Raw genomic sequence first — 497072 nt, 5'->3', positions numbered from 1 at the left:
AAATTTTTAAAGTTGAAAAATTGAGTAAAATTGGTTTTTTCTTTCCAATCTTTTTCCCATATTTTTGCAATACTTTAAAAATCCAATTTTTAAAGTTGTAAAATAGAGGAAAATTGATTTTTTCTTTCCAATCTTTTTCCCATATTTTTGCAATACTTTAAAAATCCAATTTTTAAAGTTGAAAAATAGAGGAAAATTGGTTTTTTCTTTCCAATCTTTTTCCCATATTTTTGCAATACTTTAAAAATCCAATTTTTAAAGTTGAAAAATAGAGGAAAATTGATTAATTTTGTTCGTATATTTTTGCCAGGTTTTAGCAATACTTTAAAAATCTAATTTTTAAAGATGAAAAAATGAGAAAAATAAATTTTTTCTTTCTTAATCTTTTTCCCATTGTTTTGCAATGATTTTCAGAAAAAAAAATGAGAAAAATAAGAAGTAAGTTAGAAAAAATTGACTTTATTTTATTCCCATATTTTTGCAATACTTTGGCAAGATTTTAGCAATGTTATATGATAAAAAAAAAAGTATGGGAAAGGCTCATAAGCAATGGTTTGTGAGCTTTTTGCAATTCTTTGAAGTATGGGATAAAACTTAAAAACAATGGCGAAAATCTTCTCCCATCTTTTGCCAGCTTTTGATAGCTTTTTCCCATAGTTCGTTTTTCACGCGGGACAATCTGTCGTGAAACAATTGGTTCAAGTAATTATTCCCTTCAGAGTTTTTATTTCTCCAAATTTTAATTTGATAGAATTTTTAAAATATCAAATTTTCATTTGTCCAAAATTGAAAACGTCTGAACAAACATAACCTACAAAAAGAATTCACCACGAATTTAAAAATTAACCAATCACAATTTTCTTAGCAATTTCTGATTGGTCGAATTTTAAAAATCGCGCCGCAATGTTTTTTGTAGGTTATCTTTGTTCGGACATTTGAAATTTCGGGCAAATAAAAATTCGGTCTTAAGAATTTCTATCAACGTACAATTTGTGCAAATACAAAATATGAAACAAGAATCTTTATCAAGACTCTATCATTTAAAAAACTTTTGTCAAATTCAAAATATCAAACAAGGGGGACCTGGATTTATTTTGCTACCTGGAAATCAGGACCGTATTATCAAGTTTTTTTCCTAACCGAATTAAATAACATTAAAAAATCCACTAATTACTGAACATACTTTATACACGTTTATAGCACCCCAAAACAATGGATCAAAATTCTTCTACATTCACAAGTAAAAAAAAAAATTAAAATTTATAATAAATGGAAAAATAATAAATTGAATAAGGGATCCAAAATACCTAGAGACAGGTTTTTCTTTCCTTTTTTTAGAAGACGAAAAAGAAGAGAACATTGTGATAATTTGGTCAGTGGTGGCGATTTGAAACGAACGAACCGGAAAGGCCCGTGGCAATTGGGGGGGAGCAATGGGCGCGTGCGAGGGTCCTTTCGTTAAAAATCCAGGGCACGACCAGAATGGCCCCGGATGGGTCATCCCTTGACCCAGGGCGTGCGGACCATCCCCAACCCCTTTGGTGGTCAAAACAGGCAGAAACATGGCCTGACCCTCGTATATCAAATCCAGAAATATTTCACTATACGCCAGACGACAACGAACGTACCCTTTCGCGACCTCTTCAAAAGTCTTATAGTAAAAAAAGAATGCGTCCTCGCGTGCTTCTTCAAATTGTCGTTAAACTTCATTTCAATAGTCACGTCCTCCCTTATACCACAAAATCAAGTTTCAACAATAATAATTTAAAGCACACAAAATTTTTCAGTTTAATTATTAGTTACATTCACTTTTAGGTTATGTCAAAATAACGAAAAATTTTTGTTTGTAACTAATTGAATACTAATTAAATTGGTCAAATTATTTTTCTTTTCAAAATTAGTTAATCTCTACTAATAATTAGTTATTTTGTACTAATTGATAAAAAAAATCAGCCAAGAAAAATTTTTGTTATCAAATTAGTAATTTTTAACTAATTGAAATTTAGAGAGAAGAGTCAAGTTAATTATATAAATATATTCCCCATTGGAAAAAAATGAGAAGCATGTATATACTATTTTTTTGCCGTTAAGTTTGATGCGAGGTTGAAAACGATGTTAGTCAAGTAGTATATGCGCCGAGTTGCTCGTTACAGAGCCTCTACTCTCTGAAGATTCAATATTCTAACCAAAATCCCTGGGGCTAAAGGAAGCAAAAGTTTTCAGAGCGTTATAGCTCGATGGCTCGACGTTTCGTCAGTTTTGGATTTAGTATAGAAGCAACTCGCGCGGTCTAAAATTTCCCCGTTCACTTGATATAAACTCACAGTCCACACACGAGAGACGAGAAACTCTCAGCAGAAGTTACATGACGGACTCGACGTGTTTTCAACCTGCTGAGAAATGCAAAATTCTCCTCGGATATATAAATATACCTAAATAAATTCAAGTTACGAATCCCTCGCTATTTTAGTACAATTTGAAAAATCTAAACATTTATTCCGCAATTTTATAAGAAAAAAAAAATTCAATAATTTTACTATTTTAATTTTTACGAATTTTTAAAAAATTATTTAACGATATTATATTTCTATTTCAGAAAGCTCTCTCTCTCTCCGTGATGTGGCTTTTTGATGTGGATAACTTTAACAGTAGGTAAATTCGTTAAGCCGAGCCTTATCTCTACCATATATATACAAGAAGGAAATGATGATTTTACGATCCCGCACGCATGACGAACAAAGACTTAATTAACATGTAACAGCTGGTTATTAAAATACTTCATTGTATTTTAAGCTCCAAAATAGAAACTAACGTCAAAATATGAATAAAATTTTAATAACAATAAAAATCAATTTATTAAAGCCTCTCTTTTATTTTATACCGCCTAATAAAATTTTCAAATATTCGACACTTTTATAATTTTTTAAATATTTCTTAAATTCGTAGTTTATTTATATAAATATCAAATTTAAAAATTTGGATCAATTTCAAACTATCAAAATAACTGTCATTTAAAAATTGATGAAAAATAAAGTTACAATTTTGTAATAATATTTAAAAATAAGAAAAATTTGTATCACAATAAGATTAATTTAGAATTTAGTAATTCGTAATGGTCCGTCTATAAAGATGGAAATTCATTGAGAAGAAATTAATCGAGCTAGATGATCCTTAAGAGCAAGAGATATTACTCAGTAAACATACTTTCTTTTTTTTTTGTTGGAAAAAAAAGAGAAGAATAACTGACAGCTTTTCAAATTGTATGGATATATATACAGAATGAAGAAGCAAAAGGGAGAGATGTTGTGGGACGTATTCTTTGCCAACAGAAGCCCCGTGGAAAAGCGACCAATCGAAAACGTTCGTTTTATCGGAGAAAATATAGGGTGGAACTTTAAGCAGGGGTGGTTTGTCTGCCCCCGACTGTACTTACTATCATATATAGTACACACACACACACACACACATTCTCAATGCATATATAGAACGTTCGTCACAGAAGGAAAAGCCTCAGGACATGGCTTCCCATCTTATCCTGTCTGTTATGCGATACGGGTACCAAAATGCACTTGAAGGCAGTGCGCCACTGATATAACAAATTCACCGAGCACTACAATAACTTTCAAACCAACTAAAACTTCCAACAATATATGAATATAATCTTTCTTTTTTCTCATTATCGAAATATAATAATAAACACAACTATTTAATATTACATCTAAAATACTATCAAAAGATCAAACAAACTGAAAAACTAAAAATGTTTCCTCTTTTTTTTTTAGATAAAAAATCTATTACAGATTGTTTGCTCTTTCTGTTAAATATTTCATTAATGCTGTTAAAATTTGATGCAGAAGATTTAGTTTTAATTGTACAAGAATCTATAAAGAGACAAACTGACTATGACAAAAAAGGTCCCAAAAAAAATTTTAGTTGGCATAACCAAACTTTTGTTAAGACAACAAAATTCCTACAAATTTTGGTTGCACTTATAGTAAAAATGTGTTGTTGTCAACTCAAACCATAAACTAAATTTTCTTTATCAAATTTTGAAAGCATTCATTAAACATTTAACAGAAATAACAAATCAACTATAAGTTCTAAATTTGTCAGCTGTAAGTTTGTCTCATGTCATAGATTCTGGTCCAATTTTTACTAAATTTTCTGCATCAAATTTTGAAAGCATTTATTAAACATTTTACAGAATAGCATTTCTAAGATTGTGTCATGTTTTATATGTTTGTCCAATTTTTACTATATTACATTTTTTGTGCCAAATTCGCAAATTTCAAATTTTTGCATTATTGCTGTCAAAATTTGACACAAAAGATTTATAATAAAAATTGGACAAGCATATAAAACATAACACAAACTTACAAATGCTGTTTTGTAAAGTGTTTAATAAATGCTTTCAAAATTCTATGCATAAGATTTAGTATAGTAAAAATTAAACCAGAATCTATAACATAAAACAAACTTACAGATGAGAAATTTTGAACTTATAGATAATTTGTTATTTCTGATAAATGTTTAATGATTGCTTTCAAAATTTGATGCATGAAAGATTTAGTATAGTTAAAATAAGAGATGAATCTAAAACACGAAACAAACTTAGAATTGCTGTTCAAATAAATCAATGTTGAAAAAATATTTTTCAATATTCCGTATCTAAACTATACTCTAAAAAATCAAAGATAAAACAATATTTCGCTAATACTTACAAGAAAAATTAATTTTACAGTCAAAATACGTTATATAGTAAATTTTAATAATGCAATATATGACAGACTGCTCTAAATTTAATGTCTATCCCTAATGAGATAACGTGTGGAGTATTCAGGTAGTCGAGATTTTTTAATGGGTTACAATCCTTCGGGATTTCCTCACCTAACCCCTTTTTAGTTACCTGAAAATTGATGGTAGTGGTAAATTGACTACACATATACACGTTGATACTCTCAAACTTTTTCAATGTGTCAGTATATTGCGAGATTGAAATTCAAATGAGACCACGAGGATATTCTAATTCCGGGTTTGGCAACCCCTTTTTTGCATATTCAGGGCCCACGCAGCTGCCTGGTCCCAAATTATATACAACGTTTTTTCTTCTTTTTTTTATTATTTCTTTTTCAATTTTCTTCTCTACTGTATATATATATATATGTGTATGTATAACGTCGCGCGTGATCCGCAACAATTGAAAATCGACAGTATTCAAACTGACTGACGCATTTTATACCTGTGCTCCTTGCCTTACAAGAGGGGTGACTTTTTCTCTTTAATCTAACCATCGTGAGTTGATCAATTTTGCATTCGAATAACCGATTTTTTCTATATATCAAAATAAGAATAGTGAAATTTATCGAGATGCAAATATGGACCGCATTGTCATTTACTTGATTCATAGTTTTGAAATTATAAATTAAAACAAATTCTTTAGGAACAATAACAGATTTTACAAAAGGAATTTTTGTTACAAACCTACAATACGATTTTATTGGTCAACAATATGGTGGTCAACAAATTTGAAAACTTCTTTAATGGAATATAAACAATCATATATCTAATGATTTTTGTTTGGAGATACAAAAACTTGAGTACATGGCATCAATTTAATTATGCTAAAGCTAAAACTCAAAAGTAAAAGATTTTTCTACTTTTTTTCTGTTTAGTTTCAATTATTGCTTTTTATAAAGTGAAGTGAAATGGAAAAATATTCCATCTACTGTATGCAGAATGGTCCATTGTCATATGGCTTTTATCAAGGGAAGATGTCGAAAGTCAAAACCCCCAAAGAAGAGGAAGAAGAAGAAAGGAAAGAGAATTGAGGACTCGAGAGGGGCTACTGTTTTGCATAATCAAATCTTTCGACAATGTACTAGAATTCCAAGTACATCGTCGTTGTGGAAGGAAATCCCAAGCACGCAGGGCTTTCGAAAAATGCAGTTTGCCATTCTACAGCCATGGACGCATGGTGTGTATAAGAGAAACTTGCAATGGGGGATAGTGAATGCTTCTCTCTGGTCCCTTGGAAAATTCCGCAAATAGTTACAAACACTCTCTTAATGTAGTGATATGCCCTCAAAAATTCTAGTGGCATTTTCTTTCACGAAAAAACTTCAGTAAGAGCAAAAAAAAAAACTCTGGCCATTTTACTAAAATTTTTAAATTTAAATGTCTTTCTAAAATGATGAGATAAAAGTAGAATTTTCCACCTTAATCCGATAATCCTGAATAAAAATCAGCAGCACGTAAAATCTCAAGTCTAAATAACATGAACTCTAAAACTTCTTTATCATTGTATCATCCACCCTTATTGTCTCGGGCAGTCCATCTTCGATTTCCCAATCCGGTTTTCTCCCGCACCTCTCTAAATCCTCAATTCTATATATATATATCTATCCCAAGTCTTTGTCACGTGCTACGCATAAAGTATAGTAAACTTCGACATTAGAAACTTGCGAGAAATGGGGATGGCGACAGTGATCAGATCGATTTCCTCCATTTGATTGCCAAAGCACCCCAATATATATCGGGAAAGAAACTTGGTTGCGTCCCTTTTTACCCTCTTATATACTTTTGGGCGCGACATTACTTACGAGGAAAAAAAAACGGACCCTAGGGCAATTGGAAGATACGACTTTTCCCAGCGCATGGAGATTCTAGATGGGTAAAGGCATTTTATGGGTAGGGGTCAGGAGAGACACGACGGGGGTGGTAACGGCCACCAGTAGAGCGAAATTCTCGCGAGGGGTCCCTTCCGTTGATATATTACCGTACAAGCAACCCTCGTTCGCCCCTAAACCATTCCTTTAAAGCCGCCATCTTGAAGGACTACGCAACCCCTCTATATATTCCAACCACCCTCTCGATCCACCCACGATCGAGAATTCCGTTAGAGTTATACGGGCTTAGCGTCCATTTTGACGAGGGCTGGAAACGACGACTCCAAAAACCTTCCCCACATTGCCCACGGGAATTTGCAGTAGATGTTATATACTTGTTTCCAGAATACCGTCGTTACTTGCTATATATACATTTCCTATATTCTATACATTTAACATTTCCTGAAAGCTCACTTACTATTCAATTTCTCCCCTTTCTCTATATATAGAACTTGGATGATCTGCTATTGTATATACAATGTTTGATGAATATTTCAGGCAAATAATGAGATGAAAATCTGAAACTTTTGGATGGCCAACTATTTGTTCTTTTGATGATGTGGCGAAACTGAAACCTTTTGTCTATACATATAGTAAAAAGAAAGTCTTATTTTAAAACAGAAAAGAGGTGTCTTATTTTAAGAGGCAACATTTTTAAGACAGCCCTTGCTGAATTTAAGCAATTTTTTTACATGCAATTTGAATTTAAATACTGCTGAATTTAAGACTCATCTTAAAATAAGATTTACTTTTTACAGTTTAATTTTTTCTTTAGATGAAATTTATTACATACGAAGAATTTAGATGGTTTGCTATGAATTCACAGAATTCATTGTTGCATAAATGCTGTCAAAATTTGATACAGAAGATTTAGGACCATCACCAACTCCGATCAAGAATTAATAAGTGATTAAATCCATAACCGACCAATTTAACCGCTCATGATTGGTTAGGAATTTAATCACTATAATTAACTCTTAATCGGAATTGGTGAAACTGGCCCTTAGTAACTATAGTAAAAATTGGACCAGAATCTACAACAACAACAAAAACTTACAGATGACAAATTATAACGAATTTGGAACTAGTAAAAATTAAACAAAAATCTTTTTCTTGATGTACAACTTTTTGTTTTTGAAAATTATATTTGCGGCAGAAGTGGTTGCAGAATTGAATGGATGATACAATTATATTTATCGAATCCTGTAATAAATCTCCTTTTCAAAGAGAATATTTACATAATTATAGTGTTTAGAAGATCCATCAAAGAGGATTATCATCTAACCCTCATTCTTGGAGAAAATAATAATAATTAGGACCCTAGGGAAGATATCATATACCTTCCAAACATGAATTAATTAAACCTCAACAACAATTCTCCAAGGGATGCAATTTTTTACTCTCAAAATCATTTATCAAAAAAACCGCATTATTTAGATTTCAACTTTTAAAACAAATAGATTACAATTTCCTCTATAAAATCTGTTACAGAAATACTATTTTAAGAAAATCGTACAATATAAAAGAATACTTTCCTTTTTCCCAGTAATTTACATATCATATATATGAATCCCTACACATATAGTAAAATAGATTAAAGACTGACTAAACGCGACAAATGGAAATAAATCCAATCGACAGCGTTCTATCGTGATCCGAGATGAGGGAAGTGAGGAATGGCAGACCTGTCAGAGTTGTGAAAACTAAGGCGAGGGGGATAAAAAGGAGAAAGAGAAAACGACCTCTGGAGAATGTATGCGGGAGGTGGAAAAAAAATTGCTCGAGGAAAAACGTTCTTCGACACGTAAAAAGGAAAAAAAAAACAAGCAGGAAGGTCTCTCCTGAGGGAGAACAAGTGCAGAGGTATAAAAAAAAGGGTGGGGAAAAATCAAAACGAGAGAACCGGATACGAAAGAAACAGCTCGAAGAGAAGATGAGGTAAAAGAATGCAAGAAGGACAAAGAGAGAAAAAGAGAGAGAGAAAGGAAAAAACGTAGAGATGGAAAAACGCATAGCGCGCAACCAAGTATGAATATGAAAAGCTTGCAGAGTTTCACACAAGCAGCAAACATCGAGCGTGTAATTCGCTCTTTAAGGAACACACTTGGACGATAATTATACGCCGCAATGTGGTGCGCGCAAACTTGTCAGTGGAAAAGAGAGACAGACAAAAAAAGACAAACTTAAGTGAAAAAAAAAAAAAATAAATGGAAGGGTCACACAAACCAGAGTGTCTAAAAAAAAGAAAACAGACAACAAGAGGACGGACTGCGTTTTGAAAAGATATATATTTTTCCGGTTATTATTCGTAACCACTGCTTGGAAAGACGTATGGTGTAATTTTAATTAGCATGGGGGTGCGCATCGTGCGAGGATGACGATCCTCGAGACCAGAATTTGCCTCTTGAATTTTTATATACTTTTTCCTATTCACTCCCTTTTTCAGACATTTATATATACGTTATAGTAAATAAAAGTTGATGTTCATAAATATTTATTTTGAAATTTGATTTCAAAATTATTAAATAATTGCTTATTAATAGGATGGATTTAGTAGTTTAAATGTTAAAAAAAATAAATAAAAAGTACTTACCGACTGTGGTGATTCTCTCTTCAAACAGCAATAGCAGGAAAATAACAGGACAATTTTGTTTGTTAGCGTGTAGCACATATCCTTCTTTTTTTAAATGGATCTTCTTTTTTGTTTTCCAATCCTATAAATATAAATACAAATTTAAAACTTCGCGTCATTATTAAAACTTAGAGTGCTTATTAAAACTTCACGTCATTATTAAAGCTTCGAATTCGAAGATAATTGTACTTACTCAAAATTTACCCCAAAGATGTACCTGAAACATTTGCAATAGAAGATAAATAAAAAAATTTCTAAATCAAATTCAATTTAAAATTCTAATTATAAATATTCTCTAAATTATCAAATAGTTAACATTTTGTTTAATTTAATTATCAAAAATTGACAAAAAAAGAAATCAAATTTTTTAAAATGTTAACTAATTTGACTAGAGATGGCATATAATTTCATTTTTTGTAATATAATAATACAACGCAATTGTCAAATATGATAAATGTAGTATAATAAATAAATATATATATAAAAAGGTTAAGAATATAATAAATTACATATTCCTGAAAAAATAAATGATTAATACAATTAAAAAGAAAAATTATTTCTCACCACGATGATTCAGCTGAAAATAATGATCAATTTAAACAAAACATGCACAAAACATTTAAGACAATCACAAAACACTTACATAACATTAAAATATAATACAACATAGTGACAAAAAGAATAAAAGATTGAAATAAAGCAAAATTTCACTGATATTCCAGTTACTTGCTTTTTTACTTACATTTTTCACCCGATTTCCCTGCGTATTGCTATATTTAAAACGAACATAAATGCCTATTTTTCCCGAATTTCCTACCTACATTTATATTCTAAACGAAACTAATACCGCCCAGGTGCAAATTCCCTACACTAGGGTTAACGTCCCGGGACGCAACCGTCACCTGAGCGATCTTTTCTGAAAAGGAAATATTTAATTAGTCCATTATTAAAAAATTATCAAAAACCTTTAATTTTTAATTCCACATGCATTAACTTTTCAAAATTTAATATAAAATTTATTATGCAAAATTGAAAAATTATTAACAAAATTAATTAATTAAATTATTTAAAGTTAATAAAATTTTATAACTTTATTTTAAATTACTTTTTTTATAGAAAGAAAATTACTTTGACTCAATAAGAAAAATTACAAAATATTAAACATACAGTAAATAAATGACATACATAATATATAAACAATGAAAAAATATACATTGACAATAATATTAATTTACGTATTATTAAGGTAATAATCCACAAAATATGTAATACTTTAGGATATGGGGAGTGTTAGAAATTTTAAGGGGCTAAATTTCCAAAAATATCACATCATTTTGTTAGATTACCCCTAAAAAATACTAAAAAATAATTTTTGTCAATGGTGTCACCATGTTGTCAGAATCCTTCCCTGTTTTTAAATTTTTTTATATTTTATTTAGATCAATATATATTGATTAAAAAATTTATAAATTTTGAATATCTAAAAAAAATTAATTTATAATTTATAAATCTATTTTAAATGAATTTACAAAAAAAAATAACTGTTTTAAACAGGGAAGGGGTTAAATAAAAAACGACTTACCGATCGGCGAAACATCCCTCGTCGGGACAATAACGTCATTGCCACTCTCGAGCGCTTCAGGGCCAGCTCCCGAGGATCCCTCTTTCTTGCTCGCACTTCTGCGTGAGGCCGGGAGCTCAAAAAAAAATATTATAAAAAATTTAAGAAAAAAGAAAAAAAAATTTTATAAAAAAAATGTATGCAGGGGCCACTTTTCTTCTTCCACATCCTTCCCAGTCTTTTGATATTTATAGAAAATTAAAATGGACCTGAAAAAATAAAAAAATTTCTTAAATTAAATATAGGAATTATTTTCTCAAAACACTATTAAATACTGAGTTGAATAAGATGCATGTTACTGATTGATAAAAAATTATTATAAATTTATAATTTATTTTATGTATGAATTTTAAATGAATTATAATTTTTAAATTTGTATATAGAATTAACTATATGTATATTGAAAAAGGCTCACCTGTATGAGGGGATTTCTATGTAGCGTCAGAGATACGATGACACCATATCCTTTTTATAAAAGGACTTCCTTCTTTTATACCTGAAAAAAATACAATAATTCACAATGTTAGTGTAAAATAAAATATTAAAAATCCTTAATATTAGCAATTATTTTTAAATATATAATATTTATAAATATTAACATTTGATATTCTATCACAAGTTATAAATATTACAATAAATTAACTTTTTTTATTCGATTTATTTATATTTCTAAAACATATTGAAAAAAACTCACCTAAATGGGGGAATTCCTGCGCCATGTATGATACGATGACAGCATATCCTCTCTTGAAATGGACAAATCTTTCTGCTACTGGACCAACTGTCTGAAAAAAAAATAATTCATTATATTATATGTACAAAATGAAATATTTAAAATTCTAAATAATATTATCTTAAAATACAAAAATTAAGGAGAAAAATTTATGATCTACATACATTGAACTGCGACTCAGCTATGCAAGATCTCCTCCAGGAGCAGCTCCGCAACAAACACCCACCCTTCATGATTAGACACCTGTAAATTGAGAAAAAAAATTATTTTACATATTAACCTAAAATAAGATTTTCAAGATAAAATTAATTTAATTATTTCTTAAGTTGATTTTATAAAAATTAAACATTTTTTTAATACCAGTTTTTTTTTGCAAATTTTAATTAATTAACAATATTTGTGTTCATAAGTAAAAATAATTTTAATGTAATTATCATGGAAAATTGTTTAAATTGAAAAATTTGCATACGATTAATATTTAATAAAATAATTTTTTTATCAAAAGCAGAAAAAATCTATACTAATAAATATTTACCTAAAGAAATAAGAGACAAAAGACTCACTTATTCGTAGATTCAGTAGAAGTTGTATCGTCATTTGTCATCTCATCAATGGATAATAATTTCATCTAATTTTTCTCCAAGTTCGAATTGACGCCGAAAGAACATATTTTTTCGCTTTTTTCTGAGATTCTATCTATTAACTCTGTAAATAAATAAAAAGAAAAGATAAATATTTATATGATACGAATTTTAATATCAATTAAAATTTGTCTCTAAAATACGGTGGACAGATATCCGAACAGACATTGAATTGAAATGTGAAATCATAAATTTTTAGGTTAAATAACAAAACATCAAATTTGACAAAATATTAAAAATGCTAACATTTTCCAATAAAACTTAGTTATAATCTTGAATATATAAGTTGTGCATAACTGAATTATACTAAAATATATTTGTAATTTGATTAAAATTATAATTATATTTTCCACGAAATATTTTGTAACATTCAATCGCGCTTTTTACAAATGTGAAGCTTTTTACAATAACCAACTACACTCCTACCAACAGATTTTTTTTTTTTTTTATTGTAGACCTTCGTTTTTACTATTTTCAATTTTATTAATAATAATTATTAATAAATTTATTTCTAATAAGTTTTTTATATCAATTTAAAAATAAAATTAATATGCTGCCAAGAAGCAGTAATGTGACTGTTACAATATATGCAACAAATTAAAACAAGTTGTAACGCCAAAATTTTTAGGTTGTATTTTTAGTCAAAAAATTTTTACCTATATATTTCTTATTTTTCTTCACAGCTGCCATGAAACTTTTATGCATTTTCGATAATTTATATAAAACAGAAATTATTCACCACAAAATAACTATAATTAACGTTATGATGCTAATAAAAAAGATTTTTGTCACACGAAAAATTGTTCTTCTACTCTCTGACGACGTTATTTGCAATATGAGCGGAAATGCCAACCCAAGATAATAAAAAAATGAACTTTCACTTCTGCCAACATAAAAATAATTCTCTTTTGATAGAAAAACTAATTTATTTTAATTTTTTATTGATTCGCCTTTTTCACAATTTTATTAAATAAAAATGTTATATTATGAAGATTTAAATTATATATTTACCTTTGTTTTAACATTACGAATTTACGAAGCTAATCTTTTCAGGTTATGTTTTCGCAATCAAAATTTTTTTCTAAATTTACTATTTTTCTTTTTCCTGCCATTGAATTTATATGATTTATCGTTAATTGATATAAAACTGAACTTATTTACCACAAAATATCTATAATTAACGTTATGATGATACTAATATTACAACAATAAATTTTCTCAAACAAACACTGAGTGGTTCTTCTACTATGACGACGCCATTTGCAATGAAACGGAATGCCAACCCAAGATAACAAAAAACTAAACTTTTTCACTTCTATTACCAACATCAAACATGACATACTCACATCATCACGTGGGATAAGACTGACGTGACATTAGTCAAAAAGTAACGCATTGAAACCAAACATTATTTTTTTCATAAGTTTTGACAATCATAATTAAAAACAAATCAAAGGAATTTTTAATTTTTGTTGACTATCCTAACTACTGTTTTATATTATTTTTCTAAGAAGAAAGAATTTGTTCCATCAATAAATACCTAATTTATAATAATAGAATGATAATAAGAATGATATAACAAGAATAATAATAATAATAATGATAACAATAATGTCAATAATATATCAAGAATCAATAAAGAAATTGTGATGTAATTGGAAATCAACGACGAAAATATGAACGCAAGTAGTACATCGAGGAAAAATATATTTTCAAATAAAAATCCGACGATATTCCATCATTATATGAGCGGAAATACCATTTCTCCGATAATCAAAAGGTAAAAAGACTCTTGAAAATTTTCTCTGGAAAATTAAGCTCTCATCGATGGCATGAAGTGAAAAGCAATGATTACGATGAATTTAATGCGTATATATACACGACACTAAATAATACCACTTCACCTGATTTATTCTGAAACCGTTTAGTACATCGCAGATATTTATTAATAATTGTTCAACGAAACAGAAAATAAGAAAGTGATTTTAAAAAAACCTAGTTACTGCAAATTTTAATAAAAATCTAATATAATTTTTTTTTAATGTACCAAATTTGATACCCTATTTTGAATTTTTGATACAACCCCTACATACCAATTTTAGATTATCGAATTTTGATTTCAGATTTCTATACCTACAAAAAAAATTTTAAATTACATTTTTAAAAATTCATGTCTATTTTAAAAAAAAATGTTTTACAAATTAATTTTAGTTATAATTTTTGTTTAAAAATTCTTTCTCTTTTCCATCAAAAGAATTAAAAAAAATCGGAAGATTTATTATTTTTGTATATTACTCGCGGTTGTGTCACTTTTTTTTTTTTATTCCAACAGTAATAATTGAGACAAATTAATGCTCCCGCGAGAAAGTACTTGTGACAAAAAGATTTGAATAAATGCATCATTTTATGAAAAGCTGCATCGTCTCGCATTTGACGGAAAAAATGTATTTTACCTAGCTCGAGGTAAATTGTTTATTAACTCGAAAACCACTCGACTCTTCGTCGACATCGCAACAAGATCTCTCTCCCTCTCGTAAAAAGAAGCAACGTTTTTTCTCCTCCCCAAACCACCCCCCTCTTTATATTTTTTTTCTTCTCTCTCTCTCTTTCGTTATGTATATATATAGCTCACGATTTCTTTTCCTGTTCCAAACCCCACACCTCAAACTCTGTACTTTTCTCTTCGTGGAACAATTCAGAGTTCGAGTTGGAGTTCTGCATTCATTTGCCTTATTAAATACGAGTAGAAGAGTGCTATATGCATCAGCTTTCGCGTCAACCGATTACTCCCCTCTCCCTACCCCCCTAACTCTTAGTTTTATTGCTCCTTTTTGGTAAATAAAATTTTCACGAAATACATCGTTTTTTGTTTCTTCTAAAACATTAATTTTTTAATTTCAAATTAAAATTTTTTGATAATTCAAATTTTTAATATTTAAATTGAAAATAGAATTTATAAAAGAAGCTGGGATGGACCAATTTTTATTTGTATTAAATAGTATTATTATTAGAGTCAATTTAATGATACCCTAACAAAAATTGACAGAAATTATTGTTTCGAATACGGAAATTATTTCAAAAAGAAAAATTATTGTTTTTAATACAGAAATTATTGGTTCAAATAAAAAATTATTTGATTCAAGTAACCAATTATTTAAATCAAATAATTTTTTTCCGTACATCCCAAAATTATTGCAAAATATATCTGCTAATTATTTATTTTTTAATTTTACAGATAAATGAATCATCATCAAAAGAAAATATATATATACATATAAAAATCAGATTCAAAAGAAAAGCTGTTACATTTTTGTGCGCAATTTTAAAAAAAGAACAGGTAGCCTAAACATGTATAACACACCTTAAGGTTATACAGGATATAAGAAAATAAATTTCTTATGACAGGTGACAAAGTAACTTAAGACCTTGAATTGCCTTAACACTACTAGGGGGTTCTTATAATAGAGGAGTTTCTGAACTCGTTTCACCAGCACGCGCCGTTCATTATAATGAGTTGAGAAATTGAAAACGAGTTTTCTTCTTCAAGGAAAGTGGTCTGTTCAGAAAAGCATACAGCAATTTAACACTGTATATATCAGACACCGCGTAGGATTTAAGAATTTGTTTCTTAAATTATTTTTTTTTTATGTACATACGAATATTTTATTTTAAAAATTTATTTATTTACACTTAGAGAAAAATTTGTTTGAATCACCCAAAAAAAAAAACACCAAATTATCTTCCCAGTTAATACTGGAAAGAGGACAATAGACCGAATAATGATTTTTGAAGATAAAATTTAATTTGTTTAAACAAATTGTTATAAACAAATGAAAAAAAATAGAATATTTCAAAAAATAGATGGTGCCATTCGATTCTACGGGAAAAATTACTAAAAAAACATAAAAAACATTTCAATTTTTTTCAACGATTTTGTTATAAAAAAAATTATAAACAATAAGAGTCACTGTGTACTCATCTAAACCTATGCTCCAACAAATATGTTTTCAAAGACAATACGGGAAAGTGTACTGAACGAAATAATAATTTTTGGCTTTGAAAGTTATTAAAAAATTAATTTGTTTAAACCGATAGTTATAAACAAATAGAAAAAAATCGTAAATTACAAAAAAATAGATGGTACCAGAAATTTTTTCCACAGAATCGAATCTATTTTTGTAATTTTAGATATTTTTCTATTTGTTTATAACAAATAGTTTAAACAAATATACTTTCTAATCATTTTTGATGCCAAAAATCATTATTTGGTCCATTGTCCTCTTTTCAGAATTAACTGGGAGGACATATGTATATTTTTTAGTACAGACTAAGCCCAATACGCAGTAACTCTAATTGTTTATATATTTTTTTAATAACAAATTGAGTGGAAAAAGTTAGAATGTTATTTATGTTTCTTTAGTAATTTTTCCCGTAGAATCGAATGGCACCATCTATTTTTGTGTAATTTTCGATTTTTTCCTTTTTGTTTATAACAATTTGTTTAAACAAATTAATTTTTAAAAAAATTTAACGTTAAAAGTCATTATTTTAAAGTATTAAGTTAAAATCAAACAAATTTTGTTTGAAATAACTAACAAATTGTGTTAATACAAAAAATGCTATATTTGGTTCAAACAAATCTTTTCTCTAAGTTTCGAAAAGTAAATAAGAATAGATAGGAATAAATAAGAAGAGAACTTAGGAGAGTTCTAAATTAAATAATCACCACCCAAAAAAAGGTGGTGAAACGCTTTTGAGAAGCAACGAATAAAGAAAGTAAGACACTCCGTAGTGTGCGTTTGTGGCTGAGCGGTTAAGTCATCGACTTTCGAGCACTTCGTCGTGCGTTCAATTCCCCGCGCTTACGGATTTTTTCTCTCCTATATATAGAAAGATTTTTAATAACTAAATATAAAGTACTCATAAATTTACTATAAAATAAAGAAAAGGTCAACATATGGAAGTAAATTTTCAAGAATAATTGTAGAAACAGGAGACGATATCGTCTACACAACATAAAGAGAGAGAGAGAGAGAGAGAGAGAGAGAGAGATGTGTTCCTATGTCTAAAAGTTGAACTCCAAGATACTTAGTCATTAAAAGTGTTGCTTCAACTTCCTTCAATTAATCTCTCGCGCTAATTATTTAGCCATATACTAGTAGTTTTGCCCAAGAGGACGCGACACGTTTCCAACTCCCTTAGCGCGGCCTTATTTCGAATGGGGTTCGCAAGACTAAATTGATTAGAATTAAAGGGTTGGTTGTACCAAAACTGGGGGAGGGAAGAGACGACGGAGAGAGAGATAGGAGAGGAGAGAATAAAGGCAAGAAAGAGGGAGAATAAGGAAATGATAAAGAGAAGGAGAATGGAATATAGATATATAGTACAACGGTGACCACAGTCTCGTCGCTGATTGGACGAGTCAAGTTTGTGGCAAGATGGCTGCTTTCGTAGAACGTTCTCTCTTCTATGTGGTCTCTCTAAGATGCGCTCTCTCACCTCCTTCTCATGCTTCTAACTCTCTTGGCTTTCTCTCTCCTCTGTGTGTGTCTTTCTTATGTGTCAAATAGATGTGAGCATGTGTACAGTGTTCTTGGCTGTTCGAAACAATGCCGAGCTTGCATCCACCCCCTCCCTCCCCCCCCCTTTTGAGCCCACCCACTAACCGCGCTGTCACTTCCGGACCTGAGACGACGACCCTCTCTCATCGCTCCTGCCTCCCACAGGTATATACTAGAGAGTGTACAAGTACGTGTTGGCGTAGACTCAAAGAGAATGTGTTAATAATGCGAAGAAGTTCACGTAATGAGTTAATAGTAGGTAAGTTCGTATCTTGATGATGGAGACGGTGGCGGTGCGCGGCAACAGCGTTTTATTACGTGTCTTCGTATTTCCTAAGTACCAGACAAGGGTAAATAGTTAAATACCTCCAAAGAAGGATAATGAAAAACGAGCTGATGAAAGCAAGAAATAAGAGAGAAAGAAAAGCTCAAGCTAAAATCTGTTTTCTTTCTAAACAATAGATGATGAATAATATAATTAAGGGAGGAAGTAATTAGATATATACTTATAGGTATGTCACATTAACTGATATAATATATAGCTTCTAACTCAAAAGTTATTCTATATATTTGAAATATTCTATTTTATTAACACCTGAATTGGAATTTTTGAATTATGTAAAAAAAAAGAATTTAACTCCCAATGGGAGTCTATAAAAGTCACACCCTTTTGGAATTAAAGCAAGGGGAGTTAATATTATGCTTAAAAAAGATTTACGTAGAACCTAGAGTGGTTGAATTTTTTGGCAACTTTTGGTTCGGAAATAGAAAGAATTAAACTCCTGAAATAGTAATGTTTACTCCGAAAATAGTATTTTTTTACTATTTTCAGAGTAAGAGTGTCAGAAATGCGAAGAAATTAAGATATATTTTGGTAAAAAGTACTTTCACACTAAAAAAGAAATCTTGATTTCAGCCTATTTTTGAGGCTGAATTTAAGGTGTAAACGGAGTCAGACCAATTAAAAAAGGACAGACTTATGCAAAATATATGGGCTTAATTTAAGGTGTAAACGGTTTAAGACTTTGTTTTTACTGTGTTATTTATTTATTTCATGTAAAAATTTTAAACTGTAAAAAAGGGAGTTAATTTTTAACTCTAAACGGGATTTTACAAAAGTCGCACCCTTTCGGTGTTAAAGTAAAAGAAGTTGATTAGGAAGTTAAAATATTATATCTGTATGGAGTTCTAAGAAAGAAGTTAATCTAATATTACCTCTCTTTGGAGTTGATTTTTATGTTCAAAAATTTTACTTCCAACTCCAATTGCCTTTAACTCCTCAAATATTTTACAGTGTAGTAAAATTTGTTGAATTAAAAATCAACTCCAAAAGAGAGTTAATATTAGATTAACTCCCCTGGAATAATATTTTAACTACTGAATCATCAACTCCGTTTGCTTTAATTCCAAAAGGGTGCAACTTTTATATAGAATCCCATTTGGATTTAAAAATTAACTTCCTATTTTACACTGTAAAATTTTAAAATGGAGAAAAATGAAAATCGCAGAAATAAAGTATTGCTTCCTCGTGGAGGAAGCTATGTAGTCCTTTCGTTTATAAACTTTTTAAAAATGGTGAAAACAAATTTTCCTCTATATAGAAACATGTTATATGAGATCCTGATCAATTGTCCGGATGTATGTATGTGTGTGTGTATGTGTGTGTGTGTGTGTGTATGTGTGTGTGGATCGTTTTTGTGAACACGATATCTTTAACAGGTTTTAATGGATTTGGATAAAACTTGGTAGGCTTATTTAACACATTAATCTCTCAAAAATGACGAGAGGATTTTTAAAAATACCCCAAAAAAAAAATTTTATCGTCTTTTTTCCAAAAATTTTTTTTTAATTGAAAAAATTTTTAAATCGAAAAATTTAAGGTAATATATAATATAATCGTCTTCTTTATGTCAAGATGAATCGATTGATATATATAAAGTATAGATTTGATTGAAATTTAAAGAATTAAAGAAAGTTAAAAAATCAAAAATTCTCATTTTAGCTAAAAAATGATGTGTTTATTTAAATTCATGTTTATATATGAAATAATTTTATTCCCTGCATTGAAACGAATTGGTTGGTATATATAAAGTATAGATTTGATTTAAAATTTGAGAATTAATAAAAATTGAAAAATCGAAAATTCATATTTTAGCTAAAAAATTTTGTGTTTTTTTTAAATTCAAGTTGATGAATAAAATAATTGTATTCCTTGCATTAAAACGAATCGATTCGTATATATAAAGTTTATGTTACACTCAAAATTAATTAAAATTTTCTTTATTTTTCAAGAAATTCAATTAATTTAAAACATTTTTAACTCGAAATTTTTTAAAACAATCAATTGAATTGGACAAATTCATTGCTTCCTTCACGAGGAAGCGTATTTTTTGCTTCACACAATGAGGAAGCATAATGTTTATGAAATAAACATAAAGGACCCCCTCCTTGTTTTTACTTCTTCCAAAGTAAATTTGCTCTGGAAAAAATATTCCGGAGTAAACTTTACTACACTGCAAAAAGAAGTATCTTATTATAAGACACATTGGAAGCCAGTTACCAAAAACATCTTCCTATCCATTTTAAATCTTAGGAAACTAATGTATTTTAAGATGTTTTTGATAACTTAGGAGCAAGTTGTAAAAAACATCTTAAAAAGGCGACCAAAAACATCTTACAATAAGATACTTTATTTTGCAGTGTATTTCAGGAGTAATATTTTCTATTTCGAAAGCAAATAAATTTGAGTAAATTAAAAAATAAAAATCTATTTCTTGAATTAAAGAAATTAGTGGATCAAATACGGACAAGTAAATGATTTTATTGAATCAATGATACTTTTTCTCAATATTATATTGGAAAGAACATTACAAATATCAACCGACCCTTTAAAAAAATGAACACGTAGCAAAATGCAGATTTAACTAAAATTAGCGCTCGATAGAAAAGATGTTACTGTGTATATATATAGTATATAAAGTTGGAATTAACAAGCCAATATATATAGATATGTCTACGTGTCTGAATTGGTCGTCATCATCATGAGAATCTATACTTAAAATCTCAAGATTCTGCCAAAGATCGTTCGAGTGCGGAACAAAGATGACGACAAAAGATTCAGAAGAAAGAATATATAGAGGGATATATAGAGAAGAGAGCGCGACTATATATATATATGTATAAGAAAAGCAACACCGAAAGAAAAGTGCAACCAATAATTTTATTTTGCGCGATAAAGCACGACTGCGACTTGTCGCGAAAGTCGTGTATATAAGAAAGGTGGAATGGTCCACAGGACGACGCGAAAGGAATGGGTGTGCCGCGAAAAGGGTGGTATGAGGAGGTAAAGGCTGAGGGTAAAGTAAAGGTAATGGGGTAGAGGAGTCAAGACAGGTTGGGCAAGCCGCGTATCTTTAGTAAGTAAACAGAGCGTCTTATGAATTTTAAGCAGTATATAGGCAGAGAGAAAGAGAGGAAAAGCATTTTTCCTTTGAGCAACTTTTTTTCCCCGCATATATATAGTATATATATATGATGAGCCTCGCGGTATAAAGAAGGGCAACATAATTTGGGCAAAGTAGATGTGCGAAGATTATGTGGATTTCCTACTTCTCTAAATCTCTTTTAAACTTTGTGCAAAGAGTATCAGTTGCGGTTTAGATTTTTTTTTTCCTTAAACGAATTTCTCATGTATCATAAAAGCCTAAATTTGTTTTTTTCAGGGGGGTAATAAAAAGCAAAGAAATTCAGCACTGCTAACCATAAAATCCTAAATTCTGCAAAGACTGTCTTAAAAATGTTGCGTCTTAAATTAAGACAACCTCTTTTTGCCTTAAAATGAAACTTTCTTTAGTAAAATAAGAATTCAATTTTTTCACCCTTAAAATAAGTCACGAATATTTTAATGCAGAAAGAAGGTCTTATTTCAAGATGCAACATTTTTAGATACAGTCGAACCTCGATAAGCGAGAATTCTGCTGTCCAGGGTAAAAAGTCGCTTTTCCATAAGGGTGAAAATCGTTTCGCCAGTTCTATCGACTTTCAAACTTATCGAAAAAGCGACTTACTGATTTTTACTTTGAACAGCAAAATTGAGTACAACAACGCAGGTTCGACTGTATTCTTAATTACAAGAATATAAAATTTCCATTCTTGTTTACTTTTAAAAGAATGCTATCCCAGAATTTTTGACATGGAATACCGTATACGGCATATATATATATAATATAATGAAATTCTACCACCCACTTTTGAGGGACATCTCTAGCTTCGACTCACACTCACATATATGTATATACCTGTAGGCATGTTTTGATATTGATTTCCGGGCAGGACTATATCTAAGCTCTAATGGCACGTCGGGATTCTGCGCCTTGAGTTGCACACGTGTTTCTAATGATTTTAGTGTACCGGGATAGGTACCTACGTAATGTACAGTTATACGAAGTACATGAGCACTATGTACTATATTCACGTAGCACCGCAGCAGAGTGTAATATGTCGGAACCCAAAAAGGAGTGAGAGACGCAAAGGGGTGGTTTACGGGGGTGAAAGGAATGAAAGGGGTTAGAGATGGCGGTTGCGAGAATTTCGGTGTATATATATATATATATATATATATATAAAGTAAGAGAGGTGAGGCGCCAAGAGGGTCGAAAGGATGGTCTTGTGGGATTCTTAATGGCGAAAGGCCTCCGAGGTAACACTAGGGCTATTAAACACACCCCCGCAAACCCTCTCAACTCGTTCCGCCTCAAGCACTGAAAATTACTCGAATAATTAATGTTCAAATCAAAACTATATTAACGATGAATTCTTGAGTTCGACACATTCCACTTTTTTCTTTATCGAATTTTTCATTTTATGTATATAACTATACTTTTATAATGAATAAAGTAAATAAAACTTTTATAATTGGGGCATTCTATTTCAAAGCGTTCCACCTTCAAAAGACAATCGCTAACAGATTTTTTTTCAATTTTACTAGCGGGGTATGTATTCATTACACGGACGGAGAATTTTGATCGCGATAACGTCTTTTTAATTAATTAAAATATATTTTATATGATTTTTATTTAGTATTTATTTTGTACTTAAACACAGTGAAAAAAAATTTATTTGATTCAAATATACTTGATTACCTCGGAGTAAGACGTTGACACGTCAAAAAAGACAACTAAATTTTTTGTAATAAAATTTTTCCAATAAATTGATATATTTCCTACCTTAATGACGAATTTTCAACTTTCAAGGAGATTTTCTTTCAAACTAAATAGCCCTCGGAGATCCCTACTTTCAAGTTAAATTTCCATTCAGAAAATGTGAAAAATAACCGTAAAAATAGACCGAGTTCTAAAAAGTCTGAATATGAAGAATTCTGTGTCCTTCCAGATAAGATATCCTTTTTTCCTTTCGCCCTTATCTTTTGAAGGATACGTGACACCACAAGCCATAGGAAAGAATCTGAAAAATTAAAATACTGTCAGCGCTGTACTAACATGTAGTTAAATCTTTAACTGGTCGGTAATATAGAAAGCTTTAAAAATTTTATTTCCAAATTTGACAAAAACAAGTGTGGCATCAAGACTAAACCTAAAGTAAACGAATAACACAAAAATCTTGAAAATTTGACTTATACATACAATTTTCTGTGAAATTTATTGTACCACACACTCTAAATTTGAATCAGAGAGATTTAATTACTAATAAAATAGCTAAAATTTAGCAACTGAATCACTTCAGTGCCATTTTTACTGAAATTAAATCACATTTTACTGAAAATCAGTCGATTTATTACTTTTTTTAAAAAATCTACATTATCATATTAATCGGTAATACAGATCTAATTGCTTCAATCTGTAAAGTAGAATTCTACTAATTTTCAGCGAAATATGACTGAATTTCAGGGTAAAATTTTTTTTACTAAAGTGATTGAGTTACTAAATTCTTACTTTTTTTATTAGTAAAATCTCACTGATTCAAATTTAGAGAGCAGTAAAAATTTTATTTTAAGACAGAAAATGAATCTTATTTTCATTGGCAACATTTTTAAGACGTCAGCATTTGTTGAATTTATAATTTTATTTTACATATTGATCAGCATGTAAAATTAACTTTAATTATATTATGATTATTTCAAGGAAAATAAAATTTATTTTCAGTTGCATGTTATTTTAAGACATTTTTAAGACTCATTTTAAATCTTGAAAATTAAGACCTTAATTTCAAAGTAACTTAATTTTACATTTATCTTATAGAAAATTTACTTTTTACTGTGTTGTATAAAGTAAAAAGAAAATTTCATTTTTATAAAAAAGTTAAGTCTTATTTTAAATTGCAACATTTTTAAGACTAAATTTAATAAGGCAAAGGCTTCTTAAATTAAGACTCGCAAGATTAATATTCATCATCCTCTAATATAAATTTAGAAAATATGCTTAATACGTAATTTGTTTTATTATCTATTAACAGTAAAAAGAAAATCTTCTTTTAAGACAGAAAGACAGTATTATTTTACGATCCAACATTTTTAAGCGAATTTAATTTATACGCTGATTAATAGTGCTGAATTTAAGACTCATCTTAAAGTAAGAATTTCCTTTCACTGTTTTTCTATAAGTATATATCTAATATTCAAATTTTTTTCTCCTAATTTACTAATATAAAAATAAAATCTTAAAACTTAAAATTATTTTGTCTTACATTCAGACAATATTTTTAATTTGTTTTTGAATTTTTTTTATTGGATTAAAATTTGTTATTCATTACTAAATATAATTTAAATAACATAAATCAGTAATAATGTAGATTCAGTAAAAAAAAATGTCATATTATTGATTACGATTGTTGATCTACGTATATTTATGAGATTTTTTTTCAAATGAGAAGAGTAGCAAATCTATAAGAAGACTATAAGAATCTGGTTTGCTCACGAGAAAAGCTTAACGCTGTAAGATTCGAAGAGGGTATAAAGTAAGGAAAATGTAAGCTGAGATCAACCGTACTGATCCCTTTACACTCAGGCGTTTGACACGACCGCTAAAATTTTTACTAGGTTCGATTTGGGCTTTCGAGAATTTCGAGTCCTCTGATTGGTGGACTTTGGCCACGCCCTACACATAAGGGTGGCTTACTCGCCTGAGCACTATCAACCCTTATGTACACTCAATGCGAGAGCACGTATATATATATACATGTGTGGTACCCGCATACATATATATGTATATATGTATAGGGGTGGAAATTCTCTCATACCTATATACCTATACCTATAATGAAAGGACACCCAACCAGGGCCGCACGTGTATGCAAAACAACTTCAAGATCTGTTTTCCCTTTTTACAGTATAAGTAAAGGATCGATTTTACCCTATCAACTTCATATGTGAACGTAATTTTTCATCTCTTGATAAAAGCTTATCACATTCAGAAAATTTTAAATTATCAGTAAATAAATTTAAGGAGAGGGACCATTGAAATTTTCCTTGTTATTAGGCAAAAATTTATTTTTAATTCAAATAATCGATTACTTGACTATTAACTAATAAATATTTACTTGAACCAAATATATATAATTATAATCGATTACTTGCGACTATAATCAAATAAATATTTACTTGAAGCAAATAATTTTTATTTAAATTAAATAAACTTATTTGAACCAATAATTTTTTGTATTTGAAACAAATATACCATTTAATTGACACAAATAAAAATTATTTGGAAATATTTATTTGATAATAGTAAATAAGACAAATTTTTAAAATCCATACCCGTTGATTGTTCAAAATCATAAAAAAATACTTTTAAAAAATTGTCGATAAAAAAAATTTTTAAATTGTAGAAGAAGATCAATTTTAAAATATTAAAAATTGTGTAAGAAAGTTAAAATTTCAATTTTTTTTTTAATTTTAGGTATTGTTACAAAATTTGTTAATTAATAAATTTTTTTCTAAATTTTTATAACTCAGCATTATTTTATAAACTTAATAAGATTGAAAAATAAAATTTATACCCTAAAAAACCGAAAATTTCAGAGTTAAAAATTCACTGATACCTTCCCTTAATTATTCTTATTTATTAGTTTCTTTTGTTAATTAAGATTCATTTAAAAAAATTTTAATAAAATCTTTTTTGTCTTTTAATATAAATTTTACAGTTGATAATTATTTAATTAAAAAAATTTAATTTAACCGAATTTTCATTTATCATTATTTTAATCTAATAAAAATTTCTACTTAGTTAAATTTAAATCTTTTTACATTTGAAAAAACTGTCTGGTTTTATCATATAAAAACATCCGCTAGAAATATTTGAGCGGGAATTTTAAAATTAACCAATCAAAAATTATCACGAAAATTACGTGATTGGCTTATTTTAAAATTCGCGCGATAATGTTTCTACAGGATGTTTGATTGGACAAATAGGAGTTCTATATTAATTTAAAATTTAAAAATTCACTAAATAGAAATTTTTTTAAATTTTGAATATACAAACATTTAAAAAATTTAATTATTTTAATCAAATAATTAAACATTTACATTATTTAAATTAAATGATTATTTATTTACATTATTTAAATTAAATAATTAAAAATAAATCAAGATTTAAAGAAAGTGTTCATTTTTTTGCAATAAATAAATGAAAATGCATAATCAGTTTTTTATAGGGCTTTTAAGAAGGGGAAGGGGGTTTGAATACCATAATTGGGTCAAAAAAATAGTTATGCAAAAAAAAATAAAAATTAGAAATTTTAGTTTAGCAATATAATTAATTTATTCTTAAATTTAATTAATGTAGGTAATAATAATGACTAACCTTAAAATTTCCAGTAATTTAACTCCTTATCTCATCATTCATCTAGTCGAGAAATTTGAAATACTATTCAGGAATTTTTTCTTTTTTTGGTACAGATGAACATACTCCAAGAGTTTAATAACCTTTCCCTTTTCTTCTTTTTTCACCTGCAAAAATAATACTTTTTAACACAAAAAACACTCGCGAAATACTCCAAGAGCTTAATAAACATTCACTTTTTTTTTACTTTTCCCATTGCTAAAACAATACTATTTAACACAAAAAAAACTTGCGAAATATTTTATAACCTTAAATTTTACAACTTACTACAGGAATTTTTTTTTAATATATATTTATTCATATGGAATTATTTATATTGTTTTTGAAATATATTTCCGAATATACTGATTATATTAAAATAATTAAATAATTATTTTGTCGAAATATTAAAAAGAAATATTCCTAAATATTTAAGACTAATGATGGACAATTTCAAAATTGATGTTTTACACGTGTACTAAAATTTCCACATTTTTATATTTTGCACATTTCAATTTAAAATGAATCGGAAACAAATATTTTTATCTAATCAGAAAATAGATTTCAAAAAGATATTCAACTACTTGCAAATCACTATAAACAATAAATTAAATAAGGAAAATAAATTCGAATTTTAATTTTGACTTTTGAGATTAACCTCAAAAAGTTGAAAGCGTCGTTTTGTCCTCCATTAAGGCGCTCTCACACCTTTTTGGCTGCCTGCAGGTTACCATGGCAACGCATGAGAGTGAGTGCGACAGAAAATTTAAAAATTTGAATATTCAAATTTTCTGTCTCACTCACACTCGTGCGTTGCCATGGTAACCTGCAGGCAGGCAGGCAGCCAAAAAAGGTGTGAGTGCGCCATTATACTATTTAAACACATTTAAATATTTTATATAAACTGATGCAATAATTATTCAGTCAAATCAGTGAAAAATATAATACCTTTGCGACGATTAAATAAATACACTTGTTATTAACCTCAGAACCGCGGGGGAGGAGCAAATAAAATCTGCCGGGAATTGAGAATGAAAATAAAATTATTTTTGAGAAAGATAATCAATGAGAATCAAGATTCTCATTTTCATAGGTTATAATTATAATTGGGAAAATTATCAGAAATATATACGAAATAGAGGAAATTTAGAAAAATCCTGGAAAAATAAAATACATAAAATATGAAAAATCTTACTTGACATGAAATAATTATAAATTATAACCCTAAAATCAATGGCGTCATTTGTTTAATCGACAATTCATTAATAGACAAATTATAACAATTTCCTAAACATTAGAATAAATTCTAAAGACTTTATATACAATTACCATACAAATTCCAGTTTCTGATAATATCTATAAAATAGAAAAAAAAACTCAAATGAATTGATAAATTTTAACGTTCTTCAACTATGAAGCGCAGGAGGGGAAGTGACAAAATTTCGCGGGAAAGTCTATCATGAAGGAGTGGGGGAGCAATCCAGTATAGGCTAATCAGAATCGAGAACGATTTTTGAACTTCTTGGCGCGAAATGAAAGCAATATTTGAAATTCATATTTAAAAAAATATAATTACACTAGGAAAACTATAATTTTTTCAAAAAGTAAACACTTATTGTTGAATTTTCCGAACTTTCTAAAATAGTTTTATGGGAAATAGCTATATTTTATTTGGTGCTTTAATAAGTGTGTAAAATTAAAATAATTATTATTTTTCTATTTATTATCATTACTATAATTATTTACTCTTATTATTATTATTATTATTATTATTATTATTATTATTATTATTATTAATATTATACTATTATCATTATTATTATTATTAATATTATTATATTAGAATTGAAATTAATAATAATAAACAATAAAATAATAGAAGAATTATTTTAAAAAAACCTTTAGACATAAAAATTATAATCATGTATAGTTTCCTCAGCCCAACATTCATCGAAACATGTTTTACAATTTATTTTTAAATTTGATTTACGATTGTCATTATCACTATCGTGTTTAAAATAATTATCATCATCATCATCATTATCATTATCATGATTATTTTTCTCAACAAGAAAACTATTAAGATTTGGTTTTGAACAGCCACTTTTCATCTCCTCTGAAATAAAATTTATACATCTATAAACATTTGCATATTGATCAATTTCTCCAATTCCACAACCGAATAATAATGAAGCAATTCCAACAACTACTCCATTAACAACCAAAGGACTTCCATTGTCAAACTGAAAAATTATAACTGTTTAATTCAAAAAAATAAATTCAATTAATTAAAAAATTAAAATGACTTAATAATAATGATAATGATATTAATAATAATAACAATAATAATAATGACAATATTAATAATAAAATAATAATAGATATTAATAATAAATATAATTTACGTATCAAATTATTAAAAATAGAAATTATATTATTATAAAATGAAGTAAATATCGCTTCATTTATAATATAATCAAGAATTTAAGATAAAGTTTTAAAATTTGTATAATTTTGTTTTTCTTTAGTCTCTTTTTTTCATTGGAAAAAAACTTACGTTACAGAATCCTTTTCCTTTTTCACTTTTGGTGCAAATTCGACTCCCGTCTGAAAAAGATTTTGTTTGTGCCATTTTGGCACAAGTTTTTGGTGTGTAAACTTTTGTGACTAACTTCTGTAAAATATCGGGATTTTTTTCTGTTTCCGTATGACCCCAGCCAGATATAATAGCTTCTTCGCCGTCTTTTACCGGACCAGTTGGCAATTTAATCGGTCTTTGAAATAAATTAAATTTTATATCATCGCACACCTGAAATTTATTTATTTTAAAAAAAATTAAATTTCCACAATTTTTAATTAAATATCTAAAATATTTAATTTATAATAAAATTGTAACTTTGATTTGTTTTACAATAAAGTTTATATTATTAATATGTTGATTAATTAAACTTTCTAAACGTTTTAAATAATTATTAATAAAAAAAATTAAAAATAATCAAAATTTTGTTTAATTACTTACGGTTACAACTCCAATGTCATAACGTATATTATCGGGATAATGTTTATGAAATAGAGGATGAGCAATTGCGTGTATTATCCGATGAACTTTTCCACCATGATTTAAACTAACAGTCCCAGTAATTACAATAGAACGATCAAATGGTCTTGTGTGATATTTTGCACACATGCCACCAGTCAAAATGTGTCTCTCACTAATAATTGCACCTCCGCAAATATCACCTCTCACTAATTGCTTTACAAGTGCCATATAAGGTAAATCACCTCGATTCGTATCTTCGCCACCAAATATTCTAGTCATCGGTTTTAACATTTTCCCTACAGAAAAAATAGCAAATGAAAAAATCGAGTTTTGAAACAATTTTTTTTTTAATTTTACTAGATTTATATCTTACCACTTTTTATTAAAATTGACAGAAAAACAACAAACAAAACTCCTCGATTGAACATTGATGATTCCACTTTTGTTGATTGACTAATAAAATATAAAATTCAATTATAAAACAAATTATTAAAAAAATCATTTAAAAAAAAAATTCGATTTAACTAACTTTATGTTTAGTTATTTACAAAATTTAATGTTTACATTAATTTAATTACATTAATTTTTGCAAATAATTAAACATAGAGATGATTAAATTTTACATTAAAAAAATTTTCCTTTTTTATCAGCTTCATGTTTAATTATTTGCAAAATTTAATGTTTACATTACCTTCATTACATTAAATTTTGCAAATAACTAAATATAAAGATGACTGAATTTTACAAAAAAAAATTTCAACTTTATGTTTAATTATTTGCAAAATTTAATGTTTACAATAATTTAAATACATTAAATTTTACAAACAGTTAAAAATAAAGTTGATAAAAATAAATTTTACAAATATTATTGAATATTAAGCGAATCAATTTACAAAAAAAAATTATTACTTTTAAAAATAATAAAATACAAATATTGTATTTAAAAAAAAAATTTTAGTTCCAAATGCAAGAAACTAATTGAGAAATGAAAAAAAATTTACCACAAACGATAGCAATAAAATAAATCAATTCGTTAGCATTAAATTTTTACACACGTGAATATTTCAATTATTTGCGCCAATTACGTATCGAATCAATTCGCTTTTAAATGATTTACATTTGAAAAACAATTATCAAAATATAGTTCAAAAAAAAATAGTAAAATACAAACATTAAAATCAAAACGCAACCTAAACTCACATTTAACAAAATAAAATTAAAATAAAATACATTTTCTAAAATAAATAAATAAATAAAAATAATTATTTAATAAATTATTCTAAAAAAAAATTATACTGAAAAAATGATTTAAACATTAAATATCTCATTTAATATGTTTGCAAAAAAAAGTGATTTACTAACAATTAGAAAATGTATATTATGGAACATATAATTTCGCATTATGTATATCAATTTATTTAAACAATATTTGTTTTATAATACAATTTCATGTTCTGTCATTCGCGCAGCATTCAGTCTCATTCGCAATATGTGGACTATGTAGATATTTTTTTTAGCATAAAAATACAATTGTGTGTTGTTCACTCTTTTTTTCGAAATACGTTTTCCTCTCTTTTTTTTTTCTTTTAGGAAAATGCCATTTGCCAGTCTTATATAAATGTTTGAGCTGCCTTCTTATTACAATTACAAGGTACACTACAATTATTATTATTTAAAAAAAGAGAAAAAAAACTTTAATTATCACAATTAAAAATTTTAGAAACAAATTTAAAAAATAATTTTAAAAAAGTAAAGTCCAAAATAGAAGAATTGCTAACAAAAATAATAGTTTTTTTTTTTTTTAATATTTATAAAAGTAAAAACGAAATTTTGGTTTCCTAGCTAAAGTTTTGTTCGAATTGAAAAATATTTCCGGGCATGTGTGATACATTATCGTGTCAGTAATCGAGTCATTAAAATTACCAATCGTCAAATTTTGAAATTTTACAATATCGAAAAAATGACATTGAAAATTTATTTTTAAATTTAAAATTTATTTCCAAACTATGTAAATAGGTATAAACTTTTTTATAATTTGATTTTATAAGTTTCTGTACAAAATCATAATTTTATGGGTTTTAATATTTTTATTAATATGAAATTTTTTTTTAATTAAAAATGTTTATTAATTGAAAAACGAAACGATTAAAATTTTTTAATGATTTGTTTAGTGACGTAATAATGTAAACATATTTCCTTAGTTAGATCAAGCTTATATTAAATTTTTACAACAGATCTTTTAGAAAAGTCTACTTCTATTTTTAGGAATTCTTAAGAAAAATTTCTTATTATTAATTAATTTATTCCTTTTTTTGTTTGTTTGTTTGTTTTTTTTTTTTTTTTGAAGAAATTAATAATTTCTTCTGTCACTTTAGTAAATTTCTATATAATAGCAAGTGAAAAAATTGCTTTCGGCAAATCGCTTTCCTACGATATATTATATATATACTTTTTTTTTTATAAATCTTGTCACACATTTTTTCGGATTCGCATTCGCAACATCATTAAGACTAGAATAAGCTGAATATATAATCCGATGTGGTATGAGCCTTAATGTAAAATATACAGAGAACATTACTTTGAAGAAATGTTTTTTATAAAAAAAAAACAAAATCTACTTTTCATTAATTTTAGAATTTCAATGAATTGTACAATATAATTCTAATTCAATGACAATTCGATTTCGATGACTTACTTTTTTTTTTTTTAATCAATTTCGCACCTTTCATTACAAAAGGAATTTTTTTTTATAGACTATTTTCGAATATAATTTATACATCGAATATAATAATATTCGATATAATAATTATAAAATACATTACAAATTTATATATATAAATAAATTAGACATTCTAATAACATTGAAATAATATCAAAAATGACGGTATGTGCGCAGGAAATGAATTTTCAAAAATCCAGTTTAAATCACTTGTTCTATATCAAGTCATAAAATTTGCACAATCAAATTTTATCAGCTAAAATACAAATTTTGTTTCTGTCTTTAACTTGGTATGAATTTAATTTAATACATTTCATATTTTGAGTCATTAAATAAAATTAAAAAAATTTTCTAGGCCGATCGTCATTAAAATTAATTTTAATAACTGTGATAATTTTTTCCAATTTTTACAACAATAATTTATATTTATTATCATAAAAAATTAATTTTAACATAAAGAAAAAGAATTTTTCTTTTACTTTAAAAATATAGAGACAATTTAATAACATTTAAAAAGATATAGAATCTTATTTACAATATTGAAAAAGTTTTCTATAGAAATTAATATTGCAAAAGATCCGAACGAAATTACAAAAAAAAAAAAAAATGTTTATTACAAAAATTCTCAAATTATGACTCATAATTGATCTGCATTTTGAATTTTCAAACATACCTATATATATAATATATACAGCGGTCTTAAGAATGTGTTATTCTTAAAAATAAAAAATTACATTACAAACAAAGCGAAACGCATTGAAATTTTTTTTTGGCTTTTCGCTTTTCATATCTTTTTTTTTTCTTGTAGTTTTTTTTTATATAAAAAAATGGTTAATCCTACAGTCGATGAATTATCATGAAAAACATGTTAAACATTTTTTTAAAATGCTTAAATATTTATTTGATTCGCTACCAATTAATGAATAATGAGAAGAGCAATGAATATGTGTGAGAAAAATAGGAAATACTTTCGAAGAAAGAAAATTCTCTTCTCCAATTAAAAAAAAAACTGTCTTCTATATACAGACGAGAAACTAAATTTTTCATTAGTTTCTTTTTGTTTCTTGCTAAAATGTGCAAAATGTATATATATATACGAATTCGTTCGAATTGAAATATATATTCGACTATTTACAATAAAAATGTTATTACAATCGGTAATTAATAAATTTTACGTGGGAAGCGAAGAGTTTTTTTTCTTTTTTTTCTTTTTTTTTATTGAAACACGATTTCTTGGCTCTACTTCATTCGTATATTATATCAAAGTATCGAATAAAAATAAATACTTCCCATCTACATTCCTATAGAAAAACTGGCTGCCATCTCTATTACTACAAAAATCTTCTATGAGTATCGAAATTTTAAATATCATTCTTTTTTTTATCTTTTAAATCGAGACCGAGGTTTTTTTTTTATCTTTTTGTACATAGTCCTATTCTTAAATCTACATTCGAGTTCGATTTCGTCCTTACAAAATAAGAAATTCGAGATTCTTTGCATAATTCTACTGCAAAGTGAAAATTATTAATTTAATGTATTATGATCTTTCTTTTATGACATGTTTCTTTTTCCTCCACTTTTTCTTATGAATTCTTTAAACTTTAATCAGTCCTTCATTTAAAATTGGAATGTCAAGGATATTTTCCAATTATATTGCTACAGTCAAGAGACTAACAAAAGTCTAATTTAAAAGTTTAATTATTTTAAATAATTCTTTAAATGATTGAAATAAAATATTCTTTAAAAAAGAATTATAATAAACAAAAATTGAAGTGTCTCGAATACTGTTTTTTTAAAAAAAAGTCACTGTGTATTATAATTACATACACTAAAAAAAGAAAGTTCAAAATTTGTTTCTATAAAAAAAGTTCCATTAAAAAACAATGGATTTAACTCAAAATTAAGAAAGATAGTATAGATGTAAAGATTTTTTTTATAATTTAAGATATATTAAAAAATTGTCAATGGGAAGAACGAAAAGGAATTCAATATTAAAATTAGTAAATTGAAAATTTCCTAAAAAGCTTTTTTTTTGAGTATTTAAAACGTATTCAGGACGAAGTTTTTTTTATAATGGAAAGATATAAAGTGAAAATCTAGACGAAACTATCACTATTATTGCAACGACTTCATTCCTTTTTATAAGTTCCATAGAATTTTAATTTCGAATTTTTTTTTTCGGAACCATTTCATTACAAATTTGTCAAATTAATGATAAACGTCCGAAGCGTTCATTGAATTGAAAATTATTTTCCAAAACAATCGATGAAACAATATTTTTCTTGTTAAAAATAATTTCCATAATTAATAATTTTATTTTTCATTCATCAAAAATTCTTAAATATTTGCTATGAATAATTATTTAGCACAGCCTGGACGTTCGTCATTAAAAACTTCTTTAGCCCGCATTCAAAATGAAACAATGAAAAAATGCTTCACTTTTCTTTTTTGCTCTCTTCAAAATTCTAATATCTTTTTTTTTCTATATACAGTTCTGTACAATTCTCGCATCGATGGAATCAAAATTGATTTCATATTAATTAAATTAGCAATATTTACATCACTATAAACTAATATTAATTAATATTAATCAATATTATTTATATTATTAGTTTATTAATTTCATAATAAACTATTATTGTTCATTAATTTCATTATAAACTACTGTTCATTATTAAGTTTATTAATTTTATAATAAACTATATCTGGAGGAAAAAAAATTAAAAACAAACTTCTAAATATTACATCTAGATGTAAAACGTAGACATATATATGTATAAATATATATATAAAAAAAAACTTAAAAGCGATATTTGAAATTCAAAGCTTGAAAATTAATCTGCTCTTGTAACTGTCGCTCAAATAAAATCAGAACACAAGGAGGGAAAAAAGATTAATTAATTCTAACTGGACTTTGAACAAAACGAGAAAAAAAAAATAGAAAAAAATGAACACAACTGGCATAATTAAAAAAGGGCACCAAAGTCTTAAGCGACAAGTTTTCTTTTTTTTTTAATAAAGAAAATGTATGTAAGCTTTTCCATCGACGCAAGTTAATTTTATAAAGAGAAAAGACTGTAAAAAGTCTCCTAATTAAAGATTATCCTGGCGAGTTTTAATATATTTGTTGATTTTTTTTTTTATTTAATTTACCGCTAAATGCACGTGGAGTCTGGATGTTGACTGGCTGATTTTCTCGATTTTTTCGGCTCCTTCGTGGTCAATTCTTGAGATGGTCTTCGAGGACTGCCCAATGTGACCAACGCAGATGCAACAGCCAAACCGGCACTTTGTCCCTCTGGTGTGTACGGCTCTCCACCAGTTGGTAATCTGACTAGCAATGATAAAACTGCTGCTCTATTCCCAGAACATGGCTCCAAAGCAATTGGACTCGGTGCATCCTGAACAAACAAATGTCAGATTAAAATTTTCGAAAAAAAAATTGATTTTTAATTTTACATAAATATAAAAGGAACGTGTTAGTTTAAAAAAAAAGACGAACCTTTTTCTTTTTCCGCAAATTATTCAATTCGTCCTCATTTCTATCAGTTTCAGAATCGCTGCTGTCGCGCTTTTCAATTTCAACCAAAACTTGACTGAACGCTCTGCTTGCCATTTGCTCCATCTCAACGAAAAGCCTCTGTCTCCTTCGATACAAGTCGTATTTTTGTTTTATTTTCCAAAGGAATGCTGCCACCATCAGAAGAGCGAAAAAACACCTGTGCGGAGTCATGTAGTCTCTAGTTTACAAGTAAGTACTGCCTGAGGTTCAGGATAATAGAAAAGAAAACACAATCGCGAGCAAAGAAAAATCGCGCCACCTCCCTCCCATCCCTTTTTCCAAAATAATAATAAATTTAATTTTTTTTCGACAAAATAATATTAAAAACTTAAAAATAAACGAGAAAAAATATTATATTGAAAGAAAACCAAAAAAAGAATAACAAAAATAAAATAAAGGAAAAAGTATGTAAATAATTAAGAAAACACTTACGTGGAAAATGTGATGAAAAATTGTTGAAGATTAAGTTTCGAATATTGGGAGAATGAAATTTGTATCCACAATGGTGGTTGGAAGTCATAAACGTATACGTAGAAAGTGGTAAGTGTATTGTTGTCCTCACTTCCAAAATTATAATCAGTTTTATAGAAACGTTGTTTGTACGTTGAACAATTAGTGTGCAATAGTGGCAATTCGGGACTATTGATCTTTTTAAATGTAATGTTCATTTTTGCGAATACAGAACATGTTATTGTAAATTCTGCATCAACATCGGGTTTAGGCGGCGAATTTTTAAAGTTAATCGCTGTGTAATGTCGATCTTCTTTCTTGCTAAGATTAAATGTAAATTGATAATCAATCGCCAAATCGTCTGCAATAGAAACAGAAAATTAAATTTTATTGTGCCTAAAATTAAAGAACTTAATATGTAAAATAAAAATTTACTTACAAAAACAAGATCCTTTTGTAGGATCTCCATGATAAAGACCACTCACATCACAGCGTTCACAATGATCGCCAGTAATGCCTTTCGTTGTACAGAAACATTTTCCCGTTTCACTGGTGCACTGACTGGCTTGGCCATTACAAAAACAACCTAAATGAGCAATTAATAAATATCAAATTTAAATGATAATGAAAACAAAAGGAAAATCAATCAATCAATTTGAAATTAAATCCAAGTGAATTTAAATACAATTTAATTAAAACCAAATTGAATGTTCTTGTTTGGAAATTTTATTCTTACGTTGACAAGTTGCGCCATTAACAGGACTCCCGTAATATCCAGGGATACATTTATCACAGTGGGATCCATACGTTAAATTAGCACAAGGTTGAATGCAAACGCTACTGTTTGGAAGACACGTACTATGGCCGTTACATTGGCAAGCTGAAAAATTAATTTAAATTTAATTAATTGAAATTAACTGATTATTAATTAACTTATTAACTGAAATTTAAGTAATTGAATAAAACTTGAAAAAAATTGAACAAAATAATTATATAAAAATGATGAATAATTTACTTGGACATTCGGTGAAGTACCACCGATCGTTGACACATGTGTCTGTTCCAGAATTCCAGTGTCGTGCTCCGCCACTCATACATCGGCCTTTTCCCGTTCCCGAACCATCATCACACCAACCACAAGCCGGATCGGAGATGCAACTCGAGCACGATGAATAGAAACTACACCATTCTTTTCCCGTTTCAGTTGCACGACAACGTGAATCAAGTGTCGTCCATTCGCGACACTGTCCATATGGAAAACTCGCTGGATATGCATTTCTATCAACGCATTTTCCCTCATTTTGACACCAAATACATTCGGATTCTGTGCAATTTCTACAGGATGTATACTCCACACATGGACTGCGACACGTGTCCATCGTCAATCGTTGAGGCTGAGTCACATTGATGGCGATTAGCTTTTGTTCCAACAAATAAAATATAAATCGTTGAAAATTAAACGAAAGAAGCCAACACACATTCAGCTCACAAATAAACAAAAAGAATCTAAATGTACAAGGCGCACAGTTATTCCATAAAAATAATTACAATTTTCATTTTTCGAATTAGAATTTCTTTTTAAACGAATTCTTTAGAATGAAAATTGTAACTAATGATTTTTACAATCATGCGCACCAAAATGTACATTTTTTAAAAAATATAATTGTACATAAATGAAATAAAATTGTCAAATAAAAAGAAAAATATATTACAAAAGATAAATTATATTAATAGTAATTAATTTTCACAATAGAAAATTTCTTCCGTATTGCTAATAATAAAGAAAAACAATGCAAACTTACGTCTCGATTTTTGGCGATGGGTTTACATCGATCGGGTCCATTGGACCAGGACCAAGTGCAATAAGGATTACTGGAGCATGCTTGACACGTGTGAAATTGAAGACACTCAATTCCCGTATGCGCTTCGCATTGATCTAATTCAGTAACGACAGCGCGTCCTGGCGGTATTCGCATGTGACAAATTTCATGGGAACAAACTTTACCGCACCAAACGCAATTATAGGATGTTTGAACACATGCTGAACAATCAGTGAGTAATCGACAGAGTTCCTTGAGCGATGTCATTCCGTGCGATGGTGTTTCATCAAAACATTTCATATACGTCTCATCGCGACGTCTATCAATTTTTGTGATTGGCACACATATACTATCCTTTCTATCCCAAACACATTTCACTCCAATTCGCGCGTTCAAACAATTTTGATAGGTCAAATGTTCACACGTTCCAGGTGTGTATCTACGAATAAATTGTATTTATAAATTAATACATGCGTTTGCTAATTATTTAATAAAAATAAATATTCATGCTTTTTAAACAGAAATTCAGTGACATTTCCATGTGTTATAGAAATCCTGATATTTTAAAACATAATCCCCTTTTTTATAAACTATAATAAAAAAAAAAATTAAAATTCCCTTCGTAATTAAAAAAAAATAATACCTGAGCATATCGGAGAGCATCTGTCCATCGAAACCACCGTAAATATACATCGACTTTTCAAAGACCGTCGAGCTGTGTCCATATCGTGGAAGATTGACCATTTCCTTTGGTAAATCTTCCCACTTATCAGGCGAGCCTTGCCACTTCATAGGAAATTGATGCCATGAATCGCAAATAGCATCATACGCAATTGTATCAGCCGAATAGCATCTTGCTCCATGTGAATGTAGTGTATCATTGTGCGTATTACCACCGAAGACAATCATCATTCCACTGGTGATAAAAACTCCGGTATGGAAGAATCGTGCCGATGGAGCGGAAGTCAATAATCTCCATTCTTGTCTCATATAATTATAAGAGTACAATCGACTCGTTAGCGTTTGCGAAAGTTGTGATTCCGAGATACATCCACCATAAACATAAATGAGATTTGTCAATGGATCGTGTGCTGAACTGTGACCATAACCACCTTTCACAGGGAAACCATAAGTCTCAACAATTTGCCATTCACGCGTTCCAAAATGATATTCCTGAACTGTATTCAAATATCCATATTGTGGCGAATGACCAAAAATTATCACCATTTTCTCCGTTTTTCCATGAACGAGATTCGCTGTATGTCCAGCGACCTAAAATATTTACAATTTTTCGTTAAAAAAAAAATAATAATAATCGATTCTAATGAAATTAAAACCAATTGAAAAATAAATTTTCCCCAATAAAAAGAATTAAATCCAATCAATTAGAATTAAATTCGATTAATTAATGATCGATTAGAATTAATTTCGATCAATTAAAACTAAATCTAATAAAATTTAGATTCGTAAATAATAGAAAAAGGTGATTTATTTTTAAATAAATCTCTACCTTGAGTGGTCCGCACATAGAACGATTGCTGCATTCGTCGTGAACGGTGACGTTCTCCCAAACCTTGGCAGAAACATCGAACGCCCACAATTCGTTGGTCACTGTCGAGTTTTGAATGACGCCACCGTACAAGTAGATTTTATCCCCAAAGAGAACACAGGAATGACCGTAACGAGGCAGTGGAAGTTTACCCTCTACGTGAGGTGTTTCCCAAACGTTTCCATTGAAATCATAGACATAGATCATTTTCGCCCGATGAAAACTTTCGCCACCCACCACGTAAAGCGAATCCCTCCAAACTATCGCACAATGGCTCGCTGAGCCTTCAGGAGAAAAATCCTTATACGTGATGGATTCCCAGTAACCACGCTCACTTCTCTGACTGCAGTCTGATCCTGAAAAAAATTATAATAACTCAATTTTTTTTCAAAAAAAAAAACCAAAATATCGAATTTATTTCATATTTTTGTTTCATTAAAATTATTTACAATATTTCTGAAACCAATTTCAATTTTTCCAAAAAAAAAAAATTCAAAATCGTTTCGTTTTACACATTAATTGGCTGATATTCTAATCGATATTCATTAGAATTCCAATTTACACGCGGCTAAAAAAAATAATGAATGAAATAAATTTAAAGCTCTTCTAATCGATAAACTCGGAGTGAGAAGAGTCTAATTAACAAATCGATTTAACGTCAGACGCCGTTGTCCTCCAACCGTGAATTGAGAGCTTCAATAACGCGTGGGAGGCTCAATTAACGAGGAGTCTTATTCTTTTTTTTGTGTCCCTCATTAGCAGAAGAAGCATCACACAGAATTGTACGCACATGCGCTTACGAAGAGACGTACACAGCTTTTCAAAACTCGTTGCTTTGTTTTGTAGCGCGCCACAAAAAAAAAAATGCAAAATAAAACGAAGCTAGCAATTATATTTTCACGGTTGTTTGTCGGGGAATGATGTCTCTATACATTTTTGAAGGGAACTTGTTTGCTTTTTTTTTTTTTTTATTTATTTACTTCCTACTTTTTTTTATAAACAAGTTCCTTACACATATTTCTACAAATTTTCTCTCTCTCGTATTTGCTTCTCTCGTTTAACTGTTTAACGGAATATGAGAGGTTTTTTTTTTATATATACTAGAGTGGCTTTTAAAAGTTCGTTGAACTTATATTTGTATTGCCTCGACTTTATTTTTTTCTATCCCTTTTTATTTTCACTTATCATATTTTTATAATATATCCTTATTAAAACGTCGCCTTGGTATCAAAATAAGGATTTATTATAATAATGGAATTATCCGATAAAATAGCTTTAAAAAAAGTGATCTCAAATTTTTCGAGATTTTAAAAAATAAAAAAGAGCGAAACAACGAATTTTTTTTCCCCCGTCAATTCAAATTTATTAACGCAAATTGTGATGTTAAACATTACGTTTAAGAATGATAATGCGAATTTCATAAATTGTTTTATGTTCTTTAATGACTCAGAATTTTCTTAACTTTTTTTTTTCTTAATTAACCCGGATTTTTGTTTTACCGTTTTTAATTTGAAAATTACTACTCAATAACAGTTCTATACGGAAGCTATAAAAATAGTAATAAAATTGTTTCATTCGATTTTGAACTGAATAACGGAATTTAAATTTGAATATTTAATAAAAAAAAAAATTAAAAAGTTTTCATTTTAAAAATTTCTAATTTTTTTTGACAAATCAAAATATTTTTATTTACGAATTTCACGATTTTTTTTGGTAAAAATAAAAAAAAAATGAAATGAAATTCGTGGTTATTAAATTAAAAGTAGAAAATAAAAATTTGGTATTCTTTTTTCTCCATCCAGCCTTTGGGATCCTTTTTTTATTATTGGAAATGAACGTGACTGATCTTATCGAAAGCATTATATGACGTGGTTTTTACCTTTGAATCCACGAGCACATTCGCAGTGGTGCTTCTCTCGATTGCATTCGCCCTGACCATGGTGAGCTGAACAATTGTTGGGACAGACTTGCTCGTCACAGGCTTCCCCAGTCCACGTGGCATCACACGTACACACCCCCTCTATGCAAACTCCGTGTCCAGAACAGTCTGCATGCGAATATCTAGGGGAGAGAAAAAAAAAAGAGAAAAAGAATGAAAAAATCAAGCATGTGAGTCGAATACGACATTATGCATACACACATATGTAAGTTCTCTCTCTCTCTCTCTGCTTCCAAAACATAGACAAATATTCATCCAGAATGAAACCTCATGTTTTTTTATATCATGCATTTCAAATTTCATATATATATGATTCGCTTCGCGATTTATTTTTAGTTATACAAGTCCCCACTCTTCTATACATAGTATATAACATTACGTAAAAATGATAATCATATTACTTCAATTTTTCAATAAGACAATGTCTAGGATTTCACTTGAGCATGACAAGAGTTTCTCTTAAATGTCACAGGCATTACATTTTTTTTCTAACCTAATGAAATAAGTTGAGAAAAAGATTTTAAAATAAAAATTTTGTTCTTTATTTTAAAAATAAAATTTTTTTAAAATTCTTTTTCTCTGCTACTTTTCTTTTATATACGAGAGAAAAATAAAAATTAAACAATTTAAAAATTACAGCTTCTAGATTTTCTCTTACTTTTCTCAGAAATGAACAATTTTAATACTTTTGGAGTCATTGTCTTTAATGAGAAGTATACCCAGAGTTGAATGAGAAAAAAAAAAGTTTTAGCAATTCTTTCTTGAATTAGGCGAGACTCACAATCAAATCTCGAGGACCATAATAACGAGGTCTTTTTTCTTTATACATAAAAAAAAAAAACTTGAAGAAGCCCTTTAAAGTTGAGCGTTGTCAAGAAACCATTCAAATTCCCGTAGTAAATAGTCGAAATTAAAATTCAAATCTTACATTTAAAATTATCCTATAAAATTTCGTAACATTTCTTTTTTAATAATAATTTATATATTAAATTTTTTATACTTTTAAAAACGTAACAAATAATTTATAAATTTATAAAGCAAATAAATTTTGCAAATACATCTAACAAAATGGAAAACGTATTTTTATAAAAAAAACTATTGAAAAAGCGAATGATATAACGATTATTCAGCAGAGAGAGAAATATAAGAAATATATAATAGAATATTGAACAAAAGGATTTCTTTTTCCGATGTCAAAGTACACGCAAGGAGAAATAAAATTTTACAGTGATTTTTTTTTAACGTCGATGGTCATGTGAATAAATAGCCTGTTAAAGTTTAGATTAACAACGTAAGAAACCGTGCTGTGCAAAAGGCGAACAAGGGGAACATGAGTTCATACTCCATCGATAATTGAACCGTTGCTTGGAACGTAAACAGACTTATTAAAAAGCTATACCTGCACAACAAAATCCAATTACTACTTCTTTTTATTTTTCTTTTTTGATATTTTGTCATTATATAAACATTTAAATATTATATTCGATAAATTTTTTTACTTTCAAAAAAAAAAAACAACAAAGAATCAGTTTTACTATCGCTTTTTGAAAATTCCTGTCACTTTTACTATGTTTTAACAACACTGCAATAAAGAATAAAGTACGTGCTATATGGCATATATTAAGGAATTAAGGTGTTAAAAAGATAAAATGAGAGAAAATAAACTTTTATGAATGTTGTTAAAGGAAAATACTACATTCTACTTGTTTTATTTCCCAAAAAAAGAAACAAAAAAATTCTCTTTTAATGACAGAGATAAATTTAGATTTTTGTGAATTAAGAACACCTTATCATTAATAGCAATCGAAATAAATAATTATTAATTAATTGTAATTCTTTTTTATATGAAATAAGTTGATTTTATAATTTTCAAAAAAAGAATTTTTCACTTCTTTTTTATTTAAAAAAAATTATTTTCAATTACTAATTATTATGTAATAAATGTATGTATTGTGTAAAAACTAATTATTATATAAACAATAAAAAACTGAATAAAAATGTTGCATAAATTTTTCAATTACCATTATTAAAATCAATGAAAGTAATAATTAATTTTTATTAAATTAATTAATTAAATTAAATAGTAATTAAACTTCTAGCTATTATTTTAAATAAATTCAAAATATGATTGCACTATTTTTTCAATTAAAAACTTTAATTAAAGAAAGAAATATTAAAAATCCGAATCACTAAAAATTTAGTCTCACGATTGAAACCAGTGAAAAAGTTAATAAAATTAATTTTTTTTATTCCTGCTTTTGAAAAGAAAAATTTTCCTGTTTGTAATCGTGACAAATTTGTGGCATTTTATACTGATTAAGATAAAAAAAAATTAATAATTTCAGTTAATAATAAATAATTAAAAATTCAATTCCCTAATATTTTATCTAATAAAACAACAAAAATTCAAATTCCTCAAAATTCAAATGCTATAAAAAATATTTATTATTTATAATAAAAACATAGGACTTTGAATTAATAATATTTTCTCTTTAATAATATATAGAAAATAAAATAATTTCTTGAATAATTCCGCTTCTAAATTAATTATACCTTCTCATTAAACTTTAAATGAAATTTTAATTAAATGTAAACTATAAATTAATATATGAAAAACATTTGGTATTAATTATAATTATTAAATTAAGAGAGAAAAAAAATTCACCTGCTGGGACATGCATTAATTTTGTAGGTGATATTAAAGCCGCTCATATTGTATGCGACGTCTGAGTAGAAATGAAGAAGAGCATTTCCGGAGCGAGCGATCACTTCCGGTACTCTCCGGATGTGGTAGCCATCCTTGTGCATCAATCCAGTAAAGACACCAAGCAATGGTGCCTCTACACTGTCGCCGTCGAAAATGTATAAATGGTCCCAACCACATTCCGTTGCAAATTCCTCAATATGCATTCGTATCGTGGAATTTGGATTACTCTCAATCAACCACGAGCACTTCACATCCGTCGTATAATTACCAATTCCGTCTTGAATACTTCCAGAAGGCTCCGTCAATCTGCAATCACGAAAATTTAATTAAAATTTTGATTCACGCACAAAAGCCGCATATGAAAAATTTTTTCTTTGATTTATAGAATGATAAAATTTTTATTTAAAAAGATTTTAAAAAATTTATAACAAAAATGCAGTTAATTTTTACATTAAATACTTTTTATATTAAATACTTTTTATTTAACATTAATTTCTATTTAAATGAATTTCAAATTCAAAAAATGAAAAATAAATAAAAACTTAATGAAAAAAAAAATATTTTTTACTTTTAAAATTTTGGAAAATAAAAAAAAAGTATATTGAAATATATAGCCGAGAATAAAAAATTTTCAGATTATTAATGCAATTAATAAAGAACAAGACCCTCAGACTTCCGAATGGGGCAAATTATGACGTTCATTTGAACTCAATGAATTTTCTGGGAGAAAGTCTCTCGCACTTACGCGCCCAGAGTATTGCCAACAGGATGGCATACTTATCATTTGACATTTACGCCCAGTGCTTTTATATAGCTCTAGAAGAAAAGTACCTATTCACTAACATAATAAGTAAGCTGATTTTATGCTTAAATCTTGGTACATAAAAGCCTTCCATTGATAAATAATAATATTCCAAAATAAAAAAATTCTTTTCGCACTTTAAATCCATTTCATTTTCTTGGACCATTTAAAATATTATAAATTATTTTTTTTAATTTATACAAATATTTATTAACAAATTTTGAATAATTAAAAAAAATAATGTAAAATATTTTTAATATTTTCAATCGAAGAGACAAAATTTTGCTCAAGAGATGGTCAAATTGATCGAATAATATAAAAAAAAAAAAAAAATTAATAAACTTGCAGACAAATTTCATCCACTTTCTGCTATTGGTTTATAAATAGTTTAATATATTATATTCAATTTCCAATATATGTCAAATCGATGAGAAAAAAAAAGTCGAATAAAAACTACGTAAAAATATTTCACATATATAATGTTTATAAAATTTTAATCCACGGACAATATTTGAAATTTAACAGCTTTTTCTGAATTTTATCACTATTCAATTGAATATTGAAGAAGGCTAAATTTATATTTCTGAATATTGTAAATGGAATTGGGTCGTAATAATTTGATCGATATATAAAAAAGAATATTCATGCTTCACTTTTATATTCTTTTATTCATTCGACTTTAAATAATTAGTGTGAAAAAAAATTTTCGCTTAAAATTTAACAATTTCAATATTCTCATCCAATTTGAAATATGAATTTTTTTTATTAAAAAAAAAAAAAAAAATTTTTTTGATACAGACGAATCTTCGTGAAAAATTAAAAAAAAAAAAAAAAATCCTTGAAAAAATGATAAAAACTTTTATCTCTTATCACCTGATAATATTAATGGTTTTCAATGAATACAAACTTCTACGCACCCATAAAACTTCACTTTCTAAAAGACATATTCGAATAATTACGAAGAGATCTTAAAACAAGTTAACATATGAAATATGCAATACACGCATGTAGATAATCTACTCATGCTTTATGTATTAAGTGTTCATGAGGGAAGCACAGGAAGTAAAGGAACATTTCTCATGAAATATTAAGTCCCAACACTAAATTTTATAAAAGGAGATATCTTTTTCATTTTTCAAAATAATTAAATTCTAAAAATACTAAAAACAGTATAAAAATTAAAACATAAACGTTTCTATATATAACCCCCTCAATTATAACAATAATTACACAAAATTAAGAATATTACAAAAAAATTATAAATCAAATTTAATGATTAATTTTTTTTTTCTTTTTGGTGTAAAATATTTATCATGCAATTTAAAAATATAATTATTTTTAAGTAACACGCACTTTAGGAAACTGAATTTAATCCTTGAATCTAATTTAAAAAAAGAGAGGAGTTATATTTTATATAACATATTATATATGTTGCTCCGGATTCGCCAACACTTTTAAATCACTAAATATGTGGATATAAAAATCGAACATAGTTAATCTTCACGTCACGCTCGTTTTATTGGATCAAAAGCTTTAAAAAGATATTAACGTCTAAGTTGACATTTTCGAAAATAAAAATCCCTTTCCAAGTATTATTTTTTTTTTTTTATTTTGACAAATGAAATTTTGTTTAAATATAAAAATTACCCTTAATGAAAATTCGATTAAATAAAAATTACACGATCTGTAAATTCAGTTAAGTAAATTATAAAATAAAAAATATAAATAAAAAAATTAAATATAAAAAAAAAATAAAAATTTTACAAAATGAAATTTTATTTAAATATAAAATTTATACGTTCGAATGAAAATTCGGTTTAATAAAACTTCTCTTAAATAAAAATCCTAGACAATAGATATAATATTTTTATTCAATCAATATTATCCTTTCCATCGGTTAAGTAAAATTGTAAAAGAAAAAAAAAGTCTCTCTCTATATAGAAGTTAAGAAATTGCTTTTTTGAAGTTAACTTTTTTACATATTATTATACTTAATATAAAACAATATAGAAAAATAAAATCATAATTTGTTCAGGACTTATTACTTCAGTAAGTTTAGAACTTCATCAAACACGATAGTAATGACCTAGATAATTTTGTATGAACAAGGGAAACCGGTTAATGACAGTGCTTCATCTGTAATAACGGTAAATGATATTCACATGTTATACAGTGGCAAAAGTCTCAACTATACCATTTCGCGTTAATGGAAGACTTCCCATATTACCTGTGCGCTCTGTAATTTCGCTAAGTGAAAAATAAAAGAATACACAATGCATAATGTAATATTTCGTCAAACAAAATAATATTCACACATCATTTGTAAAATAATCTTATAAAGTGCTGTAAAACGAAAAAAAATCAAATTTTACATACATTATAATTATAATAATTATCATTTTTATTATTATTATTGAAAAAATTTATTATACTTGATCCTTATATTGTCTAATTATTATATTTTTATTTTCTCCTTTTTTTTTTTTGAAAAAAAAAATTATTTTGTTGGTCTGACAATAAAAGTAGTTTTCAGAACAATGGTGGCAGTTCATTTTTATGGTTTCAAGTTCACCCGTTATACGCTAACTCTAGCGAACTTCCTACCTTTAGAAAGTATATCAACTGTGATACATTATATTTCTGAGATATATTGCAAGCTATTGTCTACTTTAATGCTCATTTGTATATATATATATATAATCTTGTAATCTTAAATTAAATCATTTATAAAAGAAAATGTTTATAATTTAACAAAATTTACTTCTAATTAAAATTTAAATATTTGACAAATTTGTTCATTGATAAAAGATTAATAATCAGAAACGTGCGTTTTTGTTTTTTGTTATAACAAAAGAAAATATTAAACTTATGCCTCGAAGGTCTCGCACAGTATATAACTCTCTGTTGAAATACTAATTATTTGCGTAATCAGTGCAAACGCGTGTTACTTTCAACAATAATTAATGTCAGGTTAATAGAGACAGTATTTTTTAAAAAAATAAAATAATTTACTATTAATAATTAATAAAATAGAAAGAATTCATTTTATAGCAATTTAACAAAAAAAAAAATAAATAAATAAAAAAATATGTGAGTAATTTTAACAATTTATCATTAAACTTATTGAAATTTTGATATTTGATTCACATGATGGAAAACATTACAATTCTCGACATTTCAAACGGTGTGAAATATATAAGAAATACCAAATGATGATTCATTCGAGAAATGTATGATTAATAAACCGCAAAAGAAAGAGAAATTCTCAATGTGATTCACGAAACTTGTTCAACTTTTAATGATTTAATTATCGTAAATTCTGCAACAAAATAATATAATTAATATAGAATTCTCTCTAGTTATAATAATTATCACCGAATAAAATAATGAGGGAATAAATTTATATACAAAATATATCATAATAATTCGAAAACAATTATTATTAATTAATAATTAATTAATAATAATAATAATAATAATCAGAATAAATAATAATATATGTAATAAAAATATTTTACTCTTTTTAATATAATAAAAAGTTTTAATAAACCGAAAAAATAATTTTATATTTTTTTTTCAAATTTCCTCCTGACAATTTTGATGTTTATATTAAATTATTTTGGAAAATTAATTTTTTTTTAACAATAAATATCCCGCCCTCTTTTGGAAACATGTGGATATGTGTGTGTGTGTTTTTTTTTATAATCTCGTAAATTTCTTTCACTGCACGGGAACCATGAGCTTTTGTCATTTTGTCCGACACACAATCCATTTTCGCACAGACGGGTCGACAAAAATATAGGAGACCATAAAATAAACAAGATTGTGGAAAACTCATACCATAAAAAGTACATTCGACAAATAGAGCGAAATATTGCCCGCGAGTTTAATAAAAAGCATTTAAATTGAAAATTTGGAATTTTTTTTTTTTTTAATAAAATATAGATAAACCGGCTAATATAGACCTTTTTTTTTAAAAAAAAATATAATCAATTTGTTAAAATTACTTCGCAATGTAAATATATAAATCCCATTTATATAGTTTCTGATTCTTAAAGACGTGCGGCCACTTGACTCTCAGCGAATAAAATTCTTCGCGAATTTATCGTGATTCATCTCAAGAATAGAACTATATAGTATACGCGTGCAATAAACTTTTCTCTTAAATCATAATCAGGTTTTCGTTGCCTTCTCTTTCTATTATTTTTTTTTTTTATTATTGATTTATTGACTTGAAATGGAAAAAAAAATTTACAAACGAAAATGATTATGATAAATTATATTAAAATATATAAAAAAATAAAATTATAAGCCCCATTATGAATTATAGATAAATCAAAATAAAACTAAAAAATTAATTAAAAAAAAAATTAATCAAGAAGAAAGAAAAAAGAAAGAAATAAAGAAAAAATTTTTGTTTAAAATACAAATTTATTGAGCGCAATAATTAATTCTATATTGTATAGTAAATAATTTTCTATTTTCAAATTTAATTTCCGTTAAATTGGCAGTTCGAGTTAATTGGCCAGACTTGTTAGCACTTGCTAGTTTGTGAAAGTAATCGACTTTGATTCAATAACAGACCTATCCACTAATCAGGGTTCATCGTCTACTCGACTTTAATATATATATATATATATAAAGCTTTATATGGTGTCAATAAGACATATATATATATGTCGATGAGAATAAAAAATTTCAAACAAAAAAAAAAAAATATCTAAAAAATTGTACACAAAATATTTTTGAAAATTTCATTAAATATTAAGTAAATAATTAAAGATGCTGCTAGGTTTACGAAGGAGCAATCGCATCGTTTATTCAATGCTTGTCTCACTAGGCGTCGAGAATACATTTATTAACTTGCCGAGGATACGATGTTCGTCGTACAACGACCTAAAAATCGCTGAACTTGACACAAGACACGGGATACATTCTAAATCGATCATTAAAGCAAGACATCATTTGTGCGCGCGAGAGAGGTCATTCTTTCACGTTAAAAAATTGCTCAAGATGTTTTATAACATCTTCTTTTTTTTTTTTTTTTAAATTCACATTACTCAAAAAGTATCGAAACAATTTTTTTTTATTCATCACTTTTCAGTTATAGAAAGATTGCAAAACTTATATTTTTATAAAAACAACTATTTCATCTTGAAATATTGCACAGGAAAATCATAAAAACTATAAAATATAAACACGAGAAGAAAGTGCGAGTTTCCTTTTTCGAACATTATAAACAATAAATGTATGTTTGACATGAAAATAATTATTTTCAATGCAATTGAAAGAGCAATAAATCTGATTTATAACAACTTCTTTTGATGAGAATTTATGAACAATAAAAAAATTCTAACAAAAATAATATTTTTTTTTTTTTTTTTGGGATAAAACCGAGAGAAGAAAGTCGGAAAACATGTGTATGTGTGGAATAAAGAAACATCCATAAATCTATTTCTCAATGAATCTGTCAAACGGGGAATGCCTTTTGATTTCAATATAAAATTATTCGAAATAAAAACGAATAATTTATAACATTATTTAAAAAAAAAAAAAATTACGATCAATATTATTAATCAAAACAAAAATTGCTTTTTTTATTTTAAAAACAAATAAACAAAAAAATATAATATAATTTTGGAAAAATCATGTTTTAACAAGTTTTGTTTATCTGCAGTAAAACAAAAATAATCAATCGTGATGTTTGATCATTAATTTAGCATAATAATTTACCGCATATACTGTAAAATGAAAAACGAAATTAAAAATCCTCACCTGTAAATTATAATCGTAATTTTCCATTTACTATAAATAGTATAGGCCCAAAGTAACGAATAACCTGATTAGTTTTATTTTTTTAATTTTTAGTCTAATTTTGTAATGTCAAAGACACTCCACTCTATAATCTCGAGGAGTAGAAATTTGAATCAATATATTTCGAATCAAGTATTCTATACTAGAATCCTCGAATAATGAGGTTATGGTAACCATACATTTTTTTGTTTGTTTGTTAGAGTAACTCTTTAGCTAACAGGATTTTCGTTCCATTTTGTGGATCAAGTGGAGGTCAGCACTGGAGCCGATCTTTCCTTTACTGATTGTCGACTTGGACCATTCGGAGCAACTTTCCAAATTCGATCTTTCTTGCAAGAAAGGTGGTTTTTTTTTTCTCACCGCTTACGGAAAAAAAATTGGGACTAAAACTTTTTGGGGGTGAGTAAAAAAAAAATGGTTTTGTTTTGAAAAGAATTGAAGTTTTCTAAGTGTTTCTTTTTGTTATTGCGGGTTTATTATTATTATTATTATCATACCTGACTTTGCCACCGCAATATTGACAGGCCGGTCCTTGCCATCCCTCATGGCAAATGCAACTGCCATTGACACAGGCCCCGTTGACACAACTGTCGAGGTCACAGGGCGAATCTGAAGTCGTTGAGGTTGCATTTACAGCACTATGTAACAACGACGCCCAAATTATCACTAGCCATAAAAATGCGCAGGGTAAAACATTGTTCCACTTGTGCACGCGTAATAAACTTTTCCGACGGTATTTCGATTTAAATAGGAACAAAAACATCTGCATGACTTCTGCCATTTTGATAGGTTTCCATGTCAGAAGACAATGGCCGATAGCGACGAAAGACGACTCTCTCAGCACCTCGTCGTCGAGAGTGCGGCCAACGGGCCAAAATTGACTGAGACTGACTGAAACAATGAGATCTCACAAGCGACTTCTTGCTTTTCCGACTAAGTAGTTGGTATAATCGCCGACAGGTGGCGCCACGAAACAAAGTAGACATTTTCATTTTTTGATTTATATTTTTCAAAATATAAAACTTATAGAAATTAGTTTAAAAAATATTTAACTTTTAAATATGATATTTAGCGTTTTTTTGATGTTAAGTTAATGTCTTTGGTTTTTAAAATTATAATTATTTTATCTGACTTAGTTTATTTTCAAAAAACAAGAAAAAATTATAATTTTCATTGCTGAATTTAAAGGTAAGTAGTAAAACTGATAATAAAACTAGTTATTAGGCATAAAAATTAATTTATAGACTCAAACTAGAACAAAATCAATTATTGTTCCTGGAATATTTTTTTATAATCTCAACTTAAAATCGAATTTGTATTTTTAATAAAAAATGTATTATTTTCAAAAAATTGTCTAACTCAATTCAAATTAATTTTAAAAAAGAAAACTAGTTTTAAAATTTATGTCATAAAAAATAGAAATTTGAAGATAGTTATTACTATATACTATATTTGACTTATAATTCCCATAATTAATTTTGGTATGTGATGGGAGTTTTTATTTTACCGCGTGTGTGACGATATACCGTTTTACTCCCAGAGATTCATTGACGTCATTAACCATTTTCCCACTCTTTTACTCCCGATTCTCAACTATAGTTAACCACGTTATCGTTTCAAACTTGAAACAGAAATGTCTGCATTGTCAGTTCTGTTGTCAGAGTTAAGCCGTGATACAGTGCATCTTATTTACGAAGAGTATTTTTCAAGTGATAATTTTTTAATTACTTTCCATTATCATTCGTACAATTTGTGTTGTTTCAATCTTTTTATTTAAATTTTCAAAATTTAATTCACAATTTCTCTTTAAATTCATTTGAAAAATTATAGGCTCATAATTTTGAATGAAAACATATTGTTTGAAAAATAATTTTTTGAATATTAACTATAAATAATAAATAAATAATAAAAAGATAATTAATAAATGAATATTACAATTTAAATTAATAGAGAGAGTTTGCACACTTAGGGAAAAATATGGCAAAAGTAGTTAAACTTGTTATAATTGTTTTATGTAATAATTATTCATTTTTAAAAATTATTACTTTCAATACTAAGAATAAATAATTTAATTTCAATTTAAATACTTCTATTTTGTTAATAAAATTTTCTGAAAATTGAAATAAAATTTCATTTCCTTAAAGATAATAATTAACATTCATATTGAGATTAAATTGACAATTTTTTAAGTAATTAATGTTTTAAAAAAAGCGCTTAAGATTTAATCTCTAATGAGCTATTAATATCATCTTTAAATACCAATCTGCAAATGAGAATGATTATTTTTTCTTTTAATTTAAAGTTAAAAATCTGATATCCCGCATTGTTTATCGATATGTCAATGTTTGTAAATATAGAATTTAATCTAATTTGCTAATCCAATATAATGCGGGTTAATTTAAATTCACCCTCAATTAATTTAGAAAAAAATAGTAACTTAATTTCTTTTTCTATAGGTGCTCAAAATGTCAGGCAAAGTCAAAAAAACGGGAAAGGAAATGAAGACACAAGTCGATGAGAATCAATTAAGGAAAGAATTAAGAAATCAGAAAAAAGTCAATAATAAAATTGACAATGACAAAAATGATCAATCCTCAATCGATAATGTTGATCTCTCATTAAAACCAACAAAAGAAATTCATTTAGGAGGAATTGAGGGGTAAAATATTGATATATATTTTAAATAATTAATTTTTTGTAAAATGCAATAAAAATAAATATGCATTTTCATTTTTGAGATTTTAATTTTGAAATTCAGTGGAGCCACTCATTCGACATTAATCGTAATTGATGGTGAGGGCAATAAATTGACGGAAATTAAGGGACCTGGTACAAATCACTGGGTAAGTTTATGAAATAATGCATATAGCCTAACGTTTTAATTTATATATTAATCTCGTCTCTTATTGATTTAGCCTCGAGGCGTTTTTTTCAAGATCAATACATTAATCAAACATTATAATTTATGATAATAATATTTTAAGTTATATAAGTTAATTATTCAAAAAAAAATTATGATTTTCGGTTCTTAGTATAGTATTAAAATTATTAATTATTTTAATATCTTATTAGATAATTAAAACAAATAAATAATTTCAATTAATTTAAAAAATTAAGAATTTGATAAATTTCATATATATTTTTAGAACTTACCTCTTGTAAGGTAGAAATCATTTTCAAAGATTGACAGGAACTCGGTCATTAAATTTAAATCGCCGCTTGCATAAAGGGTCCTCGAATAGAGAAGACGACGATTCAATCAGAATCTCGTAGCATTAATAAATTCCCTTTTCAATTTTTCTATTAGGCGCTTGGCATGCAAGAAACAGCTGCAAGAATCAGTGGTATGATTGATAAAGCCAAGGAAGAACTTCATTTGCCAGAAACAGTTGTCTTCGATTGTGTGGTAATAATTTCCTAAAAAAAAAAAATAACCCCCCCAAAAAAAGATTTATTTTTACGAATTTAAAAAAAAATATGAATTTTTTTTAAATATATAGGGTTTAACTTTAAGTGGTTGCGAGGAAGAAGAAACAAATAATGCGGTAAGTGAAACACTATTAAAAGAATTTCCAAATGCATCAAGAGCTTATTTTGTCGGTTCTGATACCTTGGGAAGTATAAAAACTGGCTTATCTGATGGTGGAGTGGTGTTGATAGCCGGGACAGGAAGCAATGCACTTTTAATTAACCCAGACGGTTCAACTCACGGTTGCGGTGGATGGGGTCACATGATGGGGGATGAGGGTGGAGGTGATTATATTTTCGTTCCACATTACTTGAAGGTTCTCGAGAGAAAATTAGTTCAAGATCATTGCATTTTTAGAGCTCAATTGATAAAAATTGATTCTTGTAAACCTTTTTTTTTTTTTAATTTCTCTTTTTCGATCGTCAATTATTAAAATTAAATTTTAAAAAATTGATTTCCTTCAAAATTATTAATTCTAATTTAAAATTTTAAATAAAATTGAAAATTTCTGAATTTTACTAATTTTTGGTTTTTAATAGTAAAATTTTATAAAATTTAAGTAAATAACGAAAGAAAAGAATAAAAATTTGAATATTTACAGCGTTTTGGATGGCGCATAGAGCTTGCAAATATGTATTCGACGATATCGATGGATTGGTGAAAGCTCCATATTCCATTGATTATATTTGGTCGGCGATGAAACATTTTTTCCACGTCACAGAAAGACATCAAATGCTAAGGCATTTGTATGGTGAATTTCAAAAAAGTCAATTCGCCTTGTTTACGAAGGAAATTGTCACTGGCTGCGAAAAAGATGATAGTCTTTCGTTGTTGATTTTCGAAGACACTGGTAAAATTTTAGCCAAACATATCGAAGCTGTTTACAAAAAAGCACACAATGTGAGTTATTCATTTTTGTTATGAAAATTTATTATCTTTAATTAATTTAAAAACTTACGGAATTTTTGTTGTTGTTGTTAACAGGATCTGAAATTAGCTGAAGGTGGCTTGAAAATAGTGTGCGTGGGATCGGTGTGGAAATCATGGAAATTCATGAAAAAAGGCTTTATCGAACAAATTCATAAAGGACAAATCATCGATGAATTGACTCTTCTTTTATTAACAACTTCATCAGCTTGGGGCGCCTGTTATCTTGCAGCGGAAAAAATCAACTGTTCGTCCGTGAAAAAAATATATGAAAACAATGCAGACGTTATCTATCATTATAAACGTAATAATTGCGGATATCCTTAAATATTATAAATCATTCAATAATTTCAAATGTGTAAAAATTATTTTAATTTAAAACTTTTTTTTTTTAAATTAAAAATCTCAATTTTTATAGAAAAAAAAATTTGATAAATTTTTTAGTATGTAAAATAATATACTTTTTTTTATAAATATTTATAAAACTAAAAAAAGGTGTAATTTTAAAAATGTGTTTCAATAAAAGCAATAAACACAAAGAATGTGAAAATATCAAAATGAATAATTTTATGCTATAAATAATTTAGATTTAAAAAGGCATTGAAAATATATTTTGAAAAAAATATATTTCATAATACGATATCACAACTTTTGATTACAGTGGGTAATCATTATAATACAATTTTTAAATTTTTTGTTTCTTTCACTCATTCTCTCATTCACCAAGGAAACAATGCAAATATAATTCGCTGTTATACTGATTTTCATGGTGATAAAAAAAATGGTTTTCTTAAATATTTTTTTTTGCAATAGTGAAATGTGAAAACTTAATTATAAGGTATACTATAAACAAGAATATTTGAAAATTTCATTTTTAACATAGTGACAAAGCTTTTATCTTTAACATTTATACTAAATAGTTAAACAAATATTTATAAAGAAATTTTATAAATTTTTTTTTTTTTGGTTTCTATCAAAACGAAATTTGTTTCGATAAAATTCCGTTCTCTTTTCCTATAAAAATTTAATAACAAAAACAAAAATTTAAATAAATATTTTTATATAAGTTAAAAATAATTCTCTTTTTGTCAACAATAAAGCGATAGAAAATTCAATTATTAATTTATGCTATAAAATTGTTGTTTGACTTACTTTTATATAAGGAACGATTCAACTAGGATCTGAAGGTGCAACTCTTGATGGCTACAATTATTGTTTCAAATCAAATATTTCAATTAATAGGGGTTCTACACTGGACGGGTTCACATTCAAGTACACACCCACAACTTCGTCATTCAATCTGTGCAATTCGGAAATTTTTTGTATTAATTTTAAAAATGTCGATTTTGCCACACATCCTGGATACATACTTTCCAAATATCGTCTCAAAAGATAATAATACGAGTTCTGAAACAAATAAGAATGTTCATTAATTTAAAAAAAAAAACATTTTTCTAAAAATTTATTATTGAAAAAAAATATCTCACTTGTTCCAATTTGACGACATCGGAATGAACGACTTTTGGTCTTTCGGGCGTGAAAAGAGCAATGGCACTGAGAATTAAAATGACATTCTCGTCCTTCCATTGAGGATCGAAGGTGTGAAAAAATTTGGTATGTTCGGCAAATAAATTTCCCTTTGCCTCCTTCAGAACATCGACTTTAATGTTTGACATTCTCTCCTGTGTGTGAGGAATTTTCCACACATGCTTATCGGAATCGTAATTAATGGCCGATCTTAAAATCATCATTTCGGTACAGCCACCCTTTAATAATGCCAATTGATCTTCCTCGCACATATTTTTGAATGCACTTATTTTTTTCGACATTTTTATTAAACGTCTTATTGCCACTGCTGTCAAATTTATCACATCAAGCAATGCCGGATCAAATTGACTTCCAATTCCCTGATAAAAAAATTAAAAAATTGAAATTTCAATTTAAGTTCAATTTTTATTAATTAATATATTTTTTATTTAAATTGTTCTAATTTGATAAAATTTCTAAATGAGGAAATTAATTACTTGAAACAAATATTCATCGCCAATGTAAGTTGAAATATCATCGTCCAAAGGGGCGTGAAGAGCTTTACTGGCAACAATTAATTCGTTTAGTTTCGCTCTTTCAGAATCGTTTAATTCACGACTATTGAGATTTGCGCCGAGTGAAGAAAATGCGGAAAATTCCAAATTTATTGCTTTGCAGAGAATAGATTCCATTGAATTTGGTGTTATTGGCAATCTATATAAAAAAAAAATTTTTTATTTTTTTTTAAATTTTACAATTTCAAAAAATAATACTTTAACTCTTTGAAATAATAACAAAAATAATTATTACCTTTGAACTTCTTGTAAAACATCTTTGGTAACATCATCCGACATTTTATTACAATCATTTGAATTTGATTCATCAATATGAATTTTCTCCTCATCTGGACTATTATTTGTAATTAAATTCGTCAAAATTGGATTTTCAATTTGTGTATTTTGCGATGATTCCATATTATTATCAGAATAATTATGAATTTCCAAATCGTCTCTTATTTCATCTTCCTCCAATGTCCCCTTATTCTCATCTTCTGAATTAATAACATTCTCCTGAAGTAATTGCGAAACTATTGGATTTTCAGTAAGTTTCGATAATGTCTCTGTATCGGTGATAATTTTCATTAAAACCTCTTGATTCATAAATATTTTTGTTAATAAATGTTGATTGTTAACAATTTTTGAAATTAATTCTGGATCTTGTGATATTTTAATTGCAATTGTTGAATTTTTCATTTGACCAATTTTTGTGCCATTATCGCTTGAACATGAAATTGGAGTACAATTTGAACATGTTTCTTTAATTGATGAATTATCAATATTTTTACGTTCCAAATTTATTCGAGTATTTTCATTTTTTGTCGTTGCTTGCTCAACTATTGATGATTTTTTATCAATAATATGTGTTGGTGTAATTATCTTGATGGATTGATTATTATTGTTATTATTTGTAACACGAGGACTAAGTTCATGATAACTTGGTGGTGAATTATATGAATCTTTTAACATGTCAAGTGTTTTTGAACCAGCGATATTATCTAAATTTTCAGGTGGACTTAATGGACTGGGAACACTTGCTGCGGGAACGGGACTCATACTATCAATAACTGATTGTCGATTTGCATCGAGATCCGTATATTTTCTGTCAGATTCCCAAAAATATGTTTCCGCAACTGTTGATGCTGTTGAAATAACTGATGCTATTGATGCAGATGTATCATTATCGAAATTTAATTCATCGACAGATTCTTTTTTCATTTTTGTCAATTTCAAACCGTCGCGATTTGGCCGTTTTTTTGCACGATTTTGCTCGATTTTTTGACGTTTCAAAACTTTATCCTCCTCTGACATTATGTATTCTTTTCGCATTCCAATGTTGAAACATTTGTCGAGTCTACATTTTTGACAAAAACGACGTGTTACGGGAGAAATATTACAATTTTCCGTAAATGGACAACGAAAGTCCTGAAAATATTAAATTATAATTAATGACTATAATTATTAATTTCTTTTCTATAATTTAATTTTTAATTTATTAATAATAATTTATAAAATACGAACCTTCTTTCGAAGAGCGTTTCGTCTAAAAAAGGCCTTACAACTTTCGCAGGAGACTGCATTAAAATTGTAACCGAGAGCTCGATCACCACAAACCCCACAAATCTTATTAGCCTCTCTGACAGGATGTTCCTCATCCATTTCTTCTCGATGTGGTTTCATGTTAATTGGCAGTGTGTTAAAGCTAGCAAAACATCACTCTCATTATATTCAATTCTTATTTGTCACTGGTAACAATTATTGTCAATGATTCAGATGACAAGGAGGATCACTCATCTAAAATTTTGTTCGTTATAAATGTCTTGAATCACCAAGTATCGAAACGATTTCTTCATTTTTAGGTCGCTATGATAACTACAATAAAGAGTTTAAATTAGTAGTCACTTATCAACACTTATTCACTTAACAGTCACGAACCTGGACCCTGATAACACATAAGATATATCTCGGACATCAAAACTGACGTAAATTCCTGCAGATATTAATATACGAAGAAAAAAAAAAAGGTTTAACAATATTTATTACACTTTACCATTGAGTCCTCCATATTGAAATATTATTTGTTTTCATTTAAAGTAATTAATGATACAAATGTGTTTATTAAATCAATCACTATTCTTTATTATTCACTTTGACGTTTGTCTTTTTGCTCTTTTAGGTTATGATTTCTATCAAAGATGGCGGCTTAGATTGGAAATACAGTTGGCACTATTGGTAATAATTTAAAAAACAAAATTATAATGAAAATTAAAATTTTAGGCATATATTTTGGGAAAAAAAAGACAAAGATTGACAAGTTTATTATAATTAATATGATAGAAAGTTGTTTAATTTGCACACATAAAAGAAATCGGATTTTATATTCAAATTCCGCGCTAGTGTTGGCAACAATTGCATAAATTGTTGCACATCGTGAAGTGTGACATTATGTTTTTTAATTTTAAAAAATTGTTATTTTTCCTTACAAAATTAAGTAACAAACATAATTAAATAAATTTATACAAGATAACAAAGAGAAAATTTTTAAATTAAAGGTGCAATTATAAACAATATAAATACATCAACAAAGAAAAATGACAATTATGCACAAAAAAAAATTCATTTTTTATTGTGTTTGTCAACTAACTTCACGAACATATGTAATAAGTTACCTAACCTCTATCAGGGACGCGTCATAAAAAGGTGGAGTGAATTTGATTATTTTATTTTTTTTTTATATTTCTTTAATTTGACGATTAGATGATGATCTCTTTGTTTGTTATTTTTATTTAATTAAACATAGATTTTCATTTATTTTGCTGAACTTCAATTTTTAATGTGGTGTTATTCTTTGCAAGCAGTTGAAACAAAGTAACCTTAACGCCCTTTGATGTTTTTCGATATTTTTTGCAAATATATATTTTTATAAATTATTTTTTCTATTTTATAAATTTTTTTTTTATCCAGTGAAATTGATAAAAATGTGTACAACCTGTGTTTTATAAAACCTTAGTGAAAAATACAGGAGTAATGAAGGAAAAAAGGAAAACGTACTTTGCTGCAACAATGTTATAATAAAAAAGAATATAAAGAATTACATTGTTTATATATATTTAATGTTTATTTAATACTACCAGTACAAATTTGAAAACTGTCACAAAGTTGGCTAAGAATATGGGTAAGCAATTTTAATATTTTTTTGAATAATAGAATTTTTTAAAGATTGAATTAAGAATGAGAAAAACTTATTTACAAGCTTTTGTTATCCTTTTGCTATTGTTACATTATTTTTGAAAATTATATCATGATTTTAAAATTGTAATTAAGTATTTAGAATTTTGATCGTTTTACAAAGAAGTTTTAGAAAAAATATATGTATTTGTTTATTTTATGTAATTTAATTGGGTAAAATGATTTTTTTTATTTATTCTTATTAATATAGTGATGGCAGGAACCGAGGGCATGTCAGGGCCATCGACAGACGAGTCATTTTCAAGTAAATTGCAATGGCTTCGTCAACGTCGAGAGGCTCTTCAAGACAAGCTCGCTCAAAAGAATAATGAGTTGAAAACCCTATGCATTGAGGAAGCAGAATTGACAGGTGTTCTGCCACCGGAAATTCCCCTTGAGCCAGGAGAAAGCCCTCCAACATTCCGCAAACGTGTTGGAACATCGTACACTTATCCTCAGAATATGATTAATAAACTAAAAACAAATGAAGCCGTGAGTAAAAATAATAATTCGTTACATATTTTTTTTATTTATTAGATTTTTTCTGTTTATTTATGATTTGACTCTTATTTTCAGGAGGAATCCGATTTGGAATTGGATCGTCAAGTACAAATTGGAAAACAAGAAGCTGCATTGGCGATAATAAATGATACGACAGAAAATAAAGCTGTACGAAGAAAACATCGATTGATTTATCAACAAAGTAAACAGAGACTTCAAGAAATTGATGCTTGTCTCAATTTTATCAGACAAAGTCATGGTTCTTCAACGCGTCATAATCAGGGTATTCATCAGCCTTTTCAAAATTTACAATCACTTTCTCATAATTCTAAACATCGGACAAAGAAACCTCGACCTCCTCTCGACAATTTAGGTATGATTTTTCTTTTTTAAAATAAGTAATTTTTTTTTAAACCTAACTTATAATTTTAATTCTAAAGGACGGGAAAAAAAACACGAGACAAGAGGAAGTTTACAAGATCAAGGTGGAATAAGTCTAAGTCCCTTGGGTCCAGAACACAATTACAATGTTTATTCACGTGAATTTCAAGATTTAGATGCAGGTCATCAATTTATGCAAGCCGGATCGAGTAATTCAAATCAAAATCGTAGTAATTATATTGCTGGTAGTCCCGTGGACGTGAGACGAAGTAACAGTACTAAATTCCTCGATCACGATGTAAATGTGAATAATAATTTGTATATACTACCTGATCAATATCGTAATCGTACTTATTCGCAAGGGGCACAAAGTACCAGTCCATTGAGACAGAATTTTTATCAAGATGTTGAGCAAAGATCGTATCGTCCCGTTCCAAATACATTTACCGAGGAAGAACGACAATATCGACAAATGCAAATGCAAAAACTCGAAATGCACAGTCCATCATCGTATTCGGAGAAATCAATATTAAGACATTTAGACAATAATGACACACAACGACGTATGTATCAAACTCAATATTACGAGAGTGAATATTCACCTACATCAAGATATGAGCAATCAATAGACTATCAATCGTATGGAAAGGCAACTTTACGTCATCGTCATCGTGAAAGAGATCACATTAGTGGTATTGAAAGAAAACATCATTCGGCTTTACAACCAAATATTGATTCCTATCTTCAACCTGGCCATTGGATGAGACTCGATGATGACATTGTTTTTTGTCCCGATGAACAAAATGCCGATCGTTTTGGTAGTCTCGATCGAAGAAAGCAGACAAATTCTCACTATTATCCAAATCCAGAAATACAATCACGCTATAATACTGTTGCGTCGGGATCGAAGAATATTCAAATTCTACCGCGTCAACATTCATCACAGGTAAAATAATTTTCTTTTTATCTTTTTCTATTTTCCAATTTCTATAATCAATTCTATTTGTATGTAAATGAAAATTTCAATTTCATCGAAACGAATAATAACTAAACGCATAATTAAAAAATAAATTAATGATTTAGATTCCAATCAATTCATCGGAACATACGCCATCGAGTAGAATTTTACTTCGCACACAATCGTTAGGCAGCGTGGAAACATGGCATGCAGGTCACGAATTAAATGAGAGAGATCAAACTGATAATATTAGTCGAAAGGGAAAAGAAAAAGAATGGTACGAAACATCACTTGATTCACGTTGTAGTCCAAATACAATTCCAATTTCCGCATCATCATTATCGGTAGGATCATTTGTACCAAATCTCGTTCGTCGACCATCACAAAATAATCATCATCATCCTCCACCACCACCTCCTCCGCCACCATTACCACCGCCACAACAACAACAACAGCAACAATCAACAATATCTTCCGATATTCGCGAGATTGAACCACGTCGACCTAGAGAATTGCCACACGATGAACAATCACAATGCTTTCCAGTTGCACAAAATCATCATTATCATTATCACGAGCGACCAAAAGTCCTCGAAATACCCGCAGAATCAAAACCATCATCTTTAATTGAAAATGGAAATGATCCAATGTTAGCATTTAATTCCCCAACGAATCACACAATTGTTCAACAGGGTAAATATCAGCCATATCGTGAAGTTACCAAACCATTTGAAATGTCTGATTTTTATAAATATTCAACGAAATTTCGCAAGAAAAATGAAGCGACTTCTTCTTCTACTTCGTTACAACAAAATAATTCAAATATTCAAAATTCAAGTGAGATTGTAAATCAAATTTCCGGAAATGAAAAACCACGAAGGGTGAGTCCAGTACAAAAAAATAATTACCAACCTAATCAAAGGAAACCACAAATGTACGCTTTGAGATAAATGGAAATTTAGTTTACTAATGATTATATTACTATTTTTATTATTATTATTATTATTATTATTATATTAATACCTTAAGAAATGAATCATACAGATCTAATATTTTTTTTGAAAAGAACAAACTTTTGTTATTCGTTAAATTGACGAAGTAAAACGGTGGCCTTAATATATGTTAGACAACTATTTTTTTAACGTTCTCATTGATGTTGATCGGATTTTAAAGTAATTTAAAAAAAGGAAAATAAAAAAAAAAAATAATAAACCAGTGCCTTTCATAATAATTACTGGGAGCCAAAGACTCGGTATCAAGCAGTGTTTTAATATTTTGTAATATTTATTGATACGTCCATATATCGTATCTTATTTAACTATTAAGTAAATTTAAACAATTTACAGTACCTGCATTATTGTGCTCTTATCAACGAAAAATATGCCTTAAATAACTTTTGATTTCTAGGAAAGTTTTATTTGCTTCATGCATTTAGATCTTTATTAAAAAATAATTAATTCAATTATTAAATCAATAATTGAATTAATTAATTATTAAATCAATTAATAATTAAATTATTTAATTATTAAAACAATTAATTATTGAATAAATAAATTATTTAAATAATTATTCAATTTGTTTAAAAATAATGATTAAATTCATTAATAATTAGTTTAAAAGTTTTTCTCTACTATAAAGTAATGAATTACAATTTATCTTTAACAGTCACTATATAACTATAGTATAGTTATATTTATCCTACAATTTTAAAAGTTTTTTTGAAAATTAATTTTCATTTCTTTTTCATCTACAATTTGTAAACTTATTTGCAGAAAAAAAACAACTTAAAATTTATACCTTAATATTATTTAAAAAATTGAGCATTTTGTAAAGTAAAACTGTGGTTAAATAATTTTCTTGATAAAAGAAAATCTAATTCTACGAGAAAAAAAAAATTATAGAAAAATTAGTATCTATAATTTTAAATTTTGTTTATCATTTTTATTTTTTAAATAATTAATAAATTGCTTCATAAAAAGCAGATGTACCTTATTAGAAATAGGATATTTCAAAGATAAATAACATTATTTTAGATAGACTGCATTAATATTATTCATTTTTCAATGCCTTGTAATTTAAATAGCGAATAAAAGGAAAAGTGATAAAAATAAAATTTATTTTTATTTCCTCATATACCCGAAAGGCTTTTTTTTTAATTTTAAATTAATAATTTTTTTTAAAAAACTGTAGAAAACTGTTTTTTAAAAATCTATTTTAAAACCGAGTTTTATTCACAACAGGACGAAGGAACAATAAAGTAAAATTTTCTGATGTTTTTATGGTTTGTACTAATTTTTTTTTTTATTTGACAAATAAAAAGTATACATTACAAATGATCGTAAACTGTATATCTTAAAGAATACGTGTCGTGTTACATGCGGGTTTGCAAATCTATATTTTTTTTCAACTTCATCAAAAAACAGTTCTCCTATGTGTGTGTTTGTTTTTTTTTATAATTTTTTTTTTTTGCTTTTTCTTTATTTTCTTGTTCTTCGTTTTTTTTTTTTTGTAAACTCTCATTCTCTCTTCCTTTCATTCGTCTTCTTCTTTCACTTAGCAATAAAATTGTAGGCGCACGCTTCAGTATATATTTTTTTTCTTTATCTTTACACAAAGTTTTAACAATGTGTAATAATATTATATATATATATATGTATATGTTTATGAAATTAAATTATACATAAAAAAAATTAAAAAAAAGAAAATGCATATGAGCTTATAACATAAAAGCAAACTAATTTATAACCACTATGCTTTTTTCTCCCATAAACTGAGACTATAAAGAAAATTTTTTCAAAAAAAAAAAAAAAAAAAAAATAGAAGCTCTTAGCAATATTCTAAGAGTTTATAAATGCCCTTTTTTATGATTTGCTCTAAAGATAGTAAAATAATTAATGAATATTAAAGAAAAGGGGGGGATGATTTTTTTTGGGGAGGATGGTGAAATTGTCCTAAAACAATTTCTCTGGTTATTATATTTATAGAAAAACGGAAATTGTTTCACTTAAAACTTATGTTTTTGACATTTTTTTGTCACGCAAATTGGAGGTATAAAAATCGGTATCGGAAACATTATGATTTCAATCAGTTTCATTGGTAAGTTCTAATGTTTATAATTAACGATCAACATTATAATTTACGTTAATGCTATTTACAAATGTTAGATTTAAACACGAATCTGATTGTATCAAGTAATTTTTATTCTCATTTATTATTATTTTTTTTTTCTGCAGTGGCTCTTAATTATTTCTCGATGGATCATATAATTATTACTAAATTCAAGATCAATTATTTCTACATTCTAAAATACCGTGAGATATACACTCTACTCTTCATTACATGTAATGTATAATAATGTTAATTTCAAGATGACAAGAGGAAGATTATTTTGTTATCGAATATTTTTTTTTTTTTTTTTTTGCTTATATTACAACTTTAATCAGCTATACATTTTTTTTTTTTTTAAATAATGATGCTAAATATTTCTATTTTTGAGAGAGGAATTTTAGTTTATACTATTTTTCAAATTATTGAATAATGATTATGAAAATAATAGTTCTTATCACAATTATTAAAAATCTGTGATGGTTATATAATTACTAAGATAATAATAAGAGGAGAGAAAGACACGTTACTCTTTATGTACAGTTTATTTATTTATTATTTTTTTTTGTAGCGCTCTCTCGTTAGTCTTTAATTTTCTTTTACTCGATTTTGTACTTTTTTTCCGTAACTCCAATTAGTAATGAATTATTTAAATTTTGGAGTTAGAGTGCATACAGTTCTCGATATTTCGAAATTTAAAAAAAACGTCTTAGGGAAATAATGAAGATTGTTAAAAAAAAATTCATTATTTTCCAGACAAATTATCAGTAATATTCTAATTTGTATTTCTGAAAAGAAAACAAAAAAATAAAATCAAGTTCAAAATAAATGTTTAAAAAAAAAAAGGTTTTTTTTTTTGCAGTATATAGGAAACGTTTAATTTTCTTTCTTAAAAAAAATGTATATAAAGAAAAGAAATGTATTCATCTTTGTGACAATTAAAAAATAATTCTTGGATTTTTTTTCATAATCAAAAAAAACATGGTGTGACAGACAATAAAAAGTGAACAATAAAACTAAACTAATTATAAAGGATTTCCCACGATATCAGTCATATCCGATACGTAAAAAGATAAGTCAGTATTTCTTTATAAATTACAATGCTACTGACATTGTATCTTTTTTTTTTTTTATCAAAATTATTTTCGGTCGTCAGTTATCGTTAATTGTTAACAATTATAACATACTAATGTTTGTTTCATTTTCTTTCTCATTTAAAACAAAACAAATAAAAAAAAAAAAAAAAAACCAAAAAGATTTCTCTTTGCACATCTAATTCCATGTACACAAATGTGTACAAAAAAATGCACACAGATATGCCTTTCATCGTCTTATTGTTAATCTTGTTTTCTTTATCTTTTTTTTTTTGTTTCATTCATTTTTTTTCAATTATGTCGAATATGAAATAAATCTTGTTAAAAAATGTTTTACAAACGCGTCTTTGGCTCCCGCATGCCAGACCATTCGTCTCCTTTTTTAGTAGTTCTCAGCGTTCTCGTGTACACTGCAAAAGAAAAGAAAATCGAATATTTAATTTTATTTAAAAAAATAATAAACGTAAAAATAAACAATTTTAATAATAAAATCTTGAACAAATATAGAAATTATTTCAGTTACTTTTGTATTTATAATTTTTTTTTTTCAGCCCTATTACAAAAAAACGAATCGCATAATTTTCAGAATTCAAATAAAAATTATGATTATATTGAAATTCAGATTGATTATAAAAATAGTAAATGTAAAACGATTAGTAGGATGAAGAGGCGATGCATCGATGATTGAGCATAATCACAGCAGGGATGATGTGTTAGTTCCAAAAGCATTGTTTTTTTCAGAAGTCGACGATTGTAAGCACCTTTGTAGGATGATTAGTGATTTTTTGTTACATCAATGTAGAACAACAAAATCACTAGTCTTCCATACAACGGGACTAAATATTTCTCCCCCAATAGAAAAATGCAACAAGGTGCCCTTCTCTTTCTTCGTCTTCTTCGCTAAAATTCCTTCACCATTCACGCAATTAAACGAAGAAAAAAAAATATCAAACAACACACACTTCAAGCAGTTAGTAAATTGCATTTACAAAAAATATTCCAGTATTATTCGAGCAGTTAGTTAAAATTTTTGCATGAAAGATGAGATTATGACAACGATCAACAAATATATGCAAATGCCAAGATCATTTTTTTTTTTTTTTTGAAAAACAATCTTAATTAACATTCCATTTTTTTAAATTAAAGCAAAGCGTATTCTAATGATTAGCCTTTGTGCACTCTTAGTCAGTAACAATTCATTTTTTTTTCTTTTCAAAGTTTGAAGATTATCGTATAATATAAAGTTTTTTGAATTCGTAGATTTATACAAACAGAATATGCCTTAATGTCAATTTGTATTTAATTTCTACATATATTCATTTTTTATAAACATTTATATTTTTAATTAGTGAAATATTTAAATTGTTCTTCACACAAATTGACATTTAAAAAAATTGTAAATTTTTGGTAAAAAAAATAACAATTGAATTTGATTACAAACGTAATAATTTAAATATATATATAAATATTTATATATTTCGGACGAATTTTCAAAAATTAACAATAATTGTCGAATTTCACAAAATTGATACTGAAGATAGTAAGCTATTATTTGTTTTAGTTTTTGAGATGTAAATTATAAAAAAAAAAGAATTACCTTTGCTGAAGAAGATACTGAGCCATTTGTATTTGGTTCGGTAATCCAGTAATGGTGATAATACGATCATTACTTCCAGGCAAAGGCTCGTCAATGGTGATGGCGGCACCACTGTCGGATCTAATTTTACGAATTCTTGCTCCACCTTTACCAATTATGGCTCCTGCCAACTAAAAAACAAAAAAAAAATCATTAATTTTCGTTAAAATCACAATTAGAAAAAAAAAGTGCCTAACAAAATAAAAAAATGATTAACAAAACAGTATTTCAAATATTAATTAATGTTTTGTTTTATTCTTAAAATTAATCGTTGGCAAAAAATTAATTTCGAATATTTCTTACTTCTTTGGGAATAGTAACTTGTGTACTGGTTTTGTTTCCACCGGACATATTTCCTTGGTTTCCTTGATTTCCACCCATGGGTCCTCCCATTCCTGAATTTCCCCCACCCATACCATTTGAACCACCGCCTTGCATTCCACCCCAACCATTATCTAAAACGAACAAAAAAAAAACATTAATAAGAAACAATTAATTAAATAAAAGAAAATTGTACTGAAAATACATTCATTAAAGCATCCATTAGAAAATGCGAAAATGAAATTTTCATTCAATTTTAACTTTCGAGTGTAGGAAAGTTTTTTCAAGTATCAAAATTTAAAAAATAATACTCAAATTACGATTTCAGATAATTACAAAAATCATACTCGTAATTTCTTTCACAAATGGAAAAATTAAATTCTATAATTTGGAAAATAATAAATAAAAATAGAAATGAAAATTGTATATTTAATAATTAATTCATAAATTGATACTGAATAGAAAGAGAGAAAAGAAAAAAAATATAAATTTCTAAAGGATTCTTTTTTTGTTCATTTACTTTGCCTATCCTTACTGGGTTTGCCATTAAAGTTTCCACCACCGCCGTATGGTGGTCCACCTCTGTTTCCATTATATCCACCTCGGCCACCTTCATAATTTCCACCGCCTCCACTGCCACCTCCACCGCGTGAATTACCGCCATAATTGCGCTCAGGTGGTCCAGACATTCCACCTCCACGTGGTCCACCTCGAGATGGTGGAAAGCCTCGATTCATATCTGGCATGCCACCTCCACCACGTCCATCTCGTCGTTGTCCCATTCCACCGCCACCACCTCCTCCACCGCCGCCGCCTCCACGGCCCATTCCACCTCCAAATCCACCTGATTTACCACCTTGATTCCCATCTGGATTACCATAACCGCCATATTCGTCTGCATAGAAGTCGTCATAATTATGCGGATCGTAAGGATTGTTAACACCCTTCAGTGGAGACTAGAAAACAAAAAAATTATCATTATTAGCAAATATTTTCATTTTGAACTTTGTGTTCAAAAAAATTTTTAGCCATTTTTTTTCTGTATAAAAAATGAATTATAGGACAGAAAGTCCGATCAATATTCAATAAAATAGATTTCGTTTCTTATTGAGCAAAAAAAAGGTATTTTTAAAATATATTTTAAAAAAGTAAGCAAAAAAAAAACTAATTTCATATATATGAATTTGACATAATAAATTCTACTCACAGTCTTAATAGTGGCGATCAATTCGCGAATGCAATCCATGCATGTGTCAGCTTTGCCACAAATGCTTATCAGCCGGTCTGTACTATGTGGACAACAGTTGGAATAGATTTTAATTCTTGCGCCAGTTTTCTGTAAAAAATAAAATCGAATCCGTTAATAAAATTAATTACATTTTTAAAATAAATAACACAAGTTTCATGAAAATTTCAAAAAATAATATTCAATTTCACTTAAACATTTATTTTTTTCAATTTTAATAAAAAATTTTTTATCATAAAAATTGAATCCTTATTCATGTTTTAAAAATATTTTTATTTATAAACTTTTGATTACTTCTGATGTAAATAATAAAAAAAAAAAAAAAACTAAGTTTCTTGAGTGAGTTTCGAGATATTGGAAACTGGGAGAATTTCAAATAATTTCCACTAGAAACAACCCAAAGTTTCGATACTGTAGGGGATCTCTGATTATTCAGAAACGAGTGAATAGAAATGTGGTCTCTCTTTGATCTACATAATTAAACGACACAATTTCTATGCCCTACACACACATATACAAATATATGGCAGCTTTATGTATTTATACAGTTTAGATATTAATTGATCCCGTCAAATGTTGTCACTCTCATTTCAAGTGAAATTTCAAAATAATATGATTTTCATCATCATCATAATGTCAATCAATTTTCCAAATGGATATGTAAAATACGAATAAAAAAAAATAAAATTATTTCCAAATAGAATCGAAAAAATGGAAATTAAAAAATGAAAATTTAAAAGTTGGAAAAGTCAAAGATTTTTAAAAACAATTTTTAAAAAATTATACATTTTTTTAAAAAAGTATCAATATTTTTATAACAAACATTTATAGTATCGAGAGAAATATATTTTCAACAAGAGAGGTTAGTCTTTAAACGTAATTCGATTAAGTGCAAATCATGTTTAAATTCTCTTATGAATTTTCATGAAACCTAGAAATACTATTCAACAGTTTTAGTAACGCGAGCGAAAGTCATTTACAATTGGAAGTCAATCGACTAAGGTCTCTTGTGAATTCAGCCACAATTTTCAAAAAAAAAAAATCCTTTTTTCCAAACAAAATATTTACTTAACAAAAATTTACAAGTTTAAAAAAAAGACCAAAAAATTGAAATAAATTTCAAATAAAGAAACGAGTCATTAAGATTAAAAACGAATTTGCATAGAATAAGGTAATTTAAAAAGTGTAAAATTTTTTTTAAATCCATAAAAAGAATATTTTTTAACCCGTAAAGACAATAGAAAATATTTCAAATTAACAACATATTTCCTCAATTATTTGTATTATTTTTAGTGAAATTTTTCCAACGACCTTTGTCCTCTCTGGAAATACACAAGATTGTTATCAACGAAAATTTTACATTTATTTGTTATCAGGTAAGTAATAACATTTCCCTTTTCTTTTTTTATGAAAACACAGTGTTAATGAATTCAGTGAACTTTTCAAGAAAATATCTTTTCTTAAATATAAAGAAAAAAAAAAGAATAAAAACTTTTCGATACAAAAGAACTGAATGAAGAATTCATATTTATTTAAATTACTAGTAAGTAATGTTCAATTGAAGATTAAAAAAAAATCAGGAAATTATTAAAGTATTTCCATTTTATTATTCCTTTTTTTAAATGCAACGTAAAACAATTTTTTTTACTATTAAAAACTTAGTGATCATAAGAATATTTTTTTAAAAATCATTTTTACAGAATAGATTCATTTAAAAAAAAAAACATCAGTTCCGAATTTTCAATTTCAGAAGAGAATATTCATAGAGAAAAATGGCGAAAATTTACTCGGCGAATGAAATTTCACAGCACAGTGAGGAAAATGATTTGTGGATGGTGATACACGGAGGAGTTTATGATTTAACAAAATTCCTAAAAGAACATCCAGGTGGTGAAGAAGTTCTCATTAATTTGGCAGGTAAAGATGGATCTCAATGTTTCGACGACATTGGTCATTCCTATGAGGCAATAACACTTCGGGAATCATTTAAAATTGGCGAAACTAATGAGATGCCAAGTGAAAATACTGAAAAAAATAAACCAATCTCATCGGATCATTCAAATAATGATAATGACAATAATTGGCAATATGAGGAATCAAAAAAAGAAACATCATCATCGTTCTTCTTTCCAATTGCCATGGGTCTGACCGTTTTAATTTACGCCATAATATTTTATCGTGTCTATTTTTAATTAATAATAATTACTATGTATCAAATATGAAAAAAAAAATGTAAAATAAAATTTTCTACTAAATTATTTATTTTTCTTTTTGAGATGGAAATATTCACTTCGTCATCGTTAGGTAAAAAAAAAAAATTATTAAATAACAATAAAGTCATGATACGAGTATTAATAAAATTTTTCTTGGTATTATTTTTCGAATTTCAATTTCAGGTAGATTACTTTAAAAATATTTACCAAAATTTTAATTAGTAGTATTAGCCATAACTGATATAGAACTGTAAATAAAATGATTTTATATTCAGTTAATGTATTTGAATTATTATAAAATTGTACTGAAAAATGTAAACAAACGTGATAATTATATTTTATACGAGAGTTTCTTCTCTATTGAGTTACTTTGCAATGATCAATGACGTCATCGTGACTCGTCTATTTCAATACCTATTATTTCATATGTCTCTACATACACACCTTATTATTAAAGGCAAGTCTAATTTTTTTAAAAATAAATTTTCTTATATTGCAATTTGTCATTAAATTTAAAAATTTTTATTTCCAAAAATTTCTTTATATTAAATTAATAGTATAAAAAAACATTCAAACATTTTTAGTTTAAATGTTTCTTTTTTTTAAACAATAAATATTTTGAGATAAAATTTAAACAAATTGCTATAAATTGTCAATAATTTTGATATGAGGCAAAAAAAGTACATATCGAGAGAAAGCATCACAAAGATCACGGCAATCAAAGTAAACAATTGGTTTTTCAATCAATTTATATTTATACAATAAACGAGATAAGTGAAAATTCTTGTTAACTGTATAAAATATAAAGTTACTTTTTGCCGTATCAGCTTTTTCAAAAAAAACTTGATCATCAATGGACGACCTTCGTTCGTTGTATGAGAGTCACTTATACACTGATATAACTCGGTATATAAACAAGTCTATATAACCATGATAAGTGAACGAAAAGCGAGAGTAGGGGAGTCCACACAGACAAGAAAGATGGATAAAACTATGCACTTGATCATTCTCTGTCAGTGTATAAGCGCGAGAGATTCTTTAAACATTCTTCTTAATATAAACTGTTCTCTTTAGAAAATATTCTTCTTAATTAGTTTTCTAAACTCAATTCTTCATTTTTTTTTCATCAAAAAACAATATTGTTTTCCAACATTAAATGAGAAAATAGTTTTTGAGAAAATTAAAGTTGAAGAATCAATAGGAATAATAAAAGGTGGGTCACACTATTTAATAGTCAAGTGAGAAAAAAAAAATTTTTTATGAATAAATTAATCAATTTTTGAGGCCATTTGGAGTGAAAAATAAAAAATAAATTCAATATGATTAGTTTCTTGAATATTTCTACACTATTTTTACAGTCATAGATAAAATAATGTCTTATCAAAATTGTAAGTCATTTACTGCGCATTACTTGAAGTTGAAAAAATTAAAAAAAAAAGTAATTTTAATTTCATCATTTAATTATTTATTTTGGATGGACAATTTGAATTCTTTTGTCTCGACATATTTAGATTTTAACAGTCACATTGGTATTATTTTTGAAATTAAAATTATATTTAAGTTAATTTTAAAAATTATTTTTTTACAATTAGTGAAATTAATTTTTGTTTTTTATACTAATATTCGAATTATAAATTATCGATTATAAAGTAAATAAAAAGTAGAATAAAAAAAATCAGTGAAATTATTTATATAAATCGACTTTTTTCAAGATTAGAATTATATAGAGGTTAAAGATCATCATCTGTAAGACGTTGGTTTTAAAAAACAAGACATTTTTTCACTATATTGTAATTTTCAAAATCACCTGCAAGTATTTTCAATTTGTTAAGAAAGTTTTTTTTAATAAATTAATATATGAAATAAATATAACTAAATTTTTTTATAAACAAAATATTAAATTTTGTGAAAATTTTTACTGACAAAATTAAAATAATAAAAATATTTTACATAAAAATTATTAACAATTTAAAAATTACGTATAAATATTATATCAGGATCATTCTATTATATTTCACCTAAAGTCGTTAAAAGTTAAATTTCGGGTTACATTTTAATAAATCCTTTTCCAAAGTCTCTAATAAAACTTCTTCAATCCCCTTAGTATGAAACCAGCATAAAGAAGAAGATGAAAAACCAGTTTTTCAATTAACGTTTTTTTCTTAATTCAAAAAAAAAAAAAAAAAAAAAAAACTTTTGTTTCAGATCCTTGGATAAAGTATCAAGAAAAGTCGTCGACAAATCATGACTAAGCTAAAGCAATTCACGAGAGCAGAGATTGAAAACAGTGACGTTAAGCAAAATACGTTTATTATAATACACGACAAGGTGTATGATGTTCATCAATTTTTAAATGAACATCCAGGAGGTGAAGAAATTCTTTTGGATCATCGTAATAAGGATGCATCTGAGGATTTCGATGACGTGGGTCATTCGACTGATGCCTTTGAATTAATGAATAAATACAGAGTTGGCGAATTAATTGAAAGCGATAGAAAAAATGTTCAACCAAAAGCTGGATGGGTAGCTGGTTATAATTCCAAAGAACCAGAAAAATATGTTTCTGGACCAGGTGCACCATTTTATCTCTTTATCATTGGTGTAATAGGAATTTTAATTGCAATAATGTATCTCAATGCATAAACTATATAAAGTAAATAATTTTATATATTATTAAAAAAGGAGATATTTCGAAAAAAAAATTTCAACAATAAAGTACACTTTAAATAGTAAATTCTTATAAATTTATTTTGAAAAGTGAACTTATTTAAACTGACTTAAAATATTCTATATTGATTAACAGGAAAATTTAATCAACTGTAAACATGGCTGAGAATATTTGTATCGCCTTTTTGAAACTGAATTGTAAATTTTATTAATGTTTATAGTAAAGTGTAATAATATTTTATGTAATTTTACTAAAATTTATGTATGTAAATAGAAACTATTTTTAACTGAAAATAAAAAAATTGCATAGTCAATTTTATAAATACTCAAAAAATGTTTTCTTGGAAAAATAATGAATGATAAAAAAAAATTAAATTATCTAGTCTAAGAAATATTTTCTTATTATTATTTGTAATTGAATAAAAATAATCAATTAATCTTCAATAAGTAAAAATAAAAAAAAAATAATTAACTCCCCTTTTTTCTAGGAAAAAAAAAATGAAATGAAAATAATGAAATTAGATTGTCCCTAATTTATTATATTAGACCAATAATGAGTCAAATACAGAAATTTTGGTAGAACAATCGAAAGCGGAAATGAATGGTGAAAAACAGATGGTACGAAAATGTATTGAATGGACGTGCGGTCTTCCGCTGTCACATGTGCCGTTTACAGTCCTGTGAAAGGATCTGCAGCTGATATTCAAAAGGATAAGTTCATTCGTGAAACAGGAAGTCCAAACTTCTTTAAATTTAATATAGAGAATAACATGCAAAAATGGTCCACCATTTTTTTTTTTTTCAAAAGATTAAATTTCTAAAGAAATCCAAATGATTCAATTTAAACATTTTTTTTATATATTCACTATTTCGAATAATAATTAAATAATTTTATATTTTTAATTTTTTTTTATACTATTTAAATTTCTTATTCGAGATATACAAAAAAAAATGGACAAAAATTCATTGCAGTTTAAAAAAATAAAATAAAATAACTCGTTATTTTAATATTTAAAAAAAAAATTGTAACCAAATATGTGTTTTTTTGAAAAATAAAATAAAAAGTGGATTCACTGAATGAATAAAAAAACGGGTTTTACTATACAGTAAATGAATAAAAATTCAATTAAATAGAATAAAAAGAAAAATAAATTCACTTCGATAAATGATTAATCAAAATCAGATAAATAAATGAAGAAGAAAATTCTCAATTTTAATTTTCATTTACTGAAGTAAAGGAATAAAAAGAATTAAATTCAATTGAAAATTTAAATTTACAAAAACAAAAAAAGAAAATCAAATTCAATAAAAAAAAGAAAAAAAAACCTTTGTAAAAGAGTAAAGTAGAAAAGTATGTCTTAAGTAAAATATATGAAGGACAACTCACTTGTTTTTAAAAAAATAAGGAAATATACGTAATTCCATAATGATGAAAAATTTCCTTTCTTTCCCCCTCGCAATGAAAAATTGATGTTGGCAAGTAATTGGGGGCGGTTCAAATACTACACAATTAAATTCTACATCGTTAAAACCCTACACGTCAAACTCTACACAGTTAAATTGCACGCCGTTAAACCTTATACAATTTATTTTTTAAATTCTACACACTTAATGTGTACAATGTTAAACTCTACACAAATTTATTTTGTAGTGAAAAATTAATTTCTTTAAATTCAACACGGTTAAATACCACAACGTTAAACTCTACATATATTTCTTTTGTAATAAAAAATTAATTTTCTTAAATTTAACACAGTTAAATTCCACATCGTTAAATTCTACACATATTTATTTTGTAATGAAAAATTAATTGCATAAAATTCTACACAGTTAAATTGTTCACCGTTAAACTCTCCATAAATTTATTTTGTATTATAAAATAAAATTTGTTTAACTCTACACAGTTAAGTTGCATATTGTTAAACTCTACAAAAACTAATATTATAATATAAAATTAATTTTAATAAATTCTACACCGTTAAATTGCACACCGCCAAACTCTTCATAAATTGATTTTATAATAGAAAATAAAATTGATTAAATTCTACACAGTTAAATTGCTCACTGTTAAATACTAAAGAATTTATTTTTTAAATTCTGCACAGTTAAATTCCACCTCGTTAAATTCTACACAGATTTATTCTCTAATGAAAAATTAATTGCATAAAATTCTACACAGTTAAATTGTTCACCGTTAAACTGTCCACAAATTTATTTAATAATAGAAAATAAAATTTGTTGAACTCTTCACAGTTAAATTAAACACACTTAAACTCTACACACACTAATCTTATAATATAAAATTAATTTTATTAAATTCTACACAATTAAATTACACACCGTTAAACTCTTCACAAAATTTAATTTAAAAAAAATAAAAATTTATTAAACTGTACCCCGTTAAATTGCACATTGCTAAACTCTAAACGATTTAGTTTTTAAATTCTAAACAATTAAATGCTACAATGTAAAATTCTACACAAATATATTTCGCAATTAAAAATTAATTTCGTTAAATTCTACATAGTTAATTTCCACACTGTTAAACCATACACAAATTATTTTTTAATTGTACACAATTAAATTGTACAATGTTAAACTCTACGCAAATTTATTTCATAACAAAAAATAAGTTTTGTTTAATTCTGCACAGTTAAATTGCACACCGTTAAACCATATACAATGTATTTTTTAAATTCTATACATTTCAATTGTACAATGTTAAACTCTGCACCAATTTATTCTTTAGTGAAAAATTAATTTTGTTAAATTCTACTCTGTTTAACTCTAAACTGTTAAATTCTACAGAAATTTATTTTGTAAATGAAAAATTAATTTTGTTGAATTCTACACAGATAAATTCCACACCGTTAAACTCTTCACAAAATTTAATTTTAAAAAAATATAAAATTTATTGAACTCTACACAGCTAAATTGCACATTGTTAAACTCTAAACAATTTAGTTTTTAAATTCTACATAATTAAATGCTACAATGTAAAATTCTACACAAATTTATTTCGCAATTAAAAATTAATTTTGTTAAATTCTACATAGTTAATATCCACGCAACGTTAAACATCAGACAAATTATTTCTTAAATTGTACACAATTAAATTGTACAATGTTAAACTCTACGCAAATTTATTTAGAAAAAAAAATCCGCCATTTCAAGAAAATTGTTACTCGGGGGTTTTTTGGGTCGCTGATTACGAATCTGATATCAGATTTTCAATATTTAAAATGGCGGATCCAATATGGCGGATGATTATTTAAAAATTTGGATGCATTTTCTTGCAACCTGATTATTGGGAGGTTTTCGGGGTTGCTGATTACGAATCTAATGTTAGTTTTTCAAAATTCGAAATGGCGGATTTTTTTTTTTTTTTAAATAAATTTGCGTAGAGTTTAACATTGTACAATTTAAGAAATAATTTGTCTGATGTTTAACGTTGCGTGGATATTAACTATGTAGAATTTAACAAAATTAATTTTTAATTGCGAAATAAATTTGTGTAGAATTTTACATTGTAGCATTTAATTATGTAGAATTTAAAAACTAAATTGTTTAGAGTTTAACAATGTGCAATTTAGCTGTGTAAAGTTCAATAAATTTTATATTTTTTTAAAATTAAATTTTGTGAAGAGTTTAACGGTGTGGAATTTATCTGTGTAGAATTCAACAAAATTAATTTTTCATTTACAAAATAAATTTGTGTAGAATTTAACAGTTTAGAGTTAAACAGAGTAGAATTTAACAAAATTAATTTTTCACTAAAGAATAAATTGGTGCAGAGTTTAACATTGTACAATTGAAATGTATAGAATTTAAAAAATACATTGTATATGGTTTAACGGTGTGCAATTTAACTGTGCAGAATTAAACAAAACTTATTTTTTGTTATGAAATAAATTTGCGTAGAGTTTAACATTGTACAATTTAATTGTGTACAATTAAAAAATAATTTGTGTATGGTTTAACAGTGTGGAAATTAACTATGTAGAATTTAACGAAATTAATTTTTAATTGCGAAATATATTTGTGTAGAATTTTACATTGTAGCATTTAATTGTTTAGAATTTAAAAACTAAATCGTTTAGAGTTTAGCAATGTGCAATTTAACGGGGTACAGTTTAATAAATTTTTATTTTTTTTAAATTAAATTTTGTGAAGAGTTTAACGGTGTGTAATTTAATTGTGTAGAATTTAATAAAATTAATTTTATATTATAAGATTAGTGTGTGTAGAGTTTAAGTGTGTTTAATTTAACTGTGAAGAGTTCAACAAATTTTATTTTCTATTATTAAATAAATTTGTGGACAGTTTAACGGTGAACAATTTAACTGTGTAGAATTTTATGCAATTAATTTTTCATTAGAGAATAAATCTGTTTAGAATTTAACGAGGTGGAATTTAACTGTGCAGAATTTAAAAAATAAATTCTTTAGTATTTAACAGTGAGCAATTTAACTGTGTAGAATTTAATCAATTTTATTTTCTATTATAAAATCAATTTATGAAGAGTTTGGCGGTGTGTAATTTAACGGTGTAGAATTTATTAAAATTAATTTTATATTATAATATTAGTTTTTGTAGAGTTTAACAATATGCAACTTAACTGTGTAGAGTTAAACAAATTTTATTTTATAATACAAAATAAATTTATGGAGAGTTTAACGGTGAACAATTTAACTGTGTAGAATTTTATGCAATTAATTTTTCATTACAAAATAAATATGTGTAGAATTTAACGATGTGGAATTTAACTGTGTTAAATTTAAGAAAATTAATTTTTTATTACAAAAGAAATATATGTAGAGTTTAACGTTGTGGTATTTAACCGTGTTGAATTTAAAGAAATTAATTTTTCACTACAAAATAAATTTGTGTAGAGTTTAACATTGTACACATTAAGTGTGTAGAATTTAAAAAATAAATTGTATAAGGTTTAACGGTGTGCAATTTAACTGTGTAGAGTTTGACGTGTAGGGTTTTAACGATGTAGAATTTAATTGTGTAGTATTTGAACCGCCCCAAGTAATTGCACTGAAGTAATATAAAAAATGCTTCAAAAAGAGAGAAATAAAAAATAAGAAAAACAGTTATTTGAAAATAAAATTTTCAAGAAGGTGAGGTGCTCACTTTTGTATAGTCGAGCAACAACTGAAGCTAACACTGAATCTTTTAAAAGCCCTTACCCCTTAGTGAAGTTAGGTCGCGCGCTTAAAACTTTCCTTTTCCTGGGTGCTTTTTATTCAATGGGAGGTGAACATATCCTTCTCCCCCCCACCCTACACTCCTCTGGTTATAAGAATCGACTCTCAACCTAACACGAACACACAATGTCAGTTATTTCACTAACTTGTTGTAGAAATGGAAAAAAAGAAGAAAAAAAACTCAACCCAATGAATTTATATACTTGAATGAAAAGAAGTTGATGAAATAAGAATTACTTTCGCAAAATTTGTTTCATACAAAAAATTTCACCAAAATTTTCAAATGGAGGCAAATTTTAACTCATACAAAATATCTCTTATTTCTAAGTTTTTTCTGTCACAAGTTTTAGAATTTCATTTCCATTTATCCAAAGAAATTTTCCACATAAATACTTTTTTACAATTTTTTATCGTAAATTGAAATTTTTAAAAAATCACAAGAGTAATTTTTAGAAAATTAATTTTAGACGGAAAAACTATTGGTATTTATATGAATAAAAAATTAAATGATTCGGATGATTTTTTTTTGTAACTATTTAAGATTTAAAATGTCACTAAAAAAAATGTAATCTACAAATTTGAATTTTCTATTTTTAAAAATGATAAGTTTAGAAAAAAATCGTTAAAAAAATATTGTCAGTGCTTGTCTATTATTAAACTAAAAAAAAATATTTATTTTAGTGAAATAACTTTTTTCTCAAAGAATTTTTCTTTGGAGGGAAATTTATGAATAACGATACAGAAAGAATTTTCCTGATTTGGAAGTGAGCGAAGGTAGTTATTTTGAGTTGGGAAGAGCAGGGGCACACCATCAACGTTAGTGAACGGCATGTACACCTGGCATGGCAGCTGTTAAAAACCGACCATTACCTGATGTAGCACCTGTTCGAATTGCGTGCCATGCGGGCGAACCCTCGTATAGCAACACATGTCGATGAAGGAAAAGTCCACCGACTTTCGCGTGACGAAACTCAACTTTATAAAAATTTTAACTGATAAATAAAAAAAAATATGAAAAATGCCGAAAATAAGAATGTCACATTCGCCAGAAGACAATCCTATAATGTCTATTGTATTCTAAATAAATAATTACAATATCCTCTGAATAATAAAAAAAAATAATTCATTATAAATTTTTCCAATCTCTAAATCTTTTAAGCGCTTTAGAAAATCATATTTTTTTCAAAAATCATTCTTTTATTTCCTTTTTTTCCAATTTCATGGAATGTGGTTTGAAAAATAACATCGAATTCGACTGTGAATATTGATCCAAATACCTATTGTCTTTAAAAGCCATAAAAAAAGTAGAAAAATTTACTAAAAGCTCGCTTTTTATTGAAAAAAAAACAACTTTATACTCATTGTAAAAAATTGCTTTTTCCTCTCTTTTAATATTTTAGGATCATTTCTGATATAGGACTGCAATGTGGAATTTAAATTTCACCTTGAGATCAACAGGAAGAGATTTTATTAAAAATTAAAAAAAAAGTATTCAGGAGTTTCGTAATAAACTTGAAAAGTAGTTTGACCCCCACTAAGGTAAAAAAAAAATCGCGTTTTTTTTTTTTTTTGCATAAAAGAAAAAGTATTGTGCATAAAATCAATAAAGTCGCCTCTGACGGCTTCAAGTCGAATTAAATCAGCATTGGCGATGTCGCTGAATGGTATAGAGACTCTCTCACCCTTCTTACTCTGAATAATATATAGAATCGGAACATTGAAGAATCGAACTTTTTCATATTTTTTTCTAATCATACAATTTATCACGTTTTTTTCTCTTCTATTCAATATTTTTGCACTATTGAAATTTTTTTATTCTCGAAATTTTGAATAGTGATGAAAAATTATTTCCAGAAAAACACGTAAGAATAAATATAAATATTTAAATAAACTTTTTATCAAATTTTCCCAATAGAAAATAAATGCTATTTTACTACTAAAATTTTCTTATGATTCAATAATTTTTAAAATTTATGTAATTCAATTTTTGTATATATTAAAATTTTCAAATGAAATTTCCATGTAAAACTTGTTGATTTTTGAATATTAATTTAATATAAAAAAAAATAATTTGTGATAAATCTTACCTCGCGAAGTTCCTTGATTTTAAGTCCACCTTTTCCAATGACACATCCTGCTTGACTCTGATGAACCAACATTCGGACATCGATTTCGTCATTTCCATGTCTTGAACCATTCTGCAATCATATCAAATTATTATAGTTTTTGAACAAAACAAATTCAAGCTCTATTACCAAATAAACACATAAAATAATAAAGAAATTTTTGACAAAAATTCATTTTCAATTTTGGAATAAAATAAAAAATACGAAATAATAATATTAAAAAAAATTCTCATTGATCTTACCTCTTCTAGATTGGGCACGATTTCATTTAAAACCTGAAGCACAGTCTCCAGATCTGAGCTGATAGTTAATACCCTAAAAGCAAAGAGATCAAAAGTTAAATCGTTTTCATAAAAATTGAGAGAAGCATTTGACGATTGAGTTATTGGAAAAATGTATTGCAATCGTGGTTTGGAAATATGCATGGATTTGATATCCTCAACCATTTCCATATTCCATCTGATAAATAAAACAAAATTTTTATCGTCGATTTTCACAACACCAACGATCGTCTCTTCATTTTTTTTCACGGAACCTTCAAAGTACTGTAAAATTAATTTTTGTTTCACTTTACCACGACTATTTCAAAAAAAAAATCACGTTAATAGGCATTGATGTTTTTTTTTAAATAAACAATTTTTTCAAAAAACAATTTAATTTAAAAAATTTTCAATACAAAAACAGTTTTTAAAAATTATAAGCTACTGAAAAAATTGATTAAATATAAAAAACGAACTTGAAAATTACAAATTATTTCAAAAATCGTATGGAATTTCTAAACTTTGAAAAAAATCTCCTCTCGTCAAAATATTAAAATTAATTAAACGCGTTGTTTTGGCTGATGGCCCTAAGACGTACTTACATTTTCTTAATGTTTTATTCTTTTTTTTTTTTTTAATGTGCAGCAGTCAGCGTTAAATGACACTTGTGATTATTAAAAGTGAAACATCAACTGTGATTATTCTCTAAGGGAATCATAAGTGTAAATTTTATTCATTATGTCTTAATAATAATAATATATACTAATAAGAATAATAAAGGCTTTGTGAAGACTAAAAAAAAGTGAATTTCGTGCACCGTGTCGCTCTTTGATTTAAACATTTTTTTTCTTCTTCAAGAAATAGGTTTGTCAATTTTCCATTTTTAATCACAGGTCAACAATTTTAATTAATTATCCACAGCTTTAAAAACTCTCTCTCTCTCTTTTTTTTAAATTGTCGACAATAATTGCTGGAAAAAGTGATAATTATTTTTTTTTAAAAACATGACAACTATCAAACGAGCATTCTTGAATAACGTTTTCTTTTTCGTCGACAATGCACTAAATTATTATTGTTCCTTCTATATAGTTGAAAAGAAAAACAAAAGGATTGTGCGTTGTGCAATAATTTTTTTCCTCTAAATTCCCAAGAAACTCTTTTAGAGCATGCAATTTAAATACAAATAGAAAAAAATTGCTCTTTTAAGTAAAAACTGTACAGGAAATTTTTTTTTTAATTGTCTATTTTTTGGATATTGTTTTTCAAATTAAATTTATTTCGCAAGAATCAGAAATAATTAGATATTAATATTAAATTTAAAAATCTATCAGTTATCAATTAATTGTTTTTAAAAAGGAAAAAGAATTAAAAAATTTTTAATTTAGAATTATAAGTAGAAAAATTGTCATGTGGGAAATTAAATAAAAAATCAATTTTCAGCCTGGGAAAAAATAGAAAATAATTTTCTATTTTTGCGCCTATTATTCCTGTCTCTGGAACTAATTATCCTAAGAAAAAAAAGTGTATCTCTCTGTTTATATATAAAAAAAAAACGTTGCACTCCAAATTCTCAATTGCAATCAATCTGAAACTGAATAATAATATTTGCTCGTGGAAAGTGAAAAATCTTCTCAAAGTATATTTTGGGAACTCGTGATTATTTCTGTAAAAGCAAACTCTTAACTTCTAAACACTACAGAAAAAAAATTATGTATTCAAAACTAGATAAAAACCAAAAAAAAATCTTTGCTTTGAATTTTTTTTTTTTTAGATGAAAACCAGGATTTTCCATGGGTCTCCGCTGTGTTGACCAGTGTAATTAATGTCGAGAAATATTCGGTCATAAAACTAGCCAGGAGAAGGTGCACTATCAATGACAACTAAACAAAAAAATTAAAATAAATAACAAAAAAATCATACATACACTGAGAAAAATTATTTATTTTGATAAACATAACTATTTTTTAATTTAAAACAAATATTTGTTTTATTTTAAAATTTACATAAAATCTAAAACATAATAAAATAAAGGAATTATTTTTTTTAAATTAAAAATGTAACTAAAAATCGTTTTAATGATTAATCCCAAGAAATTGTTTGGACGTTATTCACAAATGATAAAATTTTTCTCAGTGTGACAAATAAAAAAAAAAAAAAAAAAAAAAAGAAAAGTCATTGAAACAATTAACTAGAAAACAGAGAAAGAGAGAAAAACGGAAAGTGATAAAATATAAATTTTTTTCGAACTCATTCACATTGGACGGGAACCAAAGACCTGAAATTTAATGATTCTTATAACAAATGAGAAATAATAATTAAATCTGAAAAATCAAAACTGATAATGAATAAATATATATTGCTTTTTCTAAAACAAAAAAAAAAAAAAGAAAAACCGTTATAGATCTTAAATAATTTATACGTAGGGCGCATTTTAATTTTAGATAAATAGACAAAAGAAACAAATGAAATAAATAGATATACAATATTTTAAAAAAATAATAATAATGATGATGATGATGATGATAATAGAGAGTGAAAGAGAGGAAAATAATTGTTTTTCATATTTCAAGCGAGATGAAGTATATATATAATAAAGGATGTATATTTATAATATAATTTCACGATGCAGTTCGAAAAAGTGATTTGGGTGTTTGGTTTATGGGATATAAAAAAGAGATGGAGGATAATTCACGAGAGAAAAGAATGATGTCTATGCGATTAGGTGCTGAGAGCACATGGACACATTTAAGGTCTCGTGAGGTGTAAATGGACAGGCAAGACAGACAGACACGGGGGTGAGTAAAAAACAGATGCCGGGTTGGGTAATTCGGGGGTGGACAAATTTACAGACACAATTATGAGAGAAAGTATATAATATATGAATAATAAACCAGAATTAGTTCAGAGAGATAGAGAGAAAAAAAAGAGAGTGAAATATTGGTAAATAGACAGATAGAAAAGAGATCAACAGATAGAAAGACAGCTACATATAAATTGACAGATATACAAATGGATAAATAGAGATGAATGGAGATAAAGGAGAAAAAAAAATTTATGAATGGAAAATTACATGAATAATTATACCCTGAAAAAAATATTCCCAATTTTCATTTTATCCAATTTATGGAAATATTATTATCAATTCAAATTAGAAATTGTATTCTACATTTTTTTGTATTTTACAAATAGAAAATTTAATTCTTTTTCAAAATAACTATTTAGTTTTTAATTATGGAAAATAATTAAATTAATTGCAAAAGTGTAACTTATTTTCAATTAAATTATTACCAAGAAATTAAAATGAAAATTAGTAAAAGAAAAATTAATGAGGAGAAATACAAAAAAAACCGAGAGGTAGGAAAAATTTGAAGAAAAACAATAATTTTTTTCTTTAATTAATAATGATTAATAGAAAATTAATTTTGCTTTAATTTAATTAATCTTAAACTGAAGAGATAGAATTTTGTAAATTTTTCCTCAAGAAGTAAATTCTCCCTTTTCCAAAAAGAAAAATAAGTTGATTAATTTTGAAGAATATTTTTTTCCCGATATAATTAAAAGCAGCCAAGGATAGAGATAGAAACAAAAAATAGAGATAGTGTGGGAGAGTATATGAAAAAAAAGGAAGAAAGAAACAAAAAAAAAAGAGAAAAATTTTGTAGTATGGCACCGTATCGTATTGTAATTAGAAACAAAGTATTAGACATTAAGTAGTGGTGTTTGGTATTACCGTTCGGGTCCGGGGCAATCGGGTACAGTGATTGAGGCTTTGTACTGTCGGGCCATGGTGATTGGTGGTTGATTGGTTCATTGGTGGTTGGTTGGTAGTTGTTGTCGATTGTTGGAGGGTGGTCCATTTCCGATCGAGTTAGGATCCGTCGTTCCGGGCAGGGCAACGGCAGGGCAACCAGGGGGGCAACGCCGGGGTCGGGGCGGGGCCAGGGCACAAACCATGAACCAAGTTAGACCACGATTCTTGTCTCAATTTTACCCCAATATTTTTTTTTTACCAACCCCATTTTCTTTTCTTTTTTTTTTTTATTATTATTATTATATTTGCCCTCACCCACCCCTTTTTCACTGTCCAAAAAAATATTAAAAAAAAAATCTCTGGCATGGCATTCAGCGAGCGAGGTAAATATTTTTTTTCAAAAATTCGTACTAGACAAAAAAATCATTGTTTATTTAATAGCTAAAAATTGAATTGTTCAAAAGACATTTAAAAAAATTTCTTTACTTTTAATGATAATTGACTCTCGCTCGCCGATTAATTAACCTGAATATATTTTCAGTTAAAAGCCAACTCCAGAATTAAAGTCTCTTAAATATAATAAAGTTGTAAAGTTTTACATAGTTAATAAATTCAATGAATAAGAATAAATTAATTGAGCATGATAAAAAAAAATGAATCAACTGCGTAAAACTTTACTTCAATGAAAAGTTTAAATTCTAATGAATCCTAAAATCGAGTATATTACATCTATAGTCTTTGAATCTCTTTCAATCGATAGAAATTCATTTTTACAATTTCCTATCACTAAAAAAGTAGATGTTACTAAATTTTTTTCATTAATATTTCAGTGAATGATTCGAATTTTAATGGGAAAAGAAAACTTCAAAGTAAGAGAAACAATTTAAAGAATGACGCGATAAAAAAAGAACAAAAGAGACATTTTTTTCAAAAGTGAGTATTAAAAGATAAATTGAATTTAATTAACTATAATTAAATTACAAAATTGAATTCAAAGTTATTAAAAATTCTTTAACCAATCTTTACCAAAATAAACAAATAAAGTAAATAAATATAAAAATTAAAATAAATTTAATACTGTAAAAAATGTTCTTTGCTCTTTTTAATTACTTCAGCTTTTAATGCGCCAAGTAAGATTGAATAATCGTTAACAAGCGGCCAATAGCAAATTTATCAATAAATTTCTCTCTGTATTGAGATTCACGGATTAATAAGGAAATATAAAATCAACAATGAAATACATCAAGTGACGTGTATAGGCACTGAAGCGTAACCAAACAATGGATTTTATATTGCTCATATATAGATACAGTTAAAAATATCAGAAACAATATGAAACGAATATTACTCTTTTTTTAATTATTCGGACGCCAACGTCAAAAGGAAACATTTACATAACAATAATTCTCTGAAAAAAGATATCTTTACAAATAAATTCTAAAACAAAATTTATGAAACTTATTTAAGTTTCATAAATAACATTTATTGATTTAAATTATATTTAATTGTGAAAATTAAATTAAAATTAAATTGAAATTTTTGCTATTTTATTTTTGTATCAATCTTAATTGGTCGAATTAAAAACAATTCGATTATTTAGTAACAAATACTTGATAAACTACTTATTTAGGAAAATATTTATATAGGATTCAATTAATATAAGTTTAAAAAAAAAACAAAAAACTGTTAACCCTTTGAGTCATGCTATTCAAAACGTTCCAAGAAAAACGTTTTCTTATCAGAAATTACTACTGCAGGAGCAATAAAAAGTAAAAACTAAATGTAAGCACTTAAGAACAATAAAAATGGATTTTTTTTTTGACATTTCATATAATGATTATTAAAAAGTAATACAAAATTTTCTGAGAAAAATGTATAATTTCATATTTTTTGTAACGTTTAGAATTTTTTAATTATATAGAAAAAAAAACCTATTGAAATAAAAATCGATAATATTGATTACTTTGACAGAAAGGGTTAAACAAGTCTGTTACAAAAATATTTTATTTTCAGAAAAAAATTGAAAAGAAAAAGGAAAATTAATTATTTTTCAACTTTTATATGAATGAAAATTATAAATAAATGAATCCTAATTAAAATAATTTCCTATTTTATACTATCTAACGGTTTTTATTCTTTGTCAACTAAATTTAAACCGATTTTTATTGAAAAAGTTCTCAAGATTGTTAAAAAAAAAAGAAAAAAAAACTATGGAATCTCCTTTTTGTTTAATTGTTCAAAGGAGACAAATATTTATATAGGAGAAAAGGTTTTTTTTTCCAAATATTACGAATAGACTGAATAATCAACTCGACGTAAAATGGATTAGCTAACCTGGCTTCGAAGTTTTGTGATATTTTGTCCTCCTTTGCCAATTATTGAACCGGCAACCTGGAAAAAAATTTTTTTTTTTATTAACATAAAAACATTTCAAAATAAAGAGAGAAAAATTTTTGTTTTGTTCAGCAAAAAATAAGCAGTAACAATTATTCTTTCTATTAATTCCTACTATTTTTTTTTCTTTTAATTTTAATTAATTTATTATAAATTTCAATGAAAATTAAAAATTTAGAGAAATAAAAATAAATTTTTTGGAAAATTTCTAATAATCTTATGCATCATTTAGAAGAGAGACAATAGAGTAATAAAAGAATATATCTATAACAATATTTCGAGAACAATTATATTTAACGAGATGAAGAACATTAAATTTTAAGATCATAAATTATGAGACGTTAAAAACAATTTTTGTTTTGAAATTTGTCTGTAATGAAAAATTATTATATAAAACCATAAACAATTTTAAATTTGTAACTTTTTCTAGTGCAAGATTGTCATCCAAGTTGCGACAAGTTGAATAACGTGCTATTTAATGTGCACGAATAAGCAAGTGGGTTTGACCTTCATGATCACTGAGAAAGGTAAATACGAGGAGTGACTAAGAATGCAGTCTTACTGCAACAACCATAGAATGCTGCGTCTTGCGACAATGATCAATGATCTCATTATGCAACCGCACACATTCATATATATATATATACCTATATTAAATTCTTACAAAAATGGTGATTTCATCTTCATGATCTGTACAATCGTGAAAACGTGATTTCTTTCCAAAATATTCTGAGACTTACTTTATTTCATATGAATAAAATATGTTTCACGTTTCACATTTTTTATTATGTTTTTTTTCATATTTTCTAAAATTAAATATTATTAAAAAAAACACAACTGAATAAATTTTTATTTATTCCAAAAATAAAATATGATCATTTTATAGAGTCTCAATTAAATTCCGAATCACTAAAATGAATTTTCAAAACGAAAATCTTTCTCAACTATTTAAGAAAAAAGTTTGTGAACTTATTTTTTTTCGAGAAAAGAATCAATCGAGAAGAGACGCGAAAGAAGAAAATACAACACAAAAGCATTCTCGCGACGTATTTCTTAAGAACATAGAAAATGGAACGCGTTACTTTATGGCTGGACAACTATACAGCAGCTTTTATGCCCGTGGATAATTCTCACCCATAAGATGGAAGTCAATCGAAAGAATGCACATTTACGATTTTCCTGATTTCAAAACGATGCTGTCCAACACAACCAATTCAAGTGAGGTGAAAGTAGACACCCTGGATTTGTAAATCTCCTTGCAAAATAAGCATTTGTTTTTTTTCTCCTTCTTATTTTTATTTATTTACTCACTAGGGAATAGTCTCTCCCTCTCTTTCTCTCTTAAGCAAAAAAAGAAAAAAAAAAGAAAACGGAAAAACTTTCTAAACATTCCACGTAATATTGTGAATAATCCTTAAAGAATTATTTTTCCTATGAATTTCCGTAATTAAATACAAAATTTTATAAATTGAATTTATGGATAAAATTAAAATACCTAATTTATTAATTAAATGAAGTATATTATTTAATATTTTATTAATTGAACTGAATGATTTATTATTACTGCAATTTTTAGTGTATGAGAGTATTTTATAAAATGAAAAACTAAAAATTAAAATATGAATTAGCTTACCTTGCTGGGGATGAGTAAACGAAGTTCATCATCGCCTTGTCTGTAGCGTTTATGGGGACTAATTGGTCCACCGCTACCTGCCATACCTCCGGCATCAGCCTCTCTCTTCATTATTGCTAAAACAATAACAAAAAATATTAAATTTACATTTTCATGCTTGAAATTTCAAAATACTTTTACCAAAAGCTAATTATTTCTTTCATTTATTTTTAATACGTTTATTATTATTGAATAAATAAATCCAAACAGGATTAAAAAATTTACATTATTTTAGAGTTTTGATATCTAAAGGCATTAAAATATTAATATTTTTTCTGGTGATTTTTTTTTGTTAATAATAAATGAACTCACCGTTAATGTTGCTCAAATTCCTCTAGCTTCTGAGATGAACTGGTGGTATGATATCCTTAAAGAAAAAGAATAATGTTATTTTTCTTCTCTGCAACGAGTCACATATCGCACACGCAGAGCAAAGTTGCGAACGTACATGTTACAAACAAAAGTAGGTCAATACTTGAATTAAAAAGAAAATGAAATCCTTTAGTCATCAAAGCAGATGTGAAATTAATTTACCATTCGAATATACTTTTTATCATGGACAATTATTATTAAAGTTGCATGTATGTAGGCAACAATTAACGAAAATTAATTTCTTATTCGAAAACAAACATAACTTCTAGAAAGTGTCAATAAATCTCAAGTTTCTCATTGAAAATCTAATCATTGACTAAACAATTTTCTAAAATACTGAATCTTTCAAACTTTTCCCGTGCGAGTCTTGTGAAATCTTCCATAAGACTTTGTCAATCTTTATTCAACTTCCTACACACATTTTTCAACGAGAAAAAAAATATATTTTCAATCAAACTTTCTAATTTTCAAATTTTTTTCTCTTTACCTTAAAACTTTGTTTACTTAATAATCAATTTTAACAAAAGTCTCAAGTATTTTTAGAGGGAAAAAAAAATGCTTTAAAAAAAAACTTTCTAGGGCTGTAAAATTTTTAAAACGGAAAAAACGAATTCAAAGGTTTTCGATAACGTTTCACACACGGAAAGTTTCAATTCTCTTTCCTCCAATGAAATCTTACAAGTTATGCGTGTTCGAGTTACGAACTATTGTATTCAAAGCACGCAAATTGCACCGACCGTTATTCATTATTTCGGTAAAAAATCAATGTAAAAATTGTGTTACAACATGAAAAAAAAAGGATTTTCATATATTACCCGTTATTTATTTACTGTATTTATTTTTTAGTTTCATTTATTATAATAAAAATCCCAAACAGAAAAAATAAACCAGTAACACAAAAAATGGTAAATATATAATATTGTAGAGAATAAATAAAAGAATTCAAAACTATAAAGAATAAATGAATAATAAATTCAAATATTCTATGAAACCTTCTCTATTTTTTTTTTTTTTTTTTTTTAACAAAAGCTATTTTCACTCGCAAAGGTGAAAGAAGTTGGTGCCCAATTGTTCTCGTGATAAAATCCGACTCTCCCTTGTGCTATTGTGTGTTGATCTTCTAATTAACTCCCCTCAATAATATCCTCAATGAAAAATTGTTTATTAAAAAATTCCAAGTACTTTTGACACAATCTGACTTTTGCGGTATTTACCAGGATTTTTTTTTTTTATTTATTTAATTAAAAACCTAAAATTACTTCTATTTTTTCTTTACACTCGGAATTCAGACGGGGAAAAAAATACAGTATTAAATTACAACAAATTTAATTAAATCGAAACTGAAACTTTGTTTTGCATGACTCTCAAGTTTTTATAAACGATTATTAATACCAAGTAAAAAAAAATTTATAACACAAAGTAATAATTATGCCAATTATTTGAAAATAGTTTTTTTAAAGTTAAAATTGTCATTCTTCGTGGGAATTATTGTAAATTGATTTTAATATTTAATAATAATTATTTATTTTTATAATTTAAGTATTTTATTCTAACCGTAGAGAAAAATATTTTAAATAACAAAATTTTGTTTAGATCAACAAAATTTTTATTGTCTCTATCAAATATTTTTGATAATCTAAACATTTGTAGAAATTGTGTCAACTGCAAAATTTTTCTCCTTACAAAAAATTGTTTAAATATTTTGTTGGTAAAATAAAATATTTTTTTCAGTGAATTCATTAAAATTATTGATTTAAAAACTACTGTTTGTTAGAACAAATATTGATTTTAAGTTTATTATAGTTTCGAGCAACCTTTAATTATTTAAAAATTAGTATTGATTGAAACTTGTATTGTTTGTAACTATTCTGTCTAAAAAATTAGTTTCCATAAAATATTTTTAGCTTAAAAAAAACTCGTTAATTGCACTATTTCAATGTTTAATTCAATTGTTACTCCAAAATTTTTTTTATTCAAAAAAAAATAGTAAATTACATCATTCTTTCGAAGAAAAAGAGTTAACCAAACAATTGCGAATTAAAATACAAAAATTATAAAACAATTTTTTTCAGTATAGAAAAAAACAAACACATACTTGAAATTTTACTTCCTCAATTCGACTTAGCAACGAGACACACAACACGGATAATATAAATTTCTTTTCTCAAAGTCTAAAAATCTTTTTTTTCTTCTTCTTCTTCTTATCCCTCTTTTGCACCACTACAAAACTTTCACCGAGAGCACTGACAATACATTTCCTTTTTCCGCAATACACTCTCTCACAAACAAAGAAGAAAAAAATTGCGGATGCTCATTAGTGAAATGCGTGATTCAAGTTAAATAGCGTGCAGATTGTCATATTGATCAGCTGATGGTCGGGTGGACACTAAACTAGTTCGTGGAATTCACCCCTATTGTTTTGAGTGTGCGCATGCGTCACACTCACCTTATGCCTTCATCAATTGCTTTACTATGTACTCCCCCCCTCTCACTCTCACACACTCTTTATCCCAACCCTCCCCCACCTAAAAACCCTTCCCTTTCAATATTCAACACCGATCCACATCCAATCCACCCCCTCATATCCAATTTCTATCGTTTGCGAAACAATTAAATACAACAAAGTTAACTTTGTTTATTTAAAGAAATTTAAATAATTTATTTTTAAATAACCTGTGGCAAAAAAAAAATGAAGAAAAGAAATATTTTCTTTCATTTTTTTTTAAATAACTGGAAGAAAACATACTCTATTGATCCAGGAACCTATCTGTTGCGAGTCAAGTTTGAAACAATACTGAGAGTTTTAGCGAAAATGGACGTATCATGTTTAAAGTTACAGAGGTTCGAATTCATGAATGAAAGTTTAATTTTAGTTCATTAGAGCGCGAAACTGATGATGTAAATAATTTTAATTGTTTTATGCCTCGGAGCGACTTTAAAAGACACACAAAAAAAAATGGCATTACATTACATGGAATATGAAGTCTTTTTTTTTAATCTTAACTAAAAATATTTTTTAATTTATAATTCTTTTAATAAAAATAATTCCTACAGAGTAATTCAAATAATATAATAATTCCTACAGAAACAATTAAAAAATCAGAAAAAGAAGGTAAATTATTATTTTCATAACTTAAAAACTTTCTGATTATGAAAGAAAAAATAACATTTGCAAAAATTTACTTTAGCAATTTTCTTTTAATAAGGAAATTTTCACTAAAGAAAGAAAAGTCGCGAAGCGGAAATTTACTGAATTGAAATTGAAAAATACCCCTTTTTTTCATGTTGAATAAACGAAAACATTTACTAAAAGTGTTTTCATTAAGAAAGAAAGTCAAAAGCAATTAAAAGTATCTTTTTTTTCATAAAAAAAGTCAATTTTTTTTTTTTTTAGACAAACAAATTATTTTCTTTTCTATATTTCTTGTCATCAAACAAATTATATGGCAAATTCTGTCTTAATCAGTTAAATTAGCAGAGAAGGTAATATACTCTCTCCTAATGACATCGATATCTTTGAATCGTCTGAGAGTAGATTTATCACTAATTTGCGCAATATTATTTACTATTATGATTAAATCATCATGTTCAGCCATTAGTTTAAACAAATTATAATGTCACAGTATATATTGATATGTAAATTTTCTAAATGTTTTTTAAAGTTTATTTTGCCCATATATCTTTAATATAATAAAGAAATAAAATTGTTAATTAATTATCATAACTTTTCTATTTAATAAACTCAATTTTTAAATAAAAACCATTTTTTTTTAAATATGGTGCGTCAATTTATTTTTTATTTTTAAAAAAGTAACGTTCCTTCTATGAAGTGTAAAAATAAAAGTATTATTTCAGATCAATAAAAATAATATATATAAGTTAAAATTTCAACTCACCACAAAACAGTTTGATTTAAAAAGAAGAAAAGCCTCTCTTTCTTGCTAAAACATAAAAAAAGCAATATTATTTTTAACGTGCATATGAACAATAAAAGAAAATATAAATTTTACACACGCAAACGTAATATATCTAACACAAAATTACACATGTTTTATACTATATAATTTTGACTTTGAAAAAAATTATTTATTTTTCTTAGAAAAGAAATTCAAAATTTCAATAATTAGTAAAAATTTAATAATTCAATTAATTTTCTAATTTTTATTAAATATAGATACTGAAAAATATTGATAAAAATTTATAAATTCTAAAGTCAACAAAATTTCTCAATATATTATTGTGTAAAATAAATATTGATTAGAATTTTTTTTTTCTAAAAGAATATCAGAGACTCTCACTAAAAGAATATTAAATTATGCATTTAAATAAAGTTGATAGTATTTGCACAAATTTAATAAAATGTACAGTGACATACATTTTTTGGTATACATTAACAGCGTACCTGTCGCGCAAATAACATCGTATATCAATTTTATGAATAAATTATAATTTACATTGAATGTATATCTTTATGTACAATTTCATATATACTTCAACAGAATTTCTATATATGAAATATAAATCCAAAAAGTACGGCTATGCTACAGAGAAATATTATTTTAAAAAAAGAACTGAAAAAATTATTATTTTTTAAATAAAATTTACAATCCAATTTTTAAATTATTTATTTATCCATTTAAATTATCTATTTAATTTGTAAAATAAAATAAAACATTCTTACATAACGAACACATAAAAACACACACGAAACCGGTTTCATATTAACTTCGATGAAAAGTTAATCAACGATTAAATGAAATCGAAAAAACACGACCGGTTAAACTAACAATAATTATTAATTAACATTTAATTAAATTCTGCTAAAACAGCTTCTGAAATGTATCTTTACTTAAATAATAACTAATTTAAAAACAAGTGAATCAAATTCTTTAATCATCCACAATCAATAAATACTTTTATTAGTAAAGTAATTTAGTAAACTATTTTATTTTATTGTAGAATTTTTTTCATTATATATTGAAACAAAAAGTTAATAAAAAATAATATCATGCTATTTAATTGATTATTATCAGTTATATATTTAGCTGCTTATCAGTTATTTTTTGACTCATTCAGATACGGCAAATACTATCTATTATTACAAACTACAAAAAAGACGAATTTAAAAATTGTCATTTTATGAAAAAATTAATATATGAAACAATTAGTTATCAAAAGAATAAAAAAAATCGAAATAAATAGAAAATTTAACGAGATAAACTTTCAAATCATAAAATTGTTTAAATAACTAAAATTCGCCTTAATAGTCTAAATGGTTAAAAATTGGTCGAAAGGCTACTTTCTAAATTCCTTCAGATATTTATAAGATTTCACTTTTTTTCAAGTGAAAAATTGAACCACTGTAATTAGAATGACAATATTCTTTTCAAAATTACTCCCTGAATCTTTAAACTTTGTAGACAACACAATTTCTAAATACATTTTGGTTCCTATAAAATTAAAATCGTCTGCATTTTATTATCAATTTAAATATTCTTTAGATAAAAAATAAAATTTACCCTCAAGAATATTTTTTTGAATTAAGATTCCAATTAAGTTTTAGATTCTAATTTAAAAAAATATATTCTTATTTCAAGAATATAATATCCACTATAGATTAGCTTCAATTCAATGAAGAGTTAAAAATTACACTTTCAAAGAATTTTGAAAATATGTAGTTACAAAAATTAAAACAAATTAAACCTTCAAAGAAAAAAATTAAACAATATACATTCTTCACACAAAATTTGACTATGAAATAATGAATAAATAAAAAATGAACTACCTCAATGATATGAAAATTGATGATCAAGCAATATCTTCACGGGCAGGGGTTGATCGACAGAATCGCTACGAACGTGTATATAAAACGGCAGCACATACTCAAGTCTTGCTGAGTAACCAGCTTAAAAGTGAATCGCGTCGTTTCATAAAAAAAGACTTTTTTTCAACCGCAGGGACGTGAAGGACTTTCACAAGACTATTGTCACAGGAATCCGTCAAAGTAACTAATAAATTATTAGAATGACACGAGGATGCACACATTATCCGAAAAAAAGTGGGTGCTCAAAATCTCGTAATGCAAAACGAATGAAAAAAAAACCAATTATTAAATCCTTTTTCGATCAAGTGAAAAAAGAATAAAAGAAAAAAATTAAAAAGAAACCAAAAAAGAGAGGCTTACTGAAAGGTCCGTCGCGGCCAAAGTGTCAGACACGATATCCGGTTGAAGTATATATATATATATAACCAAAGAGATGATCAAACCCCGGATGCACGTAATATTTTCAAAGAACCCGAAGTGTGTTCTCCACTTAGTGTCGTGGTTGTTTGTGGCTCCCAATGCCCTCAAACTGGCTTCTTATCTCGTGGATCGCCCAATCAAAAAACCGACATCATCCCTTACGTCGATTGGCCGAGTACGGCCACTACAACGATTGCAATTGGCTAAACAGCTTAAGTTACCTTGACTACCGTTGGCATCAACAATATAACCATGGTCGATAATGTGCCTACAACTTTATATTATATATACATATATATATATTTTCTTGCCTGGAGCTTTGCATCATCGACAACTACTGACCCTTGCCAACCAAGGTTGGCCCTTTTCTCTGTAAAAGACTCCTCGAGAGCTTCGTGACGATTTCAGGCCATTAAGAATGTGTTTTAGATTTGGAACGAGTTCATTATCCCCCTTGGTTCTAATCCATAAAAAAGGACCTTGAATAACCACTTTCAATGTCTAATGCATTGTTCAAAATTTATTTAAAATTCCCGGTGATTTTACCGAATGAGTGGTATTCCGAATTTGACTATTTTCCGAAAGACAGATTTCCAAATTTAAATTTCCAAATATATTTTTCCGAATTTAAAAAAAATTATTTAAAAAAAACTCAATAATTACAATATTAAGAGCCAGGGTTCTTAAATAGTCCAGAACACGGTTTTCATTGTTATATATTCGTCATATTCAAGGCTGATAAACCTCATTTGTGATTTTAATGCAAGCCACTTCTGTTTTGGTCATGCTTTCAATTATTTTCAAAATTGTAAAAACTTGAGTGAATATTTGTGGGCAAACCTAAAGAAAATTGTATTTAATACTAAACTAAACTTCTAAGAATGGTCAAAATATTAGTAGTATTATTAGTAATACTGAATTATCATTAAGAGATTTTCCAATTAAAAGCTATATAAAATCAATGTAACAGTCAAAATTTTCTATTATACCCCCACAGCACCGAAACTTTCCTAAAGATTTCCTAAAGATTTATTTGAAATATTCGGAATATTTAATTGCAATGTTTAGTGAAAATTGTGTAAAGATTTAAATGTCCCACTTGAATAAATGTTGAGAGCGAAACTTTCCTGAACATTTATTTAATCGGGACATTTAAATCTTTACACAATTTTCACTAAACATTGCAATTAAATATTCCAAACATTTCAAATAAATCGTTAGGAATTCTTTAGGAAAGTTTTGGTGCTGTGATTGTATTTTGATTTTGTTCGATTTCTAATCCAGTAAATTAAGATTTCCAAACACTTTTAAAGAATACTTTTTTATGCTGGTTCGACCCTTTTTGGACCTGTTTAGGTCAACATTCTTCCTCTACGAGGGGACCCACATTTGTTGTCTTATCTTTAAAAGAAAGAATTATTTTAAAAACCAGTTCGAATTCAAAAGATAAAATTCTTAAAAATGATATCAAACAAGTAATTAAGAATAATGTAATAAACTGAATACATATCAACGTTATTTAATAAAAAATATTTAACGTTTTTATTACGAATTTCAGTTTATACTTTAAAACAAAAAAGAAATTTCGTCACACTTCCTTTCTGATGAAGTTCTAAAAGGAAATGGCAAATTTCAAAGTGTTTTGTACCAGAACTCTTGATAAGAGAAAGAAAAATCTAGTCACGACTAATTATTTCCATGTGAGGTAGTAAATTTTAATTCTATTTGAATGAAAAATTTTTTTCTTTTTACGAGGAAAAAAAAATGTCAAAGAAATATATCTTACATCATCATCTATAAATAGCAAAAGTTCAAATATTAGAAACAAACTATCTTTAAATAGACAAGAAATAACTATTATCTTACTTCATATCCTTAAACTTACAAAACAAGAAATTCCTTAATGAGAATAAGAAATCTATTTCTTTCAATGTTATAAAACTAAATTTATATTTTAAGGACATAAAAACGAATAAGCGGTGATTATTTAATTCAAATAAAAACGAGAAATTTCAATTGATAATAACCCTCGGGTTATAAGCAGAAAATAGCCATTTCGTGGCAATTCAATCGTTAAATATGATCTTTATAATAATATTCAACTAAATAATTTTAAATAGGAAAATTTTCAAATTTAACAAACATTTGGTTATGGCAGTTAATCAATTGACTGAATAATGACAATGAAAACGGAAGTTTATCCAATTGTCAGTTTCATATATTATTTATGTAACTAATCACAAAAGAGTTTCTAATACAATAGGTTCCTAATAAAACGCACGTGATCCTGTTGAATTCTAATAAATCTTCATTCAATTTTCATTTAAATTTAACTCGAAAATTAAAATAGTATTCGTAATACAAAAAGCAGTAAATAACGCAAATGATTTGCATAAATGAAAAGGAAATTTGAACATAGTGATTAAAACCTTCTATAGAGATGATAAACCAAGTGCACTAGACTGTTTACTTCAGCGTTTGAGGAAATAGAGAAGATACCGAAGTGGAAAGCGAAACTACGATGTTGAATGGTACGAGGTAGAGTCGAGGTGGGTGATGACCGGAAGAGGTGAACGAACGGATATCAACGACAAAGAGACCAGTGTGTAAGAGTAAGAAAAGATATAGAGAGAGACTCCAGTAAAATGGGAGTATCTGAAAAGAAGATAACTTAAGGAAACAAGAGACGAAAATACCGTTGAGTAGTAAATTCTCTAGATTTTCTTTTGGCATAAATCTACTGTTTTCTTCTTCTTCTAAATAATTACCAGTATGATTCAACAAACATTCAAGTGACGAGTAATAACTCGTACAAGAGTTATTTATTTTACAATTAGCTTTCTCTTGGTGAAAAACTAAGAAATTATCTTCTTGGTACTAAAACGAAGAAGTTTTGCATATATATATATATATCATACAGCTATATATCTCAAATAGAGAAGTTGTATAGCCAGTCGATGATACTCTGAGCGGAATTATTTAAAGACTTATTGAATGCAGTTGTTGGAATAGTTTATGAATAGCGACTATAGACAGGGGTCATAGACAGCGTTTTCTTGGTAAAAAAAAATTTATATTTCTTATATTAAAATGGTTTATCTCAAATTCTATTTTATTCACTTATACTTTTTTCTCAGCGAACGTTAAAACAAAAACAAAAAATTTAACTAAGCGCTGATAAGCGTATATACATAAATCTATTTATTGACGATAAATTTGCTTCAGCGAAAAAAAGTACTTGAAGAAGATAGCGGTATCAATATTTTATCTTTACATGCTTGGCCATGCATCGATTGTCATTTTCTTGTAAATTTAATTGACTATATAGTTTGCCTTACGAAACAAAAACTCAGTTAACTCAGTTTGTCGTTATGGGCGACAATCACTCAACAGGATAGGCGAAAATCTACCTTAACGACAAACTGAGTTAACTAAGTTTTTGTTTCATACGGCAGAGTAAACGTTTTCATTTCTTTTTATTTTCGAGGAAAATTTAAAATTTCTCTCTAGTTTTAGAAATACATTAATTCAAAAGGAAATAATTAAATCAAAATCGTTTTTTAACATTGATTTGAGTGCTAATGATACGAAATAATTATGAAAAAATAATTTTTATCTACTAAATTCAATTCAAATCAGGCAGGCTAAAATTTATCTAAAATTTAGAGAGAAAAAAACTTTAGAACTTTTAAAGTAATTTAGGTGTCTCATTTTTTTTTGCGTTTGAAAGAGCTTTTATTTTTCTTTCAAAATCCGTTGGAAAAATTAAAAAATGTTTAAAAATTACAAAATGGCGGCCATTTTAACTAAAAAAATTTAAATCCACAAAAATTGGGGTTTTTGAGTAATTAAATTTTTTTTTATTAAAATGGACACCATTTTGTCATTTTTGAACATTTTTTAATTTTTCCAACGGATTTTGAAAGAAAAACAAAAGCTCTTTCAAATGCAAAAAAAAATGAGAGAAATTATTATTGTAAAAGATTTCTAAATTCTTATTTCTCGCCTTCAGTCTTGATTTTCATCAATAAAATACAATTTTTTTTAGAATTTCATGACTAGAGATGGAAGTGAAGGAAAAAGGTGAATCACTATGGACAATCCATTTCCATATAATAATACCTCTGAATCGATATATAAAAATATATATATATATATATATTCATATAAAAGTACATATGGTATAGAGCTTTTGCGTACTTCAATAATAAAGTAGAAAAATAATACTGTATATATGATGGTAATAATAGGTATATCAAACTAATTTTCTATATAATCGCAGTTAAAAATATTTCAGCTGCGGCAGCGTCCGCAGCTAGTTGGTTGAACCGTTTTCTTTCCCTTTGCGCGCAAAGTAAGAAAAGACCCCCTTGGAACTTGAACGTGAAACATGCAACGTTGAAGAAACTATATATTCATGTAGGAGGTTCTCTGTAATTGCGTAGCGACCCGCGACGTAAAACGGGAGGGAGGATGTAGAGAGAGAAAGAGGGTGAAATCGAGGTAACAGTAACAGACGATTAAGAATTGCAAACTACTGTGGGACATCGCATCTGCCTAAGCATATTTGATATATCCCACATCACATTTGCCCGGCTATACCACATTTTTTTTTTCCCTTTAAAATTCTCATCGAACTCATTCACACATCACAGAAACCGCGAAAACTTTCTTTAAGACGATTTTCAACCCTGTCATCCATTGCCGTAGAAATTGTCAAGAAGCAAATGAGAATTATTTGATTATTGAAAATCAACATTGAAAATTATATAACAAGTAAATCAAGAATTTAATGACCCTGTTAAATAAAATTCTTATCTGATTTGATTGGAAAAAAGACATTTTTTAATTTAAATGATGCGAAACAAATTCAGTAAGAATAATCAAATCTTACTGGTTATTAGAACCAAAAACAAAACTAGAAATTAGAAAATATTCATTTGATTCTGTAAACCGAATCAAAAATACATTTTTCTGATTACAAAATAATCTAAATCGAAATTGTTACGTTGATTTTGATTTAGAATCCAAAATGAAAAATGTAGTTTTTAATTTATCCATAAATTCGAATCGAAATTGAAAAAGTTAACAGGGTGTTAACTTTCATTTGTCCGAAATTACGAATGGCCGAACAAATAGAAAGATTTTGGCACAATTTTTAAAATTGTCCAATTAGAAATTATTAAGAAAATCGTAATTGGTAAATTTTTAAAATTGCATCGAAATCTTTCTCTCGATTGTTTGTTCGGACAAATGAAATTTCGGCTTCTTAAAAATTAGTACAAATAGAAATTCGGACAAAATTAAATTAAATTAAAATTCGGTAGCTAAAAATTTTGTAATGTAAAAATTCGAATAAAAAGAAAATCTGTCGAATTCTAATTTAAAAATTTTAATTTTTTTTCACCTACGTTCTAATTTATAAATAAAAATTGAGTCAACAAAATAATATATAAGGTTAAAAATACTTTTCTTTAAAGATTGGATAAAAAAACAAAATACCACATTATTATATTTTGTTATGCAATGATTCTGTGTTGCTTGGTTATTTTTACGTGACAAAAACTGAAGTGCTATTATTAACACCATATAATTATGGTATTGTTTTTTTTTGAAAAATGTATCCTACATATTTTAATGCGTATTTCCCCTCTATATTTCAAGGGTTTATTTAATATTATTTTATATTAATTAATACCCCAATAATCCGTTTTGATAGTGGGCACAATATAGCCTGTTAACCCTCTCTCTACATAGATATATATACACTTCTTTAAAGTTTTATCAGGGGCTTAAAGTAGCCCCAGGGCTTTAAAGGGAAAGGTTAATAATACAATCCACAGCGCAAATTTTGCAGGTGAATTTATGTAAATGATATTATTACTATAATTATTCTTTGTCAGTACATATATTTATAAATAAATTATACTATATAGAATTATTCAAAAATATTTGCAACGGAAATTAAATTATAACATTTAATTTTTATAAATGGATCATTTTTAAATATTGAATATTATATTGTTAAAAAAGAAATTAAAAATGTATAATTTGAAAAATAAAATTTTGCACATAAAACATTGAGATTTTAAGGAATTTTTCCTTTTTTTTTCCTCTGTGATCATCGAAAAAATTTTAATCCCCTCAATTTTATAATTAATATATTCATCCAAGCAATTCAGAATCAATAAAATTTTATATTTAGTTCTGAAACTCATTTTCTTGATATAAAAAAAACCATCCCTTCAATATTCCAATGTTTAATAAAGAATAAATTTAATTTTTTTTTCTTTGAGAAAACGCACTTTATCTGTACCACATCCCTCAATTTTTTTTATCGTGATTCCTATTAATAGACGAATTTTTTAAAAATAATTGTTGACCTTAGCAGAAGAAAGCAAAAAGATCAGCAATTTTCTTTTTAAGTTAGAGAGAAAGTTTTAAGAATTCTTTTAGCAGTAAAAATAAATGATAAAAAAAAGAGGGAAAAAAATCGTCTTTAGAGACCTCTATATGTCACTGCCCCTTCTATCCTGAATCCCACACTCCTAGCTCGCTTTGCACGCTATATTCAATAATTCATTCGTGAACCTATCTTCAAGTACGAGTCTTCTAGTTGTGCCTCCAACCCTTAGAAATGGCAAGCAACTTTTCAAATTAACAATAATCGAGTAATAAAATAAAGACCTACAATTATCAATAAAACCAAGCCAGATAAAAAAATTTTCAAATAATATAATAAGTGCATAAACTTTATTATTATTTTAATTAATTTAAATTATTTTAAATATTAAAATATATTTCAATCTGAAATTATAATATTAAATTATAATTTAAAATCAAAATTTAATAAAAATAGTTTTATTTTATTTAACTAAAAAACCATACTCAGAGAAAAGATATATTTGTCTCAGAGGCAAATAATTTTTTATTTGTTTCAAAACGAAGCTGAAGTACGCAACGTTTATGATAAACGATTTATTAAGAAATAATTTTTTAAAATAAAAATTCTATAATTTTTTGCCTAAAAAATATTTTTTTTTATAATTTGCTGATTAATGAAAACTACAAGAAATATTTTTTAGGCAAAAAATTACAGAATTTTTCATTTTAAAAAATTTTTTCTTCAAAAATCGTTTATCATAAACGTTGCGTACTACAGCTTTGTGTTTCAAATAAATATTTATTTGTTGCAAATAAACTTATTTAAATAAAAATTTTATTTGTGACAAAATTTTAATTTATGCCAAATAAAAAAGTTATTAGGCTCTGAGACAAATATACATTTAACTTAAATATTATTATATTTGTTTCAAATAATAATCAAACTCCTTTGTATGGATTATAAATCCTTTAACAAATAAAATTAATATATATTTGTTTCAAATAAAATATTTCTCTGGATGTTTAGTGTTTAAAGAAAAAAATATAAAATACTACTTATCAGTCAATTCTATAATTCTCAAAGGTTCATATATTTGATTGAAACTATCATCATTTAGAAATGCAATCGAACTTTAGCAACTTGAACCACCAGGGGAAGCAAACAAATATTAATTTAGTTAGAATTATCGAAAATTCAATTTAATATAATATTACACAACTTTCAGAAAAAAGAATTAAGAAAAATTTTGAAATTCATTTATTTTAGCAAATAAATTAATTAATTTTCGGAATTTTTATTAAAAGGACTGTTCTATTTTAACAATAAAAAATTTGGTAGGCCCATTAAAATCGTTGGTTGTCTCAATAAAATTTTGTTACCTCAATAACTAAAATTTAAAAATACATTTTATTTTTAATTCATGTTAAGACTGAAATAAATTTTGTTGATTTAACCAAAATATTTATTGGACCAGTCAAATATTTATTTTTCTCCTCGTAAAAATTTAATATTATCTATTTATTTATATAATTTTTATTATATTAAAAATAAAAATATTTGCTTCTTGTTAAAACTATTTTTTGAAACTATAATTTTATAATGAAAAGGACTAGACTGAAAAAAAATGTATTTGATTAATATAGTCGGTTACTTGACTATTATTAAATAAATATTCATTTGTATCAAATAAATATTTATTTTTATTAAATAATTATTATTTTTATTTAATAATTATTATTTGTATTAAATAATTATTATTTGTATTAAATAATTATTATTTGTTTTAAATAATTATTATTTGAGTCAATTAAATAGTTTTTGTTTCAAATAAAAATTATTTTATACAAGTAAATATTTATTTGAAAAAGAGTCAAGTAACCAATTATTTGAACCAAATAAATAAATGCAGTGTAATTAATAGAAATATTAATTAATTAAATCAATATAAATATTCTCTATTTGAATATAATTTTTCTCATTACTTTTGAGATAATCATAAAAAATTGGGCAATTTTTTTTTTTGTTTGTTTTTTTAATCACTATATAAAAATCTAATCTCTCGTAACGATTCTATATATAGAATGGATACATCCTTTGAAAGTTGGTCATCATTGATATTTCGTATGTATATGGGGGGAAATATGGGACCTTAATACAGCAAGAGGTTAGATCGGTGGTTGGTCTTTTGTCGCGGGTGGCATTTCTCCCTTTTTACTTTGCCACAATGGCAAAACAAAGCGTTGCCTCGGAAACTGGCGGGCGTTCGTTGCCATCACAAAACTTTCAACTTGTGACTATAAACATTAATGTGTCCTACATGAAACAGCGTGCACGCCCTGCGCACGCAAGTACGCGTGTCACTTTGTCCCTTATTCTCTTTTTTAAAACCTTTCAAAAAATTGCACATGTCCATATAAATATTTTTTTTTTTTTTTTTTTTTTTTCAAAAACGCCTTAATTGTCACTTGCAAAAAAAAGGCCGTTAATTATTTTCAAAACTCTCACAATTATACTTCCATATTCATTTACAAAAAAAAAAACTACTGTTAATAATTAATTTCCATTAATTGTAATATCTGAAGAATCTTAAAAAAAATAAATATTTGTTTATAATTTATTCAAAATATGAATTATTTATATTTTTCCATAAAAACAATTTTTTTTATAAAATTAATTTATGAATATTAAATTATTAAACAATTTAAATGTTTATCGATAGATAAAAATAATATTGCATTCGATAAATTTTAAATAATGGAAAATAGTTGAAAAAAAAAGAGTTCAAAAACTTCTTCCGCCCAACGTTATAGAGTTAATAAACGCATGTAAAATTGAAAAATATTATTTCAGAGGTAGAAAAGAGGAAAATATAAAGTAAACTTTCCTCCAACTCTTCAACACAACAGAATGCGTACAGTTTTTAAATTCACAACTATATAATATCTTTTGGGAATTGAATATAAAAGTTACAATTTAAAATGTCTCGTTCAAATAAATTTCGTTTGTACAATAATAATACTGAAATTTAACAAAACAAAAAAAAAAGAGAGAAAGAAATAAAGTTTCAGTTAACAAAGAAAAATATTTGAATAAAAATGTAACAATTTCTATTTTTTTTTTTTTTTTTTGGTAAAATTGACAAAATACAATTTTAAAAACATACGAGTTTGCATCTTTCATTTTTTAATATTAGAAAAAAATTAAATTTTAACAGAAAAACTAGTTGGATAAATTTTTTTTTAAACAGAATAATAAAAAAGAAAATTTTGTTTCAAGAAAAAATACCAATTTCCTCAATAAGTTGAATTTCTGACTAAATAATAGAATTTTCAATGAAGAGAGAAAAAGAACGAAATGAATATTCCAATTTCAAAGAAATAATATATAAGAAAACTTGTAATACGAGTAATTCAATTAAGAGCTCAAATGAGTGAATGAAAAGTGAATTTAAATCGTTTCTAATGTAATTTTTAAAGAATCATTTATATATATATATATGAAAATTACGCAAGGAATATATTGCAATAAACTCGATTCCTCTCGCAAGTATGTTTGCGATCACACCTGAAAGTTCTCCCACCTCCCAACCCCTCCTCTTTCAACTTCTCTCTCTCATCTGTATCTTTTTCTTTTTGAAATTTACCGCCTTGCAAGTGTTGTGTTTGCCCACAACTTGCAACAACTCGTAGACCTTGGTTTGTGCAAGTCCAATACTTTTATGGAGATGGAATGCAGTAGCTAACGTTTCATACGAAACCAATCCATGTATACTAAGGGTATTGATGATGGTTTCCCCATTCTTAGTGCACAACAAGATATACAGGACATTATACATAATATGAAAAAAAAAAAAAAGAAAAGAGAAGAAAAAACAGATCTACATTTATTCATGGCTATCTAGCAATATTAATAAGAATTGCAAACCGCAAACGTCACAAATCAAACTCAGGAGACGAAGATTGATTTTTAAAATTCTCTGCAACATTTACAAGAAATCATAAAAAACGTAAAAAAAAATTTTTTTTAATTAAAAAAACAATTTAATATTTTTTTATAAATTTAATTTCATTTACTAAGTAGTAATATTATTTTATTGAATTTTATATTCATTAATTAATTTATTTATTACTAATAATTATATTTTATTTAAAAATATTATTGTTAACATTTTTATTTTCACCTTTAGAAAATATTAAATCTCCCTTCATCTCCATCAAGTTCGATTAGTAACATAAATTAGTTAAAACAATTAATCAATTGTCTATTTTAAAATACTAACGAATCTAAATTATATTCGAAATAGATTTAACAATAACCAAAGTCTAGAAATAAACTAATTTCTAAATTATCCCCATCACAAAATGTTTGTAAACAAAAAATAATTGCGAAAAAATTAATTTGTTTTTTCCAATATAAATGATTCTATTACAATAAATCGAAATTCGACGTTTTAATTACGTTCAACCAGGTCACAAATTAAAGGAAATAAATTTTATTTCCAAAAACGTAAACACTCCAAATAATCTAATTGAAATATAATTACAATGTAAACAAAAATTGTTATCTAATAAAATAGAAACAAAATTTACTAATTTACTAAAAAGAAAAAAAAAATTATTTCATTTTACATGAAAATTCTACTTCCTTTATGCCAAGAAATTATTGTCTTCGTTTGTTGTAAACATGTATTATTTCAAGCTTTTATTATGTAAAAACGCTTTATCTTTACGACAGTATCCAGAAATTGGAATTTTTTTGATAAGTATTTACAACACGAGTTAAAATGTATTTTTCTAAATCAAAATTTTCCCCCATCTTTAAGAGCGAAAAACAACGCTTAAGAGAAACGTTTTAAAATTGAAATTTTTTTTTCCCAATAATAATAACTACAGGAAATCTATTAGGCGACTTGCATTTACATTCCCGAATTAATTGTCCTTAACAACTCACCTCACTTTCTGTGGGGTTATCCGGCCATGTTTCGGTCGCTAGCACGCCAAGTCGCATTTATTGACTTGGTCGTCGACCCATGTTATAGAAATACCAGTCACGCAATAACAATGAAATCAACTCGACCCACCCCGCATTTTTACAATTACACTTAATGAACAAATTTTTATTCGCCAAGATTTCATTATTAATAAAGCAAAACAAAAAGAAACATTGGAATATTAAATGATGCGCTAAAAAAAATCGTTACGCAAAATATTTTCAGGGTTGATGGGGACAAACGAATACTCGCCATGTGAAAATAAAATTAACCCCCAAAAAAATACGCTGATAAGAAGAAGCAAATAGAAATTATGCATGTAAAATAATTGTATCGATAAATGAATTAAATGAATTAAAATAAACTTACCTCGATATTATTGATGCACAGGATGATTTTAATGGATGAATTGCAACTCAAAAAATATGCAACTTGATTTAATACAACCACAGCACAATGGCGCACTACGAACTCCTAGAATGCTGTTGAGTGACGCTAGTTGCAGTTCTCGATTTCCCGCAATGATGATCACTTTACCGCCATCTTCAGGGTGAAGCAACAAACCTAGTGAAGCCCAATGTTGGGAAGGTGATTTCTGGAAAGTTTGATAGGTACATAAAGGTACAATCACACTGCTAACATCATTATGTCCAAACGTATGAATTGTAAAATTAAAATTATTAAAAAGAGAATTTACAAAGGAAAATCGTTTTCTTATTAATACACAGTTGCAACTTCTAAAAACAAGTAAATACAATACCCGAAATATGGAATTCTAAAGGAAGTAAATGGAACATCTGAAATGTGACCAGTACGTCTGGACAAATCAAACAAATGTAAATTTGATTGGTTCCTCTAAATTTAAATTTAATTTTAAAAATAAAGTCACTAAATTTTCACTAGAGCAGGGCGCGGTAGTTGACGACCAGTTTTTTTTGAGAAAAGTCTGCAACTCGAAAAAATTATAACCTCAAATAGTAGTTATATTATTGAAGTTGGAAATTTTTACAATTAATAATAATAATCCTAAATAAATCAAGTGATTTTACGAATAAATGTTGTAAATTTCATTCTTATTTTTTACAGTGTGCATGGTAAGTACTAAAAAAGTAATTAATTTTTTTTAAATGATATGAAAAACATTTTTTTAAGTTATTACATTCTCACCATGTGTTTTTTTTTGTTAAAAATAATATTTAAAAAACATTTATTGTTAAAAATACGCTATTATGGTTATTATTAAATACAATTACAGTCTGTTAATTTAATCTAATTAATTTTCTTATCAATTGTTTAATTTATTTATTCTTTTTTTTTAACAATGAATAAATACAGCCACGCCTTTATAAATCATTGTTGTTTTTTCTTTTAAATTATATTGATTTAATCTAAATATTTTAATATTTAAGTATATTAATTATTTTATTTTATTAACTAAATCCAAACTTATGTCAGAAGTTTCTTAATGAAATTTTTTAAACTGTTTTATATTATATTTTTATTATATAATATAATGTTAATGTTTTACTTTTTTATAGGCATTAATATAAGATAAAAAAAAATGTATCAAAAGAATACTCCGCCTTTATCACCTGATATGGAACAGGAGATTGATGAAAATGATGTAGTATATTTCGAAGATTTAGTAGAAATAAATGATGTCGAAGATTTAGAAATGGAGAATATGGATGAAAATGAAGAAGCCGAAGAAAACAATAAAGAAGTTCCAGAAAGAGATGATGCTCTTTGCATATTTTCCGGACACACTGGTTTGTTAATTATTCTTTATTTCAATATTTTAACGCTTTTATTAAATGTGGAATTCAATTTATTTTTTCGTTCTAGGACCTGTATTTTGTGGGGCTTTAAGTAAAGATGAAAATTTAGCAGCAACTGGTGCTGAAGATGACAAAGCATTCATTTGGAATACAGTCTCCGGTGATATATTATTTGAATGTACAGGACATACAGATAGTGTGACATTTGCTGATTTTAATTATGATGACTCATTTTTGGCAACTGGCGATATGAATGGAATTGTTCAAATTTGGAAAGTCAACGAGAAACAATGTGTTTGGAATTTTGACATGGGAGATATGAGTGTGAGAAAATTAATTTCTCTTTTAATTGAATGTAAAAAATAATTATTTTTAACGAAAATATAAATATAATAAATTACATTTTCATACAGTGGATGCAGTGGCATTTTGCAGCTAATGTTTTGCTTGCCGGATCAGTTCAAGGTGAAATTTATATGTGGAAAATACCAGATGGAGATTGTAGAATTTTACCTGGAAGTGGATCCGGAGTGGAAACTGGAATTTTATTACCAGACGGTATTCTATTATTTTTGATATATGAAAAATCAAAGATGGAAATTAAAATTAAAACACAAAAGTAGAAAATGAAATTAAAAATATTCAATTTATTAACAGGTAAAAGACTTGCTGTGGGATATGGGGATGGAACGATACGCATTGTAGATTTAAAATCTAATTCTGTACTTTTCACTGTCACGCAAAATTTAGGACATACACAAAAAGTAATTGCTTTAGATTGTTACGTTGACAATAATTTAATTATTTCCGCTGGTATGGATGGAAAAACAATCATTAGTTCTTCACAAACTGGAAAGGTAATTTAGAATTGAAATTTTATTTATAAAACTTAAATTTCAATAAATTATATATTTTTTAATTTAATGTATTTTATTTTACTTTAATGTTAATTAAATTGTCATTTAGGTTTTAAACGTCCTTCAAGATTTACAAGGAGGTGGTAATTCAAATGAGGAAGACGATGGAAATTCAATGGAAGAAAATCAAGGTAACTGGGCAGAAGCAGTGGCGTTTTATAAAGATCCCGAGCATCAAATTGCAGCAACTGGAACTATAAATGGGGAAATTTTCATTTGGGATATTGCCAAAAAAATGGTTAGACACAAAATTGAACAGAAAAGTGGAATTAGTAAATTATTATGGAAAGAAGGGACTGCTTTACTTTTTGCTGCAAGTTTAGATGGAATATTAAGAGTGTTCGATGGTAAATCAGGTGAATGCGTTCGATTATTTATCAGTCATAGTGCAGATATCTTCGACTTGTGTTTATCGAGGTAAGCAAAATAAAATTTATTATTAAAAATTTAGTAATTTCAAAAAAAAAGGCATAAAAAAAATAACTGAAAATTTTTCAGGAACGGAAAGAAAGTTTTAACAACGTCCGAAGATAAAACAGCGAGAATTTTTGAAATCGATATACATTAATTTTAACGAATTATTAACAACGCAGAAGTTTAGGCAAATTTCAGCCATTTATAAAAGTCTATTTATTACTTGTTAAGTTTAGAAATTATGCAATAGATCAATTAAAAGGAATAATACAATTAATTAGAGAAAGTATCAAACAATTTATTAGCTAAGATACTTCAACAATCAACAGTTTTACAAAAAAAATATTTTACAGCTTTTTTTTTTTACTATATACTATATACAGAAAAAAATAAATCACAATTTATAGGAGAGTTTAAGTGATTTGTCTTTATACCATTTGGTATCGAGATCGTATTTCATATTTCGCCATAAGAATTGAGTAGGTCCGTGTTCCTCTCCATTGTCAAACGAAAAATAAGAACTAAATTCAATTGCTAAACTAGATTTTACAAGGCCAATTCCTCCAGCGAGAGTTGGTGCTGGATGATATACTCTGCCAGTTGCAGGATTCATAAAAATTTTTCTCGGTTCAAAAGGAACCTAGAAGAATAAATTCAACGTATAGATTTATAATATTGTTGTTCAATAATTATAAGTCAAAAATAAATGCGGCCGATTGCGCAAAAAAAAAAATAATAAATAAAATAGTTAGAAAAATATTTATTAACTGTTAATAGTTCGCCAGCATGACCGTAACTAAATTGTTCATCGGTGATTTCATGTGTTGTGTCAATTTTTTCAATAATATGCGTGAATACAATTGGAAGATCGTCACATCTAATGAAATTTCTTTCTCGACCGCATAATGATACAAATGGAAAGTCTTGAGAATAACGTCCAGTGTTATTTAAACGCAATCTCCGAAAGAAGAAAACCAAAAATTGTTTATCTGAAATAATATTCACGTATTCTCCATAAAAACTAAAATTGAAAATATTCCTAGGAATATGTAAATTTACAAATTTTCAAGAAAAATTCTTGAAATATAAATTAAAAATGGTTGCATTTAATATCAAAATCTAGATTTAGAATCGTTTTAAAATTATGGCCTATTTACACAATCGAATTTTTTGTAAATTTGTAATTTTTCTACAAATATATTTTTTTCGTTTTTCTTTTTCTACTTTTCGTATATATAAATTTTATTTTTGAATTAATAAATCAATACTAATATAAATGACATATCTGAATATTGAGGTCCAAATTTACTTCATTTCGATCAAAAATTGTATATTTAAGTATCAATATTTTAAATATTTAAAAAATCTGTAAAAATTATATTTAATTTATAAAAATTTAATCTATTTTGTTATAAGTGATAATTTTATTTATTTGCTCAATTATTTAGTAAAATATAATTTTTTCGTTAACAATTCATTATAATATAATTTTTTTAATTTTAATAAAAAAATGAGAAATACATAATTATATAGTTCAAAGTTGAATAAATATATTTCAATCAACATATATATATATACACAGAAAGAGTTTATATAGGTGTTTAGATCGTTATTTAAAATATATTGTTAAACCTCTATCTTAAATCTATGGAAAACAATTGTTTATAAATTTGTTAACAGTTCACACTTACTGTATGCATATACATATATAATATTTATTGCATTTATAACTGTTTTCATAAGATTATAAAAAAAAATGATATAACTATCAAAAAAATTATTTTACTTCAATCTCGTTTATATTTTTGTACTTTATTGTAGAAAACACAAAAAAACTAAAACGTTCACTGCAAATCGACACAATGTTTTTATATACTAATAATTATGTTTTCTAGACATTTATGTAATTTAAAAAAATATTATTTTAAATAATACACTTATTATTAATAGAGAAAATGTCAAAGTTAAGGAACAATATTGTTGCAACCTATTTGTATGAATTTAAAAAATGTCAATAAATAAATTTTAAGCTTTTAAAAGAATTTAAATTATTTTCCCCTTTATTTATTACGTACCTTTGAAACATGATGTAAAGTTTTTTATTTTAGTGTCATCCAGAAATAACTGTCAATCATATGGAAATTATAATTTGTCATTTGTTATTTATAAAAAAAATATTTCGTTTGACAAAATTGAATATAAAATATAATTATAATAATATTTGCAAATTAAATTTATAATTATTAAAGTAATTTTACAAACATTGCTTAAAATTGTTCGAGTGTCAAGACTTCCTTTTGAAAACAAATTTCGGAGTTTACTCTAAATAAAAGTAATCATTCAAATTTTCTAGAGAAAATTTCTTATAATTATAAAATAAAACGTTTCTTTTAGAAAATTTACCATTCCTTGATGATCAATATAATAAAAATATTCTCGAACCCGGGGCTCTGGAGATTGTCCTTGAATATAAGAGCAACATAACCGATTCCTTGACATAACCTCAAAATTTGACAGTAAACCTTTTGAACATCTCAGTGATCGCGTTTTATTTAGTAAATATTTATAAATCATTATAAAGGCAATCAGTACTATAAAACTGGTAACAATAACTTGTTTAATAATATTTAAAATGGTAAAATTTACCTAAAAATGTACTGCAAATTAAATAATTGACACTTTTATCATTTTTTTTTACCATACTATTGGAAATTAAACGAAGAACAATTTTAACATTGACAGTTAAAAAAATATAACACTATCTCACTGGAAGAATATTTTAATTTACATAATTATAATATTTTTATAAAATATGAACAGCTGACTTTTGTTATTGTTGTTGTTCAATACTTTTGATCACGTGACCTTCGTTTAGAGAGTTTCGATATCTCGATTACTTAATTCCTACTTTCACACCAGTCTTCCCACACGAATAAATGACTAGCTTCAGATCATAAAATACAGAAAGTGAGAAAAATATTGAGTATGCATGATATCTTAGTTTTTATTGAATTTACGGAAAAAACAAAACTTTTAAGCATTACTTCTTCAAAATGTGGTTATATTATTGAACAACTAACGTCTGTGAGAAATTTGAAGAATTAGAAATGTCACATATAAAGTTGATAAAGAAAAAATCTTACATCTGTAGACGGACTCCAATTGTTGTTACTGCCAAATAAGTCCTTCACTTTAGAACTTGATGAGCCAAGAATGGCTTCGTCTACAAGAAAATCCTGGAAACTCCGTAAGTATTTCAAAATCTTTTCTCAATTTTTTCCAATATCATTTCTCTCAAACAAATCCTTCATGACACGTTTGTATATGTGTAAATTATTGAAATTTCCTTGAATCTGTTATTCTATTACAAAGATCTTTAAAATATTCATTAATCAGATCCTTTTAAAGGAGATGAATTTGATTTTATTTTCAAATTCTTGAATTTTACAGAGGAATTTGTTGCACACTCGTCCATGGTTAATTGTCTCTCATTGGGACACAAGTCTGGACGTGTTATGGTTACTGGTGGTGATGATAAAAAAGTAAATTTATGGGCAGTGGGAAAACAAAATTGTATTATGGTAAGAAAAAAAAAATTTTATTTAAAAGAAATATATTGTTGAAATAATTTTTCAAATATTTCTATCTTATGAGAAACAAAATAATTATTGTTTTACATTTAATGGATTTTTTAATATTCTGTGACTAATGTGTCCAAATCAATATTTCCTTATCTTTTGCTTGTGATTTCTTTTTAACAAAAGGATTAAGCATGTCGGAAAATAAATCTTGATACCGTAAATCGTTTCTTTTGAAATCAATGATCTTATCTCTTAACATACCTATTGGGAAAATGTAAAGCAACAATTTTAAATTATATTATTTCCCATTTTTAGTATTTTTTATTTTACTTCTATTTTAAATAAAATTCTTTAGATTATACTTAAATTTTCAATTTTTCCTTTTTTATTTCTATTTTGTATCTTTTAATTTTATTTTGTATATTTTTAATTTTTCCTTTTTCTAATTTGCTATATCTATTTTGTTATCAAAAAATAATAATTCGTTTTACTCTAAAATTCATTGCACAGCTGTTAATGTTAAAAAAATATTTTAATTGCTGTAAATCAGCAAAAAATAAAAAATGATGCGTTTTTTTCTCAAGGAGAACAACTTTTGAAAATTTACATTAACATTGACCTCTAAATTCTCAATGTTATGAGTAAACTTTTTTATAATTAATTCAAATGAAATACAAAATACAGAATATGTACTTGATTTTCATTGAAAAAAAGGGATATAGTTCCGAATAGCACATACCTCCGATTTCAATAAAACTTAGTATCCCTACGTAATTTGGTGCGCTGATTACGAAAATCATAGTGAAAATTGGCGGAAATTTAATTATCATGGTAAAAACCATAAAAAACACCATAAAATCATGGTTTTTTTCGATTATCTCGTAAAAAACAAAAAACTTCGAAAAAAGTTTTAGACGAAAGTTGTAGATCTCTAAAAAACACACATTTCATGTTTTATGCATTTTTTACCAAAAGTCATTATTTTTCGAGAAAAACGCAAAATAGTAAACACGGCCTTCGGCCGCGTAAGGTACTGCTCGCTTCTCTTTTTAAGAAATCTTGGCGAGAGGGGGTGGATGTGTCCGAAAGTAATTTGCAGAAATTGTGGGGTGGAGTCTACAGCAGCGGTAAACGCAAAATAGTAAACACGGCCTTCGGCCGCGTAAGGTACTGCTCGCTTTTCTTTTTAAAAAAACCTTGGCGAGAGGGGGTGGATATGGCCGAAAGTATTTTGCGGAATTCGTTGGATCCTGAGTAATGGTGAATATGATAATTTCTGCAAATTACTTTCGGACACATCCACCCCCTCTCGCCAAGATTTCTTAAAAAGAGAAGCGAGCAGTACCTTACGCGGCCGAAGGCCGTGTTTACTATTTTGCGTTTTTCTCGAAAAATAATGACTTTTGGTAAAAAATGCATAAAACATGAAATGTGTGTTTTTTAGAGATCTACAACTTTCGTCTAAAACTTTTTTCGAAGTTTTTTGTTTTTTACGAGATAATCGAAAAAAACCATGATTTTATGGTGTTTTTTATGGTTTTTACCATGATAATTAAATTTCCGCCAATTTTCACTATGATTTTCGTAATCAGCGCACCAAATTACGTAGGGATACCAAGTTTTATCGAAATCAGAGGTATGTGCTATTCGGAACTGCACCCAAAAAAAGTTATAGTTTTAATTGAATTTTACAATTTTTGATTCATTTCTTCTAATCTGTAAATTTTATAAAAAAAAATATTTCTTTATTACCTTTTGAAACAAGTTTTCTATGATATTGCATTACAAATAAGAAGATTTAGCATAATGATGATTGAAGAGTATAATTTACATAATTTCACATAGTGAAGAATTATTGTTTAAATATTATAAAAAGAGTTGAAACAATTGGTGATTATTTTAATTTTAAACGTTGTATTTCATATGAGACAAGAGTATTTTGAAATATGTCAAAAATATTGATGAATGTGAATAAGAATAAAATTTCATTATTCTTTTTTATTTATATATGTGTATTTTTTTCATTGTTTTTATTCTTGATAACAGCTTTTAATTTTTTAAACAATTTTTATTCTTTACAAAACAAGTTTTCTTCCTTACAAAAACAATTGTTTTATATATCATTATTTTATTTTTTCCTTTCAGTTTTTTTTAATTTATTCTAATTGAAGTGAACTAAATTCTTATTGCGCTAGATTGATTAGAAATTTCGCAATTATTTCTGTTTATAGAGCTTAAGTGGACACACAACACCAGTAGAATGTGTAAGATTTGGTCAAACTGAAGATTTAGTATGTGCTGGCTCACAAACTGGTGCATTAAAAATTTGGGATTTGGAGCACGCTAAACTATCACGGACACTAACTGGACATAAGTCAGGTATTCGTTGTATTGATTTTCATCCATATGGCGAATTGGTCACATCAGGAAGTACAGATACTGCTATCAAATTATGGGATATTAGAAGAAAAGGCTGTATATTTACGTATAAAGGACACAATCGAACTGTAAATAGTTTAAAATTTAGTCCCGATGGACAATGGATCGCAAGCGCCGGTGAAGAAGGAATGGTGAAGGTTAGTAACGAAATATGAATTTAAAAATAAAAAAAATACTTTTTGTTAAATTATTATTTGTTTTAATATATGATAAATTATTTTTTAGTTATGGGATTTAAGGGCAGGTCGGCAATTGAAAGAATTTTCAGGACATAAAGGTTCAGCAACGACCGTTGAATTTCATCCTCATGAATTTCTACTAGCGAGTGGAAGTGTCGATAGAATTGTTCATTTTTGGGATTTAGAGTCATTTCAACTTGTATCGTCGAGTGAACAAAATAATTCTGCTATTAGGTAAAGAATCAACATTATTAATAAAAAAAAAAGTGACTGCAGATAAGAGAAAAGTCAGAAAATTTTACTGTGAATAAGTATAAAAATTAAAATTTTTATTATCTAATTTATAATTTACTTGTTTTAGGAGTCTTTTCTTTAGTTCTGGAGGTGAATGTCTTTATGTTGGCAGTCAAGATGTTCTGAAAGTTTACGCATGGGAGCCAGCAAGAACTTTGGATACAATTCCAACCGGTTGGGGAAAAGTGCATGATATCGCAATCGCACAAAATCAATTGGTATAATTATATTTATTGAAACTTGATCAACAAGTTTCTTTTTTCTTGATTCTTTTTATTGTATACTTTATTTAAAATATTTCCATTTTTTTTTATTACAAATTTGTGAAAAATTTACAGATTGGCGCAAGTTGTCATATGTCGAGTGTCGTTCTCTATGTTTGTGATATAAAAAAACCAGCCCCAGGCGGAGATCTCTCAAGTGGATTGTCCTTCAGTCATGGAAATTCTTTACGAAAAAGTTTTTCCAAAGAAAAACCTCCTGATCTGAAAAAGCATACGTATGTTTCCGTAAAACAATAATAATAAAATACAATTTTTGTTGTTTAATAATTGTAACGAAATATTTTTTAGATTGAACGTGAAAACAATTGAAGAAGTAGGAGACAAATCTGGAACTGATCCTGAAGATGAAGTGACATATGCTGAAATACCAAATGTTTCTGATTATCAGGATATTTTTCAACCAAATCGATCACGTGAGTTTTTAATTAGAAAATAATTTTTGCACAATTGTTTATGTATTTATATTTGTGTAATTGCAAAAAATGTTTCGCTTTATTGTGCTTTAACCAATGTGTTTTTTTATGTGAATGAGCATGCGCATGATGTGTTTCAGTGTCTCGCACACCGCCTCCAGAAAAAGAGTTTCTTGATCCCCAAGAAATTGGTAAGTCACTTTGTGTCGCACGCTTTTGTTCACCTAAATTGTGTTTATTTTGTGTAAATTAAATGTGATCTTTTTTTTCTATTTGGAGGAAAAACAATTTTTATTTGGTTCATTTTAGATCCGGCGCAACCGCAAATTTTGAGAAATTTGTCGAGCTCAATGTTAGACTTAAATAATGAGGAAGCTGATGATGAGAGTAAATCAAAGTCATTGCCACCACCACCTTCAGTTCCCACGTTGACCAAATCACTTCCGGTACGTGTTCATCCAATTAAATCATCACCTCCTTTACATAGAAATGTGATAACTTCCACGAGTCAAATCAAAGCTAATCTCCAAGCGAATAGTCTGGCTGGTAGTAGAAATTCTAAGAATCTTGTACCTATTCCACCGATGAGACAGAGTATCACTCCATTACCTGGAAAGAAGACAATTCCAAGTATTACGAATTCATTGCACACAATTGGTTCGTCTCAACCTCTTGGTCCACAGAGATCTAATTCGACTCTTACGCCTCGAGTGGCGCCAATGGCCGCCATTGCACCTGTGATTGATGATGCAAAATTAAAAAGTCGTGTACCTAGTCCAGATTCTCCAAAGCAATACCTGAAGAGACAAAGCAGCTGTAAGGAAGGAGAACAGGGCTACGAGAGTGATTATCCTGTACAGTAAGTATATTCTTTTTTCTTAAAAAAAAAAAAATTCGTAAAGAAATAATTTGTTTTATTTGAAATTAATAGTTTTTATAAAGATTTGTTTTATATCTTATATTTAAGGGTGATTCTCTCAAAAAGGACAAATTACGCTTTTAAGATATTTTGTTAAAAAATATGAAAATTAATTGAAAGTATTTAAAATTCTGTCAGCCATACGTTAGGATTTAACAATTTTCAATCGGACCACTAAAGAAAATTTTAAAAAAAGGTAAAATAACTGAAATATTGAATAAAAACTGATGTTACGGAATGGAGTTTTAACACTAGTTTTCATTCAATAATTCAGTTGTTTGCCATTTTTTTGAAATTTTCTTTAGTGATCCCATAAAAATTTGTTGAATTTTATCGTATGGCTGGGAGAATGTTAATTAATTGAAATTAATGTTATTATTTTTTAACAAAAACCTCGTCCAAAAATTGTGCACAAATAATTTGTTCTTTTTGAGAGAATCACCCTTAACACTAATTTAGTGTTTAATTTTAATTAATACAAAGTAAAAAAAGAAAAAAATGATAAATTAATCACACAAGTAGAAAAAGTAAACATTAATAAAGTGAAAAAAAGAAAATTTTAATTTTGTAAAAATTGACATAATTATTTTTTATTTAAATAATTTAGTGTTTAATTTTAATTAATACAAAGTAAAAAAAGGTAAATTAATCACACAAGTAGAAAAAGTAAACATTAATAACGTGAAAAAAAGAAAAATTTAATTTTGTAAAAATTGACATAATTATTTTTTATTTAAATAATTTAATCTAATCTTCAGAATAAAACAAAATAGAAATGATTTATATATGAAAATGAAGTTAAAAGCAGTGGATAAAGAAATTACCCTATATTCACTTCGAATATAAAATAACTGTTTCTTTAGGTTAGTTATCAAAATTTTTTTAAAATTCTAATTTTAAAATGCATTTTTACAGTGATTATCAGGTATGAAATAATTTACATAAAATAATTAAATATTTAAATAAATTACTAATAATTTTCATAAAATAGAACAAATTCCTCAACACATTCAATTTTGAGAAAGTAAATAAAAAAATTTCAAAGATATTTTTAAAAATAGATTTCAGTAAAGATATTTCTTTATAAATTGTCTAGATTTGTTTTTTACAAAATTCACATTAAATCACCTAGGGAATAAAGTTAATAGAGATTGAAAATTCTCAAGGAACCTTTTTCTAAATTACTGTAGATTCCTTGGTACTGGAAATTCAAGAAATTTTTACTGGTATTTACTGAAAGAAATTTGGACTTTCATATTGGACCTTCTGTGGAATTTCTGGTAGACTAACAATCCATGTCACATTTTATATTTATAAATAATAATACCTGATAAATAATAATTATTATTACTTGATTTTATTTCATAATGTTTTTTGTTGAAAAAAAAAAAATAATTATGTCTTCTCTTTTTGTTGCTTTTAGGATTAACAACATAAGACACAGTCCTTCGGATCCTGCATTAAATAGGCCAAGTACAGCGCAATCAAGAACAACGTCGATAGGTCGAAATTTTGTAAATTCATCACCATTGTCGGCGCGAAACATTTCAACGTCGAGAAAAACGAATAAAGCACAAGTTGCTCCAAATCCTAAGACAGATACAAGAATCGCTCAATTAAGGCCGACGATAAATAATGTCGAAAAAGAAGAATTTGTCCCCATGACAGCGGATAGACCTTATGGTTTAGATATGGAAACATTTTTACCGGTAAGAAACAAAAATTATTTTCACTTTTTTTTTTTAATTAGAAAATTGTACGAAAATTAAATGTTTTAAAAAATTCATGTAATTTTATTAATTATTGTTTTTAAATGTAAAAAAATATAATTAGACAAAAAAAAAATTATTTATTTAAAAAGTGCAAATAATTTTATTATCTGATTTTTTTCTAGAATAATTATAAAGAAACATCGGCATTGGTTTATTCGCAAGTTGGAGTTCTTGCTGAAATGTCTGAAGCTGAAGTCTTGAGTAGTATGATGCGAGGGCATGAATCCATGATGGCTGTTTTAACAAATCGACATCGTTCGTTGCAAATAATTTATTCGCTTTGGCACAATAAAGATCTCAAGGTAAGTGTTGCAATTTATTTTTTAATTTAAAAATTAATTCTAAAAGTAGTAGATTTGCATGTTTAATTATTATTTAATAAATAATTTTGTCATTACAGTCTGCAATAGACTCTGCTGTTGCAATGAATGATTTGTCAGTAATTGTAGATCTATTAGGAATCCTTACATTAAAATCGTGAGTAAATCATGTTTTTTAATTTTTTAATAGTATTTTTTTTTTTATTTTAAATTTCATTTTTGTTTTTTCAGTTCAATTTGGAATCTGGATCTATGCAATTCTTTTCTAATTCCAATCAAGGATCTTCTTCAAAGTAAATATGAAATGTAAGTAAAAGAAATTAATTTTATATTTCTTTATAATCTTATAAATCAGGAAAAAATTGACAACATTTAAATTAATAATTTAAAAAATAAAATAATTAAATTGAAAAGTAGAATTGAAATATTGTTGAGATTTTCACAATTCTTAAATTAAATAATTAAAAGTTCTAGGATCATTAAATGTTTTTAAAATATAACATTAAATTGAAATAATATACAAAGTAATAAAATGCAAGAATAGTAGAAAGACTTTAGTTTTCGGTTTATGGCCTTGGCACTTTGTGTTTCTTTGAAAAAATATAAAAATTCACGATACCCAACATAAAGATTGGTAATATGACTCGGAAGTTTGCGGTTTCATGTTTTCTTCTTTTGTTTCTCAAGCACAGCATCCTTTTTCATCTCAAATACAATTTTACTGCTATTGTTTGAAATTGAATTTCATAAAAATATTGTCATCAACCCTTTTTTAAAATAAATTTTTTTAAAAAAAAATTTAATTAAATAATTTTAATATTTAAATTTTTTGAAAAATTTAATCGTGTAAACTTTTTTGCAATTGTATACTTTAATATAAAAGTGGATAAAGGTTCTCTTAAACAACCCTTTTTTAAAGTGAACCCTTCTATAAAAGCGCTTCACACCCCGCACGCAAATTCGATAGCAAACAAAGTGGTCCGGTTGAGAGGGTACTTCGAGTGTAAGATCATAATTTTCATGCAGCATGCCACAGTATTAGAAAAGTGTATTCCGTGTCACATTCGTGTATGGGAATGGCTAATTTGAACTTGTGAATTGATGCACGAACGTTTGTATAGATGAAATAAGGGTTCGCGAAAATTAGCCGAAACAATTGGGAGACAGTGACAGATGCAAATTCGAGTTCGATACTCTTCTTTTAGGAAATGTATTGTTCAAATTGAAATTCGAACAGCACAAAACACATGACACTCTTTAAACTTCCTTTCGATTGCGAATAATGTAAATATCATCCCTATTCTGTTTTCGATTTTCTCATAGCTGTCACTTTTTATACAATAATAAAAGTGGGAAATTTTTTTTTAAATTACTTTATTTTAATTTTATTAAAAAAAAACTATGTAAATTTTTGAAGAACTACGCAATAATTTAATTAAGAAAAACAATTTTTAATTAATTTTATTAATTATAATTTTTAATTATATTTGATAATAGTTTTTGTGTAAAATTATAACTAGAAAAAAAGATAATTACAGAGATTATTTTTTCAAAATTATTTTAATTCAGAAAATAATTAAGTTTGAAATTTTTTCGTTTCGTTTGTAATAGGAATGTCCGCTAATTATTATCGTTCATTTTGCAGCTGTTCTCTTTTTTTAAATGTAATTTTCGTTTTTGCTTTTTTTTTTGCCTACTGTCACACACAATGTTGTAGAATATCATTCGAATCGAAGAAGTATATAATTTTGTATTTTGTACCCTATTATAATATAATTATGTCAAACGATGTAGAATTTGAAGGCAGATTTAACGTAGCATGTAAATAGTAAATAGCGATGACTTTAGATGAGCAGTTTGGGTTATAACTATACTCGTCATTTTTACGCTTCGTTCGTCATGCCATCGTTTTACAGGTCTCGTGTTAGTTCGTGAGAAAAAAATCCAATGAATGTAAAATTATATCGTTTAGGCGCGTGCCGTACATTCTCCTTGAAAAAGAAAGGGTTTAATTGTCAATTTTCTGCATAACCTTTGTCAGTTTTATAATTGGAACATGTTACAAAATTGTAACAGATTCTGGAAAATTTTTATTGAGTTTGTTTTACTTATTTATAATTTTATAAATTATTTTATTTATTATATTTTATAATTATAAATTTTTAATTCCAGTTTTATAAAATTTTTATTTTAACACATCAAAAGTGTTTATCGATTGTTTGTGATTGAGAGAAAGAAACCTTCGCACGATCGTGAAACTAAAGAATTCATATAGTATATATATAGGCCCGGGTGGTGATTCGATGCGCTGATTCAAATGGGAGTTCGCCAAACCCTTTTTTGATCGGGAAAGAGAAACCGAGCGAACCGAATTTAAGCGAAGTTCGCGTGCCTTGTTATTTATTGTGATCGTTATAACATAATAAGGCCTTGTAGAAAATAATAGTCCGTAACAAGATGGGAGGGCAGAATTTTTACTGTCCAGCAAAAGCGATTTCCTTTTATGTTATATATATTCCATCATATAAAAAATTACAGCCAATGACCCGAATTATCAACCGTGTTTGATTTCATTTTATTTATCTGCGAAAAAATTCCTGATAGATTTATCGCCTCCATGAAAATGACACGTTATGTTTCCAAAGATATAAAAAGTAGTGCTAATTTATCTTTTTATGTGTTATTTCGTAAAAATAATATATATTTTTTTTTATTAGATGCTTCCAACCGCATGAAGTTGTATTAAAAGTTAAAAAGTAATACATTTGTCATAAACTGAAAATTTATTGCAAAATAAATGTCTTCCACATTACATAATTAACTTCATAGGGGCGAAATATCTTCGAGACTTATATTAAAAATTTATCTAGAAAATTCGATTTCATAATGAATTAGATTATTTAAATTTTTGTTATTATTCTTTTGCAGGTATGTTACTGTTGGGTGTTCTGCCTTGAGACTGATTCTTCGAAATTTTGCGCCAGTTATCAAATCAAATGTGGATGCACCTTTGCATACGATTGGTGTAGACGTGTCTCGAGAAGAGCGGTAAATTATTTAATTTGAATTTTTAATTAATCTTTAATTCCTTAAATTAATTATATGGAAATTTTCAGATACCACAAGTGTCATTCATGTTACGAGAAGCTCATGACAATACGAAGTGTGATATTGAAAAAGATTGCATTGCCGGGAAAATTGGGCGCCTCTTTTCGTGAGCTCGATGAACTAATGAAAACTCTTGAGTGACAAAAATTACAAATTTTGCGATCATGTTCCACTAAATTAAGCCGCCAAATTATTTGTATTACTCCGAGAAATCTAAGATGTCGGAGATAAAAAGAGAGAAGGAAGGAAGGAAAAAAAACCACAAGTCTGCCAAGAGATAACGAAGTAACGAAGTCAAATCGCTGTGTTCCATTGTGTCTGGGAAGCATTAAAAATTCGTTCTCTTCGTCGTCGAATGCCATAAAAAAAAAGAGAAACAGAAGAAAGAAACCTACGTCGGCGCTTCGCTACAAAGAACAATCTTCAGGAAAAGATTTGACTCGTTTAAAAAGCGATCGTTAAACGTATATACGGTAAGATAAAAAAAAAAAACGAAAAAAATACCATTTCTTCATGTCTTTATCAAATATTTTGCTCAGAGCAAAATTTTATTTGGTCTTGCCAATTTTTATTAAAAAAGAGAAGTAAATTCAGTTCTAATTAATTAATTTTTTATTATCTCGATAGTGATAATATCGTGATAATAATTAACGACTAACTACAAATTTCTCATTGTAGCAAATTTAACTTTTTTTTTAATTATTAAAAAAACCTCACAGTAGAACCTCTTGAATCAAACTCTAGAAATATTACTAAAAAAAAAAAATATTATTTAGTATTAATAATACAGTTAAAAAATTGTACTAAAAAATTTTTTTATAACCAAAAACTAATGTTCGTTTCAAGTGGTTCTACTTAATTAGAATATTGCGGCCATAACTTAATGTCTGTTCGGTTAAAAGTTGTCAAATGAGTCTTGGGCGAAAAGGCAATCTCAATAAGGAAGAAAAACCTTTTTTATATACTTTTTTTTTTGTTTAAATTAACATAAAGCTCTCTTATATTTTAGTCTCGAATTTTTAACAATTTAATTTATTTGGCAATTATTGGAACTGAGTAAAAAAAACATAGGTAATTCAAAAATTTTTAGGGAATAATAATTTTATAATCTAGAAAAATATTAAAATTTAATAGTTTTCAAATTTATATTTTAAGGGCATTAATTTGGAATTAATTTGAAATTTTTTTTATAAATTTCCTTTAATAATTAAAAATTAAATTTAAAAAAAATCAATTGATAACATTTTTAATCAATTTTATAATAATTGAATAATTGAAAATTATAGCAAATTACATTAATTTCATTTTTATCAATTACATTTTAAAGTTGGACTGCTAATTTTAAATTTATTGTGAAGTAAAAGATTTTATTGCTTCATTATATTTAAGTGTATAAATTTTAATGTTTCGAACAAGACAATATTTTTTATCAATATTTAATATTTATCTTTCAAAGAAAATCGAATTTTTCTGTAAAAGAAAATCTGAAATAGAAACTTCTTTTTTGAAGACACGCCTGATCAATTCCGAGAGCGAATCAAATTGATCGTTCACGTACGATTCACTGTCTTTGCTCAAAATAATATCTTTTTCATTTTACTCCGTATTCGATGAGATTGTCCTATAAGGCCATCATTTACCGAACTCTATATTTTTATTTATTTTTTTTTTTTTGCACGCATAAATAAATATTTGGGTTCGTGTAAAAATATCAAATGGATTAATCGGAGTGCAAAATTTTCTTTCTCATTTTTTTTCCAGGAGTACTTACAATTTTTAAACGTTCAAGTTTCAATGTATGTTATATAATAGTTCGATATTCAAGAAAATGTGATTACTCCAAATTAAAAAAAAAAGAAATAGATAAAAATGAATGATCGATGTGAATGATAAATAATTAATTGAATGCAAATCAGAAATGAATTTCGTGATATTTGGAGGATTGCATTTTGTTAAAATATTCTTGACGTGTATTTTTCATTAGAGATAAAATTAATTAAGGTAATTTATTGGCGACAATTTTTTGTCAAATGGGAAATTTTAATGATTTTGAAGAATTTAAATTTTCAATTTTATTTTACTTTTATGAAGGAAATTTTACTTTTTAATACATTTAAGTATTTCATTTAAAAAAATTTTGACAAACAATTTTTTTTACTTTTCTTTTTATTGAAATTTATTTTACTAAACTTTTTATAGTATAATATAATAAAAATTGATAAATGTGAAAAATTATTATTTATTTAAAGTGAAAAATAAATAATAAAATAAACTAAAAATTCATCATAAAAATAAATTTATATTCTTGAAAATCTTTCTAATTCACAGAATTAAATTTTCTTGCAAAAAATATCGCAGATGAAATTACCTTTTAAAAGTAAAAATCATTATGACATACCTCTTTTCACCAATGCGTGCTAAAAATTAACATTGTATAATTAAACCTCGAGAATGATTCCGTCCAATATATTTTTATAAAAAGAGAAAATAAAAAAGTGTGCATGGAGCTTTCTTCCACTTGCTAGATACTGGCCAATCAATATTTAAATGAAACACTAAAATAATGATTAATGACTGGCGATAATAATTGTAAAGGAGTTGGAGTTACTAATAAGAAAAAAAAAAAATGTTTTCTCCGATTTATCATATAAGTCTGAATTTGTTAACGGAAAAGGGAGATACCACTTTATTATTATAATAATTATAATTAATTAATGCAATCATTTTTTCCGACAGATTTTTCTGTCAAAAAAAAATTTTTTGGTATTAATTTTTAATTTTTTTTTTCTTTATCTCGAGACTGATCGCTAGTAATTTTTAGAAAATTTTTCTCAAGCTTTATACCAATTTTTTCGCGTATTCCCCAAACTTTACTCCTCTTCTCCTTTGGAGTTTTGTTCTGCGCGTATTTTTACGCCTCCCAGTGAAAAAATCGAGAAATTAGTTTCTTTTTTTTGATTACAAGATAATTCTGCGATAGATATTTATTTGCAAACAAATAAAAAATAGTCTTTTTGTAATTTATCACAATCGTGTTTTTGACTTCAAACACGAATTTGGAATATTCTAAGAAAATAATTTGGATTTAAAATTCAAAAAAAGGAATTTAAAATAAAATTCGAAATTATGAGGAAATATATTTTAAATTCAAATTTGAAGTGAGACAGGATTGTGAAAATGATTTTAAGCTGTAGTCGAGGAAATTGTTTTTTTTTTTTATTTAAATTTGTTATAGTTTAAATGAAATAAAAAAAAGAAGGTACTAATGGGTCATTAGCAAAGACCAATCGAGCTTAGTGATGATAAACAGCCTAATATCTTTAACTTCCACACATTTACTGCTTGTATGATACACTTGTATAATAGATGAACATTTCTGGCGAATGTACAACTCCTTGTAGTCGACACAATGTCATATCAACTTTACCTCCGAAATGAGACGATTTATCGTCTATAATAGGAACTAAAATTCGCTTTGTAAAAAGTAATAATAATGTTAACTGTCGATACTTTAATTATTATGTTTCTTTAATGAAACCTTTCCCATTGAATTAAGGATCTTTTAAGTATTCAAAATACTTATAATTATAATTAAATTATAATTAATCTTCATTTTTGTTTTCTCTCTCATTTTTCTTGTGATTTCTTTTTCGTTCCACTGAATATTTCTTCATTTTTCTCATTTTATTTTGTTTTCTTGCATTTTTTATCGCTACATTCATTTTTTTGTATTTCATTTTCCTCCAATTTTTGTTTCTTTGTTTTTTCCGACTTTTTCTCTATTTCTTCAATTTTAGGTTGCAATTTTATTTTTTTTTTTTATTTTGTCGCTTTTTCATTTGTTTTTGCTTTCTATCTTTCATTTTTTTTCGATATTATTTCTTCATTATTTTTCATTATCGTTCGATTTAATTTATTTTCTTCATTTTATTCATCTCTTCCTAAGGTAATTTTTGTAAAATTGAAATAAAAATTAAATAAAATTTTTTAAAGATAAAAATAAGATTTATCTCTTTGATTTTTAAAGGGATTATGATTGATTTTTTTTTTAGATAGATTGTAAAAAGAGTTATTGACTTTTATACTAGATATGCATATATAAAAACCGAATAGATGTGTATATATAGTATGTGAAACGAAGAGCAAATATTCGACACGATCTTATAATCCGTGAAATATCGCGACCGTTTAAACGAGATACGCGTGGCGTGTGTTTGCATCTGGATTACATATTCATAGGATTATACTATGAAAAAGAAAAAGGGGTTCTATAAACTGCAACCGATAACTCTTTTTACTGACAGGAAAAAGGTGTAAATTTCTTTTTATTTACAATAAATATATATTATAGTCATTTTTGAAAATTCTTAAAAAGTCTGTGATATTCTACAAGAAAAGGAAACTGTAATGTAAATTTAATTATATAAATTAATTAAATTTTTTTAATATTTTAAAAAAATTAATTAAATATCAATTATATTTAATTAATTTAAAATTATTAATTTTTTTTTACCTTTATTAGCTTTTTTTCTAGTTATTTGATTTTATAATTTAAATAATTCAAAATATCGAAATCTCTTTGAAGAAAAAGAAGAGAAAGAGACAGATTTGCATCATAAAAGATAAACCGGATGCGAGTGAATTTTTATTCTTTCGCACTGAAGACAGACGTTTCGTGTTTTTGAAACGAAATTATCGCGTGTTTTTTATTGAAGAAAAAGAAGAAAGAAGCTTTCTAATGGAGATCTGGTAGAAAACAAATTTCTTCGACTCTCTATTTAAGGATAATTACAACTAAAAAGCATTTCGAGTTTAAATTTGAGAAACATATTTTGAAAATTGGAGAATAATTTACGAGGATATAGAAAAATTTTACAAGTAAGTTTTATTTATACAAAAAGAAAATACTATTATTTCTCTGATTTTTATGTCTTTATTTTTTTTTTGTAGTTTCAAGTCGTGATATGTTGAAAGAGGAGCTATTGAAAGAATAATGCTAATGGAGGATGATACTCGGGAGATTTTCGAGAGATAGTGATTAAGGATCGCAGCAAGAAAGGACGAGAAATCCAACATTTTGAGGGGAAAAAGGAGAGGTAAAAAAGGATCTCTAAAAAAAAAAATTTATATATATATATAGGAATAGCTTTTACTTTGATTCACAAAGAAAAATGCGGAAGAGGGCGTAGAAGATTCACGTATCGCTTTCTCTGCCATGGGATAATCCGCTTATGCAGGTCCAGCTTTGCTTCTGTCGATGTCGTCGGTGGCATTGTTCTCGCTTTTTGTGAGAAAACAGCATTTTCGTCGCTTGAGGTGACGACAAGAAGGAGGCTTAACTTATCTCCGTCACAACAAGAGGAGATCCACTTCTCTTCAACATGAAGATTCGCCTCGATATGTATCCAAGTGTCCTTTACAATATGATCATTGATTTAGTTCTCTTCCAATGCCGCACCTGACTCGCAAACATTCAGGAAAAAAAAAACCTAAATGCAGAATAAATTGACTAGTTTTGGGAGATTTTTTTTCAAATTTCTATATCGTTTTATTTCTTATTTTTTTTTTATTTTTGAAAAAGAAATTTTTTTTGAATTAAAAAAGAAATTAATTCTTTTGTATTATTGAACATTGAACGGTTTTCTTTTTTTGTCGCAAGACTTTTCTTTGATTATACTGAAAGTAATGTATATTTATAACGATTTCAAGTATTTCGCGCAACCAATCACAAAATCCATGCCAAGAGGGGTGTTTATTCACATCGGGGTTTTGTCGAGTGTTTCACCCTCTTTGTATCGTGGAGAAGAGGGAGAGTAAACGGAACCGCGCCTTCGCCCCTTAAAACGAGGGGATGAACTTCGATCCCTTGGTTTCACCCTCGAGCACGAGGGTAGTTCCCATTTTGAGCCAATCGCATTGCGAGCACGCCCCATGACGTCATTTATTCACCCCTTGTTGTAATTAGCCAATCTGATCTCTACATATATATATACGAAATGTCCAGTATATTCACACCCTTTATATTTTATTCAGCCTCTTCGCCTTTGAAATTAAATATTTCAATTTATATTATTAACGTTATTTTTCTTTTTTGTGCAGAAAATAGTTTCTTCAATTTTTTTTTCTTTTCTTCATTTCTCTTTTTTATTATCCTGTTTTATTTTTCTACATAATCTATCATCTCTTTTTTTAAATTATCTAAAATTGAGAGATTTTACCAAATTTTTTTTTCGGAATTGGGAGAATATTATATAAGAGAAAAATACATGATATTCGTTACTTCCGCCTTTTCCGTGCTATAACGTTTAAATTACATTTTTATTTTCTGATTATAGACTTTAAATAAATTTCGTTTTGTTAAGGATTATTGTTGGAAATTGACTGATCAAGGTTTTTCGAGGTAAAGCCCGGAAGGAAGGAACGATCAGGCCCGATCATTGACATTGCCAGGATGTAATGGATAATTCCAGGAGGTCACGCACGCGCCAGATGGATGCCGCGGGGAAAAGAGCAAAACGTCTTTCAAAAAACTTTTCAAGAAGTCTGTCAGACTGTGCTCGTGCAGCTGGCAAATACACAACACATCAAGAGAGAGAGAGAGAGAGAGAGAGAAAAAAAGAATTCCGAAAAACAGCCAGAAATTCGACATTTGCAATTAACTCAATTGGACTGGCAATTAGTAGCTTATTTCATGAATCTGTCACTAGAAAATTATATACTTCCTTTACGAAATGAATTCTCAATATTTCTAAATTAGTTTAGAATTTTTAAATTTTAGTCAATAATTATTTTTGAAGAATTTATTTTCAAAATTTCTTTGTAAAAAAAAATTAAATTTTGAAGAGGAAATAATACATAAAGCTATTTATATATTTATAAATCAATCAACAGTAGTTTATTGATATTAATATTATAAGCGAATATGAAATTTAAACTCGATTTAAATAAAACGTCTTGTTTTGAGAGGAATAAAAACCTGTTACGAACCGGTAAAGCCAGAGACCTTGCGTGTGCTTGTTTGGAATAGAATTACACTATCGATATCGAATTATACGCCGTCTTGAATCGATACTTGAGAAAAAAATTGTGTGGTTTTGGCAGGCGCTCTCGGGATGCGAGAATAGATATTTATTTACTTATTTCATTTATTAACGGACTTGAAGATATCATAGTTTCGAGAGAATAATTTCATTATTTTGAGATTCTGTTATTTTTTTTTTTTTAATTTTAAAATTTAAAAGAATTTAAAAATTCTAAACACTTTCATAATTAGCGAAAATTAATTAGAACGAGAAGAGGAATGTATAAAAAAATTTCTAATTAAAATTATGGGAAATAGTAATTTAGTAATTTCAAAAATTAAGATTGATGAAGGAGAATTTGTTTTTGAAAATATTAGGCTTTTTTTTCTTATAGAAAAAATATGTAAGGATGATTTTTTTGTTAATCCGATCCTGGAAGGACTAAGTCTCTTGGGTAACGCCCGAGTAATTCGTGTTGGGCAAAAAGTGCCGCGAAGACGTTGCATCTGCAACGGAGCAATATCCTTTGTGCGGTTTTGCGTTCAGCGCAGGGATGATTGGCGTGCGATGCGCGACCACTGTCTTTCCGCTTACTGCTGTTTTACTCACCATAGTTTGGTTTACAATCACGCATAACGGACCATAGTTATATGTCTGTATATATATATATATATGCATACAACTAAAACAGGATGTTCCTCTCTCAGCTCACTTTTCATTCAAGTTTCTAAAGCAAGCGTGTAATTGAGACAAATTTGCCTTTTTCTCCCACTCTCCAGATTTTTTAGAATTTTTCAGAAATATTTTTTCCGCCCCTTGGCTTATCGGCTTGCCGAAACGAAACCAATTTCCACAAGTTTGCCCTTTTTAGATATAATATACCTGCACGTGTTCGGTATTACATTTATTTTTAAGTATGTCTTTTTTTTTCTTTCCATATAAACATTTTTCTGTTTTCTAATTGGATTTGTCGTTACGCTGCGAATTATTGTCAAGAGGGGTTTTTTTTTTGAAAAAGAAACACGTGCTGAATTTTTCCGGATAATTCCACTATTGTGATAATTTTCCAAATTTTATTTCTCTAATTTTCAATTAAACCAAATTGTTGTATAAACGATAGCATTGAATTATATTTCCGGAATGTAGATATAGTGAATAATGTGATTAATAATTTTTTAGAAACTGTAAAAGAAAATAAAATGTTTAATTAAATTAAATATACATATATATAATTTAAATATTTATTTAATTGTAGAGAAAAGAATATTTTTAAATTTTTTCCCGCAATTTAAACAAACCAATCAAACACTGTGGAATTGGAACGTTTCGCGGTATAATGATTAGAGCCAATTAGAAAATTAGATTCTGTTAACATTAATTTGATTTGTTGATTTGTTTAAGCAGCCAATCAGATTGCAGGGGGGAGAAGGTGCATATATTTTTATGCGGGAAAAGCTCATTCCCTGTTGTGGAAATTGGCGGAAGGACCATGTGTCGTTTTGATATTATATTTCCAAAATTTCATAATAATCATGAAGAGAATCGACTAAAATGGCTGATAAGGTAAAAATTTACATTAATTTCCTGTTAATAACATATAAATATTGTCTTAATAATCTTTAAGAATATGTAATTATTGACAATTGAGATTATTTTACTATTCCCCCATCCCTTCAACCCTCTATTTTAGTCTAACATAAATCAGATCTTTTCCTATATTCATTTTCTTAAAAAATAATATTCGAATCAAATCTATTATTTTGGAAATCTTAAAATGAGAATAATTAAGATATCCTATTTTTGAAAGAATAGAAATTTTTGTTTGGATAGGATCGACAATGACGTCACAACATAGTGTAATTAAATTATTGCTAATCAGCCTTTTATCGATTGATATATCCTAAATAACATAATTGTTATGGTCATAACCTATCAAAATACCTATAGTAATTGATTTTTTCCTTCGATTCCGTTATTTTTACAACCCTCTGAATCTTTCCCCTCCCCCCCCCTTTTTTTTTCATTTCTGCCATTGTCGCACGATGGCACGACTCGAAAGTGTTGAATTCTTTGTTTTAAATGAATCAAACTAAATAATTGCATTGAATTTTCCTCGTTTTATAAATGTGTTCTCGAAAATATGGGGGTGAGTATTAAGAGTTATTAAAAAGCGTAAATCTGAAAAGATCATATAATAATCGAAGTGATGACGCTGCCTCGTGTATATAGTTAAATTTTTTCATTTTTTAGTTAATTTTTCGTCATCTGATTATTTAAAGTTACAATTTTCATTTGTCTTAATTCATGTAAGAAAATTTATTTATGAAAAATTTGAAAGCTCGTGGTAACATAACCTAAAAAGAGTCGTCTTTTCACTTACAATTAAATCAATTATTTATTCAAGTTGTCTAAATTTGCTGTCTTTATTTAGGTGAAAAAACTTTTGGAAGAAGAAAATCCAGATATGAATAATTGAGGTTATGGGGCTCAAAGGACAGCAAATTTATTGTATTGCAGCGTCATTGAAAATTTCGAAACAGCATTGATATAAAGCAAGGATAATCTTCAGTTGTTTTAAAAAGGTAATTAGAATAATTAAATATATATATATTTTTATCAATGTATTTTATTAAAGTTATTATTCATTATTTTTACATAATTTTTATTAATATTAGAATCATAGAAATATTTTTTCGTTCTGGGTACTAATTACAAAAAAATTCCTTTATTTTTTCTTCCACAAACTATGAAAATTATTACAAAAAAATTAAATATTACAAAATTTAAAAACTAATTTTGATTTAGAATTTTATTAATTTGTTAGTTTTAATTTTTATTATCTTTTAATAATTACTTTTAAAATTAGTTATTTTTACTCTATTTACTAAATTTTAGTATTATTTTTAATTTATATTGTTTTTTTAAGTTATTTTTTCATTTCAATTTTCAGCTTTTATTCATTACAATAATTGAGAATGGAGACGTCCAAAAAAACGAGGTTTTGAAAAAAGTGATCATTCAAAAGAATCATCAAGTGGTGAGTGCTTTTTACTTTTTAACCTTCATTTATTACGTGATATAACCAATAATTCGAAGCAATACAGAAACAGATTGACATTAAATAATTTTAAAAGATTAACATTTTTTCCATATTTTTCAAATAAATAAATTTTAATTAATTTAAAAATTTTATATTTGTAAATTTTTAAAATCTACCATTGTAACTATTTTTATTTGAGGGATAAAAATCCAAATGTTCAGAAAAACAAATTGTTCTTTCAACTATAATTTATGGAATAAGTATTTATATAATATTTATTTCAATTTCTAGGTCCACGATTTCTTTGAGGGGAAAGGTGTTTGTTGCAGAGCTGCTCTTGGAGGAGATCGGGCATTGCTGAGCGCAGTTCAATGTACGTTTATTAATTATTTCTCTTAATTTTTCTATTTTAAAATTATTGATATGATTAAGAGCAGTATATCTAAAAAGATTAATTCATTATAATTGATTGAATATTTAGACATTACTAATTGTGACAATAATAGTATAGTTAAATATTAAAAAAATTAACTTCAAATTAAAAAAAATTTCCAAAAAATAATATTTGCTATTTTAAAATTTTTTTGCAGAAATATTAATAGTTACACAACAGTTACAATTTATTATAGCTTTTCTAAAAAAAAATTTCAGACAGTTGGTCCAGTAGCAGTGGAAACATTCGTTCTTTCAAAGAGAAGAACATTAGTGAATTTTTGTCACCAGAAGCAGAAATTTTCAACAGTAAGTCTTATTTTTCAATTGTTAATTTTATTAAATTTTAAAAGTTTTCGAAATTATACATTAAATAGAATATAATAAATGTTTATATTTTTAAATAGAAATTATTCAATTTTAATGAATTAAATTTTTACCTTGTTTAATAGATTTCAGCATTTAATAAAGTATTTTATAATTGTATAATTTTAATAAATTTTTAATTTTTCAGTCCATACCAAAAAGAACAACCTGAAGGACAGGAAGGATGTGGAAGAAGAAAAACGGCCCCTGCAAAACTCTCGACCTGTGCAGAAGTGCATTTAATGCAGGGATCTTCGAGAGTGGCCACAAGAGGATAAAGGGCAATTTGATAACCATTGCTCCAACGTGGGATTAATCACCGATTGGTGAGTCGTTTTTTCATTAAAAAAAAACGACTGTTTATTTAATATGAAATAATTTATAAGTTCAGGTGACGGTTGCGTCTTGGGACGTTAACCCTAGTGTAGGTCTCATTGCACCTGGACTATTATATAATTTACAAACAATTTTGTGAATTGGTATTGAATTTTGTTTTGTTAATTGACAATTATTTTCAGTTGAGTCATCGCGGTGAGCAAAAAAAAATCTTTTTTTAATTATTAATCATTTATTTTTTCAGCAATTAGTGATAATTTTACTGCGTTTTTTTTCCCTTATTGATGTTTAGTGAAAAATCTTGACTCTTGGGAATATAATCAATGCATTATATTCTTAGTTAGAAATAAAAGTTAAAATAAGAAACAATATTTAAAAAAAAAATACTATTCATTGGGTAAATAGGCATTTTTTTACTTTAATCAATTATTAAAGTTCATTTATTTCTTCGCAATTGGTTAGTTCTGTTTTTTTTAGAAAATAGCTTAAATCTTATTTAGTCGATTTAACTAATCTTTTTTTGTGTAAAAATATTGTCGACGATGACATGATTAATGTAGCACGTGACCTGACAATTTGAAAAAAAAAAGACAGGAAAACGAGGGAAATAGAGGATAAAAATTGTTTATCCTCCCCTTCTTTGTAAGAAGAGACGACGCGTCAAAATAAATACATATGGCAAACTAAGTCCTTGTATCTTCAAGGAGAATTTTTGAGAGGACCTTTGAGACCTTTGAATCTTATAGAATACTTAAGGGACGAAATTTACAAACAAGATTGACAAACAAACTGGGTCAAACGACTTCCGTTATGGCACACGCGTCGGCGACTCAAGTCATTTATCTTATCCAATTTCAAACTGCATCTGCAGTTTTCTATATGAACTTTTTAAAGTCACGTGCCCGTGGATAATTAATTCTCTTATTATTTTTTAAATACATTACTATTTCTTTTGCTATCCATTTTTTTTATTATCACTAAAAGTTATTAATTAAATTTAAATAATTAAAAAAAATTTTTTTTAAAAATAATTCCAATTTTTGGTTTGATTATTAATTTGTAATAAATTAGTGGGTGTTAATATAAATTTTGCAAAGGGAAAAAATGGAAAATTGAAACTCGGATATTCTTATTGCTGTTGACAAGGACTTAATTTGCATGTTATGTGTAATTGAAAAGAAAAGTTAACGGCTGATTACAGGGGACAATGACTTATTCAGTGAGGGCGCACAAAAGTGCGTCAAAAAAAAAAAAAAACAAAAGGTCTCTTGCGTACAAATACAACATCGGGTTTAATTAAAACGAGAGAATTAGGGAATTAAAGAACGTGCCCTCTAAAATTGTCATTGCAAATTATTCCCAATGAATATACCTTCTGTCAACACATCATGTCTCGCGTTAAATCCTGTCAGAGGAAATTAGAAGACAAAATTAGGTTTTATTTTCTTCAATTTTTTCGTTTTGCTTCTGATAATATTTTCATTGCTTCTCATCAATTTAACAAAATTATAATAAAAAGCATCTTTTTTTTGATTAAGAATTTTTCATGGAAATTTTTTTTTCGGATTTCTTATTATTTTTTGTAATCTTATTGCTTTCTCTTTAAAATAGTTTTATACATTTTAGATGGATGCAGTTTGTATATATTCTCATTTTTAAAATTAGAGGACGATATCTCCAGACATTGATTATATAAACATGACGTTGCTCTCTTTCTCTCTCTCATCTCGTCAAAGAAGAACCGGGTGCGCTTTACGAGCTTGGATATAGACCCCTTTATACAGCATATATGAGACGTTAATATTCTGCAACGAGAAGTTAATGGTTGATTCGATGGAGGTGGATGTAACTTTAGTCGATAACGAGGTTACAACGAGTTGAGGCAGTATTGCATTAAAAAATAGTGTGGGGTTAGAAAAAGAATCGACACCCTTTTGGTTCTGTATATATATATAGAAAATCGACGAGTATAAACGTGACGGGGACAAATTATATCGGACAACTCTTCTTCCGTGGCTTCCCTCTTTGCTCTCGTCTTTCTTGTTCAATGTTTCACAAAAAGCCCTTCTTCCTTGTGATGGATAGTCGTACCAGGTGATGCACCCTCTTGTTTCACACCACCCCCGTTAACATGATCTCAACTCAACTTTATTTCGATTTAAATAGTTCATATTAACTTACTATAATTAATGACTGACAAGTCATATTTTGGAAATAAATTCCTCAAGGCTTTTTTTTTTTATTATCAATTTCTCGAATTTTCTTCAAAGTGGTGAAATTTTTCCATTTATAATAATGTTCTCATATTATAATTTTAAATAGGGCATATTTCAGAATCTTTTTCAAGAAAAGGAGAAAATATTTTTTCTAATATTTTTTGCCTTACAGTATTATTGTTATATTGTATATAAATCAAAATATAATTTGTTACGTTTGACACATTTTTCCTACATTGTCCAATTTTGTCATCAAATGGTTCTTTAGTGTCATTTTAAATGGTCAAATTGGAAAAATATAATTTTTCATGTCTATTTATCGAAGCATTTTTCATTAAAACGCCTACCATGACCTTTTTCGCGAACGATGACTCGTGCCTCTGATTTAATCGTTTTCCATTTGTCCCGCTGTCTCTCTGCGTAGGTTAATAAAAAGAGTATAGCGTCACTTTTTTGGGGGAGTTATATAGAAAAGGGATGCTGGGGAGGGTCAAAAGCTGCTTGAAAATTACATATATTATAAACAAATTCGACTATAAATAGGAAATAGAAATTTAAAAAATTGAAATTATTTTTTCACTTATAAATTTTGTGTGTTTGAAAAAAATGTATTTTAGGATTTCTTCAAAATAATTTTTCTATTTACATCAATTTCATTTTATTCAAAAAAAATTTAATTTTAAGATATAAAGGCGGTTTTATCTCTTGACATAATTTGAAACTAAAAATTGTATTTTTATTACCAATAAAATGTTTGTTACCAAATAATTTTTATTTCAAACGTTTTATCAAATATAAAATTGTAATTAAAATTTAATACATTTTGGCAGATCCAGTTGTACAATTAAAAAAAAAATTATTGTTTTTCAAAATTTGTTGAATAAAAATTATTTAACTTGTGTTGTTCATTATTAAACTTATAGTGAAAAATTAGAATTTTCATCCAAATTTTTACAAATAATAGCTCATTTTTCTCTTTAAAAGATTTTAAACTTAACAATTTTGTTTTTTTCTTAAATAATATTTGGTTTAAAAGGTAGAAAAAATAAAAAAATTTTCAATAACTTTTAAACAAAATATTTTTAATATTTAATATTAATTTTAATATTTAATTTTTAATATTTAATATTCAAGAAAATAAAATTGTAGTGAATCTTTTAGATTCAATAAAGGAATTTGTAAAAATTTGGTTTATAATTGTTTATTAACGTTTAAACAAAAAACTACAATTGAAATAATTATTATTTAATAAATTTTGGCTCAAAATAAAATTTGTTGAAAATTGTACAATTTTGACAAAAATTTGTTGAAATTAATTTTAATTATAATTTTATTTGTTGTTGATAAAATTTTTTAGTTTGAGGTTATTATGTCAATGGATTGAAATTTAATTTTTTTTTAAATATTACTCTTATTTCTAGAATATCATTTTCCAACTAAGAATAAAAATGCATAGGTTATATTTTTAAGTATATTGAGGAGCCAAAAATTTCGGAAATTTAAAATATTGTTTATCGGATGAGTTATGCAATTATCGCAGCTCGTCAAAATCGATTTTTGAAAAATTAACTTAAATCTCTAAATTAAAATTTTTGAAAATAATAATTTAACTCTTTGGAGTTACAAATTTCACATTTTGAAAGTAAAATATAGTATAGGGAAAAATATTATAATTGCTTTTCTAAAACTAGTAATAATAATTATAACAGTATACTGAAAAAAATGTATTTGATTCAAATATTCGATTACTTAACTATTATCAAATAAATATTTATTTGTATCAAATAATTATTATTTGAGTCAATTAAATGGTATTTGTTTCAAATACAGAAATTATTGGTTCAAATACAATTTATTTAATTCAAATAAAAATTATTTGGTTCAAGTAAATATTTATTTGATAATAGTCAAGTAATCGATTATTTGAATCAAATACTTTTTTTCAGTGTACTTTTTATCTCGTGTTAGGAATTTGAGTATATAGAATTAAAGAAAACACACAAAAAAATTGTATTTTCACTATTTTTTTGATCCAAGAAAATTTGATGTAAATTTTCTTGAATTAAGAAAATTATTGGATTAAATACGTATACATGGTTTTTTTGAATCAATGCTAATTTTTTTTTTTTCACTACAAAAACAGTTCGAGATTCCGTGTTTGTAAAAGCGTATATATATTGAGGAATCCCTCGGAAGTCGAATTCTCAGGATGTGATGCCAATCTCGTAGAAAAGGATTGATGTTTCTTGTAATGAAAAGAAATTTTTTAAAGGCTGTCGCGTTCATTCACGCTTCCGTATATGCGTCTGCATTGGCAGAAGCCGCCTGGAAAGCCAAACAAACACATGCGAGCATACGTGCTTTTATTATCGACGAAACTCTCGGGAGGTTTTTATTGCGATGAGATGCTTGTTTTGCTTCTAGAGTCTTGTCCGTCGACTAAAATGCACGTGACGACGTTGTTTCAACCGTGCTTTGACGAATGCCGACATGTTTCATTACAGTCGGAAATGTCATCAACAATCCATGAAATATGAGCACAATATTATATCTATAAAAGCTTACGAAAACTAAATTTTATTCCCCTTTTTTATGATAACGTTTTTCTTTTTCATCAAAAAAAAAATCATCTGCTATACATAGCTATTTATAAAATCCAAGTACAGTCTTCTTTTCATTCTTCCAGTCAAATTCTGCCTGTAGGGAAAAATTGTATTTTTCTAATTTTTATATTAATTTATAAAAATTCCCATTAGAATTGAACGGATAATGAAATTTTAAATTATACATGCGGTCAATAAAATGACCATTTGAATATTTAAACGCCCATGTGAAAATTGGCAATATTTTTGTAATGGGCAGTATATTGGTCCAGTTGGATATAGGCGGTCAGTTTGAATAATTTTTTGAACGCCAGGTGAATTGATAGCATAAATTCAGAAATTTTCTGAAAAGATAGAAGTATATATAATTCCGTGGGCGCGTCAACGTGCAAAATTTGCAGCTGCATCGTGTTTCATTATTGTTTCGTAATTGATAAAAAGAGAACACACCGGGATATCGTCCTCCCCTATAATTCGATCATAAACCCCTTGACGCCCGACAATGTTGACATTTGGTTATTTTGACATCACGCTGAGAGTACTTTTCAAGTGTTTCATACTCTCGCGAATCTTTGGAAGCGTTATATATGTTGCTACACTGCGCTTTCGTCGCGACTCAAGGCCCTTGTGTGTGTCAACCCTTCGTTTTTCAACATCACAGGACCACCCGTCGAATAATTTGTTCGCGCCCCTCTGCTTCTTCTCACAAAAATCAAATGGTCCCTAAACACTTTTTTTTTGTACACGCAGATTAAAGATTCCTGTACACCAATCTTTTCAAGATTTTTTTCTCAATTTTAATATACAATGAAAAATTGGGTTTTTGTAATATAAAATTCAATTTTTTTTTTATTTGAAAATTTTTGGCGCGCATATATATATGAATCAAAGAAATTTTTTGTGAAGTTTTGCGAGAGACGCCTTTTTCAAAATGGCCTCATCGGCTTTTATATGTGTTCTAATGGAATATGATGTGTCAAGCGAGGTGCGTCAAGTTTTCTTGAGCTATAAATTTCGTTGAATTATCGCCGCTTAAACGACTGTGAAATTAGCGGTTGCGTGTCCGCCAATTCTGATGTGCCTCGTGAGTCGTAACTGTCTTTGAGGTGCTAAATTTTACGCGACTCCACTTCCAACTATTTTTGATGCGCTAATTTTTTTTTTTCTTTTTTTAAATTTTTCTCATATTGCAAAATACGGTATATGTTCTAATGTGTAGGAATTTTGTTCTTTTTTTTTTGAAAAATTGGAGAAAAAAATGAGACCTACGAAATGCTAATATTAATTTTTTTGAATTTTCCATAGAATTTCGTTATCTTGAAAATTTTTTAAACGAATTTCTATTTTTTCCGAATATTTTTTTTGACAGAAATTCGATTTAACCAAATTTTTGTTTTATATAGAATTGTTATTTAAGACAATTTTTATTTTACATTGATTTTATTTTACAGAATTTTTATTTTAATCAATTTGTATTTGACGCAGAATTATTTGTTCGAATTTTCAAAAGAAATAATTATAAAGGAATTTTTATTTTACAGAATGATTATATTAGAAAGAATTCTTTTCTAGTCGAATTTTTATTTGTTCGAATTTAGATTTGACAGAATTTTTAAGACACCGAATTTTTATTTCATACAAATTCATTTGTTCGAATAAATATGTATATGTCCGAAAAATGTAGGCTCAAATTTTTCTGCCAATTCGGATAAATGAAAGTTGTATAAAATAAAAATTCAGCGTTTTAAGAATTCCAAAAAATCTTAATTCGAACAAATGGAAATTGCACCCTAAAAAAAGTAATCTTGATTCTAGCGAATTCCTCTTAATTTGATGCATATTTTCCTCTTATATATTGGTATCAAAAGTAATAGTCTTCACTTGAGAGGATTTTCCTCTCGCATATAATTTGACAATTATGGTTATAAACTGATAAAGAAAAGCTACTATCATGCACTAAATTAAATATCTTTAATTAAATATTAAATATAATTAATGATTTATAGTTAATTACTTACATTAATTAATATAGATTTGTTTATTTATTTAACTTTAATTCAATGTTTTTGACATCAGAACCTCAAAAAAATTGTTTTGTTTTATTGTTAGTCACCAAAGAATAAAAATATTCTACATTCAAGTGGAATACTTTAGTTTTAAGAGGAAAAATTGAGAGGATATTAGAAGAGGATTTTTCCTCTAAATATGAGATTACTTTTTGCAGGGTGTAGCCGAATTTTTATTTGTTCGAATTTAGATTTGACAGAATTTTTAAGACACCGAATTTTTATTTCATAAAAATTCATTTGTTCGAATAAATATATGGCCGAAAAATTTAGGCTCAAATTTTTCTGCTAATTCGGATAAATGAAAAAGTTGTATAAAATAAAAATTCGGCGTTTTAAAAATTCCAAAAAATCTTAATTCGAACAAATGAAAATTGTGGCTAGAAAAGAATTCTCTTTCCGTAAAATATAAAAATTCTTTTGAATGACTATTTTGTTGAATTCGAGTAAATAATAATTCTGTCAAATAAAAATTCATGTAACAATTCTGTAATATAGAAATTCGATTAAATAAAATTTTTATTCAATAATAATTTGAAAAAAAATTCGGTTGAAAATAAATTAATAAAATTCTGTCAAATGAGAATTCTAACAAATTAATTTTAATCTTAGACCCCAAAAAAATAGTTTTGGAATATATATTTGCTGTTTTGAAATTTTTTTGTTATGTATTTGAGTATTTGTGGAAAAAAATTTGCTGGTGGTGATTCAGTGGGTTTTTAACAAAAAAAAAAAATGGAATGACAAGTGAAACGTCAAATTGGATCAAAAGCCTCGAAATATTTGTGACTTCCGCCAATTTCTATTCACTATATACGGACAATTCCAGAGCAGAAAAGTTAAAAAGCACATTGATCGCATACAAATTCGATTGATTCTTTTTTTAGACTTAAAAGTCAACTGTCAGATTTATGAGAGCAACGGGGTCTCGATATATTTTCTTCACATTTTCCCCCCCAAAAAAAAATTCTTTTTTTTCCACTTTTTATTCTCCCTTTAAAAATCGCTGTTTTGTTTTGAAATAAAAATTCATTGTTGTAGTATCACAAAAATAGTAATTTTAGTATTTATATTTAGTGCAGTATTTTAGTAATAATAGAGTCCTTGACTTAGAGTTGAAAGAGACATTAAGAAAAAAAAAGGAGGCAAAAAAGACGAGAACGAATTCGCGTATAAGGGTATATGTGAGATACATAGTTGAATTTTGTTGAATGGAAAGAACAGTACGTCAAATGTTACGTTTCAATTGATGCGTGGAAAGTACTGTTGCAGGTAGCAGTTTCTTTTTATTTTTATTATAATGGAATTTACGCCTCGAAAATGTTTGGGCCCGAGACTGAGTTGCTGAATTCGAATGTATATATATCGTACAATGTAGATCGAAATGGATGTCCATTGAGAAAACGACTTCCCGTCACGCCAACCGATCCTCTTCTTCGTCGGACAAAGTCTTTTCATGTCATTTTCAAGTCACCCATATGTATATATATAAATGTCTATAAAAGCTTATAGCTGTTGATGTTTGAGAATTTAAGACTTTCATCCTCAATCGCCTTCAGAAATATGTATTGTTATGTATACACCAAAAGTCAAATGCGACAAATACATAGTATATATCTTCAATTTGATTCCACTTTGGTCGTCAGATTTTTTACAAAAGGATTTGAAATTATAGCTCTGTAAATAATAAATGATCAAGTTTGTAATCCCTTCAAATTTATTCGCCCCCATAAAGTGTAATTTTATTATATTTTTCACTGAATTTTCATTTATATAGGAAATTTCCTCATCGATTGTAGAATTTTAAAAACAAACAAGATCTTTTTCTTCTTATTTTTTAATTAGATTTGTTGATGCAATTAAATTATATAATTCGGTTGTTCTTTTTGACAATGATCATTCTCAATCAATAATGGTTAGAAAGAAATGTGTGAAATTGGGTGATATATGTGAATATAATATGTATGTGTATATTGAAAGAATGATTTCCTGAAGGAAGCGGAACGGAAGTGAAGAGATGTGTTTCATTGACACCATTTGTTGGTATGAAGAATTTTTGACGAGGGGTAAAAATTTTTTTTTTTTTTTTTTTGAATGCAGGTCAAAAAATTCGCTTGATTTACCAAAAAAATGCGCAAACGCACCAGCGAATCCGTCAAAATTTTTTTGGGCCGGGAAGCTGGACAGTCGGACAATGCTCGAAAAGTATATCCTCTTATGCGTGCAAATTATACGGATCAGCTCCCATAAATGCCTATCAATCACGTTTGACTAGAAGTAGGTATTCACATATATTGCAAACAATAAAAAAAAAAAAAAAAAATAGTGAACGAGTGCCCGAGAATTATTGGAAAATTTTAACGTAAATAAATATTCGCTTTTTTTGACTCGGAAAAATTGAAATAACTTTTAGTTTTTACATTAAAGCTTTTAATATAAAAAATAAATCAAATCAAATGAATTCTTTTTATTTATTATAATTTATTTGATTCAAATAATTGGTAACTTGACTATTAGTAAATAAATAATTACTTGAACCAAATAATTAATTTTTATTTGAAATAAATAAACTGTATTTGAACCAATAATATTTGTATTTGGAACAAATGCCATTTAATTCACTCAAATAATAATTATTATTTAATACTACACCCAAAGAAATGTTTTATTTGAACGAAATATAATATATTTGAGTTAAATAAACGTATATTTGTCTCACAGCCTACTAGCCTATTTATTTGGCGTAAATAAAATTTTTTATTTAAATCAAATAAATAGGCTAGTAGGCTGTGAGATAAATATATCATTTCGCTGGGTGTACTAAATATTTATTTGATAATAGTTAAGATTATTATTGACTCAAATAAATTTTTTTGTATTAAATATTGAAATATATTTTCAAAGGAACTTTTTATATGAAATATTTAACATTTAGACACGTTTTCCCTAAATTACAAAATATTTACTAAAATTTCCATTGAAATTTCTTGTATATTTTCTTTGAGTGCATAAATTAAAATTATTCCCATGTTTTAAAAAGCGAAAATCTGAAAGATATAATAATATTTGAAGAAGCAAAACGTTATATGTGAATTTGAACATATATATAGAGAAGAAACGTGCCGTAGGGCGAGTTTGTCTGCAAACAGGATAGCGTTACAAATTCCTTCAAAGAGCTTCAGCATTCGAATTGAATGGAGGGAGGGGTAAAACTTGAATTGAAGACTGGGTGGTAGCGGAATCAGAGGATTAGCTGCTTTGAATACATTCTCTATCCGAATCGTTCTTGCTCTCAATTTCTCCCCGGCGCTATCCCTTCGATATATAGACGAAGATGAAAATTGTAAAAGAATTTTTAATCTTTAGCTCCCGTATACGGAATATCGCGTATGTACTGTAAATTCTCTTCCTCCTTTTTTTTCTCTCTCTCTCTTTCTCAATATTGGTGAAAAAAAGGTGGGACTTGTTTACCCCTCGAAACGTTACGCCAATATTCTTGAGATTCTATAAGCTTATTTTTGTGAAATTGAATCCATTAGTGTTCTCGTTATTGGAGCTATAGATTGATCTATTATAGAACCACGAGATTTGGATTGTAAGTGGACACCAATTTTTTTTTTCATGAGTATCTTTGAAATATTTGGTTAAAAAGGGTCATTTTTTTATCGTAATTTTTAGGGAAGAATCAGATAAACAATCGAAACAAAAGTTAGTCCAATTTCATATTTTTGAATTTTTATATTAAAAAAAATAAACGTTTTTGTTCGAGTACAAGTGTAGACTGAAAGAAAAATTTATTTGATTCAAGTAATCTCCCGAGTCGAAATTTAGATTCTATAAGTTCTCTAAAAACCTCCTTTTATTCTCTCCAACACTTTCATACCCTCTTTTCGACCTCGAATTTGCAAAAGTGGAAATATCTGCTATATTGGAGGCTGAAAGGAGGGTTTAAAGATGACTAGAGAGGCGTAAAAGAGGTTAAAAAAGCAAAAAAAACGAAAAAATAAAATTAAAAAATGTAAAAATTGGATTTTTTTTCTTATGGACATTATTTATTGACCCTATTGAAGATATATTTATTGGTCTTTGTCGTAATACTATAAAACTTTTAGGAGGAATAAAACTTCGAAAAATTCAGATTAAGAAAAAATTCCAAGACCTCTTTTCAACCTCTAAACATGCAGATTTGGAAATAAGCGCATGATTTCAGGCTGAAAAGAGGCTGAGAAAATCGAGGGTGAAAAGAGGGAAAAATTTCGACTCGGGCTGTTACTTGACTATTATCAAATAAATATTTATTTGAACCAAATAATTTTTATTTGAATTTAATTAGTATTTGAAACAATAATTTTTGTATTTGAAACAAATATATATACTATTTAATTGACTCAAAAATTATTTGGTTCAAGTAAATATATTTATTTGATAATAGTCGATTGAATCAAATAAATTTTTTTAGTGTAATTAATTTAATTTTCAAAAATTTAAATAAAAATTGCATTTTAATAAAAATCACATTTTTCTGAAGCAATTTAACCTAAAATTTAAGAATCGTGAGAATTTTTATAATTTCTATTCAAATGTAATGTTTAATTAATTGATTATAGATAAAATTTTCTCGAAATTTTAAAAATTATTTTTTTCATTAAATAGGAAAATGTGAAGTTGGACTAATTTTTGTTTTAACTGTCCGTTCGAACTTTTTTACTATATAGGAAATATCATTTTTGTATGCAATTTTTTTTTTACATATATATATATATGTGGTCAATAAAGTATAATATCAAATAATTTATTTACCATATTGGTTTGTGAAAAAAAAGTGTCATACAATTTCGAAGGTTTTTTATATAGAGAATGAACCCTTTTTGGGTGTCATATATATAGCGATTCAAATATAATAGGGTTATAAGCTGATTCCAGAATATTGTGTATTTCAATTGACAAATGTCACAGATTTACCAACAGCCAACAATACTTTTCGATAGGTACGTTACCACGAAATGGATAAATTTTAGCATTGTATAATGCGGGAAAGGCAAACAAAAAATGAAAAGGGTGTCAGTGTTTCGAGATTTGGATCGCTCCCACAAGAGATTAAATTAATGACAAAATAATATATCAATAAATATTTAGATATGATTAGAGTAAACAATTTATCGTATATTTAAATATTTATGCTCTGAGAAATATTTTTCTGAGAGGAATTTGAAAAATTGACTACTAAAAAAAGGCTTTTTTAGACTCTTTTAGGTGTTATGCTATTTCGATGTTTTTAAAAGAAGAAAGTAAAAGTTCCTCTTATTTTGAGAATAATCTTCTTCGCTCTTGTTCTTTTAGGATTTATTTAAATCGAAATAACTCAATCGTTACACAGAAAATTAAAAGGCATTAAAATAAACTGCAACGCTTATTATTTTAATTCTTTTTAATTTTCTGTGTATTTGAGATAAAATAATTTCAAAAAATAGTTTTTCAAAGAGAGAAAAGTATTGTTTTTGTTGGTGGTACAAGTGATGTCGATTATTTGAGCTCGTGTCTCTCGCACACAACGCGAGAAAGTAATATAATAGGGCATCGAAGTATTATTTCGAGACTCTCGTCGTCGTTACGGTTCCATTCTTTTTTCTTCTTCTAGTTGCTTTTTGTTCTTCTTTTTCATCTCCCTCGCGGAACGGATTCTTTTTCCCTGACAGAGCGCACTCCCGGAAAAAAGTATCCGTTGCGCCTGATGGACGATAAAAATCATCGATCCTCCCACCCGATATATATATATATATATCTTGTAATCTTTTCGAACCTTAAGATCACTACCGGCTTTCTTTGATGTTGTGCATCTTAGGATTTTAAGATCCAGAGAGACACTTTCGCGAGACTATAATATATATAAATACATTTTATTTCCAAAATAGAAACTCTCTGCGATGTAGATGAATTTTTTTTCTTTACATTTGAAATCTCAATTTAATCACTGTGACAATTTAAGATTCAGAGGTATTTGATTTCTTTACCGATATAAATTTTCAAAATTTTTTTTTTAGTAATATTCGACGCAAATAATATTAAATTGAGAGGAATATTTGTTTATTTATTATATTGTATTTATTTCTTCTTTTCAAAAATGAGAATTTTTATAAAAAGAATTTTTTTTTGTTTTAAGAGAATATAACGTAACAGATGAATTTTCCTCTCAATATAAGATTTTATATGCGAGTATAAATTGAAGTTTAGGAAAAAATTGATGGAACTTTTGTATAACGTAATTTATTGGGATTTGATAAAAAAAAAGAGTTAAAGTTTTACCGATAAAGATGGAAATTCAGTGACGTTCCCCCCATGGGACACAAAACGGGTAACACATGTCGACACATGTCGAACAATTTAGGAACGATGGGGTTAGAGATTCGCTGCGATTTACCCCAAAAGTTGCATTTTTCTCCTCGATCATAAATCAAAAAAGCGTAAAAATCAATTACCACTTATCGCTCGCATTTATCCCATCTCAGTCCCCCCGAAAAAAAAGAAAGTTACTCGAACCTGTCGTTTCTGAAATAATCCTTTCGCCCCCCCCCATTTTTTTGTACTGTCTATATGGGATAAATTTTCCCTAAATATCGTGAAATTGATATATCAGACAAAATTATAAATTTTTATGATGAAATTTGTATTGGCTTATATTTGGGACGTTCTTTGTCAACCGGACCACCCCATCTCTCCATAATTGGTTTAATTTAAAAAAATTTTATCATATTGGAAAAATTAGCTTGGAATGTCTACTTTTTAATCCCGTTGGGCGCTTTTTGAAATTCAAAATGGCGACTTAAATATGGCGCCTAAACGACATAAAAAACACAAAAAATCCACTAATATGATCTATATTATTGTTTAAAGCTTCACATATGACGATAAAAATAACCACAACATAGTTTACTTACAAACTGATAACGTATCTCCATTCAAAATTCAAAAATTCAAAATGGCGGATTAAATATGGCGGATAAAATTAAAAATTGAGCTAGACTCGTGAAAATTACTACTTGGAGGTTTTCGAGGTCGCTGATTACGAATCCGGTGTTAGTTTTCAAAAATTCAAAATGGCGGATCCAATATGGCGGACAAAAATTGAAAAATTGTTTAGATTCGACTGAAACTTGTTACTCGGGGGTTTTTGGGGTCGCTGATTACGAATCCGTTGTTAGTTTTCAAAAATTCAAAATGGCAGATTCAATATGGCGGAAAAATTGAAAAATCGTGTAGATTCGATTGAAACTTGTTACACGGGGGTTTTTGGGGTCGCTGATGACGAATCCGGTGTTAGTTTTCAAAAATTCAAAATGGCGGATCCAATATGGCGGACAAAAAATTGAAAAATCGTGTAGATTCGATTGAAACTTGTTACACGGGGGTTTTTAGGGTCGCTGATTACGAATCCGGTATTCGTTTCCAAAAATTCAAAATGGCGGATCCAATATGATGGACAAAAATTAAAAAATCGTTTAGATTCGCCTGAAACTTGTTACTCGGGGGTTTTTGGGGTCGCTGATTACAAATCCGTTATTAGATTTTAAAAATTCAAAATGGCAGACTTAAAATAGTAGCCCAAAATTTAAATAATTAAGTTAAACCCGTAAAATTGTTTACTGGGGGGTTTTCGGGGCCACTGATTACGAATCTGCGGTTACTTTTTAAAAATTCTAAATGGCTGACCAAAAATCCAAGAAATTGAGCTAAACTCGTTAAAATGTCTACCTAAGGGTTTTTCAGGACAATCTTTACGAATTCATCGTTACTTTTTAAAAAATCAAAATGGTGAATATAAAATGGTGGACCAAAATATAAAAAATTGATCTAACTTTTTTATATTGAACGTAAAAAGGTGCCATTTGAACTTATCAAATACAACGCCAGATAACTTTTTATGGAAATTACGTGAGGATTATTTAATTAATAATCACAAAACTAGCTTAATTTTTTAATTCTATCCGCCATTTTGAATTTTAAATAGAGATTTGTCATCAACCATTTAAAAATTTTTTAAAACTGACATTGGATTTGTAATCAGCGACCAAAAAACCCCCTATGTAGACATTTTTACGAAATTAGCTCCATTTTTTCAATTTTTGTCCGCCATATTGGATCCGCCATTTTGAATTTTTGAAAACTAACACCGGATTCGTAATCAGCGACCTCGAAAACCCCCAAGTAGTAATTTTCACGAGTCTAGCTCAATTTTTAATTTTATCCGCCATATTTAATCCGCCATTTTGAATTTTTGAATTTTGAATGGAGATACGTTATCAGTTTGTAAGTAAACTATGTTGTGGTTATTTTTATCGTCATATGTGAAGCTTTAAACAATAATATAGATCATATTAGTGGATTTTTTGTGTTTTTTATGTCGTTTAGGCGCCATATTTAAGTCGCCATTTTGAATTTCAAAAAGCGCCCAACGGGATTAAAAAGTAGACATTCCAAGCTAATTTTTCCAATATGATAAAATTTTTTTAAATTAAACCAATTATGGAGAGATGGGGTGGTCCGGTTGACAAAGAACGTCCCATTTATAAAAATATTTCTCGCGTGAATTTTATTCTTGGAGTTAGAATATAATATACTGAAAAGAATTTATTTGATTCAAATAATCGGTTACTTAACTATTATCAAATAAACATTTGTTTAAACTAAATAATTTTTATTTTAATTACATAATTTTTAATTAATTAAAATAATTATTTGACATAGATAATTTTTATTTAAAATAAATCAACTGTATTTATATAATTTTTGTAGTTGTAATAAATACAATTTAATTGACTGAAAAATAATAATTATTTGATACAATTAAATATTTATGTGATACAAATAAATATTTATTATAGTCAAGTAACTAATTATTTGAACCAAATAAATTTTTTTAGTGTATCTATTTTTGATATTTTTATTTTGGTAAGGATAAAGTGAGATGCTATCAAAAGAGGTGTTTTCCTCTTAATATGCGATTAATCGAATTGGAAAAATATTATAATTTTTCAAAATCAAAAAAGAAATACAAATTTTTGAATAAGATTTTAAAATTTTCTAAAAAATTGATAACATTTATTTATTTTTTTTTTTTGTATAAAATTTTATAAATGGATAGTTTTTTGTTACATTGTGTGTGCGTATATAAAATGCCAGGTAACTCTTTCAACGCTTATTGTTAATTCTTCTTTTTTTTTCTCTCTTTTTCTCTCTTATATAATACCAGAGGTCCCCTGATTTTTCTGGGCCATCGCCTCGACTGGGTCTATATGTATAGTTTTTATTTTGATTTATTCGACGTTAATACGCTTTGTGAATCAGTGAATCGTGCCTCCGAGCATGCCCTCGAATTCAATCTCGAAATCAAGTAAATTAAAACGGTGTTGAACTTTTTCTTAAGCGCGGGAAATTATAGTGTTCACAGGATTAATAAATATAGGAAAATTTTTATTGTTAGCTATATGGAAAATTATTCCTCTCTATGTAAAGAGAAAAATAATATAAATAAATATTAAACATTCTTAATTCATTAAAATTTGATTCAAATTTATATTCATAAATTTGCGATAGGAAATAAAATTATATTTAATCCGATTTTCAAGAATTTTATTTAATAAAATTGATTACGTTTAGTAAAGAATGTAAAAAAAAAATTTTCTTCGGGTTAAATCGTAATTCAGGCGTCGAGACGCAAGCGTATCGACGTCGTCGGCAGCCATTGCATCGTCGCCATGGATACAATGGAGAAGAGGAGATGAGAGGATAGACGTAAAACAATATTGATCCGTGGACATTAAAAAGTCTAAAATTCTAAGCAAATGTTATTTTACATTTATTCATCTATTCATTCGAATTGTTTTACCAATTTATTAAATTCAGTGGAAGAAAATAATTTCAAGAAAAATTCATCATATTCCATCAATTTATCCTCTTAAAACAAGAATAGACTTTGAAAAATAATATTTTATTTTAGAATAGAAAAATTCTTCTTTAATTAAGAATTTTAGAAATCAGTTCAATCATTTTTAAAACTTGAATTTTTAATTGGATTCTATAATTTTTTCAAATGATGAATTATATATTACGAATTAGAATTTTCGAATTTGTTTTCTTTTTTTCGTGTTGTATAAAAACATTTGACAAACGGAAGTTGTCGTATATATATATAAGTTTTTCTTTCGCGCGCCCTTTGGTAATATACACGAATTGTTGTAGTTGAAAATTGACAAAAGAGCAACGAGTTGAATTCCGCTTTTTCCGTTTTATAATCCTTCTCACACGTGAGCGAAAGGGTTGCCCTCATTGTACGCCATAATTTAGTGTCTGCAAACAGACGGGGCGTCAATGTAAAACATGTGCAAACACATCAAGAACCCGGATTATTCGATGGTGTCATTTCTCTCGATGTCTGGCGTTGGGATTTATTTCGAGACGCGTTAAATGGCTTTTTCAATTGAGACATACGTCTTTCTTTATCTCTATCTCTCTCTATATATATAATACCTTATTCGACCTCTCTCATATATATTTGGAAAACATACCTCTTCATTTCTATATAAAATGTCTCCCATTTAAAAAGTCCATATACCCAGTCTTTGCAATTCTCAAAAACGATATTTCTTTATTATAGAAAAATTTTATTTTGACAAAAATATATTAATTTTCATTAAAAAATTAATTTTTGTTAGAATAGATTATTTTCGCCTTATTATGTGTACTTTAAATAAAGCACAAAAAAATTTACCTGGAACAGCGAATCGTTTCACTATAGTAACAAAAGTTTTACTTGTTTCAGTTAAATCTTTTGCTATTTTAGTGAAACCTTTCGCTGTTTTAAGTAAATCTTTTTTTTCCGTAAGAAGTAATTTTTTACTTTACCGGCAATGCGATAAAAATTACTTTTTAATTTAAATAAATTATATAATTGCGACAAAAATTAATTCTTTATTTAAATAGATTAATTTAATAATTTATTAATTAATTATTATATTGTTTTTTAAACAAAAAAAAGAGAATTTTATTTAAAAATATTGTTATATTTTTATTGTAATTATTATTAATTATTTATATACATATGGTATATTTAATGGCGAGACAAACGCTTACAAGAGATAATTGAGATGTTTTGTCATCTTTTTACGCGTACGTGACGTGTAATTAAACGTAGTCGTGTAGAAGTCGCGTGGCCCCCCCGTGATCCCTCCTTGTGATCCCCCGTGATGTTGGCAATTACCGACGGCTTAGTATGCAATTGCATGAACCGTTGACAGGGACGTTCAAACTCTCCTACCCCCTCCCTTAACCCCCCTCTTACCACCCTCTTTTCTGTCCCGTCGTCATGAATACCTACTTCACGGCACGGGGCACGTGTCCCGCCGATTCGATATATTCATATTCCTCATAGGTGTACCGATGCTGCATGATTGTATCGATAATGGAATTCCACGCATATCTCTCTGGATTGTAATATACGTGAATTGAATGCCAAGAGGGCCTTATTTCAAACCCTAATATATAGAGTTGACTGAGATTTTCAATAAAATTAGAAATAGGACAATTATATAAAATAATAATAATAATATTCGAGAAGAAATTTTTTCTCTTCCAAAAAGTTTTGTACAATTATATATATTCTTAAAATGAGAGTATTATAATATTTGATCTATTATAATCTGATAATGAAAAAAAATCCTCTCAAACGACGAGTATTTTTAGGGTTTCGTGGCTCAGGCCCAAAAGCAACCGTTTCCATGATAACCGTTACCATAGCAACCGTTTCCATCACTGTAAAAAAAGTACTAAAACAGTACCAATTTCAGGTATCAAAATAGAATCAAATGACAATTTAGTACCTGAAGTTGGTATTAAATTAATACCTTTCTTTTTACAGTGATAGTACTCTCTAAATCTGAATTAGTAAAAATGTTTACTAATTTGAATTAGTTACTCAATTTTTGTTTCTGAATTAGTTAAATTTTACTAATTGTTAGTAAAAGTTACTAATAATTAGTAAAATTTTACTAATTCAGAAGCAAAAAGTGAGTCACTAATTCAAATTAGTAAACATTTTTACTAATTCAGATTTAGAGAGTAGTTGTTTTTATACACGGAGAAAAAGAAAAAGTAATTTTTACTACTTTCATAGTAAAACTGGACCAACTCGAAGTTTCTGCGCATCTCTGGCAATTTTTACTCCAAAAATAGTAAAATTTATTATTTCTGTAGTAAATTTTACTGTTTCCGTAGTAAGTTTTACTATTTCTAGAGTAAATTTTACTATTTTTGGAGTAAAAATTGCCAGAGATGCGCAGAAACTTCGAGTTGGTCCAGTTTTACTCTGAAAGTAGTAAAAGTTACTTTATAAAAGAAATCTTTTTTCTCCGTGTAGCAACCGTTTCCTTGACAACCGTTTCAATAGGTCCATACACCCAGAGAAAAAATTTATTAGTTTTGAATAAAAACGTATATTTAAATGATTTTTATTTATTTCAAATAAATATTTTATTTAAATTAAATAAATAAATGTTTGTTTGAAATTGTCGTATATGTTTCTTACAAATAAACAATTTTATTAGTACTTTTTAAAAAGGTACATTTGTGGCAAATAAATAATATATTTAATTCAAATAAAAGTTTATTCGAGTTCAACGCAAGCATGCGCAGAATACTGTATACGATATAACTTTAAAGATGTCGGACGTAGTGAAAACGAGGTGACAGATTAACGCGACCAAGCAGTTGTTTGTACAAGGATTGATTATTATTTGATTAAAACAAATACTAATTTCAGGATAATAAAAGAAATGTTTTTATTCGCGAGTGTTTATTAATTAAATCACACTTTCCTTTTATTTTGAGTGCCTTTCTCCCTGTTGTGTCTCAAATGTGAAGCAGAATTCAAATCAACTTATCATTGACACAGAGAAATGGAAATTATTATGTTTCAACAATGTCCACGGAACATACAAAAAAATAACCACGAAATGTAAAAATTTAAGATTTTCAATTTGAATCATAAATTTTAATTATATCAATTCCAGAATATTTGGCTGAATACCAGGCAATTTTGCAATTAAATATATTACATTCAAAACTTTTTATTTATTTGTCCTAAATATAAAATATATTTGTAGCAAATAAAAATTTATTTGAGACAAAGAAAACTTTAGTAGGCTCTGAGACAAATATCCATTTTTATTTAAGTCAAATATATTTTATTTAATTCAAATAAAACATTTCTCTGGGTGTAGCAACCGTTCCCATAGTATAGTTGTTTTCATAGCAACCGTTACTATGGCAACCGTTTCAATAGGTTCATAGCAACCGCTGTCATAGTAGTTGTTTTCATAGCAACTACTTCCATGACAACCGTTACTATGGCAACCGTTTCCATGATAACCGTTACGCGTTACCTTTTTTGAGAAATATATATAATTGTCTCCTCAGGTGTATTGTTAAAATAAATATAATGTTACTCTTTATTTTGTATTTATTTATTTAAAAAAAAAAAATTGTTTTATACAATAATAAATAATTCATTTGTTTTTTATTTATTATTTGAAAAATTTAAAAAAAAACCTATAGAGATAGGATTTATAAAGGGCTGTTTATATTCTCTAAGAATAAAATTCTTAAGTAAATTTTCTTGTTCTTGTTTCTCATTCGTTTCACCCTCTCTGTATATAGTGTGTCCACACTTGGAACCCTATATATTCGTGCCTGAAGCCTGATTCGGTAGTATTCCCTGGCAGTCTATATATGTATTCGATTTGGATGGATCACTGATCCTATATGCTTAGGGCGCATTCTCTCTGGCATACTCAGGTGTCCGCTCCCAAGGGTGTATTTCGCGGATTCACATTCGTATAACCCTACACGATTGTTTGACATTTGTATTACGACAAAATGCACTTCTTCAGCGATAAGCTCTTTCACTCTCTATATATATCTCTATAATTTAAAAATACTTTTCGTTATATACATCAGAAAATAAAACATCTCATTATATTATATTAATTCTCTCCATTTTAAGAAAAATCTACTAAAAATCCATATTGATAAATAATTTTATTGATTCTTTTTATGATTAAATTATTTATATTATTATTATTATTATATTTTTTTGGTGTTAAATTGTATATTTAGCTCAACATATAATTATTAAATTGAGGCAATTATTGAAGAAAGTAAAGTTCCTGGTAAAAAAAGAAATCATCCCCTAAAAAGTCTTTTACGTGATCAGCCTTTAACCCTGATCTCAAATCCACGCATGGATTATCCCGGCTTAGTTTGGCTTATCCCAATCATTTCTACCCTATAGTCGCGTTCTTTCTGGTGCCAATTACGTCAAATCAATGTCAGGCAACAATATATTAAAAAGTTCGAAAACTGTTATAGGTGAATTTAACACATGAAAAATTATTTGTGAAAATTTATATCAAAAATGAGAAAAATCGATTTATATATATTTCCGCTTATTTTCTTCGTCTATAAAATTCTCTAGTTATTTTTTAATTCTGATTTGTATAAATTTAGAATTTCTATATTTGTTGATTGTATCAACAATTAATATTCCATGCGTAATTTATTATTAATATTTTACTGCATAGTAACTAATTTTAAAATTATAATACATTCGGTTAGAAATATATTCTTAATTTGAGTATAAATCTCCTAGCTTTTGAAAGTGTAATTTTTTAAAAGAATTTTTATTAAATTCCTTTTAATTTGAGAATTTATTTTCGGTGATAGTCAATTTGTCAAAACTATTTATTTTTGACTAAGTTTTTTTTCTGTTTTATTATAAAAGAGAAAGAGAGATAGAAAAAAAATTTGACGTCTTTTTTCATTAAACAGAAAGGGAGGAAGGTTTTTTTTTTCATTTTAGATCGGATTGGAAAATTTAATGTCAAACTTGATTTGCATATCAGACAACATTCAATTCTTATAGTGTGATCCCTTGACTGACGTTATAGAGGGAATGTTTGTAAGATAAAAAAAGAAAGCCGGAGGAGTTAAGTGGATTAGGGTAATGGATAGTTTGAACTATCCGATTCAATCATGCACGATTGGAGACTTTGATAATACATTATCATCAGCGAGTGTGAAACGACATACGTCCCTCGATACCCAGCTCTATAAATTTATATATATATATATAGGGCACTATTGAATTTCTTGATCCTGATAAAAATCTCTCATTAAGGACATTTAAATTTATTTTCACTTTAGACTCTGACTCTTTTATTTCAGTTTCGTTCTTTTATTTTACATATATTTGCATTTTTCAATGTAATGTGTGTTCTTAAATTCAGTTGTATTCTCCTCTAAAATTAAAATGTATTCTAAATGTTAAAAATATATTCTTAAATGTAGAATATTTTTTAAATGATAAGAATATATTCTAGAGAATTTGTATTCTAAAATGTAGAGTATATTCTTTAACCTAGAGTATCTTGCGAGGTACCTTCTTAAATGTAGAATATATTCTAAAATGTAGAATATTATATTTTTAAAAAACATAAATATATTCTTAAATCAAGAGTATCTTCCTAGATATTTTCTAAAATATAGAATATATCGTATATTCTTATTTCAAGAGTATATACAAAGAATTTAGGAATAAATTTCATGAAAAATATTCTAAAATAGGCATCAAATGTGTATATACTCTCAATTTGAGAATATCTGGTCCGTTTCGGTTGTCTCTGCTTCGCAAAGAAGCAGAGAGTTTCGGTTTAACTGCGATAAATTTTTAATACCTCTAAACAATCGAATGTTCGCAGAGGGTCATTCGATTCTAATTGGTACTAATTTTTGAAACCTGGCATGATTTTAACAAGGAGAAAGCAAATAAATCGGGGGGGTTACGCGTTTATGTAATATATATATATATGTGTGTGTATACGTCCGGACTCAATCGTTTGGATAATATTGACCCTCTGGCTCTAGAACGAATGGAACATAATACATCGTAAGGTATATCGTAGTTGAACGCCCCCGCTAGTCTTTATATGCACTAAGCATTCATTCGCATCCCTATATAGAATTGACAGCCGGTCATTAGACCGTATCGAGAACCAGGACATATACACCTACGCATTCGATTTCATTTCTAAAAGTCTAATGATTGGTTAGCAGACATATATATATATATATTTGGAGTGAAACTTGATATACCTACCTGTTTCCCCAAAAAAGTGGCTTGACTTTGACTGATTGCTTTTGTTCAATGACTTCTTCTTATTCTTCTTTTTCAAAAGAGGAATACTCTTCATTTCCTCTTTTTCGCATATTATTCTCTCTTTTTTTTTTATTGATTTTTGACTTTACAAATAAAAACGTAATTCTAAATTTTTTTACTCTCTCTTATAAAAGAATTCTTAAATTTAGAATTTAGTTTCTTCGGTTTTTAGAGAAAATTTGCATTTTTTCTATTATATTCTGTTTAATTATTTTCTTTAAAATTCAAAATATAATATATGTCAATATATAATGGAAAAAAATCTTTATCTGGAACAGTGATATGTTTCTCTAGAACAGCGAAAATTTTCTCTTTTTTATATAGTGAACCTAGGGTAAGTGTATGAATTACTGCTGATGCGCCAATTACTGCGATTTTTATAAAATTAGTAAAACTTAGTAATTGAGAATATAAAACTGCTTCAAAATGACTTTAAAACTTATTCCAAATGATATTTGATATTATATCCACTAATGATGCATATTTCGACTATTATCAAATTATTTATTCAAGCTACAATTGAACCTATCACAGTAATTAGAGCATGCGTATATTTTTCTCATGCTGCTATTACTGTGGTCTATCCAGTCAACCTAACCTCTTAATCAACACTTTTAGCGTGGCAGTAATTGGTGCACACCATTCGCAGTAATTCATGCAAACTTGCAGTATGTAATACCAGCATATGCCATTTTTAAAAAAGTTTATATTTTTAATAATATATTTTTTATTTCTTCAAGTTTAAAGTATCGTTTCTATTTTAATAGACACTAATAGTGATTTAACAAAAAGAATTAAATCATTATTTTATTTACACTTTTATTGTTTTATCATTAAAGTCGGTCTCGGGTTGTACACCCAGAGAAATGATTTATTTGAACCAAATAAAATATATTTGAATTGAATAAACGTATATTTGTCTCAGAGTCTACTAACTTATTTATTTGGCGTAAATAAAAATTTTATTTGTCAGAAATAAATTTTTCTTTGGCTCAAATAAATGAGTTAGTAGGCTCGGAGAAAAATATACCATTTCTCTGAGTGTACATACACAGAAAAAACCTGAATTCAAATTGAGTATAGATTCTATACTCAATTTGATTCGCAACAAAAATGAAACTGGTTGTCTCATTTCGAGTTTTAAGGTAAAAGTATCAAAATGAAACAGGCAAGTTTCATTTTGAGAAAAAGAAAAATGGAAAAATATTGTGAAATAACGAATAATTTTGCACAAAAACATGAAATATAATAATTACAAAGAAATAAATAACACGCTAGACTTAATATATTTGATTAAAAATTGCTTGTAATCGAGTAATAAAATAATAAAGGAAATATGTTTTTAGGTTAGAAAAATGAAAACATGTGTTTTGACAACAGGAACGGTACTGCCAACTTAAATAATAGCGGTAAATTTAAAAACTTATGAAATTAATTATTATCTACGTAAATAATAATAAATAATTTTTATTTAAAAACTTCTAAATATTCGTACTGGTCAAAATAATCTTTCTGGTGTTGTTGAAATATTAGAAACAATAATTGAAATACAAAATTACTCTGCTTATGATGCCAACTTAGAAATCTGAAATTCCAGCCAATATCATTTTGAATAACATGAAGTTTGTCCCATACTCATTTCGATACCCAAAAGAAAATGAGTTGCAACAAAAATGAGTCCAAGTTTTTTCTGTGTAACAGTAATTGGGACATTTACCCTTTTGCTGTTCCAGTGAATCTTATCGTTGTTCCAGGTGAAGATTTTTTTTCCGAGTAATAAAATAAAAATTATGCACTGAAAACAAAATTTATTTGATTCAAATAATCGGTTACTTTATTATCAAATAAATATTTACTTGAATCAAATAATTTTTGAGTCAATTAAATGGTATTTGTTTTAAATACAGAAATTATTGATTCAATTACAGTTTATTTAATTGAAATAAAAATTATTTGGATCAAGTAAATATTTATTTGTTATACACGCATAATCATTTAATAATCAAGTAATAGATTATTTGAATCAAATAAATATTTTTGGCTGTTCGCAGTCTTTTAAATGGAATACTTTTATACTAAAGAAGAAAATTTGCGAGTTTTTCAGAATTGGTAATTTTTATTAATTAATTAATAATTAATTATGAGATTAATTTTTTCTAAATAAAAAGAATAAATAGTAAATTAAATTTGCAAATGCATCTCTATAAAGAATTTAGTCTGACTTCGAATGAGAATGCAAAAAAAAGGGAGAGCTCGTCATTCAGCTTTCATCAGTGTTTAGCACTTATATATATATATCAATGAAAGGATTTCTGTCATAGCATATGTCGCATCTTCACTTAATCTCCTTTCAAAAGTTTATTCAGCTATCGTGTATATTTTGACTTTTCATTATAATATTTCGAATATATTTTATTATTATTATTTATTTTAAATAATTAATTTTTGAAACCACATTTTAATATAATAAATAAAATAATTAATATACTTATATTAGAACAATTTTTTTTCTCGGTGATTTTCGACATGTAGAGTGTGTTTTAAAATTTTGAATGAGAAATTAACCCCTTTTTTTTGAGGTGTGACATTATATATATATGTACAGGGATCGATATTGGGAGTGTGATTTCACGGATTTTTACTCGACGGGACCCCCCCTTTTTACATCTGCAATGGAAAGAGCGTAAAATTTAAATAAACGTCTGTGAACACCCCGATCTTGCTACGCCACGTTAGGTGACATGCTAATCTCCTCCCTATTGCACAAACGGATGAATTATTACCTCCTCGCGAGGGCAAACCTGTTTCATGACTTGCGACCCATCTTATTGTCTCTGGTTTGTTTTTTTATAAAAAAACAAGATAACAAAAAACTAAGAGTGAAAAACGAAGGGAACTTAATCTTAAACTAAAATTTTATTTTTCCCGCGATTCACATTATTATTATTATTATTTCTTGAAGTAATAAAAATTTTTCATTTTCTCGTCACGCTGATCGTGGTCAATCAATTGGAAAAGAGCATGTAGATTATCGATTTCTCTCTCTCTCTTGACTTGGATATAATTTTTTTTCCACTGACGTTTATGCATCATCACCTGGTTCATTTTGTCGCGCCCATTTCTTCTTATAAAAGGGTTATAAAACGGTACAATTTGAAAGCTCATCGAACAGAAAAGATTCAACGAAGCGCGCAATGTTCAGAACATCATTTTTTTTTGAACCCTTCATCGCTCACGTTGAATCGCACATCATCATTTCAAAATATAATGTATTTCCACACCCCAATATATAGTATCATTTTCAAAATCTATCCTTGAGGAATTTTGTCACATTTTCAGAGAAGAAAAAGAATTGTTACACTATATGACATAATCGCATTTTTAAATAGAAACGATTTGGTTTGTTAGAGTTTTTTCATTTCCTGTTGAAACAGATTGTCTATTTGTTTAACAATTCGAAATTTTTGTCATTTGGTTTGTTGTTGAAGCGAATTTTTTTTTGTTTCTTGTTATTGAAACAAATTTTTGTTTGTTTAACAATTCGAAATTGTTACGATCACAGAAAATTATAAGGTATTAAAATAAGCTGCAACGCTTATTATATTTTAATGCCTTTTAATTTTCTGTGATACCAGTAAAACTGTTAGGAAAAGAAAAGATTTTGGTACAACAATAACAAATAATATTGTAACAGTTATCATAGCTACCATTTCCATAGCAACTGTTACCATGGCAACCGTTACTAACTACACCCAGAGAAATGATTTATTTGAACTAAATAAAGTATATTTGAGTTAAATAAACGTATATTTATCTCAGAGCCTACTAAATTATTTATTTGGAGTAATTAAAAATTTTACTTGTCATAAATAAATATTTCTTTGGCTTAAATAAATTTTTTATTTAAATGAAATAAAATATATTTGCAACAAATAAAAGAGTTAGTAGGCTCGGAGACAAATATACCATTTCTCTGAGTGTAATACAATTAGTATTTAATTATTTTTCTCAATTAATTTTGCACTGAAAATTAGATACTTTTTACTAATTATTAGTTATACTGATTAATGATACTTTTTTTTACTAATTGCTGTGGCAAAAAGTTATCAGTCACGATTTTAGTAATAATTAGTTATTTTTAACTAATTCAAAGAAGGTTAGGTTAGAAATTTTTTATTTTCTAATTGTTTGCGGTATGAATTTTGAGAGAATTAAATTAAATGATCAAAGTGGATTTATAAGTTTTGAAAGTTCACTATATATATAGGCCTTTTTAAATTGTGGCACTCTCTCCCCGCCCTCATCAAATGCAAAACAACGAAACAACGTGTAATTCACGGACTGGAAAAACTATAAATCACTGCAATAATTATGCACGTGTTCCCTTTCGAATATGACTAAACGAAAACTATTAACACTGTTAGGATATTAGGAGGGGGGACCATAAATACACGCACTGTTTCTACCCCTTGGCATATACAGTACTCGTTCTCTAATCTACAAAATTTTTGCATATGTCCGCATTTTTCATGCTATATATATATATCTTAAATCACAAGTGTCACTCTTTGTGTAATTAAAATGAAAAAAAATGTTTAATTTCAATGAAATTTGATTTTACACTTTTTGTTTCTTGTGAGAATATTGTATTTGTTTCAAATAAATTCTATTTGGTCTGAATAAAAATTGCATTTGTTTCAAATACATTTTATTTGATCTAAATAAAAATTGTATTTGCTCCAAATAAAATTTTATTTGTTTCAAATCAATTCTATTTGGTCTAAATAAAAATTGTATTTTTTTCAAATAAAATTTTATTTGTTTCAAATCAATTCTATTTGGTCTAAATAAAAATTGTATTTGTTTCAAATAAAATTTTATTTGTTTCAAATAAATTCTATTTGGTCTAAATAAAAATTGTATTTGTTTCAAATAAATTTTGGTCTGAATAAAAATTTTATTTGTTTTAAATCAATTCTATTTGGTCTAAATAAAAATTGTATTTGCTTCAAATAAATTTTGGTCTGAATAAAAGTTTTATTTGTTTTAAATCAATTCTATTTGGTCTAAATAAAAATTGTATTTGTTTCAAATAAAATTTTATTTGTTTCAAATCAATTCTATTTGGTCTAAATAAAAATTGTATTTGTTTCAAATAAAATTTTATTTGCTTTAAATAAAAATTGTATTCGCGCTAAATAAAATTTAATTTGTTCTAAATTAAATTTCTCATTTGAAACAAAAAGTTATTAGGCCCTGAGACAAATATATTTTTTATTTGACTCAAATAAATTTTATTTGTACCAAATAATAAAATATTTCTCCAGACGTGATTTTCTTGTGATTATTTTTGATAATCGATATTCTATTTGTTGAAGGGAATTAAAAAAAAAAAATTTCCTCTTTTTGAAGAAAAGAAAAAGGGTTGTCACCTGTTAAACAAACGCTGGCATATCATTTTTAAACGAAGCTGGCTCCAATTAGGTAATAAATAGCGTCATTGGACCACCCACCCCTTGTCTCGGACGTTTTTTTTCTTTTTTTTTTTTCTCTCTTCTTTAAAGGTCGGTGCAGTGTTCACTCGCTAAATTGACAAGGGCAGTGAATTAATAAAACGACCCTTGGTCCCTTATTCGACCCGCCGCACAGATGTGCCCCTCCACGAAGGGGTTTTTCTTTTATTTTATTACCAAGGGTTAATAGAATACTTTGCAAGCTCCGACTTCTATTTGGAATACAATTATTGCATTCCTCTCTCATTCGCTCGTAGCTTTCACTTTTTATTTTTCAAAGTTTGTCCACAAATATATATGTATATGAAATTTCACTTTAAAGTTTCCCCTCAGTCATGCTGAAATTAGTTTTACGGGCAGATAATAAAAAATAAAAGACACAATTTCACTTGGTTTGAAAACAGGTAGCTAAACTCAGGTAGTAAAATTTGAAATTTTGAATTCGTTGTACAGTTTAAACGATGGAATTTTCGTTTTTATTAGTGGAAAGTAGAAGTATACTTTCTATTTCTATATATTGTAGAGATTTTCAGTGAAAGATATGGATTTATTTTTTATGGATGTTCAATAATAATAGAGGAATTTTTGTTTATTGGTGTTTTTTTCCGGAAATAAATTCGATACTGATAATTGAAATAAAAAAAATTCGAAAAAAGTAGTTTTCGGATTTCTATCGATTTTTCTCGTATGGGAAAAATAAAATTCTTCATTTGAGAGGAATGTCCTATCTTATTAATATTCTCAATTAAAGAGAACATTTTTTACATTGTTTTTCCTTTTTCTTTAAATTCGATACACTCAGAGAAAAGTTTGTTTGAAACAAATGTACCACTTTTTTTTTTGTATTAACACAATTTTTTTGGTTATTTCAAACAAAATTTGTTTTTAAATAAATATTTATTTTACGAATAAACTTTTTGTTGATTCAACAAGAAAAATTTTTTTTAACTTTTTACTAAATTTGGTTGATTACAACATCCAGAGAAATGTTTTATTTGAACCAAATATAATTTATTTGAATTAAATAAACGTATATTTGTCTCAGCCGATTTGTTTGACGTAAATAAAAAATTTATTCGGCTTAAATAAAATTTTTATTTAAATCAAATAAAAATTTATTTGCATCAATATTTATTTTCTCTGAGACACTCTCTAAATCTGAATTAGTAAAAATGTTTACTAATTTAAATTAGTGACTTACTTTTTGCTTTAGAATTAGTTGAATTTTACTAATTGTTATACTCTTTAAATCTGAATTAGTAAAAATTTTTACTAATTTGAATTAGTGACTCACTTTTTAGTAAAATTTTACTAATTATTAGTAACTTTAACTAACAATTAGTAAAATTTAACTAATTCTAAAGCAAAAAGTGAGTCACTAATTTAAATTAGTAAACATTTTTACTAATTCAGATTTAGAGAGTAGTAAAATTTTACTAATTGAGGGCCTCCATGCAATAAGGGGACGAACGTGATTTTCGTTGTCTCCTTGCGCAGCCGGCCGCGCGCCGTCCGTGGGGACTTCTACTGGCGCGCTCGTCCCCTTATTGCATGGAGGCCCTCAATTGAGAAGCAAAAAGTGAGTCACTAATTCAAATTAGTAAACTTTTTTACTAATTCAGATTTAGAGAGCAAAGGTGTAAAGTTTGGTTGTTTCAAACAAATTTTTTTCTAAGTCTATCATTTTTTTATACTCAATGGTTAAAATTTCTAAAACTCGTCAATATCAATTATGTTAATCTAAAAAAAGTAGAGAATAAATTTCACAGAGCCGAACAGGGAAATGAGCAAAATCGAAAAAATGTCGTTGAGACGAATCAAAGTGTCGCATATATAAAGTCGAAATCGAAACGACGATCAGTCATTTCTCTTGTTGTTGATCAAGTCCCTTATAAGTGCATATAGGACGAAGCGAACCGGTAGGAACAGCATTCAACGAAGGCGGTCATCTGTGAAACACATTTAGCTTGTTGGCACACAAAACTCAACGGGACAGCGATACGAGCCCTTTTCTTGTGACTATTGCACGTGTGTGTATGTATGTGTGTTTTCTCTCTAGGGTTAATATGGCTTCATATGAACATGTATTAGATATAAGTTGATGTGTCAACTATAGAGATTGACAAGTATCTCAATTTACATTTGTGTTTAGTTTTATTTGTGTGTGTGTATATATTCCTTTAATACAACAGGTCCTGAACTATTCAAGCATAGGGGTAAAAGTTATTTTTTTAACACATATGGAAACAGGCGCATATTATATCACGCTTAGATAAGCACGACCAAGTGAGCAATGTGCTCGTGACTCTTTTTATACGCTCGTCTTGTCTTTCGCTCCTAATTGATTGCGACAATGTTCGCTTCGCTAATTTTCAATTATTGTAAAAATTTCGTTTTTAAATTATCTTTCGCAAAAAAGGAAATCTTTTTTTTTGTGCTCTCTATCCTTTAAATTTTGAATCAGTAAAAAATAACTAATCAGTCACTGATTTAAAGAATAATATTTTATTTAGTTAAAAATATAATAACTAATTATTAGTTAAATTCTTTTTTAGGTTATGTAAAAGTAACTGTTCTAGTAAAACTTCTATTCAATCAGTGAAATTTGAATATTTTTGCAGTTACTTTTTGACTAATAATTAGTTAGTTAGTTAATAATTAGTTATTTTTCACTAATTGCTAAAGCAAAAAGTGAATCATGATTTTATACTGAGAGAAAAGATTGGTTGGGGTTACCATTTTTAGTTAGTAAACTATACTGCTGGTAATTTATTAGTTGTGGTTACTATTTTTATTGGTTGTAATAACTATTTTATTAGTTGGTATATCTAATTAGTTAGTTGGAATAACTATTTAGTTAGTTACGTTACTAACAAAATGATTAGGCTGACTAATTAAATATGGTAACAGTAACTAATATAAATTAGCATAAGTACTCTTACTAACGAAATGGTAATCGCAACCAATCGTTTTTCTCAGTGTACTGATTAAGTTACTTTTAACTAATTTGAATTAGTGACTCCCTTTTTGCTTTTTAATTACTCTCTAAATCTGAATTAGTAAAAATGTTTATTAATTTGAATTAGTGACTCACTTTTTGCTTCTGAATTAGTAAAATTTTACTAATTGTTAGTAAAAGTTACTAGTTAAATTTTACTAATTGTTAGTAAAAGTTACTAATAATTAGTAAAAATTTACTAATTCAGAAGCAAAAAGTGAGTCACTAATTCAAATTAGTAAACATTTTTACTAATTCAGATTTAGAGAGTAGTAAAATTTTACAAATTCGATTGTAAAATATTTTTCACTATTAAATTTTACTAATTGGATAATAAATAAGCTTTTTTACTATCAATTAGTTAAATTTTACTAATTCAAAAGCAAAAAGTGAGTCACTAATTCAAATTAATTAAAATTTTTACTAATTCAAATTTAGAGAGTAAATATTTCACAAGCATATTACTAAATCAAATAGTAATATTTTACTAAAAGTAAAAATTTCTACTAATTTGAATTAGTAAACAAATTCTCACTGACTTAATTTTAGAGAATAGATCTCGGACTAGATAATATTTTGTCATTTTGTTAATACTTTTGTTTATATTATTTTTTTGAGGTAATTAAGAAAAAGAAGGGGGGGTTTATATTCAAATTTGCCTTAATATTTAAAAATAAAACGCACTCTAAAAAGAAGTAAATTTTAATAAAAAAAAATTTGTAAACAAAAAAAAATACCGGAAACCTTTTTTTCTATACTTCTTTTGCATGCGTCGTAATCTTGAAGCTGTAGTGTATCATTAGAGCATTTTTTTTCTTATTGCTTTTATGATCAGTTTTACTCCTCTGAACACATGATTATCATTTTTTTTGTAGGCATAAAAAACTTTTTTAAAAAGGCATTATTATGCTTTATCAAATTTATTTTATAAACATTAACTTTCATTTTACATAAATTTTCGTTATTAAATAGTAAAATTTAGAAACATAAAAAATATTTCTTTTTGCTGTTTTCGAAATCATAATTTTTCGTTTATTCATTCCACTTTTTGTTGGTGACACTTGAAAATCAAAATGAGACACCGCGGGGACCAAAAGCCATCGATTATGATTGGAAATAAATCGAAGGCAGATGCGATGAGTGCCTACAGCTCACGACGGGTGATCATTTTCACCCTCAAATTCAACACCCTCTTAACTTTTGAACAATTCTGTTTTTATAAATACAAAACGATACACATATCTGCAATGCGAGAGACGTTAAATAGTTTTATTTTTCTTTTATTCAAGCCTAAAAGAGAGAGAGAGAGAGAGACCTTTGATTTTTATCCCCCCCTTTTTGTGTCACCCCCACAATTTTCTCCCGCGGACAATTTACAATTTTTGGAAATCAGAGAGCCTCAATTATTTGTCAATATGTCAATTTTATTATAAATATCAAAATTGATTTATGGAAAATAATTTGTCTTTATATGATGCGGAATTTAGGTGGAAATAATTTTTATTATAAATAATTTAATGTTTTGATAATATTTACACGTTAGTTTTCTTAATTTGATATATGGTTTTTCAATTTTTTCTTTTTTATTTTTAATTCATAACTATAGTGTTATAAACCGCAAACATTGATAAACTTGTCTAATCGCCGGAAATTGTGAATAACGCGTTGATAATAATATTAATATGTTGAAATTTTTAGTAACCTTTTAGATTATTTCCGTATACTTTATAATCATAGAGAGAATCTCTATAAACAAAACGTAATTGAGAATTTGTTTTTTTTGTTTTAAATAACGAAAATTCAACTCCAAGTGAGACAAATTATTTTCTATTAAACAAAAATGATAAACAATTCACTTAAACTAATTAATTTTTATATATTAATAATTTATAAAATCACAGAAAATTATAAGGTATTAAAATAAGCTGCAACGTTTATTATTTTAATCCAATTTTGCTTATTTTAATACCAAAATGGATTAAAATAAGCCAAATTGGATTAAAATAATAAGCGTTGCAGCCTTTTAATTTTCTGTGATAATATATTCAAAAAAAAGATTTTTCTATAAAGAGGAAAAAAAAAGTAATTTTCTTCAAAAAAAAAAAAAAAATTATCCGAAATTGTACAATTTTTTTTCAATAGACTGTCTATATAGACATAAATTGATAAAAATTTTATGAATCGAGTGTTTATTTCTCATCCATCAAGCTCATGGATTAGTGTTCACATGTGTCGAAAGATTCTCTTTTTTTTTTTTACTTTTGCTTTTTATGTTATATTCCTCCTCGTTAAGGGACGATGACTTCATTCAGTGTGACTTTTCTCACACAAAATGTCAAAGATCCTTCTTCCAAAAAATGTCTTGCACGTTTTTATATATGTACTCATGCACGAATAATTCAGTTTTAGAAAATCCCATTCTTCTCGTTCAGTTTATTGAAAAAATTACAAATCACAAAATATAATTTTTTTGTGAATTAAATTTTTAATTTACATTTTCAAAAAAAAAAAAATTCTGCTAATAAAAGAGAAAATTTTCTTCTTTCTTTATTTTATATATAAATTTATATGAAAAAAAAAATTAGAAGGAAATTTCAGCAAAGAATATAAGTGATACGTTACAATTACTTCCTTTCCCAGACACGTTGTTCGTTGTAAGATGATAGCCGAACAAGATGGAATTCTTATAAGAAGCCTTACCTATCTCGAGGTGAAAAAAAAATAAGAAACATTGATCTTTCGGGCAAAAAAAAAAAAGCCAAAAAAGTGAAAAATCTTTCCCACGAAATAAATCCAATTTAAATGATCTTGAATTTGCATCAAAAGAAATTAAAATAGAAAAGAAAAGAAGTATAAAAGTTTTTATTATTTTTTTTTTTTTTGAAGTCTATTGAATGATAATGTTTTGAAAAAAGTGTGTTTGCATTGCCCGCTGGCTTGTATATAAGCTAAACTTGAAAGCATTCTTTGGTTTTTTTTTTTATTTTAATCCTCTTACACCCGCTAAATCTCTTAAACCCTTTGTCATCCATTTTTACAGTTCACAGAAGCTGCAGGTATATGTGTAATATTTTCATCTATATTGCAACCTTGCATCTCTTGAATAGAAAAATATTCTGACAAATCAATATAATTTGATTTCATTTCTATATTTATAATATAGGAAATTTTTACTAAAAGGTTTTTTTTTCCAATATTTGCTTAGGAAAATAATTATTTTAGACGGTAGAATTTTTTTTCTCAAAATTTTATTTTTGACAAATTTTCTTCTTTTGGTAAATATTCTTAAATTTCTTTTGGCAAACTTTTCTGTTTTATTTCTGTTTGACAATGAAAGAAAACTTAATTTTTTTTTCAAATAAACTACATAGAAAAAAATTTGATTCAAATACTTGATTACTTGAATATTATCAAATAAATATTTACTTGAACCAAATAATTTTTATATTTGAATGAAATAAATTTTATTTCAACCAATAATTTCTGTATTTGAAACAAATATACCATCTCAAATAATAATTATTTGAAATATTTATTTGATAATAATCAAGTAACCGATTATTTGAATCAAATAAATTTTTTTTTTCAGTGCATTAATTCTGATATTGAATTCTAGGATTGTATAATGTCGGATTGGAATTAAGGGTGTATTACTAAACAAACTTTCCACGCTTCAACGCTCGTTTCGTTGCTTATAAAACATATCCCCTATTGGTTTCTTGATGCATTAAGTAAATACAGACACGTGCATATATGCATATTTTGTCAAACCTTCATTAAAGTTGAATCTCTCCAAATCATCAATTTCCTAGAATCTCAATTTCAATCAAAGTGTTAAAAAAAAAGGATTTATTATTTTAAGGGAAGGAGTGATTAATTTTTTTCAGTTTCAATTTAAAACTTTTTTTACTTTATAGGTAATTTAAACTCTAAAATAAGATTTTTTTTTTTATGAATGAGAAAAATTCTAATTCGAAAAAGAAGTAATAAATTATTTCTCTCTTATTATATTCATTTTTTTTTACGTGAAAATAAATTACATTGAAATAAATGAAGTCAGTACAATTTTTTGTCGTTTGGAATGCACGTATGACAATGCGATTTAGAAAAAAAAAAAATGTGAAGGCAAATGCTTTTAGGAAAACGGGCGTATTCTTCGTTTTTCGAACGGGTCGACGAGGCATCGACGGGACATTTCTATTTACGAGGAATTCCCGCTATGAAACGAGAAAATCCTTTGTCACCTTTGACTTTTATGTTTCAATACACAGAAGCGGGGGGAGAGAAAAAAAAGTGATTAATGTGTTCCAAGTCCTCTTATATAGATTTTTACAATATATATATATGTGTACCGGCAACATTTGAAATTGTCGTCGTTTTTTTTTTTTGTCAAGAAATTTTATATGGGCTCAATAGAAAGAAATCAAATACGAGATGCTGAGCGACACACGAGCCTACTTCAAGGAATACACCTGAATCACGATTTCAGTAAAAAAGGTCAATTCGATAGCAAAAAAAAAAAAAAAAAAAAAAAAAGTCTCATAAACATCAATAATATCGTATTCCCCTGAAATCTTGACACTTTGAATGTATTCCAAGAAAATTCGTCATTCCGAAAATCATTACTTTATGAAAATTAACTGATTAACTTTTTTTCTTCGATGAATTCATTTTTCTTTATCTAAATTATCATTTTCTTTTGACTCAAGCTAGTTATCAAAAGTTAATGTTGAAAATTAAAATGAATTTAAAGAAAATTAATTATTACAATAGTTTAGTTAGTTAAAATTTTTAATTTAGTTTTTAAATCAAAGAAATTTTTTTTTTGAATTAAAAAAGTGTTCTCAAAAATAATAATTTTGTTGAATAAAAAAAATATTTTTTTGTCACGGCAAACTAGATTTATTTCTATATTACTCTCTAAATCTGAATTAGTAAAAATGTTTACTAATTTGAATTAGTGACTCACTGTTTGCTTCTGAATTAGTAAAATTTTACTAATTGTTAGTAAAAGTTACTAATAATTAGTAAAATTTTACTAATTCAGAAGAAAAAAGTGAGTCACTAATTCAAATTAGTAAACATTTTTACTAATTCAGATTTAGAGAGTACACTCAGAGAAATGGTATATTTGTCTCCGAGCCTACTAACTCTTTTATTTGTTGCAAATATATTTTATTTCATTTAAATAAAAAATTTATTTGTGCCAAAGAAAAATTTATTTATGACAAATAAAATTTTTAATTACGCCAAATAAATAATTTAGTAGGCTCTGTGACAAATATACGTTTATTTAATTCAAATATATTTTATTTGGTTCAAATAAATCATTTCTCTGGGTGTAACAATATTAGATTTAACAATTCCTTTCTCTACACCCAGAGAAATGTTTTATTTGAACCAAATATAATATATTTGAGTTAAATAAACGTATATTTGTCTCACAGCCTACTGTCCTATTTATTTGGCGTAAATAAAATTTTGTATTTAAATCAAATAAAAAATTATTTAAATCAAATAAAAATTTATTTAAACCAAATAAATATATATTAGGCTGTGAGGAAAAAATCATTTCTCTGAGTGTATAATTTATCGTTATTTATTTATTTTTTATTTTTCTATCCTTTTTCTTTTTTTTTAGTATAAAATTTGTTTAATTTAAAAAAATAATTGTTTGATTTAAGGAAACCTACACTCAGAGAAATAGTATATTTATCTCAGAGCCTACTAACTCATTTATTTGTTGCAAATATATTTTATTTCATTGGTATAAAAAATTTATTTAAACTAAAGAAAAATTTATTTATGCCAAATAAAATTTTTATTTACACCAAATAAATATGTTAGTAGGCTCTGTGACAAATATACGTTTATTTAATTCAAATATATTTTATTTGATTTAAATAAATCATTTCTCTGGGTGTAAATAACAGGAAGGGAGTAAAGGAAAAATGAAAGAATTTGAATATTATCACGAAAGAAATTATATTTAATTGATAAACTCTTTACAAATATGTACATATATAACAAAATATGATTAAAATTAACTTAAATAAAAAATAATAATAATAATAAACTGACCTCGTAGATGACTCACGCGCGCGCGAGAGAGATACTCAGATTCGCAGTAAGCCTGATTCATAGGTTGTTCGCCGCGCATTAATGACGCAAGGCGAAATCAGTATTCTCCGAAGTCTTGTTAACAGGGTCACGCGTTACCGGTTGACAATTTTTTTTTTTTCCAATGCATATATTTTGCGTCGATTACAAATCGACGCCTCCCGTTGATAAGATGCCCGTTCATTTGTCAGAATAATAAAATGCCAACTCGAGCTCAGTTCAGTATGAAGCTAGTTCAATTGTCAAAATAATAAAAGGCTATCTCAGTTTCAGAATAATATAATCCTATCTCGCATTAAATTCGAATTCAAGTTTTCGTAAATTAAAAAAAAAGTTTAAGTCGATCAGAATATTAATTCATACTTTTTAATGATTAATTAGTGATTAATAATTATTAATAAAATAAGAAATAGAATAAAAAACAAATAATAAAATAAATGAAAATAAAAAATATTATTAAAAAAGAAAAAAATTAATTTAGCCTTGAATTATTTATTACTAATATTATTTTTTTTATTATAATTTTTTTATTAATTTTTTTATTTTGTTAATCATTAATTAATCATTACAAACTATTAAATAATATTCCGATCGAGTTAAAAATATTCAAGTTTTCGTAAAATAAAAAATTTTTAACTCGATCGGAATATTATTTAATATTTTGTAATGATTAATTAATGATTAACAAAATAAAAAAATTAATAAAAAAATTATAATAAAAAAAATAATATTAGTAATAAATAATTCAAGGCTAAATTAATTTTTTTCTTTTTTAATAATATTTTTTATTTTCATTTACTTTATTATTTGTTTTTTATTCTATTTCTTATTTTATTAATAATTATTAATCACTAATTAATCATTAAAAAGTATGAATTAATATTCTGATCGACTTAAACTTTTTTTTTAATTTACGAAAACTTGAATTCGAATTTAATGCGAGATAGGATTATATTATTCTGAAACTGAGATAGCCTTTTATTATTTTGACAATTGAACTAGCTTCATATTGAACTGAGCTCGAGTTGGCATTTTATTATTCTGACAAATGAACGGGCATCTTATCAACGGGAGGCGTCGAAATTTTTTCCATACTATCGAGAACCCTATTTTCAACGTTGTTTTTCTTCTCCTTGTTTTTTTTTGCAAATTTTTTTCGAATTTTTTAGTTTTTTAAAAACTAAACAATGGTTCCTTTTTTTTTACGAACGAGATTTTTTTTGTTCGACAAAAGTGTTTTGATGTGAGAAAAAAATTAATCGCACAAATATAGAAGCACCAATTTTCATGCGCGTTTTGACATTTTTTTGTTTAAAAAATAGGTAATTGAAAATGAAGATGGTAGATAAAAACCTTGATTGATGTCTATATATTTATATATATATTAACTCTTTTATGAAAAGAATTTTTTTTTTTTTTTTTTGGTAAAATTGCTTGTAAAATGTCCCGATGATTCGATGTTTATTGCGCGTACAACAATCGGGAATTTTTTTTTTTTTTTGATGTTCAAGTAATTTAATGAAGTGTGACACACAAAAATTAGATTTTTTGTGTTCAGTAGGCGCGAAGTCTGACCTCCATATCGGGATCCTGTCTGTGAGTGAGATGAGGTTCAACTGTACCGGCAGTGGCGGCACCAGTTCCATGATGTCCATGATGACCATGATGATGGTGGTGATGATGATGATGATTTAGATGCGGTGGTTGAACGCCACCACTTCTGTAGGTTCTTTGTTTTTCCTCAAATTCACGTAGACGTTGATTGTATCTCTCAAGTTGATCCCGAAGAAGTGCATCCTCTTCATTTGCTCTCTCTTCATCGTACTCCAAACATCCAACACCGTCGAGACGATCCAGATCGAGCCAGCCTCTCCACAAGACGCACACTCCGTTCATTATTAGATGAGATTTCAAATGAACCTGTAATCATAATTATTTTTTTCATTAATTTTTGTGATTTATGTCACCTTAGTTTGTTGTTTTGAAATATTTTTATTTAAAATAAATTTTACGAGACGGGAAATCATATAATTTCTTTCGGATATGAAATATTTAATATATAGTAGGTTTTTCGAAATATTAGGTCCATTATTTTTATATTGAAATTTCAGGATAATTTAGAGACATTACTATCGAATTTTCTATTTTTTTTTCTTCTTCAATTTGCCAAGCAACGAAAAAGGTGGATTGAATCACGATCGTTTAGGAGTAAAACGTTGCAATTTCCTCCCACTATATTTGATGCCAGAAGCCTTTTGCTGAACCATCCAATTTGCGCCTTAATCGCCTTCTAGAAACGTGAAAAAGTATTCGGCTGCTGCCGACAGAACAAAACCCGAATTGAAATGACGAGAGAGAGAGAGAAAGAGAGATGATTGCAGATTGAAGCCCGCACCGACGGCAGGGGAAAAATAATGGGAATTCCACAGATGAGAATCAGGTTTTTGAAATTCATGAGGAAAAACATTAATTATATTTGTTTTTAGAAATAAAGGAGGCAAAAAATTAACATAAAAATAAAATTACTTTACTTTTTATTTATTTTTTTTTTCTTCACTTTTGAAAACTTTAAAATTTTCTACAAAAAAAAGATTAAAAAAAAAAACAGAAAATTTTCTGCGAAATAGAGAAATCTGATAATTTATCTGTGGATGATCCCTGGAATCTCGAATTGGATATAATTATCCTAAAGTTATCCTTCGAAAGCGCCTCCCGCTAATATTATATTTATTTTCTTCGAATTTTTCTATTTCCGGTCTTAAAAAAAAAAAATCGAATATAATTTGACCCCCCCTCTTACAAAATAAGGCGCACTGTGGTAATAAAAATTAAAAATAAAATAAAATTTCTTTACATCCAGAGAAGTGTTATATATTTGTCTTAGAAATAAATATATTTATTTGGTTCAAAATTAATTTTATTAAATAAAAATTTTATTTGCGCTAAATAAAATTTAATTTGTGACAAATTGAATTTTTTATTTGAAACAAATAAAAAAGCTATTACAAATATGGAAAAAAAATCTTTATCTGGAAATGGGAGATGTTTCTCTAGAATTGTGAAAACTTTCGCTATTTTAGTGAAACATATCGCTATTTCAGTGAATCTTATCTCTGTTCCATGTGATCATTTTTTTCCGTGTATATTTTGGTTTTAAATAAATTTTAATTCAATTAAATATTATTTAAATCAAATTCATAGAAAATTAAAAGGAATTAAAATAAGCTGCAACGCTTATTATTTTAATCCAATTTTGCTTATTTTAATACCAAACTGGATTAAAATAAGCAAAAATGGGATTAAAATAATAAGCGTTGGAGCTTATTTTAATGCCTTTTAATTTTCTGTGATTTTACTTGTTTGAATAAAATTTATTTGTCATAAATAAAAGATTTCTCTGAGTGTAGATTTAAACGTTTTTTTTATACGTTTTTGCGAGGAAAAAGTTGCATCTGCCTCGTGTTGCGCAAAAATTTAGTGTACAATACAAATTTTTTTTTCCCCGATTATATAATTGAACAACGGGATATAATCGAGGGGAAACTTTGCGAAGAGAAATTTTCATTATCGAATCAATAAGTCACCGAATTTTGTTATGCACTGGAAAAAAAATTTATTTGATCCAAATACCGGTGTATTTGGTTATTATCAAATAAATATTTACTTAAATCAAATATTTCTTATTTGAATCAAATAAATTTTTTTTTCATTGTAGATATTTAAAAAATTAAAATAAAATAATTTTTTTCTAGTAAATAAAAAAAATTTTATTAATTCAAAGAAATGTAATTCTTTGAATGAATAAAATTTTTGTCTGGGTTTTGAAATTTCAGTTTCTTTTTTTTTTGAGTGCAAAAAGATGTTCCAATTTTGAAAATAGATTTCCTTTTACGAAAAAAAAAAAAAAAAATAGGCGGGTTTATATAAATTGAAAAGACTTTACGTGACGCAAGACCGGAAGTTGAAGACCGTAAAGATAGAAAATCGGAGAAACTGGCGCCTGGACCACGTTCTTTTTTTGAGCATTATACACTCGGTGGTCTACAAAAATTTTAAAATGACATAAGGAATGGAAAAAGAGGCGAGAAATATAAGGGACCCCTTGTTGACCGTATGGTGTAGTCCTAAAATTCCCGATGACGAATGTTCTTTCTCTCTCTCTCTCTCCCTTTTGTTCTCCTCGTGCTGGACCTAACGAAAAAAAGGCACTTTGGACACGCCTCTTAAAAACAAAAGCGAAAAATAGCCCATCGTTTGTTTCCAACTCGTCACAAAGTTGTACGCGAGTCAAATCTCACCCGTTAATAACGTACCAAAAACTCCCTCTCCGTTATATTATATAACCCTTTTCGATTTTTGTTAGCTTGGAACGATGCGTTTTTTTTTCTCTCATTCTTGACAAATGCAAATGAACCAGTTAAAGGGTTAACTTGGCTTGACGTTCAGGAATGCGTTACAGTTTAAATATCGTCGCTTATTATGACGATAATGGGTCACGCCTTTACGAGTTTGTTTTTTTACTGTCTCGCGTGAGAAATAGGGAGAGAGAAAGAGAGAGAGAGTTGTTAAGGGCGAAAACTTGCTTGGAACAAGGTAATTAATTAATTGGCTCTGTGTTTTCTATTCAGTCAGTTATTTATGTTTTATGTCGAGGAAAAAAAATTCTTTTTATACGTTTCTAAATCTCTTTCTAAGTATATTTTATTTGTTTTTATTTTTAGTTGTTTTTTTTTAAATTTATAATTTTTGTTAATTAATTTTTCATTAAAACGTATTTTATATTTTGTAGTTGAAAAAAAAATGTAAAATTTTTCAAAAGCAAGAAGGAAATAACAATTAGTTTTAATGATAATAATTTAAAAAAGTTTGACAGGTGTATATTATCCAGATGTAATACGAGTGAGTGCGAAAAGAAAATACCAACTGTGCACATTCACTTTACGCTGATTTTACCTTTCGTCTGGATAATCGCACTCATTCAAATCCTATTAACATAAGTTGCAACTAAACACCGTATAGAGTGAAAATAAAAACAGCTGAAATAACAAAATGTTATTTTGTGCGTTTCACACTTTTAATTATCAAACGAAATAAAATTATAATTTCTAATTGTTATTTCACAATTGTAATTTGTAATTGTTATTTTGCAATTGTTATTTTATAATTGTAATTTTATAATTATAATTTTATAATGTTAATTTAATAATTACAATTTTATAATTATAATTTATAATTTTTTTTACTCATTTAAATTACTAACTAAAACAATAATTTTATTTTACTAAATTTCCGGCATTTTAATATGTATTTGAAATTTATTTTACACACGCACATAGAAAAAATTTTCTGTGGCAGCGAATTATTTGCCGCCACATCAAATTACGTTAGCCAATATAGGGACAGTGGAAAAATTTGCTGTGGGGTCAAAAAAGTTTGCTGTGACAGTAAATTTTTAAAAATTAAGACTTATATTGTTTATAATAGCAAACTTTTTCGTTGTCATAGCAAAAAATTTATCTGTGGTTACTAATTTTGATAGATCTGATAGTAAACATTAGTTAGAGTTTGTAAATTCATTTTTTTCCGTGTAGTTAAAAAAAAAAGTTTATGAAAAATTAAATTTGAAAAATAAATAAAATACTTAGAAAAGAGTGGAATGAAAATGAAAATTATAGCTTCTAAACTAAATAGAAAAAAGAATCTTCATTAACATTCTACTGAATAGAATTTCCGGCAGATTTACGTCTCTATTGATCGTAGAACCATTTTTTAGTAGAAGATATATTACAATTTTGTAAAAGATTGAATCTATATTTATAAGGTCTGAAAATTAGGATGAGCCCTCTGCGCGATAAAATCATGGTTTTCACATATTAGAAGCGGCTAAAATACCGTTTAGTCAACGGAAGGCTGAGTTTTATGGCGTGAGAGTCATTTTTGTATACGACGATACAAGTCTCACCTGTCCCGTAAAAGGAACAGAAATAGCCCTCAAATTCTAAGAGTGTCTCTCCGCTTTTGCTTTATATATATTTACGTAGGAGAGAAAGAAACACTCTCTCGAAGAACAGAAAAAAGAATCTACGATGGGATAGAAATTGACGGAGAGAAAGAAAAGAGAAAAAAAAATAGTATAAAGATGAAGATCCTCTCGGCATACGAACAATGATTTAGAACAGACATTAAACGACCGCTAATTTCGGACTGTCTGCACACACATCTCTCGCGAGATGAAAATTTAAACTCTGTTTTGAAATTGGATTTTTTTTTTTGACACAATCAAACTAAGATGATATAATATTTTCACGAAATATGGGCAATTTTGATAAAAATTTATTTATCCGAATGATGGAAATTATTTTCCACGTGAAAAAAAATGTAATCTCATATTGAGAGGAAATTTTCGACATTATTCCAAACTGTTGATATTGTCTGGCGTGAAAAATAAAAATTACAATTATTCTTATATTGAGAGGAAAAAAATTGTGAAAGGTTTAGGCACTTTATTCTTCAATTGAGTTTTCGTTTTATATTAAGAGGATAATGATTAGAAGAAAGAGAAACTTGTCAGTTCAATATATCCTCAAAGATGGTGCTTGAAACTACCAAGTTTTTTGCAAAAAAAAAAACCAATAACAGAAGCATATTATTTTCCTCTTCAATTAAGAGTTTTCGTTCTGCAAAAGAATCGTGAGCATTTTTTTTAGCATTTTCTTTTTTAAAAAAAGGTCCTTAAAAGCATTCTTTTTAGAATTTTAGGATGGCAAAAGAATGTTTGGTGTTTTCCTCTTCAATTAAGAATATGTTTGTTCTGCAAGACAATTTTGAAGAGAGGAAAATTTTGATATTATCCTGTAAAATAACATCATTGAAAGTAAATAATCATATATTCTACTTTTAAAAATTTAGAAATAGCGAAAAGAGAGTTTAGCGTTTTCCTCTTCAATTAAGAGTTTTTGTTAACTACTTAAATAAAAAAGAGAGGGAAATTCATGGACACGGCCTCATTCAACATTTGATTAGAAATTTGTTCTCTTTTTCTTATTACAGTAATTTCCTCTCAAATGTAGAGGATATCCGCTCGTATATTAGGAATAGTTGCATAAAAATGAAAGAAAATGGTTTCTTGTAAATCTTTTTTTTTCCTCTTATAATTCAAAACAAAATTCGTTTTTGGTTCTATTTTTTTTCTTCTTTTTTTTTTTTTGTTTCTTTGAGTACCTGCGATGTAATTACGACTTTTATTAATAAATACACGGTCCATAGGGGTTCTTTTATCATGCGTGCGTATCTTTCGTAATAATTGCTCTCTGCAGGACTCGATGACAATATAGCGCACGTGTCAGCCTTATATTCCTTCAGCTTTTCTTTCTCTACTCCTCCACTTTTATTGTCGTTTAAAACAAAAACCGATATCCGCGGGATACGCGTGTGCGCGCATAGTCTTTCTGCGATTTTAAAACGAGATTTGTTCTCTATACTAAATATATATGTATATTTGGGGAACTATTTCATTTGCTTCGAAAATTTTAATATATGGAGCCTTAAGAATTCGTTGATTATTATTATTATTATTTTGTTTATTTTTTATACTATTACTATAAGATAATAATAATAATAATAATAATACACGGAGAAAAATGGAAAAATTAATTAAGTAACTTTTATACTATTTTGAAAGTAAAACCTGAACTGTCCGGAGTTTATGCGTATTTCTGGTAATTTTTACTCCGAAAATAGTAAAATTTACTATTTCCGGAATAATTTTTACTATTTCAGTAGTAAATTTGACTATTTTCGGAGTAAAAATTACCAGAAATGCGCAGAAACTCCGGAAAGTTCAAGTTTTATTTTTAAAGTAGTAAAAGTTACTTTATTCGTTTTTCTATTTTTCTCCGTATGATATAAATAATACTATAATAATAATAATAACTAAAAAAAACTAATAGATTTTTTTAGCTGAAAAATTGTTTCTCTTTTGTTATAAATAAACAAAAATTTAGTCAAACGAAATTTATTAGTTCTATATTTTGTTTTTGTTTTCACTTGTTATTTTTTCAAGGATTTAGTTTTGTTTTTTAGTGTATAAAAAAAAAAAAAAAAATTTGTAAATACGGAAGAAAATTAGATTTTATCACTAAGAAAAAAAAGCAATTTATTTGAGAAAAAAAATAATTGAGGGGATTTTTAGTACCTGTGACAAGTTTACATCCGTTTACAATTTAATATAGAAGAGGGAGAGCTCAAAGCTTTGAGATTGAGAATGAGGCACGATTTGAGCTTTATTGCTGTGTGAGCGTGTGGCGCGCGGGTCCTTTAAAGTCAAAACTCCTGCAAATCATTTAAATACTAGAAACATCCTGCGGGTGGAAAGAAGAGAATCGAGAAAGATTGATTTACGATCCCTTGTGAATTAGGCATCTGGTACTATATGTATATATTTGAGATTTAAAAGATTTCGTCAATTTTCAAAACGTTAATTACTCCTAATTGCTTCTACAAATGAATCGTTTCTATTTTTGAAAAAAAAAATAACTTGGTTCTAAAAAAAGAAATGAAGGAAAAAAAATGGTGATTTATTTTGACATTGATTGTCAAAATAACGAAGTTTAATTATCAGTTCAATTTTGATAGTTTAAACCAAATAAAAATTAATAATTTTTTTTTTAATTTTTTGGTTTTAACAAATTTTGAATTATAATTGTAATCAAAATTTTCGTTACTTTAGTTTAAATTTTAGTTGAGATAAAGAAATTTTTTTTTAGAATTTTAAATCGATTTTGCTTTGTGGGATGATTTTAGAAAAAAAGAAAGGATAAAGAAAACAAAGAATATGTATTTTAGATTTGAGTTGTAAATTTTTGGGAGCAATGGCGACACACGACGCCCTATCGATCACAATGGCGTTAAGGCGTCGAGGCGTCACCCTTTTTTAGCGCAAGCGCGCGCGCAAGTATAGAGAAAGTCGATAAACTTTGTTGTACTGCACTTTTCAAAAGGGTGTACAAGGGGAATAACGCATCACAAAGAAAAAAATGTTTAATTTAAATTCCTGCTCAAAGTGCGCCCTTAAAAAAAAAATTTCTCCTCAGATTTTAGAATAAAATTTCTTTCCTAAAAATATATTTCTTTAGAGGTAAAAGGAAAAAATTGATTTTTGAAAAAAATTTCATTTTTCCTGAAACTATTCTTATACACGGAAAAAAAGATTTACCTGAAACAGCGAAACGTTTCACTATTTTTAAGAATAATTTTACTTATTTCAGTTAAACCTTTCGCTATTCTAGTGAAATCTTTCGCTGTTTCGGGTAAATATTTTTTTTCTTGTTCTTAGAGGAGAGAATGGAAATTTTCCTTTCAATTTGAAATTATTTTTTCTATGGATTTTTTTTTGATTTGTCAGTTCTGCAAAAAACTTTATTTGTTAAATAGTAACAATATGAAAAGAAAAAAACGTGAAATTGATGTAATTTTTTCTATTCTCCGAAATGACTGACTTTCCTTGAATTTTTATATATTATGTGAAATGTGAAAATTGAGGGGGTGTCATTTCCAATTTGTGTTGAGAGTCCCGGGATTTTGGGGACCATGGTAGAGCAACCCCCTGCGGGGAAAATCGTAAAGGACCGGAAAAAAGAGACACAGTCAAGCAAATAGGACGTTAAAGGACGGTCAGAAATTGACATCTCAATGATCCAGCACGAAACGGTCATTTTGTCCGTAGTGTTGAAAGTGGATATTTACGAGTTTGTCGCCGAGTCGAAAAATGGCATGCGATATTATATAGTATAGTAATATATATATAGGAAAGCTAAACGTGTGCAAGCAGTTTTTGTGTAATATACAACAATTGAAGGTTTGGCCCTCTTTAGGTCAAAACGATTTCTAATTTGCAACGGTCCTATATGTATTTACACACGATCCAATTATACCAATTTCATCCATTCTTGAAAAAAATAACCCAGAAACGGAAACGAGAAACATTTGGCCTCTTCGCAACGATTTTTATATTTTTCGAATTAGAAATTTTAATACATATTTAATTGTTTAGTTTGTAATAATATTTTTTGTTTCTACACCCAGAAAATTAATGCACAAATTTCTTTCATTCGATTTCTTTAAATCAAAGAAAATTTCTTTGAAACTAAAAAGCATTTTTTGTTTCAAAAAAAAATTTATTTTGAATGAAAAAAAATAAGTCAAAGAAATTGGTTTCTTTAAATCAAAGAAATCTTTTCTCTAGGTGATTTCGAAACGAAGGAATATAATATCCTATACAGTTGGCAAAAACGAATTTAATTTTTTAATTGAGGGAAAATAATAATAATAATTTATTGATTATTTAAAAATAAAAAATTAAAGTTGATTAAATTCTTTTGATAATTGATATGTAATAGAAGCAATTTTTAGTACCTTGCCATGTTCTTTTTCAAAATCGGACTCTCGTGGATCTCCCGCATAGTTTCCGGAAGCGACACCAAATACGAGCTGTAAATTTGTGCCAGTTGCTGCAAATGCAATTTCCGTATGTCCCTCTCGACATCCACTTTGAAAACGGACTTGCCTTTCTTCAAGTGGCCTGTCTCGATAGCCAGTGTATTTCACCTAAAATTAACACAAAAAAAGGAAAAAAAAAATTATTATTTTTATCCAAAATGTTTAATTTTATTCATATTAAAATTGCATTTTCTTTGGTTATAATTATTTTTTTACTGAATTATTATTCTTATATGTGATTAGAATATATTTTTCTTGAATTAAATAAGAATATTTATGAATTCTCAGAATCATTAAAAGGGTTAAATGTCTGCCATTTTGAAAATTTACTAATGCATTTCTCTTTGGCTTGCGACAGAGAAGATAATCCCTTCAATTGTCTTTTGCGGTTGCCCCCAGCAGAGAATTTTATTATAATCTGTGTAGAAAATATTCGTGACAAGAAGTTATATAAAGTGAATTTAAATTATAAATTAGAAACATTTTCTTTTTTTTCGAATAAATATTTCTTTGATACTCTCTAAATCTGAATTAGTAAAAATGTTTACTAATTTGAATTAGTGACTCACTTTTTGCTTCCGAATTAGTAAAATTTTACTAATTCAGAAGCAAAAAGTGAGTCACTAATTCAAATTAGTAAACTTTTTTTACTAATTCAGATTTAGAGAGTAGAAAAAATGTGATACAAAATTTTATAATTTTGACTTTTGAAATGAAATTTTTACAAACAAAATTTATTCACATCGAATAAGTTTTTTTGAAAAAAAATCTTAAAAACCAAATATTGAATTTCAAGACTTTCTTTTTTTATTAAAAAAAAAATGTAAAATTGTTTTTGGAATGTTTTTCAAATTGTAATGCATTTTGAATTCAAAATTATTAATGAACTCTCTATGTTGTGTTTAATAATGAAAATGATTTAAAATTGTTGAAAGACTGCACCTGTTCACGAAAAACCCTTTTGACGACAAGGAGTTAACGGTACACTATTTCTATCGAAATTTTTATCATTATCTTATACATCCCCTAGGAAGAAAACTTTATTACCTATAGGGAAATGAATCTTTTGTTGGCTAGTAATCTTTGCGGTTGCAAAGTCAACCACTACAATGAATATTTGATGACCATATTCTTAATCCTATGAAACACCAGATTTTCAAAACCGCAAAGGTTTCAGTATAATCTATGGGGGTGAGGAACTTTAAAGAAAAAAAAAAAAAAAATGTCAGCGTGTGGCCCAACTCTTGAAGGATATGAGTTATAGACGTACACATGTATATATATTTAATATTTAGCATTTCTTGCGCACAGCAATGACAATTTCAAATTTTGTTAATGAGAAAGTGATTAATTTTTCATTTAATAATATATCTATATTAATGAATTCTTGGGGTTAAAATAAATTATTACATTTAATTATTTCACGCTTTATTATTAATTCGGTTAGTGGAGAAAAAGGACATTTTCGTTTGATTAAACTATGAGGTGTCCTTTTTTTCCAGCGAATTAATTAATTTTATACTTTTTATAAATCTAAATTAGTCACTTTTGACTAATTTAACTACAGCAATTTTTGTTAATTAAAAATAATTAATTAGTAAAATATTAGCTGACTTGTTTCATTAGTAAAAAAATTAAATAAATAAAATTAGTACAAAAATTTATAAAAAAAATGTAACTAATTAATAATTAATTGTAAATAGAAAATATAGTTAAAATTGACTTATTCATTTATAGAAATTTTAGTTATTTTGACATAAACTAAAAGTGCATTTAACTAATAATTATTTTTAACTAATTTTTTAGTAGAAATATGAATCAATGACTGATTTTTTGCTATCAAGTAGTTTATTTTTAATTCATTCAAATTTAGCTAGTTCGTTAATTAAATAAATAAGTAACTGTTTTTAATTGGAAAAATGACTAATTAGTAGAAAATTAAATTTTTTTATTAAAGTTTACTAAATGAAATTGTGGCTTTTCTAAATGAATTAGTAATTTAGATACCAATTACTTTTTTTTTTTATTAAGAATTAGTCGAAAAAGGTTACCAATTAATTTAATGAACGTTGAATTAGTCAAAAGTGAAATTCAGATTTATGGAAATAGAAAATTCAAAAGATATCTTAAAAATGAAATTATCACACTTTATAATTGAAAATAACTAATAACTTTATAAACACTGTTTATTTTTATAATGATGATATTGTTCAGAAGTTTCCATTTGTGTTTAATATTCTTTGAAATATGATTTATAAATAAGATTCACCTATATGGACATGATGTGAAACTTATTTATATAATCATTTCAAATACTTGATATTATAATTAAGGTAACAATTTAATTGGATTAATAAATTTTTAATTCAATTAATAATGTTAAATTAAAATAAACTTTACATTCTCTCTAAATCTGAATTAGTAAAAAATGTTTACTAAAAACTCACTTTCTGCTTCTGAATTAGTAAAATTTTACTAATTATTAGTAACTTTTACTAACAATTAGTAAAATTTAACTAATTCAAAAGCAAAAAGTGAGTCACTAATTTAAATTAATAAACATTTTTTACTAATTCAGATTTAGAGAGTTAATTAGGTTCTTATAGTTATAAAATTGCAATTTTTTTTGTTAAATAATCAAAAGAGAATTTTTGGAGTAAAAAAGTAATTAGAATATAATTGATTGAGAAAAACTCACCTCGCTTTCGCGGCCCAATCTTCGAAAAAGTTCATCACTCTCGAATTTTGCTTTTTGATCAGGAACAACTCGGGGCATTTTGAAGACAAACCTTGGCCGTGGTTGTTCATAGAGTCCCATTCCATCAAATGGTAGGACACCTAGTCCTCCAGCTCCCCCCGCATGCTCACTCATAGTGTGCATCATCATTGAAAATAATAACTATTGTTTTCCACTTGTTTGGAAAAACTCCTCCCACTTGAGGGTGTGCACTCTTTTCTTTTTTTTTTTATTAATCCTTTTTTGCAACTAGATTTCGAACCAGCAAAATCACGTTTTTTTTTTTAATTGATCGATTAAACACTTTTTGAACGGAAAAAGTTTTATTTATTTATTTTTTTTTGTTGAGATAAATGAAATTGCAAAAGAAGAACTGTGACGATAGTTCTTCAAATAATGTATGAACTTCCGACCGTACTCTGTAACGTCTCAGTGAAGACTAAGGCGTGAAGGTCACCCTCTGTGCAGATCATTTCCCGGTTACCACGCCCTGGTACCGCCCCATGATCCCCCCACCATCGATGACTATAGTAGTTTTGAACCAATCATTCTTTCCCATTTTCATGGTGAAGTAAACATTTTTCTGTAATTTTCTTCTTCTTCTTCTTCTGACTTTTTTTTCTTTTTTGATTTGATATGTTTAGATATGGAAATTTCAAAATGGTGAATTTTGAATGATTTTAATTTTTTATTGTGAGGGTGGTTTAGATGAAAAATTACGAATTTAATTTGGGGCGCATGAATTTCCCATAGAAATCATTAATTCGAATTTTTAATTTTCGTGTTAAAATTTGACAGATTTTCTTTTGTTATACGAATTTTTACTTATCAAAATTTTTAGCTACCCAATTTTTTGTTTAGCAGAATTTTTATTTTATACGCATTTTCTTTACATGATTTTTTATTTAATCGAATTTTTAATTAATCGAATTTTTAAATGACAGAAATTACAATTTACCGTATTTTAATTTGTACGAATTTTTAAGACGCCGAATTTTCATTTGTCCGAAATTGTAAATGGCCGAACAAACGCAATTAATAGAAAGATTTCGGCGCAATTTTTAAAATTGACCAATTAGAAATTATCAAGAAAATCGTGATTGGTCTGTTTTGAAAAATTGCGCCGAAATTTTTCTGTCTATTTGTTTGTTCCGGCTATTTGTAATTTCGGCGTCTTAAAAATTCGTACATATTAAAATTCCTAAAAATAAAAATTCGGTGAAATTAAAATTCAGTGAATTGGAATTTCTGACATTTAAAAATTCGAAACACATAAAATTCGATTGAATGAGAATTTTTGCTAAATTAAAATTCCTCAACGATTAAAATTGTTTCATTTATTTTTTAGATTATTTCTTTACAAAATGAGAGTATTTTGTAATAGATGAAAATGTATGAATTTGTTCCATCTACACTCAGAAAAATGGTATATTTGTCTCCGAGCCTACTAACTTATTTATTTGTTGCAAATATATTTCATTTCATTGAAATAAAAAATTTATTTGAGCCAAAGAAAAATTTATTTCTGACAAATAAAATTTTTATTTACGCCAAATAAATAAGTTAGTAGGCTCTGAGACAAATATATACGTTTATTTAACTCAAATATATTTTATTTGGTTCAAATAAATCATTTCTCTGGGTGTAAATTTGAATTAGTTAAAAATAACTAATTTGATAACAAAAAATCAGTTACTGATTCAAATAGTAATATTTCTAATTTTTTAGTTAAAAATCACTAATTATTAGTTAAATTCACTTTTAGGTTATGTTGAAATAACTAATTGTAACTAATTCAATCAGTTTTGACTTCTTTTATGACTATTTTAAACAAAAATTATTTTCCATTGAAAATTAGTTGTTAAAATTAGTACTAATTCACATAGACGATGGCGCCCTCAACTAGGATAAAATTTGTTGCAGTTAATTTTTATACCGATTTTGGGGTAAAAATTCTACTTTTTTTTCGTGTGTAATTAGTTATTTTTTACCATTTGCTGAAGCGAAAAGTCGACCAAGATTTTAGGTATTTTTAACTAATTCATATTTAGCTATATTTTTCCACTGAAAATTAGTTACTTTTTACCAAAAATTAGTTAGTTTTTACTAACTGTTAAAGCAAATAGTCAAAATTTTACTAACAATTAGTTATTTTTAACTAATTTGGATTTAGAGATTTTTGCAAATCTACTAAACTTTAATTTACTTTACAAAAATGTATTATTTGAATGATAAAACTGCCATTACACTGAAAAAAAATTCTAGTTAGAATAACCAGAATTCTGGTTAGGGTATATTTAACATTTTGATTCTGGTTAGGTTAACCAGAATTCTGGTTATTTTAACGAGAATTCTAGTTAATTCAACTAGAATTCTGTTTAACATAACTAGAAAGTAATGTTAAATATAGCCTAACCAGAATTTTTTTTCAGTGTATAACCGTAATTATATATACATTGATTACTGATAACCAACTATCAAAATCGAAAATCTATAGTAAAAATGATATATAATCCCATCAGTAAAATTTACTACATTTTCGATTTTCAATTTTATTACAAATGTTTTTGTAATTATTTATGATTTTAGTTTGTTTTTTTAAACGATTAAATTAAAAAATAATCTTACATTTGATGTATAAGATTATGAAAAATTAATCCTCTCAATTTAAGAGGACTCTATTTGATGACAGACAACGTATATATATAACGTCTTAAAATGAAAATTGAACACAGGTTTATTATATTTTATAAGATTGAAACGTTTAAGATGAATGTAACTTTGCCGATTGGTCAAAATATTTCCAGATGGGGGATGAGATGCAACTCGTGTCACAGACCCCTCTCTCATATATGTATATGTGTATGTGTCTCATATGAGATACAAACATAAAACACCCTGAAAATCCCCTTTGGGAAGACCTTCATCGGCTCTCGAGTGGCTCGGCTCATCCATTTGAGAGGATCATTGTTAAGATCTCTCTACACGATTAAGATCGACGACCCTTATTGCACGTTACGCGTTACCAACCGAATCCCCCCATTTATCTCTTATACTGTGTATATATATATACCTTTTTTGACAACATATACATATACGTTTTCTTTCTAAACTTTATACTCAATTTCACAAAAGGATATAATCATGCGAATCTCGAAAATTTGATACAATAATGTCATAAAGTACTTTTTTCCTTTTTTTGTAACTAATTTTACATGTTACTTAAATAATTTTACTAATTCTTTAAAAAATTTATTTTTTTTTCTTTATAAATTTATAAAAAGTTAGTAAAATTTTAACTAATTTTGAATACGTGATTTAATTTGTCTTTGAATTAGTTAAATTTTACTCATTAGTTGGTAAAAAAAATTTTTCTTTTCTTACTATTAATTAGTCGGATTTTAGTAATCGTCAATAAAATTTTTTCTACTATTTGTTAAATTTTACTAACACAGAAAAAACGCTGGGTAAATTTTGTTGCGGGTAATTTTCACCAATGCTAATTAACATAGACGGTGGCGCCCTCAAGTAGGATAAAATTTGTTGCAGGTAATTTTTATACCGATTTTGGGGTAAAAATTCTACTTTTTTTTCGTGTGAATTCAAAACCAAAAGTCGAGGCAGTTATTAAAATTAGGTAAAATTTTTACTTTTCTTTTTTGTGTAATTATTTTCTAAATCTGAATTAGTCACTTTTGACAAATTCTTAAAGTGAAAAATGATAATTGCTAGTATAAAACTACTAATTTATTTAGTAAGGCTATTTTAGTTATTAATTTAATTATTAATTTAATTTAATTTTAATAAATGAGTTATAGTCTAGTTTTCTACTAACAATTATAGTCATATTTTTACAAAAGTGCTTTCTATAAATTTGAATTAGTAAAATTTTTAACTAATTTGAATTAGTGACTCACTTTTTGCTTTTGAATTAATAAAATTTAATTAATTCAAAAGCAGAAGAGTCAGTGATTCGAATTAGTTAAATTTTTTACTAAATTGAATTCGTGATTGAGTTGAAATTTTTACTACTTCAGATTTAGAGTATGAAATTTTTTTATGAACAGCATATGTATTAAACATTTTAGTAACAAAAAGTAGAATATTCGCAGTAAAGAATAAATAATATACGGCATTTAAAGAAAAGTTTTGTTTGAAACAAATAATATAGCATTTTTTTTAATATTAACCCAATTTTTTTGTTATTTCAAATAATATGTTTGGTTCAAATAAATATTTATTTTATTTAAATAAACGTTATGTTTGTTTAAATAAATTTTTCTGACAAAGAAAGAATTTGATTGAGCCAAATAAACATTTGGTTGATTCAAAAAAAATTTGGTTATAACTGTATCTCTCTAAATTTGAATTAGTGAAACGTGAGCTACTAATTCACATTAGTAAGAATTTTTATTAATTTTTAGTAAAATATTACTATTTGATTTAGTAGTTTCAAATTTTTTTACTAAAGTTTTAGTAAAAAGTGACTACACGGAGAAAAATGAGTTTGCTATTATATGGATAGCTAATTTTTAGCTACAGAACTATTTTAGCTATAGTAGCTAATTTTTAGCTGTATTAGCTAACGAAAATTTCTGTCCATATAATAGCAAATAGGGTTAGCTACAATAGCTAAATTTTAGCTAATATGGCTAACTTTTTTTTTGTCCGTGTAAAAAGTAATGAAAATTCTTATTAATTCAAAAAAATTAGCAACATTTCACTAATTCAGATTTCGAGAGATGTATTTTCTTTGTTGATTGAAAAAAATGTTGTTGTTTCAAACAAATTTTTTTCGGAGTGAATAAACACATATTTTATAAAATATTTCAATGCAATTTGTTTTAAATGCAATATATATATACATATATTCTATAAATTTATTGACAAAATAAAAATAATTCAAAAATTTAAAATTGATATTGGCTTTTGAGGTAACACAGAAAATTAAAAGGCATTAAAATAAGCTGCAACGCTTCTTATTTTAATCCAATTTTTCTTATTTTAATCCATTTTGGTATTAAAATAAGCAAAATTGGATTAAAATAAGAAGCGTTGCAGCTTATTTTAATGCCTTTTAATTTTCTGTGAAATGTAATACATTTTAAATAAATATATTCTTATTTTAAGAGTATTACGTGGACTATTATTTATATTTAATTTATAGCAATGAGACGAAAATATAAGAATTTATGCTAAGAATTTATTCTTACTTTCAGAATACAATTTGTTTTGTTGGAATTTTTTTTTGTGAAGATAAATATAGGTTCTTGCTAAAAAAAAAAATTGTTTTTGTAGTGCAAAAGTGTAGGAGAGAAAAAAAATTTTAACCTAAAGTTTCCTCACAACAGAATATTGTCAATAAATCAGCGAAGCAATATTTGACCAGAAAGGACAACTTCCTTAGATTTTAGTCATGACCTCGCAAAAGTTTTTGTAAAGATCAACCTTAAAGTGGATTTTATTATCTGTTTTATGACAGTGTCCATTCTTGAGAGATTATAAGACATGTTTTAGTTCCACCAAAGTTAAATTTACCTACACAAGGTATATATATATATACATATATACCTACACGAGAATATTGTATAGAAAATATGATTTAAGATTTTGTATACAGATATACACTTGCTTTCATAATTTATATACAAAATTTCTTACTTGGCAAAATTTTATAACCCTTTCTCTCCAAAAGTCACATTCAAGTGCTGCTCTTTAAATTTCTATATACTAATCCAAAAGTTTCGAATATTTCTTTTCTTTTTCTCTTTTGGGGAAATATAATTTTTTTTTGTTACTCAAACATATACCCTAAAAAAAGTAATCTTGATTCTAGCGAATTCCTCTTAATTTGATGCATATTTTCCTCTTATATATTGTATCAAAAGTAATAGTCTTCACTTGAGAGGATTTTCCTCTCGCATATAATTTGACAATTATGGTTATAAACAGATAAAGAAAAGTTATTATCATGCGCTAAATTAAATATCTTTAATTAAATATTAAATATAATTAATGATTTATAGTTAATTACTTACATTAATTAATAGATTTGTTTATTTATTTAACTTTAATTCAATGTTTTTGACATCAGAACCTCAAAAAAATTGTTTTGTTTTATTATTAGTCACCAAAGAATAAAAATATTCTACATTCAAGTGGAATACTTTTGTTTTAAGAGGAAAAATTGAGAGGATATTAGAAGAGGATTTTTCCTCTAAATATGAGATTACATTTTTTAGGGTGTACGTAACGATATTTTTGGTAATTTTTTATTTATTTTTCTTTTGTATTTTTCTTTATTCATACAATGAAACATGTTCCATATTCATTACACTTTCAGGGAGGGAATTTATATATATATGTATTATTTACGTTTTCATTTTGACGAATCTATTCAAAGAGTCTATTTAGGGGACGTTTTTTTTCATTTTATTTTATTTTTTTTGTTGAAGAGGACGTCGTAACACGTTTTTAGGGGTGACATTCTCCGCCTCGTGTAAAACGCTATTGGTCCAGAGAAAACGCCAATCCCAGAATACATTCTCTTTCGGAACACAGTGGTGGAAATCCACTTCACATGCATATGATGCGTATACGCTTTTATTTGTGTGCATGTATGTGCATTAATCCTTTACCCTACTTTTCGTCATTGTTATAAAGAAATACCATATAATTTAATCAGGACAATGTTCTAAAAATAAAAGTTGGATAAAGAAAGACAAAAATTTTTTTTTTTTTTTAAATATACTGAATTTATAAGAATAAATTTTGCTTTCTTGGAAAAAAATTAAATTTCATGGAAAAGAGAGGAATTTGCAATTTCATTGAATTTATTTTTCATTTCAATGTATACTCTTAAAATAAGAATAATTATTCTAATTATTGCGCATAATATGGAATGTAATCTTATTTTAAAAGTACACTGAAAAATTATATTCTAATTTTAAGAATATCTTCTTGGCGTTTATTTAAGAATATTTCCCATGCATTTTATTTTTAAAGTTAGAATATAATATTCTTAAAATAAGAAACGTTTCTTAAATTAAGAATATTTTCTTTTGTCATGTAGAATATTTCTTAATTTAAGAATTATTTTTTATTTTAAGAATATTATATTCTAACTTTAAGAATAAAATACATACACGCAGAAAAAACTGAAAACTGAAATTAAGAATATATTCTTGGCGTCTATTTCAAAATATTTAATCCTTAAATACAGTATTGATTCTTATTTTGAGAATAATATATACTGAATTTAATTACATATTCTTATTTTAAGAATAATATAGGATACTGAGTTTAAGTTTAAAATAATCTTAAATAGGCGTCAAGAATATAATCTTAATTTCAGTTTACGGTTTTTTCTGTGTGGGAAATATTTTTAAATAGCCGCCAAAAAGATATTCTTAATTTTATTTATTTATTTATTTATTCTTAATTTTAAAATTTAGCCATTTAATTTTATTTTTTTATAAGAAATATTTTTTTATTTTTTACAAATGTTTTAAAGTTTTATAAAAAAATTTTTTTATATTTTGTAATAAACTTTCAGTTTCTGAAGAGGATGGCTGTGCCATTGAAACGTAAAGAATAATGTTTTTATTTTTTATTTAATCCTTGACTCGGAATGATCGATATCATCTTCTTATATTATTAAATACTACCGAGTGAGAGAATCAAAATTTTATTATATTTTTTTCAGTTTATACTCAGTTTAAAAGTACTGAATTTGAGAATTAAAATGTCAAATAAGTGCCTATTCTTATTTTAAGAGTATAGAATTTATTATTAGTATATTATCCTCTCAGTATAAGAGTATTTGTACAAATCACAATGGATATTCGTATTTTCAGAGTAGAATTTATATTACCCTCTCAATATAAGAATAATGCAAAATATAATCTTAAATGTAGAATATTTTTTTTTTATTTTAAAAATAAAATTTAATGAATATAGAAATAAGTAAATTGCATTTGAAAGATTCTAAAATAGGTGCGAAAAATTTATTCTTAATTTAAGAATATTTTTTTCTGTTCTCATATATATATACACAGTATGAGCATTTACATAAAATCAATTCTACTGGTTGCCCAGAGAGACACATTGCAGGACAATGTACACGTATCGAATAAACAGTGTAGACTTGTGTTCAAGTGAATGTGATATTGACACTATGCCGACTAGTGCAAATAAATTTTCTAAACGTGAAATAATTCCTGTTGGATATTTTGAAGCTTATCAGTTTCATCGTAGTAAAGTAAGTATATACATTAGAAAAAATATCTTCTTTTTTTATTTCATAATTTATCCTGTTTTATTGTAAATTTTTTCTCTTAATTTAATTTATTATATGAAGGCAGTCGAAATTTTTTATTCTATTTAAAAAATATATTTTGTATTTTTATTATTTTATTTATTTCAAAATTTGAAGTAAAAAAATCCTAATGAAATTTATTATGTGTAGGTGCGACTTGCGACTCCAACAGTGAATATGAATCCTCCCAAAGGAAGACCACACGTTTTATTTGATGCCAAAAAATTGCAACTAGAACGTGAAAGACAAGCTCGCATTGTTCGTGATAATTTTATTTTACTACAAAAACTACAAAATATAATGTACGGCACTGCTATGAAAAAATATCCACTAACACAAAAAAAATCCGCTTGCATAAGAACTCGTTGAGTAAATTTTTATAAATTATAATTATAATAATTAAAGTACAAAATATTTTATATATTTTACACTTTTTATAATGATAATAATAAATAATAATGATAATAAAATTTTAATTATTGATTATAAAAATACTAACGATAATAAAAGTAATAATGATAATAAAAATAATTATAATAATACATAGTAAAAAATAAGAGTAAAAATAATAACATTTCTAATACATTTGTAATATTTTTAAATTAATCAATACGTAAAATAAAAAAAAAAATGTAAAATTATATTTTGCTCATAATAAATAATTTTACCTAAAAAATAAAGAACCGTAAATTGTAAATGTCCAAAAAGAAATCAAATTTTCCAAAAGTAAGAATGCATTAGATTTTTATTGAATTCAAATTTTTTTTTTAGACATCTTTTTTATCTTCAAATGATAAATTGTATTTTCATTTTTCCAATCAGTAGTTCGTTTATTAGCCGCGAGACAGCAGCACGAGCTTGTAATTATAAATCAATTTTTCCCACGAGGTCGGTAAAACATTTTTCTGAATTTAAAAAAGTTTTTTTTGTTTATTTATCACAATAATTAAAATTTTTATTTTCAAATACGTTAACGTTTAAGATAATTGAAAATTGACTTTATTTATGCATTTTTAAATAATTTTCATAAATTTGACAATTTTTACTTTTTTTTCCCCCTTTGAGCCCCTAAAGTACGACTAACCTTTCTACACATATGTATCTGTATAGTAGGGAATTGATTTCTTTATTTTGATGAAAAAATTCAATTTTTTTTGTAAATGTCAAAAAAAAACAATTGTGTAATATAATATAGAAAATAATATGAATAATAAATTAATAACATTATTAAAAAAATATATATTATTCATATGAATAATATAAATAATTTAATAATAATTAAAATAATAATAAATAATTAAGAATAAATAAGGATAGATTAATTAATAATTAATTAAAACTATAGTATAATAATTTATTGATTAAAATTAATAATAAACCATTTAAATATTACAAAATAAATGAAGCAAATATATAATAATCTAAATGTGACGCGCTCTGAAGAAAGGGACTTTATAGAAGCAAACGAATTGTAGGTTATGTTTACGATAGTTTTATCTTGATTAAATGTTTCTTTTTATTTATATAAAATAAAAATCAGTTTTTTTTTTAATACTTTGGATGTAATAAAGACTTAAATATCAATAATTTGTATTGAAAATTTATCCTCTTTGTGTATTTTCACTTAAAAATTCCAAAACATAACCTATAATTTTTTTTTGCTTTTAAGGTCCCTTTCTTCAGAGAGCGTCAAAAATATTATATTTAAGGAAAAAAAAAATTGAAATAAATAAATGTGAAATATTTTTTATTGTAAATAATTATTCGTCGTATATATTTTTTTTTTGGAATAATAATTGAGAGCAAACTTTCAAGTTGTTTTTATAAATTAATTTATATAAACAATTTTTCCCATAAGTTTGGAAGTAAAAAAAAAAAAAATTTTAATTTTGAAATAATTTGTTCCAAAAAAAAAAAATTGTACCCGGAATTACAATTGTATATTGACAAGTGACATGAATATGATAAATTTGTCAAACTTTTATAAATGTCATGTTTGCTCACCAGTTATTTTATCACATTGACCAATATTTGTTTATGAAATGTTTCTTTTATTTAAGAAATCTCTGTTTTGCGGAATTTTTTTTTTTTTTTTTTTTTTTTTTGCACATTAGTACGTCATTTTCTCAAATAAGGCATTCTTCAGTAATAATAATAGCAAAAATATATACTATGCGTTGTAAATGTAAGTTTGAAGTAATTTTTTATCAGTTAATTGTTGATCTTTATCCAAGTTGATAAGATAGAATATAAAAGAAAGGGACATCTCACAAAATAGCCTTGTTTGTTAAATACTAGTCAATTAATGTGTCTATAATAATTCAACTATGAAGTCCGCATTGCTTTTATTATTTTTAGCTTCAGCTGCTCTTCAAGTGAGTAAAATATAAATAAATGGTTTGAATAATTTTTTTGTTTTTGGGAAAAATAATTAAATTTATTTATTAATAATTGCTTTATAGAATTTAATTAATAATTCTTTAATTATTTTTTTTTTTTAAATTTTTTTTCTATTTTTGTTTTATTTTATAAATTGAAAATTTGATAACTAATCATATATCGATCATCATGATTGATGAATTTTCATTTTTGGGGTTTTATTTATTTTATAAAAATTATGTTGGGAATTTGATAGCCTGTTAATAAAAATAGTTAGTAGATAAATAATGAAAGATGAAAGAAGAATATGGGCAAAAGTGAATGTCGAATTTCATTAAATTTTTTTTTATAAAAATATAATGAAAAAGAAAATTGATTTTTCAAGGTGGATTTTGCTTTAAGTACAGTAGAATCAAGAATAGAACAATTAAATGAATTATGGTACAGGGCACATATTATATATAAAAATGTGAAAGAATTTAAAGAAAATGAGGTGGATTCCAGAAGAGATAAGATCAATAATCAGACAATATCATTACTCGAAGAAGTGACAAGTTTAACTCAAACAACACATAAACAAATTGAGGTAACAAATCTTAAAATGAAAAAATGACATTGCTTTTTTTTTCAAAGAGAAAAGGCAAACAAAAAATTATTGATTAATAATAAATAAGACAATTATAAATTCAGGAATAAAATATATTAAAAAAAAACTATTTTTTCACCAAAACGAAATTTTAAAATTAATTTGTTTTATAAACAAATTGATATTGATAATTAAAATTTTAATTAAATTTTATATTACAGAAAAATAGTTTTTAAAAATTATATTTTATTTTTGAATTTTTGTAGAATTATATATGAAATTTTGCTGAATTGTATACAGAATTTACGGAATTTTTCGTGTTATCAGGAAGAGGCCGATACATACGCAGCCGAAGATGAAAATATAAATGTAGATTTATGTTTAGATGCTGCTGTAAATCAATTAAAATATATAATCGTTTACGATTGTGGTTCCTTTGGAACATGTCGCAATCGTTCCGAAGTGGAAATAAAAACGATTATTAAAGAATTGATTCAATATATAAAGGTATTATTACTTTTTTTTATTTCACTTTTAAAATAATAATAATTTTTTTTTGTTATTAATTATTATTATTACAGGTAAATAAAATTTATTTTTTCATTCTTTTTAAAATTTATATTACACTGAAAAAAAATTTGATTCAAATACTCGATTACTTGACTATTATCAAATAAATATTTATTTGTATCAAATAATTATTTTTTGATATACAATTAAATGGTATTTGTTTGAAATACAAAAATTGTTGGTACAAATAAAATTTATTTAATTTAAAAATTATTTGCTTCAAGTAAATATTTATTTGATAATAGTCATAAGTAATCGAGTATTTGAATGAAATAAATTTTTTTTTTTTCAATGTAATTATATTATATATTTGAATGAAATAAATTTTCAGGTGATGGAGGAGACAAAAATGACGATAATCTACGTGAGAGATGTGGCTTGTCAAAATCTCACTGGTTATGCTCAAGAATTATGTTTATATTGTCGAATTCCACAAATAGAAGTGCAAGTTGTAACCTATGAGAAAAAAGTGCAAAGATTTACAAAAAGAGCATTAACTATTATTGAACAAGTTGTTCAAACTGTTAATAAATGTCTCACTGATTCAAGTGACAAAGCTAAAGATAAAATAAATAATATTGTCAAAGAAACCAAAGAATGCTTTGCCCAACTTTGTAATAATTCTACGACTACAGTAGAACCACCAACAACATCAACAACAACAGAACCCATAACAGAAACTACAACAATATAAAGAGCAATAAATTAAGTTACTTGAAAAAAAAAAAAAAATTATGAAAAATAGATATTAAAATTAGAACAAATGTGATTTTTTGACTGTTAGGTAGAGATGATAAAATTTTTTATTTTTTAAAAGTGTTCTTTGATTAAAATAAAAAATAAAAAGAAATGTCGAAATTTAATGAAATACTTTTTTTTATGTCAGTGAAACTGTTTTTTCTTTAAAAAATATTTTTTTTTCAATAATAGAGAAAGAAATTAATTTAGAAAAAAAAAATTCTTAAAATTTAATTAAAAAATAAATAAAAAGTATTGAAATAAAAATTAATTTAATTAAAAGAATTTGAAACAAAAAATTCGCGTTTTTTAAGAAAACTATAATTTTTTGACAAAAATTATTATAAAAATTTAGTTCCTGATTGTATTAATTGATAACATGATTTTTTTTGGGCTAAAATAATACATTTTCCTGAATCTTTATCTTTAATTAATTGATTGTTTTTATCTAATGAATTATCAGTGAAAATATTATCAATATATGATAAGGTAATATGGCAATGGAAGCTAAAGCCAATAAATCCGTATGCAAGGTAAATATTCCCTTTTTGCTTTGATTTTCTTTTTTTTTTTTTTTTTTTTCTTCATTAAATCCATTTGTTGTTTTCTCATAGCTATTTAAAAAGCGAATTCCTTCACTAAACCTTCATTAAGGTTATATAGAATTGACGTCGTAATGGAAAATAATTTCATTTCATTGAAAAAGAAAACATGTTTACAATGAATAAAGTTATTGATAAAATTAGTAATTATAATTATTATATTATAATAATTTTTATGGCTTTGATGAACTGTAATTGTTATACTTTAATAATAAATAATTAATAATAGAGAATATATTATCATATAAATTTAATATTATTGTTTTTATTTGTATTACTACATTTTTTATACTAAATGGGTTCAATAGTCGGAAATCAGTAATCATTTATCAATTTTTTAATTAACTTAGCGCCAACCCCCCTGTTTTAATCATTTTTTTTTTTTAATTTTCCATTGATCTTATTTTTCCAAATGAACCACCTATTTCAAAGAATTATTATTACAAATTCATTGAAATCTGAATAAATATTATTAAAATTAAAATTATTAAATTTTAATTAATAAATTAATTAAATTAATAATAAATAAATTAAAATCGACTTTAAGAAATTATTTTTTTTTAAAAATAATTTCAATGAAATTGCCTAAAAACCAATAAATTATTAAAAAGTCTTGAAACGAACATAACCTTTAAATTCAAGTCATTTTTGGCGGGAACTCCACCTCCACTTGCGGCTATATTGAAAGTCTTGAAATTTACATAACCTCAAAATTTAGGTCATTTTTGGCGGAGGAGGGAAAATGAGAGGATGGAGAGGGGACTTGCGGCTATATTCAGAGCCTTGAAACGAACATAACCTCAAAATTTATGTCATTTCAGGCGGGAGAGGGGAGGGGACTTGCGGCTATATGCAGAGTCTTGAAACGAACATAAACTCAAAATTTAGGCCATTTTGGCGGTGGAGGGGAAATGAGAGGAGGGAGGGGGGACTTGCGGCTATATTCAGAGTCTAGAAACGAACATAACCTCAAAATTAAGGGTCAAAACTGCTCTTAAATTTGACCTAAATTTTGAGGGCAAAGGAGGTCAAAGGTCATAGGACAAAGGTCAAGGTCAAAGGTCAAAAATCAAGGTCAATGGTCAAGGTCAAAGGGGTACTGAAACGGAGGCGAAATCTTTTTATAATATAGAGAGATAATTAATTTTTTTTTTAAATTTAAACAATTAAGAAAAACTGATTGTTTAATAATTATTATACAACTGTGAAGTAATTTAAACAGAAGAAAGTGTAATGCATTATAAGAAAAACGTGTGTGTGTGTGTGTGTTTTTTTTTTAACGATAAAAATTAATTTTATGTTAATTTATAATCATAAACTAATTATTATTTTTCCAAGTGTCTCTTTATTTTAAATAACGATAATAGCTACAATGTTTATAGTTATAATTTAATATAAACACAATGACGAAATTTACATTAAAAAAAAAAAAAAAAAAAAAAAAAAAAAAATGGTACAATTAACTATTAGATTATTCCTCACATGTATGTAAATTTTAGTTTTGCTTTTTTTTTTTAATAATATATAAATGTAAGTAAAGTTATTTTATTTAAATTTTTTTTTTATTTTTTTTATAAATAATATTCATGGTCGGTTGCAATTAACAATATGTAAATTGACTTTTTACCGTTGAATGGAATAATACAAGTTTATCAGAATGTTGGTATTACTTATAATTATGCCGATATCACGCACTAATATTTCTTTATGTGTATAATAAATTAAAAATTCTATGATACAAAATCTATTATCTGTTTTACATACAATGTTTAGAGAAAATTAACATAAACTTATCATAATTCTGTCAACTTATCATTTATATTAATTGTCACATTTGTTACATTTTATTGTTTATAATTGACGAGAATATAATATAAAGAAATTTTATGACGAGTATAAATTAATTTTAGTAATTAAATTAACTTTTTTTTTTTAATTTTTGTTTTTTTGTACCGTTTTCTTTTTACTTTATATTATTGATTATTCATATTTTTTTTTGATAAAATATATATAATTTATATTTGTTAAATTAAAAATTTGTTTAAATTAAAATTTTTAAAACATTTCTATATAATAATATTAATAATAATGATAATAATAATAATAGTAATAATAATTTATTTTATTGTATGATTTTTATAAAGGTTTTTTACAATTTCCAATATATATAAAATTTTAAATTAGTATAATTTTATATAAAAATAAATTTATTATTATAGAAACGATATTAATTTAATAAAATATATTTTTTTATAATTATTTTTTATTAAATATCTATTCTAAGAATAAAATTAATTTTTATTTATTAACCTTTGTATAGAATTTTTAAACAAAATTTAAGTACTTTTAGAATTGTTGAAAAAAAAATTTATAATGAATTTTTTCATTAAGTGAAGAATAATTATATTGTTAAAGTCATTTTTTTTTTTTGGAAGATTAATTTCAAACTTATAATTCAGATCGAAAATGTCAATGTATAGCCAAATGACAGCCGGTTCACATCACATCTTTTTATAAAAATACTTGAATTCTTCCTTAACATTATAAAAAACAAATTCATGCGTGTAGAGTCAGTCTGTTGTTAGCTTCCGTGCATAAAAGTTTAAAAGAGGATTCTGTCGATTTTCATCCTTCAGAAAACAGGTTTATGTTTCACATATTTATATAGTTTTTCCGTTTTTTTTTGCATTCATCTAATTCATTTATTAATTAGATTTGATTTACTTTATTGTTTGTTAAAAAAATTTACAATTTATTATTAACAATTTTTTTGTTCTTTGTTTTGAAAATTATTATTTTTCTCTTTGAAAATTATATCAAATTTTTTTTTAAAAGTGTTTTTTTTCGTAATTTAAAAAAAAAAATTTGTTTTTAATTGAAATTTTTAAAATATATTTAATAATTGAGAATATAGTGAATGATTATGTTAATTATTTGCATTTCGCACAAGAGGGAAAGGAAGAAGTTTCATAAAGTCACCTTCACCTTTTTCTTTTCTTGTTTGATATTGATGATCGTGTTTTTTATTTGCCTAAATTTAGTCGTATCTTATTTTAATTTGTGGTTTTCGCAGAATCGTTAATTCTTTCTTTTTTATGGGTTTTATTTGTCGAGGCGAACGATTTAAATAGTGGAAAATTACCGCGTGTTTATTTTGTCGCAAAAAAAAAAAATGAAGAATAAGTTTGTTATCTTTCCTTTTATTGTTCGATTTATTCTTTAAATATTTCCTTATAGTTAAATTATTTTTGTCAATTAAAATTCTCTCTAATTTATTTGCCATTTATTTATCGTATTTTTCAGTGGCAAATAAATTAATAAAAAAAAAATTTTTATTATTTTCATTCTGCATGGGGAAAAAAATTATTTGATTCAAATGATCTTATTATTAAATATTTATTTGAAACAAATAATTTATAATTGAAGTTAATAAATTGTATTTGAACCAATAATTTCTGTATTTAAAACAAATACTTGTTTCTAAAATTTACCATCCTTTCCCACTTGGAAAGATTCCCCGGAAAGTGCCCCCTGGAGGTTCTATCAGAATTCCGCCGGAACTTCCAACGTAATTCCGTCGGAGTTCCAAAGAATTTCCGATGGGATTCCGACGGAATTAGGACTCTAAAAATTTTGGAAAAATTCCCCGGAAAGTGCCCCCTGGAGGTTCTATCAGAATTCCGCCGGAACTTCCAACGTAATTCCGTCGGAATTCCATCGGAGTTCCAAAGAATTTCCGATGAGATTCCGACGGAATTAGGACTCTAAAAATTTTGGAAAAATTCCCCGGAAAGTGCCCCCTAGAGGTTCTATCAGAATTCCGCCGGAACTTTTAACGTAATTCCGTCGGAATTCCATCGGAGTTCCAAAGAATTTCCGATGGTATTCCGACGGAATTCCGATTAATTTTTTCCAAAATTTTTAGAGTCCTAATTCCGTTGGAATCCCATCGGAAATTCTTTGGAACTCCGATGGAATTCCGACGGAATTACGTTGGAAGTTCCGGCGGAATTCTGATAGAACCTCCAGAGGGCACTATCCGGGGAATTTTTTCCAAGTGGGTTTAATTATTCTGATACTGAATTATTGGGTTTAAAATAAATTGTTATAACTACGATTTTTGTAATTAATTTTGAATATCAATTTTTTCCAAATTCGAATAATGAAATTTTTTTTTTTTTTTTTGCACAAAATAATAAAACAAATTTTTTAAAATCGGTTTAAAAGAACTTGAAAGTAGAAAAAAATTGATAGGCTTATAAAATCCTTTTTATTAGAAGAAAATCTTTATCTCACGATCATATGTAAAATATATAAAGCAGACTGAAATTAATTTGACGTAAGTCTGGAGTGTGACGTAGTTGATAGGAATATAATTATATTCCTGAATTTTTTTCATATATAGATGCATGCTGTGAGTTGACGGGGACACTTATTATCTGTAGTCGCTGAATCATTCATATATATTCTCGCGATATATAAAATATATTTCAAAAGAAGTCAAAAGAAAAATGCATCAAGATGAAATATCAACAAAAGCAACAACAACAACATCAATTGAAATTAATTTTCAAAATATTAGTTGTTCATTTAAAGAAAATTTTCTATCAAAAGAAAAATGTGTCCTTCAAGAGGTGAGTGGAAATTTTAAATGTGGCGAATTAACAGCAATAATGGGTCCATCGGGCGCTGGAAAATCAACACTACTCAATATTTTAACGGGATTTCAAAAAAATTTTCAAGGAAATTTAATCTATCAAAATGAAAATGGTGAAATGAGTTATAAAAATTTTAAAAAATATTCACGCTACATACAACAGGACGATGCACTCTATTCATTTTTTACTGTTAATGAAACAATAACAATGGCCGCCGAATTGAAATTAGAATGGAACATTAGTAGAAATGTGAAGAAAAAAATAATTGACGATATTCTTAGTTCTTTGGATTTAATAAAAACAAAAGATACACTTTGTGGTAGTTTAAGTGGAGGTGAAAGAAAACGTTTTAGTATTGCACTTGAAATGTTAAATGATCCATTGGTAATGTTTCTTGATGAGCCAACAACTGGATTGGATTCATCGGCAACAATGCAATGTTCAAAAGTATTGAAAAATCTTGCAAAAAATTCACGAACAATTGTTTGTACAATACATCAGCCAAGTTCAACAATTTATGAAATGTTTGATCATGTTTATTTTATTGCCGAGGGCCGATGCATTTATCAAGGTGATCCAATGATGATTGTCAATTATTTAAGTGATTTTGGTTTAAGATGTCCTAAATATCATAATCCAGCTGATTATGTAATGGAAGTGATGTGCAATGAATATGGTGATTTTAATTGTAAATTATCAATGGGACAAAATACAGAAATGAAAATGTTAACGTGGAGAAAGAAAAATTATATAAACAATATTAATAATGAGATGAAAAATAATAGTAGGGAAAAAATTGTTCGCACAATGAATTCACCATCGGAATTAATAAAAGCACGTGTATTATTATATCGTTGTTTATTAAGATTTTATAAAGATTGGCAAACAACATTTACACGTTTTATTATGTATTTAACGCTTGGTTTATTAATTGGTTTGACATGTTTTAATGTTGGTTTTAACGCTGATAGATTTCCCGCGAATCTTGGTATGATTACATTAGTTGGTATTGTGTCATTTTATTGTAGTTTATTGCCAGCTGTATTGAGATTTCCATTTGAATTGTTTATATTGAGAAAAGAGCATTTGAATGATTGGTATAAAATACGAACATATTATGTTGTATTTGTTATAACGAATCTTGTATTTCAAGCTGGTTTTGTTATTATATTTTCGAGTACTGTTTATGTATTGAGTAATCAGCCAATGGAATTATTTCGTTTTTTTATGTTTCACACGGTATTAATATTGTTTGCGTTTATTGGTGAAAGTTTAGGATTAATATTGGGTACATTATTTAAACCGGTAATGGGAATATTTGGTTGTATTGTTGTTGGTTCTTGGCAATTATCATTTTGTGGTTTTTTCATTTATTATAAAGATATGGCGCCGATAATTGAGAAAATAAGTCGTTTTATATTTACACGTTATGTAAGTGAGGGTGCACTCAATGGAATTTATAGTTATAATCGAAAAAAACTTGATTGTCCGAGTGATGTTATTTATTGTCATTTTCGTGATCCTATTATATTTTTACGTGAATTTGGTATTAATGAGCCAAAATTTATGACTGATGTTGTTGTATTAGCGAGTCATGCGGCATTTTTATTTCTTGTTGCATATTTTTTGTTGAAAAAAAAGGTATCGAGTGTTTGAATAGTTTTGTAAAGTTTCTTTTTTTTTTTTACTTGGTAATTATATGTAATTATTAATTGTAATTGTAATTGTACTGATAAGTATAGATAGTTTTCAATAAATTGTTAGTTTTTTTTATTATATTTACAAACGGTTCTCATTTTAATTAATTAACAATAATTAATTTGTAGTTCTTTTGTTTATAAAAATTTTCAAAGTGGCGGAAACAAATTTTTTTCTATATAGAAACATGTTATATGAGATCCCGATCAATTGTCCGGATGTATGTATGTGTGGATCCCTTTTTTGTTTAGACGATAACTTTAACAGCTTCACAGAAAATTAAAAGGCATTAAAATAAGCTGCAACGCTTATTATTTTAATCCAATTTTGCTTATTTTAATCCATTTTGGTATTAAAATAAGCAAAATTGGATTAAAATAATAAGCGTTGCAGCTTATTTTAATGTCTTTTAATTTTCTGTGTTTTAATGGATTTAGATAAAATTTGGTAGGCTCATTTATCATATTAATATCTCAAATATGACCAAAGGATTTTGAAAAATACCCCAAAAAAAAATTTTTACCGTCTTTTTTCCAAAATTTTTTTTTTAATCGAAAAAATTTTTAAATAGAAAAATTTAAGGTTTTATATAATAAAATCGTATTCCTTACATCAAGACAAATCGATTGGTATATATAAAGTATAGTTTCAATTTAAATTTAAAGAATTAATGAAAGTTAAAAAATCAAAAATTCACATTTTGGCTATAAAATTTTGTGATTTTTTAAATTGAAGTTTATAGATGAAATAATTGTATTCCTTACATGAAAACGAATCGATTGGTATATATAAAGTATACATTTGAGGTAAATTTAATAAATTAATGAAAGTTAAAAAAAATTCCTATTTTAGCTGAAAAATTTTGTATTTATTTAAATTCAAGTTTAAATATAAAATAATTTCCTTGCATTAAAACAAATCGATATAATTGTAAATAATTATAAATTATTTATTATTTTTCATTAATTTTTAGAAATTTCAGCTAAAATGTGAATTTTTGATTTTTTAACTTTCATTAATTCTTTAAATTTAACTCAAATTTATAGGTACTCAAATGTTTACATTATTATGTATTATTATTGTGTATATGTATTATTATGTAATGAACATCTGAATTTACAACTTGGTTAATTATATTTTAGTCTTCTTTGATTTCAAAAAACTTTTTTTACGAAGTTTTTTTATAGGTTTTTTTTTTTGTTTAAAAGAAAACAATATTCTATAAATAAATAATAATTTTTTACTTCGTTTTTTTTTAAAATCAATTAATTAAACTTGTTCTACAAAAAAATGAAATAAAAGGAAAAATATTTCGCATAAGGAAAGAAAGTGAAAGAAAAACAAGAGATGCAATCTTCAAAATAATTTATTAAAAATGTCGCATACTTGATATTCGAAGAATCGATAATATTTTAATACGTTAATAGTATAATCTTATTAGTAACTATGCGTGTCGTGTGAGCATGTCTGGTGATCTGTAAGTTAACATTTTTGGAGTACATTTTTTTGCACTCCCGATGAGAAGTTATTTTTATTCATTTTTTTTCATTACATTTTATCATTTTTCTTTTTTTCGTTTTCTTTTTTCTTTTTATTTTTCTTTTATTTTTCTTTTTTTTCTTTTTTTTCTTTTTTTCGCAGTTGAAAGAAACAATGATATTTATGTAGAACACAGAATTTTCAATCAAGTACTTTTTTTTTTTTATTTCTCTTCAAATCATTTACGCACACAAATTCACATTTTGGAACATGTTTATTATTATATACTACGAAATTTCCAAATTACAATAATATTCTATTAAATATTCGATAAATCCTATACAAATCGGGATGAATTTCCAAAAAGTATCGACCCTGTTACATTGATTTTTGTTTAATGTGTGTGTCAATAGCATATTTAGAAAAATATCCTGCATTTTTCAAAAAATGGAACAATATCGATTAAATTTCTCCCCATAATTATATATTTATTTATAATATTTACATTGTTGAAAGAAAAAAAAAATTAATACACGGCATTTTTTGTTTTTTATACATGAAAGTAAATTTTAATTATTTATTACAATTTTTTTTTTGGGGGGAAAAAAAGTGAAATTACATCATTATAATAATTAATATATATATAAACAGTTATTTTTTTTTAAAGCTTCAATATTTTTTTCCCCTTATTACTAATATTAAACTACATTTCAGTTTTTCAAAAAAATTTCCCCCTAAAATTGTAAAATTACATATTTTTTTTTTATGTAAAATTACTTAAATTGAAAGAGTATTTTTTCAGGTAAAGGAAAATTTACCACAAAGGGTTTTTTTTTCTTGTGGGGTATAAAAAAAGTGCTGGAGGTAATAAAATTTTTTTTTGGAATTTTGTTTCTAAAACAGTGGGAGAAAATAATTTTAATATTAATTATTTTCTCAAATAGAAATTTAATAATTTTTTGTCGGAAAAATCGAATTTTTGTAGGTGAAAAAAAAAATGTGCGCGATTTTTTTTTTTCGTATAAATTATTTTTTTTTTTTTTGCTTCTTGTGATCATAATTTGTTAAGTATGCGTTTGTGCTGCCTGTGTTATTGTCAGTTTTCGCCTGACCTCGCTTCTAACAACACAATCCAGTTGGTTTCGTTAAAACAATACATCATCCGCTTCTCGCCCTGGTGGTTGCAATTAATTTTAACTTTTTTTTTTTTTTTGTATTTGTCATTCTCGAGCTCAAAAAAAGCGGAGTTTCTTTTTTTCTCATTTTTTTTCCGAGGGGGAAGTTGAGGAACGAAATGTGAAATGATAACAAGAAAAATTTGTATTGTACATTGCACGGCTGATTAATTCATTGTGACATTAATTATCCGTGGATATTGTATATTATGGGAATAAAAACATCCTTATTTACATATTCCTCTTAATCGGAACAAATACGAATATCATTAACAATAATAATGAGATTCGTCTACAAAATACTAGACACTCGGGCTATTTATGAATATTGTTTCTTCATTTTTTTTTTTTTTTTCTTTTTCAAAGAAAAATAAATATTAATATATTACGTTTTATAGAAAGAAATGTAATCGAAAAAAAATGTTATCAGAAAAAAAAACGCTAATTAATAATATAACACTTATGTAACATACTTCATTTAACTGATAAAAAAAAATTTTTTTTTTTTCCTCTTGATAATAATTTTTGAACACTTATTCTCGTTAAATAATTATTATTTTATTTTTATTAATTTTCCGACGTTTTTTTTTATTTTGAAAACTAAAATTGCGTGAATTAATTATAAAGCGTATTAGTCGGCAGTCTTTGGAAGAGTTTGGAACTCACAAGATAAAAGATGATTTATCTATAATATATTTATAATTTTTTGTAACGATTGTTTTTCTATTATTTATATAACTATAATGTAATTCAGTCAGTGAGTTCTAAACTTTCTTTTAAACTAAATTTTTCCTATTTAAGTACAAAACTACAAATCGAAGCGCAGTCACTCAATTTATTTTTCTTTTGCAATATTGATATTCATTTTTATCGCTGCTCTGTTATTAATACAATAAAAAAATGTTCGAGGGACAAAAAGAAAAAATTAAAATTAGGTATTTGAAAATTATTTAAATTAATTAAAATTAATTTTGAAACATCGATTTTTGACAAATTCTTGACTTAATAAATAAATTTATCAGATTTGATAAATATGATTATTAGCTATAATTAAATTAATAAATTACTCTATAAATTTGAATTAGTGAAAAGTTAGCTACTAATTTAAATTAGTAAGAATTTTAACTAATCTTTAGTCACTTTTTACTAAAATTTTAGTAAAAAAAATTTAAAACTACTAATTCAAATAGTAATATTTTACTAAAAATTAGTAAAAATTCTTATCAATGTGAATTAGTAGCTCACTTTTCACTAATTCAAATTTAGAGAATATATTTGTTATTTATATTAATGGAATATAAATATTATTGAACTCTCTTTTCTGAATTAGTAAAAATGTTTACTAATTTGAATAAGTGACTCACTTTTTGCTTCTAAATTAGTAAAATTTTACTAATTATTAGTAACTTTTACTAACAATTAGTAAAATTTTACTATTTCTAAATAGTTACTATTATTAGTAACTTTTACTAACAATTAGTAAAATTTAACTATTTATAAAGCAAAAAGTGAGTCACTTATTCAAATTAGTAAACATTTTTACTAATTCAGAAAAGAGAGTTCAATAATATTTATATTCCATTAATATAAATAACAAATATATTCTCTAAATTTGAATTAGTGAAAAGTGAGCTACTAATTCACATTGATAAGAATTTTTACTAATTTTTAGTAAAATATTACTATTTGAATTAGTAGTTTTAAATTTTTTTTACTAAAATTTTAGTAAAAAGTGACTAAAGATTAGTTAAAATTCTTACTAATTTAAATTAGTAGCTCACTTTTCACTAATTCAAATTTAGAGAGCAGTTATAATTATAATTCATAATTGAGTTGTTGTATAATTATAATAATTAATGTAATATAATTAATAATATAATTGAAAAATTGAAATAATTTAATTATATATATACATTATAGTTGGCAAATTTAATTTAGTTCTTTTTTTTCATTAAATTTTCAAAATTTCTTATTTTTCTTTTTTCAACTGTTGTGTTGAAAATTTTTGTAATTTTCAAATCGCACCCCTTTGAAATTATAACATAATTGAATTTTCGAAGTTTCAACGCATTCGTAGATATGATTTTAAATACAATAATCCCATAGTTATATATTAATTATTATATAATAGTTTCAACATTCTACAATTTTTTCAAAGTCATATACATAGTTGGCTATATTTACATGTTCATCACGGGGATCACGTTATCGTAAATCAATTTTTATTACATTTTTTTTTTATCTTTTAGTTTCATTAAAACAATGACTATAGTTCATAATCAATAATTTGCATTTGCAAATTATAACAATCTTCTTTTTTTTTCTTTTGTTTTGTATCTTTGCGCATATCTTAAAAAGATGAGTTACTTCGTATAAGTTTTTTTTTTTTTAAAATTAATCATAAAATATATTGTAAGTTCAGTGTATTCGAAAATTGGAAAAAATTAATTTAAATTTCATGTTTCTTTTTTTCTGTATTATTGGTGTAAAAATTAGAATTTAATTCAAATTAACTTGTAAATTAGAAGTTTCGTTATTTTCGTATTATTATACAATATGAGAATATTTATCTAATTTAATGTTGTTTTTTTATGATTTATTAAATTAATTTCTAATTTGAATTTACAAGATATGAAATAGAAAAAAAAAGCAGGATATTTTTAATAAATTAATTTTTTTTTCTGTAATGTATGTATAATTGTAGTTTGATGTAACGAATCTCTTTTTGTGAAATGAATTGTTCTTGATTTGGATATTCTAAAAGTGGATGTGTCATGTGATTCGATCAAGTGATATAAATTCAATGACCGTTTTTTTTTTCTATTGATTGACAGTGAATTTAATTCGGTGAACTATTATGTAAAATTTAAAACTTAATTCTATTTACCAGGCATTTGACATTTGACGCGCAACATTTAATTAGTTTCGAAATGCATTCATTTTATGCTTTTATTGTAAAAAAAAAATAACATAAAATAAAGGGAAAAGACTGACAGTATTTTTACTTCTGCTTTTTATTTTGCAAGTGAAATATCGCGAAAATTGTACTTTAACTGGGACATGTTGAAGGCGATGTATCAGAATAAAAAAAATCATACCCGTTCTTTTTGCTATCTCGAGAAAATCATTTTTTTTTTTTTAATAAAATTTTTTTCCCTTTAGAAATTAATAATTAATTATAGATTTAATTGACTGTCTTGATTAAAAAAAAAAATATATTGTGCAGTCCAATATTAATTAATCGTAGATTATATAATGGACATATCGATGAAATAGATCGTTTTTTTTTAATTTTATATTTTTCGTAAATATCTAGATTTTTCTTAAACAATTCCTAAACAATTCTCTAGCTATTGAATTCCATTAATTAAATATTTAAAAAAAATTAAAAAATTAAAATTAGAAAATTAGAAAAGTGTAAAAATCATTGTATACATATTTATTGTTCCATTGTGTATATATATATAATTATTATAAGATATTTTTATTATTATTACGTACTAATTAAAAATGAAATTAGTCATTAATAATCTAATTTTAAAAACATTTCTATATTATTAAAGGAAATTTTTTTTTTTATATGGAAATATTATCAAAAAGAAAACTTTTAAAAAAATATTTTCAATTAAGTATATATAAATAGTTTTTTTTTTAAATAGAATATAAAAAAAAATTACAAATGGACGTTTTTGTAAAATATTTTTTTAAAAAACGATTGTATTTTTTTGATTTAAAATGGACAAAGGATTGGAAAAAAATGGGAATTTAAAATATTAATAAAAATCACTTTGGACGGTCGTTTGCCATTAGACTTGAATTTTTTTTTTTTGAGTAATGAAATATTCATTGTGCAAAGAGGATAGGATTTTAAACTATGATTGAGTTTAATTTACGAAAGTTTGATGAAAAACACCTTTTTTTATGCCTCCCCTCATGAAAAATATTTTGTATTTCTGTAAACAATTAATTAAATAACGAATAAAATTAAAAATAAAATATTTATTAATTAATTATTAATAGAAAATAATTATTTTATTAATTACTATTGTTTGAAAAAAATAATTATTTATAAAAATTATTATCTTAATTATGAGAGTTTGTAATTTAAATAATTATATTTAAAAAAAAGAACTTTATAATCAAACGACATTAATTACCCAGTTAAATATTGATTTTAGCAATTCTCAATGCGGTTTAAATAAAAACGATCTCATTAATTCTGAAAGCAGTACACCGTACAATTTCTACAATAATTCAGCATTTACGTCAGTCATTATGCGCAAAATGAAGGTGCGGGTTTTCTTGAGACACTATATGTATATAACAAACCCTCTTTAGAATTCTTAAAAAAAAAGTTCCTCATTATATTCGCTTCTTGAAAACAAAGTGTGAAAATCGACTAAAATTTTACATTTTTTTTTTTTGTTGCAAAAATTGAATAAATTTAAATTTAAAAAAAAAAACAAATTCGTTGTATTTATATCGTGATCTGTTTTAATTATAATTGAAAAATTGTGTTTCATATATTAGACTGTCAGTCTTTGCGTTATTTTAATTCCTATATATGAGTTTTTTTTGTTCTCGATTTTTTTTTTTATATTATATATATGATTCACATATATATATTATTTGTATAAAAAGAAATTAATTTTTCGATTATTGAATTCATTTTGTGAATTAAATTAAAAGAAAAATTAATTTTTGATTGTTTTACATTTTAAACATTTCAAATTATACACTTTAAATAGAAATATATAAATGAAATAAATTAATAATATTAATTAAATATATTTCTAAAAATTAATAAAATAAATAAGATTATTTATAATTTAATTAAGTTAATTATTTTAAAATTAAAATAATTAATTAATTAATTATTTAATTAATTATTATTTTAATAATACGGATTTAAAACTTTTTTCCTGAACTAACTAGTAAATAACACATTCATTTTATTATTTACAATTTTGTAAATAATAAAATGAATGTGTTATTTACTATTAGTTAGTTCAGGAAAAAAGTTTTAAATCCGTATTATTAAAATATTATTTAGAAATCATTTTAATTTTATTTTTTTGCTAATTCAAAGAAGAGATTTTATTTATCCCCTTTCATTTTATTTTTTATCCCTATATAATAGAAAGCGTATAGAATAACAAACTTTTCCTGCTGGATGCTTACGTAATACTTAATAAAAATTTATATATAAAAAAAATAATTAAATATTTAAATAATATTTTTCTTTTAAAAATATATTTAAGAAAAATATTTTTAAAAAAGGAAGTAAAATAAAAAAATAAATAAAAAAGGAAGTAAAAAAGAAAATAAATTGATCATGAAAATTTGAGAAAAATATAAAAATAAAAAAAAATGCTTTGCAGAAAAGTGATACATGCAGACAAATAATTGAATTGAATATATGATGGATTGTATAGTATAGATTCGAAATTGCAAATTGTAAACTTTGATCCGTGAGGTATCGTATTATCGCGTTTGTGATTTTATGCCCGCGAAGGGATGCACTTAATATAATATGTTATTATAAATAGAATATTTAATATGTACAAGTATGAACATGATGTGCAAGCCGGGATAAAGGCATTAGTTACGTTCATAAATTTCAAATTATAAAGAAAATCATTTTATATTTATAAAAAAAAGGAAATATATACTAGTTTTATTAGTTTAAAAATTATATTTATCGAAATTGCACAAAAAATTCATTTTTTATAATTTCGAAAGCGCGGAAAAAAGTTTCCTAATTATTAAATAAAAATTAAAATTAAATTAAAATTCCAATAAATTTAATAAAAAAGAAAACTAAAAAAATTAGTAATATTTGATTTGATAATAAATTATTATAGAGATTTTCACGACACTGATGCCTATCCCGGCATAACAAATCGGAGCACAGCTCCGAGGAAAACAACTCGTATATATGTATATTTTATGTATATCACATAATTTTTTTTTCAGACTATCTAATACGTACTTTTTCCGCGTATTTTCTGAGTCTGATAATTTTCTATATCGATAAACTCGTATTACATCTAAAACGTTTTTTTTTTTTTTTTTTTTTGCTTTTTGTTTTTTATTTTTCTTAATTTGGTCAGTAGGATTAGTAATTTTTTGTTTTCCTGATGAACCACGACTTGATAGTTCAATTATTATAGAATTGAAAATAATTATTGAAAAACTGCGTTATTTTTCAGCAAAGATATTTTTTGAACTTAATTTCTTTTTTTTTAATGCAAAAATATTCCTTTCAATTCACGTGTGATAATTGCTTTTATCTTTATAATTATTAATATTTTTTTTTAAAGTAATTATATGAGAAAAGAAATTGTCCACTAATTTAAATTTATAAAAATTAATTTATTTTATTAATTATTTAAATTTATAGATTTTTTTATATTTTAATACGTTTAATAATAATATTTCATAATAATTTAATAATAATTTAATAATAATTTAATAATAATTTAATAATAATTTAATAATAATTTAATAATATTTAATAATAATTTAATAATGAAATTGATGAAAAATTATGAACTATATATATATTATACTATATGAAATGATTAATTATATTTATGATTATAATTTTAATTCAATTATTTCATATGAATTATAAGGAATAATCGAGGCATAAATTTTTGCAATAAATATTGTGGTAACAAGTCACAATCCTTTCTCGCTAGTGTCATCAGATTTTTATATATTATTATTATAAAGGATTCTGTATGCGATTCACACAATGTGAAACGAATTTTCTCAATCGTTGATCGATTGACGCTTCGTATATATATATTACATTAAATTACAAGCTAACAATTTGTCAGTTATTATTTTCGCATTTCCTCAATTACATAACTTCGTATTTGATAATTTTTTAATTAATTATTTTTCTTAATTATTTCAATTTCAATTCCAATTTGACTTTTCATGACAACATTTTTTTTTTTTTCTAATTTTTGAGAAAATTTTTGTTTTATATTTTGTGTGCATATTTATTATTATTATTATTATTTTACTACATAGAATAATCCATGCTAGAGAAATTTTGTAAAGATTTTTTTTCCAAAAATGAATTTTTTTTTTAATGGTTCGTCTTGAAAAAATTTTATATTTTTTTTTATTTAGTTTTTTTGTAAATTTTTGTTTGTTTTCAAAATTCTAAACTTTTGATATAATAAGAAATTCACAAATACGAAGTCAGGTATGAAACACAATCAGTTTATCCAGCTTGGTGAAAGCGAATTATTTTGAACTTTGCGATAAGGGGAAGTTATCCTTTTTTATTGTCGAAAAGCGGGACGAAAGCGCAATGTTTCGATTGGGGGGATTTATTGTCTTCAAGAAAGTGCGTTTGGAATAAATTGACAGACATAAAAATATTACGACAAAATTTTATATCATTGTTGAATTTATATATATAAAAATACAGCAATGAAATAAAATTTCTCCATCAGTGGAAATAAAATTGTATACAAAAACAATATTGGCAATGGAAGATAAAAAAAAAAAAAAAAAAATAGTTTTGCAAATAATTATTTTTATTTGAAAATTAAATTGGAAGAAATTATTTTATGATTGTCAAAGGAAGAACTGCAAAGATTCATTTGTTTTTTTTTTAAACCTACGTGGATATAATTCCCTTATCGTCAAGTTAATTTAAGCAACGATATGACCGGACGAAGTAACATAGATTATTTTTAATTATATAGTCTATTTTTTTAAAGACAAAAGCGCGCATTCGATAATAAAAAAATGGAACTGAGGTTCAAGAGCTTATATTAATTTCTATTTAACATTATTAGTAAAACGAAATTTATAACGCTATTTATGAAAATTTTTACAATTTTATAAATACTTTCTTCTATTGCAAAAAAGAGTATTATTTATAAAATTATAATTTTTCTTCAAACGTTATATAAACCAGGCAGCATTGCTGCGGAAAAAATTTATTAAAAATCCAGTTCTGTGCGTTACGTTAATTTCAGGTCATTTTATATTAAACATCAGTCATTTATTCTTTTAGGCAAAAAAAAAAATTTTTTTTTTTTTTTTTAAAGAAATGCATGTAAAAGCCTATTATTATTATTCTTATTATTATTGACTAATGATGTGATATCTTGACCTGAAATTTGAAGACATGGTGATCGTCACACAGTGGTAACACGATCGATTTCAACGTATCGCACAGAACTGTCGTTTTGTCAGCAAATCACTTCTTTCCCATCGATAATTGCCGTTTCAGATGAAATACTTTTGAGTCGATGTTGTGAAATTGAACGACTCGTTTGTTGTCGGCAAATACGCCAAAATACAAAACACAAAACACCAACAATTGACACCACAGCAAGTGCTCCCAATCCAAGATGCAATGGTGGTAATCGAAAAATAATCGAACAATGTGTTAGGGCTTCATCGTAGCCCGATGGGCAGTGTGATATTCCATCGCACCATAGTGAAGCATTAATGCATGCGTCCAATTCTGGACAACGTTGCTCGCAATCACGTCTCAAATGAAGTCCAGTTATTGGAGACGATCTTGATGGTCTAGATGAGAAGAGAAACAATAATATTCCATTTTTAAATTCAAAAATTTATCACTTTTTTTTAAAAAAAAATAAAAGTTTCGAAAGAAATTGGTAGGAAAAAAAATTAGTTTTTTTCATAGCAACCGTTTCCATAGTACCGTTTCCATAGTAACCATTTCCATGACAATCGGTACCATAGCGCAACCGGTACCATATAATAACCGATACCATAGCGTTACCGTTTCCATAGCAACTGGTACCATAGTAACTAAATGGTACCAAAGTAACTGGTACCATAGAAACTGGTACCATAGAAACCGGTACCAAAGTAACTGGTACCAAAGTAACTAGTACCAAAGTAACTAGTACCATAGTAACTGGTACCATAGTAACTAAATGGTACCAAAGTAACTGGTACCATAGAAACTGGTACCATAGAAACCGGTACCATAGTAACTGGTACCATAGTAACTGGTACCATAGTAATCAAATGGTACAAAAATAACTAAATGGTACCAAAGTAACTGATACCAAAGTAACTGATACCAAAGTAACTAGTACCATAGTAACTGGTACCATAGTAACTAAATGGTACAAAAATAACTAAATGGTTCAAAAATAACTAAATGGTACAAAAATAACTAAATGGTACCAAAGTAACTGATACCAAAGTAACTGATACCAAAGTAACTAGTACCAAAGTAACTAGTACCATAGTAACTGGTACCATAGTAAATAAATGGTACCAAAGTAACTGGTACTATAGTAACTGGTACCATAGAAACTGGTACCATAGTAACTGGTACTATAGTAACTGGTACCATAGTAACTGGTACTATAGTAACTGGTACTATAGCAACTGGCACCATAGTAACTGGTACCATAGTAACTAAATGGTACAAAAATAACTAAATGGTACCAAAGTAACTGATACCAAAGTAACTGGTACCAAAGTAACTGGTACCATAGTAACTGGTACCATAGTAACTGGTACCATAGTAACTGGTACCTTAGTAACTAAATGGTACCAAAGTAACTGGTACTATAGTAACTGGTACCATAGAAACTGGTACCATAGTAACTGGTACTATAGTAACTGGTACTATAGCAACTGGCACCATAGTAACTGGTACCATAGTAACTGGTACTGTAGTAACTGGTACTGTAGTAACTGGTACTATAGTAACTGGTACTATAGCAACTGGTACCATAGTAACTGGTACCATAGTAACTAAATGGTACAAAAATAACTAAATGGTACCAAAGTAACTGATACCAAAGTAACTGGTACCAAAGTAACTAGTACCATAGTAACTGGTACCATAGTAACTAAATGGTACCAAAGTAACTGGTACTATAGTAACTGGTACCATAGAAACTGGTACCATAGTAACTGGTACGATAGTAACTGGTACCATAGCAACCATTTCCATAGCAACCGTTACCATATTAACCGTTACCAAAGTAGTAAACGTTACCTTAATAGTGCACAAAACCCTGCAATGGACAACAATTGAAAAATTTCTGTCCGACTGAAAAAGTATTTTTCTACTTATAACATTTCTATTTATAATATTCCGACTGACCAAAATTTACTTTTACTACTGATTTGTTAAGTACAGGAAATTAAAATGGCTTATTTAATAACTGTCTGACCAAACATTGGCATTTACTACTGAGAACAAAATGACAGTAACCGATAAAAAATTATCTGACTATAATTGTATTTTACTACTTATAAATTACAATACTAATATTACACAAAATACACCTAGAGAAAAAGATATATTTCTCTCAGAGACAGAAAAACATTTATTTATTTCAAAGAAATTTTATTCGATTGAAATGAAAATTTTATTTGTTTCAAATAAATTCTACTTTGTTTAAATGAAAATTTTATTTGCGCTAAATAAAATTTTATTTGTAAATAATATTTTTTTTAAACAAATAAAAAATTGTTAATTAAGAAAAAAATAATTTTTTTATTTGATTAGAATAAATATTTGTTTAAAATAATTGTTTGAAATAATTGTTTAAAATAAATATTTGTTTAAACTTTAAAATAAATTTTATTTGATTCAAGAAACTTTTATTTGTCTCAAAATTAAATTTTAATTTTGATTTCACGTTTGAAATGAAAATATTCAATTGGAAAAAAATTGACTTTTTTTTGGTTGAAAAAATAATAAATATAAAATAAATAAATAATAATAATAATATAAACTGACCTTCGTGTTAATTCGAGCCAAGTGACTGTATAGGTGTCAGGCTCCTTAATAATAAATTCGACAGCAATATGTTTAATTGGATTTTGATCAGGTGCATTGACAACGTCATTATTACTAACGGCCCAGCCGTCACTGAAAATTTCTACCACATGATATTTTGAATCAATCAATGGTTTTGGACAAACCGATACGTGTAAATTACCACCTGTATGTACCACAATTCGATTATTTGTAGCGCATTTCGTTATATTTGTCATAATTATTCCATGAATCTTCACATAAAGATATTGCTCAGGTCCTGGATCAATCATCCATGGATGATTTTCACAATTTCTCTGAGGGCAAAGAAATTATTCATTAATATTAATTACTTAATTAATTATTTACTAATTACTGAATTACTTAAATATCAATTAATTATTAACAAATTACATACTAAATTCATTAATATTAATTACATAATTAATTATTAATTAATTATTTTATTATTAATTGAACATTTGTGTACAAAATAAAAATTAGAAAAATTTTTTTTAGTGTAATAATTAATAATTTAAAGAACAAAAATTTTTTGGAAAAAAAATAACAAAAATTTTCAATGTTAGGAAAATTTAATTTTTTTTTAAGTAAATATAAATATTAAAAAATAAAATGTGGGAAAAAAAATTGGTGAAAAAGATTTATTTTGACGGGGAAAAAAAAGAAAATCGTGACAAATGTTCCCTTTTACCTCGTCGTCGTCTAATGGTGGTTGATATTTGATTTCTCCCGAGGGGCCTTTCACTTTGCGTTTCTGCTGGCAAGTTGCACTTTTTTCAAAATCCCATAGGCCCTCGAAGTAAAGATTATTATAGTCGTCAAGTGCATCCATTGAAAGGACTGTAAAATGAACTTCGACAATGTGCGAAGTTGATTTTATGTTCATTGGCAGTGATCGATTAGAGCAGAAACAATCACGTTGAACTGGCGGTGAATTTGCGAATGGTACCTCCATGAACTTTATTATAAAGAAAAATCAATAATAATTTAAATTTAAAAATCATTTAGTTCCAAAGTTAAAAATTAGAATATTAGTTAATTAATTTTTTTGCCAAATGAAAATTTAAAAAATTATTGTAACTCAAATCGGAAAAATACTTTTTAAAGAATTTTAGTTTATTATTATTTTTTTTAATAATAATATTTAATAATAATAATAATAATAATAATAATAATATAAAATTCTTTAACGTATCTCAATTTATTATTATTTATTCTCAATTTAAGAATAAATAATTGCCATAAAGAAAAATTCATATTTTTCAATTAATTAATATTTGTCAATTATTAAATACATTGCTTTTAATTTGAGAATATGTTTTCTTTTTTTGCTTGGAATATGAAAATTATAATTTTATTCAAGTTGTAAATTATAAATATGAAAATGTATATAAATTATAAATTTCAAATAATTAATAAACCATGATAAATATTGATATGAAGAAATTTGCATTTCTTGATATAAATGCATACATTTGTATGAATATTTACAAATATAAATTTACAATAAAATTTTGTCTCTGGGAAAATAGAAATCTGGAAAATTCGATAAAGTTCGAGAAAGAGAGAGAGAGAGAGAGAGTGAGAGAGATTTCCGCAAGCGTTTCCTCTGAATTTCGAATTTCTGGAAACTACTGGATAAAAAAAAAAGTTGAAAAAAGGTGAAAAATTCTTAATGGAAGACAGCCTGAGGCAATATTAAAAACTTAAAGGATTTTCCATAATCTATGAAAAGTCTTGTAATATTTAACATTCCTAATGATTATAAAATTATTCTCCTATTTTTTTTTTACTCTGTTTTTATTTCGATTTATTCTTTTCTTTTTATGTCTCTCTATTTTTCATAAGCTTTATATAGTTTTTTTTCTCATTTTTCTTCTATCTTGACATTTTTCTGTCATTATTTTTTTTTCAATTCTGCTTGAAAAATATTCAATATTATATATATATATATGTAATAAGAAATGGGAAAATATTTGATAAAAATAATAATAATAATTTTATGATGTGGAGGAAATTCGTAAATGATGAAAAATGTGAATGACATACACAATTCAAGTATGTGCAATAATGTACAATGATGCATCGTTTCGCAGATGTACTCTCTCTCTCTCTCTCTCTTTCTTTCTTTCCGAGGTTTGTTGTCAAGCACCTGAGAGAAATGTTCAGTTTTCTTTTCATTTTCCGATTTTTCATTTTACTCTTTTCTGTTTTGAAAGGATTTTACATTTTTGTCATTGACTTTTTGAAAGACATGAAATATTTTTTATTAAACTAACAATGAGGGAAAATTATTCTAAATTTAATAATTAAATCCTTGATACAAGTATAATATATATATATATATAAAATATAATATAAAAAAATATGTCTGACTCTACTTGACTTTTAATACTTATTTTTGTTTTTGTGGAATTTTTGTCTGACTAATTAGGATTTTACTACTAATTTCTAATTTAAATTTGTTTTTATTTATTCTATTACTTATTGGTGTTGTCTGACTATACTTGATTTTTTCTACTTATTTTGTTTCTCTAAAAAAAGCTTAAATACTTTTCTACCTTGTCTGACTATATTTGACTTTAACTACTTATTTCTGTCTTTACGAAAAAATATTAAAAAACTCTTTCCTAGTTTGTCTGACCATACTTCAATATTACTACTTATTTTTTGTTTTTCCAAAAAAAGCTTAAAAGATTTCTTTCTAGCTTGTCTGACTAAATTTGACTTTTACTACTTATTTTTGTTTTCACAATGAAAAGAGTGAAAGATTCCTTTCTAGTTTGTCTGACCGTACTTGACTTTTACTACTTATTTTTTTTTACCAAAAGACTGAAATATTCCTTTCTTGTTTGTTTGATTAAAAATGATTTCCTCTACTTATAGTATTTTTTCCTTTCCATCAGAATGTTTATGAAAAAATTTTTTAATTTAATTTTCACAATAAATTTTTTCATTGGTATTTAGTTTTGTAATATAATTTTTCAATTATTCTCTAAACTTATTATGAAAATAATAAATTTTAATTAACGCGTTTGTATCTCAAAATATTCTTTGACGCGTTTGAAATAATGATTTAAAAAATATTAAGGAAATAAAATATATTTCTAATATTTAATTAATTAATTAATTAATTTAATTTTTTAAAAATATTTTTTAATATTTTTTTTTTAATATTGTAATAATAAATAAAAAGAAACATTTCATTGAAAATGTTTTTTTTTTATTTCAACTGAAATAGTGTGTGTGTGAGAAAGTTAAAATAAATTATCAGAGGATGCAATTTAATGAAATAAAAATGAATCGAATTTGTTATTATGTTTAGTGATAGCCCGGAAGGCATGAGAGAGGAGAGATAATTACGGGTATATTACGGTTAATTAATGCGACACAAACTGCACCTGCAAAGTCAAACGCTTTCATTGTCAAAGTGACAAATATTGAGTGGTTATGGTGCTTGTTATATATATATGTGTGTGGAAAATGAAAATGGACCTTTCTCATTTGTTTCATCATGTCTCGATACAATGCAATTAATAAATAGAGACATACTTCTACATATCGTGTATCTATAATATTGAATATTGCGCGTTTCAATTGATCACATTCATTCAATTCATTTTCCATCGTATTCTCTCAATATTGACAATTTCTGTATAAAGACATTTAGCCAAAAGGAACTTTTTTTTTTATTTTTTTGAAACTCATAAGAATTAATTAAGGAATTCCTTTTGTTTTTTAATATTAAAAATAAAAATGATACCAATTATTTTTTTCCAATGAAAAAAAAAATTATTTGATTCAAATAATTATTATTTGAGTCAATTAAATGGTATTTGTTTCAAATAAAGAAATTATTGATTCAAATACAATTTATTTAATTTAAATAAACATTATTTGGTTCAAGTAAATATTTATTTGATAATAGTCAAGTGATCGAGTATTTGAATCAAATAAATTTTTTTTAGTGTAAGAAATAAAAATTTTGATTATCTTTTGGTTTTTTTTTTTTTTTTTTTTTTTTTTTTTTTTTTTTTTTTTTTGATAGTATAGAAATAATTTGAGTCGCTTACCTTGAGGGAAAACCGATTGGATCCAATGCAAAGTAAGCGATTGTAATCTGAACTGGAAACACTTCGACAGGAACGATTTCCATTAAATAGTTTGTTAAATCGTAACTTGACCACTTCGTCTGGTTCACCCTCGAAACGATATATACAGCTGGAAAGTAATTTATTAGACACAAAGAGAAATTAATTGCAATCTTGTTACAGAAATTAATTGGTATATCCTTTGTACAAAGGAGTTTCACGTCACATTTAATTAAACTTTAAATGTTTCGCGCTGAATTCGCAAACACGCGTCCACTTTGTTTTTGAACCATATATATATATTTGTATAATTTCCTCTTGAATTTGTGAATAAAAATCTCTGGTATCTATTTTTAAATATTTTGTATTTATTTTTAAATTTTTGTTATTTTATTCAAAAAATTTAGAACAATTATTTTTTCAAATACACTGCAACAAGAGAAATGTTTTTGTTGAATCAAATATAATATATTTGAATTAAATAAACGTATATTTGTCTCAGCCTATTTTTTTGGTGTAAATAAAAATTTTATTTGTCATAAATACAATTTTTATTTAAATCAAATAAAAATTTATTTGCAACAAATAAATATTTATTTGAAACATATAAATATTTATTTGACTCCTAAGGCAAATATATCATTTCTCTGGGTGTGGAAAAGAAATTTCTTTGATTCAAATAAAACTAAACTATTATCAAATAAAAATTTATTGAAAAATTAAAAATAAAAAAAAAGATTTATTTATTAATTATTAATTTTTTATTGTTAGTAAATTTATAATATAATTTTTATTTGAGTCAATTAAATTGTATTTGTTTCAAATAAAGAAATTATTGGTTCAAAAATACAATTTATTTAATTCAAATAAAAATTATTTGATTCAAGTAAATATTTCTTTAAAAATAGATAAGTAACAATTTAAATCAAATTTTTTTTCACACTCAGAGAAATGGTATATTTGTCTCCGAGCCTACTAACTCATTTATTTGTTGCAAATATATTTCATTTCATTGAAATAAAAAATTTATTTGAACCAAAGAAAAATTTATTTCTGACAAATAAAATTTTTATTTACGCCAAATAAATAAGTTAGTAGGCTCTGAGACAAATATACGTTTATTTAATTCAAATATATTTTATTTGGTTCAAATAAATCATTTCTCTGGGTGCAGTGTATTTTGAATTTTTCTGATTCTTGCTTCGCTTATCTGTAAGATATAGAGCGAAAGAATTGTTATAAATCTTTGAAATTAATTTTGAGATGAGTGGAATTTTTTGGAAAGCCATATAACGAAAATTGTCAAATCTTTGTGAGAGATTAGATATAATATTTGTCCCGTGTCGTAAATAATTTTACGATTCTCGTAAAAACTGTGAATCGTCAGCGAGCTGTTAGTTTATGGAGCTTCATTCTAAAACTTACTGTCAGATCATAAAAGGAAAATATTTTCAGAGAAAATGTTAATGTGAAAGTTCAACAGATTCAGAAATTACAATATTCCTTTTTTTCCCCATCTTATATTGGTAGGAAAAACTTATTTTCCCTCAAAAAAACGAAGTTTCAATTTTTTTATTTTCATTTTCATCAAAGAATTGTACAAATAATTTTTATATACAGTGAAAAAAAAAATTTATTTGATACAAATAATCGATTATTATCAAATAAATATTTACTTGAACCAAATAATTGTTATTTGAATTAAGTAAATTGTATTTGAACCAATAATAATTTTTGTATTGGAAAAATTTCTGAATTTGAAAATAAATACTATTTAATTGACTCAAAAATTATTTGGTTCATGTAAATATTTGATAAAAATCAAGTAATCGATTATTTGAATATAAATTTTTTTTTTAATGTGGAAATAATAATTTTTGTCATAAGTAAAGAATTTTAATAGAGATTGAAAATAGTAAATTGAAAATAAAAATAATTTTACCTCATATTTTTGGAACCACCACGACCATAGAGAAATATATTTCGTGGGCTTTGAAACCTGTGATCAGGATAACGGTCACGGTTTCTACTGTAAAAAACACGAGAACATGGACCATTGCCATAACGATCTCCGTCCTGATGAAGGTCCACAAATTCATAAAGAGCACGAAAATTAACAGGTCTGGAACAAAAAAAAATATTTTTTAATTTGGCAGAAGGGTTTCTTTTTTCTCTGTTGGAGAAAAAAAAGACATTTTTAAAATTTAATTATTTGACAATTTTTACATAAAAATATTTATCACGTCTGACTAATCTTAGGTTTTACTACTTATTTGTATTAAACAATTTTTTAAAATACTTTTTATTGTCGTTTTATACGATTGTCTGACTAATAACTGACTTCTATCACTTATTTCAGATATTGTTACTTTTATTTTTAAATGTCTTACTAATACTAGGCTTTTTCTTATTTTGAATAGAGAATATTTTTTGGTTCTTATTAATAATAAAATAATAATTAGGCTTTACTACTTTTTTCCAATTAATTATTTTTTTTAATTCTTACTAATCATATAATTAAGATTTGTCTGACTATTAGTCGATTTTACTACTTAATTGTAGATTTGTAATGTGTCTGACTATTTTTGTTTGTACTACTTAAAATCTTTTTCTATTTTTTCTATTTGTAATTTTCTACTTGCCTGACCATTTTTTGGTTTTACTACTTATTTCAAATAAAATTTTTTAAATTCTTTTTACTACTTACTATGATTGTCTGACTAATTTTACAATAATTTTTTTTAATTGTATGACTAATACTAGACTTTACTACTTATTTTCAATTGATTTTTTTTATTCTTACTAATCAAATAATTATGATTTGTCTGACTATTGTTTGATTTTACTACTTAATTGTTTCATTTTAATTTTTCTGACTATGTTTGTTTGTACTACTTAAAATCCTTTTCTATTTTTTCTATTTGCAATTTTCTCTTCTGTCTGACTAATTTTGGGTTTTACTACTTATTTCTAATAAAAAATGTTAATGCTTCTTAATACTTATTATGATTGTCTGACTATTAACTAACTGTTACCACTGATTTCAGTCAATTCCACTATAATTTTTTTTAAATTGTCTGACTAATACTAGGCCTGATTACTTAATTTCAATAAATTTTTTTTGTTCTTACTAATAATGTCATTTTAATTTGTCTGACAATTATTCGATTTTACTACTTAATTAAAATAAAATTTATAACTTGTCTGACTAATTCTTGACTTTACTACTCATTAGAAATAAATTTGTATTTATATTAATAATTCCTTTTAAAAAAAAAACTTGGAAACAAAATTATTGAAGGGAGAAATTTTTTTTCCACTTTCGATATCGAAAAATAAAGAAATAGTGCGTTCAATGCCATATGCGACTCGATTTTGTTTATAGGTTTAACTTTTCGGGTGTGTTGCGTGTTTAGGACACGTGGTCCATAACTTATTTCAAGTGTATTATATACCAGTTCAAATCGATAATTTACCCCACACAAAATAAAAAGAGAAAATATCGCTATTTGCTACTTTTTTTCGACAAGATTAACAAAACACAAAGTTAATTAAAGACATACCTTTTGTCTGGGTGTAAAATTTATATTTTTAATTATAATAAATCATTATATTTTTATTATTAATATTACTATTATTATTATTATTATTATTTATTACCATTTACTATTATTTATTATTATTCATTATTATTATTATTTTTTATTATACAGTAAAATATGAGATATTAAAAAGCATTGAATATTAAATTAATACCTTAAAAGATAGAAGTAATCCATTAATTTTGGATTAAATTTTTTTTTCAATTTGGTAAAAATAAAGTTCATTTTATGAAAGTTTGCAATTTTAATCTTTCAAAGGGATTATTTTAATCCTCGATAAATTAAAAAGCCTTGCAATTTATTTTAATTCATTTTCGATATTCAAATAATACACCATAATTTACTGTGATTGGTAATTTTTGAAAATTGCAATATCGTTTTTGATTTTTGTTTTTATTGAACATACATATATAACAAAATTCTAATAATGTAAAAGCAAAAATTTTTGTATTATTTTGTTAATTAAAAAATATTAGAAAATTTTTTCGTTTTATATCTTTACAATATTTTTATATTTATGAAAAAACCTAGTCTCATTTTTGTTGCATCTCAAAATGAGCCAATGCTAAACGACATAGACAGTGGCGCCACCAACCTGGCTCATTAATGTTGGCTCATTTTGAGACCAGATTTTTTCTGTGTTCACACTAATTTAAAAGTATCAAATTGATACCAAAAATATCAAATTAATATAAAAATTCGTATCAATTTGATATTTTTGGTATCAATTTGATACATTTAAATTAGTGTGAATTATTAATAATACTCTGAAAATAACATTTCATTGAAATAATATTGCTTTCTTGACTATTATCAAGTAAATATTTATTTGTATTGATTATTATTAAATGAAATAATTTTTTCAAATAAAGAAAAAAAATTATTCGGTTCAAGTAAATATATTTTGTTGATAAATAGTCAATTAATTGTTTAGTTAAATCAAGTAAATTTTTTCTTAGTGAAAAAGAAACAGTATTTAAATAATAATTTGTAATTAGTAAAAAACAAAAAGTTAAGAAAAAAAAAATACTAGCAAGAAAAAGAAATCGAAGTAATCTTGTAAATTAGTCGGCGACAAAAAGAGGGCGTTTGAAAACTCGTGAAATTTCATCGGTTTTGTCGTCTTTGATCTGGAAACGATTTGAGACCTAAATTTTATCTCGGTTGAACTTCTGGATTTCACTTTGGCAGGGTATGTGTGGGTGGGTTGAAAATAAAAAAGTCAAGTGAACGAGGAAAAGCATTGAAACTAAAACCCTCGAGCCTTGCCGAGGATAAAATAGAGAGAGAGAGAGAGAAAGAGAGGGAAAGAACGCTTCGAGAGTTGGTTAGGAATCTTTCTTTCCTTTTTCTTTTTTTTTTTTGGAATTGTCGTCCACCGTTATGCACTATATATAAACCGGTGAAATATATACGCACAGTGGGAAAAGTTAAAAGAGAAAAGGAGATGGTAAAAGTTCCATTGGAAACTTGCCTGAGGGCTGTTGACTCGATCATGCGCATTTCAATAGTGAGACTGCTACCAGAGGAAACGAAACTCTCGCCAAGTGAACAAGGACGACTTGTATTTTGGAGAATTGCATGATCACAAGTCCTGGGTACCTTGTCCTTGCAATATCGAGCCATCAAAGTTGCATTGTTTGCTGGCCGCGCTGCTACCGGCTGAATTGGATCTCCAGCTCTTTCAATATAACGCTGACGTTCCTTTTCGCTGAAAAATTAAATATTCACTTTAATATCTTTTCAATAATTGAAAAAAATATTTTAAAAAAATTTTATATACAAAGAGATTTGGAATTACTTGACTTTTACTAGTTATTTCTGTTTTTTACGAAAGAGAATGTGTCTGACTATACTTTACATTTACTACTTATTTTTCCCCAAAAAAAGCCTGTGTCTGACTATAATTTATTTTTACTACTTATTTACGTTTTTCCAAAGAAAGCATGTGTCGGACTATACTTTACTTTTACTACTTATTTTTTTCCAAAAAAGATTGAATGGTTCCTTTCAGGTTTGTCTGACTAAACTTTACTTTTACTACTTATTTCTGTTTTTTTACGAAAAAGAATGTGTCTGACAATACTTTACATTTACTACTTATTTTTTCTCAAAAAAAAAACCTGTGTCTGACTATACTTTATTTTTACTACTTATTTTCGTTTTTCCAAAGAAAACATGTGTCGGACTATACTTTACTTTTACTACTTATTTTTGTTTTTTAAAAATTCCTTTCTGGTTTTGTCTCATTATACTTGGTTTTTACTAACTAGTTTTGTTTTAAGGGCTTTTTAGATATTTTAATTATCTGACCTTATTATAATTTTACTACTAATTTCCAATTTAATTTTGTTTGGATTTATTTTATTGCTTGACTGTTACTACTTATTTTCGTTTTTTCAAAAAAAAGGTTAGAAGATTCATTTCTTCCTTCTAACTACATTTAACGTTTACTACTTATTTTTGTTATTACGAAAAAATCTTGAAAGATTTCTATCTAGTGTGTCTGACTACAATTTACTTTTAGTACTTTTTTGTTTTTCCGTAAAAAATTGAATGATTCCTTTCTGGTTTGTTCGACTATTCTTTAATTCTACTACTTATTTTTGTTTTTGCGGAATGTTTGTCTGACTAATTATGATTTTACTACTAATTTCTAATTTAATTGTGTTCTTATTTATTCTATTAATTATGGATGTTGTCTGACTGTACTTGATTTTTACTACTTATTTCTGTTTTTACCAAAAAATATTGAAATACTCTTTCCTTGTTTGTCACTTTTACTACTTATTTTTTTGGTTTTCCGAAAAAAAGGTTGAAATATTTATTTCTATCTTGTCTGACCGTACTTGACTTTTACTACTTATTTTTTTTACCAAAAGACTGAAATATTCCTTTCTTGTTTGTCTGATTAAAAATGACTTTCTCTACTTATAGAATTTTGTTCCTTTTCATCAGAATTCGAAAAAAATAGAAAAAAATGAAATGAAAAAAATGAAAAAATTTTAATTTAATTTTCACTATAAATTTTTTCATATCGTATTTAGTTTTCTAATATAATTTTTTCATTATTCTCATAAACTTATTATGAATATATGTATACTAAATTTTAATTAACGCGTTTGTGTCTAAAACTATTCTTTGATGCTTTTGCAAAATAATTTGAAAACTGACTTTTAGATGTTACACATCACCTTAATGGGGAAACAATAAGTTGAATATTCATCGCCCCCAGAAAGAGAGAGAGAGAGAGAGAGAGAGAGAGAGAGAGAATATTTATTAAAGAGCAAAATTTGTTGCTTTATGTTACAAACTTCACTGTAATTAAAATCCAATTTAATTTCTCGCGGTTTATTCAATATGCGTGTTACGCGAATTTTTTAAAAAATGAAGATAAATATTCCTTACACTATATTTTTTTTTTTTTTGAAACAATTGTAATTGTCAAAGGTTCCTTTTTTTAGGTTTTGGTTCAAGTAAATATTTATTTTATAATAATCAAGTAAACAATTATTTAAATCAAATAAATTTTTTTTAGTGTAATAATAATAATAATAATAATAATAATAATAATAGTAATAATAATAATAATAATAATAATAATAATAGTAATAATAATAATAATAATAATAATAATAATAATAACTAATAATAAAAAATATAATAATAAAAATAATAATAATAATACACGGAAAAAAATGTTTATCTGCAACAGCGATATGTTTCTCTAGAGTAACAAAAACTTTCGTTGTTTTAGTGAAACATATCCCTGTTCTAGGGAAACTTATCGTTGTTCTAAAATATTTTTTTACGTGTATAATACAATTCCTACAGTAATTATTTTCTATAATACTTTTTTAGAAAAATTAAAAAAAAAATTTGTCCTTTTACAGAAAATTAAAAGGCATTAAAATAAGCTGCAACGCTTATTATTTTAATCCAATTTTGCTTATTTTAATCCATTTCGGTATTAAAATATAAGCAAAATTGGATTAATATAATAAGCGTTGCAGCTTATTTTAATGACTTTTAATTTTCTGTGTATATAAATAAATTCTATATCAGAAATTGTTATTAAAAAATCAAATTATCGAATTAATTAAAAAAAAAATTATTGTCAATGCAGATAAAGAGAAAAATAATTTTTGGTCGTTAGAGCAATTCTTGAAAGTTGAACACGATCGTGGTTTGGAACTTGAATGTTCTCGGATTACTCGAGGAACCTGAGGGTCTTCAGTGACAAAGGGTCGTGGACATGTTTGAGTTAAATCCCCCTCCTCTCAATATATATATATATATAGAGCCTTACCATGATATATCGTTGCATTCCGTCAAAGGCATCATCTCACCATCCCAAACCTTTAAGGATGTTGAGCAATCCTCGTCAGTTGTTGTTGGATTCATGTCGACATGAAATTTCAGTATCGATAGCCAGACACGAAATTGTGGCTGCGCTAGTCGTGGTGGAGGTCTTCGCCAGACAGTTCCTGGTCGTTGTTCGGGAAATTTTGGTAAGGGTCGAGGTGGTGCTTGTGTGGGTGGAGCTGGACCAGCTCCTCGAAGATGATAAAGACAAGTGCTGTTACGTGGTAACGAGTGACGTGGCGATGTCAAAACTCCGCCATTGTTACCCTTCAACCAAAATTCACAGCGCTTGCCTTTTGTATATGTTGGCGATTCAGCGTCAACAAATTTTACCTGCAATTGTTTTTTTTATTTATTTTTATTAGAATAACAATAAAAAATAAAAAATATTTACTTGTATTCTGTAAATATTCACTTGTATTCTGTAAATATTTACTTGTATTCAGTAAATATTTGCTTAGATTCAGTAAATATTTGCTTGGATTCAGTAAATATTTACTTGTATTCAGTAAATATTTGCTTGTATTCTGTAAATATTTGCTTGTATTCTGTAAATATTTACTTGTATTCAGTAAATATTTGCTTGGATTCAGTAAATATTTGCTTGTATTCAGTAAATATTTACTTGTATTCAGTAAATATTTGCTTGTATTCTGTAAATATTTACTTGTATTCTGCACTGAAAAAAGGGTTTGGTATTGACAACCAAACGTTTGGTTGGTATTTAAGCAACCAAAATTTTTTTGTTGAATCAACAAAATTTTGATTGTCCCAATTCAACTTTAGTTAGGACAACAAAAAAGGTTTTTTTTCTAATTTTGGTTGTGTCAAACAGATTTGGGTTGAGACAATTAAAATTTTGTTGATTCAACAAAAAAATTTTGGTTGCTTAAATACCAATCAAACGTTTGGTTGTCAATACCAAACCCTTTTTTCAGTGTGTAAATATCTACTTGTATTCAGTAAATATTTGCTTGGATTCAGTAAATATTTACTTGTATTCAGTAAATATTTGCTTGTATTCTGTAAATATTTACTTGTATTCAGTAAATATTTGCTTGGATTCAGTAAATATTTACTTGTATTCAGTAAATATTTGCTTGTATTCTGTAAATATTTACTTGTATTCAGTAAATATTTGCTTGGATTCAGTAAATATTTACTTGTATTCAGTAAATATTTACTTGCATTCAGTAAATATTTACTTGTATTCAGTAAATATTTGCTTGGATTCAGTAAATACTTATTTGTATCAAATAATTATTATTATTTGAGTCAATTAAATAGTATTAGTTTCAAATACAAAAATTATTGCTCCAAATACAGTTCATTTAATTAAAATAAAAATTAATCTGGTTCAAGTAATTATTTATTGCGTTCTACTAAATATTTATTTGATAATAGTAAAGTATAAGCGATTATTTGAATCAAATAAATTTTTTTTTGATATTAATATAGAGATGGGAAAAAAAAGATGAGAATTATTAGATTTTTTTTTTTTTTTTGAAAATTAATATTGATTTGAGAATGAAGCGCACCTGAACCTCTAACTGAAATCCGTGAAGCGAATGTGGTGGCGTAGGATGAAGAAAGGTGCCAAAAGGAGATGTGGTGAATTCAACCAGGAGTTCCGGTCCACTGTTCGTTGCCTCTGGAACTGGCTCGCCACCACCGCAGAATTTTAATATCACTGGATCCCGAGTCGTATAACCATCATAAATGGTCACGTAGTCCTGTTGAAGGAGAAGAAAATTTTGTTATTCCAACGGGAAAAAGAAGCAAATGCAAAAAATATTGCGATTCAAGTTTTCTTTTTTTTTTTTTTTTGTTTTTATAATAGAGAACAAATTTTTTTTAAATGCAAGAAATATTTTTTCTGCTACAATGAAAAAATTTTAATTGAATTATTTATTTTTCTATATAAAATTTTTTTTTGTGAAACAAATTTTTATTCAATCTTTATGATTATTTCTTTTAAATAGAAAATATATCAAAATGTACCGTAATTCCCTCAAAAAAATTATTTTTTTCTACATTGACTTTCTTTTGGTTATAAAAAATTATATAACAAAATTTTTTATTATATAATTATAATATAAATTATTATAAAAATATATAATTACAATAAATATAATAATTTACAATGGATGTAGAAAAAATTTAATTTTTGATTTTTATAATAAAAATTGAAAAAAAAATGTACCTGAACGACATCACAGTCTTGCCATAATCGAAGTTCACGTGGTGGTGGTTCGGCTTGTGTTGCTGGTCGCGCTCTTACAGCGACCAATTGACCCCGCGGTTGCCTTACGGAAATTAAAGCATGTTTTCCTGGTGGAACATCCGTTTGTCTCACCTGAAATAAAATATAAATCATTTAAGAAATTTTATTGGAAAAAAGTATATTTTTTTTCATTAACGCATTGAACATGTCTGACTAATTTTTGGTTTTACTACTTTTTTCCAAAATAAATTTTTTGTTTTTTTTTTCGAAGTAGAATATTTATTGTCGTTGTATGACTGATGCTTGACTTTTATCACTTATTTCTGTTAACGATACTTTAATTATTTTATTTGTCTGACTAACACTAGTCTATACTACTTGTAGATAATTTTTTTTTGTTCTTACTTATACAGTTACCTATTATTCGATTTTTACTACAATTAATTCGTCTAATTGCTTTTTTTTGCTACTTATTTAAATTTATTTTCTATTTTATTTTCTATTTTGTAATTTTTCGCATTGTCTGACTAATAACTGACTTGTATCACTTATTTCAGATAGTGTTACTTTTATTTTTAATTGTCTGACTAATACTAGGATTTACTACTTATTTTCAAATAGAGTCTATTTTTTTGGTTCTTATTAATAATATCATAAGAATACTAGGCTTTACGATTTTTTTCCAATTAATTATTTTTTTGATTCTTACTAATAATATAATTATGATTTCTCTGACTATTCTTCGATTTTACTACTTAAATATAATTTTTAATTTGTCTGACTATTTTTGTTTGTACTACTTAGACTTTTTTTTCTATTTGTAATTTTCTGCTTGCCTGACTAATTCCTGATTTCTACTACTTACTTTAAATCTTTTTCTATTTGTTCTATTTGTAATTTTTTTATCTGCCTGACTAATCTTGGGTTTTACTACTTTTTTTAAAACAAATTTTTTTAAATTCTTTTTACTACTTATTATGATTGTCTGACTTATAACTGACTTCTACCACTTATTAACAAAACTTTAATTTTCAATATGTCTGACTAATATTAGGCTTTACTACGTATAGATACTATTTTATTAATTTTTTCAATCAATTTTGAATTCTACAATGTTCTATTAAAAATTCTTATTTTTAGTATAGTTTTAACATTTCCGAACAAAGAAATATTTTACATATATAGAGTGATTTTTATGTTCCTGACCCATAAAAAAAAATTTTAATCTCTTTTTTCGTTCTCTAAGAAAAAAAAAAAGTGGAATTAAAAAAAAATTTTTATGGCTTCCGGAATATAAAAATCACCCCATGTGTATTAGAATACAGCGTTTATGATTCGACATGTCTATATATAGCAAAGTAGTTCTAATCGAAGCTCATTCCGTTTGCAATCTCATGGGCAAACTCTGCGTCTAGTTACCATATGGAGAATAATGGTCTTGCCTCCAGGAAGTGACGTTACATATCAGAAATTTGCCAAAATTACACTCGAGGAAACATAATTAGGGACCTACATATGTTGCATTTGAAAGAGTCCCTTGAGATAGTATTGATAATTTACATATATAGCAATAAATTGAATAAAAATAGATTCTTTTTTTTTTATTCAATTATTTTGATTAAATATTTAAATTAAAATATTCAATATTATTGAGAAAACTAATTAAAATTGTTGTGTAGTTTTTTCTTTGTTTTGAATTTATCTTTTTTAGGAATGTAGAGAGAATTTTTTAATTTTGAGAGAAAGATAAAAAAAATTTTTTTTCCTCTCACTATTTATTGGAAAATACTTACGGCATAGTAACAGGTGAGATTTCGTGGATAGAGACCGGGAAAATTTGGCGATTGGAGTCGGCATTTTTTTTTGTCACAGTCAGTGAATATTCGAGAACAGTATGTACCATCGATGAGTTCACCGAGAAATTGTTCAGAAGCGCTCGATTTTGTTGGTTCCTCATGTTCCACCATTTGTACAGGCATTGCCATTGAACTGTTCAAATATTCCGTAGAGGATCGTTGAGTTGTCACTGGCATTGTTGTAATTTGTGTCATCCCTGGAAAATATTGCAGACAAATTATTATTTTCACATTGCTATATAAAAATGTGCATTTTTTTTTGTCTTTTTGTAAATTGAAAATTTTTAAAATTATTTTTGTAATTATTTTTGTAATTATTTTTGTAATTATTTGAAATTATTTTTTAAAATTATTTTTTAAATTAATTAAAAAAATTGATGGAAAAACTTTTTAAAAAATTTAAAATAAAAATATTTATTGATAAAAAAATATCTATAAATTTCTAATTCAGATGGTGAATTTAATTTATATTTAAATGCAAAATTTTCCAAGTTAATGTCATAAATGTAAATCATCTTGTACAGCTATATTAAGAAAGCTTTAAAATTATCCCCATTTAATTAGTTTTGTAACGAGTGGCTTTAATTAGAGAAATTATTATATCGAATGGAAAGTTTCTGATGTAAAAGTTCATGAATATATTTTGCAAATTTAGTGCATGGAATATGTTTTTAGTATTGAATTTAAATTAATAATAATCTAATTTACGAAATAGATTAGAGAAAAAAAAATTATACACTGAAAAAAATTTCCGTTACAAATAATCAGTTATTATTAAATAAATAAATTAGCAAATATTTATTTGTATTGTATAATAATTATTATTTGATACAAATTAAATTGTATTTATTTCAAATAAAAAAATTATTGATTCAAAATTATAATTTATTTAATTGAAATAAAAATTATTTAGTTCAAGTAAATATTTATTTGATAATAGTCAAGTAATCGATTAGTTAAATCAAATAATTTTTTTTAGTGTAAATTTTTTTGTAATTTAAAATTGAAATTAAAAATTAAAATTAAAAATTAAAAATTAAAATTGAAAATTAAAAATTAAAATTAAATTTTTTTTTGAAAGCCAAAATTGTAAATTGTAAAATTCGTACCAACAAAGGGATTTCCGTAACGCACAACAGCGTCTGACCTTCGAATTGTCTTGTACGCCATTCTAAAGTCAAAATTATATCCTGTCTGATCCTTATTGAGCCTGAAGAGCCGAAGTGTTATTGATACGCTTGGTGTTTCACTGTAGTATATCGCTGGACCCCAAGATGTCCCACACCATAAGCCACCGACGTCGGGACGTTTAACCTCAGAAATCTGTAAGGAACCATCTGGACAACCTTCCGCCGTGAACGATACAAATTTTCCCAATGTAAAACTGTCAAATGTCAACTGTAACAAAAATTTTCTATTTTTATTACACTGAAGAAACATTTTTTTTATATTTTTTTATTTTTAAATAATTTATTATTTTATTATCAAATACTGAGAAAAAAAAATTATCTTTACTATTTTTATGAAAAAAAAAAAACGAAACTACAGTGAAAGCAAAAATTTATTTGATTCAAAAAAACGGTTGTTTGAATTAAATAAATATTTACTTGCATCAAATAAATATTTATTTATATTAAATAATTATTATTTGAGATGATATTTGTTTTAAATACAGAAATTATTGATTAAAATCCAGTTTATTTAATTGGTTTCAAAAATTATTTGGTTCAAGTAAATATTTATTTGTGTAAAGTAATCGATTATTTGAATCAGATGAATTTTTTCCAGTGTATAAAATATAATAAAAAAAAATATTGAACTAGATACAAAAACCCAAATAACAGTGTTGAAAACTGAAAAAAAAATTTTTCCATAAAGAAAGCGAATATTTTTTATTATGAAAAACTTTTTGAGTTATGAATTTTTTAATTTTTAAAACACGAGTTTCGTTATTATTTAACCTAGAATTGCATATGAATTCCATTTTCATGCTGGAAAAGTAATAGTACCAATTTTGTATATATGTTGCGGTTTTATTCGCACTTGCTCTATCATTACTCAAAACCACATCAACCTTTAACGTATATATGTCTCTGTTTCGTTTTTCATCTCTCTCTCTCTCTCTCTCTCTCTCTCTCTCTCTCTCTCTCTCTCTCTCTCTCTCTCTCTCTCTTTTCCTCGTATTGTGACAATCTCGATAATTTGAAATATTCATCCCAAACTCCCTCACCCCCTCGCCTTGCAATCAAAATTTATTTATCCCTTTAAATTTATAATTTTAAATTTTATATATTTTAAAAAAAAAATCGAGAGAATAATTTTTTTAATTTTTCGAATATTTATGAACTCCATTTACACTGAGGAAAATATGCTATTGAATTTACAATTATTTTCGCCAAAGGCGTATAGAAATTATTGATTTCAAAAATATATGCTGTAGAATTTGTAAAATATGATAAATAACTAAATTCTATAGCATATATGTTTTTGAAACAATATTTTTTAATTTTTATATCTTAAAATATTCCTTTACATTTATCTTTTATTCTTGATATTTGTCTGACTAGAAGTGTCTTTTACTACTTATTTGTATTTCTATGTATTTTTTCTATTTTTCTGATTTGTCTGACTAATTCTTGGTTTTACTACTGATTTCCAATTTTTGTCACTGGTTTTCATACTTGTCTGACATAGATGTGACCTTGACTACTTATTTTTATTTCTTTCTTTGTATTTTTCTAGTTTTATATTTATTTTACTGATTTGTCTGACTAATGCTTGATTGTACTACTTGCAAATATGTTTCCCATTATATTTTCTATTTTTATAATTATTTTTCTGATTCTTCTGACTAATGTTTGGTTGTACTACTTACAAACATGTTTTTATTGTATTTTCTACTTTTATAATTATTTTTTAATTTTTTGATTCGTCTGACTAATGCTTGGTTTTACTACTTGTTAACATTTTCCTTCTTTATAATTATATTTATTTGTCTGACTAATGCTTGTTTTTACTACTTATGTAGATTCCTTTTTTTTTGGTTTTTCTCTTAGTTTTATTATTATTATTATTATTCAAATTTGTCTGACTAAATTTAGATTCTACTACTCATTCTCAATATATATTTTTCTTTCTGTTATTTGTCAATATTCCAGTAAATATTTTTAATGTCTGACTAACATTTGTCTTTACTACTTTATTTCAATATATTTTTGTTTATTTCTTGTACCCTTGTACATTTTTTTTTAAATTTTGTGACATGTAAAATTCTATTACTTGATACAATTTTCTGTCTTGTTTGACTAATTCTAGGTTTTACTACTAATTTTCATTAAATTTTTCTCATCCGACTGATACCTGACTTTTTCTACTCAAATATCTTTTTGTCTTTCAAAATATTTGTTCCTGTCTGACTAATGCCTGATTTACCTACTTATACCTAAGTATTTTCTTCTTCAAATATTTTCAATAAACATTTCATATTCACTATAATTTCTTTTTCAATTGTTTTTTTTTTAATTTTTTAAAATTTTAATAAAAATTTTTATTTATTTATTTTCTTAATTTTTATTTTAAATTTCACTTAAATTTGAATTTTTAGACGTGCAAAATTTTTTTACTCTTCCTTTTTTGAAATGTACGTTAAAAATTGTGTTTCGATGAAAAAAACTTTTTTTTTCCCAACATTGTGAATGTATTTGACAAATTCACACGCGAGAGAAAATGCGAATCGAGTAAAATGAATATGACAATAGTACATAGTCAAGAATACATGAATAAATGACAATGATGAGTGTAACAAAATTTTCCTTTCATTTTAAACAAATTTTGATAATCCAATTACAAAATCATTCGTTACAATTTTTCTCTCTCTCTCTCTCTTATTCATGCCTAGGGAAAATATAATATTTCTCTATTTCAAGGCAGAAAAAAAAGAATCCAAATTAGAATTTTTTTTAAGAAAATAAAAAAAAAATTAGAAAAATATAATAAGCTATTAAAAAATTCGAAAAAATTTCTAAAATAATTAAATAAAATTATAAATATTTGAAAAATAAGAAAATAATTCTTTTTTCCCCATATTCTTTATATTTTTGTTAAGTAAAACTGACAAGCTTTAACAAATATTCTGTTTGTATAAACTTTCATTGAGGAAAAAAAAAAAGAAAAAAATTTCTCGCATCATGGGATTATGTTTGTCTCCTTTTTTTTTCCTCACTGAGAAAGTGGGAAAGGGATTGAGGGAGGGGGGGGTGGTTGTGGGTGGGTGAAAAAAAATTGGAAGAGGAAAAATAATTTTTTTAATAAGCTTCTGTTCGAAGTGATGAAGCTTTTTCACATTCAGAGAGAAATTGTTACGCTTCGTTACTGTTCACGCGGATGGTGCACGCGGTGGTAAACGTTATTAAAAAAATTTCAACGTTAATTCTTCTTGGGTTTTGGATTTTTTATTTTTCCACCGAGTGTAGACTTTTTAGCAACATCTCTTTTTTTTCCTCCACCCCCCCCCTCTATCTATCCATTTTTTTTTGCTAATTCATTCAACCAAGAAATTATGGAATTCGAATTTTTTTATAATAAATTAATAATTTAATTTAATAATTTAATAATTAATAATTAATTATTAATTATTAATTATTAATTATTAATCATTAATTATTAATTATTAATTATTAAGTTATTAAATAAAATAGATATTAACAAAAAGATAAAGAAAATATTTTTTAATGATTATAAAAAAAGAAGGTTAAAAAAAGGAATTTTTTGTTTAAATTGAAAAATAAATTACCTGAACAATATCTCCAAAATCGCCTCCAGTTGCGTTGAATGTTATTTTACAGATGTAAGGCACCTTGTCTTCCTTTGGTCGGTGAAGTTCCAGGTCGTAAGTTTTCCCCACCTCTCCGTAGTATGTTTTGTTGCAAGCTGTAACAAAAGCCACCAGAAACGGATATCTCAATCTCTCAATGTGATTTATGTTCTTTGGCGTGTACGCGCTTTTTCATTTTTTTTTTTCTTCTATTCTATTTAAGTATACTTGGAGAGAAAACTTTTCCGCACGCATTACAACTTTGCTAGATATGCAACTGTTTAAAAAAAAAAACGAGGAAAATAAATTTTTTTCAACGAATTTAAACGGAAATTTACGAAAGTGAAAAATCTTGTTCAAAAACTTTTGCATTGTAGAATTTTTTTTTTCTTTACACTTTTTAAAAATTAATTTTTTTTTTTCTCTTTAAAAGAGGATTCCTCTTTTTTTGCAGTAACTTTTCATCTTATATATGGACAATAAATTATTTCTGTATAATTAAGAGGATTTGGTTGAATCTCTATTTTTTCAGAACGTCACTTTATAAACAGGTTACATCCGGAGAAATGTTTTATTTGTACCAAATTATATAATAATAAAATGCTTGGTCTGTCCTTCTGTCCAAACTTGAAGTTGGCCTTTTCTGATTTCACGTGTTTTTTTGAATAGTACAAAATAGTATTTTGAAAAAAATTAATTTTGAAAAATTAATTTTGAAGGTACCAGGGGCCAACGAATACCTATTAAATATTAATTATAAAAACACAGGCCTCGAATCAATTTAAAGACATAAAAAAGTCGTTTCAGTCGATTTATATTCCAATAAAAAGTGAATTTGTTTTTCATTTTAACAAAAATATTTTACAGATTTTTAAATAAAAATTTTTTTTTTAATTATAATCCTTTTCGAAGGGTTAAAGTTGAAATTTTTAGAAATAATTAAATTTCAAAAGTTATTGTTAATTTTCAAACAATTATTAAATTTTACAGAACTAAAAATAATTTATCAAACAATTTTTGGAAAACATTTTTTAAATTTAATTGAATTTTCAAAGATTTAAAATTGAGATTTTTGAAATTAATTGAAACTTTAAGTGTTTTGTAATTAAAATTTTAGATGATTTCACTAAAAATTTATTAGAAAATGCGGACAAAATACAATAATTTAAAAATCATTTTTAATTGAAAAATGGTTTCAGATAGTTGAATTTTCAAAGAATATTATTAAAATAGTTAAAAATAATTGAATTTCCTTAGAGTTATAATTGAAATTATTAAATTTAAAAAAAAAAAAAATTTTCGATGGAAAATTTTAGAAATAATTAAATTTTAGATGCTTTTAAATTTAAATTATTGAAAATTCAATTAATTTTGTATTCAAATTTTGGAAAATAATGAAATTTTTTTTGATTTTTTTGGAAAATAATTGAATTTCAGTTCATTTTGAATTGAAAATTTTGGGAAATAATTGAATTTTAATTGAAATTTTGGATAATAATTTAATTTAAGTTCATTTTTGATTGATAATTTACTTAAATAATTAATTTTGAATAGAAATTTTAGAAAATAAATGAATTTTATTTCATTTTAAATTGAAAACTTGGTAAATAATTAAATTTTAAATTGAAAATTTTTGATAATTATTGAATTTTAATTGATTTTGAATTAAAATTTCTTGTAATAATTGAATTTTAGTTTATTTTGAATTGAAATTTTTAAAAAATAATTCAATTTTATTGTGATATTTTTTTTTAAATTATAAACAATTGTTAAATTTTATAAAAAAATTGTAATTGAAAAATAATTTTGATATAATTGAATTTGTTATGTATTTAATTAAAATTATTAAAAATAATTAATTTAGTGAAGAATCATTTTAGTTCAAAATTTGTTAAATAATTGAATTGAAGAAGATCTGAAGAAGATCTACATTTTATACTAAAAAAATGTATTTTATTTACATTTTTTTTCAAATGTAAAAAAAATGTCGCATTTTATTAAAATAAGCCGATAAAAGTCGTATTTTTGAAAAAAGTCGGAAAAAGTCGTATAATCCGAGGCCTGTAAACATATAATTTTCATTATTATCATTTAATATGTAATAATATTCTAATAAATTAAATTATTATTGATAATATTAATCTTCAATTTCTTTATAACAAATAATTAAACATTCAATTTGGCGCGCTTGCGCGCGTTTAATTTTGCTAGTATAATATAATATATTTGAGTTAAATAAACGTATATTTGTTTCACAGCCTACTAGCCTATTTATTTGGCGTAAATAAATTTTTTTATTTAAATCAAATAAAAATTTATTTGAATTACATAAAAATTCATTTGAATCAAATAAATATTTATTAGGCTGTGAGACAAATATATCATTTCTCTGGGTGTAAAGCTTCGTGTAAAAAACAAAAGAAAAATATTTTTTCTATCAAGAAAATTGTTAGAATAATAATAATAATAATTATTAAATAAAGAAAAAAAATCGTATTTTTTTAGATAAATTAAAATTAAATAAATAATTAATAATATATAATTATAATGTAATATTATTATTATTATTATATAATATTATAATATAATTAATTTATTAATTAATAAATTAAAAATAAAATAAAAATTTAATTTTTGAACGAAATATTTTTTTGATTTTTTCCGGTGTATTAGAAAATGTTTTTTCGTTCTGGAATCTTCACTTTGAAGAGCTCTAAATTTTTGTGGTGGCAATAGTAGCGAAATATAATAATATAGAACATTTACCAGTATTGTAGAAAATAGGAAATGAAGACTTTGATGAAAGTGAGCCATTTGTTCTGGGACGTGCTAGTACGAAAAGGTTCATTTGTCACCAAGGTATTACGGTAGTTTTATATATATATATATATATATAGAGGACTTTTTGAGGATAAAAAGTGCGATAGAAGAGCAACGCTCGACGAAAACTCATCAACGGCGGGATATTAATTATATGGAAGAGCAGTAAAATGGTATTCACTAACAAAGCTGGTTAGAAGCTCACTAATAGACATATATATCTATATATATATTTGGGAGATAAAATGAATCTAGTGATAGAAATAGGTCATTCGTCAGGTGTGAATACACATACATATATATATGTGTTGATAATGACCAGTAACGGTTATTTTTCCTTTTTTTGACAACTCTCATTTATTTTATAATTTTATATATATATTTCAGAATTTTATTCCAGGGCTGATAAAAATTATGATTTTAAAATTAAATAATAATTAAGAATTTAATTTTTGAAATAAATAAAAATTGAAACGAAAGAAGTAAAATTGCATTTTTATATATATATATATATATTAAATTAATAATTGCAGTATAATTTGGTTGAATATTGGGAGGTCACATATACACATCAATATTATTAGACCAATAATACCGCCTCGGTAATGGTCCATCAGGGGCTGGAAGTTTGGCACGTAGATGCCAATAATTGGCATGCCAATATTGGTATCGGCACGACTACAAACCAACCTTTCGTCAATATTGGTCCAATGTCGACGTGTCTTAACAACATAAAATGTGTGTCAGTATATGTCTCTTAGATACGATTAAATTCTCCAAGGATTTGTAAAATTTTTTCAATTTACATATATTCGATAAATTTGATAAATGACATTGCAATAATTCGCGTTATACAATGGAAATAAAAATTTATTTGTTTTAAATCAATATTTATTTGTTTTAAATCAATATTTATTTGTATTAAATAAATACTTATTTGTTTTAAATAAATATTTGTTTGTTTTAAATCAATATTTATTTGTATTAAATAAATATTTATTTGTTTTCAATAAATAATTGTTTTATTTTAAATAAATGTTTATTTAAATATATCTCTATTTTTTAAAAAAAGAGGAAGAATTAAACATTTGTTTCAAACACCTTTTTAATCCTATTAATTCGCAAAGGTCTTCCAGTTAAGAATTGGAATCGGAGATGGAATTATTGTTGGGAATGGAGGGAAAAAAAGAGAAGAAAAAAAGAAATTAAGCCGAATCGTGTGTATCGGAAACGCACTCCTCGTGATTTTAACTGGCTTCTTTGTTCGTGTATCGTTCGAAATCAAGAGTATGAAATTGTCATAAGGTTTCAAAAGGCTTCAAAAGGTTTATCAGAAAAAAGCGAATTTTTTTTTTTGAGAAAGGCCAAAAATACATTAAAATTTTATTATTATTACCCAGACAAAATATATGATTATATAAGGGAGGTAATATAAATTCTAAAAACAAATATTCTAAAAATAAGAATAAATCCTTTTGTACACTAATTTTCATATTACAATGAAATTTATTCTAGAATTCAGTATATTCTATTTGTAAATAAAGAATATTTATACTTCCTCAAGAATTTCCAAAGAAAATTTTATACAGAAATTCCATGGATGTTTCACCAAGTTTCCATGTAATTTCCATAAAATTTCCATGGAATTTCCATAGGAATTGCATGACTTGTATGGACTTCCATGGACTTTCCATCAATTTTCCAAGGAAATTCAATTAAATTTCCAACAGAAATTCTAACATTCCATAGACTTTCCTTCAATTTTCCAAGGAACTTCAATTAAATTTCCATTTATTTTCCATGGAAATTCTCACATTCCATGGACTTTCCATCCTTTTTCCAAGGAAATTCAATGAAATTTCCATTTATTTTCCATGGAAATTCTCACATTCCATGGACTTTCCATCCTTTTTCCAAGGAAATTCAATGAAATTTCCACTTACTTTCCAAAGAAATTCTGATTTTCTATAGACTTTCCATAGGAATTCCGTAAAAATGTAATATAATTTCTGTGGAAAGTGAATGAAAATTAAAATTGATTAACCCCTTCGCAGTCCAGTTAAAAATCGCTGGTGGGCCTAAAACGGTCCGAAAAAAAAGTTTCCAAAAAAATATGACTTCATCATATTTAAGGTTTTTGTGGTCGCTGAATTCAATATTGAGGACAGTTTTTCAAAATTCAAAATGGCGGATCCAATATGGCGGACAAATTTTTAAAAAATCAATCCAATTTGCCTGAAATTTGTTACTCGGGGGTTTTTGGGGTCGCTAAATTCAAATTTGAGGTCAGTTTTTCAAAATTCAAAATGGCGGATCCAATATGGCGGACAAATTTTTAAAAAATCAAACCGATTTGCCTGAAATTTGTTACTCAGGAGTTTTTGTGGTCGCTGAATTCGAATTTGAGGTCAGTTTTTCAAAATTCAAAATGGCGGATCCAATATGGCGGACAAATTTAAAAAAAAAATTTAAAAATTTGTCCGCCATATTGGATCCGCTATTTTGAATTTCAAAAAACCGACCTCAAATTCGAATTCAGCGATCCCAAAAACCCCCGAGTAACAAATTTCAGACAAATCGAATTGATTTTTTAAAAATTTGTCCGCCATATTGGATCCGCCATTTTGAATTTTGAAAAACTGACCTTAAATTCGAATTCAGCGACTACGAAAACCCCGGAGTAACAATTTGTGGTCAAAACGCATTAATTTTTAAATTATCCGCCATATTGGGTTTCCATATTGGATCCGCCATTTTGAATTTTGAAAAACCGACCTCAGATTCGTAATCAGAGACCCCGAAAACCCCTGAGCAACGAGTTTCATGTAAATCTGATAAATTTTAAGTTTTCATGGTCGCCATTTTGGGTCCGCCATTTTGTTTTTTTGAAATCTGACTTCAAATTTGGATTCAGCGACCCCAAAAACCCCCGAGTAACAAATTTCAGGCGAATCAAATTAAATTTAGTATTATTTTTTTGCGATGGCCATATATGGTCACTTGCACAAAGGTGGCACGACTTTTTCTGGCCACATATGGGCCCTGGACTATCAAGGGGTTAAATTTAATTGATTTTTTTTAAATTGATGGAAAATCCATGGAAAGTTAGAATTACTGTGGAAAGTAAATGAAAATTTAATTGAATTTCCTTGGAAAATTGATAGAAAGTACATGGAATGTTAGAATTTCTCTGAAAAGTAAATGGAAATTTAATTGGATTTCCTTGGAAACTTAATGGAAAGTTCATGGAAAGTTAGAATTTCTGTGGAAAGTAAATCATTTTTTTCTTGGATTTCCTTGGAAATTTAATGGAAAGTCCATGGAAAGTTAGAATTTCCGTGGAAAGTAAATGATTCTTTTCTTGGATTTCCTTGGAAACTTAATGGAAAGTCCATGGAAAGTTAGAATTTCCGTGGAAAGTAAATGATTTTTTTCTTGGATTTCCTTGGAAAATTGATGTAAATTCCATGAAAATTTAATTGAGTATCCTTTGGATACTCAATTAAAAATGGAAAATGGAAAATGGAAAATTTTCCATGGAAATTTGAAAATTCCATGTAAACTCAATGGAATGTCCATGGAAATTTAATGGAAATTTGATCGAAAGTCTATGGAAATTTTATGGTTTTACGAAAAATCTATGAAAATAAATTTTTAAAAAATGTAATTTTAAATATTTTTAAATTAATAATTTCTAAAATTTAGAATATATTTTTAATTTCTGATATATGAATGTGGGTGGAAATATATATATATGTATAGATGATGAAAAGGCCATTCATATAGTTTGGCCGTTTTCTGAGACCAGCATTTCCGTTTGACAATCTCATGGTTAAAGTACTTTCATCTGTATATAGCATCTAGTTTCCCACACATTATCTCAGCAGAATCTCGCTCGCTCTTCTCTCTCTCTCTCTCATTTCCCTTCAAATGCCTCGCCATTAGCTCAAACCATGTTTGGAACGTTGTAAACTACTCAAAGACGACGATTCATTCAAAGTCTCAACTTTCAGGAAATTAAGATCCTTACGATCCTTTCGGGTGGAAGGCAATTCAGGTGCAGTTGAGCCTTGTCATTGTCATGCGAATCGATCACCAAAACCATTATCCAAAAGTTCTTTTCTATTCAATATAAAATTACACTTTCTGATATTACGATATTTTATTTTCGACAGTAAAATATAGTTTTTTTGTTATAATGAACTCAAATCAACTCTTTTTTTGTTATTTATTTTTTCAATTAAAATATTTGTTATTTGGAATAATTTTAAATATTTTCTAAAAGATATTAACAAAATATGTTCTATTTAGAGGCGTGAAGAAAGACTGAGGAGGAAACGATTTTTTTTTTTTTTTGAAAAAAGAAATAAGAAGCAACTTTGTGGACATGAGGACAATATAAAAGGATACGCTTTTCTCTCCACACCCTTTATTATAGAGGCAACCCTCCTACGCAATGTGAAAAGCGTTTGAAAGAAACCACTCGTCCCTTGCCACACACACACATACAAATTGTGCGTCGCGATCTAAGCCAAAAGCGAATATAAAATTCCACTCCAAAAAACTACAAAGACCTTCAGATTTTAAAACATATACATATACACTTTAGATAGAAAATGATAACAATCTTTTTTTAATATATATATATAAAAAGAAAAAATAATTTATTTTTTCCATTTATTTTTTTTCCTCTAAATTACAAATTGACAAAAAAAAACTGTAAAAGAATTATCTGATTTTACAAAATGCTGTCTGCCTAAAACTAACTTGCACTACTAAACACTGAAAAAAATTTATTTGATTCAAACAAACATTAAATAAATATTTACTTGTATTAAGTAAATATTTACTTACATTAAATAAATATTTGCTTGTATTAAGTAAATATTTACTTACATTAAGTATAAATATTTATTTATATTAAATAATTATTATTTAAGTCAATTAAATGGTATTTGTTTCAAATACAAAAATTATATTGTTCCAAATAAAGTTTATTTGTACTAAATAAATATTTAGTAGAGAAAGAATATTAAATTATATATTAGAAGTATATTTTATTGGCGTTTATTTGTGACAAATAAAACTATATTTGTCTCAGAGCTTTGTAACTTTATATTTGTTTTAAATAAAAAAAAATGTATTTAGCACAAATTAAATTTTATTTGTTTCAAATACAGAAAATTTTTGGTTCAAATACAGGTTATTTAATAAAAATAAAAATTATTTAATTCAAATAAAATATTTATTTGCTACTAGTTAATTTATCGATTATTTGAATCAAATAAATTTTTTTTCACTTTACAATAAAACTAAAATTTTTTCTGACTTAAAATTTTCGCTCTACATAAAAATGTGAAGTTCATAAAAAAAATAATTTCAATATCATGATAATGACATTTTAAAAACTTGATAATAAATTTCCATATAACAGTTTGGGAAAATCGTAAAAATTGTAAAAACAGCAGAGAAACTGTTTTTATAGATAGATATAAAAAAAATGTGTATATACATATATATATTTTGCGTAATGCAATATTTTTTAAAGCCCAACTCTAGTACAGAAGGAATATATATGGACTCGGCAAAATGTTGAACAACAGAATCATATAACTTGCGAGTATCCAACGGTTTAAAATATTTCACATGCAATACCAAATCCAAAGGCTCAGTTTCAGCCGGTTTTCTGCACTGCGGGAAAATCCACAGGATTGTATATAAACAGGTTTGGCAATTGTTCCAAAATCCACGTCTCTGCATTGGTCGTGAACATTTTTTTTTCTTGTTCCGAATTTTGTTTTAGAATTAAATATATACTTATAATAAAAGAAAACAATATTTTTTTTCAAAAATTTTGTTTTTGTAATTAGTTTTTCAAAAAAAAATTATTTTTTTTTTCAATACTCAAATTTGAAATGACTAAAATATTCTCGTAGGAATGGAAAGGTGTCGATTTTTTTTATTATGAAAATACGAGTAAGAGATGCGCTTATATGGAATCAGTTTGAATATATCTTTTAGAAACTTGTGATTCTCAAGAATTTTTTTTTTTTTTTCAATGGTCTTTGTACAAATATATCTTTGAATGTTATTTCGTTTCTCCATATATATAAAAGTTACGAGGAATATATATTTCAAAGAGTCGAAATGATATATGTAGTACTTGAGAATTATCAATTTTATTTTTCAATATATAAAATTTTTAATTAAAAATATATTTCATAAATATTCAATTAAGATAAATTAAATTTTAAAAATTTTAACATTAATTAGTAACTGAAAATAAAGTGATAATTTAATTTTAAAAAATTAATTTAAATATTTTAATAATATGTAGTAAAATTTTAATTGAATAATTAAATTTTTTAATAAGGTTTTAATAATTAATATGTATAATGTTAATGAATAATTATTTCGATAGACGCGGGAGAAATTTATATTATAATGAAATAATGAAATTAATTAGCAATTTGATATTAACGGATATAGTTGGATGGTAAATTGTGTTATATAGAGGTAACAAATTTTTAGGTAAATTTTCCTGAGGCCATTATTACTTTTAGAGCGAGAGAAGAAAGTTGAAGTTGAGCCGACTCGATAACGGGTTTCGGGGTAAAATAATGGTGGAAAGAATTGGGGCGAAAAAAATCCTGACTAAATGTATATATATATATATATATATATATATATATATATGAAATGTATAGCTATATATGTACTTTCGTTTAAGATCTACATTTTTTTCGTTTTTTTTTTACCTCACTTTCTATTATAATATTCTCCTAACAGGAGAGAAAAATAGTAATAAAAAAGCCAATGCGCTTTTTTTTTGCTTCTAATTCTTTAAAGACTCTTGAAGTTCTTCGCCAAGAGGACAAGCTAAAAATCTCAAGATTATCCTTTTTCTTATCTATACTTTCGACAGAAAAAGCAAAATCACTAAATCATATTTTCGTTTTTATTTTAATATTCCTTTATTAGATTTTCATCTGAATTAATGAAAATAATAAACAAAAATTCGGCTAAAAGTATAAAATTCTAAGAAATTAAATTTAGATATTATTTAAGCGCCTGGAATTTTTTTTTTGGTTATCTATTTTCATTTTTGTAATACAAAACTTTTTAGATTATTATTATTCTCATTAAATTTAGTTTCAAGTTTCTCTCTATTTTTTATTTTCTCTATACGTGTTCTCATTTTATACGAGAGAGAAAATTTCTTCATTAGAGAGCTTAATTTTTATTAAAAAAGATCGAACCCATAAAATGTGAAGAAGGGCTTAGTGAAGGGTATACGAAATTTAAAAAAGTTTAGAGGAGCATTAAATCTTAACCTGTGAAGAATGTCAGTCTCAGAATGAATGAGAAGCCGATTGCGGAAATGACGGGCTGTTTAATTTATCGACTTTCGAAAATTGATATCGAATATCTCTCTCTCTCTCTCTCACTCTGTACGAAAATATAAGTAAAAGCCGTGGCTTGTAAAGGGAACCAAGAGAGGGCTATATAGGCAGACACACAAAACTGGCGATATGCCAATCGGACAGCATTTGGGTCAAACCATCCACCCAAACTCTATATTCCATCTCTCGCGACCAAAAAAAAAAAAAAAAAAAAAAAAAAAATGGGGGAAAAAAAATTCCATTCTATCTTTTTCCAGTTACTACGGAACCATTTGCTCTTAAAATGACGATCTCTCTCCAAAAAAAAAAAAATAGCACAATCTCTTACCTAGATTCCTTCGACTTTTTTCTCTATTCAATAAAATTCACTTCCTTCTCATCAGATAGCAACAAAAAAAATTTACTCAAACAAAGAGAAAACATTAAATGTTTATTTAAAGCATATATCTAAAAGCTAATTTAAAGTAAACTGGGTTAAAAGCATATTTGTGTGGAAAACAATATTTCCATTTCAGTTCAATTTCTTTTATAAAAACAAAATTCTGTCTGCCTAAAATTGTCTTTTACTACTTCACTGAAAAAAAAGTAGTAGGTTTTACTACTTTTTAACTACCTCTGAGTAGTACAATAGGTCCTCAACTGAATTTAAACGGTTCTATTAACTATATAAAAATAGTTAAACCAGTAAAAAATTTAATTGGTACACTGAAAAAAAATTCTAGTTAGAATAACCAGAATTCTAATTAGAATAACCAGAATTCTGGTTAGGGTATATTTAACATTTTGATTCTGGTTAGGTTAACCAGAATTCTGGTTATTTTAACGAGAATTCTAGTTAATTCAACTAGAATTCTGGTTAACATAACTAGAAAGTAATGTTAAATATAGCCTAACCAGAATTTTTTTTCAGTGTAGAATGACATTTTGTGATTGTATTAACTTAATTTAAAAATGTTAAAACAACTCAAGATGTAAGTAGTACACAGAAAATTAAAAGGCATTAAAATAAGCTTATTATTTTAATCCATTTTGGTATTAAAATAAGCAAAATTGGATTAAAATAATAAGCGTTGCAGCTTATTTTAATGCCTTTTAATTTTCTGTGTAGATTTTACTACTTAAAGTGGTTCAATAGGATTTAAGAACATTTTTTTAGTACATTTAATAAATATATTGCAATTGAAACTACTACTTTAAGTAGTAAACTATACTACTCTCTAAATCTGAATTAGTTAAAATGTTTACTAATTTGAATTAGTGACTCACTTTTTGCTTCTGAGTTGGTAAAATTTTACTAATTATTAGTAACTTTTACTAACAATTAGTAAAATTTAACTAATTCTAAAGCAAAAAGTGAGTCACTAATTTCAATTAGTAAACATTTTTACTAATTCAGATTTAGAGAGTACTGAAAGTGGTTCAATAGGCTTTATTAAGAACATTTTTTTGTAGAATTAATAAATCTTTTGCAATTAAAACTAGTACTTTAAGTAGTAGATTTTACTACCTAAAATAGGAAAATAAAATTATTTTTTATTTATAATTGTTTATTATCAGTAGAATTGACTTTTTCATCCTCTCTTCTATACTGACGCTTATTTTATGCCCTAACGATTATGTACCTAACAGAGAAAATTTCTAACCGACGGGAATTGAACACTCGACCCTAACGCTCGCTATCCGATACCTTAACCGACTAACCACGCACGCTCGCTACGACAGTCTGCAAACTATTCGAAGACTACTTTCTGCTTGTCCAATTGGTAATTTAACTATTTAAAGTAGTCATTTTTACTACTTTTATTAGTTGCTATAACTATTCTTTTTAAGTTTTGACTTGTAAATTTTTCATCTTTTAATTATATTGTAAGTTGTTTAATTGCATAGTGCAGTAAAATCTACTACTTAAAGTGATAGTTTTAATTGCAAAGGATTTTTTAATTCTACGACATAAATTTTTTTAAAGCCTATTGAACCACTTTAAGTAGTAAAAGCTACTACTGAAAGTAGTTGTTTTAATTGGAAACGATTTGTAAATTTTACATCAAAAACGTTTTTCAAGCTTATTGAATTAATTAAAATAATGAAAAATTACTACTTAAAGTAGTAGTTTTAATCACAAAGGATTTGTTAATTCTACAACCAAAATATACTTAAAGCCTATTGTACCACTTTGAGTAGTAAAATCTACTACTTAAAGTAGTAGTTTTAACTGGAAACGATTTGTAAATTCTACATCAAAAATCTTTTTAAGTTTGTCAAATTAATTAAAATAGTAAAAATCTACTACTTAAAGTAGTAGTTTTAATTACAGACGACTTGTTAATTCTACAACGAGAATTTTATTGAAGTCTATAAAATCATAGAAATTAATAAAAAATTTACTACTCAAAAAGCAGTTATATTAATTGAAGAAAATAATTCCTTTTACTACATTTCATATAACTGGTGAATAGTAGTTGGATTTACTACTCTTCAAATTTTCAGTTGACTACAATTCCACTTGTTTTTACTACCTTAAGAAAGTTAATTTTACTACCGATCTGTAGTTGTACTTTAACTACATATTTACGTAAAATCAACTATTACTTATTAACTTCTTTTAAAAATAGTTACATTAACTACATCAACATGATTAGATTAACTAAAAAAGTAGTTATTTTAACTACTTTCTAGTCAACTACCCACACTGAAAAAAAATTCTGGTAAGGGTATATTTAACATTACTTTCTAGTTAAGTTAACCAGAATTCTAGTTGCATTAACTAGAATTCTTTTTAAAATAACCAGAATTCTAGTTAGCCTAACCAGAATCATAATGTTAAATATACTTTAACCAGAATTCTAGTTAGAATAACCAGAATTCTGGTTATTCTAACTAGAATTTTTTTTCAGTGTAATGGTAGTTGAATTTCTCGGCAACATTTTTTTCAGTGTTGAAAAAAAATTTCAAGTTTTCTCTCACATTGATTTTTTATTTTTGAAAAGGAATAATTTTTCATTTAAAATAATAAAATAATAAAAATAATAACCAAAAAAATTTTTTCAATTAAAAAAATTAAGTGATAAAGAGTGGTTTGGATTTATTGACATTAAGTCAAAAGTATTTTTACGAGTAAAAGTATAAAAAAATAGGGGGAGGGTGGCGTACTTTCTGTATACTTTATATCCAGTCGAATCGTTTATTATCGAAGTCTGGTGAGCGAATTGAAATTCCGCGAATATAAATCTTTACTTCGACGAATCAAGCTCGCAAACAAGCTCGTAATTTTGTGCAAACTATTTTGATTCACTCGCTTGACCCCCCAAACCACCAGTTTGAAATTGAGAAAACTTTTTCTAAAGAACAAAAAGAAATCTTCTTTTTTTTCCTATTTCTCATAATTTTATGATAAATATTCAATCATTCGTTTATATTGAAAGACATTTTTCTTTCAATATGTCAAATGAAACGATACTGTTTTTTATGTACAGTGTGATCAAAATATATCCCCCCCCCCAAAAAAAAATGGTTTTCTAAATTTTTTTTCGGTTTTTACATTAGAAAAAATTTATTTGACTCAAATAATCGGTTACTTGACATCAAATAAATATTTATTTATATCAAATAATTTTTATTTAAATCAAATGAACCAATAATTTCTGTATTTGAAACAAATAAAATTTAATTCTAATAAAAATTATATAGTTTAAGAAAATATTTATTTGATGTCAAGTAACCAATTATTTGAATCAAATAAATTTTTTTTTATTGTAAAAATAGAAAAAGACGATTTAGAATTTTTTTTTTTTGAGGTGTGCGATAAATTTTGATCACCTTGTACAGGGTAATTATTAAAAAAAAATTAATTATTTTTTAATTAATTGTAAAATTATTTTACAATTACAGAAGTTTTATTTTATTCACAAAAGAGAGTTTTGAAATTTAGTTTTTTTGTTGATGTTAACTAAAAAAAAAAAAATTAAAGACATTGTTTAAAAGTTTCCAAAGAAACGAATAAAGACTAGTTAGGCAATTTTTTTGTTTGTAAAGAAAATGTTCCTTCACTTTTCTCGGGCATCGTTTTCTTTCTTAATTACGTTCAGGGCTTAATAATTATTATTAATTACTTCACTGGGTTGATTCTTTATTGGCTTCTCTCAAACAGGATATCAAAGTTAAGTTCGAGTAACTTTTAAATCCTCCATTTTATGTAAAAAGAAGGAAGGAAAAGAAGAAGAAGAAGAAGAAGAACGAGTCGAAGCAAAAGAAGATATAAGATTCTGTGGCTTATATACAAAAAAGTTTTTTGCAACTTTTTCTTTACTTGATATATAGTTCATTTCTTTTATTTTTTTTTCCAACGGGAATATAGTTATAAAGAATTTATGAACAAGTTGCAAATATTTGCGTTTCGAAAATCTTTTTTTTAATGTTTAACAAACTTTTTTCTTCATTTTTTTATTAATTCTTTTTTGCCAAAATTTAGTAAATCTTTACATTCACTGATATTGTTATAAATTACAATTTCAAGAAATCTAAAATTTTTAGTCTGACTACAACTGGCTTTTACTACTAAAAAAAACCGAAAATTTTTCAGTCTGCCTTAATTTGTCTTTTACTACTGAATTGGAGAAATATCGAAAAGTCATGTCTGAACAAAAGTTACTTTTACTACTTATATATCTAAAGATATTTTTAATTTTCTGTCTGACTCGAAATGATCTTTACTACTTAACACATAAAATTATAAGGTATTAAAATAAGCTGCAACGCTTATTATTTTAATCAAATTTTGCTTATTTTAATACCAAAATGGATTAAAATAAGCAAAATTGGATTTAAATAATAAGCGTTGCAGCTTATTTTAATGCCTTTTAATTTTCTGTGAAAGTAAAATAAAAATATTATTTAATCATTTAATACAAACAAATATTTAATACAGATAAATGTGTATTTAGTACAAATAAATATTTAATACATCTAAATATTTTTTTAATACACTCAGAGAAAAGTTTTTCTTGAACCAAATATACCATTTTTTTGTATTAACGCAACTTTTTGGTTACTTTAAACAAAATTTGTTTGATTCACTTGAACTAATTAAACTTTTAGTTGATTCAATCAAAAGTTTGGTTAACTGTATAGCAATACATTTATTTGGCTGTTTCAATCAAAATTTTGTTGTTTCAAACTTTGTTTTCGAATATTGTAAGTAAATATTTACTAAATACAAACTAATATTTATTTAATACAAATAAATATTTATTTAATATCACACGCAAAAAAATCTTCACCTAGATCAGCGATATGTTTCACTAAAACAGCGAAATTTTTCATTATTCTAGAAAATATATCACTATTCCAGAGAAACTTATCGCTGTTCCAAATGAAGATTTTTTGTGCGCGAAGCAAATATTTATTTAATATAAGTGAATATTTATTTAATGCAATTAAACGTTTATTTAATACAAATAAACGATTGTTTGAATCAAATAAATTTTTTTTCGCTGTGTATATAATAATAAATAAAACATAAAATAAAAATTAAAAATAAATAAAAATGAAAGAATTTTGAAAGCGAAAATAAAAATGCAAAGAATATTGTACGTCTAGTGTGATGTGGACAAACATTTTATGTAGACTGTGATTTTGGTTGAATTCAACATAAACTGATGTCAACAGTAGCATGCGAATGATCTACAGTGTTTTGCCGTCTCGGTAATTAATTTCTATCCATGTAGAAATCCAAGTAGACACTTATATGTATATATATACATATATATATGAGAATATGCATCTATGTGGGAAGTTACATGCGTTCCCGGAAGCTCAAGTGGTTGTACTTGTGTAAAATGGGCGCGAGGATCGTAACTTTGGTTAATTACACTCCCATGGCATTTATTTCACATGCCACGATGAGGATCGCTGCTTATGGGAAACCCCTTCTATGAGAGACCCCCTGCAGCAGATTAAACGCCACGAGAGACGATGCTGATGGGCTCCTGGGGTATTCAGTAAATTGTAGGAGCCCCCGGAAACGACCCTCGTATTTTGAGACACATTTTAGTCGACCGAGACCAAGAGAGAGACAAAGAGAGAGAGAGAGAGAGAAATTCTCGACTATATATATATATATGTAAAGGAGGGGGGTTCATTTTCTACCCGCGGCCAGAATCTCACACACTATCTCTAACTATGCATTTCTCTTCAACCATGGAATTCGAAAAGCATACCAAATGATTCAACTCGCATATTTTATTTATGTTTGTATTTTGCCATTTTAGAAACATTCTTTGCCGATTTATTTTTTGCCAATTTTTGAAAAAAAGAACAGGGAGAAAATATTTACCGAATAAAAGTAAATATTTATTTAATACAAGTAAATATTTACTGAATACAAGTAAATATTTACTGAATACAAGTAAATATTTTCTTAATACAAGCATTATATTTATATAATACAAATAAATATTTATTTAGTACAAATAAATGTTTCTTTAATACAAACAACCGATTGTTTGAATAAAACATAAAAATTTTTTTCAGTATCAGTAGTGCAAGTTAATTTTAGTCAGACAGAATTTTGTAAAATCAAATAATTTTCACATTAGATAGTGTAATTAATTTTTTTTTACTTGTAATTTTTATAAGTAGTAAAAGTCAATTTCGGTCAGACAAAACAAAATCATTTTTTCACAATAATTTTAATTGTGTGTTGATAATCAACATCGTTATAATTTTTGGTAAATTTAACTGTAATTATAATCTCCACTGTTATTAATTTGAATATATATACAAAATGGATTTTCTGTTGACGGTCATATATAAAATATCTGTATATATATATATATATGTAACACACTGCTACTAAATTGATACATAATATCATTCAGGCATTTAATCTGAATAATTTTATAGATGAAAATGGCATTTCAGGTAATTTGCCTGCAACCACATGCCTCTAATGACATTGGTTTACCCATATAATTATATGCAAAAAGAAACACGTATAGCTTCACTATTTCTCATTATTATTAAAAAATTTTGTTTTCTTCTATTTTATACATTTTTTTTATTTTTTCTTTTCTAAATTATTTCAATTTTTTTATTATTAATTTTTTTTTCATATTAATTTCTCCAGAAAATTGTATTTTCAAATTCTTTTTTAAATATTCGTAATTTCATTCTCCTTCTTCTTCTTCTTTAAAATATTTCCCTTAGTGTAATACTAATATTTATTTATTTATGTACATTTTCTTCTAATATTAGATAGTAGTTATGAAATAATATATTTTATAAATTCTATTTATAATTTTATAAAAAAAATAATTATATTAATAAAATGAGAAAAAATTACACACAGAGAAATGATTTATTTGAAGCAAATAAAATATATTTGAGTTAAATAAACGTATATAATTGTCTCAGAGCCTACTAACTTATTTATTTGGCGTAAATAAAAGTTTTATTTGTCACAAATAAATTTTTCTTTGCCTCAAATAAATTTTTTATTTCAATGAAATAAAATATACTTGCAACAAATAAATGAGTTAGTAGGCTCGGAGACAAATATACCATTTCTCTGAGTGTATAGAAACAAATAATAAAATTACTTTCTTGTTTGAAATATATATATATATATATATTATATAATATTGTATAAAATTTAATAAGAAATTTGCCCAAGTAGTTGTAAGAAAAAAATAGAAAGAGAGAGATGAAAACAAGATATTTGAGAAATTTTATTACGTTTTGTGTTTGGCTGAAGTGAAGAATTCTCAAGTAAAAAATAAAGAAGAAAAAAAAAAGTGTGAGGGAATGAAAAAGAAGGTTTACTCACGTGTGCATTGTCGTGGCTCGTCTGTTCCATCACCACAATCATCCACTAAGTTGCAGACTTTGTTTAAAGTGACACACACACCATTTCCACACTGAAATTCACTCTGTCGACACGAAAGGACCGTCGTTGCCATCAGAATGCAGCCACAAATAACCCAACGCATATCTGAAAAAATAATCATTTTTTTTTCATTACAAAATCAGTTTTTTTTTTTTTATTGGAAAAATTATATTTTATTTTAAAAATGATTAAATATTTTTTAACAACATAAAGTATAAAAAATAATTTATTCCTTTGTTTTTGAAAAAAATTACCTAACAGCAATTAAATATTCTTTAAAAACGATATAGGCTCAGTTGGGATAAATGGGAACAGGGGGTAAATGGGGAAAAGAGGTTTTGGAGCTTAATTTACAGTTTTAAAATTAAGTTCAACGTCAATATTTTAACCTCAGATCAGCTGTAAGAGGTTTTGTAAGCTTTTATCTTGACAATTGGCAGCAAGATAAAAAAAGTTATCGCTCAATGCATAAAAACTTGAAAATCAGAGTCAAACTGTTTCAGTATTTTGTCGAGCATTTCAATGAAAACAGACTTAAAAATCATACCAAATTTTTGTCTTATTCCTTATGACTCCCATAACAGAAATTCACTTGAATTTTTGATTTTTATCCATTTGGTTAATAATGACAAGCTGTCCCTATTTACCCTGAGTTTTCAAATTTTTGGGGTAAATGGGGACAGCTTGTCATTATTAACCAAATTAACAAAAATCAAAAATTCAAGTGAATTTCTGTTATGGGAGTCATAAGGAATAAGAAAAAAAATTTGGTATGATTTTTAAGTCTGTTTTTTTCAAATGCGAGACAAAATACTAAAATAAAAAAAAATAAAAATCAATTGGTTCAACTATTATATATCTAATACAATTTTTTTCAAGTTTTTTCATCCCTTAATACAGTAATATACTAAAGGAAACTTTTTTCTTAAAACTTTCTTAGAAACTATGCTGTCCCCATTAACCCCAAATTTTATGAAATTTTCTAAATCTTGGGGTAAATGGGGACAGTCAGTTTTAGGCGTTTAAAGCTCATCTAAATTTTTTTCTGCTGCATAAAATTAATCCTGGGAATGTAAATAACAACTTAAAAAAAATAAACCCACAAATATTACCTTTTAAAGGAAGAAACTTAGGTAATTTGTGAAAAATAGCGATTTTGTCCCCATTTACCCCAACTAACCCCAAAATAATTTTTAAGTCTATCCATATTGAATAAAATGAAAAATTCAATTCTATTTTTTTAATTAAAAATTTACGTTCTTCAATGCATACACATTTATGAGCTTTTATTATTTTTTTTTTTACCTCTGAAATATAGAATACTAATAAACAATTTATTGACTTTTCAAATCATCCAGTTATGAATGTTTGAACGTTTACTGAATATTTTTTTTTTACATGGGGAAAAAAAATTGTATTTTTTATAGAACCCTTTTTTTTATTATTTGTTAATATTTTTATTTATATTTATTATTATTTTCATTATTTTTTTTATTTTCATTTTCTTTATTATTTTATTATTGTTATTTTTATTATTATTTTATTATTGTTATTTTTATTATTATTTTATTATTGTTATTTTTATTATTATTTTATTATTGTTATTTTTATTATTATTTTATTATTGTTATTTTTATTATTATTTTATTATTGTTATTTTTATCTATAAATTTTTTTGAAAAAAATATATTGCGAAAATTTTCTATATCCATAAGAAATGCATTAGAGATTATTTTTTCTTGACAAAAAAAATTGTGTATGTGTGTGTGACGACAAATCGAACATAGTGCATGAAAAATTTTAAAAATGTCAGACTCAGAAATATTTGAAAAATGATTTTTCTTCGCGAAAAATGGATAAGTGAAGTCGCACGCGCGCAGTCTATAGCAACGAGTAATAAGATGAAACATGTTTTATTTGCGCGAGTTTACGCTTGTTGGAGGGAAACTTGTCATTTCCCGAAACAAACAAGGCATTCATCTCATCTCGTGTTTCTTTAGTGATATATCATAATAATATTTCAAATTTATATTTTTTCCCCACGATTTTTTTTTTGTCAAAATCTCTTCAAAATACGAAAACTATTTTACGAGAATTTTGTGAATTGGCTATTGTCATTTTATTTATTCAAAATAAATATAAATAAAATAATAAATTTCTTTTATTCAAAAGATTATAATAAATAATTAAATAATTAAATAAAAAATAGGAAAATAATAAATATTATCAAACAGGTATTTGCAAATTTGTTTGTTATATTTTTTTGACTTATTCTGATATGCACAAAATATAAAATTTTATTTTCGCCCCAAAATTGACGAGATGAGAGAGAGAGAGAGAGAGAGAGAGAGAGAGAGAGAGAGAGAGAGAGAGAGAGAGAGAGAGAAAGAGAATTTTGAATATATGGAAATTGATGCGTCTGGTATAGCTTTAATGAATCCAAAAAAGGGTTTTATACTTTGTTGGAAATTCGCAAGGATTGGGAAAATATCAAGTGGTTGTTAAGGATCAAACAAAAGAGGGTTGCAAGTCCTGAGGGGGCCAAAAGACGACAATTTTAATGCAAATATATGGAAATAGGTATAATATTCAATTGTTACTTTACTGAAAATCCTCCAGTTTACATCCAATCAGTTTAATTCGCCAGTAGAATATTATATTTGATTTCACTTCCAACTTATTTTATATATATATATATATAGCTTAGTTTCCCATTTTGAAATCGTATTTTCCAACAATGGAGAACGGAACTTGAAATCTATATATATTCACAGGGGCAACTAAGAAGTTGCATAAGACTTTGGATAATATATATTCTGTCTTTTCCTAAGTTTTATCGAATGATTTATATTCAGAACAATAAAAATTTTTTATAAAATTAATATTTTTAAGAAATTCCAATTTCAGCAAAATTGATTCAAATAGTAATTATTTGAAATAATTTAAAAAAATAATGAAAAGAAATTATTTCATATTTAGATGGAAAAATATGATTTTTTATTAATTTTTTAATTTAAAGTGAAAATTTTTTCCCTCTTGAATATCGATTTTCTGAAAAAGAAAAACATTTTTCTGTTACAATCTATATTTGTAATAAAAAGAAAAATATTCTTATCGATGATCTTTATATTGGCTCAAATGCAAGAAGTTAGATTTTCTATTCGTTTCTTCAAAATGGAAACGATTATTCTTATATATATGTATATCTATTTCATTCGAGGCAATTGGTTGCATTTATAGCACAAAGAGCACTTTGAAGGACGTCTGCGATTCATGTTAAAGTCAAACCCTTGAGTAAAGTGAATAACATGTGCAAGGATTGAAGAAAATTGTATATATATATATATATATATATATATATATATATAAAGTCACAAGAGATGGAGAAGAAGAAATCTGGTACTAGTTTTCAACAAAGATTTCCTTTATGTTCCCTTTATGCTATACTCGAATATATATCCTTTTCTCGAAATGAATTTCATTTTTATCCATAAGGGAATTTGCGTTTAATGAAAAAATATATTGTGAAATAAATTTTTCTATTTGCCATTCTTGCATAAAATAAACAATGAAAAAGAGGAGATAAAATTTTTAAAAAGAAATTTTTTTTTATATATTTTTTGAAAAGAGAAAAGGAAGAAAAAATTGTTTTTTTTGAGGGTCTGACTAAAACTCACTTTTACTACTTTTATTAAAAATTGGTCAAATTTTGGTAGTGTTGCGTCTGACTAAAATTGACTTTTACTACTTAGTATTGTTTTGGAAAATTTTAAATACCAAAGGCTAAAAATTACAAGGAAAAATAATTGCATTGCGTCCGACTAAAACTGATCTATACTACTTAATATTTTTAAGGAACTGAAAATATAATGTCTGACCAATGACGACAATTACTACTTGAAAAAATAACTGCCAAAATTGTAAAGCGTTGCGCCTGACTGAAACCGATCTTTACTACTTAATATGTTTTTTAGGAATTAAAAATATATTGTCTGACCAGAAACAAAAATTACTACTTGGGAAAATAATTTCAAAAATTGTAAAGCTTTGCGTCTGACTAAAATTGACCTTTACTACTTAGTAATGTTTTGGAAAATTTTAAATACCAAAGGCTAAAAATTACTAGGAAAAATAATTGCATTGCGCCCGACTAAAACTGATCTATACTACTTATTATTTTTAAGGAACTGAAAATATAATGTCTGACCAAAGACGACAATTACTACTTGAAAAAATAACTGCCAAAATTGTAAAGCGTTGCGCCTGACTAAAACCGATTTTTACTACTTGATATACTTTTAGGAATTAAAAATATATTGTCTGACTAAAAACAAAAATTACTACTTGGGAAGATAATTTCAAAAATTGTAAAACTTTGCATCTGACTAAAATTGACATTTACTACTTAGTAATGTTTTGGAGAATTTAATATACACTGTCTGACCAAAGACGGCACTTACTACTTGGAAAAGTAATTGCAAATATTTTCAAGCATTGTGTCTGACTAACACTGACCTTTACTACTTAATAATGTTTTGGAGAATTGAAATTAACTGTCTGACCAAAGCTAAAAATTACTACTTGGAGAAATAATTGCAAAAATTGTACAAAATTGTGCCTGACTAAAAATGATCTTTACTACTTAATATGTTTTTAGGAATTAAAAATATATTGTCTGACCAAACACAAAATTACTACTTGGAAAAATAATTCAAAAAATTCTACACAATTGTGCCTGACTAAAAATTATCTTTACTGCTTAATATATTTTTTAGGAATTAAAAATATATTGTCTGACCAAACACAAAATTACTACTTGGGAAAATAATTGCAAAAATTGTACAAAATTGTGCCTGACTAAAAATTATCTTTACTACTTAATATGTTTTTTAGGAATTAAAAATATATTGTCTGACCAAACACAAAATTACTACTTGGAAAAATAATTCAAAAAATTGTAAAGCTTTGCGCCTGACTAAAACTGATCTTTACTACTTAAAATTTTTTTAGTAATTGAAAATATAGTTTCTGAACAAAACGACGATTACTACTTGGGGAAAATAATTCTAAATAGTTGATAAGATGAATATAAGTATCGTTCCATTATTTGTGGTTTATTTTATATAATTCTAAATGTTTTAAAAGAATACGTCTGACTAAAACTAATATTTACTACTTAGTAATATTTTAGAGAATTTAAAGTATAAAAAATTAATATTTGGAAAAATAATTACAAAATTTGTCAAGGTTTTCGGCAAAAATTGAAAATTTACTGCCTGACCAATTACTACGTAGGAAAATAATTGCAAATATTTTTTTCAAGCAGTCTGACAAAAGCTAACCTGTACTACTTAATAATTTTTTGATAACCAAAAATATATTGTCTAATCTAAACTGACAATTACTACTTAATAATTTTTTAAAAATTGAAAATGATGAATTACTATGAGAAAAAAATTTCTATTAATTTAATTTAATTTAAAAATATAATATTATAATAAATATTGTTATATACGATTCTATATTAGTTACAAGGAGCCACTGGAATGCCGAAGGGACTTGGTACTCCATACTTTGTAAATAACTTTTGTGTGCCTAAAATGTATATTGCTGTTGTACAAGTTCGCTTCCGGAAAAGCGGTTTCAAGATAAGAGCACATCTTTCGCCGGAGGCTTTCGCATGGCGAAAAGTACGGGAAGAATTCATGTTAGACACAACTTTCTCTCTCTCTCTCTCTCGAAACGAGTAGTGTTCGCACTTTGGTTATACTTCGTCAGTTTTCTTCAGTATAGATAAAAAAAACAAATTTCATTCTTCTTTTTTTACATATTCTACTCCTAAAAAGACTACCTATAAAATTTTCTATTTTTACCTGTTGCACAAAAAAAATGAAATTTCTTTAAAAATATTTATAAAAGTTAACAATTTTTTTATTTTTTGAAAAAAATTCCAAATTGACTCTCCAGAGGGAGAGAGAGAGGCCTTTTTCTTCGTTTCGTATTGTGTGGCAATAAAATTTCGCGTTTGACTAGACCATAAATTCGTTTTGTATTCCGTCGCTTTTCGCATTCGTTCTGGTTACATGAGAAAGGATTTTTCTTTCTCAAGGGGTTAGGAGGGAGGGAGGGAGTAAGGAAAGAGAAAATAACGAAAAGGAGGGGCGCAACACGTCCGATCCCCTTGTGAAATCGTAAATCCGTACCCAGTGAAATGTTAGGATATTTCGCTTGGTTGATCCTTTGGGTATTTTTTTTTTCTTTTTTCTTTTTTTTTCTTGCCAAGGCCAGAAAAACCCTCATCTCTCTTTTAAGTCCCACAAAATACTTGAAGGAAAAGGGATCAAGCGTAGAATGAATCTTGAAAACTAGGTAATTTCAAGTGATTTATATGAAGAGCATTAATCCGTCTTTGATGTCACCTTTCTCGTGTCTTGCTCGACAGGAATTACTACTTTTTTTTTCTCTCTCTCTCTCTCCTTCTTGGAACTTGGAAACGTCTGACTGATGTATTTTTAGATTTGATCACTGTCCTTCGTCGTGAGGAGGAAAAAAAAGACGTGTCCTAATCACTTTTTTTTCAAATTAGCCAAATCCATTTTCATTGGATGTAACTTTTTTTCGAATTATTTTTTATTACATTTTTTTTTTAATTTAATTTATTTTTATTTAATTTATTTAATTCAGTATAAAGAGTAAATTGGTTTTTATTTATTTTATTTAATAAATAAAGTGAAAATAAATTTAATTTTTTATTCTGTTTAATAAATAATAAAATAAAATTTTATTTATTTTAAATACTAAAAACTGATTGTAAAATATAAGTAGAAATGGAATGTTTAAGTCAGACGGGACAGAGAAAATTTTTTCTGATAATTTTGTAGTTTATTAATTTTTTACGTATCCAATTTTCTAAATTTTCATTTATATTTTCGCTTTTATCAAAAAAAAAAAAAATTGATATTTGAAATATAATAAAATTGACATTATTATTCTTCAGACTGTAACTTTTTCATATAAAAGATTTTTCAATATATTTTACATTTTTCATACATTTTTCAAAGCAATGTTCAAAGATTTTTTAATATTTATGGAATAGTTCATAAATTCTCAAAAGTTTCTCTTTTTTTTTTTATTATTTTCGATTCTTCCTTTTGCTCATGTATAATTTTCAATTTTCTGTAAACTTTCTTCACCAACTGAATTTTATATGATGTTACAATTTTTTTAAAAAATATTCTCCTCTATTCTATTTTCACTTTAAATATTTTTTTCTCTCATTTTTTTCACCTTAAAAATCATTTTTTTCTTCTAATTTTTTTTTTTTGAAAATATTATCTATTAGGTCTATTACCTATTAAATTATTATTTGAAAATTTTTTTTATTACCATTTAAATTTTATTATTTGTATTAATTATTTTTATTTATTATCATTTTTTTTTATTATCTTTTGAAATTTATAATTTTTATTTAAAATTATAATTTAATTACCTTGTTGTATTTTTTAATTAGATACAAAAATTTTTTCCTCAAATTTTTTTTTATAATTAAATAACGAAACCTTTTTGTGTTTGATTAAAAAAAGGGTTTTCTTTTGTTTAACAAAGAAAAAAAAATGAATTAGACAAAATGGAAAATTTGTAAGGCACTTATATATAAAGATGTGCCTGTACTTTTTTTTTCTTGTGCGTTTACTCTCCACTATATATCTCTGTGTTTCCATGATTCCATCGCAAGGCACGCGTTCAATGTTTTAACTCCTGACTGAACTCTCATGTTTACACAGCACGTAAAACGGTAATTGAATCTCGCTGCTAGTTGAAAGCTTAAAATTTAAGTACCCACTTACCCAACGGTAAATAAAATGGCTTAATGTTGTTTCATCGCTAGTGAGACCCACTAAATTGCTCTCAAACTCATAGGTTTCACAAGTTTTATATACACTTTGCTTTGACGCACCTGCAAATAATAATTTACTTGCCATTTTTAACAAAACAGGTTTTGCTCCCATTTTTTTTTTTTTTTTTTTTATTACATCCGACGAAAAATATACTTTACAAATCTAGTTTAATGGAATAAAAAAAAAATTTATCCTCACGCCAATGTAACATTAAAACTATTGTTCGTTAATTTAAAAGTTTTTAAAATTAAATTAATGATTATTTAATAATTAATAGAAGATGTTTTTTATTTTAGTCTGAAAAAAATTTGCCATTATAAAATTTTTTAATAATTTTATTTATTTTTTAATTGCATAGAAATTGATTATAAAAAACGTTACGCATGTAACGCGTAACGCTTTGGTATGTCCTTTTTATAATAGGAAAAATCCTTAACAATTTTTAATAAACCAAGAAATTTTATCAATCGTTTTGAGGCAAAAAAAGTCATTAGCAACCGTTGATAAGCAAAAAAAGTCCTTAGCAACCGTTGCTAGGCAAAAAAATATCCCTAGCAACCGTTGCTAGGTAAAATAATATCCTTAGCAACCGTTGCTAAGCAAAATATATCCTAAACAACCGTTGCTAGGCAAAAAAAAATCCTCAGCAATCGTTGCTAGGCAAAAAAATATCCTAAACAACCGTTGCTAGGTGAAAAATTGTTCGTAGCAACCGTTGCTAGGCAAAAAAATATCCTTAGCAACCGTTGCTAGGCATAAAAATGTCCTTTGCAATCGTTGCTAGGCAAAAAATATCCCTAGCAACCGTTGTTAGGTGAAAAATTGTTCGTAGCAACCATTGCTAGGCAAAAAAATATCCCTAGCAACCGTTGCTAGGCAAAAAATATCCCTAGCAACCGTTGTTAGGTGAAAAATTGTTCGTAGCAACCGTTGCTAGGCAAAAAAAATATCCCTAGCAACCGTTGCTAGGCATAAAAATGTCCTTTGCAACCGTTGCTAGGCAAAAAAAATCCTCAGCAATCGTTGCTAGGCAAAAAATATCCTAAACAACCGTTGCTAGGTGAAAAATTGTTCGTAGCAACCGTTGCTAGGCAAAAAAATATCCCTAGCAACCGTTGCTAGGCATAAAAATGTCCTTTGCAACCGTTGCTAGGTAAAATAATGTCGCCTTAGCAACCGTTGCTAGGTATTTAAAATTGAAATATTATCCACACTATTTTTTTTAAACAATAAAATAACTTTACATTAAAATTTTAATAAGGAATAAAAAAATTTTAATAAATTTTCAAAAATTATTGGAATCTTCTTAGAATTATATTGTATAATCGATTAAGGTCAGGATGTTTGATATCAAGTTTCTGTTTGGAATTTGGAGGAAAATTTTGAATTAGAATTATTATATTATATATTCAAGGAAGTGTGTTACCGCGGCTATCATATTAGTTGAATACCGTTGTGTAAACTTGCTCGCGAGAACAATTGACTCAGGAAACATATAGTCATTTTCATATATAATTTGGCTAAGGATATTTACAAAAGCATTTTCATGTCATGAACAATTTCCATTTATATACCTAGTTTAGTAAGTAGTCATGACGACATTTGGGACTGTATTCTTGGAATTACCTAACATTTTACTGAATATTTTGTTTTTTCTCCCAGAAAAAGAAAAAAAAATTCTATGTCCCTTTAGAGTCTCGAATTTTCTTCCTTTTTTTTTTTGGTGAAAAAAAAAATTATATTCTCCTGAGAGTCTCGAATTTCCTTCAAATATCACCGTAAAAATCAACTTCTTGAGACTTTTTGTATTTTTAACAAAAATTGTTCGGTAAAAAAAGGGATGGTAAAAATTACAAGAGTCAATTTTTTGTTTCTATAAAATTAGTCATCTTTCAACTCACTTGGAAAGATTCCCCGTAAAGTGCCCCCTGGAGGTTCTATCAGAATTCCGCCGGAACTTCCAACGTAATTCAGTCGGAATTCCATCGGAGTTCCAAAAAATTTCCGATGGGATTCCGACGGAGTTCCGACGGAATTAGGACTCTAAAAGTTTTAAAAAAATTAATCGGAATTCCGCCGGAATTCCATCGGAAATCCGATATAATTCCGACGGAATTACGTGGGAAGTTCCGGCGGAATTTTGATAGAATTGATATATAAAATCTTGTTTTAAATTTTGAAAAACAATATTGCTGCTTCGAAAAGTTATTTATTTTTTGACATTTTTTTTTTCTAAAGTGGAAAACTCGAATTCCAAGAAGAAAAACCCTTTTCTTTTTTGACAAAATGATAAAATAAAAAAGTGAAGAGAGACATTCCAAAAGATACCGAAAGAGAAGACATATTTTATCGTTTGTAACTCGAGATTTTTCTTCGAAGAAAATGTCAAAGAATGAAGAAGATGCTTGTAGGAGGGAGGTGGTGGGGGGGGGGGGAACTGTAAAAGGTTTGAATTGTGCACGAAGAAAGTGGACCAACTCGTAGAAAAGTTTTGGAACAGTAAACTGTCCTCTTCTCATAGTTAACTTTCATGTAAATTTCAAACGTTTCTTAGTCTTTTGAATTGTTTTTTTTTCACCAACTTTCAACATTTAAACTTTTAATTTTACTTTTATTTCTTTTTTTCTTCTTTTTTCATCCCTAAATTAATTACAAGTTTATTTTTCATCAATTAAAAACACATTTTAAAGAAAAAAATATCATACTTATTGTACAAAAAACATTTATATTTATTTATAATTTTCTATTTTTTATATTATTATTATTATTTTATAATTATGGGGTCGTCCATACGTTCCCTACTTTAGGAGAGGGAAGAGGAGGAGATCAAAAAGAATAAAAAATTGGTATTATTATTATTTTTCTTATTAATATTATTTTTATTTATACTTTTATTATAATTATTTTTATATTTACAAATTTTATCAATAATTGGAATGAAGGGAATTTTTCCAATAATAATATAAATTCGTTTTGAATAAATTCAGTTAAGTGTGAATATATTTATTTCATATTTAATTAATTATTTATCTCGATGAAATCAGAGAGCAAAAAAAAACATAAGAGAATTCTCTTGAAAATGGTATTGAAGATAGAAATTAAAAAAAAAAGAGGAAAGAAAAAACGAATATAGTATACAAGACGGAGGATGTGGGATAAAAAAATTCAATTGAAAAGATGAGGGGGAAAAAAAAATTATGAATAATGGCATATATTCTTTTTTATTTAAGTTCAGAGGCGACGGATATAATTGCTGTTCGCAAATTAACAAAGGAGCGCAATTAGCCTCCAGTGCACAAACTGAATCTATTGCCGTGCGATCATATTGGTCACATTGGTTTAGTTCCTTTCTAAACGAGTTTCCAATTAACGATTGCTCACAGATAACAATAGAAGAGAGAGAGAGATAGAGGAAGAGAAATATATATATATATATCTCGCTGTAGTATAGATTACTAAAAGTAGATTTTCTCTCCTCTTCATGTCTCTTCGATAAAATGGAAAATTTAAATTGCTTCTATTTTTAAAAGTCAAGTCACACGATATAAAAAAAGTGTTTTAAATTGATTTTGATTTGAATTTTCTTATTGACAAACTTTTTAAATTCTGTAATTTTTATCGATTACTTTGACTAATATTATTATTTTATATTCTTCAATTTTTTTAATATAAAAAATATATATAATAATTTTTTTTTTAATTTTTTGTATATAGTATTTATTTATTTAAATTTAAAAAGACCAAAGGCCACAATTACCAAAGAAATTATTATTTAATAAAAATAAAAAAAAATTTTAAAAATTAAAAAAATATATATATAACAATAATAATATTAATAATAACAATATATATTAATATATAATAATAATAAATAAATTTTGTTTCGTTAATGTATTTTCTGATACCTAATATTTGTATCAATTAATTCTTCAAAGTGAAAATCGATATGGAATAAATGTTTAAAAATTTGATCGAGTGTATTACAAGAGTAGAGAAGGTCAAGGGTCAAACTGAACTTATCCTCATAAAGCTTTCACATGAATAATGTAAACATTCATCAAAAATTTAGTAAGAAATTCAAATATCATGAATTTTTCAACAACAAAAAAAAAAAAATATGACATAATTTAATCAACGTAGATAATAATTTTGAATTAAATTTTTTTTTTATTTGTCGTGACAAAATTACAAAACTATATTTATATACACATTAATTTAGAATAAATAGAAATTATTTCATGGCAGTGATTAAAAAAAAAAAAATTTTAAACATTTCAGATAAAATTTCAAAGCAATTTTTTTTTTGTTGAGAAAAGTATCAAAAATCCCGTTTCTTTTTTTTTTGGGGGGGAAAGAAATTTTCAACCACAGCATTTCTTGCTCGATTTAATGGCGGAAATTCGTGTTCGTTGATGGTATATAAGGGTCACGAACAAAGTTATCCGAAACCGAAGGGGAATCAAGTTTCATCTCTCACTCTATCTCATTATTTGAAAAAAACGATAAAGAAAAATTTTCCCATTCTTATAAAATTAAACTACACAAGAAATTGATAGTGTTTCTCTTGTCTGATTGATGAATTGGCATATATATATATATATATATATATATATATATTATGACGTGACTATATTCTATATTTATATATATAATATTTTTCTGTAATAATTAATGATATCAATTTAATCAATGAAACTGATGAATATTATTTCTATTCGAAGGGAAAGTATATTTCTTTTACAAAAGCGGTATCATTACGATGGTGATTATTTTCACGTTTTTTTTTCTTCTCTCCTTTTCATTTATATCATGCTTTCGTTTCATTAATTACAAGAATATTCATAGAAGAAGTTTTTATTTAGAAAATAAAAGAAGGTGTCTATTTTTACATTTATTATTTGAAAAGAAGTCTTTAAATTTTAATTATTAAAAATTCGTTCACTAATATTTAAGTTAGTGAAAATTTTTACTAATTTTTTAGTTATTTTTCACTAAAATTTTAGTAAAAAAAAAAGTGTACTTTACTAAATCATAATAATATACTATGGTAAGGAATTTATAATAAAGAAATAGAATTTAAAATTATTTTTAAAAAAATGTTCCACTGTAGAAAAAATAATAATTGATCTATAATATGAACATTGAGAGAATTTTGTGGGTTAACTAAGGTTTAGCCAATATTCAGGAATAGAGAGAATGGGTTCAGAGGGTAAATGGTAGTGCCCCACTGCGCAGATTATGTACCCCCTGTCGTGTAGAGTATATCCCGGAAGCAGGTGTTCTGCTGATAACGCGCGCTGAGGTTCGGCACTTGATTCGTGTTGATGCATCGCCTCACTGTTTTCATTCTATACTATACCTGTTTCAATCGAATCAATCGATCCAACTATGTATATATACTATCATGCTTTATACCAGCTCAAGTCTTAAGTGTAGTCGTACATAATTACTTCACTCATCCTGCATCTCTCGTGATAACATTTATTTCATCCGTAATTTCAACTTCCGATTTCAAGGTATTGATAACAAGAGAGAGAGAGAGAGAAAATTAGTTATTAACTTCCGATACTTTAAATTATTTACAAAGTAAATAAATAAATAAAAATTACAATTAAATTAAAAAATTTATCGAATTTAATCTCTATTTTGAAAAAAAAATCATAACTGATTTATAAAAACAAGAAAGAAAGAATCAAAATTCACCTTCTCACAGAAAGCAAGGTTTTCATTTAGTAGCATTCTGTTAATTTTTTGGGTTTTATGGCTCAGGCCCGAAAGCCTTATAGTTTCGCATTGGCGTCGGTCCGTCCGTCCGTCCTCGACTAGTCAGATTGCTTTGTTGGTTAAGATTGCCGACTCGTGTGTGTTCCCAGACAGCACGTAAGCTTGCAGCAACCTTCAGGCAAGCTTCAAATGTCCCACCTAACCCAAGCTTGCATGGTAAGCTTGCCGAAAGATTGTAGTCTAAGGTTACTGCAAGATTGCGTTATAAGATTACCGCAAGCTTGCCATAAGGTTGCCGAGCAAGTTTGCTGCAACCTTCTGTGCTGATTGGCAAGGTTATTTAGCAACCTTGCACCAACCTTGCAACAAGCTTACCGTGCAAGCTTACTGAGTAATCTTGCGATAATATTATTGTGCAATGTTACAGTAATCTTACACTGCAATCTTTCGGTAACTTTACCATGCACGTTTGGGTCAGGTGGGTCATTTGAAGCTAGCGGCAAGCTTGCCGTGTAAGGTTGGCAATATTGCGCGGCAAGCTTGCCGCAAGGTTGCTGCAAACTTACGTGCTGTCTGGGAATTAGGTTTGGAGTTCGATTCCCACTAGTGTGGTTTTTTTCTTAAAACAAAAATTTTCTCAGTATTACATAGAATATTACCTCAATATTATATGTAATATTCCCTCAATATTATATGTAATATTCCCTCAATATTATATGTAATATTCCCTCAATATTACATGTAATATTACCTCAAAATTACTTGTAATATTGCCTTAAAATTACTTGTAATATTACCTCAAAATTACTTGTAATATTACCTCAATATTACATGTAATATTACTTTGAGGCGGACATTTTAATATTACTGTAATATTATTTGGGTTCAAATATAATTGGTATTTGTATCAAAATATTTTTAATTTTTATTAAATAATTTTTAGTTATTTCAAATAATTTAATAAATTATTATATTAATAAATTAGTAAAATTACTACAATATTTAATAAATTTTCTTCAGTAGAATTAATTAATTTTTATTACTTTATTTATATTTTCTTTTCTGTTTACTTTCAGGTACGAACAATGGATGGTCCAGCACGAAGGTCAATTCAATAATTAAAATATTCTAAACACGTCGCAGTTACAATCCGGGAGTCAAGCTGTTTGCACGTGCTCATTATCATTACAAAGTTTTATTAAATTTCCTTTTTTTTTTTTTTTCTCTTAAAAACAGTGATTAGATTCAGGAGTGTACGAAATTTTTAAAACCGCGAACGCTTTTTAATAGTGAACAGTATTTATTTATTTAAAAAAGAAATTATTTCGAGAGTTTTTAATTTAAATCGTGAGTGTGTGTGTGTTCAATCAAGAAGATAATGGGCTTCAAAATCATTTTCTAAGGAGAGGGAGAGAGAACTGGGTCCTGACAACGATTTTAAGGTAGGATTATAATTATTATAAAAATTTAATATATTTTATATATATAGTATACATTGGAGTAGTTTTAATTATAAATTTAATGAGCTTGATATTATTAAATTAATTAAAATGGTGTGCGGTTTTATTTATGGTGACACAAGCAATTACTTGAGAAAATTAATTCACGAAACAGTTAATTTTCTCATGAGCGGCGCGTATATATGTATATATATATCTTTTCATAACGGTACAGAGAGACGTTTATACGACATAGGAAGTGGTGTGACAAGGCTGCCATTGCAAAATTGTAGAAATTACTTGTTCTAACAAATTGTGCAATTTTAACTTTCTCTCCATTTAATGAAGAAAAGTACAAATTTTCACCTCTTTGAACTAGCTAATTCTGTCTGTGTCACACACGGTTCAGTGAAAACATTTATTTCAATTTAAAAAAATAAAAAAAAAAAAGAATTACATTTGATTTCGATAAATTTTACAACTTTTTACATTTTTCCCGCATTACTAACATTTTGTGTAAAAATAAAAAAATAAGGTAAATTTTTAAAGAAATGACCTGCGAGCTAATATAGGAAACTGATTTACCGACGGACGGTACAAAGAACAGAAAATTCTGTCGGTAATATAGAAATCTTAAATATTTTATAATTTTTGAAAAAAATTAGCAGTGGCACTTAATTTACCATCTCCACTATACGGTTGTTAAAAAAAATCAAAATATCTTTCATAGTTTTCGAGTAAGAAGGTAAAAATGTAAATTAAAATAACTTTATAATTTAATTATAAAAATGAAAAATAAAACAAATATAGGGGAATAGTGTCAGGGTTGGACACTTGGCTTTTTTAAATAAGAACACTAGCGCCACCTGTGTGCGTACGTGACGAATCTTCTAGTAGTGTAACCTAACTTTTTGTGACATTACATTTTTGGAGAATCAAAAGTAGCGTCTCCTGTGACTTCGGTGCAATCGAAGAGACAAAAAACGTTTTGTTTGACTTGTGGGCTACATAATTTAAGAAGAAAAAAAGTGAAAAATCGAATCGCGACACATGTCTGGTTATGGTTAGCACAATTCGAAAATGATGCTTCTAGTTAGGGTGGGACCCTTTATACAGTTTGGGTTGGACACCCATATTAATTATGAATTTAACATAATTTATAAATAAATATACAAATAAATTTTATTTTCTTGATATTTCAGTGCAAAATTGTGCACAAAGATATTAGAAAAATAATACTTAAATTGTATAAATTTTGTTCATCATTTAATTAAATTACCAAAAAATTAATTTAAATAATAAATAAAAGAAATTTGGATAAATTTAATTAATTAAATAAGTAATTTTAATCAATTAAATATATATTTAATTAAATTTTTAAAAAAAAATTAAAATTATTAGCAAAATTGATATTCAAGACGCATGAAAGGTCACCAAAGACTAATTTGTCTTCTCAGATGTTTTTTCTCATCTTGTGTCTCTCTAGATAGTAAAGGATGGAATAACGTTAAATAATTTTCTTTAACTTTCATCCGGTGTCTCTGGCAAGACTTGCAATTTGCATTATTAATGAAACTTGGTATCTGACTTGTCCTCTTTGCATCCCCCTTGAGATGTACCTTTCTCTCTATGTGCACCTCTCTTTCTTTTTTTTTTTCTCTTTTTTTTTGCCATCTCTCTTTATTCCTCTAGCGTCAGTCTTTCTGTTAGCCGCACTTGTCGCCTCTGATTGTACTAGAGGGTTGCTAACATCTTGGAATTTTATTATCTCCCCCTTCTACGTTACGTGCGTTACGTACAAAGAAAAAAAAATAAAAATAAAAATAAAGTTTCAACAAAAAAAAAAAAAACGTAAAAAGAAATTTGAAAAAATAAAAATAAAGTTTCAACAAAAAAAAAAACGTAAAAAGATATTTGAAAAAATAATTTTTTCTATAAAAAAAATTTTCTCTATTAAAAAAAAAATTCCGGCATTTATTCCCTTGAGGAAAATATATTTTTGACATTTTTTATTTTTCTTTAAGTCAATTCATTGAAATACTTTGGGAAAAAAAATTTATACCCCTAAATCTCTAAAGTGGAAATATATTCCGAAAGGATTCCGGGCAAGTTACGATGCTTTTCGTGGAGAACTCCGCTGAGTTAATGCGGAAGTTAAGTAGATTTAAAGCACTGCACTTTCGATGCATCAAGTCGACCTGTCGACACTTATCCGATTATTGAATTCACAAGAATATCTGAATTTATGGGAAAATATTTTATAGATGATTTTTCTATTTTTTTTTTTAATATTTCGCGAATTGAAGCTTTTTAAGAAGGAAAAAAAGAAAATTTTATATAGAATACTTTTTTTCATATGGATTAAATTTTCTAGATAATTTTTTTTCGAAGTATTAAATATTTAATTAAAGAATACGAGTGAAGAATTTTTTTTTTCTTTTTTGATAATCTGGCTATAAAAATGAAAGAAATTCTAAAGTTATAACAGTAATTTATTCTTTTGAGTTTTGAAGAATTTTTTTCTGTAGATCTGTATTGCCCTGGGAAATGATAGGTTTCTTCAGCTGACGTAGTACCAAGAAAGTTTTGGAGGGACGACACAAAAGTTTGAAAATAAGAAAAAAGGAAAAAAGAAAAACTCTTAAACTTTGTTCGGTAGTTGTCTTTCTAACTTTCTCTGGCTTTCCGGGGTAAAACCTTCAGAAAGACAGGCATTCTGAAAAAGAATCGTGAAAAAAGATTAATGAAGTCGAAAAATTCTTCATAAAAATGTGAATATAAATACCGACATTCACGCTCTTTTGAAGATATATTGAAAAATTATATATTTTCTTCAATTTCTTTTTTTTTAAATTTTCTATTTTAATATTTTTTCAGTTGTAACTAAATTTTTATTATTATTTTTATTATTTTACTATTTTATTATTATTAATATAATACCTAATAATAATAATAATATATTTATTTATTTATTTATTTATTACAACTCCAGATCAATATATAAATATTGTTATTTTAATTTTTTTATTCTTGTTTGGTTTTCAATTTTACATAACAGATATGTAATTGATTTTTTTATTGCAAAAGTTATTTTACTTGGAAAATTTTATTCACGTAAGAAAAAAGAAGAAAGGATTTTAAAATTCATTTGAAGAAAATGCTCAATTGGATTATTAGAAGCTATTCGAGTCGAAATTGAACAATGATTATCTGAGCCGTATAAAACGAAGCAAGAGGAAAAGATGCGATTCGTATTTCTTTAATTTTAAAACGATAAAGTCATTTCTTTATTTCACTAACGAACACATCTACTTTGATTTGAATTGAAATTGAATTCGAAAAATGTCTGGAAAAAAATCAAGTTTGATATTTAAAAAATTTTCTATTATAAAAGGAATTTTATAATTTTCTATTTTATATAAATAAAAAGAAATTTTATAATTTTCTATTTTATATAAATAAAAAGAAATTTTATAAAAAAGAAATTTTTTATCGTACTTTTTGTAATAAATAGGACACTATTAGAGCATTATTATTATTATTATTATTATTATTGAAATTTATCAAAATTTTTTATTTACAAAAATTATCTTTTTGGAAAATTTAGTTTATTTTTCTTTCTCAGTTTTCACTTTTTGTATTTTTATCTTATTTTCTTCTTTTATCAAAATTTTATTTTCAGTAATTTTTTTTCTTTCATTTTTTACATTTGACTTACAATTTTCAAAACTTTTCAACCTCTAGTTGTGATCGTAAAAATGTTTTCGTTTATTTTATTTTATTTATTTTTTTTTTTGTTTAATAAAACAAAAATATTTTTCCACATTTACGATGTGTTTTCTGGCTTCAATATTGGAAAATTGAAATTTACAAAAATAAAAATAAAAATTACAAAATGTCAATAAATTGTGAAAATATATATCTTTTCAAAATGGAAAATTTAAATCACTTGAAATGCGATAAACAAATTTTTTTCTTAATTATGAAAATAAAAAAATTTCGTAGCATTCTCGAGGAATTTATATAACATTTATATATGCAAATATATATATAGAGAGAGAGAGATCAATATAAATGAAAATCAAACAAGAATTGAAAATTTAATACAAAATATAATTGAAAATTTAATATAGTAGCTTTATACATAAGAGTATAATATTTATTTGTATGAAGATAATTTCAATATTGATTTAAAATAGAAATAATTTTATCAGAATGTTTAACGAGAATGAGAAATGGAATTTGCGGCAAAGGAATTGCGTGTTAATTATAAAATTATCGATTGAAACAGTCTCACGAAACCTAATAATGACGTGAGCTTAATAAGCGTTGATGAGCGCGTACCTTCCAAGTTTTACTATAAGACCCGGAACTCGCCACAATTATTTCATAATTAAGATTCTCTCAGTAATGTACTCGATATATAAAATACCATTCACTATATATATATATATATATAAAACTTTATATAATATTCTTCTCCACTTTGAGAAACTCTTTTTATTTTATAATCAGATTATAATTTAATCAGTATTTACATTATTCATAAATTATAATTAACCCCGGAAACTTTCTATATTTCAAAAATATAGAATTTAAAGAATTTTTCATTAAACATTAAAAATATCCAATTGAGAGGTTTCAGTTGATTGCAATATTGAGTAGAAAAAAAAAGATATATCGACTGAAAGTTGATTTTTTTTAATTAAAAAAGGAAAAAATTTAATATAAAGTAACTTTTTAATTAAATATATTTGAAAATTTGTAATGTAAAAAATGTATTTGCGTCGATAATTTAATCAATTTTATTTAACGATAAAATTTCTGGATATAAAAAAATTAGAAAAAAAGAATGAAATATTAGAGGTGAAAATTTGAATAAAGGAGAAATATGAAAATTTTTGACTAATTAGGCAAAATATTAATTATAGAAAATAAAACATTAGAATAAAACCACAGTTATTACATTTTAAAAGGTCTTTAAAATTTCTCTCTATTAGATAAATTTCACTTTATAGCAACGCTTAAACTTTATTACATGAAGTGATATTAAGCTCTCACTGAAGCTTAAATTATGATAACTATATCTTCAAAGATTATCCTTTTTTTATTAGTTAGAAATTAGAAGTTTATCTAAAAATATCTTAAAATTCTTTTGAATATATTAATTTATTTTTATTTATTTAATTTTTTTTTCTCAACTCTTAATTTTTTGGAGAATAAACCGTCATTGAATTAAATAACTGATAAAAGGAATCATATTTATTTTGGCTTATATAAATTTTTTTAAGAAAAAAATTTCTTTTTTTGGAGAATATATATGGAAAAAGAAAACATCAATTGTGTGATGAATGTGTTGGGGAGAAAAAAAGTATCTAAATCAAATTGTGAAATTTTTTTTTTACGGTGGGGAACCTTTAGCACGTATTTGCAATATTTTTTTTTTCAACGACCAAAAAAAAAAAAAAGAATGAAGTAGATTTACTATACGATGTCTCGAGGGAGTCTTAGTGAGATAAAACGAAGTGGAGTAAATTCAAGGAGAAGAGAAAGAGAGGAAGGAAGTTCGATTTTCAGACCTATAAGTACTTGCCCACTTCACAAACGGATTTAATATTCTATTCGACTTGAAGGGAAAAACGGTTTTTCCACGGTTTTCCACGATTTATTAGAGTATCGAATCCGAGTGTGTTACTTTCTTTTCAAAATCGTATTTAATTATTAAATTAATTTCCCTTTTTTTTTTTTTTTGTTCATTATTTCTTGAAAATGAAATTTGTTTCTCCTTGAATTAAATTAATATTCACCTAATTAGGAATTAATTTTTGGTTAATTTGAAATTAAAAAAATAATAAAGAAAAAATAATTTTTAACTTATTGAATTACCAAACAATTTTGTTTTGACATTTAGAGAGATTTTTATAGGATGAATTAAGTTTTTTTTAAAAAAAAATATTCGCAATATTGAAAATTTATGGGAGGGAAAAATAAATTGATTACTATGGAAAAACACACTTTATTAAATAGCCGGAAATATTATTGACATTCAAAATCAATTAAACAATAATTGGAGTAGAAAGAGAGAGAGAAAAATTTTTTTTATCGCTTTCAATTGAAAAGCGTTTAGCATTAAACGATTTCAGAATTCGAAGTGTTGGAATGAATTTTCATTAAAGTTATTGGAGTATAAAATACATTTGTATTAACAGGCAAATTGTTTCCAAAGAAATAAATATGAAAGCAAAATTATTTATATACAATATAAATAGTTATTTTTAATATTTTCTTTTAAAATAATAAAAAGTCTAAAAATTAAAAATAACCTTTTTTTGGAAATTAGAACATTTTATTTTTAAACAAATTACAATATAATTTTTATCGTCTACAAATTCAATTATTTGGTAATTTAATATTTTGAAAATTAATTAAAAAATTTAATTTTATTAAAATTTTATTACTAAAAAATTAAATAATTTTAAAATTAATTATCGTACAATTTATGTAGAAGTTTATTATTTTTTTGTCGTAATTTTTAAAAAAATTTAATTATTTTTAAATTATGCGTAAAGTCAGTTAAATTAATGAAAAATTTTATGGATCATATTTTTTATTTTTATCATCTATTTCTTTATTTTATTCGAATTACCTATATGGGAAAGATTTATTTTAAAAAACAGATTCTATAATTTTTTATAGTTTAAAAAAAAGAATTTAATCAATTTTGTGCTTCGCGGTACATACTGAAATTTTTCTTACTTTTTTTTTAATCGAGAGATAAAAATAATTGAATTTACAAAATAATTTCAAATGCGACAGTAATTGATATTACAAAATAATTTCATATGCGAAAATAATTGAATTTACAAAATAATTGAATTTACAATATAATTTAATTTACAAAATAATTAAATTTACAAAATAATTATTAATTTGCGAAAGTAAAGTTTATAAAATAATTAAAAGACAAAAAAACCTTGTATAAATTTTTAAAAATAGAGAAACTGAAAAAAAATTTTTTAAACAAAATTGAGAGAATCATCTTTTTTTTTGTGTAACGAAAATTTAAATTTTCTTTTCTGTAATAGATATTTTAGTTTTTATTTTTTGGTGGGTATTTTAGTATTATAATTTTTTTTCAGTTTTATTATTAGAAAGATGAGACGCAATTTGCTTGGTTTTATTAAAAAAAAAAAAAAAAAAAGACCAACGCAATTTCCTGTGCCATGAATCGTTTACCTGAATAAGCGTATAGAACACAGTCAACTAAACGATACACCGGATACTCAGTTTGCCACTATTGCAGTTGACACAGTAACGGTAACGAGAATCCCTCGTGCACGAAACAGTGGGCGCTAAATTAGCAACGACAGCTAGTTCGCTATTTCAGAAATATATATATGTACTTGAAAATCAAAGCACGTTTTCTAACAAGAAAGACAAAATTTTTATCAAGGTCCTTCAAAAACAGTGAAAATCGATTTCCAAGAAAAACTTTTTTTTTTTATTCAACTGTGTTCATAAAAAATTTAACTGAGAAAAAAAGGTCTTTCTTTCATACTTGTTATAAATTATTCTGTCTGACTGAAATTGACTTTTACTACTTTTTTTTACTATAAAAAATATTTTGCCTTTGCGTCATTGATTTTTACTATTGATATTAAAAATTATTTTAAAATTGTTTGATCTTAATTGACTTTCAAGGTTTTGTCTGATTTTAATTGAGTTTTACTACTGATATTTAATTTGTAAGGTCTGCCTAAAAGTGACTTTTATTACTTATAATAAAACTGAGAAAAAATGTATAGTTTAAGTGAAATTTATTTTTTCTACTAATTTATAAGAGTATTTTTTGTCTGATTAACACTTACTTTTACTACTTGCGGAAAAATAAAAGTATTTAAAATATACTGTCTGACTGAAACTGACTTTTACTACTTATACTAATAAGTTTCTTTAAAATTCCAAATTCGAAAATTCAATTCACGAAGCTGAAGTACACAACGTTTATCAACGAAATTTTTTTTAAAGTTGTATATTAATTCAAAAATTGTATACAAATACAAAAAATTTATGATGAGAAAAAAGATGTGCTAGGAAATTTCGTACAAGATAGTAATTTGAAAAAAATTTATTTTTAAAAATTAATTTTTAAGGTACAAGGGGCCAACGAATACCTATTAAATATTAATTATAAAAACACAGGCCTCGAATCAACTTAAAGACACAAAAAGTCGTTTTAGTCGATTTATATTCCAAAAAAAGTAGATTTGTTTTTTATTTTAACAAAAATATTTTATAGATTTTTAAATAAAAATTTTTTTTTAATAATAATCCTTTTCGAAGGGTTAAAGTTGAAATTTTTAGAAATAATTAAATTTCAAAAGATATTGTTAATTTTCAAACAATTATTAAATTTTACAGAACTAAAAATAATTATTGAAAATTCAATTAATTTTGAATTCAAATTTTTGAGAAAAATGAAATTTTATTTGATTTTAAATTTGGAAAATAATTGAATTTCAGTTTATTTTGAATTGAAAATTTTGGGAAATAATTGAATTTTAATTGAAATTTTGAATAATAATTTAATTGAAGTTCATTTATGATTGAAAATTTGGATAATTAATTTTGAATAGAAATTTTAGAAAATAATTGAATTTTATTTCATTTTAAATTGAAAACATGGTAAATAATTAAATTTTAAATTGAAAATTTTTGATAATTATTGGATTTTTAATTGATTTTGAATTAAAATTTCGGGTAATAATTGAATTTTAGTTTATTTTGAATTGAAATTTTTAAAAAATAATTCAATTTTATTGTGATATTTTTTTTTAAATTATAAAAACAATTGTTAAATTTCATAAAAATTTTAATTGAAAAATAATTTTGATATAATTGAATTTGTGATGTATTTCATTAAAATTATTAAAAATAATTAATTTAGTGAAGAATCATTTTAGTTCAAAATTTGTTAAATAATTGAATTGAAGAAGATCTTAAGAAGATATAAATTTCATACTAAAAAAATTTATTTTATTTACATTTTTTTTCAAATGTAAAAAAAAAATGTCGCATTTTATTAAAATAAGTCGATAAAAGTCGTATTTTTGAAAAAAGTCGGAAAAAGTCGTATAATCCGAGGCCTGTAAACATATAATTTTCATTATTATTATTTAATATGTAATAATATTCTAATAAATTAAATTATTATTGATAATAATTATCTTTAATTTCTTTAAACCAAACAATTAAATAAGCAATTTGGCGCGCTTGCGCGCGTTTAATTTTACTAGTAATATAATAATATATTATAATAAATAAATAATTATAATAATTAAAATATATAATAATTATGTTAATAATAATTTTATAAGTTTAGTTTTAACTTTCGGTTACTAATTTTTTTTTCCTTTTTTTTGTTTTCTACAATAAAAAAATTATTTCCTCTTTAAAAAATAATAATTTTCAATGTTATTTAAAAAACAAAAATAATATATGACTATAAAAAAAATGAAAAATATTTTGAAATATTCATTTGTTAGATATTATTCAAGCGTGTCAATTGTGATAAATATATAAATTTTTCTTCTTCTGATTTATAAATAAGTTGCATTATGTATTTGTCGTAGAGAGAACAAATTTTTTTTTTTTTTTTTTTTGTAAATTTCTCTCGTGTCAATATTATTCTGGATTTCACACTATGTATATAAAGCCAATGAATTATTTTATAACAATATTGCAATGTATTCAAGAAGATTCTCTCAAGGGATGAAGCGCGATATAGAAAAGTAGCCCGTTGGCTATATAAGCTTTGAATAAATTGCTTATTGCCCACTTACACAAGCGATGACCGCAGTAACATTTTCTCTTCATGAATAAAAAATGGAAAGTATCATCCGTTTAAAAAAAAAATTTTTTTTATTTTTTTATTACTATATTTATCGAAAAAATGTGCTTGTTATCAAGACAATCTTTTAAACGGAAACATATTCTAAATTTATGCAGAAAATAAAAAATTTTTATTTTGTGATAATTTTTTTTATTTTGAAAATATTTTTCTCAATTCGAAATTTGTTTTTACTTTGAGAATATTTTTTTTATTTTAAGAATATTTTTCTTATTTTGAGAATTATTAAAAAAAAATTTTTTTTCTTTAAAAATATACTTTTTACATTTTTGAAAATATTCTTATTTTGAGTATTTTTTTTTCATATTTCGAGAATATTATTATAAGCAGGATGAGTATTTTCTTTAAGTAGATGAAATTTACTTGGGATATGTTACTCAGGGGGGTGAAGCGACATTATTGTTTTACTGATAATACATGAACAGAGAAACTCGTTAAAGTGCAGGAAATCGTAAAGAAAACATTCAGTGACTGACAAAGTTAGTTGGCCAGGAAATTCACGATGTACTTTTTGTATCGAATCTATATACTTAACGCATTAGATTTTCTCTCTACTGAAGTGGTCATTCACTATAAGATTAAAGAGAAAATGCTTTTTAGGATCACATTAAATAAACTGGTTCTTATATATTTTTTTTTCATTTTTCTTTTTATGTACCGAAAATAAAAATATTTTCAATTTATAAGAATATAATATTTACACTATAGAATTATTTTATTATTCTTGTGAATATTATTATGATTATTATTTATAATAATAATATAGTTATATATATATATATATATATATATATATAACTATATTATTATTATAAATATATATATATATATATATATATATATATATATATTGTTGTAAGGAAAAAAAAACGTAAGAAATTCGCCGGACATTACATTGACTATCACTACTGACAATCTAACAAATATCGTTCTGTCTGACCAATGCCGAACTCTTTCCACTTGTTTCCCCTCTCCTGACAAGAGAAATTATACATCTAAAAACTCTGGTCACGTATTTCTAATCTTTTTTGGCTACTACTCTTGCCCTCGACGTGTATAATACATTTTCATACGACTGAGAAGGAAAACTCATCCAATTTGTTTCTCTTTCCAAAAAGGGAAACAATGATAAAAAAAAAATATAATAACAGTAATAAATTTTCATTTAAATTTCACTCGAATGAGTCTCCATATATGTATATACTATTCGTGAATTAAATTTTTTATAGACATGAAACAAAATTTAATACAACAAATTTTATATTTTCAAATGAAATTTTTAGTAATATTTTACTAAAAGTTAGTGAAAATTTCTACTAATTTGAATTAGTGAACTAATTTTTGACGAAGGTTAATTTAATTTAATTTTACAATATTAATATTTAAAAAGCTTGATTAGTATTTTTTTTGCTTGTTTTTTATACGGTTAATTGTTGGAACATAATTAAGTGGAATTATGGGAAATTTGAATAGATTTTGGTTTAACAGAATTCAGTCTATTTTAGCTCGAGATGGAGGAATGAGAAACAATAATTAATCACACCATCCTCTGTGGCTTGTCGGGAGGGTTGAAACGTGGACCCTAGTGGACTGCGGTAGTCGAAGTGCTCCGGGCAATCAGCCAAAGGACTAAAACCAGAAGTGGAAATTCCAAATTCTACGTCTGTAATTCTTGATTCACTTTTATAAAAAAGATACATGCAATTTTTTTTACTGAAATTGAAATTGTTTTGGATTTTAGATTATTCCCACTTTTACAACTTTTTTTTAAATCGCTTCTTTGCAAAGGAAATATTTTTCATATGAATCTTAATTTTATTATTATAATTGTAATTATTAATATTATTTTTAATATTACATGAAAAAAAACTTTATCTGGAACTGCGATATCACAGAAAATTAAAAGGCATTAAAATAAGCGTTGCATCCTATTTTAATGCCTTTTAATTTTCTGTGATGTTTCTCTAGAATTGAGAAAACTTTCGCTATTGTAGTGAAATATATCGTTGTTCCAGGTAAAGATTTTTTTTCCATGTATTTTAAATATTATTTTTAATATTATTATTAAATATCATTAATATTATTTTTATCAATATTATTAATATTATTTTTATCAATATTATTATTATTAATAGTATTTACTTAACGGAAATTACAACCAAATCAAAGTCAAATTGATTATTACAGATGTAGAATTACTAATCCCCATTCCTCTAGAAAATACTAACATTTGCAAATCAGTAGTAAAAGGCAATTTAATAGTCGGACATAATGTTTATTTTATATTTGTATCAGTAGCAATAAAGAAAAAAAAATTTTTTTTGTCACATATGTTCGACAGTTTCTCAAAACATTTAAAAAATTTAATTTTTAATAAGTAGTAAAAGTCAGATTTATTCAGATAATGACAAAACCATAAAATTTTCATATCAGTTGTAAAGATGATGTTGAATTATATAATTTTTATAGATTTAAGTAGTAGAATACAGTTTTAGTCAGACGTTTCAGATTCTTGTGATTTTCAAATTAGTAGTAAAAAATAGTTTATATCAGACTTAACTTTTTTAAAAACTCAAACTGTTGATTAGATTTAAGTAGAAAAATACAATTTTAGTCAGACAAGATTTTAAGTGCTTTTAATTTTTAAATTAGTAGTAAAAGAAAGTTGACGTCAGATAGAATTTTTTAAAAATTAATAATGATTAGATTTAAGTAGTAAAATATAGTTTAAGTCAGACGTACTGCATTTAAAAAAATTATATTCTGTTTTTTTTAAACATATATTTTTTTAGTTATAAAATCATAATATTAATATGTAAAATCATAATATTAATATATAAAATCATAATATTAATATATAAAATCATGTAATATCAGAACGGGGCTTTAAATATATAATATTTACGTAATATCAGAGGGATCGTAATAAATAAAATGATGTTCGTTCAAAATCTAATCAATTTAACGAACGCGCACATGAAACTTTTTGTCCTCTTGATTTTTCCGGTTCACGAAAAGTTTACCTCACTTTGGAATCAAAGAAAGACTTCATTTCAAAATTGGATGAAGTAAAGTAAAATATAAAAGTTGAACAAATTTATCGACTTTTATCGAAAATCAATTTTCTTAAGAGAAGCAGAAATTGTAGAGATTATATTTTAGAGAGTCTTCGGCTTTCCTCTTTTGTCTATATTTATATTAAAAAGATAAACATTTATAAATGTTTATAGTTTTATTAACTTTTATGTTCGTAAAATATGAACTATAGTAATTTTCTTTTTTTAATATCCAGGTGTTTATTTTTTCGATTTTTTCTATTTTTTAGATTTTTTATATATTTATTTTTTATTTACTTTTTATTTACTTTTTATTTATTATTTTTTTTTTTAATTTATTTTTTATTTTCTTTTTTTTATTTTCAACCTAGTTGAATAAATTGCTTGTGAAAATATCAGTTGCAGTTAAACATGAATTAAAAAATTTATAAATAACGACCAGAGTTTACAGTAGTAAAACTTGAATTTAGTCAGACGATAAATTACAAGTCTAGACAGAAATTTTATTTTTAAATTTTTCATAGAGAATAAATTACAAGAATTGTAAACATTAATTGAATTTATATGATTTAATGGCAATTTTTGTTTTTAATTTTTCCATTTTTGAATTAAAAAAGGACAATTTTTATTTATATATATATTTAGAGCTAGGTGATTACACACGCGGTTACAGAAAGTTGAAAATTCGTTTTTTTTTCGAAATGAAAAATCGTATCGCTATGAATACAAATCAAAAGTTTAAAATTCAGAGTATGACCTAAAAATGGAGAAAGAGGAACTATTCCATGGCGTGTTTCTTAACGATTGAAAAATTGCATTCATTGTTATAAAATCGATTTTTATGAGATTGATATAATTGCTCAATTTAGAATTTTTTGATGGTAAGCTTCTTTTTTTTTAAATATAAAGAAAAAAAATTTTCTTCTCTTTGTTAATTTTACACAATTTGTGTATTTACATTGAATTTTGATTTTTTTTTAACCTCGAGGAAGAAAAAAATATTGTAAACCTCGTTGAAAAATGCAATTTAAGATAAGTAAATATGCAATCTTTTTTTTTTATAAATATGAATATTTAGATAAAAAGAAAAATTATCGAAAATCTTGTCACTTTATTTTTTCATGGGTTAATGCGAAAGTCACGTGTCTCGTTATGAAACTATTAAAGGGTTGTAGATAGAGAGATATATTTCTCGCGTATATATGTAACATTTGAAGTAACAACTTTAACCTCCCTTAACCCCTGACCTCTTTTTTTATGACTGTAAAATACTTCCGGTATTTTTCAATTGCATTTTTTTAAAAAATATTTTCTTTGTTGATATCTTTATTTTATTATTTGTTTGCTTTCTTTCTGAATTTAACAATAGTTAAAAATAACTAATTTGATAGTAAAATCAAATGGCATAACTAATCTATTAGTTAAAAATAACTAAGAAAATAACTAATTGTTAGTAATAAAATTAAAATTACTTAACTAAATTAAAACCAAACTAAACTGAACTAAAACTTAATTTAATTTGTACTAATTATTAGTTATTTTTTTTACTAATTATCAAAAAAAGACAAAATTTTAGTATTAGTTATTTTTAGCTAATTTAAAAAATTATTATTAAATGAAATTTGATACGTAAATACTAAATATAATAATATAATTAATTTTGTGTATTGTTCATGTTGATCCTATTATATGTTAGTACAACAATCAAAGGCGACATTGATTCTAATTATGATGAATTTGCAATTAAGAAGGAGATATCAATTACACAAATTCTCCAATTAGGCATGTCTCTACATCGTTTGAGCTTAGCAAACGTAATCTTCGGTCCACTCACGTATACATGTGAAGTGGAATTTGTAACAGTTCATCCCTTCCAAGTATCATATGGCAACATGAAATCAAATTATAAATTACTCCAATTCAAATAAATGGATAAAAACACTTTTTTAGTGAATAAATTACCTACTTGGTTAGACAAAAAGAAAAATGACAAATTTTTAAGTTAGACGAGAAAAAAAATCAAACAGTAAAAGAAAATTATTTTTTTTAGTGAAAAATTCCTTATTTGGTCAGACATTAGGAAAAATAACAAATTTTTAAGTTAAACGAAAGAAAAAACAAACAGCAAATAAAAAGACTTTTTTTTATTGGAAAAATTTCCTGTTTGGTCAGACATTAAGAAAAATGACAAATTTTTAAGTTAAACGAAATAAAAATAAACAAGTTGTAAATTCAGATGTTCATTATATGAACATTTTGCTTCCTCTTTATGATCACCAAAAAAATTCAATTTTTCTTAGGCAGACTATTTTATTGCAATTTCTTGCACAAAATACACCGAAAAGTGTAGAAAAAAATTGACAGCCCGATCCGAGTAGAGCACTGAAAAAAAAGTCTGGTTAAAATAACCAGAATTCTGGTTAATCTAACCAGAATAAAAAGTTATATATACCCTTACTACTTTTTCTGGTTAAAAGTACTAGAAAATTTGGTTAAAAAATTCTGGTTAAAATTCTGGTTAATTTTACCAGAATTTCAAGTTAATCTTACTAGAATTTTTCTAGTTAAAAATTTTTGGTAAAAAAATTTCTGGTTGATCTTACCAGAAATTCTAGTTAATCAGAGAATTAATTAAATTTATTATTATTATATTATATTATAAAATATTATAAAATATGAATTAAAAAAATTTGTATTATGTACATATAAATGCAATCAAACAATAACACCTTTACACTGCAATTCTCTTAATAATGTTTATTTAAATATGATTATTCAGAACTAAAATTCTGATAAAACGTGTCGAGCACGTTTTCAACATAACCTTCAAACTATTTTCCACACGAACTGGTTTGCCGTTCGTCAACAATTTTTTCACTTATATTATAAAATTAATTAACCAACCTTTAAACAGATCTTTTAATTCTCCCAAACCCCAATTTTCCAGAGCTTGGTTAACTTTTTCATCCATTCTTGCGATCCGCACGATAAACTATTCGAAAAAGAACAACAGACGCTATGCAGTGTCCGCGAACGCGCGTTTTTAACCAGAATTATTTTAACCAGAATAATTTAACCATACTTATTTAACTAGAACTGTTTAGTCTTTTTAACTATATTTTCTTGTTAAAATAACTAGAAATTTTTTAACCAAACGCATCTAGTAACTTTAACCAGAACTTTTTTTTCAGTGAGGAAGACCCTTTTTATGACCTAAAACGCACCCAAAAGCATAAAAAACTTACCAAAAAAATTTAATTTTTCTTAGGCAGACGATTTTATTGCATATTCTTGCACAAAATACACCGAAAAGTGTAGAAAAAAATTGACACCCAGATCCGAGTAGAGGAAGACCCTTTTTATGACCAAAACGCTCCCAAAAGCATAAAAAACTTACCAAAAAAATTCAATTTTTCTTAGGCAGACGATTTTATTCCATATTCTTGCACAAAATACACCGAAAAGTGTAGAAAAAAATTGACACCCTGATCCGAGTAGAGGAAGACCCTTTTTATGACCAAAAACGCATCCAAAAGCATAAAAATATTAAAAAAAATTCAATTTTTCTTCGGCAGACGATTTTATTGCATATTCTTGCACAAAATACACCGAAAAGTGTAGAAAAAAATTGACACCCAGATCCGAGTAGAGGAAGACCCTTTTTATGACCAAAACGCTCCCAAAAGCATAAAAAACTTACCAAAAAAATTCAATTTTTCTTAGGCAGACGATTTTATTCCATATTCTTGCACAAAATACACCGAAAAGTGTAGAAAAAAATTGACACCCTGATCCGAGTAGAGGAAGACCCTTTTTATGACCAAAAACGCATCCAAAAGCATAAAAATATTAAAAAAAATTCAATTTTTCTTCGGCAGACGATTTTATTGCATATTCTTGCACAAAATACACCGAAAAGTGTAGAAAAAAATTGACACCCAGATCCGAGTAGAGGAAGACCCTTTTTATGACCAAAACGCTCCCAAAAGCATAAAAAACTTACCAAAAAAATTCAATTTTTCTTAGGCAGACGATTTTATTCCATATTCTTGCACAAAATACACCGAAAAGTGTAGAAAAAAATTGACACCCTGATCCGAGTAGAGGAAGACCCTTTTTATGACCAAAAACGCATCCAAAAGCATAAAAATATTTTAAAAAATTCAATTTTTCTTCGGCAGACGATTTTATTGCATATTCTTGCACAAAATACACCGAAAAGTGTAGAAAAAAATTGACACCCAGATCCGAGTAGAGGAAGACCCTTTTTATGACCAAAACGCTCCCAAAAGCATAAAAAACTTACCAAAAAAATTCAATTTTTCTTAGGCAGACGATTTTATTCCATATTCTTGCACAAAATACACCGAAAAGTGTAGAAAAAAATCGACACCCTGATCCGAGTAGAGGAAGACCCTTTTTATGACCAAAAACGCATCCAAAAGCATAAAAATATTAAAAAAAATTCAATTTTTCTTCGGCAGACGATTTTATTGCATATTCTTGCACAAAATACACCGAAAAGTGTAGAAAAAAATTGACACTTAAATCCGAGTAGTGGAAGACCCTTTTTATGACCAAAAACGCTCCCAAACGCATAAAAAACTTACCAAAAAAATTCAATTTTTCTTAGGCAGACGATTTTATTGCATATTCTTGCACAAAATACACCGAAAAGTGTAGAAAAAAATTGACACCCAAATCCGAGTAGAGGAAGACCTTTTTTACCACCAAATCGCATCCAAAAGCATTTAAAAAACTTACCAAAAAGTTGTAAATTTAGATGTTCATTACATGAACATTTTGCTTCCTCTTTACGATCAGCAAAAAAATTTGCTTCCTCGTGGAGAAAGCAAAATTTTATTGACAAAATGTGAATTTTTGATTTTTTAACTTTCATTAATTCTTTAAATTTACCTGAAATGAATACTTTATATATTGATCGATTCGTCTTGACGTAAAGAATACGATTATATTATATATAACCTTAAATTTTTCTATTTAAAAATTTTTTCGATTAAAAAAAAATTTTTGGAAAAAAGACCATAAAATTTTTTTTTTGGAGTATTTTTCAAAATCCTTTGGTCAGATTTGAGATATTAATATGATAAATGAGCCTACTAAATTTTATCTAAATCCATTAAAACCTGTTAAAGTTATCTTCTAAACAAAAAAAGGATCCACACACACACACACACACACACACACATACATACATCCGGACAATTGATCAGGATCTCATATAACATGTTTCTATAAAGAAAAAAATTTGTTTCCGCCACTTTGAAAAGTTTTATAAACGAAAGGACTACAAAGCTTCCTCCACGAGGAAGCAAAAAGTGAATTAAAAAAAAAACATTACTAAAAAATTTTCTGTTTAGTAAGCTTAAAAAAATCAATAAACTGATTTAAAAATATTTATTCAATAGTCGAGTTTGATCTGATAAGAAAATCAAGTTTCCATTATATAATAGAAACAGATTTAGATTGTGACAAAAAAAAATGCAATTTCGCCGCAAAACTATTAGGAGGAGAAATTGAAGAAAAAAAAACAGCTTTTGATGAAAAAAAAATAAAATGACAATAATAATGAATTAAGTGTGAAGTTTCGTTTTTAAATGAAAGTAATTTAAATCGTGGAAATAGAATTTTGTAAAGAACAAATTACGATTGGATACAAGGAAAATTAATGGAAGTCTCTTTACATCAGGTTGGGAGGGAAATTTTTTTTTTTCTTTTTTTTTTTAACAGAACCCACGTTACAACAACGTCGCTTTTCTTCGAAGATAAGAGGATTTACATTTCCCTCGATTCGTTTTTTGCGAATATATATATATATATATATATATATGTTTACTTAGCCTTTCACTGGGCCAAGCTTCGACAATAAATAGTCGTTCAAAGTACCAGGCGAGTCGAAAATTTATCTCCTCCCTTTACTCTAAAAGTAACTTGAAAGTTTTAATTAAAATATAATTATTATTCAGAAAAATTCTCTTTTTTCCCTTGATGGTTATTATATAATAATAATATAATAATAATAATAATAATAATAATAAAAATAATAATAATAATAATAATAATAATAATAATAATAAAAATAATAATAATAAAATCCCAACCAAAAATTTCAGTATTATACCAGAGTTGACTACTGGCGCAGTACTGGTTCAGTATTGGCTGCCGAGACTGGGCAGTCTGTACTGAACAAGTACTGGTATTTATATTTTATCAGTACTGGTACGGTACCACCCTCCCAGTACTGGAAAACCAGTACTGAGCCGATATTGAGCCAGTACTGGCTTTTCTTTTTGATTAATACTAGTTTACAAAAAGTTCTAGAGTGAACCCGATGAATTTTTTTGTTTAAATATTTTGTTCATCAAAATTTTTTTAACTTGATTTTATTTTTCAAAATTAAAATCTACATTATTTTGCTTTTCTGTGGGTAAAATTATTTAAACAAAAAGTTTCCTGAGACTAAGTCTAAAACATTTTGCAAGATTTTCTTTTTATTTTCAGATAAGCAATAAACCAAAAAAAATTTTAAAAGATCAAACTAAAAATAAATAAATTTGTTTATAAAAAATTAATATTTTTTAAAATAAATTTTAAAATATAAATTTAATTTAAAAAAATTAAATACAATCGCAAGTAAAATTGCACAAATGTTATATTATCAATAATATAAAATATATAATTAACCTTTCTTAATATAGAAATTATAAAAAATAGTTAAACCTACAAACTTATATATTTCAATGGTCAATAAAATTATTGTAATTTGTGTCTGGATGTTATTCTTGAGTTTTTTCCCAAAAGTGAATTATAAACAAAAATTTAATGTTAATTTAAAAATAATTTAGATAATTTTTTTAATAATTACCTAATTTCAGGAATTTAGTATTTAATTATTTATTAAATCATTATATTTGTGATGAGTTAATTTGTAAACTAATTTTGTTTTATGTAAATTGAATTGAATTCAATGTTAATTTATTTATATTTGATATAATAATTAATAAATTAAAGTGAATAATAAAATAATTAAATAGTTAATTGCATAACTATATACATTATAATTATTTTATAAACATTTTTATTTTTACTGAACTGTTTTTATATATTATAAAAACTTTGGCTTTACAATAAATATATTTTTATATTTATTTTTTGATTTTTTAAAATAATAATTTGCAATATATATTATAAGAAAGAATAAAAATTCTTGGCGTTTTCGATTTTATATAATAAAATATTAATTAGTTAGTTGACTAATTTAATTAATATTTAATTTGTGTTGGGTTACTAAAAATTTCAGACACTTTTTCCTAAGTATACCAAAAAAGTATTACCTGGAGTGAAATTTATCTCTGTTAGAGTTAAAGCTTTCTTTTCGTATACAATAAATTACAAAACTGACAGTACTCGACCAGTACTGAACCAGTAGTGGTTACCAATACTGGTGGCAACTCTGGTAGCCAATACTGGTAAAATGTTATCATCCCAAAGTTACGCCAACTCTGGCGCCAATACTGGGTGCCAGTACTGCGCCATTAGTAAATTTTTGATTGAGATATTATAATGAAATAATAGTAGTAATAATAATAGTAATAATATTCTAATAATATCATTATATTTTTATCTTTTTTTTAATAATTATTTTCCATGAAATTCAATTTTTTGAAGAATGCAAAATATTTATTTAATGTATATATATATTTTGTAATAATCTTTTATCAATAAACAGCGAGTGATTTGTAATTTATAGACTGTCAGGATAGTATTTATGAAAACAGGAGTTTTTATTTTTTTTTAAACTCGTATCTGCGTTTGTGAAATTGTCATGAGTATCGTGAAAAATGTTTCATGCAGTAATATGCAAGAGAGAAGGGAGAGAGAGAGAGACTATAAAAAGTTGACGATTTGCAATGTACTCACAAATTTTTTTTTTTTTTTTCACTGATCATAAATTTTTCGATATCTTTTTAAAAAAAATGTGCTACCTTTATAGTTTAAATATTTGAATAAAATTGTCACTTTTGTTCATTTAAACTCTGAGAGAAATTTATTATTTGAAAAGTACTAACAGAAAAGTAGAATTTTTTTTTTACATTAAAAAAAAATGGAATATCATTTTTTTTTTTTCTAAAATAATTTTTCAATTATTTATTTTTGAATTTATTTTTCCGGTCTCTTATCGTTTTTTTTGGAGGGTGGGGGGGTTTACCCTATCCTTATTTGAAACGATAGGTATAAAATACCCGAAGAGTCCCATAAAAATCGAAGGAAAATTTCCTGTTTTTTTTTTCCTTTCAATCGATATCGAAGTCATTCTTTGACTTTAGATAAGGGAAGGTTAAGGGGAGGGGTAGAGGTAAAGGTGAAACTTTTCAAAGCCGCATTTTCTGAGAAAATCAATTTTATCATAAATCGGTACACCATGAATTGAAGATCTTTACTCCCCCAACGGTGGTGGTTGGCATTGAAATGACTTTTAGTTCCGCGAAAGGGTATTATATGAGCTTTGGGTGAAAGAGGGTGGAAAGGGTTGGGGGGGGGGTAGAAATTGCCACTGTACTTCTAACTCTGTCGAGAGGGTTTGCTATGAAACTCGAAGCGCATAGGAGAGAAGGTTAGTCGAAAGATACGATTGGACGAGTGTCATATGGAGGGAGAGGTGGAAAGGGGAGGAGGGGGGAAACAAGGACTGATAAAGAGTGGCGAACGTTGGGGTATAGTCCTCGTACGACGACCAGGAGTTTCTTTGGTGGATCAATATACCACCACCACTACTACTACTACTACTACCATTCAAGTGAATCCAGGTATATGTAGAAATCTACTTATACCGAGAGATCGCATCATGCACGGTACTTTCTCTCTCTCTCTCTCTGTTCAACACCACTAAATATACTTTCTATATATATATATATGTATATATGTACAAGAAAATTCTCACTCGAAGCAATTCTGTGTTCAAGTGGCGCTAATTAAATTACTCCGATCTGTGGCCTTTGTACCTTTTTACGCTTCGTTTACTTTCACGAAAATCCAGAGAGCACTTTCCATCTGCACTTATATAAACCGTATTTCCATTATTTTTTTCACTCGTAGATTAATACATTTTGAAAATGAATTTTGGGTAATGGAGGGAAATTTGTTTCAAAATTTCGGGATGCGGGAATTTGTTATAAAAATTAGTTGGAATTTTCATTAGGGTCAACTGGGGTAAATCCGAACGCTTTTAGTAACACAGAGAAAAGTGAGTGTTATTTTCACACTGAATTCAGTGTTAAAATAACCTGCAACAAACTTTAGCCCAAAGGTGTCATTTTAACACTGGAAATAGGAGAAAATTTCAATTCTACCTATTTTAGAAGAAATTTTTTTTACCCTATTAGAGATAAGTTGTGAAACGTCACTGAAAGCATTAGTCCTTTTTATTATACACTCCTCAAGGTTAGATACAACGAATCAAGCAGTTTTCATAATTTTTTTAAATGTAATTTGTTATACAAGGATATAAATAAATTAGCTTATAAGTGAAAAAATTCGTATATGTGACCTGAACAGTTAAAAGGATCCTTATTTCCGAAAAAATCGATTTTTATTTTTTCAATAATTTCAAATATAAAAAGTATATATATTTCTAAAGTAATATTAAGTAACAATAAATGAAAATTGTAATCTTAATAATGAAAAAAATGATACAATTTGAATAAATTTATATATACATATATTATATATATTATATATATTAACGGAATAAAACGATTCGAGTCTGGTTTTATTTAAAGGAGAATTATTTTACACTGAAAGGTAATTTTAAAATATATAATATGGAAATGAAAAGGCCCAGAATGTTTGTATCGTGTCCTTATTTAAGTACAATTTATAGGTAAAAATCTTTAATTACCATTTTTGTAAATGTTAAAAACAATTCCAGTCAGTAATTAAATATTTATGTAAAATTCTTTTACCATCTTTAAAAATAGAAATTAACAATTTTTACTAACGAATTATAAATAATTATGGACACAACACAACCGTTCTGGACTTTTATTTCAAGAATTTGTTTATTTATAATTATTTCCAAATTATGTATTAAAAAACAGTTTTAACAAAGAACATAAATAGTAATTTCAGAAGATTTGTTTTCAATGGAAGATGAAAAATAATTCTTATATGAAGAAAAATTATTTCATTTAAAAATGTTTTAATGTAAATGAATGTTTTCTATTTTCATTGTTTTATAGGTTTCATTTTTCGTTTGAAGAGGATTTTCGTTTTTCAGTATACACGCATAATGAAAAGCAATAATATGTATGTCGAAAAAGCTTTACCTCATATTCGCAATCGCAACAATACTTCTTGTTTAAAAAAATATAAATTTATTCAAATTGTATCATTTTTCACATTATTAAGACTACAATTTTCATTTAATGTTACTTAATATTACTTTAGAAATATATATTCAGGTAACATATACGAATTTTTTCATTTGTAAGCTAATTTATTTATATCTTTGTATAACAAATTATAGCAAAAATATGAGAATTAAAAAAAATTATGAAAACTGTTTGATTCGTTGTGTCTAACTCTAAGGATTGTTTCAAAAAAATTAAAAATCACAATAGTTCTCTGAAATTGAAGAATTCATATGATAATAGTACTAAATGAAGAAATGTTGTAAGATTAACTTGAGATCTTTTCAATAAATTTATTAAAAGAATAAATTTATTTATTCTTAATATTTCTTTATAATTTTTAAAATTTAATTTTTTTTATAACAGTATTTTAGTTATTTTATTATACACATATAACCTCACACATATTTATATTAAACGTATTTTCGACAATTGTCAAGATAAATCTTGTAATTTACTAGTGTGCTATAGTTTTTGTCGTAAATAAATACGTGATTTACATCAGAAGCTTTCAGTGACGCGTCACAACCCATCTCTACCCAACAAAGGTAAATTTGAATTTTTAGCCTCATCATAATTACCCCATTAAGAAATTGGCCGCAACAAAAACAACACTCACTTTTCTCTGTGAAGTTTCAACAATAACATAAGTTTTTTCTTTAAAAAAAAAATACTTCTGGTATTCTGGTGCATGAAGTTGTTACTTTACTTCCATAGAACAATTTTATGGGGTAGAAAATTTTTTTGATAAATTACAATCGCAGGAAACTTAGCGTTCGTATTTACCTCGATACTTTGCAACTTTCCTAAAATATGGGGGTAAATACGAACGCCACTGTATTTCAGAAAAATCTTAGGGAAAATAAATTTAAAGTATTGCAATTGTTAAACTTATATAAAAACTCAAAAAAATACGATAATAAACCTATTATGTAATAATGCATCATATATAAATACAAAAATCAAACAGGTTAAAAATTAAAATGCATTACACAATTAAAACCTTCAATAACTTTATCAAATCATAACGGATTTTTGCAAAACTTGGTACAGAAAGTATTTTGGAGTGATTGAATGTAAATACAAAAATAAAAGTCAAATTTTTTAAATTCAAAATGGCGGACTTTCCTAAAACTTATTTTTAAAAATGATCAAATTTGCTAACCCTGAAACCCCCCGAGTAACAATTTTCGAGCGAATCCAATGAATTTTTTAATTCTCGTCCGCCATTTTGAATTTTGAAAAACTGACTTCAAATTGGTAATTAGCGACCCCAAAAACCGTAGAATACCAAATTTTATTAAGATCCTGAAAAACTTTTTTCAACAAACCATTTGGCAAAAAAATTGAAACACTCCTTCGAGAGAACAGAGATTAAGTTTCTGCTTATTAATTACTAACGAGGATACATATAGAAAGAAAAACTTTTTTCTATGTACTTTTATAATGTTAAAATAATAGTGTAATCAAATAAAAACAATTTTGTGTGGCTTTGATGTAAAAAAAAATTATTAAAAATACCGTTCGGATTTACCCCAGTTTTCCAATTTTCTTGGGTAAATACGAACGGTCTGATATTATTAATAAAATTTTACAGAAGGCAAAAATCAAATATAGTTTCTGTTCTAGTATTCATAACAAACAATTATAAATAATAAAATGAATTTTTAGCTTCTTTTTCTTCAAATACGAGACAAAATACTGAAAGAGTGTCATCTTTGATTTTCAATCTTTTTTGCAATACTTGTTATCTTTGTTTATGCTGTTGCTAATTAACAAACAAAAAATGGGATAATACTTAGAATCTCTTCAAGAGGATCTGAGGTAAAAATTCTCATATCGAACTTATTTTTAAAAATTTTAATTAAGCTGAAATAATTAGCGTTCGGATTTACCCCGACTGACCCTATTTAGAATTTTAATTATTTTTTTTTATAATTAATTATTTTTTAGCTGTATTTTTATTTCGAATTATTATTTTGAGGAATTTTCATTAAACGGATTTTCTATATTACTGAATTTTTTTAATAACTGTGGACTTGTTGAATAAATGTCTTAAGCAGTAGTAAACGAAATTTTCAGTCAGACAGAATTTTAGAGTAGTAAAAGTCAATGTTAATCAGACATGAGGCTTCGAATTCAGTAAAAAAAAGTGTATTTTAGTCAGACATCGTATTTTAAATTCTTGTAATTTTATTATCAGTAGTAAAACCAATTTTAGTCAGACAACGATTAATATATATTGAACATTGATATAAGTAGAAAAAAAGGTTTTAGTCAGACGTAAGTGTTTTAAATTCTTGTAATTTATCGTAAGTGTAATTTTATCATATGTAGTAAAAATTATTTCAGACATAATGATTAATACTGATGGAACATTGGTATAAGTAGTGAAACAATGTTTTAGTCAGACACAGAAAATTATAAGGTATTAAAATAATAAGAGTTGCAGCTTATTTTAATGCCTTTTAATTTTCTGTGTAACGTAAGGTTTTTAGCATAAAAATAATTTTGTTAGAAAAAATATAAAAAATTTCCGCTGAATTATGAATTTTTTTTTACATTAGTAGTGAAAGTCAGTGTTTAGTCAGACGTAACATAAATTCGTACAATTCTACTGTCAGTAGTAAATATCAGTTTTTGGCAGACATTTTTATTCTGCACTATTGGATTAATTGAAATTATTTCTTATTTTACCATAATTTTTTTAAATAAAATTATTTATTTGTACCATTTTCCTATTAGTGTATAATTTTTTTTTTTAATTTCAATCTCCCCTATATAAATATTGTAATCCGAAAGTAGCACTTGCTTTGAATTTATTTCACACCTGATACCATGACTTACATGAATGAAGCACATCGAATCGAATTACAGGTGATCCACTTTAGTCTTTGTGCAATGTTTCACGTGTCCACTTTGCTTGTCACGTGTTACACTATCATTCCGATAATCAAGCTTTTAATCTCCAAAAGAATAATATTTTATTTGTTAATACAAATTGCAAAAAAAAAAATACAAATTAATTTTATTTAAAAAAATATTTTTATTTATAATAAATAAATTTAAATAAAATTTATTGATTTATTTTAAAAAAGTTTACTTTTTTCACTATTTTTTGAAAAGTAACCAAAGTAAACATTTAATTTTCCTCTATTTATTCACAATGAATACTGTGAATAAAAAAAAAGAATTACCTGTACTTTCTTTTTCTAAGAGAGAGAAAGAAAAATATATGCAAAAGTATAAAAAGCTTTTTCTTTTTCTTTATTTTTCTGTAAAATCGCTAGGAAATGTCGGATGCAACAGCTGTAAGGAAATTATAATTTTATCCGCTTTCATGAAGCTTGGAGAACAGTGAAATAGATTGGGTTTAGAGAGCGATTTTTCTGATTCTTTACTCTCTCTCTCTCTCTCTTTCTATTTCTCTACTTTTTTTTCTCTCTTTCCCTCTCGCTCGCTCGCTTATGTTACTTCCTTTCATAAGTAATCTCCAGTGTAATTCCACTGTTTGTGTACCCTCTGCTTCCAGGCGAGTGTAAACCTTTACGATATTCTCCCCAGAATCACCTTTCTCTCCATAACTTACGTAATAAAATGCTCAAAAGAGTAGATATAAAACTAAATTACAAACCTCTCACAAATGTCGAATTTAAAGTTGAAATGCTCGATGAAGTGAAACGCAGTTCTGAAACAAAAAATTTTTCCCTGATGAATTTTCCAGTTACACATATTATATATAGAATATATATGATAGTTACGTAATATTACAGTAATATTACATGTAACATTACTGTAATATTACAGTAACATTACCGGCTAATATTACTATAATACTACTGTAATATTACTATAATATTATTTTAAAAGCACTTTAATATCACTAGGTATAATATTATTGTAATATTTCCGCTTAATATTAGTTTAATATTACTGTAATATTTTGAAATACTAATGTAATATTACTGTAATATCACTATTACTATAATATTAAGCGATGATATTACAGTAATATTACAGTACTATTACAATAATTTAAGTGGTTACATTACAGTAGTATTTCAAAATATTACAGTACTATTACAATAATTTAAGTGGTTACATTACAGTAGTATTTCAAAATATTACAGTAGTATTACAGTAACATGTAATATTACAGCAATACTAAATGGAAATATTGCAGTAATATCACCGCTTAATATTACAGTAATGTTACAGTAGTATTTTCAAATATTACAGTAGTATTTTCAGTATTATTATAGTAATATTAAGCGGTAATATTACAGTACCATTACTGTAAAATTACTGTAATATTTCCGTTTAATATTTATGTAATATTACCTGCTACTTGGGTATAGCGAATACTTTTTAAATTTTTGAATTAGTTAAAAATATTAGTCAAACCAATTATCAGTTAAATTCACTTTTAGATTTTTTAAAAATAAACTAATTTTTCTGTGTAACTAATTCAATTAGTAAAATTTGACAATTTTTTTTTTATAATTTTGATACCGACTCATAAATTATGTAATTAGTTTGGAAAGTGTTTTGGAATAAATATAAATTTTTTTTATCGCAATTTTGCCAGTGCAATTGTTTTAAAATAGAGAAAAAAAGAGAGAAAGAGAGAGAGGGCAACAGACGGGAATACATGGATACATTTTTGCTTTGATTTTTCTATATATCCGCAGGGCAAAGCAGAAAAGAAATGAATGTCGAGAGGAACATCATGTACTTGCAAATCGTTTGGCCTGAAGCCCTGACCTGACTTGACCCACGTGTGTGTGTACATATATATATATATATATATATATATTTGTCCCCATCTCCTCCCCCTTTTTTTCCCATCGATGATCAAGAATCGGGTTTTTCTTTCAACTCTGCGAAATTATATATATACAAAATCGAATCAACGACCCAGTTGCTTTTCTGGACACGTATATCAAAGAACTTCCTGCACTGACTTCCTGATATATATATATATATATATATATATATATATAAAAATATCACATACATCTTTTTCCCTCATCAAAAGTTCCACTTTAGCACAAAAATATTACCCCAATTTCAATATGTATATTTATATTTCTCGAGTACCATAAATCTTTTCTCCAGGTTGTGAAATATGTTACATATTGGAGATGATTTTTGCAAACGTCATTACGTAATGCAAGCAGTAGTAAAAGTCAGTTTTCTTCAGATGGAAAGATTCAAAAATCGTGAAATTTTATTATTAGTAGTAACACTCACTTTTTTGTCAGACAGTATAAAAAAAAGTGTAATTTTGTATAAATACACGGAGAAAAAGAAATGGTTGGGCCAACCATAGGTATTGATAAATACGTCCCATCAATATTATATGGTTACCACAACCATATCTTTAGTTGATACAACCATAGTATGGTTGGCGCAACCAAAGGTCAGGTTGACACATCAAAATTTGCAATTTTTCGTCATTTTGATGTGACAACCTAACCTTTGGTTAGGCCAACCATACTATGGTTGTATCAACTAAAGATATGGTTGTGGTAACCATATAATATTGATGGAACGTATTTATCAATACCTACACTGAGAAAAAAAATTTAGTGTTTGCAACAAAATTGTTTGGTTAGGCAATTTTGGTTCTTGTAACCAAATTTTGGTTGGCTGAAACAAAGTCGTAGGGTTATCTCAACCAAACATTTGGTTAGGCCAACAAAATTATTTGGTTGAACATTTTTAAATTCCAACCAAAATTTAGTTACGACAACAAAATAATTTGGTTAACACAACAAAATAGTTTGGTCTCAGAAACCAAATGATCGTTTGTTGTCCTAACCAAAATTTGGTTGCGACAACCAAATAGTTTAATTCGCTCTTAGCTCATAGCTTAAGAGAACAGTTAGTTTAAATCTCTCACAAGGATGGGTAGTCCAGTGGTCAGAGCTCCCGACTTTCAGTTTTAAAACAGAGGTTCGATCCCAGGCGGAGGTGAGATTTTTCAAAGTCCATAAATATTTCAATTGGATGAATATAAATTCAATGTTAAATTGATAATAAATAAACAATGAAATAAATAAAGATGATAAAAAGAAAAAAGATAAGGTATAATAAAATTTTTAATTTTACAAAAAAAACTGTTGGTTTCATCAACCACACATTTTTGTTGACCTAACAAAAAAAATTTGTTTGAGCTAACCAAACATTTTTGTTATGCCAACAAAAAACACTCAACCTAATTTTTTGGTTGACTCAAACAAATAGTTTGGTTGCTTAAATACTAACAAAATTTTTTTGTTGGCCCAACCAAATTTTGGTTGCTCTGACTAAACATTTTTCTCAGTGTATGGTTGGCCCAACCATTCCTTTTCTTTCCGTGTAGAAAAAAATTATAATTTGTCAATAATTAATAATTTTGCTAAAATTTACAAATTATAATTTGTTAAAATTAATTGACAAATTATTATTTTTTAATAGTTTTGCTAAAATTAATTTTTATGATAATTTGTAACAAATTTTGTAAAATTAATTTACAAATCATAATTTGTTATTAATTTGCTAAAATTAATAAATAAATAAAATAATAAATAAAAAAACGTGAAATATGTATTATTGACAAAAAAAAAAAGTTGACTTACACTATTTATATACGCAGAGAATAATTATATACAGTTATGGAAGCCAATGTAATAGTAAATTTTCAACTTTGAAAATCGAGTGTATCTACACGGGAGAGGAAGGTTTATTCTTGCTTTGTTGATATAGAGCTTTGAAACAGTCCCTCTCTCATATATATATATAACAGTGGCAAGATAGAACATTTACGAATGTATCTAAACTTTTCTCATAATCCGTTAGCCACGTTCGTCGGGATACTTGTTCTCCATTGTCAGAAATCCAAAGTCCCAACGAGAACAGCAACTCGAAAACGACCTTTAACTTTTCAAAGTGGAACAAAACCATAGATGAGCTTAAAACGCGCAAGGAAGTCCGGTCAAGCAGGAAACTTTTCCGTCAAATTCAATTTCAAAATCGTTTTTCTTAATAAAAAAAACGGTATCACGAAATTTGCATATATTCTAAAGTTTCAATTTAGAAAAAAAAATTTTTAAATTTTTACACATTTTAAAATAGTAAAATATAATTTTTTTTTGCCAATAGTAAAATTTTTATTCTCTATTTAATTTCTTTATTTTTCTATTTAAGAATAAATGAAGAAGAAAAATTAAAAAAAAAATTAAAACAATAAATATAAAATGAATGCTTTAAATTTTTTCTTTCATTAAAATTCCTTTTTAATTAGAATTTAATGAAATGCACTGTTGAGAAATGAAACTGCTATTCAGAATAATGTTTCACTTTTGTTTTTTAATTGAACCACTTGAAATTTATTCCACTTGTCTTTAATTATTTCGTTGAAACCACTTGCCGTCACCTTTAATTTATAATTTCTTTTTTTAAAGTTAACTGCAAAAAAAAAGTGTAATTTTTTTTCTCCTTTTTTTTATATTGTTCTAAGCTATCGAACCATTTTTCCTCCCTTCGTTTAAATTTGTCCCTCGTTTTCTTTAAATCCCTTGTTTTGTGAGTATATCTCAGTTCTAAGAATAAGAAGAAGCTTTTCCTTTTTCCGCTTCTCCTTTTCAACGAACCGAATTCGAATGATGCAGCACTTACTTCCGCAAGCCAAGAAACTTGTTTTGTCGACGAAGCAAAACAATTTTCTCCTCCGCGTGATTTCACTGACTCGTGTAAAAAATAAAAAAAAAAAAATTTTTTTTATTCTAAAAATAGCGCTAAATACGGATTAGAAAATTTTAAAATTGTTTTTTTATAATATTTTATTCAAATATACTTTACAAAAAAGGGATAAATTTTTATTAGAGATATTTATTACTAGCTTTAAAATACATCAGAGGCTAAAATTGTTATTATTAAATATTTCGATTTTTATGTTTTACGTAATTAAATTTTTGATGTAATCTCGATTAAAAGCATTTTACGCTTGTATGTAAATTATTTTTTAATCAAAAATGGAAGTAAAATGTAAAAATTTATTATTTAATTTTATTTATACTGAATTCATTATTAAGAATGCAAAATTTATTTTAACCTCGCTCAGCATCCACTGGACCAATTAAAAAGTGCGCCATATATTTTTTGTTCAAGGCTAATAAAAAACGTTTACTTTTTAGAAAAGTTCAAAAATTTTATTTTATTCTATATAGAAAATGATTATTCTTCTTTGAAGAAATTTCATCACACGCTAGACATAAATTTCATATCAGCTTCTTTTAATATCATAGTCTCAGCTCTCGTGTTCTCCTTGCATCCCTTTTTTTCTATTCTAGCCCAAAAAAAAAAACTTGTTTGAGAAAAGCTGGCGTTACATAGAAAAGACTCGTTACTTTTCAAATATGTGAGAGAAAATGAGAATCGTGTTTCAAAAAAAAAAGAAGAAAGAAAAAGTAAAGTAATGGAAGAGTTGACAAAAAAAAAATTCTCAATTATTTTTTTAGGAAAAAAAATTGCACGAACATGAAAATGAAAATTTTTCTGTCTTACCATAACTGGTTTCTACTACTTATATTCACGATTTTTGAAATAGTCATAAGTAAAATTTAGACAATTTACTTTTGATTCGAATATTCCATGTTTTCCACTGTTTAGTCTGACTAAAGCGGATTTTTACTACTGATTCTAGCGATACTGTCGATTTTCGAATGTTCTGTCTGACTATTATGTGCTTTTACTACTGATAGTAAAAATTTATGAATTTTAACTCATAGTGAAAATATACATTCTCTATTTTTAGTATGCCTATTACAGACTGTTACTATTGAAGAAAAAATATTTATTTCTATTTTTATGTCTGACTATAACTAACTTTTACTACTTAGACATTACATTGTTAATTTTCTAATGTTCAGTCTAACTATAACTGACTTTTAATACTGATATACAGCATTATTGTTAATTTTCGAAAGTTTTGTCTGACTATAACTGACTTTTACTACTTATATGTAACATTATTTTTAATTTTCGAAAGTTTCGTCTGACTATAACTGACGTTTACTACTTACATTTGGCATTTTCATCCATTTCCTAATATTCTGTCTGACTAGAACAGTATTTTACTACTGATATTAAAAATTTATTATTTTATTCTTATACTAAAAATCTATATCTACTATTTTAAGTCTTATTATAACTAAATTTTACTACTGACAAAAATCTTGATTTATATTTTTATGTCTGACTGAAACCAATTTTTACTACTTATATATAACATTTTTGATTTTCGAAAGTTATAACTGACTTTTACTACTTATATACAACATTATTGTTAATTTTTAAAAGTTCTGTCTGACTGAAACTGATTTTTACTACTTAAATATGAAATTATTATCTATTTCCTATTCGAAAGTTCGGTCTAGCTGAAACTGATTTATACTACTTAAATATGACATTTTTATCTATTTCCTATTCGAAAGTTCTGTCTGACTAAAACTGAATTTTACTACTTAAATATGACATTTTTATCGATTTCCTAATATTCTGTCTGACTAAAATAGTATTTTACTACTGATATTAAAAATTTATTATTTTACACTTAAAAATCTATAACTACTACTTTAAGTCTGATTATCATTGACCTTTACTACTGACACAAATCTTAATTTATATTTTTATGTCTGACTATAACTAACTTTTACCACTCATTATTTTACAATTCTCCAATTACTAAATAGACTTTTTTTTTACTGATTTTAAAAAATTCAACATCACTACGTTCTCCGTGAGTAGATTTAAATTATTAAAGAAAAAATAAAATTGAAAAAAAGGATTCTGATAGTAAAGAAGAAGTGGGAGAAGAATGATAAAAAAAAAGGTCGAAGATAAAAGTGGGCATTGAAGTTGTGTGTAAGGAAGAGAAAAAGGAAAGGGGAAGAGAGAGAATGAGAGGATGGGGATGTTAAGAGGGGATAAAGGGTGTCTAGTTAAGGAGAAATGTGTTTCATGAGCACGTGACGTCAACGCCGTTGTGATATCACCTTAAGAGTGTTGTAGTAAAAAGTGGCAGAGTGAAGAATACCAAGAAGAGTTGGTGGTTTGTGGACAGGGGTGGCTTAAACGACACCGTGCCCCGAGGCTATAAACGTTGAATACTATCACCTTTTTCTTTATATTCTTTCCCCCTTTTTTTTCCTCTACAATTTCACTGTGTCCTACTTGCATTTTGTCATTTCCCCCCCCTCTCTCTCTCCCTCCCTCTCTCTCTCTCTCTTCTTTTTTTTCTCTCTCCCATTTCGTTACGCCTTCGAGTCGAGAGAATGAAAAAAACCATCTGGGTATTATTTTATTGTCTGATCTCTTTCTTTCTCTTTTTTTTATTGTTATCTGTATTACGCATCCCCAAAGAGTGATATTGATATTTTTATTGAGCTCCAGGTACTAATTAAATGTAAATTTATACTATTGTTTTTTTTTCGAAATAATTAAATTTCATTTTTTCATTAAGAATTTCTTGTAAGAGATTTTTTAATTTAAAAAAAATATTTTTTGAATCAATTTTATTTTTGTTATGTATAAATTAATAAATATAAAATTATAATTAAAAAATAATAATTACAAAATTATAATTATAAAATAATTAAAAAATAATAATTATAAAATTAAAATTATGAAATAATTAAAAAATAATAATTACAAAATTATAATTATAATTATAATTATAATTATAAAATAAATAAATATTTGATAATAGTTTAGTAACTGATATTTGAATCAAATTTTTGATATATAAAAATATTTTTCAAATTTTTCCTTTTTTTGAAAACAAGTCTCTTTAATAGAGTCAGTTGAAGTTTCATCGGGATTCACGTAAAGCATGAAAATTTAGTTTGGGAATTGCAAAGCTCGTAAAACTCACCCAAGAGTATATGTTGGTTGATCTTGAAATAAAAATGAAATTTTTCCGCAAAAGAAAAGTAATGAATAAATATTCATCATATTTTAAGAGTAGAAATAAAAATAAAAATTGTTGATTTTTATTTTTTCTCAATAATTTTTTTCTTCTATGAAAAATAATTGGTTATTCAAAAATTAAATATAGAAAAATTCCATTTTTTTTTCTTCTTCGTTTTCTCCTTTTTTTTTTTTTTATTAAAAATATAATACAATTTTTCTATTACAAGAGAGATACAAAAATTTTTTCGCCTCAAAGGCACCTTTTAATTAAAGGTTTCCGTTCCGTAGTTTAAACCTTTGTTTCGAGTTTAATTTGTAATTGCTCTTTATTTTCTGTGCCCTGACTTGTTGCAAATAGACGGGAAGACAGAGAAACAAAATATATACATGCACACACAATAAAAAAAAAAAGAAGAGAGAGAGAGAAAATTACGTAATTTATTTTTCTCCATTTGTACTCACAATTCTTTTGTATATATTTAAATATACTCGCATTCAAAAGTTCATATAGAATTGAAAATAAAAAGTAATTAAAGTTATTTATTAAAAAAAAAATGAATAATTAAATTAACTTTTTATTCAAAAGAAATAAATTTCAAATAAATAATTTATAAAAACTATATTGTGAAAGAAGAAAATTTATTTTAGAATTTATTTAACCCGAAGATTATCTTGTTATACGTGAAGAAAACAGATGGAAGGTATGAAGTATGGAAAATAGAACTATTCTTGGAAAAGAACAATAGATTTAAAAAAAAAAAAAGAAAACTTGTAGGGAAAATATAGAACAACTGAAATGAAAGTACTTTTTTTTCTTTCCTTTTTCCTGTGAACTTTCTGAGTTATTTAAGCTTTTAAGTTTTAAAATAACGTCCCAGTATTTAAATCGATTGAAAATTAAATCTTACGGAAATAAAGCACAAGTATAAATTAATCATGAACTTTTTTCAAACTCCGTTTTAAACAAAAAAAAGAAGGTCTTATCTTAATTTTTTAGTTGAGAATAAAATATGCAAGAGCTGTCTGAATTTAGCATGGATGAAAAGATTATTTTGCAGAAACAAAATTATTAACATACCAGAATTATTTATTATAAATTAATATTTGATTTTAATTATTTTAAATTTTATAATTATTTATTTATCGCAATAAAAAAAATTTTAAATAAATAAAAATAAATAATAAAAATTTTGTTTTTGTTATTTATTTCTTTATTAACAATTATTTATAATTATTTCAATATTTTAGAAAAATTAATTAAAGATTTAATGAAAAAAAAAATTGCAAATTTTTTTTTGTTTATTTTTATTTATTTATCGCAATAAAAAAATTGCAATATTTGAAAAAATTTGAAAAAATAGAAAATTGTAAATAAAAATATGAAATAAATGCAAAAATTGAATTGTGAAATTAAAAAATTTATCCAATTGGATTAAAACAAAAAAGCCAGTAACTAATCAGACGTGTTTCATTAAATCGACGCTCGAGATTGCAAACAATGTTTTGTTATATATTCGAACACTTTTTATCGAGAAAGAATTCTCCATCGGCATATCACTCTTAACAATCTGAATGAACGTTATCGAATTTTGCATAAAATGCTTTTTAAAATGCCTCTCATGTATCCTGAGCTATTTTCCTTGTACGCTTTTTGAATTGACAAAGATATTTTTAAAGTTCAAAATTTTTTTTCCCATATACAACATATATTTACATTTTTAATTTTTAAATTTACATTTATATACCTATTATTTATTCATCATGTATTGTATTAATTTTTCTTTTATAAATATAATATACTCTGGTTATGTTTATAACAATTCCATATTGTTGTTTTTTTTTTAAAGTTATTTTTATTTTATCATTTTTTTCATATTTTTTTCATTGTTTTATTTTGTAAAATATTTATTATTCTATTGTTATTATTTATTTCGTGAGTATAAACGGAACTTTTAAAATAAATTCAATAATTAAATTTTACTACTATTCTGTAACAATGTCCATTATTTTAAAAGCATAATAATATTGAATTTATTTTAAAAAAAAAAAACAAAAATCTTCTCCTATTTGTATAATTTTAGTGTTAAGAGTAAAAGAACATTTTACCTGGACAAAATTAGTTTCTCGTTCTTTTAATGTCAGTAATGTAAGTCAATTTTAGTCAGACAGAATATATTGGATTTTTTAAATTTTTACTTAATTTTCGGTTTAGTATAGTATTAGTATTGATTAGTGTGGTAATAGTATTAGTTAGAAAAATATTAGTATTGTATTAGTAAATATTAGAATTAGTATATTATTAGTATTAGTATCAGTATTAGTATTAGTATTAGTATCAGTATCAGTATTAGTATTAGTATTAGTATTACTATTACTATTAGTATTAGTATTAGTATTAGTAGTATTAGTATTAGTATTAGTATTAGTATTAGTATTAGTATTAGTATTAGTATTACTATTAGTATTAGTATTAGTATTAGTATTAATTAAAAAAATATTAGTATTAGTATTAGTATTAGTATTAGTATTACTATTAGTATTAGTATTAGTATTAGTATTAATTAAAAAAATATTAGTATTAGTATTAGTATTAGTATTAGTATTAGTATTAGTATTAGTATTAGTATTTCTATAGTAAATCTTCGGCCACAAACAAGAAATAAAATTTAATTTTAAATAATTTTAAATTAAAAAAACGAAAAGACACATTTTTCCAAATCGTGTCGAACAAAAAATAGTGAAAAACTCGTGAAAGTGGAAATTGTCAGAAACAATTCCCCCCCATAAATGTATTGTTCGATTGTAACGAGCTATTGAACAAAAAATGAAATTTTTGCGCCTCGGCAAAAAGGAAATTACTTTTGATTTGGAGAGAATTTTTTTTTTTTTTTTATGATTTTGCATTGCACTTGGGAATTTTGACCCTATTACGAATACTCTTGGGAAGGAGGAGGGAATATTTGTATATATAAATAAAATATAACTAATTACACAGGTGGTTATTCGTTTGAATATTCGATTGCGACAAGGTGATATGAAGCAAGAGTTGGGGGCGGGGTGAAGGGTCGTAAAGCTCGTCATGGGAGATTCGCGATGAAAAATGAGAAATGAAAATGGAAATATTCACCGTTGGGTGTTATCGGTTCTCAGTGATATTGTAGTCGCACCTCACGGCAAACGATGGGACGTTATCGAGTTTTGTTGCCACAGTGAAAACCACCCTTTATCGACCATCAACGGTTGGCGTTTGCTTAATTCGATTTGCTTCTTGCCACGACTTTTGTCCCTTTAACATTGCAAACTGACCCCTACCCCCATCCTCGCCCCTCCATCCTATAACTATAGAGAGAGAGAGTCTAATGGAATTAACTGCAATGACCTTTTCTCTTTTTTTTTTTAGTGTTTTACATGGAGTAGAGAAAATTACCTATACGCGAGAGAACCCTCTTGTCACTGATTCTTTTATGACTTATCAGATTATACGAGAATATCAAACGCTTTACAAAATATTCTGATAATTGTAAAGGACACTTAACAGTAAAAAAAAAATTGTTTGTTTTAGCTAGAGACTAGTATTTTTAAAATCGAAATATAATTTTAACTGTAGCTTCTTTTTTAATTCCCTACCAAAAATTGACAAGAGTTTATTACTGGTGCGACACAACAGTAGTCAATTTTGATTTGATTGTTTTAATTTTTTATTTTCAGTAATTTAGATATAAATTTTCAAAATTTCTTTAATTATCATCACAGTAGTAAAGAATAGTCAGACTGAAATTTTTTAAATTTAATACTGTTTTTAGGGTTTCGTGGCTTAGTTTCCCTTTGGCTTCCGTCCGTCCGTCGTACACTCGTATCGTTGCCATGGTAACCGTTTCCACAACAACCGTTACTATAGCAACCGTTTCAATAATAACCGTTACCATACTAACCGTTACCATAGTAACCGTATCATAGTAACCGTTATCATACTAACCGTGACCATACTAACCGTTTCCATAGTAACCGTTTCCACAGTAACCGTTACCATAGTAACCGTACGATACTAACCGTTTCCATAGTAACCGTATCATAGTAACCGTTTCCATAGTAACCGTTATCATACTAACCGTTACCATACTAACCGTTTCCATAGTAACCGTTACCATACTAACCGTTACCATAGTAACCGTATCATAGTAACCGTTATCATACTAACCGTGACCATACTAACCGTTACCATACTAACCTTTTCCATAGTAACCGTTTCCACAGTAACCGTTACCATACTAACCGTTACCATAGTAACCGTACGATACTTACCGTTTCCATAGTAACCGTTACCATTGTAACCGTATCATAGTAACCGTATCATAGTAACCGTATCATAGTAACCGTATCATAGTAACCGTTTCTATAGTAACCGTTACTATACTAACCGTTACCATACTAACCGTTTCCATAGTAACCGTTACCATACTAACCGTTACCATAGTAACCGTACGATACTAACCGTTTCCTTAGTAACCGTTACCATTGTAACCGTATCATAGTAACCGTATCATAGTAACCGTTTCTATAGTAACCGTTACTATACTAACCGTTACCATACTAACCGTTTCCATAGTAACCGTTACCATACTAACCGTTACCATAGTAACTGTACGATACTAACCGTTTCCATAGTAACCGTTACCATAGTAACTATTTCCATAGTAACCATTTCTATAGCAAGCGATTAAATAGCAGCAGTTTCTATAGCAACCGTTACCATAGAAACCGTTTCCATATCAACTGTTTCCATGATAACCGTTACTAAAGCAACTGTTACTATGGTACATTACCTTAGCAGGCCACGAAACCTTTTTGTAAAATTCCAAACACTTTTTTTGTATTATATTTTCATATTATCGTAAATTTCAAAATAATAATAATAATAATGAAAAAAAAATTGGTGGCACATTTCGGTTGACAAGCACTAACGTAAAGTTTGCTTGGTGAGTAAACGAATTATTTCAGCAGAACGAGCACATTGAAAGTCGTCTCTCTTCACAAGAAGAGTTCACTTAAGTTTTGCTTTCAGCTCTTGGTACATGTCTATATATATATATATGAGAGAGAGAGAGAAAAGTGTTTACAAGCTTTTCGCATATATAAATACATCGCGTGTCTTTAAAGGAGACGAGAAATTCGGAGAAAACGATGATGAGATGAAAATTAACGTTGTCAGACCAAATGACGTCTTTCAACGTTAGTCAAGTGATGCTGAATCGTTTAATCATGATGGAGAAGTCAGCGATGCATGACGCTTTTGCGCGTGGGTGAAAAAATTCACGTTGACAGGTGTATAGGAATTTCTCTCTTGCTCTCTCACTCTCGATGAGGTCGTTATATGAATGTCGAAACCCACCTATTGATTAATACCTTTGTTTCACTGATATACCTTCGTAACGATCCTTTTTCAAAAAAAAAAAAAAAAAAAAAACGAGGTCGACTAACACCTCCAAGTTTCAAATAAACTGGATACAAAAAGCTTTATACTGACCAAATCCTTATACTTGTTTCTCTTTTTTTTCAATTTTGCGAAAATAGTTTAATTTACAATATTCATTATATTAATTAGACTAGATGTGCTATTTAAAGGGATAATTAAATAAAAATTTTTAAATTACATGTGACAGCAATTTTTATTTAGCCGAATTTTTATTTAATTGAATTTTCATTTGGCACAATTATCATTTAGCACAATTTTCAATTTATCCAAATTTTCATCCTGCATAATTTTTATTTAACAAAATGTTCATTTAGTCAATTTAAATTTATTTTTTCCGAATTTTTAATTGCTTATAGCAAAATTTTAAATTATCATTTAACACAATTTGCATTAACCAAATTTTTATCTTGCATAACTTTTTCATAAAACTAAATTTTTATTAAGTCCAATTTTTATCAAACCAATTTTTTATTCAATTCAATTTTCATTAAGTAAAATTTACAATTAAGCAAATTTTCATTAAATTATTTTTTTTGTTTCAGGTATAATTCTGGTGTCAGTAGTAAAATACAGTCTCAAATAAACCGAATTAGTCGACATCATTTTTTAAAGGTAGGATTTTTCCAAATTTTTTCTGAATGTATTAAAAGTCACAGCAGTAAAAGTCAATTTCAGTCAGACTAAAAAGGAAAATTTAGTAATGAAGGATAACTACACAGAAAATTAAAAGGGATTAAAATAAGCTGCAACGTGTATTATTTTAATCCAATTTTGCCTATTTTAATACCAAAATGGATTAAAATAAGCAAAATTGGATTAAAATAATAAGGGTAGCAGCTTATTTTAATGCCTTTTAATTTTCTGTGTAAATGAGGAATTAAATTTCAGTAGTAAAATACAGCTTTAATCAGACGGACAATAATGCATTAGTATAAGAATTACGATTTAAGTAGTATAACTGTTTTACGTCAGACATAAAATTAGATTTCATTATTAACAGAGGGTTTTAGTAGAAAAAAATGAGAATTTTATTTATACAAAGAATTTATTTCAAGTAGTAAAATATCATTTTAGTCAGACTTGAAATTAGAATAAAATTTCAGTGATATAAATAAATTTTAGTCATACTTGTTAATTTTCAGTAGTAAAAGAAAGTTTTAGTCAGACCTATAATTAAAACAAGCTTTCAGTAGTGTAAGTCAGTTTTAGTGAGACGGGGAATAATATAATTTAAATTCAAGTAGTGAAATATAATTTCAGTCAGCCTTTGGATAAAATTTCAGTGATATAAGTGAATTTTATTTAGGCAAAGAATTTATTTGAAGTAGTAATAAATAAATTTAATCAGACTTGAATTTAGAACAAAATTTCAGTGATATAAATGAATTTTAGTCAGACTTAACAAGAAACTTATTACAAAATCTTCTCAACATTTCAAAAAAAAATATTAAAAATCGAATATTAAAACTTTTTTTTCTACATATAATATTAACAAAATTTTCCATAAATAAAAATAAATCTTTTCTCACATTGTTTTCACGTCGATGTAAGCAATAGAAATTAGAGTCAAAAAAAAAAAATAGAAAATTTGTTCCCATTATTTGGCAAAGAAGTGAGATGGCTTTTTTTTGGCAATCGACAATAAAAAAATAAGGGTAAAAGAGTAACGGTGAGTTTGCACAAGGCATATGTGATAGGCATACTTTACTAGTAATCACGTAGGAGAGTGCTTGGAGCCGGATGAAACGAGAATATATAGTATAGTGGAAATTTAACAGAGACGTGAAAAAAATCATTTCCAATATAGCTTTTAAGTGCAAAATAAAAGAATAAAAAAAATAATAGAGAAAAGATTTTTGTTCGCGAAAAATATAGTAATTCTAATTTATTTCTGTTCATTAATCCAAATTTATTTTTAATTCCAATTGATCAGAAATTTAAATAATTCAAATAAATTTATTTCACTAATATTTTATTTAAAAAATGTTACTAAATCAAATAGAAATTTTTTTACTAAAAATTAGTGAAAATTTAGTAAAAAAAATATTACTACATCAGGTACTAATATTTTACTAATAATTAGTTCAAATTTAGTAAAAAAATATTACTACATCAGGTACTAATATTTTACTAATAATTAGTTCAAATTTAGTAAAAAATAATGTTACCAAATGAAAAATTAATATTCTACTAAAAATTATTGAAAATTTAGTAAAAAAAAATATTACTAAATCAATTAGTAATATTTTACTAAAAATTAGTGAAAATTTTGACTAAATTGAATTGGTAAATAAATTCCAATTTAGAGAGTAGATGGATTTATTTTCCAACTGGTAAATTGTGTCATTTGGAATAAATATTCTTTTTTTTTTAAATACTATTATCGTGATTTTTCAGCAGTAGGTCATTGATCTAGTCAACTGTGATAAAAATATTCAGCAAAAGAGGCGCATTTCCGTTTATGAGCCCAGAGTTTAGAGTGAGAGGAAAGAGAGGGGGATTGAGAGGGAGGGAGGAAGGGTAGATTGGAGAAGTAGTTCGCTTATTCAGCACGTACGACGCTTCACTGAGCTCTTTAAAGGCAAGTTCACAATGACCTCGAATAAGTTGACCATTATGAGCGATCTATACACCAACTTCCAGACTGTGCTTGTCAAAGGTTGTGTGAGGGGTGGCCGGTAATGACCGAGAAAGGACCCGGGAAAGCATTATTCTACATCACCTCCGATGTCAATTCACTTTCACCTTATCCAAAAAAAAAGAAAGAAAAAAGGAAACTGTATAGTTGATTTTTATTTTTCAAAAAAGAGAAATAGAAAAAGACTGAATAGAAGAATTTTTCATTTAACAGAATTTTTATTTAACCAAAATTTACAAATTTTATCGAATTATTATTTAACAGAATTTTTATTAACCAAATTTTCATATTGTAGAATTTTCATTGAAACCAAATTTTTATTAAGCCGAATTTTTAATATAATCGAGACAATTAGAGAATAAAATAAGATTTATGTTTCAGTAGTGTATGCATTTTACGTTAGACATAAAAAATAGATTTCAGTAATAAAACGTATTTTAGGTGGTAAAAGAAAATTTTCATATTTAAAAAAGGAATTTCACATATAGAAAAAATTCATTTTAAGTAGTAAAAGATAATTTTAGTCAGCCCTGGAGTTAACTTTCGACAGTTTTTGTCAGACTAGGTCCCAGTAGTTTAAGTACGTTTTAGTCAGACTGAGAATGAGAAATATTTGTCAGTAGTATAGGCGAGTTTTAGTCAGACTGAAAATTAGTTTACAGTAGTAGAATTTATTTTTTAATTAAAAAATTTTTTTTATTTATTTTTGATAAATAAAATTCGATTACTATTCAATTATGAAAATTATACTTATCCGTAGTGAGGGACAGTTTTAGTAAGACAAAACTTTAATTTTTGTAATTTTTAATCAGCAGTAAAAGTTAGTTTAAATCAGTTTTAGAATTAAAAAAAGGGTTTTAAGTAGTATAAGTAATTTTTAATCAGATGTTTAAAATTATTTCATCAGTAGTACAAATGGTTTTAGTCAGACTTAGAATTAGAAAAACGTTTCAGTAGTATAAGCAAGTTTTAATCAGACTAAAAATTTAATTTCAGTAATTAAAAAAAGAAACATTTAATTTTTATTTAGCCATTTTAATTAAATTGAATTTTTATTTTTAGTTTTATTATCATTAAACAAAATTATCATTGTTGTCTCTCTTACTGGTTAAATTTTTTTTAAATTGAAAAAAAGATTAAAAATACTTAGGTTTCAAAAAAAAGTGGCTCTTTTTATTTTCACTCTTTCTCTCTCTCTCTCTCTCACTCTTAATTTACAGAATGAGTGTTTCTCAACTCGACGAGAGGTTTGCAAGTTCAAACAATTGAACTTGCACGTTTTGTGCGCGCGCGCCTTTAAAATTAAATGACTCTTTCGTTTGACTTGGGTGTCGAATTAATTTATAATGCGGTTTTTTTTCTACCTTCTTTTTTTTCGTGAAAACTTGAAGAACTCGGGAAAGTATAAAAATGAAAAGGTATATTACACTTCTGATTTCGATAAGGCGGATAAAAAATGCAAACCGCTACTGCTGCTGGAAAACGGGCTCAAATCTTTGTTTGAAAAAGGCCTTCTTTAATTCAGTACACTTTCTCGAGTGTTTTCATTGCGGAAATATTTCTCTCCCAAGGTCGTCTTTTTTTCAAAAATTTTCCAAATTTTGCAGGAAATTTAAATTTTTTATTTTGAAAACTGTATAAAATTTTTCATACTGTTTGAGAAATAACAAAACATTGTTTCGCACTGTCATTTTTCTGATGTTCTTTTTTTTATACTTTAGTACTCTTGTACGAAAGGGCATTGCCCGTATATATATGTAAAGAAATAAATAAATAAAATTTTTATCGTATTTCTGAATTAATGGACATTGTTAATAAAAAAAACTAACAAATCTTGTTTATCGTGAAAACAAATTTTTTTTCTTTCTCAAACTCACTGTAAAAAGAAATTACTAACACAGAAAATTAAAAGGCATTAAAATAACCTGCAACGCTTATTATTTTAATCCAATTTTGCTTATTGTAATACCAATATGGATGAAAATAAGCAAAATTGGATTAAAATAATAAGCGTTGCAGCTTATTTTAATGCCTTTTAATTTTCTGTGAAAACATTACCGAAAAGTACTATAAAACAGTTCCGATTTTAGGTACCAAATAACGATTTAGTACCTGAAGTCGGTATTAAATTAATACCTTTCTTTTTACAGTCACAGAAAATTAAAAGGCATTAAAATAAGCTGCAACGTTTATTATTTTAATCCAATTTTACTTATTTTAATCCATTTTGGTATTAAAATAAGCAAAATTGGATTAAAATAATAAGCATTGCAGCTTATTTTAATACCTTATAATTTTCTGTGGTGCTGTTAACGCACAACAATAATTTTTCTCCGTGTTTATAAATATTTGTAAATTTTTTTTAACAAAAAACAAATTTTGTAAAATAATATACTTGAATAATAATTATAAGTATATTAAAACTATAATTATTATTCCATTATAATAATTATTATTATTAGTATAATATTATAATATATAATATATAATATATAATATATTAATAATATTATAATATTAATTAATAATATTAATAATATGTAAATTATAATTATAAGTATAATTACTTTGTTTTTGGCGGCTCCAGAATTAAATAGCATCACTCTCTCCCGGGACAACCAACTTGTTCGCAAAAAGTATTCTTCACTCGTTCTTCATTCGAGAAAAATTGCTTAAACTCCAAAAGCTCTCCCTCTTTTACAAAGCTTTAATGAGAATATTTATCTTTCAAAGAAAAACTGTTAAGTGTCGACTAATTTGTAAATTTTCCCTTCCATGAAAGTGGAATAACAAAAAACTTTACTTAAATATTCTATCTTCTTTTTCTACTCATTATTTATCTCAAAATTTCGAAAAAACAATTTTTTTCTTATTTTCATTCTATAATTTTTTTATTTCCCTCTCAAAAAAAAAAATTTATCTTCATATTTTTCAAACAGAAAATTAGGTAACAGAGAAAAGAGGGAAGTTAATTTAATTTTCTTCGGTTTTCGATCTTGTGAGAAACCACAAGTACAGTAGCAGAATGTGATGCGGGAGGGGAGGAATAGTTGTATGTACGTGATTCTGGATTTGGCCTCGTCGGATGCAACTGATGACGTAATGGAATATACAGTAGGGCACAATGGCCTGTATGTAGGTCGTATAGTGTCAGTACCATCCCCTAGAAGCAGGCAACCTATTTTACAACCCCCCTTTCACCTCACCCACCCCCCTATCGTGCTTGCTCGTCCATTTCCCGCCCAATCCCGTTTTCCACCACTGCTGAAAATCCAAGTGAAGTATAAATTCCCCTACTTTGCTGTTTCCGTATTGCTCTTTGGACACTCAACTCCCCCCCCTCCATCCACCCCCTTCTTTCTATATCACACACCATTCCTTGGTCGCCACTGCTGCTATACCTTTTCTCTTTATGGCTTTTATGCGGATAACCGCAATTTCAAGTTCACTAATTATCACTGCTGCTGCCAGATGGAAAAATGTTTTTAAACGATACCTCCGCCCCCCCCCCTGTAAGCTGACAGTAAACACAGAAAAACTCTTTTCGCGTGATGACACTTGACGTTTTTAGGTTGAGATTTTTTTATTGTAAATAGAATTTTTATTTATTTTTTTTTTTTTTGGGTAATACTGACAATTTTTAAATTGAAATTTTTTATTTTGAAAACATTAACATAACCTCAATGTAAAAAGTTGTTTTTAACATAGAACTAAAAATAATATTTAAAACTGATTTTACATAAAGGACTCCGCACTTTTTACATTGAAAATGGCTTTTAGCCAAATCTTTTGAAACTCTGTAGTTTTGTAGTTTAAAGCTTCCTGAACAAAAAATCCTTATGCCAAAAATCAATCCTATGAGTAGTTTTTTAGCTACAGCACTTTAAAGTTAAAAAATAATAACGTAAAAATAATGTATTTATGAATGTTTTCTTTTTCACAAATGAATCAAAATCTGTTAATCGGGGGTTTGCGGGGTCGCTGAGTACGAATCTGTGCTCAGAATTTCGGAATTCAAAATAGCGGATCCAATATGGCGGACGCCCTTTCCTATTGTGTTAGATTAGGTTTGACAATTTTTTATTAGTTTATTACTTCAATTCTTTCTTCCTGTCGTACTCAGCGACTCCAAAAACCCCCGAGTAATGATTTTGAAGTGAATTCAAGCGATTTTTCGAAATCGCGTCCGACATATTGGATCCGCCATTTTGAATTCCGAAATTCTGAGCACAGATTCGTACTCAGCGACCCCGAAAACCCCCGATTAACAGATTTTGAGCGATTTTGATTCATTTATGTGAAAAAGAAAACATTCATAAATACATTATTTTTACGTTATTATTTTTTAACTTTAAAGTGCTGTAGCTAAAAAACTACTCATAGGATTGAATTTTGGCATAAGGATTTTTTGTTCAGGAAACCTTAAACTACAAAACTACAGAGCTTCAAAAGATTTGTCTGAATGCCATTTTCAATGTAAAAAGTGCGGGGTCCTTTGAAAAAATTCAATTGTACACACGCATAGAAAAATTTTGTTGTCACAGCAAATTACGTTAGCTAATATAGGGACAGCGAATAAATTTACTGCGGGGTCAAAAAAGTTTGCTGTGACAGTTAATTTTTAAAAATTAAGATATTGTTTATCACAGCAAACTTTTACATTGTCATAGCAAAAAATTTATCTATAGCTATTAATATTGATAGATCCAATAGCAAACATCAGTTAGCATCTGTTGGCAATTCCTTTTTTTCCGTGAAATTTTGGAACAAAATTATTTTCAGTTAAAATTTGTTACTAAATAATAATTAATATTCATTTTTTGTATTTTTTCTTAAAACTTAGTGAACAATCAAAAAATAAAAAATATTTCTTGTTGAAGGCAATATAATTTCTTATCGATCGAAATCATTTTAAAAACCGCAATTAACTTTTTTCTCTCTCACTTTCTTTGAGAAAAACAAGAAAACTAGTAATTGAAAAATATCTAGTCATCGTAAAAGGAAAATAATAGAGGAAAATTTTCTTGGAAACTTTTTATGCTGATTGTCCGAGTTTTTATGTTAAGTTTTCATTATTATTTTTTTTTTTTTTTCGTTATCAAGGCTGATGTCTTCTTTATATATGCAACTAAACTAAGTAAGTTAATGCTTTCGAAGTCATTGCATAATAAAACGATTTCGGCCATTGTTTATCGTGCCTTGCATGCCAGGCAAAAAGCCTGAGCTTAACTTCCTCGAGGGACCGGAAGTGAGCTGGCACTGGCTTTTATTGGTAGCTGCCGTTTCCAGGGCCGCTTCGCATGCTGTTTTTTTAACGCTTTCTAACTTGCAAGCGAACAGATTTTACCACTTTGCAAAAGTTCCTGTACGAAATTTTTTTTTTTGACGAATTTATCGATTTTTCTTATTTGACATGGACAATTTTTTTATACTAAATTTTTAAATTTGAAAAATGAAAATTATTTTATTAATTTTTTATTTTATGAGAAAAATTTTTTTTTTTTTTTAATTATTATTATTTATAATAGAATTTATTTATTTACATTAAAAATTATTTTTTTATAAAATAATTTTTATTGAATTTAGTAAAAAAAATTTATTAAAATTTATTAAATTAAAATTAAATAAATCAAGCAATATGCTATTTTTAAATTTATAAAATATTTTATGTTAGATTAAAATCTATTTTCTGGAACTGTACATAAAAAAGAACATTGATTTTCTGCTCCTTTTTTGTGTTAGCTATCTGTGTTACAAAATGGCAGCAAAGTATCGGTAATTCAGACTTTAATGTGTCCATGGGGAATGTAGACATTATCCTTAAATCCTAAAGGATTCTAAAACTACAGTAGCTCGTAAGCCTTTCTCGTAATTTGTAGTCGAAACCTCAAAAAAACACATTTCTCTCAACACATCATCCCAAGCGTAGAAAATAAAAAGCTTCACAACAAACAATGATTTTAAATTTATAAACACTGTTATTCACTGCAATAACAATATACAGTGTCGAAAAAATAGATTTTAATTAGACATATAAATTGAACAAAAATTCGAAATTATTTTTAGTTTTTTATAATTCGAAATTTTTTTTACAGTGATAATAATATAATAATAATAATAAAACCCTAATAATATTTCTCGAACGTAAATAATTAAGTACTATTTTTTCTTATTGTTTTTTTAATAAAAAAAATAAAGTTTATAAATTATAAAATTATATTTTATTTATATTAAACGGAATATTTTTAATAAAATATTCAACAATTTGAGAACAATTTCCCTTTTCTGAACGCAAAATATAGTTAAACAATTTACTTATGAAAAGACTTATAAAGATAACATGTCAATTCAAGGATTCAAAGAGAGAATTTCAGAAACCTTTAGTCGTTGATACGAAAATGAGAACAGAATTAAGGGGATGAAATTCTGTTGAAGTTCATTTCCTGAATCCACTGACTATGTATATATATAGTATATAAAGATATATAGAACATCAGCGAAATTACTTTGCGAAATAATCTTTGCAAAGTAAGTCTAACGTAATAACCCTTTGTATAATTATCATTTGTGTATACTTCATTTAATAATAGTCCCCCATTGAAGACAATTGATCGTCATTAAAATTATAATGTAAATTTTCTAATATATATATATATTTATTATTTTACTATTATTTATTTTTATTTATTATTACTTGTTATTATTTATTAATATTTAATATTTTAAATTTAAAATTATTATAAGTGTAGCAAAAATAAGTTTTAGTCAGAATAAATGTAAATTTAATTAATGAGAGATACTTAAGTGAGGAATTAAGTTTCAGTAGTAAAATACAGTTTTAATCAGACTGCCAATAATGCATTAGTATAAGAACTACGTTTTAAGTAGTATTAGTGTTTTACGTCAGGCATAAAATTAGATTTCATTATTAAAAGATGTTTTCAGTAGAAAAAAAACGAGAATTTTACTTAGACAATGAATTTTTTCAAGTAGTAAAAGATCGTTTTAGTCAGAATTGGAGTTAACTTTCAGTAGTAAATGTCGGTTTTTGTCAGACATTAAAAAATTCAGGCAGTAAAAGATAATTTTAGTCAGACTTGAAATTAGAATAAAATTTCAGTGATATAAATAAATTTTTTAGTCAGACTTGGAGTTAATTTTCAGTAGTAAAGGAAAGTTTTGGTCAGCCATATAATTGAAACTGGCACCGAGTAGTGTATGTCGGTTTTAGTCAGACTGGTAATAATATAATTAAAATTCAAGTAGTAGAAGACAATTTTAGTCAGAGTTAAAATTAGAACAAAGTTTTAGTGATATAAATGAATTTTAGTCAGATTTGAGACTGACATTTAGTAGTAAATGACAGTTTTTGTCAGCCTTATTATTATAATTGAAGTAGTAATAAAAAATTTTACTTTGAGTTGCAATTATTTTTTAGTAGTACAAGAAGGTTTTTATCAGACATTTGATTGAAACTAGTTTTCAGTAGTGTAAATCAGTTTTAGTCAGACTCGGAATAATATAATTAAAATTCAGGTAGTAATATATAATTTTAGTCAGACTTAAAATAAATTTTTAGTAGTAAAGAAAATTTGTTGTCAGACCTATAATTAAAACTAGTTTCTAGTAGTGTAAGTCAGTTTTAGTCAGACTGGTTATAATATATTTAAAATTCGAGTAGTAAAAGACCATTTTAGTCAGACTTGGAATTAACTTTCAGTAGTAAAAGAAAGTTTTTGTCAGGCATTTAATTGAAACTGGTTTACAGTACTGTAAGGCAGTTTTAGACAGAATTGGAGTTAACATTCAGTAGTAAAAGACGGTTTTTGTCAGACTTTAAAAAATTCAGGCAGTAAAAGATAATTTTAGTCAGACTTGAGATTAGAATAAAATTTCAGTGATATAAATAAATTTTTGTCAGACTTGGAGTTAATTTTCAGTAGTAAAAAAAAGTTTTGGTCATACATATAATTGAAACTGGCTCCGAGTAGTGTATATCGGTTTCAGTCAGACTGGTAATAATATAATTAATAATAAGTCAATAATAATAATAATAATAATAATAAGACAATTTTAGTCAGACTTAAAATAATTTTTTAGTAGTAAAGGAAAGTTGTTGTCAGACCTATAATTAAAACTAGTTTCTAGTAGTGTAAATCAGTTTTAGTCAGACTGGTAATAATATATATGAAATTCAAGTAGTAAATGACCATTTTAGTCAGACTTGGAATTGACTTTCAGTAGTAAAAGAAAGTTTTTGTCAGGCATTTAATTGAAACTGATTGACACTAGAGTAAGTCAGTTTTAGTTAGACTAAACATTCGATTTCAGTGGTTGAATTTTATTGACATAAGTTTCGGTAAATTTTAGTTAAACTGAGAATAAAAAATAGTTTTCAGTAGTATATGCGAATTTTAGTCATCCTTAATATTTAATTTCAGTAAATTCTAATTTTCACTCATTTAAAAAAATGCTTAAAAAATTCTAAAAATTTAAAAATTTTTGCTCGAAATATAATATATACATAGCCCTTATTTTGTGTAAAGTTTGAATTTGGCCCTTGACACTATCTAATCGGAGAAAGGAGACATCGCCGTATGCTCGACAGTTTTGACAGTTTTCTGACTTTCTGGAATGTCTGTAAATGGCATCCACATATATATAGATATATATATAGTGCAATAGTCGTATCGGGCAATTCTTTGGCAGGGTTGTTACTTCATCAACATGGCCGAGATTTTCAGGCACGAGTGAACGGAATAGAGGAAGAGTGTATATACTATCAGAATGAAAGAGTGGCAGAAAAAGAGAGAGAGAGAGAGAGATAGGGGGGGGGGTGCAATAGCGGTTGAATGCTCTGCCGTGCTTTTGATAAGGGCAACGTCAGCATCCTTTTGTTAAGAACAACTTTACTTCACTTCGATTTTACCCGATGAGCTTTGCGAAAATCGGATGATTGATGCTGACATCGTAAGGCAACAATTCGCGTGACTTTATGAATTCAATTTAAACTTCATTACTTTCTTTTTTTTATTCACATATATAGAACAACACAAAAAAAATAAATATTCTTATTTTGAGAGGAAAAATTCCTCTTCTAAAATTCTCTTAAATTTTATACACTCTTAAACGGAGAATGTATTTTTTACTCTTTTATCCTCTCAGAACAAGAAAATTTTTATTCCTAGAAAATTCTTGAAATCAATATATAAGAAAATTATTTTAATTTATAATTTTTCAAAGATAAACAAAATTAATTAGAATATCGTGAAAATAATATTAAATGTCGCGAAATGAAAAAGAAAAATCAAATAGAAAAAATACAACATAAGCAAGAATTTGATTAACTTGGCAAAAGTTTTCAGGAAAACAAAAATTAAAAAACTTATAGATTATCTAAAGAAAAAAGAATTCCTGTATAAAAGTTAAAAGTTATATGTCTTATAAATTGCAAACTTCTAGAAAGGATAGATGTACAAGATTTTTCTCTACCTCTTGGTTAATGTCAAAGAAATCAGAAAAATTCATCATACTCAAGGGAACATCTGGTATCCGATAAGTTTTTAATATTTTTATTTTTTTTAAAAAACTTTCATATATACACTAAATAAGGAAAAGTTGATATTAAAATAATAACTAAAACAAAAATTAAAATTAAAATAGTAAGAAAAAAGTAAATTATTAAATTTTTCATTAATCTCCAAACCAATGTAAGTATTTAAATAAGAAAGTAAATTTAATATTGTTTATTCCGGATTTTATAAATCACGAATGAATTTACATAGTAGTGTATATCATATGGTAAAATAAATTTGTTTCATTGTATTCTAACGAGATAAAAAAAAAATTTCCACAGTAAAGAATGTAGAAATTTAAATGAAACTCGTTTATAAAAACTGAAATGGGAATGTTTTTTTTTTTTTGTTTTTTGGGTGGGGTTTTGTAAAATTGCAGAAGCTATTTGTAAAACACACTTTTCTAGAATTACTTTCCAACATTCTCGGAACACATTTTTGGAATCTCGATAATTCTGCATCGCGCAGAGAAATGCAAACGATAAGGTACACGCTTCACTTTGAAGGTATTCAAAGCGAATAAGTGCTTCATGCAGTTACTATATATATATCAAAGTCTCTTCAGTTCAGAGGCGAAAAAAAAAAAAATTGCAACCGTCGCTTTTTCTCTGGTCAGTTTTCACCTTTTCACAAGATAAAGCAGCTTAAAAAATTCTAACAGTTTTTCCTCACGTTTCTGAATATCGATTTTGACATCGATTTTTAATAAATATGTATATTTTCTTATACACAGCAATTTTTCTCAGCAGAAAAAAGAAAATGGTAAACTTGTAAGAATTTTTATTTATTAAATTCTTTTTTGTAGAAATTATTTTTTCTTATGTTTTAAAAAATGAAAATAGAAAAAATTATTAACATTTCTAGATTGAGAAATTTAAATAAATTTTTTAAATTGTCTGACTAATATTGGCGTTTACTACTGAAATACATTTCTAATTCTAAGTCTGACCAAAATGTACTCACACTACTGAAACGTATTTTTAATTCTAAGTTTGACTAAAACTGGCTGTTACTACTTGATTTTTTTTAGTTTTTTGCATAGTCTGACTAAAACTGTTTTTTACTACTGAAAATAATTATTTTCAAACTTAGTATTAAATTTTCAGGAATAAATTTTTATTTTCCCATTTTTGAAAATAAAATTACAATCTTCGTTTTCGAATTTCACTTCGTCTGACTCAAATTGGCATTTACTACTGAAATCCAATTCTAATTCTAATTATGAGTCTGACTAAAACTTACTAATACTACTGAAACGTATTTTTAATTCTAAGTCTTACTAAAACTGCCTGTTACTACTTGATTTTTCACTTTTTTTAGTTTTTTGCATAATCTGACTAAAACTGTTTTTACTACTAAAAATAATTATTTTCAATCTTAGTATTAAATTTTCAGGAATAAATTTTTATTTTCCCATTTTTGAAAATAAAATTACAATCTTCGTTTTTGAATTTCACTTTGTCTGACTCAAATTGGCATTTACTACTGAAATCCAATTCTAATTATGAGTCTGACTAAAACGTACTTATACTACTGAAACGTATTTTTAATTCTAAATCTGACTAAAACTGACTGTTACTACTTGATTTTTCACTTTTTTTAGTTTTTTGCATAATCTGACTAAAACTGTTTTTACTACTAAAAATAATTATTTTCAATCTTAGTATTAAATTTTCAGGAATAAATTTTTATTTTCCCATTTTTGAAAATAAAATTACAATCTTCGTTTTTGAATTTCACTTTGTCTGACTCAAATTGGCATTTACTACTGAAATCCAATTCTAATTATGAGTCTGACTAAAACGTACTTATACTACTGAAACGTATTTTTAATTCTAAGTCTGACTAAAACTGACTGTTACTACTTGATTTTTCACTTTTTTTAGTTTTTTGCATAATCTGACTAAAACTGTTTTTACTACTAAAAATAATTATTTTCAATCTTAGTATTAAATTTTCAGGAATAAATTTTTATTTTCCCATTTTTGAAAATAAAATTACAATCTTCGTTTTTGAATTTCACTTTGTCTGACTCAAATTAGCATTTACTACTGAAATCCAATTCTAATTATGAGTCTGACTAAAACGTACTTATACTACTGAAACGTATTTTTAATTCTAAGTCTGACTAAAACTGACTGTTACTACTGAATTTTTTTAAAGTTCTATTAAAAAAAATTAATACTAATTTTTTCTGACTGAAATCGTATTTTACTACTGAAAAATAATTATTTTCAACCTTCTGATTAAACTATAAGAATAAATTTTTATTTTCCCATTTTAAAAATAAATTTTCATTTTCGAATTTCATTCACTAAATATTTTTTCCCAACTTGAGAAATATTGCATTTAATCAAATGGAATAAATTGCAAGAATTTTGTTAAAGAAGTTTACGAACAAGAATTGCTTGCGTGAATATATTTCGAAGGTTGATTTACGTTGAAGTTTATTGAGCCATTTCTCCCTTATATATGAACGAAAACGCGTCGCGCGTCTGTAGACCGCAAAGCAGATTATTTTTCTTTCTTAACGGTTGCTTTTTAACGACTTTTTTCTCTCTCTCTCTCTCTCTCTCTCTCTCTCTCTCTCTCTCTCTTTTGCTAGTTCTCTGAAATTTTCTTCACGTTTCATTTTGCTTTCTGAACTTTTCTGTTATTGAAACTTAAAAAAAAGAAAATATTTTTTTTTTAATTCTATTTACCTCAAGATTGACTTCATACAGATGAAGAAATGGTATGGAGTTTATTTATTTTATAAATGTTTCCATTAAAAGAAAAAAGTTTCAAATATAATTAATGTCGTCCGCTGCTAGTTGACTTATCTTGATGGAAACTGAGCAGGGGAAAGTTAATAAAATATTTACATTTAATACGCAATTGTTCAAGGATTCTTTAAAAACTTTTTTTTACAATATTTACGTTGCAAAAAAAATAGATTTTGTTTAAGTTTCAAATAAAGAAATTATTGGTTCAAATAAAGTTTATTTTATTCAAATAAAAATTATTTGGTTCAAATAAATATTTATTTGATAATAGTTAAATAATCAATTACTTGAATAAAATAATTATTTTTCCGTATATATTAATAATTAATATTAAACATAATAATTTTATTATTATTCAAATTTTTTTTTGTACGAAAGAAAATTTTTTTTTTTGAAATAAAAAGGAGCGTAGGAATGGATTTTCTTTTCAGGGCCCCTTGACTTAAATAAATTTTTTTAACCTCTGATATAAATAAAATTTGTTTATATAAAATTAAAAAATCCTCTCGGTGTAGAGTGAATGGAATTTGGAAATGAATTTTTGATTTTAATAAATTTATTTTGAGAAGTTTATTTAGGGGTGAGAGAGAGAGAGAGAGGAATTGACAACATGACCAAATGATCGAGGTTGAAGTGTCGCTCTCTATCTATATATATATATCGATAGCTATCGAATATCCTCGGTGAATTCTGAACTCGGTCAGGTATCTCATGACGATATAACATTCATTCTTGGTAGTAAGTAGAATTAACGCACTGCATATTTCACGTGCACAGAGAGTTAATCAGGGTAATTGTGGTACGTGCGGTAAACCATAGCTGTTTATTTTCGATGTATTATATTATCGTGAATATAATTCATCATTATTTCCATCGCTTGCGTATAAGTAACTAATAATTACGAAAATTTATTAAAAAAAATTTTTTTTAATGTAAACCATTTTACATAAGAAAAATAATTTTTTAAACATACAACAGGTAATATTATTATAAATTAATTATGTTAATTTTCACTTTTTAACAATTTCTAAATAAAATTTATTATAAATAAATGAAATACAAACATTATAATAATATTATTTATTATTATTATTATTATTATTTATTTATTTATTTAGAAAACATATACGGGCAAGCCCTTTTAATTAATACAGGTAATTTTAAATTTTTTTGTCAACAGTGCTTTTACAAACTAATTTATTTTTAAGATTAAATTTTCTAAGTATTATTATTAAAAATAAATAACAATATATTTATTAAATAATAATATTAACTATTAACAATTTATAAAATTGGAATTGTATGAAAAAAAACTCCTATAAATCAAATGGAAAATTGAGTCATAAAGAGGTGAATGTTAATAAATTGTAATCGTGGTTATAAAATTTTAGTGCATAGAAGAAAATGGATCAATGGTATTACTAATTTAATGGAGAAATTTCTTGAACTCCCGCCCCCCCCTAAAAAAAAGAAACTACCCACTTGCAATCAGACGAAGGCACTCGTGATTGCGTACGTGAGAGTGATACAAAGCGGTTCATTGTTTGTTCTGGCCAGTAAACATGGCCGTGCATCGATTGTTAAAAAAAAAAAAATACCAACTTTTGTTCAATGTAGTGCATGATGATTATACCTTCTCAGCTGATAGAAAAACAGTCCGTTTTCGAAAAAAAAAAATTGCACAAAAGACCTGATTTTTCATTGTGTATGCAAAAGAAATATGCAAGTTTACATGACTTGATTTTGTTTTTGAAATTTCAAATTTATTTTTTATTTACAGCAAAAAAAAAATTTTTTTTTCACCGTCTGACCAAAATCAACTGTTTTTCCTTGATTCAAACTTTGTATCTGTCTAAACAAAATCGACCGTTTTTCCCTTAATTTTTCATGTCTGACCATATCCGACTTTTTTCACTGTGTTTTGGAATTTTTTTATTTTTGACCAAAAATAATTTCTATCAATTTTTATCGAAAATAAATTCAATCTTATAGAAAAATTGTCATTTTTATTTAATAAAATTCTAATAATTGTCAGGCTAAAATTGACTTACTTCCCTTAATTGAACTTTCCATGTCTGACCGTACTCGATCTTCATCACTAAATTGAGACACAGTCCAATCAAAGTTTACCTACTTCGGTGAAATGAAACTTTTTTTCTGTCTGACTATAATTGACTTTTTTCACTTAATGACTACTATTAGTACTACTCATACTACTGCTATTGTTACTATTACTATTCTTATTATTAATATTATTATTACTATTATTGATATTATTTTTATTTTTATTATTATTATTAAAACTATTGTAAATTTTTTCTAGTATTACAAAAAAATTACTTTTGACTACTACTAAATGTTTTTTTTTTTTGTTCTAAAAAAATCTAATGTAAATTTTTTCTAATAAAAAAAATTTACACAAGTTTTTCTTGATGATCCATGCGACAAATTTAAAATCACGTTCTGGCAAATATTTCCTGTAAAAAAAAAAGAAGAAAACTTGAATAATTTCCATTCATTAAATTTGAATACAAGTGAAACGTGCTATTTTCCTTTATTTTTTTTTTTAGCACAAACGCATAAAAAGTAAATGTGAAACATGAATAAACACGAAGCGTTACATAATTTCCTATTAGCGAGGGCGGTATATATGTTCTCGCTTTGGTAAGCCAGAAACCTGTAATGTGAAGGAAAACTAAACGCGCGTGTGTATATAGGAAAGAGGTCTTGACTCCGTGCGCGTTAGCTCTCTGTCGCTTAGGAAAGCATAATCCAAATTGCATTAACAACGCTTAGCATACTGCTCAGAAATATAACCGGTTTTCTCTCTCTCTCTCTCTCATTTTCTCTCTCTTTGTTATGGATGATAAACATGAAGAAAAGTTGAACGAAGCGTTTTCACTCGATTGATATTATGTCGTCGACCTCAGTGCCTACCGATGTAAATATATATATATATCCTCTCATATCTACATCCCCCCCTTAAGTAACACTAGGAAGCATTTCCGGTTCGAAGGTTTATTCTGCTATGCTTGATAATTATCAGGCGTGTGTAGTCAGTCACGTTCATATTATTCAATTAGCCAGCGAGCTTCACTTCCGTCTGAAATCAAGGTTCAAAATATATTATATGCAAAATTTCAATTTAAATACTTCAAGTTTCCGGTTTAATTACGTGAAAATTTTATTTAAATTTATTATCACGTGCATTTAATTCCAACCATTTTTTTGTCAATAAATAACAATATTTTCTGTAAATTTTTTTTTCTATTTTAAATATTCTCTTGTATTATTTTTTAAATTTATTATTATTATTATTATTATTATTATTATTTATATTATTATTTATATTATTATTTCACTGTAAAAAGAAGGTACTAAAACAGTACCGATTTTAGGTATCAAAATAGAACCAAATAACAATTTAGTACCTAAAGTCGGTATTAAATTAATACCTTTCTTTTTACAGTGTTATATTATTACACCGTCCGACAAAATCCAACCTTTTTTTGACCCACAAAAAAATCCAACATTTTTGGAAACTAGGACCCAAAAAAAAATACCCGTATCTGGCCATTTTGCTAGATCAAGTCGTTTGTGGTTTTTAGGGGTGAAAACAACCCCTAAATGAAAAGTGACAAGATGTGTTTTAAAAATTATTAATATTTTATAAAACTTGGTATCTGGGGGTTTTCGGGGTCACTGCTTATTAATCTGATGTCAGATTTTCAAAATTCAAAATGGCGGATTCAATATGGCGCTCAAAAATTTAAAAAGTTATTAAATTTTTTTAAACCTTGATATCTAGGGGTTTTTTGGGTCACTGATGACGAATCTGATGTTAAATTGTCAAAATTCAAAATGGCGGATATAAAATAAAAAATTAATAACTTTTTAAAATTTTGAGCGCCATATTGAATCCGCCATTTTGAATTTTGAAAATCTGACATCAGATTAATAATCAGTGACCCTGAAAACCCCCAGATACCAAGTTTTATAAAATATTAATAATTTTTAAAAGATATCTTGTCACTTTTCATTTAGGGGTTGCTTTCACGCCTAAAAACCACAAACGAATTGATCCAGCAAAACGGCCAGATACGGGTATTTTTTTTGGGTCCTAGTTTCCGAAAATATTGGATTTTTTTGTGGGTCAAAAATTGTGTCGAACGGTATTATTAATATTATTAATATTATTTATATCAATATTATTATTATTACTAGTAGTAATAGTAGTAGTTGCACAGAAAATTAAAAGGCATTAAAATAAGCTGCAACGCTTATTATTTTAATCCAATTTTGCTTATTTTAATACCAAAATGGATTAAAATAATAAGCGTTGCAGCTTATTTTAATGCCTTTTAATTTTCTGTGTGGTATTTAGTGTTTAGTATTTTAGTATTTAGTATTTAGTATTTAGTATTTAGTATTTTGTTAGTAATTACTACTACTAGTTAGTATTTACTTAACGGAAATTACAACCAAATCAAAGTCAAATTTATTATTATAGGGTAAGTGTATTAATTACTGCTGATGCGCCAATTACTGCGATTTTTATAAAATTAGTAAAACTCAGTAATTGAGAACATAAAACTGTTTCAAAATGACTTTAAAACTTATTCCAAATGATATTTGATATTATATCCACTAATGATGCATATTTCGACTATTATCAAATTATTTATTCAAGTTACAATTGAACCAATCACAGTAATTAGAGCATGCGTATATTTTTCTCATGCTGCTATTACTGTGGTCTATCCACTCAACCTAACCTCTAAATCAACACTTTTAGCGTTGCAGTAATTGGTGCACACCATTCGCAGTAATTCATGCAAACTTGCAGTAATACCAGCATATGCCATTTTTAAAAAAGTTAATATTTTTAATAATATATTTGTTATTTCTTCAAGTTTAAAGTATCGTTTCTATTTTAATAGACGCTAATAGTGATTTAACAAAAAGAATTAAATCATTATTTCATTTACACTTTTATTATTTTATCATTAAAGTCGGTCTTGGGTTGTACATCACAGTAATTGGGACATTTACCCTAGATGTAAAATCACTAATCCCTATTTCTCTAGAAAATGCTAACATTTGTAAATAAGTAGTAAAAGTCAATTTTAGTCAGACATAACGTTTATTTTATATTAGTATCAGTAATAAAAAGAATTTTTTTGTGCTGTCAAATATATTCGACAGTCTCTAAAAACAATTTTAAATTTCAATTCTCAATAAGTAGTAAAAGTCAAGTATTAATCAGACAATGACAAAAACATAAAAATTTCCTAGCAGTTTTAAGGATGATTTTAAACCATATAATTTTTAAAATAGTACTTGAGATTAGATTTAAATATTAGAATACAGTTTTATTCAGACGTTTCAGATTCTTCTAATTTTGAAATTAGTAGTAAAAAACAGTTCATGTCAGACGGATCTTTTTTTAAAAATGAAAACCTTTTTTTAGATTTAAGTAGTAAAATACAATTTTAATCAGGCAAGGTTTTAAGTTCTTGTAATTTTTGAAATTCCAAGTATATTATAATATTTATAACAGTGACTAATATAGAAGAAATTTAAAAAATATTTTTTCTACTTTAACACACACAAGTACAATTCTCACAGAACAAAAATTATGTTTTCTTAGAATAGAAATATTTTTTCGATTATAAAATTCCCATGAAAAGAAATATGAAAAATATTTTAAAAAAGAAAAAACGATAACGAGAAAGTTCCCGCGAAACAAATGAAGAGAGACCTGAATTGTGAATGTGTGTGTGTGTGTGTGTTGGAGAGAAAAAAAGATTGTGTCCGTGATTCTATGAATCGCCATTTCCCCATTTCATGGCCTTCATGAATCTTGACTGAAAACTTGATTACCTTCATTAAAATTATCAGCGAGTTTCCGCGTCACTAATTACATGAAATATCTCTTCGAATCAGATATGGAACAAATATACATATATATGTGTCTAGTCTAAAGAAGTGTCTGAGATTTCATTGAAGAATATCGAAATTCTTAAATTTCAAACTTAGGTCTTAGGATACTTAGTCAAGTAACATAACCTCAAACTAAAAAATAATTTTTGTAAAAACTAAAAATCTACTTATTTATTGCACCAAATTTTAATTTAGTTGTACTTTTTTTATTGATTAAGAAAATATTTACACGCAAAAAAATCTTTACCTAGATCAAAGATATGTTTTACTAACATAGCGAAAGTTTTCGCTATTCTGGCGAAATATATCGCTATTCTAGCGAAATATATCGCTGTTTCAGAGAAACTTATCGCTGTTCCAGGTAAAGATTTTTTTGCGTTTTAAAATCAAGACAAAAGTGTCTTAAAATAAGACAATTATTTTTTGTAGTGTTAATCTTAAGTTTCATGCTTGTGTCTTAAATTTGAAGGTTAAGCATTAAATCTACTAGTTCTTTTTGAGTGGTGAGAAAAGGGGAGAATTGAGAGAGAGAGAGAGAGAGAGAGAGAGAGAGAGAGAGAGAGAGAGAGAGAGAGAGAGAGAGCAACCTTCGGGGTTGACAACCCATTGGCGAAGGGTTTATGTGTGTAAACACTTGTGATGATTCTTCTTGGTTGATGCCCTTGCATGTTTAGTTGGTAGCATCACATCGACGCTCTTTGGTGTGCCAATGGCATCGCCTGAAAGCCAGTTGAACGTATACACACAACCTCATGACTTATGGATCCACATTTCACTTCACCGATCAAGTCTACTGAAACCCCCTGGCTCAACACCTATTTCGTTTACCTACCAGCACATAAAGTAAACAATCCCTATTTGTCCCACACGATACCCTATATATACACACACACATACTCTATAAAGCATCGTAAATTTATCAACCTGCATACAACCTTGTCCTATTGGTGTAGAAAAAAATTTGAAAATTATCGTCGATTTCCATTGACAAATTATTATTTAAGTTAATTCTTAATTTATAATTGGTTATAATTAATAATTAATTATATTATAAAATAATCAAAAATCTCATTAGAATTTAAATAATTATTGAGAATTTACAATATGATTGGTTAAATCATGTTCAGTAGAATTAATTCAATTTGCGTTCAATTTCTTTTTCATTGGAACTTAATTTCAATATTTAATTTACAATATATTCAAATCTAATTGAATATGGTTCAAGATCATTAGTTCAATTTAAATAAAAGACATTGCATTTTTAATCAACATAAATTACATTATCCAGACTTTTTTTGGCAAAAAAAAAAATTAAAACAAATTTTCATTACGATAGTGCTTCTCAATTTTCTCTCTAATTCCAATCGAAATAAAATATGCATTATCTGAAATGAGCAAAAATCCAATTCAAGTAATATTTAATTAACGGATAAATTATTATTTTTTTTTTTTTTGAAAACTTAATCCAATATTCATGGGGAATCCAAGCGCTCAAAGAAGATCTGTAATTATTTATATGTGACTCAAAAGAACATTTACTACTGATTTAAGAAATTTTAAACGTCTGACTAAAAGGGGCCATCACTACTTAGAATTGTTGGAAATGAAAAACTTCTTGGTCTGACTAATACTGACTTACACTACTTACAATAAAAATAGGAAAAATACTACTATATGGTTTTTGTCTGACGCAGAAGGACTTTTACTACTGGTCTAAAAAAATTATAACCGTCTGACTAAAAGTAGGCGCCACTACTGAATATTTTTTTCTGGAAACTTTCCTGGTCTGACTAAAATTGATTTACACTACTTACAAATAAAGTAGAAAAATGCATTTATAACATTCTTGTCTGACACAAAAAGACCTTTACTACTGGTATAAAAAATTTAAGCTTCTGACCAAAAGTATACATTACTACTTACGATTTTTTGTCATGAAAAACTACTTGGTCTGACTAGTACTGAATTATACTACTTACCAAAAAGAAGAACAACGCAAGTGGACTTTTACTACTAATATAAAAAATTAAAAAAATCTGACTAAAAGGGACCATCACTACTTAAAATTTTTGGAAATGAAAAACTTCTCGATCTGACTAATACTGACTTACACTACATTGAAAATAGGAAAAATGCGATTTTAACGTTTTTGTCTGACACAAAAAGACTTTTACTACTGGTCTAAAAAATTATAACCGTCTGACTAAAAGTAGGCCCCACTAATGAATATTTTTTCTGGAAACTTTTCTGGTCTGACTAAAACAGACCTATACTACTTACAAAAGTAGAAAAATGCATTTATAACATTCTTGTCTGACGCAAAAAGACCTTTACTACCGATATATAAAAAAAATTATAAACGTCTGACTAAAAAGTAGCCATCACTACTTACAATTTTTTTTACTATTTTGAACTTCTTGGTCTGACAAATGCTGACTCACACTACTTACAACCAAAAGAAATTAAAATTTTTTCTTTTGTAAGAAAATAATTCACAATAATTTTTTAAATAATTTTGTTAATCTAATTTAAACAAAATCTACACTCAATTTGAAAGTAAATTATACATTCTGAGATAGTTTTCACATTATCCAAAATTAAATAAGGTTGAAGTTACGTGCTACTTGGCCCGTTGATGCAAGCAGCAATCAATATGCTTTGCCAGTTAAACTCAGCACTTTGAAATTTTCAAAGCAAACGTGAAAGTGTGAAGCAAACTAAGTAGGCCAGAGTTTCCATCCTTCTCACTCTATCTATCTATCTATCTTTTCTTCCCGACCTTCTTTGTTCTGTTTTCCTGTCTTCATTTGTCTCATCTTCCATCTTCCCCGTGACCTATGAAACCTCACGGCTGATGAGGGAGGTTTTTTTTCTCTTTTCTATTTTCTTTTTTTTTCTCTCCATTCAAAGTTATTTTTCCATATTTCCATAAATAACGTCATTTATATTTCTCTCATTCGATCGCACCGATGTGCTCACTTGAATTACTCATATCAAAATAAATTAAAATATTCAACGATGCGAAAATTTTTTCTCTTTTATATTAACAGTTGAAATAATCTTAATAGTAAAAATAAAAATAATAATAATAATAATTATTATTATTATTATTATTATTTGTATCATTATTATTAATATTATTATTTGCATTATTATAAAGTGTAATTAATAATAATATTTAAAATAATTAATATAATAGATTAATATTAATAATTTAAAGAAATAAAATTTTTTTTTTCGTTTTTTTGAAATCAATATTCAGCAAAAATAAACTTTTTAATTAAATATTCGTTCGAGTGAAATTAGATTCATGCATTATCATTTTCCATGAATGACTTTTCAATACGCGGTTGTCCTCTCTCTCTCTCTCTCGACTATTTGAAACTTGGAGATTTTTTTTTCTTTCTCCATTTTCAGAAATGCAATTGCATATTCTTTGCATAAAGTTGAACAAACTTCTTTTTTTTTCTACCTCTGAACTTTAATTATGTAATTTTAAAAGACATCATAAAATCTTGAGCTTACTATATCTTAGGAATATTTAACAGTTTCTTCTATTTTCGAGAAAAAGTTCTTTTTAATCATTTAAACTGCACTTTAATTAAAAAAGTCTGCTATTTCAACGTAGAAACATTTGTCACTCTAATATATATATATATATATACACATTTATATCTCTCCTTCAACTCACTGTGGCGTTTAACAATAAACAAAATGCAAAACCCAAAGGAAAAAGATAGAGAAATGTCATATATATGTAAATTTTACATAAATACAACAAAATAAACATCGAATATTAAAAATAATAAGAAAATCAACAAAAAATAGAAATATAAAAAAGTAAAAAACTGAAAAGCGGAAAATAAAAAGTATTAATAATAAAACAACAAAAATGAAAAAAATAAAATAAATTTTTTTTAAATTGAATAAATGGAAAACGAAAAGTATGAAAAGTAAATAGTATTAACAATAAAAAGTGTTAAAAATAAAAAGAATTAAATATAAAATAATAGAAATAAAATTACTATTATTATAGAGTGTTAAATATTATAAACTATAAAATATTATATCTAAAAAAAATTGTATCCAAATCATAGAAATAAATATTAAAAAACCCAAATAAAAAAATTCGTTATTATAAAATAATTATTAAAAAAAACAATCTTTTACTATTCCACAGTTTATTATAAGCGAGTTTTATGAACCAGTTTTTTTTTTATTGCGTCGCAAAGATGTTCATAAATCATAGATTTTAGTTTCACAGACATTTTACCGCATAAAGGGACACGTTAATGTCTCTCTCTGTGGGTGTGTATGTTTTTTCGTGTGTGCAACTGTGAATTCGCAGCAAAGGGGTTAAAAACAAAGTCTGAGGCTTTCTTTCAACAAAACTCGACAACTAAAAGCACGAAGCGAGATCACGTTTACTGAAACACTACGAAAAAACACTGGGGAAAAAAAAAACTCGACTTTTTTTTTTTTTAACAATGAGGTGGCGCCTGATTAATTATTGCGCTGTCCACAGAAAATGGCAACAAAAGTATAAGAATGTCCAACATTTACTGTTTTTCAAACAGGGAAAGAAAGAAAAAAAAATAAAAAGAAAAACTTATCAAAGTTGAACAATACGAGAAATCATTATTTCGAAATAAATATTATATAAATATATATATTATTTATTGAATGGAAAATAATTATTTAATACAAAAACTAATTATTTGATACACGAAAACTAATTACTCGATATAAATAATAATTATTTGATTCAATTAATAATAATTATTTTTTATAAATAGCAATTGTCTCATACAAAAACTAATAATTTCATACAGAAACTAATTATTTTCTATATAAATAAATAATAATTATTAAATACAAAAATTAATTATTTCTTTTAAAAAATAATTATTTCATAAAAAAAAATTGTTTTATACATAAACTAATTGTTCCCTATAAAAAATAATTATTTTATAAAAAAATAATTGTTTCTTACAAAAACTAATTGTTCCCTATAAAAAATAATTATTTTATAAAAAAATAATTGTTTCTTACAAAAACTAATTGTTTCCTATAAAAAATAATAAATAATTAAATACAAAAATTAATTATTTCTAAAAAATAATTGTTTCATACAAAAACTAATTATTTCTCATAAAACATCATTCTTTAATACAAAAACTAATTATTACTTATTTATAAAAAAAAGTAATTATTTAATGCAAAAATTTATTTTATTTTTTTAAATAATAAGTTGAGTAATCGATTATTTTCGCAGTGAAATTAGATGTTTTAAAAAAAAAAATTTTATAGGATAATGAAAAGTTGAATGGGTAACTTTTCGAAAAACTTGCGCGTGCAACATTTCATCCGAGTTTGAGAAGAAATTTAAGATGATTTGTTTGGATCAAGTTATTTTAGAAGACAGAAACTTTTAGCGTAATTAGAGTTTGGAAGATGGAAGAATTATAGTCGATAATGATGAAGTATTTTTTTTTCTTTTATTTAATGGAAGTTGAAGTAATAAAATTATGAAAGCTCGGATGCTGTACTACTTTTGCATCTTTGTAGTTGGAATTCTCAAATACTGTGCTCTCTCTCTCTCTCTCTTTCTCTTCTTTCGTTAACACGAAGTCAAAGTTCTGCAATAATTACGGCATTGCGGCACCAGAACCAGTAGCAGTGAACAAGAAACTTTTTATGATCCACTTAAGCTCTCGTAACTTTCTCTCTTTCCCCTAAAAAAAAAAGTAACAAACTCTCCTATTCCTTAGTCACAGAATTCTGAAAAATATACTTCTTTTTCTTTTCTTTTTTTTCCAAAGAAAGAAAAAAAACTTCACTTCTTCGAATGAATTTTATTATCCCTTATCTTTCAATTTGTCCAAAAATTTTATCTAATTATATTGATTGTTATTATATACTTTGTTTTATCTTATACTTTTTTTTTGGATGAATTTTTTTTAACTTTGTTTCAATTCAATTTTTCGTTATACTGAATTTTTTTCTATATTTTGAAGAATTTTTTTCTTAAAAAAAATTTAAATAAATAAATAATAAATTAAATTTTTAAAAAGAAATTTCAATTTGGCAGGATTTCTATTTAAAGTTAATTTTTTTTTTGATATTTTTTATTTATGTGATATTTATTAGATATTTTCATTATGTTTTTGAAAATTTTTTTAATTATAAGTAGTATAACAAATGTTTTGTCATACAAAACGTTATAAATGCAAAGTAAATTACAAGTAGTAAAGGAAGCTTTTAATCAGACGATATATGTAAAATACTTGAAATTTTAGTATTAGTAGTCAAAGTCAATTTATGTCAGACAGAACGTTAAAAGACTGTGAATTTTTATTCTAAGTGATAAAATTCAATTATAGTCTGACAGAACGTTTAAAAATCCAAATTTTTATTATAAGTAGTATAACGGATTTTCAGTCAGACAGAATGTTAAAAATTTTTTTTTATAACTTTAGTAATACTATTACAAGTAGTAAAATTCGGTTTCAGTCAGACATTAGTAGTAAAATATTTTTTTAATCACACATATTATTTTAAATTCTCCTAATCTCCAATTTACTAACTCTTTTTTTTGTACTTTAAATTTTTTTTAAAAGTAAAAATTTTTTTTCAAATTGTTTTCTTGTTTTAACATTTATTAAATTTATTATTATACTGATAAATTTTATGTAAATAAATAAAGGAGAAGATTTGTTTGCTTTATATATAAAAAAAAAAAAAAAGAAGTGGTCGCAAGTCAGTAAGGGTTTTTGCAAAATCTGGAGCATGAGGCTTTTCTCATAATTAGAGACTAATAACGAGCCAAGTGGCCTTGTGTGCAGAGAAGAAGTAGAGAGCATCAAGTAATCTTATTATCTAGATAACAAGAACACGACGCCTAATCATATTTGTCTTTGTGTAAGAAATGTTTTCCTTCACCCTACCCAGGAAAATTTAATATTCCAAGCTTCGACGCTGTTTTCTCTCAGCAAATTTGACCTTTTTGCCAGTTCTATATATATATATATATATATATTCTTTGTATCTAACACATAAGATAACATTTCGATCTATCCGAGATTTCACTGGGAAATTTCAATTAAACTTCCACGAATTCCATTAAACAATACAAATATTCGTATTATTAAACGTTTCAAAATAAGCTCGCGATGCGAATGTTATTTAAATTATCCGCGGAATTTGCCGCTTTATTAAAATGTATATTTCGCATAAGAATCACTTTTCTAAAAGTAACACTATGATTATAGTGTTTATTATTATTATTATTATTACTAGCTGTCGCACCCGTCTTCGACGGTTATAATATTTAGATTTAATAAATTTTGAAATTTATAATTACATCCAACTATACGTGTTCTCCTGTATTAAAATATCTTTTTATAAATTTTTAATTATTATTTATTCAATTCAATTTAATTTTTTCACTGCTTTTAATAAAATTAAAATAATTTAAAATTGTATTTAATTTTATAGTATTGAAAATAAAAATTATTTTAATCAATACAATTTAAATTAAAATTTTAAAAAACTTTAAAAATTATTTGAAGAATAAATTTTTAATAGAAAAATTTCTTTTAAAAATTTATTCTTCAAATAATTTTTAAAGTTTTTTAAAATTTTAATTTAAATTGTATTGATTAAAATAATTTTTATTTTCAATACTATAAAATTAAATACAATTTTAAATTATTTTAATTTTATTAAAAGCAGTGAAAAAATTAAATTGAATTGAATAAATAATAATTAAAAATTTATAAAAAGATATTTTAATACAGGAGAACACGTATAGTTGGATGTAATTATGAAAATAATTTAATTTTATTATATCTATTATATTATATTTAAGTTTATTTAGTTTATTTAGTTTTATTATATTTAAAAATAATTTGTATCTATAATAATAATAATAATAATAATAATATTCAATAATAATAATAATAATTTAAATATAATAATTGTTAATTTCAAAGAGTAAAAAAGTAATTTTCGATTTTTTATTTTTACAATATCTGATTTCATATTCAGATTTGCAATTATTAATTTTAAAATTCTGATAAAATTCTTAAATTAAAATTCTTAAAATTTCTTGTTAAAAGCATACTTAATTGGTCACAAAATTTAAAAAAAAGAACGTTTAGTAAAGAATTATCAAAAAATAAAAAATGTTAAATTTTAAAAATTTTTTGAAAGTGTCATATTTTTGTTTAAATTAATATTTTTCATTGGTGTGCAGCTAAGATTGCGTTTAATACCCAACAGACTAAAAACATTATTGTTTTACTTATAAAAAGTTGAACATAACGAATTCTTATATTACAATGTTATTAAAAAAATTGGAAATTCAAAAATTTGATTTAGACTTTTAAATTCAGACTATTTATTAATTTAATAAAAAAATTGATTGTATTTATGTGAAAAAATTAGGTACAAATAGTTTCAAATCAATCTTACAAAAAATAAAAAATTTGCATTTTTTTGATTTTTTAAAATTTTTTGAAAAAATGTCATAACTTTCGTTCATGTTAATATTTTTTAATCAAATATGGCTAAGATTTTAAGTTACGTTAAGACTGAATACACTGCCAAGTTTCACCTCAATCGGTTGAGCCGTTTTAAAGTTTTGCCGGTACAAAATATTGACGACAGACAGACAGATAGACAGACAGACAGAATTTTTATTTATGGCATATTTGTTATCTTTACTACTTAAAATGATAAACTATGCAAGAAAAAATTAATTTGGAGCAATGTACAGACAAAAGTCTGATTTTATTAATATAGATTATTATTATTATTATTGTTATTATTATTATTATTATTATTATTATTATTATTATTATTATTATTATAATTATTATAATTATTATTACTATTATTGTTATTTTTTTTATCATTTTTATTATTTTTATCCATTTTAATTTTTTTTATTATTGACATTCATTTTCATTATTTTCATTGTTTCTATTTGCATTATTGTTATTCATTTTTATAGTTTTTATTTGTATTATTGTTATTATTTTCATTTTTTTTTTATTTTTATTATTGTTATTTATTTTTATTGTTTTTATTTTTATTATTGTTATTATTTTCATTTTTTTTTAATTTTTATTATTGTCATTTATTTTTATTGTTTTTATTTTTATAATTGTTGTTTATATTTATTTTTATTGTTATTATTTTTTTTTTATTTTTTTTTAATTATTTATTATTGTTATTATTAATATTAACGGACAGTAATAAAAAGAGGATTTTTTTTTTCCTTTCCATTAAAGTATTATGTACACAGCTGAATGTATAATATTCTGTCAGGCAACAATCCAATATAGTGTCAACGTTCCATCTTCCAAGGAACAACAATGCATCCTCGATTAAAGTATAGAGTAATACTATGTCGTCGAGCTTATTGTAACCACGGCATAACAATTCATTTTCCCAAGGAATAATTTATCATTTCTCTTCAAACTCATACTAATGCATTATAGTTGTGTGTATGTGTACAAACATCAATCATATGAAGCGTTAATCATCTGATTAATTAGCAACTGCGGCCAATTTATGCGCGTGCATTATTGATTATAATATTTGAATATTCCATACAACCAGTTCAACTCTTTTTTTTTTTTTTAATATTCATTCATTTTATTAAACAAAAATATTTGATTTTTTTCATTAAATTTTTTTCTTAAAAGAAATCAATTCAATTTGATAATTAATAATAGTAATTTTTAATAGGTATAAATAATTATTTATAAACAATTATAAATAATTATAATTAATGATAATAAATAATAATAATTAGTTAATAATAATTAATATGTAATTAATTATAATAATTAATAATATTTCATCAATGATAATTAATAATTAATTTTTTTTCTGTTTTAGGTATGTGAATTTTTTTTCACTTTTTTTTGTAATAATTCCTGGATTCTTGGATTCCATTGGCACAGTAAGTCCAGGTATTATATATATATATATAAAATCTGTAATATTTTTCTTAAGGGTACGCGTTGTTCTATTTTTTTTTTTTTTAATCTAACACGAATGAAATAGTATCTGATTTGTTCATGAAAAGAAGTTGGGTCACCAACCAAGAACACGAATATATATTCATGGGCACGTCTCTGTCTGAAATTCACCCAGATATGTGTGAATTTCACAAGCGCGTGTTCAATTCGTGGAAACGAATTTTTTTTTCCCTTTTTTCTTATCTTCTTATATACCTATATATATGTTCCTTTTGTGCGTTGTATGTATTGTTGAGTTGGTCTTTTACATTTTATCAGAAAACTCATTCATTTTGGCAAAATTTGTTTCAATTTTTGAAAATTTACAAAAATTGTCCCAGTGGATTATTTAAAAAAAAATTATATAATAGGTATATTTTTATTATTAGACATTATTATACATATATTTATAATAGTAATAATAATAGTAATCTTAAAGTATTACAGTAAAGTAACATTAATATTAAATTACAACAAAAAAAATAAAAAAAAACTTTTTAATGTAAAAACGAAAAGTAAGTCTAATTTTCAATTTTAGTTTTTGCCATCCTAGTTGTTTAATTAAGTTATGCAAATCAGTATAGTTATGTAACTTGACCACATCTGCTGAGGGAAAAATATGCAATGTGAATATTTTAAATTCTTGCAATTTTTACATAAATTTTTTTTTAATATTGCATTTCGAATAATAATTTTTATAAGTGCTTTTTTTAAATAACAAAAATCGACGTTAATTTTTCAAGTTGAAAAAATAATCACTATTCAAAAAAATATTCAATTGGATGATTAAAAAAATTTTAAATTCTAATTTAATAATTAGAATTTATTTGGAAATTAAATTCAAATAAAATATAATTGTTTAAATGAAAAAAATTAACTCACCCTTCATGCCGAAAATTCTCTCCTGCTATACTGCTGCTTGACAATTAGATCCTAAATTTCTGATTTTGTAGCACGCACTTAAGTTTTTATTAAAATGCACAATAAATGATAATTGCGAGAAACTATCGTTAGTTCCATTCGCAATTGAAGCATTTCTTGACATTAAAAACTTTATTTAACTATATATATAAGAAAACCACAAAATTTACGCTGCATTGATGATAACTGAAAGCATAAAAACAAAAGAAATTTTTATATTAAAAATTTTCAATAAATTTGCAAATGCAAAAAATATATTTTTAATATTTCCATTTGGTGAATTTTTTGGGGGAATTTATATATTGAAATTAGTAGAAATAAATTTTTCATCAGTAGTAGAAGTCAATTTCTGTCAGACACAATTTTATTAAAAAATTTTATATAAATCCGAGGGATATATATTTTTATTTAATTCAAATAAATAAATAAATAAATGTTATTAAAAAAATTATTATTAATAAAATTAAATTTAAAAATACAGAGAAGTTAACATCATATGTAATTAAGTTTCAAGTACGTCAAAACTCAAAGTTACCTTCGTAACTTAATGACAAATAATAACAGTAATTATGTCAGAAAATCATAATTTCATAAACTGTTTATTAAATCTCCAACTTTGTTGAATAATCACTAATGATGAAACTCCACGTTTCTTGTTTAATAAATAACGAATCATTTGATGTTTCAAATAATAAAATATAGAAATTGATAATTAAACAATTATTATCTTCTGTCAAATAAATTTTTTCTCACAATAATTTTTTTTGGGAATTTCAATTATGAAATTATAATTTCTAGATAGATATACATTTTTGTTTTATTCTAAATCTATTTTTATTATTTTTTATCGAAATTATATTATAAAAAAGGATAATTTAATTTTTAATAATAATTTTAATTAATATATTATTTATAGAATACTAATAATTTATTGTTAATAAAAACTTTTAATTGTAAAAATTGATAAAAATATAAGAATTCATATTTTTTTTCAAATTTCGTGTTGATTAAATATTTATATAAAAATGTAGTATATATATATGTGATTGGTGATCGTAAATTGAAAAGTGAAAGTAATATTTCATCTCGTTGAATAGAGAAAGTAAATATACATGCCGACATCAATTTATCACAGTTGGTTTCGTTTAAATTGAGTTGATGCTGCGCGTACAATTTTGCACTTTCAATACTACTCTGAACTTTTTTTTTTTTTTTTTATTTCTCAATAATATACGAAATTTTCGTGAAACTAATATTTTTAAGTAATATTTTATTTCATATTTTGACTAATTTTTCATGAGACAGATTTTATAAAATAAATGGATATTCTCTATTTTTAAATAGTGCAATAATTATTGTATTTAGAATTTAATTTCAATAATTAATATTTTTCAATAATTTCAATACATAATATTTTTCAATAATTTCAATACATAATATTTTTCAATAATTTTAATACATAATTTGTATTATTTAAAAAAATAGGTCAATTTAATTCTGTAACGCTTTTAATTACACTTTTTCAATTCTTGCAAATTTATTTATTTATTTAAATTTTAAATAAAATTAACTCTATTCCAATTGATTCAAAATTTAGTAAATATAAATTTAAATCGATTCAAAAATTCAATTAACCAAATTCAAAAACAAAAAAAAATTTTTTTGATTCAAATTTCAATTGTTGCAAGTAGTTTAATTAATTAAAATTTATTTATAAAATATGTTAATTCTAAATCGATTAGAAATTTAACTGAATTATTATATATTTTCTCCTCTATTATTGAAGAAACAAAAAGTGATTGACGTGTAAAATAAATACTAAAAATAAATATTGAGAGACATATTATCGATATAATATCGAATAATAGCAATAGGGGATGAAAATTAGTGATAATCTATATAAGATAAAGAGAAATAGCTTAATTTAATGTGATTTGTGAAATAAAGAAAAGAAAAATATTCTCCTCTTCTAAATCAAACTAAAGTCACCCCAACTGCTATCTCATTTAAAGCCCATGCACGGAACATATCCAGTAGTAATTTTCGAATTTCTCATAGGGTGGGGGGTGGTTGGGTAAGCTCTCTCATAAATTGGGATCATATAAGGGTCCACGAAGTCGGAATTCTTTAGGGATTATTTGAGGGCATCAAGTCGACGTGTACCAACTTTCTGTTCTCTCTGTATTTTCTTTTCTTTTCATTTTTTTTTTATCTCTTGAGAATATTTTTTTTCGAAAGTCTATATGCGGGCAATTTTACATACATCGGTGTGAATCGACTTATGTATATATATTTATATATATATATATTTCCCCTATATAACATATTCAGTGAACTCTAAAAGCAAATGGTATCAGTGACCCTTGCGCGGTTCAAGTGAGTGAAATAACTGTAAAATAAGAAAATACTTTTTTCAGTAGTGTAAGCATTGCGGTTTTTGAAGACGAGTAGCAAAATCATCGAAGCAAGAGTAAAAGGATCAGTTGCATGGGGATAGATAGATATCTCTGAAAAGAAATTTTTCTTCTCAACGACCATGTTCTCCTTTCAAATATATATATATATATATATACGTTTCGAGTTTATTATATGGATATAAAGAAGATTCTTATTGATTTACATTTTTAATAGTCAAATATTCAATTCCATAATAATAGGAATTTATTTCTCCACTGAAAAAAAATTTATTTGATTCTAATAATCGGTTGCTTGACTATAATAGGAAAATTATTATTCGCACTACAAAAATTACATTAAGTAAATATATTTAATATATTATATTATTCTGATTATAATACAATTATTTATAATTATAATAATTATAATTAAATGTGAAAACTCATAAAATTAAATTTAAGAATGTAATAGTTGCAAATTTTCAAAATTACAATTTTTTCTAATATTAAATAATTTTGAAATGGCAAATAATCCTTATTTTTATATTGTCTAACTAAAACTGACTTTTACTACTGAGAATATAAATTACGAGTTACTAAAACAATACAGTGGAACTTCGAACTATCCGAACCCTCTGTTATCCGAATCGTAAAACATTTTATCCGAACTATTTTTGCACAAATCTTAATTTTTTTTTATTTTTAAATTTTCAAAAATGATTTTCCAAAGAAAAATAACTACACAGAAAATTATAAGGTATTAAAATAAGCTGCAACGCTTATTATTTTAATCCAATTTTGCTTATTTTAATCCATTTTGGTATTAAAATAAGAAAAATTGGATTAAAATAATAAGCGTTGCAGCTTATTTTAATGCCTTTTAATTTTCTGTGTAAATTTTAGAAAATTCGATTCAACTGGTACCACAGGAATATAACGTTTTGTCTGACTGAAATTGATTATTACTACTGATTTTTAAAATAAAAAGAATTAAGAAACGTTTTGTGTGACTAAACCTGTTTTTATACTACTGATATAAAAATTATGTCTGACTGAAAATGATTTTTACTACTGAGACTGATTATTAAAGGAATTAAAAAAGATTTCGTCCGACTAAATTTGATTATTACTACTGAGACTGATTCGTTAAAAGTATTAAAAAACGTTTTGTCTGACTAAAATTGATTATTACTACTGATTTTTAAAATAAAAAGAATTAAGAAACGTTTTGTCTGACTAAACCTGTTTTTATACTACTGATATAAAAATTATGTCTGACTGAAAATGATTTTTACTACTGAGACTGATTAATAAAGGAATTAAAAAAGATTTCGTCCGACTAAAATTGACTATTACTACTGATTTATTGAAATAAAAAAATAAGAATGTTTTGTCTGACATTACCCGTTGTCATATTAGTGATACTAAAATTTTGTTTGACTAAAATTGATTGTTACTACTGATGAGGTCAATTATGAAAAGAATTAAAAAAGATTTAGTCTGACTAAAATTGATTATTACTACTGATTTATTTAAAAAAAATTAAGAATGTTTTGTCTGACATAACCAGTTGTTATACCACTGATACTAAATTTTTTTCCGACTAAAACTGACAATTAGTAGTACCTAAATAAGTGAAAAAAATTTATTGTTATACTATACTGCCAATAAAATAGGAAATATATATTTAAAACTTCCTGTCTGACTAAAAACTCTTTTCTACTACTTACAAATAAATTTTAACATATTTAACAAACGCAAAAAAATCTTCACCTAAATCAGCTATATGTTCAACTAAAACAGCAAAAATTTTCGCTATTCTAAAGAAATATTTTACTGTTACAGGTGAAGACATTTTTTTTGGTGCAATATTTTGTCTGACTAAAACTGATTTTTACTACTTTTTTCAAAAACGTACTAAAAATTTTTTTTTCTCTAACTGAAAACAATTTTCACTATTAAAATTACTATAGTTAAATTCACTATGTCTTAATAGTACTTTCTTTTAAATTATCCAACAATTTACAAGGCTTCATGAAATAATATGAAATTTTCAATTAATTTCATATTTTATGAACCATCAAAATAATACAATATACTTTATGGACTTGGGAACTTTAGTAAAGTAATAATAGTTTTATGTATTTGTGGCATTCAAAATCGCAGGGAGTTAAATGCGCTAATTAGAGCTTGTTCTAGAAATTTACATATATATGTATATATATATACGTATATATATGCGCTCATACGTACATCCGTAATTTCCCAGCTGCGCCGCAGAAGCGTACACAGATCAATGTTGCAAAGCTTGATTCAATTTAACAATGTCGTAATAAATTCTACTAAAATAATTTTACAATTCATGTTTTTGTCCATTATACATTTCCCCCCTTTGACAAAAATTCATTCGTTTAAAATTGTCAAAAAATTATTATTTTTCACTAATAACTCTTAAAGCCAAATAAAAAATATTTATTTGTTTCAAATAACTTTTATTTTATTTAACTTAAATATAAAAGTTCAATAAAAATTGTATATGCGCTAAATAAAAATTTTATTTGTGCTAAATAAAGTTTTATTTTTGCTAAGTAAAATTTTATTTGTGTTAAATAAATTTTCTTTTCTTTAAAACAAATAAAATATTATTATTAGGCTCTGAGACAAATATATTTTTATTTGCTTCAAATAAATTTTATTTCTCTTAATTAAACGACAATAAAATATTTTTCTGGACGTATTAACAATTCAGTATAACAATCCTTTTTTTGTAATTCGTTTTAGAATTATAATAATTTTTTTTATAATATTGTAATTTCACAAAAGTTTTCCTTTTTTCAATTTTTATTGTGTAATGTAAAAAATAGTCACAAGAAAATATATATATATAAATGCTTCTAGTGCCCTATAATTTTTCCAGAATCTTTCATATATATATATATATATATATATAGAAACAAAATTCTGCAAATGTTTCTTTAAAAATGTAAAATTTCCCTCAATCTCATAAAAATCATGAACTATTTTCGCTCCATTACCGATGCAAGCAGTAAACCCTGGAAAACTGAACCAAGTTGGAAAGTTTTCAGTGGCTATATAACTCGAAGTGATAGGGATGAGGGAGAGGGGAGAAAGTGGCAAACCTGTACGCTTAAAAAAAAGAAGAAAAGAACGAGAAAAAGGGAAAAGGCAAGTGGAAAAGCAGAGAACAATCATAAAGGCAATTACCTAAGAGATCTTGAAAGCTTGAAAAGAATTAACTTCCACAACCAATGAATTTTTGAGAAAAAATTTTTTTTCTTTTTTTTCTATATAAAATTGCGTGTCAAAATTGTGATTTGAAAGAGGGGTAAAAAACCACCATAAAACGTTTAAATTGCATTTATTCGTGTGTGATTCGAAACGTTTTATTGAAATACTCGTAAATGTTTTTTTTTTTTTTCATTGATGAAAATAATATTTTTGTTTTGACAGAAAAATAAAATTTTTATTTGAATTAAATAAAAATTTATTTGTTTAAACAATTAAAATTTATTTAGAAACAAATGAAATTTGTTTTTTTAAACAATTAAACTTTATTTGGAAACAAATTAAATTTATGTTTTAAAAAATAAAATTTATTTGGAAACAAATGAAATGGAGTTTTGAAAATTAGTTTATTTTAAAACAAATAAAAATTTATATTTGAAACAAATAAAAATTTATTTTTGAATCAAATTTATTATTTATTTTTGAATCAAATATAAATAATTATCTAGCTGTTATAGACAAATTTTTTTTTACTCCGGATTGTTCAATTCTAATTGCTGCAAAAGAGAAAACACAAATTAAAAAAAAATAGGAAACAATTGAAGAAAAAACTTTTAAATAAAAATCCTTTGTTGAAGAAGAAGCATTTTTTCAAAATTTGGAGCGTAAATGCTTCGAAGAAAAATAAGAAAAATGAAAAAAGATAAGAAATGAAATATCACAATGCTGACGACCGGTAGTGCAATATCCAGTATTATATCTTGTCGCTGCTCAAGATGATTCACCTCAAAGGAATCGTACGCGTCCAAGGACCCTCGTTTTTCAAGCACTTCTTGCCTATCTCTCTCTCTCTATATATATATATATATATAACGAGAGATTGAAAGTTGTCTCAATTTCTACTTTGAAATCCGCGATAAAAAAAATACTGCTATTAATTTGTTACCTTGACTTTTTTTTACACTCTCAAAGGGATAAAAATTTTCTAATCATTAAAATATTAATTATCCTTTCGCAAAATTTTTGTAGATAATTTTTTTTTTTAAATAATTCAAAAAAATTTTCTAATTTATTTTATAGTTTCTCCGAATTTATTAATAAATAATTCCAATAATTATTAATATAAATATAATAATAATATTATTATTATATTTTTTTATATTTTATATTTATATTTTTTAGTTTGATTTTATTTTTTTTTTAGATTTATTATAGACATTGAAACTTTGTTTTAAATTCGCGAAGATTCAATCTTATCTAATGGAAGCTTGAATTGATTGAAATTTCAATTATAATCGAAAATTCACTATATAGACGATAATAATTTTAATACAGACGCAAATGACAATTGATTGAAAATTAAATTATAGATTCAAGTTAAATTGGTTGTAGATTAATTCGATTACAAATTTTGAAGTGCGGCAAAAACTATTAAATTGTTATTTAAATTTAAGAAGAGTTCAAAATTCTGCTTTAAAAAAAAATTATTTTTTTTTTTTTTGCTATATAATGAAAAGAAAATTTATTTAAATAATCGATAACTTGAGAATTATTAAATAAATATTTATTTGTATTAAATAATAATTATTTAAAAATTATTTTTTGGTTCAAGTAAATATTTGATTAATAGTCAAGTAACTGATTATTATTATTGATTTAAATGGATTTTTTTACCAATAAATCGAAGAGTTAAAATTTAATAAATTGCTAAAGATTTGTGACTTTATATTTTCGAAAAGGAAACTTTTTGTCATTAAGATTCTTTGCTTTTTTTGTGCTTTTGATTAAGAAAATGATTAATAGAGGCAAAAGTAGAAAGTTTATACGAAAAGCTTTAAGGTGACCCAGACAATATCTTAAACGCGCCATCGAAAGCAGTTGAGAGAGAAAGAAAGAGAGAGAAAGAGGATGAATGAGAGGCAGAAATCAATATTTTAATATTTCGAGGAATCGCATTTTCTCCCCTCGTACAAAAATTGCGTGAAACAGTAATTTTAAAAAATAAAAACGTTTTATTGTCAATTATTTCTATAGGAAAAAAAATTATTTCAAAGCTAACTAATTATTTATTTGTTAAAAAAAAAAAATTTATCAAATAAAAAATTTATTTCAAATAAATAAATAATAATAAATAATAAATTAATAATAAATAAATAAATAATATTTGTTGTAAATAAATATTAATTTGTTTTAAATACACTTTTATTTAATTCAAATAATTTTTTTTTTAACTGAAATAAAATTTTATTTATATATTTTCTACATGAACATTGTCCCATTTCTATATATCATTCAAACAAAACAATTTCTGAATAGAAGATAGTGAATGAAATTTTGGATGTAATCTAATTAAACCCAAAAATGAAGATCATATAATAAATACAATACTTATAACGAATAATGAGAATAGCGAAAATTTACTATCTTCATTAATATTTAATTAACCCGATTCGCCATATTAAATTTAAAATTACAAATTAAATAAATATAAAAATTTCAATACTGATTTAGAATAAAAAAAAAAAATTGAAATATAAAAATCAAAACCAGGAAATGAAGTGAAATAAATATGAAGACACTTAATAACGAAATATAGATAATGTAAAACAAAAAGAGACAGAATAAATAAAATAAATGTTTGATATCGATAAAGTGAGATATATATATATTTATATATATAAAATTCAACCGAAAAAATATAAGTGTAAATGAAAGAGAATAAATAATGCAAATACTGATAGATGTGGGAAAAAAAAATGAAAAAATATGTTGACATGAAAATATATTTTATTTATATAATCTAAAAACGAAATATGATAAACTAAAAAATAAAATGAAAAAAATTAAATTTAAAAAATTGAATAATTTTCAAGCAAAAATTTAAAAACAAAATTTTTAAAAGAATTAAATATTTAATACTGTTTACTATATAAATAAAGTTTTGTTTATTGTTTTACACAAAAAATTTTAATAATTATTTAAATAAATAAATAAAAACTAAAAATTTTAAATATAAAAAAAATAAAGTAACACCGTTTAAATATAAAAATAATTAAAGTAAATACAATATAAATAAAAAATATAATAAAAGATGAAAAATTCTTTTTTTTAATTAATGCAAAAATGAATAATAGAAAAAAAAATTATTTTATTGCAGTTAGTCAATAATGCTTCTGATATTAATTTTTAGCAAGAAATTCAAGGACGTGGAATTTAATAAATCTTGGTGTAAAGAAATTTTTGTAATTTAAATTTTATATATATTTTTTATCTGCTTTCCTTTCTATCTTTCTCTCTCTCTATCTCTCTCTCTTTCTCATTCTCCCTCTCTGAGTTCTTCGATAATAACGAGAGAAGAAACTCTCCCGGGGGCCACACGAGAATTCTATGCCACCCTCTCTTTGGTAAGTTGTTGGACATTAAGATTCCAGTGAAAAATTTTCTGAAAATCTGTACACATTTTAAAAATCTATTCTGTCTGATTAATTTCTCAAAAACCAGGATATATTCAATTTACAAATATTTACTAACATATAAAAAAATATAAATAAAAAATAAGTCCAAAGAATTCACTATTGAATTGCAAAAAAACAAATTTTTCAATCAGTAAATAAAATCTATCGCTTCATTTATTAACATTAATTTAATTTATAATATAAAATTTGATTCCTTTATTAATTATAGTATATAAAAATAAAATTTCAATAAATGTAATTTCCAGGATAAAATTATGAAAATTTGAAATCAAATATTTTTTAATTAGTAAATGAAATTATTGTTCATTTAAATATTATTATAAAATTATTTTTTATCCAATAAGTATATAATTTATTAATTCAAATATTTTAATAAATATACCAGAACAAAATTACAAAAAAAAATTATTAAAAAAAAAAAAAGAAATGATCCTAAAAACGCAGAACAATGATTGACTTTATTATCATTATAATATCACATTTCACATTTTTGTCCAAAAAGTTTATATAACGGAAATGAAATTTCCCGTTATTTAAATTGAATTCGAAAGATAATTAAAGTACGATTAATAATTAACGTGAAAACCTGATTTTGAATTAATTAAAAGCACTTGACCCATTTTATACACCAGAAGGGGGTGGGGGGGGGCGAAAACATATATAAACGAAACTTACAAAAAAAAAAGTTAAGTGTTATTAGCCGCTTGGATAAGGGAATTTTCCATTAGATAACAATTACCGTGAGTGTGGAGCGCTCTTATCACAGATTCTTCATTTCAAAAGTATGATAATCCTGTACGACAATATTTGCCATCACAATATACATATATATTATAAACTGAGCAAAACATTTTTTTTTTTTTTTTTTTTAAAAAAATCTCTTTTTTCAAAAAAAAAAAAAATTACCAAATTTCAAAAACAAAAACGAATTTAATCGTGAGATAACCAAAAAAAAAAAGAGTCGCGCACAAGTTTGGACCGGAAGTGCGCACGTTATGCGCGCGAAATTATCCGCAAAACAGTTACAAAAAAGGGAGTCACTAACCCCTGACGAACTGCTCTGTGGCCCGTGTTGAGCAAGACTGGCGGTCGTGCAAAGGGGCCAGCAGTTGTTGACCTAGTTCGTTCAGGAATGGAGAGTGCGCGTTGCAAGCTCGTTCTAGGCGCTCTTCAAGTAGCAACATAAGGCCAGTTGCAGCTGTACTGTTAGGTTCTTATTCACAATTTTCAAAAAAAAAAGGAAAAAAAAAATTCAGAAAAGATTTTTCACACTACATTTCAAAAGAAAAGCAACACGTCGCGCTTCTGTCATTTGCACATAAAACAAATAATAAACTGGAAAAAATCTTTTGAAAAAAAAATTTCTTTATTTCAAAAAGAAAATTAAATTTTTTTTTACTAAAAAATTTCTAAATATAGTATTCTCAAAATAATTTGAATTTAATTAATAGAAAATTAAATTTAATTTAATTAAATAATAAAAAAAAGAGAACAGTGAAAAAATATTATTTACACTATTTTCATATTAGTGAAAAATTTAATATTTTCAAAAATTAAAATAGAAAACTTTTATTTTTCATTTTTAGTTGCAAAATATTATATTTTTCTTTTAATGAAAAAATTGTGATAAATATTTTTTTTTAAATTCTTCATATTTCAGGAACTTTTATAGAGAAAACTAAAAAAAAGTTGAATTAAACAGTGTATGTTCAGAGCCGACATAAACTCATCTACTTTAATCTGCTTTTAACCTCAAACTAATAAAGTCACTTTCGAACATAAATTTTTTATACCAAATAACTATGAAAACATTATTAAAATTTATAATATTAATTATTTATGAAAAAATTATAATTAATAATATAAATAGGATAAAATTTTAATTATGATAAAAAGGAAAAATATTTTTTAAAACATTTACTGTTTATGCTAAGTTTAAATTTTTTACACAAGTTTAAAGTATGTCTGACTAAAATCAACTGTCACTACTGAAATACTGAAATAACGAGAAACTGGATACTGTCTGACTAAAAATGACTTTTTCTACTAATGATAAATACACTGTAAAAAGAAGGTATTTAAAATACCGACTTCTGGTACTAAATTGTCATTTGGTACCTAAAATCGGTACTGTTTTAGTACTTTCTCTTCACAGTGTACTGACGAGTTAATAAAAATTAAAAAAAAAAGTTTTGTCTGACTAAATCTGTTTTTTCTACTCAGACGAAAATAACAATAAATTTCGTCTGACTAAAACAGACTTTCACTACTGTCGGATAATAAAATTACAAATGTCTGACTATAATTAATTGTGCTACTTGGAAAAGATAAATTTCGAACGTTTGTCTGGCTAAAACCATCTTTCACTACTGAAACGCTTCAATAATAAGAAACTGAAAACTGTCTGACCAAAATTGACTCTTACCACTGACAATAAATACTGATTTAACGGTACTCACAATTAAAAATAAAGAAAGGTTTCGTCTAACTAAACCTGTTTTTTCTACTGAGACTAAAATAAGAAAAAAACTAAAAATGAGTTTTGTCTGACTAAAATTTTCTTGAACTACTGTCTAATAACAAAACTTTAGGTGCCTGATTACAATTAATTTTTACTACTTAGAAAAGATGAATTTCAAATCATTATTTAACTGAAGCTGTCTGTTGCTACTGATACTAAAGGAAAGTATTTTTGTCTGACTAAAACCAACTTTTACTACTGATACACTGAAAAAAAAAATTTATTTCATTTATATATTCGGTTAGTGATTTTTATAAAACAAATATTTATTTGATTTAAATAATTATTTATTTGCTTTTAATAATTACTATTTGTGTTAATTAATTTGCATTTGTTTCAAATTCAGAAATTATTCGTTAAAATACAATTTATTTATTCCAAAATAAAAATTAGTTGGTTCAAGTAAATATTTATTTGTTAATAGTAAAGTAACTGATTATTTAAATAAAATAAAATTGTTTTCAGTGATACACTAAAATAACAAGAAACTGAAAAATGTCTGATCAAAAATTACTTTTACTACTAATGACAAAAACTGATATGACTATAAAAAAATTTGTTTAATTTAAAGAAATATTTTTACAATTGCAAATAAAATTTTATTTAAAATAATAAAATGTTCTTTAAATTAATTACTTTCACCTTATATCTAAAAAATACGAGTTTTGTCTGACTGAAACGAACTTTCACTACTGCTACATTAAAAAAACAAGATATTAAAAACTGTCTGATCAAAAATGACTTTTATTACTGATGATAGTGATCTAACTGTACCTCAAAATTCCTAAAAATAAAAAAAAGTTACGTCTGACTAAAAAAAATGTTTCTACTGAGACTAAGGTAAAAAGAACTAAGATTGAGCTTTGTCTAACTAAAACTGACTTTTACTACTTTCTAATAATAAAATTAGAGTTAATTTAAAATGTCTGACTACAACTAGTGTTTACTACTTCGGAAGATGAATTTTGAACATTTGTCTGACTAAAACTGACTCCCTCTACTGAAACTAGAAATACAAATAATATAATATACTACACCCAAAAAAAAGTAATCTTATACTTAGAGGAAAATTCCTCTTCTAATATCCTCTAAATATTTCCTCTTAAAACAAGATTATTCAATTGAAATGTAGAATATTTTTATTCTTCATTTTAATGGAAGAATGACAAAAGGATTCCTTTTGTATTTTCCTCTTTATTTAAGATTTTCCGTTTTAAATTTAGAAGATTTAAAAAAAGGAAACGGAAAAAAATAATATAATCGTTTGATCCCTTTCCCTGGGTATGATAGTTGTGAAGTTGTTTTTTAACCTTTCAGTTTTAATATTTCTGGTAAAATGTCAACAAAAAGGACAAAAAAATGGATTTGCTTTATTAAAAATACAGAAAATATAGTTAAATTCAAATTAAATGAATATTTTTAACGCTATTTTTAGATTTAAAAAAATTTGGATATTTCTTGTGAAATTTTACTACTCAGGTAAATAGAAATACTATAACCCCATTTTTGAATCTTTCGAATTTTTTAAATCTTTTTATTTACTTTTTTAAAAAAGTTTTAAAACGTTAAATAATTTCATATATGAAATTTTTTTCTGTCCTATAAAAAATGTTAACTTTTAAACATATCATCATGTTTTAAAATTATTTTTGCGCTGAAAATCTCGTTGATCATTACAACTGATTAATGAAAACTTATTTTTTGTATTTTAATTATCAATATAAAATGTTGATAATTAACCAAAAACATGACATTGTTAATGTTATATTAAAAAACAATTTTTATTATTATATTGAAATGAACTATTATAATTTTACTTAATTTTAATTTAAAAATGTATTTTCTGCAAAGATTTTATTATTTGATTGAAATTATAAATATTTTATTGATGGCTTTGACATTAAAAACAATTTTACGAGGTTTGGATGTCGACATTTAATTTAAGAGGAAAATCCTCTTAAATGAAGAATAATAATTTTGATACCAAAATTAAGAGGAAAATATGCATTTATTTTAGAGGAATCCTCTAGATTGAAAATTACTTTTTTTAGATAAACATTTTATTTGATTAAAATACTTGATTACTTGACTATTTTCAAATAAATATTTACTTGAACCAAATAATTTTTATTTGAATTAAATAAATAGTATTCAAATAATAATTATTTGATACAAATAAATATTTATATGATAATATTTATTTAAGATTGGAATTAAATTTTCCTTCAGTGTAATAATAATTAAATAAAAAGTCGTTGCGTCTGACTAAAACCGACTCTGACTACTGAAACCAGAATAACGATTCTATATATATATTTAAAACAATTTTACAAAGTCAAAGAGAATATAATTTTTACTACTTTTTATAAAGTATTAAAAAAAAATTGGAACATAATACTGATCCATAAATCTTCGGTTGTAATATCTTTTTTCTAATAAAAAAAAGTCCCTACAATAAAAAGTTCAATTTGAAAGCGATTTAAGTGTTTTTTTTTTGTTTACTCTCAGAAACACATTTATGATGAGATTAAACAATTTTTAAATCGTTTCTTGTAAAAAAAAAAACCTAATGTTACTTTTTATTAAAAAAAAAAAAATTATGGCAATCATAAAATTACTATATATGACAAACCGACGTTTAAATCAATAATGTCGTAGGTCCAAAAAAAGAGTTTCTTACTCTCTTCTATCGACTTTTGCCTTGTGTACACTTTGCAAACTCTTGTACAGAAACTGACTTTCTACTCTCAGTACCAAAAGTTTTCATCCCCTTGTCATTCCCCTGAGAGTCCGCACAGTTCCCCTTTTTCTTATCGATTTTTGTCCTCGCAGCATCCACCACAACTTAATCTATTCATATATATATATATATATTTATATAAAAAAATTTATTTTTATCATCATTTAAATTATTTTAAAATTAGTTTACACTTCTCGGCTTTAAATATATAGAGTAACATCAATTCCATTTATAAATGCAAAAAAAAAAAAAATTCCTGATGAATGTTTCTTTAATTTTTTGATTTATGAGACAATTTTCATGTACCGCCGAGAGTAAAGGGAAAATGTCCTTTGACGATCTGTCACGCAAATGTTTATGTAAACCGAATTCTAAACTGACTCACGTCGAAACAAGCATCAAAGAGAGTTTCGTGATATATACATATATATGACATGTTGTATATCCACTGAGAATTTGGATCTGTTGATAATTTGTTTCATTTTTTTTTTCACAACATACTAAAAAAATTATTTTAATCAATTTTTTTTTTTAACATTTTTAAATATAAAATTCCTATTTTGAAATTATAGCATAAAATATACAAAAAAAAAAAGAATTTTTGTTTCAGTTATTATCATTAAAAAGTCAAAAAATTTTAATTATCATAAATAAAAAATTTACTTTTTTGTACGAATTCAAGAATAAATTTTATAAATTACAATATATAATAAAAGAAAATATTTTTGTTTTATTTGTAATAACAAATTCGTTGTAAATTTTTCTTTGCGAGGTGTTTTAATATTAAATTTTTTTTTTACTTTTCAAAAGGATTCTTAAGAGAAATTTGTATTTAATATATATATTAAACATTATATAGAAATTGTATTGTAAAATAAGTGACAATGATTTTATCGTATTATTGCATTTACACAATAATCAGGACAGAAGTAAAGGGAGAGAGAGAGAAAGAGAGAGAGAGAGGGGGAGTGACAGTCGCAGATATCGAAATTGCCATTACGTGAAATTGAAATTGGGTTATTCTGTTACTCATGATTTTCCATGTAGTGTTGCATATAGGTCATTATATACCCATTCATCCTGAAATACGTTGCATTTTGCATAACGAGGTAACAAATAATCTTCTTTGCTAATGACTTCCTGCAAAAATATTGTTTTTTAATTGAATTACAAATAAATTTATGATTTATTTGCTAATGAAAATTATTTGTTTTAAAAATTATTTATAATAATTTTTTATGCAAATTAACACATGGAAAAAAATTTTTTACTTAAAGCAGCGATTTATTTCACTGAAACAGCTAAACTTTTTACTATTCCAGAGAAACATATCGCTGTTACAGATAAAGATTTTTTTGCATGGATAATATTGTTATTTTCGGTGAATTACACAGATAACTTGAAAGTATTAAATTTTTACTAAAAGTAAGAAATTGGTACTAACATTACAAAATTGGTACTAAAATTACAAAATTGATACTAACATTACAAAATTGGTACTAACATTACAAAATTGGTACTAAAATTACAAAATTGATACTAACATTACAAAATTGGTACTAACATTACAAAATTGGTACTAAAATTACAAAATTGATACTAAAAGTACCAAATACATACATAACGTACCATATTGGTATAATGAAGATACCAAATTAATACTAAAAATACCATAATGATCTAAATTTTTAGACGAAAATGTTACAAAAAGTATCAAATACATACTAAACGTACCACATTGGTACTAAAAGTACCAAATTAATAATAAGAGTACAAAAAATATACTAAAAATACCAAATTGGTATAAAAATTACCAAATATATACTACAAGTACCAAAGTGATTTGAATTTATACCACATTGGTACTAAAGGTACCAAATTGATAATAAAAGTACCAAATATATACTAAACATACCACATTGGTGTTAAAATAACCAAATTTATACTAAAAGTACCAAAGTGATTTAAATTTGTATTTAAAATTGATACTAAAAATACCAAATTGTTACTATACGTACCAAATTGGTACTAAACGTGCCAAATTGATATTAAATGTACCAAATTGATATTAAATGTACCAAATTGATACTAAAAATTAACAAATTAATACTTAATGTACCAAATCGATACAAAAAATACTAAATTGATATAGTAAAAGTACCAAATTGATCCAAATTTCTATATAAAATTAATACTAAAAGTACCAAATTGATAGTAAAAATACCAAATATATACTAAACATATCACATTGCTATTAAAATTTCCAAATTGATACTAAAAGTACCAAAGTTATTCAAATTTTTATGTAAAATTGATACTAAAAGTACCAAATTGTTACTAAACGTTCCACATTGGTGCTAAAGGTACTAAAGTAGTATTAAATGTACCAAATTGATGTTAAAAATAATAAATAGATAGTAAACGTGGCACATTGGTATTGAAGCTACCATATTGATACTAAAGGTAACAAATTAATACTTAAAGTACCAAATCGATACCAAAAATACTTAATTGATAGTGAAAGTATTAAATTGATCAAAATTGTTATATAAAATTGGTACTAGAGGTGCCAGATTAATACTAAATGTACCAAATGGATACTATAACTACTAATTTGGTACAAATTGTACAAAATTGATACTATAATTACCAAATTAGCACCAATCGTACCAAATTGATACTAAAGGTGCCAGATTAATACTAAATGTACCAAATAAATACTCGTACCAATTTGGTACGAATTGTACAAAATTGATACTATAATTACCAAATTAGCACCAATCGTACCAAATTGATACTAAAGGTGCCAGATTGATACTAAATGTACCAAATAAATACTATAACTACCAATCTGGTATGAATTGTACAAAATTGATACTATAGTTACCAAATTAGCACCAATCATACAAAATTGATACTAAAGGTGCCAGATTGATACTAAATGTACCAAATAAATACTAAAATTACCAATTTGGTACTAAATTGATACTAAATGTACTAAATTGAAACTATAAATATCACAAAAAATTAAAACGCATTAAAATAAGCTGCAACTCTTATTATTTTAATCCAATTTTGCTTATTTTAAACCATTTTGGTATTATAATAAGCAAAATTGGATTAAAATAATAAGCGTTGCAGCTTATTTTAATGACTTTTAATTTTTTTGATAGGAAATTGGTACCAATCGAACCAAATTTATCCTAAATGTACCAAATTAGTACAAAAGGCACCAAAACGATACTTAAACTTCAAAATTAATTAAAAAATTTTATATCGATTTTATACTTTTGGTATATCAATTTAATAATTTCAAAATTAATTCTGATTAGAAGGTCGAATATTTATTATATTGTGAATTGTGTCGATTTTTGGAAAATTGTTCACCAAATGTTCTGACAGGTGATAGAGGGTAAATTTATACCTCTCTCGTTCTCTATCTCTCTTTCTCTCACTTGAGGAACTTAATTGAGAACGTCATCCGGTTCACTTATGTCCGAATCCCAAATGCAATTTTCAACTCGAATGAAAGTAATTTCAACTATTCTAACGTTGGGCACGCTCGACGATCTTGAATATTCAAAAGCTCGTTTAACTAACACCAAATGTAAAGACCCCGCACACACTTCAATGTGTGAAACTGAACATGCATGTTTCACTCGGATAACAGTGGATCCTTCCCCGTGAGAACAGAGATCCTTTTGGCTTAACATTTCTCCTTATATTATATATATATATATCATATATAGAGAGATGTGATCAAAAAGTTTCTCTCTATGATAAGAGAAACTTCAATTTTTCATTCGAGAAATTCAAAAATTATTTTTATAATCTATTTTTATATTATATCTGAAATTTATTTTTTTTTAAAATGCAAAAAAATTGCAAAATCGCATTTTTTTATTCTAAATTAAAAACAAAACTTTTCAGATTTAAAAATATAGTTTAACTAATTTTTTTTTTTTTAGTCACTGTCGTATTTGAAAGTAAAAAATAAAAAAATATATTTCGCGCGAGAATAAATGAAAGAGTAACTTAATCCTCGAAAAATCATGGATATGTTCATGGTTCATAGAACAAAAAACGAGTTATATATTCGATACAGCAAATATTTTTATTTAAATAACGAACTTTTAAAAGACTATTTTTATTTTTTACAAATCAAAAGAGTTTGGACACTTGGCAAAAAAAAAAATTATTATCGAGAAATAAATGTAAATTGCATATTATAACTGGATAGAAATTAAATTTTTTTTTATTTATGTTAAAAAATACATGTATATATGCCAACATTTTGAGTGAATAACAATACAATTTTAATACCTAATTAGATTTTCAAATGAGTATTTGCCTAACTCAATTTAATTAATTACTCAATTCAATTAGCTCCTTATTACCATAAATTATAATATAACGAGCGACTGTTAAATTTAAATTAAATCGCATTCAAGTCTGATTAGTATTATATTATCAATAACAACAAAACAAAAAAATAAATAAATAAAAAAAAAAAAATAAAATAAAATCATAAAAACCATGGGTGAAATCGATGGCCAAGGAAAAAACGATTAGATCCATGGTTTAAATCTTGGCAAAAATCTCAAAAAACCATTGATTATGTCTGTTTCCCATGGTACAATTTCCCATAGGAAATTTTTTTTTAATTTTACGGATTTTTAACCATTGCTAAAATTTTGGAAACCATGGGAAAATTAATTTTTTAATTTTACTAATTTTGGGCCATTGCTAAAATCTTGGAAACCATGGGAAAATTTTTTTTTTACTTTACGGATTTTGGACCATGGCTAAAAACTTGCAAACCATGGGAAAATATTTTTTAATTTCACGGATTTTGGACCATGGCTAAAAACTTGCGTACATAAACAATTTTTTAATTTTACGGATTTTGGACCATTGCATAAATATTGCGAACCATGGAAAAATTATTTTTTTTAATTTTACTGATTTTGGACCATTGCTAAAAACTTGCGAACCATGGGAAAATTATTTTGTTTAATTTACGGATTTTTGACCATTGCAAAAATCATGCGAAATATGGAAAATTAATTTTAAAAAATTCCCAATGGTTCGCAAGTTTTTAACCATGCTCCAAAATCCGTAAAATAGAAAAAAAAATTCCCATGGTTCGCAAGATTTTAGCAATAATGGTTTAAAATCAAAAAAATTAAAAAACTTTTTCTCATGGTTTTCAAGATTTTAGCAATGGTTTAAAAACCGTAAATTTAAAAAAAAAATTTTCCTATGGCTCGAAAGATTTTAGCAATGGTCAAAAATCCGTAAATTAAGGAAAATAATTTTCCCATGGTTCGCAAGATTTTAGCAATGGTCCAAAATCAGTAAAATTAAAAAAAATAATTTTTCCATGGTTCGCAAGATTTTATCTATGGTACAAAATTCTAATTTTTTTACACTAAAAAAATTTAATTCAAATAATCGGTTATTTAAATATTATCAAAAAATATAGGGTCTGTTGGGGTAAATGGTGACAGGGGGTAAATGGGGACAAGAGGTTTTGGAGCTTAATTTACAGTTTTAAAATTAAGTTGAACGTCAATATTTTAACCTCAGATCACCTGCAAGAGGTTTTGAGTATTGCCAAGCTTTTATCTTGACAATTGGCAGCAAGATAAAAAAAAGTTATCGCTCAATGAATAAAAACTTGAAAATCAAAGTCAAACTGTTTCAGTATTTTGTCGATCATTTCAAAGAAAACAGACTTAAAAATCTTACCACATTTTTTTTCTTATTTCTTATGACTCCTATAACAGAAATTCACTTGAATTTTTGATTTTTGTCAATTTGGTTAATAATGACAAGCTGTCCCCATTTACCCCAAAAATTTGAAAACTCAGGGTAAATGCGAGAAATGGGGACAGCTTGTCATTATTAACCAAATTAACAAAAATCAGAAATTCAAGTGAATTTCTGTTATGGGAGTCATAAGGAATAAGAAAAAAATTTGGTATGATTTTTAAGTCTGTTTTTTTTCAAATGCGAGACAAAATACTAAAATAAAAAAAAAAAAATTTCAATTGGTTCAACTAGTACATATCTACTACAAATTTTTTTCAAGTTTTTTCATCCCTTAATACAGTAATATACTTAAGGGAACTTTTTTCTTAAAACTTTCTTAGAAACTATGCTGTCCTCATTTACCCCAAATTTTATGAAATTTTCTAAATCTTGGGGTAAATGGGGACAGTCAGTTTTAGGCGTTTAAAGCTCATCTAAATTTTTTTCTGCTGCATAAAATTAATCCTGGGAACGTAAATAACAACTTAAAAAAAATAGACCCGCAAATATTACCTTTTAAAGGAAGAAACTTACGTAATTTGTGAAAAATAGCGATTTTGTTCCCATTTACCCCAACTGACCCTAATAAATAAATAATATAATAATAAAATAATTAAACAGGTAATTTACGCAAAATAAATTTTTTTAAAAAAATAAATAATTTTTTTTCTGATTAAAAAAAAATGTATATTTTTCACTTTAGAAAAAATTGATGGAGGTCAAATCAAAAACATTTCTTTCAACTTTTTGGACCACCCTAATCTTTATATTATAATTTTATTTTTATAGTTTCATTGAAGCAAATTTTGAAGAGACTTGTTATTTTTTTTTCTAAACGACATTTTTATAACTCTTACCTAATTAATGAGACTCTTCTTGTCAACATGTCGAGAGTCAATTTGCATAAACATCGAGTGTTTCCATCGGTATTCTGCGAAACTGTCGTTGCTTGTTGAGACAGAATTTGTCTCTTTCTATAAACATATATATATATATACAGGTATATTTTACTGAATTTTAACGAGGACAATAATGAGATGATTACTGAAATATTTTTAGTCTTTAGAATCTCACTTCTCTCTGTTTAAGGAATACTCTATAATTTTTTAAATTGCAAAAATTTTTGAATAAATTTTTATTTACATTTTTTTTTTTGGAAATTTAAATTAAAATACTTATTTCCTGGATTAAATCAAATTTATTGTATTATTTAATGAAATTTATAATTAATTTACTCTCGCGTATGTATAAATATTGGAATTGACAGTTTGTCTATATTTTTTATCGACTATTTAGATGAAGAGTGTTTCTTTATTTAATATCTGTGATATCTAAAATTAAAAAATTAAATTTTAGTTCTACACGGAAAAAAAATTTCTTTCTTTCAAATAATCGTTTATGTATTAACAAATAAATTTTTTAAAACCAAATTATTTTTATTTAATTTAATTGACTCAACTAATAATTATTTAATACAAATAAATATTTATTTGATAATAAAGTAACCGATTATTTGAATTAAATAAATTTTTTTCAGTCTTGTTCAATTTAATGTGGCTTGAAATATTTTTTTTTTTTATTTGTGTCAATATTGAAATAATAATATGTAAAATATTAATTTTAATCTTGATTTTAAATTTTTCATTCTTTGACGATTTTTTTCTTCAAGATTTCAAAATAATATTTAAATAATTGCGATAAATGAAATATATTCAAAAATTATTTCAAAAATATTTTCAATAAACTTTTGTAATTATTTTTATACCTGCATCGTGAGCTGTATATAAATGTTTACATTGAAGAACAAAGAGTATTTTATATACCTGAAGCCAAAAGGTCATAAACAATATGGCTATGGGAAAATTCCAAAAATAATTTAATCAGTTAGCAATTTAGTCATTCGCCTGTGTATACAGAAGTGGTCGCAATAATTTTATTTAATTTCACTTAATTCGCGAACGAAAATTTTTTTTTCTCATTTTTATTTCGTGAGTGTATGAAATTTTGATAATCGCGATCACTCAAAAATTATAAATTTTGTTTTTTCTCAATTATTTAAACCTGTGTTATCGAGAGTGTACGAAATTTTAATCGCTTCCGTCAGATCTCATATGGACCACAAAATGATTCATCAGTTGCAGACTAAGGTTAGAAATAAATTTTTTTTATAGATTAATTCGTTTTTGTAGAAAAAAAAATTTTTTTTGCAAATATATTTTAAAAATAATTTTGCAAATATATTTTAAAAATATATTTTGAAAATGAAATTAACACAAAAAAAACAAAGATGAAAAATATTGTAATTGACGATTTTATTTTTTTTGCGTCATCTCATTACAATGTCATATAAGGAAAGTGATAAAATTTTTTTTTCTACTTGAGATTTTTTTTTTTTAAGTGAACGGGAAGGTCGTTTTGTTGGAAATGAAAATGTCTGGGGTCACACAGTTGTAGCCAATGACGTAAGAGGTGCAACGAATCGTATATAGGTCGGATTGTCAGTGCCACGACCTGGTTTCAACCTATATCCCCGGCCACCGGAAGCCAGCTCCTCGACCTGATCCACCGAAAACTACCGAAAAAAACACCCTCGAGAACTTTTATCGCTATCTCTTTTCCTCCTGACAAAAGTCCCCCCAACAAAAAAAGAAAGAAAGTTTTGCAAAAATTTTTGTTTTTCGCATTCAGCAAATTTTTTTTAGATATTTTTTGATGAAAAATTTTAATATTTCACTTGCTCTCATTCCAATTATCTCCCAATATTTCCTTGATATTTGTCACATTCTTTTTATAATAGGATAAATTTTTTTTATAATTCTAAAAAATAGAATTTAATTAAAATTTCCAAACCAAAATAAAATTGAAACAAATTTCTATAATTTCAATTAACTAAAATTTAATAATTCTTTTGTTTGCTTTCATTTTTTGTTCGAATTTTGAATATTTTTCTTTTAAAGACAAATACTGAATGTGTGTCTTTCTAACATGATTGCAATAACTTTGCCAAAGTTTCCTTCTCTTCGCGAAACTTGTTGTGAAAAACGATGTAAATAGATTTAACATGAAGGAAAAATAGAAGAAAAAAAAAAAAAAAAAAAACTCGATATATACATTTGGAAATTTCGTTCGTATTTCCAAAGTCTAAAACTTTATGAGACGTGAAAATGTTAAATATTATTTCCACGCGATATATATTATTTCATAATGTTGGTACATATATAACGCACTCAGAAGAAGTCGGTTTCAATCAAAGAAATTTGTTTAGAGAGTCAGGAAAATAATTTTCTTCAAAACGTGTGCCAAAAAACTGAATTTTAATTTATAATTTGTATTTTTTTTTGTATTTTGTATTTGTATTTATTTAAAATGAAAATTTATATTTATTTAAATTTTTAATATAAATTTATTTATTTATATAATTTTATAAAAAAAATAGTCTCTCCATTATTCAATTTATTTAAATTCCATTTGATAATAATTTAAAAAAAAATTTTTAAAACAATTTTAGAAAATAATTTCTTTTTTTAAATTAACAAAATAATTGAACCTTTTTTTTGCGTAAAAATTAAAAAAAATTTGCAATTATTGAATTTTTTGAAAAAAAAAGTTTATTGTAAGGAATTAGGGGAAAAAAGTGTTACTATTACAGTATATCTATATCTTATATAACGAATATGCATAATCGATCAATCTGGAATATCGATGAGGATGCTATCGGTCACTCATGTAAAACACCGAACCGTTATTGAACCAACAAAAGAAAATGTTTGCAGAGTAGAAATTTTCGCTTGCACTATTTGCATACATTAACAACATTGTATGAGAATCGAGAAAAAAAATTGATTAACAACAGATCTGTATTGTTTTTTTTTTTTTTTTTCTTTTTTTTTCGTTCAGTTTCCTTTCGAATTTTTTTTTTATGCCCCTCATTTATTATTCAAGCAACTTTAAAAAAATTCGTCAATTTTCGACTATCGAAAATGAATGAAAACCAGTGAATATTATCTTGAGAAAAATCTCGTTATTATTCAATATTTCATATATATGTATATACAAAGAGAATTTTAGTGGAAAAAGAAATTTGTTACCTTCTATATTTTGAAGCTATAAAAATTGCCGCATTAATGAGAAAAAAATGTAAATCGCAAAGAGAAAAAGAGCCATAAACAAAATATGAAGAATAATTAAAAGTTGAGATTTTTATTTTTTTATTATTATATACAATAGTAGTTTTTCTCCTCTAAGTTTAACGATTATTTTATATTGAATTCTAAATTTATTACACTTTGATTAAATAAAAATAAAAGTAATAAAATTTTGTAATTCTTTTTTATATTACTTTTATATTTAAATTTTAATAAATATAATTAAATAATTAAAATATCCAAAAATAAATAATAATATTACTAGTTTTTTTTGTTAAAAAATTATATTAAAAATATTTATACATAATTATTTTCTAAAATTGAAAAAAAAAATTATTAAAAATAATTTGAATTCCTAATTTTTTTTTTTTTTGCATATATTATTTGCATTTATTGATTATAAATGCATTTACCAACTGAGTTTCTTGATTGATAATCATATAATTATTGACTGAGAACAAATTTTGAAAAAAAAACAATTAAAAATACAAATAAATTTTTTATGTTTATATTTAATGATTTTTGCAAATAATTTTTTAAAAATTAAAAATAAATAAAAATTCGCGAAAAAGTCCTATAAGCAGAAAACTTCTGTATCGACTTGAAGAATAATTCCTCTTGCAATCAACGGATGGCGATACTTTCACTAAAAAGTTCTCATGCATGTGATATTAATTTTTTTTTCAAAAACAGGTAGAAAAAAAATTTTTATAATTTTTTTTACCAGAATTCCAAATTTTGAATTTCCTTATTTAATTAATAATTAATTTGATATTTAAATAATTTATTTATTAACATAATTATTAAATAACTTATTTGTTAACGTAATTTTTAAATTAATTATTTAATAATGAATTAATTAACAATAAATGTATTTGCAAATTTTTTCTCAAAACTGAAAAAGTGGAAAGGAAAATAAATGTAGGAAAGAAAAAAATAAATAATTTATATATAGATATGTATTATCATATAAAACAGTATGATACAACGTTGAAACAATATATCATAGATCCAGTGCTTTGAGCAATATAATATAATAAAAAATAAACTCAAATCTCTTTAAAAAAAAAAAAAATCTCTTTTTAAGAGCGCCTCAATAAGTGATAATTTTCGCACTTTTTTAAAATCTAATTTCTATAAATCAAAACGAAATCTATAAATTTAGAAATGAATCTTCAATTTGAATTCAAAATTATATAAATTGAAAAAGAAAATCAATCTCAAAGGAGACGTTGCCCATTATTTTTTTTTTATTGCACACTTGGACAAGTCAACAATATTATTTCACACTTTCATAAACCAGCGATCTCTTCGAAAATAAAAAAAAAGAACAAAATTTAAAAATATTAAATGAGGTAACAAAAAGGGAAAATAATTGATCGCTCACATTCTTGCACACACATATACATATTACAATATCACATTGTAGAGCTGTCTGCTTCGTTACGAGGGACTAGCTTAAAATCATTTTCTTATTAAACTTGATAATTATTAATTTTTTTTTTATTATAAATAACAGCTTTTTTTTCTCCGTTAATATAGCTATATATTTAATAGTCTGCTCACAAAAACTGTTGACGAAACTTTTCTTTCTTTTGAGAATTTTACAGATAAATGATCGAAATTAATTAATAATTATTAATTAGTAATTAATAATTATTAATTAGTAATTATTAATTATTAATTAGTAATTATTAATTATTAATTAATAATTGATAATTAATAATTACCATAATTAGTTATAAGTACAAAATTAAATTTTTTTAAAAAAGAAAATAATTTTCAGTTATTCAATTTTTGCTCCTACTCAAAATTCTAATAATGCAAAAAGTTTCGTTCTTTTGTGTTTCTATGTATAAAATAATTTTCACAGTGATTTTCTAACTTTTAAACAGACAGTTACACACTAGCTTTCGATAAATAGAACTTTAAAAATGTCACAGACTTTGGAGAGGTACATTGAACCCATCCACAGACTCAGAGTATCAAAAAAAAAAAAAAAAACTGATCAATAATAACTGAAAAATTTACTTACAGATTTTTAAATATATTCTATAAAATTTTATAAAAAATTTCATTGAAACTCTGAGCTTTAAATAATTTACGATTTATAATCGACATTTTCAACTGTGTTTGAAGCATTCAGTTCACATTCAAAAACCAATTAACTGTTATTTGAATGTAAATTGGAAATTTAATTGAAATTCGAATAAACTAGTTTTAAATTTACTCGAAATGTTTGTCAGAGCTGAATAAGTCGATCATCGATAATAGAAATATGTACAATATTATACAAAAAAAAAATAGAAAAAATAGAAAAAAGAAAGAAGAAAACAGCGCTTAAAATTATTTGTACGAAACTATACAAAAATGAAAATTTTTACTTCACAATAATTGTGAATTAAAAAAAAAAAAAAAATTAACAAATTATCATGAAACAAATAATGTGTAACCTTTTTTTTTTGAAATTTTGATAATTGAAAAAAATTACTCAATTAATAATTAATTATAAATTTGTCATTGAGTTCAAAAATTTTCATTTATCAATATTTCTTTACGCAAATAAAACTTCCACTTTTTTTATTTTATCAAAAAATATTTTTTTCACTTCAAGGGTGGTAAAATTACAAAATTTAAAATAAGTGTTTCTGCCTTTAAATTTTAAATATTCAATTTTTTGTAATATTTTTTTTTTTGAAAAAAAGTGTAACTAATTTTTTTAAAAGTAAAATTTTAAACACAGTTTCATTTTGCGTTTTTTTTAAATATTTTTTTTTTCAGAATTATTAAAAGTTTGAAAAAAAAAATTTTTTTTCGATTCACGAAGTTTTACTGCATTTTACTGCACATACACACATAACGTTAAAAAGAGTTGAATTTCAAACATTTGTTTGACATTTTTTGCACGTTCGTAAACATTTAAGTTTTGACGCAGCATTATATAGACAAAGTGGATTAAATAACGTTCAGTGCGCGCAATCTGTTTAATGTTTCGGCAAAAGCGATTCACGTGATTTTTTTTTTTTTTTTTTTTTTATGGAACGTATACATAAAACTTTTAATCTTCCTTACTGCTTCACTGACTGCAGACAAATAATTATTGCTGCCATCGCATGCTCAGTCATTGCGATTGTTCATATATATTTATATATATATATATAATTTATCATTTTAAATATATCAGGAAAAAAAAACTTTTTAATCAAATGAAACAAATTACTCCCTTGCTAATTCATCATCTATGCGGACAATATGAAAGTTTCGGATAAAGATGACAGTGAATTGATCTGAATCTGAAACAAAAAAGAAAAGATTTTTCCATAGAATTATATAAAATAAAATAAAAAATAAAAAAAAAATATTAAAATCAGGGTGTCTAACAAGGATTGAGAAAAAAATTCCCTGACTTTTCCATGACTTCTCCCTGACATTTTTTGAATTTTCCCTTACTTTTTAATAAACTTATTTCTGCTTTCTTTAGACAAAAATATGGTTACTGACATATTTAACAATAAATTAATTTCTAATAGTAGTAACAAATGGTAATAAAAACCATTCAAGTTTTTTTAGATTAAAATTTTTTTAAATTCACAAAAAATTTTAATTTTTGTAGAAATTTACAGAAATTTCTCTGAATTTGAATGAAATTTTTTGAAATTCCTTGACTTTTCCCTGACATTTCCCTGACCAACAAAATTCCCTGACGTTTCCCTGACCGTTAGACACCCTGAAAATTAATCATTAAATTATTATTTACTTCTTTAAATTAATTATTAAATTTTAATTAATTAATTAAATTTAAAATTAAAAAATGGAACTAAAAATGGTTTCAAAAAATATGATTTTTAATTAAAACAATTATTTTGAAGAAAAAAAAATTCATTTAGAATTTTTACCTTGTGGGATCGTCGCGAGCATCAAAACCGTCGATTTTTACAACATTCCATTCGTCTTTGGAACCTTTGGAGTAACTGAACGATACCTGAAGCAAAAAAAATAAAACCGGATGTTTTTTAAAAATGTTTGCTAAAAATACACTGAAGATTAAAATTAAAATCAAGTGCTCGTTTTACATTTATTATTATATTTATATTCATTATCATTTGGAAATGATACTTTTTATGATTTCCATTTCGCTTACATCGACCTCTTATGGTAATTTGAAACTTTTATTGTATAAAAAAAAAGAAAATAATTTTCACTCAGAGCGAAATATATTTATTTGGTTTAAATAATTTTTTTTTTAATTTATAATTTTATTTGTACCAAATAAATTTTTGTACATATTGAAAACAAATAATTCCAAGGTAAATTTACTTGTGTTCAATTAATTTAATTACACAGGGAATAAAAACTTTATCTGAAACAGCGATAGGCATTTCAATGAAATCTTTTGCTGTTTCAGGTAATTTTTTTTCCGTCACAATTATTTTGAAAATATCAAATTGATATATTATATCAATTCGATACTTTTGGTATCAATTTTATATTTTTAAATTAATTGTCATGCACCAAGATATGTCGTTTATTTGAATCTAATAAAATTTATTTGGTTCTGAAACATATCTTTTTTCTGGGCGTACGTTTAAAATTTAGTTCGAATAAAAAATTCCTAATGAAATTCAATTTCAATGTAATAAAAAAAAAAAAATCAATCACTTAATTTAAAATGATTTCTTTTTTTTTTTATTATTATTTTTTTTAAATAGAACTAATTCTCACTTCCTTGGGAACTTTCTTTTTTTCGTTGATATTACATAAGGAAGAGTCATTCGTTTTATTGGCAAGTTCCTTTTATACCATTGTAAAATGAAGCTAATAGCAGTGTATATATCTTATCGGTATCTGTCAATCAAAAATATTTCGTATCCTTTTGTATATATATATATATATATATAGTATATGGACGTCAGTGGTTGTTGAACGATTTACACGAGGAAAGTAATGGACCGCGAAGTTGAGATTCAAGATTTCTTTTTGAGTGTTATAAGATGAGATTAACGAATATATATATATACATGACAAGAGAGGTGTCTTGCATGCGAAATTTTTTTTATATAAAGCCGACAATGTGATCCATGACTATATCAATTGGCTCCCATCAAACATTCGAAATCTAGATGCTCTCGCACTCTTGACGTTTTACTATATATATACACCTATTCAAATCGGGTCAGTGACCTTTCAATTGAAGTTGAATTGATTGACAAATTGATAAATTGAATTTCTATGAGCCAAAGGGAAGTAGCTTATGAATTTATAGATCAATCAAAGGTACATATCTTGTACTCACACTATAATAAATCAAACTGATTTCAGATTCATTATTCTTATATATAACGTCGGTGAAGTTCACAACATTTATGATCAACGAATGAGAAGAGAAAATATTTTTCTATGCAAATTATTTATTTATCCAACAATTTTTTTTGCAACGTTTCTTGATTAATAATTTTTTGAAAAAAAAATTGTAGGCAAAAAATTAGTTATTATTTTTTGAGTGAAAAATATATTTTTTTTTTCAATCCTTGATCATAAACGTTGCAAACTTTACCAACGTTATATATATATAAAAATATTCCTACACTTTTCGACATTTTTTTTTTTTTTCATAGCAAATAATATAACAGTTTATATTTGTCAATCCCAATGATCGATTCAATTTCTCCCCGATTTTATTTTTATTGTAAAATTAAATTTAAAAATAATTATAAAAATTATTTCAATTATAAATAATTCGTTGAAAAAAAACAAAATAAAATTCGAAAAAAAGAATTGAAATCTCACCTGTTCGTGGAATGTGTCTTTGTTGAGAAATTTCATTGGTTCAAGATGCGAATGAAATTGTTCGACGACAGTGAGTTGTTTTTTCAAAAGATGCTCGATAATATAACCCATTGTGACATCATCGGGAAGTCTTATTCTATCACCGACTGTGATAAATTTCCCTCCACTGAAACATAAAAAAAAAAGAATTTCTAATTTTATTAAAAATATAAATTAATTTTGCCATTAAATAATATGGTAAATAAAACAATATTTTTTTTTTTTAATTATTCATGTAAATTAAATTTTATTATTTATAGAGTTCATTGTACAATGAAAGAATAAAAAGCCATAAATTCTTTATGCGCATAAAAGGATACGAGTTTACAATATTAAAATATACAATTTTATTGATAATTCGAAATAATATTAAAATCGCCGTTCTTTCTCTCATATTGTATGAAATGAAATTTTTATGAGAACATGTTAAAAATTTTGGTGTCCTATAAATTAATACAAAAATTATTTTAATTGAAGCTATTAAGAATTTAATATTAATCGGTTTTAATAATTACTGAATTTTTATATTTAACTTAGCATTATTTAATAATTAATAATTGTAAATTATAGAATTATAATTAATTATATATTATTTAATTATAGTTAATTATTGCATACAGTTAATATGAAATAATTATTAATTAAAAATTATTATTATATATTATTATATATTATTATATATTATTAGAGTATTTTATTTTCTTTTTTTTTCGAAAAAAATCACAAAAATTACAACAACAAAATGACACAAGTCCGTTGTATTAAGTTTCAAAAAAAAAAGTAATTTCCTTCTTAAAAATCTTGTAAGATAAAAGAATCATCAGTTAATCTGAGCAATAAAGAAAAAAAGAAAAACAAGACACGAGTTGTGTTGAGAAATGTGACTTATAACGATAATAACATTAACAAGAAAAGAATATGAAAGAAGAAAGCAGAGAGAGAGAGAGAAAGAGAAAGAAATAATAAATTGTAGGTGAGCGCGAGAGATGAACATATAAGTCGTTAGTAGGATCTGGTCTTCTTCCTGAATGCATGAATCTTTAATTTAATTCGGTACACATACACACAAGAGCCACGTGTTCCGTCCACATAATTTAATATGCGCAAATGCATAAGAAAAATGCACACACAAAACCACCCGCGCGTACATCTTTTCTCAAGCGCGCGAGTGCAATAATTTGCGAGAAAAATAACGAGCACTACAGGAGAAATTAATTTTCTTATCTTTCCAACTGTGAGAATATATTATTTAGCAGATGATTTCAATTTTTTTTTTAAAATTAATTTACATATATATATATGTACATTTTTGTTTTCAGGACACATAATATGCTGGACGGTGGACAAATTATACGTTACGTAAGTACAAAAAAAAAATTGTTTTTTTTTTCTCGTCACCTTGGAATTTTAACCCCGCGATTATAAAATAATAATAATCATAATTAAGAAACTCTCTAAATTAAAAATTTTTTAATTTAAAAAAAAATTTTTTTTTTTTAAATTTTTACTCTAAGTAAAAATTAGTAGAAATTGCCCTATCAGGGCCCTAGTAAGGAATGAAACGCCACACCTGATCAGGGCCACATCAGGCGCGGCGTTTCATTCCCTATTAGGGCATCCTGATCCGGCCCCGATCTGGACCCTGACAAAATTTCTGCACGGGGTAATTTACTTTTTGCTTGTAAATTAGTTAAATTTTACTAATTCGATAGTAAAAAATATTTATTTTACTGAAATAACGATAAGTTTCACTGGAACAGCGATATATTTCACTAAAACAGCTAAAGTTTTCCCTATTCTAGAGAAACATATCGCTGTTCCAGATAAAGATTTTTTCCGTGTAATTATTATAATTATAATTATAATAAAATTCAATAATAATATAATATAAAAAAAATAGTAGAATATAATTATAATTGCGATAATTTATACATATCAGAAAAAAAACACTTTTAAAATGCAAGAAGCGCGCAAATTTTTAAAGGTAATTTAACAAATTGCTTACTGAAACTGTAAGAGAGAGATGATGAGATGCAGCGAGAGATTAAAATCTTAAAAAATTCTTTTTCGAACAAGTTTCAAGTAATATTCATGAAAAGAAACGAAACATAAGTAATTAAAATACCACATTCGGGTTTCTTATTCTCCCAATTTCTCAGAGGGAAGTCAACGAACAGAGAGAGAGAGAGAGAGAGAGAGAGAGAGAGAGAGAGAGAGAGAGAGAGAGAGAGAAAGAGAGAAAATAAATTTAGTCACGAGGAATGAGAGAAAGTAAAATGAGAGGAGAGCACACGATCTTTATATATATCTTATCGATCCTGCAAAAGTTCTTTTAAGGAATGTCTCGCGAAATCTGATCCTTAAGGAGGCGCAGGAAATATAAGTTAATATAAAAAGTATTTAAAAAAAATAAGGAAAGAGAGAAAGAGAGAGATAAAAAATAAGAGAGAGATTAAAAAAAATGAATCTTCTTTGCAGAGCAGAATCTCATTCGTGTATACCACCAACTCTCTCCCCCAGATTCTCTTGTTTCTGCGTCAGGCAAAAGATACACATTGCGCACATAAATGCGCATAAATGCGTGTATACATAAGTATCCTATATGCGAATACATATAGTCCGATTCAGAAAGGGAGGAACGGAAACACGATTTACACGATTGTATTATTTATTCGCAGGTAGATTTATTGTGCACTGTGCCTCTACAACCGCGAGCGGTATATACATATATATATTTTAAAGACGCTCCAATTTCTTATTTTCTTTTAAAATGCCCTTCATACGATTTGTGTATATATTTCTATATACAAAGAGAGAAAGGGATCATTCGGAAAAAAAAATTGCCAAAACATTTGTACCAATGTATATGCTATGTAAACGAGAAAGGCTACGTCGGAGACCAAAAAAACTTTATTCGTTCTCAAATAAGTCGCACCATTCAAGACAATTATATACACAAGACTGAAAAGAACAACAAAAATAGAAAATTATTTACTTTTTTTTAAAATAGAGATTTTTTTTAATAACTTAAAAATTGTAAAGAAAATGATGACGTATTTATTTAATAACGATAGTAATAATTAGTATAATAATTCGTATTTAGCAGAATTTCTATTTGAAATGAACTTTTATTTAACCAAATTTTCGTTGAAGAAAATTTTTATTGAACTTAATTCGTACTTTGGCAGAACTTTTATTCAATTCCTGGAAAAGTCCTAGAATTTTAATTCAGATTTTTAGTAGACACCCTGATTTAGTTAAATTTCTATTCGGCAAAATTTCTATTTAACAGAATTTTTATTTAAACAAATTCGCATTTAGCAGAATTTCTACTTAAATGAGTTTTAAATAACTCTTAATTTTGCCTAATTCTCGTTGAACGCAAGTTTTTATTTAGCTAAATTTCTATTCATCAAAATTTTTATTTAACCAAATTCGCATTTAGCAGAATTTCTATTTAAATGAGCTTTTATTTGCCCGAATTTCCATTAAACATAATTTTTATTTAATAAAATTTGGAATTTTTTTTCAACAAGAACTCTTATTTAGCCAAACTCTCGTTAATTTTTATTTAGCTAAATTTCTATTTCACAAGAGCTTTTATTTTGCCGAATTATCATTAAATAGGGATTATGAGAATTTTGTAGTTGCCGAATTTTTATTTAGCCGCGAATTTCCATTAAACCGAAATTTTATTTAACCAAATTTCTTATTTATCAGACTGTCAATTTGAAATAACCTTTCTATTTTTCCTGAATTCTCATTGAAAAGAATTTTCATTTAACTAAATTTGCATTTATCAAGAACTTTTCTTATGCCGAATTCTAATTAGAGTTTTTATTTAGCTAAATTTCTATTTAGCAGAATTTCTATTTAAATGAGCTTTCATTTACCCGAATTTCCATTAAACATAAATTTTATTTAACAAAATTCGGAATTTTTTTAACAAGAACTCTTATTTAGCAGAATTTCTATTTAACAAGAGCTTTTATTTTGCCGAATTATCATTAAATAGAATTATGAGAATTTTGTAGTTGCCGAATTTTTATTTAGCCGCGAATTTCCATTAAACCGAAATTTTATTTAACCAAATTTCTTATTTATCAGACTGTCAATTTGAAATAACCTTTCTATTTTTCCTGAATTCTCATTGAAAAGATTTTTCATTTAACTAAATTTGCATTTATTAAGAACTTTTCTTATGCCGAATTCTAATTAGAGTTTTTATTTAGCTAAATTCCTATATCCAGCAGAATTTCTATTTAACAAAAAAATTTTATTTTGCAAAATATTCTTAGAGAATTAGAATTTGTTGAAAAATTTGTAGAATTTTGTAGTTAACTTTTAATTTTTATTTACCCGCAAAATTCCATTATAGGAAAATTTTTAAATTCCTATTTAGCAAGAATTGTAATTGAAATCTCGGATCATTGAAAGCACCTGCCGCAAACATACACACACATAATAATTATATTGCAGATGCGCTTGACAAACGACTCTCACGCCGATACATATAACGATAATTATTTATCTCATTATCGTATCAAAAAAGATACAAACGAGCCTTCCGCCAATATGCATATATATACGTTTAGCAATTTATTTATGTGTATTTCTAAAGATCCTATAAAGCTAATGCGAGGAAATGAATTTAATCGATTGGAATTCATTACTAGCAATTAATTGACAGAGTGACGTGACAATTTTTTTCCTCTTTTTTTTTTTTATTCAGTAAAATTAATTTACCACGTGGAGGAAAACGTGCTCAATGGGAAAAGTGATATTTAGAGGGTGAATATATATATATATATAGGGAGAGAGAAGAAGAGAAGAAGAGAAGAAGGCGTTTTAACCAGCGACAACCAGTTTCAAAGCCACACACAATATCAGTGACAGCAATAGTAAACTCAAAGTCAGCCCGAGCAGCAGGTGCGCTTTCGACCTAATCTCCATGCGGTGGAATGTTGCCAAATTAAAGCAGCAGCAGCAGCGCCTGCTGATAATTAAATACCTCTCGACTATCCTCAACACACACTGTGAGAGTTAACGCAAATTTTCATCTCTCGTTTTCCGCACAGATTTAAAATGTCACTTTTTCAAAAAAAAAAAGAAAGAAAAAAAAATTTATATGTAGCTTTTTTAAAATTTCATATGCTCATTTTCATATTAATTAATGTCGTGCTATTGCATTTTAATTAATTCTCTTCTCTCTTTTTTTTTAATTTCTCTTTCCTTTTTTTTTTATTAGTTTTTTTGTGTTGAAAAAAAATCGTTGCCACAAAGTATTTTTTTTAAACACACATATTGTAAAAGATAAAAAATTTCTAACTATCTACGAAAAAATTATATTATAATTATAATGAAAAAACAAAAAACGAGCGTTAGCGAGTGAGGGATACATCGCTAGTAATTGATAAAAAAAATTCTTTTGATACAAATATACGGTGACTATTATCAAATAAATATTTTACTTAAATCAAATAATTTTTATTTGCATTAAATAAACTTTATATTTTAACCAATAATTTCTGTATTTGAAATAAATATGATGTAATTGACTCAAATAATAATTATTTGATACAGATAAAGATTTATTTGATACAGATAAATATTTATTTGATACAGATGAAGATTTATTTGATACAGATAAAGATATCTTTGATACAGATAAATATTTATTTACGATTTACTAGTCATGTAACCAATTATTTGAAAATCAATTTTTGTTTTAGGACATTATTATTATTATTTATTTTTTAAAAAAATTACTACTGCACGGATAGAAAAAATTTGCTGTGACAGCGAACTATTTGCTAAGACAGCAAATTACGTTAGCTAATATAGGGAACAGCGAACAAATTTTCTGTGGTGTTAAAAAAGTTTCCTGTGACAGTAAATTTAAAAAAAAATTAAGACTGATATTGTTTATCATAGCAAACTTTTTCGTTGTAATAGCAAAAAATTTAGCTGTGGTTACTAATTTTGATAGATCCGATAGCAAACATCAGTTAAAACAAATTTTTACATCCATTTCAACATTCAGAACAAAAAATTCCGTTTTTTTACACTTTACAAAAGAAAAATCGACTAACTATAATCTCGATAATTGGTCGAATTGAACAAAGAACTTTTAGAGTTTATATTCATATGTGTCATTAATATAAATTGTGAACAGTTTTCATTTAAAGTACCATTAGTAACTATGAAATTCACTATTAATCGTTGTATTTAGTTAGAATTGATAAATCGATTAATCGTAACGGGAGTGATAAATGTTAGACGAGTGAATTTGTTATATCCGGAGAGCAATTGGTTTGAAGGAATATATATATAGATATTTATACGAGGGATGCACCTATAACGAAGACGTCATTATATATATATATATATATATATATATATATATATATATATATATATATATGTGTTCGAGGTACATTCACATTAATTGTAGGACCACTTGGCTCGTTAGTTGTGTTTCTCTATTTCTACTTCCTTGGAGATCAAGGGGAACGATTAATCGTCTCGTTAATGGAGACTCGTTAATTAGACGACTCTCTTGCGAGATTGTCAAGTCTTTTGAAATCACACGAACGCGCTCGCTCCCTACCTCTCGACCTATCGATATATGTGTATATACTCGGCAAAGTCCCTTGAGAATTGCATTCTATACGATAATGCGATCAGTGTATCTGCATCTGAAATTTACCTTCCCTTGAATTTTTCTTTTTTTTTTTACCAATGTATATATGTGCCTCCTCTCCATTATTTATTTCTTTACTCACTTTGCTCCTCTACTCTACTTCTATATATATATATATATATATTTAGTTGATCCACGTGCATTTATATACATATAAAGTTGATTATATGCAAAGTAATTGAATTTCTCTCTACGGCTAGAAATTTAATCATATATACTTAGCATTTTTCATGAAAATCTATTTTATTACAGTAGACACGAAAATTGTATATATATATAAATATATTTTTTTTATTTAATTATGCTTTCTTAATGCATTACATTTGTTAAATGACAAGACGAGGAATGCAAAACATTGCGGCTTTGTTTGAAATAATTTTCTAAAGAATTTACATTTTAAAACGTTTTATTTTTTTCAAAAAAATTTTTTGGTTTAAATATTTGAAATTTTTTTCTCTTTTCATTGTTTTTTTTTTTTTTTTTTTTTGAAACATTTTTACAACACTTTTGCATGGCATTTCTGTTTTTTTTCAAAGGGAAAAATGTAATGAAAAAATATGACTACTTAACGATAATTTATTTGCAAATTTAATAAAGTAAAAATGCATATATATACACGAAAAGAAAATACCGACAGTTATTAAATTAAGTGTATTACTTTAAGAGTAAATTCCAGAAATAACAGGTCGCGAATAATTTTTTAATTAATTTACGTTAGAAAATATAGTGATAAATTACGACATTATGAATTCATTAACAGAGTGTAAAAGTCATGGTTACTTTTTCATTTTTTTTTTTTTTTTGCTCCCGTTTCGAAAGACAGATTTGTATATTATTATTTACATTTATATTTATTATTTATATTTTCGTATTTAATGAAAAATTATTTTTTCTAAACAAAAAAATCAAGTAAATTTATCATTTGTAATTAATATTTAGAGTAAAATAAATTTCATTCCAGTTTCGATAAAATCCATGGAAAAAGAAAACAAGATCGAAATCTCTTGCGTTACGTGAAACGAAGAACATATATTTCTTAAAAATTCTCTCTGGGGCTTTAATAATGTAGACAATTTAAATTTAAATACTTGACGTTATTTAATTTTGCTCTTATTTTTGAAAGAGTTGAGAAAAAAAAATGGTTAAACTCTTTACTTATGCGCGGCCCCATTTAGAAAATATTCAGAAATGGAGGAAAGGGGCGCGCCCAATATATATATATATATATGTACGAATTTGGGAAGAAATCTCAAAGATCTCACGAGTTTCTTGGGTGCGATAGAATGACGACAATCCTTCGCGGTGTTCCTTATTAATGAAGAATTCTCTTGGTATTTCTTCGGAAGCCAAGCGAAGAGAGGACCTCTGTTATACCGAAACGTTGACTGTTATTTATCGCGAGAGAGAACGAAACGCGCAAAATGAAATGAAAAGGGAAAAACGAGACAGAGAGATGTGAAGGTCATTTTGTAGAATAGGGAAAAAAGGATTGCTATTTTTTTTTTAATTCTTAAAATTAAATATGCTAAATTAGAAATTTTACAAACATAATTACAATCATATTTTTACCATTTTTTTATTTAGCCAAATTTTTATCTCAGTTTTCATTAAATAGAATTTTTATTTAGCTAAATTCGTATTTAGCAGAATTTCTATTTAACGTGAAATTTTATTAAGCAACGAATTTTCATTGAATAGAATTTTTATTTAGCTAAATTCGTATTTAGCAGAATTTCTATTTAACGTGAAATTTTATTAAGCAACTAATTTTCATTGAATAGAATTTTTATTTAGCTAAATTCGTATTTAGCAGAATTTCTATTTAACGTGAAATTTTATTAAGCAACGAATTTTCATTGAATAGAATTTTTATTTAGCTAAATTCGTATTTAGCAGAATTTCTATTTAACGTGAAATTTTATTAAGCAACGAATTTTCATTGAATAGAATTTTTATTTAGCTAAATTCGTATTTAGCAGAATTTCTATTTAACGTGAAATTTTATTAAGCAACGAATTTTCATTGAATAGAATTTTTATTTAGCTAAATTCGTATTTAGCAGAATTTCTATTTAACGTGAAATTTTATTAAGCAACGAATTTTCATTGAATAGAATTTTTATTTAGCTAAATTCGTATTTAGCAGAATTTCTATTTAACGTGAAATTTTATTAAGCAACGAATTTTCATTGAATAGAATTTTTATTTAGCTAAATTCGTATTTAGCAGAATTTCTATTTAACGTGAAATTTTATTAAGCAACGAATTTTCATTGAATAGAATTTTTATTTAGCTAAATTCGTATTTAGCAGAATTTCTATTTAACGTGAAATTTTATTAAGCAACGAATTTTCATTGAATAGAATTTTTATTTAGCTAAATTCGTATTTAGCAGAATTTCTATTTAACGTGAAATTTTATTAAGCAACGAATTTTCATTGAATAGAATTTTTATTTAGCTACATTCGTATTTAGCAGAATTTCTATTTAACGTGAAATTTTATTAAGCAACGAATTTTCATTGAATAGAATTTTTATTTAGCTAAATTCGTATTTAGCAGAATTTCCATTTAACAGAACTTTTATTTAGCCGAATTCTAAGTAAAGAGAATTTTCATTAAACATAAGTTTTTTTTACCTAAATTTTTAAAAATATTTATCTTAATTAAAAGGTTTTTATTTTCAAAAAAATATTTTTTTACTAAAAGAAGAAACTAAAAAAAACTTTTCACTCCGTATTTTAGAGAGCACAGAGCCACAAATTTCTTTAATTTAAAGAGACTTTGTTTTCTCAGATAATGTAAATTCGTTGACGCCTAATTAAAAGTGGAGGAGAGAGACAATTGAATTTAGAGAAGGCTTTTGACACTGTATTTTTCGACGCCACTGTTGTTGTGTGTGTGTTCACAAAACTTGGAAAGAAATGCGACGAAAGAATAAAAGAAGAAACAAAAATTATAGTAGACAATAAGACGAGTTCTCGTCGCTCTTTCACCCACTTAACCTCGAAATTTCGATTTCGTCGCCAGGGAATTTTAACGAGGCCGATATTCCGCACCGCTGTCGTTGTCCCCGCGGGGCCCTATATATATATATAGTATATGCCGAAAGGACAAGGGTTTCACGTTGTGGTAAGACAGGACCACTGTCCGGAAAGGACCCAGAAGAGAAGAGCAATGGAATTGGCGACTGCGATTTCTGGGACTAATCTGCCCAATTAAAAAGGTCGGTAGAGAAGGGATTTGAGAATCTACCGAATGGTATTCGCTAATGAGTGCCCCGTGAATTTGCGTCGAGAGAGAGAGAGAGAAAGGAGACATACGAACGGACCAATCGAAACGGAAAATGTTAATTAAACGCACTATACGGCTTCCCTCTTTCTTCTTTGGTTCCTAATTGGCACCGATGAAAATTTCCTCTGCCAATTTTGGGTCCAACATATCACAAACGTGAGAAATACAGCGCATCTTCAAAGAAACGATAAATCACGGCGAATAGATTTGTTGTCCTGCACTTGATCGCAGAGATTCACTTTTTTCGAAAGAGAGAGAGAGAGAGAGATACTCAGAATTCAGATTTCACATATACAAAAACTTGTATATCATTTCAAATTGGAAAAAATAATCCAATAATTTTTTAGGGTTATAATTTTACATTCAAAAATTCAAAATGAATTTTCTTTTTATCATTCTATTTTCTATTGGAAGTACACGGAGAAAAAAAATTATCATAGCAACTGTTTCCATAACAACCGTTTCCATGGCAACTGTTTCCATAACAATCGTTACTATATAGGCAACTTAAATTGCTGCGTGTTTAGCAGCTCCAGTAAATATTTTAGTTGCTGTAGCAAATTTTTTTCAGCTAATCGTTAGCGTCTGTATTAATAGAAATCAAAGATTTAAGTGCTCTTACAATGTTTTGGCTAATAGCGTCGTTTTAGTTCATTTACGGTAATGGTATGTCATTTTTGGGAAGGGAGAGTGAAAAAAAAAACAAAAGAGAAGCAATCCAAATGGAGACGAACAGTTTACGTCCACTCGATCATTCCATTATTACGCCCCTAATTGGATTCTTTCCTCGTATAGCGATCATTGGGCTTATAGCAATCGTTCAGACCAACCGCGGATCGTAAAACCAATTTGGGCATTCCTATATGGCCTGGGATCGAGTAGGGTGATCTATAGATCGGTAGTGGCGAAGTCGATTTCAACTCTCAACTGTATAGGTATATATATACAGTAGTCGCGCGGGCAGTCAGACTCAATTCCTTTGAGGTTTTACGCCGAGAATCTTCGCGTGAAATCCGTCCGATGAGATAGCGACGAATTACGAGTTGTATATATATATATATATATATATTCTATACCTATATAACCCTTTACGTGCGTACACTCGAACTATTCTTATCTGTAAAATCCTCTACGTCTCAATTCTATTAAATCCTGCAAACTCTTCTCTTTTTACTATATACCTTCTTCTTCTTGTCGTAAAGTTGCGCAGTTCCTCACGGCCTTCCGATCGATATCGATATCAGTGTCTCCCATTGATAGATAAGCCAAGTTTCAAGCCTCCTCTCTTTTAACCAAGTTTCGATATTTTAATTATAAATTGACGGTTCTCGATTATTTATAAAGAATGGAGAACACGGAACTTTTCTGATTAAATTTTTGATTAATGCCTCAACTTAAATAAAGCAGTTGACTTTATTTTCAAATATATATCAAAGAGGGAAATAATTCTTTTTTAATTTTAAGAAAAATTTACAAACTCCTATTATAAAAAGTAGAGACATGTAATAAATATCACATATCGTATTTTGGTCCATCGTAGCTCGGATGCTGTGTTTGACATATCAAAAAGTATTCCATACCTTTTTTTTACAGAGTACTATCTTGGGATAACTTCAATGTTATTAATTAAAATTACGAAAATTAATATTATAAAGCTTGATACATTAAAAAAGAAAAGAATTCGATCTAATTGAATCACCTGCTCTATAATAAATATCATATTTACTGATGGGAAATGAGAAATCCAAATAACAATAATAATTAAAAGATAAATATAAAAAGTAAAACGATTTTTTTTTCAAATTACTTCTTTGATTTCAGGTATATAATGTTAGTTCAAACACGTAATTGTACTTTTGCTTGTCCGGATGCAGTGTTTCCTATGGTAGCAATTATTTCGCCCAGCGAACCAGCTATCTTTGCGACGCGTTCTCACGTTACACGGTTTGCGTGCACAAAAGAGAGAGAAAGAATCACTGTAAATAACAGGACAAAAATTCTTCTTTCTTAAAAAAAAGAAAAGAATGAAAAAAAAGTGATACACCTTAAGGGCTCCAACTGTGGAAAAATTTTGCAGTGATTATAATCACGTACGATTTTTTATTTGTAATGAGACGCATATATAGAGAGAGAAGAAAAAGAGCTCCTCTTCATTCAAAACGAAGATTTCTTTAAAAGAAGTAAGTATATTTTTGTAAGTATATTTATTTTTATAATTTTTATTAAATAACAATTTGTGTAAATGAATGTTGAAATAAATAGTTGCTATCATTAGGGTTATTTCACATTAGAGTAAATATTTTTAAAAACTGAAAATATAAAAAATTACCGACATAGAAATCTACCCTGCCGACTGATGGTAAGGTAGATTTCTGCGTCGGTAATTTTTTATATTTTCATTTCAAAAAAATTGTATTAAATCCCTGTATCTCTTCGTACAGGATCAAATCATTGATGCGGCAATTAGAAATAATTTTTTCTCTCTCTTCCATGGCAAAATTTTTTTTTTATTACGCAAAGTCCGTGTCCATTAAATATACTTAAAAGCGCGTCCTACATGCGTGAATAGATGTCGATGGAGAGAGAACGTGTTTTAGTCGCGGGTATAGGCCTGGTTCTCGTATTAACCGTCAATCGGGGCAAACAAAGACGGATAATGGTTGCTTCTCAAAGCGTGGAGGGTCTTAATTAACCGCGAAGTAAGAAGCCGCTCATCACAATGGAACCAAGACGAAAGGCTGATTGCCGCCTACGTATATATGTATATGTTGTATATGCCTTTGCCTCCTTCACACACTTGACAGTAGAGTAAGAAAGAGAGAGAGAGAGAGAGAGAGAGAGAGAGATTTCGCCTTAAAACACAGTATAGATAGAATTTGCTCTCTTTATTGTATATATATACAACGAAAAAATAAAAAGAGTTCATTAAATTCTCTCTCAACTTCCTTGCACACGAAAGATATGACTTATTGTATTCATTCTTCTTTTCTTTTTCTCCCCAATTAAGTTTCTAATTTTTTCTTATCTTCAAGTATAAAATCTTCTTTGTTTCACATATACTATACACCCAGAAAAAAATTCTTTAAAACAAAGAAATCGTTTTTTTAAATCAATTTTTGAATCTGAGAAAGGTGTATAAATTTAATAATATGCAAAGAAGAATAAAACGAATAGCTGGAAAAATTTGCTTCAGCAACTACAATATTTGTTAGTGCTGCTAAAAAGTTAGCTAAACAAAAATTGAGAATTGAAACTTATTTGCTGTCCCTAAATTAAGAAGAAAAGTGTAGAAAAAATTCGCATATGGGTCATTCTCACAAAAAGGACAAATGACACGTTCATGACATTATTTTTAATAAATAATTATAATAATTGAAAATGTTGCGGGCCTTATTATAGAAGTCAACAGAATTTAATAAGATTTTATAAAAAAAAATTGACAATTTTAAATAATTGAATATAATCATGTTTATATAGTGTAAAAACTCCCCTCCGTTACCGTTCGCGAAGTAAGTTTTATTTAAAGAAGAATTATTGCATTCATACTGCAATAGGAAAACATCTTTTGTCTAGTAACATCTACTAATTACATTATTTATAATTGATTTATAAAGTGTAAAACAGAATATTTGTAAAATATTTTTTCCTAGAATTAAATAAGTTTTGTTCGCAAAGTAAACTCCCCTCCGTGACCAATTACAAATATAATGAGTAAATGAAAAAAAAAATGATAATTGAGAAATGAAGAATTCAAAAGTGTTTACAGTGACGATGTTGTTTTGGTCAGTACACAACATCATGAAAGAAATGAAAACAATAAGTGTCAGAAAGATTTTCAGTTTCGCAATGTTCGTCGACACAAAAAAACTCCCCTCCGTGGCCACTTTAAATTTAGTTTTTTGATAAATAAATAATAAATATTATTAATAATTTTTAGAATATTCTTTTAAATATCGCGAAAACTATTATTACTTTTTTTTATAAAATTTATTATTTTTATATTAGAATCAATAAATTTTGGCTACGCCTAAAGGAAGAAAACTCCCCTCCGTGATCGCTAGTCACATCCATCGATTATAAAGCCTCATGCAAAAAAATGCACCTTTTTCGTACCTCGAATTTTGAAACTTTCTTTATGCCAAATGGTAACATATGATGACCCAATAATCCCTGCAAAATTTCAAGATGAGCATATGCCCCCTTTCGGAATTACGGGGGGTCAAAGGGGGCCATGTCAAAAAAAAAGAACATGTAATATTATCGAATAATAATGTTAAAAAAATCAAACGAAATCGTTCCTTCAAGATTTTCGTCTGTTGATTACGAATTTGAAGTCCGTTTTCAAAAATTCAAAATGGCGGAACCTATATGGTGGACAACAATTTAAAAAATCGATCCGATTGACCTGAAAATGGTTACTCGGAGGTTTTTGGGGTCGCTGATTACGAATCTGAGGTCCGTTTTTCAAAATTCAAAATGGCGGATCCAATATGGCGGACTACAATTTCAAAAATCGATCCGATTGACCTGAAAATGGTTACTCGGAGGTTTTTGGGGTCGCTGATTGCGAATCTGAGGTCCGTTTTTCAAAATTCAAAATGGCGGATCCAATATGGCGGACTACAATTTCAAAAATCAATCCAATTTACTTGAAAATGGTTACTTGGGTTACCTTCAGATTTGTGTTCACCGTTATTGAAACCCCCTAATTAACGATATTGAAGCCAATTAAATAGATTTAAAAGATAATTGTCCGACATTTTGAATTTTTTAAAACTGATTCCAGATTCGTAATCAGCGACCCCAAAAACCCCTGAGTAACTATTTTCAAGTAAATTGGATGGATGTTTAAATCTGTCGTCCGCCATTTTGAATTTTTAAAAACGGACCTTAAATTCGTAATCAGCGACCCCGAAAACCCCCGAATAACCATTTTCAAGTAAATTGGACTGATTTTTGAAATTGTCGTCCGCCATATTGGATCTGTCATTTTGAATTTTGAAAAACTAACACCGGATTCGTGTTTAGCGACCCCAAAAACCCTCGAGTAACAAGATTTAAACGGATTCGATCATTGTATCGGTGACAAAATATTAAACAATTATTTTATATTAAACAATTATTTTTTAAACAATAATGTTCATAAAGATCGTAACAACGTATTTTAGAGACTTATTTAGGTCCTTCTCTTCACATAGCAATAGTCATAACAGTGGTTTTGAACTTTTTTTTTTTTTTTTTTCTTAATTCAGCATTTGTCCTTTTCGAGAGATTCACCCATATATAATATCTTTTATCAATATGTAATGTTTACATAAATTTTATTTTTAAGAAAAACATTTCAACACTATACAAAAAGTAAAAAAAATTTCACTTTAAAAAACACATAAAATATACATAAAAATATGTAAATTTTTGTTATACTAAAGGATAGTGAAAAAGAGAAGGATGTGAATAAAAATCACATCAACCGTGACCATTAACACATTCTGTTCGTCAATTTGTCATTTATTAAATTCAAGATGTCCTTCGAGTGATAAAATCATTTGTGTCGAGAATGAGCGTGACTTTTTGAAAGGTGTAAATAAATGAAACGTTGCTAAAAGGATTCAGCGCGAGAATCGACGAGCCTCCACCTCGCATATAAGGAAGCTGTATGCACTCAAGAGGGTTTTATATATATATATATAGTATATATAGAGACAGGTGTGCGGCTACGTTTAAATGTGATAAATGGTCCAAGTTCTCAGTTGATCGGGATATCAAGAGCAAACTAACTTTGTTTTTATCTCTCTCATTATTCCTTTTTTAAACTCCGCATACTACATACATATATATATCTATACACTTCAAGAGAGTAAGATATAGAGGAAGATATAGGTTTGCGAATTATCTCAACTACCGATCGCTTTTCTCCACACATGTGGTGCATCTAATACCATACGGTGTGTGTGAAGAATGAGGCACACACTTGTTTGCGAGGAAATGTGAGAACGAGGTAATTACGCCGCCATTCTTTTTTAACTAAAGAAAGAAGCACCGTTGCTTCTATCTGATTGGGTGCTTAGAATTTCTGATACGCGTGTTTTTCCATTTTTCTTATTATATAGTCTTACATATATATGCAATCAAGTTGAAAAATATTTCATTTTTTCTTTTTACACTGAAAAAACAATTTATTTCATTCAAATAATCTGTTACTTGACTATGATTAAATTTATTTGTATCAAACAATTATTATTTGAGCCAATTAAATGGTGATCACACCCAAAATAAGGAGAAAAAAAGAACACAATTAAAAATTTATTCTGTAATTTTAATTAATTTTATTTATTTCTCTTAAATACGAATCACAGAACACAGCACATCAAAAAATACAAAACACATATTACAAGTCACTAGTCACGAATCACAAACCACTAGTCACGTGAGTCATGAATTAATAGTTACGAATCATGAATGACTCAAGAATAACTGTGATTAGTCACTTATTTGTGAATACTCAACTACTCATGAATAAAAATGCAACTCGTGAAAGAGCCACGAATTAGAAATGCGCATCGTAAAAGAATCACTAATTAGAAATTCGCCTCGTGAAAAGTCATGAATTAGAAATAAAACTTAAAAAAGTCACGACTTAGACACGTGCCTAAGAAGTCACGAATTAGAAATACACCTAAGAAAAGAGTCACGAATTAGAAAAGCTCCTAAGAAAAAGTCACGAATTAGAAAAACTCCTAAGAAAAGAGTCACGAATTAGAAAAGCTCCTAAGAAAAGAGTCACGAATTAGAAATGCACCTAAGAAAAGAGTCACGAATTAGAAACTTACTTCGCGAAAAAGTCACGAAATAGAAATTCTCCTAAGAAAAAAGTCACGAATTAGAAATGCACCTAAGAAAATATTCACGAATTAGAAATGATCCTAAGAAAAGAGTCACGAATTAGAAAAGCTCTTAAGAAAAAAAGTCACGAATTAGAAAATTACTTCGAGAAAAAGTCACGAATTAGAAATGCTCATAAGAAAAAAAAAGTCACGAATTAGAAATTTACTTCGTAAAAAGTCACGAATTAGAAATGCTCCTAAGAAAAAAGTCACGAATTAGAAATTTACTTCGTAAAAAGTCACGAATTAGAAATGCTCCTAAGAAAAAAGTCACGAATTAGAAATTTTTGATTCGTGACTTTTTCTTAGGAGCATTTCTAATTCGTGACTTTTTTCTTAGGAGCATTTCTAATTCGTGACTTTTCTTAGGAGCATTTCTAATTCGTGACTTTTCTTAGGAGCATTTCTAATTCGTGACTTTTTTCTTAGGAGCATTTCTAATTCGTGACTCTTTACGAAGTAAATATCTAATTCGTGACTTTTTTCTTAGGAGCATTTCTAATTCGTGACTTTTTTCTTAAGAGCATTTCTAATTCGTGACTTTTCTTAGGATAATTTCTAATTCGTGACTTTTTTCTTAGGAGCATTTCTAATTCGTGACTTTTTCGCGAAGTAAATTTCTAATTCGTGACTTTTTCTCCAGAGCATTTCTAATTCGTAACTCTTTTCTTAGGAGCCTTTCTAATTCGTGACTCTTTTCTTAGGTGCATTTCTAATTCATGACTTTTAGCGAAGTAAATTTCTGATTCGTAACTCTTTTCTTAGGTGTATTTCTAATTCGTGACTCTTTTCTTTTGTGTATTTCTAATTCGTGACTTTTTTCGTATGAGTATTTGTTATTCATGACTTTTTTCTTATGAGTAATTCTAATTCGTGACTTTTTATGAGACGCATGTCAAATTCGTGACTGTTCCATGAGGCACGTTTCTAATTCGTGATTCTTTCGCGAGGAGCATTTTCAATTTGTGAGTATTTTGCAAGGGTCATTTCTAATTCGTCACGAATTTCACATGACTGAGTCATGAAAGACTTACGATTAGGTCACTGATAACTTAAGGTTGAGTTACTTATTGTTTACGATTTGGTCATGAATAATTCGCGAATGAGTGACGAATGATTTACGATTGGGTCAATGATGGCTTACGATTTAGTAAAGAATGAGTGAATTGTGATTTATGACTTATTCGTAAGTCACTCATGCATACTCAGGAATGAGTACTCACAATTGAGTCACGAATGAGTACTTACTATTGTCTCACGAATGAGTTATGAATGATCAGTAATTAAAACTGTCAAAATTGTAATTATTAGTAGTTTATAATACAAAAATTATAGTTATTAATAATTCAAACTAGTAATAATAGAAACTCATGAGGTGTGAGTACTTCTGAGTGGTAAGTAATCACTACTTACGAGGGGTGAGTACTATATTAAATTGAAAAATGAAATTGTATCCTATAAAAATTCGATCTAATGAAGTTTTAATTTTTAATGCATCATTTCATGATAGTAATTTTAAGAAAAAAAATGTCCTTGAATGAAAAAGCGGTTTAATACACTCGAATTCTTGATTTTCTCTTTTCCTCTCTATATCTCTCTCTATCTTACATACACAAAATCTTTCTCTCTATGTTCGCAGATTATATGGCAGTCAAGTTAAAAGCTAAGGGAGGTGAGACGAGGAGGAGAAGAAGGAGGAAGGGCATATTAAGTTCTGAGGAAGCGAATGAGTGACTCAAAAGCCCTCCCAGGTGCCGAGCTTTTTGCCGGATCACCCTGGACTTCTTGGTCGTCGCATGATCTCTCTTTGGTCCCTCTCTGCTTACCCCCCCCCCCATCCCCTATATAAGGAGTTCAGGAGTTACGCGGCAAAATGTTGAAGGAACCGAAAAAACTGCATAAAGAGGAAGTGGATGAGCCGAAAAGAACCTTCCTCATGGATCAAAGAGAGATTCATCGATAAGACTCCCAACGAAAGTCAAATCAATGAACACACACAGAGAGAGAGAGAGGGAAAAACAAAACTCTACCAAAACATCAAGAGAGTTAATTATATACAGTTTTTACATTTTTTTTCCTACTTTTATACCCTTTTTTTTTAGTTCCTTTGAAAAAAATTCTTTACGTTTCCACATTTATAAACTTTCATGAACGATATATTAAAAATTCTCTCATGATATTCTTTCAATAAATATCAAATATTTATTTATGTTAAAAATTAAATAATAATAAATAAAATAAAAATGTTATTATTAATACTTATAATTTTTCTATCCATTAAAAATAATTATAAAATAATTTTCTCAGGATAAAATTATTTATCCAGAATCCTGGAAAAATTGTTTTATAAATATATTGATAAATAATATAATCAAAAATTTAAAAAAAACAAAAAAAAACGATGCATAAAAACCGGTAGAAGGTAAAAAAAATGAAACTTGATTTATATGTGAAGAAAAATGTTTAGTCATGCCACAAGATATGAAATGAAGAAAAAAACAACCCTTGAGCGTAGGAAGAAATTCATCTCGAGTGTTTAATTTCGTCAAATGGTCCACTTCGTTAATCGTCGTTTGCAAAGATGACGAAATCACTTTTAGTCCCGGTTTTCAAGAGTTCTCTCTATCTCACTCTCTTTCTCTCTCTCTCTCGAGAATAAGCGACGACACACTCGACACTAGATTTCAAGAGGGAATATCATTATTTACCAAGACTCGAGTAAATTTAATAATTCAAGCAGCTGCTAACCGTCACTAAACTCGACTCTTGAATAATTCTCAAAGAAAAAAAATGTCCCATAATCATTTTTAAATTACACATAGAAAAAAAAAGTGTTTTAAAAATCCAAAAACAACTTTTGCTATACATATAAACATTGTATTGGCAAATAATGAATAATAAAAAAGGTTTTTATTTTCTCCGACTTTTTAAATGTGAAAGTTATTATTATCTTTATGGAGAATTGACTTAAGTAAAAATCTAGAAATGCGTAATTTATGTTTGTGGTGTGTGCGATATAATTATGATGATAAGAACAATGCTTGAACTCTTTTACAGACAACATCGTGCGCAGTGGCATTCTTAAGATCCCACGACAAACAATCGAGAGCAATATAAATACTGATTTACGAGTGCCGTAAAAAGATGAGCCTTACATCCTTATTCAGAAGATTGAGTTCAGCTTGAATAGATCGTCACCGAAAAAAAACAACACAAACATAAACCAGCGTGTAACTTATGTCTCAAGATTGTCCATTTATAAACAATTTAATTTATTTTTATAATTTTCTTCCTTCAATGACATTTTTGAAAATCAAATTTTTTTTAAATAAAATTATATAAATCATCCGACTATTTGTTCGATTGTAATTTTTTATGAGTTACTAAAAATACTAATTTATAAAATAGTTACTAAAACTAGTTTTAAAAATACTAGTAAATTAAATAAAAAAATAAATATTTTTCAAATAATGAATAATTAAAAATTTATAAATTTTCGAATAGAAAAAAAAATGGACAGTGAATTAAAATTCGGAAAAAAGGGGTAAATTGCAGACAATGGAGCCGTATGTCAGTTTGTTAAAGTACGTTTTCATGGTCCATGGCTCGAGGCGACCTCTGTGTAAAATCGTTGACTCGCAACGACGCGCGTCATGCGTGTCATGCGTGACCAATCGCGTCTGATTCCAAGGGACCCCCCACCTCCCCTTGTTGTTTTTTTTTTTATTGAACACGAAATAAACGAACAAGAGTTCACCGATTGATCGGCATTGATATAATGCGACAAAAATCGTTACAAAAAAAACCCCGAAGAACTCGCCATGAAAGAAAGTTTTAAACTGAATCGAGTTCAACATAATACAAAGAAAATAAAACAAGTAAAAAAAAAATTATATCCCCCAGGAAGGAATACGCATTCGAATGTTTTTCTTTTATATACAATATGATAAGAAAGCCGTTATTGTAACTGATCTTTTAAATTAAAACAAGAATGAAAAGTAATAAAATGAATATAATAATAATTTAAAGAATATAATAATTAAATGATAATTAAATAGTAATAATTGAATGATAAGTAAATAGTAATTAAATTATAAGTAACCCGTGCAGAAATTTTGCCATGGCCCAGATCGGGGCTGGATCAGGCTGCCCTATTAGGAAATAAAACGCCGCGCCAGGTGTGGCCCTGATTACAAAAATCCACATTTTCTGTTCGCCCTGATTAGGCCCTGATCAGGTGTGGCGTTTCATTCCCTACTAGGGCCCTGGTAAGGCAATTTCTACACGGGAAATAGTAATTAAAAAATTATATAATTAAATTAAATAATACTAATTACATCCCGTGTAGAAATTCGTCAACCTGGCCCTGACCTGGTTGAAACAGGGAACCGACTGGGCCTGAACCACGGTTTTAATCGATGTTAATCGGGTTGAAATAAGGCTCTTCTGTGGCCCCGATCGGGTTCTCTGTTTCATGCGAATTTGGAGCATCCTGACGTGGGCCCTGCCAGGGCCCTTTCAAAACTTCTTGACGGGATTAAATAAAGAAACGTAATAAATAAATAATAAACAAAAAATAAAAGAAAAATAATTAAAAAAAAAAACAAATTTATAATTGTTTTGAATTAAAATTTAAAAAAATTGTATTAATTTAATCAATAAATCTTTTTCGTTATATTTATACTGAATAAAAAAATAAAAAAAAAAAAAGTGGGACGCAACAGTAGAGTTATTCGTTAATTTTTTTGTCGTTGAGGAAATTAAAAAATTAGAGTATTAAGCGGATCGATAGATCTCTTTCAGGGGGTCCCTTGTTCGCGCCGCTTACGAGCCATAGATCACCTCACTGAGAGATGTAGATCGAAGATAATAATAAAAGTGTGGACTCACCCAGCCACCGGTATCATTTTGAGTGCGAGCGCCCTGCTGATGCAAAAACCGGCGCCACCCGTGGCGAACCAGAATTTGACCTTCTGCTGCAACAGAGAAAAATAAAATATATATATAAGACTTGATCATTTGATTGCTTGTCACTAAAAAAGAAAAATTATTATTATTATTATAAGAGACCTGCAAAATCACGATCGAAGGGAGAGTAATTGCGTGACGTATCGATCATTTGCACATTTGGATTGATCATCGATCGATCGATCATATTCGATAAATCGATCCATCTGATGTTCGTTTTGTATATTTGAGGCGAGACAATAATATTCAGATTGGCATTTTTTTCTTGTATTATCAAAAATTTCAATCAAAGATTGTATATATCTGATTGTTATTGATTCAATCGTAAATTTAATTAATTTATATATTAATCCTGACATTAAATACTTTCTCATCATGAATTTTTATAATATTTTCCTTTCATTCTTTTTTTCTTTCAATTTAATATAGAGAAATTTAATAGTTACTTTATTACACTGAGAAAAAAAATTTAGTGTTTGCAACAAAATTGTTTGATTAGGCAATTTTGGTTCTTGTAACCAAATTTTGGTTGGCTGAAACAAAGTCGTAGAGTTATCTCAACCAAACATTTGGTTAGGCCAACAAAATTATTTGGTTGAACATTTTTAAATTCCAACCAAAATTCGGTTACGACAACAAAATAATTTGGTTAACACAACAAAATAATTTGGTCTAAAAAACCAAATGATCGTTTGTTGTCCTAACCAAAATTTGGTTGCGACAACCAAATAATTTGATTCACACCTCAGCTCATAGCTTAAGAGAACAGTTAGTTTAAATCTCTCACAAGAATGGGTAGTCCAGTTTTTAATTTTACAAAAAAAAATGTTTGTTTGATCAACCAAATGTTTTTGTTGACCTAACAAAAAAAAATTGGTTGAGCTAACCAAACATTTTTGTTATGCCAACAAAAAACACTCAACCAAATAGTTTGGTTGCTTAAATACCAACAAAATTTTTTTGTTGGCCCAATCAAATTTTGGTTGCTCTGACTAAACATTTTTCTCAGTGTACTATTAGAAATTTGTTACTACTAGTTAGAAAAGAAATAGTAAAATAAAAACTAAAAATTTTATTTTTAAAATGAAACCATCGATCAATTTTTAATTTCATTTTGTTTCTTTCTTCAATTTAATTAGGAAACAAATCGTAAAATAAAAACTAAAAATTGAAATTTTAAATATACAAAAAATCAGGAATCCATCGATCAAAATTTAAAAACTAGGTATGATTAGTAAAAACATTTTTTTTGGGAGTCTAATCGATCTTCTGTCACTAGGATCTAAAACTCGTCTCTGACTTTCTTTTTTTTAAAAAAGACAAATTCTTAATTTGCTTGAGTTAAATATTTATAATCTGAAGAAAATTTACGTGCCCAGAAGTTCGTTAAACGTGACATAGTTAATTAGCCTGCAGGCTGTGCTTAAAAGCGATCATCGATCATCGAACTGTGATTTTTTTTTCTTTTTTACAAAAGAAGGAAAACAATTTTATTCTCTTCTTTCTATATATCTCATAACTGACGGCTTTATTATATCCATAAATTATCTCTCTGCTCTTTTGACGCAAAAATTATTACAAACGCTTCCAATATATTTATATCCATTTTTTTCCGCTCCTGACAATCCATATTTAGAAAAATTTAACAGAAAATAAATGTCCAAAAAATAAAAGAAAATGTAAAATAAAATAGTAAAACTGTAATTTTATTGAATATGACTATAAGAAAATAATCCATCAATTATTCGATATTATTTTTCAAGTCCCAAGAAATTAGTCATTAATTATTGAAGAAAGTAACTATTTTAGTCATCAAAAGGAAAATAAAAAGAAAACGGTTCTTTTTTTCACTTCCAATTGTTTAATAATAATTTTTTTTATTTTTTTATTAATTTACCTAAATTTATTACTGTAAATAATTTTATTTATAAAATTATTACTGTAAATAAATAAATTGAAAATGAGAGACACAAAAAAACAGTTTATAGGAAAGGAATGAAATGAGTAAAGAATCTTTAGGAGGAATATGTGACGTTCCACGAGGGAAGGGACCTTAGGTAAAAAAAATTATAGGTTATGTTTTACCTTGACAGAAAGTTTCTCTTTAGGTAAAATAAAATTTAGTTTTTATTAAATTTTCTAGAATGGAATGAAGACTTAATAAATGTTTTGTATTAAGAGTTAATTCTCTGTGAATATTTACCAGTTAAAAAATCTTAAACATAACCTACAATTTTTTTTTCACGAAAGGTCCCATTCTCTCGTCGTCACATATAATGTGACTTGTGCTAAATTATTGTTCGATTTTGCAGTATCGATCATCAATACTAGACTCTCGAGATTCATTCTTGTGCCATTAAACACGGTTTCTAGGAGGCTAAACTAGCAGAGCTGATAGTATCATGCTCCAGGCGGTCGACAGCCCATTCGTTTCTTTTTACAGTGTGTGTTGGGTGTGGTACTTATATATATAGTTTTCTCGAACAATAGGGTGGTCAACTCGCCAAAAGAACCGATTAGAAATTGTTCGATACAATAACCCATCATTTTGAGAAACAAATGCACAAGGAAACTATTTGAAACAAAAATGCTTTTGCAATTTCTGAAACTGACAGTTTTTCCTGATATGTGACTCAGGGGAAAAAAAACCAATTTTTCTTTTCAAAAAAATATCGAAAAGAAATCCAGAGACAAGTAAAATATACCGTGTCAAGTGTATAAAGAATAAAAAGAAATAATTCGCAGATTATTTTAATAGCATACATCCAGAGAGAAGGAGCAAGTAGAAATAACCGTTTTTTTTTAATGTTTTACGTTACATCAATGTCTTTAGATTTTTATTCTATTTTCTTTTAACTGCATTCGAGAAGCATAATCAACGTCAAGAGAGAGAGATTGTATTTAAAAGTCCCGTCGAAGCCAATAATCTTTGTGGTGAAAAGAGGGAGAAAAAAAAATTAGTGTGCTTCCTTCCTAAATCAAAGTAATTGTTATCCCTTCACATATGGCGAGTTACAACTTGAGAGCGAGAGACGAACATCAAAATAGATCCTAATTACAAGCTATACGATGCTCTCAGCTCACAAATGCGAATTATCAACTTTACCGTATAGTATAATACTTATATATACATTCAAAATCGACTATAAACTTTACAAAATCGTATCTCATATTCTAGGCATTGTGTATATATTGTTGAAACAATTCATGAAATAGTATATGTGCATTTGGTTATTTTATGATTCGAAAAGCCTGGTATACATATACAAACCGATGGTCATTCTGATAGCTATCAAAGCCTCGAAATCGAATTGAATTACCACAAGAGTACGTATAAACAGTCCTTACAATGATTCTATACATACAATTCTCGAGTATTGTTCAAAATTCAATGATCTTTGCACACTATTGATTATACATAAATTATATCTTGTACAATACCAAAATCTATCAAAAATTGGATTAAATTCTTTTAGAATTATACATATAATCTAAATCTCTTCTTTTTGGAAAAATAACACGAAAAAAGTAGAACTTTTACCCCAAATTCGGTATAAAAATTTAAAGCTTTGATAACTAAAATTTTTATTCTCTAAATGCAGAAAAGTTATATTACAGTAAAACCCCGTTTATCCGAGGTGGTGTCCCAGTAGGAAATTCTGTATTATATCTGAGTCTAGTCTACGTCATCTGCGTTATTTTTAATTTTAGTTTTTTATAAAAAAGAGTTTATTTTTAATAAATTCAAATTGTTTAAATTATTATGGAATATATATACAATAGGGTCAGCCGGGGTAAATCCAAACGCTAATTATTTCAGCTTAATTAAAATTTTAAAAAATAAGTTAGACATGAGAATTGTTACCTCAGATCATCTTCAAGAGATACTAAGTATTATTCCATTTTTCGTTTGTTAATTAGCAACAGCATAAACAAAGATAACGAGTATTGCAAAAAATATTGAAAATCAAAGATGACACTCTTTCAGTATTTTGTCTCGTATTTGAAAAAAAGAAGCTAAAAATTCATTTTATTATTTATAATTGTTTGTAATGAAGACTAGAACAGAAACTATTTTTGATTTTTGCCTTCTGTAAAATTTTATTAATAATATCAGACCGTTCGTATTTACCCCGGAAAATTGGAAAACCGGGGTAAATCCGAACGGTATTTTCAATAATTTTTTTTTATATCAGAGCCACATAAAATTGTTTTTATTTGATTACACTATTATTTTAACATTATAAAAGTACATAGAAAAAAGTTTTTCTTTCTATAAGTATCCTTGTTAGTAATTAATAAGCAGAAACTTAATCTCTGTTCTCTCGAAGGAGTGTTCCACTTTTTTTGCCAAATGGTTTGTTGAAAAAAATTTTTCAGGATCTTAATAAAATTTGGTATTCTAGGGTTTTTGGGGTCGCTGATTACCAATTTGAAGTCAGTTTTTCAAAATTCAAAATGGCGGACGAGAATTAAAAAATTCATTGGATTCGCTCGAAAAATGTTACTCGGGGGGTTTCAGGGTCGCTGATTACGAATTTGGAGTTAGCAAATTTGATCATTTTTAAAAATTAGTTTTAGGAAAGTCCGCCATATTGAATCCGCCATTTTGAATTTAAAAAATTTGACTTTTATTTTTGTATTTACATTCAATGACTCCAAAATTCTTTCTGTACCAAGTTTTGCAAAAATCCGTTATGATTTGATAAAGTTATTGAAGGTTTTAATTGTGTAATGCATTTTAATTTTTAACCTGTTTGATTTTTGTATTTATATATGATGCATTATTATATAGGTTTATTATCGTATTTTTTTTGAGTTTTTATATAAGTTTAACAATTGCAATACTTTAAATTTATTTTCCCTAAGATTTTTCTGAAATACAGTGGCGTTCGTATTTACCCCGGTATTTTAGGAAATTTGCAAAGTATCGAGGTAAATACGAACGCTAAGTTTCCTGCGATTGTAATTTATCAAAAATTTTTTCTACCCCATAAAATTGTTATGTTATTGTTGAAACTTACTAAAAGCGTTCGGATTTACCCCGGCTGACCCTATTATTTTCTCGTTTGTAATAAATAATAATTGTTTAAACAATAATAATGTTAAATTGTAATAACAATTCAGATTATCCGAGGTAGGTCCGGTCCACATTAGCTTGGATAACCGGAGTCCTACTGTATTTGTCTTATTGTCAGAGCCAAATAAATATTTATTTATGGGCCAAAAAGCAGAAAATAACCCTTTTTTCATTACCCGTGCAGAAATTCGCCAACCTGTTCCTGACCTGGTTGAAATAGGGAAACCGACCGGGACCAAACCAGGCCCTGGTCGGGCCCCGGTTTTAATCGGATTGAAGTAGGGCGCTCTTCTGTGGCCCCGATCGGATTCCCTGTTTCATGCGGATTTGGAGCTTCAAAATTTCCCGTGTAGAAATTGCCCTACTGTAGAAAGGGCCCTAGTAGGAAATGAAACGCCACACCTGATCAGGGCCAAATCAGGGCAACTAGAAAATTTTGATTTCCTAATCAGGGACACATCAGGCGCGGCGTTTCATTCCCTAATAGGACAGTCTAGGCCCCGATCTGGGCCTTGGAAAAATTTCTACACGGGTTCTGCACGACTACGGGAAAAAAAGATTTATAAACAAATATAATTAAAAAAAATAACCAAATTTCAATTTGAAGAAAAGGCGGAAAAATATAAAAGGTCACTGTTCCGAAAAATAAGACGTCCTTCGCTTGATACGATTTAATAAAAGAAAACATGACAGATAAAAGACTTGCGAGGAATATGGACGGAAAAGAAGTATATATATACATGAAGTTAGCTCCCGTTGTATTGTATATCCGGGCAAGGCCAGCGTAGCATTATTAGATATACACACGCGATAGAAGAGAGGCGATTTTATCGCTCAGGTTTTTTTTCTCTCTCTCTCTCTCTCTCTTTCTCTCTCGGAATCGGCATGGATGAGAAGAAGGGGTGAGCGACGAGACGTAGACTCTCGACAATTTGAATAACATAACATTGCAAACATTATATATATATATATATGTATAAAGTCACGAAGTCGCATAAGGTTGACCTCAAACGATGAAAAGAAGAAGCAATGGGTCACTTGATGTACTTTCTTATTGTTACCAACGAGGGGTATGTTAAATTCGACAAAAGAAACAACATTTCTCTCCCCCTCCACTTTTTTCTTTCAACTCGGCGCACGTATATATTGTTCAACTCTAATATGTGCATCACAATCCGCGTGATTTTCCTCACACAAAATGTCCACGCTAAAATCTTATAAATTTTAATATTTTTTTTTTTAAATTAATTGATAAAAGTAATCAGTTTGTAATTTTAATTATCGAGAGGGTATTGGTAATGATTTGACCTCTCTCTCTCTCTCTCTCTGTTTCTGTCTTGATGTGCAATCACTTTTGGTTCGGTAACGAAGGGACCAGTGCCGATTCCACCAAGAGATTACTCCTGAATCTCTGACTAATTACATTCCTAACTCGGTGGGACTGCTGAAGACGCTAAATCCAATTACGAATCTGCGATTGGCTTTAGCCAAAACGATACGATTTTTCTTTCATTCGATTTTTTTTTGTAACTCCTTTATATATATAGTAGCATCGAAAGTCTCATTAAAATCGAATTACCCTAATTTTTCAACTGGAATTAAATTCTTTTTGAAATGAGAAACTGAGTACAAAAAAAAAATAGTACTGAATCCAAGAAAACTCATCTATGTTCGTATTTGATTTATTATTTTCCACGTGAAAATCGGATTGTTATTATAGAACTAGATTTTGTTGTTCTTGTAACAATTTAAAATTGTGAGAACAGTAAAACTGTTAAGAAAACAAGAAAAAGTCACTACAAACCAGATTTGTTGGTTTTATATTAACAATTTAGTTTTTAGATGTATTTCCATTACTTCGTGTAGTTTAATCCTTCAAGATCACATTGGGTGGTTGCCACCCATCAATATTTTTCTGAAGAAAAAGTTTTATAAATTTTTTTTCTCGATAACACAGATTTTACATTTTTGCTTAAACCATACGGATACATTAGAATGTATCCACAATTTTTGCTGTTTCTGTAAATTAACTGTTTCCAAATTACAGCCACTTGAAAATGATTATGGGTGGCAACCACCCAGTGTAAGCTCCGCGTTTGAAAAAAACGTGACCTCTTGAAGAGTTAAAGTACAAAATTAATCCAACAATTAATTTTATTTCAATTAATTAATTCTGATGGCAAATTACATTAATAAAATTTCTAACTAAATTTATCAAAAAGAATCAAAAAAAGCGACAAAATCAAAAAGATCAAAAAAGTCAAAAGAATCAAAAACATAAAAAGAATTAAAAAGGATTAAAAAAAATCAAAAGAATGAAAAAAGAAGAATCCCGAGAAGAAATTGATAGTCTGAAACAATAGTTAACATCGTTCGTTAAGGTAACAAGAGGCAGATATATACTAAATATCTTGATTTTGCACCGTTAGTTGGCACGTGAAGACGAGCAAGATAGAAACTTTCTCGACGAGAGAATATAAGTATCGTTTTCTCCTGAGACCGTAATGCGAAAAGGTTTTGAATGACTCGATGGGTAATATCTGATGGAGAGTGGGTGGCTGGTCAGTATATTAGGACTAATGAACAGATTTGAGATCCTGATATCAACTCAACACTGTATATATATATATATATATATATATAGAAGAAACCAATATAGTGCCAAGAACAGAATGCCAGTTAGTGAGCACGCGTGAGTGTTAAAAGAAACCTATAAGTAGCGACGCAAACGAGCACAAAAAATCGTCTCGCATTTATTATATACTTTTATCCTCCAGGACCTATAATATAGTGCTATGTCATATTTTCAATTCCTTAATACACCTTCTCAATAAAACATCTATCACTCGATGTGATCAATTTCACACCGAAATTCAATTTCGCGCGTACATTTTTTTTTATGCGCAGTTATTTCAAAAAACGTTGTAAAGATTGACGTGAGAGAAGCAAAAAAATTTTTTTCCAATTAACGAAAAAAAAGGATCAAGTGAAATTAATACAAGAAAAAAATTCTATACCGAAAAATTTTGTACACATGAATGTTCTCGAAAAAAAAAAAAAGAAACATTAAATGATTTTTACATATTACAAAAAGAATTGAAATTAATTTTCTTATAGAGAAAAATAAAAATTATTTGGTCCAAAGAAGAATTATATGGTTCAATTGAATATTATTTGGTCTAAATAAAAATAATCTGATAAAAATAAATATTATTTGGTCCAAGTAAAAATTATTTGGAACAAGTAAATATTATTTGGTGCCAATAAACACTTTTTGGACCAAATAAAAATTATTTGGTACGAGTAAATATTATTTGGTGCCAATAAACACTTTTTGGATCAAATAAAAATTATTTGGTACAAGTAAATATTATTTGGTGCCAATAAACACTTTTTGGACCAAATAAAAATTATTTGGTCCAAGTAAATATTATTTGATGCCAATAAACACTTTTTGGACCAAATAAAAATTATTTGGTACAAGTAAATATTATTTGGTGCCAATAAACACTTTTTGGACCAAATAAAAATTATTTGGTACAAGTAAATATTATTTGATGCCAATAAATACTTTTTGGACCAAATAAAAATTATTTGGTACAAGTAAATATTATTTGGTGCCAATAAACACTTTTTGGACCAAATAAAAATTATTTGGTACGAGTAAATATTATTTGGTGCCAATAAACACTTTTTGGACCAAATAAAAATTATTTGGTCCAAGTAAAAAATAACTGGTCCAAATAAATACTATTGGGCTCATGTAAAAATTATTTAGTTCAAATAAATATTATCTGATCCAAATAAACCCTATTTGTTACAAAAATTTTTTTTTGCTAACAGCTACCGATTATTTGAAGCAAATAAATTTTTTATTCAATGTATGTATCAATAAAAAAAATATGTGATAAAAAAATTCCAATTAAGAATCAGTTTGGAAATTGATAAAAATAAAGAAAACTGAATTTTTCCCCGTCTGCTTAAAAATATGCCTCAATTGGAACATTAATACAGAAGTAAAATAATATGTGCATGGAAAATTATGCGTGTAATAAAATTTGTTTAATTGCCACGAATGGTAGTGACAGGAGGAGGAGTGGTGTGTATATATATATATATATAGGAAGAATTTGTACATCACTTCTGGCTATAAATCCTACATAAAGCCTCCTAGGGCTATTCAGCCGACCATAGAGAACGTAATCCCGTAACGCATAATCGTCGTCCACGTATAACATCCCTATTTCTACGGCAATTTACAACACAGTACGGTTATCAGATATCCAAAACTGCCACCGATCTGTCTGTGATTTTTTTTTTTTTTCATTCAATATATCTTCTCTTAAAATGTTCACCATAGTCGTTATCTTTCGTCTTTCTTCAGTGTATATAGAGAAAATAATACTAAAGAAATGTATGGGTCGAAAGGCCCCGTAAGACACATATAAAATCAAGTATATACACATTGACTTCTCTATATATATAGTTCCTCAAGATCAGTTTTTTGATCGATCATCTCAGATCTAATAAGATACAGTTACATCTCGACGAGAATATTTCTCATCTACAAACTTGAATCAAATCCAGTCTAACATATTTTTTCCTGAGCGTTAAAGGAATTTTAGATTATGAACTTTGATTAAATGCCTCTAAGAAAATGCTTTCTTCTAAAAGAACAATCATATTAAATTGGAAAACTATTTACTATAAAATACCGTAACTACTATTTACCTACTTTAGTTATTAGCTATTAAATAAATAACTAATTTTTAGTTTAAACTAATAATTGCCACAGAAAATATGTTAACAGTGAAATAAGCTAATTATTGTATCAGCTATCACAAATTGCTATCTATATAATAGCAATTGGATTTAGCTAAACTAGCTAAATATTAGCTAAGGAAACTTTTTTTTTTGTATGTGAATAAAAAATACTAAAAAAATTGTAGAGGGAAAAATTATTTTGATCCAGTTACTTGATTAGATTATATTATCGATAAATTGATTACTTTCAATTATATTATGTGTACTCGTTATGACAAAAGCGAAAGTAAAAATCAATAATCTGATAAGGTAACGAGTTTTACTTGAGGGGAAAGTGCATTTACATCTTGAATGTGGAACGTAGTGTCCGAGTTTCTTGGTAAACAAGATAAATTCTTCAACGAAGGATAGAAATAGGACGAGTACTTGTCGTATAGGCCTCACAAGAAGAAACCACTTTGCGTCCGCTTGCAGCCAGACTCTGAAGACTTGAGTCAGTTGTCGCTGCCACGTGGCTGCTTGTGAACTATGCAAATAATTCTACATGTCTTTAAAGTCAAATTCAATTCAATTGCATTTTCATTAAAAAAAAAATACTAAATATTAATTCAAATTAGAAATAATTAATTAATATAACTAATTAATATTATTAATAATTCAGTATCGATTTATAAACTTGAAGCGAAAATAAAAAATTTAAATATTTCTCTTAATTAACAGATGGACTGTTAATTAAAAAACAAGATTGTCTAAATTTAAATGAAGCGAAATTTTATCAAATATGCGAAACTTTTTTTTTCAGAGAAAGAAATTTTCATTGTTAAAAATTCAGTTTGTGTTATCTAGTTTCTTGTCGAATAAAAAATGTATGTATACTTTCTTTGAAGACCTTTTTTAAATTCTAAAAATCTTGTTATTTTTCGAAAAAAAATTCGAGATTCTTAAAAAAAGTTTCCTTTATAAAAATTCTTACATTTCAAAAATATAAAAATTTCGTTCTCTTAAAAAGTACAACTACTGTTTTTATTTTATATTTGAAAATATAATTTCAGTATATAAATATGTAATCAACTAACAAAAATAGAAAATAAAATAAATAATAAATTGAAAAATCTCTGTCTGACCGTTATTGACCTTTATTATTAAACAAGTAAGAAAAATTTAAAACATTGTCTGACTAAAACTGATATATACTACTGAAATCAAAGAAAATACAAATAATTGTAAAATCTGACTGAATTGAATTTTCATTACTAATACTAAAATTACAAAAATGTCTGACTAAAAACAACCCTTACTACTGATATTAAAATAACAAAACAGTCTGACTGAAAACTACCCTTACCACTGATATTATAATAAAAAATTCTTTTTCTTAATTTCAATACTACACTGAGAAAAATGTTTAGTCAGAGCAACCAAAATTTGGTTGGGCCAACAAAAAAATTTTGTTAGTATTTAAGCAACCAAACTATTTGTTTGAGTCAACCAAAAAATTAGGTTGAGTGTTTTTTGTTGGCATAACAAAAATGTTTGGTTAGCTCAAACAAATTTTTTTTGTTAGGTCAACAAAAATGTTTGGTTGATGAAACCAACAGTTTTTTTTGTAAAATTAAAAATTTTATTATACCTTATCTCTTTTCTTTTTATTTTCTTTATTTATTTCATTGTTTATTTATTATCAATTTAACATTGAATTTATATTCATCCAATTGAAATATTTATGGACTTTGAAAAATCTCACCTCCGCCTGGGATCGAACCTCTGTTTTAAAACTGAAAGTCGGGAGCTCTGACCACTGGACTACCCATCCCTGTGAGAGATTTAAACTAACTGTTCCCTTAAGCTATGAGCTAAGAGCGAATTAAACTCTTTGGTTGTCGCAACCAAATTTTGGTTAGGACAACAAACGATCATTTGGTTTCTGAGATCAAACTATTTTGTTGTGTTAACCAAATTATTTTGTTGTCGTAACTAAATTTTGGTTGGAATTTAAAAATGTTCAACCAAATAATTTTGTTGGCCTAACCAAATGTTTGGTTGAGATAACCCTACGACTTTGTTTCAGCCAACCAAAATTTGGTTCCAAGAACCAAAATTGCCTAACCAAACAATTTTGTTGCAAACACTAAATTTTTTTTCTCAGTGTATATAGTATTAATTTTGTCTGACTGAAACTCGCTCTTACTACACTCAGAAAAAAATTCGTTTGAAGCAACCAAATTTTGGTTAAATCAACAAAATAAATGCATTGATATACAGTTAACCAAACATTTGGTTGCATAAACCAAACGCTTATTTAGCTCAATCAAATTTTTTCTTTATTCAAAAAATGTATTAAAATAAACCAAACAGTTATTTAGATCAAATAAATATTTATTTGAATTAAACAAATTTTGTTTCAACCTTTCAACTAGCCAAAAAATTGGGTAAATATAAAAAAAATGGTACATTTGGTTCAAACATATCTTTTTTCTGAGTGTACTATCAGTACAATTACAAGTATAACATTGCCTGACTATATAATAAACTTTTACTACACGAATAATAAATTTCCAGAAATTTTAAACTGTTCTGATGTTGTTCTTTAAAAAAATTACAAAAACTATAAAAAGTCTAACGACATTTACACACAAAAAACAAATACTGAAACCGTTAACACTTTAAAATCAAAATGCCTGAAAACTAGCGTAATTTTTATCTTAAAACTAGATTAGGTCAATTTTAGGACTTAAAATCATATACTCGAGGCTGAAATTCAGCAAAAATGGTTCTTATGTTATCGGTTTTAGTCAAAAGTGAACTGAAAGTAAGTATTATTTTTTAGTGTGTACTACCGACACTAAAATTTCTCAAATTTTGTATGATTAAAATTTTATAACTGATAAAAAAAGCGATAACACAATTCCCAAAAAGTAACGAAAATTTCAGAATTTTCCAATGAAAAATACAAAAAAAAATTAAAAACCCCAAAAAAAAATTTATATTTTTAACAAATTTCCACAATACAATGAGGTGCGGTTTATGGTCAGTATTCGCAAGGATCCACGACACTTGCACGCGTGCGGGCTTCCAGGCACGATAAATTAAAGAAGGAGGGGTGTATCAAAAAGAAAAAGTAGAAAAAAATAGAAAAAAAGAAAGGAAAAGCAAAGAGAAAAGATCTTACGCGAGTAAAGAGTATAGTAGAGAGAAAGAACTCGCCCGCAAAATAAAAAGAAGTGAGCGAGAAAACGAATAGTATGAGTGTGTGTATATGCTGCTTGCGGGCAACAGCAAACTAGGCCTGGGCAAAGATTGCGAGAGATAGTTTGCGGTGCACCGGATGCTCGTGCAAAACAGAGATGGTGGCTAAAGATACATATACACGCGAGAGAGTTCTCTTGCTATATAATAATATCGAAGTAATGGAGGTTGCCACCGTACGTGGTTTCGATTCGGGGCCTTTTGAGAGCCAAACTCGAAATGGAATATTATCCAAGGTGCGTTCACATGTATATATATAGTTTGTAAACTCATTTTCTCCAAAAAGAAATCTCATATAGCCAAGAACGTAGGAGTCATACATTTTCACTTATTGTAAAATGAGGTGCCATTATTTTCTACCGTGTAGAAATTTCCCTATTTATTCTAGTTCCATTTTTTAGGGGAATTTTTAATTATAGGGAAATAAGCAAGAAAATTTTTTGAATACAACAAAACATACTTAAATCACACGCATTTACATGTCAGTTACGTATTTCCTTCCATTGTAGGACAGTGTATTTTTAATACTGTCCTACGAATGAGAAATAAGTGCCACGTATTTATGTCACTAATATTACAGTGAACATAGTTACGTATATTTTTCAATTGTAGGACAGTATTAAATATACACTGTCCTACAGTGGAAAAACAGATGTGACACATAGATACGTGGCACTTACGTATGTTTTTCCAATGTAGGACAGTGTATATTTAACACTGTCCTACCACTGAAAAACATACGTAAGTGACACATAAATATATTTCTACTACAATCAAAAACCGTTACAACTTGTCTGATGATCAACAAAAAAAAAATCAATACCCTTATTGATATGTCGGGAAAAGATTGGAGAAAAAGAAATTAAAAATTCTAAGGAAGCCATTGAGCGTATTGAATAACAAACACAAAAAAAAAAACAAAAATTCGACGAATACTGATTGAAGTCAAAAAAGATGCGTTCCTATACGTGATCAGCTTAAGCAATGTTTCTTCGTGAGCTTTTTGGCAAAGAAATTAATTGCAATGCGTTGCGAAAACGTGCGAGAAATATATGAGACAAGGATCCCTTATTATACCCCCACTCTTTCTCTCACACACCATTTTCGTTTCAAGTGTAATTTTCGAACCTGCTATGACGAAATACACACACACATGAGTCGTCGAATGTTATTAAAGTGGGTGGCGAAGATTAGAGGGGAAAGGGAGGGTTTGGGTTTGGTTCTAAATTTTCGAGAAGATGAAGAAAGACCCTGCCCTGAGGTCAGGTTAGATTGCTTGGGCACAGGTGAGAGACGCGAGCTCTCATCGAGAGAACACTCTCTCAGTCATCTTGGGGGAGATTTATGCCGCATAGAGGTTATAACAAGAAGCGCGCTTATCGGATCCATATAAACGCTTAACGGTACTTTAATTACCAAAAGAAACTGCGACAGGTTGCAGGGGGGAAGATCACAAAAAAAATTATTTATATTACACTTATCAATTAATTATTTAACAAACAATATTTAATATTAACGTTCAATTATTAATTATTTAGAAATTTTTTTCTTTAACCCTCTAGGTGTAGGTGGGACTTAGGCGTTCCATAGATTTAACAATTTTACTGCAGAAACAAATATCTAATACTTACAGTAGGTTTCAATAGGTAAAAAAGAGTATTTCTGTACCATCGAAAATCGTTATTCAATTGTTTAAACATTAAAAATATTATAATTGTCAATAAATTTCAAGATTAAGTGAATTGTTCTTGATGCGAAAATTTTTTAAAAGAAAGTGTTAATAGTTTTTATGGTAAAATAATTACATATATTTTATATTGATAATATTTCAAATTAAATTTGTGTTCAGTAACTTATGTTTGATTTTATTTAAAATAATTTATATAATATATAAAGTCCTGATGGCATTTTCAAGTCCAATAACAAAAAACAGTGAATTTACCGTTTTTTTTCAATTTCAACAATTTTCCTTCAAATCCGAAGCATAAATTAGATAAATTAAAGCCTTAAAAAAATTTTATAACTTCTAAACACCCTCGGCATTAGAGGGTTAAACAAGTTTAAAAAATTAAAATAATAATAAAAAAAAGAATAATAAATACAAAACAAAAATAGAAGAAAATTTTTTGGTTCATATTAAAAAAAAATGTAAAGAAGAAATAAATTATTTGATGCAACCTGAGATTTGGGCATCTCTCTCTCTCTCTCGATTTAATTATCTTTCGCGCAATTAATTCGAAGCTAATAAAGAGCGCGCGGGTTCCCATTTTGCCACTTATACGATTCGGGGAGCATCATTGCATTCCAAGTGGAATTTTGCTGCGGAAGGATTCTTTTTGTCGGCGGCGTCAATCGACATTATTATATGTATACAAGAGACGACTTGCGCGAATGGAAAATGTTTGGTATGCCGTCCTTGTATGTATATATATATATATATATGCAGATGCCGCCAAATGAAAAAGAGATATTCGAAAAGGTGTGTATATATAGAAAAAGAATTCGATTACGAACAGCCAGAACATTATATTGCAATCACCAAATTTTTCCAAAAAAAATCAATTTTTGCTTATCCCTAGTCTAGAAAATTTTAATCTAATTATTATCTCCATAATAATTATACAGGCCAACAGTGATTTTGGTGCGGAAAATGTCAGACCTATTTTTGATATGTTTTTTCATGATGAACACGAATCCGTAAACAAAAAGTTCCTATTAGCTCTAGTTTTTGAGAAAAACGGGTTTTAAATGTTCAAAAATCGCGTTTTTGGCTAACTTTGAGTACCTCTAGCACTGAAACAAAAGGTTGTAGAACCTTCCACTTGGGCTTAAATTTAAGCTTAATGTTTCAGCTATTATTCCCAAAAATAACCTATGTTGCACCATAACCTCAAAGTCATTTGTTATCATTTTTGATTCTCAAATATTACTTTTGTAAAAGTTTGAGCGCGTACCTCTAACAAAGAAAAAAGGGTCATAGAACCTTTTATTTGAACTTAAAATAAAGTTTGAACTTTAGACTACAAGCCCTAAAAATTATATTATTCACTAATAACCTCAAAATTGTTGGTAACCAGTATTTAACTACAGAACTTATTTGGTAATACTAATATTTTAATAACTCTAGTCAATAAAACCACAGGTGAGTCAACCTTCTTGTTGAGCTTCAAACTTTTACAAAATTAATATTTGTGAATCAAAAATAGATAACAAATGACTTTGAGGTTATGGTGCAACATAGGTCATTTTTGGGAATAATAGTTGAAACATTAAGCTTCAATTTAAGCCAAAAACGCGATTTTTGAACATTTAAAACCCGTTTTTCTCAAAAACTAGAGCTAATAGGAACTTTTCGTTTACGGATTCATGTTCAGCATGAAAAAACCTATCAGAAACAGGTCTGATATTTGCCGCACCAAAAAAGTTTAATAATTTTGTTGGCCTGTGTTATCAATAGTTTTATAATGTTTCGTACCAAAATTGACGGATTTTTTTTTTAGAAAAAACAGAATCCCGATTCGGAATTCGAACCCCATGTTCTTTTCATTGCTAGTTGAGCACTCTAATCACTTCAACATCTGTTGAAATTTCTAATCTAAACGTAAAATGAAATACACTAATGATTTTAATTACTGCAAATAATTTATTTATAAATAATTTCCGTTTCTAAAAAGAGAAAGATTAGAAATAATGAGAAGAGATTAGAAATGAAAAAAAACGAGTTGCAAAATAATTAATCAGACTTTCTTTTTGCGCGGAGATTCTTGAGAGTTAAACGGATGAATGGGTTCGGGACATACATTTAGTACCTGAAACCGGCGGTTCTAATTAAATTCGTCGCGGATAAGAGAGAGAGATGCCGCACCAACCTGGTCGCCGTATCTTATAGAAATGCGGTCGTATCTCAAGGTGCGAGAGTTCGTTCTTGACGCGCTTGTACCTCCTCACGTACACACATGGCATTTTCAGTTAATAAGATCGAGAATGATGGTCCGAATCAGAATATATTTTATATATATAGCACCTGTGTGTGAATTCCACGCCTAGAATACTAAGACACATATTACATTCCATAATACAGAAGGTGATGGGAAACAAAAATTCTGCGAGAAAATGAAAAATTCTATTCAGAAACCGGTTATAGAAAATTTAAAAAAAAAAATACACCACGGAGGAAGTGTCATTTATAAAATTTATAAATTACACGGTGTTTAAATAAACTCGTGAGAAGAAAATTGAAGGACTTGACAAATAGGCTTTAGCGAATAAGACATGAAGAATCTCTCCTATAATATTCTCTTTCTTTTTTCCGTCCTTTTGTGTCGAATCTTTCCAATTCCTATATACAAGTTTCGTTTCCCATATGTGTTTAAAGGGTTCGCGTCAAAAAATAATTGACTGTAGCCTAGAAAAAAAAAAAAATTCTTAGCCCTCACATTTATCACAGAAAAAATCTAGACTCATTTTTGTTGCGCAGGTCTTTTCTGTGAGAGCTAATTTTTAATTATTTTATAGCTAATTAATTGTCAGAAAATTCAGAGGAAATAAATTATTTAAACAATTTTTTTTTTTTTTTTTTTTTTTTTGCAAAAAACTTGTTCATTACTCGATAATGTATTAATAAATTTATCAGAAACCAGCGGAACATTCAATGCGGAAAATTCTATCTACGATATATAATAAACGATTTCCTCTTGCGCCAAACTATCAATGTAAATAAGTGATCAATTTTTGTTCCTGCGGTCTCGTCTGCAATTTATATATATATACATACAACCGGAAATTGATAAAATGCATAACATGCGAAGCATCACAAAGAAGTCTATTGAGCCGACAATTGAGGCTAACTATGTACATTTTATCTCCTGTTTGAATGCTGCGTACCCCACCCCTTTTTCACAAAACCGCAAAACACGTCGCGCTTTTATAGTACAAAGGCAATTGATGCCACGTTTTATACTATAATATTAAATATATATATATATTGTTGTTGTGCTTGATTTAATCCTATAAAAGGTTGTGTAATACAAGGTTCCCTCTCGTGCTAGCAGAAACGCATCCCTCATTAAATTGCGGAAGATAAGAAAGAGAAGTTCTCGCGCCAAGTGAAGGAGAAAAATAGTTAGAGATGCTGTAAATTTTTTCTTTTTAAATAGTATATAAATATAGAAAGGAATTGAAGATGAAAATGAAATGAAGACGGGAGAGAAGAAGGATAGAAGATAAAAGGACGAAAGTATGGAGAGAGAGAATATATATAAAAGAAGCGAGATCGCGGAATGCGTGACATGTGGCGCACATCCGCGTATACACAGAAATATGTAACCACAGGCGGGCAAGTGCGATTTTCTGTCGGTCCCAAGTGTAAGAAGGTGTCTGCCAGTAATGTACCTATGCTCGACAGCACCCGTGGTGCAAAAAAAAAATAAATAAAAATAACCGAATCATCACTGCCGAGCAGACACCGCGACAGACAGCCTTTTAATCCCTTTAATCTTGCACAAGGATTGAAAGGAGCTCGACGAAATGAGAAAGGCACAAAAGCTGATGGTGATACACTTGAGATGAGTGGACTCTTCATTCATGAGCACGACGGGCAAACGAAATTTGCTCCTTCGAAATATATATATATATAGGGATTACTGTATACGCGTCTATAAGGACATCCCTGATTAATTTTCAAGATCGAGTCTCCTCATTCAAGGATTTTATTTGAAACATTGAACCGAATTTTTAAATAGATCCGCGCGCCTAATGAATTTCAAAGAGGATTTCTTGAAAAAGACAAGTTTCCAGCAAAAGACAAGTTTTAATTAAAAATTCTTTCCAAGAGAGAAAGAGAGATGCAATTTTCCATCTTACTAAATACATGTAAATTATTATTACAAAAAGCAAATAGAACAAATTAATTTCTCTCCATCTGAAAGTAATTAATTAATAATAATAAATTTAAATTAATAATTAATAAAAAAAAATTGATACTTTTTCTTATAATTTGCAAGTGAATAAGAAATTAATTTAATATTTGCGTATATAATATACAAAGAAAATTAATTTAAAAACAAATACAATATTGCACGCAGTGTCTCCGCTTGCGGATATCGTTTTAAGTAAAATTGACCAATAAATCTTCACGAGTAGAGATTTAACTCTTCTCTTATATATATATATATATATATATATATATAGTATCAAATATAATTTCAAAAGACAAATAAAATTTTACGGCGGCACATAAAACGGTAATCACGTCCCTGACGTTCGTATACACTTGTATTGCAGTTCAATCACACAAGGTGTAGTATATATTATAACGTCTGGAGTTCGCGCTCATCTCGCACAATAACATAATATTCATTTCCTTTTGATTTTCTATTAAAAGATAATTTTGTAAGCTTTAAAATGTTACTAACCTTCTTTGTTTTAAAAAAGTTAATTTATGTAGTACTTTCAAATATTTTTTTTTAATAGAAAAACAATTGCATGTAATTATTATTTATAAAAAAAAAATGTATCTCTAACCTTAGGCTGTAAAAGATGTGTTCTGCCGGAAATATGCACTCGCGATTAAAAAAATTTCGAACACTCCCGAAACTGTACGCTTATATAATAAATAAAGAAAATACTTTTTTTACTTTAAGCGATCGCGATTTTAAAAATTTCGAACACTCCCGGAATTAAAAATTTACTTAAATGACAAAAAAAAAACAAAATGTCCACGTCTCAACAAGACGAGACACGAATTGCAACTAATTGAATTAATTATTTTTGGGATTTTCAAAGGTCCAGATTGTTTATGACCCATTGGCATACCCATTGTTTGTACTTTAATGTAAACATACAGCTCGGAATGCAGGTATAAAGATGATAAAATTTTGGGTCAATTGTATTAGTTTATAAATTTTGTATATTAATCAATTTATACCTGAAAATTCAGTTCAATATTTTTGTTTCTAGTTATTTTTTTTTTTAAAACATTATAAATCTGTTTTGTTTTAGTGCCTCCTCAAAATTGAAATAATATTGTACCGATTTTGAACCAACATCAGTAGTTTAATACTGTTACAAATTTTTAGTTTGAAATGGGCAAATATAAATCAGTTTTGAGCCAATAATGAAACGATTTTAAGCCAGTAAATGGTTCAATACTGTTTAAATTTTAAAGTACCAATTGTTAAAAATTTTGATTTTGTATATTTAATATTCAATTTTGAACAATTACTGAATTAATTTATAACCAGTAACTGCTTTAATTTTAAGATGGTACTGCCAATACTGTGAGTCATTAATAGTTTAATTTTGAGCCAGAATTGAATCAGTTTTTTTGATTCAGTACCTTCTCAAAATTGAAACAGTATTGAATCTTTCTGAGTCAGCAACAGTATAGTTCAATATTGTTTAAAATTTTCCGTTTGGACTGAGCCAATATCAATCAGTTTTGAGCCAATACTGAAACAATTTTAAGCCTAACTGGTTCAATTCCTTCTTGAATTTTGAAATATTGTTGAAAATTTTCATTCAGTATTGAGCTTTCAATGATTCATTAAGTGGTTCAGTCCTGGTGCATCCCAACATTCCGCCAGTACTGGCGCCAATTTTGAGCTACTTCATTGTACCAATACTCCGATTTCCAATTCAATTTATTTCCCTTTGGTCGTAAAAGAACAATGCAAATCCCATTCGCACAGACAAAAAAATCGATTTTCATTGTCGAATGCAAATCAGCACCGAAAAACCGTGGCTCTCAATTAAAACCCAACTACCCGATAATTATCGGCTGTCTGACTGAACAGGTATGAATATTCGATAGATCGCTTTAATAAAACGTCTCATATTTCACGTGTCAGTAAAAAGGGTCTCTCTTTCGTCCTCTGATACTCTCTCTATCTCTCTCTTGTTATTTCCTTCTTCCTCTCTCGCCTCTTTTTCATATTCGACCTCTTCTCTCAATTTCTGCCTCTCTCTCTCTCGTTGATTCTCAGCCCCGCGTACGATTAATATCGCCACTGCGAGTTGCGGTTTTACTGCCATCCTGCTGAGTCTCGTGTATTCGGTCCAAAGAGACAGAGAGAGAATGACCACCTACGGCTCACTTTCCTCCTACTCATTTTATTCTCTATATACTCTCTTTCTCTCTCGCTCTTTTTATCTCCTTCAATGCCTTGCCACTATTCCTTCAATCTTCTTCTTCTCTCAAACTAAACCCTCTCCTTCACCTTCTTTCTCTCTCTCTGTCTTTCTTTCTCTTTTTCTCTGTCTCTTCGTCTGTCAAACTCCTTGGCGATGTGGCGAGCGGCTTTGCCCCAGTTGCAGACACGCCTTGCGATTTCTGAATCGCCCGCGGCGCGCTTCCGAACCCGTCTTTGGAGCCCCCAGACGAAACCGTTCCAACATTGACTTGAAAATGCACAAGAAAAATATTCCACTTTCATTCACTGAATATTTTAATAAGCAAGTCACTTTTTCAGAAGTTTATATGTATATATATATATATCAACCAATCATGTCACCCGTTATCACATACTTTCAAGTGACTATATATAGAATGAAAAAAAAATTTTATCCAAATAATTGGTTACTTGACTATTATCAAATAAATAATTATTGTTTTAGTCAATTAAATAGTATTTGTTACTACTAAGTAGTAAAAAATTACTAATAATAGAAGAAAATAACTAACAAGAGTACAAAATTACTAATAGTAGAAAATTACTGAAATCAGAAAATGACTAATAATAACAAATTACTAATTAGCAGTAGGAAATTACTGTATAATAGAAGTAAATTACTAATAAGTAGTAAAAAAAATTAGTAATAGCAAAAAGTTACTAATAGTAAAAAATTACTAATTAACAGCACAAAAAATACTAATTTATAGTAGAATACTACTAATGTGTAGTAGAAAATTACTAAGTAACAGTAGGAAATCACTCATTAATAGTGAAAATTACTAATTAGCAGTAGAAGAATCACTAATTAATAGTTAAAAAATTACTAAGAGCAGAAAATTACTAATTAGTAGTAAAAATTACTAATAATAGAAAATTACTAATGACAGAAAATTAATATTAAAAAGAAGTACTAATGAATAGTAAAATACTACTAATTAGTAGTAGAAAATTACTAAGTAACAGTAGGAAATCACTCATTAATAGTGAAAATTACTAATTAGCAGTAGAAGAATTACTAATTAATAGTTAAAAAATTACTAAGAGCAGAAAATTACTAATTAGTAGTAAAAATTACTAATAATAAAAAATTACTAATAACAGAAAATTAATATTAAAAAGAAGTACTAATGAATAGTAGAATACTACTAATTAGTAGTAGAAAATTGCTAATTAACAGTCAAATATTCCTAATTAATAGTAGAAAGTTACTAATTCACTTGTTAAAGTTTACTAAGTGAAATAGTGCGGCCTTACTAAATGAATCAGCAGTTTTCTACTAACAATTAATCATTTTTAACTAAGAATTACTAATTTCCTACTAGTTACTAATTCATTAGTTACTAATACATTTAATGAACGAATTGGCGCATTAATCAAAAAAAAAAAATAATTCAGATTTATAAATTATCTAATTGAAATGAAAATTATCTGGTACAAGATGGGTTCTAGTAAATATTTATTTGATAATAACTAACTGATTATTTGAATTAAATAAATTTTCTTTTCAATGTATAATAAACCAATTTATAAATTTTTTGTTTCACATTATATAAAAAAAACTATTTCTTTTTTTTTTGTAAATCTCTTACATTAGCATAAAAATTTATTTGTTTTGATAAATAATTCTAAAACACGAGACAAGTGAAGATTAATAATCAATGAAATTTCTGTATAATTTCCTTTATGCCACGGCAGTTGAATGAAATTTATTTCTCAAACCGCTTCGCAACGTTAAGAAAAATTAACTCCAAGCACGAAACGTTTCTGCTAATCCTGATATTTGTCACCATTACGTACCTAACAATTTGCAAAAAAAAAAAAAAATAAAAATATTCTTCCATGTAATTAATAAATTTATTAATTTCATTTAACCATTGTTCACTATCAAATTATCACTTCCTTTATTTTTATTCATTTATATGATTCAATTGAAAAAAAAATTCTCAGCACAGAGTATAATGCGAGTATAATAAGTAATAATTGTAATAAGACCACAAATTGTCCACATTTATGATTATTCTGATATATATATATTTGAACTTGAATATTCTTTGATTGTTTCTTTTTTTCTGTAAAGAAATGATATGGAAGTTTTGTATATTATATGAGTATAAAGAAAAGCAGATGTTTTTCAACACGCGAAGCTAAACAAAAGAAAACGTGTCATTTGCATGCATGAAAAAAAAATGAGAAAGGCTTTTATAATCCTATGTCGAGAAGAAAGTAACATTGTGTTATCACAATTTTGCGGTTGACTTACTTTTCCTCTTTTTCTAAATTTCTTTTTATACATATAATTTATATTAAAAATTTAATTATTTTAAATTTCTATGAAAAAAAAATTGTTTCTAATAAAAGAAAAATTAAATTCAAAATTTTTTGAAAATATAAAATTCTCACGTTATATTTGAAAATTTCCAAGAAATAAAATAAAATAATGTACTTAATAATACTTGAAACAATCTAGTTTTCAGATATATGAAAAGTTAATGTACGACTGGTTTTCTGTATGAAAAAGTCATAATGACCATTATAAACGAGTCTTTCTCTCTCTCTCTTTACTTCTTTTTTTCATATAACGAGTTGTCAATCAAGTGAACCTTACGAGAATATAGCAAAAGAAGCGTTACTAACTTTGTGAACATAATGACATCGATTTGGCGCATAAACAAAACAGAATTACATTAATTAAGATGTACCAATGAATAAAAAAAAAACCTTTTAACAAGATTGAAAATAAATTCCTCGGCTTACTAATGAAGGGGAGAATATTTATTCTCTCTCTTTTCCTCTCTGAAAAACCGATAATCTACCATTAGCAAATGTTTATTTTAAGCCAATCGAATATACTATTTCTTTGTAAATTTATTGCTTATCATCACAAATTGCATTAATTTTCATCTCTCTCTCTCCCTGCCTATTTGTACAAAAATTCAAATCCGATTTCCTACTATGAATATTTCTCTCTCGGCTTTATTATTAAAATTTAATAATTTCCTTCAATAATCTCTATCAAATATATAACAATAAATAATTTAATGCAATAATGCTTCCATTATGAAGAGAAAATATAAAGTGCCTCGCCATTAATAGCAGTAAATAATTAATAACAATGTATCTCGTAAAAGAGCTCTCGTTACAAATAAAAATTGTAATCTCAGATTTTGCGAGCGCATATATTGAGAATAATAAATACGATAATCTCTTTAGCGGAACAAGTGAAAATTTAAGCGATAGATTAAGATATCTTTCATATTATATTTTACAATATATATATTATGGCGAATCGTCTTATCTATTTATTACATCTAAAATGCCAATTCGGTGCGCACTGTGTTCTTATACGACTTGCGCGCTTTTTAAAAACGCGGCTTAAACTTCTTTTATTGAGCTCGAGGCTTCTATTCATCTCAAGAAAGAAATCGAGATGAAGAGGCCGATCTCAACCGCTCTACAAGTATTCAAGGAATCTTTCATATTGCAAGGTCGAATAAAATTGAAATGAAATGCGACTCAACATCACTAAGGACTCTGTACATTGCACAGATTGGCATCATTGTCCCTTTTTTTTCCTCTCCCCTTCCCTCCTATATATATATACCTCATAAAAAATTTATCTTGTCTTGTTCTTTTGACCATACTACTTGTCCGATGCGCGCGCTCTTTCGATTTATGCCTGTCCAAGATAATACAATTCTAATTCAATCTCATTAGAACAGAAAATGCGTCTCGTTTATATTGACGATTAAAGTCATGAAACTTTTTTCGTACTTCAAAAATTCGAAACAAAATCAAGAAATTTTTTTTACGAACTTTTACGACAAAAAAAATTTTACGAACTTTAAATTCGGAAAAAATAAAAAAGACTTTTATTACGAACTATTAATTCGAAACGAATAGTTAAGGAATTTTATTAACGATCTTTAAATTTCAAACAAAGTCAAAAAATTTTTATTACAAACTTTAAAATCGAAACAAAATCAAGAAAAATTTTCACGAACTTTAAATTCAAAACAAACAATGTCAAGAAATTTTTTTTACGAACTTTACTCGTGTAGAAATTGCCCTACTAGGGCCCTAATAGGGAATGAAACGCCACACCTGATCAGGATCAAATCAGGGCGACGAGAAAATATGGATTTCCTAATAAGGGCCACATCAGGAGCGGCCCCTATTTTCTAATAGGGCAGCCTAATCCGCCCCCGATCTGGGCCCTGGCAAAATTTTTACACGGATAAATTCGGAAAAAAAATCAAGTGTCTTCTATTACGAACTTTTAATTCGAAACAAAGTCAGGGAACTTTTTTTTTACAAACTTTAAACTCGAAACAAAGGTAAAGAAACTTTTTTTCAAACCTTAAATTCAAAACTTCATTTATTATATTATAAATTTGTTTGATAAATGCGGCAACTTGAAACGAGATCATTTGAAAAGCAATAAAATAACAAACCACGAAATACTCGTTACCGCACAATCGTTGAATGAATAAATTGTCGAATGAAGCTCATGATTTTCAAAATATGTGATTTATATGGATATAGGTATCATCAAAGTTTAAATTGGATTTTGGATATGTGAATACACACAACATTTCTCTATATATGTATATACGAAATTCAAAAGCAACCAACCGGGCGTTACCAACCTGTATAGCTATAACAATAATAATAATATCACGTCATGATAAGCAGTAATAAGTTCCTGGTTTACGGTTCATCGGTATAGGTTATATTCGCAGCTATATGGTATTATACGATCCGTCTACTCGACAACGTCCAGAAATGACCAACGGCCAGATAACGAGCGTTTATCCTTGCAATGTACTCTCTTTTACCGCAGGGCCTTTCACCCGAGGCGTGGTGCAATATATACTTGCTGCAATTACTTCCAGGCAAAAAAACAAAAAAAACAAAAAAAAAAATTACTTTTAAATTAAGACAGTAGATATAGTTGATTTTATATATCCGAGACCACTGATCTAATTATACATCGAAGGGGATTAACTTTTTTTTTAAGGTCAGCCAAGCCCAATATAAATAAATTGTCAAGAAGCAATCGACTTTTATCTCGTACAGAAATTTTTCACGTCAGGAAGCCCTAAATGAAAAATTAAATGCCATAGAAGAACTCCTATTTTAGTTCGATTAAAAACGAAGCCCGACCAGGGCCTGGTGTGGCCCCGGTTAGCTTTCCTGGAATAAAACACTCAGTGTAGAAATATTTCACGTTTTCATTCAGTAACGATATACTATTTTCTATGTAGTTACTGTATAGTTAAAGTATACTGAAACTCGCTAGAAGTGTAACGCTACGACAATCTAGTTTCTGGATACGAAAACTATATTGAAACTATCTAGTGCGTTTATATTATTTAGAAAAGTCATGATAACTTTACTGCCCAGTTTCATGATAGTTAAACTATATGGAAACTGTATTAAACTATGTCGAAACTGTATTAAACTATGTGGAAAGTATTAAAACATTCATACTATCTAGTTTCTAGGTACGTAAACTATGTAGAAACTATCTAGTCCATCTAGATTATTAAGACAGATCAGGATAGTTTTACTATCTAGTTTCTAGATACTTAAACTATCTGGAAACTAACTACTGCCTCTTTTAGTTTATTTAGAAAGGTCAGAAGTCATACTATCTAGTTTCTTGATATGAAAACTATATGGAAACTATCTAGCTCATCTAAATTATTCAGAAAAGTTAGGATAGTTTTACTTCCTATTTTCTAGATATTTAAACTATATGGAAACTGTCTACTGCCTCTATTAAATAAATTAAAAAGGTCAGGATAGTCAAACTATCAAGTTTCTAGATACGAAAACTGTCTGGAAACTATCTAGTGCATCTAGAGTATTTAGAAAGGTTAGGACAGTTGTACTATCTAGTTCCTTGATAGGAAAACTACATGGAAACTATCTAGTGCGTCTAGATTATTTACAAAAATCAAGATAGTTTTACTACCTAGTTTCTAGGTACCTAAACTATATTAAAACTATCTATTGCATCTATTAGATCATTTAAAAAGGTCAGGACAGTCAAACTATCAAGTTTCTAGATACGAAAACTGTCTGGAAACTATCTAGTGCATCTAGAGTATTTAAAAAGGTTAGGACAGTTGTACTATCTAGTTCCTTGATACGAAAACTATATGGAAACTATCTAGTCCATCTAGATTATTCAGAACGATCAGGATAATTTTACTATCTAGTTTCTAGATACCTAACTATATAGAAACTGTCTACTGCATGTAGATTATTTTTTAAAAAAATTCAAAAAAAAGTCAATTATTTTCTCTTCGAAAAATATAAATTATTTTTAAATAAAGTATGTACAGATTTTCTTTCTTTAAACAATTCTTGTTTTATATGCTACAATTACAGAAGTGGCCTACATTAAATATAATAATAGATAATTTGTTTGTAAAATTATTATTTTCACAAAAAAAAAGAAGAAGAAAGTACTAACAATTTTTTTTTTTGAATACTCTGAATAACAAAAACATATTGATGCCATGGGAAAATACTTCTTCTATATAACTCCAAAAGGAAATGTTGCCTTGACAAAACAACTTTATTTTACACTTAAAAATAAACTTTGACTAAACTACTTTTTTTTCTACTTAAAAGCGAGTTCTTTTTTTTTCTATAACAAAATATAACTTTATTACATTGCCGAGTTTCTCAATATTGCGAAAAATTTACTAGCCTTTCTCACCAGAGAAAAAAAAATACTTCCACTAATGGACACTTGTCAACAAACTAACTCTTTTCCCACAATAATAATTTTTGCTTACATGTACTGGCACAATTGGATGATAATAAAGAACAGTTTTATACGAGATCTATCAAAAATTATTATAAATATGAAAATATGATTGACATGAGGGGTAATTTACTTATAAATGATAAAAATAATAATAATAATAATAATAATAATAATAACGGAAAATTGTTAAGACGCAATGAGAGCGAAAATACGAGTTAGGTTGCTCGTTAGCTTTCTAATAACGTGGTTATAGTATGTACTATATAGAGAGATAGTTTGCGGTCACACACAGTAACAAGTCAGCGCACACAAACCGTGTGTAGATTCCGGATTCTCTCTTAAATGGGATACCTATGTTTACGTGCCATGTGGCCGAAGAGATATACACGTGAGTGCATCCCAAGACCAAAGCAATCGTACGTTTGCGACTTGACCAACCACACCCCATGTGGAGTCAATTCTATATAATGCCAAAGATTCTTTCTCTCTCTCATATATATATATGAAGAACTGAGAAAATACAATAAATAACGATGTCCAGCAGAGACAATATATATATATACGTGCACACTAGAATATTGGTTCATTAAATAGAGGTTAATTAACAGTTTCTTATCCACTCCTTTACAATATTTCACATTATTTTCAGCAATCAATATCACGATTTCATTATTTTTACTGTTAACAGAAGTTAATTTTTTTTTTATTTAACCGAATTTCGATAAGATTTTTATTAAAGAATTTTCATTTAGCAGTGAATTCTGAATTAATAAGGATATTGTTTATTTTATAGAAATTTTATTTAATCAGATTTTTATTAAATAATTTTTATTTCAACAAGGTTTTATTTAGCAGAATTATGATTTAGTAGAATTTTTATTTAATTGAATTGTTATTTAACCGAATTTTAATTCGTTTAATTGATCGTTTAATCAAAATTCGGTAAAATAAAAGTTCAGTTAAATAGAAAATCTACTAGTTCCAAATTCGGCTAAATAAAATCTTGTTTAAATAAAAATTGTTGAATAAAAATTCGGTTAAATAAAAATTCTACTAATTCAGAATTCGGCTTAATAAAATCTTGTTAAAATAAAAATTGAAAAAAAATTCGGTTAAATGAAAATTCTATCACATAAACAATTATTATTTTTTTTATTTTTATTATCAGGAATTTTCATTTAGCAGAGAATAGTGAATTAATTATACATTTATAACCAAATTTTTATTGAAGAATTTTTATTTCAATAAGGTTTTATTTAGCCGAATTATGAATTAGTAGAATTTATATTTAACTAAACTGTTATTTAACCGAATTTGAATTCGTTTAATTGATCGTTTAATCAAAATTTAGTAAAATAAAAGTTCAATTAAATAGAAATTCTACTAATTCCAAATTCGGCTAAATAAAATTTTGTTTAAATAAAAATTGTTGAATAAAAATTCGGTTAAATAAAAATTCTACTAATCCAGAATTCGGCTTAATAAAATCTTGTTGAAATAAAAATTGAAAAAAAATTCGGTTAAATGAAAATTTTAACACACAAACAATTATTATTTTTTTTTATTATAAGGAATTTTCATTTAGCAGAGAATAGTGAATTAATTAAACATTTATAACCAAATTTTTATTGAAGAATTTTTATTTCAATAAGGTTTTATTTAGCCGAAATATGAATTAGTAGAATTTATATTTAACTGAACTGTTATTTAACGAATTTTAATTCGTTTAATTGATCTTTTAACCAAAATTCGGCAAAATTTCAGTTCAGTTAAATAGAAATTCTACTAATCCAGAATTTGGCTAAATAAAATCTTGTTGAAATAAAAATTCAGTTAAATAAAATTCTATCAAGTAAACAATTATTGTTTCTTTTATTTTTAAGGAATTTTCATTTAGCAGAGAATACTGAATTAATATAGTTAATTGTTAATTTGACAAAACTGTCATTTAACCGAATTTTTATTAAACAATTTGTATTCCAAATTTTTATTTAGCCGAATTATGAATGAATATAATTTATATTTAACTGAACTTTTACTTAACCGAATTTGGTTATAATCAATTTTTATTTTATAATTATATTTTTGAAATGAAACTTTGCTTTATAAAAAAATACAAATTTCTTATAAAAAAAATTTTTAAACGACTTTTTCCCCTTTTTATTAATCAACCAAGGAAAATAATATGATACTGATATATACGGATAATTGAAAAGGAGAGAAAAATATCAAGATATAATCAAGTTTATTAAATGAAAAAAAGAACTCGAATAGAAGTAGTTAATCAAGAAAGGAGGTGGATTCAATATACACTGAAAAAAGGGTTTGGTATTAACAACCAAACGTTTGGTTGGTATTTAAGCAACCAAAATTGTTTTGTTGAATCAACAAAATTTTGGTTGTCCCAATCAAACTTTAGTTAGGACAACAAAAATCCTTTTTTTCTAATTTTGGTTGTGTCAAACAAATTTTGATTGAGACAATTAAAATTTTGTTGATTTAACAAAAAAATTTTGGTTGCTTAAATACCAACCAAACGTTTGGTTGTCAATACCAAACCCTTTTTTCAGTGTATCAGGGTCCAGAACTCGTACTTTAAATATAATTTTTTAAAATTATTTTTATTATTATTATTATTATTATTTTCGAGTCAAGTGTGTTAAACGATCCATCAGATGAAACACTTTGTATGAGGTAAAAATTTCCATAAGTGCTCGAGGGTTTATTTTGTATATATATATATATATATACCAATAGATATACCCGTATATTGCATCCCTGTGTGTGTTTACGCCCCTGATTGCACTGATAAGAGAAAAGAAACGTATGCAGGGCTAGAGTTCGCGAAGAGATCGCAGCTGGAGATTTGCTCGTGAGATAAGAAAATACGTACACGCCAACTGGACAAACTGTTCGAACCGAGGAAGCGAAGCGCGACTGACGTAATTTAAATTCCAAGGATCCTGCCGAGTTACTTTTCAAACCATAAAAGTTATAATACCATAATGCGCCCAGAATTCAATTAACGGCCCAACTAACTTTCAAATCAAAAAAAAAAAAAACATTCTAATTCCACTTCGAAAAATAATTTCATTTTTTATTTATAATTTTATTAATTTCTTTTTCTTGCCTTATATATAATTTTTCCATTAATTTATTATATTTAAATATTAATATTATAAATATTAATAAAATTTTCGACGTTTTTATTATTTCAATGCGTGGGAAGTGTTTTTTTTTTCTTTTTTTCCTGTGGCTCACACAAAGTGGAGTGTACACTTTTATTTTGCATTTGATGAGCCTCAAGTTAAGGGATCTCTATATACGATGGCGAATATAAAAAATTGGTGTACACTCCATGATATGTTTCCCCCCCTTATTTCTAACCGTTCGCAATTTAAATTCCGTGTAAACCGCCTTGTCCTTTTAACTGGGTTATGATACGATCGTTTTCTCGATAGTCATAAAAAGATACACGATCGACTTTCGCGAGATATATACACACAATCTGCTTTATAACGAGTTTTGATGTCCAGACAGTTGGTACACACACTGCACTGGTTGAAAACCGGATAGTCGAGACGTTCAATGAAAAGAATCGAGGGCTAAAGAGATCTTCTTGCTCCATTTATATAAATATATGAAAGCGAAAAATATAAAAATCAACGAAAAATCATCATGGGGGGAGGGGGGGGGGGCAAAAAAATTTATTCGCTTTTATATTTACAAAAGTTTCATTTTAAAAGAAATGAATCTTTTTCAATAATCAAAAGAAGTTTAGATAAAAAGAAAACTATCAATAAATTGATCGACGTGATTGAAATATTTTTCATTACCAAGAAGAAATAATAATTTTTACTAATGGTTGAAATTTTAAAAATTAAAATAAATTCACTTTTATTTATTGTAAATTAAATTATTAAAAAGTAAATTTTTATTTTGAAAATATTTCCAAAAATAATTAATTTAATTATTTTAATTAATAATTAATAAAATAATTTAATAATCATTCAATGAAATATAAATTATTATTACTAAAAGTAATTATGATAATCTGAAGGATAATAAACTACACCGAAGAAAAAATCCTCTTGTTTCAAGAGGATTCCTCTTATTTCAATGCATATTTTCCTCTAGTATATGCTGCAAAAGGATGTCCTCTAGGTTTAAGAGGATTGTCCTCTATGTAAAATTATTCCTCTTAATTTAAGAGGATACTCTTATTTTAAGAGGATAATATTATCTTAAAAAGAACTCTGAAATAATAAAAATGTAATCATCTAATTTGTATGTCATAGATATAATCTATAAAAATTAAAAGGAATAAAATTTGTTATTCCATGATTTACATCTATTTGAGTATAAATAAATTGAAATTGATTTTAATTTTTTTGAATAAATCAACTAAATCTATTTTTAATAATATTTTTATGCGCAAAACATATAATTTATTAAATTTGAAAATTTATTTTAAATCAATTTTCAAATAAAATTAAAATAAATAAAAATTGTAATAAAATAAATTTTTAAATAGCATAACCTCAAAATTATTTAAATTTTCTTAAAAAATTTCTTTTAAAAATTTCTTTTACCTACAACTAAAACTTTTTCACGTATGATATGCGATTTATGACGCGACGTAAATGATATGACGCAATCATCTTTGCGCATGAGCGACTTTCTATGGGAAATCCTCTTAGAATTTAGAGGAATATTCTTAAACATAGAAGATTATTCTAAATTCTAAGAGTATTATTTTTATTCTAAAAATATTATTCTGAATATAAGAGGAATGCTCTAGAATAGTCCTTTTGTTTCGATCCTCTTGAAATTAGAGGAAAATATTCTCATTTAAAGAGTAATACTCTTGTTTTAAGAATAAAATTCAAGAGGATTCTGTAAGAGGAATTTTCCTCTAAATACAAGAATATTTTTTTTTCGGTGTATCTATAAGAATAATAGTAATAATAATAATAATAAATTGCAATAATAATAATTATTATTAGAAGTATATTTATTATAATAAAAAAATTATTTGTAATAATAATAATAATAGAAAATAAATAAAAAATATAAAAAGTAATATGAAAATGGTAAAAAGTAAAATAAAAGAAAATAAGGTTGTAATACTGTTGTAGGTACAAAATGTTTGTCTTTTAAATGAAATAAAGAATAAAGGGGATGCGATCGTGACAGTGCCAAGGATGATAAAATCGCGTTTTCTCTCTCTCTCTCACTCTCTCTTTTTCGCTTGCTACCGACGACCGATCCGGCCTGAACGAATGATTAAATCACGATGATATCTCGCAATGTACCTCGTAAACATACAGCCACGAATTTATGATTACCTTTACAAACGAAAGACCTCCCTGTGACATTCAGAGAGAACATCTTCTCTCTTTCATTAAATGAACAGAAAACGCGGACATTATCTTTTCGCGCGCGAACAAAAATATCATTTTTCATATAATGTCATACATATAAAAATTATTTTATTTATAAATTTCTTTCTTTATTTTATTTTTTTTTTCTATTCGTGCTAGGAAATTTTCTTTTTGATCGAAAAACTAATTTTTGCTCCTAAAAAAAAATATCCATTTAGAAACTTATGAGCGATATTAAAAAAAAAAATCGAGTAATTTCGCGTGTAATGAACGACGTAAAAAAGGCGATCAAATAAAAAACTAAATTATATAATTACAAGGTAACGATCATTCATTTTGCGCGTGATATAGATGACTTTTAATTTGAGACTGAGCCAATTTTTTTTTTTATCTTTTAATTTTGGTTGCTAACGTAATTTTTTTTCGCAATAATTAATGTCTCTCTCTCTCTCTCGTGAAGTCGATTTGCCGTAAAGCATGAGGCTTCAAAATTAAAGAGTGGAAACCAGTAAAACCGCACGTAGTTGCGCGAGGCTATTGCGGAAAATAGTGATTTCACGGATGGACTCGATGAGAAACCGTGACAAAAAAAAAATAAAATAAACTATAGTATGAGCTTTGTAGTACACTAAAAGGACAGATTGCAAAAAGAGAGAAAAAAAAACGAAATTCTTTGAAAGAACACACAAGTGGCAACAACAATCAGCAATTTTGCTAATTTTCGCTGAAGAATTTTTTTTTAGAGAGAATTTAACGTTTATTTAGACGAGAAATATTTATTTGAATCAAATAAATTTTATTTAAAATAACCAAAATTTTGGTTAAATAAAAAAAAACTAAAAATTATTTTCTTGGTGAAAGAATATAATTTTTATAATTAAAGAGTTAAATAAATAAATAAAAAAAAAAATTCTAAATAGTTTTAAAAAATGATAAAAATTTTGAAAAAAAAAATGATATGCGATATAAAATAATATGTTTTGAAATAAATATATACCAAATATAGTTTAAGTTCCCTATCTTCTTTTCCCTTCATCACCGCCTTTCCTGTCTCTTTAAAGAACACAGGTGAGGTTGTTTCGCAGATGCATAAATTCGATAAGACCTCCCCGGTAGAAATGCAATGAGCTACTTACTTCAATAACAAAAGGGGTAGAAAAACCTTAAAGGAGAACGCGATACGAATGTTGTATATGTAAAAGGTTTGATAAATTATTAGAATTATAAAGAAGCGATTCTCCTTCATATATACCTTAATGCTTCTGCAGAATTAAATCAGACTATTACTTCAATATAAAACAAGGAGAGAAAGAAAACGAATGTAATGTGAGAGCGCAGTTTTGCGGAAAATTTTCGATAAAAGAAGAGAATATATTTTATATATATATATATACAACCCAAGGCATTTGAAATCAATGCGGATGTAAGAGAGAGATTCTCGTTAAAATACTCATTTACGTTTTTAAAATTAGTTATCTAAAACATCCCAAGGTAGCGGTAAATCGTCATCAGCAACAACCGACTAATTGCACTATTGATAACCGCACCGATATTCTGTTCCGCATACAATATATGTTTACGGAATATCATATTTTTATATTATACTTTTTCTATTTTTTTCTTTCTATTTTAAAGAAGAAGCTTATTCTTAAATTTAGTTTTATGGTAAAAGAAATTTTTTTTTATCACTTACAGATCGTTTTGCAGCCTCGGAGCCTTGACGTAAAATTTCCAAAGGCGCTGGTATCGACGGTCTTCCAAGGTACCAATCCTCTCGTGGATTATAGTTATCCAGAAGCTTCAGCAACCGCGGCACATTCACGTAATTGTCATCGTCGAAATGACAGAACCATCTGTAATAAAAAAAAAAAAAAAAAATCGTTAACAAATATTCATCATTCTTCAAGTAAGCTGACAAAAATATTTTCAAAAATTCAACAGCTCAAAATTAGTAACAAAAATTATATACTAAAATTATATAAAAACATTTTCTAAAAAAAAAATTTAGAGGAAAATTGTTTTTCTCTACGAATAAGAAAATTTTGTTTAGATGTATTTCTTTAACAAGAAGAAAATAAGAGGAAAAAATCACATTAGTCCGAAAAGAATAAATAGGTATATGACTTAGCCGAGTGCGTTAAAGCATCGCGTCACAGTTGTTATATAAGACAAAATTAGAGTTAGACGTTCGAGTCCCGAGAAATAAAATTTTTTTTTCTCGATTTTTTTAATAGAAAAAAAAGTTTCACAAAAAGTAAAGCATTCCTCTAGGGAATATTAGTTTTCCCACTGGAAAATTAACAATCAACACCGTTTTTTATACAAATACTAGCAACTCCGACGGCCTTTGGCCCTAACCGTTGCTTTTTAATTTATTACAATTATCTTATTAAATATTTAATAATATGCTTAACAAAATGCAAAAAGACCTGTACTAATAGAGAAATTTTCAAACAGAAAAATTATAATCTATATATATTTGTAAAATTTGTCTAAAAATGATAATAATTGTTGAATAATTTTTTTTTAAAACTAAAAACACTTTTTTTTATAGGTTATGTTCGTTTTTGATTCATGACAGCAGCAAACATTTACAACAAATAAATGCTTTGCACGTGTATATTTATTGCATTTAAGTAAGTTATGCAAAATATATATATGGAACAATAATTAAAGGTGATTTTCATTAACCCTTTGCGTCACAGTGGGTCGCTCAGCGACCCACCTTTGGTTTCTCACTATATTACAATTATATTTCATATGAATTCGCTTGAAAATCGTTACTCGGGGGTTTTCGGGGTCGCTGATTACGAATCTGACTTTAGTTTTTAAAAATTCAAAATGGCCGATCCAATATGGGGGACATAAAGTTGAAAATTGACTGAATTCGCTTGAAAATCATTACTCGGGGGTTTTCGGGGTCGCTAAATACGAATCCGATGTCAGTTTTTTTAATTTCAAAATGGCAAATCCAATATGGCGGACGAAAAAATAAAAAGTCAACGCATTCGCTTAAAACTCGTTACTCTGGGGTTTTCGGGGTCGCTGATTACGAATCTGATGTCAGTTTTTAAAAAATCAAAATGGCGGATCCAATATGGCGGACATGAAGTTGAAAATTTACTGAATTCGATTGAAAATCGGTACCGGGGGTTTTTCAGGGTCGCTGAATACGAATCTGATGTCAGTTTTAAAAAATTCAAAATGGCGGATCCAATATGGCGGACATGAAAACTAAAAATTGACTGAATTTTTTTGAAAATCGATACTCGGGGGTTTTTGGGGTCGCTGAATACGAATCTGATGTCAGTTTTCAAAAATTCAAAATGGCGGATCCAATATGGCGGACATAAAAAATTAAAAATTGGCTGAATTTCTTTGAAAATTGACACTCGGGGGTTTTCAGGGTTGCTGAATACGAATCTGATGTCAGTTTTTCAAAATTTAAAATGGCGGTTCCAATATGGCGGACTTTGAGTTGACTTTTCGAAAATAATAATTTCATTTTTTTTATCTATCCTGCTCTCAGCGTTACCCAGAACCAACGACGTAGACGTGGCAAGATTTTGGTTCCACCTTGTTTTTTTTTTATTTATTTTTTTTTTTTATTTTTATAAATTTTTTTTTTATATTTTTATTTATTTTTATATTTAAATGAATATTGATTTAAATGCTTTGAAAGGCAAAGTTTTTTTTACATTCGATTTTTTCAACCATCGAGATATTTCGATACATTTTTATGTGCTTAGTATGCATTGTCTTTTTTAAGAAAGAAAAACTGATAAATATAATTCAATTATACTGATAATATAATATAATTTTTCAATACCAGAAGCTGAAATAAGAATCATTAAATACATACTCATTATAACATATGAACTTAAATAAAATTTCATTTCCCTTGACAATAAATTCTGATCCGTATATAATAATACCACACATATACACAGTAGATTAATTTCTCGTGAGCGCAATTTAATTTGACTTTCTCTCGTTTATATTATGGTAAAACGTGACTAGTATACTGACAGGGGTTTCAGAGTTCATAAAACAAGATGAAATAACGTCGTCTACATCAATACTCGATCGGTAATTCTCACCTTGTAAAAGTTTCATTTTCGAGTTTCGTTTTTTTTTTTTTCTTATTCTTTTACTTTCTTTGTCAGTAATGACTCTCGCCGGGAAAGGGCATGGCGAAGGTAATAAAGTCAAGCACTAAAATCACACCGGGTTGCAAAATGAAATGACCACATGCTTGCGTTTTTCGCTGTTAATATCTGAACAGGTCCACGGGTGGTCGCGGATTATTTGTGTGTTATACATATATGCCTGTTTCACTCTTCTGACATCGTTAATATACCTGAAATTCCACCTTAATGGCACGATCAAGGTACACATATATATGTTTTTTGTCTTTATATATATATATATATGCAAAATTATATCTTTACGATGTCCTTAGATAGCCATAGAGGAGAATGACATACACGACGGTTTGTGATAATAATTAAACAGATTCTGATACGCGGTATTAATTAGTAAAAATACCCAGTTTTTTTTTTTTGCTATGAATTACATTTTATTTTTTATTTTAAATTTTAATTTAACTTTCTGAAAAAGTGAACTTTGAATATTTGAAGCCTTTTTGAAATGTACAAAAAAAATTTGCATCAAGTGCATATGGTGTGCAGTTTATACCCTGAAATTTACATAAATAACGTGCCAACTCAACTGTTCATGAACTTAACAGCTGCACGTGCAATTTAACATTAATTAAGGTACAACAAAATTTCAGTTATCAAGGTACTTAGGCAAAATTATATTTTAAAACCACTTCTGAATTAAAGGCAAACAAGAAAATGAAATTTAAATTCGTAAATATTATTTTTCAATAAAAAAAATTGAATATAATTTAGAAATATAATTAATATTCTAAATTTATTTTCTCAAGGACAAAAATTAATTTAAAAAAATGGAAAATAGTTAAAATAATAATATAGAAGAAAACAATTGAAAGAAAATAGTTTTAAAAAATTGAAAGTGAAAACTTGCTTTTAACCCCTTTTTTCTTTTTTTCTGCCTTCTTCATCGTTCTCATCGGTTTTTAAGAGGGTAATTTTTGTTGCCTACCACTTTTTTAAATGGGCGCGGCTTTTTTCCAAGGCGCATAAACGAGAGAGAGAGGTAACACAGACTATTGAACCAATTTACAAGTTTTCAATAAGTAATAAAAAATGTGCAAAAATTGGACGGTTTTTAAAAAAAAAAAAACGTGAAAGAAATTTTACATTACGAAGAGAATTGCTTTCCAGGAATATTTTAAACGAGAGACAGAGAGAGGAGAGAGAGTAAGCGTCAGCTGGATGATGTTTAACTTGAAGGAAAAATGCAAATGGGAGCACATACCCTCTCTCGCACAGTGGTTTATTATGCGTAAAGGGAAGCGCGCCATCTTTTCATTTTACAACGCAATTTTAGTGCGATAAATACATATATCCACTTCGTTTATGGTTCGTAATGCTCAAGTAACTCGATGCGAAAATGCATTTATTAATTTAAGTAACAGCATAATAATGTAGACAATGATATAAATAATCTCTTAAAAAAAATATATTTCATCAAGGTTGTTAGAGCTATTTTTCACCTGCTTTAATATTCACATTAACGAGACGTTTAAAAACAATAATGTTCTCTCTACTTTTCTACAAAAAAAAAAAATTGAAGAATATTCTTTTCCATTAAGAAGGGAAATTGTAAACTAAAAAAAATCTTATTTCTCCATATAAATTATGCAAATGTGCAATAAAATGAAATTGTTAACAAACAAAAAATAATGATAAATGAGGCCTAGAGTATAAATATCGAATTTTGAAATATAATATGTGCATATTCAATATTGTGTATATCATTGACATGTGTGCTAAAAAAAAGGTGTTTCAAAATAAACCGCGGATACTATTGCGTAAAGTAAATCATTAATCACTCAAGTTTCAGACGTTCATCAAATAATATGATTGATAATGATAAATAGAGCCAGATGATGACCGAGTCCTGCTTGAAAGCAGATACAATGAAACTCTTCATCAATAACACAATCTTTGATACTTCCAATCAAAAAACTTCAAAATTAGCTACGTCAATCGACGCTTAAAAAAAACAAATATACAAAAATCCAATCAGTCTTCAGGAGAATTAAAAATGTAATAATATTGACTTAATAATATATTACAATTATACAATACTAACAATAAAAATTATTATTTTATTATTATACTATAATAGTTATTATTTTTATTACTAAACTGTAATAATAAATTATTATTCAACAATAAAAAAAAATAATTCTACATTTTTCTAAAATTATTATTATTATTGTATTGATTGAAATAAAAAGAGGAGAAAAAAAATAAAAGTTTCGCTTGAAAATTAAATTTCCTGGTCAGTGAGAGAGAATAATAAAAGCGCATGAAAGAGAAAAGGATTACTAAAGTAGTTATACGTGTATATATATAGGTGGATGAGAGTAAATGAGGAGTAGTTAAACCACTAAGCAGTCGCGGGAGTGAAGTTAATTGCTATTATGGGTGTCTGCATGACGTATGAGATATATAAAAGAGAGCCGGATGTGCAAACTTAACCGAATTATATTTTTTATGACGCGTCTGCCCACACTCAATGTTCGCAAATACCATGGGAGCATCGAAGCCCTTCTTCCTTGTTCTTTAAAAAAAAAAAGAAAGAAAAATAATCTTGATGCTCAATTAAGCGTGAAAGCAAGAAAAATATAGTTTTAGACAAAAAACAATCACAAGGCCAAAAAAAAAAACTGAAATTAAACTCGAAAAACACAAATTAAACTGACAATTAGTTTATTAGAATCGTTAAGCTTATTAGGATCAATTATTAAATTTATTTTTAATGTGATTTTAATAATAATAACTAGTTTCGCGGAAACCATGATCTATTTTTGAGAAATCCGTGATCTAATTTCGCGGAAACGATAGTCTAATTCCGCAAATACCATGACCTGCTCCGGCAAAATCCGCGATATAGCTTCGCGAATTCCGCGAAATGCGTGATCTAGTTTCGCGGAAAGCAAGATCTAATTTCACGAATTCTATGACTTAATTCCGTGAAATCCGCGATCTAGTTTCACGTATTCCGCTACCTAATTCCGCGTAATCCGTGATCTAATTTTACGAACTATAGTTTAGCGGAAACTGTCATCTGATTTCGCAGAATTCGCGACGTAGTTTCGCCAAATGCGCGATTTAATTTTGCGAATTCCGCAAAATGCGTGATCTAGTTTCGCAGATATCGTCATTTAATTTTGCAATTTCCGCGATCTAATTCCGCGAAATCCATGATCTAATTTCACGAATCTCGAGACCTAATTCCGCGCAATGCGTGATCTAGTTTCGCGGAAACCAAGATCTAATTTCACGAATTCTATACGACTTAATTCCGCGAAATCCGTGATCAAAATTCGCGACCTAGTTTCACGGCAACCGTAATCTAATTTTGAGGAATCTAAGACTTTTTTTTTGTGAAATGCGCGATTTAGATTTACGAATTCCGTGATATAATTTCGCGAATTCCATAACCTAATTCCGCGAAATCCTCGATATAGTTTCACGTATTCCGCCACCTAATTCCGCGTAATCCGTGATCTAATATTACGACCTAGTTTAGCGGAAACTGTCCTCTGATTTCGCGGAATTCGCGACGTAGTTTCACGAAATGCGCGATTTAGTTTTGCGAATTCCATGGCCTAGTTTCGCGCAATCCGCGACTTAATTCCGCGAAATCTGTGATGTAATTTCACTATCTAGTTTTGCGGAAACCATAATCTAATTTTGCGGAATCTGAGACTTTTTTTTGCGAAATGCGCGATTTAGATTTACGAATTCCGTTATATAATTTCGCGAAATCCGCGATCCAGTTTCACGTATTCCGCCACCTAATTCCGCGTAATCCGTGATCTAATTTTACGACCTAGTTTAGCGGAAACTGTCATCTGATTTCGCGGAATTCGCGAAGTAGGTTCGCGAAATGCGTGATTTAATTTTTCGAATTCCATGACCTACTTTCGCGTAATCCGCGACTTAATTCCGCGAAATCTGTAACGTAATTTCGCTATCTAGTTTTGCGGAAACCGTAATCTAATTTTGCGGAATCTGAGACTTTTTTTTGCAAAATGCGCGAATTAGATTTACGAATTCCGTGATATAATTTCGCGAATTCCATAACCTAATTCTGCGAAATCCGCGATCTAATTTCACGTATTCCGCCACCTGATTCCTCGTAATCCGTGATCTAATTTTACGACCTAGTTTAGTGGAAACTGTCATCTGATTTCGCGGAATTCGCAATGTATTTTCGCCAAATGCGCGATTTAGTTTTGCGAATTTCATAGCCTAGTTTCGCGTAATCCGCGACTTAATTCCGCGAAATCTGTGATGTAATTTCGCTATCTAGTTTTGCGGAAACCGTGATTTAATTTCGCGAAATCGAATGTTACAAAAAAGGAGAAAATCCAATTGACTAGAAATTTAAAACAAATTAATTTTTATTTTTCTAATTTTAAAAATAGGAATGATTATAATATGATAATTTTGACGCGTAAATTTTACGAGATAATTATCAACTTGATTTACATTAAAATATGTCTATTGAGAAAATTAATGAGTGTGTGAAAAAAAATCAGATTTCATTTTATAGAGAAAGGAAGCTAAATATCCGGGCTCTCATTTGACTTGAGGCTCACAAATGGTTTCTTATATGATGAGAAACCATATGTGGGCGACTATGTATATATGTATTTATTCCAGAGAGGGAATCCTTGTCATTGACTTCCCACCTATACTAAAATGTTGTGTGTGCACCAGTTGCTTTAGTGACAGGTAATATGAATAGTTTGACCACACAATAAACGATTACCCTACAGCGAAATTTCGGTGATAAATCTCTTCCCCTTCTCTTTCTCTCAGAGACCAAAGAGAAAGAACCATTTTATAATTACAGAAAAAATAAAAACCGCCAGCTAAATTCTACAACCTTAAAAGAAATTATTTTTATTATTATTTGTCTCAAATAAATCCAATTAATATATTTATCATGGGTGTATGAAAAACGTTAGCTTATAATTATAAGCCAAAAATTTGTAATTCAATTTTAGCAGAATTTTGAAAAAAAAAGAACGACTTATATGAAAAGAAAAGAAGAAAATTTTACAATAATTTCAAGAAACAATATTCTGACGGATTAATAAGAAACAAACAGGAAGAAGATAAAAAAAAATATTGCCAATGACTATATAAAGGTAAAAGAACATGTCATCGTAGTTAAGAACGTGATTTCATGCCTCCTAATGCCACACCTGCTCATTTATATACATACGCCAATGAATTCACTCGGTCTGAGGATCAAAAAGTCAGGGACAGTGAGTCCTTGTCGTGATCACAGTGCGTAAAGAAGAAGCATCCTATATATATATATATATTGAATACGTATATATATCAGGTCGCCAACCCCGTGTGGTATACAACCCGAATGGTTATGGTAATAACACAGCGGGTCCCCATAAGTGCGACAGGGATCCATGGCGTGAGAAATTCCCAGCCCCACCCGTGAATGTGTGTGTGCCAGCCACGCGTACGATTTCATGGGGGAGGGAAAAAAGGAAGGGGGTAACTTTTTCGAAAGAAAAAAAAAAACCTCCCTCTTCAATAACCTATACCCGCTTATATACATAAATAAATGTACCAACATGTATATATGCACGTGTCCCGGATAATTTTCTACCGGGTGAACAAAAGAGGGATACTTGAATTTTCACTATAACCATAAAAGGAAACATTATTGTTCATTTTCGTGTGAGAGAGAATACAAAAAAAAAAATATATTGATAAAACATTTTATGGATGTCGATTTTATAGAGAATATTTCCAGAGGGGTTATATAATTCTCTCTCATGATTTCAACTTTTATGTTCTTGACGTTTTATATATATATAATAATAGTAATAATAATGATATCCCTCTTGGAAATGATTTTTTTTATTATCGGAATAAATAGAGAGTAATAGAAGTTTTAAAAGTAGATGTAAATTGTTAATTAGAATTGTAGATTTGCTAGTTGAGATTACAAAAGTAAAATTTATACTGTTCAATTTAAATTTATAGTAACAAAGGCTGATTTAGTCTCTAAATTTGAATTAGTTAAAAAAATGTTGACAGCAAAAAATCAGTCATTGATTCAAGCAGTAATATTTCTACTAATCTTGTATGTTAAAACTATCACCCAGGGAAAAGATTTCTTTGATTTAAAGAAACCAATTTCTTTTACTTGTTTTCTTTCATTTAACATAAAATTTTCTTTGAAACAAAAAAAGCTTTTAGATTCAAAGAAATTCTAGCATTGATATAGGGTCAAAGAAACATTTATTTGAATTAAATAGAAAATTTTTTTGAAACGAGGATAATTTTTTTTTTGAATCAAAGATAATTTGTTTATGAAACAAATAAATTTTCTTTGTATCAAAGAAATCTTTTTTCTGGGTGTATAACTAATTATTATTAATTACATTCACTTTTAGGTTTTCAGTTATTTTTCCACTAAAAATTATGGTAACTTTTTACTAATAATTAGTGTTTTTTACTAATTACTGCAGCAAAAAATCAGCAAAGATTTTACTAAAAATTAATTATTTTTAACTAATTCAGCTTTAGAGAATAATTTCAGACAAAATCTTAAAATATGATTTCCTTTACAATATATATTATAACAATAGAAGTTGATTTCTTTTTTGTGTGAAAAAGTAAGTATATATATATGGTACCATAAATGTGGATAAATGAAAAGAAGTAAGCTAAATTCATGCACGGGTGGATTCAATGTATATTAAGTAGGTATATTTTTTTTAAAGGAACTCCAGTACAAAATGTTGGCTACTGAACATAGGGGTGCGATGATTGAGGGTAAGCCCCTTTAATGTTATGGGAATGCTTGGCTACTTAATTCCCATTGGGTTATATGTGCGCCTTCCATAAAATTGCACAAAATATAAGAAGAAAAGAGAATTCACAATAGCAGTGATTCACCATAAATATAAAACTCGATTTCCTTATTATCAGAAAAACAATATATCCCATAAGAATAAAGACACAGAAAAAAATCTATATATAATAATGAAGAAATTTAGAATTCCATTTTTCAAAAATTCAAATCACGAAAATTAGTATTATAAAATTATATATTTATTAAACAGAATATAATAAAATAATAAAATTATAATACGATTATAAAAAAATAAAATTATAATAAAATAATAATAAAATTAAAATAAAATTACAATAAAATTATAAGATAATAATAAATAAAATAATGTTACATTCATCCAACTTGAAAAGTACAATAAAAAAATCAAGATAAACATACTCGTGATTAAAAAAAACGTGAAGCTAATGGTTTGTAAAATCGAAGATATAATTAAACTCCAAAGTTAATCTTGCAAGCAAAATTACTGCATAGAATCAGGTATTATAAAATCAAGTGAGGAAAATTATCGAATCTAATTTTATAACGGAGCATATTATAAGAATCGTGTTTTTATAAATTAGATGAAAAAATCTATTTCACGATCATGTTTAACAATATTGTGAAGGAGGGAAAAAGGTCAGGGCTGGCGTGTGCCACCGTTGAAAAGGGCGTGGTGAAACGCGCGGGTTATTCAAGGAAAGAGTGAGAGAGAAAGATCAAAGCCGACAAATGTTTATTAAATCACGATAATGTATACACGATCCTTTCACACATACACATAAAGAAAAAGAGTGAGAGAGAGAGAGAGATTTATTGCAAAAGATGCTGCTGAGGTTGCACAATAGCGAAGCAGAAATAACCAATTGTTTTCTCCTAAGCATTTACAATGAACCAAGGATTTATCGTACAAGTAATGTGTTTTGTCTGAATAGAACAAAAAATAAATAATAATTTCTCATACTTTCATATATTCATTTAAGGACCAATAATAATGAAATATTGCGAATCATTTTCCAAAAGAAAAATCATAAAAACTAAAATTTTAATGCTAATAAAAATTAATTTCAAATTTTATAAGAATGGATCAAACACGGGAAGAAAAATACAATTTTTTAATGACACTGGGAAGTAAAGAAATAAAATTTTCTGAAACATTTTTTCTAATCTAAAGAATTAAATTGAGATTCCTGGGAAGTATTTTCTTTTTATAAAAAAATAAAGCATATTACCAAACATTTTTTTTCGCCCTATACATATAAGCATAAATATTTAACAAGACGTGTAATCGCTTTGAGTTAGAGAATGGTTTCTATTTGAAATAACAAAAAGAAGACGCCTTTCGTGCAATTATGTGTTATTATATATCTGCCGGTTGAGTTAAGATCTCTTTTCCTTGTTTTTCCCCCCTCCCATTCTGTCGAACCTCATAGTAAATTGTGTATATATATATATATATATACATGGATCGATTGGCTTGAAAAGCCAATGTAAGATAATGCAAAGGAACGAGGAGAGTCGACGGGTAATTGCAGTCGTTTCTGGTCAAAGTAGTAGGTACCAAGTTTGCCGCAGTGCGCAACTGTGCAAATTCTAGGTGAGCTTTTATGTATATATATATATATATATATATATATACAAGTGCAGTAGAGTTGGGTTCCTTGTACAACAAGAGACAGCTTGACAGAAAAGAGTGAAGATCCTACAATCGTGGTACAAGTATGGTAGCATGGCAATGGTAACGAAACTCTGAAGGAGCAACGATGGTGAACGGGATTCGTTTTCTTGTAAAACGATTTTCGCGACGTATATAATTTCACCTGTTGAGCATCCGGTGCGAATCGATCAGACTCGATTTGTTCGGCCACCAACCCGACAAGTCGTCCGCCTTTCTAACACGGTTAACGAGAAATCTTTCACAAAGGTTCGCGAAAAATTTATTAACGAGCCATGAAAAGTTCTCCCGTTCATATTTCACACTCTCATCAAATATAATGAAGCACAAAAAAAAGAGGAGCAAAAAAAAGAGGTGCAAAATAATAAAAATAAATTATTTCACAAAAGTACTCACTCATTTTGAATGCATCTATGTATATATGTATTTGAATATTCAAAAACTCACCTAAAACAAAAACAAAAAACATTTAATTAGTAAAATTTTATAAATTTTTTACAAAATCTTAACTAGGTGCTTCATTTTTTTTTCTATATAATGTCACGATACATTTTTCGAAGAAATGGTAATCAAAAGTTTCGAATACAAAAAAAAAAAACAAAAGAGGTCGAAGTGTTTCGTCAACGAAAAATATAATCGTCACGAATATTCGTGATGTGAATAAAAAAAAAAATATTTCTCCTGAAAAGAATTTAGAAAAAAAAACAGTAATAAAAATATGAGCAAAATTACACACCTATTTCTTTTTTATAGTCGCTCTATTATTAAAAAAAAAAAATCCACTACTATATTTGACGTCAATCATTGAGAAAAAAAAATTAAACGATCTCGTGCTGTTTTTGATTCTCCTACCTGATAAATTAATATAACCTACTAGAAAATGAGAGCAAAAAAAAAAATCCAAATAAAGTAGCACAAAAGAAATATATTTTTAGACATTAAAAATTATCTACTCTATTTTTTTTTTAATTTTTTAATTAAAACAAAATGTTTAATTAAAAAATTCTTTTTAAAAAATATATAATAAAAGAAATAAATAAAGGCAGAAAAACCTTTTTTTATGACCGTTTGTACTTCTAAATAAAATAATAAAATAAAAATTAAATAATAAATCCATCGAAATTAATTGCATAGAACAAAACTTTTGTCAAAAACTTGACAAAATAAGATATATATATAAAATTGAAAGCTATCGCTTCATTAATGTCAGACACTGTACGCGCCGTACACTGTCTGCGCGCGCAACTTTGCGGATATATATATATCGTTTCAGATGTAGATAAACGATTCGATGTCTGTCGACGATAATCGAATTGAACGATCGAAAAACTGGCCTTAAGGGTACAAAGAGCGTTCGTTGAATTGCACGATCCGAGATATCGTCCTCGGGGAAAGTCTTATCACATATATATATATAGCATGTGAGGCCATTTCTACGCGTTAAACCATTAGCGCCCACGAGATCGTGTCCTAACGTTACGTTTCAACGTCTTTACACGATCGCCAAGAGGCAAATCTGTAATTTTTCTCAAAAAAAAAATAAAAAATAAATTCGCAAAAGATTCATCGATACATTCCCTTCAACAAGCGCTAGAAGCTCATTGAAATAAATTCATATGAGAAAAATAATTATTTCCTATTCGATCAATTATTAAAAAAAAAAAATTCCAAACTTTCCTTCATTAGGAAGAAAATTGAAAACAGAGACAAATTCATATTGTCAAAGGAAATAAAATTATAATTATTGGAAAAAAAATCCGTATAGAAATTGCCCTACCAGGGCCCTAGCAGGGAATGAAACGTCACATTTGATCAGGGCCAAATATGGATTTCCTAATCAGGGCCACATCAGGCGCGGCGTTTCATTCCCTAATAGGGCAGACTAATTCGGCCCCGATCTGGGCCCTGGCAAAATTTCTGCACGGGAATATATTTCCCTTCATGCATATAAATTTCTAATTTTTTTTTTTTTAAGATTTTTTTGCAAACGAACAGAGAGGCGTTGGACCAGTTAAAAAAAAGGCTCACGTATACATTGAGTGCAGACATTTTGAAAGGCTAAATAAAAAATGTTGACAACGCACTCGGTTGGCAATAAACGCTTTCCTGAACTGGGCGCGGCTTAAGAAAGACGTTAATCGTCGCAGCGATGTAATTCGCTTGCAACCACCGTTCTTTGGCGAATATGCGCCGGTAAGGTAATGAAACGACGTTATACAGCCAGAGGGGACGGTAGCAGATCAGCAAAAGCAAAAAAAAAACAAAAAGTTGAAGAAAAAAAAAGATGCGAATACGTTGGAATAAAAAAAAAAGAAAAAAAATACACGAAGAGAGAAATGAGCGAACCAGTGAGCACGATTTCTTTGTGCAAAAATTTCTTTCTAACTTGTAAAGCATCGAATATTTATATATCTAAACCAGAAATCCAGCAACTTACAGAAAACTAATGGCTGAACAGAAAACTATAGCGGCGCTCTTGCTTTGATATTCTCCCATTAACGCGCAATCAACGGTAATTAAACTGCTGTATAAATAATTTACATACACACCCTTAACTACCAAGAAGATCAATTTAGAATTCTAGTTCATTATTCATATATCTATTTATACTAATAAAGTCAATTTTATTCTCTCAAACAATTTTTTCTAAAAAAAAACATTCTAAAAATAATTTTAATAAAAAATTTATTTCTATAAATTTTATTTTTATTCTTAGAGTTAAAATATAAAATTTTAAAATATAAAATCGATATAAAAATTTATATCAATTAAATACATTAACTGTGATACTAAAATGAAAGAAATAAAAATTAAATTACAAAATGTTCCAAAAATAAGGAATTATTTTTAAAATATATTTCTATTTGTATACTCATTATTCTAATGCGTAAGAATAAAAAAATTTTTCATTTTTTTTATAATCGCTTCTTCACTACAATAATATAATTCAATAATTTTCCTCTCTCAACTTGTGACAAATAAAAATTTTATTTGACTCTGAGACTGGATGTAGAGAAATGGGAGAATCTATTTTTACTAAAGTAAATTTATATATATTTCCAAATAAACAAAAATCCACTCAGTTTTAATATTCAACTTTCTGAACAATAAACGTTTTAATATATTGACAAAAAAAAAAAATTATAGAAACTTTTCATAATGAAGAAACTTAAAATTAGAAAAGTTGAATATTAAATTTTACACAGAAGCTATAAAGCGCGTTATTTTTGAAGCATTGGGTAAAGAAAAATCAAAGGAAAAAGAATATTAATTTCATTGAGTATACAGAAGAGGTCTGCGCGGCGATGTTTGAAATAAAATCATAATTATATATACGCCGCAATGATGAAGATAGAAATAAAGAAGAAAAAAGAAAGATTCAATGAAAAGAAAAAGAAGAAGCGAGAGCCTTTTGAAAAGTAAAATAAACGATAGGACGACGCAAATTGTCCATGATGACCTATACTGCATTAGCACACTCTACAATTTACAATTTTTCCAACTTGTCGGGAAATTGCTTCAGGAGATTCATTTCCGATTGCAGTAGCATCAATTCGAAGACGCGCCATCAACTCATCATCATCGTCGTTGAGATAAAAAAGGAAAAATATTCCCAACATCTGATAATTAAAATTTACTTCAATTAAAGGAAAAATCAAATTTTTTACCAGGGAACAATTTATTTCATCTCAATAATCCGTTACTTTAATAATTAATTATATTGACAAAATTTTTCTTTTATTATCAAATAATAATTATTTTATTTCATACAAATATTTAGTTTGATAAATACAAATATTTATTTGTATCAAAATATTATTATTCAAATCATTTAAATTTTAATAAAGATTTAATTAACAATTATTTGATTCAAAAAAATATTTATTTGATAATAATAAAAAATTACCCACATGGAAAGATTCTCCGGAAAGTGCCCCTTGGAGGTTCTATCAGAATTTCGTCGGAACTTTCAACGTAATTCCGTCGGAATTCCATCGGAGTTCCAAAGAATTTCCGATTGGATTCCGACGGAATTCTGATTAATTTTTTTATTCAAAATTTTTAGAGTCCTAATTCCGTCGGAATACCATCGGAAATTCTTTGGAACTCCGATGGAATTCCGACGGAATTACGTTGGAAGTTCCGGCGGAATTCTGATAGAAGCTCTAGGGGACACTTTCCGGGGAATCTTTCCAAGTGGGTATTTGCATCACATTTTTTTCAATTTATGTACAAATAAGTATCGAATCGTATCACAGAAAAAACTCTGGGTAAATTTTGTTGCGGGTAATTTTCACCAATGCTAATTCACATAGACGATGGCGCCCTCAACTAGGATAAAATTTGTTGCAGGTAATTTTTATATCGATTTTGGTGTAAAAATTCGACTTTTTTTTCGTGTGTAAATTTTCGTATTAATTTACAGGATCAATTTGAAATTTCGCTTTTAATATTCAGAATAACTTTTTTCTAGTACATTAAATTCACACCATCTGCGGCTGAGTTTCAAATGGAGCGTATATATTATAACTTCCCTCGCAAAAGTCACACAAGTGTTTCAAATTAAATATTAATTCATTTTTCTCATCGAAAAGAAATTGATAAAAATAGAATCTTTCTCTCTCCACACACACAAGTACTTCTCTAGGAAATCAATTTCTAAGATCAAATTGCCTCAGGGTGTCCCTATAGATATATGTACAATATATGTATATATTCAACGCTAACTATACATTTATATCAACGATATCTCGAAGTGTTATTATCGGCGTAATTATCAAATTGAAAGGCGTTTGTTCAGTTGATAATGAATGTGAGTCTATTAACGATCAAATTCTATAGAAAATTATAACAATGTGAATCTCCTTCATATCAAATTATTTCAACAAAAGATAAATATTAATTGTATTAATAAATATGATTCTATAATTAATTAAATACATACAATATGTATTTAATTAATGATATATTATAATTTTATTATTGTTTTAATTAATTTTCTAATTATTTATTATTTTTAATATTATATTTATAATATTGTAAATTATATCTATAACAAAAGGACACTGCCCTTATGTATGTTAATAAAAAATAAAAAAAAATTCACAACAGTATAAAATTACAAGTAGTTTTCAAAATTATATAGAAGAATTTAGTTCAACATTTTGTGTGCATAAAAAAAAATTACATGCTACATATGCAGTGGATGCTGTGTGCTCACCCCTGATAAAGAGGAAGGTCCTCGTTATTGTAGCTTCACATTCATATCATCTCAAATTAACCCGCCCTGCCCGAAGCGCGATTCAAGAGCAAAACTGATGTATGCAAATTAAACGTGTTGTACGCATATTGTCGAGATGTGCATTGATTCTGTCTTCAAGTTACATATATATACATATACTCGTGATATGAACAAAAATTATTTATACTCTCGTTTCGGTCAATTTAAACATATTATTATAAAACCCTATATTTAACCTTTTAGATTTTTTTAAATAAAAAATTTTTTTTTTCAAAATATATTTTTATAGGTATTTTTGTTCTCCAAGTGATTTTTAAAAATATTTTTTTCAAATATTATTATATAATACTCAAGATCTCACAGCATCAGAGATTAGTGTTTATCTTAAACGATCTCAAGTGTTATTTTGGTACGCGTGTATAAAGTGATTGTATGGATTCGTGAAAGGGTTCAAAAGGTCGAGTTGAAAATCAAAGAAGGGGGACCTCTTTCAGACTATATATATATATATGTAACATCTTGCCGGCAGGAGAGCCGGATTGATCATTCGATACACGTCTCTCTCAAGCACTGAACCGAGTGATACCGGAAGCTGCGCTTTATCCTCGAAACTCGATTCCAGAAATTGCAGAGTGCAATTTGAGATGGTCTTCGTTGCCATAATTTAATTCCTCAACTATATATTACTATAATCTACTTTTATCACACATATCGTATTCAACAGAAAAATAAAACAATCAAAAAAAAAAATTTTCTAAACAATTTTCAATTTATTTAATTCTATTTAATAATTTTATTTATAAATAAATTTTCTCTGATATAATTTCGAGAGAGAGAGAGAAAGCAATTCATCAATTTAATACGAATGGAAAAATGTCGAGTATTTGTGAATAGGAGGCAAAAACCGCGAGAGATTCACTCTCGAAGAGAAGTGTATATACCGCGCACCTTTTGCCGCGACGGCCCTCGCCGTTTGTCAAATAAAACGATACCAATAAAAAAAAGAAATTGAAGTTTCGAGAATGGGGGCCTTTGAAGGAGGAACTGTTGCCTGTTCAATCGGCCATATAGACGTATATGGAATGGACAAATGTTTCTCGGGGCCTGGCACGATCACGGCACGGTCCGTACACGTGCAGCCCTCAGGCCTAGACCTCAACTATATAGGAAAATTATTGATTATTAAACTGGGGCCGCGAATACACAACTGTATAGTGCAGCTCTAAAAAAGGCGTTTGTAAATTCGCGAGTACACACATCGTATAAAATTTTCTATATCATATTCTCTAGTCTTGTTTTTTTCCTATACATTGGAAAACAAACACGAAAAAAATCTATAGAACAGCGATATGTTTTTCTAGAATAAAGAAAATTTTCCCTGTTTTAGTAAAACATATCGCTGTTTCAGATAAAAATAATTTTTCATTTCTAAAAATATAATCGTTTCCAAAAGTAATATTTTCATTTACGAAAATTTATAACAAAATTATTTAATTTTCTGACTACGAAATAAATCTTACGGCAAATATTGACTATTTTGACATAAAATGTAATTATCAGTCACACATTATTCATCGTTTGGATCGATGAGCGAGCGCGTTCAATTTAAGGAAACTATATATATATATACATATATATAAAGAATCGCTTTCGACTAAAAATATTTTCAATTAACTTTGAGTTCTTGGAAATAGAGTCGTATATCGATTAGACGAATGATCACTATTGCCAGTGAGGCAAAGAGTAAAAGAAGAAAAAGAACAAAAAAAAAAAGAAAAATAAAATAAACGAGAAAAAAAAACTTGGAGAGTTACAACCGTTTCTGTCTGTCGTACTTTTTTTTCCGTCCTTTTCTCTCCTATACCGTAGCGCCGTTAGGGATGTGAGAAACAAACGATCGCCATGTCACGTAAAAAGATATACTGTAAACTCCATCTCTCTCTTTCAACCACCAATCGTGGAAACTAGTAAACCATTTTTGCTATGTATTTTCACTGTGTTTTAGAAACTACTGTGCCATTTGAAATGAAATATTATTATTCATCTATTAAAAACTGCGCGGGACACTTAAAAAAAAACCCTAGTTAGTTATCGAATTTTTTCTATAATAAACATTGCTTTATCATTAGTCGGTAAAACAGATTTGAAAATCAGTGAAATTATATTACTAATTTAAACAATCAAATCTGTTTTATCACTAATCGATAAAACAGATTGATTAAAACAGACAAATCTGCTTTATCATTAATCGGTAAAACAGATTTGCCTGCTTCAATTAGTAAATTCTACTAATATCAAATTTGGAAATTAATTTTTCCACCAAAAAATTCTCAATAATGAAAGAAATAAAAAAAAACTATTTTCCCAAGAAATATTGAATTATTAAAGACAAACCAACAGTTATTGATAAAAAATAAATTATATACGAATTCATCGAATAATGTGATGAGGGATGTCACTGAGAATAAGAGGGAGATGTGACATTTTCACTGTATAGTAAAGATCTTTCATAAAGAAACATCAACGTCGCGACATTCTTCTTTTCTCCATAAAGAGTGAATGTAAGCTAAATAAAAAAAAAAAAAAAAAAAAAAGAAACGCGAAAAATAAAATGAGACTGAAGCCTCTCATCCTTATTGACGATTGCCTCTACTGTCATTGTTAAGTGCCTAATGGGAAGCTGTCTCTCTGCCTTCTTGGTACAGCAAAGGCGGGTATCAATGATCGTCAATCTCTCTCTCTTCGCTGTATACATAAATGACAACTAGAGAATGGTGTCGCAAAACGTATACTTGCCCCTCACAATCTTCACCGCAAAGTGAAGAAATTCTAATACTTTCAAATAAGCAATTCTATTGTAAATAGAAGAGAAGAATATCATTCCCCCCTTTTCACAACGATCTCTATGTCTAAAAATGGAAGTGTCGACTTTGAAACTTATAAATTATCCACTTTGAATTTCAGAAAATTCCCCCATTCATTGTAAATTCTCTTTGAACAATTGTTTTATAAAACAAAACAAAAAAGTGTATTTAATTTGATCTTCGAGGAAACAAAAAAAAAAAGGTGGCGCCGTAAGAATAACTTATACATTGAAAAAAATTTTACTTGATTTATTATCAAATAAATATTTACTTGAACCAAATAATTTCTATTTTTAAATTAAATAAATTATATTTGAACCAATAATTTATGTATTTGAAACAAATAACATTTAATTGACTTAAATAAAATCTATTTGGTTGAAGTTAATATTTATTTGATAAATCAAATAACAGAATATTTGAATCAAATATAATATATAATATATAATATAATATATATAATATAATATAAATATAAATACTGATTCAAACAGTGAAATCTGTATTATCATTAATCGGTAAAACAGATTTGACAATCAGTCGAATTATTACTGATTAAAACGTTCAAATCGGCTTTATCATTAGTCGGTAAAACAGATTTGAAAATCAGTCAAATTAGTACTGATTTAAACAGTGAAATCTGCTTTATCATTAATCGGTAAAACAGATGGTAAATTCTACTAATTTCTCAGTAAAATATGATTGAATTTCAGTGGAAAAATACTGTAAAATAAGAAATATTTTACTTTTATATTTGATATTTATTTTCTCTCCATGGGACTAATTGAAAAAAAAAAAATCATTTAGCCACAGTCAGTAAAGAAAATATGTATAAATGACAAAACTTGAAATTATTATGATGAAAAGTTTCTTTTTAACAGAATATTTATCATCCATAAAGAAAAGTTAGAATGTACAGTGATGTCAATTTGCTGCGAGGAACAAGAAGAAAGAGCTAGAGAGAGAGAGAGAGAGAGAGCATTGTTTCTGGGGTTCATTGAAGTTGGATTTAACGATCTTTTTCTTTTCAAAAAGAACAGTAGTAGTGGCAGAGAGAAAAAAAAGTGGGGATGAGAGTACCCGCTTTCATTTAGTGAACACAATGTAACTACAACATTTTTTTGTCCCGACGATTAATATCATCCTCACCTCTCGTCCTTTTGGCCTTGCTCGCACACAACAGCGTATTTATGTCGTTTAACTCTCGCCACCGTAGGTCGTACGACATAAATTAAGGCCATGCAACCACCGCGCGCGCAGAGAAACCAAGCGCGTATTGTGTCCGCCGGCAGTGACGAGAATTATGTGCAGCGCGCCAAGAATTAACCATGGAGGACGAAAAATAAAAAAAAAAAAAAATAAGGGGGAAGTGAAGGTAAAACGTAAGCATGGGCCACCATGTAAGTACACATGTACTTATACACATAAAATAGCTCTTATACTATTTTCAGGGTTATATGAGTTAGACTCGAGCCACTGTCAAACACGCCTTATATATCACAAAATGTCATAAAAACAGTTATACAGGCGCGCACTACGGAAAGGACTCTCTCGCGATCTTCTAAGGAGATTGTTCGAATGAGACTTATTCTCGGTTTTGTATAACGAATGATCCATACTTCGTAATATATTCCCCCGGCATTTATACATAGTGTATTGCCATGTAACCCCCATGTAATTGCAAATAAAATTCTTTCTATGCACGCACTATGATTTCATAAATCCCGATCATCTTATACACATATCTCTTTCTTTCTTTCTCCTTACTCTTTCATCTTACAAATTTCTCGCTTCGAAAGATTTACTTTTATTCGGATTTAATGCATTTCTAATAACTTGCTAAACTCGCGAGTCGGGCGTGAGCATTATATTTCAGAATTAATTTACATACATTCACTAATTTGCATGCGTCGCTTCATTTATATGCTTGAACATCGTTATAATTCATGAAGCTTCAGACACCTGTTTATATACTCACTTCAAATCAATATTATCCCTATATATAATAAAGCATCGTCGGGGAAAATTTATGGATTTCATAATTGCAACTGGTCACCGTAACTTCCTACCACTAATCACCCATTACAATATTTTAGAAGTTTCATTACAAACTGCAATATACATTTTTATAAAACTATATATATTCAATTATAGTTTCTAATTCAAATATTCGTATTTTTTCATAAAAAACGATAACAAAATTTGTCTGACTAAAATTAAAAATTTCCTACTAATTTTTCAATTTATTTACTTAAAAACTGTCTGTCTGACTAAAATGAACTTTTTCTACTAATAAATCCATTTATTTATTAATTATATAAAATATTATAATTTATCTACTTCAAAACGAATTGTCTGGCTGTGTCGGAATTTTTCTACTAATTTATAAAACTGTCATCAGAAAAATTCAAAACAAGTTGTCTGACTAAAATTGACTTTTCCTACTAATTTATAAAACTACCGCCAAGAATTCAAATTGATTTGTCTGACTAAAACTGAAATTTACCACTAATTATTAAGCAAGAAAAATCAAATCATTTTTTTACTATTTATAAAGATATATTCAAAACTGTCTGACTAATAATGACTGTTACTACTAATGTATAAAACAAGAATTTACTACGATTTGTCTGAATAAAATTAACTTTTTTTTTTACTAATTTATCAATTTTTTTATTAATTACATATTATAATTTATCTGTCGAAATCGATTTGTCTGACTAAAACTGACTTTCCCTACTTTTAAAACTACCTTTATCAGAATTCCAAATGATTCGTTTGACTAAAAGTGTCTTTTACCCCTAACTGCAAAATGACAAGAATTTAATACTATTTGTCTAAAAATATCTGCAACTACTAATTTAGAAAACAACCTCCAATAATTCAAAAATAATTTGTCTGAACTAATACTGTCTTTTACTACTGATTATAAAGTAATAAAAAGTCAAAAACAATTTGTCTGACTAAAAATGTCTTTTACCGCACTTACTGCAATGTGACAAGAATTTAAAACGATTTGTCTGACTAAAATTGTCCTTTACTACTAGTTTATAAATCTCTATCTCCAAGAATTCAAAAACGATTCGTCTGACTAATACTCTATTTTACCACTAATTATACAGCCAAAAAAAAAAATTAAAAATAATTTTTCTGACTGATACAACTAATTTCTACACTTACAAGAATTCAAAAACAATTTGTCCTGCTAAAACTGACTTTTTCTACACAGTAAAAACAAAGTCTTAAACCGTTTACACCTTAAATTAAGCCCATATATTTTGCATAAGTCTGTCCTTTTTTAATTGGTCTGACTCCGTTTACACCTTAAATTCAGCCTCAAAAATAGGCTGAAATCAAGATTTCTTTTTTAGTGTTTTCGTTATTCTAGAGAAACATATTGCTGTTTTAGATAAGGATTTTTTTTATATTTGGAATTTTGTCAGGTATTATGGGAGCTGGGTTAAGTTTAATAATTAATAGTTTAATTAAATTTAATTATCATTAATAAAATATAATTGCTTTTTACAAAATGACTAAGTAAAAAAAATTGATTTTTACGTTATATAAAAAAATACCTGGAATTTCAATTAAATAAATTTTTTTCTTGTAAATTATCGAGAAGAGAAGGTAGATGATCGAATATAAAAGTAGAGCAAGCCACAATCAGAGAAAACAAATATATCCTGTATATGTCGGTGATACCAAACGAAGCGAAATTAATCCAGTTAAAATTCTGCTATAGAAGTTGAAACCCCTGAGAAGCACGAACCATGAAAAGAAGTGTTTTACTCATATATATATATATATATATATATATATATATATTTGTACAGATCATACGTAACTTTGCGGTTGAGAAAATAAATCGATACTTCGTCTCGATGGTAGCTATATATATCCATCTGCATGGCAATTTTAAAGTAATTCAAACCGCAGAACATGATACATCGTTATACGATGACAGCAAAAGGTAAGTGGCCTCAGGCCAGAAACAGTATGTTCAAAAAAATATATATTTATATAAAATTTATACCTACATTATGATAATTAATATTGCAAAATATTTATAAGAAAAAATTGGAGAATAAAAAGAGGTAAAAATCTTTTTTTCTTTTTCGATAAAAACTTTTATATAAAATCTTATATTAAATGAGGTAAAATATTTTTGTAAAATAAAAAACAAATTAGTGCATTTAATACGAAAAATTCTCTCAACGCAAAATTTTCTTAGTCATATTTTTTCATTAATCAAAACGATTGATAAGAAATGTACATTAACTAACTCGTCCTTAACAATCTCTTCTTATTTATCTTTATGAGTTAGTATTATTAAACCAGCTTCCTAATTATCTGCCCCTCCTTATCTTCGTTTACTTTTTATTTTTTTTTCTCCCTTCGCATCTTGTGATTAACCCGAAGCTTCTTACTCTCCTCTCTTATTCCGTGTTTAAAATTTTTTTAAATTTAATATAAGATGGAAAATCTACTCGAATCCAATTTTGATACACTATAAAAATTTGTATTTCAAGATATAAAACCAGGACGTGTGGCAGTGAGAGATAAATTTGCAAACTGGAAAATTCCGTGGCTGCTGCCGATGATATTCATACCGGAAAAAAAATGCAAACCATTCAAGTTTCAACAACTCTGAAAAGTATTTTTTACGTATTTTAGATAACAAAAGCTTTTCTCCTTTTTTGGAAAATATAATTCAGAAGAATTAAAACAAAATTAAAAAGAAATAATCTTAAATCAGAACAAATTTTTATTGTAAATATCCTTTTTTATATGTAATAAAATTATTGAGAAAGATTATTTTGAAATTCGATAATTAAACTCAGAAACTTCAATAAAACATTGTATTTAAAAAAAAAAAAAAAGTTCGTAATTAACCAAATCCCCAATATAATCACCCTCCTCTTCCCCACTCGAAAGTGTTTGCCATTGGAAATCAGGTTTGAATTTGCATGAGATCCAATAAAACCGATAATTAATTACATCAAGATAACCTCTGAGATTTCGAATTCATACGGGCTTAAATTGCGAAAATAAATAACGACAGTCAATATTGGGATCGTTGAGATGTATAATATCCAGCGAGTGTTTTCGTGTGATAACTAAAAAAAAAAAGGAGGGAAATTAAAAAACCAGCGACGAAAAAGAGAGAGAGGTAATTTTTACAAAAATACCAGTTTTAAATGAAGATATCAATTTACAATACAAAAATAGGACGAACTGCTCTTCGAATTTCTTTGAAATTTGTTAAAAAATTGAATGAGGTCATCAAATGTATGACGATTATTAGTTATATTTATACACCTTGTCATTTTTTTTTTTTTTTTTAACTTTTCCTATCTTTTCGGTGATGTGCATTATCAATATACATATATGTCTTTCTCGCAGAGCATCGTACCGGATGTACCAATGAACCACGCAGTAAAAGTCAACGAGACACTTCCGGGGCCCTTCAGTCCGCTAAAGATTACACTGATAAGAGAAATTTACTTTCAAAATCCATTTACTAAGACATTTTTTTTGCAAAACTTTTCAACTAATACTAATGGACATTTTAATTTAAAAAAATAATAAAAAACAAAATTATTTTTTTTTCTTTTACAAATGTAATTATAATAAATATATTATTTATTAATAAGTTTTAATTTATTATAATTATACTTTATAGTAAATAATTAAATTTTTACTATTCACTATTAATATTATAATTATTAATTTGCTTTCTCTTTGAAGTAGAAACAAAAAGGAAAAAAAAAGTTTCGAGTTTTCAATCATTTGATAAAACACCGCAGAACTTAAAGACCATGGTCCTTGGGGCAATATATATATATATGCATATTCATATATATAAACAGTACAAACACGCATATATATCCGCCCACGTGGTTCTGAATGGAATCATTCATGTCCTAACAGTTCTCTGTCACTTGAGATAGCATGGAGAATCAAAAATAAAAAACTGTCTTTCGTATATATATCGTTAATGTTTCATGTCCGCAATAATTTACAAAATTTATTTACCACTTAGAAAATTTAGATTAATTTCAAAAGAATCATTCTTTTCTTTAATACACCACATTCAAACAAGTCAACAAATTTTTTTAATATTAGAAATAAAATTCCAAATAATTTTTTCTAACCAAAATTTCAAAAATTATTTTTCCAAAAAGGGATAAATTTATTCCATAAAAAAAAAAAAAAAAATTCAAGGAAGAAACGACATTAATTTACATGATACAATCTCTAGTAGCAATTACTATGAATAATTAATTCCTCACTGAATTCATAATTAAGAAGAAGCTCTCTCAGAGTCATTAAGAGCAATTTTCTCGGATAATATTTTTTCGAGATTTTTTCGAATATTGATGAATCGTGTATAAATTATAATGAAAGATAATTATTCAAAAATAGGAATAAGTGTATAGTGAATTAAAATAAAAAGAAGAAGTTACGAAAAAATTGATATAAGAAAGAAAAAGGTTAGAAAATTGATCCGTTAAAATTCTACGAGGTTTTTGTTGATCGCTTGAGTGCACTCATGAATCGAAGTGGAAAAAAAAAAAAAATATGCTCTGAGCTTCCAAGACAACTTACATTCATCAGAGGAAAGGAACGCACAGATAGAATCCGTCACGCTCACGGCTTCACGTAGAAAGAGATAGAGAGAGAGAGAGAGATAGAAGGAGAGGAGGAGAGAGAAAGAGAGATAATGCATTCGAAGTACTTGACTGCATGTGAGCAAGGAACACAGCTCATAAAGCACAAAGTATTCGTCGGTGATACTTTGCCAAGCTCGCGAGAATATCAGTATGCATACCATTCCACAGATAAGCTTAGAGAGAGAGAGAGAAAGAAGAAAAATTTATTCCCATCCCGAACAATGAAATCAGTTTATAACCCTTTCACGATGGAAACCAATTTTCTAATTCTCCTATTATGCAAAGTGAATTTTCCACGTATATTTCCTTCTTCCCTTTGAAATCAAGTGACATGTGAAATTATTTTATTGGAATTTCGCTAAATTAAAAATCATCAATCATGATTTCCCATAATAATTATTTTTAATGCAAATACAGTTTACATTAACTATAACTATATACTGGAAAAAATTATTTGATTCAAACAATCTATTGACTATTATCAAATAAATATTTAGTGGAACCAAATAAATATTTACTTAAACAAAATAATTTTCATTTTAATTAAATAAACTCGATTTTGAATCAATAATAATTTCTGTATCTGAAACAAATATTTAAATAACTCAATAATTAAATACAAATAAATATTTACTTGAAGCAAATAATTTTTATTTGCATTAAATAAATTGTATTTGAACCAATCATTTTTGTACTAAAAATAAATACAATTTAATTGGCTCAAATAATAATTATTTAATACAAATAAATATTTACTTGAAGCAAATAATTTTTACTTGGATTAAATAAACTGTAATTGAAGCAATAATTTTTGTATCTGAAACAAATACGATTTAAATGATTAAAATAATAAAATAAACATTTCTTTTGATATAACAGTTAAGTAAGCAATTATTTGAATCAAATAAATTTTTTTCAGTCTAAGTATTAAAATATAATAACTATATTATGTTAACTATGTTATTAATCAACTGTTAACTATATATCAAACCTAATTTTCTTATCAAGAAACACTAAAAACTTTTGTAAAATATTTTAAGCCAGCATTTTAACAATAAAAGCATTATGCAGTATTATATGGATAAGCAAAATTTGCGCGACCATTAAACGTGTCTGGAAAAAAAATTGAAACAGTGCATTGCCCATATATTATATATATACTCGTCGTTAAGTTTCGTTCAGAAGCCAAAAAGATTTATAACAAGAAGCCATCATGTGCCATCGTCCTTGATGAGAAACGCTCTCATCTTAAGAAACTATAGCTTTGTGGTTGAAACCACTGATGGACCGTTTTTTATTTATTTATTTAATTTTTTTTTTAAATAACATTTGCAATTTATGAGAACGACATTTACGCGCTTGCGGTGTTATAATTAATGTCCAGTCGAATAATAAGCAATCTCGTCTTCTTCATTTGCAATTTGGCCTTTTTACACTCCGCGTCTTGACTCTTTCGACTTCATTAAAAGGCATAAATTTTCATTTATATAAAACCAGAAAAAGGAACGAAAGATAATTAAATTTTGTGTGGCAAGAGCCAACTTCAATGTTCTAGGTGCACTTAATGTTCGCTTAATGAGTGCGAGAGAAATAATAAAATGTATATGCCCTCATACACAATGTATAACCGCAAAATTTCTTCATTAATTTCTTATTATATATACAAAAACAATGAATTATTTATTTATTTTTATAAACAACCTTTTGTTTTTATCTATTGCTATTTATCTCTTTTTATTATCTATTAAAAAAATGAATTGGCTAACGATTGCAAAAATTTGCTATGGCAGCTAAAATATTTTGCTACAGCTGCTAAGAAATTAGCTGTGACGTGTAAAAAAAACCCCCCAACAGCAATAAATTATTCGCTGTTACCATAGAAAACGGACGAAAAAAATACTCGTCAATATAGGAATAGCGAACAATTTTGCTGTATTAGCGAACTTTTCGTTGCCATAGCAAAATTATTATCTACCCTAGCAAATATTTTTACTTGCTGTAGCAAATTTTTAAAATCAGTTTGCAGAATTCATTTCCTAGCATGTTATTCCATGGAAAAAAAATGAAATTATTTACAGATGCTAATTAATATTTGCTGTTGAATCAATCAAAATTAGTAACCACAGCCAAATTATTTGCTATGACAACGAAAAAGTTTGCAATGATAAACAATACAAGTAAAAATTTTAAAAAATTGACCCTCACAGCAAATTTGTTCGCTGTCCCTATATATTAGCAAACGTAAAAAAATTTATTTCACTTATAGAAAAAGTTTGCTGTTGCAGCGAACTATTTGCTGTCACATCAAATTACGTTAGCTAATATAGTGACAGTGAATAAATTTGCTATGGAGTCAGAAAAGTTTGATGTGACAGAAAATTTTTTTAAATTAATACTTATATTATTTATCACAGCTAACTTTTTTGCTGTCATAGCAAAAAATTTAGCTGTCGTTACTAATTTTGATAGAGCCGATAACAAACATCAGTTAACATCTGTATGAAATTCCTTTTATTCCGTGTAGATTCAAATAATCAATTACTTGATTATTACACGGAAAGAAAGGAAATGCTTGCAGATGCTAACTAAAGTTTGCTATCGAATCTATCAAAATTAGTAACCACAGCCAAATTATTTGCTATGACAACAAAAAAGTTTGCAATGAAAAACAATACAAGTAAAAATTTTAAAAAATTGACCCTCACAGCAAATTTGTTCGCTGTCCCTATATATTAGCAAGCTTAAAAAAATTTATTTCACTTATAGAAAATGTTTGCTGTTGCAGCGAACTATTTGCTGTCACATCAAATTACGTTATAGCTAATATAGTGACAGTGAATAAATTTGCTATGGAGTCAGAAAAGTTTGATGTGACAGTAAATTTTTTAAAATTGAGACTTATATTGTTTATCACAGCTAACTTTTTCGCTGTCATAGCAAAAAATTTAGCTGTGGTTACTAATTTTGATAGATACGATAACAAACATCAGTTAACATCAGTTAACATCTGTAAGAAATTCCATTTATTCCGTGTAGATTCAAATAATCAATTACTTGATTATTACACGGAAAGAAAGGAAATGCTTGCAGATGCTAACTAAAGTTTGCTATCGAATCTATCAAAATTAGTAACCACAGCCAAATTATTTGCTATGACAACGAAAGTTTGCTTTTATAAACAATATCAATGTTAATTATTAAAAATTTACTCTCACAGCAAAATTTGTTGACCCCACAGCAAATTTTTTTGATACAGTAGCGAATATTTATATAGGGAATAAATATTTCCTATATTAGCTAACATAATTAGATGTGACAGCAAATAGTTTAAACTCTTCTAAGCGTGTATCAAACAAATATTAACTTTGACCAAAATTCAAGTAAAAATTATTTGGTTCAAGTAAATATTTATTTAACAATAGTCAACCGATTATTTGAATCAAATAAATTTTTTTCACTGTAATTTAATGTATCAACAAATCAAACTTTTTCTATGTGTGTGTGTGTGTAAGTCTACAATTTTTTTAATTTAAATGAAGGCGAGCAATTTAAAAAAAACTCGAATTAATTAAATCCCAGATTATTTTTATAAATAAGAATTAATCGTGCTCAATAATAAAAGACTATAAAGAAAATAATGTTATTTGCCTGTCAGATAAAACGTTGAAAACGTAGGCAGACTCAAAAAGTCTAGATAAGGACAAAGTAACATGAGGAGTGTTTCTTGGAAGATGTTTCGCGTGTCTGTGGGTTACTGTGTTTTCGAAGAGAGAGAGAAAGAGAGGGGGGGGAGCAATAAGGTAAGTTGAAGGTTCGCCCGAAGTAAATCGTGGTGCGATCCGAGATAAAAGCCTTATAGTATGTACATTATACATATAGGGAGGAGAATTCGCATGAGGGCAATTCTCGATGACGACGAGAAGAGAAGAGAGCGAACGCGCGAAAGGACGCATTGAAACGCGTCATTCGATCCTGAGGCTGCGTGTCAGGTGCAAACCAGTTTCGGACTCTTTGGTGCAACAGAGGGCGGATCCGCGATCAACAACACGCATGTGTACAGTTTGCGACATTAATTTAGTCTAAAGTGTCTCTCCCATATACGATGGCACTTGTTGTTCAGCGCATAGAAACTCTATCCGAATTTATAACCTTCGACAAAAATCGTGAGTTACTATATACACTGAACAAAAATTTATCTGATTCAAATAATCCCTTACTTGACTATTATCAAATTTTTTTTTTAATTGTATCAAATAATTTTTACTTGTATCAAATATTTTTTTTATTTCTATCAAATATTTTTTATTTCTATCAAATATTTTTTATTTCAATCAAATAATTTTTAGTCCAAATATTTTTTATTTGAATCAAATAAATTTTTTCACAGTGTATATACACCTAATGTATATGTCAGTAAAAGTGTTTTTCGAGATAAAAATCATGTATATGTACACACATATAAGAAACGCTTATATTTTCTACAATGGACCACTTCGCATTCATAGAATTCGTTAATTCCAATGAACAGACAATTTTGACTATATTGCTGTATATCTTTAATATAGAAATTTATGACTCTTTTCATCGCTCTAAGTTGGAATTCATGTTCAGTACCTACATAATAAGAAATTAACTTTAAATTACTCAGAAACATATTATAAACTGAAATGTTTTCTTTGAATTGATAACAAAAAAAATTCTCCCAACATTTTTTTTTTTTGTTTCAAAGAAAATTATTTTCTTCTCATGAAAATGATGAATTTAAAGCTCATTAATAAATATTTATTTTCATTTATCGGAAAAATTAAAAAATATTTTTAAAAAAGTAACATGTTACTTTAATTTAAAAAATTATCAAAGAAATTAATTTTGAAATTCTTTTTTTATCTCTCCTTTTTACATATACAAACGCACACAAATACATCGAGTGGAATTTTTCATGGAGGGCAAATTAATTTCAATGAGATGAATTAAATTCTTCACTATACAAATTGGAACGCCTGGTATATAGCCAATTTAGAATCATCGTGTGTTAAATACTTTTAATTCTTGTGATTCCAATCGGGTCATTTTAGTTACAAGATCGATCATCAAGTTTATAAGGGTAATAAAGAAAAAAATAAATAAATAAAGAGTTCCTCAAGATATTTGTGTCCATTAAATTGATTCGATATGGTGAATGATCCAGCAAGATTGTAACATAACAACAAGTTCAGAATGATCATGATTATAGTCATCATTGGAAAGAAGATCAAAAAGATCTAAAAAAAATCTAAAAGGTCAGAAATAGCAAAGGAAATAGAAAAACAATTTCTAAACTAATTTTACAAGAAATCCTATTTTTTATGAAAATTCTCTATTTTTTTTTTATAAACATTCGTTTTTATAACGTATATTTTATTGTACGATAAATTTCTTCTTTTGTGAATTTAGAACAATTATTATGTAAATTCTGTTAAACATTCATGGAACAACAAAGAAGGAATTCTAATGTGACGCTTCTTTGAAATCATTCAAGGATGAAATGAAATACTTTGTAACCGTAGGGAGAGAGAGAAGAAAAAAAACTAAAACTATCCACGAGAGTCACGGTTCCGTACTTTTAACATCCCTGCAACCCGGAAGGCAAAACTGCAATGTTTCTCATTGTTACATGATGAACCATTGCTATTACTGTCTACTTTTTCCCTATATATGTTTAAATTTTTATACAAGAAAAGCATTTTTTTTCTCATACATTTATTATTTACAGAACTTCATATTTTATAAAATGCATTTTTGTATTTTTTTTTTGTATAAATTTTTAAAATTTTATTTATAAATAAATAAATACTCTCTAAATCTGAATTAGTAAAAATATTTACTAATTTAAATAAGTGACTCACTTTTTGCTTTAGAATTAGTGAAATTTTACTAATTGTTAGTAAAAGTTACTAATAATTAGTAAAATTTTACTAATTCAGAAGCAAAAAGTGAGACACTAATTCAAATTAGTAAACATTTTTACTAATTCAGATTTAGAGGGTAGGATTATTAATAAATTAATTAATGATAAAAATAAATTATACAATTTCATAATTTATGCCAATTTAACTGATTCTATAACAGATAACTGTTATCTAATAATCAATAACTTTTTATTGTTTTTGAAATTATATACGAAAGAAAAAAAAATGACGAATAAGATATTAAAGAGTCTGTATCAAAATAGAAGAGAATTTAAAATTATAACGAGTGAAGAAAAAAAATTTCTAAAAAAAGCATGATGATGACTGATATCATCACCTCGGGAGATATTCTTTCGTATCTTGTTACTACGACCAACAGTGGATTACAAATATATCCAAAAATGACAGTTGGCGTTTTCAACGCACACACTTCATAAAGATGTCAACTTTACTAATGGCCAGTGAAGGTCAATTAGAAACAGCGAGGCGCCGAATTATTCTGGAATTCGAAAGGCCTCAAAAGTTCCGATGATCAAAATTATTATTATTATTTCTCTAATAACCATCGAGGGACAAAATATACGACCATGCAAAATCATTTAACACCATTATGAAGAAAAAAAAAGATTATAATTAATCACACACCTTTATTTGCTACTTTACTTTGTTGAAAAAAAAATTTTTTTTCTCTTATAGGAAAGACAAAACATAATTTTCGTCAAAGAAAATAGACGATACAGTGGAACCTCGATTATCCGAACTAATCTAGGCAAGGCCGGGTTCGGATAATCGAAAATTCGGATAATAGAGATTTTAATTTTTTTTAATAATTAAAGTAAAAAAATGTACACGTTGAACTATATATTTAACTTAATACATATGTTTTTAAATGTACATAAGTATATACATACATATATGTAAATATATATTAATTAATAATATATTAAAAACTCAGAAAATTCGAAAATTTTTAAGATTTTTTTTGGCATAAATTTAGTTATTTTGCTTTGAATGATAAAATAAATAGAGAAAATAAAATTTAAATTTGGTGGAACAAAAAATAGTTCGGATAAAATGTTTTTCGGTTCGGATAATCGAGGTTCCACTGTATTTGCAAATATATTTTCATTTACTTCGAGTCAATATTAAGGTCCTTTCGAGTCATTTCAACATTGCGGTAATATTTTTTTCGGATCCTCCTTTTATATACATATATATATATATATATACAAGAGAAATACGTGCTTGTATTCGCATGCGTCATTTTATACCTATACATACACGACTAGAATAATTTCTCGCGAATTATATATATATTGTGTATACATGTGGACGCACAGCTTCCCAGGAAAAGGAACACATCATAATACTAAATTCGAATCACGTACGAGTTGAGAGAGGCGCCCACAATACACCTGCTGCCAAAAGACACAAGCACGTCCGTTTATGGCAAGATTACACGCGACAATCTCCTGTCAAGAGTCTCGCGCGTAAGAAAAGGTGTACACTCCCCCTTTCCCTTTTTCTCTTCTCTCTCTCTTTCAATGAAAACCCACACGTGGATTAAGAAACGAAAGAATATAAACCTGTGTGAAATATAACTTTTAAAGCAAATCAGGTTTGACATTCCGTCTGATGTTTGCGCTCAAGTGATGAAAAAAAAATTAAGTGGATCAAACAACGAATGCCAAAATAAGCTAATATTTTTTGCAGCTGTCAGTCTTTCTCTTTCTCTGTATTTCGCTAAATTAAATTTTCAGAATGTCTCAGGACTCTATGAATAAAAAAAATTAGTCTCGTTAATTGTCGAATAAGCAATTGACCTTAATAAATTTTTGGGATCTCCACAATTGTTCTATATTAAAATGAATGAGAACGAAAAATATCAGAGAAATTTACACAATATCTCGTGTAGAAATTTCCCTATCTAGCAGGGAATGAAACACCACACCTGATCAGGGCCAAATGTGGATTTCCTAATTAGTACCACATCAGGCGCGTCTATTCCCTAATAGGGCAGCCTAATCTGGCTCCGATCTGGGCCCTGGCAAAATTTCTACATGGGATTTTTTAATCATATACCCGTGTAGAAATCACCAACGTATGTCTAAAATGATTGTTGGCCCAACATTGGTCCTACCTTGGCAGCCCCTGTTTATATATTCTAGACTGGTCCTAACTTGGACTTAGCTAGAACATCTAGTTAAGTGTTGGAAAATTTTTTATGAAAAAAAGTGATTGAATTTTGGATTTGTAAAATAATCTCAGATAATACTTAAATAATTAATTGATAATTACCATTTATATGATTTTAATTATTTATTAATTTCCAATAAATATTTAAAGACAATTTTTCATAGTTATATTTGTTAATTTATTTAATTGTTATATATATTGCCAAATAATATATATCAAAATTATTTTGTTGAATTTTTATTTGTTTAAACAATTTATTGTTCATAATTTATATAACTTTTTTAAATATCCATAGACAGTAGCACAATTATTAATTTAAGTTATTAATTTAAAGGTTATAAATAAAAAAAAATATAGAATTAAATTTTGCAACAACTATTATGTATGTTAAATTGTTTGAACAAATAATTGTTTCTATTTATTAACATTTTTTATAATTTCCCTAGAAAAATGCAGTATTTTTTTCCTATTTTTGCAATTTATCAAACAAAATATAAAGTTATAATAGTTATTAATTAACTTTTTTTGTAGTACACCTAGAAAAATGCAGTTTTTTCTTAATTTTATAATTATCAAGTAGAATAATATAAACTTGATAAATTGTAAAATTAGGAAAAAGCTGCATCTTTCTAGGTGCACTACAAAAAAGTTAATAAATAACAACAATAAATTGTTTAAACAATTGTTGAATTAATAATTTTACATCAAATCTATCTTTATATTCGATTTGATAAATTGTAAAATTACGAAAAAACTGCATCTTTCTAGGTGCACTACAAAAAAAGTTAATATAAATAACAATAAATTGTTTAAACAATTAAACAGTGCAATATAATGTTTTAAATCCATTATTTGGCAACATAAAACACTTACAGTGAAAGTTCTGGATGATTTCAAGTATTTTTTGTAAAATAGAATTAAAAAAATATAGTGAAAATTTATATAGACAAATGAAATAAAAATACCTAATTAGGTTCGGTAGCCGCGGTCGTCAAAGCGTTCGTTAGGTCTCTTAGGTAATGCGTCTGGGGTTCGATTCCCGTAGGGTTCAAATTTTAATTTAACTCTCAGATTTTAATTTAAACCTTACAGGATATTCCTTCTAGAAAGTTAGTATTAATTGTGGTTAAAATTAATTTTTTAAATTATTTATTATTAAAACTGGTTGTAACTAGGCACCCAAGTTAGGACCAGGCTAAAATCGCATCACAAACCATTGTAGGATCAAGCTAGAATGCCAAACTTGGACCTAGTTAATAATAGGGCAAAATAGATAGGACCAAGCTAGGACCAGTTTTTATTTTCTACACGGGATTTTTTAAAATAATCTGCCAATTAATCCAATCATGTGAAAAGTGAAATAGGTATGACAAATTATCAAAAGAATTTAGGTGACAAAATTTTAAATAAAGGTGAATAGATGTGATCCCAGATAATTTTCTATACTCTTCGCATTAAAAATTGACAGCATTTCAAATTGTCATCAATATTTTTCACATGACGTTATTGAAATTTCAACAGATAAATGACAAGTGGTAGTTCCTATGTATAAACACATATATACGAAAGAAATATATATATATATAGAAACGAAGGGACTGAAATCGAGCATGAAATTCACGTTCGTCATTGACTGAGAAAAAAAAAAGAAGAAAAAGGAAAAGAAAGAAGAAACAGAAGAAGCACAAGTTCTTCAGCGAATACGCAATGAATATTTGTTCAGAAGCTTAAACACATTTCGTGTAGTATTAAAACAGCAGACAAGAATTTTCGGTAGGTAAAACCTGACATACATGCGCAATGGTGTTGTCTTATCAATGTTTGACACTGTCAAATTCTCGCACACAAAATACGGCAATTAATCTTCATCCACCTTTAGCGCGCGCGCTTGGAAATTATTATACGATCACTAATTATATATAAAAAAGAGAATCAATTTAAAATTTTAAATCATAATTTTGTTTTCAATTTGTAAATTAACTGAAATTCATATTTTATAATAAAATGCAGTATCATTAAGCTAAATTAGTAAAAGAAGTTCCGTTATTAGATTTAAAGCATTTACATTTGGAGAGTAATAAAGCATCAAGAAAGTTTATGAAAATAAATCAGTATGACAAAATGAGAAGGTAATGTGCGACTATGTATATAGGAAGAGAATATTCTCGGTATATATGAGCAAGCGAATAGTTAGAGACATATGACGTTTCCGATTGGCTCTTGCTCTCATGGTTATAAATTTCCCCTCTCTCTCTCTCTCTCTCTTTCTCAGGAAAGGATTTTTAATTTTCCATATACACTCTTAACAACCGTAACATCTCCAATTAGTTATCCTTTAGAAAATAAAAGCTACTAATCTACCTGCCCTGCATGTAACAACTCGTTATCCATATTTCTCATCAGGGGATGTATAAGAAAAGTGAAGTCATAAACTCTCAACTATTTCGCACGAGAGTGCATAGGAACAGTAAATGTCACTCTCAACGGATAAATTACATTGCTTTGGCTCCTTCGGTTATTCCACGGTAATGAAACTGGGAAATAATCACAAAACTAATGAACGCGAAGGAAGCGCGCAAAAGGGTTCGAACACGCTCTCTTGAATATACATATACATATCGAAGGAAGGGAAAGGTCGTTGCCAGTAGAGCAAAGTGAACACGATTCTGAATAAGAAATTGAAATGAAAACAAAAAAAAAAAAAAAATGAGTGGGAAATAAGAGAAAAAAAGAATAAGGGCAGAAAAAGGGATAAAATGAGTGAAAAGGAAACAGAAAGAAGATCACAGGGGGAAGAAAATATGGAATGGTATAGCAAAAGGACCTTTTCTCTTTCTCTCTAAACGCTTATTATCCTGCATTACCCGGTAGCCATCGTACCAACTGTAATACACAGTCACGCGAACGGGAATCATCGTCATCGTCGTCACAGAGGCAGAAAGAGAGGAACATCATGCCAGAAGCGAGACAAGTTTTTTGCCAAGGCGCTCGTGGCGCTCACGGTAATTACCGCGAAACCGGGCACGGTCCATGGCAATTACCTAGAATTTATCAGCAAAACTCGAGTGAAAATTGTAAGGAAACGCGAATCGTGCTCTGTTGTTACTGCCGCGCGAGAGATTGTAGATTTGAAAGAGACCAAAAAAAACAAAAACAATATAGTGCATTTCACACGACACCTCTTTGCAGTGACGATAAACGACTTTGTGCGCTGCCATTAGGAAAAACACTTTAAGAAATTAGCGATCCTTAAAAGGATATATTAAATCCTTTTTCTACTAATCTTTGTGAAAAAATAAAAATTGATAATAAAAACCAGAAGCAATTTATACAATCGCAAAGAATTTTTATTTCATATTTGTTATTCTAATTCGTTTTTATTAGAGGAATATTTAGAAATTATACAAAAAGATAAATTTTTTTTTAACTTTGCAAAAATATTCCTATTGTCTAATCAGTGTACTATTAAATCATAGCAGATATTTCGTAAATTGGATTGTAGAGAGCAAAAAAAAATAATCTCGAGATTTATTTCCCAGCTGGTCACCAACGGCAGAGTAATTAAATTTCATGATAAATTACAACAGAAAATATGCGTAAAATAAATTTTATTGTCAAGAAACTATTATCACACTCTCTGAAATATCTATTTCTATTTGAATATTCTATTCCTAATTTGAATCAGTGACTCACTTTTTAATTTTGAATTAGTAATTATACTAATTACTAATTCGATAGTAAAACAATTTTATTTTACTATTAGTAAAATTTAACTATAAAGCAGAAAGTGAGACACTAATTCAAATTAATTAAATTTTTTACGAATTAGAGAGCAAAAAAATATTTGTTTTTAAAAAAAGAAAATCTATTTCTCTCAGTTTAGGAAAAAAATTTTAACAAAAATCTCATTTCATTTCTTAAAAAAATAAATAAAGCAAAATCTAATCTTCTTATATGGAATTTTCCACCTCTGGTATATGGAGAGTGTAACAAAGTGCGAAATTAAGACATAAAAAGCTGGCGATAAATTTACATGTCTCCATGATTTACAATGATTCGCTTGATATATTTTCCTATGTTTACAACAAAAAATAAAATGACATGCAGCAGCTGTGTTAAAAATTTACTGTAAATTATTTTCCCATCCGGGGAAAAATTATAACACACACGAACAAAATGTGTGTGTATAATCAAATAAATAAATCCGAACAAAAGAACAACAAAAGCTATTTCAAATAGAGATTTTATGACAAGATTTCCATGAAATTATTGTACACACACGATGTTGTCAAATTAATCATAGGCAAAAAAAAATGTGATTATCAGTTCTACTCGAAATTTTCTCCTTATAAATACTATCTATAACTTAAATCCCAAGAAAATATTTTATGGATATATTTTTTTCTAAATATAATTTTTTTCCTACTGGAAAATAAATTTGAAACAATTTAGAATAATTTGCAATAATTTGGAACAATTTGGAATAATATGGAATAAATATCGGTTGAGAAAATTGCAAAAACTGAATTGTTAATCAACGATGACAATAAAAAAGAAGACTTCAGATTAATAAAGAATCGTCAATCATGAAAAATCAAGCGAAATATAAAAAAAAAAAAACGTTCTGCGGTATAATAATGAAATAAGCTTGACTTAATGGAATGAGTGATCGAGTGCAAGTAAATTACTCGTGTAAATAAAAATAATTAGAAAATAAAAATGATCTGAAAAGCAGTGGAACTTGTTCCTTATTTTATTATATTAATCTTAAGATTGACAGCTTAATCAGAATGAGTCTACCGTTAGCCAACATCAAATTAGTGTCTGAAAAAGATTTAAAAAGAGAAAGAGAGAAAAAGAGAGACCCATCGAAATACACAAATTAAGTTGAAGCGTCAATTCATACCTTTTAAAAATGTCACTCAAATAAATTCCATTTCACTTTTAATAATTAGTAATAATAATAATAAATTAATAACCTAGGCGAGACTAATTAATTACAAAAAAGACTTTAATTACAAAAATTATAATTAATGTATTTTTTGTACTATTAATACAATAATTATTATAATATTATTATTATCATTGTATAAAAATTGGAACCCTTTAAATGCAATGAAAAAAAGTGGATTTAATAAATAAAATTACGAGACAATGAAAAAGTGTCATTATTTTGAGGTGGGGGAGTAAAGTTTTGGCAATGAAAAGGTTAAATTACTATATAAGGAGCTAACAAAGATGGTAATAAGATTCGCCCGCATCCGACATTTGAGACACTTTGCCCTCCCTGTCTTGCCGTCTCTCTCGTCATCGAATATGCCCAAGTACGGGATTGAATCATCTTCTGGACCAGCTGTTCCCTCATTTCTTCCCCTCTAAAGATTCTCTTTCCATACCAATAAGCTAAAAAAAGAAGAAAAATCCTTCCTCTCTTACTTTTCTATTCAGAATACATACATTAAATATATAAAAGGATTCATCACCAATGGCCAATCAAATTCTCCGAAATTTCAAAACACACCTATATAAATTTTTTATTTTCTTTTTTAACACAAAATCTTCAAAGGCCTTTTTTTCGAAGACACGCGAAAAAAAAAATTCAATTCACATTTTAATATCTCTATATTCTAAACTAAATGGGTTTCGAGGACGCGTTGAAAGAGAATTCCAAACAAAAAAAAAAAATACACACACAAGATAAAATATACGAAAATTTTCTTCTATTAAAAATGATAAAATTATTATTAATTAAAAAATTATAATTTATTAATTTAAAAAAAAATAAGTTATTATAAAAACGAGTGTCAATCGTTTTTATTGTGAATTGAGAATAACAAAGAAAATAAATTTTGAATCTATAAAACCGATTTTTTTTCTCTACATACTCACGTAAGTTTATCTTTTTTACAGTGACATCAATATTGCATTAATTCCGTTAACGTAAATGGAAAAAAAAGAGAAACGATGAAAAACGGAAACGAACGTTTCAGGAATATATTTTTTTTTTCGAGCTACCTATACATTGCGCACAGGGTTTTATTCCCATGATGTCGATCGTCAAGAGGCTTGCACAGTATGTTTATTTCTGTAAGTGGTGAAACACGTAAAGGCAAAACTTCGCAAGCACACGGCACATACACCAAGTGAATCGTGTAAACGACCGTGTAAACACAAAAACCGTTTACGTAAATATCGCATCCGAGGAGAAAAATTGTCGCCTAGCATGAATATTAACCAAAACCTCTTTTCAGAGTGGACTCTTTCATTCACGAAATTCAATATATATATATATGATATTTTCCCCATAATTTCACATGCACAAATATGCAAATAAGAAAACGATAAATTGCCACTTTTTATTTTACCATTATTCAGAATTTACTGTATAATACGTTTTTATATATATACAAAATTCGAACATTAATATTTGGAACTCTTTTTTTAAATTCATTCAATAATTGGATGATAAAAACATAAAATTTCGAAAATGTTAAATTTTTTAATTTGTATTACATTTACATAAAATATGTAAAATAATTTATTTCTTATTTCTTTCTTATAAGACAATATATTTTCTTTAAAATAAATGAAATACTTTTTTTGTAATAAAAACATTTTTTATATAATTTTATAATAAAAAAGGCCTTTTACTTATTAATAAAATAATATTAATAACAAATATAAGTAAGTACATATAATTAATAATAATAATAATAATAATAATAATAATTATTATTATTATTATTATTATTATTAATGTTGATATTACTAAGGAAATAAATTATTTGATTCAAATAATTAATTATTTTCACAATTATAAAATATTTACTTGAATTAGATTTTTTAGATTTTATTTACTTGAACTAAATAATTATTAAGTCAATTAAATGTTATTTGTTTCAAATACATAAATTATTGGTTCAAATTATTAAATAGAAATTATTTGGTCTAAGTGAATATTTATTTGATATTAGTCCGGTAATCAATTATTTGAATCAAATAAATTTTTTTTCAGTGTAATATTACTAATTATTAATTATTAACAATAGTATTAGTAAAAATATTATAATATTAATATTGTTATTAAAATAATAATAAAATTACTTATCGGTAAAATTAATTAAAAAACGAATTTAAACAAAGCAAATATTAAATTGTTCATGTTGTAAATAAAAACGTATTATAAAATTATGCATTTTATTTTCCTATTTCAAATAACGAAATTTTTATATTTTAACAATTATTTTGAATTTCTTTTATATATATATATGAGGGCATTCGTTCTATTATCTCAGTATAAACCTTTCGCGTTGTTTGTGATTGACTGATTGCCTCGAGTCATCCATCTTCTTGTTATCCACCTGTACTACCTCTCTTGCGAGGCGGAGAATCGTCTCAGAGATCCTTCAAACTCAAAGAGAGATAGTCCAGAGGCGTGTAAGCTACAGGTATTTAAAAAAAATCAAACAAAAAAAAAAGAAAAAAAAGAGAGAGAATATATACGAGAAAGAAAAGGAAAATAATAATTGGACCACGTCATATGTGTTGAACCATTAGCTTTGCTTTTCTATGGCGTTTACTTTAAGCGTCAAAAATAATATTTTCTTGAGTCGACACTTGCTACACTTGACTCCCTAAGCAAATAAAACAATATAGTTGTATTGAAAAAAGAGATCGAGTTACCTCGTGACAATATTTTAAATGTCCTTCAATTGGAAGAGCTTTTTTTTCACCTATTCTACTCAAAAGCAAACGAAACTTTCACCTAATGGAAAAATTTACTTGGGTAATTGTAAAATAAACTATATATTAATTAAATATAATAATAACTATATATTGTTATTATATTATATATTAATTTATATAATTTTTATTCAATTACACAAAGAGAATTATTAATTACGTTTATTTAAGACAAAAAAAAACTTTTTTTGATTCAAATAATCGGTCACTTGATCATTATCAAATAATTATTTAGTTGCATTAAATAATTATTATTCGAGTCAATTAAATTATATTTTTTATTATTTTATTTATTATTTTAAATTATTCTTTCGAAACTATTGGTTCAGTTATAAATTATTTAATTCAAATAAAAATTATTTAATTGTTTATTATTATATTGCTTCCTCCTTTGTAGAGGAAGTACATTGTTTTTTTTTTTTTTTTATTTAAAAACAGTCAATTATTTGAATCAAAGAAATTTGTTTTTCTTTTTCTACAGCAAAAATATACGTAGAAAACGAAAGAGAGTTTCTAATGAGTATTTAAATTGAAATGGAATAATTGCGTCTGTCTCTCTGTTGAATTGATTTCCGAGTGCGTGTACGTTTGTACGTTGAAGTTGAAATCACTTCCGCCACCCTTCATTTCAACCCTATATACCTGACGTCTAAGACTTCCAACGAGCATATCGTGTAAATGCAAATAACTTCACTTAAGGAATGGGGGTCCGCCTAGTGGGTATATCATGTAAACGCGATCCATTAACGATCCAACAAACTTCTGAGATCACTGTGCAAGAGAAGAGAGAGAGAGAGATAGAACCAAGTTCCGCGCACAAATAGACGATCGAAAATGTAAATCGAGACGTATAACACGTTCTCTAAATTACGTCAAATCATGAGAAATTCTCCCCCTATTATACCCTTTTTTTACCCACAAAATTTTTTACAGCCGAAAAAGTGCATTCAATCAATTCAAAAATAATAAAATCAAAGATCATATACACTGAAAAAAAATTATTTGATTAAAATAATCGGTTTACTGTTATCAAATAAATATTTACTTGAACCAAATAATATTTTTCTAGTCAATTTGTTTCAAGTACAGAAATAATTTCAAATACAATTTTTTTAATTAAAATAAAAATTATTTGGTGCAAGTAAATATTTATTTGATAACAGTAAACCGATTATTTTCATCAAATAAATTTTTTTTAGTAGTTCCGAATAAAAACAATAAACTAAATTAAAATTAAAAATTAATTGCGAAAAACTTCTTTATGTAAACAAAAATAATAAAAATCACAAACGAGCTCCTTTATAAAATAAATAATTGCATTTCCCATCCTTTTGAATATACATATATATGCGGTAAATAACAAATTGATAACAAATTTTCGCTTCGTTTGAAGTAACTTCTTATATCGTTATGGAAGCATAACGATTGCAACTGTTATCAAGATGTTATTAACCATGTCTTGCAAAACCGGTTAAGGTATTAGGTGTACGGTAATTATAAAGGGAGCGAATCTCATCGTGAAAAGAGTTCCCCCATATGAACGTGATACCCTCTCTTTTACTTTTATATTTCTCGATAAAAAAAAAAAAAAAAAAAAAAACAAATCGACAAAAATTACCAAAGCTCGAAGCATTTTATACTTTTGAAGCATATTAATAATGCTTAAGCAAATCCTTTATAACAGTTGATTTCTGTTATCTTCAACAATAATTCATAACGCATTTACGACTAGAAACTCGAGCATTTGATTTTTTTTCGAAAATAATATATAGAAGCGATCTCTGAAGATAAACGATTAATTCACAAAGAATCTTCTCGGAATATATATATATATAACATTTGTAAAATTTAATAAACTTACTTTAATTATTATGCATATAAATAGTTGCTTGAAGCTAAATTTAATAAATTGATTTTTAGAAACCGATATAGAACTGTCAAACATTTTTTTTTTTTTATTGTAGAATATTTGAATTTTAATCAAGATTATTGAATTTTATTCTTTTTTTTAATAGTGTAATTTTTTTTATTCTATCAAATCAAAGTTTCATTCTTTTTTATTTCACAGCGCAATAAAGATAAAAATCAGAATATTTAAATATAAAATATCTTTTACAAGCGTCGAAAATAGTTACTCTTTTTTTGTTTTTGAATCATGTTCATCACGTCATACATTATTCATTTTTGTAATTAATTATCAAAACGGGAAAGATAAATTTTTTAGTGAAATCATTTCAAGTTAAATGCGATAAATTAATTTCTTACGTAAGTGTTGAGTTAGTAAGTTTTCTCCTTTGGATTAATCATGTTATTTAGAATTTATATATTTGGACATTGAATTTTTTTTTTTTTTTGTAAATTAAAAAAAAAACTTGTTGAATATAACGAGAAGATTCTTATGTAAACCACAAATCAGCATTTAATATTCCTCGTTTAATAATCTTGGAAAGGCAAATCTTAACAAACAGTATGATTTTATCAGAATTTAAGAACAACTTTGTACGGTGATTTTTTTTTTTTTTTTAAAAAGAAGAAATCGTAGGAGCAATAAACGTTCGTCACTGTAAACTATTACCATTATCGGTGTTTCATTTGACGATTTCTATACTGAGAAAAATATTAATGTTCGGCCTCCGACAAACGAGGCAATCATTTGCTTATCGAAAGACATCGATACGCATTATCGACAAGCGGTCAGATAAGTCACGAGTTATGGAGTCTGTGCGCTTATGTTAGGTCCATTCAATCGCGGGGAGAAGGAGAAAGACAGAGAGAGAGAGGGAGGAAGATGAAAAAAAATCAGAGAATGAAGAGAAAAAAAAATCAGGAAATCTATAAAAAGAAAAAAATAAGTCTGACATCAGATAAAGCAAAGAGTTTCTTTTATGGTACTTACACATGCACGTGTTAGTTCCATAGCTCCTGAGCAAAAATACAACCGACAAACGCATCAAAAAAAAAAAATTTTTTTTTTTAACGACCTCGTAAAATTTATTCGAAATTTGGTTTTCAAGAAGGAGAATAAATTGCTATTAGTCAAAACAAGTGTTAAAAAGATTATATGATTCAAAAAAAAAAAATCCAAAAACTAAAATTTATATTTAGAAATAATTGTAAATTTTTTAATTTCACTCTCATATCAAATTTTCTCCACATATAATTTTTTTTTCAGAATAATAAATTATGTGTATACTTAACTAAAATTATTACATAAAGTTCAAATTACCAATTTGCATTCAATTTATTGACAAGTCATTCAATTATACCAAAACTCATGTTACTAATTAATTAATACATTCCCGATGGTTATAAAAAGTTACGGTACATTTTTTTCCCTTGACTCTTTTTGCAATTCACTGAATAATAATAATATATAAAAGGTGAGATAAAATAAATACTTTCAAAAATTAAAAAAAATCTCACGACAAGTTTCTCTCTATCTGATACGATCAATTTTTTTTTGAAATTATTTTTTAATAAAAAATTACTTTTTAATAAAAAATTACTTTTTAATAAAAAAATTAATTTTTAATGAAAAAATAAGAAAAAGTTTAGCGAAAAATAAAATTTTATTATAGTCAATTTTTAATTATAATAGGAATATTAATTAAAAATTGTTACGACAAAAAAAAAAAAGAAGAAATTCGTTAGTGGGAAATATAATGAATGCTCGTCAAAGAGAGTGAAACCGAAGTAAACACACATATATACAGAAGGAGAAATTAAACGGTCTCCTCTTTCGGTTCGTTAGCACGAAAAGGACCTATAGAGGCAAGGAAACATAAATTGCCTTTTGCAAGGACGAGATCAACCTGTTGCCGCAAAAGAGCGAGCACATACACTACATACAAATAAAAAGTACACACGTTAAAACGAAAGGGACAAGAAAAAGGGAAAGGGATATATATATATATATAAGAGCAAAGGATGAAAACGTTCATGCTAATTAACCAGCTAATCCTTAATTAACGAGCCCGCCAAGTCACCTGACCACGACGCAAACCAATAAAAGGATAAAAAGGCAGAGATAGACATTTCTTGTCTCCATTCAACGATCTTTCTCACTGCATTCAAAACGCACAAGACCAATCCCACAATTCAACCTTAATTTCGTCAGTTGATTACCCTTTTATATTTGCAATGCTCTACATAAATGCTGAATTCACAAAAAAAATACCACTCACTATAAGAGAAATAGAATTTGCATAAATAACTTTCATATTTTCTTTTTAAATTACAAAAAATAATCATTTTATATCTACACGGAAAAAAAAAATTTATCTGAAACAGCGAAATGTTTCACTAGAATAGCGAAAGATTTAACTGATACAAGTAAAATTTTTCCTACTATAGTGAAACGTTTCGCTGTTCTAGGTAAATATTTTTTCCATTTATTATAATAATATAAAATAAATTTAAAATAAATAATTTTATATTTATTATAATAAAAGATCAATAAAACCTAATTATTTTTATATTAATTTTACAGAAGAGATAGAATGAGAATTTTTTTTTTCTCAATTTGAGAGGATATTAAAAAATTATTCGGTAAAATAAAAATTATTCGGTTAAATAATAATAATAATAATAGTATGAAAAAAGGAAAAACCTTTTAAATATAAAAGGGAATATTTCTGCGAAATAAAAGGAAGAGAGAACTTTTTTCGCTGTAGAACTTTTGAGAATAAAATAAAACGACAAACGATTGAAATCGTATATCGGGAACCTCGAAACAAAATAAGCACCGATTTATTTTACATAAAACGAATCTTTAATTATAGCCCCTCTCTGATAATTCATTTAATTTAATTATATTCGATTAATTTAATCTTAAGTGAAAATCCATATTAATGAATTCGTTATATCATTAAACTTATTTAATTAATTAATTAAATATTGTCTGAATAATTTAATGTTTCTTATTCAATATTAAAGATAATTAATTTACAATAAATTTATCATTAATAAATAAATTATGAATTAATGTTCGTTTACTAAAATTCGTTTTTAATTTATGATTTTTGTGTATATGTTAAAAGAATTTAATTTAACTCTCGGCCCTGATTCCAATGGCTTAAAGGGCTCTCGAGTTACTCGTCGGAGCAATACGATCTCGAATAAAAAAAAAACACTATTACGAAGCCAGAAACTTGGAATGGTCCGTTAACTCTTTAACTGCCAACCTATTAAGCAAATGCCACGAAAAGTTCCTTCTTTTCATGTTTTTATTATAGCACGTAAAAGCAATGCATAGTTAACTTCGAAATAAAGACAGTATTTTCTCTCGAGCAGCTTGAAAATTCGAGTTTAATAACTTTTTATGCCAAGCAAAACTTTCATAATCGAAATTCTCGAAATGTTTTCCTTGTATCATTATACGCGTTTCAAGTTCTTTTCCCTTTTCATATACTTAATTGGTTCATTTCCATAAGTAATTGAATTCCTTCCCCTAAACCTTCCTTTTTTTAAGCAACGATAAGAAAAAAAAAGAATTTTGAAATAGAACCAAAAATTATCATATTCACTAAATAAATATTAAATATAATAATTTTTTTCAAATTGTAAACTAAAAAATTGCTCTTAGCACCATGAAGCAAAAAAAAAATCTTGTATAACTTTCTCGTCAAATATCACAGGATCGTAAAAAAAATTTTTTCGAGCATATTTCATAAATCAATAATAGAGTCGAAAAATATGATTAATATTTTTTTTTTTTTTTCAAAATGGAAATTCAAGAACGAAAAGGACTTCTTGACTTAATTAACATTAATTTTCATGCATGTGTTAATTGATTGAATTACTCACTTTTTGCCGCTGTCGAGAAACCTGTCGAACTCCACGGACATCTTGCAGCACAACGCCCTCCTGTTGTGTGACGACGAGCACTTGGTGTTGATCATATGACCGTCTGGAAAACACACACACACATGCACAAATAAACACAGGTGAGTCTCAATTAATTAAAAGGTTAATAATAAACATATCCCGAGAGTTTCTCGGTGGCATAAGGTTTGCTCTAATTAATTCGCGTCCCGTACCAACGATTACGATCTAAATTCGCGCGCGCCACCTTGCAAGAATGAGGACCTCCTGCTTTCACGCGATTACAGAAAACGAGCGCGCGGCTTCATTTTATATACTCAAAGTCAGGTGCCAGTAATAACAAAAAAAAAGAATTCATCATCGATAACGATATTTGAGAAATCAAATTGAAAATCTGTTTAATAAAAAAAAAATGTTAAAATTATATAAATCACGGTACCCTGGAACCAATCTCAACCCTCAACATTCTCCCTTTCAAAAATCCCTGTTGCAACTTGTTCGGGGTACCTCACTGAATATTTTTCAACAAGAAAAATCAAAATCCGTCGGGCGCTTTTTTTTAATTTCAATTTTTGTGATTTTAGCGCCAAATTAAAAAAAAAACTGGTTTTTATAATTATTTAAAGTAAAATTCAACTTCACATGGTCAAATTTTGTTCAAGAAATTATACAAAATCATAATTCCGGTAAAAATTTTTCTGTAGAATCGAAATCTGACATTGGCTTTCGAATTTAAAGCAGAGGAATCCCAAAAAATCCGGAAAACTGTAAATACTCTAAAAGCAATCTCACTGTCGTTCTTTTCAAGTTTTCTGTGTCGAAATTTTTTTTCTGTATTAAACACAGAATTCCTTACGTCATCTACAAACAGCAGTGGTAAATTCCACAAAACTGCTGCGTTGGTTTTCGAAATATACAAATTGTTCTTTGTGAAAAAGCCAAGATTAATTGGGGCAGGCGCAAATTTCTTGGGAAAAAACAGACAGACAAATTTGAATCAGAAAATTTAAAATCAGTAGAAACGTCGTAAACATACCCTAGATTTTGTTAACTTTTAAATTCAAAATTTTAATCACTGCCAAAAAAATGTTCATTCTATAATATTTTGTTTTGTAAATTTGAAAATGTAACTGTTACTTATTGGGAAATTTCGATAAATTTTGAAATTGCTCTTATTTTTATAAAATTTAACAGACAATTTGGAAAAAACGACGCTACGGTGAGATTGTTTTTAGAATATTTACAGTTTTCCGGATTTTCTGGGATTCCTCTGCTTTTAATTCGAAAGCCAATGTCAGATTTCGATTCTACAGAAAAATTTCTACCGGAATTATGATTTTGTATAATTTCTGGAACAAAATTTGACCATGTGAAGTTGAATTTTACTTTAAATAATTATAAAAACCAGTTTTTTTTTTAATGTGGCGCTAAAATCACAAAAATTGAAATTAAAAAAAAGCGCCCGACGGATTTTGATTTTTCTTGTTGAAAAATATTCAGTGAGGTACCCCGAACAAGTTGCAACAGGGATTTTTGAAAGGGAGAATGTTGAGGGTTGAGATTGGTTCCAGGGTACCGTGAAATATAAGTTAAATTAAAAATTATTTTTCCTCTGTGATGAGAATTTAAATTCAAAAATAGAATTCTTCTACAACTGCAGAAAGCCCTAATTACTTTATGAATGTATCAATGTTTCTGATTAAATTCAATTTAACTTGAAAATTAAATTTCAAATTTTTCATAATTAACACTGATTTATAATTATATTAAATTTCCAAATTTAAATCATGAAGTATTCAAACATCCTCTCAAGAATCTTAATTAACTCAACAAAAGATTTTGCGATGAAAATTCGATTTTTTTGACGATTTCTACAACTAGTAATTAATTTTATAATTTTCATTTTAAAGAATTGTGATTAGAAGAATTTTTAAAAAATCAAAATTTCTATTTCATCAAATCCACATAAAATATCCAAACTTTTATGAAAATGATAATAAATTGATATTTTTGATGAAATAACACAAATTTTTGCCAGTTAAAAATTCTAGTCGTAAGCACCTTTTTAAGATTATCTTAAATGAATTTAAAAAAATCATTTCTTTTTGGTTTTCAGCAATTTTTGACATGAAACCAACTTTCTGAGCAACATGAAGAAAATATTTAGTAAAAAATAAAATTTTTATTTATAGAGATTAAATTATTCAAATTTACATGAATCTATAATACTTCCTCTTCTGAAATTAGATTCAAAAACCAAATTTTTGTGCAATAAGCTACAACATAAAATAGGATCAATGAGTAAAAAAAACCGGAAAAATATTTTATGAAAAAAAAATTAATTTTCCAAAATTGAGGAATGTAAAAAGCGCTCTAAAACATGTGAAATTCAGTGTGTCTAACAAGGATTGAGAAAAAAATTCCCTGACTTTTCCCTGACTCCTCCCTGACATTATTTTATTTTTCCCTGACTTTTTAATAACCTTATTTCTGCTTTCTTTGGACAAAAATATGATTACTGACATATTTAACAATAAATTAATTTTTAATGGTAGTAACAAATGGTAATAAAAACCATTCAAGTTTTTTTTAGATTAAAAAAATTTTTAAATTCACAAAAAATTTTAATTTTTGTAGAAATTTACAGAAATTTCCCTGACTTTGAACGAAATTTTCTGAAATTCCCAGACTTTTTCCTGACATTTCCCTGACCAACAAAATTCCCTGACTTTCCCTGACCGTTAGACACCCTGGAAATTTCAATATTAAATCAATCTTCGAGAATTGTGCGAAAAAATATTGAAAATTCGCGCCCAAAAGTAGGTTCAAGAAAAAATAATTAACAATTAATGACGAACTGTAAATGCAACGGTAAATAGGTAATTTTCGTGAAAAAGTAATAAGCAAAAGGACGTTATTAAAGAAAAGAGAAAGTCACCAGAAGGTACAAAAATGATAAAGAAGAATCATATATATATATATATATATATTAAAAGGTGAGAGAAGAGAGGCAGAAGCTGAAGGAAATATGGTCTGCAGTAAACCGGTGCAGAGCGCGTGTTGAGGTCAAATGTCGGGCATAGCCCGAGGGTTCGCGTGCGCCCCTCTATCCTTCTTTTATCATCCATCTATCTTTCTTTCTATATAACCCCCCCCCTCCCCCTCTACCCCCTTTTACACCCATATAATCTAAAGAAAGTTCTTTTAATCCTTTTATAATTGGCACATCACGCTTTTTCAATTCTCAGCAATTTTTTTTCCCTGTTTTTCTCATTTTTTCCTTTTTCTATACTCCAATCTTCTTCTTCTTTCCTTTTTTTTCACCAGTTGTCTGCCAGTAACTCTCTGATGTCTGTAATTTCACCTTTCTTGTTCTCTAGACTGTCTGCGGATTATCTTGCGCGCAAGACTCAACAATGAACTTAATCATCCGAAAATCGGAGTTTTGATTCTCTTTTGTGATGTGTTTCTTTCAATTTCCGTTTTTCAGTTATTGTTTCTTTTTTTCAAAAATTCATTTATTTTATATTGAGAGAATATTTGGAAAAATGAAACAGTAATTTAAAATAATTAAATATTCAATGAGAGGGTATATTCGATAAGATGACATTCTATTCTGAGAGTCTGAACGGTTGATGTCGACCCGGTGTTTCTCACTCATTAATTAATGACCTGTCGTCGCCTGAGAATCTGCTCGGCCATGTCCGATAATATCAATGAAGAGATCCCTCGATATCAGAGTCTTCTTTCTCTTTTTTTTTCCTTTTCTTTTTTTTTAGCGAAACCAGGACAGCTAGGATAATATCGTGAACCCTTGTATTTAATTATTCCCGTCAGAACGTTAACTGGGATGTCGAATTACCTTATGGCAGAATACAAAAATTTCAGATGTCTAGGTCGTTCGGTAGGCTTTCTGTTTAAAGGTATATATATATATATATATATATAAAAGCACTGGACCTTAATTGCTAGTGAGATAGACGTTTTTATTTACGAGGAGCTTATACAACCCAGCCCGAACACCGTTTCTTCTGCATTTTATCGACTTTGGTTTAAACATCTCTTGTGAATCTTTCTCTCTCTCTGTGTCTGAAATAATCTTCACAGCTTTATTTTTCAATTTAATTTAATTTCCAAACACTAATTAACAAAACCTCTTTCTTATATTCGCTAAATCGATAAAACTACGTCAATTAAGTTCAAAAAAAAAAAATCATAACATTTTTAAATTATTAAATAAAACGTAATAATTTTTTTTTCTCCATCCAATAAAAATGCGATGACGCTTAATTTTACTTCCATTTCACAAATTGATTTAATTTGAATAAAAGCACTTTACGCGAATTGCCCATTAGAATAGAAAATGTTCCGCTTAAACTGAAATTGATGTGGAATGGTTCAATGAGGAAAGCCGGAAGTGGGGTTCTAAAAATCATTAGCATCGAACCCCAGTGGCTGCTGATTTACTTACGTTAAGAGGCGTAAGTAAAGTTTCAGAATGATTTACGAGCCCTTCACAGCTTTCCTCTCAGCCTATCTCTTTCTCTTTTTCTCTCTATATATACATAAAACGAAATGAGAAAGAAGATTTACACAAATCTAGATCGCGAGTCAAATATTTCATTTACCTTGAGAAGCCTTCATTAAAAATGAGTTTCTTAACATGTGGCCTTAATGAATCTTGAAGAAAAAATTTTTTTTTTTAAAAAGCTCAGTTTAAAGAACATGAGAAAGAAACAATTTTCTAAACTTTTTCAAATGTCACACTTTTTTTTTTTGAGTAAAACAAAAAATGTCTTAATTATTTCATTCATATTAGATAATTATTATTTAATATTAGGACTTTACCCCTTTTAAAAATAAAAAAAAATTAAAACAGACAAATTGTGTACTCACTTGTTTCGTTCTGAAAGTACGGATCGTCCCTGTCGGTGAAAAACCACGTCTGAAACAAAAAAGAAAAATATATCTGTTAGACTCTCTGTCACTTTAAAGGAAAAAAAGCACCTAACAACTAAATGAAAAATTCCCATTTTATAGTGGAAATCGAAACTCAATGGGAGGTTCGTTTTATGGTTAGTTTCTTACATTTCATTTATAAGATCGTGAGCTTGACTCACTCGCGTGGTTGCACGTATATACGAGGAGAGCGTGATTGTTCATACCACAAATAATATCAGTTAAACTGCACGCATAGTGCGCTTGAAAGTCGTGTATAGATCGTTAATTTTTCCCTCTTGACATCTGGTAACACGATCAAAAGTAATCGATGAAGTTGTAAAACTTGACTTCAACATTAATGAAAAATACGAATTTTATTTCAAAATTTAAAACACAAGGAAAAATTCTATTTTATATTTCTAAGATTTTATGTATATAACTAGCAAAATTAAACGCGCGCCAAATTGAGTATTTAATTGTTTGTTATAAAGAAATTAATGATTAATATTATCAATAATAATTTAATTTATTAGAATATTATACGACTTTTTTCAAAAATACGACTTTTATCGACTTATTTTAATAAAATGCGACATTTTTTTTACATTTGAAAAAAAATGTAAATAAAATACATTTTTTTAGTATAAAATTTATATCTTCTTCAGATCTTCTTCAATTCAATTATATTTAACAAATTTTGAACTAAAATTATTCTTCACTAAATTAATTATTTTTAATAATTTTAATGAAATACATCACAAATTCAATTATATAAAAATTATTTTTCAATTAAAATTTTTATGAAATTTAACAATTGTTTATAATTTCAAAAAAAGAATATCACAATAAAATTGAATTATTTTTTAAAAATTTCAATTCAAAATACAGTAAAACCCCGTTTATTCAAGCTCGCTTTATCCGAGGTCTCGATTATCCGAGGTGGTGTCCCAGTAGGAAATTCTGCATTATACGAGTCTAGTCCGCGTCATCCGAGTTATTTTTAATTTTAGTTTTTTATAAATAAGAGTTTATTTTTAATAAATTCAAATTGTTTAAATTATTATGGAATATTTACAATATTATTTTCCCGTTTGTATTAAATAATAATTGTTTAAACAATAATAATGTTAAATTGTAATAAATATTTAACAATTCGGATTATCCGAGTTTTCGCCTTATCTGAGGTAGGTCCGGTCTACATTAGCTCGGATAACCGGAGTCCTATAGGACTGTAAACTAAAATTCAGTTATTACCCGAAATTTTAATTCAAAATCAATTAAAAATCCAATAATTATCCAAAATTTTCAGTTTAAAATTTAATTATTTACCAAGTTTTCAATTTAAAATGAAATAAAATTCAATTATTTTCTAAAATTTCTATTCAAAATTAATTATCCAAATTTTCAATCAAAATTGAACTTAAATTAAATTATTATCCAAAATTTCAATTAAAATTCAATTATTTCCCAAAATTTTCAATTCAAAATGAACTGAAATTCAACTATTTTCCAAATTTAAAATCAAATAAAATTTCATTATTTTCAAAAATTTGAAAACAAAATTAATTGAATTTTCAATAATTTAAATTTAAAAGCATCTAAAATTTAATTATTTCTAAAATTTTCCATCGAAAATTTTTTTTTTTAAATTTAATAATTTCAATTATAACTCTAAGGAAATTCAATTATTTTTAATTATTTTAATAATATTCATTGAAATTTCAACTATCTGAAACCATTTTTCAATTAAAAATGATTTTCAAATTATTGTATTTTGTCCGCATTTTCTAATAAATTTTTAGTGAAATCATCTAAAATTTTAATTACAAAACACTTAAAGTTTCAATTAATTTCAAAAATCTCAATTTTAAATTATTGAAAATTCAATTAAATTTAAAAAATGTTTTCCAAAAATTGTTTGATAAATTATTTTTATTTCTGTAAAATTTAATAATAATTGTTTGAAAATTAACAATATCTTTTGAAATTTAATAATTTCTAAAAATTTCAACTTTAACCCTTCGAAAAGGATTATTATTAAAAAAAAAATTTTTTATTTAAAAATCTGTAAAATATTTTTGTTAAAATAAAAAACAAATCCACTTTTTTTTGGAATATAAATCGAATAAAACGACTTTTTTGTGTCTTTAAGTTGATTCGAGGCCTGTGTTTTTATAATTAATATTTAATAGGTATTCGTTGGCCCCTGGTACCTTAAAAATTAATTTTTAAAAATAAATTTTTTTCAAATTACTATCTTGTACGAAATTTCCTGGCGCATCTTTTTTCTCATCATAAATTTTTTGTATTTGTATACAATTTTTGAATCAATATACAACTTTAAAAAAAATTTCGTTGGTAAATGTTGTATACTTCAGCTTCGTGAATTGAATTTTCGAATTTGGAATTTTAAAGAAACTTATTCCGAAATTTGAAAACACAATTATACAACTTTGGCAAAAATGAGAAAAAGAATTGTCAAAATTTGACACGTCATAAGATTACTATTCAAAAAAACACGTGAAATCAGAAAAGGCCAACTTCAAGTTAGGACAGAAGGACAGACCAAGCATTTTATTATTATATAATTGCTCAGCGCTTAGATTTCCATAAATAAAATATTAAATTCAACTATTTGAAATGAAAATAAAAAAAAAGAAACTTTATCTTCTTGTATTCATGAAATATAACGATGGGCTGAAGGTGGCAATCGGGTAATAGAAGAAGCAGCATGAAGGATTATCCTCTGTCTCAACATAGGTGATATATTGTTATACGAGCCAGGTGAGACACCTGTACTTACATACGATTTAATTGCGGAAGGCTTTCTTGAAAGTGAGGCTTATAAAGTACTTAAAGATCCCGACAAGGATGTCGTGGAAAAAGCTCGACAATTCCGACGTTAAACTTCCGTTGAGAAAATAAGAAAAAAAAGAATGAAAAAAAAAGAACCAAAGAAGAGTGCAATGAGTTGACACGTCTGCTATCTGGACTGAAACAAAGACCAAAGAGGAATGACAGTGAAAGAGTGAGAAGCTAAAATGAAGAGAATCCGAGAAGGACTCATCAGAGTTCGTAGAAAGAAAACTAATCCGCTAACGAGCCAACGAGCAAAAAACAATGACAATTCGTGACGTCAGCTGTACAGAGGAGTCACATTACATTGACATAATTATATTAAGAATTGCCCCTTCGTCACGAAAATAAATTTTTTTCACAATTTATTTTTAGCTACACATTTTTTTTTTTTTTATTTAAAATTTTACATTCACAATCAAAGCAAGGGAAAATTAAAAATAAATCTGAACCAAATTCATTTGAAAAAAAGGAATTTCTCGCGAATTTTAAAGAAACGTGTAGACATGAAACTAAATAAACGGATATAATTGACCAATTATCCAGGACCAGTATCGCCTGAAGCTTGCCCTTCAGAAAATTGGAGAGAGTTGTTTGGTTCAAGTCTCTCATTCAAAATATAAGGAGCAGAACCTCTGATCGACAGTAGATTTTCCCCGCCCTTTTTTTTTTTTTGGTCGACGCTTCTTAAATTCCTGTATATCATTATAACTTTGTCCAATCGACATCGGTGACTTTGCATTTATATATACTTTAATGCGTTTTATATTCAAGACAAATTTTAATGATCCACCTCAACAAAAGCTTAAATTCGAAAATAATTATCAGCACCGAAAAAAAGGGATATATTTGACAATTCGAATAAATTATTCGCTATTTTTGATAAATTATTGCCAATTAGTTAATATAGAAAATAGTCAATTTGACATAATTTTATATAACGATTCTTAAAATAATTGTATAATAAATATTGCAAAAGAGAAATGATACTCAAAAAGAAAATAATTTATTTTTTAAAAACAATTCAAAGAACGAATTCTACACCCAGAACGTAAATTTAAAAACCAATTTCTCGGATCTTCGTTAATTAAGGTATATAATTGAAATATTTCGTTTGGAAATAAAAAAAAAAAAAAAGGACGAGACTATAAAAGGGATGAAAACTTGGCGATACTTTGATGATCAGCAAGCTTGTCATAAATGTCTAATAGGAAGTTAATATTCTCTTTCAGTGGAGCGCATTATTAAAAAACACGTATTAGTGTCGGTATTACGACGCGTATACTAATCATCAAAACAATGCGTGACCTCTTGCTCACCTGTATCCAATTTGGCGAAGAAACCTAACACCTACCAGCTACCTGCGCTCTCCTCTAGTTATCTTTTTTTCTCTCTCTCTTTCTCTTTTTGTTTTCTTTTTTTTGCTCTCTTTTTAAAACTCCTCTTTTATCCGCTCCATCACCGCGAGAGCTTACATATTCACATATTCTGCAGTTTGACTAAGCATGAAAGATCCGTCACGAGATAGAATACGATATGTCTATTCGTGCTTGAATGAAAACTTAATCGAGAGAGATCCACTTGCCAAAATTTCATTTCTAATCCTTTAATTAAAAACTGAACTTAAAAAAAATAAAATAGATGTGATGCAGAAAATTTTTATTCGAAAAAAAAAACCCGTCGAGAGAATTTTTGATTTATTCCGATCGTATTTTTTAAAAGTTGAATAATTAAAAACAAAATTTAACTGTGTGTTTCTCAAATGGCGTTAATAATAGTCTTATAATATTGTGAGGTAAATCATTAAGTGTCTTTCTTAATTATTCCTACTTTCTATAAATCTTCGAATTGCTTCTTTATCATGAGAACCTATTTTCTAATGAAATGTGAATTAATCAGCCCCTCAACTTCCTTGAGACTGATTAACATATATCTCTTCACAAAAAAAAAAAAAAAAAAAAAAAGAAACAGCGGAACCCGCTTCTTCTATAAAAGAAAACAGTTAGATCTTTCACAATTATTGAGATGGATTTATTCATGAGGAATGCTAATTATCATTGAATCTATGAATCATCCTTTGATGATGCATCCGCTAATTAACAAAAACCGATTTTTGTAATCAACGGGCAATTCTTTTGCAAAAAAAAAAAAAAATCGTTTTGGTCAATCCATTATATATCATCAGTTATTGCTAACTATTCTCGTAACTATTTTTATAAAAATCTTATATAATTGGTAATAATTATTTTTTATATACGCACGGAAAAAAAGAAAAAGTAATTTTTACTACTTTCATAGTAAAATGGGAACACAGAAAATTAAAAGGCATTAAAATAAGCTGCAACGCTTATTAATTTAATCCAATTTTGCTTATATTAATACCAAAATGGATTAAAATAAGCAAAATTGGATTAAAATAATAAGCATTGCAGCTTATTTTAATGCCTTTTAATTTTCTGTGAACTGTACGAAGTTTCTGCGCATCTTTGGCAACTTTTACTCCAAAAATAGTAAAATTTACTCCAGAAATAGTTACGGAACAGTAAAATTTACTATACAAAAATAGTAAATTTTACTATTTTTGGAGTAAAAGTTATGCTAGAGATGCGCAGAAACTTCGGACAGTTCCCGTTTTACTATGAAAGTAGTTTTTCTACTTTACTCTACTAATTCTGTGAAGTGAATTTTCGGTTATATAAAAATTCTGTAATATAGAAAATCGCTTTGATGTAAATTATGCAAAATGCTATTTCGAACAAATAAAAATTCGGCTCAAAACTAATTAGGACAAATAAAATTCGATAAAATGTAAATTATGACTAATGATTTTTAGAACATAATCATGCGTCCCCAAAATTTTCAATTTAAAGAATTTTATTAGATATAATTATTTTTTAGACGAATTTTTATTTAACAAAATTTTTACCAAACTTTTATTTACTAAAAATTTTATTTCACAGAATTTCTTTTTAACCAACTTTTTTTTTTATTTAAAAGAATTCTAAATTAATTAAATTTTAATTTAGCATAATTCTCATTCTATAGAATTTTAAGTGATACGAATTTTTATTTGCACGATTTCTTATGAATTCTATTAAATAACAATTTGTAAAAATAAAATTTATGACAAATCATAATTCAGTGAATTGGAAATTCTACCATTTAAAAATTCAAAGCACTTCAAATTCTGTTACACAAAAAATTTTTCTAAGTTTTTTAAAAAATCTTTCGTAAAAATTAAATCTTTTTTTGCTTGTTTTTGAAATTGATTGGAGGTAATTTCTCGAGAGTTAGAATTCTATTAAATTAGAATTTTCGTAAATCAAAATTTGTATTAAGAGAAATTTTGTAAAATAAAAATTCTGTCCAATCCAAATTTGGTGCCTAAACATTTTGTAAAGTAAAACTTTGTTTAAAAATAAATTCTGTCAAATGTTAATTTGGAAAATGAAAATTCGTCTTGAAATCAAATATTATACATACTTAAACTATGTTACCAATTTTTTTCATTTTAGACCCCCTCCCCTCTTGTTACAATTGCGTTAAATACATTTTTAGTTTTTTTGACCTCCTCCCCCCTAAAAAGGTAACGTAATTTATGGATGACCCCTAATAAAATTCTTTAAAATCAAATAATTTTTGTGTGAAATTTATGCGCTCTGATTTTTTTTATCAAATTCGAAACTAATTTTAATTTCATTTCAAATAAATTCAGTATAACAAAAAAATAAAACAGAAACAAGAATTTTCGGAATCATTTTCGCATTATTTTTATTTTTTTTGTGAAAAGCCCTTTGGGGAGTATACAAAATCGAAATGAACCTTAGCCTGACACGTTTGAGGTGAAACTTGAAAGTGATAATAAAGATACAGTTTGATGCACGCAAAGGTTGATGCAACACTATTGCACCTGGGCAAAAGTGGACTTTGGTATAGAGAAAATAGGGGAATACAGTCGTGATTCTGTTGGATTGGCAATGCTGGTGTATCGCTTAATTATCGAGGAAGAACGGATGAAAACGCGAGTCGGTTCCGCGGATAATGTTCAGGGACCTAACGTTGTTCTGGTCGCCGTTAATGGACTGGGTCGGAAGGTCGAAGGTAAGCCGTGAGATCTTCCCACGAGGCAAACACCGAAACGGCTTTATTATTTGCCGCGCAACAACTTCTTGTTTGAAGAATCTTTGCGCAAAAAACCTATATATATAGAAAAATCAATGTTGAAAGAAAAAATAATTTTTGTAACAATTATCAAATTCAGTTTTCTTTTTCTTTTTTCGATACGAAAGGGACATTCGTTAAGATTCCAGAAAGTTTTACTTCTATTTGGGAGATTGCTTTTGAGGTTGGACAATGCCGGCAATTTGCTGTAAGATAAAAATCGTGAAATCTTTCTTCTTTTAATGCTCGGGCAAAAGATCCAGAGTGAAATGGTACTTAATGTTTTCGCATTCAAGGGCCAATGAGTGGTAAGGGAGAAAGAGAGAGAGAAGAAAAGTTTGAAAAGAGACGAGAGAATCAGGAGTCGTTGGGCAGCGGAATCAGGCGAACAGGGTGAAGCATGTTCCCACGCCGCGGGCTCATCAAGTTCCGCGGGACTACACACGGTTCTCGTATACACGCGAATGCACGTGAGAAAGCGTAAACACATATATATGTGGACGTAAATCCTGTACAATTGGCCGTCTATTTCTCTCGCCAATCTCCAATGAAAAAGAGAGAGAAAGAAAAAAGCCAGGGCGCCGTCTCTCTGCATCGATAACTTTTACCCAGCTGACCATCTGTCGCTCGCAGGATCTATCCGGAGGCGCTGAAGGACATCACACCTCTAGGCGATGAAACAAACGACCACTTTATCCTAAGGATATTCTCAAACTCAATTCTCATTTTTCATAAATAGACGAAAAATTGTTTTTATCAACAATGTTTCATTGCCCAATTTCTTACAAAAGATACAAACAAAAGAGATATTATAATTTGCCTTAACTCCAATAATCTTAGAATAATAACAATAATAATAATTGAATGTCATGTTCTGAAAGCATAATATTAAGAGAGAATATTGCATGGTATCTGCGCGGCATTACATAAGTCTTTATAGATTTACCCACATCTTAATGGATTTATGTATATACATCAAGGTAATAATAGGTGAATGGACATAAAAGAAGAAGAAAATTTCTGAGAAAATATCCTTGAGAAGAAAATTAAGAATGACGACCAATAACACTATATATGTATTTTGATGATTCGTAAATCCTTTTTGCTACGTTAATGAAGTGATTATCCCTTTATATTTTTTTTCTTACAATTATATTTCTACACTAACATTTATAGTTATTAATATGAAAGTGAAATTCCAAAAAAAACCAAATTGCAAAAACAAATGACTCAATATTCTAAAGTTGTCAAGGCCATTTTTCCCATTCACTGTTTTAATAAATAAATTATAGCGTTAATATATAGCAAAAGTAAGTGTGAAGGATAATTTTAATAATACTTAAACGTGTTTAAATTTAATTGAGGAAACGTTTAAGTTTCTAAAAAAAAAATGTTTTCAGACTAAAAACACCATTGATAATTGTGATCGCAATTTAGCGAAGCATAACCGGATCATGCGATATTATAATCCATTAAACCCGCCAGGTAGATATTATTTTATCGAACAAGTAGACAATAAACTGACCTGTTCCTTAGCGAATTGGAACCACGTGTTAATGATTGCTGGCAAACGGGAACGATGATAGTGACGGGTGGTCTTCACGCTGATAAAGACATCAGCAAGATCAGTGGGAAATGGTGCCATTGTAGCAGTTGCTCCAGGCGGTGTTACTGCATCTTCTTCACCAGCTGCTCTAGATATTGGCACTTCAATAGCGACACTGTTATTGATCACTTCTGCACTTTCATCAATCCACTGTAAAAAAAGGAAAAAAAAATTGTTATAAAAATAAAAAAATTACGCAATTGATAAGATATATAAATTCTTTCGCTCTCGTTCAAATAATTTTATATATGATATTTATATATGGTATAGTTTAAGATACATATATTTGAATGCAAAGTCTAGACTATAAATTCTAGACTTTATTTCTCTAATCAGTACAACTTTTCCAGGACTTGTGTTATTATCGATAGAATTATTACGAAATGCGCGACAAACTTATATAATCAGTCAACCGCAATAAGGAATTTCAATTTCACTTAAGTAGAAAATAAAACAGCGTAATAAAATCAAAATGATAAAATAAAAATCATGTTAAATTAAAAACGAAATTTAATTGAGAAAGTAAAAGATTAAACGTGGAATTTTCAAAGAAGAGAGAATTAAAAATCAAAGGAACGAAGAGAACAAGAAGGAATGTTAAAGAAAGTTACTTGATGAGAATAATCACACTAAGCACGTTTCTCTATGGAACGTGTTTCCGCTTTGACAAGAGAGGAAAAGAGAGAAGAAGAGAGAGAGAGGTAATGTTAATTACTTCTGTTAACGGCGCGACAGTGACTAATTACCACTATATACTATATATATATTAGAAGATGGGTCACCTGACGAGGTGCAACAGCCTGATAAAGAAGAATTGTAGCGTAAGCGGTGACAAGAATGAGAGCCAATGCCTGAAGGCCTCGTCTTGTTGGTAAACCTCGAGGCATTATTTTTGTGCCGGTAGTGCCGACGGTACCGGCGTTGCCAACCTCCAGCACACCAATTTTTTTATCCTTTTCCGCCTCCAATTTCTCTTGCCAATCAATTGTCAACAATAACCACTTATCATTGTTCTCCACCCGCTTCTTCTCCTTGTCAAAAAATAATACGCCGGTCATAACAATAATCGTCGTTCACAAACATTCATTCGCATCAATTGAATAAATTTTTTATTGGTTTTTCAAGTGTTAAAAAACCAAAATTTTATCACTTTTTCAAAAAAAAAGTTTAACACTAGTCTCCAAATTGCAAGAATCACTTTTTAACACCAAAATTCACTTCACTAAGAATTAAAATTTTTCCCTCTAAAGTTTACAATCTTTAAATACACTCCTTTTTTTTGTAATAGAAAAAAAAAAAGAATAATTTCACAAGTTTTTTTTTCACTAAATGTCAGAAACAATTAGATCCTATTCGATACAATTAAAACGTGACACTAATAATAAGATCAATAGTGGAAAATTATTGAAATGATGATTAGTTAGATTTTCTTTTTTGGAGTAAATTCGGCGGGATGTTTGATGGGACCACGTGACACGAAAGAACTTGAGATACGAAATGCGCAGCCGCTCGACGCATACGCACTACCTGCTCGATAGCCGGACAAACCACCGACTGAACACATGGACTTTTCGTGCCGTGACTGTACTGTAAACATCGCCATAGTAGGCGGGTTTGCTTTTCTACGGTTGGGGGAATTAGAAGAAGTAGGGGCCGCGCGCAGGGTTGCAAGATAAGCACATTAGAAAAAAAAGGGTTAAAACTAAAATTTGCAAAATTAATTGCACAGATTTTGATAATTCATACTTTTTTTTAAACCCTTCAAATATTTTTTGAAATTTGTAAATATTCTCTAAAATTCATTAGTTCGAATTAATGAATCTAATTTTTATCGACAAAGTGAATTTAAATTAGCAAAGATTAAAAGTACTATTAATTTAAATAAAATTGAAAATTATTATTGATTTATATTATTAGTAATAATATTAATTTCAATCGATTAACAATATACTTGAAACAAAATAAGGAAAAATATTTTTTTAGAATTTAATCATAATTGTAATTTGCATACCATTTGATTTCGTATGTCCAGTGTGTTATTCCCTTTCCTTCTATCCTCTGAAAATCGGCTTTATTGTGAAATAATCGTTTACTTTAAAAACGAAATTCACCGATTACTATCTTCGAAACTGTAAAAAAAAATCTTTGTTGTAATAAACTTTTTGTAATAAATTTTTTTGTAATAAAATTTTTCCAATAAAATAAAATATTTACCTTAATGACGAATTTGTAACTTCAATGAGATTATTTCAAACTAAATAGCCCTCGGAGATCCCTACTTTCAAGTTAAATTTCCATTTAAAAAATGTGAAAAATAACCGTAAAAATAGACCGAGTTTTAAAAAGTCTGAAACTGAAGAATTCTGAGTCCTTCAGGATAAAATACCCTTTTTTTACTTTCGCCTTATCTTGAAGTACGTGAGACACCACAAGCCAGGATAGAATCTGCAAAAAGAAAAATTAATTAATAATTAATTAAAATAACAATTAAAACATGAATAATAAAAAATTATTTATATTATTCAACTATAAATTGAGAAAAAGTTTAATCCAACCTCACTTTGTAAAAGGGAATTTAACATGGATTATATAAATTTTCTATTCGAAGAGAAATTTTTGTTATTTCAATGGATAATATTAAAATAATAATTTATACATTAATTTTTCACCTAATATGATTTTCACCTAAATATGCAAATTTAACGAAGCTGAAGTACGCAACGTTTATATAAACGATTTTTAAAGAAATAATTTTTTAAAATGAAAAATTCTATAATTTTTTGCCTAAAAAATATTTCTTATAGTTTTCATTAATCAACAAATTATAAAAAAATATTTTTTAGGCAAAAAATTATAGAATTTTTCTTTTTAAAAAATTATTTCTTTAAAAATCGTTTATATAAACGTTGCGTACTTCAGCTTCGTCAAATTTACAAAATTCGAAATAAAAAAGATTAACAAAAATCTTCCAAGTTTATGTTTGAAAAAACCCAGATTGAGAACACGAATATTTTGCAAATCGACAATAAATTTAGAAAATCGTGTAAAAGTTCAAGTCACGGTAACGATTATAACAAATAAC

General features: G+C 26.7%; 18 protein-coding genes across 30 annotated transcripts; 10 read left to right on the top strand and 8 right to left on the bottom strand.

The window, feature by feature from the left end:
* Window positions 1-28588: 28588 nt before the first annotated feature.
* Window positions 28589-30175, bottom strand: LOC127288416 (chymotrypsin-1-like). Its single transcript, XM_051315833.1, has 4 exons — window positions 30101-30175; window positions 29707-30023; window positions 29245-29496; window positions 28589-28930 (listed from the first exon to the last, which is right to left on the bottom strand). Exons 1-4 carry the CDS (start codon window positions 30153-30155, stop codon window positions 28589-28591), a joined length of 966 nt encoding a protein of 321 aa, XP_051171790.1. The 5' UTR covers window positions 30156-30175.
* A 945-nt stretch (window positions 30176-31120) lies between these two features.
* On the bottom strand, window positions 31121-51991 carry LOC127288418 (attractin-like protein 1). 2 transcript variants are annotated; one of them, XM_051315836.1, is made up of 12 exons: window positions 51587-51991; window positions 44432-44779; window positions 41707-41888; window positions 39789-40183; window positions 38922-39550; window positions 38261-38717; window positions 37474-37876; window positions 37195-37338; window positions 36898-37044; window positions 36441-36819; window positions 35949-36186; window positions 31121-35847 (listed from the first exon to the last, which is right to left on the bottom strand). In XM_051315836.1, exons 1-12 carry the CDS (start codon window positions 51868-51870, stop codon window positions 35602-35604), a joined length of 3852 nt encoding a protein of 1283 aa, XP_051171793.1. In that variant the 5' UTR covers window positions 51871-51991; the 3' UTR covers window positions 31121-35601. The 2 variants fall into 2 exon arrangements, with proteins under 2 accessions (XP_051171793.1, XP_051171794.1); XM_051315837.1 differs by having other exon boundaries at window positions 35949-36165.
* LOC127288422 (N-acetyl-D-glucosamine kinase) lies at window positions 51325-55938 on the top strand. 3 transcript variants are annotated; one of them, XM_051315847.1, is made up of 7 exons: window positions 51325-51488; window positions 53546-53748; window positions 53848-53932; window positions 54397-54495; window positions 54590-54842; window positions 55160-55458; window positions 55543-55937. In XM_051315847.1, exons 2-7 carry the CDS (start codon window positions 53555-53557, stop codon window positions 55810-55812), a joined length of 1200 nt encoding a protein of 399 aa, XP_051171804.1. In that variant the 5' UTR covers window positions 51325-51488; window positions 53546-53554; the 3' UTR covers window positions 55813-55937. The 3 variants fall into 3 exon arrangements, with proteins under 3 accessions (XP_051171804.1, XP_051171803.1, XP_051171805.1); XM_051315846.1 differs by lacking the exon at window positions 51325-51488 and adding an exon at window positions 52661-52798 and having other exon boundaries at window positions 55543-55925; XM_051315848.1 differs by lacking the exon at window positions 51325-51488 and adding an exon at window positions 52704-52787 and having other exon boundaries at window positions 55543-55938.
* Window positions 55939-56092: 154 nt separating this feature from the next.
* LOC127288420 (nuclear hormone receptor HR96) lies at window positions 56093-59784 on the bottom strand. 2 transcript variants are annotated; one of them, XM_051315841.1, is made up of 6 exons: window positions 59505-59784; window positions 59091-59441; window positions 57823-58994; window positions 57510-57726; window positions 56973-57392; window positions 56093-56892 (listed from the first exon to the last, which is right to left on the bottom strand). In XM_051315841.1, the coding sequence occupies exons 2-6, from the start codon at window positions 59247-59249 to the stop codon at window positions 56695-56697; spliced, it is 2166 nt and encodes a 721-aa protein (XP_051171798.1). In that variant the 5' UTR covers window positions 59250-59441; window positions 59505-59784; the 3' UTR covers window positions 56093-56694. The 2 variants fall into 2 exon arrangements, with proteins under 2 accessions (XP_051171798.1, XP_051171797.1); XM_051315840.1 differs by having other exon boundaries at window positions 59091-59784.
* Window positions 59785-60122: 338 nt separating this feature from the next.
* Window positions 60123-63892, top strand: LOC127288419 (uncharacterized). Of its 2 annotated transcripts, XM_051315839.1 has the most exons (6): window positions 60123-60269; window positions 60534-60744; window positions 61009-61289; window positions 61374-61671; window positions 61739-62625; window positions 62763-63892. In XM_051315839.1, the coding sequence occupies exons 2-6, from the start codon at window positions 60741-60743 to the stop codon at window positions 63585-63587; spliced, it is 2295 nt and encodes a 764-aa protein (XP_051171796.1). In that variant the 5' UTR covers window positions 60123-60269; window positions 60534-60740; the 3' UTR covers window positions 63588-63892. The 2 variants fall into 2 exon arrangements, with proteins under 2 accessions (XP_051171796.1, XP_051171795.1); XM_051315838.1 differs by having other exon boundaries at window positions 60215-60744.
* A 2742-nt stretch (window positions 63893-66634) lies between these two features.
* On the bottom strand, window positions 66635-108866 carry LOC127288421 (heterogeneous nuclear ribonucleoprotein K). Of its 3 annotated transcripts, none has more exons than XM_051315842.1 (13): window positions 108699-108866; window positions 94607-94651; window positions 90651-90705; window positions 90300-90415; window positions 88607-88663; window positions 86252-86295; window positions 82504-82576; window positions 82223-82333; window positions 70001-70129; window positions 69314-69749; window positions 68776-68927; window positions 68434-68603; window positions 66635-67246 (listed from the first exon to the last, which is right to left on the bottom strand). In XM_051315842.1, exons 4-13 carry the CDS (start codon window positions 90408-90410, stop codon window positions 67219-67221), a joined length of 1311 nt encoding a protein of 436 aa, XP_051171799.1. In that variant the 5' UTR covers window positions 90411-90415; window positions 90651-90705; window positions 94607-94651; window positions 108699-108866; the 3' UTR covers window positions 66635-67218. The 3 variants fall into 3 exon arrangements, with proteins under 3 accessions (XP_051171799.1, XP_051171801.1, XP_051171800.1); XM_051315844.1 differs by having other exon boundaries at window positions 69329-69749; XM_051315843.1 differs by lacking the exons at window positions 94607-94651; window positions 108699-108866 and adding an exon at window positions 92806-93091.
* Window positions 70964-72297, top strand: LOC127288423 (cytochrome b5-like). Of its 3 annotated transcripts, none has more exons than XM_051315852.1 (3): window positions 70964-71210; window positions 71333-71415; window positions 71770-72297. In XM_051315852.1, exon 3 carries the CDS (start codon window positions 71812-71814, stop codon window positions 72229-72231), a length of 420 nt encoding a protein of 139 aa, XP_051171809.1. In that variant the 5' UTR covers window positions 70964-71210; window positions 71333-71415; window positions 71770-71811; the 3' UTR covers window positions 72232-72297. The 3 variants fall into 3 exon arrangements, with proteins under 3 accessions (XP_051171809.1, XP_051171808.1, XP_051171806.1); XM_051315851.1 differs by having other exon boundaries at window positions 70965-71210; window positions 71740-72297; XM_051315849.1 differs by having other exon boundaries at window positions 70975-71210; window positions 71790-72297.
* Window positions 73193-74986, top strand: LOC127288424 (cytochrome b5-like). Its single transcript, XM_051315853.1, has 2 exons — window positions 73193-73465; window positions 74458-74986. Exon 2 carries the CDS (start codon window positions 74497-74499, stop codon window positions 74893-74895), a length of 399 nt encoding a protein of 132 aa, XP_051171810.1. The 5' UTR covers window positions 73193-73465; window positions 74458-74496; the 3' UTR covers window positions 74896-74986.
* Window positions 108867-109257: 391 nt separating the features above from the next.
* Window positions 109258-111849, top strand: LOC127288397 (angio-associated migratory cell protein). The gene is made up of 7 exons (XM_051315811.1): window positions 109258-109423; window positions 109868-110098; window positions 110175-110431; window positions 110521-110665; window positions 110765-110964; window positions 111074-111441; window positions 111523-111849. Exons 2-7 carry the CDS (start codon window positions 109891-109893, stop codon window positions 111590-111592), a joined length of 1248 nt encoding a protein of 415 aa, XP_051171768.1. The 5' UTR covers window positions 109258-109423; window positions 109868-109890; the 3' UTR covers window positions 111593-111849.
* Window positions 111716-114269, bottom strand: LOC127288398 (UPF0598 protein CG30010). The gene is made up of 4 exons (XM_051315812.1): window positions 113842-114269; window positions 113514-113562; window positions 112207-112427; window positions 111716-112078 (listed from the first exon to the last, which is right to left on the bottom strand). The coding sequence occupies exons 1-4, from the start codon at window positions 114010-114012 to the stop codon at window positions 111833-111835; spliced, it is 687 nt and encodes a 228-aa protein (XP_051171769.1). The 5' UTR covers window positions 114013-114269; the 3' UTR covers window positions 111716-111832.
* Window positions 114270-114388: 119 nt separating this feature from the next.
* LOC127288395 (katanin p80 WD40 repeat-containing subunit B1) lies at window positions 114389-128262 on the top strand. 2 transcript variants are annotated; one of them, XM_051315809.1, is made up of 15 exons: window positions 114389-114685; window positions 114889-115019; window positions 117251-117595; window positions 117684-117871; window positions 117999-118149; window positions 118270-118430; window positions 118504-118628; window positions 118769-118819; window positions 118938-119487; window positions 120971-121256; window positions 121442-121621; window positions 121720-121796; window positions 121871-121945; window positions 124568-124687; window positions 124756-128262. In XM_051315809.1, the coding sequence occupies exons 1-15, from the start codon at window positions 114652-114654 to the stop codon at window positions 124886-124888; spliced, it is 2607 nt and encodes an 868-aa protein (XP_051171766.1). In that variant the 5' UTR covers window positions 114389-114651; the 3' UTR covers window positions 124889-128262. The 2 variants fall into 2 exon arrangements, with proteins under 2 accessions (XP_051171766.1, XP_051171767.1); XM_051315810.1 differs by lacking the exon at window positions 118769-118819 and having other exon boundaries at window positions 114390-114685.
* A 5058-nt stretch (window positions 128263-133320) lies between these two features.
* On the top strand, window positions 133321-395069 carry LOC127288415 (uncharacterized). The gene is made up of 8 exons (XM_051315832.1): window positions 133321-133332; window positions 134720-134806; window positions 135101-135182; window positions 135461-135550; window positions 135756-135933; window positions 273727-274092; window positions 377271-377310; window positions 394470-395069. The coding sequence occupies exons 1-5, from the start codon at window positions 133321-133323 to the stop codon at window positions 135848-135850; spliced, it is 366 nt and encodes a 121-aa protein (XP_051171789.1). The 3' UTR covers window positions 135851-135933; window positions 273727-274092; window positions 377271-377310; window positions 394470-395069.
* Window positions 174967-187402, bottom strand: LOC127288457 (protein big brother-like). The gene is made up of 3 exons (XM_051315923.1): window positions 186919-187402; window positions 184137-184328; window positions 174967-175643 (listed from the first exon to the last, which is right to left on the bottom strand). Exons 1-3 carry the CDS (start codon window positions 187105-187107, stop codon window positions 175278-175280), a joined length of 747 nt encoding a protein of 248 aa, XP_051171880.1. The 5' UTR covers window positions 187108-187402; the 3' UTR covers window positions 174967-175277.
* On the top strand, window positions 195072-195699 carry LOC127288458 (uncharacterized protein CFAP97D2-like). Its single transcript, XM_051315924.1, has 2 exons — window positions 195072-195217; window positions 195425-195699. Exons 1-2 carry the CDS (start codon window positions 195074-195076, stop codon window positions 195641-195643), a joined length of 363 nt encoding a protein of 120 aa, XP_051171881.1. The 5' UTR covers window positions 195072-195073; the 3' UTR covers window positions 195644-195699.
* Window positions 197515-200403, top strand: LOC127288456 (uncharacterized). 2 transcript variants are annotated; one of them, XM_051315922.1, is made up of 4 exons: window positions 197515-197649; window positions 198039-198239; window positions 198567-198746; window positions 199141-200403. In XM_051315922.1, exons 1-4 carry the CDS (start codon window positions 197602-197604, stop codon window positions 199501-199503), a joined length of 792 nt encoding a protein of 263 aa, XP_051171879.1. In that variant the 5' UTR covers window positions 197515-197601; the 3' UTR covers window positions 199504-200403. The 2 variants fall into 2 exon arrangements, with proteins under 2 accessions (XP_051171879.1, XP_051171878.1); XM_051315921.1 differs by having other exon boundaries at window positions 198540-198746.
* Window positions 202697-206585, top strand: LOC127288454 (ATP-binding cassette sub-family G member 1-like). Its single transcript, XM_051315917.1, has 2 exons — window positions 202697-202792; window positions 204555-206585. The coding sequence occupies exon 2, from the start codon at window positions 204661-204663 to the stop codon at window positions 206461-206463; it is 1803 nt and encodes a 600-aa protein (XP_051171874.1). The 5' UTR covers window positions 202697-202792; window positions 204555-204660; the 3' UTR covers window positions 206464-206585.
* On the bottom strand, window positions 217230-355972 carry LOC127288453 (uncharacterized). The gene is made up of 17 exons (XM_051315916.1): window positions 355812-355972; window positions 355645-355698; window positions 345749-345973; window positions 301120-301173; window positions 258969-259133; window positions 240903-241039; window positions 237220-237508; window positions 236048-236307; window positions 234234-234386; window positions 233569-233763; window positions 231975-232363; window positions 229140-229376; window positions 226006-226185; window positions 224046-224193; window positions 220664-220930; window positions 219934-220268; window positions 217230-217724 (listed from the first exon to the last, which is right to left on the bottom strand). The coding sequence occupies exons 3-17, from the start codon at window positions 345753-345755 to the stop codon at window positions 217382-217384; spliced, it is 3159 nt and encodes a 1052-aa protein (XP_051171873.1). The 5' UTR covers window positions 345756-345973; window positions 355645-355698; window positions 355812-355972; the 3' UTR covers window positions 217230-217381.
* Window positions 371067-495577, bottom strand: LOC127288455 (fringe glycosyltransferase). Of its 2 annotated transcripts, none has more exons than XM_051315920.1 (9): window positions 494773-495577; window positions 493910-494140; window positions 485323-485371; window positions 480409-480511; window positions 432918-433077; window positions 397721-397803; window positions 375913-376078; window positions 374022-374107; window positions 371067-373418 (listed from the first exon to the last, which is right to left on the bottom strand). In XM_051315920.1, exons 1-9 carry the CDS (start codon window positions 495046-495048, stop codon window positions 373361-373363), a joined length of 1212 nt encoding a protein of 403 aa, XP_051171877.1. In that variant the 5' UTR covers window positions 495049-495577; the 3' UTR covers window positions 371067-373360. The 2 variants fall into 2 exon arrangements, with proteins under 2 accessions (XP_051171877.1, XP_051171875.1); XM_051315918.1 differs by having other exon boundaries at window positions 397721-397806; window positions 494773-495576.
* Between the last annotated feature and the right edge of the window lie 1495 nt (window positions 495578-497072).

This window comes from Leptopilina boulardi, unplaced genomic scaffold (genome assembly GCF_019393585.1).
Source record: "Leptopilina boulardi isolate dan_hultmark-lab unplaced genomic scaffold, ZJU_Lbou_2.1 LbouV2_386, whole genome shotgun sequence".
NCBI classification, from domain to species: domain Eukaryota; kingdom Metazoa; phylum Arthropoda; class Insecta; order Hymenoptera; family Figitidae; genus Leptopilina; species Leptopilina boulardi.
This window is presented reverse-complemented; position numbering and strand designations above follow the sequence as displayed.

Excerpts from the sequence above, each read along its gene's own strand:
- LOC127288416 (XM_051315833.1), bottom strand. The coding sequence starts at position 30,155 with ATGTTCAATCGAGGAGTTTTGTTTGTTGTTTTTCTGTCAATTTTAATA. Across the intron at positions 30,024-30,100 it reads GTCAATTTTAATAAAAAGTG|GGAAAATGTTAAAACCGATG; the intron begins GTAAGATATAAA and ends TTTTTTCTGTAG. Across the intron at positions 29,497-29,706 it reads ATGACATTGGAGTTGTAACC|GTGTGCGATGATATAAAATT; the intron begins GTAAGTAATTAA and ends AATAAATTTCAG.
- LOC127288418 (XM_051315836.1), bottom strand. The coding sequence starts at position 51,870 with ATGGCAGAAGTCATGCAGATGTTTTTGTTCCTATTTAAATCGAAATAC. Across the intron at positions 40,184-41,706 it reads ATGTGCTCGTGGATTCAAAG|GATCAGACTGCAGTCAGAGA; the intron begins GTAAAAACCACG and ends AATTTTTTTCAG. Across the intron at positions 37,877-38,260 it reads CCATCGCCAAAAATCGAGAC|CTAATCGCCATCAATGTGAC; the intron begins GTAAGTTTGCAT and ends TTGGAACAAAAG.
- LOC127288422 (XM_051315848.1), top strand. The coding sequence starts at position 53,555 with ATGTCAGGCAAAGTCAAAAAAACGGGAAAGGAAATGAAGACACAAGTC. Across the intron at positions 53,749-53,847 it reads CATTTAGGAGGAATTGAGGG|TGGAGCCACTCATTCGACAT; the intron begins GTAAAATATTGA and ends TTTGAAATTCAG. Across the intron at positions 53,933-54,396 it reads GACCTGGTACAAATCACTGG|GCGCTTGGCATGCAAGAAAC; the intron begins GTAAGTTTATGA and ends TTTTTCTATTAG.
- LOC127288420 (XM_051315840.1), bottom strand. The coding sequence starts at position 59,249 with ATGAAACCACATCGAGAAGAAATGGATGAGGAACATCCTGTCAGAGAG. Across the intron at positions 58,995-59,090 it reads GAAACGCTCTTCGAAAGAAG|GACTTTCGTTGTCCATTTAC; the intron begins GTTCGTATTTTA and ends TAATATTTTCAG. Across the intron at positions 57,393-57,509 it reads GCGATGAATATTTGTTTCAA|GGAATTGGAAGTCAATTTGA; the intron begins GTAATTAATTTC and ends TTTTTTTATCAG.
- LOC127288419 (XM_051315839.1), top strand. Across the intron at positions 61,290-61,373 it reads AACTAAAAACAAATGAAGCC|GAGGAATCCGATTTGGAATT; the intron begins GTGAGTAAAAAT and ends TCTTATTTTCAG. Across the intron at positions 61,672-61,738 it reads ACCTCCTCTCGACAATTTAG|GACGGGAAAAAAAACACGAG; the intron begins GTATGATTTTTC and ends TTAATTCTAAAG.
- LOC127288423 (XM_051315852.1), top strand. The coding sequence starts at position 71,812 with ATGGCGAAAATTTACTCGGCGAATGAAATTTCACAGCACAGTGAGGAA.
- LOC127288424 (XM_051315853.1), top strand. The coding sequence starts at position 74,497 with ATGACTAAGCTAAAGCAATTCACGAGAGCAGAGATTGAAAACAGTGAC.
- LOC127288421 (XM_051315842.1), bottom strand. The coding sequence starts at position 90,410 with ATGAAGAGAGAGGCTGATGCCGGAGGTATGGCAGGTAGCGGTGGACCA. Across the intron at positions 69,750-70,000 it reads TGATCGCCACTATTAAGACT|TCTCCACTGAAGGGTGTTAA; the intron begins GTGAGTAGAATT and ends TTTGTTTTCTAG. Across the intron at positions 68,928-69,313 it reads ACCCAGTAAGGATAGGCAAA|ATAATGGTTGGGGTGGAATG; the intron begins GTAAATGAACAA and ends TGTTCGTTTTAG.
- LOC127288397 (XM_051315811.1), top strand. The coding sequence starts at position 109,891 with ATGTATCAAAAGAATACTCCGCCTTTATCACCTGATATGGAACAGGAG. Across the intron at positions 110,666-110,764 it reads TGGAATTTTATTACCAGACG|GTAAAAGACTTGCTGTGGGA; the intron begins GTATTCTATTAT and ends ATTTATTAACAG. Across the intron at positions 111,442-111,522 it reads TTCGACTTGTGTTTATCGAG|GAACGGAAAGAAAGTTTTAA; the intron begins GTAAGCAAAATA and ends AAAATTTTTCAG.
- LOC127288398 (XM_051315812.1), bottom strand. The coding sequence starts at position 114,012 with ATGATTTATAAATATTTACTAAATAAAACGCGATCACTGAGATGTTCA. Across the intron at positions 113,563-113,841 it reads ATATTGATCATCAAGGAATG|TTATTTCTGGATGACACTAA; the intron begins GTAAATTTTCTA and ends TATGATTGACAG. Across the intron at positions 112,428-113,513 it reads CTTTACATCATGTTTCAAAG|ATAAACAATTTTTGGTTTTC; the intron begins GTACGTAATAAA and ends ATATTATTTCAG.
- LOC127288395 (XM_051315809.1), top strand. The coding sequence starts at position 114,652 with ATGGCTTCGTCTACAAGAAAATCCTGGAAACTCC. Across the intron at positions 118,150-118,269 it reads CAATCGCACAAAATCAATTG|ATTGGCGCAAGTTGTCATAT; the intron begins GTATAATTATAT and ends AAAAATTTACAG. Across the intron at positions 121,797-121,870 it reads GGAATCCTTACATTAAAATC|TTCAATTTGGAATCTGGATC; the intron begins GTGAGTAAATCA and ends TTGTTTTTTCAG.
- LOC127288415 (XM_051315832.1), top strand. Across the intron at positions 134,807-135,100 it reads TTCAAAAGAATCATCAAGTG|GTCCACGATTTCTTTGAGGG; the intron begins GTGAGTGCTTTT and ends TTCAATTTCTAG. Across the intron at positions 135,551-135,755 it reads AGAAGCAGAAATTTTCAACA|TCCATACCAAAAAGAACAAC; the intron begins GTAAGTCTTATT and ends TTAATTTTTCAG.
- LOC127288457 (XM_051315923.1), bottom strand. The coding sequence starts at position 187,107 with ATGATGATGCACACTATGAGTGAGCATGCGGGGGGAGCTGGAGGACTA. Across the intron at positions 184,329-186,918 it reads GATTGGGCCGCGAAAGCGAG|GTGAAATACACTGGCTATCG; the intron begins GTGAGTTTTTCT and ends TGTTAATTTTAG. Across the intron at positions 175,644-184,136 it reads TTGAAAAAGAACATGGCAAG|GTTCATTTGAAATCTCATCT; the intron begins GTACTAAAAATT and ends TTATGATTACAG.
- LOC127288458 (XM_051315924.1), top strand. The coding sequence starts at position 195,074 with ATGTACACGTATCGAATAAACAGTGTAGACTTGTGTTCAAGTGAATGT. Across the intron at positions 195,218-195,424 it reads ATCAGTTTCATCGTAGTAAA|GTGCGACTTGCGACTCCAAC; the intron begins GTAAGTATATAC and ends TATTATGTGTAG.
- LOC127288456 (XM_051315921.1), top strand. The coding sequence starts at position 197,602 with ATGAAGTCCGCATTGCTTTTATTATTTTTAGCTTCAGCTGCTCTTCAA. Across the intron at positions 197,650-198,038 it reads TAGCTTCAGCTGCTCTTCAA|GTGGATTTTGCTTTAAGTAC; the intron begins GTGAGTAAAATA and ends TGATTTTTCAAG. Across the intron at positions 198,240-198,539 it reads CAACACATAAACAAATTGAG|AATTTACGGAATTTTTCGTG; the intron begins GTAACAAATCTT and ends AATTGTATACAG.
- LOC127288454 (XM_051315917.1), top strand. The coding sequence starts at position 204,661 with ATGCATCAAGATGAAATATCAACAAAAGCAACAACAACAACATCAATT.
- LOC127288453 (XM_051315916.1), bottom strand. Across the intron at positions 220,931-224,045 it reads CCAATCGGTTTTCCCTCAAG|TTCATGGAGGTACCATTCGC; the intron begins GTAAGCGACTCA and ends TTTATAATAAAG. Across the intron at positions 217,725-219,933 it reads TGGCTCGAATTAACACGAAG|ACCATCAAGATCGTCTCCAA; the intron begins GTCAGTTTATAT and ends CTTCTCATCTAG.
- LOC127288455 (XM_051315918.1), bottom strand. The coding sequence starts at position 495,048 with ATGACCGGCGTATTATTTTTTGACAAGGAGAAGAAGCGGGTGGAGAAC. Across the intron at positions 485,372-493,909 it reads TCCAATTCGCTAAGGAACAG|ACGTGGTTTTTCACCGACAG; the intron begins GTCAGTTTATTG and ends TTTTTGTTTCAG. Across the intron at positions 480,512-485,322 it reads GTACTTTCAGAACGAAACAA|ACGGTCATATGATCAACACC; the intron begins GTGAGTACACAA and ends TGTGTTTTCCAG.